Raw genomic sequence first — 576,716 nt, forward strand, 5'->3', positions numbered from 1 at the left:
ATGGATGATCTGTCAGCTTTCCTGTGTGGTGTAGTATATAGAGGATCTGTCAGCTCTCCTGTGTGGTGTAGTATATAGAGGATCTGTCAGATCTCTTGTGTGGTGTAGTATATAGATGATCTGTCAGCTCTCCTGTGTGGTGTAGTATATAGAGGATCTGCCAGCTCTCCTGTGTGGTGTAGTATATAGAGGATCTGTCAGCTCTCCTGTGTGGTGTAGTATATAGAGGATCTGTCCTGTGTGGTGTAGTATATAGAGGATATGTCAGCTCTCCTGTGTGGTGTAGTATATAGAGGATCTGTCAGCTCTCCTGTGTGGTGTAGTATATAGAGGATCTATCAGCTCTCCTGTGTGGTGTAGTATATAGAGGATGTGTCAGCTCACCTGTGTGGTGTAGTATATAGAGGATCTGTCAGCTCTCCTGTGTGGTGTAGTATATAGATGATCTGTCAGCTCTCCTGTGTGGTGTAGTCTATAGATGATCTGTCAGCTCTCCTGTGTGGTGTAGTATATAGAGGATCTGTCAGCTCTCCTGTGTGGTGTAGTATATAGAGGATCTGTCAGCTCTCCTGTGTGGTGTAGTATATAGATGATCTGTCAGCTCTCCTGTGTGGTGTAGTATATAGAGGATCTGTCAGCTCTCCCGTGTTATGTAGTGTATAGAGGATCTGTCAGCTCTACTGTGTGGTGTAGTATATAGAGGTTCTGTCACCTCTCCTGTGCGGGGTAGTATATAGAGGATCTGTCAGCTCTCCTGTGTGGTGTAGTATATAGAGGATCTCTCAGCTCTCCTGTGTGGTGTAGTATATAGAGGATCTGTCAGCTCTCCTGTGTGGTGTAGTATATAGAGGATCTGTCAGCTCTCCTGTGTGGTGTAGTATATACAGGATGTGTCAGCTCTCCTGTGTGGTGTAGTATATAGAGGATCTGTCAGCTCTCCTATGTGGTGTAGTATATAGAGGATCTGTCAGCTCTCCTGTGTGGTGTAGTATATAGAGGATCTGTCAGCTCTCCTGTGTGGTGTAGTATATAGAGGATCTGTCAGCTCTCCTGTCTGGTGTAGTATATAGATGATCTGTCAGCTCTCCTGTGTGGTGTAGTATATAGAGGATCTGTCAGCTCTCCTGTGTGGTGTAGTATATAGACGATCTGTCAGCTCTCCTGTGTGGTGTAGTATATAGAGGATCTATCAGCTCTCCTTTGTGGTGTAGTATATAGAGGATCTGTCAGCTCTCCTGTGTGGAGTAGTATATAGAAGATCTGTCAGCTCTCCTGTGTGGTGTAGTATATAGTGGATCTGTCAGCTCTCCTGTGTGGTGTAGTATATAGAGGATCTGTCAGCTCTCCTGTGTGGTGTAGTATATAGAGGATATGTCAGCTCTGCTGTGTGGTTTAGTATATAGAGGATCTGTCAGCTCTCCTGTGTGGTGTAGTATATAGAGGATCTGTCAGCTCTCCTGTGTGGGGTAGTATATAGTGGATTTGTCAGCTCTCCTGTGTGGTGTAGTATATTGTGGATCTGTCAGCTCTCCAGTGTGGTGTAGTATATAGAGGATCTGTCAGCTCTCCTGTGTTGTGTAATATATAGAGGATGTGTCAGCTCTCCTGTGTGGTGTAAAATATGGATGATCTGTCAGCTCTCCTGTGTGGTGTAGTATATAGAGGATCTGTCAGCTGTCCTGTGTGGTGTAATATATAGAGTATCTGTCAGATCTCTTGTGTGGTGTAGTATATAGATGATCTGTCAGCTCTCCTGTGTGGTGTAGTATATAGAGGATCTGCCAGCTCTCCTGTGTGGTGTAGTATATATAGGATCTGTCAGCTCTCCTGTGTGGTATAGTATATAGAGGATCTGTCCTGTGTGGTGTAGTATATAGAGGATCTGTCAGCTCTCCTGTGTGGTGTAGTATATAGAGGATCTGTCAGCTCTCCTGTGTGGTGTAGTATATAGAGGATCTATCAGCTCTCCTGTGTGGTGTAGTATATATAGGACGTGTCAGCTCACTTGTGTGGTGTAGTATATAGAGGATCTGTCAGCTCTCCTGTGTGGTGTAGTATATAGATGATCTGTCAGCTCTCCTGTGTGGTGTAGTATATAGATGATCTGTCAGCTCTCCTGTGTGATGTAGTATATAGAGGATCTGTCAGCTCTCCTGTGTGGTGTAGTATATAGAGGATCTGTCAGCTCTCCTGTGTGGTGTAGTATAAAGAGGATCTGTCAGCTCTCCTGTGTGGTGTAGTATATAGAGGATCTGTCACCTCTCCTGTGTGGTGTAGTATATAGAGGATCTGTGATCTCTCCTGTGTGGTGTAGTATATACAGGATCTATCAGCTCTCCTGTGTGGTGTAGTATATAGAGGATCTGTCAGCTCTCCTGTGTGGTGTAGTATATAGAGGATCTGTCAGCTCTCTTGTGTGGTGTAGTATATAGATGATCTGTCAGCTCTCCTGTGTGGTGTAGTATATAGAGGATCTGCCAGCTCTCCTGTGTGGTGTAGTATATAGAGGACCTGTCAGCTCTCCTGTGTGGTGTAGTATATAGAGGATCTGTCAGCTCTCCTGTGTGGTGTAGTATATAGAGGATCTATCAGCTCTCCTGTGTGGTGTAGTATATAGAGTATCTGTCAGCTCTCCTGTATGGTGTAGTATATAGAGGATCTGTCAGCTCTCTTGTGTGGTGTAGTATATAGATGATCTGTCAGCTCTCCTGTGTGGTGTAGTATATAGAGGATCTGCCAGCTCTCCTGTGTGGTGTAGTATATAGTGGATCTGTTAGCTCTCCTTTGTGGTGTAGTATATAGAGGATCTGACAGCTCTCCTGTTTGGTGTAATATATAGTGGATTTGTGAGCTCTCCTGTGTGGTGTAGTATATAGAGGACCTGTCAGCTCTCCTGTGTGGTGTAGTATATAGAGGATCTGTCAGCTCTCCTGTGTGGTGTAGTATATAGAGGATCTGTCCTGTGTGATGTAGTATATAGAGGACCTGTCAGCTCTCCTGTGTGGTGTAGGATATAGAGGATCTGTCAGCTCTCCTGTGTGGTGTAGTATATAGAGGATCTCTCAGCTCTCCTGTGTGGTGTAGTATATAGAGGATCTGTCAGCTCTCCTGTGTGGTGTAGTATATAGAGGATCTGTCAGCTCTCCTGTGTGGTGTAGTATATACAGGATGTGTCAGCTCTCCTGTGTGGTGTAGTATATAGAGGATCTGTCAGCTCTCCTATGTGGTGTAGTATATAGAGGATCTGTCAGCTCTCCTGTGTGGTGTAGTATATAGAGGATCTGTCAGCTCTCCTGTCTGGTGTAGTATATAGATGATCTGTCAGCTCTCCTGTGTGGTGTAGTATATAGAGGATCTGTCAGCTCTCCTGTGTGGTGTAGTATATAGACGATCTGTCAGCTCTCCTGTGTGGTGTAGTATATAGATGATCTGTCAGCTCTCCTGTGTGGTGTAGTATATAGAGGATCTGTCAGCTCTCCTGTCTGGTGTAGTATATAGATGATCTGTCAGCTCTCCTGTGTGGTGTAGTATATAGAGGATCTGTCAGCTCTCCTGTGTGGAGTAGTATATAGAAGATCTGTCAGCTCTCCTGTGTGGTGTAGTATATAGTGGATCTGTCAGCTCTCCTGTGTGGTGTAGTATATAGAGGATCTGTCAGCTCTCCTGTGTGGTGTAGTATATAGAGGATATGTCAGCTCTGCTGTGTGGTTTAGTATATAGAGGATCTGTCAGCTCTCCTGTGTGGTGTAGTATATAGAGGATCTGTCAGCTCTCCTGTGTGGGGTAGTATATAGTGGATTTGTCAGCTCTCCTGTGTGGTGTAGTATATTGTGGATCTGTCAGCTCTCCAGTGTGGTGTAGTATATAGAGGATCTGTCAGCTCTCCTGTGTTGTGTAATATATAGAGGATGTGTCAGCTCTCCTGTGTGGTGTAAAATATGGATGATCTGTCAGCTCTCCTGTGTGGTGTAGTATATAGAGGATCTGTCAGCTGTCCTGTGTGGTGTAATATATAGAGTATCTGTCAGATCTCTTGTGTGGTGTAGTATATAGATGATCTGTCAGCTCTCCTGTGTGGTGTAGTATATAGAGGATCTGCCAGCTCTCCTGTGTGGTGTAGTATATAGAGGATCTGTCAGCTCTCCTGTGTGGTATAGTATATAGAGGATCTGTCCTGTGTGGTGTAGTATATAGAGGATCTGTCAGCTCTCCTGTGTGGTGTAGTATATAGAGGATCTGTCAGCTCTCCTGTGTGGTGTAGTATATAGAGGATCTGTCAGCTCTCCTGTGTGGTGTAGTATATAGAGGATCTATCAGCTCTCCTGTGTGGTGTAGTATATATAGGACGTGTCAGCTCACTTGTGTGGTGTAGTATATAGAGGATCTGTCAGCTCTCCTGTGTGGTGTAGTATATAGATGATCTGTCAGCTCTCCTGTGTGGTGTAGTATATAGATGATCTGTCAGCTCTCCTGTGTGATGTAGTATATAGAGGATCTGTCAGCTCTCCTGTGTGGTGTAGTATATAGAGGATCTGTCAGCTCTCCTGTGTGGTGTAGTATAAAGAGGATCTGTCAGCTCTCCTGTGTGGTGTAGTATATAGAGGATCTGTCACCTCTCCTGTGTGGTGTAGTATATAGAGGATCTGTGATCTCTCCTGTGTGGTGTAGTATATACAGGATCTATCAGCTCTCCTGTGTGGTGTAGTATATAGAGGATCTGTCAGCTCTCCTGTGTGGTGTAGTATATAGAGGATCTGTCAGCTCTCTTGTGTGGTGTAGTATATAGATGATCTGTCAGCTCTCCTGTGTGGTGTAGTATATAGAGGATCTGCCAGCTCTCCTGTGTGGTGTAGTATATAGAGGACCTGTCAGCTCTCCTGTGTGGTGTAGTATATAGAGGATCTGTCAGCTCTCCTGTGTGGTGTAGTATATAGAGGATCTATCAGCTCTCCTGTGTGGTGTAGTATATAGAGTATCTGTCAGCTCTCCTGTATGGTGTAGTATATAGAGGATCTGTCAGCTCTCTTGTGTGGTGTAGTATATAGATGATCTGTCAGCTCTCCTGTGTGGTGTAGTATATAGAGGATCTGCCAGCTCTCCTGTGTGGTGTAGTATATAGTGGATCTGTCAGCTCTCCTTTGTGGTGTAGTATATAGAGGATCTGACAGCTCTCCTGTTTGGTGTAATATATAGTGGATTTGTGAGCTCTCCTGTGTGGTGTAGTATATAGAGGACCTGTCAGCTCTCCTGTGTGGTGTAGTATATAGAGGATCTGTCAGCTCTCCTGTGTGGTGTAGTATATAGAGGATCTGTCCTGTGTGATGTAGTATATAGAGGACCTGTCAGCTCTCCTGTGTGGTGTAGGATATAGAGGATCTGTCAGCTCTCCTGTGTGGTGTAGTATATAGAGGATCTCTCAGCTCTCCTGTGTGGTGTAGTATATAGAGGATCTGTCAGCTCTCCTGTGTGGTGTAGTATATAGAGGATCTGTCAGCTCTCCTGTGTGGTGTAGTATATACAGGATGTGTCAGCTCTCCTGTGTGGTGTAGTATATAGAGGATCTGTCAGCTCTCCTATGTGGTGTAGTATATAGAGGATCTGTCAGCTCTCCTGTGTGGTGTAGTATATAGAGGATCTGTCAGCTCTCCTGTCTGGTGTAGTATATAGATGATCTGTCAGCTCTCCTGTGTGGTGTAGTATATAGAGGATCTGTCAGCTCTCCTGTGTGGTGTAGTATATAGACGATCTGTCAGCTCTCCTGTGTGGTGTAGTATATAGATGATCTGTCAGCTCTCCTGTGTGGTGTAGTATATAGAGGATCTGTCAGCTCTCCTGTCTGGTGTAGTATATAGATGATCTGTCAGCTCTCCTGTGTGGTGTAGTATATAGAGGATCTGTCAGCTCTCCTGTGTGGTGTAGTATATAGACGATCTGTCAGCTCTCCTGTGTGGTGTAGTATATAGAGGATCTATCAGCTCTCCTTTGTGGTGTAGTATATAGAGGATCTGTCAGCTCTCCTGTGTGGAGTAGTATATAGAAGATCTGTCAGCTCTCCTGTGTGGTGTAGTATATAGTGGATCTGTCAGCTCTCCTGTGTGGTGTAGTATATAGAGGATCTGTCAGCTCTCCTGTGTGGTGTAGTATATAGAGGATATGTCAGCTCTGCTGTGTGGTTTAGTATATAGAGGATCTGTCAGCTCTCCTGTGTGGTGTAGTATATAGAGGATCTGTCAGCTCTCCTGTGTGGGGTAGTATATAGTGGATTTGTCAGCTCTCCTGTGTGGTGTAGTATATAGTGGATCTGTCAGCTCTCCAGTGTGGTGTAGTATATAGAGGATCTGTCAGCTCTCCTGTGTTGTGTAATATATAGAGGATGTGTCAGCTCTCCTGTGTGGTGTAAAATATGGATGATCTGTCAGCTGTCCTGTGTGGTGTAGTATATAGAGGATCTGTCAGCTGTCCTGTGTCGTGTAATATATAGAGTATCTGTCAGATCTCTTGTGTGGTGTAGTATATAGATGATCTGTCAGCTCTCCTGTGTGGTGTAGTATATAGAGGATCTGCCAGCTCTCCTGTGTGGTGTAGTATATAGAGGATCTGTCAGCTCTCCTGTGTGGTATAGTATATAGAGGATCTGTCCTGTGTGGTGTAGTATATAGAGGATCTGTCAGCTCTCCTGTGTGGTGTAGTATATAGAGGATCTGTCAGCTCTCCTGTGTGGTGTAGTATATAGAGGATCTATCAGCTCTCCTGTGTGGTGTAGTATATATAGGACGTGTCAGCTCACCTGTGTGGTGTAGTATATAGAGGATCTGTCAGCTCTCCTGTGTGGTGTAGTATATAGATGATCTGTCAGCTCTCCTGTGTGATGTAGTATATAGAGGATCTGTCAGCTCTCCTGTGTGGTGTAGTATATAGAGGATCTGTCAGCTCTCCTGTGTGGTGTAGTATAAAGAGGATCTGTCAGCTCTCCTGTGTGGTGTAGTATATAGAGGATCTGTCACCTCTCCTGTGTGGTGTAGTATATAGAGGATCTGTGATCTCTCCTGTGTGGTGTAGTATATACAGGATCTATCAGCTCTCCTGTGTGGTGTAGTATATAGAGGATCTGTCAGCTCTCCTGTGTGGTGTAGTATATAGAGGATCTGTCAGCTCTCTTGTGTGGTGTAGTATATAGATGATCTGTCAGCTCTCCTGTGTGGTGTAGTATATAGAGGATCTGCCAGCTCTCCTGTGTGGTGTAGTATATAGAGGACCTGTCAGCTCTCCTGTGTGGTGTAGTATATAGAGGATCTGTCAGCTCTCCTGTGTGGTGTAGTATATAGAGGATCTATCAGCTCTCCTGTGTGGTGTAGTATATAGAGTATCTGTCAGCTCTCCTGTATGGTGTAGTATATAGAGGATCTGTCAGCTCTCCTGTGTGGTGTAGTATATAGAGGATCTGCCAGCTCTCCTGTGTGGTGTAGTATATAGTGGATCTGTCAGCTCTCCTTTGTGGTGTAGTATATAGAGGATCTGACAGCTCTCCTGTTTGGTGTAATATATAGTGGATTTGTGAGCTCTCCTGTGTGGTGTAGTATATAGAGGACCTGTCAGCTCTCCTGTGTGGTGTAGTATATAGAGGATCTGTCAGCTCTCCTGTGTGGTGTAGTATATAGAGGATCTGTCCTGTGTGATGTAGTATATAGAGGACCTGTCAGCTCTCCTGTGTGGTGTAGGATATAGAGGATCTGTCAGCTCTCCTGTGTGGTGTAGTATATAGAGGATCTCTCAGCTCTCCTGTGTGGTGTAGTATATAGAGGATCTGTCAGCTCTCCTGTGTGGTGTAGTATATAGAGGATCTGTCAGCTCTCCTGTGTGGTGTAGTATATACAGGATGTGTCAGCTCTCCTGTGTGGTGTAGTATATAGAGGATCTGTCAGCTCTCCTATGTGGTGTAGTATATAGAGGATCTGTCAGCTCTCCTGTGTGGTGTAGTATATAGAGGATCTGTCAGCTCTCCTGTCTGGTGTAGTATATAGATGATCTGTCAGCTCTCCTGTGTGGTGTAGTATATAGAGGATCTGTCAGCTCTCCTGTGTGGTGTAGTATATAGACGATCTGTCAGCTCTCCTGTGTGGTGTAGTATATAGATGATCTGTCAGCTCTCCTGTGTGGTGTAGTATATAGAGGATCTATCAGCTCTCCTGTGTGGTGTAGTATATAGAGGATCTGTCAGCTCTCCTGTGTGGGGTAGTATATAGAAGATCTGTCAGCTCTCCTGTGTGGTGTAGTATATAGTGGATCTGTCAGCTCTCCTGTGTGGTGTAGTATATAGAGGATCTGTCAGCTCTCCTGTGTGGTGTAGTATATAGAGGATATGTCAGCTCTGCTGTGTGGTTTAGTATATAGAGGATCTGTCAGCTCTCCTGTGTGGTGTAGTATATAGAGGATCTGTCAGCTCTCCTGTGTGGGGTAGTATATAGTGGATTTGTCAGCTCTCCTGTGTGGTGTAGTATATAGTGGATCTGTCAGCTCTCCAGTGTGGTGTAGTATATAGAGGATCTGTCAGCTCTCCTGTGTTGTGTAATATATAGAGGGTGTGTCAGCTCTCCTGTGTGGTGTAAAATATGGATGATCTGTCAGCTCTCCTGTGTGGTGTAGTATATAGAGGATCTGTCAGCTCTCCTGTGTGGTGTAGTATATAGAGGATCTGTCAGATCTCTTGTGTGGTGTAGTATATAGATCATCTGTCAGCTCTCCTGTGTGGTGTAGTATATAGAGGATCTGCCAGCTCTCCTGTGTGGTGTAGTATATAGAGGATCTGTCAGCTCTCCTGTGTGGTATAGTATATAGAGGATCTGTCCTGTGTGGTGTAGTATATAGAGGATCTGTCAGCTCTCCTGTGTGGTGTAGTATATAGAGGATCTGTCAGCTCTCCTGTGTGGTGTAGTATATAGAGGATCTATCAGCTCTCCTGTGTGGTGTAGTATATATAGGACGTGTCAGCTCACCTGTGTGGTGTAGTATATAGAGGATCTGTCAGCTCTCCTGTGTGGTGTAGTATATAGATGATCTGTCAGCTCTCCTGTGTGGTGTAGTATATAGATGATCTGTCAGCTCTCCTGTGTGGTGTAGTATATAGAGGATCTGTCAGCTCTCCTGTGTGGTGTAGTATATAGAGGATCTGTCAGCTCTCCTGTGTGGTGTAGTATGTAGAGGATCTGTCAGCTCTCCTGTGTGGTGTAGTATATAGAGGATCAGTCAGCTCTCCTGTGTGGTGTAGTATATAGAGGATCTGTCAGCTCTCCTGTGTGGTGTAGTATATAGAGGATCTGTCAGCTCTCCTGTGTGGTGTAGTATATAGAGGATCTGTCAGCTCTCCTGTGTGGTGTAGTATAAAGAGGATCTGTCAGCTCTCCTGTGTGGTGTAGTATATAGAGGATCTGTCACCTCTCCTGTGTGGTGTAGTATATAGAGGATCTGTGATCTCTCCTGTGTGGTGTAGTATATACAGGATCTATCAGCTCTCCTGTGTGGTGTAGTATATAGAGGATCTATCAGCTCTCCTGTGTGGTGTAGTATATAGAGGATCTGTCAGCTCTCTTGTGTGGTGTAGTATATAGATGATCTGTCAGCTCTCCTGTGTGGTGTAGTATATAGAGGATCTGCCAGCTCTCCTGTGTGGTGTAGTATATAGAGGACCTGTCAGCTCTCCTGTGTGGTGTAGTATATAGAGGATCTGTCAGCTCTCCTGTGTGGTGTAGTATATAGAGGATCTATCAGCTCTCCTGTGTGGTGTAGTATATAGAGTATCTGTCAGCTCTCCTGTATGGTGTAGTATATAGAGGATCTGTCAGCTCTCTTGTGTGGTGTAGTATATAGATGATCTGTCAGCTCTCCTGTGTGGTGTAGTATATAGAGGATCTGCCAGCTCTCCTGTGTGGTGTAGTATATAGTGGATCTGTCAGCTCTCCTTTGTGGTGTAGTATATAGAGGATCTGACAGCTCTCCTGTTTGGTGTAATATATAGTGGATTTGTGAGCTCTCCTGTGTGGTGTAGTATATAGAGGACCTGTCAGTTCTCCTGTGTGGTGTAGTATATAGAGGATCTGTCAGCTCTCCTGTGTGGTGTAGTATATAGAGGATCTGTCCTGTGTGATGTAGTATATAGAGGACCTGTCAGCTCTCCTGTGTGGTGTAGGATATAGAGGATCTGTCAGCTCTCCTGTGTGGTGTAGTATATAGAGGATCTCTCAGCTCTCCTGTGTGGTGTAGTATATAGAGGATCTGTCAGCTCTCCTGTGTGGTGTAGTATATAGAGGATCTGTCAGCTCTCCTGTGTGGTGTAGTATATACAGGATGTGTCAGCTCTCCTGTGTGGTGTAGTATATAGAGGATCTGTCAGCTCTCCTATGTGGTGTAGTATATAGAGGATCTGTCAGCTCTCCTGTGTGGTGTAGTATATAGAGGATCTGTCAGCTCTCCTGTCTGGTGTAGTATATAGATGATCTGTCAGCTCTCCTGTGTGGTGTAGTATGTAGAGGATCTGTCAGCTCTCCTGTGTGGTGTAGTATATAGACGATCTGTCAGCTCTCCTGTGTGGTGTAGTATATAGATGATCTGTCAGCTCTCCTGTGTGGTGTAGTATATAGAGGATCTATCAGCTCTCCTGTGTGGTGTAGTATATAGAGGATCTGTCAGCTCTCCTGTGTGGGGTAGTATATAGAAGATCTGTCAGCTCTCCTGTGTGGTGTAGTATATAGTGGATCTGTCAGCTCTCCTGTGTGGTGTAGTATATAGAGGATCTGTCAGCTCTCCTGTGTGGTGTAGTATATAGAGGATATGTCAGCTCTGCTGTGTGGTTTAGTATATAGAGGATCTGTCAGCTCTCCTGTGTGGTGTAGTATATAGAGGATCTGTCAGCTCTCCTGTGTGGGGTAGTATATAGTGGATTTGTCAGCTCTCCTGTGTGGTGTAGTATATAGTGGATCTGTCAGCTCTCCAGTGTGGTGTAGTATATAGAGGATCTGTCAGCTCTCCTGTGTTGTGTAATATATAGAGGATGTGTCAGCTCTCCTGTGTGGTGTAGTATATAGAGGATCTGTCAGATCTCTTGTGTGGTGTAGTATATAGATCATCTGTCAGCTCTCCTGTGTGGTGTAGTATATAGAGGATCTGCCAGCTCTCCTGTGTGGTGTAGTATATAGAGGATCTGTCAGCTCTCCTGTGTGGTATAGTATATAGAGGATCTGTCCTGTGTGGTGTAGTATATAGAGGATCTGTCAGCTCTCCTGTGTGGTGTAATATATAGAGGATCTGTCAGCTCTCCTGTGTGGTGTAGTATATAGAGGATCTATCAGCTCTCCTGTGTGGTGTAGTATATATAGGACGTGTCAGCTCACCTGTGTGGTGTAGTATATAGAGGATCTGTCAGCTCTCCTGTGTGGTGTAGTATATAGATGATCTGTCAGCTCTACTGTGTGGTGTAGTATATAGATGATCTGTCAGCTCTCCTGTGTGGTGTAGTATATAGAGGATCTGTCAGCTCTCCTGTGTGGTGTAGTATATAGAGGATCTGTCAGCTCTCCTGTGTGGTGTAGTATAAAGAGGATCTGTCAGCTCTCCTGTGTGGTGTAGTATATAGAGGATCTGTCAGCTCTCCTGTGTGGTGTAGTATATAGAGGATCTGTCAGCTCTCCTGTGTGGTGTAGTATATAGTGGATCTGTCAGCTCTCCAGTGTGGTGTAGTATATAGAGGATCTGTCAGCTCTCCTGTGTTGTGTAATATATAGAGGGTGTGTCAGCTCTCCTGTGTGGTGTAAAATATGGATGATCTGTCAGCTCTCCTGTGTGGTGTAGTATATAGAGGATCTGTCAGCTCTCCTGTGTGGTGTAGTATATAGAGGATCTGTCAGATCTCTTGTGTGGTGTAGTATATAGATCATCTGTCAGCTCTCCTGTGTGGTGTAGTATATAGAGGATCTGCCAGCTCTCCTGTGTGGTGTAGTATATAGAGGATCTGTCAGCTCTCCTGTGTGGTATAGTATATAGAGGATCTGTCCTGTGTGGTGTAGTATATAGAGGATCTGTCAGCTCTCCTGTGTGGTGTAGTATATAGAGGATCTGTCAGCTCTCCTGTGTGGTGTAGTATATAGAGGATCTATCAGCTCTCCTGTGTGGTGTAGTATATATAGGACGTGTCAGCTCACCTGTGTGGTGTAGTATATAGAGGATCTGTCAGCTCTCCTGTGTGGTGTAGTATATAGATGATCTGTCAGCTCTCCTGTGTGGTGTAGTATATAGATGATCTGTCAGCTCTCCTGTGTGGTGTAGTATATAGAGGATCTGTCAGCTCTCCTGTGTGGTGTAGTATATAGAGGATCTGTCAGCTCTCCTGTGTGGTGTAGTATGTAGAGGATCTGTCAGCTCTCCTGTGTGGTGTAGTATATAGAGGATCAGTCAGCTCTCCTGTGTGGTGTAGTATATAGAGGATCTGTCAGCTCTCCTGTGTGGTATAGTATATAGAGGATCTGTCAGCTCTCCTGTGTGGTGTAGTATATAGAGGATCTGTCAGCTCTCCTGTGTGGTGTAGTATAAAGAGGATCTGTCAGCTCTCCTGTGTGGTGTAGTATATAGAGGATCTGTCACCTCTCCTGTGTGGTGTAGTATATAGAGGATCTGTGATCTCTCCTGTGTGGTGTAGTATATACAGGATCTATCAGCTCTCCTGTGTGGTGTAGTATATAGAGGATCTATCAGCTCTCCTGTGTGGTGTAGTATATAGAGGATCTGTCAGCTTTCTTGTGTGGTGTAGTATATAGATGATCTGTCAGCTCTCCTGTGTGGTGTAGTATATAGAGGATCTGCCAGCTCTCCTGTGTGGTGTAGTATATAGAGGACCTGTCAGCTCTCCTGTGTGGTGTAGTATATAGAGGATCTGTCAGCTCTCCTGTGTGGTGTAGTATATAGAGGATCTATCAGCTCTCCTGTGTGGTGTAGTATATAGAGTATCTGTCAGCTCTCCTGTGTGGTGTAGTATATAGAGGATCTGTCAGCTCTCCTGTGTGGTGTAGTATATAGAGGATCTGTCAGCTCTCCTGTGTGGTGTAGTATATACAGGATCTGTCAGCTCTCCTGTGTGGTGTAGTATGTAGAGGATCTGTCAGCTCTCCTGTGTGGTGTAGTATATAGAGGATCTGTCAGCTCTCCTGTGTGGTGTAGTATGTAGAGGATCTGTCAGCTCTCCTGTGTGGTGTAGTATATAGAGGATCAGTCAGCTCTCCTGTGTGGTGTAGTATATAGAGGATCTGTCAGCTCTCCTGTGTGGTATAGTATATAGAGGATCTGTCAGCTCTCCTGTGTGGTGTAGTATATAGAGGATCTGTCAGCTCTCCTGTGTGGTGTAGTATAAAGAGGATCTGTCAGCTCTCCTGTATGGTGTAGTATATAGAGGATCTGTCAGCTCTCTTGTGTGGTGTAGTATATAGATGATCTGTCAGCTCTCCTGTGTGGTGTAGTATATAGAGGATCTGCCAGCTCTCCTGTGTGGTGTAGTATATAGTGGATCTGTCAGCTCTCCTTTGTGGTGTAGTATATAGAGGATCTGACAGCTCTCCTGTTTGGTGTAATATATAGTGGATTTGTGAGCTCTCCTGTGTGGTGTAGTATATAGAGGACCTGTCAGTTCTCCTGTGTGGTGTAGTATATAGAGGATCTGTCAGCTCTCCTGTGTGGTGTAGTATATAGAGGATCTGTCCTGTGTGATGTAGTATATAGAGGACCTGTCAGCTCTCCTGTGTGGTGTAGGATATAGAGGATCTGTCAGCTCTCCTGTGTGGTGTAGTATATAGAGGATCTCTCAGCTCTCCTGTGTGGTGTAGTATATAGAGGATCTGTCAGCTCTCCTGTGTGGTGTAGTATATAGAGGATCTGTCAGCTCTCCTGTGTGGTGTAGTATATACAGGATGTGTCAGCTCTCCTGTGTGGTGTAGTATATAGAGGATCTGTCAGCTCTCCTATGTGGTGTAGTATATAGAGGATCTGTCAGCTCTCCTGTGTGGTGTAGTATATAGAGGATCTGTCAGCTCTCCTGTCTGGTGTAGTATATAGATGATCTGTCAGCTCTCCTGTGTGGTGTAGTATGTAGAGGATCTGTCAGCTCTCCTGTGTGGTGTAGTATATAGACGATCTGTCAGCTCTCCTGTGTGGTGTAGTATATAGATGATCTGTCAGCTCTCCTGTGTGGTGTAGTATATAGAGGATCTATCAGCTCTCCTGTGTGGTGTAGTATATAGAGGATCTGTCAGCTCTCCTGTGTGGGGTAGTATATAGAAGATCTGTCAGCTCTCCTGTGTGGTGTAGTATATAGTGGATCTGTCAGCTCTCCTGTGTGGTGTAGTATATAGAGGATCTGTCAGCTCTCCTGTGTGGTGTAGTATATAGAGGATATGTCAGCTCTGCTGTGTGGTTTAGTATATAGAGGATCTGTCAGCTCTCCTGTGTGGTGTAGTATATAGAGGATCTGTCAGCTCTCCTGTGTGGGGTAGTATATAGTGGATTTGTCAGCTCTCCTGTGTGGTGTAGTATATAGTGGATCTGTCAGCTCTCCAGTGTGGTGTAGTATATAGAGGATCTGTCAGCTCTCCTGTGTTGTGTAATATATAGAGGATGTGTCAGCTCTCCTGTGTGGTGTAGTATATAGAGGATCTGTCAGATCTCTTGTGTGGTGTAGTATATAGATCATCTGTCAGCTCTCCTGTGTGGTGTAGTATATAGAGGATCTGCCAGCTCTCCTGTGTGGTGTAGTATATAGAGGATCTGTCAGCTCTCCTGTGTGGTATAGTATATAGAGGATCTGTCCTGTGTGGTGTAGTATATAGAGGATCTGTCAGCTCTCCTGTGTGGTGTAATATATAGAGGATCTGTCAGCTCTCCTGTGTGGTGTAGTATATAGAGGATCTATCAGCTCTCCTGTGTGGTGTAGTATATATAGGACGTGTCAGCTCACCTGTGTGGTGTAGTATATAGAGGATCTGTCAGCTCTCCTGTGTGGTGTAGTATATAGAGGATCTGACAGCTCTCCTGTTTGGTGTAATATATAGTGGATTTGTGAGCTCTCCTGTGTGGTGTAGTATATAGAGGACCTGTCAGTTCTCCTGTGTGGTGTAGTATATAGTGGATCTGTCAGCTCTCCTTTGTGGTGTAGTATATAGAGGATCTGACAGCTCTCCTGTTTGGTGTAATATATAGTGGATTTGTGAGCTCTCCTGTGTGGTGTAGTATATAGAGGACCTGTCAGTTCTCCTGTGTGGTGTAGTATATAGAGGATCTGTCACCTCTCCTGTGTGGTGTAGTATATAGAGGATCTGTCCTGTGTGATGTAGTATATAGAGGACCTGTCAGCTCTCCTGTGTGGTGTAGGATATAGAGGATCTGTCAGCTCTCCTGTGTGGTGTAGTATATAGAGGATCTCTCAGCTCTCCTGTGTGGTGTAGTATATAGAGGATCTGTCAGCTCTCCTGTGTGGTGTAGTATATAGAGGATCTGTCAGCTCTCCTGTGTGGTGTAGTATATACAGGATGTGTCAGCTCTCCTGTGTGGTGTAGTATATAGAGGATCTGTCAGCTCTCCTATGTGGTGTAGTATATAGAGGATCTGTCAGCTCTCCTGTGTGGTGTAGTATATAGAGGATCTGTCAGCTCTCCTGTCTGGTGTAGTATATAGATGATCTGTCAGCTCTCCTGTGTGGTGTAGTATGTAGAGGATCTGTCAGCTCTCCTGTGTGGTGTAGTATATAGACGATCTGTCAGCTCTCCTGTGTGGTGTAGTATATAGATGATCTGTCAGCTCTCCTGTGTGGTGTAGTATATAGAGGATCTATCAGCTCTCCTGTGTGGTGTAGTATATAGAGGATCTGTCAGCTCTCCTGTGTGGGGTAGTATATAGAAGATCTGTCAGCTCTCCTGTGTGGTGTAGTATATAGTGGATCTGTCAGCTCTCCTGTGTGGTGTAGTATATAGAGGATCTGTCAGCTCTCCTGTGTGGTGTAGTATATAAAGGATATGTCAGCTCTGCTGTGTGGTTTAGTATATAGAGGATCTGTCAGCTCTCCTGTGTGGTGTAGTATATAGAGGATCTGTCAGCTCTCCTGTGTTGGGTAGTATATAGTGGATTTGTCAGCTCTCCTGTGTGGTGTAGTATATAGTGGATCTGTCAGCTCTCCAGTGTGGTGTAGTATATAGAGGATCTGTCAGCTCTCCTGTGTTGTGTAATATATAGAGGATGTGTCAGCTCTCCTGTGTGGTGTAGTATATAGAGGATCTGTCAGATCTCTTGTGTGGTGTAGTATATAGATCATCTGTCAGCTCTCCTGTGTGGTGTAGTATATAGAGGATCTGCCAGCTCTCCTGTGTGGTGTAGTATATAGAGGATCTGTCAGCTCTCCTGTGTGGTATAGTATATAGAGGATCTGTCCTGTGTGGTGTAGTATATAGAGGATCTGTCAGCTCTCCTGTGTGGTGTAATATATAGAGGATCTGTCAGCTCTCCTGTGTGGTGTAGTATATAGAGGATCTATCAGCTCTCCTGTGTGGTGTAGTATATATAGGACGTGTCAGCTCACCTGTGTGGTGTAGTATATAGAGGATCTGTCAGCTCTCCTGTGTGGTGTAGTATATAGATGATCTGTCAGCTCTACTGTGTGGTGTAGTATATAGATGATCTGTCAGCTCTCCTGTGTGGTGTAGTATATAGAGGATCTGTCAGCTCTCCTGTGTGGTGTAGTATATAGAGGATCTGTCAGCTCTCCTGTGTGGTGTAGTATAAAGAGGATCTGTCAGCTCTCCTGTGTGGTGTAGTATATAGAGGATCTGTCACCTCTCCTGTGTGGTGTAGTATATAGAGGATCTGTGATCTCTCCTGTGTGGTGTAGTATATACAGGATCTATCAGCTCTCCTGTGTGGTGTAGTATATAGAGGATCTATCAGCTCTCCTGTGTGGTGTAGTATATAGAGGATCTGTCAGCTCTCTTGTGTGGTGTAGTATATAGATGATCTGTCAGCTCTCCTGTGTGATGTAGTATATAGAGGATCTGCCAGCTCTCCTGTGTGGTGTAGTATATAGAGGACCTGTCAGCTCTCCTGTGTGGTGTAGTATATAGAGGATCTGTCAGCTCTCCTGTGTGGTGTAGTATATAGAGGATCTATCAGCTCTCCTGTGTGGTGTAGTATATAGAGTATCTGTCAGCTCTCCTGTATGGTGTAGTATATAGAGGATCTGTCAGCTCTCTTGTGTGGTGTAGTATATAGATGATCTGTCAGCTCTCCTGTGTGGTGTAGTATATAGAGGATCTGCCAGCTCTCCTGTGTGGTGTAGTATATAGTGGATCTGTCAGCTCTCCTTTGTGGTGTAGTATATAGAGGATCTGACAGCTCTCCTGTTTGGTGTAATATATAGTGAATTTGTGAGCTCTCCTGTGTGGTGTAGTATATAGAGGACCTGTCAGCTCTCCTGTGTGGTGTAGTATATAGAGGATCTGTGAGCTCTCCTGTGTGGTGTAGTATATAGAGGATCTGTCCTGTGTGATGTAGTATATAGAGGACCTGTCAGCTCTCCTGTGTGGTGTAGGATATAGAGGATCTGTCAGCTCTCCTGTGTGGTGTAGGATATAGAGGATGTGTCAGCTCTCCTGTGTGGTGTAGTATATACAGTTATATGAAAAAGTTTGGGCACCCCTATTAATCTTAAGCTTAATGTTTTATAAAAATTGGTGTTTTTGCAACAGCTATTTCAGTTTGATATATGTAATAACTGTTGGACACAGTAATGTTTCTGCCTTGAAATGAGGTTTATTGTACTAACAGAAAATGTGCAATCTGCATTCAAACAAAATTTGACAGGTGCATAAGTATGGGCACCTCACCAGAAAAGTGACATTAATATTTAGTAGATCCTCCTTTTGCAAAAATAACAGCCTCTAGTCGCTTCCTGTAACTTTTAATGAGTTCCTGGATCCTGGATGAAGGTATTTTTGACCATTCCTCTTTACAAAACAATTCCAGTTCAGTTAAGTTTGATGGTCGCCGAGCATGGACAGCCCTCTTCAAATGATCCCACAGATGTTCAATGATATTCAGGTCTGGGGACTGGGATGGCCATTCCAGAACATTATAATTGTTCCTCTGCATGAATGCCTGAGTAGATTTGGAGCGGTGTTTTGGATCATTGTCTTGCTGAAAGATCCATCCCCTGCATAACTTCAACTATGTCACTGATTCTTGAACATTATTGTCAAGAATCTGCGGATACTGAGTGGAATCCATGCATCCCTCAACTTTAACAAGATTCCCGGTGCCGGCATTGGCCACACAGCCCCAAAGCATGATGGAACCTCCACCAAATTTTACTGTGGGTAGCAAGTGTTTTTCTTGGAATGCTGTGTTTTTTTTCCATCATGCATAACGCCTTTTTGTATGACCAAACAACTCAATCTTGGTTTCATCAGTCCACAGGACCTTCTTCCAAAAAGAAATTGGCTTCTCCAAATGTGCTTTTGCATACCTCAGCCGACTCTGTTTGTGGCGTGCTTGCAGAAACGGCTTCTTTCGCATCACTCTCCCATACAGCTTCTCCTTGTGCAAAGTGTGTTGTATAGTTGACCGATGCACAGTGACACCATCTGCAGAAAGTTGATGCTGCAGCTCTTTGGAGGTGGTCTGAGGATTGTCCTTGACTGATCTCACCATTCTTCTTCTCTGCCTTTCTGATGTTTTTCTTGGCCTGCCACTTCTGGCCTTAACAAGAACTGTCCCTGTGTTCTTCCATTTCCTTACTATGTTCCTCACAGTGGAAACTGACAGGTTAAATCTCTGAGATAGCTTTTTGTATCCTTCTCCTGAACAACTATGTTGAATAATCTTTGTTTTCAGATCATTTGACAGTTGTTTTGAGGAGCCCATGATGCCACTCTTCAGAGGAGATTCAAACAGGAGCACAACTTGCAAGTGGCCACTTTAAGTAGCTTTTCTCATGATTGCATACACCTGGCTATGAAGTTCAAAGCTCAATGAGGTTACAAAACCAAAAAAAGTGCTTTAGTAAGTCAGTAAAAAGTAGGTAGGAGTATTTAAAACAAGAAAATGATAAGGGTGCCCATACTTATGCACCTGACAAATTTTGTTTGAATGCAGATTGCACATTTTCTGTTAGTACAATAAACCTCATTTCAAGGCAGAAACATTACTGTGTCCAACAGTTATTACATATATCAAACTGAAATAGCTGTTGCAAAAACACCAATTTTTATAAAACATTAAGCTTAAGATTAATAGGGGTGCCCAAAGTTTTTCATATAACTGTAGAGGATCTGTCAGCTCTCCTGTGTGGTGTAGTATATAGAGGATCTGTCAGCTCTCCTGTGTGGTGTAGTATATAGAGGATCTGTCAGCTCTCCTGTGTGGTGTAGTATATAGAGGATATGTCAGCTCTCCTGTGTGGTGTAGTATATAGAGGATCTGTCAGCTCTCCTGTGTGGTGTAGTATATAGTGGATCTGTCAGCTCTCCTGTGTGGTGTAGTGTATAGTGGATCTGTCAGCTGTCCTTTGTGGTGTAGTATATAGAGGATCTGACAGCGCTCCTGTTTGGTGTACTATATAGTGGATTTGTGAGCTCTCCTGTGTGGTGTAGTATATAGAGGATCTGTCGGCTCTCCTGTGTGGTGTGGTATATAGAGGATCTGTCAGCTCTCCTGTGTGGTGTAGTATATAGAGGATCTGTCAGCTCTCCTGTGTGGTGTAGTATAAAGAGGATCTGTCCTGTGTGGTGTAGTATATAGAGGATCTGTCAGCTCTCCTGTGTGGTGTAGTATATAGAGGATCTGTCAGCTCTCCTGTGTGGTGTAGTATATAGAGGATCGGTCAGCTCTCCTGTGTGGTGTAGTATATAGAGGATTTATCCGCTCTCCTGTGTGGTGTAGTATATAGAGGATCTGTCAGCTCTCTTGTGTGGTGTAGTATATAGAGGATCTATCAGATCTCCTGTGTGGTGTAGTATATAGAGGATGTGTCAGCTCTCCTGTGTGGTGTAGCATATAGAGGATCTGTCAGCTCTCCTGTGTGGTGTAGTATATAGATGATCTGTCAGCTCTCCTGTGTGGTGTAGTATATAGAGGATCTATCAGCTCTCCTGTGTGGTGTAGTATGTAGAGGATCTGTCAGCTCTCCTGTGTGGTGTAGTATATAGAGGATCTGTCAGCTCTCCTGTGTGGTGTAGTTTATAGAGGATCTGCCAGCTGTCCTGTGTGGGGTGGTATATAGTGGATCTGTCAGCTCTCCTGTGTGGTGTAGTATATAGAGGATCTGTCAGCTCTCCTGTGTGGTGTAGTATATAGAGGATGTGTCAGCTCTCCTGTGTGGTGTAGTATATAGAGGATCTGTCAGCTCTGCTGTGTGGTGTAGTATATAGAGGATCTGTCAGCTCTCCTGTGTGGTGTAGTATATAGATGATCTGTCAGCTCTCCTTTGTGGTGTAGTGTATAGAGGATCTGTCAGCTCTCCTGTGTGGTGTAGTATATAGAGGATCTGACAGCTCTCCTGTTTGGTGTACTATATAGTGGATCTGTAAGCTCTCTTGTGTGGTGTAGTATATAAAGGATCTGTCAGTTCTCCTGTGTGGTGTAGTATATAGAGGATCTGTCAGCTCTCCTGTGTCTTGTTGTTTATAGAGGATCTGTCAGCTCTCCTGTGTTTTGTAGTATATAGTGGATCTGTCAGCTCTCCTGTGTGGTATAGTATATAGTGGATCTGTCAGCTCTCCAGTGTGGTGTAGTATATAGAGGATCTGTCAGCTCTCTTGCGTGGTGTAGTATATAGATGATCTGTCAGCTCTCCTGCGTGGTGTAGTATATAGAGGATCTGCCAGCTCTCCTGTGTGGTGTAGTATACAGAGGATCTGCCAGCTCTCCTGTGTGGTGTAGTATATAGAGGATCTGTCAGCTCTCCTGTGTGGTGTAGTATATAGAGGATGTGTCAGCTCTGCTGTGTGGTGTAGTATATAGAGGATCTGTCAGCTCTGCTATGTGGTGTAGTATATAGTGGATCTGTCAGCTCTCCTGTGTGGAGTAGTATATAGAGGATCTGCCAGCTCTCCTGTGTGGTGTAGTATATAGTGGATCTGTCAGCTCTCCTTTGTGGTGTAGTGTGTAGAGGATCTGTCAGCTCTCCTGTGTGGTGTAGTATATAGAGGATCTGATAGCTCTCCTGTTTGGTGTACTATATAGTGGATCTGTCAGCTCTCTTGTGTGGTGTAGTATATAAAGGATCTGTCAGTTCTTCTGTGTGGTGTAGTATATAGAGGATCTGTCAGCTCTCCTGTGTCTTGTTGTTTATAGAGGATCTGTCAGCTCTCCTGTGTAGTTTAGTATATAGAGGATCTGTCAGCTCTCCTGGGTTTTGTAGTATATAGTGGATCTGTCAGCTCTCCTGTGTGGTGTAGTATATAGTGGATCTGTCAGCTCTCCAGTGTGGTGTAGTATATAGAGGATCTGTCACCTCTCCTGTGTGGTGTAGTATATAGAGGATCTGTCATCTCTCCTGTGTGGTGTAATATATAGATGATCTGTCAGCTCTCCTGTGTGATGTAGTATATAGTGGATCTGTCAGCTCTCCTGTGTGGTGTAGTATATAGAGGACCTGTCAGCTCTCCTGTGAGGTGTAGTATATAGAGGATCTGACAGCTCTCCTGTGTGGTGTAGTATATAGAGGCTCTGTCAGCTCTCCTGTGAGGTGTAGTGTATAGAGGATCTGTCAGCTCTTCCGTGTGGTGTAGTATATAGAGGATCTGTCAGCTCTCCTGTGTGGTGTAGTATATAAAGGATGTGTCAGCTCTCCTGTGTGGTGTATTATATAGAGGATCTGTCAGCTCTCCTTTGTGGTGTAGTGTATAGTGGATCTGTCAGCTCTCCTGTGTGGCGTAGTATATAGAGTATTTTTCAGCTCTCCTGTGTGGTGTAGTATATAGAGGATCTGTCAGCTCTCCTGTGTGGTGTAGTATATAGAGGATCTGTCAGCTCTCCTGTGTAGTGTAGTATATAGAGGATCTGTCAGCTCCCCTGTGTGGTGTAGTATATAGAAGATCTGTCAGCTCTCCTGTGTGGTGTATTATATAGAGGATCTGTCAGCTCTCCTGTGTGGTGTAGTATATAGAGGATCTGTCAGCTCTCCTGTGTGGTGTAGTATATAGAGGATCTGTCGGCTCTCCTGTGTGGTGTAGTATATGGAGGATCTGTCAGCTCTCCTGTGTGGTGTAGTATATAGAGGATCTTTCAGCTCCCCTGTGTGGTGTAGTATATAGAAGATCTGTCAGCTCTCCTGTGTGGTGTATTATATAGAGGATCTGTCAGCTCTCCTGTGTGGTGTAGTATATAGAGGATCTGTCAGCTCTCCTGTGTGGTGTAGTATATAGAGGATCTGTCAGCTCTCCTGTGTGGTGTAGTATATAGAGGATCTGTCAGCTCTCCTGTGTGGTGTAGTATATAGAGGATCTGTCAGCTCTCCTGTGTGGTGTAGTATATAGAGGATCTGTCAGCTCTCCTGTGTGGTGTAGTATATAGAGGATCTGTCAGTTCTCTTGTGTGGTGTAGTTTATAGATGATCTGTCAGCTCTCCTGTGTGGTGCAGTATATAGAGGATCTGTCAGCTCTCCTGTGTGGTGTAGTATATAAAGGATCTGTCAGCTCTCCTGTGTGGTGTAGTATATAAAGGATCTGTCAGCTCTCCTGTGTGGTGTAGTATATAGTGGATCTGTCAGCTCTCCTGTGTAGTGTAGTATATAGAGGATCTGTCATCTCTCCTGTGTGGTGTAGTATATAGAGGATCTGACAGCTCTCCTGTGTGGTGTACTATATAGTGGATCTGTCAGCTCTCCTGTGTGGTGTAGTATATAAAGGATCTGTCAGCTCTCCTGTGTGGTGTAGTATATAGAGGATCTGTCATCTCTCCTGTGTGGTGTACTATATAGTGGATCTGTCAGCTCTCCTGTGTGGTGTAGTATATAAAGGATCTGTCAGCTCTTCTGTGTGGTGTAGTATATAGAGGATCTGACAGCTCTCCTGTGGTTTGTAGTATATAGAGGATCTGTCCTCTCTCCTGTGTGGTGTAGTATATAGAGGATCTGTCAGCTCTCCTGTGTGGTGTAGTATATAGAGGATGTGTCAGCTCTCCTGTGTGGTGTAGTATATAGATGATATGTCAGCTCTCATGTGTGGTGTAGTATATAGATGATCTGTCAGCTCTCCTGTGTGGTGTAGTATATAGATGATCTGTCAGCTCTCCTGTGTGGTGTAGTATATAGAAGGTGTGTCAGCTCTCCTGTGTGGTGTATTATATAGAGGATCTGTCAGCTCTCTTGTGTGGTGTAGTATATAGAGGATGTGTCAGCTCTCCTGTGTGGTGTAGTATATAGAGGATCTGCCAGCTCTCCTGTGTGGTGTAGTATATAGAGGATCTGCCAGCTCTCTTGTGTGGTGTAGTATATAGAGGATGTGTCAGCTCTCCTGTGTGGTGTAGTATATAGAGGATCTGACAGCTCTCCTGTTTGGTGTAGTATATAGAGGATTTGTAAGCTCTCCTGTGTGGTGTAGTATATAGAGGATCTGTCAGCTCTCCTGTGTGGTGTAGTATATAGAGGACCTGTCAGCTCTCCTGTGAGGTGTAGTATATAGAGGATCTGATAGCTCTCCTGTGTGGTGTAGTATATAGAGGATCTGTCAGCTCTCCTGTGTGGTGTAGTATATAGAGGATCTGTCAGCTCTCCTGTGGTTTGTAGTATATAGAGGATCTGTCATCTCTCCTGTGTGGTGTAGTATATAGAGGATCTGTCAGCTCTCCTGTGTGGTGTAGTATATAGAGGATCTGTCACCTCTCCTGTGTGATGTAGTATATAGAGGATCTGTCATCTCTCCTGTGTGGTGTACTATATAGTGGATCTGTCAGCTCTCCTGTGTGGTGTAGTATATAAAGGATCTGTCAGCTCTCCTGTGTGGTGTAGTATATAGAGGATCTGACAGCTCTCCTGTGGTTTGTAGTATATAGAGGATCTGTCCTCTCTCCTGTGTGGTGTAGTATATAGAGGATCTGTCAGCTCTCCTGTGTGGTGTAGTATATAGAGGATGTGTCAGCTCTCCTGTGTGGTGTAGTATATAGATGATATGTCAGCTCTCCTGTGTGGTGTAGTATATAGATGATCTGTCAGCTCTCCTGTGTGGTGTAGTATATAGAAGGTCTGTCAGCTCTCCTGTGTGGTGTATTATATAGAGGATCTGTCAGCTCTCTTGTGTGGTGTAGTATATAGAGGATCTGACAGCTCTCCTGTTTGGTGTAGTATATAGAGGATTTGTAAGCTCTCCTGTGTGGTGTAGTATATAGAGGATCTGTCAGCTCTCCTGTGTGGTGTAGTATATAGAGGACCTGTCAGCTCTCCTGTGAGGTGTAGTATATAGAGGATCTGATAGCTCTCCTGTGTGGTGTAGTATATAGAGGATCTGTCAGCTCTCCTGTGTGGTGTAGTATATAGAGGATCTGTCAGCTCTCCTGTGGTTTGTAGTATATAGAGGATCTGTCATCTCTCCTGTGTGGTGTAGTATATAGAGGATCTGTCAGCTCTCCTGTGTGGTGTAGTATATAGAGGATCTGTCAGCACTCCTGTGTGGTGTAGTATATAGAGGATCTGTCATCTCTCCTGTTTGGTGTAGTATATAGAGGATCTGTCAGCTCTGCTGTGTGGTGTAGTGTATAGTGGATCTGTCAGCTCTCCTGTGTGGTGTAGTATATAGAGGATCTGTCAGCTCTCCTGTGTGGTGTAATATATAGAGTATGTGTCAGCTCTCCTGTGTGGTGTAGTATATAGATTATCTGCCAGCTCTCCTGTGTGGTGTAGTATATAGATGATCTGTCAGCTCTCCTGTGTGGTGTAGTATATAGAGGATCTGTCAGCTCTCTTGCGTGGTGTAGTATATAGATGATCTGTCAGCTCTCCTGCGTGGTGTAGTATATAGAGGATCTGCCAGCTCTCCTGTGTGGTGTAGTATATAGATGATCTGTCAGCTCTCCTGTGTGGTGTAGTATATAGATGATCTGCCAGCTCTCCTGTGTGGTGTAGTATATAGATGATCTTTCAGCTCTCCTGTGTGGTGTAGTATATAGAGGATCTCTCAGCTCTCTTGCGTGGTGTAGTATATAGATGATCTGTCAGCTCTCCTGCGTGGTGTAGTATATAGAGGATCTGCCAGCTCTCCTGTGTGGTGTAGTATATAGATGATCTGTCAGCTCTCCTGTGTGGTGTAGTATATAGATGATCTGCCAGCTCTACTGTGTGGTGTAGTATATAGATGATCTTTCAGCTCTCCTGCGTGGTGTAGTATATAGAGGATCTGCCAGCTCTCCTGTGTGGTGTAATATATAGATGATCTGTCAGCTCTCCTGTGTGGTGTAGTATATAGATGGTCTGCCAGCTCTCCTGTGTGGTGTAGTATATAGATGATCTTTCAGCTCTCCTGTGTGGTGTAGTATATAGAGGATCTGTCAGCTCTCTTGCGTGGTGTAGTATATAGATGATCTGTCAGCTCTCCTGCGTGGTGTAGTATATAGAGGATCTGCCAGCTCTCCTGTGTGGTGTAGTATACAGAGGATCTGCCAGCTCTCCTGTGTGGTGTAGTATATAGAGGATCTGTCAGCTCTCCTGTGTGGTGTAGTATATAGAGGATGTGTCAGCTCTGCTGTGTGGTGTAGTATATAGAGGATCTGTCAGCTCTGCTGTGTGGTGTAGTATATAGTGGATCTGTCAGCTCTCCTTTGTGGAGTAGTATATAGAGGATCTGTCAGCTCTCCTGTGTGGTGTAATTGTGGCACCCCAGGGGTCTGGTTTCCACAGTAATAGCAATATTATGTCTGAGAGCAGGTGGGAGGTCTCTTGGTCAGGAATCCTATGCATGCCACACCTCCTGCCCAGTCCTGGGAGGGGAAGAACTTCCCCTATATAAAACTGGGGCTGAGGCAGGGTTAGTGAGAAAAAAGAGTAGAGAGAGAAGAGGAGAAGCAGCTATAGGAAAGAGAGATCAGGAGCTCTGGGGAAGTCGTGCTAAAAGGAATCAGGGGCTGGCAGCTGTAGAGCTCGCCCTGATTGAAGAGTTACCACCGGACCCGGAGTCCGAGGCTGTGGGGACTAATCCTTACCCAGCAGCAGAAACCGACAGGCAGGGGATTTCAGGTCCTCTGGCCAAGAAACCCGAAGGCACGGTCACACGCGTGGGACCAGCACCGCCGTCGTGGAGCGGAAGCCACTAGAAGGCCCCGAGTCACCGGCCATACGGGTGAGCACCACACGGTACACTCAGGGACGTTGGCTACTTTTACCCGCCTCTAGCAAGGTAGCCAGTAGAGTACAATTAGTTGGGGAGGCCTACAACTCCGCCTGGCCAGGGGAGATCCCATCTGTTCAAGGACTGACCAGGCCCCGACCGCTAGCCAGTACTCCGGGAGGGTCTATTTTTGTCACCAGTAAAGACCCTGAACTACACCGCATCGTCTCTGAGTGGTTCCTGCTACCCCCATCATCCACGTCGGCTGCCCTGAGGCCATACCCCTCCCGTTGGGGGTTATACCATCCACGCTGCACAATCCTTCCACCGGCCTCAGCGGTCTGCCCTGCAGCGGCAGCTCCATAGCTGCATTCAACGGGTGGCGTAGTCGTCCAACATCTACTGCTAATACTCAGCCACACAGTTTGACTCCCTGGGCACGGACCGGGTCACCGCCACGAGACTACTACCCCCAACAGGCCCGGCTCCGGGTAGTCCCCGCGTGCGCAACGCTACACCAAGTAGGCCCAGGGGCGCGTCAACTTTTGGCGTAGTCGACAGGATTTCGTGCCCGCAACCACCGGGTACTGCGTGCCTGAAAAAGACTGTTCAAACTTACCAGTGGTGAAGATTCCCGCCATCGGGCGCCATCTTCTACCTTCTTCCCGCCATCCGCGAAGTTTTCCCGCCATCCGGCGCCATCTTCTGCCTTCTTCCCGCCATCCGTGGAGTTTTCCCGCCGTTGGACGCCATCTTGAAGACGCCGCGCGGGAAGAAGAGGGGCGTGGACTCCGAAAGCGCGCGAGAACTGAAGCCCCGCCTCACGTCAGGACGTTGCGTAAGGTCCTGGAAGGAGCCCAGCAGACGCCGACGTCACAGGAGCGCGACGGAAGGTCCTCAAACCTGACGATCCACTGCGGAGCGGCGGCCTACGGAAGAGGATCATCGCAAGGTAGGCCACGGTCCACTAGGGGGGGAGAAAGATGTCGGATACGGAGGAGAGCTTCACTGCCTCAACCCCCGCCAGCGCCACTGCTGCTGCAGTCATGCCTTTCACCATGCCCTATATCCCGGGAGCAGCCTGGCTACCCCAGTACTCAGGGGAGTCACATACCCTGAATGACTTTAAAGAAAAGCTGGATAGCCTCTTCCAGGTGTACCCCCTCACAGAAGAGCAAAAAGTGAGCATCCTGGTGGCCCAACTAACCGGGGCAGCCCAAAGGGAGGTAAAGTCCTGGCCACCTGGGAGGAGGACTGTCGCAGGGATACTAACCCGGCTGAGGAACACCTTTGATACCCGCACCTCAGCCGAGATTAAGCTTAGATTCTATGGGTGCAAGCAGCGAGCACATGAGAGTATAAGGGACTATGCACTAAACCTACAAGAGGCCCTGAGAGCCATTAAGCAGACCGACCCTGACAGCGTGGGAAACGAGGACAGGCTGTTGACCGAGCAATTTATAGAGGGACTATATTGCAATGTCCACCGAACCCAGTTGCGGGCCATAGCCTTACAGGATCCTCATCTGGACTTTGCACAGTTCAAGGACAGAGCCATCCGGGTGCTCCGAGAACTGACACCGGGTGGCGTTGTGACCCACAGGCGCCCAGCTATCACTTACCACCAGGAGGCGGCGCCCTTGTCGGCAGGGCCTGTGGGGGCTGATGCGCAGGCTTTGAACAATGACCCGGCTCCGGACCTGCACCATCAGGTCCAAGAGCTAGCTAAAAGCGTTGCTGCGCTAACCCGAACTGTGCAGTCTTTACAGGTTTCCACTCCAGGGAAAATCCAGCTGGCATCCGGACCGGAGGACATCCCGTGGCGTCGACCAAGGAGGACCCCACCGGCCAGAGGAAGACCCAGCGACCGGTACAACGAGGACGGACAACCTATCTGCCGCCGCTGCAATCAACCCAGACATATGGCAAGGTACTGTCCTTTAAACTGGCACAACCTGGGGTAGAGGGCCAACCCCCAGGAAAAAGATCACCAGGCCCATCGAACTGGCGCGACAAATATGTGGGAGGACGTCCAGTCTTGCCTGTGGTACTGGATGGCATCCCTATGAGTGCCCTACTGGACACCGGGTCACAGGTCACCACCATCCCGTACGTGCTCTTCAAGCAGTACTGGAATGACTCGGATATAACCCGCTATCCAGACGACGACTTGAGTATCATCGCCAGTAATGGTCAGCCCGTGCCACAGATCGGATTTAAAGAAATTACCATTAAAATCCGTAGAGTCGAACTGGCAGCACAGGGACTGATCATTGTAGACATTGACAAGCGCGAGAGTCACCCAAAGATAACTCTAGGAACTAATGTGATTGAAAATTGTCTTGCAGAGGTGATTTTCATTTTACTGCAGGTAGCCAAGAACGCCAGCTCCGGCCAGCAGCGAGTGCTCCAGAAAGAGATCCGGGCACTGATGCGACGGCAACAGGTGGAACTCTCCGGTGGTGAGATTGGTAGCGTAAGAATGTGTGACCCTTTACCTATTGCCATGCCCCCGAAGAGTGAAATGATGATTTGGTGCCGGGCAGCTATTGGTCTGAGAGGTAGAGATTACCAGGCCATGGTAGAACCAGTCTACTCAGACAGTAGGCCCACCATTTTGACAGCACGGGGGGTAGTTGATGTACGCCATGGGAGGGTGCCCGTTCGTATAATAAATATCGGGAAAAGGGAAGTATACCTGCCCCGGTATGCTACGCTAGCCAAATTATATACTATCAACCAAAATTCTATACAGTCTGTGGAACCCTTGCCTCCATCTCACCCGGAGGAAGGTAACGGCTCTACGAAAATAATGGAGGATTGGTGTCAGCAACTACATTTGGGTACTGACTCCACTCCCTCCCACCAGAAACAGGGAGTCTACCGGGTGGTTCGAGAGTACGAGAGAGTGTTTAGTAAACACCCGTTAGACTTCGGGCGAGTCAAGGGGGTAGAACACCACATCCCCACGGGAGACCATCCTCCCATAAAAGAGAGGTATCGACCCGTACCCCCTGCACACTACCAACACGCCAAGGGGATGCTTAGAGACATGAAGGAGGCTGGGGTAATCAGGGATAGCTGTAGCCCCTGGGCAGCTCCACTAGTCTTGGTCAAAAAGAAAGACAACACCATGAGAATGTGTGTAGATTACCAGAAAATTAACCGTATCACACACAAAGATGCGTACCCCTTACCAAGAATAGAGGAGTCTTTGGCTGCTTTAAAATCTGCTAACTTCTTCTCCACCTTGGATCTCACTAGCGGGTACTGGCAGGTTCCTGTAGCAGAGGCGGACCGGGAGAAGACCGCATTCACCACCCCGATGGGACTTAGCGAGTTTACCTGCATGCCGTTCGGACTTTGCAACGCACCAGGAACCTTCCAGCGATTGATGGAATGCTGTCTGGGACACCGAAACTTTGAGACGGTCCTGTTATACCTGGACGATGTCATCGTCTATTCCAAGACCTACGAGGACCACCTGAAACACCTGGCGGAAGTGTTCGAAGCTCTGGCAAGTTACGGCCTAAAGGTGAAACCCTCCAAGTGTCACCTCCTGAAGCCAAAGGTGCAGTACCTGGGACACGTGGTGAGTGCTGACGGAGTGGCTCCCGACCCTGATAAGATCACCGCAATTAAGGAATGGCCAAGCCCCTCCAGCGTAAAGGAAGTGAGGCAGTTCCTCGGGTTGGTAGGCTACTACCGAAGGTTCATTCCCGGTTTCACCAAAAAGGCAGCTCCTATGCAGGACCTCCTGATAGGCCAGTCCAGGAAGGCCAAGAACCAGAAGCCACCCTTCAGATGGGAGAAGCTGGAAGAAGAGTCCTTCCGCCAGCTGAAGATGGCCCTCATGGGGGATGAAATCCTGGCGTACCCTGATTATAGCCAGCCCTTTATCCTTTACACCGACGCCAGTAACATCGGGCTAGGAGCCGTACTGTCCCAGATTCAGCAGGGGAAGGAACGGGTAATTGCTTACGCCAGCCGAAAACTGCGACCCACCGAAAGAAACCCTGAGAATTACAGCTCATTAAGCTAGAGTTCCTGGCAGTGGTGTGGGCAGTCACCGAACGCTTTAAGCACTACCTCGCTGCTTCCCGGTTCACCGTGTACACGGATAACAACCCGTTGATACACCTGGACACTGCAAGACTCGGTGCCCTAGAGCAGAGATGGATGGCCCGCTTGTCCAACTATGAGTTTACAATCAAATACCGGGCAGGACGCTCCAATACCAACGCGGATGCCCTGTCCAGGATGCCGAACCTACCGGACGTAGGGGAAGATTCAGAGGAACTGGAAGAAGTTGAACTCCCCGCGTTCCACCGTCATGGGACTATCCAGTATTCCCACCGTGTAAGGAGTAAGCAATCCGCTACGTTCAACCCATTACCTCATTACAACTGGGCGGAGACGCAAGACAGTGACCCTGCCGTCCGACTGGTAAAGGAGATGCTGACTCGGCCAGATGCACGCCTTGACCCAGACGCTCCGGAGGAAGCCAAGCAACTGTGGGCTGAGAAGAGTCGACTGTTCCTTTTACAAGGGGAAGTTGTGCCGCAGAATGGTTAACTCCCGGACGTATGAACTAATCTGGCAAGTAGTGGTGCCAAGAAGAGACGCAGCTATGGTGATGGAGGCATACCACGACGGAGCTGGGCACTTCGGATGGAAGAAGCTGGAGTTCCTGCTGCGCGGGCGGTTCCATTGGGTAGGCATGAGAGGAACCATCGAGAGGTGGTGCAGAGACTGTGGCCCATGCAACCTAAGGAGGAGGGACCGTGCCAGCCAGAAGACTCCCCTGCAGTCCATCATCACCAGACAGCCGTTGGAACTGGTAGCCTTGGATCATGTAAAACTGACCCCAAGCAGAAGTGGCTACGTCTACGCGTTAACCATCGTGGATCACTACTCCCGGTTCTTGGTTGTCGTTCCCGTCAAGGACTTAATGGCTCAAACAGCAGCTAGAGCCTTCCAGCAGCACTTTTGCCGTCCACACGGATACCCGGAGCAGGTGCTGACGGACCAGGGGCCTGCCTTTGAAGCGGAAGTCTTCCAGGAGTTCTGCACCCTGTATGGCTGCCGGAAGATAAGAACAACACCCTATCACCCGCAAACTAATGGACTTTGTGAGAAAATGAACCAGGTGGTGATAGATCTTCTGAAAACATTGCCCCTGGAAGAACGTAGTCTGTGGCCTGAAAAGCTGCCCGACCTGGTGGACCTATACAACCACATCCCTGTAGGTTCCACCAACTGTACCCCGGCTTACCTAATGAGGGCAAGACCTGGTAAGCTTCCTGTTGATCTGGAGATGGGAGTCCTGACACCCGAGGACACTTCACCAGAAGCAGACTGGGACACAGAGAGGCAGCAGCAGTACCGGAAAGTACAGGAGAGCGTGGATCGAAGTCTCTGTCAAGCTAGGGAAAGACAAGAGAAAACTTACAACCAGTATGCTCCCGCTGTTCCCCTGGTGCCCGGAGAGCAGGTCTTGAAGAGGAAAAGACGGCTCCACAAGTTGGACGACCAGTGGGAGAAGGACCCGTACACCGTACTGCCCTCAAGCCACGACAACCCAAAGATCTGTACAATCAGTAAAGACGGAGGGGAAACCACAGCCATTGTATCCCGGGATCACCTGAAGAAGTGTCCCGAACAGCTACGGAACCCTGAAGAGGAACAAGAAGACCCTCGACCCGTAGAGGAAAGGGAAGATATGGTTAGTACTGTGCTCGGAGACTTCCCTCGGTCTTGGACTCAAGTCAATGGTGCTGTTGTGGTACCCGTCCTCACGTTCCTCCAACCAGCATCCCAAGTGCCTACGGAGACACAGGTAGAGCTAGAAGAACAGCCGGTCCAGGAGGCAGAAGACCCCACACAAGCAGACCAGGAGAATCAACCCTCTGCCATACCCCTAGTGAGCCAAAGAGTCCGTAGACGGCTGCCCAGTTTACCCTTGACAGCTCCTATACCCTGTAGCTCAGGACCAGTCAGCCAGCTCCGTAGGTCCACTAGGGTCACTAGAGGCCAGTTGCCCATACAGTGGAGGATCTAAATGTTCAAGCTATTTTATTAATGTTTACCTGTTTGTTGTTGCTTGTGTATAATTATGTGTTTCTAGTTATTTGTAGGAGTCTTTGGTGGATTTACCGGGAATCCTTTGTGCATATAGTTGGAGCGTAACCCAGGACGGACTAAAAGACTGATAAGGACTTGGGGCAGGACAGACCCCTACCTGGTTACGTCTCCCTGTTTTGGTGAAATGGACACCTTTGTTTTCCTCAAAAGTTACACCCGGTTGCGGACACGCCGTGACCACCTTATGTGTTGTCTCTACCAGAACGTTATTGTTTATACCTTGTTATGTTTACAAAAGTATGTTTAGTCCCGGAGTACTAAATTTTACTAGGGGGGAATGTGGCACCCCAGGGGTCTGGTTTCCACAGTAATAGCAATATTATGTCTGAGAGCAGGTGGGAGGTCTCTTGGTCAGGAATCCTATGCATGCCACACCTCCTGCCCAGTCCTGGGAGGGGAAGAACTTCCCCTATATAAAACTGGGGCTGAGGCAGGGTTAGTGAGAAAAAAGAGTAGAGAGAGAAGAGGAGAAGCAGCTATAGGAAAGAGAGATCAGGAGCTCTGGGGAAGTCGTGCTAAAAGGAATCAGGGGCTGGCAGCTGTAGAGCTCGCCCTGATTGAAGAGTTACCACCGGACCCGGAGTCCGAGGCTGTGGGGACTAATCCTTACCCAGCAGCAGAAACCGACCGGCAGGGGATTTCAGGTCCTCTGGCCAAGAAACCCGAAGGCACGGTCACACGCGTGGGACCAGCACCGCCGTCGTGGAGCGGAAGCCACTAGAATGCCCCGAGTCACCAGCCATACGGGTGAGCACCACACGGTACACTCAGGGACGTGGGCTACTTTTACCCGCCTCTAGCAAGGTAGCCAGTAGAGTACAATTAGTTGGGGAGGCCTACAACTCCGCCTGGCCAGGGGAGATCCCATCTGTTCAAGGACTGACCAGGCCCCGACCGCTAGCCAGTACTCCGGGAGGGTCTATTTTTGTCACCAGTAAAGACCCTGAACTACACCGCATCGTCTCTGAGTGGTTCCTGCTACCCCCATCATCCACGTCGGCTGCCCTGAGGCCATACCCCTCCCGTTGGGGGTTATACCATCCACGCTGCACAATCCTTCCACCGGCCTCAGCAGTCTGCCCTGCAGCGGCAGCTCCATAGCTGCATTCAACGGGTGGCGTAGTCGTCCAACATCTACTGCTAATACTCAGCCACACAGTTTGACTCCCTGGGCACGGACCGGGTCACCGCCACGAGACTACTACCCCCAACAGGCCCGGCTCCGGGTAGTCCAGCGTGCGCAACGCTACACCAAGTAGGCCCAGGGGCGCGTCATAATATATAGAGTATGTGTCAGCTCTCCTGTGTGGTGTAGTATATAGAGGATCTGCCAGCTCCCCTGTGTGGTGTAGTATATAGTGGATCTGTCAGCTCTCCTTTGTGGTGTAGTGTATAGAGGATCTTTCAGCTCTCCTGTGTGGTGTAGTATATAGAGGATCTGACAGCTCTCCTGTTTGGTGTACTATATAGTGGATCTGTCAGCTCTCTTGTGTGGTGTAGTATATGAAGGATCTGTCAGTTCTCCTGTGTGGTGTAGTATATAGAGGATCTGTCAGCTCTCCTGTGTCTTGTTGTTTATAGAGGATCTGTCAGCTCTCCTGTGTAGTTTAGTATATAGAGGATCTGTCAGCTCTCCTGTGTTTTGTAGTATATAGTGGATCTGTCAGCTCTCCTGTGTGGTGTAGTATATAGTGGATCTGTCAGCTCTCCAGTGTGGTGTAGTATATAGAGGATCTGTCAGCTCTCCTGTGTGGTGTATTATATAGAGGATCTGTCAGCTCTCCTTTGTGGTGTAGTGTATAGTGGATCTGTCAGCTCTCCTGTGTGGCGTAGTATATAGAGTATTTGTCAGCTCTCCTGTGTGGTGTAGTATATAGAGGATCTGTCAGCTCTCCTGTGTAGTGTAGTATATAGAGGATCTGTCAGCTCCCCTGTGTGGTGTAGTATATAGAAGATCTGTCAGCTCTCCTGTGTGGTGTATTATATAGAGGATCTGTCAGCTCTCCTGTGTGGTGTAGTATATAGAGGATCTGTCAGCTCTCCTGTGTGGTGTAGTATATAGAGGATCTGTCGGCTCTCCTGTGTGGTGTAGTATATAGAGGATCTGTCAGCTCTCCTGTGTGGTGTAGTATATAGAGGATCTGTCAGCTCCCCTGTGTGGTGTAGTATATAGAAGATCTGTCAGCTCTCCTGTGTGGTGTATTATATAGAGGATCTGTCAGCTCTCCTGTGTGGTGTAGTATATAGAGGATCTGTCAGCTCTCCTGTGTGGTGTAGTATATAGAGGATCTGTCGGCTCTCCTGTGTGGTGTAGTATATAGAGGATCTGTCAGCTCTCCTGTGTGGTGTAGCATATAGAGGATCTGTCAGCTCTCCTGTGTGGTGTAGTGTATAGAGGATCTGTCAGCTCTCCCGTGTGCTGTAGTATATAGAGGATCTGTCAGCTCTTCTGTGTGGTGTAGTATATAGAGGATGTGTCAGCTCTCCTGTGTGGTGTAGTATATAGAGGATATGTCAGCTCTCCTGTGTGGTGTAGTATATAGAGGATCTGTCAGCTCTCCTGTGTGGTGTAGTATATAAAGGATGTGTCAGCTCTCCTGTGTGGTGTATTATATAGAGGATCTGTCAGCTCTCCTTTGTGGTGTAGTGTATAGTGGATCTGTCAGCTCTCCTGTGTGGTGTAGTATATAGAGGATCTGTCAGCTCTCCTGTGTGGTGTAGTATATAGACCATCTGTCAGCTCTCCTGTGTGGTGTAGTATATAGAGGATCTGTCGGCTTTCCTGTGTGGTGTAGTATATAGTGGATCTGTCAGCTCTCCTGTGTGGTGTAGTATATAGTGGATCTGTCAGCTCTCCTGTGTGGTGTAGTATATGAAGGATCTGTCAGCTCTCCTGTGTGGTGTAGTATATAGAGGATCTGACAGCTCTCATGTGTGGTGTAGTATATAGAGGATCTGCCAGCTCTCCTATGTGGTGTAGTATATAGAGGACCTGCCAGCTCTCCTGTGTGTTGTATTATATAGTAGATCTGTCAGCTCTCCTGTGTGGTGTAGTATATAGTAGATCTGTCAGCTCTCCTGTGTGGTGTAGTGTATAGAGGATCTGTCAGTTCTCCTGTGTGCTGTAGTATATAGAGGATCTGTCAGTTCTCCTGTGTGGTGTAGTATATAGAGGATCTGTCAGCTCTCCTGTGTGGTGTAGAATATAGAGGATCTGTCAGCTCTCCTGTGTGGTGTAGTATATAGAGGATCTGTCAGCTCTCCTGTGTGGTGTAGTATATAGAGGATCTGTCCTGTGTGGTGTAGTATATAGAGGATCTGCCAGCTCTCCTGTGTGGTGTAGTATATAGAGGATCTGACAGCTCTCCTTTGTGGTGTAGTGTATAGTGGATCTGTCAGCTCTCCTGTGAGGTGTAGTATATAGAGGATCTGACAGCTCTCCTGTGTGGTGTAGTATATGGAGGATCTGTCAGCTCTCCTGTGTGGTGTAGTATATAGAGGATCTGTCCTGTGTGGTGTAGTATATAGAGGATCTGCCAGCTCTCCTGTGTGGTGTAGTATATAGAGGATCTGTCAGCTCTCCTGTGTGGTGTAGTATATAGAGGATCTGTCCTGTGTGGTGTAGTATATAGAGGATCTGTCAGCTCTCCTGTGTGGTGTAGTATGTAGAGGATCTGTCCTGTGTGGTGCAGTACATAGAGGATCTGTCAGCTCTCCTGTGTAGTGTAGTATATAGAGGATCTGTCAGCTCCCCTGTGTGGTGTAGTATATAGAAGATCTGTCAGCTCTCCTGTGTGGTGTATTATATAGTAGATCTGTCAGCTCTCCTGTGTGGTGTAGTATATAGTAGATCTGTCAGCTCTCCTGTGTGGTGTAGTGTATAGAGGATCTGTCAGTTCTGCTGTGTGCTGTAGTATATAGAGGATCTGTCAGTTCTCCTGTGTGGTGTAGTATATAGAGGATCTGTCAGCTCTCCTGTGTGGTGTAGTATATAGAGGATCTGTCAGCTCTCCTGTGTGGTGTAGTACATAAAGGATCTGTCAGCTCTCCTATGTGGTGTAGTATATAGAGGATCTGACAGCTCTCCTTTGTGGTGTAGTGTATAGTGGATCTGTCAGCTCTCCTGTGAGGTGTAGTATATAGAGGATCTGACAGCTCTCCTGTGTGGTGTAGTATATAGAGGATCTGTCAGCTCTCCTGTGTGGTGTAGTATATAGAGGATCTGTCCTGTGTGGTGTAGTATATAGAGGATCTGCCAGCTCTCCTGTGTGGTGTAGTATATAGAGGATCTGTCAGCTCTCCTGTGTGGTGTAGTATATAGAGGATCTGTCCTGTGTGGTGTAATATATAGAGGATCTGTCAGCTCTCCTGTGTGGTGTAGTATGTAGAGGATCTGTCCTGTGTGGTGCAGTATATAGAGGATCTGTCAGCTCTCCTGTGTGGTGTAGTATATAGAAGATCTGTCAGCTCTGCTGTGTGGTGTAGTATATAGAGGATGTGTCGGCTCTCCTGTGTGGTGTAATATATAGAGGATCTGCCATCTCTCCTGTGTGGTGTAGTATATAGAGGATGTGTCGGCTCTCCTGTGTGGTGTAATATATTGAGGATCTGCCATCTCTCCTGTGTGGTGTAGTATATAAAGTATCTGTCAGCTCTCCTGTGTGGTGTAGTATATAGAGGATCTGTCAACTCTCCTGTGTGGTGTAGTATATAGAGGATCTGTCAGCTCTCATGTGTGGTGTAGTATATAGAGGATCTGTCAGCTCTCCTGTGTGGTGTAGTATATATGGGATCTGTCATCTCTCCTGTGTGGTGTAGTATATAAAGTATCTGTCAGCTCTCCTGTGTGGTGTAGTATATAGAGGATCTGTCAGCTCTCATGTGTGGTGTAGTATATAGAGGATCTTACAGCTCTCCTGTGTGGTGTAGTATATATGGGATCTGTCATCTCTCCTGTGTGGTGTAGTATATTAAGTATCTGTCAGCTCTCCTGTGTGGTGTAGTATATAGATGATCTGTCAGCTCTCCTGTGTGGTGTAGTATATAGATGATCTGTCAGCTCTCCTGTGTGGTGTAGTATATAGATGATCTGTCAGCTCTCCTGTGTGGTGTAGTATATAGATGATCTGTCAGCTCTCCTGTGTGGTGTAGTATATAGAAGATCTGTCAGCTCTCCTGTGTGGTGTAGTATATAGAGCATTTGTCAGCTCTCCTGTGTGGTGTAGTATATAGAGGATCAGTCAGCTCTCTTGTGTGGTGTAGTATATAGAGGATCTGCCAGCTCTCCTGTGTGGTGTAGTATATAGAGGATCTGTCAGTTCTCTTGTGTGGTGTAGTTTATAGATGATCTGTCAGCTCTCCTGTGTGGTGTAGTATATAGAGGATCTGTCAGCTCTCCTGTGTGGTGTAGTATATAGAGGATCTGTCAGCTCTCCTGTGTGGTGTAGTATATAGAGGATCTGTCAGCTCTCTTGTGTGGTGTAGTTTATAGATGATCTGTCAGCTCTCCTGTGTGGTGTAGTATATAGAGGATCTGTCAGCTCTCCTGTGTGGTGTAGTATATAGAGGATCTGTCAGCTCTCCTGTGTGGTGTAGTATATAGAGGATGTGTCAGCTCTCCTGTGTGGTGTAGTATATAGAGGATGTGTCAGCTCTCCTGTGTGGTGTAGTATATAGATGATCTGTCAGCTCTCCTGTGTGGTGTAGTATATAGATGATCTGTCAGCTCTCCTGTGTGGTGTAGTATATAGATGATCTGTCAGCTCTCCTGTGTGGTGTAGTATATAGATGATCTGTCAGCTCTCCTGTGTGGTGTAGTAGATAGAAGATCTGTCAGCTCTCCTGTGTGGTGTATTATATAGAGGATCTGTCAGCTCTCTTGTGTGGTGTAGTATATAGAGGATCTGACAGCTCTCCTGTTTGGTGTAGTATATAGAGGATCTGATAGCTCTCCTGTGTGGTGTAGTATATAGAGGATCTGTCAGCTCTCCTGTGTGGTGTAGTATATAGAGGATCTGTCAGCTCTCCTGTGGTTTGTAGTATATAGAGGATCTGTCATCTCTCCTGTGTGGTGTAGTATATAGAGGATCTGTCAGCTCTCCTGTGTGGTGTAGTATATAGAGGATCTGTCAGCTCTCCTGTGTGGTGTAGTATATAGAGGATCTGTCATCTCTCCTGTTTGGTGTAGTATATAGAGGATCTGTCAGCTCTCCTGTGTGGTGTAGTATATAGAGGATCTGTCAGCTCTCATGTGAGGTGTAGTATATAGAGGATGTGTCAGCTCTCCTGTGTGGTGTATTATATAGAGGATCTGTCAGCTCTCCTTTGAGGTGTAGTGTATAGTGGATCTGTCAGCTCTCCTGTGTGGTGTAGTATATAGAGGATCTGTCAGCTCTCCTGTGTGGTGTAGTATATAAAGGATCTGTCAGCTCTCCTTTGTGGTGTAGTATATAGAGGTTCTGTCATCTCTCCTGTGTGGTGTAGTATATAGAGGATCTGTCAACTCTCCTGTGTGGTGTAGTATATAGAGGATCTGTCAGCTCTCATGTGTGGTGTAGTATATAGAGGATCTGACAGCTCTCCTGTGTGGTGTAGTATATATGGGATCTGTCATCTCTCCTGTGTGGTGTAGTATATTAAGTATCTGTCAGCTCTCCTGTGTGGTGTAGTATATAGAGGATCTGTCAGCTCTCCTGTGTGGTGTAGTGTATAGAGGATCTGTCAGCTCTCCCGTGTGGTGTAGTGTATAGAGGATCTGTCAGCTCTCCCGTGTGGTGTAGTATATAGAGGATGTGTCAGCTCTCTTGTGTGGTGTATTATATAGAGGACCTGTCAGCTCTCCTTTGTGGTGTAGTGTATAGTGGATCTGTCAGCTCTCCTGTGTGGTGTAGTATATAGAGGATCTGTCAGCTCTCCTGTGTGGTGTAGTATATAAAGGATCTGTCAGCTCTCTTGTGTGGTGTAGTATATAGAGGATCTTCCAGCTCTCCTGTGTAGTGTAGTATATAGTGGATCTGTCAGCTCTCCTGTGTGGTGTAGTATATAGAGGATCTGTCAGCTCTCCTGTTTGTTGTAATATATAGAGGATCTGTCAGCTCTCCTGTGTAGTGTATTTTATAGAGGATCTGTCAGCTCTCCTGTGTGGTATTGACGTGCCCCCTGGGCCGTGTGTGCACGTGTGTGGGATACCCGGAGCCGGGTCTCTGGGGGTTGTAGTCTCCGTGGCGGCGACCCGGCCCCGTGGCTCAGGGTGGTCAAACCAGTGGCCGTCTTTTATAGGTTTTAGGTTAATTGTCCGACTACGCCACCCTTGGATTGCGGTCAGGGTGTTCCGCCGCTGCGAGGCAGACCGCTGAGGCTGGTGTTGTATGCGCAGCAGAGAATGGGATTACTCCCCATGGGAGGAGTGTAGCCTCAGGGCAGTGAGTGTGGTTGATGGGAGTGATGGTGCACGAGCGCAGCAGGAACGACTCAGAGGCTTTACAGTGCAGTTTTGGGTCTTTACTGGTGATGATAAGGCAGACCCTCCCGGGAGTACTGGCTAGCATAAGAGGCCTGGTCAGTCTGTGAGCAAACAGGAGTTCCCCTGGCCAGGTGGAGTTGTAGGCCTCCCCGTCTGTCTGCACTCTTACTGGCTACCTTGCTGTAAGCGAGTGGAAGTAGCCCACGTCCATGAGTGTACCGTGCATTGCTCACCCGTATCGCTGGTGACTTGGGGCCTTCTGATAGCCTCCGCTCCTCGATGGCGGTGCTGGTCCCTTGCTCGTGACTGAGCCTCCGGGCTTCTATGGCCAGAGGACCTGGAATCCTCTGCCGACTGGGTTCTGCTGCTGGACTTAAAGATCCTTGCAGCCTCGGACTCCGGTGTCCGGTTCTTAGATTCTTCTGCCAGGGCGAGCTCTGCTCAGCTCCAGACCCTGGTCTTCAGCTCCTGCTCCTACAGAGCTCCTAGCTGTCACTTTCCCTGTGTCTGGAACAAACTCCAGGCTCTGACTGTCTAACCCCGCCCCAGATCCAGTTTATATAGGGCAGGTTCCTCCCCTATCTGGTCTGGGACAGGAGGTGTTGCATGCTTAAGGGCTCCTGACCAGGAAACCTCCCACTTGCTCTCAGACGTAATATTTCTATTACTGTGGTAACCAGACCCCTGGGGTGCCACATTCCCCCCTAGTGAATTTTAGTACTCCGGGACTAAACACATTTTTAAGAAAACACAAATACAGGGTAGAACAATAGCATAACATATGTGCAAGGACATTTTGTCTTTAAGGTCACGGCACTTCCGTAACCAGGTGTCCATATCACCCAGGGTGAAGTTTTTAAGCAGAGTAGGGGACCTGTCCAAAGGAAACCCCAAACGTTGGCCCTGGGCGTGGCTGCAAGGCGAAGCTAACTACTTTGGACCACACGGGGCCACGCCAGACAGGTTTTTCTTCTGTGGCCGTTTTCTCAAGAAGCACCAAGTGTAACTATCTACAATGTAGTTCCGGTTATTCAGCGTCCATAACCTGTCAGTCCAAATAAACCTGAAGGGTAACTAGAGAAACATAATTAATACACAGGCAACAAACATAAACCATTTTCAACATTTGCAGTTTACAGGTAAATTCACATCACAGTTTAGATTCTCCAGTGAGCGGGCATCTGTCCTCTAGTGCTCCTGGTGGACCTACGTAGCCCACTATCTGGTTCTGCACTACAGGGTGTAGGAGGTGTTACGGGCAGGCCTGGCAGCTTTCTGCGTACTCTTTGGCTTACTAGGGGCACGGCAGGCTCACTACTAGCAGAGGGTTGATTCTCCTGGGCTGCTGGTATGGATTCTTCTGCCTCTTGGGCCGGCTGCTCTTCCAACACTACCTGTTCTTCTGTAGGCCCTTGAGGGGCTGGCTGGAGAAAGGTGAGTACGGGTACCACAATAGCGTTGTTGATTTGTGTCCAGGACTGTGGAAAGTCTCTGAGTACTGTACTGTTCATTTCTTCCCTTTCCTCTGCGGGTTGAGGGTTCTCTTGATCTTCGTCAGGGATTTGCAGCTGCTCGGGACACTTTTTCAGGTGGTCTCTGGAGACAATGGCTGTGGTCTCTCCTCCATCCTTACTGATTACACAGACTTTTGGATTATCATGACTTGAAGGCAGTACTGTGTACGGGTCCTTCTCCCACTGGTCGTCCAACTTATGGAGCCGCCTCTTTCTCTTCAAGACCTGCTCTCCAGGTACCAGGGGAACAGCGGAAGCATGCTGGTTATAAGTCTTCTCTTGCCTTCCTCTTGCTTGAGACAGACTTCGCTCGACGCTCTCCTGTACTTTCCGATATTGCTGCTGCCGTTCTGTATCCCAGTCTGCCTCTGGTGAGGTGTCCTCAGGTGTCAGGACTCCCATATCCAGGTCAATAGGCAGCTTACCAGGTCTTGCTCTCATTAGGTAAGCTGGGGTACAGTTGATGGAACTTACGGGGATGTGATTATACAAGTCCACCAGATCAGGCAGTTTTTCAGGCCACAGACTGCGTTCTTCCAGGGGCAACGTTTTTAGCAAGTCTATCACCACCTGGTTCATTTTCTCACATAGTCCATTAGTCTGAGGGTGATAGGGTGTTGTTCTTATCTTCCTGCAGCCATACAGATTGCAGAACTCTTGGAAGACCTCCGCTTCGAAGGCTGGCCCTTGGTCAGTCAACACTTGCTCCGGATACCCGTGTGGACGGCAGAAGTGCTGCTGGAAGGCTCTAGCTGCTGTTTGAGCCGTTAGGTCCTTGACAGGGACCACCACCAGGAACCGGGAGTAGTGGTCTACGATGGTGAGGGCGTAGACGTACCCAGATTTGCTTGGAGCCAGTTTCACATGGTCCAGGGCTACCAGTTCCAGTGGCTGCCTGGTGATGATGGGCTGCAGGGGAGTCTTCTGGCTGGCACGGTCTCTTCTTCTTAGGCTGCACGGGCCACAGTCTCTGCACCACCTCTCGATGGCTCCTCTCATGCCTACACAGTAGAACCGTCCACGCAACAAGAACTCCAGTTTCTTCCATCCGAAGTGTCCTGCTCCGTCGTGGTATGCCTCCAGAACCATAGCCGCGTCTCGTCTTGGGACCACTACCTGCCAGGTCAGCTCATGTGTTCTAGAGTTGACCATTCTCCGGCACAGCTTCTCCTTGTAAAGAAACAGTTTACTTTTCTCCTTCCACAGTTGCTTGGTCTCCTCCGGAGCGTCTGGGTCAAGACGGGCATCAGCCTGTGTCAGCATTTCCTTCACCAGACGGACTGCGGGATCACTGTCTTGTGTCTCCGCCCAGCTGTAGTGGGGTAAGGGATTGAATGTAGCCGAGCGCCTGTCCCTTACACGGTGGGAATACAGGGTAATCCCATGACGGTGGAACGCAGGGAGTTCGACTTCTTCCAGTTTTTCTGGATCTTCCCCTACGTCCGGTAAGTTTGGCATTCTGGATAGGGCATCCGCGTTGGCATTTGAGCGTCCCGCCCGGTATTTGATGGTGAATTCATAGTTGGACAGGCGGGCCATCCATCTCTGCTCCAGGGCACCAAGCCTTGCAGTGTCCAGGTGTGTCAACGGGTTGTTATCCGTGTACACGGTGAACTTGGAAGAGGCAAGGTAATGCTTGAAACGTTCGGTCACTGCCCACACCACTGCCAGGAACTCTAGCTTGAATGAGCTATAATTCTCAGGGTTTCTCTCTGTGGGCCGTAGTTTTCGGCTGGCGTAAGCGATTACCCGTTCTTTCCCCTGCTGGATCTGGGACAGTACGGCTCCTAGCCCGATGTTGCTCGCGTCAGTGTGGAGGATAAAGGGCTGGCCGTAGTCAGGGTACGCCAGGATTTCCTCCCCCGTGAGGGCCATCTTCAGCTGGCGGAAGGACTCCTCTTCCAGCTTTTCCCACCTGAAGGGCGGCTTCTGGTTTTTGGCCTTCCTGGATTGACCTATCAGGAGGTCCTGCATAGGAGCTGCCATTTTGGTGAAACCGGGAATGAATCTTCAGTAGTAGCCTACCAACCCGAGGAACTGCCGCACTTCCTTTATGCTGGAGGGTCTTGGCCAGTCTTTAATCACGGTGATTTTATCGGGGTCGGGAGCCACTCCGTCAGCACTCACCACGTGTCCCAGGTACTGTACCTTTGGTTTCAGCAGGTGACACTTGGAGGGTTTCACCTTTAGGCTGTAGCTTGCCAGGGCGTCAAACACTTCTGCCAGGTGTTTCAGATGGTCCTCGTAGGTTTTGGAATAAACGATGACATCGTCCAGGTATAACAGGACCGTCTCGAAATTCCGGTGTCCCAGGCTGCATTCCATCAACCGCTGGAAGGTTCCTGGTGCGTTGCAGAGCCCGAACGGCATACAGTTGAATTCGCTGAGACCCATCGGGGTGGTGAATGCAGTCTTCTCCTTGTCTGCATCTGCTACAGGAACCGGCCAGTACCCGCTAGTAAGATCCAAAGTGGAGAAGAAGTTAGCAGATTTTAATGCAGCTAAAGATTCTTCTATTCTAGGTAACGGGTACGCATCTTTGTGTGTGATACGGTTGACCTTTCTGTAGTCTACACACATTCTCATTGTGTTTTCCTTCTTTTTTACTAGAACTAATGGAGCTGCCCAGGGGCTACAGCTGTCCCTGATTACCCCAGCCTCCTTCATGTCCCGCAACATCCCCTTTGCATGCTGATAGTGTGCAGGGGGTACAGGTTGGTATCTTTCCTTTATGGGTGGATGGTCTCCTGTGGGGATGTGATGTTCTACCCCCTTTACTCACCCGAAGTCTAGCGGGTGTTTACTAAAGACTCTTTCGTACTCCTGAACCACCCAGTAGACTCCCTGCTTTTGGTGTGAGGGAGTGGAGTCAGTACCCAAATGCAGTTGCTGACACCAGTCCTCCATTTGTTTCTTAGAGCCGTTACCTTCCTCTGGTTGAGATGGAGGCAAGGGTTCTACGGCCTTTACAGAATTTTGGTTTATGGTGAACAATTTGGCTAGCGTGGCATACCGGGGCAGGGGTACTTCTCTCTCCCTGATATTTACGATGCGGACAGGTACCCTCCCATGGCGTACATCGACCGCTCCCCGTGCTGTCAAAATGGTGGGCCTACTGTCTGAGTAGACGGGCTCTACCATTGCTTGGTAGTCTCTACCTCTTAGACCAATAGCTGCCCGGCGCCAGATCATCATCTCACTTTTCGGGGGCATGGCAATAGGGAACGGGTCACACATTCTCACGCTACCAATCTCGCCACCAGATAGTCCCACTTGTTGCCGTTTCATCAGTGCCCGGATCTCTTTTTGGAGGACACGCTGCTGGCTGGAACTGGCGTTCTTGGCAACCTGCTGTAAAATGAGAATTATCTCTGCAAGACAATTTTCAATCACGTTAGTTCACAAGGTTATTTTAGGGTGACTCTCATGACGGTCAATGTCCACAATAATCAGTCCTTGTGCCGCCAGTTCGACTTTACCGATTTTAATGGTCACCTCTTTGAATCCCACCTGCGGCACGGGCTGACCATTGCTGGCGATGATACTCAGGTCGTCATCTGGGTAGCGGGTTATGTCCGAGTCATTCCAGTACCGCTTAAAGAGCACATAAGGGATGGTAGTTACCTGTGACCCGGTGTCTAGTAGGGCACTCATTGGAATGCCATCCAGTACCACAGGCAAGACTGGACGTCCCCCTACATATTTATCACGCCAGTTTGAAGGGCCTTATGATCTTATGCCTGGGGGTTGGCCCTCTGCCCCAGGTTGTGCCCGTTTAAATGACAGTACCTTGCCATATGTCCGGGTTGATTGAAGTGGCGGCAGATGGGTTGTCCGTCCTCGTTGTATCTGTCGCTGGGTCTTCCTCTGGACGATGGGATCCTCCTCTGTCGGCGCCACGGGACGTCCTCCGGTCCGGATGCCAGCTGGATCTTTCCTGGAGGAGAGACCTGTAAAGACTGCACAGTTCTGGTTAGCGCGGCTACGCTTTTAGTCAGCTCTTGGATCTGATGGTGCAGGTCTGTAGCCGGGTTGTTGTCCAAAGCCTGCGCACCAGCTCCTACAGGCTCTGCAGACAAGGGCGCCGCCTCCTGGTGATAGGTAATAGCAGGGCGCCGGTGGGTTACAGCGCTACCCGGTGCCGGTTCTCGGAGCACCCGGATGGCCCTGTCTTTGAACTTTGCAAAGTCTAAACCAGGGTTCTGCAAGGCCATTGCACGTAACTGGGTTCGGTGGGCGTTGGACAGCAGACCCTCAATGAATTGCTCAGTTAACAGTTCATCTGCATTCCGCACACTGTCAGGGTCTGCCTGTTTAATGGCTCCCAGGGCCTCTTGCAAACTCAAAGCATAGTCTCTTATACTGTCTTGGGCCCGCTGCTTGCACCCATAAAATCTCATTTTGATCTCGGCTGAGGTGCGGGTATCAAAAGTGTCCTTCAGACGGGCCAAGATCTCCTTTACGGTCTCCTTGTCCCGGACTGACCAGGACTTTACTTCACGTTGGGCTGCGCCGGTTAACTGGCCTATCAATATACTCACTTTTTGTCCCTCCGTCAGGGGGTATACTTTAAATAGGCTGTACAGTCTCTCTTTAAAGTCGCTTAGGGTATGCGACTCCCCTGAGTATTAGGGCAGCCAGGCCGCTCCGGGGATGTAAGGCATTGTGAACGGCATTACTGCGGCAGCGGCCGCGCTGGTGGTAGAGAGTCCCTCGGTGTCCGTCATCTTCCTCCCCCCTAGTTAAATGTGGCCTACCATCCGACGATCCTCTTCTGTAGGCCGCGGCTCCGCTGGTGCTGCTCCGGACGAGGACCTTGTGTCGCGTCCTGGTGACGTCAGCGTCGCTCTCTCTCCCTTCCAGGACCTTGCACAGCGTCGGTGCGTGGGGCGGAGCTTTGGGTCTCGCGCGCTTTGGACGTCCACGCCCCTCTTCTTCCCGCGCGGCATCCTGAATATGGCGTCCGATGGCGGGAAAACGGCTGAAGATGGCGGGAACCGACGGAAAATGGCGGGAGACGGCTGAAAATGGCGGGAAACGGCTCCGGATGGCGGGAAACTTCACTCAGGTAAGTGCAAAGTCTTTTTCAGGCACGCAATACCCGTTTGTGGCGGGTTGGTCACAATCCTGCCGACTACGCCAAAAAGTTGACGCGCCCCCTGGGCCGTGTGTGCATGTGTGTGGGATACCCGAAGCCGGGTCTCTGGGGGTTGTAGTCTCCGTGGCGGCGACCCGGTCCCGTGGCTCAGGGTGGTCAAACCAGTGGCAGTCTTTTATAGGTTTTAGGTTAATTGTCCGACTACGCCACCTGTGGATTGCGGTCAGGGTGTACCGCCGCTGCGAGGCAGACCGCTGAGGCTGGTGTTGTATGCGCAGCAGAGAATGGGATGACTCCCCACGGGAGGAGTGTAGCCTCAGGGCAGTGAGTGTGGATGATGGGAGTGATGGTGCACGAGCGCAGCAGGAACGACTCAGAGGCTTTACAGTGCAGTTCAGGGTCTTTACTGGTGATGATAAGGCAGACCCTCCCGGGAGTACTGGCTAGCATAAGAGGCCTGGTCAGTCTGTGAGCAAACAGGAGTTCCCCTGGCCAGGTGGAGTTGTAGTCCTCCCCGTCTGTCTGCACTCTTACTGGCTACCTTTCTGTAAGCGAGTGGAAGTAGCCCACGTCCATGAGTGTACCGTGTAGTGCTCACCCGTATCGCTGGTGACTTGGGGCCTTCTGATAGCCTCCGCTCCTTGATGGTGGTGCTGGTCCCTTGCTCGTGACTGAACCTCCGGGCTTCTATGGCCAGAGGACCTGGAATCCCCTGCCGGCTGGGTTCTGCTGCTGGACTTAAAGATCCTTGCAGCCTCAGACTCCGGTGTCCGGTTCTTAGATTCTTCTGCCAGGGCGAGCTTTGCTCAGCTCCAGACCCTGGTCTTCAGCTCCTGCTCCTACAGAGCTCCTAGCTGTCACTTTCCCTGTGTCTGGAACAAACTCCAGGCTCTGACTGTCTAACCCCGCCCCAGATCCAGTTTATATAGGGCAGGTTCCTCCCCTATCTGGTCTGGGACAGGAGGTGTTGCATGTTTAAGGGCTCCTGACCAGGAAACCTCCCACTTGCTCTCAGACGTAATATTTCTATTACTGTGGTAACCAGACCCCTGGGGTGCCACAGTATAGTATATAGAGGATCTGTCAGCTCTCCTGTTTGTTGTAATATATAGAGGATGTCAGCTCTCCTGTGTAGTGTATTATATAGAGGATCTGTCAGCTCTCCTGTGTGGTGTAGTATATAGAGGATCTGTCAGCTCTCCTGTTTGTTGTAATATATAGAGGATCTGTCAGCTCTCCTGTGTAGTGTATTATATAGAGGATCTGTCAGCTCTCCTGTGTGGTGTAATATATAGAGGATATGTCAGCTCTCCTGTGTGGTGTAGTATATAGTGGATCTGTCAGCTCTCCTGTGTGGTGTAGTATATAGTGGATCTGTCAGCTCTCCTGTGTGGTGTAGTATATAGAGGATCTGTCAGCTCTCCTGTGTGGTGTAACATATAGAGGATCTGTCAGCTCTCCTGTGTAGTGTAGTATATAGAGGATCTGACAGCTCTCCTGTGTGGTGTAGTATATAGAGGATCTGTCAGCTTTCTCGTGTGGTGTAGTGTATAGAGGATCTGTCGGCTCTCCTGTGTGGTGTAGTATATAGTGGATCTGTCAGCTCTCCTGTGTGGTGTGGTGTAGTATATAGAGGATCTGTCAGCCCTCCTGTGTGGTGTAGTATATAGAGGATCTGTCGGCTCTCCTGTGTGGTGTGGTATATAGAGGATCTGACAGCTCTCCTGTGTGGTGTAGTATATAGAGGATCTATCAGCTCTCCTGTGTGGTGTGGTATATAGAGGATCTGTCAGCCCTCCTGTGTGGTGTAGTATATAGAGGATCTGTCGGCTCTCCTGTGTGGTGTGGTATATAGAGGATCTGTCGGCTCTCCTGTGTGGTGTAGTATATAGAGGATCTGTCGGCTCTCCTGTGTGGTGTAGTATGACTTGCCCAGGGGGAATATGGGGGACTCGGTACCCGGGCCTTTACCTTCTTGGGATGTCACGGCAGTCAGCTCCCGGGCCCGTACCCTGGGGTCAGTCTTTAAAAAAAAAGGGTTTGTTAACAGTTTCGTCTCGTGACGCCACCTGTGGTTCCCGGTAATGAGTACCGGTGCTGCTGCAGACCTCTGGAGCAGATGTTAGGGCAGCTGGGTTGGCATGGCTCTCCACAGGCAGAGCACAGCTCCAGCGCAGTGTAGGTGCAGATGGTGATGCTGGACGTTGTAGTGCAGGAGCGATAGCGTGGTAGAAATAACTGACAGAAACAGTGGGGTGCTGTCATCCGAGTTTACTCACAGTTCTTTAGGTTCCTCAGGTGCACTGTACAGGTGTCAGCCTCCCACGTCGCGCTGTGTTTTCCAGGCAGGGGCTCAGCACTCTCTCACGTATTTCAAGAGCACTTAACGGGACCTCCTTTCTGTATGTTCCTTTCTTAGCCGACTTCCCGCGCTGGGTCTTCTCCCTCCTGCCCTGCTCCCCGCCGCACAAAGTCTCGATCGGGTACCTTGAGATCCCTCTGGGCAACTTGAAGTTCCCGGACCTTGCTTGGTGCCCTTCACGGCGGCTTAGGTGAGGTTGTGGCAACTGCAACATGAAAGTGCAGAAGCCTCCGGTTTTCCAGCCGAGACCTGAAGTAACTCGGTTAGTCCAGGGACCGGTTCCCTTCTTGCGGCCTGATCCCTCTGACACTTGGCAGAATCGGGTGGTAATGTTGCCGTCCTGCACTCACCGTACCCCCTGGGATCCCTTCAGTTACTGGAGCCTTCCTCCCTAGCTCCCACTCCTCTCTCCTTCCTGGGCATGACAGGCCGAGCCTGCCTGCCGAGCAGAGCTCCTGCAGAGCCCTTGCTCCTCTCACTTCTCCTCACTGAATCCACCCCTACACATGATGGCTTCCCTTTATATACACCTCCTATTCAAGTGCTCCCCTGGTCTGCGTCCCCCACCCACACCCACTACTGGTTCCCCCCTCACTTTTGGTTCCCCCCACTCCAGCCAGGGACAGTGCAGCAAAAGAAGTGCATAATGCCCTTCCAGCCGGCCTGGAGTAGTGTAGTGTTGAGTGCAGGTGTTTGGGTCCCGGGCAGCACTCCCTCCTTACCTGAGAGAAGGAGATGCCACACCTCTGGGTGAGGTGCAGTACCTCTGTGGCGACTGAACCCTCAGGGGCGCCACATAGTACATAGAGGATCTGCCAGCTCTCCTGTGTGATGCAGTATATAGTGGATCTGTCAGCTCTCCTGTATGGTGTAGTATATAGAGGATCTGTCAACTCTCCTCTGTGTGGTGTAGTATATAGTAGATCGGTCAGCTCTCCTGTGTGGTGTAGTATATAGAGGATCTGTCACCTCTCTTCTGTGTGGTGTAGTATATAGTGGATCTGTCAGCTCTCCTGTGTGGGTGGTGTAGTATATAGAGGATCTGTCAGCTCTCCTGTGTGGTGTAGTATATAGAGGATCTGTCAGCTCTCCTGTGTGGTGTAGTATATAGAGGATCTGTCAGCTCTCCTGTGTGGTGTAGTATATAGTGGATCTGTCAGCTCTCCTGTGTGGTGTAGTATATAGTGGATCTGTCAGCTCTCCTGTATGGTGTAGTACATATTTCCTGCTGATGATTCTCCTGCTGCCTGTGACGTCACATTGACAGAGCAGCTCCTTCTCTTCCGCTCTGCTCTGTCGGTGAAGTATCACTGCCGACGTCATGCAGATTGACAGCAAGTTATTAAGCTGGCCTTCAATCAACAATACTATTCGGCAGTGACACTCATCAGACACTGCAGATTTCATGAAGAGGCATGTACCTCTTCATGAATGAGGATCATCTGACTGCAGCACGCCCCCTCATCATGACTGGCATGAACAACACTGGTCTTGATGCATCAGGCCTATTGTGTTTCATATTACAGAAAGATATTAGCACATTTTACTATTCAATAGGTGGTCTTGTATTATTTCTATATTGCTGACATATCAGCATGGTGGACCCCAAGAATGATTGTCTCTGGTGGGCTCAAAGTACTCCAGTCCTACGCTGAGTGACACCTTGATGTCTAGTGGTTTAGTTCTCTATGTTCTGGTGTGTATTTGTTTCGTTCTCCAACCCTAGCTGTTTAGTAGTTTAGTTCTCCAACTCCTGTTGTCTAGTAGTTTGGTTCTCCATGTTCTGTTGTGTATTTGTTTCGTTCTCCAACCCTAGATGTTTAGCAGTTTACTTCTCCAACCCCTGTTGTCTAGTATTTTATTTCTCCATCTTCTGGTGGGTAGCGGTTTAGTTCTCCATCCTCAAGCGAAATGAAAGCCTTGGAGATTCCAAGACTTGTGGAGCAGTACCTTCCCCACCTGCCCCCACAGCCACCAGAGTCACCCAGTGCCCAGTCAGCGAGATGTAATGCCCCTAGCCATATTTGCTTGTCCAGGTCTCTATGGTGAAATGCGCCCTGTCAAACCTAGATTTTTTCAAGGAACGGGTGATGTTGTCTGTGACATGTTGGTCTAGTTCAGGCACAGCTTTCTTAGAGAAGTAATGGCGACTGGGCAACTGGTACTGGGGGACTGCAACGGCCATCAGCTTTTGGAAACCGTTTGTATCTACAAGGTGGAAAGTCAGTATTTCCGTGGCCAACAGATTGGAGATGGTGAAGTTCAAGCTCTTTGCTTTGGCATGTGTAGGAGGAAACAATCTTTTCCGTGACCACAACTGTGGGACCGAGGGTTGGCTGCTGTGCTGGGAGAGGGTGGAGTAGGGTGAACACGACAAACTGCTTGACTGTGAGAGAGGTGCAGGCGGACATATTATGGTGGATTGAGAAAGATGTGGTGTGCTCGGTGTCTGAGATCGGTCAAAAACAGCAGGCATTTCCACTTCCGTAACAGCTGACAGGCTCCCACTCACCCCATCTGTAGCAGGTAAACCAGTGGAGGCTCTGTGGCCTGAGACTTGTGTGAGAACACTTGCCACGGTGATGGAGAAGCAGCAGTTGCGGTTGATGCGGTGGACGGTGGTTGCCAAGGTCCACTAGCTTCCACGTATGTCACGTCAAGTCAGGCGTGACTCAGTGACGCGCTCCCCGCAGTGGATGCTGGGCTGTGGGTGGGGTTTCCCCGCGCGTCACAGCAATTCACCGTTGATCATTACGTACCATTATGCAGGTGTAGAATTAACATATAACTTTTAATAAATAATTAATAAAATACAACAGATAAACCACCCAAGTGGAAAACCATATATATATATAAAAGGAACTATATGTCCCTATTAACCACTCAAACTCGCCCCTGCCTAACAGCAGAGGTTGGCACCCTTATTCCTACGCCAGTGGCGCCCCTGCTCCTCGGCGGCTCTCCCTGCTAGGTGCAATGCCTAGTAGATATATCTACAAGTGTCTGATCGCACTAAGATGATGGTATCTTCGTTACCTGCAAGTTAGTGGTAAATGAATAGCAGACCAAGAGATTAGGTGTCACTGTCACAGCAAAATGTGGTTAATTTGCCTTCATATGTGGATATGGGTACACCCTAATGTAGTGTTATAATGTGCCTTACATAGCCCTTGCACTGCCCCTGCCTGCCAGTGGAGGTTGGCACCCTTATCCTGTGCAGTGGCGCCCCCACTCATCGGCGGCTATCCCTGCAGGCTCTATCTGACCCTATCCAGGGTAATGGTGGATAGGTAAGTATAACTGGGGCTGTGATGGAAAAAGTTATTCAAAATAGACAATGTAAGGCAGATGATTTCTTTCATATAAGAATAGAAGGGACTATGTTATATGTAGTGCTACCCAATGTACATAGACAGCATAATACAATAGACCATGAATCACAGATGCCAATACTAAGCAAAAAATAAAAAACATGTGCACAAACAGCAAAAAATTCAGTCAAAAATGCTAGGGTGTCAAACACCTCCAATCCAGTTTGCATATCAAAGCCACATAACCTGTTATATAACTCAATGCGTTTCTCCTCTCTATGAGCTTCATCAGGAGTAGATGTAACAGGTAAATATTAGAAAAAACAGAGATAAATTACTCAGCTAGTCAGAGGCCTTCACATATGGCGTCACGTGTAGCAAAGAGACAATGCTCCAACAAATGGTCCTGCATTCATTGGGAAAGCGGGCGGTGGATGCTGGGCTGTGACGAGCGGGGGAAACCCTGCCCACAACCCATCATCCACCGCGGGGAGCGCGTCACTGAGTCACACCTGACTTGACATCAGCGGAAGCCAGAGCCGGCTTCTGGGGGTCACGTGATGCCTGTGAGCGGTCAGCGATAGCGCTGCTCACAAGCAAAAATGCAACGACAGGTACTTAGAAAAAAATCTTCTGTTTAAATACATTAGGGGCATTTTATTTTAAATAGTAGTGAACAACTTCTTTCAGGAACGTACTTTTAACCCTTTTTAGTATCAGAGGCAGACTATCACCTCCACCACTACTACAGGTGCATGTGTCGGTTCCTGCATGTAATAGTCAAATTATTGCAATTTTTGCCTCTACTCAGTCATTTTTAACAAAGTTGACAGATAACGTGAGTTGTGTCATCTTTTGGGGTCTCAAAAAAGACAAAGGTTAGGCAACCCTTGCCACCCATGCGAACTGCAGACCCGCGACCGCTGCTGAAAACAGTTGTGGCTGAGGATGCAGTGCTTGTCATGGTTGCATCACTCAGTGTCTGTGAGGGAGGCCGCAACCTAACCTCTTCAGTTTCCTCCTCCTCCTCTGCTGAGCTACTCAGCTGCGATCCTCTGAGTACACACCAAGTGGGATCTACAACCTCATTGTCATGCCATCTGTTCTCCCACTCCTCGCCCTGAGAGTCACCCTCCTCCTCTTCCTCCCCTGACAGAACAGTACAGTCCGCGTGCACCTCAGGTATGTGAGTCTCATCAGTATCACCTCCATGCTGATGACACACAGATCTACTTTTCTGGACCTCATATCACCTCCTTACTAACCAGAATCCCACAATGCCTGTCCACTATTTCATTTTTCTATTCTGCTACATTTCTAAAACTTAACATGGAAAAAACGAATTCATTATGTTAAACGCACGCCGCTAGGTTCAGATAGGGCGAGTCAGGTTCAGTAACATAGTCTTCCTTCAACCTTAAAAACTAAGTCCATCTAGTTCAACCCATATCCTAACATGTTGATCCAGAGGAAGGCAAAAAAAACCATGTGGCAAACACTAAGCTCCACATTGGGAAAAAAAATCCTTCCCGACTCCATACGACAATCAGACTAGTTCCCTGGATCAACGCCCTATCAAGGAATCTAGTATACTAGCTATTGAACCCGTTCTACGCCCGGGTGGCGAGCATTTTTATTGGTATATGGTCTCCCATGCTGGTATGTGCTGCCCCCCTCCTTGTAGTTGTGCTGCCCCCATCCTGTCTCCACCATCCAATCCTGGTATGCGTGGCACCCCTCACCCCCAATCCTGGTATGCGTGGCACCCCTCACCCCCAATCCTGGTATGCGTGGCACCCCTCAACCCCAATCCTGGTATGCGTGGCACCCCTCATCCCTATCCTGGTGTGTATGGTATCCCTCATCCTGGTATGCATGGCACCCTATCCCTCACTCCCAATCCCGGTATGCGTGGCACCCCTCACCCCCAATCCCGGTATGCGTGGCACCCCTCACCCCTAATCCCGGTATGCGTGGCACCCCTCACTCCCAATCCCGGTATGCGTGGCACCCCTCATCCTTATCCTGGTGTGTATGGTATCCCTCATCCTGGTATGCATGGTACCCCATCCCCCATCCCTCATTCCCAATCCCGGTATGCATGGCACTCCTCATTCCCAATCCCAGTATGCCTGGCACCCCTCATCCCCAATCCCGGTATGCATTGCACCCCTCACCCCCAATCCCGGTAAGCGTGGCACCCCTCAGCCCCAATCCCGGTAAGCGTGGCACCCCTCACCCCCAATCCCAGTATGCGTGGCACCCCTCATCCCGTTATATTTGGCACCCCTCGTCCCGGTATGCGTGGCATCCCTCATCCCTATCCTGGTATGTATGGCACCCCTCATCACTATCCTGGTGTGTATGGTATCCCTCATCCTGGTATGCATGGTACTCCATCCCTCATCCCCAATCCCGGTATGCGTGGCACCCCTCATCCCCAATCCCGGCATGCGTGGCAGCCCTCATCCCCAATCCCGGCATGCGTGGCAGCCCTCATCCCCAATCCCGGCATGCGTGGCAGCCCTCATCCCCAATCCCGGCATGCGTGGCAGCCCTCACCCCCAATCCCGGCATGCGTGGCAGCCCTCACCCTCAATCCCGGTATGCATGGTGCCCTCACCCCCCAATCCCGGTATGCGTGGCACCCCTCACCCCCAATCCCGGTATGCGTGGCACCCCTCACCCCCAATCCCGGTATGCGTGGTACCCCTCACCCCCCAATCCTGGTATGCGTGGTACCCCTCACCCCCCAATCCTGGTATGCATGGTACCCCTCACCCCCCAATCCTGATATGCGCGGTACCCCTCAACCCCCAATCCTGGTATGCGTGATACCCCTCAACCCCCAATCCTGGTATGCGTGATACCCCTCACACCCCAATCCTGGTATGCGTGGTACCCTTCACCCCCAATCCTGGTATGTGTGGTACCCCTCACCCCCAATCCTGGTATGTGTGGTACCCCTCACCCCCCAATCCTGATATAAGCATGGTCCCCTCACCCCACAATCCTGTTATGTGTGGCCCCCTCATCCCTTTCACACTGTACCTGCGTACAAAAAAAACAGTTATACTCACCTTTCTTCTCTATACTCCAGCACTGCTGCGTCCTCTCTACCGGAGGCCGGGGGAGGAGTGCGGCGCCGGAGTACCGCGCTGTCCGGCGCCATTTTTCTAAAGACACACTGTAAATGTGTCTTCAGTAAAATGGCGCTGGATAGCGCAGTGCGCACGCGCCGGTCCAGCGCCTTCACTCCGTCCCCGGTCTCCAGCGAAGAGAGGCGCCACGGCAACGCTCCTCCCGGTCAGGTAAGTATGTAAGTATGGCGCCGGAGATCGCAGTATGCGTTCAGTGTCTACGCATACCGCGCGATCTCCGGCGCCATACACCTCCTCTTACCTGTAACGGCTTGATGCGTGCTTCTCTCTGGAGCCAGACTGCGCGTCACGCATGCGCAGTCTATCGAGGCTTCAGACAGAGACACGCATCCCGCCTTATATTATAAATATAACCTGTAATATTATACTTTTCAAGAAAGGCATCCATGCCCTTCTTAAATTTTAATAGTGAATCACTCATTACAACATCATGCGGCAGAGCGTTCCATAGTCTCACTGCTCTTACAGTAAAGAATCCGCGTCTGTGATTATTATTAAACCTTCTTTTCTCCAGACGCAGAAGATGCCCCCTTGTCCCCGTCTCTGGCCTCAGAGTAAAAAGATCAGTAGAAAGGTCTTTGTAAAGATGCACCAGGGAGCCCCTGTTGGCTCCAATTTTGTAGAAGAATTTTCTGATCGGTATAAATGCGATAGAATAAATGCCTCATTCTCCAGCTGACTGGTCTTGGCTTCTAAGGCAGACTGTTTCCATACATGTCACCATCCAGCCATTGTTCCTGATCTGTGCCCATAGCTACAACTGGTGCCAAGCGGTGTGATGGGCATGTACGAACCAACCTCAGTGGTTGGGAGAGGTCATTCATTGTGAGAAATAACCATTTATTCCTATGCACTATATCTAGGAATGGAAAAGGAAGACGCGCACCCCAGCCTGGTGTACAATGGGTTATTTATCTCCAAGCAGACACAGATAAAATGTCACCACATCATATGTACAGAAAAGGGTCATCTCCACCATCTTTGTGCGACACAACTAGGGGGATACCTAAAAATTCATTCTTCTTTTAGGACTAAATAAATAAAATAAGTTATACCCTAATATTTGTCCCTTTGAGAAATATATATATATTTTTTTATTAGGTTTTCAGCACCAACAACTATCTAGCAAAGCGCGTGCCACCTCTGTAAATATATGCAGTTATAGTCATGTGAAAAAATAACCTGAACACTAAAAGGAAAAAAAATCCTAATTAAAGCAAATTTGGCACCAGATTCTACAATAAAAACTGCAACCCTCAATAAATAGATCTCATAGACCTGATGTAACTGGCATATTTACTTTGAAAATCCATATCGCCTATATAAACTTTTCTAAAATGTTCACATCTGGTGCTAGGAGTCAGGGAACAGAAATTAATGGGAAAAAAAGAGGAGTTCTAGAGTCACTAATTCAACTTTATTTCATTCTTTGATCTTATCCTTAAGGCCACGTTCACACGTTCAGTATTTTACATCAGTATTTGTAAGCCAAAACCAGGAGTGGGTGATAAATACAGAGGAGTTGACTATACTTTTCCTCTGACTGTTCCACTCCTGGTTTTGGCTTATAAGAACTGAGGAAAAATACTGAACGAATACGGATAGTGTGAACGTGGCCTAAGCGGAAGCTGAGCTGCAGTAGCAGACAATGGCCACCACACAATGGGACAGAGTTGTGGTAGGTCCAGCAGTGTCAGAATACCCCAAATGTGATATGGGTGACTTACATTAAAGGATATTAGTCATGGACCTTAAGAGGGAACCTGCCAACACAAAATGACTGTTCAAACACAGCACTCGATGCAATATTTTCCTGGCTCAGCAGTTCAGTGCACCTCACCCTTCTTGTTTTCCATCTCTCCATCAATCAAGACAGATATAGATGTAAAACAAGCAGGTGGGAATGATTTCCTAAATGCTCAGCCACACCAAGGGTGCCCTGAGCGCTTGTGCTTGGTTAGAACAGTCATTCTATGCTCTCATACTCCCTTTATAGAGGACCAGTCACCACTCCTGCCTTGTTTGCTTCACATAAAGACTTGTATTTTTCATACAGTAATCATTTTAGAGCATATTTTCTCAGAACTCTGTTATTGTTCCAAGTAATCTATTAAAAATAAAAAAGACAATTGTGGGCTCTGCCATTCCCCGGAGACCCCATACAGTCTGATACCTATAACACTGAAGAACACTATTTATGGAAAGTACTGTGTTACTAGCAGTAAGATGGTTAAAAAATGACGTCAGGAGAAAGGACAGCTCCTCTAAAATGTGCCAAGTCCAGCCCTGTACATGGAGCACCCACACTTTTTCACATGACATATATATTATTTTTATTTATTTTTTTTACAAAGAGATGGCACCCGCTTGCTAGCTTTACAACATTTCATTAGGTAGCTCCATAGAATCAGAGTGCAGATCAGAGGTGAGCACCACAGGGGGCTTGTGTAAGGAACATCACGTGTTCCACCTAAAAGGTGCATGCGACATGTTAATAATAAGAACATCCACACCTATCTTATATGACTAGACCTTATAGAAGACATATTTAAGTGCTATTTGATTAGGGGTCACATATGTTGCCATCGTTCAGTCATTTTTTGCAGAGGGTGATGGATGCTCCTCTTAGTCCATGTACCCTAAGAAACTTTGCAACCTCTGTACTAGTATCCTATATGACAAGATGATATCTACTCTTAGGGCGTATTCAGACATCCAAGCAAATCGGTTAGAAATCGGACCACAATACATGGGCTGGCTGCAGGGCTCCAGACATGAAGCAGTCATGCTCGGGTCAGAAGACCCATGGCCAGTCCATCCTTTGCGATCCAATGCAGAGACCATCTTGATCTTTCCTTACAATGACTTTTGCCAAGCTCATCACTTGTGAAGACTGAATGAGGATTAAGGAGTTTAAATCTTAGTGAAAGTCCCAGCCATGTGGTCAGTAATGATCTGGTGCCCCCAAGATTGTCTAATGTGTATGGGGGGCATTAAGTCTTACCAGCAGAATTCCAAATGTCGGCGGAACCCGCCACCAATATTGGTGGGCTCGGCTGAGTCTAATGTGTATGGGGGGTTTCCCAACTGTTCCCCAATGGATGATGTCAGGGGGTAAAAATCCAGTATATCTGATTTCAGACTGCCAATCCTTTTGTTCTCGGCAAGATAAGCCCCCGCCAGAGGAGTCGGGCAGCTGCTCTCAAGAACATGGGAGCTCACTCTCTGCTGAGTATGGCGGATCGACAGGCAGCTATCCCTTCTGTATGAGGCCCGTAGGTTGCTAGCATTAATATGGACCTAGAGCTGTATAGTACCTTACAACACCTGGAAGGGAGAATGACTGTATAAACCGTGCCATACAGCAGCACAAAGATGGCGGCTTCGCCGAGGGGACTTTTGTGTACTGCCATACCTACACCCTGGATGCAGTAGCACACATGTACCGGTGTATACAGTATATCTAGAAGGCATGATTAATAATTAGCTTCCTACCCCCCTCTGGAGAGCTCAGATCTGGACTGGAGGTGTACCAAGATGCTATAGTGTCTACAGGCTGTACTATAAGAACGCCACCCCATACACGATGTCTGTATTATTGCTTCATCTTGTCTCATCGGCCATATTTCCTGCCTATACATCACTTTTGTCTGTATGACATTTCCAGTGCAACCTCTGGGCATGCCTCCTGCCTAAGTGCTCAGCTGCATGTATAGAAGCACAGGCCCTTTATAGCTCCTGCCATAAATGCTCCGGGGTGGACCCCACACACGTTTCACAGACCTGTGGTCTGCAGTTACATATGGTTACAGAATTATATATATTAGGAACTATGCAATACTGAAGCCGGCACAATCCAATCAACTAGCTTGTAAAGAAAGCGCCTCTGTCATTAGCCACGTCTTGAAGTTTCCTAAAGAGGGCGCTATGGTTTTCTGGGCATATCCGCTTTGCTGGAGACTCATTTCCATCTTCCAAAACAATCCCTCGTTTCTTGGTTGGGGTCTCCCCGGTTTTGATCATGCTGTTGATCTCTTGCAATCTCTGTTGGTTAAAGCCAATAGCACACTTAACAGAGAAGCATTTTATCAACACAAAACTTTAGAAATCACTTTCTTTCAGAAGGCTCTCTTGTACTAAAGTGACACTACCATGGTTTTACACATGTAGTTACTGGTTTAAAGGGAATCTGTCAGCAGGTTTTTGCTATGTAATCGAAGAGCAGCATAATAAAGGGGCAGGGAGCCTGCACCCAGGTATGTGTCACTTCCTCACCAGATTTCTTTCTTTAGTTTCCACAGAATCAGTGTTTTATCAGCAGGAGATTATCACTTCCGGGATTAGGTGTCTCGTGCCTCCTGGTCAACGGCTCTGTATTCTGTATAACCACGCCCCCTCCACTGATTGTCAGCTTCCTGTGTACACTGTACATGGTCAGCAAGCTGCCAATCAGGGATGTGGGTGGGGTTATGCACATCCTATCAGGTCACTTTCAGCTGTGCTGATCTGTCTACTTCTCCCTCTAAGCCTGGGATTACGGTGGCCGCAGAGTGTGGGGTGCTACCTCGTTTTTAATGAATGACATGAGAATACCCATTATATCTCTAATCTTAGACAGATGCGTAGATACTTGCACATAAAAGTGTATGTGTCTAACTTACTTTTGCAGGGCTGAGGTTAAAATAATATGAGATCTTTTCCTTGGGGGACAGCGTGGCCGAATCTTCATTGTGAGGGGAGATGTAGAGCGGGTGACTGTGAGACAACTGAACACGGCGGGGAGACAAGATCCGCATGGAAGGATAAGGAGAGAGCGGGGTAGCTTCATTCTGTAAGACAAAATGGTCAGAGCAAAGAGCTGAAGATATACAGGGCTGGAGGCAGCAAAAGTCACACCGCGGGACGCCTGCTCCATCCTAAAACTAGATACACTTCAGTTGTCTCTTTAGCCCAGTGAAACATTATTAGTAAGTAGACAAGGAGTCTATCACGTTCCTAAAACAGATATTACTGCAACCAGTGCAGCCAGAGAAGTCAACACTCCTGACAACCTCCCTCCTCCACTGCAGACACATCTGCTCCTCACAACGTCCCTCCTCCACTGCAGACACATCTGCTCCTCACAACGTCCCTCCTCCACTGCACACACATCTGCGCCTCACAACGTCCCTCCTCCACTGCACACACATCTGCGCCTCACAACGTCCCTCCTCCACTGCAGACACATCTGCGCCTCACAACGTCCCTCCTCCACTGCAGACACATCTGCTCCTCACAACCTCCCTCCTCCACTGCAGACACATCTGCGCCTCACAACGTCCCTCCTCCACTGCAGACACATCTGCTCCTCACAACGTCCCTCCTCCACTGCAGACACATCTGCGCCTCACAACGTCCCTCCTCCACTGCACACACATCTGCGCCTCACAACGTCCCTCCTCCACTGCAGACACATCTGCGCCTCACAACGTCCCTCCTCCACTGCACACACATCTGCGCCTCACAACCTCCCTCCTCCACTGCAGACACATCTGCTCCTCACAACCTCCCTCCTCCACTGCACACACATCTGCTCCTCACAACCTCCCTCCTCCACTGCAGACACATCTGCGCCTCACAACCTCCCTCCTCCACTGCAGACACATCTGCTCCTCACAACCTCCCTCCTCCACTGCAGACACATCTGCGCCTCTCAACGTCCCTCCTCCACTGCAGACACATCTGCGCCTCACAACGTCCCTACTCCACTGCAGACACATCTGCTCCTCACAACGTCCCTCCTCCACTGCAGACACATCTGCTCCTCACAACGTCCCTCCTCCACTGCAGACACATCTGCGCCTCACAACCTCCCTCCTCCACTGCACACACACATCTGCTCCTCACAACGTCCCTCCTCCACTGCACACACATCTGCTCCTCACAACGTCCCTCCTCCACTGCAGACACATCTGCGCCTCACAACGTCCCTCCTCCACTGCACACACATCTGCTCCTCACAACGTCCCTCCTCCACTGCAGACACATCTGCTCCTCACAACGTCCCTCCTCCACTGCATACACATCTGCGCCTCACAGCCTCCCTCCTCCACTGCAGACACATCTGCTCCTCACAACGTCCCTCCTCCACTGCACACACATCTGCGCCTCACAACGTCCCTCCTCCACTGCAGACACATCTGCTCCTCACAACCTCCCTCCTCCACTGCAGACACATCTGCGCCTCACAACGTCCCTCCTCCACTGCAGACACATCTGCTCCTCACAACGTCCCTCCTCCACTGCAGACACATCTGCGCCTCACAACGTCCCTCCTCCACTGCACACACATCTGCGCCTCACAACGTCCCTCCTCCACTGCAGACACATCTGCGCCTCACAACGTCCCTCCTCCACTGCACACACATCTGCGCCTCACAACCTCCCTCCTCCACTGCAGACACATCTGCGCCTCACAACCTCCCTCCTCCACTGCACACACATCTGCTCCTCACAACCTCCCTCCTCCACTGCAGACACATCTGCGCCTCACAACCTCCCTCCTCCACTGCAGACACATCTGCTCCTCACAACCTCCCTCCTCCACTGCAGACACATCTGCTCCTCTCAACGTCCCTCCTCCACTGCAGACACATCTGCGCCTCACAACGTCCCTACTCCACTGCAGACACATCTGCTCCTCACAACGTCCCTCCTCCACTGCAGACACATCTGCTCCTCACAACGCCCCTCCTCCACTGCAGACACATCTGCGCCTCACAACCTCCCTCCTCCACTGCACACACACATCTGCTCCTCACAACGTCCCTCCTCCACTGCAGACACATCTGCGCCTCACAACGTCCCTCCTCCACTGCACACACATCTGCTCCTCACAACGTCCCTCCTCCACTGCAGACACATCTGCTCCTCACAACGTCCCTCCTCCACTGCATACACATCTGCGCCTCACAGCCTCCCTCCTCCACTGCAGACACATCTGCTCCTCACAACGTCCCTCCTCCACTGCAGACACATCTGCGCCTCACAACCTCCCTCCGCCACTGCAGACACATCTGAGCCTCACAACCTCCCTCCTCCACTGCAGACACATCTGCACCTCACAACCCCCCTCCTCCACTGCAGACACATCTGCGCCTCACAACCTCCCTCCTCCACTGCAGACACATCTGCGCCTCACAACCTCCCTCCTCCACTGCAGACACATCTGCGCCTCACAACCTCCCTCCTCCACTGCAGACACATCCGCTCCTCACAACCTCCCTCCTCCACTGCAGACACATCCGCTCCTCACAACCTCCCTCCTCCACTGCAGACACATCTGCTCCTCACAACCTCCCTCCTCCACTGGAGACATCAACACTACTGACAAACTCCCCGTCTTATTAGGAGCAAGAGAGGGATTTTACCAATTAAGCCAAGTTCAGTTTCAGAAGTACTGGTGTAGATTTCTTTAATAACATTGTGCTAGGAAATAATTGCTTAAAGGGGTTGTCCACGTCTTAAATACCCAATTCCCCTTCTGCGCATCTCACACACCAGCGTTGCAGCGAGTTCCAGCGATGTTGGCACCTTGTCTCCCAACGCACATGTGACATTGCTCTGCCATAGAGCGCGGCAGCCAATGTCACACGAGCGCTGGGAGACAAGGCGCCAACATCGCTGTAACAGCACCGGCGCAGGACTGTAAGCTTTTCTTATTTTACTCGGGGGCTCAGGAATTTAAGCAGTGGAAAACCCCTTTAAGCCGTGCAGAGTTAGAAAACTCCTAGAAAAGTAGTAACCACTCAATATTGCTCACTAATCAGTTTTCCTACCCAACTTCTCTTGCTCTAAGTGGCACAAATTCCAGAGAGAAGTGGCTGTGACTATACAGGCTGAGCTAAGAAAAATGGTAAGCAGTAAGTGTGACGACATTTACCGCGTTGGTATATTTCAGGGCAAAGCTCTTCATGTTTCCAATATAGATGTTGTTGTAGAAGTGGACGAGGTCGCCTCTTTCCTCTTCTTCATGGTCACTGCTTGCTCCACTTAGTCGTGTCGGAGTCGGAGGAGCGCTGCTAGGCTGGGGAATCGGCAGAGTACTACTGGAGCGCATTACTGGACTGGGCTCTCTGCTGCCTACACAGAAATAGAAAGGAGTCACTCCAAATAAATAGAGGGACACAGCAGAGGCTCTCTACAGACATTTTGCAGTTCAGTCTTTATGAAGAGTCAACTGGAGTAAGTAGCGCCAAATCCATCCAGGGGCTCGCTATTTGGCTATTTTTTCAGTTGCCGTTCGCTGCTGCCAGAAATATACATCAGTCAGGGACTATAGTACATTTGTTGAAATTTACAATAGATTTCTTTGGTGTAATTAATGCTAAATTTGTCAGACATAACGTTCCTAGCAAAGACTGCCGGGACTAAAGTAAAATCACCAAAAGCCACAACGTTTTTGCAACAGTTTTAAGCTAGAAAACTGGTGAAAAAACTGATATCAAACATGTGTAATTGAACTTTTTTTCATAATTATTTGTAAGTTTTCTACATTTTAGTGCGGTATGTAATCCCAATATTAAGAAATACATTGGGATTTCTGCATTTCCCAATAACATGTTATTCCTGGAGCTGGAAGGTGCGCATACTGCTGTGATGCCTCCACACCCCATGGTTGCTTTCCTGATGCTCTGGGCTGAGCCTTCTTTCAACTAATGACTTTACTGTGACATGTGGGATTTCCCCAGCATATATGTCAGGCAGAAACCTCCAGTATTGACATACGGATACGGTTTATTACTGGATGCCTATGCGCAGAACAGTGTGCTCTACTACACTATTCTACAAAGCAAACAGCAAGCTATGCCAACGTATCACCCCAAAACGACTTTTTAGCCAGCCATCAGGATAACAGAGCCTTATTGCTACCCGGACTGTGGAGCATTAATCCCATGTGTACAGGAATCTGTGCGCCACTCACTACTGGGCATTTGAGGGTCTAAATCTGACTATATGAGTAAAGGTGCCAGTTATGTATAGACTGTACATCTATATAAAAAAAAAATTATAGTACCAATGAAACCAATGTCTTCTGTATTTTCCTGATTTATTAATCTCAAGTTCTTAAATTGGTTTTCTCAAGAACAAAGTATATTTTAACCAATAGCTCTTGGAACCATACAATTCACAATTAGATATGTTAAAAAATGTTCCTGTGCTGAGGTGACCTTATAAATGTGTCTCTATGTACGGTATAATGGCTGTGCCTAACCATGCAGAGTTGCTCCAGTTCATGGTTGGCACATATCACCTGGCTGGGAGGGGAAACATAAGTCACTTATGAGGTATAAGTATATAGTTGAAGCTGCAGGGGCTCGCAGATGATGCTTTATGAGGTAACACATTTCCCTACCAGTTTTATCACAGGAGTGAGTGTTTCTGCTGTGTCTCCAGCCCTATGAGCTCATCATAAATCAAGTCAGTGACATACAGGCTCAGTGGCCGCTGAGCTCCTTTGTCACTGACTTGATATATGATGAGCTCAGTGAGCTGGAGACACAGCACAAACACTCAACTCCTGTGATAAAACATGCAAGGAGAAAGCAAGCCCCGGCTTTGTTGTCTGTATACTCACTTATTATAAGTGACCTATACTCCCCTTCCTTGGGCAGGAGCTCTGGTATGTGCTGATCATGAACTGGAGCAGCCCTGCATATGCATTTATAAGATTAACTCAACACGGGAACGTTTTTTTTCTAACACATCCAATTGTGGATCTTATTATTCCAAGATCTATTGATTAAATTGTACTTTGTTCCTGGAAAAACCCCTTTAAATTATAAAGCTGATCTGGGCCTTCTTAACTCTATTAAGATTGATTAATAATGGTGGATTTTCTTTCTATTATCCCTTTTTTCCTATCTGAGCCCCATAATCCTTACAAAAATGTTTGAATGGATTGCCCTTTGAATGACATATTGCAATGAAGGGGATCTTTTTTTTACTTTCCAAAAACCATGGAATAAAATAACACTGGCACAATAAACCCCTCATCCTGGATAACACTGATCGCAAAAATTGCAGTGAAATGCTGTCTGCCACCAGCGCCTCATGCAAGTGACAGCACAGGCACAGGGGTTCATGACCTCAATGATCAATCACAATAACCGGGAATAGGAGTCCACCTCTATGAGTAATGTGTGGCCGTACCCAGCTCTTTATTGGTCTCTATCGGGGAGCTCGTCTGTGCATGGTCACTTCCACCAGATTGCCGCCTTCTCCTGGATTTTATAAGGACACTTCTGTACACCTAAGGATTACAAAAAGAAACTAAAATTGATCTCTTTTTCTAACAAAATAAATTGCGATCCTTTCATTGCATAAGCAATCTTTTCTCCACTGAGTAATATAACAAAGTTGACTACAAAACAATCATTTTCCAGGTGGAACCAGGGTGCACACAGACGTCTCTACTGATAAGTGCCTGCCCAGGATCAAGCATAGCTTTAGTCAGCAATAGATCATAACCATCACCAATTATTCCATGTATGATGAGATTATGGCTCTTCACAAACAGATTATGAAATGGTGAGCATAAGAGGAACCTTGGGTGAAAGCCATTACTGGAAAAGAAATGATGGAAGCCACAAAGTCTTCACACTCATTGGTGGCCACACGTGGGCTTGGCTGTCAACCACATATGGCAGCCGCACCCCAGGATGCCTAAGGCACCTAACATATCTATTGATAAAAATAATAATAATGAGAACTTTATTATAAATGATATTAAAAGGGTATTGTCAAGTTGTCTCTTGAGCAGCGAAAAGCTTTGCAGTCTTTGTACTTCCTGGTTGCTTGGAGGGTCGGTGCTCCTCCATGAATGACAGTTCTGATCTAAGAACTTCGTCCTGCTCATTCACGATAACAGTCTGCCTGTGTGTGCTCTGAGACTACACTGTTACTATATTGACATAACAGACATTGAACAAGTACACAGCTCAGGAAAGTGAGAGCAGTGATTAGGAGAACTGCTCTGAAAACTGCCTTTGCTGGGGGCTCGGAATTGAGAGTCTACGGGACTGATAACCGCTCAGGAGCTGAGAGTAAGGGGAAGGAGGTGAGCAGCTAACTGCTGTATAGATATCAATGGGCTGGAGAGAGCCGAGTGTGATGTGAGGCGTTAACGCCTCTCCTAGAATCTTACTACTCCACTTAGCTATGCTCTGGTGGGCAAGCTCCATGGAAACTAGCTGTACCCTAATTAAGATAAAAGCTTTTATTGCAGGAGAATAACTGCAAATACTAAAGCATGTCATCTACAAACCTGCTTATTTTCATGCTGTCTAAACAACTAATGCAATTTCATAACAAGAGAATAGCTCTGTAACTATCCAGATATTTTGATGCGCTTTGCGCCACAAGTGTAGTTTCATAAAGTTGTATATTTTTTTACAAGCCTTACATGTGCAAAAATTAGCATTTTTTTTCTCCCTTTTCTGCTGTCCTCGACTAACTTCTAAGAATGTAGGCTTAGCTTAGCGACCATTCATAGTCCATGGCATTTCGAGAGATTGGGATATTGCAGAGTACAGTCAGTTCCATGGATGAAGACTGAAGCTATGCCATGCATGGTCGACTATTGCTCCATTAAACCAGGACACTCCAGTGCCTGTTCTTGGGATCAGTGAGGATCCCAGCAGTTGAACCCCATTGATCAGACATCAATCATCTATCCCGTGTATGAATAAAGGTCTTTGCTGGTAAACCACTTTTAGATTTATTCTTCCAACTCTGTTTTTGGCTTTGTACTTACATGACTTTTAGCATGAGGCTGCGTACGATAACATCTCATGATATTGTGGAAGGATGTGTCTTCTTTTGTTACCTGTTAAAACAAGTTATTTACTAAAAAAAAAAACCTGTTAACTGAGAATTTCTTCATTTTTAAAGTGAAAAAAAAGGTTTTAACTAGAGAATTTTTAATGATTTTCAAATTCAATGTTACAAACACTGAAGAAATAAAAAAGTCCCATTTTTCACTGCCTCACCTTGGCCATCACATACACCGCACACATCAAAAGCTGGTCCAGATGTCGGCCCTTCATCAGGTCAGAACAATGGACAAGGGAAAACTCAAAGCAAGTCCAGATCTTTTTGCGAAGGTCATCAGAAATCTCTAGCTTGCGGCAGAGATCACGGAGGCGAACACTGGCTAAATGGTAAACCTGGGAATAAAGGGACACATCAGTGTGAACACTCCTTTAGGATCCAAACATTTTAGATAGTGGTTGAAAGCTTGTTTTGCAAAAAGCCAGCCCCTTCCTATGTAAGATATATTCCCATGTACAATCATAAATGGGAAGAATAGCTTGTCTCCAATTCTTCCCCCCGCCCCACACCAATATCTGCCTTTGCCAGTTTTAGAACACTACTCTACACAATAGATAGTGGGCTGATTTTTCCACAATTGGCAGGAATATTTACATCCCAAATACACTGCTCAAAAAAAATAGGGAACACTCAAATAACACATCCTAGATCTGAATGAATGAAATATTCTCATTGAATACTTTGTTCTGTACAAAGTTGAATGTGCTGACAACAAAACCACACAAAAATCATCAATGGAAATCAAATTTATTAACCAATGGAGGCCTGGATTTGGAGTCACCCCCAAAATTAAAGTGTAAAAACACACTACAGGCTGATCCAACTTTGATGTAATGTGGTTAAAACAAGTCAAAATGAGGCTCAGTATTGTGTATGGCCTCCACGTGCCTGTATGACCTCTCTACAACGCCTGGGCATGCTCCTGATGAGGTTGCGGATGGTCTCCTGTGGGATCTCCTCCCAGACCTGGATTAAAGCATCCGCCAACTCCTGGACAGTCTGTGGTGCAACCTGACGTTGGTGGATGGAGTGAGACATGATGTCCCAGATGTGCTCAATCAGATTCAGGTCTGGGGAACGGGCGGGCCAGTCCATAGCTTCAATGCCTTCATCTTGCAGGAACTGCTGACACACTCCAGCCACAGGAGGTCTGGCATTGTCCTGCATTAGGAGGAACCCAGGGCCAACCACACTAGCATATGGTCTCACAAGGGGTCTGAGGATCTCACCTCAGTACCTAATGGCAGTCAGGCTACCTCTGGCGAGCACATGGTGGGCTGTGCGGCCCTCCAAAGAAATTCCACCCCACACCATTACTGACCCACTGCCAAACCGGTCATGCTGAAGGATGTTTCAGGCAGCAGATCGCTCTCCACGGCGTCTCCAGACTCTGTCACATGTGCTCAGTGTGAACCTGCTTTAATCTGCGAAGAGCACAGGGCGCCAGTGGCGACTTTGCCAATCCTGGTGTTCTGTGGCAAATGCCAAGCGTCATGCACGGTGTTGGGCTATGAGCACAACCCCCATCTGTGGACGTCGGGCCCTCATACCACCCTCATGGAGTCGGTTTCTAACCGTTTGTGCAGACACATGCACATTTGTGGCCAGTTGGAGGTCATTTTGCAGGGCTCTGGCAGTGCTCCTCCTGTTCCTCCTTGCACAAAAGCGGAGGTAGCGGTCCTGCTGCTGGGTTGTTGCCCTCCTTCGGTCCCCGCCACGTCTCCTGGTGTACTGGCTTGTCTCCTGGTAGCGCCTCCAGCCTCTGGACACTATGCTGACAGGCACAGCAAACCTTCTTGCAACAGCTCGCATTGATGTGCCATCCTGGATGAGCTGCACTACCTGAGCAACTTCTGTGGGTTGTAGAGTTCGTCTCATGCTACCACGAGTGTGAAAGCACAACAAACATTCAAAAGTGACCAAAACATCAGCCAGAAAGCATTGGTTCTGAGATGTGGTCTGTGGTCCCCACCTGCAGAACCACTCCTTTATTGAGGGTGTCTTGATAATTGCCAATAATTTTCATCTATTGTCTATTTCATTTGCACAACAGCATGTGAAATTGATTGTCAATCAGTGTTGCTTCCTAAATGGACAGTTTGATTTCACAGAAGTTTGATTTACTTGGAGTTATATTCTGTTGTTTAAGTGTTCCCTTTATTTTTTGAGCAGTGTATGTGAAACCAACAACCAAGAATGGAGGAAGAAAGTTGAGAAAAAATGTAATTATTTCAAAAGTTAAGGACATTTTTTTGAGCAATTTGGAATTTTTGGGGCTCATACCCTTCTGCAGAAGAGAGCCAGCGACCCGACTTTCTTCAGTTTGTTGCCGACATTCTGTTGTACTGGAGAAGCTGGGACAGGAGGGATTGTTACTTGTCCTGCCACCTGCATCTGTTGTGTGGTCATCGGGCCAGCGAGAGCCTGGGCGGTGAGCGGCTGAATGGACGTAGAAACACTACGAGCCGGTCCACTCATACTGACTTGTACTGGAAAAAATGTGATCCCGCCATTCTCATTAGCAATACCTGGCAACAGGATAAGAAGGAGACGGTCACCACCAGAGGGTTTCTCTTATATGAGACATACGACCTTCTGTAGGTCTCACCTTGTACCGGGATAGTGAGGGTTTGCCCGTTATTTGCCGTTACTGTGGCAGTGGCCATCGTTACCAGGGTCTGTCCAGGAACAGGAGGCGGAGTAGATTCAGCAGTGGAGTGTGGAGAGGCTTGTGCCGGACTACCTTCGTCAGACGGGCTATCGGTGTCAATAAAGAGACGGCGGCGCGCGGTGCCAGCTATGGGCGAACTGTATCGGTCAAATAAGGTAGGCGAAGAAGAAGTAAGGTCTGTAGGTATAAAGTACATAAATTTTATGAGCTGCAAGAACAAATACTTCAGATTAGGTAATGAACAGTTTGGTGTAAACCTCACGCACTTTTTCCCAGAACGGACGCATCTGCTCGGATCTCACTGACTCGTCTTGAGCTAAGAGGAGCGGATGATCCAGATACACCGCTACCAACAGCTCCTTCAAAGTGATGTGGGTGCATTACCTGGACAAAATAGGCAAAGACAGATTCTCTTTAAGGATGGGGCAATTTTTTTATTCATTTTTAGTTGTTTTTTTTGTGCTTTTGTTTCCCACCCCCTCCACATTATTTAAGAGCCATAACTTTTTTTTTTATTTGTCCCACTGACATAACCGTATGAGGGTTTTTTTTTTGTTCTTTTTGCGGGTCATGTTATACTTTTTGAATGATAACACTCATTTTACCATAGAATGTACGGAAAAAGGAGAGAAAAACCAAAAAAACAAATCCACAGTTGTTTTTTGATTTTAGGGCATAGGGTTTTTTTTTTTATTAATTAAAATTTATAAAATATGCGGAGCTGCGGCGACAAAAAAACAAAAACAGCAATTTTGGGGTTTTGTTTTTTTTCCCCTCATTACAGATTTTTACTTAATGGGTTAATAAATTAATTTAATATTTTGACAGATCATACTTCTATGGACGTGGAGCAACCACATATGTAAATTTTTTGTTCAGTCCTTTATTTTAAAAGGGGGAAAAGGAGTGGATTCTAGTTATTAGTTTTTTAATCTCTAATACTTTTTTTTTTTTACACTTTACTGTATTTTTTTGTATTTTTAGGAGACTCGAACCTGTGATTGTACTAGAATCTGCAATACTATAGCATTGCTGTATACAGCACAATTATGGTCTCTACCATGAACACCAGAGTCTGGTGTTCATAGGGTCTACGTCATAGCAGGCACAGATGTCTTCAACCCATCGGCACCTCGTATTTCGTGTCGTGGGTGTGTGATGGGTGCTTAGAGCGGTGCAACCCCGTGCCGTGAATGGTTAATGATGCTGTCAGAGAATGACAGAGGTATTTAACAGGTTAACAAATGTTAGAAGCAGATGATGGCTGAATAACACAGCCTTCATCTGGTGGGAATGAAGCAGGCTCAGCTCCTGAGCCTGCTCCATTCATCTGCTCCCACTGTACAGCACTTGTTATTTACAGCTCCAAGAAGTTGGCAAAAATTTGTTGTACCTCTTCACAGAGTGGAACTTTTCCATCATTGTCTTTAATCTTGTCCCAAAGAGGAGAGTCGGGAGTCCACGCCATGCTTTCCAGAATCTGCTCCTCAATCTGGTTCAGGTGTTTTACTACTTCTCGACATAAACCATCCTCCGCCTTGATAACGAGCTCAATTACCTGCGAGCAAGAAAAATAAATTACATCTAAACGGACAGCCAAAGAGACATCAACCAGGTTTTTATCTAGGTTCTCCGAGATCCGGCATATATCACTCTTTAGAGGGCTTTCCCAGATTCGGAAAACTCTTGTCCCAGTTAGTTTTAAACAAACAATTTGTGCTTTACTCATTCTCCCCAGGTCCTGGACTGAATATCCACCACTGCTCTCAGTGATTGATTGTCTGCAGCGGTGACAACACATTGACAGCACTGCAGCCATTAAGTGAACTGAGTGTCTCTGCCCAAGTTTACAACACGAAGTGATTAGCTCAATAACTGGCTGCAGCACTGCTGACGTGATCAGCGCTGCAGACAATAACTGACACCGGGAGCAGAGGCGGAGACTTAGCACTGGATCTGGGGAGGGGAAGGGAAGCACACTGTTTTTTAGAACTGCAGCCCTGGGAGAGGCAGGAAAACCTCGTTAACAGACGACTTGCTGACATAAAATAGCTCTCCTACTCTGCGCTGGATGTGAGGAAAAGGCCAAATTATCTGAAAAAACAATGGGCTTTAAAGGCAAATTTAAAGGGATAACTTGAAAGAAGAAAAAGGTTTGTCTGGACTTCACAGTCTCAACTAACATTTTTAAATGGTAATAAACTGCATAGATGTTAAAATAACAAAAATATTGGACTGGGCAATGATGCCAATCCGGTCTGTCCGAGATCTGCTCCCACTATAAAGAAGAGAAGACGTACTGTCTGCCGCACATTATGTGAGCGGAGTAAATCCCAGACACTGTGCCCCATGCTGCATTCTGTAGGAGAACACATCAGCACATCATCGTACACATCGGAGTGACACATTAATGATTTATCTTCTATACGTACCTTGTAAAAATGGTAGGGTGCCAGGTCAAACATAACTATCACCCGAGGGAAAGTGCCAGGGGGTTTGTATGAGAAGATGATAACTTCCAGGCAGCAGGCTACCAGGGACCGATGGAAGATTTCCTGCTCCAGGATATTCTGCAACACATCCGTAATGAGTGATCACGATGGAATACAAAACCAGAATTTTATTTATTTTACTCACTTATATAGAGTCATTAATTCCACAGCACTTTACAGACATTATGGGTACTGTCCCCATCGGGGCTCACAATCTACATTCCCTATCAGTATGTCTTTGGAGCGTGGAAGGAAACCCCCCCCAAATAAAGGGAGAACATACAAACTCCTTGCAGATGTTGTCCTTAGTGGGGTTTGAACCCAGGACCCCATCACTGCAAGGCTGCAGTGCTAACCACTGAGCCACCGTGCTGCCAAATACGCAGGTGGATAAAAGGGTTCTACAACTAAACTACACATATTTGCTGAGAATGCTGGACTAAACCACAAATTATGGGTTAACATTACTATATTTTTTTCTTTGCATTTGCTTCTTTATAAAGGGTCTCCGTGGTAAACCTAAAAGGTATTGTCCCCTAAAGGGGATTTTTTTACGTTAATGAATGTATTAGAGTTAAAAAAATAATAATTTTTTGCAATTAGGGTTCAATGTTGCCTTCCATAGTCCCTCTGTCTATGGATCTCCGTAGAGTGAGTTAACTGAGAATCTGCCAGTGAGCTCATTCTGACCACTCAATGAGAGAGTTACAGACTTTTCTGTCTTTTCTCAAGCTCTTCTCAGCTAATTTTTTACACTACAGAGCCCAAAGTTTATGTGCATGGAGAGAAAGTCTGTAAAAGAAAAAAAACAGTGCAAGATTTTTAATTAAACCCTAAATTTTAAGCTAAAAAAGTACCCAAAGTTGGACAACCCCAAGCTGGTGCAAGGAATAAAGTTATGCATATAGAGCAGGGTGGTCGTTAGTGCCCCCTATTGGAGGCAGCAATCTTGGATGTAGGCGGTAGCAATCTGTTTTCAAAGACAAGCTGTCTATAGACTGGCTGTCCACTGCCTGTTGATCTGAAATCGATGACTTATCCTAAGGCTATGCCATGAAAACAGATGTACTGGACTACCCCTTTGGTGTTTTTTTCAGTTGTGCTCAGAGAAACGGCCATTATCTTTCCATTTTGACTTTCCCATTTCAGGAATATTAAATTGAACACCGGACGTTTCCACTTACAGACAGATCCACATCTCCCAGACGTTTCTTCTCCCGCTCGACAACAGATTCCACAACCTTATAATACAGCGCCTCTGCCAGACGGAAATATTTCTTTGCAATGTCTGGAAAATAATTAAAGTTTATATTAAAAACTATGATCGACATCATTATTGGAAAAAAAGTTACTAAAGGTACGGGCCACCTCTGCACCAGCGGTGACCCGGTCTCCTAAGCAGAGCTCAGTGCTTACAAGCTTTTGGATGTAGAGCTTTTAAGCGCTGCTCTGAGCCCCGGCCTCTGCCTGCAGCATCAGACGTTTGCGCAGCACGGTAATGTAGCGAACTGTCAATCAGGAGAGCACCACCCCTTGTAGTCAGGAAGTGGGACATGGACAACCAAAGCCCATGACAGTGACCAGAATATCAGGTCTCCTTGCTGATTACAGACACCGAGGCAAAAATCACCATGAAAGGATTAACCTGATAATGACCAAACTGCATACATTTATTAGACTAGGTCCTGGACTTTACCCCAGAGGCAGGGTTAAAGTTTCTACCATCTAGCAGGAGCAGGTTGGCTCTCCAGCGGTCAGACGTAGCCGCTGATGCTGGAGAGAAGACAGGTACGGTTTATAGCCGCTTCTGTCTTCTCTTATGCTGGTTACAATGATGCCGATGTGTCTGTAGAACCTGGGGTTCATATGATCACTGGGTGTCTGCCTTGTAAAGCAGAACTACTGGGTCCTAGCAGACGCCGCTAAATTCTGCCAGTGATATGGGGCACAGCAGGGGGCCGTTTCCCCCTGTAACTAGGGCTTCTATTGATGCCCTGCAACCTCGAATGAGAAGACCCCCAGACAATGACGGCTCAGAAAGTGAAGGCAGGTCACAGACACATGCCTTTAGTTAGGGGTCTAAAAACAGATTCCCTTAAAAAAGTTAAATCCCTAAGACGTTGACCCAGTGGCTGATACTATATACCCCTGGAAACCATTCATATCAGCCTCCTTACCTCTGCAGTGCTGGCTCTCCCCACCTTGTGACAGTGTGTGGTCACAAAACACATCAAACATTTCTTTCAGGCACTTAGTAATGGTTTGTGTAGGGTTTCTGGAACAGGCACTGCAAAACACATGGAAACATTATTAATATGCCCGTTTCCCGCTGACCCTGTCCGGGGAACCCTTTACTTTATAGTCATTGAATTTCACACAACTTGATATCATTTGACAGATGTGATAAATATACAAATCCCTATTTAAAAATGATGTTGTCTTACCCCTTGAACAACCACCCCACAGTGCTGTCACTAGGTGTCTCCCTTTTGTCTAACTTGCTGTCCCCTGCCTGTTGTCAGGTGTAATTCTTCTCCAGCAGAAGAGCCAGATTATCACAGTGATTGCAAGTCTCTGTCTCTCAGCTACTCAGGGTAGGCAAACTATTAGATAATGGCAGATGCATTGCCTACTGGCAAGTGTGGAAAAGGAAGTCCCGGCTCCTAATGTGCTGACAGATAGCTCATAAATAGAAAAAACCCATTCTAAAATAGTGGATGACAAGTTACAGAAGATTAGCATCAGAACAGTTACTGAACCTATTAGACTGGTATGCTCAACAAAAGCAGTTTTAACTTTATGTGGAGAATGAGGATAGCAAGATCAGGATTTTCTAAAGATTTTTGTATTAAACAGGGAGTCTGCCAGCCCAGACTCACAATATAATCTGAGCACAAAGCCTTGTAGGGGATACATATTCTATAAAAACTGCATTTTCAGCGTTCTAATCATTTAAACTGAAGTTTAACTAAATTTGCTAATTAGGGCATTTGGTGCACCCTGGGTGTGGCAAAAAGGCTCAGCTCACCGCTCCGTTCACTGGTTTGTATGTCTCCACCTCCCTCACTGGTGAATGACAGTGGTGGCTTGCCTGAGCACTCTCTGCAGACATTGCTCACTCTACACAAGACAGTACTGCCAATCACCAGTGAAGGAGGTAGGGACATGTAAATCCAGTGGGTTGAACAATGCACTGAGCCTCTTGGCCACACCCAGGGTGCACCAACCACCTTAACCCTAGAACGCATACCTGGGGCCTCGCAGGCCCGCCCTGTTAATTTTTTTCTATTTTCTGCAAGATTACTTTAGTTAGAATTTTTAAACTCTAGGTATTCCTCAGGTATATAGCTGTTTGTCATTTTTGTTTATGTTATTTGCACACGGGCCTAAAAGGCCCCAGGTATGTGAAAGTGTAGATTTTTATGGTCATGCGTTCTAGGGTTAATTAGCACATCTGATCAAACATCAGTTTTTGCAGAATGGACACCACCCCCATATTTCTATGCAAAATAGAGCCTAACCTTAACATCTGCTGCAGTTTCTCACTGGGGGCGGCTTTCAGACCAGATAGAATACCAAAGAGGCGACTGAGGCTGTATGTGGCGCTTGAGACGGGAGTCTGGAATGAAGCGCTCTCCTTCACATATTTCAGACTGGTAAGGGGAGTTGATATCCGTAACAATTTCATCTGAAGGGATGGAAAAAAAGGAGTGAACGGAGGAAGCCAGCGTTTTATATAATGTGAGCCTCCACCTCTCCCATCAGTACCCATATTTACCCTGTCAAAGTGCTGCTGTAAGTGGTAGGACACTTGCTCCCTCTCAGAGGACCCTGCTCCCAGCTCAGGGTTCAGACAGCGGCCTACGCTCCCGATCTCTTCCTCGGCATCTTCCAGGAAGACGCGCTCGTCCAGGTGACCAGCAGACAGGACAAACACCTCGTAGGTCTTTTTGACGGCTTTCCTACAGAAGATTACATGTACTTACTGATACGGTTGTTACTTCTGAAGACCACATAGAAGAAGAAATGAGACTTACAAACTGTCTGCAAAATTTCCTGGATCCAAAAATCCAGTGAGTGAGTCCGATTTTCCTTTGAGTACCTGCGGGATTGAACACAATCTTATTTCTGTCCTCATTATCTGTGAATACTGAAGATACTACAGCAAAGGATTATAAAGGTTGTAAACTATGGGCTCAGACGTTAAAGGCAAGCTACAATCAGAAAGTGACCCCTTGTTTAAATCAGATTTTTGTATTACATGTATTTTTTCTAATTCATTTTATATGATCATTTCCTAAAATAAAAGATCGAAATCGTGTTTTCACACAGGCCACTGGGGATTTTTTTTTTTTTTTTTTGACTAACTTCCTAAATGTTTAAGGAAACAACACATGTACATTAGCCACCCAGCTTAAAGACACGCCCCATGTGAACCCTGTGAGCCACACCCCTCTGGTAAACACCATAATAACTAGCTAAAAAGCCCCATATCTATGGAACTATAAGGCAGATTTAAAGGTAATAGAAAGAGTAACACTTAGCGGAGCAGCAAGAATACAATAGAAAAAAACTGCCCACCTTTGTCCTGGCGCCGAGTCTCCTTTATTCTGTGCCATGAAATAAACCAGCTTCTGATATTTTGTTTCCCAACACTAGAAGTGACAATGGTAATCTAATATGTAAGCCTACCTTTTTATCAAACAGCCTATGTATATATGGCTTCCAGAAGTGTTCTTTGATGCCTTTGACCTCCAGAAGTAAACCTTGGTGGAGGCAGCAGAGGGTTTCGATGATGCAGGGAGGCTCAGAGGGAGGTTTGAAGTCTTTACTGCAGAAATCCTCAGGAAGGCCTGCAGGAAGAAGAGGTAGATAAGTCCATTACACGGAAGACGTAAATTACTGCAGACAGACCTACAGGAAAGCTGCAAGGAATCGGTGTTTCTGGTGCTTTCCCAGGCTTTTTAATGCATTTGTTTATTGCCATTTGTTATGTGATTCGTTTATAAATGGTTTATGAGACCAATCTGATAAACAATAATCTGTAATTTAGTAATGAACTAATTACACAGGATGGATAGACATGGTAATGATATGCAGATGATGAAAAAATGGAAACAAAAAGTTTCAAAGCATCTCAATTGATAATGAGTCACGCGTAGACATCCCCACACTTACACACCGTGGCTGCCATCAATGGTCGTCTAAGGAACGTATCACTGGCTCCTCAACTAAAATCAATGTAACGTTGAGGGGTTACTTCACCTGGAAATGAAGACTAGAGGGATCCGGCTACCGGACATAATGCCACCACACACCATAAGCACAGGGAGTAGGGATGGTGTGAGGTTTCCTCCTGACGCATCATCATGGCTATGCCGATGTGGTCTTCAGACCAATCTCCGGCTATCATTGCATCTAAGACAAAAGCAGAACTCCTCTCTGAAGGCATTAGTCCTCCATTCCAGCCTCCACTGCCGTTTTCCTCTGCACCATGATGGCCTTCGAGAACAATGGTGTGACGTCAATGTGACGTCAATGGACACCTGTAGAAGGACGTCTGGCTTGTAGACCAGTGTTGAGCAAATGCCTTCTGATGGCTTGTGTAGACACTGATGTGTGGTATGTGATGTCCAATTTTACGATGGCCAATTCTCCAAAGTGTCCCAGGAGCTGTTTTTTAATATGACAACGCCAGGCTGTATGATGCTCGTCCTACTGTGAGCAACCTGCGTGGCCTAAACATTCTACCATTGAGGCAAATTTACATTATTTACTATTATTGACAATAATAATATTTATTGGTAGAGCACCATTGATTTCATGACGCTGTACATGAGGAGGGGTTACATACAAAATACAAATATAAATTACAGTGAACAAACTAATGGTGACAGACTGGTGCTGAGAGAAGAGGACCCTGCCCTTGTGGGCTTACACTCTATAGGATAATGGGAAGGAGACCGTAGGTTGGGGGGGTTGCAGCCGCTTCAGTGGTGGTGAGGAGGCAGCGGGGGGGGGGGGTCATTGCAAGCTGTAAGCCTTCTTGAACAGATGCATTTAAAAGTTCCGTCTGAAAGTTCAGAGTGTTGTGGGCACAGAATTCCAGAGGATGGGGGATACTCAGGAGAAGTCTTGGAGGTGATTGGGTGAGGATCGCATGAGTGTGGAGGAGAGGAGGAGGTCTTGGGAGGACCAGAGGTTGTGTGTTGAAAGATATTATAAGATTAGTTCAGAGATATATGGAGGAGACAGATTATGGACGGCTTTGTAGGTCAGTGTTAGTAGTTTGAACTGGATACGTTGGGGAATTGGGGCCAAAGAAGGGATTTGCAGATGGGAGAAGTGGAGGAGTAGCGAGGGGAGAGAGGGATTATTCAGGCAGCAGAATGAAAGACGGACTGGAGAGGTGCGAGAGTGTTAGCAGGGAGGCCACAGAGGAGGATACTGACGTAGTCGAGACGGGAGATGATGAGGGCATGTACTAACATTTTAGTAGACTCAGGGTTGAGGAAAGGACGGATTGTGGAAATATTTTTGAGTTGGAGGCAGCAAGAGCTTTGATTTGCGATTTGAAGGACAGGGCAGAGTTGAAGATTACTAAGAGCAGCAGACTTCTGGTACTGCAGAACCTGCGGTGTCATTAATTGTGATAGATCGGGTAAGGGGGTTAGGTGAGATGGAGGAAAGGTGATGAGTTCAGAAACTAAAGTGTAATCAAATATGCCAATTAGGATATTTGGTGCTCCCTGGCTTTGATCAAGAAGCTCAGTGTACCGCTCCGCCTGCTGGGCTTCATTGCCTGGCCTCCCTCACTGGTGAGTGACAGCGATGACTTGTGTGAGCTTCCTGCAGACAGCGCTCCGTACAGGCCAGCCAGCGCTCCATACAGGCCAGCCAGCACTCCGCACAGGCCAGCCAGCACTCCGCACAGGCCAGCCAGCACTCCGCACAGGCCAGCCAGCACTCCGCACAGGCCAGCCAGCACTCCGCACAGGCCAGCCAGCACTCCGCACAGGCCAGCCAGCACTCCGCACAGGCCAGCCAGCACTCCGCACAGGCCAGCCAGCGCTCCGCACAGGCCAGCCAGCGCTCCGCACAGGCCAGCCAGGGCTCCGCACAGGCCAGCCAGCGCTCCGCACAGGCCAGCCAGCGCTCCGCACAGGCCAGCCAGCGCTCCGTACAGGCCAGCCAGCGCTCCGTACAGGCCAGCCAGCGCTCCATACAAGCCAGCCAGTGCCCGTAGAGGCCAGCCAGTGCTCCGTACAGGCCAGCCAGTGCCCGTACAGGCCAGCCAGTGCTCCGTACAGGCCAGCCAGTGCTCCGTACAGGCCAGCCAGTGCCCGTAGAGGCCAGCCAGTGCTCCGTACAGGCCAGCCAGTGCCCGTAGAGGCCAGCCAGCGCTCCGTACAGGCCAGCCAGTGCTGTCAGTCACCAGAGATGGATGTGGGGACATGCAAAACCAGTGGGCAGAACGGTACACTGAGCTGTTTAGCCACGCCAAGGGTTAACCTAATATCCTAATTTGCATATTTGGTTTCATTTTGATTTCTGCACAACTAATGCAGCAATTAGACCGCTAAAGGGTATAACTATTATAGGGTTTATATTCCCTACAAAGCTTTGTGCTTCGTTTATACTCTCAGGTTGGGCTGGCGGACTCCCTGTAACACAAATTCCTGTAGAAAAGCATCGACTTGATTTCCTTAGCCCCAACATCAAGTAAAAACTGGTTTTGGAGCACACACCGTTATATTAGACCATGATCATCAGTACAGTTCCTGGACCTAACTTGTCTGCCACTATTTTTTTAGTGGGTGGTTACTATTTATCAGCAATCTTCCAGCACTATAGGCGCTGGGACTTTCCTTTTCCTCACTTCCCAACATGTATTGCATCTACCATTGTCAAATGGCTTGCCTACCATGAATCGAAAGCCTGCCTCTCCGTTATACCCATATACAATTTGACACACAGGAGTACAGGAGCTGGCTGTGGATGTCATGACATGTTGTTGTGGGGAAAAAAAAAACAAAACAGGAGTGCGAAAAAGGAGATAAAGCGCAAGGGAAAAAAAGAGAAGGTGAAAGAAATAAAGTGAGAGAGGTAAAAGAACAAGACTGAACAAGCAGGTGAGGCATAAGGGAGGCAATGTCAGCACTATATAATACATGGATATTTCATGAACATCACTATATTCTCCAGTTTGGTGGTTTATAAATAAGAGGAGTCTTCATATATCACGCCAAGACAACTTGACAATATATAGCTCCTGCTACTAGAGGTCCCTTATGTAACAATAGCACATAAGCCATGTCCCTCCTTCAATGTTCCCTCCGGCAGCAGTCTTTTGCAGACCTCTAGTTCGGAGCTTCACGACTTATCATTTCTTCCCAGATCTCTATCTCGGTCTATGCTCCGTCTATCTGGGAGTCTCATACTCTTCTAGTACAGTCACTAAGTCCATTCAGCCCTTCCATGTCGCACAGATAAAGGTGTAATTGTTATACAGCATGGGTTACAAATAGATCAACCCCAACCTTAAAGTAAGAGGATAGAGGAATTTACCTGGTCATTATGACTGAAGGCCACGGGTTTTGGTGGATTTTATTTCCCCACTTAAATCAAAGCCGTAATGAAATGCTCGGAAAAATCTCATACTCCACAGAAGAAGGGAAAAAAAAAGGGGCATTGCTGACTCAATGGAAAATTGTGAGGATAATTGCATTCATATGTAGACGGGTTCTCAGACCAAGTCCGTACATGCAGCTCCACCAGGCACTCACTGCTCACAAATGGGGGGCTCAGATATTACTTATTAGACATACAAAAATCTCCCCAAGAAAGGTTGGACATTTTGAAACAAAAAAGGTGTATATATGTATATAAACCACAACGTCCTGTGTAAACACATCTCCTGCTGTCGAGAACAATGGCGGTCTATGCGCACTAAAGGATCCATTACTGCTCATGCCCATCTGAAGAGCGGTCAGCCTGTGTAAAGCAGCTATTAAATAATTATTAATGATCGGAGGTTGCGTAAATTGCCATTTTGTTGGGGTAAACCCCCCCTTAATCCTTAGGCTAGGTTCACACCAATCTATTTTTGGTCAGTGTGACGTCAAAATGTGGACTGCGCACAGACCAATGTTAGTGCAAAGCAGCCATTTTCCACATAGTCCTAACGTTTGTGTAAAAGAAAAATGCAAACAGCCTCGTTACAGGGGGAAGAGAGGAAGAACTCGAGTTCTAGCTAGTATATAGCAATGTTAAAAGTCAACACTGACCTTTCAAAGAGCTTTTTGCAGACATGTTTCAGGGTGTTTACACCTCATTATTGCAAATCAAGAGAACCGGTTAGCTGGGTGAGAGACCTCTGACACGGAGTGTAAGGCAGCAGGCACTATTCCTTTCAGTTTTAGAGTCAAGACCAGTGCATATAACAGCAGACCGATCCCATACCCATCCAAGATGTTGGCGAGTGCACAGAGCTGCACATAGGCCTAAATTTATGGACATTACTGGGCAAGTTATGTCAAGGGTCGATTGACCAGTCCTTCAAAAAAGTGATCGTCTCCTCTGGCGATCAGCTATTTAAAAAAGGGCCCTGCTGTTTCCGAAAGTCTTTTGAAACAGTGATAGGTAGAGGTGCAGGTGATCTTAAAAAGGTACTAAAACACCTTTAACATCCCCTTATGGCACTTTGATTGTAGAGACACAAGTGTTTTCTCACAAGTGTTAAGGGGTCAGTTTCCACCCTGTGACCATCATTGGCTTTGGATAAAACTCCAATCTCAGCCATTAATAGTATCAATGTAAACAGTAGTTAATATACGCGCAATCAGCAGAGCGTTGTTTAAATTTGGCGCCAATGTCGCTGATTCGTTTAGCGCCGGTCATCTCCCGGCTGCATTGCCGCTGACCTCCGTGCGGCAGATGAGCCGCTAACGGCTGCCCTTTTTTTCTGAAATCCCGCGTCGCTGATTGGCCGCTGCCGGATGAATCAGCGACGCGGGATTTCCTGGACAGAAGGACAGACGGGATAAGACGATTATATATATTAGATAAGGGAGGACAGTGTCGAGTATCAGAGAGACCGTGTAGAGTCATATTTTGTGCAGGAAGCATAGCGAGTGGCAATTATTTAGTCAGGAACGCAGCATGGGAGATAATATTATGCTCCAAGAATAAAAATAACAGGGTTATTTTTAAGGGCACAGCAGAGATGGGAGTGAAATCTCATCATGGCGTCTATATAGAGACAAATGGGATGAGAACGACTTCAATCAGAGAAGACACCACCTACAATGCACCTGGATGTAAACGTTTATTTGTCATGCTGCCTGCGTCTCATCAATACTGTGATTCCTATATGATCCGCAGTCTGATGATGGCTGGTAACAAAAACTCCTTGTATCTCTTACCATTGTTGAGGATCAGTGTCTGACAGGGGTGATAAGGGCCCACCAATAACCATCTCCGGGGCCAAACTTTTTAACTACATGCAAATGTGACATTACCCTCAATCACAAATATATATGACAATGAACTGGGTAGATTGGTAAATTAATAAGATGCTGCCTTTGTCTGTACATAGTGATTCAAGTATATTGTTCCAAGTACTGCTCATATAAGAGGGTTGTGGCCACTCTTACACAGGGGCCCACCGGAGGATTCTCCTGTTCTCCTGTGGGCCAGTCCAAGCCTGTTAAGGATATACTGAGGGTTGCAGGTTCTTGAAATACAACTGTATATGACACTGATGTGAAATTTCAATTGATCACTGTACTAAGCTTGGTGATGTAATCATGTACTGATGGTGGGTCTAGAGATGTGTTCATGTACTGATGTTGGTCCTGGTGATGTATTCATGTAAGTACCCATTTAAGTTTTTTGTGGCCATTGGGACTATTGCAGTATGACAGCGTGGCCCTTAGTCCAAAAAATATTATGCACTCCTCACTTATGTGATGGCCAGTGGCTACCACAGACCGAACAAAGATTGTGGGACCCAAATTTACAGCATAAGACGCTCATATTTCTTAAAGGAATAGTTCTTTATCAGTATTCATTTCTTTTACAGACTCCTTACCTTCGAAGTTGGGATTCAGGAGGTCTCGACGGTTTGGACATAACAAAGCATTCCCGTAAACGAGGTCCAAGGCACAGAGCAGAAGATGGTAAGAATTCACCAAATCGTCACTAATCATTGGAAAGTTTCCTGCAGAAGAAGAAAGTGTCCATCAACCAACATATAATTACACCTAGTAGGAGTTCTAGTCACTTGCTAGTTTAATTACATTGTATAAGTTTGCATTTAGCTTTACTGAGATACAGTTATCAAAGAATTCCTGATCCTTCACATGGTTTATAGGTCTCTTACACACACCGGAAGATGTTATTTCTGGAGCCCATCCACAAGAAGGAAAAAAAAAAAAAAAATGCTCCTACCCATAACCATATAACCGTGTATGGCCAGCGTGTCAACTGCATGGTCGGTTTATGCGCTCTGTGATAATGTGGGCTTCCTGTGAGTGCCTCAGTTTCCTCCCACCATCCACCAAAGTGAGTTATTTTCCCATGAAACTAGACCTAGACATGTGGTTATGTATGTGGTTTTATACTTCAGTGCTCTAGGGGAATTATATTATGAGGTCTAAATGGATCCTGGCATAAAGTAAACAAATATATATTAAAGAGGACCTGTCACCAGGTGAAAAGTAGACAGACTTTTGCTCTAATGTGCATTAATAACAATAATCTTTATTTATATAGCGCTAACATATTCCGCAGCGCTTTACAATTCAGAGGTTCATATACAACAGTCATAAGTAACATAGCTAAAGATAGTACAATAATTAAAGCAAAAATAACAACGACCCTGCTGGTAAGAGCTTACAATCTACAATGAGATCAGGGATGACACAAAGTACAGGGGGTTATTTACAATGATGGTCCGCCATCTTGAGGGGATGAGGGATAGATAAAGGCTGCATGAGCAGTCACCAGCCAGTATCTGTAGTGCTTTTGGGTGTGGTGGAGTTTGGTGGAGACTTATGTTTGGAGAAATAATGAATGGGCTATAAAAATATAAAAGGGACTTTGATTAGGGAACGTGATAGGCCGCCTTAAACAGGTGTGTTTTTAGGGAGCGCCTAAAACTGTGTAAGTTGTGGTCCGTCCAAATTTCTTGGGGTAGAGCATTCCAAAGAATAGGTGCAGCTCGGGAGAAGTCTTGGAGCTGGGAGTGGGGGGGTACGGATTAGTGCATTAAGTTATTTTTATTCTTCTAAAATCCCCAGTATGGTTCCAGACATATTGGCCTTTTTATTTAGTGCTCACTTATATGGTCTTTACCAAGGGGGTGTGGCTCACAAGTCTGACTAAAAGATATGCCCACAGATAATCCAGTCAGCCATGCCCCCTTTGTAACAAATTGATAACTTTGCATATTGGGTGCACTACATATAAAAGGTCTGTATGGCGAATTTAAAATAAACAGATTAAAAAATAAACCCTGAAAACTCGGGGCGCCTGCAGGAATAAAATAGGCATAAAAACACATTGTAAAAAAAGCACTAGTACCACAGATCCTGCTGCACCGTGCACGGACACTGCATCACTGCACAGAAATGTCCAAAAGGTCTCGCCCCCTTTGTCCTTGTGATCAATGGGGGTCCCAGCAGTTGAGCCCCACTGATAATCATATCTGAGCTAACACCGGATTACCCCTTCAATTATCGGGGATGGAAAACAACGATTTGGGCTGCTCAGACAGGATGGACTGGATCCCCTTGTAATTCCGCATTATGTCTGGGAACTGCGATGTCCAGCACCGATTATAGGGCGGCACACAAAGCTGATTATATCTATAGGGTAGATCTATGGTGCACCCCCACAACCCAGCAGAAAACAGCATGCCTACCAGCTCCGGGACTCGCAGGGTGTGCAGACAGCGGGGTCCTGTGTCTGGAGCAGCTGTCACTGGCTGAAAGGGAATGGGAATTCTTGTCTGACAAGGAAGCTGACCTGAGCCTGCAGGCTGTGTGACTCAGACAAGCCCAAACTTGCCCTGTGTGTTTCTGGTTGCCAGGGCATGACTACCACTGATGCTGAACTTGGTGCCTGTGCATCGCTGGGGAGAATTAAGCGGTGGCCACTGGATACCAACTTGATGGCTACTAGAAAAAGTAAGGATCATATTAACCCTTTCCAACCACAGGCAGGATTTCCTTCTTCTGATATCTAGGGAAGCAAAAACTGACATCTCCGGTAACAAGGCATTATGGAAATGCTCCCTATTTGTCCCTACTATTTGCTATATTGCAGACAGGTACACATGTACCCCACTGTTTAAAAAAAAAAAAAATAACCTTATTCCTTGTGCTACAATGTATGCAATTATAGGAGGACAGATAGACACCAAAAAAGGGGCAGATTTGTTTTTAAGTGACTTTTCTGTATTATGGTTTTCATTGCCAGATTTTATACCAAATTCCTCAAATTGATTGCAAGGGGGAAGAAGAGCCGTGATGAATTGTGTGCAAAATTAAAGATATTGTTTTTTGTCTTTATTTGCTCCTCTTAATAGAGCAAAAAGTCACACAATTCTTTAAAATGTCGTAAGGGCGCAAACATAAAATTAGACAGATTTTGTACTCCAGTAGAGGAATTTCGGGGAGACGTGCGCAGAAGTTTTGGAAATTAGTAAATGATGGATTAGGGCTAAAACAGTTGACCAACAATAAAGTTCTAATATATATATATATATATATATATATATATATATATATATATATATATATATATATATATATATATATATATATATATATATATATAAAAAAATAAAGGGTACAATGTAACTCCAAGTCAATAACACTTCTGTGAAATCAGCCTGTCCAGTTATGAAGCAACACTGATTCTCCTGCTGTTGTGCAAATGGAACAGACAACTGGTAATAATGATAAGCAATTAGCAACATACCCCCTATAAAGGAGTGGTTCTGCAGGTGGTGACTCCAGACCAGTTCTCTGTTCTCATCCTTTTTGGCTGTTGTTTTGGTTACTTTTGCATTTGGTCATTGCTCTCACCTCTAGAGGTACAGTAGCATGAGGCGGTGTCTACAACCCACAGAAGTTGCTCAGGTAGTGCAGCTCATCCATGATGGCACATCAGTGTGAGCTGTGGCAAGAAGGGTAGCTGTGTCTGAGCATGGAGTGTCCAGAGCATGGAGCAGATATCAGGAGACAGGCCAGTACACCAGGACATGTGGAGGGGGTCGTAGGAAGGCAACAATCCAGCAGCAGGACCGTTACCTCCTCCTTTGTGCAAGGAGGAACAGGAGGAGCAGTGCCAGAGCCCTGCAAAATGACCTCCAGCAGGCCACTAACATCCATGTGTCTGCTCAAACTGTCAGAAACAGACTCCATGATGGTGGTATGAGGGCCCGACGTCCACAAGTGGGTGTTGGCTTCAGCCCAACACCGTGCAGGGCGATTGGCAGATTCCACATTGGCACCCTCAGTTCTTCACGGATGAGAGCAGGTTCACACTGAGCACATGAGACAGAAGTAAGAGTCTGGAGATGCCGTGGAGAACGTTCTGCTGCCAGCAACATCCTCCAGCATGACCGGTTTGGCAGTGGGTCAGTAATGGTGTGAGGAGGCATTTCTTTGGAGGGACGCACAGCCCTCCATGTGCTAGCCAGAGGTACCGGAATGAGATCCTCAGACCCCTTGTGAGACCATATGCAGGTGCAGCGGGCCCTGGGTTCCTTCTGATGCAGGACAATGCCAGACCTCATGTGGCTGAAGTGTGTCAGCAGTTCCTGCAAGATGAAGACATTGATGCTATGGACTGGACTGCCCATTCCCCAACTGAATCCAAATCGAGAACATCTGGGACATCATGTCTCGTTCCATCCACCAACGCCACGTTGCACCACAGACTGTCCAGGAGTTGATTGATGCTTTAATCCAGGTCTGGGAGAAGATCCGTCAGGAGAATATCCACCACCTCATCAGGAGAATGCCCAGGCGTTGTCGGGAGGTCATACAGGCACATGGAGGCCACACACAATACTGAACATCATTTCCTTGTCTTGAGGCATTTCTACTGAAGTTGGATCAGCCTGGAATTTGATTTTCTACTTTGATTTTGAGTATCATTCCAGATTCAGACCTCCATGGGATATTCATTTTGATTTACATTGATCATTTTTATGTTTTATTGTTCTCAACACATTCCAGTATGTAATAAAGATTTGCAACTTCATCCACTCTCAGAAGATGGAGCAACTCAGCAATAGAGCATTTCTGGCCCGCAGCTGGCGACACTGATAACAGCTGATCGGCAGGGGTGCTGGGTGTCGAATCTCTGAACAATCAGACACTGATGAGCTATCCTAAGGATAGGTCATCAATGATAAAGTAGTGGACAACCTCTTTAAGTCTGAAATGTATTTTAGCTTGCACCAACTGAGTATAACACATGGGTAATGTCATCCAGGGGGACTAGCTCAAGTGTACCCCCAGAGGTCATGGCTGACAAAGACAAGAATGTGGCAACAATAGTATTCATCATTGTTTATCAGTCTGCCTGAGCAGGTCAGTAAACGAGCGCTGAGCGACTTTTGCATAGTCAATCAATGCTGGTTAATGGTGCATGGGCGTCCCGAAATCGGCCATATGCTGAATGCTGGCGACAGAGGGCTATAGCACATAGCAGTGAGAAAAAAAAAAGAAAAAAGTGTGAGCTGGAGAAAAGTAGATACTAACCTCTCGTTACTCCATATGAGATGAGTCAGTAAATGACACGAGTGTGAACCAAGTAGTGCAAGCTGCTGAGAGCTGTAGCATATCATATGTCTGCCGGAGACTGTCCCCCTCTGCAGTATAGATTTCACTATTTTTAGTTTTACATAAAAAAACTGTTTTATTACAGTGCACCCTTGGTGTAGCCAAGAGCTTGGTGCACTGTTCCAACCCCTTGATTATCATGCTCCGCACTTGCCCTTAGCTTGATTGACAGCGCTCACTAGCATAGAGCGTATGCTGCAAAAATTGAATCCCCACCCATGAAAGTCCACACTGACACCGCAGGAGTTGAGAGGGAGCATAGACACCATCAGTGTAGACACACTCTCATCCCTCCCTCCTGACTGCACCGTCACTTACAACACATAGGATCACACAGCAGAGGGTGGCCGCTGCAGATAGGAAAGAAGGATAAGAGAACGCCTGCACTGACAGTGTGTGAGCGCTCTCTCAGCTCTGCAGTGTCAGTGTGAACGTTCAGGGCTGGAGATTCAATTCATGCACCATTCGCCCTGTGCAAGTGAGCGCTGTCAGTAAAGCTTAGGAGAAGTGCAGTGAGAGTGAATTCAGGGGGTGGAAAAGTGTGCCATGTCATTGGCCACACCAAGGGTGCACTGAGGAGTTCTCATTTGCATAGGTCATAAAAAAAAAGTTTTTATGTAAAATTAAAAGTAGTTAGTGACATCTATAATGCAGGTATGATTTTTATAGTGGCCAAATGGTTGAATTTGAGATTTGGAGGGGACAGACTCCATTTAAACTTTCACCGTGGCTCATAGCACATTAGTAGAAAGTGCATGAAGCTTAGCGGAAAGGGGGAGGGCAAACAGACTCCGACAAATTTAGAATAATCTATGCCAGAATGTGGTGTAAATTATAGTGCAAATCTAGAACTCTTAATAAGTTAGAGACATTGTACCCCAGTGTGCTGTTTATTAAGAACAGGTTAAAAAATGTTGCACACATTTCCCCCAAAGTCTTGCACACTGATGCGCTATTATGGTCAGACAAATATTACTGTAAGGAATGTAGAAACTCTGTCCGGGAGAATGATTAATCAAAGTGACAAGTCCTAAGGCCTTACCAACAATGGGACAGTATATGACAGTGCTGGCGAACCTATGGCACGCGTGCCAGAGGGGGCACGCGTGCCATCGCCACAGCACTAGCGCTCCTGGACCGGGCCCGGCGGGTGAGGACTCTGAGCCCGCCGACTCCAGCCCCTACTTCAGCTGGTTGTGCGTTCTCGGACACATATCTAGCTGAAGTGTATTGCAGCGTATGAGCTTGCCAGGCCCGTGCGCTGCAATAAACGCTGCCAGCAGCCGGCGTCAGCGTACATGCGACTGGGCACATGGCAGTGATGTCATGCGCCCCGTCGCTAGGACGCTGGAGTCAGCTGCCGGCTACAGGAGAGGACACGGCGCGGGAGAGGAAGGAAGGTGAGTAGGAGTGCTTATTAGGTTTGGTTTTTTTTGTATGCGATGAACAGCGGAGCCAACAGGATGGGCGGGCAGCATATATACATGTATTGGGGGGAGGAGGCAGCATATACACATGGATTGGTAGGGGAGGGGGAGGCAGCATATATACATGGATTGGTAGGGGAGGGGGAGGCAGCATATATACATGGATTGGTAGGGGAGGGGGAGGCAGCATATATACATGTATTGGTAGGGGAGAGGGAGGCGGAATATATATACATGGATTGGTAGGGGAGGGGGAGGCGGCATATATACATGGATTGGTAGGGGAGGGGGAGGCGGAATATATACATGGATTGGTAGGGGAGGGGGAGGCAGCATATATACATGGATTGGTAGGGGAGGCGGAATATATACATGGATTGGTAGGGGAGGGGGGAGGCGGAATATATACATGGATTGGTAGGGGAGGCGGAATATATATACATGGATTGGTAGGGGAGGGGGAGGCAGTATATATACATGGATTGGTAGGGGAGGGGGAGGCAGAATATATACATGGATTGGTAGGGGAGGGGGAGGCGGAATATATACATGGATTGGTAGGGGAGGGGGAGGCGGAATATATACATGGATTGGTAGGGGAGGGGGAGGCGGAATATATACATGGATTGGTAGGGGAGGGGGAGGCAGTATATATACACATGGATTGGTAGGGGAGGGGGAGGCGGCATATATACATGGATTGGTAGGGGAGGGGGAGGCGGAATATATATACATGGATTGGTAGGGGAGGGGGATGTGGAATATATACATGGATTGGTAGGGGAGGGGGAGGCGGAATATAAACATGGATTGGTAGGGGAGGGGGAGGCGGAATATATACATGGATTGGTAGGGGAGGGGGAGGCGGAATATATATATATGGATTGGTAGGGGAGGGGGAATATATACATGGATTGGTAGGGGAGGGGGGAGGCGGAATATATACATGGATTGGTAGGGGAGGCGGAATATATACATGGATTGGTAGGGGAGGGGGAGGCAGTATATATACATGGATTGGTAGGGGAGGGGAAATATATACATGGATTGGTAGGGGAGGGGGAGGCAGCATATATACATGGATTGGTAGGGGAGGGGGAGGCGGAATATATACATGGATTGGTAGGGGAGGGGGGAGGCGGAATATATACATGGATTGGTAGGGGAGGCGGAATATATACATGGATTGGTAGGGGAGGGGGAATATATACATGGATTGGTAGGGGAGGGGGGGAGGCGGAATATATACATGGATTGGTAGGGGAGGCGGAATATATACATGGATTGGTAGGGGAGGGGGAGGCAGCATATATACATGGATTGGTAGGGGAGGGGGAGGCAGCATATATACATGGATTGGTAGGGGAGGGGGAGGCAGCATATATATATGAATTGGTAGGAGAGGGGGAGGCGGCATATATACATGGATTGGTAGGGGAGGGGGAGGCGGAATATATACATGGATTGGTAGGGGAGGGGGAGGCGGAATAAATACATGTATTGGGGGGAGGAGGCAGCATATACACATGGATTAGGGGGAGGAGGCAGCATATACACATGGATTAGTAGGGGAGGGGGAGGCAGCATATATACATGTATTTGGGGGAGGAGGCAGCATATACACATGGATTGGTAGGGAGGAGGCAGCATATACACAAGGATTGGTAGGGGAGGGGGAGGCAGCATATATACATGGATTGGTAGGGGAGGCGGAATATATACATGGATTGGTAGGGGAGGGGGAGGCGGAATATATACATGGATTGGTAGGGGAGGGGGAGGCAGCATATATACATGGATTGGTAGGGGAGGGGGAGGCGGAATATATACATGGATTGGTAGGGGAGGCGGAATATATACATGGATTGGTAGGGGAGGGGGAGGCAGCATATATACATGGATTGGTAGAGGAGAGGGAGGCGGAATATATACATGGATTGGTAGGGGAGGGGGAGGCGGGATATATATACACACATGGATTGGTAGGGGAGGGGGAGGCGGAATATATACATGGATTGGTAGGGGAGGGGGAGGCGGAATATATACATGGATTGGTAGGGGAGGGGGAGGCGGAATATATACATGGATTGGTAGGGGAGGGGGAGGCGGAATATATACATGGATTGGTAGGGGAGGGGGGAGGCGGAATATATACATGGATTGGTAGGGGAGGCGGAATATATACATGGATTGGTAGGGGAGGGGGAGGCAGTATATATACATGGATTGGTAGGGGAGGGGAAATATATACATGGATTGGTAGGGGAGGGGGAAGATATACATAGATTGGTAGGGGAGGGGGAGGCGGAATATATACATGGATTGGTAGGGGAGGGGGGAGGCGGAATATATACATGGATTGGTAGGGGAGGCGGAATATATACATGGATTGGTAGGGGAGGCGGAATATATACATGGATTGGTAAGGGAGGGGGAATATATACATGGATTGGTAGGGGAGGGGGGGAGGCGGAATATATACATGGATTGGTAGGGGAGGGGGAATATATACATGGATTGGTAGGGGAGGGGGAGGCAGCATATATACATGGATTGCTAGGGGAGGGGGAATATATACATGGATTGGTAGGGGAGGGGGAGGCAGCATATATACATGGATTGGTAGGGGAGGGGGAGGCAGCATATATACATGGATTGGTAGGGGAGGGGGAGGCAGCATATATACATGAATTGGTAGGAGAGGGGGAGGCGGATTATATACATGGATTGGTAGGGGAGGGGGAGGCGCCATATATACATGGATTGGTAGGGGAGGGGGAGGCGGAATATATACATGGATTGGGGGGAGGAGGCAGCATATACACATGGATTGGGGGGAGGAGGCAGCATATACACATGGATTGGTAGGGGAGGGGGAGGCAGCATATATACATGTATTTGGGGGAGGAGGCAGCATATACACATGGATTGGTAGGGAGGAGGCAGCATATACACATGGATTGGTAGGGGAGGGGGAGGCAGCATATATACATGGATTGGTAGGGGAGGCGGAATATATACATGGATTGGTAGGGGAGGGGGAGGTGGAATATATACATGGATTGGTAGGGGAGGGGGAGGCGGAATATATATACATGGATTGGTAGGGGAGGGGGAGGCGGAATATATACATGGATTGGTAGGGGAGGGGGAGGCGGAATATATACATGGATTGGTAGGGGAGGGGGAGGCGGAATATATACATGGATTGGTAGGGGAGGGGGGAGGCGGAATATATACATGGATTGGTAGGGGAGGCGGAATATATACATGGATTGGTAGGGGAGGGGGAGGCAGTATATATACATGGATTGGTAGGGGAGGGGAAATATATACATGGATTGGTAGGGGAGGGGGAGGCAGCATATATACATGGATTGGTAGGGGAGGGGGAGGCGGAATATATACATGGATTGGTAGGGGAGGGGGGAGGCGGAATATATATACATGGATTGGTAGGGGAGGCGGAATATATACATGGATTGGTAGGGGAGGGGGAGGCAGTATATATACATGGATTGGTAGGGGAGGGGGAGGCGGAATATATACATGGATTGGTAGGGGAGGGGGAGGCGGCATATACATGGATTGGTAGGGGAGGGGGAGGCGGAATATATACATGGATTGGTAGGGGAGGGGGAGGCGGAATATATACATGGATTGGTAGGGGAGGGGGAGGCAGTATATATACATGGATTGGTAGGGGAGGGGGAGGCGGCATATATACATGGATTGGTAGGGGAGAGGGAGGCGGAATATATACATGGATTGGTAGGGGAGGGGGAGGCAGCATATATACATGGATTGGTAGGGGAGGGGGAGGCAGCATATATACATGGATTGGTAGGGGAGGGGGAGGCAGCATATATACATGGATTGGTAGGGGAGAGGGAGGCGGAATATATATACACATGGATTGGTAGGGGAGGGGGAGGCGGCATATATACATGGATTGGTAGGGGAGGGGGAGGCGGAATATATACATGGATTGGTAGGGGAGGGGGAGGCAGCATATATACATGGATTGGTAGGGGAGGCGGAATATATACATGGATTGGTAGGGGAGGGGGGAGGCGGAATATATACATGGATTGGTAGGGGAGGCGGAATATATATACATGGATTGGTAGGGGAGGGGGAGGCAGTATATATACATGGATTGGTAGGGGAGGGGGAGGCAGAATATATACATGGATTGGTAGGGGAGGGGGAGGCGGAATATATACATGGATTGGTAGGGGAGGGGTAGGCGGAATATATACATGGATTGGTAGGGGAGGGGGAGGCGGAATATATACATGGATTGGTAGGGGAGGGGGAGGCGGTATATATACACATGGATTGGTAGGGGAGGGGGAGGCGGCATATATACATGGATTGGTAGGGGAGGGGGAGGCGGAATATATACATGGATTGGTAGGGGAGGGGGAGGTGGAATATATACATGGATTGGTAGGGGAGGGGGAGGCGGAATATAAACATGGATTGGTAGGGGAGGGGGAGGCGGAATATATACATGGATTGGTAGGGGAGGGGGAGGCGGAATATATACATGGATTGGTAGGGGAGGGGGAGGCGACATATATACATGGATTGGTAGGGGAGGGGGGAGGCGGAATATATACATGGATTGGTAGGGGAGGCGGAATATATACATGGATTGGTAGGGGAGGGGGAGGCAGTATATATACATGGATTGGTAGGGGAGGGGAAATATATACATAGATTGGTAGGGGAGGGGGAGGCAGCATATATACATGGATTGGTAGGGGAGGGGGAGGAGGAATATATACATGGATTGGTAGGGGAGGGGGGAGGCGGAATATATACATGGATTGGTAGGGGAGGCGGAATATATACATGGATTGGTAGGGGAGGGGGAGGCAGTATATATACATGGATTGGTAGGGGAGGGGGAGGCGGATTATATACATGGATTGGTAGGGGAGGGGGAGGCGGAATATACATGGATTGGTAGGGGAGGGGGAGGCGGAATATATACATGGATTGGTAGGGGAGGGGGAGGCAGTATATATACATGGATTGGTAGGGGAGGGGGAGGCGGCATATATACATGGATTGGTAGGGGAGAGGGAGGCGGAATATATACATGGATTGGTAGGGGAGAGGGAGGCGGAATATATACATGGATTGGTAGGGGAGAGGGAGGCGGAATATATACATGGATTGGTAGGGGAGGGGGAGGCGGAATATATACATGGATTGGTAGGGGAGGGGGAGGCAGTATATATACATGGATTGGTAGGGGAGGGGGAGGCGGCATATATACATGGATTGGTAGGGGAGAGGGAGGCGGAATATATACATGGATTGGTAGGGGAGAGGGAGGCGGAATATATACATGGATTGGTAGGGGAGGGGGAGGCGGAATATATACATGGATTGGTAGGGGAGGGGGAGGCGGAATATATACATGGATTGGTAGGGGAGGGGGAGGCGGGATATATACATGGATTGGTAGGGGAGGGGGAGGCGGGATATATACATGGATTGGTAGGGGAGGGGGGAGGCGGAATATACATGGATTGGTAGGGGAGGCGGAATATATACATGGATTGGTAGGGGAGGGGGAGGCGAAATATAAACATGGATTGGTAGGGGAGGGGGAGGCAGCATATATACATGGATTGGTAGGGGAGGGGGAGGCGGAATATATATATACATGGATTGGTAGGGGAGGGGGAGGCGGAATATATACATGGATTGGTAGGGGAGGGGGAGGCAGTATATATACATGGATTGGTAGGGGAGGGGGAGGCGGAATATATACATGGATTGGTAGGGGAGGGGGAGGCGGAATATATACATGGATTGGTAGGGGAGGGGGAGGCGGAATATATACATGGATTGGTAGGGGAGGGGGAGGCGGAATATATACATGGATTGGTAGGGGAGGGGGAGGCGGAATATATACATGGATTGGTAGGGGAGGGGGAGGCGGTATATATACATGGATTGGTAGGGGAGGGGGAGGCGGAATATATACATGGATTGGTAGGGGAGGGGGAGGCGGAATATATATACATGGATTGGTAGGGGAGGGGGAGGCGGATTATATACATGGATTGGTAGGGGAGGGGGAGGCGGAATATATACATGGATTGGTAGGGGAGGGGGAGGCGGAATATATACATGGATTGGTAGGGGAGGAGGAGGCGGAATATATACATGGATTGGTAGGGGAGGGGGAGGCGGAATATATACATGGATTGGTAGGGGAGGGGGATGCGGAATATATACATGGATTGGTAGGGGAGGGGGAGGCGGAATATATATACATGGATTGGTAGGGGAGGGGGAGGCGGAATATATATACATGGATTGGTAGGGGAGGGGGAGGCAGTATATATACATGGATTGGTAGGGGAGGGGGAGGCAGTATATATACATGGATTGGTAGGGGAGGGGGGAGGCGGAATATATACATGGATTGGTAGGGGAGGCGGAATATATACATGGATTGGTAGGGGAGGGGGAATATATACATGGATTGGTAGGGGAGGGGGGGAGGCGGAATATATACATGGATTGGTAGGGGAGGCGGAATATATACATGGATTGGTAGGGGAGGGGGAGGCAGCATATATACATGGATTGGTAGGGGAGGGGGAGGCAGCATATATACATGGATTGGTAGGGGAGGGGGAGGCAGCATATATATATGAATTGGTAGGAGAGGGGGAGGCGGCATATATACATGGATTGGTAGGGGAGGGGGAGGCGGAATATATACATGGATTGGTAGGGGAGGGGGAGGCGGAATAAATACATGTATTGGGGGGAGGAGGCAGCATATACACATGGATTAGGGGGAGGAGGCAGCATATACACATGGATTAGTAGGGGAGGGGGAGGCAGCATATATACATGTATTTGGGGGAGGAGGCAGCATATACACATGGATTGGTAGGGAGGAGGCAGCATATACACAAGGATTGGTAGGGGAGGGGGAGGCAGCATATATACATGGATTGGTAGGGGAGGGGGAGGCAGCATATATACATGTATTGGGGGGAGGAGGCAGCATATACACATGGATTGGTAGGGAGGAGGCAGCATATACACATGGATTGGTAGGGGAGGGGGAGGCAGCATATATACATGGATTGGTAGGGGAGGGGGAGGCAGCATATATACATGGATTGGTAGGGGAGTGGGAGGCGGAATATATACATGGATTGGTAGGGGAGGGGGAGGCGGAATATATACATGGATTGGTAGGGGAGGGGGAGGCGGAATATATACATGGATTGGTAGGGGAGGGGGAGGCGGAATATATACATGGATTGGTAGGGGAGGGGGAGGCAGCATATATACATGGATTGGTAGGGGAGGGGGAGGCGGAAAATATACATGGATTGGTAGGGGAGGGGGAGGCGGCATATATACTTGGATTGGTAGGGGAGGGGGAGGCAGTATATATACACATGGATTGGTAGGGGAGGGGGAATATATACATGGATTGGTAGGGGAGGGGGAGGCGGAATATATACATGGATTGGTAGGGGAGGGGGAGGCGGAATATATACATGGATTGGTAGGGGAGGGGGAGGCGGAATATATACATGGATTGGTAGGGGAGGGGGAGGCGGAATATATACATGGATTGGTAGGGGAGGGGGAGGCGGAATATATACATGGATTGGTAGGGGAGGGGGAGGCAGTATATATACACATGGATTGGTAGGGGAGGGGGAGGCAGTATATATACACATGGATTGGTAGGGGAGGGGGGAGGCGGAATATATACATGGATTGGTAGGGGAGGCGGAATATATACATGGATTGGTAGGGGAGGCGGAATATATACATGGATTGGTAGGGGAGGGGGGAGGCGGAATATATACAAGGATTGGTAGGGGAGGGGAGGGGGAATATATACATGGATTGGTAGGGGAGGGGGAGGCGGAATATATACATGGATTGGTAGGGGAGGCGGAATATATACATGGATTGGTAGGGGAGGCGGAATAAATACATGGATTGGTAGGGGAGGGGGAGGGGGAATATATACATGGATTGGTAGGGGAGGGGGAGGCGGAATATATACATGGATTGGTAGGTGAGGGGGAGGCGGAATATATACATGGATTGGTAGGGGAGGGGGAATATATACATGGATTGGTAGGGGAGGGGGAGGCGGAATATATACATGGATTGGTAGGGGAGGGGGGAGGCGGAATATATACATGGATTGGTATGGGAGGGGGAATAAATACATGGATTGGTAGGGGAGGGGGAGGGGGAATATATACATGGATTGGTAGGGGAGGGGGAGGCAGTATATATACATGGATTGGTAGGGGAGGGGGAGGCGGAATATATACATGGATTGGTAGGGGAGGGGGAGGCGGAATATATACATGGATTGGTAGGGGAGGGGGGGGAGGCGGAATATATACATGGATTGGTAGGTGAGGGGGAGGCGGAATATATACATGGATTGGTAGGTGAGGGGGAGGCGGTATATATATATGGATTGGTAGGTGAGGGGGAGGCGGTATATATACATGGATTGGTAGGGGAGGGGGGAGGCGGAATATATACATGGATTGGTAGGTGAGGGGGAGGCAGCATATATACATGGATTGGGGGAGGGCAGCATATATACATGGATGGTGGGGGAGAAGGCCGCATATATACAAGGATTGGGGCATATACCAAGATGGGGGTGAGCACATTATTTCTGCAGTCTCATACCCCTACTCCCTTCTGTGGCTGCTCTCTTAACCCCCCTGCCAGCTCGCTGTAGGAGTTGTTTTTTCTAAACTAAAACCTCCATATTCGGGTTAATTTGCGGTGTTGGCACTTGGCGATAAATAAGTGGGTTTTGGGTTGCAGTTTGGGCACTCGGTCTGTAAAAGGTTCGCCATCACTGGTATATGATGTTCCAAGTGCAGGCTTTCAGGCAACTAGCAAATGTGTGCAGCACAATAAGAAGCCTTTCTAGGAGATCAGTCCAAAACCTGAAATAGGGCCTAGTTATTGAAGTTGGAGAAGAGAAAAGTGGGCTGCTACTCCATCCATCCATGTTATAAGATAGCCAAATAAAGCTGGTTGTAGCCACTTTTAAAATAAATTTACCCACATTACAATATATTCAAATGTCGAGTATCTGCTGTGGATTTTCTGCAGATTTCTTGTGCGGACCTCATCTTGGCTTGCATCCTTTACATTGCAATGGATGAAATTTGCAGCAAATTCACAAAAGAATGTAGCAAGATTTGCATGTCACACAGGAAGATTAAGCTGCAGAAAAACTTTTATACCAAATCAACTATGTGTGAACATATGCTTCAAGTTAAGGTCCTTCTTAAGCCAACCATACGACATACTCGGGGCTTCAGTCATGCAGGAAAAGCAAAGGTTTCTCCTCCGACTGTTGTAGCACAATCAAAACCATACAATCGTCTAATTCTATGAACATCCACCAACTGCTAAATAATAAAATATAATTTATTACTTCATAACTATGCTGCTCCAAAGTCCAGTGGTGGCATATTATACACCACTCCAGCCGACGCTTTGTATTGAACATGGTGATCTTAAGCTTAAAGGAAACACGTCAGGATGAATTTCTACCTAAGGGCTCAATCCCACCAGCGTTAATAAAATCAGTCCGATGTTGTTCTTGAAAAGTCGGACGAGTGTCATGTGATTACAATGAGATTTTTCTCACCTAGCATCCATATGACATCCGAATGACATGGGTATGCAATGCGATTTTAACACAAGCTTTTATATAGTGTTCAAAGTAAATATTCCTCAAAACATAGACCAATAGAATCAGTGCATATCCTACTAAACATGCATTTAAAGGGGATATCCACAACTTTTTTTTTTTTTTTTTTTTTTAAAATGTGCCCAAGCACTGACAGGCAAGTAGTTGCTACCTCCCTGCCGGTTGTGCCCGGCGCCGTTATCCGCCAGCACAGATCGGTCTCAGGCTTCCACTGACGTCATGTCAGAGAGGCAACTCGTGTTCCTGAGACTACTGGTGTCATACTGATTGACAGCTGTCTCTCTGCTGCCAAATTGGGGGAAGCCGGATGTCAATCAGCATGACATTAGTAGTAGGAAGAGAAACCGCTTCTCTGCTGCCAGGGAGTAGCTGAATCTCTGGCAGGAGCAGTCAATGACCGGCACCGGGTACATCAGACAGGTAGTTGCCACAGTTAAAAAAAAGGCATGTAATTGCCAAGTCCTAGATATCCCCTTTAAGTAACAATTAAATTAATGAAAAAAATGGCGTAGGGTCCCCCATAATTTTTATTAAAAATTTTTAAAGCAGATAGATGGGGGTTGAGGTTTATAGTCTAGGAAGAGGGCAACACTCATGGAGCTTCCCAGGCTATTAATATAAGCCCACCGCTGTATGAGTAGCCTTTATTGGTTATTAACATGGGGGACCTCAAAAAAGAAAATGATGTAGGATCCCTATAATTAGATAACCAGCAAAGGCAAGGCAGACAGCTGGTATTAATAGGCTAGGAAGAGGCCATGGATATTTGCCCCTTCCCAGACTATAAACTATCAGCTCTCAGCAGCCCCAGAAAGGGCGCATCCATTAGATGCACCAATTCTGGAGCTTAGCCTCCGCTCTTCCCACTTGCCCTGGTGCAATGGCAAATGGGGTAATAGTATTGTGGTTGGTGTCAGTTTTGTATTGGCAGCTGACATCAAGCCCAGGGGGTTAGTAATGGGGAGGCGTCTGTAAGACGCCCCAATTACTAACCCCCATAGTCAAATTGTAAATAATACACATCCAGAATAAAGTCTTTTATTAGAAATAAAGACACTGACACCTTTATTTTAAATAAACACTCCGCCCTTTTACCCATTTATTACAGAAAATGAAAAAATAATAAAACCACCATATTTCTCACCAGTCTGATGAGATTTTAATCAATTTGTCCTGCGACGAGTCTAGCTCTGCTACATCTAGACGGTAGTATAAAGCAAAATTCGAAAAAAAAATTCTTTCCAAATCAGACAATGTGATTTTCAGGATTTGTTTTCTAATTTTGAGTCTCATAGTTGAGGTCTACCTATGATGTCAATTACAGGCCTCTCTCATCTTTTTAAGTGGGAGAACTTGCACAATTGGTGGCTGACTAGAGGTATAGAGGTATAGAGTGTCAGGAAAAGGACACCCACTTTTGGGTCAGACCTTGCAGCTCTCTGGCGCCCCCTTATCCTGCTGGTCAAACACGGTATTGACCGAGGATAAGCACGGGTGCAGCTGCTCTAGTTTAGGTCGACTATTGCGGCACGTGATGTGACAGGACGTATATATACCACCAGTTCCTTCCAGGAACGTATATATATCTCCGACCAGCCACCCTCAAACCACAATATCACATAAATACTGGTATACTGCCACCACCGATCGCTTAACAGGTGGATCGGGTACCTGGTAGGTAACGTGAATTAGCGGGTGAGGAACGTGTTTGCTCGACATAGGACAAGAAGGACGAAACTGGTAAATAATTAATGATTTACTCCCAAAAGGGGGGCAGTGTTTACAAAAGATATACAAGATATTATACAAGAGACAATTTACATATATGCATAAACAGTTATTAAAATATAAGGGATAAGTAATAGCAAAACCTGCTTCACAAAGTGATGGTCTCAGATTCTGTGGGGGGGGGGACGGCTCCCCGGAAATTAGAGGTGATTCTTCCGCGCAGCGTGGAGTGCGTGCGTCTGGCGTCCCTGAGAAGAATGACCTGAAAATGGCCGATTTGCTTTTTAGTAACAGGGCCAAATTATTAGGAACCGCCCATTTTGTCTACCTCACACGGGGGCTCGGTTTTGTGAAACCACCCAGCTGCATAGAACATAGAAACCTTCAGATTTCATATCTTGGTGTGGGGGGGTCCCACATCCAAGATGGAGACATCATGTTGGCCGTCACTAATTTTCATGCAGATGGATATTAAACAGGACCTCTCTATGATGCTCAGAAGCTAAGAAACCAATTCCTCGATTTCTGATGGTATCCCAGTTATGAAAAATATATCATTGTAACCAGGAAAATGTGAACATTCCAAAACTCTGGTCCCTGGGTTAGTGACCGTCATGTGCGTTTTTAAATTCTACATTAACTGTTTGTCCAGCTAAACAATAGAATTTTTGAGGGAATAACTATTTTGAACTAGAAGCTGCTCTGCACTGAGGGTTTACAACGATAATAAAAATTCTTAGGGTGGGGGTCAGCACTGCAGTTCTATGAATTCTCTTACAAACGGATAGGGGGTGGTGGGGGGGGGGGGGTTTCTTTTTTTTTAAAACATCTCTCATTTTTAAAATTAGGGAAAAAAAATACCTTTAGCCTGACACCTCCCCCTTTTAGACTGCGCTATGGAGGTAGGACCTTCTGGTACTCCTCCAAGCGTATGTCTGGAGGCTCCCCTCGCCGGGACAACCCATCGGCATTGCCATGCTCGCTGCCCTTGCGGTGTTGAACGGTAAAGTCGTACTGCTGGAGGGTGAGGCTCCAGCGTAACAACCTTCCGTTGGCACCTGACATGGTGTGCAGCCAACTCAGGGGGTTGTGGTCAGTCATGACAGTGAAGGGGCGCCCGTACAAGTAAGGCTGTAAGCGGTTGAGGGCCCATACAATGGCCAGGCACTCCTTCTCTATGGTGGAATAGGCCACTTCCCTCGGCAGCAGTTTCCGGCTTAGGTACAACACGGGGTGTTCTTGGTTCCCCGAGTCGACCTGGCTGAGTACAGCACTGAGGCCAAACTCACTGGCATCGGTCTGTACTAAGAGTGGCCGTGTGCCGTCGACCGCCTTTAGCACAGGGGATCTGCTCAAGGCAGTCTTCAACGCCCTAAAGGCCACCTCGCATTCATCTGTCCATTTGATGGAATGGGGTAGGCTCTTCCTGGTGAGGTCTGTCAAGGGCTTCGCAAGGCTACTATAGTCCTGTACAAAGCGTCTATAGTACCCTGCGGTGCCCAAGAAGGACTGCACCTGCTTCTTGGTCCTGGGGGTGGGCCAGGACACGATAGCGTCCACCTTTCCAGGCTCTGGCTTCAGAGTACCCCCACCTACCCGGTGCCCCAGGTAGTGGACCTCGTTCATGCCCATCTGGCACTTTCCCGGCTTGATGGTCAAGCCCGCCTGGTGAATGCGCCTGAGCACCTGCAGCAGATGCTCGAGGTGATCCTCCCAGGTGGGACTGAAGATGGCAATGTCATCCAGGTACGCCACTGCGTACCTCTCCAGTCCCTGGAGCAGGTGATTGACCATTCGCTGGAACGTGGCAGGGGCATTTTTCATGCCGAAGGGCATGACCGTGGATTCATACAATCCGAAGGGGGTGATAAAGGCGGACTTCTCCTGGGCCCCGGGGCTCAAGGGAATCTGCCAATATCCCCGACTCAAATCCATAATGGAGAGATAGCTCGCTCTGGCTAACCGCTCCAGCAGCTCCTCAATGCGTGGCATTGGTTGTGCATCAGAGGCTGTGATAGCGTTGAGCCCCCTGTAGTCCACACAGAACCGGGTGGTCCGATCCTTCTTTGGCACCAGGACTACAGGTGAGGCCCACGCGCTCTTGGACCGCTTAATCACCCCCAACTGCAGCATCTCCTCGACCTCCTGGCGCATGACATGCTGCACCTCGTCGGAGATTCGATAGGCTGTCCGCCGGAGTGGGGCATGATTCCCGGTGTCCACTTCATGGACCGCCACTTCAGTCCTGCCAGGCAGGTTGGTGAACACTGCTTGGAAGGGTTTCAGCACTGCTTGCATCTGAGACCTCTGGTCTGCGGATAGCAAGTCGCTTAGCTCTACATCCTCTAGGGACCCGCTGGCCTTCGCTTGGGCGAGCATGTCCAAGAGGGGGGTCATCCTCCCCATCCTCGGGCAGGTTGCAGACCGGTAGGACGCAGGTTCCACGTTCTTGATGAGCCTTCAACATATTAACGTGAAACGCCTTCCACCTACCCCGCTCGTGGTCAAGTGTGATCACGTAGGTGACCAGGTTGAGCTGTTGGTGAATGACGTACGGGCCTTCCCAGGCCGCCTGAAGCTTGTCCTTTGGTACGGGGACCAGCACCCACACCTTCTGACCCACCTGGTAGGTCCGTTCTCGGGCGTTCTGGTCGTACCAATGCTTCTGGTCAGCCTGGGCTTGCGCCATGTTGTCATGCACCAACTGCGTCAAGGTCTGCATCTTGTCACGGAAGCGCATGACATACTCCACGATGGACACTCCTGGGGAGCTCGGCTCTTCTTCCCAGAATTCCCTTATCAACCCAAGGGGTCCTCGGACACGCCTGCCATACAGGAGCTCAAAGGGGGAGAACCCCGTCGAGGCCTGTGGAACCTCTCTGTAAGCAAATAGCAGGTGTGGGAGGTAACGCTCCCAGTCGCGACCCTGGGTTTCAACCAGCATTTTTAACATCTGTTTGAGGGTACCGTTGAATCGCTCACACAAACCATTGGTCTGTGGGTGATACGCACTCGATACCAAATGCTGCACCTGCATTTTCTTACATAGAGCCTCCATTAAGCGTGACATGAACTGAGTCCCCTGGTCGGTAAGCATCTCCCTGGGAAATCCTACTCGCGAAAAGATGGCCAAGAGGGCGTCTGCCACCTTATCCGCCCTAATTGAGGACAGGGCTACTGCCTCCGGATACCGGGTAGCATAGTCTACCACGGTAAGGATGAAACGTTTTCCAGAGCTGCTGGGCATGGCCAGTGGTCCCACAATGTCCACAGCAATCCTCTGGAAAGGCTCCTCTATCACTGGCAAAGAGATCAGGGGGGCTTTGGGGGCCGGCCCTGACTTTCCCACTCTTTGACACGTGGTACAGGAGCGACAGTAGTTCACCACATCTGTCCTCATTTTGGGCCAATAAAAGTGATGAGACAGCCGGGCCTTGGTTTTGCTGACCCCCAAGTGTCCAGCGAGTGGAATTTCATGGGCGATCCGCAACAACTCGTCCCTGAATTGGTAGGGGACGACCAGCTGTCTTTCCCTCAGCCACTCCTGTTGGGGTGTACAGGGAACTGTCTCCCGGTACAACCTCCCTTGGTCCCAGAATACCCTCTCCTTATCCGACTCGGAGGTGGGTTTCTCAGCGAGGCTCCTTAACGTCTCCAGGCTAGCATCTGAGTGCAGAGCTGCCTGAAACTCCTGGCTGGAGGAAGCCAGAAGTGAGGTTAAGGCCACGTCCTCACTGGGACCCTCTGGGACCGGCTCTGGGTCCATACCTGATCCTGTTATTCCTCTGTCCGAGGAGGGTCCAGAAGGCAGGGCGTTACTTGCGTTCTGGGCACTCTGACTGCGGGTAACAGCGGCTATATAGGCCCTCTCCCCGGAGAATAACACCGTCTCATTAGCCTGCGAGGCCATGAGAACTACTTCTCCATCATCCTCCATTACCTCAGGCACAGTGCTACGTATGGGACAGCGACTATCAGCCAGGTCACCTTCTGTTGTGACACTGGTCACTGGCACAGCACCACCTGCTTCATGGTCCTCGTGCCTCTCCCCATTACCCCTTGGCACTGCCTTTGCTCCTGCTAGGGGATCCTCAGCAACATCACCCCGCAGAGTGACATGGCTGAGTTCTCCTGCACCTTCCAATACAACATCATCATCAGGTAAAGCATTGACATTCACAGTATCAGCATTAACATTACCAACCGTATCAGATCTGGAAGGGGTGTTAGGGACATAATAAGCAAGCATCCTCCCCAAATCAGTTCCCAACAAAACATTTGCAGGTAGGTTTTTGGATACTCCCACTTCCTTCACCCCACTCCCCGCACCCCAATCAATAAAAACCCGGGCCATGGGCAAGGGGCATCGGACGCCCCCAATCCCGGTGACAGGGTCTTTCCCAGAATAAGCTCTTCAGTGGACACCAGTTCGGGTCGGATGAGGGTTCGTTCGGCCCCAGTGTCCTTGAGGCCTACAGTGAGAGTATCCCCCACCCTGACAGACTGAAAGTTTTCACAGGCCCTCCCAACCGGCCCACCCACCAAAAGAACTGAAGCATTAGGCCCTGGGGCCTTGGATGGGGGCTTCTTCCTCTGCTTCTCTGGGCAAGTGGCGCTGAGATGACCAGTCTGGTTGCAGAAATAACACCTGCGGGCATCAGATGAAGGCCGGGCATTGGTAACGGGAAAAAGGCCTCCAGAAGGTCGGCTGGCAGGAGTAGGGATGGTGGTTGATGGCTTACCCCCTTTCCAGCTGGCGACGACCGGCTTCCGCACCTCTGGTCTCCAGTTGGCCTCGTAGGTGTCTGCGATCTGCGCGGCTTTATTGGCATCTGGTGGCTCTCGATCCATCACGAACTGCCGTACCTCAGTCGGACACAGATGCAGGAACTGGTCTTTCACCATCAGATCCTTTAGCTGCTCAAAGGTGGTCGCTGACAGTCCTTGGATCCACTGCTCAAAGTTGGTCCGGAGCCCATGCACCGCATCGCTGTAACTGTTGTGCGGTCCACGCTGGAGGCTCCGGAACTTTTTACGGTACACCTCAGGGGTCAGTTGGAACCTCTGGATTAGGGCCTGCTTAATGGCATCATAGTTCCCATCGAGGCTTGGAGGAAGAGCCACAAACACATCCAGAGCTTTGCCTCGCAGCCCTGCAGTTAAGTATCGGGCCCACTGTTCCTCAGGCAGCTGGTATTGTCTGCAAGTCTTTTCAAAACCCCTCAGAAAGGTGTCAAGGTCGCCGTCCTTTTCCATCCCCGGAAAATGCTCTGGACGGGGCTTAAACAGGGTCGCATTGTTGGTCTCACCGTTCCGTGAGGTGGATGCTGGGATCCCGAGTTGGGCCATCTGCAGTTCATGGGCCCTCTGAGCTTGGGCCTCCACTCGCCGCTCAGCAGCCTCTCGCTGGGCTCTCTCGGCCTCCTGGTGCTGTTGAATTACTCTCAGCCGTCCTTCATGATCCTCTGCAGGAAGTTGCTGTAGAGCCATCTGCAGATAGGGGTCCACGCTGCCCTGGTCGCTGACGCGGCGTGCGTCTACAGGTGGGACCCCTGCAGCAGTACTGTCCATATCTCGGCTGACCTCTGGCCCTGCTGAGGTCTGGAGAAGGGCTTGCTCAGTCTCCAGTTGCGCCAGTGCAGCAGCCATTTGTTCTCTGTTTTTGTCGCGGTGGTCAATGCCTCTGGTTATACATATTCCAATAAGAGTGTCCTTTTTCTGCTGTCGGTACCAGGGCTCCCCAACTACGACCATGATCACCAAAATAAGAATAGAAAAGAAAAACCGAAGAAGGGTAGGGGTAACTGCTACACATACAGTATTGTCTCAGATCTAATAAACACCGAGTTCGATCTTCAAAACTTTTGTACAGGGTCCAGGTAAGAACAGTGCAAGCTTTTAGTGAGAGGAATGATTGCTCAAACCAGATCACTAATGTCCTATGATCCCACCGCTTGCCACCAATTTGTCAGGAAAACGACACCCACTTTTGGGTCAGACTTTGCAGCTCTCTGGCGCCCCCTTATCCTGCTGGTCAAACACGGTATTGACCGAGGATAAGCACGGGTGCAGCTGCTCTAGTTTAGGTCGACTATTGCGGCACGTGATGTGACAGGACATATATATACCACCAGTTCCTTCCAGGAACGTATATATACCTCCGACCAGCCACCCTCAAACCACAATATCACATAAATACTGGTATACTGCCACCACCGATCGCTTAACAGGTGGATCGGGTACCTGGTAGGTAACGTGAATTAGCGGGTGAGGATCGTGTTTGCTCGACATAGGACAAGAAGGACGAAACTGGTAAATAATTAATGATTTACTCCCAAAAGGGGGGCAGTGTTTACAAAAGATATACAAGATATTATACAAGAGACAATTTACATATATGCATAAACAGTTATTAAAATAAAAGGGATAAGTAATAGCAAAACCTGCTTCACAAGGTGATGGTCTCAGATTCTGTGGGGGGGGGGGACGGCTCCCCGGAAATTAGACGTGATATTTCTGCGCAGCGTGGCGTGCGTGCGTCTGGCGTCCCTGAGAAGAATGACCTGAAAATGGCCGATTTGCTTTTTAGTAACAGGGCCAAATTATTAGGAACCGCCCATTTTGTCTACCTCACACGGGGCTCGGTTTTGTGAAACCACCCAGCTGCATAGAACATAGAAACCTTCAGATTTCATATCTTGGTGTGGGGGGGTCCCACATCCAAGATGGAGACATCATGTTGGCAGTCACTAATTTTCATGCAGATGGATATTAAACAGGACCTCTCTATGATGCTCAGAAGCTAAGAAACCAATTCCTCGATTTCTGATGGTATCCCAGTTATGAAAAATATATCATTGTAACCAGGAAAATGTGAACATTCCAAAACTCTGGTCCCTGGGTTAGTGACCGTCATGTGCGTTTTTAAATTCTACATTAACTGTTTGTCCAGCTAAACAATAGAATTTTGGAGGGAATAACTATTTTGAACTAGAAGCTGCTCTGCACTGAGGGTTTACGACGATAATAAAAATTCTTAGGGTGGGGGCCAGCACTGCCGTTCTATGTCTTCTCTTACAAACGGACAGGTTTTCTTTTTTTTTTAAAACATCTCTCATTTTTAAAATTAGGGAAAAAAAATACCTTTTGCCTGACATAGAGATATAGAGATACACACACACACACAGCTCAAAAAAATAAAGGGAACACTCAAATAACATCCTAGATCTGAATAAATTAAATATTCTCATTGAATACTTTGTTCTGTACAAAGTTGAATGTGCTGACGACAAAATCACACAAAAATCATCAATGGAAGTCAAATTTATTAACCAATGGAGGCCTGGATTTGGAGTCACCCCCAAAATTAAAGTGTAAAAACACACTACAGGCTGATCCAACTTTGATGTAATGTGGTTAAAACAAGTCAAAATGTGGCTCAGTATTGTGTGTGGCCTCCACGTCCTGTATGACCTCCCTACAACGCCTGGGCATGCTCCTGATGAGGTTGCGGATGGTCTCCTGTGGGATCTACTCCCAGACCTGGACTAAAGCATCCGCCAACTCCTGGACAGTCTGTGGTGCAACGTGACGTTGGTGGATGGAGCGAGACATGATGTCCCAGATGTGCTCAATCGGATCTAGGTCTGGGGAACGGGCGGGCCAGTCCATAGCTTCAATGCCTTCATCTTGCAGGAACTGCTGACACACTCCAGCCACATGAGGTCTGGCATTGTCCTGCATTAGGAGGAACCCAGGGCCAACCGCACAAGCATATGGTCTCACAAGGGGTCTGAGGATCTCACCTCGGTACCTAATGGCAGTCAGGCTACCTCTGGCGAGCACATGGAGGGCTGTGCGGCCCTCCAAAGAAATGCCACCCCACACCATTACTGACCCACTGCCAAACCGGTCATGCTGAAGGATGTTGCAGGCAGCAGATCGCTCTCCACGGTGTCTCCAGACTCTGTCACGTCTGTCACATGTGCTCAGTGTGAACCTGCTTTTATCTGTGAAGAGCACAGGGCGCCAGTGGCGACTTTGCCAATCCTGGTGTTCTGTGGCAAATGCCAAGCATCCTGCACGGTGTTGGGCTGTGAGCACAACTCCCATCTGTGGACATCGGGCCCTCATACCACCCTCATGGAGTTAGTTTCTAACCGCTTGTGCAGACACATGCACATTTGTGGCCTGCTGGAGGTCATTTTGCAGGGCTCTGGCAGTGCTCCTCCTGTTCCTCCTTGCACAAAGGCGGAGGTAGCGGTCCTGCTGCTGGGTTGTTGCCCTCCTACGGCCCCCTCCACGTCTCCTGGTAGCGCCTCCAGCCTCTGGACACTATGCTGACAGACACAGCAGACCTTCTTGCCACAGCTCGCATTGATGTGCCATCCTGGATGAGCTGCACTACCTGAGCAACTTCTGTGGGTTGTAGAGTTCGTCTCATGCTACTACGTGTGTGAAAGCACAACCAACATTCAAAAGTGACCAAAACATCAGCCAGAAAGCATTGGTACTGAGATGTGGTCTGTGGTCCCCACCTGCAGAACCATTCCTTTATTGAGGGTGTCTTGATAATTGCCAATAATTTCCATCTATTGTCTATTCCATTTGCACAACAGCATGTGAAATTGATTGTCAATCAGTGTTGCTTCCTAAGTGGACAGTTTGATTTCACAGAAGTCTGATTTACTTGGAGTTATATTCTGCTGTTTAAGTGTTCCCTTTATTTTTTTGAGCAGTGTATATTCATTCTAGTATTGTATTCTGACGGATCACACTGTGAATTTACTGTATGCGGCTGATAAAATATGAGGATTTCTAGTAGATGGGTGCGTTAAAATCGGATGGCACACGCATGGTCCAAGCGCCGTGCGATTTTTTTTCTTGCACCCATTGACTTGCATTGGCAAGTCTCGTCCGATATATGCGGCCACTCGCAGCATGCTGTGATTTTTTTTCTCAGTCCAATCTGAGCAGAGAAAAAAAAAATCTCACAGATGAGCAGGGAATGATTGAACGTTAGTGAGAGTGCAATCAGCTTTTTTTATCCGATAGCACTTGTCCGTTTTTCACGCAGATGAGTATGAGCCCCAAAACTAAGGTATGGCTGTATATGTGCGTCATCCTGAGTATATCATTACCTTTCTTGTAGAAATCTGCCCTGCAATTGCTATGAAATGCACCATTGAAGTTATATGCTAATTAGCTGCAAGTACATTAGGACGTGTCAAAGCACTTCCAGGTGCAATGCACTTGCAGCTGACTTGCATATTATTTAAAATGGTGGATTTCTACAAGAAAGGTATCGATTTACTCAAGTTTACAACCATACCTTTAGGTAGAAATTTCCTATGACAAGTACCCTTTATGTGCAACTGCATTATAACGAGAAAACATCTTATGAAGCTCCCAAAGCATACTTCTTCTCCTGACGTCACTTCCAGCCTTGCTTTATACATTTATAGGGTCTGCAGCTACAAAGAGTGGGCTGCTATTACTATTGCTATGCTTCCATTTCACAGCGATCGCATTTTCAGTGCACTAGATCAGATCATAAACTTCATAAAGGTGACATCCTATGAGATCGCCACCTCTAACGTCACTGAGCTCTTCAGTATGACTCCTACTGCTAACAATGTTTGTCTATGGGGATTGCATGGTTTTCTTCATCTGTTTGCAATGGGTGTCACCGAAACACCCAAGCTTAAAGTGAAGCCATCATCAGAAAGGGGAGTCTTTCAGCACAAAATGACTGTTCAAACCAAGCTCAGGCACTCAGTGCACCCTTGCAGTGGCTTAGCAGTTCAGAGCATCTTTTCAACTGCTTAATTACCGTATTTTTCGGACTATAAGACGCACCTTTTTCCTCCAAAACTTTGGAGGAAAGTAGGGGGTGCATCTTATAGTCCGATGTACTGTATTATACTGTTGCTGTGGATGGTGGGGTGTGGAGGGAGCAGCAGCGGCAGAGGAGCGAGCACAGGATGCAGGAGCCGTCTGCTGCAGCCTAAACTATGCCCGCTGCTAAAGAAAATGAATATTTCCTGCTGTCCACGCCCATGGGCGTGTGGAGCATTGAATATTCATTCTCCTTAATAGCGGGCACACAGTGTCAGCAGCAGCCGGCAGCTCCTGCAGCGGCTCTGTGGTCACGTGTACCTGCTACTAAAGAGCATGAATATTCACTACTCCCCATGGGTGTGGGGAGTAGTGAATATTCATGCTCTTTAATAGCGGGCACACGCGATCGCCTGGCTGCTGCAGGAGCCAGCAGCATCGGCTACACTGTGCCTAGTAAGGAGAATGAAGTCACTGCTCCCCACGTACACAATCCCAGCGTGGGGAGCAGCTCATCTCACCGTGTAAGGGCGCATGGCAGGGACGTCATACGCGGCTCACACAGTGATATCAGCTGCTGGCAGCAGAACAGGATGCAGCGCTGGAGCAGAGAGGCGGTGAGTAGAATCCTTTATTTTACTGTGTGCACAGTGATGGGGAGGTGCCATGCATGCCATGATGAGGAGTGCCATGCTTACCAGGATCAGGGGTGCCATGCATACCAGGATAGGGATGGGGGCCATGTAAAACAGGAAGGGGGGGACCATATATACCAGGATTAGGGATATTAACAGAATTGGGGGACATTACTCCTATAACAGTGTCAGCAGCAGACCCCCTCCCTCATAACAGTGCATCATGACCACATTTTTTGCTTCAATTTTTTTTCTATTTTCCTCCTCTAAAACCTAGGTGCGTCTTATAGTCCGAAAAATATGGTAATCTACGTTACCTTTAGCATTGATGAACAACACCCAACAGAAGTGAAAAACTTCAGACACAGTGCAAGGTTGACGCCTGAAATTAGAGAAGCCAAATCAAGATGATGAAACAAAGATACAGAGAAATGCCTTATGTCTTCACAAAAGTGGATTGCTATTCATGTATAAATCTGACCCAGTCTGTACAGATCAGTTTTTGTCCAAGAAATGTTTGGAGCAATGTACATGGGCAGTTAAGACAACTTTGACCCTTACTTGTCCTTCATGAATAAGCTACAAATTAAACAAAGAAATCCCCAAGTCTACCTTTGTTTCCGGCCTCTGTGCTGACGTGGCTGCTCTTCTTGTGGGTTCTTGAAGATCTTTTGGAAGATGGGATCATACTTCTTGAAGAGAACAGCGGTGACCGTGAAATTACGCTCAAGCTTCTTCGTTCTCTCCCGAAAATCTGCAGGTAAGTTGGCCATGTCCTCCCACTTCTTCATCTTACTAAAAAACTCAATCAAGCTGTCAGAAAGGAAAAGTAATGTAAGCCTCTGTTCAAATGAGAGATTGAAGTCTCCCCCCTCCCGACATTGGATTTGTCATGTTTGAAGAGGAATAAATAATGCTGCCTAAATCAAAACAATATCAACATCTGACAGACCCATTTTTTGATCCATAGAATCACAGGATTCATTGGACACTGATTGAATCTGCTGAATGACAGATCCTGAGAGAGCTGTAGCTCTGGATCGTTATTGAAGGAGAACAGTGTGAGCAAAGCCTAAGAAAACTGACCGTGCATTGAGTGGGTGACATATTGAAAAAGCTTTATTATTGAAAAATTATAGTTCATCTGCTTGAATATTTCATTGCCACAATAAAAATAAAGGGACTCAATTATCTGCAGATCAATGTTTATTGGACTATTGTTCAAGAGGGTAAAGATATTTCCAAAACTGCTTGATAATTATTTCTGGATTGCTCAGACTATAAACATCCAGACAGTCCACACTTTACTCTGCACTGACATTCTAAAATATCAGTGCAGAGTAAACTGCTTGAATGAGATTGTTCAGCTAAAGGAGCGGGGAGCCAGCTGTAAGATACAGCCAGACTCCCCACAAAGAAGATAAACATTGTTAATTGACATATTTATCTTCTCGATCTTTGAAGACAATGCTGGAAGAGAGCTTGTGTATATAGATTATGAAACACTGATTGTGCTTCCTCCTCCGAACACAGTGGTCATGTGATCGCTGGCTGTAGGGAGGGAGTAGGAGCAGCCAGGACACGGAATTTCCTTTGTAACTGGGGTTAATATACCAGCCCCAGTTACATGGGAAATAAGCAATAAAAATCATGTATTAATATGTTCAAATGCGCCCAAAAGTTGTTTTAATACTTCCTGGGGGAACAGTGTGTGAAATAAATGGAAAAAAAGAATAGATAAGGGTCATTCCACATCAAGTGGACCAGTTTTAAGAATCGTCCCCACTCAACCTTCTCTGATTTTGTTGAAAATTTATAAGGATGTACATGTATGTTTGAAAAGAGGTTCTGTAAATTTTTAGGGCCAGATCTCAAATACATTGGGCACTGTTGACCTTTCACTGGAGGTTCCACCAAGCCTGCGCCTTCAGCTAAGAGGATTTTGCAAACTTTGGCACATAGCCATTAGAGTTCTATACTGGCTATGATGCTGAAATTTGGCATACTAGCTCAACTTTTGCTGATAAACACGATAAAATTATTACCGGCTATGACAAAACAATATTTCGGCCGCAATTTTGTGTCAAAGTAGCTTGTAAAATGCGTCGCATAAAATTTATGCCAAACTTTGCCCATATATAACTTAAGACCAAATACCAATAGTAACTGGTGCTTTGCCCTGTACACCAAACATCTACATGACTTTGCATTGCTGCAATATCACGGTCAAATCATATGTATTTGTGGAAATATTCACACCCACATATGATGAAAAACTTAAAAAAAAAACGAATTTTACCTATTTTTAGGTCAAATTTCTCAAAAAGGGTACCCCTAAAATATATTAATTCTGATATCATTAGAAAGAGCACATTTTTCTCTACAAGGATCATTTTTTTTTTTTTTTTTTTTGGAGTCTCTCAGTTTAAGAAAAGAAAAATGCCACTGAACATGGTGTTATTTATGCGCGTAATGCATTGATTTTGTGTTTGATTTTCAGATTCTTATCACATGTTACAGAGTTGTATTGTTGCTAGCAATGTCTATTATAATCAAAAACCTATAAACCTTTTTGTTTATGAAAAGTTATTGACTATGGTTACATTTTAATGCATATATTATTTATTTTTTAGCGATGGAGAATGAAATTGATGAAGAATCGGCCCAGTGCTCTATCGGCCTTGCGAACAATTCGAAGTGCCACCTTAAGACATTCACCCATAGCAAGGATGAGTTTAAATTGTTTACAAGCTTTGGATTGGATGAACAGAAATTGCTGCGTCTTTTTAGTGGGACTAAATTTTGACGAACATTCACAAATCTGTTTACACCATGAAGCTTCATTCTTGACAAAATATGAGCATTTGCAAAAATCGTGTTGCAATCCTTTTGGGAAGAAAGGTCATAACACCAAAAAGAATTTGCGAGCTATCAATTTGTTAGCAGCTGACCAGTTGAACGAATTTACAAAGAATGATGTGAAGCCTGGCCAGAAGATGTGTGCATCATGTCGAAAAGAAGTTGCTAACAGGAAAAAATCAGCTGATCCAGTTTCCTCTGAATCAGATCCGGATGGAATGGAATGTTCTCCTGAAAGTCTAAATTCAAGCTTAACATCCATTGGCATCTCTCCTCTGAAATATCCACGGGTAAGCCAGCGGGATTCACTTGGATATGCAAGGAGAAAGATAAGCCAGGTACAAAATGCATTTTCTAGCAAGATTGCTTCAATTGGAGGGCTTGAGCCGAAAGACATTGAGCAAACAAAAACAGCACAGTGCAAAATGTGTCTGGATTACAATCACCTTTTGGCAGATTTGAAGCAAAAGCTGCAGGTGTCCAGTCGGGCAGAAAAGGTCCAAATCTTGACAATGGCACCTAAAAGTTGGTCCATTAAGGCTATATCAGACGAATTCGGTGTCTCTGAACGAATGGTCAAACAAGCTTGAAAGCTTAAAATGTGAACATGGGATCTTAGCCTTACCTAGAATCAAGTGTGGCAAGAAAGTTTCTGAGGAAGTGAAGAAAAAGGTGCAGGCATTTTTTGAGGATGATGAATTCAGTCGAATGTGCCCTGGTAAAAAAGACTATGTATCAGTGCGAATAGCAGGAGAAAAAAAGCAGATGCAAAAGCGACTATTACTGAGCAATATGAGGGAAATGTTTGTTGCCTATCTGGATCGGAATGGCCCTGAAATTGGATTTTCCAAGTTTTGTGAGCTTCGGCCAAAGTGGTGCATAACCGTTGGATCTGCTGGAACACAGTCCACACTTTCTTAACAGTAATTGTGGAGTATCTCAAGACTCTCATCTATGGGATTCGTCATATCCACTACTTCAGCGATGGATCTGCAGCCCAGTACAAAAATTTCAACATTTTTCTCAACTTGTGCCACCACAATGCTGAATGGAATTTTTTTGGTACCAGTCATGGAAAGTCACCCTGTGATGGGATTGGAGGGACAGCAAAGAGGTTGGCAGCTCGTGCCAGTCTTCAACGCCCAACTGAAAACCAAATACTGACCCCGGTGGATTTATTCAACTTTTGCAACGAGCAACTGCACGGAATCAAATTTTTTTTGTTCCAAAAGAAAAAATTGACGAAAAACGGGTAGTTCAAGAGGAAAGGTTCAAAGATGGACATACAATTGCTGGAACAAGAGAAAATCACCAGTTTGTGCCAATTGATGACAAAAAGATTCGCATTTCAAGGGTGTCAAATGACCCATCATCTTTCATTGCCCATATAGATAGATCTGTCAGATCAGAAATGCCTTTTGTGCCAATTGCAAACCTCCAGCCAGGGCAATACATTGCCTGAATTTACGATAGGAACTGGTGGATTGGAAATATTTCTGAAATTTCAGTCGACGACCATGATGCATTAATAAATTTTATGCGTCCTCATGGACCAGCTAGCTTCTTTCACTGGCCTGTGAGAAATGATACATGCTGGATTCCCGAGCAGTCAATCATTGCAATAATTCCAGCACCAGCAATGGGCCGACAATACAGCTTCTCTGAACCGATTATGTTGCAAATTCAGCAACAATTCCAGACCACTTAGACTGAACATTATGGCTTGGGAACCAACAAAAGATACCCAATATTAGGCTTGGGATCCTAGGCAAAGAAACCCATCCTCAGGCTTCGGAACCTGCGATAAAAGAGACCGCCCGCGGCTGGCCTTGCATGGCTATCGGCCATGGCTCCTAGGCGATGGGGCTGCCAATTCTCGAAAGACAGCATTATTACAATTCTTAATAGGATTATAATACCAATTCTTAGGGAATTGGTTGTGGTATAACCACCATGGACCAACGCAAGGGTTTGAATAGTGCAGTTACCATTCATTGCTTATTAATAAATAACACCATGTTCAGTGGCATTTTCTTTTCTTAAACTGAGAGACTCCAAAAAAAAAACAATGATCCTTGTAGAGAAAAATGTGCTCTTTCTAATGATATCAGAATTAATATATTTTAGGGGTACCCTTTTTGAGAAATTTGACCTAAAAATAGGTAAAACTCATTTTTTTTAAGTTTTTCATCATATGTGGGTGTGAATATTTCCACAAATACATATGATTTGACCGTGATATTGCAGCAATGCAAAGTCATGTAGAGGTTTGGTGTACAGGGCAAAGCACCAGTTACTATTGGTTTTTGGTCTTGAGTTATATATGGGCAAAGTTTGGCATAAATTTTATGCGACGCGTTTTACAAGCTAATTTGATACAAAATTGCGGCCGAAATATTGTTTTGTCATAGCCGGTAATAATTTTATCATGTTTAGCAGCAAAAGTTGAGCTAGTATGCCAAATTTCAACATCATAGCCAGTATAGAACTCTAATGGCTATGTGCCAAAGTTTGCAAAATCCTCTTAGCTGAAGCCGCAGGCTTGGTGGAACCTCCAGTGAAAGGTCAACAGTGCCCAATGTATTTGAGATCTGGCCCTAAAAATTTACAGAACCTCTTTCCAAACATACATGTACATCCTTATAAATTTTCAGCAAAATCAGAGAAGGTCGAGTGGGGACCACTGGTCCACTTGACATGGAATGACTCATAAAGAAAGCAAAGATACTGCAAGCAAGTCAGAAAAAAAAGCCTAATATCTAAAAATAATTTCTACATAAATGGGAATGCAATTTAAAATGTTTTTTTTTTTTTTTTTTTTTTTTAAAGCTGTCCTTTGTAGTTATAAAAAAAATAATAATAATAATAATAATAAATAGAAATGTGAAAAATTAACATTTTTCCCTTTCAAAACAAAAAATGTATAAAAGTGACATAAAAATGAAGTTATATGTATCAATAAAAAAAAGAGGCAAAATTATTTGAGGCTCCAAACGAGAATTTTTTTTAAAAGCACATGTAAGATAATGTCAGAAAATATGCCTGGCCAGGAATGGGGAAAAAAAAAAGGCCTGAGACCTTTGGGGACACTTTTTTCCTGAAATGCATGTGTTTCGGACTAAAAATAATTTTTGCAATTGATTTTCATTAAAACTTTTGGCCCGTTTGACATTTACAGGCTCTTTGTTTCCTTGCAGAATTTGAGCTTGATGTGGTCTCTGGTCATATATCAGCTAACAGGAGCTTACAAAAAAGAAAGATAGCAGATAAAAAATCTGCTGTCAGAATGAGCCGACTGACAGATTCTCCGTTAACTCATTCTGCAGTGAGCAACTGATGCAATTTTTTTTTTAATGACACCCATAATCCAACAGTTGCGAGTGAGTTTAACCCCTTAGTGCTTTCATTGGAACTAGAGTTGGTGCGATCGATTAGCAGGACCCGGTCCACAGGTCATGTCCGTCATCTGTGGCCGCTGGATGGGAGCCCCGAGAACAGCATCTTACCTGACGGCATTGGTGGCTCTTCTTCCGATTAGCTGTCACACGTGCATTCTGCTGCGACAATGACATTGAGCCGTCGGGTAAGAAGCAGTTCTGGAGGCTCCGATCCAGCAGCCAGAGACGACTGACGTGGCCCATGGACGAGGTCCTGTGGATTCATGTTCTGCAACGTGTGTAGATGGCAGTACTGCAGAATGAGTTTACAGCTATAGACCAGGAGGATACATTTATACATAATACTAGCGTGCCTTACCTTAGTTCTGAAGAAGTCAGGATCCGAGTGAGAGACACATAGTTTCCTTCCACCGTGCCTCTGCCCACCGTTGGCACGGCCTGCCTGCATGCAACGTACAATGCACACGCCAACCAATGCAGAGCATTTCCCTAAAAAATAAATCGTTCCTCTGAGATATTGGGTCTGTGCGCAAGAGGCTGATCTAAAGAAGATCAAGAGCATGAATGTGGAGCCACCGATGACACAAGAGCCCTGCTCTGTAACTCACGTAGTGCCAAAGCTGGGCATACATGTCCAGAAAGAATATAGAGGGAAATATTTTTTTAAAAAAAATTCCGAAAAATACATTATTTTTTGATAGCCCCAAAATGTGCATTTGGACACCAGACAATGACAGACCATCACACAGAAAACACCCGCTACAGCTGGTCTCAATGCCTGGAAGAGTGTGGAGAGTCTTGCCTTTGTGGAGCCTCCGATGCCCAGGGGTGGGCTACTAATCATCTAAAATTCTATGTAATAAAGGACAGATCAATGTCATAAATGGGGGCTCCTCTTCAACTGGAAGAAGTCCATTTGGGACCCCGCCCTATGAGCAACAGGGGAAAGCGACCAACAAAAAGTGTCTGTCCCTCGCAGACTTGGCCAGATGTACATTACATGGCCGGTCATGTTCCCTGTAGGAGATGCAGAGCCTTCTTCACCAGCTTACGCTAGAAAAACAATTGAGAGGTGAACTCTAAGCAGATCCATCGGTTCTCTGACTCCTCAGCTCTGTATAACCCCGCCCACACTGCTGATTAGTAGCTTTCTGCCTATGCACAGTGTACACAGAAAGCTGCCAATCAGTGGTGGGGGCAGAGATACAGCGATCTCATGAATATGGAGGACTACATGTCAGCAGGTTTACTAGTCCCCTAGTGATAATCTCCTGGTGATAAAACGGTGATTGTATCAAAACTGCAGCAAGCAGCCAAGTAAGTGACAAATCGTTGGAATCATTGTCTCGGTGACAGATTCCCTTTAAAAAGTTTAAGAGTCCCTTGTCGCTTTCTACACAGATCAAGGCCTTTTCACATATTGGGTCAGTATTAGTATTTGCAAGCCAAAATCAGGATTGTAACCTACAGAAAGAAATACTATAAAGGGTGAGACCACACAGTGCGGCTGACCACAAGTACGAACGTGTGAATAAGGCCAAAATCTGACAAAAAAAAAATAAATGAAGAAATCAAGGTTATTTATTTAGATTTTGATGTGCTGTTCCCACAATATGCCATGATACACCATGACCAGAAGAACATGTGCCATCCATGGTGCCACCACCCAGCACAACACTTCCACCTCCTACCTACAGGCGATGGATGGCAGCTCGCAGACATCAATTAATGTAAACTGCCGTGCTTATAATTTAGAAATGGTATTTTGGACAAAATATTGCAATTTTTATATAAATTATTCTTATGCCCACAATGGTGCCTGAACTAAAATGGAAAGATATACTGTGGTTTTTAAAGGGGCTTTCCACTACATGGACAATAACTAACAGATTCTGAACTTCCATACCGGCGACATTCAAGAGATTTTAGTGCTGGGTGTCCTGAGGCTTGTGACATATTTATGTTACGTGACCACTGCAGCCAATCAGCAGGCACCAATGGGCTGCTTCGCTCACACTCCCTTCAGATGAACCTTGGCCGTTCAAAGGAAGTGTGAGAACTGCATTAGTGACCGCTGATTGGCTGCAGCGCTCACATGACACCATGATCGTTCAATGCCTGAGGAAGACCAGTCGGCCTATCTAAACAGGCTATTACACAACTGCTGATCGGTGGCCTTTTAATGGTCCTGGTCAGCCGAATGGTGTGCTCACACGATATCTACTCCGAAAAACTCCTGAAAACCCGCTAAAAAAATGCTTGAAAAACTCTTCCTATTATTTTCTATTGAAAAGCGACCTGCTAATCATATGTTCAGGCTCTTACGTTCTGGTTTCCAAAATGATAAGCGGTTTAAGGCCATGGCCCCACTATCAGTATTCGGTCAGTGTTTTTTCTCAGGAGTAGGAGCCAAAACCAGGTGAGGAACTGTGATGAACCTGTAGCCGCCATCTTGGTAATGATAAATCATATCCAGGGATGGCCACACTTCAGCAGCCCCCACCCTTGGGACCTTCTGTTAAAACGTCAACTAGATAGTTTCCCCCCATCCAGGCTCCTGTAAGATAAGAAGCCTACTTAACACTTGAATGCTAGGAGCTTCAAAGACTTCGAGAGGAAACACAGCCAGCAGGGGGGGGTGCTTCGTCTATCTGTACCTGACCATTTGTCCCATAGGACTAGTTTCTTTGTCTGTCACAAGCATGGAGGCATAAGATATAGAAACATGAAAAGTACACGCATGTTGCATGGGATGGGCCAATAAAAAAAATATCACGGCGTCCCGGAGCCATTGCGCACACAAGCCTCCGCGGTAGACGTTTGTACGTGCTCTGGAAGCCAAGATATAGCGCGGAGCCATTCTTGAGGACCGTATGGTATCATAATTGATATCAAAAGGTCGGTTACGGCGGCCCGAATCCATGGGAACCCCTGGGGGTATCATGAGACCATCCCAGAAGAAGTTATTGGGTTCCATAGAATTTGGGCTTCTGATCGAAGTTAGACCTGAGGGTGGAGACTGAGCCAGCTGACCTCACCAGCAGTGGGCGGGACGGGGCAGGTAAGATAGCAGGACAGACAAGAGACAAGTCAGTCTTGACCCAAGAGTGGTGTGCTGAACATCTGAGCACCAGCTGAGGCCACCAAGGGGAGGAGCAGTTTGACCATGCGGTGGTAGGCCTCAGCCTGTAACAAAGAACCGTGCCTGCGACCGCAGAATCCTCTCCCTGCGTCACAAGAAAATCAAGAAACCGGTAACTGATATGCTGTGGTGATTCTGTGTGTTGTATTCCATTGTTGTATAGTTTAGCCTGACCTTATACCTGTGTATATTTAGTTGTATATCGTGTATCTAGTGTATTATTATAATCAATTACCTCAAGTAATTGTGGGCCTGCCTTTTATTCTGCATAACGAACGCACGTCCGTGTGAGCTCGGCTCAAGCCAAAACGCTACCCAGGGTTGGTTCCTGACCCGATATAGGCCCATTCACGGACTGGGCGTATATCTAAAATAGGGACTGGTGGCAGCATACCAACTGGGGATTGGGGAAGGCTGGTAGTGACGGTCGGAGGTTCAGATATATATATTCCTGGCGCGGCCACGGAAGATATATATACCGCCCTCACTACAGAGGGCCCCGATACCCAGTAGGTTACAGGACAGTCTCCCTGGCGACCGCTTATCCTAGGTGCAGTTCCTTGACTGACCTGAGGCTAAGAGGGCGCTAGCGAGTTGTGCTGTGTAGTGACGTTACGGTTTAGTGACGTTGAAGGGATAACACACTACCGTGTTCCCTGCGCTGGTTGCAGCTTCCTGGCACTACTTTCTCTAGGTGCAGTACCTTGACTGACCTGAGAGGTAAGGGGGCGCCAGAGAGCTGCACCCACCGGCCGGCTTTCATCACATTGGTGGCAGAGCGGTGGGATTGCAGAATAATAGTGTTGTGGGACCCCTACTCCCAGGCACTAAAGACTGCCAGTGGTAACTTCCACTGCTGGAGTCTTAAGGTCAGCCCAACGTTAGACGGTCAGGCTAAAAGTATAACAAGGTGTGTGCAAACTCAGGGTTGCAGCGGTGTCGGTTACCAAGATGGCAGACGGCACCAGGAGCAAGACCCTGCAGGAGGCTAATGCTACGGTCCGTGTGGCAGGAGGGGAGGACATTGTTACTCATGGCGAGGAGGAGTCCAGCCCGGGCACCTCAGGGAGCCAGTCCCCAGTATACGGTCCCGCAGTGGGCTGCCCACCACCTACCCAGCCCAGCCTGTCCAGATCACAAGCCCTTTTACAAGCGGCTATGGCAAGTCTCCAGTCTCATGGCGATGCCGTCTACAAAACCCTCCTGGCAGCATCAGAGAAGGCAGCGGAGGAGGAGCGTGCAGAGCGGGCTGCGGAGCGGGCTGCGGAGCGGGCTGCGGAGCGTGAAGCTGCAGAGCGCCGGGAGGTTGCGGAGCGTGCAGAGCGAGCTGCGGAGCGCCAGCACCAACTGGACCTGGCCCAGCGGGGGCTTCCGCTAGAGCAACCAACCCATCAGGAGACCAAGTCGTCCAAAGTCCGAGCTGAGGACTTCCCTCTACTGGAGAAGGATGGGGACCTGGACTCCTTTCTGGTGGCATTTGAACGGACCTGTCTTCAGCACCATCTGGCCCGGGATCAGTGGGCCAGATACCTGACCCCCCGTTTGAGGGGTAAGTCCCTGGATGCCTTGGGGGACTTACCTGCCGGGGAGGTACAGAACTACGACTGCATCAAGCGGGCCCTGATCCGGCAGTACAACCTCACTCCCGAGTCGTACCGCCAGAAGTTCCGGAGCCTGCTGCGTGGCCCCAAGGACACCTGGACCGATCATATGCGGGCGCTGTTGAGAGCCGCAGAGCACTGGACCTCGGGTCTAGCGCTTACTACCCGCCAGGAGGTCCAGGAACTGTTCGTCACGGAGCAGTTCTTGTGGAACTGCCCAGAGGACCTCCGACAGTTCCTCCGTGACCGAAAACCAACAGGGGCTTCTGCTACAGCCGCCCTGGCAGACGAGTATGCCAATAACAGGGCGCCTGAGCTGAAGAAGTCTGCCAGCAGCACCTGGAGAGGGGGTAAGCCCAGTCATGCCCCTGTTTCCCCGGCCCCTAGAACACAAGGGGTGTATCCCCCTGTTGCCCTCTCCAGGCAAGGACCAGACGTAAGACGTTGTCATCTATGCAACAAACCAGGACACTTTAGGGCTGAGTGTCCCCAGCGCCAAAAGACCCCATCCCAGTCCCAGAGAGCGCCCAATGTTTTGTGTGTGGGAGGGGGTGGTGGTAGGTCCCTGGACAACATCCAACCCGTCACCATAGGCCGTTCTGCGGTCATGGGACTGCGGGACACGGGCGCTGAACGAACACTGGTACGGCCTGAGGTGGTGTCCCCCCAGGACTTGGTACCAGGAAAGACTCTTTCCGTCTCCGGGGTTGGAGGCGTGGAGCCGGCACTTCCCGTTGCCATGGTGTATTTGGACTGGGGTGCCGGAAGGGGGATGCGGGAGGTGGGAGTAACGCCAAATATTCCCGCAAATGTTTTATTAGGGACCGACTTGGGGCGTCTAGTATCGCAGTATGTACCCTCTGAACCCCCAAGTTCGGCCCCCCAAGAGTGTATTGATTTGTCTGCTGCTAATGCCAACCATGTTGTATGTAGTGTGTGTCCTGCTGAGGAGGAGGGAGTGAAACCTGAGGGTAACACCTGCACAGACACAACACAAACAGGGTTAGTGAAAGCAGGTGGGGAGTGTGGGGATGCCCGCAGAGGTGCTCAGCCGGCGTGCCGTGACCTCTTGTCCTCCGGTGAGGGAGGGGGCGGGCAGGATTCTGTAGAGGGAAGCTCAGGGATGGAGAGGGGGGCAGCTACCGGCAGTGTAGGGCTCCCAGGGGTATCCAGGCTGCTGAGTATAGGCCCACTGCAGGGGGAGGAACAGGCCATGGGGGGTGGGGGTGTCCCAAGAGAGGAGCCGCCAGGTAAGACCCCAGGGCAGGAGTTCCCCACATCCGAGATGTCCAAAGGCCTAGGAAGCCTGCCTGATCGGGCGGCTTGGTCAGAAACAGAGGGGAAGCGGGCACTACCCACGGTCACAGCGGTCATAGCCGCTGTCACCAGGAGTGGGAGCGCCGGAGCCCAAGGAGCCTTGCAGAGGTCCGACGGCTTCCCCACTTCTGACCAAGTGTCTGCCGGGTCAGACAGCGGCCAGGTGACATGCCCGGAGGGGCTGACGGAGGATGTGGCAGTTTCGTCGATTCTGGCCACATCAAGTCAGGAATTTCAGGCTGCGTTGGAAGCAGACGACAGCCTGAAAGCTCTCAAGGAACAGGCGGCACAGCCTCCCATGGAGTCAGACTGCGAGCGTGTGGTCTGGGACCAGGGACGGCTGTACCGGGTAACGGTCCAGCAGGGTTCACCGGAGGCGTGGCCCAGGGACCGACAGTTAGTGGTACCCTATCCGTTCAGGGCGGAATTGTTGCGGATCGCACACGAGATTCCGATGGCCGGACACCTAGGGATCGCTAAAACCAAGGCCAGGATAGCTCAGCATTTCTACTGGCCTGGGATGGGAGCCGCGGTGGGTGCCTACTGCCGTTCGTGTGACACCTGTCAGAGGGTGGGGAAGGCGGGGCCGCGCCCCAAAGCCCCACTGGTAACTCTGCCAATCATCGAAGAGCCTTTCTCGAGGGTCGCTGTGGATCTTATTGGACCTCTGTCCACTCCCAGCCACTCCGGGAAATGCTTCATACTCACGGTAGTGGACTATGCCACCCGGTACCCGGAAGCGGTAGCTTTGTCGTCCATTCGGGCCGACAAGGTGGCTACCGCCTTACTGGAGATCTTCTCCAGAGTGGGTTTCCCCCAAGAAATGCTCACCGACCGAGGGACCCAGTTCATGTCGCGGCTGATGGAGTCCCTCTGTAAGCAAATGCAGGTGCAACATCTGGTGGCCAGCCCGTATCACCCACAGACTAATGGCCTGTGTGAGCGGTTCAATGGCACCTTAAAGCAGATGCTTAAGATGTTGGTCGACTCCCACGGGAGAGACTGGGAGCGTTACCTCCCACACCTCCTATTTGCTTACCGGGAGGTTCCGCAGGCCTCAACGGGGTTCTCCCCCTTTGAGCTCCTGTACGGGCGACGGGTACGGGGCCCCCTGGCTCTGGTGAAGGAAGCATGGGAAGGGGATTTGGCCACCCCCGAGGTGTCGGTCATCGAGTATGTCGTGCGCCACCGGGACAGGATGATGGCCTTGGCAAAGCTGGTGCAGGACAATATGGCCCAGGCCCAGGCCGACCAGAAGCGGTGGTACGACCAGAATGCTTGTGAGAGGACCTACCAGGTGGGTCAAAAGGTGTGGGTACTGGTCCCCGTACCACAGAACAAGCTTCAGGCAGCCTGGGAAGGTCCCTACTTCGTGCACCAGAAACTCAATGCCGTCACCTATCTGGTCACCCTGGATCACGCCCGTGGAAGGAGGAAGGCCTTCCACGTGAACATGATGAAGGCTCATCATGAGCGGGAAGCGACTGCCCACCCAGTGTGCAACCTTCCCGAGGAAGGAGAGGTAGAAACCCTCCTGGATCTGCTCACCCAAGCCAAGGCGGGTGGGTCCATCGAGGATGTGGGGGTTGGCCACCAGCTCACGGAGGACCAACGGTCCCAGCTGGGGACCACCCTGCACCCCTTCCGGGGGCTGTTCAGCAGCCTGCCCGGAAGGACTGAGATGGCTGTCCACGACGTGGACACTGGCGATCACCCGCCGATCCGGCGTTCAGCATATCGGGTCTCTTTCGAGGTGCAGGGAAACATGCGCCAAGAGATAGACGAGATGCTGAAGCTGGGGGTGATCCAGGCATCCAGCAGCGCGTGGGCCTCGCCTGTAGTCCTCGTACCAAAGAAGGACCGAACTACACGGTTCTGCGTGGACTACCGGGGGCTCAACGCTGTAACGGCCACCGATGCGTTCCCCATACCACGCATCGATGACCTGCTCGATCGGATGGCCGGGGCTAAGTACCTGACCATCATGGATCTGAGCCGGGGGTACTGGCAGATTCCTCTGACCCCCGCGGCAAGGGAACGCTCTGCCTTTATCACCCCTTTTGGACTGTACGAGTCCACAGTGATGCCATTCGGCATGAAGAATGCCCCTGCCACTTTTCAGCGGATGGTCAATACGCTGCTTGAGGGACTTGAAGGGTACGCGGCTGCGTACTTGGACGATATTGCAGTCTTCAGTCCCACTTGGGAGGATCACCTAGAGCACCTGCGGCAGGTGCTCGGTCGGATCCACCGGGCAGGCTTGACCATCAAGCCGGAAAAGTGCCAGCTGGGCATGAGTGAGGTCCTCTACCTGGGTCACCGGGTAGGCGGGGGGGTTCTGAAGCCAGAACCGGGGAAAGTGGATGCCATCGCATCCTGGCCCACTCCTAGGACCAAAAAGCAGGTGATGTCCTTCTTGGGGACCGCCGGGTACTATAGGAGGTTCGTCCCACACTATAGCACCCTGGCCAAGCCCCTGACGGACCTCACCAAGAAGAAGCTGCCCGTCGCAGTCGACTGGACAGTCGCCTGCGAGACAGCTTTCGGGGCACTCAAGGCCGCCCTAAGTAGCTCCCCTGTACTGCAAGCTGCCGACTTCGACCGGCCGTTTGTGGTACAGACCGACGCCAGTGACTTTGGCCTCGGTGCTGTGCTAAGTCAGGTCAACACGACAGGCCAGGAACATCCTGTCTTGTACCTAAGCAGGAAGCTACTGCCCCGGGAGGTGGCTTACTCCACGGTGGAAAAAGAATGCCTGGCAATTGTATGGGCCCTGCAGCGTCTGCAGCCCTACTTGTACGGGAGCCATTTCACCGTGGAGACGGACCACAACCCCCTCAGCTGGTTACACACGGTCTCTGGGTCGAATGGCAGGTTGCTACGCTGGAGCCTCGCTCTCCAGCAGTACCACTTCTCCATTCGCCACAGAAGAGGCCGTGACCACGGTAACGCTGACGGGTTATCCCGGCAAGGGGAGGGTGCAGAAGGACGCACGGGGGAACACAGGAATGTGCTACCCCCTCGCGCCCTCGTATAGGGGGAGGTGTGATGAACCTGTAGCCGCCATCTTGGTAATGATAAATCATATCCAGGGATGGCCACACTTCAGCAGCCCCCACCCTTGGGACCTTCTGTTAAAACGTCAACTAGATAGTTTCCCCCCATCCAGGCTCCTGTAAGATAAGAAGCCTACTTAACACTTGAATGCTAGGAGCTTCAAAGACTTCGAGAGGAAACACAGCCAGCAGGGGGGGTGCTTCGTCTATCTGTACCTGACCATTTGTCCCATAGGACTAGTTTCTTTGTCTGTCACAAGCATGGAGGCATAAGATATAGAAACATGAAAAGTACACGCATGTTGCATGGGATGGGCCAATAAAAAAAATATCACGGCGTCCCGGAGCCATTGCGCACACAAGCCTCCGCGGTAGACGTTTGTACGTGCTCTGGAAGCCAAGATATAGCGCGGAGCCATTCCTGAGGACCGTATGGTATCATAATTGATATCAAAAGGTCGGTTACGGCGGCCCGAATCCATGGGAACCCCTGGGGGTATCATGAGACCATCCCAGAAGAAGTTATTGGGTTCCATAGAATTTGGGCTTCTGATCGAAGTTAGACCTGAGGGTGGAGACTGAGCCAGCTGACCTCACCAGCAGTGGGCGGGACGGGGCAGGTAAGATAGCAGGACAGACAAGAGACAAGTCAGTCTTGACCCAAGAGTGGTGTGCTGAACATCTGAGCACCAGCTGAGGCCACCAAGGGGAGGAGCAGTTTGACCATGCGGTGGTAGGCCTCAGCCTGTAACAAAGAACCGTGCCTGCGACCGCAGAATCCTCTCCCTGCGTCACAAGAAAATCAAGAAACCGGTAACTGATATGCTGTGGTGATTCTGTGTGTTGTATTCCATTGTTGTATAGTTTAGCCTGACCTTATACCTGTGTATATTTAGTTGTATATCGTGTATCTAGTGTATTATTATAATCAATTACCTCAAGTAATTGTGGGCCTGCCTTTTATTCTGCATAACGAACGCACGTCCGTGTGAGCTCGGCTCAAGCCAAAACGCTACCCAGGGTTGGTTCCTGACCCGATATAGGCCCATTCACGGACTGGGCGTATATCTAAAATAGGGACTGGTGGCAGCATACCAACTGGGGATTGGGGAAGGCTGGTAGTGACGGTCGGAGGTTCAGATATATATATTCCTGGCGCGGCCACGGAAGATATATATACCGCCCTCACTACAGAGGGCCCCGATACCCAGTAGGTTACAGGACAGTCTCCCTGGCGACCGCTTATCCTAGGTGCAGTTCCTTGACTGACCTGAGGCTAAGAGGGCGCTAGCGAGTTGTGCTGTGTAGTGACGTTACGGTTTAGTGACGTTGAAGGGATAACACACTACCGTGTTCCCTGCGCTGGTTGCAGCTTCCTGGCACTACTTTCTCTAGGTGCAGTACCTTGACTGACCTGAGAGGTAAGGGGGCGCCAGAGAGCTGCACCCACCGGCCGGCTTTCATCACAGGAACAATCAGAGAAAAGGTATAATAGAAACAAGTCACCAATTCTGCATTTATCACCCACTCCTGGTTTTGGCTCCCACTCCTGAGAAAAAATACTGACCAAATACTTACGAATACTGACCAAATACTGATAGTGGGGCCGTGGCCTAAAGAAGAGACCTGGCCGGTCTTCAGATGTTTCCTACTGTGAAGCCGCGCCATACTTCACAATAGAAGTCAATGGGAAGACTAAAAAAGTTGCCTAGAAGAGGCCTGGACATCTTATTGAGCATTTTATAAGCGTTTTCGCCTCAAAAAACACAAGTGTTTTATTAATTTGTTTAATTGAATTATTAAAAAAAATAATAATAATAATCATCATTATTATCACCTTCAAAAAAAACACTTCAGGTTGAAACAAAAGAAATAAAAAATGGTCGGCGTTTCCTGAAGCGGTTTCCGCATGAAAAAAACTCATTGTTTTTGACAGACTGAAAAAAACCCAAAACATTGTATGAACATGGCCTAAGGCTATGTTCACGCAAAGAATACTCAGGCAACATTCACATGTTCAGTATTTGGTCCGTTTTTTTACCTCAGTATTTGTAAACCAAAACCAGGAGTGGGTCAGTCAGAGGAAAAGTAGAATAGAAACTCGTCCCCACTTCTGGATTTATCACCCACTCCTGGTTTTATCTTACAAATACTGAGGTAAAAAACTGACCAAATACTGAACGTGTGAATATGGTAGTGAGTTTTTGATGTCGCAGATTTTCTGCACCTAATAGATAAGGCCACATTCACACGTTCAGTATTTGATGAGTTTTTTACCTCAGTATTTGTAAGATAAAACCAGGAGTGGGTGATAAATCCAGAAGTGGTGACGAGTTTCTATTATACTTTTCCTCTGTTCCACTCCTGATTTTGGCAACAAATACTGAGGTAAAAACCCCAAATCCTGAACGTGTGCACACAGCCTGTATATGTTACTTGCATTTTTTTTTTTCCACATTTTTATCGTATTTTTGTCTCCTGTTTGGAATAAAGAATGCTTTGTTTTTGGATTACATGTGCGTTTCTGCTGCGCAAAAGCACTAAAACGCTTTACCTCATCTCATTCAATTCTATGGGGAATATCCGCAAGTAAAAATTTAGATTTACTGCAAGAGAAAATTGACAGGTTGCAAATATCAAAAAAAAGTGCTGCAGGTCAGATAACTTTGTATAAATCCTATCCACTTTGCTAGATCTGCACAAGGAAAATACGCACAGTGGGAACTGAGCCCTAGACTGCCTGCACTATACAGGGTCCAGATGAGGTATATTGTGGGTGCTGACACAAAGGTGGTCAATTCATTGTAATCAGTGTAATTACCCCGGTACTCCCCCAATGAGGGGTACAGGAGGTCCCTGTGATCAGCAGTGATGCGGCATCTCTCCAAGGAGACGGCATCAAGCTGCTCCCAAGCCTAACAAAGCCTCCAGCATGCTGTGTACCGGGCCTATCCCCCTACAACAAACAGCCCCATGGTAACAGCATCACCACCAGGGCACCAAGGGGCCATCCTGATCTTACAGACAGAATACTTCTGTGCCTTTACATGCACCCGGCAATGGAGTACAGAACCATCCACTAACACTGCAGGATCACACCAAAGCCAGTGCTTACTCCCATAAGACCCCAGTACTATGGATGGACCCCGTAGGTGAGGGCTGGGTACTGAGGTCTTGGAGCCCCACATTACACCTCTGTGCATATCCACCAAAGCATATCACTGTGTGCAGGGCGGTGTTGTGGCCTTGTGTCGCCTTGCCACTACGCAGAGCCTAGAGACCTAGCCGGCCCCTCGGGTCTCTTGACAGGAGATACCTGTGAACCTAGGGGGTTGAATTTTGTGATCCTAGCACGCTCGGTCTTTCATGAACGTGTGAAGCCCACCCATATGATGGTATATCCTGAGTATATGTCATTACTTAAAGGAGTTCTCTGCTGAAAACAAGTTATTACCCATCAACAGGACAGAAGATGACTGATTGATCGGCGGGGGTCTGGACACTGGGATCCACACTGATCAGCAGAACGGGGGGCTAGAATAGAGCTGCAGTGCACATGTGAGACCGCTGCGACAATCATTCCCTATGGGGCTGGCAAGTGCTGCACTCGCCATTTTCTGACAGCCCCATAGGGAATGAATGGAGCGATGTCGGCATCCAACCCGATGCTCCATTTTTTGAAGGAGGAAAGAGTGTCCCCCGTCCGGGATAAAAAAAATCCCTGGTCCCTGCACATAGGTGGTAATTTGTTTTATCCGGAGGACCCCTTTAATGATCGCTGGGGATACGACCACTTGGATTTTGGACAAACCCAAGCTGTAACGTCACAGTTCTTCCTCTGCACAGAGCAAAAACGGTCTCAGAGTCGATGGAGGTCTCAGATATCCCACCACATACTGAGATGGGAAGACCCCACAGAGGGGACCATACACCTCCATCAGCCCTTGTTCACACCCACGGCTTGTTTGTAGCCTGCAACTATTGAGACACATAGCTCAGCATGGGAGCTGCACACCCAAAACTCTGGAGTCTATAAAAAAATACAGGGACATTGATTATACTATTACAAAGAAGAGACAGGGAATAAATGCAATAAAGGGGTTGTTGTGGAACTACAACTCCCAGAATACCCTGACACAATATGGGGATGTGCAGGTAGGAGGAATAGTAACAATAAAGGGACTACAGCTCCCAGCATGTCCTGCACAGGCAGTAGCACAAAGCCCCACACTAGGGGGTCTGACACTTGGCAGGAGCCCCCTATGCTGTCGGAGGCCGGGGCTGCACTCACCGGCGCCGTCCAGCAGGCTGACACAGGGCCAGCAGAGTTAACCCTTCACACGCCGCCGTGCACGGAGGAGATCACGTGCCGTCTGCTATAAATCGCATTTTTTTTTGCAGCCCGTCCGGTTAACCCCCTCACCTCCAGAGTGTAGTTCTGGCTGATCCTCCCGTAGCTCTCCCAGGCCTCCGCACGGGCCCTCTCGTCCATGTTAAGAGCGCAGCACAGCTCTTCATAGCGGCGGCGAAGCTGCTGCTGCTCCTCCTCAGCCTGGGGACCGCTTCCATCTTCTTCCTCCTCCTTGATCATGTCTTCAGGCTTTTCCTCTGTTCCTACGGTGCAATTTGGAAGCGACACAGTTACGGCGGTGACACTGCGTAGACATTTAAATGGTCCGTGATTGACAGGAGCACACAGCCATTCTCAGCAAGAGTTACGTCAAAGTTGTCACTGGAAACCTATTCTATTCACACAGCGTTACGCAATGTGCGTATTCTCGCCACATTAGGGGAAGCGAAGATGGGGCGGGATCTCATGGACTATTGTAGCTCTGTGATTGGCTAGGCCTGTGACACATGCTTTTCCTATTGGCCCGCGCTGCTCAGGCGTCTATTGTAGACTGTCTTCTTGTTATGGTCACGTGTTTACTACGAACTAAGCCACAAGTAACCATTTCGTGGCCAGAGCTTTATTTTTAGGCATGCAGCAGCCCTATGTAGAATGTGTTTGTTTCTTAACACATTTACAAAATTATCACTCGAGATTTCTGGTGAATTTCTATAAATCAGATGACTATAAGAGTGAGAAATATTCACCTGACCACTGCAGCCAATCACAGCCTGCAGCGGTACTATGACCTTTCAAAGGGATAGACCCCTGTACTGGATTCAAGGAGGCGCTGGAAGGTGAGGATGCCTCCACTTCTCTCCTATAGGCCTTCAATGATTTTAATACAAATATTCACAATTTTTGTGTTTGCTTTTTATTTTTTTAGTTGCAATTTTTTTCTTACATTACAACTTGTAATTCTATGAGAAATGGCGACATCACGGGACTTGTTCGGGCAAAAATCCCCAGGCTGTAAAACACATTGAGGCAGATTTATTGACATCGGTCTTGGGCGCCGTTCACATGTCCAGTTGTTATCATCAGTTTGTAACAAATCCAGTATTAAAGAAAAAAAAACAAACAGTAGATCCGTCATAAAGAAATCAGATGCAGAATGGAAAGCGAAGGTTCTGATTTTGAATGGATCCATCACATGAATAGGTCCTGTACTGGATCACTTTATGCTTTATGATCCCAAAATGGATCCAAAAATGGAAATAACTATTGAGCGCAAACGCTGCGTCATATCATTCTGTGTTTCTGTGCCTGCGCACTGACAATGTATGAGAGTGGTGGTGCGCTCACAGTGTCAGTGCGCACACAATTCAGTAGTGGGTGACCCTGACCCTGCTGCCCACCTGTCTGTGACCTGCGCTCGCTGAATAGAGGGCATTCTGACGTGTGTCTGCTCACATCATCCATCAGAGCGCGTGCGCAGAGCAGCGCTCATGCAGTGTCAGTGCGTAGAGCAGCACTCATGCAGTGTCAGTGCGCAGAGCAGCGCTCATGCAGTGTCAGTGCGCAGAGCAGCGCTCATGCAGCGTCAGTGCGCAGAACAGCGCTCATGCAGCGTCAGTGCGTAGAGCAGCGCTCATGCAGCGTCAGTGCGTAGAGCAGCGCTCATACAGCGTCAGTGCGCAGAGCAGCGCTCATGCAGCGTCAGTGCGTAGAGCAGCGCTCATACAGCGTCAGTGCGCAGAGCAGCATTCATACAGCGTCAGTGCGCAGAGCAGCGCTCATGCAGCGTCAGTGCGCAGAGCAGCGCTCATGCAGCGTCAGTGCGCAGAGCAGCGCTCATGCAGCGTCAGTGCGCAGAGCAGCGCTCATGCAGCGTCAGTGCGCAGAGCAGCGCTCATGCAGCGTCAGTGCGCAGAGCAGCGCTCATGCAGCGTCAGTGCGCAGAGCAGCGCTCATGCAGTGTCAGTGCGCAGAGCAGCGCTCATGCAGTGTCAGTGCGCAGATAATAGGATGTGATAGAGTTCACTCTCCTGCCAATCACTATCAGGTGCCGGCTTATTATGCCAATAGGCAGGTGTCCTCATTTGCATATCAAATACAACTTCACTTTTAATAAAATATTCTTCCCATACTTGCCTGGTAAGATCTGTGTTATAAGTGAGTATGTTGTATCATTTCCAACTGTTTGTGACTTTCCGGACTCAGATTGCAACAAAACTTCCATAAACTGCATCATTATTAAAAAACAAAAAACAGGTGAATGTCATGTGCTCACTGACTGCTTCCTCCACAGCTGGTTTTTAGTGCCCCCTGCTGGAAAAGTGATGGCTCCCTCTGCTGTGTGGCCCCCTGAGGCGTCCTCTCCATTCAGTATTTTACCTATATATATTATTTAGGACCTGCTGATTTGCCGGTGACTGGAGCAGGTCAGCTGACCAATCACCTGGAAGCGTCCTGTGGCCAATGAGGATGCGAGGAATCCTATTTAAAGGGCATCTGATCTGCAGGCAGCATGTTATATGGCAGGAAAAACTGATCTTTTTTTTTTGGGGGGGGGTGGCTAGGATTCAAAATAATTTGTATTTTATTCATTAACCCCTTAAGGACCTTGGGATTTTCTGTTTTTTGCGTTTTCATTTTTTGCTCCCAGAGCCATAGCGTTTTTATTTTTTGGTCAATATGGCCGTGTGAGGGCTTATTTTTTGTGGGACGAGTTGTACTTTTGAATGACATCACTGGTTTTACCATATTGTGAATGGTAAAACGGGAAAAAATTCCAATTGTGGTGAAATTGCAAAAAAAGTGCAATACCACAGAGGTTTTTGGGTATTTTTTAACCACATTCACTGAATGCTAAAACTGACCTGCCATTATAATTCTCCAGGTCATTACGAGTTCGTAGACACCAAACATGTATAGGTTATTTTTTATTTAAATGGTGAAAAAAAAATGCAAAATTTGCTTAAAAAAAAAAAAAAAAAAAATGGCGCCATTTTCCCGAGACCTGTAGCGTCTTCATTTTTCGGGATCTGGGGCTGGGTGAGGGCTTATTTTTTTGCATGCCAAGCTGACGTTTTTATTGATACCATTTTGGGGTAGATCTGATGTTTTGATCGCCTGTTACTGCATTTTATTGCAATGTTGCGGCGACCAAAAAAAACATAATTCTGGCATTTAGAATTTTTTTTTTCGTTACGCTGTTTACTGATCGGATTATTCTTTTATATTGATAGATCAGGCGATTCTGAACGCGGCGATACCAAATATGTGTATTTTGTTTATTATTATTATTATTTTATTTTGAATGGGGTGAAAGGGGGGTGATTTAAACTTTTATATATTTTTTATTTTTTTAATATTTTTAAAACCATTTTTTTACACTTTCTGTTTGCTTCTATGGTCTTCTATGGTCTCCGTAGGAGACTAGAAGCTGCAGTTTCCTGATCGTTTCTACTTCATACAGGGGGTGAGCTGATCGCCTGTATGCAGTAGAAATCCTCCTGTGCTATGAGTGCCGACCACTAGGTAGCGCTCATAGCAATCTTTACATGACAACCACAGGGGTCTGCTGCAGACCACGGGTTGTCATGCCCACGCATCGGTGACCCGCGATCATGTGACGGGGTCACCGATGTGCGGGGCTAATGCCGCACTTATGGTGCAGCGATGTTAAATGCCGCTGTCCGAGATTGACGGCGGCATTTAACTGGTTAACAGCAGCAGGTGGATCGCGATTCCACCCGTGGCTGTTGTGGGCACATGTCAGCTGTATAAATCGGCTGACATGTGCCCGGTTCAGTGCGGGCTTAGCTCCGGAGCCCTTGCTGAACCAGTGGTGATGGCCCCAGGCTTTCCCTGGTGTTTGTATGGCTATGAGTCCAGCGGGTGGGACTAGTGATTGACAGTCTTCCCTGTGTGACTGTGCATGCAGAGAGCTGTCAATCACTAGTAGGACCACCCACTGGACTTCTATACACCAGGGATGTCAATGAATAAAATACAAGATGTATTGGATTTTTCCCGCAAAACTATATATCATTCTGCTTTTCATCTGCGCCATTTTTGCAAGTGTGGCGCTCCGAGGGTTCGGTTGCCACATGGGTATTGCACCTCAACCAGAGGTGTGATATTCCACTCCCAGATAAGGATGGAGTGTGGACCAGGGCTCAGTTAGCTGCATACACACACAGCTCGACGGTGCTCCCATTTATGCAGGCACGACTGACCATGTCCCTGGCTGGAGTGGGGAGGGGGGAGAGAGCCCAGTGATGTAGGAGCAGTAGGGGTTGGTTTCTGGAGCATAGGAAGGAGCTCATTGGGAGCAGGTCACCTGAGCTCAGACACAGAGAAGCAGATAAAAGGTGGGGGCCATCTTAGGAGGGAGTTCAGTTCAGAGCAGTGAGTCAGAGTAGAAAGGGAGAGAGAGCTGACAGGCTCGGCCTGAGCTCAGCTCCACGAGGCAGGTCTAGAGAGAAGGCCGGGGCCAGAGAGAAGAAGGAGAAAGAAGGAAGGAGAAGACAGGCGTAGAAAGGCTCCAGAAACAAGAAGGCAGAAGGGACCCTAAGAGAGCAGAACGGACAGCAACCGTTGCAAACCTGCGTTATATCGGGTGAAGGGTCAGGCCGTGGAAGGGTACCGGATTCCCAAGTTGGTGGAGGTAAATCATCCCTCAGCCAAGAACCGGAGGTCGTGATCATTTATTGGTGCGACCCCTCGCTACACCCGCTAGGAAGGTACCACATAGGGTCAGGGAAACTGGCGCCAAGTTTTACCAGAGAAGCCCCGAGGCAGCCGGACAGAAGCGTGGGCACTGGTGGGGTATGACAGGCCAGAGAAAGGACAGAAGGGAGTCCTGTGCCATACTCCTGAATTGCCTGGGGGTTGACCGAGCTCCTCACCTGGTGGACGCAGCACGGCTCGGGCAGTCCTTTCTGACGGAAGTGACTTGGATAACAACTGTGAGTAAAAGACCCTGGACTGCATCATTGGACTGTGATTTCTGCTGCGCCTGCGCCATCACCCCTAGCATTCACCTACTCTGCCCTGAGGCTACACTCTTCCCGTGGGGAGTTATCCTATCCCTGTGCTGCACACCAACACCAGCCTCAGCGGTCTGCCTTGCAGCGGCGGTCATCCCTGACCGCAATCCACGGGTGGCGTAGTCGGACATTCAAAACACTGATAAATAGACTGCCGCAATTTGGTCTGACCACCCTGAGCCACGGGATCGGGTTGCCACTACTACCCCCAGCATCGTACAGAAGCCCGGTTCCGGGTACCCCATGGCCCAGGGGGCGAGTAACAAGCATCAAGTAAAATATGTTACTTGCGTTTTTCCGAAAATACGCAGTGTCAAAAGCTCATCGTGGGAACGTAGCCTTACAATTTCTTCAGTGTTTTATGGCTTTGTTTCCCTATATCTAATGCTAAGCTGTGACATTCTCTCACTATCCAGATTCAGCACAAAGTGGCTGCTGCATTCCCTGCCTCAGCTTTCATTCAGACTATGATAGTCCCTCCTGATTGGCTGCATTGTACCATGTGATGTAATCAGGGACGGACACTGACTGCTTGGGGCCCCTGTGCAAGAAATGTGTCTGGGACTCCCACCTTTTATAGCGACAAAGCTACAGATGTATATATAGTCACACACACAGGGGCGGACCTACCGCCTGTGCAGCCGGTTCATTGAACGGGGGCCCCCGAGGGAGAGGGGGCCCCTCCAGCAGGGCCGCCATCAGGGCATGACTGCCCTGACTCCAGCATGGGGCCCGGCCGGTCGGGGCCCCCTCGGGGCCCTCCTCTTGTGCGTCTCCTCATGGGGCCCCCCCGCAGGACCCCCCGCCGTCACATGACCAGAGATGTCCCTGCGCTCAGCATGGGCCCCTGGAGCATTTTATGGGGGCCAGTATCCTGTATGCAGTGTTATATGGGGACCAGTATCCCGTATTGAGCGTTATATGGGGACCAGTATCCTGTATGGAGCATTATATGGGGACCAGTATCCTGTATAGAGCATTATAAGGGGGTCAGTATCCTGTATGGAGCATTATATGGTGCCCATAATACTGTATGGAGGACTATACTGTCCGGTCTGCACTGTGCGCTGAGGATATCGCTCATGTAATGTAGTAAGTGAAATCCTTGGCCTTGTACTATATGTATATATTTCTCTGTGGTATCTGTGCATCATGAATCATGGTATGTGTTAAAGGGGCCCACTGAAACTCTGTCGCCCAGGGCCCACAAAAACCTGGAGCCGGCCCTGGGGGTAAGTATAACAAGTTTTATTTTTTTTAAGTACAGTTAATTACCTAGGAGTGGGGGGAATAAGAGATGCACGGGGAAGGGGGGGGGTGAGAGATGCACGGGGGGGGCCTTCATACCCCCTATGAAGGGCAGGGGGGGGGGGGGGCCCAAAAAATTCTTGCACAGGGGCCCACTACAGTCTGTGTCCGCCCCTGCACACACACATATACATAGCCTCCTTTATTATGTATATTGCCGTCCCTTATTAAACACTGCCCTCTCTTGTTATGTACAGCACCGTCCTTACATATGGGATAATATAGCACCCTGTTTTTTATTACATGCCGTCCCCTATTGATAGATATATAATGCAATGGCGGCTGATGGAGCATGGGAGAGCTTCTTTTCTGATGGAGGAGCTGAAGGACTGGTCTTCTGGTCACCGGCTGCTCCATCAGCCGTCATTATATATCTAACAAGAGACGACTATGTAATAAAAAATGGCGATGTGACTGGCAAAAATAACAAGAATATGTTATGTAAGGGACAGCACTGTACATAACAGCAGAGGAAGCTATACTGTATAATAAGATACGGCACCATATATAACTAGAGAGGATGGTAGGTAATAAGGGAGGGTGTTATACATAATAAAAGAGGAAATTATGTAACTGAGGATGGCGCTATACATAATAAGTGAGTACACTATATACTAAGGGACTGTGCTGTACATAATACGGCTACATTCCTGTATCAGTGTGCAGTGTCGGTGTGCTGCCCGCTTTTACAGACACATTGAGCATGTCCTATTCTGATCCTCAAAATCGGATCAGAACAGGACATTCTCTGACCCTCACAGATCTCATTCTCAGATCCGTGATTGTCATGGATGTGTGAATGGATTTATAAAACTCTACGAGTCCGTGGGCCATCCGATAAAAAGATCTGGCAGCACACGGACATTTCACACAAATGTGAGAATGCAGCCTAAGAGATTTTACAGATAACATTATCACTCCAAGTCACACAGTGCAGACACAGAATAATATTTACATCCAGGCACTTACCGATGACGTCTCATCTGATCAGAGTCAGTTTCTGCTGCTTCTTCTCCATCTGGTCAGACCTTCATGTCGACATCTCCCAGCCATGACTTGTCTTGTCACGATGATCTCCAGCCTAGAAAATAACAAGGTCACATATATTGTATACATACATGTGTCTCCCCCCGCACTGCGTCCCCTGATTACAGATATGTACCCCACCATTAATGTACTATTAGCCACTTAGTAATCAAAATATAAAGTGATAAGCAGCACTGTGCCCCCCATTAACTATAATCTCTGCCACCCAATAATATAAATGATTCAGTCTCTGTGACTCTCCTCAATTAACTGTAAGGCTATATGCACATGGAAAATATACAAGGCTTTACAGTACAAGCAAAGTGAACCCCCCATCATTGCTCTCTCCCAGCACCCCCATCATTGCTCTCTCCCAGCACCTCCATCATTGCTCTCTCCCAGCACCTCCATCATTGCTCTCTCCCAGCACCTCCATCATTGCTCTCTCCCAGCACCCCATCATTGCTCTCTCCCAGCACCTCCATCATTGCTCTCTCCCAGCACCCCATCATTGCTGTCTCCTAGCACCCACAACATTGCCCTCTCCCACCACCCCATCATTGCTCTCCCACCACCGCCATCATTGCTCTCTTCCAGCCCCATCATTGCTCTCCTCATCATTGCTCTCCCCAGCCCCATCATTGCTCTCCCCAGCCCCATCATTGCTCTCCCCAGCCCCATCATTGCTCTCCCCAGCCCCATCATTGCTCTCCCCAGCCCTATCATTGCTCTCCCCAGCTCCATCATTGCTCTCCCCATACCCACCATCCCCATCACTGCTCTCCCCATCCCCATAACTGCTCTCCCCATCCCCATCACTGCTCTCCTCAGCCCTACCTTCCCCGTCATTGCTCTCCCCAGCCCAGTCATTGCTCTCCCCATCGTCATCATTGTTCTCCCCATCGCCACCATTGCTTTCCCCAGCCCCGTAATTGCTCTCTCCATCCCCGTAATTGCTCTCTCCATCCCCGTCATTGCTCTCTCCAGCCCCATCATTGCTCTCTCCAGCCTCGTCATTGCTCTCTCCAGCCCCATCATTGCTTTCTCCAGCCCCATCATTGCTCTCCCCATCGCCACCATTGCTCTCCCCCACCTCCCCTCATTCTCCTGTTTCTCTCCCAGTGTTTCAGTATAAAAAACAAAATAAAAAAGACACAACTTACCTGTCAGCCCACTCCCCTGCAGCATCCTAGTCTCTAATAACTTTCTCCCTGACACAAGCCCGCGCAGCTTGATGACGGAGGAAGCGCCGGGCAGGAAGCAGAGGTGAGTGTAGCATCGGCGTCTCTGCCCCGTACTAGGCAGAGACGCCGTCCCTCTCACCTCCCCGCTCCTGGTGCGGCGTCCTCCAGCGCTTCTCTCCCCGCTGCTTCCGGCATGCGCTCCTTCTCCTTGCCCGCTCACCTGGGAGCGCTCACCTGCTACCTGCCTGCTAGCCTACCTGGAGGCTCTGCCGTCACTTGCCGTGACCACCTGCCTGTCCAGAGACTCTTGGCCGCTCACCTGGGAGCGTCCACCCGCTACCTGTCTGCTAGTCTACCTGGAGGTTCTGCCGTCACTTGCCGTGACCACCTGCCTGTCCAGAGACTCTCGCCCGCTCACCTGGGAGCGTTCACCAGCCACCAGCCCGCTGCCCTTCTACCCAGAGACTGTCCCTGTCACTTGCCGTGACTACCTGCCCATCTTCCCTGGGAGCCACCCGCTTCCTTACAAGGACTGCCCCCTTGTATAGTTGCACAGAGGTTCCACCTCCCAGACCCGTTACAGTGAGGATGGATCCCTCCAGCTCTGCTGCCATTTTCCTCCTGACAGCAATGAAGCTGCAGGGATCGCTCCCTGCCCACTGCATATCATGAGGGCAATCTGGCCATGGGCCCCCCGGAGCCTGGGTGTCCGAGAAGCTGGCCAGATTGCCCTCATCATTAGCCGCCCAGTAAGGGCCCCCCTGTACCGCCGGGCCCCTGTGCAGTTGCATAGGCTGCGGTAGGTCCGCCTCTGGATGTAATACCTGCAGGCTATTTTGGTGAAGCTCACTCAGCCAATGTTATTGAATTGGGCTGTTCAGATGACCTTTTTTTTCACTAACAACGCAATGGGGGCAGTTTACGTAGTAGCTAGGACATGACAGGCTCCCTTTAAGGTACAAGTCTGCAATTACTGTATGTGACTGCAGTCTTCTAAATCTTCACATTGTGCTCTCTGTACACTGTGAAGATTCTCCGATGCTGGTGCCGGGAGCAGAAGGTCATGTGACTGCAATTGTGCCGACTTCCGGACACATTCCAACTAGACGTGTCCGGCCTCACTCAATACGCTTGCATTGAGATTGGCTGCGCACGTCTAGTCGGCATATGACCTCAAGTATACAAATCACATACTTGAGGTCACATGACTGCCCGATACCAGATAATCCTCACAGCAGGCAGAGTGACTGCAGACTTGTACCCTAAGGCTGGACAACCCGTTTAGCCAACAGATATGGGGTTAATCTGCAGATTAATAGCACACTGCTACTGGTAGTAGTAGAAAAACCTTTAGGTCACAGCCCCACTATCAGTATTTGGTCAGTATTCAGTCAGTATTTTTTTCTCTGAAGTGGAAGCCAAAACCAGGAGTGGGTGATAAATGCAGAACTGGTGATTTGTTCTTGAAAAAGAAAAAAAAACGCACTTCCATAATTTTTTTGGGCTTTTTTATGGCTTACAAAACACAGTAAAAATGACCAGGCAGCATTATTCTTCAGATCAGTATGAGTACGGCGATACTAAATTTAAAAAGTTTATTTGTTAAAATTTAATGGTCAAAAGAAATCTTATGTCCCATTTTCTGAGACCTGAAACCTTTTTTATTTTTCCGTCAATGGAGCTTGTTTTTTCTGTGCTAAGCTTCCATTTTTATGGATACTATTTTGGCATACGTACGTTTTGATCTCTTTTTATTGCATTTTCTTTGTTGGATGCAGAAACCAAAAAATAAATAAATATATTGGGTTCCAACACTTTCTTTTTGGTGTTTAATGTATGATAAAATAATTTTATATCTTGATAGATGGGACTTTAATTGATGTAGTGATACAAGTATGATTTTTTTTATATTTCTTTATTTTATGAATGACTAGGGGTAATTTACATTTCTCTATTTTTTCAAAAACTTACATTTTTTATATTATTTTTTAGTCCCTATAGGGAACTTGATACTGTGATTGTTTCATTGCTTGCACTACATTCTGCAATGCCAATATATTACAGTATATAGTGAAATTGCAGTTAGCAATGGCTAAGCTTCACAGGGAGGCCAGGATGACAGATGTAGGGGACTTCACCAGGTCTCCGGCTTCCATATCAACCAGTGGGGTCCACTTAATCACCACGTGATGTTGGGAGCCCATGCGCACGCGTACGTGCGATGACAATATTTAGATTCCTCAGTCAGTGATTGACCGTGACATTAAAAGGGGAAAACAGCAGCGACCCAAGCCAGCTCCAGTTGAAGGCAAATGCAGATCGCACCTGGACCAATGTTATGCTATAGGCCCGTGCACATGTCAGAAATTTTCCTTAGATAGAATCGGTCCGAGGAAAAAAACGCAGCATGCTTGAGTTTAACCCGATATTTGGATCGCATTCAGCCATTCAAGTCAATGAATCCATGGAAAACATCGGACTGCACTCGGATGACATCTGAGTACAGTCCGATTTCCGGGCACTGACAGAATGGAGAAATTTTGTGTCTATCTTTTCCTCATCTGAGAGAATCGGAGAGCACTATGATCACTCTCTGATCAGTGCAATTAGCATAATTGATCCGATTTTCTCAGATTACAAAAAATATGCTTGTCTGCACCTGCCCTAATGCAGATTGCCATCCATACTTTCATCTTCCACACCAAAGGCTATCCGTGCTCCATGTATAACAAAGGTGCCTTGTCTCACACAGATCTCTAGCCATAACCCCAAATCTCTAACACGCAGCTCCTTACAGTTCCCCCTCTGTAAAAGAGAGCTCCCCACATGGTTCCCCCTCTGTAACCCACAGCTCCCCATTATTCCCCCTATGTAATAGACAGCTCCCCACGGTTTCTCCCTCACTGACAAGACAGCTCTCCACAGTTCCCCCTTCTGTAACAGACAGCTCCCCACGGTTCCCCTTTCTGTAACACAGCTCCCCACGGTTCCCCCTTCTGTAACGGACAGCTCCCCACTGTTCCCCTTTCTGTAACGGACACCTCCCCACGGTTCTCCCTTCTGTAACGGATACCTCCCCACGGTTCTCCCTTCTGTAACGGACAGCTCCCCATGGTTCCCCTTTCTGTAACAGACAGCTCCCCACGGATCCCCACTCTCGAATGGACAGCTCCCCACGGTTTCCCCCTCTCTAAAGCACAGCTTCCCACCGTCTCCCCTCTGTAACGGACATCTCCCCATGGTTCCCCCCTCTCTAACGGACATCTCCCCACGGTTCCTCCGTCTCTAATGGACAGCTCCCCACGGTTTTCCCCTCTCTAATGGACAGCTCCCCACGGTTTTCCCCTCTCTAATGGACAGCTCCCCACGGTCTACCCTCTCTAATGGACAGCTCCCCACGGTCTACCCTCTCTAATGGACAGCTCCCCACGGTCTACCCTCTCTAATGGACAGCTCCCCACGGTCTACCCTAATGGACAGCTCCCCACGGTCTACCCTCTCTAATGGACAGCTCCCCACGGTCTACCCTCTCTAATGGACAGCTCCCCACGGTCTACCCTCTCTAATGGACAGCTCCCCACGGTCTACCCTCTCTAATGGACAGCTCCCCACGGACTACCCTCTCTAATGGACAGCTCCCCACGGACTACCCTCTCTAATGGACAGCTCCCCACGGACTACCCTCTCTAATGGACAGCTCCCCACGGACTACCCTCTCTAATGGACAGCTCCCCACGGACTACCCTCTCTAATGGACAGCTCCCCACGGACTACCCTCTCTAATGGACAGCTCCCCACGGTCTACCCTCTCTAATGGACAGCTCCCCACGGTCTACCCTCTCTAATGGACAGCTTCCCACGGTCTACCCTCTCTAATGGACAGCTCCCCACGGTCTACCCTCTCTAATGGACAGCTTCCCACGGACTACCCTCTCTAATGGACAGCTTCCCACGGACTACCCTCTCTAATGGACAGCTCCCCATGGTTTCGCCCTTCGGTAACAGACCGTTCCTCTGCAACACACAGATCCCATGGTTTCCCCTTTGTACCACACAGCTCCTTATGCTTCCGCCTGACAGGTAACCCCTGCCCCACACATCCTCACACTTCTGTGGCCTATACTACTCCACCCCTCAGTGACTCCACAGTCCATAGCAGGAAGCTAAACTGATCACTGCTTCCTGTACTGATCACAGAGATAAGTGCAGGGAGGACTGAAGAACTACTGAACCGCTTCACAGTCTGTACAATCAAGTAGAAAGCTTCATTCGTACTTTGCCCTGTCATTAAAGTGGATGTATTATCAGAAAATTACCATTATACAAATCAGGTTTTTGTTGAATATATATATTTTAAATCTTGCTAATTTTTTATATCATATTCTGTGTTTAATAAAATACAAATCTTGCAATATATTGGTTACTGGTGTTATTTTGGATCCATACACAGCTGATAACACAGGATCCACCAGTCACAATATGTCACAGCTGACCCTGCTCCCTTCTCTTCACAGACTCATTAGACCCCTCAATACAAAGATAGGGACTGAGTCAGTCTAATGCTGCTAATGGACATATATATATTGTAAGGCAGCGGCTTTCTCGTCCGTGCGGTAATTAGGCAGTGACCCAAGAAAGTACAACATAAACATCTTTATTTTCAAACTCACAAAATAAATCCAGAACTTTTATCCTCCGTTTCGCAGCAGGAACGTCCGTATCAGTTCGTTGTCGTGGGCAATTGCACCACCATACCACTCATGGGTGCGTCAATGGCTTTCATTTCTCTGGTTCTAGCCTGTGTTCAATCTCACACAGACCTGTCCTACATAAAGCTCTGACTCTGATGATTGACAACCAAACACTGACACACCCAAACCTTAACTGAAAGTTTAAATAGGAATTGTGGACAAGGGCCACTCCCAAGACCTGTAGTAGAGGGAGAGATCCGTCCCACTACCTTCCTACAGATCTCTCCAAAAATAAAAGCCCATGTCAGGTTTTCTTAAATCTGACTTGGTCAAATAGTTTGACCAAATCCATACTCTCTTTCATTTCGCATTGTAAGCACAGCCTTGGCTGTAATTACAATGCCCTCCAGCGGGTTTAGTATGTTTCTATGCACATCCTGGGGGATACATAACGACCCTCAAATATGATTCCCCTCACTATGTGTATATATACATATATATATATATATATATATATATATATATATATATATATATATATATATATATATATATATATATATATATATATATATATATATATATATATACAGTCCTGCTCGTTATTGCCACAAAGTTTAAGTACGTAATGTGGAATATCTCCTGAAAAAAATGAGTCAAATGAAACAGTTTTTTTTGTGTAGACCAGAGGTCCCCAACCTTTTTTGCACCAGGGACCGGCTTTAAGCAAGACCAGTTTTCCATGGCCCGGTGGGGGTGGGGGCGGGGCTTTGGTCATATGGGGGTGGGGTTATGGAGGGGTGGAGCTTAGTGCATACTTATCATATAATTATGACATTTATAATGAGAATGTGATTCAACTTACCATAGGTTCAGAATGAGTGGGAGCACCAGGCTTGTTTCCCTGGATCAGTGGGAGCACTGGGCTTGTTTTCCTGCAACAAGACGGTCCCATCTAGGGATGATGGGAGACAGTGAAACCCGAAGTGTGTTCCTTATGTCCAGTCTACTCCGTAATCTCGTTTTTGCTGTTGCCATGGCAGAAAACCCAGTTTCACAAAGATAGGATGTTGGAAAAGGAAGCAGAGTTTTCAGTGCTTTGGTGGCGATCCCAGGATATTCAGCCTGGACTTTAATCCAGAATGTTGGGAGATTTGAAGTCTCAAACATACTTTTAAGGCTACCATCATTTGCAATCTCAAGCAGTTGGTCTTCTTCAAGCACGGACAAGGTCGATTCACCTGGCTTGTTCACAAATGGGTTGCGAATCCATTCCTTCCTAGTTCGTGGGTCTTTTGTGGTCGGAAAATAGCGCTCAAACTCTTCTGAAAGCTGAGATAGGTGATCATGCACCAGCTGGGAGAATGAAGGCTCAGGCTCGGTCTCTTCCAAAATTCCTGCTAATGTTTGAAACATGTCAAATATCCCTGTTCTCACTCGCCGTCCCCACACTTCCAGTTTGGCTTTAAATGCAGCAACTTTATCTGCCAACTTGAAGGCAGTTGTCATTCTCCCCTGAAGTGACAGATTAAGTTAGTTCAAAAAGTTGAATATGTCACATAAGTAAGCAAGTTTTGTGACCCATTCCTTACTACTGAAATGTGCTGCAAGTGGCGATTCTTTTTCTAAAAGAAATCTATAAAGCGGGTCTCGTAACTCAAAAACTCTGGCCAGTGCTCTACCTTTAGAAAGCCATCTGACTTCTGTGTGTAGGAGAAGACGTTTGTGCTCCGCGTCCATCTCCTCACAGAGCTGCTCGAACAGACGTGAGTTAAGGGCATGTGCTTTTATGTGATTAATAACTTTAATCACATCTTGCAAAACGCTGTTAAGTTCAGGTGACATTTTTCGGCTTGCCAGCATTTCTCTATGGATGACACAGTGCGTAGAGTCGCATTCAGACGCAACCTCTTTGACCCGGGTAGTTAAACCAGAAAGCCGTCCAGTCATGGCAGCTGCTCCGTCTGTGCATATACCGACACAAAATGACCAGTTTAGGTTTCCTGATATGTAATCATCCAAAGACTTGAATAGTTCTGCACCTGTGGTGTTGGCTGGCAACAATAATGCACATAACATGTCCTCATGCACATCCTCCTGAAAAATATATCGCACATAAACCAGCATCATTGCCTTGTTGTCAACGTCAGTAGACTCGTCAACCTGGATTGCGTACCATGGTGACGCATTAATCCTCTCCAACAATTGTACCTCGATGTCTTCTGCTATTTCATTAATTCGTCTACTGACAGTGCTCGCTGAAAGAGGAACCTGTGCCACTTTTTTAACGGCAGCCTATCCTAAAAGTTCCTGGCAAATGTCCTTAGCGGCAGGCAGGATCAACTCTTCACCAATAGTGAAGGGCTTCTTAGCCTTGGCAATGCGGTTAGCCACTAAGAATGATGCTCTCAGAGCAGACACATTTGTTGATGTGGTGGCCTTCAATAATTGCTTCTGTCCTTTGTGTTCGCGTTTTTTTCTTTCAAAAAACTCCAAAGGCTTGTCTTTTGATGCAGGGTGCTTGGTCTGTAAGTGGCGAACCAGTTTTGAAGGCTTCATGGCCTCGTTGGATAGCCGGTCACCACATATCAGACAGAGTGGGCTTGGGGCATGTGAATCGCCAGTTGCGATGAACCCATAATTTAAGTAGGACTCATTGTATTTTCTTTTAAATGCAGCTTTCTTTTTTTTAGCAGTCATGGAGTCTTCATCTGTCTCATTGGGTCTTTCTTCCTTTTCAAAGAAGCTCTTCAGTGATGTTTGTTTTTTACTCATTTTACAAGGGTTAGAGGTGAAGGCGTAGTGGGCCCCTAACACAGAAAGATGGCTATTGCTACTGGAGACGGGCACTGATGATGATGACCACCACTACTGCTGCTACTGGAGACGGGCACTGATGATGATGACCACTACTGCTGCTACTGGACACAGCCACTGCTGCTATGAATTTTCACTGTTGTTTGCTTTTTTCACTTTAACCAGAAAATCTGCTGCTGGGCCGCACGACACCAGAACACAGCTACAGGAGTCATAAGGGTGGGACACCTGACGTCATATCTAGCTGCCCATTAGCATCCAGAGCCCCTCCCCCTCCAACTCGCAGCTAGCAGGAGGGGAAGGAGCGCTGGACACACATGACCTGCTTGTCCCTGCTCCTGCCTGAGCACATTCTGCGAGTAGCAGCACTGTACATTGAGTTTCAGTGTACAGCACTGCTACTAGCACTGCTATATGCACCAGACAGCGCTGTATGGGGAGGATGCTGGCGGGACCTCGGTGTACAGCGCTGCTAAGTAGCAGCATTGTACATTGAGCGTCAGTGTATACAGCGCTGCTGCTTAGCAGCGCTACACACTGAACACCGGTACCGGGAGCCGCGTCACTGAAGCCAGTCTGCTGCCCCAGCACGCCCCACATAACATGTTCTGCCGGGGGCGTGTCAGTGAGGAGAGCCTGCCGCCTCACTCCGTCAGGAACACACCATGCTGTGCAGGAGGGCCGCGTCACTAAGACCCGCCCCGTGACGTACAACAGGTACCATGCTGTGCTGTGGAGGGCTGCGTCACTAAGACCCGCCCGACGCCCCACCCCGTCCTGCATAATGTTCTCTGCCGGGAGCTGCGAGCTGTCACGGCTATGGCAGAAAACATTATAAATCCACACAGAGCGAGCTCTGACCAGGCGCAGGGCCGCGGAGCTAGCTGTCAGCGGCGCCGCGGACCGGCTGAAAAACCCCAACGGCCCGGTCCTGGTCCGCGGACCGGCAGTTGGGGACCTCTGGTGTAGACCACTCATGTTAAATACAAAAGAGCAAATGATAAACAATAATTTAAAACAAGAAACAATGGAGGGAAAAATGGAAAAACCTAAAGCTTGCTGTGTCACTGGTATTGGCACCCTGTACATTAATTTAGTATGGAAACATATTTTGACTCACCTGTGGTAAATCACAAAAGACATTCATCTGTGATTGTCGGTGCCCATGTGACATGAATTAGCCAATGATGACTTCAGTGTTTTAAAAAGCAACATGGTAGGCCTTGTTCCTTTGTCACAATGGTGAAGACAAAGGAGCTGTCTGAGGACATCAGAACTGCTATTCTTAGCAAACACAAGACTTCCAAAGGGTATAAGGCCATCTCAAAAGACCTTGGTATCCCAGTTTCAACAGTGCGCAATGATATTAAGAAGTTTGCGAAGCATGAAACCGTCAAGAACATCCCTGGACGTGGGGGAAAGAGAAAAATTGACAAGAGATGTCTTTGAAGGTTGGTGCAAAAATAGTTTTTGCAAAAAAAGCGTCTTTTAGTGTGTGACAGCAGCCAAACATAAAAATGCAATATAAATCTGGTATCGCTGTAATCGCACAGACCTGAAGAGTAAAGTCGTCTAATCACTTATACTGCACGAAGAATGGCGTAAAAAATAAATAAAACCAATTCTTCACCTGATGTTCATTCTGCTACCCAAAGATCACAGTAAAGCTCGGTGCACATTTATCCTGTGCTCTGTGCTGCGCGCTTACACTGGGGTTTCCGTGTAAATCTCTGAAATACGTGATTCAGATGGAAACCCAGCGGAAGATTCTCTATAATGAGGCAGATGGAGGCACTGTGGACGCCGTCTGACCTATGATCCGACGGTGTCCGTCTTTTTTGGTGTGCATAAAAGTACCATCGGCCACAGTTTTGTGCACTTCTGAAAAAAAGGACATAGCAGAATAGAGGCCAGACGGAGTCCAGAGTAACTCTGCTGCCTCATTATAGTGAATTGATCCCTGGGGGTGTCCTTGCTCCCCCCCCCAAAAGAAATTAAGCTAATTCTGTGCTCCCAAATCAGGTAAATGCAGTTTAGTCACACTGTGGATCACAAAATGGAGGGGGCCATTTGTATTTGGGAGCACAGAATTCGTTGGATTTCTTTTGGAAGGCGAGGAGCCATTTAGTCCAGAGCCTTTGTGCTACCAGCAATGTGGAAGCTTCTATATTTCCGTTAACAGATGACAGACCTGAGTGGATACTTGCGTTTTATTGTGAATGGAGTTGAAGCTTTTTTTGGGAATATTTTACATAACATTTGGAATCACATTTATCTTGCGCACAACGCTGAGCACTTATATCGGGGTTTACATCTAAATCTCCAAATGACATGATTCAGATGAAACCCCAGAGGGATCCATTCACTATAATGAGGCAGCAGAGTTACTCTAGAGTCCGTCTGGCCTCTGTTCACTATCGTCCTTCTTTTCAGAAGTGCTCAAAACTGTGTCTGACGGCGCTTTTATGCACGCTTAATAAAAAGACGGACACCGCCGGATCATAGGCCAGACAGCGTCCACAGTGCCTCCATTTGCTTCATTTTAGGGAATCTCCTGCCGGGGGTTCTGTCTGAATCACATATTTCAGAGATTGACACAGAAACCCCGGTGTAAGCGCTCAGTGCAGAGCGCAGGATAAATGTGAGTCGAGCCTTACTGCGATCTTTGAGAGGCAGAATGAGCAAATCAACAGGTGAAGAATTAGTTTTATTTATTTTTTACGCCATTCCTCGTGGTATAAGTGATTAGACGACTTTATTCTTTGGGTCGGTGCGATTACAGCGATACCAGATTTATATCTGGTTTTTATGTTTGGCTGCTGTCACACACTAAAAGACGCTTTTTATTGTAAAAACAAGTTTTTGCATCGCCATATTTTGAGGGATACAATTTTTCCATATTTCGGCAGACATAGTTATGTGATGGATTGCTTTTTGCGGGACAAGTTATTTTTATTGGTACCATTTTCAGGCAAATGACATCTTTTGATCGCTTTCTATTCTGTTTTTTGGGAGGCAGAATAAACAAAAAACAGGAATTCAGGAATTGTTTTATGGGGAGTTTTTTTATGCCGTTCCTCGAGTGGTAAAATTGATAAGGCAGCGTTATTCTTTGGGTCAGTACGTTTACAGCGATACCAAATTTATATATTTTTTATGTTTTGGCGCTTTAACACAATAGAAACTATTTTATAGAAAAAATAATTATTTTTGCATCGCTTTATTTTGAGAGCAGTAACTTTTTTATTTGTCTGCTGATGGAGGCTTGTTTTTTGCAAGACAAGATGATGTTTTTAGTCACATTCGTCTTTTTTATAGCGTTTTGTTCCACTTTTTGTTCGGCGGTATTATGATAAAGCATTGTTTGTTGCCTTGTTTTTCATTGACTGTATTTTTCGTACTATAAGAAGCCCTTAGGTTTTAGAGGAAGAAAATTGAAAAAAAAATTGAAGCAAAAAATGTGGTCATGATGCACTGTTATGGGGGAGGCGGTCTGCTGCTGACAGATATAGGGGTAATGTCCCCCAATTCTGTACTAATATACCCCATCCTGGTATATATGGCCCTCCCTTCCTGTTATATGTGGCCCCCATCCCCATCCTGGTTTGCATGGCACCTCTCATATCCTATCCTAGTAAGCATAGCACCCCTCATCCTGGTATGCATGGCACCCCCCATCCTGGTATGCATGGCACCCCCATCCTGGTATGTATGGCACCCCTCATCTTGGTATGCATGGCATCCCTCATCCTGGTATGCATGGCACCCCCATCCTGGCATGCAGGGCACCCCTCATCCTGGTATGCATGGCACCGCTCATCCCGATATGCATGGCACCCGTCATCCCGATATGCATGGCACCCGTCATCCCGATATGCATGGCATCCCCATCCTGGTATGCATGGCACCCCTCATCCCGGTATGCATGGCACCCCTCATCCCGGTATGCATGGCACCCCTCATCCTGGTATGCAAGGCACCCCTCATCCCGATATGCATGGCACCCCTCATCCCGGTATGCATGGCACCCCTCATCCCGGTATGCATGGAACCCCTCATCCTGGTATGCAAGGCACCCCTCATCCCGATATGCATGGCACCCCTCATCCCGGTATGCATGGCACCCCTCATCCCGGTATGCATGGCACCCCTCATCCCGGTATGCATGGCACCCCTCATCCCGGTATGCATGGCACCCCTCATACCGGTATGCATGGCACACCTCATCCCGGTATGCATGGCACCCCTCATCCCGGTATGCATGGCACCCCTCATCCCGGTATGCATGGCACCCCTCATCCCGGTATGCATGGCACCCCTCATCCTGGTATGCATGGCACCCCTCATACCGATATGCATGCCACCCCTCATCCCGGTATGCAGGGCACCCCTCATCCTGGTATGCAGGGCACCCCTCATCCCGGTATGCATGGCACCCCTCATCCTGGTATGCATGGCACCCCTCATCCTGGTATGCATGGCACCCCTCATGGCTGTGAAGACACGAGATGTGCAGCATCTGAAACAATGGATACTGGAAGCCTGTGCTAGCATTTCTTCTGCGGTGTTGCTATCAGTGTGTGAAGAGTGGGAGAAGATGGTTGCATTGACAATCCAACACAATGGGCAGCACTTTGAACACATTTTATAAGTGGTCATAAACTTGTAAAAAACAAATGAAAGAATAAAGTTACGTTAAAACCAAGCACACCATTGTTTTTCTTATGAATTTTTTAATAAGTTTGATCTGTCACATGACCCACTTCCCATTGAAAAAAATAAAGTTGGATCCAAAATGGCCAACTTCAAAATGGCCACCATGGTCACCACCCACCTGGAAAAGTTTTCCCCCTCCCATATACTAATGTGCCGGGTCGTTCCGGATGCGGTGATACCAAAAATTTGTACTTTTTTTATTTTTTACACAGATATATTTGATTAATATTTTTTCTTATTGTTCATTTTGTGATTTTTTTTTTAATATATTTCATTAACTTTTTTTTTTTAAAGTTTCACCCTGTCCCAGTATGGGACATCAACGTTCCCTGCCCTGATCTACGGTAATACTCTGCAATGTTTCTGCACTGCAGAGCATCAGATCAGCGTCTTGACAGGTAGAGGAAAGGCGTCTCAGCTCCTGGCAGGCGATGACAGGCCATCTTCCTGCAGGACCCCACGGCCATCTTGGGAACGGGGGGTCAACATGGAAACCATCAGCACGACGCGATCGCATTGCATTGTGCTGATGGAAGCGCAGAGGGCGCTCAACTCTCTCTGTGATGTCGCGGTCACTATTGAATATATACGGAGCATGTCGAGAAGGGGTTAAAAGGAATTTGTCAACTGGTTTTTGCTATGTAGTCTGAGAGCAGCATAATGTGGGGCAGTTCCTGATGTAGGGGCAGAGCCACCTCATCCTTGTTTCAAATAAGCCAGATCACCCCATGATTGGAGCAATCATCTATGGAGCATGGAATAAACTGAGCGGCATCCAGTAATTTAATGCTTGTTTTCAAAATATCCGGTGCTCTCTCGAATAAAACTTCTTTATTAGACTTGTAGCGTATAACAGCACTATTGGTAATAAAAAAAATAACTTTTTTAAAATCCTGGAAGTCCAAGAAAGAAGTTTTATTCAAATAAAAGAAACAAACAAAAGAAAAACAAACAAACAAAAGAAAAAACAGTAAAAAATGTTTTCTTTAAGTGTTGTGTGCAGGTTTTCGATGACTCAAAGTGGGATGATGTTCTTCTAGATCTTCCCTTCAAATGAAGTTTCACAGATCAGAGAAAGCTCCATCACAAGTAGTCAAAGAATATGTTTAATAAAAAATAATTAAACTTCCATTTGCTCTATAGAACATCATAGAAAGTAATTCAATAAATTACAAAGGACTTTTCTTTGAAGACGAAATGTTCAACTACAAGCCGATTCAGACCACACGGAACACAACCGGCATATTGCAGGTATCTGAAAACATAATAGACACGCAGGTCGTAAAGCCAGAAACGTGGGCTATAAATACGAGTCGTAAAACAGCTAACATTCTCATACTATCTACCGACACACATTGTAAAAATATCCAGAGACTTGATACTGCTAGTGGGATTCATTTATTCCTTAAGTGCTTTGTCTGTCCTCCAGATCTAGCCAGTCCTTCATGTGCTTCCCTAGAAAGCAGGTGGAGATCCCGCTGTAGTGTCACCATATTGCAAGTGCTTGAAGTTTGTCAATGTCATTGCTTTGGATGAGATTTCGATGCCGACAATGTGATGCAGACACTTTAGAAAAAACATAACTGCTTAAGGCTAGAGTTCTGCGTAGGCCTGTAACATCTGTATACGTCAGGTGGAGAGAAAGCTGAGCTCCAACATACTTGCATTACCCACACATGACCAGTAGGAGGCACATTCACCAATGTGATGCGTATATTCCGATTCATTATTTGCGTTTTATTTCTTTTTTTTGTCTTGTGATATTTGTTGCCCTTTTTGCACCAAATTCTTCAAAACAGAGCACGCGGTTCATAAATTTTGTGCAAAGTCAATAATCACCTATATTCTAGTCTTTTTTTCTCTCGAAATACTAGAGTGAAAAAGTCACGTTTCGCAAACTGTTTCCCAAAAAATTTTCTGCCATCTATAAAATTACTCCAGGGGCTGGTGGGGACTGGAGTACATTTGCGCCAATTTTTTTTTCCAAAAAGTAGTGATTAATGGAAAACATCTAGATGGCGACAATGGGAGAGTAAAAAAAAGACAAAAAACCCAGATGAACACATAAAAAAGGCGCAAGTGAAAAGACGAGTATGGGGCAATACAATGCAAAAAGAGGCGCAAAAGCAACAATGAATCATCCCCCCGATCTGCTATACTGCTGACAATGCCAAGTAGGGAACCTGAAAAGCAATTCAAATGTATCAGTGTATTATTTTATTATGGTACTCACTGTGAAGCCCTGGTGCGCCCCTACACAAGTGCTCCGAAACCAGTCCCTAACGTGGAAATGTTCTTGGCAGTAAGAATTTGAGTGATGGTTATAGTGCCTAACCACTACAGCTGACACTTAAAGGGAACCTGTTAGCAGATTTTTGCTATGTAATCTGAGAGCAGGATGATGTAGAGGCAGACAGCCTGATTCCAGCGATGTGTCACTTACTAGGCTGTGTATTGACGTTTCAATAAAATCAGTGTTTTATCAACAGGAGATTATCACTACAGGACTAGGTGTCTCATGCCTCCTAGTCAACTGCTCGGTATAACCCCCGCCCCCACCACTTATCTACACTGACAGAAAGCAGCCAATCAGTGGTGTGGGCGGGTTTATACACATCTCAGCATTAGAGAACTACTAGATCTGCAGTAGAGAAAACTGGGATTCTGCTGATCCCAGGAAATTAAGTGATACATCACTGGAATCAGGCTCTCAGCCCTTATATCATGCTGCTCTCTGCTGCAAAAATCTGCTGACAGATTTCTTTTAAAAGCAGCGGCTATGGAGCGCTTTTTACAGAGAGCACTTCAGTATTAGGCACCGCCTTTGGAGCACTTTGGGGAGCAGAGCCCACAGGATTAAAACTTCAATTTCACAGTGATGCTGATAATAAAACCATACACACAGGTATGTTCTACGTCCCTAGGATTGTCACCAGGTGTGCTGACAAAAATCTCTTTAGTGAATTTACGAGCATAGCCGAATCCACCCCAGCTTAAAAAATAAAAATCATGTTTAAAAGACTTGGGTGGGGTTGGGACGATTACCATAGAACCCGTAGTTCTTAAAACATATCCTAGAACTGTCTCGGAGAAATATGAAAAAATGTAACAGCTAATTACAACAGCTATTTATTTGAGAGTGCAGCTCTGCACAGTACGTAATTATAATGCTGCGGCCTCTGCAACCACGGACCCCGAGATCAACCTTTAAGGATTGCCCTGTGTTGTTGTAATAAAACATCCAGAGATTCCCTTTAAAATGCTCACAGTAATATTGGACCTCAGATCATCTAGGCTTCTGCATTATATCTGTAGTCCAGTCTTACACATTACCCCTTTATTGCATGTTTGTTTAGTGTGGACCCTAATGTGTTACAAGCCACCATTGCATTGCCTAGGATGTGCTAGTGAAAGCCTAAAGGCTCCACTTTTGTTTCGGGATGTGTTTGGGAAAAAGGCTTATGCCAGCATACTGGTACAGACTGGTGCAGGCATTATCTCAGAGTATGGTACTGGAATACTATGGAAAATGACAAACAATATTCTCTGCCATTGAAGAAGATGCAAGTGCTACATGATACCCAGTGCTGAGATGTGTGGACTGGTGGCACAGCTGTGAGCTCTGCTGCCTTCTAAAGATGCCCGGACACATTAGAGATGTGGACACCAGACACATGATGTCGCAGGAAAACAAGTTAAGACGTGATAAGGGGTTGTCCGCTTTTGGGGATATATATATATTTTAAATTAAAAGCAAGTATTTTGGGCTGAAAAATCATTTTTGCAATTGGGTTTTATTAAAATTGTTGCACTGTTTGCCTTCTATAGCCTCTGTATTAGGGTATACTCACACTGGCGTTCATTCTCTCTTGAGACAGAATTCAGGCTGTTTATGCCATTGACACACAGCTCAAAATCTGTCAGAGTTTGACCTGAGTGTTATCTGAGTGTGTGATCTGATTATCTCGAGTGAGAAAACCGCAGCACAAGTGCGAAGATGGAGAAATTAATTTCTCCATCTTCTCCATTGCCTCTGTCCGCATAAATCGGATAACGTCCGAGTGCAGTCCAATGTGTCACACGCATCCACAGACTCTGTGGTGGGGAGTTTGTAATTCTAATCTCTCATTTTTTAACTCCTCTTAGGTAATTTAACCATAATAAAGTATGGGCAGGTAAAATAATGAGCCTGTAAATGCCAAAAGGTGCAACATTTTTAATTAAATCCAGTTGCAAAATTGTATTTAGCCCTAAATACATGCATTTAAGTAAAAACAAATTGTCACCATTAACAGTTAAATTCTCTGATCTCATGGGAAGAACTCCATTCACTCTATGCTCAGTTGAGCGAAACGTGCATGTGTATGGGGGAGGGCTGAAGAGAAACAACGGGACGAAAGCTGCTAAATATGTAGCAGTGAACAAAGGTTTATTCTTACACTTTATCTATCTATAAGTAGGTGAATACTTAAGTATAAAGTTGCACTATGGGACATGACCGCATTGTACAACCAGATCCATCCATGGTCCATGCATTCAATGTTAATCTAACCGGATACTGATCAGGGTTCAGCCGATGGCGGTATTTTTGTGGGGGGGGGGGGGGAGATCACAGGAGCATATATAAGCGGGAGCTAGAAACACAATCCAGTGGCCATCGAGTCTTAATGACCAAAACTAGCAGAACAACCAGATATTAGGTGTGGTGGCCACTTGGACAGATCACAGCAGGGTCATGGCATCCAGTTGTAATTTTAAGAGAACCACTGGGAAAAGTTACAACTGACACATAAGTGTGTATGAGCATAATCAGGGCAGTGGCATACGAGCAGGGCAGATCCATCCAAGAGTCAGTGTGGCCTGGCAATAAGAGGCTTCATAGACTAACAACCCAAATATTGGATTTTACCAGCTTATGGTATGAAGTAATGTCATGTTGGATACTTCTCATTACTAGTAACCAAATGTGGCTTTAAGGAGAGTAAAATGAGCCTAAAGGTAACAATCCCTTTAAGTAACCAGATCCTCTTTGGGTCCATGCACAAGGCAGTACGGAGCAGTGTTAAGGTGGTTCTTATTATAGACTGTCCTACAGTAGAGTCCTTCCATTTGGCACTTTGCTGTGAGCACACTCGGATATAGACATCCTCTCTACAGCCCCACCGTCCTAAATGAGAAGATCAGATTTGCACAAATGTGATATAAACCAAAAATGGATGGGACTTGCAATAAAGTGTACAGAGCTACTTAGAGGGCCCTATGGACTGAGGACAATTCAGTGTGGCCATGCCTTAGGGAATGAGGCAACAAGAAAAGACAATCGTTAGCTACCATTATAGGCACGCTCCTCAAATTGGTGCCACCAAAGTGTGTTTTTTTTTTACTTGCTGACAAAACACTAAGTAATCTGAGAGCAGCATGATGTAGTGACAGAGACCCTGATTCCAGGGATGTGTCCCTTACTTTACTGGATGCAGCAGTTGTGATAGAGTCTAAGTTTTATCTGCTGTAGATGTAGAAGAGCTCTGTATAACCCCGCCCACACAACACAGAAAGCAGCCAATCAGTGCTGGGGGCATGGATGGACTAGAAAGCACGAGACACCTAGTCCAGTAGTGATAATCTCCTGTTGATAAAACACTGATTATACTGAAACAAAAACACAGCCCAGTAAGTGACACATCACCGGAATCAGGATCCCTGCCCCTACATCGTGCAGATCTCAGAATAACAAAAACATTTATTTCCTACCCACAGGATAAATCTAGAATTGCTGGAATCTTGCTGCTGAAACTGCCACTGATCACATGTACAGGGGCCCAAGTTTCCTGTGTGAATGAGCAATAGTGAGCACGTGCAGCAGCCAGATCTATAGCCAGGGAATGGAGCAGTTGTCGCACATGCTCACTACCACTTTAGTCACACAGGGGACCCCTGTTCTCATGATTGATGAGCATTGGTGGATACATTTTGTCTATGGCAAACTCCTTTTTACGGATTACAAGCTACCAACCCTACATACATTGCTGAAGTTAGTCAGTTTGCAGGCCTACAGGCATCAAAATCATTTTTCAGTAGCATATGGAAAAGGAAAGCATTTTTTCCCCTTTAAGCTCGCCATAAAGGGAATTTTAGTTTTAAAAATCTGAGGAAAAAAACATCCCCTCAAAAAACTGAAACAATTTCTTCAATGGTCTGGATAACAAGTTTAATAAATTAGGATAAATAAAATTGTTTTATGTCTACCATTGGGGTGATAAATATGGCCGTCCACGAACAGAAGAACAAAATGCCACAGTACCTGAGATCGCATCTTCCATACTAACAGTAATGACCGTGTGGTAAGGGAGGCAGCATTACACATTGGCACCTGATATAGAGAAACTGAGGTTTGGAGATGCCAACCTTGTGGAGGACTCGCTGTTGAAATACTGATAATCTGACCATTCCTGCGCTGGTGGGGTCTGATCTGCGTTGCATTTATTGTTTTTAATGACTGCTTGAATGCATTGGTGACATAACTGGCACCAAAATTTGGTGGCACTGAGAAACTGAACTTAAAAAATAAAATAATATCTTTAGTTATTGAGCCTTTCTTGCACGCAGCGGATAATTTTTGGACAATGAACATTTGGTGAAGACATCATTTTTTTCCAATAGACCTTCGATGCTCTGCGATTTCCTACGAGATGTCACCCGATTCTCATTTTTCCAGTCCCCTTATGCAGATCCTTGTACTCTGTAAAGGGGAGCATGTCACTTAGGCGTCGGATTAGCTTCCATCCTTTGTGCTTTCACGTGGGTGAGGCATAAAACGAGGCTCTTACAGAGTCAAAAAAGTAGATTTCGGAATGAGAAATCTGGAAATAAATACGTGTCGCTCATTTCATGTACCAGAAAGACTACATGACGCTGTCACAACTTTACAAAAATAAAATCAAATCCTATTTTTTTTTGTTTTTTTTTATGATCGTTTTCCCTTTTTTAAAAGTAAAATAAAAACATTCGGAAATTGCCCCAAATTATTGCTGAGTTCTGTAAATGATGCGCATGAATACATCGTAAAAAAACAAACCAAAAAAAAAATAAAGGCAGAAAAGAAAACCACAATATACTTGGAGGATTCTGTGTTTCACTGCAAATATATTATTTATATACAGCTCTTAGAGAGCACTTTTTTATTTTTCCTTTTTTGTCGTCTTTTTTTTCTTCTTTTTTTCCATAAAATTACCCCCCATCCCCGTCCCGCAAACAAAAATTAATGCCTTTTGCTGTGATTTTCTCGCAGCGCGACGTCTATTTTCTCATTATTACATACAAGTTCGTCTCTGTGAGATCGTTGCATGCAAAAATAACGTTTTCTTAAAACGCTATTTGCATCTTCAGAACAAATACTGAAATGTTCCTCCTGTCCGGAAAAATCCTTTGATGCAGTTATTACAGATATTTACAATTAAAATGATTTTAGGTAGGGGGATCCAAAAGGCTTCTTTTTTTTTTTTCTTTTCAATTTTTTTTTTATTAAATATAATTTAAGTGCAAGTTCAGTCAGGTTCAGTCTTCCTCCGAAGAGTCAGAGTCTTCAGATGAAGACGACGAGGGGCTGTTTGATCCTGAAGAAGGGTCTGCCTTCTCAGAACCTTCGTCTGTGCTGTTCTCGTTTTGGGAGCCCGCCTGTTTTGCAGCTTTTTCTTCCTGATTTTCGGCAGCAGGAGGAGGCGGCGGTTCTGCTGCAGAATCCGAGACTGGAACAGCATCAGTGTTCTTATTATTATTAGTATTTTGTACATCAAAAACACTCGGCTGGGGCACAGCTGGGATGTGAAGATTAAGGCTTGGAGTGAGGAGCATCCCTGGGTAGAGTATGTTAGGTAACAACAATGGGTTAATCGATAAGGAGCCTGCCTGTAGTGCGGCCCCCATGGACGTGGAAGGAGGGCTTGAGTTCTGCTTGCTTTTGTCACCAGTCGGAGATATCGTCCTCTCTTTATGCTTATCGGATTCTTTGCCATCCTTTGTGCAGTTCTTCTCCTTCCCTTCAGCGCAGGGTTCGGAGGACTTACTCACTAGGCTTCCCATGCCCAGCAGATTGGGCAATCCAGCCATACCAGACAGCAGCATAGGGAACATGGCAGCCATGTTTTTGGCATCGCCACCAGTTGTAGAGAGGCCAGTGGGTAAACCTATTAATCCTGCTGTTAACTGCAGAGACTGGAGATTCTGGAAGTTCTGCTGTAGGGCTTGGTAGCTGGCCAGATCCATACCTTGGATCAGCCCATTAGCTAGCAGTGGGTTGATGTTCACCGAGTTGCCTGCAGTTGGAGCAGCAGCAGCTGTGGCCTTGGCAATCTCGCTTTTCGGCCTTCTCCCCCTCCGGCTCACTTCCTCGCGCACCACGGGGCCAGTTAAGATACGATCAAACATGCTATCCGGGAGAAAACCCTGCGAGGCAGAGGAACAAAGACAATGGAGTCAACTCTTGTTTGTATTTCCAGGCCGCTATATACAACCACTGCCAGATGACAGTAAACTACGTGCTACACGGGATACTGCCAATCATCAGGGTGACTGTCAGGTGACCGCCATCTCCTGTACGCTATGAGAAAGCCGCTGCCAGACTTCTCTGCCGGCAGCTTACCAACCCATGGACATGCCCGATCGACATCTTCCCTAACCATCAGTTGTCTGGGCTCCCCATGTAAACATGAAAATAAGATCTGGGCTGATGTTTCATTCACAACATTCTCCATTCACAAGTAAAATCTGTCTTAGTGAATACGGACTTCCCCATTACTTAAATAGGAAATGACTATTGGTGCTCATAAAGCTCTATGGAGAGGCGTAGGAGCCTGAGATAGGAGATGACAGTTGGTGCTCATAAAGTTCTATGGAGAGGGGGATGAGCCTGAGATAGGAGATGACAGTTGCTGCTCATAAAGTTCTATGGAGAAATGTCCCTATGGATTCAGGAGAACTTGCAGCAGAATGTCTGTGTCTGCCTCTTACTCCTCCATCATCCTCTCCGTAGGATCTTATGAGCACCAACGATCGTCTCATATCAGTAAAGGGAAGATCTGTCACTGGAGACATATTTTACCCCTGAACTGAGAGTGAAAGATCAGTCAGGGAGGAGAAAGAATTCCGGGATAAGATATTACAAAGTCCCATATTTTCATGTGCACTATTGACTTATGAAATAAAAATTAAAATGATGGTTTCTCTGTAAGCTGAAACGTATTGGTCTAGCTGTGGATTTCCAGATGTTGAAGCACTACAAGGCCCAGCAATAGAACAGCTGGAGAATCACAGAATATATCTTGAAGGTCTTTACTTACAGATTGCTTTACGACATCCCCCCACTCGGGAGCCACGCCATACTCGGGATTTTCCTTCAGGAAGCGGCACAGGTCTTTCATAGGAGGAGCAAATGCACCACCAACCTAAACAGACAGGAAGGTTAATGCATGCACCGTAGATCCAACACCCATCATATACACCATACTGTAGGACATACTAAGGGCTCATGCAGACATCCGTGGATTTCAGTCCAATCTCAGACTGCAGTGCACGGACTGACCGCGGCTCTACCGACCCAAGCGCGACTGCTTCATATATTTCTATGAGGCTTGGGAGACCCGCGGCCAGTCCGTGCATTAGTGGTCTGTGCTTGGACTGATTTGCCCGGACATCTGCATGAGCCCTAGGGAAAACACATGGTGCTGGTAGTGCTCATCACCGACAGACCCTTTCATACGGCAGCGATCTGCAGAGAGCCGCAGGTCTGGCTCCTGATACCCTGGCTGATTTCGGTGGGAGAAGTCAAGGCCACATGAATGGCCAACCATGTAATATATACATGAGCAGGATCTCAAAAATTGTCAGAGAAAGAGTCCAGAGCCAGGGCCACAGGGCATACGGAAATGGGCTCTTGTCATTAGGTCACCCCTATAATTGTATACATTTCTGGAGGGCACAAGCATGGTGGCCTAATAGGTCTCCAGAGGAGCATTACACGGCCCCTCTGTGCAGCCGCAGAGGTGGGCCACTTGCCTTCCTGGCGTTCCTCTTGTTGATGAGCTGGACACGCTCCTCTCCTGTAAGGCTGTTCACATCCAGCTTGGTGGGATTCCTGCACCGATGCCTCTTCTGCTTGGGTCGGCCTTCATGGAGCTGCATTCTCTACACAAGACACAAATTCACAGTACACCCATATGTTACGTAACCAGTTCAGGGCCGGGCACTGGGCCATTTTACCCTGTTCCTGTCCAGGCACATTTTTTGTGTTATCGTACATGTTAAAACGGCTCTATTTTTTTTCTAGTTTATATGCTCAAAATATGTTTGCCTCTCTTTTTCATGAGATGTAGGGTTTCACTTTTATATTCTTTTTTTTTGCCAATATCAGGGGAAAAATGTAAAGAAAAATAGTAAATACATGTATACTTTTCAAATTCGTATTCCTTGTTTTTTTTTCTTTGCATTTATTTTATGCATGGTTTACCCCTTAGGCTATGTGCACACGATGCAGAAATGAAGCAGAAAATTTCTGCATCATTTCTGCATCTCCCTGGCAGAAAAAACGCATGCAGATTGACAAGCGCTTTCCAGGCGATTTTAGCATCACCTGGAAAGTGCTTGACAACTAGGTCACACTATATAAATCCATGCAAACAGCATGGATTTATATAGTGTGACCCGAGAGAGTGTATATACTTACCTCCGATGGCCTGCGCTGTCCTGCTCACTCCGTTCTCCCGGCAACTTTGAATTGAAAGACCTGCCGACGTCAGCGTCACGTGACCCGTCACATGACTCTGACGTCAGCGCAGGTCCTACAACTCACTGCAAGTGCCGGGAACCAAGCAGAAGCGGTGCGCGGGCCGACAGATGGTAAGTATATATGTATTTTTTATTTTATTCTTGTTTTTACAGCTTTTTTAATGGTACCTGGGTGTGGATGAGACTCTCCTCTCCTCCACACTCGGGTACCATCCGCACATTAGAACGCGCCAATTACGCAAGTACAGATGCAGTCTTGCGGAATTGGCGCGTTCTAATGCAAGTCAATGGCGGCGAAAACGCCGCGTTTCCGCAAAATTAAATGACATGCTGCGGATTTTTGAGCGCAGCGTTTACGCTGCGGAAAAATCCGCATCATGGGCACAACACATGCGGATTTCAATTGGGGAACATTGCTTCCCTTCTACCATGCGTTTTCGCGGCGTTTCCGCAACTGCAAAAACGCCGCGGAAACGCATGAAATACGCATCGTGTGAACTCAGCCTTATAAGGTCTTATATGATCTTTGGGGGCATTTTATCATATTAATAAATTCTGTTTATAACTGATTTTTCTTGTAACTGGGGCTGGTATATTATTTACAGGGAGAATTCAGCCTCTTGCCTGCAGAGCACAGCTGATTAGGTCTCCTAGGACCCAACATTTCCAGCTATCCCTACAACCAGAACCAGGTCAGATAATAGCTGGGTCTGGATGAGGAAACGCTGTTATTGCATCCCATACTTGTTCAGTGCTGTGTATACAGCGATCAGGAAGGCAGATATGGTAATAAACCATCTCTGCCTTCTCTAATGGGGAGTTTGGCTGTGTCGGACAGCCGTCTCCTCGCCTCTGCAGGATCTTTTCAGGCAGTTTACTCTGCACTGACGTTTTAGAATGTCAGTGCAGAGTAAAGTGAGGACCTCTTGGATGACTATAGCCTATGGGTGGTCTGGAAGTAATTACATTACCACCATTCACTTTACTTTACTTTAAAGCTAGTGCCTGTACTATCTTCACATCAAGCAATAATATAATGATGCCAATGATGTGTAAGGAAACTTACAGGAATAAATGCTCCCAAGTCTTCCACGTAGCCCGGATGAGCCTTGAGCCAGCTCTCTAGATCCCTTCTCTTTGGGGCATCATCTCCTGCTAGCCTCGTGCCATCTTTTAAATTAATAACAGGGACAGGGCTGTCGGCATCCAGTGCTCGGTGAATTTGGGGGGCAGAGTGCAGCTGTGGGCAAGATGCAGGTTGTGATGGGGAGGGAGTCACAGCTTGTTTTACCTGGAATAAAGGGAATAACAATTTTTCTAATACAATATTACCCAAGAAACATGAATATCATTTTTAAATGTCATTCTAACAATAAAGTATAGTAAACTTTCCCTGTAGCCTCCCCACTAGTATGCATGTATAAAATGTAGTAAAAATAACTCATTATTCATTTCATCATACATTCCCAGGCTATTGAAAATGAAATACCTAATAATGCTGACATACGTAGAGGTGAGTAAGATCATAGTAATGAAAAAATCTTTAAAGGGAATCTGTCAGTAAGATCAATCATCCCAAACCACTCATAAGGGGATTCAGTTCTTCAAAATGTAAATCCATTGACACCTTTATATCTTCTATCTGTTGCTGCATTCTTGAGAAATCAGCGTCTTGGTGCATATGCAAATGAGATGGAAGTGCACTCGGAGTGGCAGAGCACTTAGGGAGCCTCTGCCTTCAGAGCTTTTTTCCATCGCCCAGTACCAGCTGCTGTAACTTGATTGATAGTTTATTGCCTGTGTGACATCAGGCACCAAGCAAGGAATTTAGGCAGTGAGCTATCAAGCTTAAAAGGCCGATGCTGGGTGGGAAAACAACCTTGGGAAGCAGAGGCTCAGAAAGTACTCTGTCAAGCCCGGAGCACTTAATGCCTCATTTGCATAGTAGCTAAAATGACAATTACTGGGGAGTGCAGCAACAGATAGAAGATATAAACGGTGTTAATGGATTTACATTACAAAGTCCTGAATGCTTATATATACGGCTGGAGGTGTGGTGGTGGAGAGGTTGATCATACAGACAAATTACCTTTATGTGTCTAATCACTCCACTGGGATCCTCAATGATCGCAGGAAATGAGCTCTGAAAACCCCAATTTGAATGGAGTGATAGTCAGACATGTGCCCACCAGTCACTGTCCATTATGTGTAATGGTGCGGTGGTGCGCGCTCCTCACTTAATTCCCATGGGATTCTAGAGCTGTCCCGTTCTCAGGAATGGTAGGAATCCTAGTGGCCGGACCCCCAGCAATCACACACTCATCATCATCATCGTATGAGTAGGTTATAATTTGTTATGGTGAGCCACCCCCTTTTACTGAGCAGAATAACACATACATGTGTCCACCCTGTCCACAAACTTAATTATGGATTACATCTTCTCACAATACTGATCGCATACAGCAATGTGACATGATATCAGAACCCTAGACTGGCTGCAATTGACATCAGAAGCACTGGACGGCCACATAGACGCAAACAGCAGAAATATCTCTCCACTGTATGGCAAGAAACCTCATTTTGTTTGTTTTTTTCACCTTTTTATTCATAATGTCAGGATATGTCAATGGGAAAGGTAAGGAAGGACACATCTGTTGAAGTCAACATTATTCTGCCCATAAGACAATGGAAGCTTAAAGTGAGTGTGTCATCAAAAATACTCAAATTGAATTATTTATACAATCATACATGGAACTTCGCCCCTATAAAAAAATCACACTTGTGGTACAGATTTTACTTATTTTGTTTTATGCTAAAACAGTTTTATAACATATGTGCTCTTTGGTGCACCCTGGGTGTGGCTAAGTGCTCTGTGCACCGAGCTGCCCCCTCATTTACTATCCTTCACCTCTCCCCAAGTGATGGTGGACAGCGCTCCAATGTCAGTGTGAGTGGATGCCCTCTGATCCTCCCACGCTGTCTGCGGCGGCTGCTCGCAGCACACAGGATCGCACAGCAGGGGGCGGCTGATGCTAACGAGACGAGAAGAGAGTGCGCTCTGACACTGTACGGTCTCATCTCCCTCTCTGTGCAGCGAGCAGCCGCTACCAACAGGGCAGGAAGATCAGAGAGCACCCATGCACACTGACAATGTGTGAGCTCCTGCAATGTACAGGGCTGAGGATTAAATACAGGCAGCACTCCTTGTTACACTGTCAATCATTATAACAGGGGCAAATAATGGTAAATGAGGGGGCAGAATGGTGCAGCAAGCGTTTGGCCACACCTAGAGTGCACCAAGAAGCATATTTAATATGAAATAAAGCTGTTTTTGCATAAAACATAGTAAGTAAAATCTGTAACACAAGTGTGATTTTATAGGGGCTAAGTCCCCTGCATGAACATACGTGGTTTATTTTTAAGTATTGGGGGTGACGGATTCCCAGAAGCTTAATGATACTGACTGCCATCAAATAACACAGTGTCCCACATCTCTCAGAAAACAGCCATCTCCCAGGACTTACATGATTGAGCAGCTTGTTTCTGTTCATATACAGGATATCTGCGCCCTCCACGTTCTTCCTCCTTCCTCTTCTTCTCTTGATGACGGGCTGGGCATCTGTCCCCATGCCGTTCACATTAGCACTTGGCACCAAATTGGGAGAACCTGATAAAAGTATCGATTAGAATAATGATTATAAAAATGGCACTTTACTGTTAAAGTAAAAGAACAGCACAGAAAAATGAAAGACTGATATGCCTCAAAAAATTGTTATTGTTTGATGTCAGTGGTTACACGGAGTTAACATGATAGTAAGAATACGTGTCGGGATGTAATCTTCATGCCTTCATTTATTGTCAGATCCCCGTAGTTTGTAACCTACTCCAGGATTCAAGCTTTCCTGATGGACATGTCCCTTTAAGGGTTTATCAGCCTCATAGGAATATATGAAGCTGTCACACTCAGGTCAGAAGACCTGTGGCCAGTCAGAGCAATGTGGTCCGAGATCGGACGTCTGCGTGAGTCCTAAATCATACATGTAGGATGTAAAGTCTGTGTCCAGTATGCTGCTGCATTCACTAGCTCTCATGTATCAGCACAGCTTCATTTCTGGATTGATTTTCCCTTCTACAATCCATAAGGGATCTCCTCAACACTGTGTAAACAGAAACTGAGGTTCTTTAGTGAGTGAGTCACACCCCTAAATAGAACCTATCCAAAGGACCTGGGACCACCACTGGTCCTGAGAATGGGCCTCTATTTATTCATTCAGAAAGTTATCTCCAGCATTTTCATAGAGAATGAAGAGTGGGGGTGGGGATGCACAGTCACCATTCCACTCTGAAGGGACATTTCAGAATTTCGTTCTTGGTATCAGGTATCAGACCATCTTTAGGATCGGCGATAACTTTTTTTTTTTTAATTAAAAATCTGTTTCATTGAGGTACAAACATAACAATATAAAAAATGCCAGATCATGAGTACAGTGATACGTATAAAAAGAAAAGGCACCTTAGCACCCAGCATATGAGAAGAGCATGAAGTTCAGATCTCGGTTCTAAATTAAAATAATCCCTCACCCCAACCTGCTAATTCCCATCCCAACAGCCCCCCACCCTTGTTAGGAATGCAAACCAATGAAATTACATTGAATAAGGACCACTTCTTCAGTGCTCAAGAATAGAGAAGTTCTCTCTGTGGCGGTACAAGGGTCATCAGAGAATAAACATATCAAAGATCACGTCTCTAGCGCGAGCTTCAGACACCACTGTAGGGCATTAAATCCAGTCTCCCCACTGCTTCCCGAAACTTAACTATGGTTTCCCTTCTTGTCTAACACTTTTTCTCCATTAGGATAGTAGTATTTAGGCTCCGGACCACCTCCTCCATTGTAGGTGGAGTGTTGGACAACCAATATTTAGAAATAGACTTTCTTTTGTGGTAGAGAATTTTTTCTATGGCCAGTTGTAATGGAGGAGAGGCTCCAATATCTCCCACACCCTAAAACACAAGATTTGGCTTTCAGAAGCAGTCGAATATTCTATACCTCGCTAACCTGCCTACCCACATTGTCCCATAGTTCTCCGAGTCTGGGACATGACCAGAACATATGGACTAAATATGCCCTTCCTTCACTACATCTTGGACACTGGCCATCCAATCTGAGGTTCATTTTTAGCATAATATTTGGAGATCTATATACTCTATTGATACGACATAATTGGGATCTTCTGAGTCACATTAATAGACACCTTTTCCAGGGGATTCCAAAATACCTTCCCATTCTCCCGGGGAGATGTGCCCTATATCCCTTTCCCATCTAGACCTGATCAAGACCATATGATCTCCTAAAATCTTAGATAACAAAGATGTGTACATTAACCAGGCCTCTAGTTGCTTTTGCTTGTACAACATAGTCCAGAAGCCCATTACCTTCCTGGGCGCTTATATCGCGCCTGAACTGTAAGTATTTGTCGAAGTCAGAGTACCGTAACTGGAACGTCAGTTTTAGGTGATCAAAAATACAGAAGGGTCCGTCCAAATATAACTGATGTAAGTATTTCAGCCCTTGTTTTCTCCATTCTCCAAACCCTTCCAAATGACAGAGCTCCCTCAAGCCTGGATTATTCCATATAGGAGTATATTTAGAATAGGCCCCCATTACCCCACAGCTTTCTACAGGTCCACCACACTATGTATAAGGGCCAGGGTCTGGGCACTACTGGATTTGGCTTTGAGTATATTTGACTCTAGGAGTTCCAAAATATTATGCCCTCCCCCAGGTATTTGACTACCACAGCGACCACATCCATAGTCTTCTCCAATGCCCATCCCCTAAAATGTTGGAGCAGAGAAGCCAGAAAATACCCCCATGCTTTAGGAAGGGCTAAGCCTCCCTGATCCTTGGGCAACTGTAATTTTTTCCAGCGTTGTTCTAGTGACGCCCTTTCTCCAGATCAGGTCCCGTGCTTAGGGATCCAATGAATTATGTAGGGCATAGAGTACAGAGGGCATGAGGTACATATTAATGAGGACTGTTCTGCCAAGGGCAGACAGGGGTAGGTTTCCCCATACGCCGACATTATTTCTTGACTTAACTACGAGAAGATTCAGGTTTAAACGGATGTAGTCATTAACCCCGCTGGTAACATACAGTTGAAACCAGAAGTTTACATACACTATATAAAAAGACACATATGTATGTTTTTCTCAATATCTGACATGAAATCAGAATAAACCTTTCCCGTTTTAGGTCAATTAGGATTACCATCATTTTTAATATTTGCCAAATGTCAGAATAATGAGAGAATGTTTTAAGACATTTTTATTACTTACTTCAAAGTCAAAAGTTTACATACATTTCATTAGTATTTGGTACCATTGCCCTTAAACTGAATGACTTGGGTCAAACGTTTGGGATATCCTTCCACAAGCTTCTCACGATAGTTGGTTGGAATTTGGGCCCATTTCTCATAACAAAACTGGGGTAACTGATCCAGGTTTGTAGGTCGCCTTGCTCACACCTGCATTTTCAATAGGATTGAGATCAGGGCTTTGTGAGGCCACTCCAAAACATTGACTTTGTTATCCTTAAGCCACTTTGTTTTTGGCAGTATGCTTCATGTCATTGTCCATTTGGAAGACCCATTTCCACCCAAGCTTTAACTTCCTGGCTGATGTCTTGAGATGTTGCTTCAGTATTGCCACATAATCTTCTTTACTCATGATGCCATCTATTTTGTGAAGTGCACCAGTCCTTCCTGCAGCAAAACAACCCACAACATGATGCTGCCACCATCGTGTTTCACAGTTGGAATGGTGTTCTTAGGCTTCCAAACTTCTCACTTTTTCCTTCAAACGTAACTATGGTCATTATGCCCAAAAAGTTACATTTTAGTTTTGTCAGACCACAGGACGTGTCTCCAAAAATAAAGGTCTTTGTTCCTGTGTGCATTTGCGAACATTAATCTGGCTTTTTTATGTTTCTTTTGGAGTAATGGCTTCTTCCTGGCAGAGTAGCCTTTCAGCCCATGTTGATACAGTACTCTTTTCACTGTTTAGATTGACACAATCTTACCAGCTTCCGCCATCATCTTCACAAGGTCTTTTGCTTTTGTCCTTGGGTTGATATGCTCATGTCAGACCAAAGCATGTTCATCTATGGGACACAGAACCCATCTCCTTCCTGAGCGGTATGATGGCCGGACATTCCCATCTTATTTGTACTTGCGTATAATTGTTTGTACAGATGAAAAGAGGCACCTTCAGGTATCTTGAAATTGTACCCAAGGATGAGTCAGATTTGTGCAAGTTCACTATTCTCTTCCTGATACCTTTTCTGATTTCTTTTGACTTTCCCATGATGCTACACAAAGAAGCAGTGTGTTTCAGGTGTGCATTAAAATACGTCCACAGGTGTGTCTCTAATTAACTCAGGTGTTGCTAAAAAAAACTATCAGAAGCTTCCAAACACATGACATCATCATTGGGGCAGTCCAGAATTGTTTAAAGGCATAGTAATCTCAGTGTAGGTAAACTTTTGACTTTGCAGTAAGTAATAAAAATGCCTTAAACATTCTCTCTCTCTCTCATTATTCTGACATTCGGCAAATATTAATTATGGTACTACTAATTGATCTAAAACGGGATAGGTTTATTCTATGACCCTGAAAATCCCCTTCCCCATTTATGTTGTAAACCTGCCCTTACTAGTAAGGGATGGAGCTCAAGCAATCCTTTAACCACATCTAGAAGGTTGGTCTCTAGACATGCTGAACACATCTAAAAAGTTGGTCTCTAGACATGCTGAGCACATAGAATACATCTTGCAGTCATGAACTGAAATTGTAATGATCTAAACAGAAATATTAAGGCTTTCCCACTTGACAATGTACCTGCCGCTGCAGTAGATTTGGGAAAGGTTGCGAGGCTGGCCTCTGACGCGTTCTGGAGATCTTGCAGTCGAGCCAAATACTGCTGCTGCCCCATTCCTTCCTCACTGTCCAGTGGTCGTTTTTGAGGAATCCCTTGTTTCTGAAATGTTAATTTCAAGCCGCCTTCCTGAAAAAAGGGAACAGGTCTGTGTTATCAGAATAGCGTACAATGTACAGCCTCAGATCTTTCACATGTCACATAAATCCCTGTGACCAAACCTCAAGCTTACAGCTCCACAACACTCGCCAGATAGAAAAGCGGAAGCCTTTACTTCTCCACACACAAGATGTTATTTTAGGGACGCCTCGCCTAGAAATCTATGTGCACCTCTTCAGGTCACAACTGGTCTTTAGCTTTCGGGAATGATGGTATGGAGGAAGGAAGACTATCTATTCTCTTTGGGCAGGTCTCTCAGCTGGGGGACACTAGGAAGTTTTCAAGTTTTATGCAAATAAAGCCATCATTGTATAAAAACACAGAATCATTCAGAAGACGGAAAATTAACCCGCTTAATTCTATTTTGTAATGAGCCCTGCGCCTGCTCAGGTTCTCACCTTCTGAAAGTAAACATAAAAGCAAGCAGAGATCCTTAAAATGGCGTGGACCTCAAAAACAGTATAGCCTACAATTTTTGAGCTTTATTTCTATAAAACCAGAAAACAACCAACAAATCATAGCCAAGACCAAAGTTGAAACTACAGCAACTGCTTGGAGTGTCGGTGCCCATCCTATACCCAAAGTGTTTTTTCCATGGTGCCCAATGACCAAGAGATCCATGTGTGTTGTCTGCCAAGGGATCCATGGGTGTTGTCTGCCAAGGGATCTATGGGTGTTGTCTGGCATGTTGCGTCCATGTAAGTAACACCTTGGGGCTGGCATGGGCACTTCCACTCCTCTACTAATAACTAGATTTTCAATTTTTGCCCAGATTATCTTTTATGGAAGCAGCTGTAAATTTGAATGCATTGCACTTTCTCCCTTTTATGAGTTTCTGGGCAGAAACTGATTTCTAAATAAAAGTTAGAGAAAAGTGTGCAGAACACCAAAAGGTCCAGACTTTCTATAAAAAGTCAGGCCTAAAACTTTCCGGTGGTGCGATCCCAGCATGTAGAGCAGGATCCCACAACCCTCTATAGCCCCTCTCAGTGTGAAAGTGTGAGATCCTGCGCTCTGTACTAACCCAGCAGTAACATCCTGTAGTCTATGCGGCAGCGCTGGGTTAGTGCAAAGCATGAGATCTCGCTCTTCTCTTTAAATCCTATTTTCAAGATGTCAGATGCAAAGCTTTTAAGGCTAAGGTCACATTGCATTAGTGGCACTGTTGGTCGTAAATGTTCATGAGTGATACAGTGGCTTGAGAAAGTACACTCCATAGAGGTGGCCTTTATGGAAGAGTGGACAGAAAAAAGCCTTTACTTACACACAAAAATTGTAAGGCTCGTTTTGAGTTTTCCAAAAGACATGTGGGAGACTCCCCATATGTGTGGAGAAAGGTGCTGTGGTCAGATGAGACCAAAACTGAACTTTTTGGCCACCAAGGTAAATACTATGTCTGGCGCCAAACCAACACAGCTCATCCACCCAAAGATCACCATCCCCACAGTGAAACATGGTGGTGGCAGCAAAATGCTGTGGGGATGTGTTTCAGCAGCAGGGACAGAGAAAATGGGTTGAGTTGAGAAGATGGATGGTAAGAAATATAAGGATATTCTTGAGTAAAACCTGCTTCAGTCTGTCAGTGATTTGAGACTGGGACGGAGGTTCACCTTCCAACAAGACAATGATCCAAAGCATACTGCTAAATCAACACTCGAGTGGTTTAAGGGGAAAGGTGTAAATGTTTTGGAGTGGCCTAGTCACAGCCCAGACCTTAATCTAATTGAGAATCTGTGGCCAAACTTAAAGATTGCTGTTCACCAGAGGAAACCATCTAACTTGAAGGAGCTGGATCAGTTTTGCCTTGAGGAATGGGCAAAAATCCCAGAGGCAATATGTGGAAAGCTCACAGAGACTTATCCAAAGCAACTTGCAGCTGTAATTGCCGCAAAAGGAGGCGCTACAAAGTACTGACTTTAGGGGGGTAAATAATTATGCACACTGAAGTTTTCCGTTATTTTGTCCTATTTGTTGTTTGCTTCACAATAAAAAGAAAACTAAATGTTCACAGTTGTAAGCATGTTCTTTACATGAACTGATGCAAAGCCTAAAAAAACCCAGCGAAATTCAAGGTTGTGAGGTTGGAAAATACAGAAAATGCCACGGGGGTGAATACTTTCGCAAGCCACTGTATGTAAGACAATGGCCAGAGCTTTGCTACCATTTTAGCTGTCAGTATTCTATTTCTCCGCTGGTCTCCCCACTCTCTGATGGATAGCTATGACTGTGTGTATTGTATAACCAGGATATCCCTCTATATATACCATAGGTGCTGTAACATGCTACACAGCGTACACTCCCTGGACTCCCTTGGCTAAAGAAATCCTGCTTGCTAAAAAGAAAAACACAGGTCACTGCAAAGCATGTGGATGCACACACCGAGAATAGTCAAAACAGCCATATGTATTAAAGAAAAAACACAAAAAAAAAATCCCATCATAGTGAATTGAGGCAGTGCACGAAAAATAGCACCTTATGGAAGCACAAAATTGCCAGCAGACCCCCAAAAAAAGCTGGGAAGCTTTAATATTTGCATTTGTTCATATTAATATTTGGCAAGTCGAAAGCGCAATGAGCTCAAAACTGGCAAAAAAACAAAAACCCTTTGCAAGATCGGCCTTGAAAACAGGTGTTAAATAGGAAGAAAGAGCAGCCAGCCAACTTGGAAATGAGCATGCTGCACACAGCAACCAGGTCCCAGGGCAAGAAAAAGAAAAAATAAACATACGTCATTGATTTTCACTGTAAACTCCTTTTCTTGTACATGCTTCTTCACCTTTGACATCTGTAGCGATTGGTTGCTTTCTTCTTTGATGGGAACGCACGGGGGTGGCTGTGCTCCTGGGTCGTTGTACTCTGTGGCAGCCCCAGGACTGTCCAGGAGTTTGGTGGTATAGAAGGACGCCACACTGGTGCCATCATAGTTCTTTCGTGTACTGGGCCACTTCCCTTTCAATACTACCTGGCAAATGCTGTCCAACCTGTTTATTATCACCCGATCCTGCAAGAACACATTTTATATTAAATGTTGTGGGCATGCTCTGTGCTCTATGCAGTGGTCTCTACGCAGGGAGGGGGAGGAGGTAACTTGTGTTCATCATCTGTTACCTGGTGTGATCCGACAAAAAGGATCCCAAATATGATGTCCATATGGTCTAATAAACATCTACTGTACCAACTATATATTTTTTATAACCGGATACTGATACATATTCTTATTTTTCTCATCTATTTTATGGCATATTTTTTTTATTCTCTTTACTATATGTAATTACGTCTTGCTTGAGCTTCAGTTAAAGCATTTAGAGATCTGCATTACAGCTGTAAAATGGACATCTGTAGAATGGAGAAGTTCATTGACTTCTCAAGGCGAGATTTGTGGGCATGCTCATTGGCCTGTGCAGAGGTCATTGTGCTGGGAGGGGGTAGGAGGTGAGCTGTGTCCATCTATTGTGTTTGGTGGATCAAATGATATGTAGACATACAGTAGGTGTGACATGTCATTGTAATCCTTTCTGTCATGATAATAAGACTGCTGAAATGTGATCTATACAGAATAGGATGTTTCAGCCAAATAGAGGGATTAGTGGCCAGAAAATTGCATCAAAGCATCTATACTAGGCAAACTTTTACCAGTCTTTTAATATATGTATATCAGTCACCTTAGGCCAATGGGCAGCAGCAAACATGTATCCTCCTTGTAAAAGATAGTTTGAGTTTGGAGTCCCATTATCTAGCTGGAAGCTGTCCTGAGTTTCATCCTGTAAGGTGCTCATGGAGGCCACACTTTCTTCATCATAAGCCTTCACATGGGACACGCGCTCTGGGGGTAATAAAAAGGCAAAAGGCAATTTATGAACAAAAAAATGAAACGGTCTGTGCTAAGTTTGTAATTTAATAATCTCTACAGGTCAGACATCTAGGACCCGCACCGATCCCGAGAACAGGGTTCTGAAGAGCCCCTACTGAATAGACTGAAGGTCAAGCATCCGACCCTCCATTTCATTCATTCTTTATGGGACTGCTGGGGACAGCCAAGAACATGAAGAGGAAGTAACTGCTGGATAAAACCTCAGCACCTTGGGTACACACAAACTTCACATCCAGCATGTATTACCGGCAGAGACACTCTCATGAAGAAGAATCTGAAAATTGGATCTAGGATGAATGAACGAATGAGGATTGTAATCTGATATTTAGTGGTTACCTTTAGTTAATAAAATTGCACTAACGTGTAAGAATCATTTTCTACATGGCAAATGTGTCCATTACCTTAAATGGATTTTACGATATAGGGTTTTAGAAGACCCCTTCTCCCCAGGCTGTAGTTTGTTTTCTAAAAACCAAACTGAGCTTTCCTCACCCTCCCTGGATTCAGCGCAAAGTCTCCGCCACTGCTCCCAGTGTCTGCTATAGTCCGCAATGCTGACATCACATTGACATTGCTGCAGCCAATAATTGAGCTCAGCAGCACGTCGTTAATTCGGGCAAAGCTTCTGAGATCAATGATTGTCTGCAGTGCTGTCAATGTGATGTCATCGCTGCAGATAATAACAGACACCGGGAGCAGTAATTACAAAATTAAGGATTGTCATAAAATAATAAATACTATTACAATTTCCAGCCACGTTGGGGGTCCCCGCTGGTCCGGTCATTCATGTGACCGCAGCATTACTGTGACGTTTGCATGTATGGCACAAGACCGCTGCACTCAGTGATCGGCTGCAGCAGACAAATAAATAATTGGCAGGAGATTACAGTAGGCCCGGCAGAAAGCACCAATGTGGTGGCACATCCAATGAGCATTCCTTTCACTTAGCATAAAATTACTAAAATTCTGGACCACCAATAAAACATGAGAATGATAACTTCCCAGCACCGTACCCTTCTACATACCACATTTTTGTCCATCCCCATCATCACTGTCACTGTCCTCAGACGAAGACGATGAAGATGAAGAGGAGGAGGAAGACGATGAGGATGATGATGAACAAGAAGAGGAAGAAGAGGAAGAGCTGGATCCTGAGCGAGAGCAAGAAGAAGAGGAGGACGATGACGAAGAGGAAGATCTGGATGAGCAAGAAGATCGGTTGGAGTCAGAATCAGAATCTGAACTGGAGGCAGACCCTCGCTTGCTAATTCTTGTTTTTTTGGAAGTTAGATTGGGTGTTAGGGGCTCAGTCCTTGCTGCCACCATTCGCCTGTCAGTCTCAGCCTTCACCGCTGACTTGTGCTCTCCAGGAAGAGGCAATGGACCATTACTGAGGCTCACTGTCTCAACCTTTAGCTTCACAGGCTCTACAGACAGTAAAGGAATCTCGTCCTTTCCATCTTCATCTTTCACTTTGACTTCATCATTGGGGCTCCATTTTAGGTCTTGTGTCCGAGATTGAGGAGTGAGAGGGGATGCAGATAATAGCAACTGGCTTTGTGGTGCAGAGAGCGGAGTAGAAGGCGTTCCTTTATTCTGGTTGTAGTTTTTCTGTGATGCCATAAAAGAAAGTTCTGGATCCCGCAGAATGTGATAATCTGTTCTGCTTACACCATGTTTAGCTGCTCCGATCAGCAGATCCCGGTCATGTTTACCGCTCTCCCACCACACTGGTAAATCTGGGTTTGGTTGGCAGAGCTTCAGGCGCTCAAACAGCTGAGGGTGGTGTATAGCCTGCTCGCGGATCTTCCTCAGGAGCTCAATGCGGTACAGCGTTCTGGAGGCTCTCTCCTCTGTGATTGGCTGGATGGAGATGGAGGAGTCCGCCAGGTCTGAGAAGCAAAACAATTGGGTTAATTATATGATTCCTCAAAAACATGAGACCACCAAAATTCATAAAAATAATTAAAAAGTCAGATAGAGATGAAATAATATCATCTTCTTATTTTGAACATCCCCGTAGTATAAGTTATCAATTGTTTAATTCACGTTTTTATGATTCATGTATTTAAACATTTTTTTAATTTTCATAACTTCTGTGGAGATAATGAAATTGCTGAAAAGTGTTCTATAAAGACACTTCAATTACTGAGTGAATCCCTCTGATAGACCTGTGTATTGTATAGCTATTGGTAAAAGAGCTGACTATGAATAAGCTTCAGAAATATCCCAGGACAATCTCCAGAGCTCACACTAGACACACACCTTCTTTAGAAGGCAATCGGCACACCCGTCGGCACATTGCTATAAAGGCATAGAGGTACTTCTCAAGGCTCTCATCTGTCTTCTTGTGGAGTCTGGCCATAGCTCGAAACTTGGTCCAATCAAACTGTCCTCGTCCCGGATCAAACACCACCCCAAATGTAGAAACAACGCGGTAAAAGTCGGCCTCCTCCCTTCGAGTCCACCTAGAAGAGAATGTATGTGCAATCATGGAAGGCACAGATGACCACATTAACGTTTGTCACTAATTAGATCTCAGTAGATTAGTCTCCGTGTCACTCTGGCACTCTGACCGATCTAATTTAGGTTTCGCTACTTACAGAAAACTTCTGAAATGTTATATCAGAAGCTTCTACTAGAATGAAGCAGCTAAAGTACTTGCTAGCAGCTCTAAGTGGTGGATGGCCAACAGACTTGCATAAGTCGGCCATCTTCAGCTTTCCCAGCAACAGCCACAAAAGGAAGACTAAGGGGTCCATACACAATAGACATCTGCTAGCCAACCATCGTTCAGCCATAGCTATCTCTTTGACTCCTTAGCCGGACCGAGAGAGACGCTGCCGGACTCCTCTAGTGGAAGATTCCTTTGCTTATTTTGCCAAGAACAAAAGGATTGGCTGTCCGAAATATGTCAGGGAAGAGTTGGCCGAGCCCGCCAATATCAGCTGACATTAGTCTAATGTGTATGGGGGCCATAAAGAAGTATTCTCAAGTTGTCTCTTGAGCAGCTAAGAGAAGTGCAGTCTCGTCACTTCCTGGTTTCTGGTAGGGTGGGTTCTCCTCCTTGAGTGACAGATGTGCTGAGCTTTATAGTTCTAATAATTCAGTTCTTTTCACCCTAAGTTCTGCTGTAACACATTCTAAGTCTAAATAATTATTAATAACAATGTTTACACATAGAGATAATAAGGCATTTGGACAAGCACACAGCTAAGGACAGTGAGAGCAGTGATTAGGAGACCAGCTCTGAAAGCTGTGACTGGTGATGTTGCAAGAGAAGGAGGTGAGCAGCTAACTGCTGTATAGAAATCAATGGGCTGTAGACAGCTGAGTGGGATATTAGGCGTTAACCGCTATTCTGGAATGCAGCTACTGCACTCGTGGCCAGGCACTACAGGCCGGGTTTCATGGAAACGAGCTGTACACTATATAAGATAAAAGCTGTCATTGCAGGACAATGACAGCAGGCAGAAAAAGCAAGTCAATTGCAAACTTGCTTATTTTCATACTGTCTAACTAAGCAAAATAAATTTAAAAACTTGAGAATACCCCTTTAAGTTGCATTGTAATCTTTAGCACCTTTATTACGTGGAACTGACATGTCAAAAGTTCACAATCTGTGTCCGAACTGAAAGAAACATGACTGCGAAAATATGACCTTGCTTTCGGTATAGGAAGGAGCTGTAGGCTTGGTTTCTCGGAGCTAGAGATCAGCAACCCCAACTAATAACATTTTCTGGCATGTCTCAAACACAAGTCAAAAACTAATTCATTCACCCTTAGGCCTCGTTTCTATTTAGCATTTTCTGGCAGTTCATTTTTAGGTACCGTATATTCCGGCGTATAAGACGACCTGGTGTATAAGATGACCCCCCTACTTTCCTGTTAAAATATAGAGTTTAGGATATATTCACCGTATAAGACTACCCCTTTTCCAACGCATACCAAACACCGGTAAAAATTAAAAAAAAACAGATTTGAATTTAACATGGTCCTTTTTTAATTTAAATTCTTATGACATGCAGGTATATAGCAGGAAAACTGTCACTCATAAACATATTAAAATAGGGGGGACCCCACGTCATTTTTTGGGGGGGTCCCCCATTCTAATAGCTAGTAAAGGCTAGGTATTCAGCTGGGGGCTGATATTAGTAGCCTGGGAAGCTCCGTGGGTATTACCCCCTTCCCAGGCTTCAAACATCTGTCCCAGCCGTCTGCTTAACCTCCGCTAGAGACTATAATGATGGTGGATCCCACGCCAATTTTCTTTTTAAAAAATCCTTTATTTTAACACTAAATGACAATTGAGGGGTTAATAAAGATGCAGTCCCTAAATTATTATTAATTTTGTAATTAATTTTTCCCAAAAATGTTGACGTGGGCTTCGCCATATTTTTGTGTCCAGCCAGGTACAGCAGGCAGGAACGGGCTGCCCCCAACCACCAGCTGCCTATTTGTACCTGGCCGGACACAACAATATAGGGAAGCCCTTTTTTTTTTAATTATTTCATGAAATAATTAAAAAAAAAAGACGTGGGGCTTCGCCCTATTTTTGTGTCCAGCCAGGTACAACTAGGCAGCTGGGGGCTGGAATCTGCAGCGCAGGGAGACCCAAGCTTTCTGGGCCCCCCCCGCTGCAAATTGCAGTCCGCAGCCACCCCGGAAAATGGCGCGTTCATAGAAGCGCCATCTTCTGGCGCTGTACCCAACTCATCCAGGGCCCTGGTGCGGTGGCTCACTGGGTAATAAAGGGGTTAGGGCCAGCTTGGCATTATCAGCTGGCGCTAAGCCCGAAATTCATGGGGTCACGCCAATATTAGACATGACCACCATGAATTTCTAGTAAAGTAATTAAAAAAAACACAACACCCAGAATAAAGTCCTTTAATTGAAATAAAGACACAATTTTTTAATGTTCTAAATTAAACCATACTTACCATCACGCCCATTCCAGCTGAAGCCAACGATCTCCTGCAATAAAAGTAAAATAATAAAGCAACCTCATACTTACCTTTCCATGGTTCCCAGGACCGGTCCAGCTCTGCTACATTCACATGACAGGCTGGACCGCAGCAGAACGCTGCCGTTCAGCTTGCCATGCGGCAGACACTGAGAAGCGCAGGCTTGCTTGTGCTCCTCAGTGTTTGACTGTGACGGCATCCAGATGAGCCGAGATCATGTCCAATGAACTCGGCTCACCTCATGCACGTCACTGACAGCGTGGGAAAATTCTCCTGCTCCCCGCATGCGCAGTAGAAGTTTCCCACGCTGTCAGTGACGGACGTCCAGGAGGTGAGCTGAGTTCATTGTCGGCTCATCTGGATGCCGTCACAGCGAGACACTGAGGAGCGCAAGCATGCCTGCGCTTCTCAGTGTCTGCGGGATGACAGGCTGGATGGCGGCGTTCTGCTGCGGTCCAGCCTGTCATCTCGATGTAGCAGAGCTGAAGCTGTCGTGGGAACCATGGAAAGGTAAGGATGAGGTTGGTTTATTATTTTTCTTTTATTGCAGGAGATCATTGGCTTCAGCTGGAATGGGCGTGACGGTAAGTATGGTTTAATTTAGAACAATAAAGAATTGTGTCTTTATTTCAATTAAAGGACTTTATTCTGGGTGTTTGTGTTTTTTTTAACTTTGACTATGGGGTTAGTAATGGGGGTGTCTTATAGACGCCTCTCCATTACTAACCTGGGCTTGATGTCAGCTGGCATTATAAGCTGACATCAACCCCAACCCTATTACCCCCTGCCACCGCACCAGGGCAGCGTGGAAGAGCGAGGCTAAGTGCCAGAATTGGCGCATCCTATGAATGCGCCATTTCTGGGGCGGCTGACGGCTGGTGTTTCTAGCCTGGGAGGGGGCCAATATTCATGGCTCCCTTCCTGGGCTATTAATATCAGCCCCCAGCTGTCTGCCTAGCCTTTGCTAGCTATTAAATTAGGGGGGACCCCACGTCATTTTTTTTGGGGGGTCCCCCATTTTAATAGCTAGTAAAGGCTAGGTATTCAGCTGGGGGCTGATATTAGTAGCCTGGGAAGCTCCGTGGGTATTACCCCCTTCCCAGGCTTCAAACATCTGCCCCAGCTGTCTGCTTAACCTCTGCTAGAGCCTAAAATTAAGGGGAACCCCACGCCAATTTTTTTTTAAATAAATCCTTTATTTTAACACTAAATGACAAGTACAGTAACCAGCACTGTCACTGTACTTCATATATATGTGACTGACATGTTTCTATCTATCTAATCTATGTGTGAAGCTCTATTCTGTCTGTTATAAATTGTCGGGTACCGCTGCTGAATTGCCGGCCGGCTTTTTTAAAGAGACAGTGCATGAAAACACTATTATTTGTTTTAATAAATCCTTTACACTAAATGACAAGTACAGTAAGCAACACTGTCACTGTACTTCATATATATGTGACTGACATGTTTCTATCTATCTAATCTATGTGTGATGCTCTATTCTTTCTATTCTAAATTGTCGGGTGCCGGCTTATACCGCTGCTGAATTGCCGGCTTTTCATATATTGTCACAGAAGCGATGCGAACTTCCCTGCTCCGGACACAGCGCAGCGCTTCTGTGACAAGTGAAAGCTGTTGGCACAGAAGCCCTGCGCTGTGTCCGGAGCTGGGAATACGCAGCGATGTGTCAGTTTCAGCACAGAAGCGCTGACTGTCTGGACCTACCGCCGCCGTATTTTAACTCCCTCCACCTTATATTAACTCCGACATGGCAGGGATACGGCCACGGCAGCTTATTAACACCCCCAGAGTATCCCCGCATGTCAATTTCTGAAAGTTCAAAAGCATTACCGGCGTATAAGACGACCCCAGACTAGACAGAAGATTTTTCATTCTTCAAAAGTCGTCTTATACGACGGAATATACGGTAAATATCCATTTTCTGCACCTCCGGGGTCTGTTCCAGCTTTGTCTAAAAATACTCTGTGCTGTATAATTCTGAATAGAAATAAACCTTAATACACCTCTGCCTAAAATATCAGCTTCCTGGGTATAAATGTGGGTCACATATACATTAGTCACAGATGAAATACTTCACCAACCTTTGCTGCCTTTCAATTTTGGCGGCTACTTTTGGATTCAGGGAAACATCTTCATACGGTGTTTGTGTCACGGGTGTGTGAACAGGAAACATGGGTGGGATTTGTTGAACCTGCCTAAATTTGGTGGTGCGCTGGAATGTTGTTATAAGTCGCCGTAGCCGGGTGGTGAGTGCGGACTGTGTGGGCCAGTAGCTTTTGTCCCCCTCCAGCACTTGCCCATCTGTTAAAACAAGATAAGAAAAATTAAGAGATTTCCATAAGATTTATCTCCTCCACATCCAACATTCTAGAATTGCACTAATATCTACAGTCATGGCTGAAAGTGTGGGCACCCTTCGAAATGTTCCAGAACAACTTCTTGATTATGTTGCACATTGTGGACAAAGGAACATCAAGATCTCTCACGATAAGACTGGTAACCTTGAGATTGTTGATATTGTTCAACAATTTTGGTTCTCAAGTCCTCAGACAGTTCTCTTCTCCTCTTTCTGTTCTCCATGCTTAGTGTGGCACACACAGACACACAATGAAAAGATTGAGTCAACTTCTCCCCTTTTTATCTGATTTCAGGTGTGATTTTCATATTGCCAGCACTTGTTACTTGCCACATGTGAGTTTGAACAAGCATCACATGCTTGAAACAAAGTTGTTTACCCATAATTTTGTAAAGGTGCCAACAATTTTATTTGGCCTATTTTTGGGGTTTTGTGTGAAGTGATGTCCAATTTGCCTTTTTTTCTCTGTGTTTTTGTGTCGTTCCAATACACAGAACGGAAATAAACCTGTATAACAAAACGTGTGTAATTGCAATAATTTTTTGGCAGAAATACTTTATTTTCGGGAACAATTGTAAGGGTGCAAACACTTTCGGCTATGACTGTATAACTGTTATTACGGTTTCTTTTTCAATGATGCTTGATAACTTTCTTAAAACGGAACTGCCCTTCAAGGAAGGTGGGCAGAAGACAATTTTGGTTAGAATTTGCCATTACCATAAGGGAAAATACAGGCAGTAATTTCTTACCTCCATCTGCTATCACCAGGTCACCGGGAGAGGATGCATCATCCTGCAGGGAGGACACAAGATAACAAGCAGTGAACCTAAAGGTCAGAGTTTAATACCATCCAGCTGAATGTGGATGCTGCACGAGGATAAAGAGAAGGAACGTCCCATGCCGCAGCGACTGCCAATTAATGTGCTGGCAGGAGATTTTACTTATTGCGTGGTATCGCCATGTAAAACTAAACGTTAAAAGAGAGTCTTAGTTTTTGCTACCTAGCAGCATGATGTAGGGGCAGAGACCCCGATTCCAGCGATGTGTCACTTACTGAGCTGTTTACTGCAGATTTGATAAAATCACACTTTTCTCTGCTGCAGATCTAGCAGTTCTCTGAAAGCTGAGCCCTGTTTAACTCCACCCACATCACTGATTGGCAGCTTACTGCCTATGCACAGTGTATACAGAAAGCTGCCAATCGGTGTGGTGGGGGCGGGGTTATACAGAGCTCATGAATATGGATGACTATATATCAGCAATATTACTAGTCCGCTAGTGATAATCTCCTCTTAATAAAGCAGTAATTTTATCAAAAATATAGTAAGCAGCCCAGTAAGTGACATCATTGGAATCAGGATCTCTGTCTCTACATCATGCTACTCTCAAATTAGGTGGCAAAAAACCTGACAGATTCACTCTAACAAGCATTTCATAGCAGCCTGAGGGATTGCTCCTATATTACTCTCTATAGATATTCCCATCTCAAGCATTATATATCCTTTCTAAAGTAATGAAATACAATTTTTTTAAAGAATAAGCAAACTCGGTTTCACGTCTGAAAAAGTCCGATCTATCAAAAAATGTAAAAAAAAATTGTAGAATTTTTCCCTCTATTTTTCTAGTATGGTAAAATAAATGGGGTCATTCAAATCTAAAAAAAAAAAAACTCTTATATGGCTGTGTCGGTGGAAAAAAAAAAAAAGCTATAGCTCTTGGAACAAGGGGTAGGGAATAAAAAAACAAAAGTAAAAATGAAAAAAATTCCCTGGTTATTAAGAGTGTTAAAGTGTCTTTCTCGGCCATTTAGAAACAGAGTAATGCCCTTAAGAGGTAAAGAATGGCGAGACAATCCCTTTAAGTCCACAAGTGAAACATTTGGGGGTCTTACTTCCAGGTCATCCTTGAATAGTGCGGGGGCCGGCTTGTACTCCGGATCTTCTACATCACTGTAGGACATGAAATCATGGATTATTCTTCCTCCGCGGCCGTTCAGTACCAGTGATTACATAGCTGTTGTGGCTGGTGTAACTCACCCGTCCATGTAATCATTGGCTCGCTGTTCTGCTGCAACAGCTTTTTCATCTGGCTTTCCAGCTCGTTCAAGAAAACAAAGAGCGGGGTCCGCCCGGATTGTGTTGTACTTTTCATACCCTGCAGAGATATAAAAAAAGGCTGGAAATAAATAACAGCATTATTTTCTGCAATCATTACCTAAACCATTGGGCTCTGCGTAACTAACAATTGCCACTAGTGTGATAATAATGACAGCTGTGCCAGATCAGTTCTCAATTGTGACAGCTGTAAAAAAATGTCAAGATGGCCGTTTATTAGAGCGCAGTCAGAGCCGTATAAATCGGACTGAGATCGGAACGCAATGCTCGGACTGGCTGGTGGGTATGCCCACCAAAACGCGACAGCTACATAAAAAAGTATGAAGCTGTCATGTTTTGATGGGGAGACCCGCCGGCCAGTCCGAGCATTGCGTTCCGATCTCGGTCCGATTTATACGGCTCTGACTGCGCTCTAATAAACGGCCATCTTGATATTTTTTACAGCTGTCATAAATTTCTAAGTAGCTGGCACACTCGGGTAGGGAGAGCCGCCGGCCAGTCCGGGCATTGTGTTCCGATTTATCCGCTGTCTGACTGCGCCCTTATAGTTGTGGGTGGTGTGTCCCTGACTGTTATCATTCTTAGAACAAGGCTGTAGATATCATTACCTTGGCTCAAATATTGGATGAGAAGCGAATGCTTTGTATTGGAATGACTTTTCCAACGACAATGTGGAGGAGTATGTGAAGATGGTGATGGAGGCACGTAGCACATACCCTACATCAGGGAGGCGCTCTTACTCACCGTGCTTGTATACTCCAATCAAAAGTGACTTGTCGGCATCGGCATCCCACCAACCCACCGGTAACTCCGAGTGATCAGGCTCAGGAATCCATAAATCTATTTCACTAAACAAAAAGAAGAAAAAAATATATAAAACATGAATCCAGATAAGGAGGCTATGCGGCAATAACATGAGGAAGCTTTCAGAATATTCTGCATTACCTGACGTCCATTCCTTCAAGGACACTTTTGCTATGGGCCCCGATCACTTCCTGCTTGAGATAGTACAACATTCTCACCCTAAGTAACACCCTGAGAGGAGAAGGAACCAGATGAAGAGATGATAACGACACGGTGAGAATTAGACAAGCGCAGACGTATGGGAGATAATGACGCCATCTCTTACTTGTTGCAGTGATGCTTTAAGTGCTTCTTATATCCATCATCTTGTAGGAGATGTTCTGGGTTATACTTCCGTAACCATTCAGCCTTGTGGATGTCAAACGTGCTAGCCTGAGTCTTCACCTTCTTCCCCTTTCTCCCTCTCGGTACCGGAGCGGATAGTCCTAGAGACAAGCATACATCAGAATAGAATATAAACTAACACTTAACAGTTTTTAACTTTGGGGAAACTAATAGGTAACAATAGTGAGAGCAGAGATGACCTCTTGGATCAATGTAAGTATGAAGCCTGCAGAACTGTGAATGACGCTCTGGGGTACAACACAGGATGAAAATCAGGCTCAGTTCAGAAAAAAAAGACAAAAGAACATTATAGAAGACACATCTATACAGCAGCTCCTACAATGGTAGAGCTACTCACCATCTACATTGCTTATAATGTGCATCCCAACTCGCCTACATACAGCAGGGGGCACTGCACACATACAATGGAGAACGTTAGCTGTACATCTACCCAACCCATTGATTATGATGGGATGGGGTGACCACATATAACAGGAACAGCCGCCTGTGACACTCTAGGTGTTGTAACGCTATAACGCCCATCGTGCAGCTGGGAAGACATAATGGGGTGGGGGTCAGAGGTATCGGGCAGTGACGTACTCCACTTCCCAAATAAAAAACACAAGCATGATAAGCTGACAGCTACCTATTAACCCCCTCTCCCTGACTTTCATGCGGGCTCGCACCCTGAGCATGCATCTTTCAAAGCACATGATGACTGATTTAATCAACCATCATGTGCCTCTAACAGCCGCGGGTGTAGTGGAGCTCTGCTTCTGGCTGTTAACCTACTACATCCCGCTGTCAATCTCTGACAGCAGCATTTAACACACGTCGGAAGGGGGGCACGTTGTTCGACTGATGGGCAGTCATGACAGCCGGGGGCATACTGATGACCCCCATGCCTGTCATGATCCTCCTCTGAAAGCCTACCTATGGCTGATGTTCATAGGAGATCATGATTTCTGCTTGTATAGCAAATATATATACTAAATATATATATCAAATGATTGCAGGTTCAAGTCCCCTAAGGGGACTATTAAATACAGGAAAAAGTGAAAAAAAAAGTTTTTAAAAATATGAAAAAAAAAAAAAAAAACTCCCAAAAGTTCAAATCACCCCCATTTTGCCCAATTAAAAAACACACATATCTGGCATCACTGCATTTGTAAAAATCTGATCTATAAAAATATAAAATTAATTGAGAAAAAAATAATCAAAATGCCAGAATTATGTTATTTTGGCTGCCACTGCATTGCAATAAAATGCAGTAAGGAGATCAAAACATCGTATGTACCCCAAAAGGGTATCAATAAAAAAGTCAGCTCAGGGCGCCAAAAATATATATACAGTGGGTACGTAAAGTATTCAGACCCTTTTAAATTTTTCACTCTTTGTTTCATTGCAGCCATTTGGTAAATTCTAAAAAGTTAATTTTTTTCTCATTAAAGTACACTCTGCACCCCATCTTGACTGAAAAAAAAAACAGAAATGTAGAAATTTTTGCAAATTTATTAAAAAAGAAAAACTGAAATATCACATGGTCATAAGTATTCAGACCTTTTGCTCAGACACTCATATTTAAGTCACATGCTGTCCATTTCCTTGTGTTCCTCCTTGAGATGGTTCTACTCCTTCATTGGAGTCCAGCTGTGTTTAATTAAACTGATAGGACTTGATTTGGAAAGGCACACACCTGTCTATATAAGACCTCACAGCTCACAGTGCATGTCAGACCAAATTCATTTTTGCAATTGGGTTCCATTAAAAAATGTGCCCCGTTTTGCTTTTACAGGCTCTTTTATGACCACAGACCACATCAAAGTTGAATTTGCAGCGAATATAAATATCATATAAAAGCAAAACGCTGCAAAATTTCTAATGAAACCCAATTGTAAAAATTATTTTTAGTCCCAAATTCATGCATTCAAGTGAGAAAAAAACCCTTTAATGTAAAATCTTAATTCCCGATCCTAATAACTAGAACAGTATTATTTGACACCTACCTAGTGGAGGTAGCAAGGCCATGACAGAGGAAAATATATTTCTAAGCATTAATATTAATGATCTCCATGCTCTGGAGAACTTGGCAGCCATAGTCATTTCCATCACATAGAAAATATTATTCATCGTTTTGTAAAGCATACTGAATATCTTCAAATATGTAAACCAGCATGGAAAAGAAATGTCCTTCAAAAGTTCCATCGATAGCAGAGATTATTAAATGATAGGGATTGACGTTTATATTCTTCACCGATATGTAATATTTCCAATTTCCAGGCAAAAACGAACAAAATATCCCATACAAAACATGGAGAATTTCAAGGCTACTCCAAGAACTTATCATAGATTTGCATGGACAACCTGGGACTTAATATAAACAGGATTACGTTTTGGAAAATGTTTATTTTAACCTCTCAGGACACAGAAAAGTGTAACATACCGAGATGGTTCTGCAGCTCCCGCGTCCGCCCGTCTTCTGTAGGAGTGATGAGGTCCCAGACAAAGCTCTTGATCTTCTCATCTCCTCTGTAGTGCACCAGGCAGTAGGCCAGCAGCGCTCGGCAGATTATCTCCACATCCTGCTCATTCAGCTGTCTCTTGAAACGGCCATGTGATAATATGTCTCTCCATCTTCCCCACCTAGAATGAACCGGGGACAGTAGAAGGCCACAATATTGGTTAATTCCGTCTTGCTCTGCTGCCAGCAATGCCCCACCCCAAAAGAAACGTAATCTGACTGCACTGTATTTTGGCACCTTACATCCCATAATGACCTGCGCTGTGCAAGTGCCATCATATGGGAAGAATATCAATCATCTGTTCATGATTGTCCACAGCACCAGCTACAGGGCCCGGACCCTCAGGGGGCCACTTAGGAGCAGGATTGTTATTCTTCCCAGCGGAGGGAAAGCTTGTGGTGTCCTGCTATTTATACAAGTTTTCCATGGTGCAGAACACACATAAGATGTCCCTACCATCATTCACTTGATAGTTGCTTAAAGAGTTAATAAATGCTTGCTATTTTTTATATCTTATTGTTCTCTTAATTGCAAGTTGATCAGTGGGGTTCCAGTCCAGAGGACCCCAATGAGCACTCAAAAATTCCCCAAGAGGTACACAGCTCAGGAGACAAGGGCGCACACACAGACTGTAACATGCCCGCAGAAGAAAGCACAAGTTTTCTACTGCATCTGTACCTCAATCTGTGTGCCCGCTGAGGCAGGAGCTGTGCGCTCCTGTCTTCCCAGCTGTGTGCGCTCCTGTCTTCCAAGCTGTGCGCTCCTGTCTTCCCAGCTGTGTGTGCGCTCCTGTCTTCCCAGCTGTGTGTGCGCTCCTGTCTTCCCAGCTGTGTGTGCCTGTCTTCCCAGCTGTGTGTGCGCTCCTGTCTTCCCAGCTGTGCGCGCTCCTGTCTTCCCAGCTGTGTGTGCGCTCTTGTCTTCCGAGCTGTGCGCTCTTGCCTTCCCAGCTGTGTGTGCGCTCCTGTCTTCCCAGCTGTGTGCTCCTGTCCTCCCAGCTGTGTGTGCGCTCCAGTCTTCCGAGCTGTGCGCTCCTGTCTTCCCAGCTGTGTGTGCGCTCCTGTCTTCCCAGCTGTGTGCGCGCTCCTGTTTTCCCAGCTGTGTGTGTGCTCCTGTCTTCCGAGCTGTGCGCTCCTGTCTTCCCAGCTGTGTGTGCGCTCCTGTCTTCCTAGCTGTGCGCTTCTGTCTTCCCAGCTGTGTGTGCGCTCCTGTCTTCCCAGCTGTGTGTGTGCTCCTGTCTTCCCAGCTGTGTGTGCGCTCCTGTCTTCCCAGCTGTGCACTCCTGTCTTCCCAGCTGTGTGTGCGCTCCTGTCTTCTTAGCTGTGTGTGCGCTCCTGTCTTCTTAGCTGTGTGTGTGCTCCTGTCTTCCGAGCTGTGTGTGTGCTCCTGTCTTCCGAGCTCTGCGCTCCTGTCTTCCCAGCTGTGTGTGTGCTCCAGTCATCCCAGCTGTGTGCGCGCTCCTGTCTTCCCAGCTGTGTGTGCGCTCCTGTCTTCCGAGCTGTGCACTCCTGTCTTCCCAGCTGTGCACTCCTGTCTTCCCAGCTGTGTGTGCGCTCCTGTCTTCCCAGCTGTGTGTGCGCTCCTGTCTTCCTAGCTGTGCGCTTCTGTCTTCCCAGCTGTGTGTGCGCTCCTGTCTTCCCAGCTGTGTGTGCGCTCCTGTCTTCCCAGCTGTGCACTCCTGTCTTCCCAGCTGTGTGTGCGCTCCTGTCTTCTTAGCTGTGTGTGCGCTCCTGTCTTCTTAGCTGTGTGTGCGCTCCTGTCTTCTTAGCTGTGTGTGTGCTCCTGTCTTCCGAGCTGTGTGTGTGCTCCTGTCTTCCGAGCTCTGCGCTCCTGTCTTCCCAGCTGTGTGTGAGCTCCAGTCATCCGAACTGTGGGCTCCTGTCTTCCCAGCTGTGTGCACGCTCCTGTCTTCCCAGCTGTGTGTGCGCTCCTGTCTTCCGAGCTGTGCACTCCTGTCTTCCCAGCTGTGCACTCCTGTCTTCCCAGCTGTGTGTGCGCTCCTGTCTTCCCAGCTGTGTGTGTGCTCCTGTCTTCCCAGCTGTGCGCTCCTGTCTTCCGAGCTGTGGGCTCCTGTCTTCTGAGCTGTGCGCTCCTGTCTTCCGAGCTGTGCGCTCCTGTCTTCCGAGCTGTGCGCTGTCTTCTGAGCTGTGCGCTCCGCTCTTGTGAGTTGTGCATCCCTCGAGGCGTTTTTGAGTGATTGTTGGGATCTAAGGACCTGTACCAAACCTATCTAATTGCAATTAAAAGAACAACAACAGCAAATGTTTAGTTACCCTTTAAAGAACATCTGCCAGCATAAGGCATAGCCCAAGGCAAACTACAGGGTAGAAGAGTCTTCTGGGAGGCTCGCACCAGCTTCTCTCTGGTATTCATGAGAACAGGTTTTTCTTTATGTATGAATAGGAAGAAACCTGTCAATCACACAGTGTTGGGCGGGAGGAAGTCACCCAGTGGATTCTTCTACCGGAAGCTCAGCTGTGCTTTTGTAGTGTTCTGTAATGAGTAACCCTGTTTGGATTTGATGCTGCCTGTAGCTCAGGCAGCACGACGACACTAATACTAATGTGGGTTTATATTTTATTACAGCTCAGTATATGGTCAGCAAGGTAGGGGCAAACGCCTATTACGAATATGTGCAGCTATTATTTCTATTAATGTGCCTGAATTGTGGCCAAACCACAATGTCACAGGTGGCACCCACTTGGACACCAATATTTGCATCATGTATCATCAACTCTTGGGATACAAACTGCTAAACCTTGATCTAATGATCATTATAAGACTACATATTCCTATAATGAGAAGCTTTTCCATAAAATTCTTACCCATAAACCAAAAGATTTTTCTCCACCCGGAAGCACTCAGTTCTGCCATATCCATTTAGGCGATCATATGGCCTTCGCAGCTTGGGTTTGTCATCTCCGTCACTTTCTGCTTCAGAAAGTTCTGCCAGTTCATCCTTGGTAGCGCTAAAGGGCCGGGTTTGTTTGCGAATCCTCGGTGTATCAATGACCAGGCTGTTCTGCAGGCGGATATAAATCAGAGCTGAGCTCTCAGTACATTAGCTACACATTTATCATCAACTACATAAGTATTCTAAAGTTATGCAGATCCCTTCATGTGTAGAATAATGAGCTCGATCTCTTCTGTTCACACTTGATAAGCTGAAATAAATGCCCTCTTACATGAGCCCATGAGAACGCCTGTTCCTGCTCACTGGCCCGAGTAAATGGCGATCAGCCGACAAAAGACCAAATGCTCCTTTATCAGCTGTTAGCATCTTTTATGCAGCCTAAAGGGGTTGTACCATGAACAAAGTACATTTTAATCAATAGATCTTGGAGTAAAAATAAGTTCTACAATCGGATGTGTTAAATAAAAACTGTACTGAGATAATCTTATAAATGTGCCCCTGCTGTGTGCTGTGTAATGGCTGTGTCCGGCTATGCAGAGCTGCTCCAGTTCAAGGTCGGCACATATCCCAGCTCCTGACTGGGGAGGATGGGCGCATAAGTCACTTATAATAAGAGGGTATTACAGACGAAACAGCAAGGGCTTGAAACTGCTGATTTACACATTTCATTGTCTATGTTATCACAGGAGCGAGTGGTTCTGCCACTTCTCCAGCCCTGTGAGGGCATCATAAATAAACTAAGTGACACGTAAGCACAGTGGTCGCTGGAGCTTTTAAGTCACTGACTTGATTTATGATGAGCTCAAAGGGTGGGAGAAGAAACACTCACTACTGTGATAAAACAGGCAGGGAAATGTGTTACCTCAGGATGAAGCCACTGTCAGCCTCTGCTGTTTTTCTGTTTACTGACTTATTATAATTGAATTATGTTTCCCCTCGGCCAAGAGCTGTGGTATGTGCCGACAATGAACTGGAACAGCTCTCCATGGTCAGACACAGCAATAACAGTACACAGCAGGGGCACATTTATAAGAATATCAACACAGGAACATTTTTTTAACACATCCAATTGTGAAACTTATTATTCCAAGATTTATTGTGTTTTTTTAGTAGGACAACCCCTTTAAAGCCGGATTCACAAGTTTGCGTATCTTGATCAGTGATTGATGAACCAGCCGAGGGTCTTCTAACTCGAACTTAACAACCTCATATATGCCCATGAGGCTATTAAGTTCGCCTCGGGGAACCCATGGCTGATTCATGAATCATCAACAGCGACACAAGAATGTGTGAATGGGGTCTAAAAAATCCAAATGGTTTAAGAAATGAATGATCATATCTACAGTTTGCATCGGGCCATGTAAAAGTTACTTTAAGAGGGCTCCAATAGATGTGCTACAACGCGTTATGGGTGGAAATCTGTCAGTGTAAACTTAGCTCCTACATCAGATTTGCAGGTTATAAAAGGTACATACAACTAGCGATAGTTAGGTGACCACTCAGCCATAGAAGAGCCAAGCACTGGTGTTAAGCAAGAAAGCCTATCTCACCGTCACCAATCCAATAGAAACCAAAGGTCTTGTCAAGGGGCTGTCTATATTCTTCCACATCCCTGCTTTGAGTACTTACTCAATGAGTGACTGTATGTGCGGGTGGGGGAAGCTGGGATCCACGATTAGGATGGATTGGAATCAATAATCTATTATCCACATCTTTTTCCACTAAACCATAGATCAATCTGTTCGGCTGCTCCAGGTAGAGAATCATGCTCAATGTGAATCTATCAATGGACCCGAGAGGCCAAAGCTGGCCATAGACGAGACAATGATCAACTCAATCATCCATCAGATGGTCTGTACAAATGACCTGACCATCAACATGCCAGACTAGAGACCCCAATACACTTTATATTAGACGATCATTCAACCTGTGCTCTCAACGATATTTTGTCTGGAGAACAATCTTCCAGAGAACAAAAGAATTTGGCCGTCCAAAATGCCTGATCCTCATCTCCCCCAACATCAATTGTCGAGGGATTATCATGAGCCCCCATACATTTTAGACTGTTGGCTAAATGTGTAGATATCGTTGGGTTTGGCCACTAGTAGTCCATGTGTATGGCGGCCTTAACCTATCAGATTAAGGACACAATACAACACTGTGGCATTGTGCAAAGTGGCAAATGAATGTCCAAATTTGGCCGATCGTGCCATACACTTGCATTTACATCCAGCAATAGGCAAAAAACAATTCGACAAGACAGATCACTTTATTGGTTGACAATAGTCTGTCGTTGGCCATCTGGAATGATCATTTGTGTACAATTGGTGAAAATCAATAATTTTTATTGCCTTTTAATCCGTTTTTGCACCATAACCTTTTGGCTCTGTGCATTAGGATACAGACACAAGCTTTTGGCATCGGTCATTAGACTGATATGGAGACATCGGACTCTTCACCCTGGATGAATGCTTTCCGCAGCTCGATAATGGAGGACCATTTGCTTTATACCATTAGCTGACATTAGCTATACAGTATGGTGACTTGTCTGATGAAACTCAATTACAATACACTAGAACGTAACACACAGATGAGAGAATGTCATACTTACTCTGCCACTCACTGAATCTATGTCAATTTCTGCTTTTTTAGCCCATTTCTGCCAGAAGTTCGGGTCATCCAAAGAGATGTCAGTTCTGTTACCAGAAGCCACAAAACTTGCCTGAAGCAAGGAAATCAGATCTCAACATCTCTAATATTATATGGTGAGGCAGGTATTACCTACTATATTAATATTACTAGGCAGTACGAGGCCACCCCATTACATACTGCCCCTATTGCTTACCTTGGCAAACGTTGAACCCCTTCCTTCAGACTCTATAGTAATAGTTTTTGTCCTCCTCTGAAGGATTTGGTCAATGTCTTCCTCACAAAACTTCGAGCCTTCATCCTCCTCATCCATGATAGCGCCATACGCGCCCCGCCTGAGAAGGTCTTCTATCTCTTTCTTGGAGAGCTGCTGAATCTGTCCATGTGAGGAAACAATCAGTCCAGTATGAGCGTGTATGCATCGACTCTCTAAATCAATCTACAATCTATTTTCTCATCACTTTTATCAATATGTTGTCCTCATGTCTAGTCTTTGATGACCAAAATACAACTTCTCCAGTTTTGCTTATAGTTACACTGACAAGCAAAAGGGTAACTACGTTTTTTTTTTTTCACTTTTAGGCTCCGTATCTCACCATCCACTACTGCTTTGGTGCATAAGGGTCGACTCATTTGGGTATGTATACAGTTCTTTCTTCAACGCTACCCATAAGTGTTCAATTGGGCTGCGGCTGCGCTTTACATCCAGCACATCTACTTCATTGTCATTGAAACATTTCTTTGCCAATCTCGATGTATGCTTTGGGTTGTTGTCCTGCTGGAACACAATGTCGTCCTTTTCATACCCACAGTACTCAAGTGTACGGAGTAACTTGTCTTGTAGGATACTCTCATATAGCTCAGCATTGAGACCACCAACGATCCTGGTCAAGTATCTAATGCCTTTGGCAGTGAAACAACCCCATATCATCAGGCTTCCTCCACCAATCTTAACAGTTCCTTCAATTTCTTGATCCATTAGCCCCTTCTCCCCCTGTTTCTTGCAGACCCATTTGTACCCATCAGAGCCTAGTCTTTTGGCTTTCCTGTCATCGCACCAAATCACTTGTTTCCTATCATCTATTGTCCACTTTTCGTACTTTTTTTGCAAACTGAAGCCGACGCTTCCATTGACGATATTGAAGTTGAGGCTTTTTCACCTTTTTAAGGGCCACTTGTGTAACGTGCATCGCACGGTGCTTGCATGGACGTCTGTGATCTCGCTATTAAGAGGCATACGAGCCACCTCCACTGCAGTGTTTGTCGCACCAGAATTGATAGACCTTGTGATGAGTTGACTTGTTGACTCTGATATTTTGCCTGGACGTCCACCTCTTGGCTTTTTAATGGATGGATGGATTTCATTTTGTATTCTTCCAACTGTCATGACACTCGCATGATGCAGCTTGGCAATATTCTAGCCAAGAGACAGCTATCAATGAGCTGGATGATGTTTCTCTTTTCTTGGGAAATCTTTTTCATGGCTGCTCCTCAATTCGAACCAGTGACCTTTCCCTTGGTAATCAACCTAATAACACACTGAGCTATTAGGGAATGTGAGAACAGGTTGTAATTTGTAATATACAGGAAGAAAAAGATTTTTCCACTACCAGGAGCAAAACAGTAACAATGCAGTGACATGACCAGAATCTGCATAACTAATTATATGTTAGATAGTTGCAAGTCAAATTTATGTATGAGATAGCCAAGATGATTGTCTATAAAATGATGGTGGTCTCATGTTGAAAGCAGTAATGGATGGTGAGATATGGAGCCTGGAAGTCAAAAGTTCAAAACATTGTTACCCTTTTGCTCGTCAGTGTATAAGCAATATTATCTTTTTTTTTCATTGTTTTATTTAATGAAGACAAAAAGGTTGAAAAAAAAGGGAAACAGAAGGAGGAAAAAAATGTGTGGTTAACAAAAACCACAAAATTCTAGTGTCCTCTACATAATGTACCTCGGGATACAGTTACTAGAGATGGGAGAATGAATTAGCAGGACTCCGGTCCATCGGCCAGGTCAGTAGTAATCTCTGGCAGCGGGATGGGAGCTCCGCGAGGCTCCATACCAACCAGCATGCCCACTCTTCTTTTGATTAGTCAGCCTGACGTGATGGCATCATTGCCAGTCCAGCTAATCAAAAGAAGAGCCAGGAATGCCGGGAGGTGAGGAGCGTTGCGAAGCTCCCGTCCAGCAGTCACAGATTACTGACCTGACAGATGGACCGGAGTCCTGCTAATTGATTCTCCCGTCTCTACTAATCATATTTCATTAACTGTATCTTAAGAAAGGGTTTTGGTTGGCGGCCATAACCCACCATTCCTGGGAGCTGGATCATTATACTAGAAACTGATACAGAAAGTGTCCCTCACCCCGCCAACGCTGTTTTCTCTCCCGCTCATACTCTGGAGGACAGCTTTGTCTAAACCCAACTTCAGGCTCGCTCGGTCAAACATCTCCCGCTCGTATGAGTTTCTTGTAATTAATCGATAGACCTTCACAGCTTTATTCTGACCAATTCGGTGACATCGGGCTTGAGCCTTTAAAAGAAAGAAATGACAAGCAAAGTTAACCTGTTGGAGACACGGGCATTTTTTGTTTGTGGGGCGGAGGGGGTGAAGTGACCACGAAGAAATATCTACATTTCTTTCCCGTTTCAGTGTTCACAGTATAAAAAAAAATTTGTGGCCAAAGGTGAGCATGCCGTATGAATGAGTACTCTCTATTTCACCAATGTCGCCTCCTTAATAGCTGACTAATGTGAAGGAACCTTTCGATGACGCCACGTCACCACTAACCTGGAGGTCATTCTGTGGATTCCAATCAGAGTCGAATATAATACAGGTGTCGGCGGCAGTCAAATTTATTCCCAGACCCCCTGCTCGGGTGCAAAGGAGGAACACAAACCGATCAGAATCCGGTTTACTGAAGCGATCAATGGCTGCTTGTCGGAGGTTTCCTCGGACTCGACCGTCGATGCGTTCGTAGAGATATCTGAGAAGGATTGAATTGTCAGAGAGGAGCAAGAGTCCAGATTGGCTTTTAGTAAGTTATAAAACAGTGACAGAAGGAAGCAGAATAGGACTGTCAGCATATATCTCTGTAAGGAAACAGATGGGAACTGTTCTTTACTGCGGTTCTGTCACACACCATCGGTACAGTTTCTTAATTACTTTAAGGCTTTATTTCCTTATCCCTATTGCTAAGCTATAATATCTTCTCACTATCCAGATTCACCACAAAATGGCAGCTGCATTCCCTGCCTCGGCTTTTATACAGTCTCTCATAGTCCCTTTTTTCGGTTGTGCAATATCATGTGATGTAAACAACCAATGATCTTCAAAAATGCATCTGATTAGTTGTCACAGGCGCAGATACAGAACGGAACATGAGTTATCATATTGAACATACTAAAATATGTGTCATTTACACAATAAGAATGTATTTATGCAAAATGCATATATCACCTAACAACTAGATAAATGCTAGATTGATAGGGGTGTGAATGATGGGCCCCCAATTGATCGCTGGTAAGAGGGACCCAAGTACTTGTTCCCACCAACAACAAGCTGCAGTTTTAAACCATACCGATTGGGGAAAGCGGAGTTCCCTTATTCTAGCTATGATTGTGGGTTCCCGTGTTTGGACTCCCACCAAAATAGCATTTATCTCTATGTAGCCCGTTCGCGGCAGGCTGAATGCAGCAGGATGGAAAAGCAGGACCCGTGATAGCTTTTTGGGACAAACCCTTTTGCTCTGCTTGTGTCAGTATTTTCTATGTACCTCTCACAGAGCAAAAAAAATACAATGTAAGTAAAGCTAGATGCACATTAGGTTTGTGCCCAATGAGGGGTGATACGCTCAGGAGGTATGTGCCCCATAGTGGCCACAGTCAGGATGGAACCCGTAGCACCCGTCCATCATAAGGACCTATTGCAAAGAAACGTATACTGCAAGATATACTTCTTTTTTCCCTTTTGCAGTCTGCTGCTTTCCTGTACAGTCAAACAAACGGTATGCAGACACTCACAAGCCAGAGAGAGGCAAAAAGAACATGATTTTGGCCTCTGTCTGTTGTAAGGTGACCTCAGGAAACGTTACAGTGTATGTCAGGAAAAGCTCCGCAACGCAGTGTGCACCTCGCCTAAGCAATACAGCATTCATGGGCACATATCACCAGCATGCACTCACCTCTTGTGCATAAGATAGTCCTCTAATATGTCCAAGCAACGCACCATCTGGGAGAAAATGAGCACCTTGTGGCCTCCTGCTTTCATTTTCGGCAGTAGCTTATCAATGAGCACCAGCTTCCCAGCAGACTGAATCATGGCCTGGAGGTAGAAATCCACAGCCATTGGGTTGTGTGTCTCTCTGAACTCTCCGAGGATCTTCTCTTCAGCTCCTGCAAGATCATTTATGCATAAGCGGAGTCTACATCTAAAGAGGTCTCTCAACCGTCTGATATTGATCAATTCAATGGCAACGTGCAAAACACTTTGTAACAATCAGAAGTACTTTCCTATAGGTAATGTATAATAATAAATTAAAGGGGTCGTCAGGCCTTAGGCTACACGTCTTCAGTCACTCTATGTGAATCCTCACATCGCCTGAGCATTCTCTGATGCCGAGTGTGAGCGGTCATATGACCACAAGTCACATTCCAACTAGACTGCCTCGCTCAATACATTAGCACTGAGCAAAGCCATCTAGTCGGCATGTGACCGCATATGCAAATCGCATACTTGCGGTCATGTGCTCGTCAGTACCGGAGAATCATCACAGCGCACAATGTTCACAATGTGAGGATCTACAAGTCTACAGTCATATAGGCCACAAATCTGCAGTCACTCTAAGACTGGGCCACCCATTTAAAGGAAACCTGTTGATTCATGCTTCCCAAACCACAGGCAGCATGAATCAGAGCCTGGTGGCACTATTGCGCCAGGTATGTTTTTCTTTAAGACACTGCGGAATTAAAAGGTTCAGCCAGAGAACGATGGGGAGAGAGAAGACTAGGCACGACCCCCATCTGGCTTCTCCATGGTCTGCTCTATCTGGCTGATCTCGCCCATGTCTGTACATAAGGAGACATCTGTCAATCACCTGGGGAGAAGCTGCCAGGGGTGGCTCCGGACTAGTCTCGTGTCTCCTAGCTGGCTGGATCTTTAATCTATGTCCTCTCTGATATGCTGAAATGGTTTGGGTAGTGACAGGTTGCCTTTAACCACTTCGCGCCAGAGCCTGTTTTTGCCTTCGTGACCGGGCCAATTTTTTCAATTCTGACCACTGTCACTTTATGAGGTAATTACTCTGGAACGCTTCAACGGATCCCCCTGATTCTGAGATTGTTTTTTTGTGACATATTGTACTTCATGATAGTGGTAAAATTTCTTTGATATCACTTGCGTTTGATTGTGAAAAAATCGGAAATTTGGCAAAAATTTTGAAAATTTTGCAATTTTCAAACTTTGAATTTTCATGCCCTTTAATCAGAGAGATATATCACACAAAATAGTTAATAAATAACATTGCCCACATGTCTACTTCACATCAGCACAATTTTGGAACCAAAATTTTTTTTTGTTAGGAAGCTATAAGGGTTAAAAGTTGACCAGCGATTTCTCATTTTTACAACAAAATTTACAAAAACATTTTCTTAGGGACCACATCTTATTTGAAGTGACTTTGAGGAGCCTTTATGACAGAAAATACCCAAAAGTGATACCATTCTAAAAACTGCACCCCTCAAGGTGCTCAAAACCACATTCAAGAAGTTTATTAACCCTTCAGGTGCTTCACAGGAATTTTTGGAATGTGGAAGAAAACAATGAACATTTAACTTTTTTTCACAAAACTGCTACTTTAACCTCAAATTTTTAATTTTCACAAGGGCAGCCAGAAAAAATGGACCCCAAAATGTGTTGTGTAATTTCTCCTGAGCACGCTGATACCCCACATGTGGTGCAAAGCCACTGTTTGGGTGCACGGCATGGCTTGGAAGGTAAGGAGCGCCATTTGACTTTTGGAATGGAAATTTGACTGGAATGGATAGCGGACGCCATGTTGCATTTGGAGAGCCCCAGAGGTGTCTAAACAGAGGAAACCCCCAACAAGTGACCCCATTTTGGAAACTAGACCCCTCAAGGAACTTATCTAGATGTGTGGTGAGCACCTTGAACCCCCAGGGGCTTCACAGAATTTTATAATGTTGAAGTGTGAAAATAAAAAAACACATTTTTAACACAAAACTGCTACTTTAGTCTCAAATTTTTAATTTTCACAAGGGCAGCCAGAAAAAATGGACCCCAAAATGTGTTGTGCAATTTCTCCTGAGCACGCTGATACCCCATATGTGGTGCAAAGCCACTGTTTGGGCACACGGCATGGCTTGGAAGGTAAGGAGCGCCATTTGACTTTTGGAATGGAAATTTGACTGGAATGGATAGCGGACGCCATGTTGCATTTGGAGAGCCCCTGAGGTGCCTAAACAGAGGAAACCCCCAACAAGTGACCCCATTTTGGAAACTAGACCCCTCAAGGAACTTATCTAGATGTGTGGTGAGCACCTTGAACCCCCAGGGGCTTCACAGAATTTTATAATGTTGAAGTGTGAAAATAAAAAAACACATTTTTAACACAAAACTGCTACTTTAGCCTCAAATTTTTAATTTTCACAAGGGCAGCCAGAAAAAATGGACCCCAAAATGTGTTGTGCAATTTCTCCTGAGCACGCTGATACCCCCCCCATATGTGGTGCAAAGCCACTGTTTGGGCGCACGGCATGGCTTGGAAGGTAAGGAGCGCCATTTGACTTTTGGAATGGAAATTTGACTGGAATGGATAGCGGACGCCATGTTGCATTTGGAGAGCCCCTGAGGTGCCTAAACAGAGGAAACCCACAACAAGTGACCGAATTTTACAATCTACTCCTCTGTATAAATTAATCTAGTGGTGGGAAAATAAGTAGATAGGTAAATGGTCACTAAACCCATAGATGAATTCCCACAGAGGTGTCATTTCTATAATGGGGTCACTTCAGGGGGGATTATGCTGTTCTGGCACTTTTCAGAGTACCAGAGCTAAAGAATCCCCCCTGAAGTGACCCCATTTTGGAAATGAAACCCCTCTGGGAATTCATCTATGGGTTTAGTGACCATTTTAACTCAATGGATGATTTCCAGAAACAAGCACGCAATAGAAGGTTTAGATTCTGGAGAACCCCCCCTGGAAATTAAGTGAGCTCTACTCGAATGTGTCATTCACTAAATGAACCAAATGTTTGAATGACAAATTGGGATACATTTTTACAGTTTAAAAACGTGGTTCTGTGTGGAAGATTTTAAAGCAGTCAGTGACGCATAAGGCTGGCAATGATGGGCATTGTGGGCAATAGTAGCGGGTATCACGCCTCATTCCTCTCTTAGTACATACACGACATCTTTTCTGGGGGTTCCTTGTTTCCGTTGCTGGAATAAGTGCAATAAAATGTCGCTCAGTGAGTCTTTTCACATCCTCAGATTCTAATGGATGAGCGGGGCTAACACTTTGAAAGACAAGATTTTCAATTACCTTTTCTTGATAATCAAGAAAAGGATCTGAATTTCCTGCTTTTTTGTACAACACAAAAGAATTGTATGTGGCCACCTGAAACAAATAAATAACCAACTTTTTATACCAGGTATAGGACTTTCTTGATACCTGGTATGGCTGTAGAACCTGGTCTGCAAGGTCCACACCCCCCATGTGTTTGTTGTAGTCAATGACTGACACAGGTTTTTGCTTCGGAGTGGTGGATCCTAGTTCTACAGTGGCCCTTGTGGCATCTGTGTGGATCGAGCTGAGGACAAAAATATCCCTCTTATCCCTATATTTCAGGGCAAGCAGCTCTCCGTTGCGTACAGCCCCTGACTGCCCCTTTTGAAACTTTTGGTTGACCAATGATTGTGGAAACCCCTGACGGTTTTTACGGATGGTCCCACAAGCCCCGATGTTGTGTTCAACCAGACTTTTAAATAGGGGTATGCTGGTGTAATAATTGTCCACATATAGATTGTAGCCTTTTTGAAAAAATGGACTTATCAGCTCCCAAACAATTTTTGCAGATGTCCCCAGATAAGTAGGGCATCCTGGTGGGTTTAGTTGGCTGTCTTTCCCCTCATATATGCGGAAAGCGGATGTGTATCCGGTTGAACTTTCGCACATTTTATAGAGCTTTATTCCAAACCTTGCCCTTTTAGATGGGATAAATTGCTTGAGGTGCAGTCTTCCTTTGAATTTTACAAGGGACTCATCTATAGAAATATTTTGCGTTGGGGTGTAGAGCCTTAAGAATTTTTCTGACAAATTTTCAATGATGGGTCTGATTTTATATAACCTGTCATGTTCTGGGGCATTTCTGGGCAGGCATTGACTATTGTGTTAAAATGCCAAAACCGCATGAGCATTTCATAACGGGTCCTAGGCAGAACGACTGAAAACACAGGGGTGGCTTGAACAGGGTGGTTGGACCAGTAGGATCGAATGCTCGTTTTTTTAACAAGCCCCATGGCAAATGTAAGTCCTAAAAATTTTTTTATTTCCGGGACATTAGTTGGTGTCCATAAATTTACCCTAGCATAGTAAGATCGGGGATTCTGGCTTATGAATTGGGACGCGTATAAATTTGTTTGCACGACAATATGCTCTAGCAAGCTGTCTGTAAAAAACAAATTAAGAAAATGAATTGGTCCAAAATCTTCCACCTCCACATTTATACCAGGAGTGGCGTTGAAATCAGGGATGAATGGAGCAGCCGAATCCGAAGCCTCCCATCTGGGAAATGCTAGATCATGTGGCAACGCCCCTTGTACACTGGCGTGCGCCAATTCACTGGTAGCAGGGACAGCGCTTGTACTGGGCAGTGTTCCCTGATTTGGAGACGTTTCTCCAGTAGCGCTATTTGCCCCTATTGCTGTACTGGTCCTTGGGCTTGAGGATGGAACAGAATCACTGCTCATTTCTGAGCTCTCAGTGTCGCCGCTACTAAAGCCCTCAAAATCCATATCTCCATCTGAGATTGCACTGTCATCAGTGTCAGAACATAGCAGGGCATACACCTCTTCTGCGGTATAAGTCTGACGGGCCATTTTATTTTTATATTTTTTGACTGGACTGAACGGACCGGACTGAAAGGACGGGACCGGACTGGACTGACCGGACTGATCTGACAGGACTGACTGACTAATGTGACAGGACTGACTGACTGATGTGACAGGACTGACTGACTGATCTGACAGGACTGACTTACTGACAGATCTGACTGACTGATCTGACTGACTGACAGATCTGACAGGACTGACAGATCTGACAGGACTGACAGATCTGACAGGACTGACAGATCTGACAGGACTGACTGACTGACAGATCTGACTGACTGACAGATCTGACAGGACTGACTGACTGACAGATCTGACAGGACTGACTGACTGACAGATCTGACAGGACTGACTGACTGACAGATCTGACAGGACTGACTGACTGACAGATCTGACAGGACTGACTGACTGACAGATCTGACAGGACTGACTGACTGACAGATCTGACAGGACTGACTGACAGATATGACAGGACTGACTGACAGATCTGACAGGACTGACTGACAGGACTGACTGACTGACAGATCTGACAGGACTGACTGACAGATCTGACAGGACTGACAGATCTGACTGACAGATCTGACAGGACTGACAGATCTGACAGGACTGATCTGACAGGACTGACTGATCTGACAGACTCACTAACCCTAACTCTTACTTTCTTTCTTATTTTTTTTTTTTTTTACTTTCACAGTGGCAAGGCTGACAGCTCTTGTCACACTGTTTCTCCTCTGCTCTCTCACTGAGATCGGAGGAGAAACTGCATTTATCAGGCAGATCGCCCGGGAAAGTTTGTTGCTAAAACAAACTTCCCTGGTGATCTCTCTGATTGGCTGGTGTGACGCTGACATCATCGAGACCTGAGCCAATCAGGTCTCGATGATGTCAGAGATCACAGCACCGGGATCCCCGCCGCTGACAGGTATGTGGGGGGTCCCGATCGCCGACCACCGGCTGTCCCTATCTTTTAAATGCCGCGATCGCTATGGATCGCGGCATCTAGAAGATAGGAACAGGTTGACATCATGGGGACCTGATCCAATCAGGTCCCCATGATGCCACATGGCAGAGCTATCGCTCTGAACCGGTACCGCAGCGCTAGCAGGACCCTGGGGGTCCTGAGCGCTGCGGGACCACCCACCGTTTTTAAACGTCGGCGCTGCACAGAGCCCAGGCAGCGCCGACGTTTATGTACAGTGGGCGGTCCTGAACCGGTTAACAAAGCTTGAATCCAGCCGCTCCATCTACATCATTTGAATAGGTGTCACGTAATGCTACGTTTTCCACGTAGTGTCCTTGCAGTGGCAATGCGTGGCTGCTTGCATCCCCCAGTGATTATAGCCAAATGCCAACATTTTCAGAATCCGGACCTCCATAGATCGGCTGATCACTGATACAACTTACCTATAAAGTGTTGTCTTGATGAGACTAATTCCAGAACTACGTCCTCTTTTATAACTGCTGGCCTCTGCTGATATGTGCTGTGGAACACTTTAATAAAAGCTACATGGTAAACCCCCTTGCGCGTGCGTACCTTTAATGAGATACGGATGGTTGCAGCACTTGCGCAGCTCCATCATGGTGTTCACCAGGTTGGGGACGTTGGCTTGGCCAGCCCCTTTAGATAAAAAGGCAAAGTTCTTTTCCAAGATGGCTCGGTAGTATTTCTTCTGGATGTTGGTCAGTTCCACTTCTATGATAGTTTCCTCCTTTGGCGCTAGTTTTTTTTCCACATCTTCCTTGAGCCTTCGAAGCATCATCGGCTTAAGAATAGCCTGCAGTTTCTGGACCTGAATTAAAAGAAACAGAAACACATGCAAAGAAATAGCAGGAAGTGTGAGAATACCCCAAAATATATTGTTTGCCCAAGTGTCATGTTTTGGTTACCACTTTGCTCATATAACCATAGTTTTCCATCTTCCTGTGGATTACATAACTGGCACAGAATATGCATAAGCTTGGACTGCCTGCATCTCCTGTAGACGCAGCTGCTTTAAAGGGAATCTGTCAGCGGTTTTAGCTCCCCCACCTGAGAGCAGCATGATGTAGGGGCAGAGAGCCTAATCCCAGCAATGTGTCACTTAAGGGGCTAACATGCTGTAGTTTTATCTGCTGCAGATCTCTGAATGCTGAGCTGTGTATAACCCCGCCCTCACCAGTGATTGGCAGCTTTCAGTGTACACTGTGCATAGGCAGAAAGCTGCCAATCACAGGTGGGGGGTGTTATACAGAGATCATGAATATGGAGGACTATCGGGCAGAAGGACCTGGCAGAAGGTTTAGCAGTCCTCTAATGATAATATCATGATGATAAAACTGTGATTTTATCAGATCTACAGCAAGCAGCCCAGTAAGTGACACATCACTGGTATCGGGGTATCTGCCCTTACATTATGCTGCTCTCAGATCAGGTGGCAAAAACCGGGCTACAGATTCCCTTTAAACCCCTATGACATTTACAACTAGAGATGAGCGGACGTCCGGCCCAGAGTCCAGGTCAGTGGTAGCTGGCGACTGGATGGGAGGCCCGAGAATCTCTTGCCTTAGGTGTCTCCGTCGCGGCTTTTAATTAGCCAAATGATGAAGTGCCAGCCCAAATCAAATGCAGCGCAAGGGGCGCCGGAAGGTAAGAGATTTGCGGACCTCCCATCTAGCAGCCAGGTACCACTGACCTGGACCCCGGACCGGAGTCCTACATCAATATGCTCATCTTTATTTACAACACTTAACCCTTTACATGCACTCCTGAGTTCTTTAGAGGCTGTCCCTTCACCCCCACCAGTTTGAGCAACATGATTGCCAAGTACGGCTCCCTTTAGGCCACACGGGACAGTAAGACGTGTATTCATTACCTGCTCCTCGGTCTTCAGATCTCCAAACTCTTGCATAAACGTAGACTCGGAGGGAAAGCGCAGCGGCTCTAGGAAGTGTAAGAGGCTGAAGAGCTCCTCCACCGTGTTCTGCAGGGGCGTTCCTGTTAGGAGAACCTTGTGCTCCTGTGGGGAGGAGAACATGAGGGTCAGACCACTATGGAAAGGCGACAATGTCGGAGACGAGGGTCGTAGGAAACAATAAAAAACAAAAGTCCCAGCTTTTACAATACAGATGATGTCAGAGCAGACTATATCTCTACCAGTGAGCGGTAAGTTTCACACTCTATGATCATCTGCCAAATGTCTGTATTCCGCGTGCTACAAATTAGGGGGCTATATTTAGTGCTGATGTGGGCACAGACAAGGTAACAAAGCCAATTCTAAAATCAGAACACACAGGATCCGACAGACCCGCTCTAAACCACTGATTCGTTAAGATCCACGGCTCAATTAAAGGGGTTGTCCACCTTAGGGGGACTATTTTTCTTTTTTACTGAAATGCATGTAATTGGGGCTGGAAGTAATTTTTGCCGTTGGGTTTCTTTAAAAAATGTTGCAGCATTTGCACTCTATAGCCTCAATCTTGCACTGTCTATTGCTGGCTGCAGAACGAGCTAACTAAGACAGCATCAGCCAGCCCACTATAACTCTATTATCTGTTTTTATTATGAGGTCCTCTGAGCAGACTAATGACCACAAACCACATCACAGGGAAAGAAAAAGCCTGTAAAAGTCATATGGTACAAAATATTTCATGATTTTTAGCCCCAAATACATACATTTAGGTAAAAAAAAAATTGTCCCCAAAGGGATTCCGCCTGAAAAAGCGTCAGAAAGCTGTCACGAAAAGTGAACACAGTGCACAGCAATGTAAAAATGACCTTGCTGTGCACATGTTCAGTCTTTTCTTATTTCTTTAAACTGCCTCATGGTTTGGAAACTGTGAAGCAGTTAAAAGAAGTAATATGTTCATTCTTCAGAAGTTATAGGTCAAATTAAAAAAAAAAAAAAAAAAAAAGAGCTGGCAAAAAAAAAGATTGCAAAGCAACCAGCGAGCCGCTTCAGGATAAAGACTGTTGGCATTTATAACCAGACAGCAACAATCAGGAAAAAGAGGAACATGTCCCTGTTGATTAGAGCAGGTTTCTCAAGAGTGAGAAAGCCCTGATCTCCTGGTCTAACCTCCTCCATGATTAGACAGACAGTGGTGGCAGTACAGAACAGATGGCAAACACATTTCAAATAAGGTCCAGCAGTCCATGTGGGATATGTGCAGCACAGCTAAGTTTCCATGTGTCATATTACAGACCATTTTAACAGCTCTCTTCCTCTCATAGCACTGTCAATTCTGCTGTACTCCCCCTAACCCCACACGGCCTGAAAAGATTTGAGAACTCAAAGGTATCATTAATCACACCAATGTCTGTTTTGTTCCCAGCAACTTGTACTCGCTCTGCAGTTAGATTATTACTTCTCACGTAGGAGTAGCCCAGAAAAGGCAGGTTATTCCTGTGTGAGACATATAATGGCAGCCTGCTCTGCTCTCAATGCAGCGTGAGTACAAATTTCCCTGAGTACAACAGACATAAGTGTGATTACTTCCATCTTATAGATTGTGAGCCCTCACGGGCAGGGTCCTCTCTCCTCCTGTATCAGTCGCTGACTCGTTTTGTTCAAGATTATTGTAAGTGTTTTGCCTTTTTTCACATGTAAAGCGCTATGGAATAAATGGCGCTATGATAATAAATAATAATAATAATCTTAAATTTCTATTCTGGATAGGCAGAGAGGTGGAAGTGGCAGTACAGCAGAGCTGATAGAGAGATCTGTAAAATGACACAGTAAAACTCAGCTTTCTAGTAATGTGGGAGGTTAGACCAGGAGATCACGGCTATCTGATATTAAATCTCTCACAGGAGAAAGCCTGTTCTAAGCTATGGCTGGGGGGGACACGTGTTGAGTGTTGCTACCTGCTTATGATTGGGCAATGTCATACAGGGTAAAAGAGTACACTACCCCAGTGAAAACTATCTGATAAAACCTATTTGGACTTAATGAAAATTAACTCATTAGGTGCCAAATGCTTTGATTGGCAATATCTTTGCAACAAAGACACAGAATTTAGCAAAAAAACAACCAAACAAAAACTGTTTTATTCCACTCTGCAGCCACCAATAGATTGTCTGTCCTGCTCAACATGAAAAATTTGGTGAACGGTCCTCTAAAAATTGTGTCCGGCAGCGATTGTGGGGAAAGTGGAGTTGGAGATTTTGTGAAGGATGGCTGCCACTCCCAAAAAAAGAAAAGCTTCTGCCATGCTTCCATTTTACCAGATCTATTATGACCTCCTCCGATCCTTCAGGATCTGTTTAATTTCAGTTCCCAATGATGCAGAATCTGGGAGCATGAAAACCACAACACTGAAGCAAAAGAACTAACAAAGAGTGACCCACGCTGATCCAGAATGTCACCTAACACGCGGCTGTGAGCTTGGAATGGTGATATGGATTCTCGATGGATAGAGAACAGAGATCCAAGGAAAATACCAGAAATACCTGCGCCTAGACACTCTACATACCAGGTTCATGAGTTTCAGGCCTTCCAGCAACTTGCAGTTCTTGTTCTTCAGCCTGTGCGCCTCATCAATGATAACACACCTCCACTCAATGGCATTGAGCTCTGGGCAGCCCCCCAAAATCATCTCAAAGGTGGTGATGATGGCATGAAACTTGTACGCCCCTCGGACAACACGGCCCTGCCGATGTAATAATGCCGCCATTATCTCACTCATAGAATCTCTACTTGTCTTCTGGTGTATTCCAGATGATTTACGGCTCCGTACCTGAGAGTCCCGGAAATACATCTCATACTGCTGGATCATCTGCCGGCTGATCATGCTGCCATGGTACACCACCACATTCAGGTCTGCCCAGGTCCGAAACTCTCGCTCCCAGTTGGTGATGGTGGAGAGGGGAGCAATGATGAGGAATGGGCCCCGGATACCAGACAGGCAGATCTCATGAAGAAACGTCAGGCTCTGAATGGTTTTGCCTAGACCCATTTCATCGGCCAAAATACAGTTCCTCCTATGAAGTCGGGACGGAGTGAAGAAAAAATAATATCAGTAACTGTTGGGAAATCCCATATTTATGCAAAGGATAATACGTACAGTATATCTGTGTGATATACACAGCGGAGTTTTCAGCATTAGATATTCTCACTCTCCTGACCTCCTCTGCTATTAAGGGAACGGATCATCTGAAAATGACTTATTCTTTAAATCAGGTTTTGTGTTATATGTATTTTTTTTTAATTCAGCAATGTATTCTTTTTCCATCACAAACTTTGCTAAAAAAATAAATGAGTAAACTTGCAATTTTCTCATTGGTCACTGGGGCTATTTTTTTAGGCTTTTACATCATGTCCTTTCAGGAAGAGTTTTCAGCAGACTCCTTATCAGCAGAGGCAGGATTACAATGACAGGCAATACCTCTATACAAAGCTGATAACATGGGATCCACCAATCACAATAGGAGATTTCACAGCTGCCCCTGCCCCCCCTGCTTTCACAATGACCTTTGCACACGCTCATTAGATGCATCAATACAAAAGATAGGGTTTGACCATTATGGCTTTAGCCTGTGTGTTTCTTCCAGGAACATTAGGAAGTTTAAAAAAGCCCTCGTAGCCAATATAAAATTGCAAGATTACTATTTTTTTTATCTTTAATACAGATTGCCATCTTTTTCAGATATATGCAACACGAAACCAGAATAGGTCATTTTCTGATGACAGCTTACCTTTAAAAGCAATGTCTGCAAAAAAACAAAGAGACAGCGGAGGGCGCGTGTAAACCATTGTGGGGGTGGGGTATGGAGGATCTACTGCTATTCATTCAAATAGCAGCCACTTTGCCTCTTGCGTAAGACCCTTTCGGTCAGTGTCCCTATGACCTGTCTCCCCGCTCCTTATAGCAGCTAATCTGGTCTTTCCCCATCCGACCTACCGGATGATGGTCGGTGCCCCAGCTCACCTGTTATACCAGTTGAACAGCAGCCAGTTCAGTCCTTCCAGTTGGTATTCTCTCAGCTGGTTACCAGTTTTGTATTCTCGTGACTGATGAATTTTCTTCCAATTATTTGGAGGTGGTCGATCCTGAGAAAGCAAGATCAAAAGCATATGCTATAAGACGCTCATTAGGGCAGGTGCAGACGACTGTACGATCTCCATCCGACAAGAATGCTCTGATTATTCTAATCACCGTGTGATCAGTGTCGGATGTGGAAAATTTTAAAAAAAAAAGTTTATCCATCTTTCCATTCAGTCTGTGCGTGAAAATTGGACTGCACTTGGATGTCATCAGAGTGCGGTGCGATGTTTTCCACGGACTCATAGACACGAATGCGAAATCCAATCTTAGGCAAATTGTGCATGCCGCATTTTATTTCCTTGGACCACTCTTTCTGAGGAAAAAAAAAACCCTCACCCGGCCCCAGATCCCGAAAAATGGAGACGCTACGGGTCTCAGAATATGGTGACTTTTTTTTTTTTTAACAAACTTTGGATTTTTTTTTCACCACTTAAATAAAAAAGAACCTATACATGTTTGGTGTCTACAAACTTATAATGATCTGGAGAATAATAATGGCAGGTCAGTTTTAGCATTCAGTGAACGAGGTAAAAAAAAAAAAAAAAAAAAATAATAAAAAAAACAACTTTGGAATTACACTTTTTTTTTTTGCAAATTCATCGCACTTGGAATTTTTTACTGTCTCCCAGTACACAATATGGTAAAACCAATGATGTCGTACAAATGTACAACTTGTTAATTGTTAGATCAGTGTTCCATTGCGGGAAGCCCTACTGATCACCAGTATGGGGAACGCACACCCGTATTCTTCTCTGGCTAAAGACTGTGTCCGGAGGAACTGACTGCAGCCGCAGTGATTCAAATCAGATTGTGAGCCCCAATCACTGACCCAACAACCGCAGTCAGTCCGGAGGCCAGAACTGTATCCAATATCTTATCATCTGTTGTCAGCAGTCAGATAGGCCTGGAAGAGTCAGGTAGCTCTCCATCATTTCCATCCTTGGCCACAACTATTACCGCCCCTGATAAAAATGTATTACTAATCATTTCCAGGTAGCTCCATAATATTTCTTCCTCAAAATGTTTATAGATTTCTATCAGAAGGCCATCCGACCCAGGGGCCTCATCAGTAGCCATTTTCCTGACAGCCTAACTTCTTCCAAGGAAATAGTCTGACCTAAAAAAATCTCTATCTTTATCCTCCAGATAAGGGGGAGTAATTCCACCAAATCATCTTGTGAGTAATTGATCTTAGACGAGTATAGATTAGAATAGAAGCTATGTAAGACTTTAGTATATCCGGGATCCTAACGGCCATATTGCCCTCTACATCCCTCAATTGATATATCTATATATATAAACATTTTCTTTTTGGACCTCGGCCATCATTACAAGTAACCGACCGTGTCGATGAGGCGTAGGAGTAGACCCTTGAGTTAGGAGACCTCTCTCTCCAGATATCAACCAGGCCCACCTCCTTAATAAGGCCGCCAAAAGGGGATACATAATTTTCACCTGCAGGAAATTTGTCTCTACATGGATTACATATATTGTTAAAGTATCCCATAGTTATTAAAGGGACATATGGCCAGTCTGCCAGGTTCATCAGGATTTTTTGAGCGAAAAGGTAGAGTAACGAGGGGGGAACATACACTACAACAATGGCACAAGGAGGAGGAACATACACTACAACAATGGCACAAGGAGGAGGAACATACACTACAACAATGGCACAAGGAGGAGGAACATACACTACAACAATGGCACAAGGAGGAGGAACATACACTACAACAATGGCACAAGGAGGAGGAACATACACTACAACAATGGCACAAGGCGTAGGAACATACACTACAACAATGGCACAAGGAGGAGGAGCATACACTACAACAATAACACAAGGAGGAGGAACATACACTACAACAATAACACAAGGAGGAGGAACATACACTACAACAATGGGACAAGGAGGAGGGACATACCTACAACAATGGGACAAGGAGGGGGAACATACACTACAACAATGGGACAAGGAGGGGGAACATACACTACAACAATGGGACAAGGAAGAGGAACATACACTACAACAATGGCACAAGGAGGGGGAACATACACTACAACAATGGCACAAGGAGGGGGCCGCTCCATCTTCCCTCTTTCTGCTTTGGTCATCTTCACCAAAGCAGCCAGGAAACAGCACCTTCGGCATCCAGGAACTGCCAGCCACCAGGTATGAGTCTATTCTCCCTGAAATTTTGCCTCAGGACGTGTCTTACAGGATGAGTGAGGCGGGAGCTCTCCGGAGACACGTGCTCTCCACGTGTACGCTAGGCCATGTCCCCCCAGTGATAAGCTTTCACCAGATTATTACTTGAGTTGCTGAGACTCCACTGTGACACTATCAGCATCTCCTTGAAGATGATGATTTTTTAAGTCAAGGTAAAATAGTCAGATTTCAGTAAAAACATGCAACATGACTATAACAAATGAACAGATGGCTTCTAGAGAACTCACCGCTCTCCTAGTATCAGGTCTAAGCGCTTGCAGATGTTCAAACTCCTCTACTTTTGCCAGATCTACGTCTTCTTTCAGTTCCCACGTACTGTCTTCATAGGGCAGTGAGCACCACTTCACTAAGTAATAAATGACAGGCTGAAAAGGCAAAAAACACAGCATTAGATGAAGGGTTAATTCCCCTGGAGTATACAACCTGGGTTCAGTCAGGTGTAGATTTACCTCCCCGGTGTCATTATCCTCACAGAAGGAGACCTCCAACACACGATCCACTTCCACGTAATCTGGATTGAACATTTCTTCTTCCATCTACAAATCAATGGAAAAGAGTTCGGAACAGAACTTAGCGCATTGTATGTACAAATTAATTTGTGGTTTGTACAAGAATTTAAAGTGATGTGACGGTCTCAGCAAAATAAAGTTATAAAAGTTTTCATATGAATTTCTGTCATTTCCCAGATATACTTGTTCTTGTCACCATTTAATTGTGCCTTTGGAAGATAAAATAAGCTCTCCGGACACATCGGCTTTTAGTAAATACTTCATGAAATAGCATCTGTTATAGAACTTTGCACTGTGCAATTCCTCAGTTATTCTTCCTGGAAGTGTATGCATAAATGGGCAACAGCAGGATGTCATAATCCTGGTAAAAGGACCACATCTCTGCATTATATTGTTGTCTAATCAGTGCCAACAGTGTCAGAAATGCCACAAAGAAAAATGTTTCCCCTTAGATCCTGTCAGAAGCCTCTCACCCAACAAAATCAGACCCCCTGCTTTTCACTGATGAGGGGAAAACAACCAGAAACATGCATCTGTAAATAGTATCTGGTTTGGCTTCTTATCCTAAGTGCCAAGGTTCATTAAAGGGACCTCTAGGATTGTTACATCCAAAGGGTGGCGCTAGAGTTTAAGTCATCTTCCTCTCTGAGGAGGGCATTAGTATGAAGAATGGTTAAAGGGGTATTCCCATCTCCAAGATCCTATCCCAATATGTAGTTGGTATAAAAATAATAATAATATTAGCAAATACCTACAATTAGAAATGTAGTATAGTTCTTCCGATTCATGTGCAGGTAATGCAGTAGGTTAGGTACCCATGGTTACGACCACTCGTATAATGACATTTAGCTTCTTGTTAGTGATCGTATCCATGGATACGTAAGCTACTGCAATGCCCTGAACAAGGGGTAAGCGACATAGCGAATCAGAAGAACTATACTACATTTCAAATTGGAGGTATCTGCTAATATTATTATTACACCTACTACATATTGGGATAGGATCTTGGAGATGGGAATACCCTTTTTAACACCCGTGTCAAGTTATTAATGTATTTCCAAGAGGAATAGCAGAGGAAAAGACATAATTGCAATTTCCTGTGGAATATAAGTACTTACTAACACAGACATTTCAGCAGTGCTTACCTATCCTTTCATTACTTACATCTGCAAAAAAGTGTGCCCTCTGCGCCTGCCGGATCTTGAATCGCTTGATCTTCTGCTGGATCCTCTTGTCCTTCAGCAGCTTCTGCTCGGTGGCCCATTCACAGTGCAGGTATGAGCTGAGTGGTGACAGGCAGGGTCAGCGTACATCACAGTATGGGCAGAAACAACTAAATACAACCCAGATACTAAACCTCAGCAACACTTTAGTGTTGGGTCTTCAGTGCCCCCTTAGCGTGGCCAATGTCTCCGTGCAGAGGTTTACCAATACAGCACAGTCCCTCAGCTAGATTGACAGCACCGGCTTTCTCCCGAAACACTGACACTGGAGGAGCACAGCGGCACACTCACAGCATTAGGCCAGGCGGGCAGTGAATATGGCTGCGGGCACTCATCTCTGGCTCCTGCCAGTCTGGCTTATGAGGGGAGCTGGAGAGGAGCGTGCCTGTACCGCACCGACACTATGAGTGCACCGCTGGGCATCTCCATCTATTATTTCTGGATAGGTGTAAATGTCTGATCGCTGAGGTTTCCAGCACTGGGACCTCCAAAATCACTAGAAAGGGTGTCATGACCCCAATTGCTCCATGCTGTGTCGGGACCTTATAGAGTAGCATGGTCTATGGGAGTGAAGGAGGTAGCTACGTGCTGTACTAGTAAGGTCACCATCCTATTCAAGTCTGATGCCAGGAATCGGGAACCCTGTTTAAGTGATCAGTCCCAGCGATGGTAACCCTGGCAGTGATGGTACCCCTGGCAGCGATGGTAACCCTGGCAGCGATGGTAACCCTGGCAGCAATGGTACCCCTAGCAGCGATGGTACCCCTGGCAGTGATGGTAACCCTCGCAGCGATGTTACCCTGGCAGTGATGGTATCCCTGGCAGCAATGGTACCCCTGGCAGCGATGGTACCCCTGGCAGTGATGGTACCCCTGGCAGTTATGGTTACCTTGACAGCGATGGTACCCCTGGCAACGATGGTACCCCTGGCAGTGATGGTACCCCTGGCAGCGATGGTACCCCTGGCAGTTATGGTTACCCTGGCAGCGATGGTACCCCTGGCAGTTATGGTTACCCTGGCAGCGATGGTACCCCTGGCAACGATGGTACTCCTGGCAGTGATGGTACCCCTGGCAGCGATGGTAACCCTGGCAGTGATGGTACGCTGGCAGCGATGGTACCCCTGGCAGTGATGGTACGCTGGCAGCGATGGTACCCCTGGCAGTGATGGTACCCCTGGCAGCGATGGTAACCCTGGCAGCGATGGTACCCTGGCAGCGATGGTACCCCTGGCAATGATAGTACCCCTGGCAGCGATGGTACCCCTGGCAGAGATGGTACCCCTGGAAATGATGGTACCCCTGGCAACGATGGTACCCCTTGCAGTGATGGTACTCCTGGCAGCGATGGTAACCCTGACAGTGATGGTACCCTGGCAGTGATGGTACTCCTGGCAGCGATGGTAACCCTGGCAGTGATGGTACCCCTGACAGTGATGGTACCCCTGGCAGTGATAGTACCCCTGGCAGCGATAGTACCCTGGCAGTGATGGTACCCCTGGAAATGATGGTACCCCTGGCAGCAATGGTACCCCTGGCAGCAATGGTAACCCTGGCAGCAATGGTAACCCTGGCAGTGATAGTACCCCTGGCAGTGATAGTACCCCTGGCAGCGATGGTACCCCTGGCAGCGATGGTGCCCCTGGAAATGATGGTACCCCTGGCAGAAATGGTGCCCCTGGCAGCGATGGTAACTCTGGCAGTGATGATGCCCCTGGAAATTATGGTACACCTGGCAGCGATGGTAACCCTGGCAGCGATGGGACCCCTGGCAGCGATGGGACCCCTGGAAATGATGGTACCCCTGGCAGTGATGGTAACCCTGGCAGAGATGGTAACCCTGGCAGTGATGGTAACCCTGGCAGCGATGGTACCCCTGTCAGTGATCATAACCCTGGCAGCGATGGTAACCCTGGCAGCGATGGTACCCCTGGCATTTTTTGTTTTACAGAGACAGGTAACAAATAAAGATAATGGGGAAAAAACATTTAACAAAACACTCCGGGCAAAGCTGTATTAGGGTTAATTCACACTACTTATATTGGAGATACACAATGGTAAAATGTCCTGACGTAGATCTGTGACATAAACCACTGTGAAGCTATACAGTGCAGTCAGTGCCCGCTGGCAGTATACCGCTATGTATTATACCTTCTGGATGCGTCTGGCCTTATGTACGGCACAGGGCATGACACAGGGATTGTGCTTTAGGCGCCATCCTCTCGATCCTGCCCTATACATAGTGCGGTCTATGAGATGCACCCAAACCGTTAGCCTTGAACCCAAGAAAGTGTAGAAATATAAAGAATACACATTTGCTTTTTCTACTTTTACTTACTAGTTTTTGTACTTTACGTAAAATTCTTCCACCTCAACCAACATCCCGGATGTCGTCTGAAACAAGAAAAACGCACATGACGGTGTCCCATGTTCTTGTGAGTAAAGAGCCCATATGTCGGAGGGCTTTACTGCTCCTTACCTCTTTTTTCACAATTCTGGAGGATAAGATCTTGTCTACAATAGCAGCATCTTCTTCACTAGGGTTTTCCTACAGAAAAAAAAATAAAAGTTATACCCAAGTCATGAATGATCCACATTATTCCACATATTCCTGAAGGACAACAGAAAAGGTTCATCTGGAAAAAAATGAAGCAAATCTGAAAGTCCATAACTTAAAAGGATTTTCTAGTTTGACGACGTTGAAATGTGGCTACAGATGATCAGCTGATGGCTTTAAATACCACAGATGAGAAGGTATTATGGAAATGGCATCCGGCCATACATCACACATACGGCCGCCCATGGAATCAGAGAATTGTCCGGGTCCCTCATAGCGAGAACTACTCAGGAGGTCTACATTATAACTTAAAATGAGGGGAGCGATCTACTGTAAATGGACACAATGAAAGCGTCCTCCTGAGACAGAACCACTAGAAGAGAGCACACCACAAGCTCTGCAATCCCAATACCACTAAACCTCTGAATAATGGATCTGACCAATTTCCTGATTAGTCGGAGGCGATGATTATTTGTGCCACTGTTCATCTTCTCACACCTTAGTAGTGTGAAAGACCTTGTCCCGAAATGTGACAATCCGAGAACGCAGCGGCGCTTCAGAGTAAGACATACACGCAAGTAATAACACAGCTAGTATCGGATTCATCCTGCCTGTGGTGTGGACTACAAAAGGGGGCATTAGTCATCTATGTATGGGGGCACAAAGAATCATTACTACTGTATGGGGGCACAAAGAGGGCAATATTAATGAATGGTGGCACAAAGGATCATTATTAATGAATGGGGGCACAAAGGATCATTATTAATGAATGGTGGCACAAAGGATCATTATTAATGAATGGTGGCACAAAGGATCATTATTAATGAATGGTGGCACAAAGGATCATTATTAATGAATGGTGGCACAAAGGATCATTATTAATGCATGGGGGGAAAAAAATCATTATTAATGTATGGGGGCACAAAGGAGATAATCTTAATATATGGGGGCACAAAGGGGGCAATATTAATGTATGATGGCACAAAGAATCATTACTAATGTATGAGGGCACAAAGGGGCCAATATTAATATATGGGGACACAATGGAGACCATATTAATGTATGGGGGCACAAAGGGGGCAATATTAATGTATGACGGCACAAAGAATCATTATTAATGTATGGGGGCACAAAGGAGGAAATATTAATGTATGGGGCAAAAATAATCATTTCTAATGTATGGGGGCAAAAAAGGGGCAATATTAATGTATGACGGCACAAAGAATCATTATTAATGTATGGGGGCACAAAGGAGGAAATATTAATGTATGGGGGCAAAAATAATCATTTCTAATGTATGGGGGCAAAAAAGGGGCAATATTAATGTATGACGGCACAAAGAATCATTACTAATGTATGGGGGCACAAAGAGGGCAATATTAATATATGGGGGCACAATGGGGACCATATTGATATATCAGGGCACAAAGCGGGCAATATTAATGTATGACGGCACAAAGAATCATTACTAATGTATGGGGGCACAAAGAGGGCAATATTAATATATGGGGGCACAATGGGGACCATATTGATATATCGGGGCACAAAGGGGGCAATATTAATGTATGACGGCACAAAGAATCAATATTAATGTATGGGAGCACAAAGGGGGCAATATTAATGAATGGTGGCACAAAGAATCATTATTAATGTATGGGGGCACAAAGGGGATATTATTAATGAATGACAGCACAAAAAATCATTATTAATGTATGGAAGCAGAAAGGGGATATTATTAATGTATGGGGACATGAGGAGGGCAATATTAATGTATGGTGGTACAAAGAATCATTATTAATGTATGGAGTCACAAAGGGGGCAATATTAATGTATTGAGACATGAAGGGGGCAATATTAATGTATGGAGGTACAAAAAGGGGGCATTAGTCATGTATGTATGGGAGCACAAAGAATCGTTATTAATGTACGGGGGCACAAAAGGGGCAATATTAATGAATGGCAGCACAAAGAATCATTATTAATGCATGGAAGCAGAAAGGTGATATTATTAATGTATGGAGACATAAAGGGGGCAATATTAATGTATGGCGGTACAAAAAGGGGGCATTTTTAATGTATGGGGGCACAAAGGGTGCATCCATGTATGGGGGCACAAAGAGGTCATTCTTAATGTATGGCAGCACAAAGGGGGTAGTATTAATATATGGGGGCACAATGGGGACCATATTAATGTATGGGGGGCACAAAGGGGACATTATTAATGTATGGGGGCACAAGGGGCATTTTAATGTATGGGGGCACAAAGGGGGCATTATTCATGCATGGGGCACAAAGGGGACGTTATTCATGAATGGGGGGTATTAAGGGTGCATTATTCATGTATAGGGGCACAAAGGGGACATTATTTATGTATGGGGGCACAAAGGGGACATTATTAATGTATGGGGGCATTAAGGGTGCATTATTCATGTATAGGGGCCCAAAGGGGACATTATTTATGTATGGGGGCACAAAAGGGACATTATTCATGCATGGGGGTACAAAGAGGGCATTATTGTATGGGGGTACAAATATGGCATTATTAATGTATGGGGTTACAAAGGGGGCATTATTGTGTGGGGCAACAAAGGGGGTATTACTGTGTAGAGCACAAGGAGGGCAAAGTATCACTACTTAGTTTATGTAGAAGTATGGGGGTGCTCTAGAAGTGATCAGTCAGACGTCTGTGTGTTACATTCTGCAGAAATCAGTCATGACCAGTAGTCAGAATGGTCTGCACCAGATGGAGAAGAAAAGTTAAATGACTTACTTGGTATTGTGGGTGTTGATAATAGTATGGCGAGAATATTTGTTATTCGGTAACTTTATATCTGTATTATTTAGAAGGATTACATAGAGAATGATCTTATTCCTGAGTTTTCGAAATTATATAGGATATTTGTATTTTTGTTTAATGGGGACAGGACAATGGTCTTTATAGGGGCTAGCAACATATTTTTGAGCACATGCTGGTGATGGTGGAGGGCCCAGGTCCAAATTTTGCTTTGGGTCCTGGTTACCATCTGAAAGTCCGCTTCTAATTCCCTTGCCCAGAATGCCCATCAGATGATGCGTACATGCAGCGCTGCTCTTCTCACCCTAAATCAGGCTATACAGGCCGTAAGAATATTAGAGGTGTGCTAGTACTCCACGAAGCACAAACAATAAGGGTTAAAGTAAATCGGTAACCCGATTTTGCAATACATCTGATGAAGCTGGTGTACTTTCTTTAAAAATCCGTGTACAGAATAGTGACGTAATCCTTTGTGAAATATTAAAATTCTCATTTTAGCTGAGGATTATACAGCCAGTCTGACATTGATTTGCAAAGTAAGTACACCAGCATCATCGGGTCTGGGGCATCTATTTTAAAAAGGAAGGAATTTGTATTACGAAAATTTGGTGACGGGTCCATTTTACTTATGTCTAAACAGTATACAGCCAGACTTACCACAAAGAGTTGTAAAGGCTGCTCTGCCGGCAGGGGGGCAGCACTCTTTTTGCTTTTAACACTGGCCTTCGGTTCTTCCACGCATTGTTTCCTTCCTGCCTCTTCTGCATACTTCTTCCGCTTTACTTGCCGATTTGATCTTCGTTTCTACAAGACATAAATATATAAATTAATAAAATGGAAACTCAGAAAGAGGTGAAACTAAAAGATTTCAGAAGCCGGACAACATTTTAGGCCATTTTCACATATGGATGAAAAACCGTAGACTTGCTCCATAAGGGATCAGGGATTAAATATCTAGGAAGGAATTACCTGGTGCAGATCCTGAGCTTCTGTCTACAGAGGTCTATGGTGACCAAATAGAAGTTGTCAGGTCTGGGTGTGGAAGTGGACTAAGGTCCCATTGAGGCAATGCACATTTTTGGTGCACGTTCTGGACTCCCCACTGATCTGATATGGAGACGTCTTTAAGGCATGCCTACACTTTCCCAAGATAACTATAGGAGTGCAGAACTCAGCAATGTAATAATTTTTTAAAATAGTGGAGCAACTGCATGATTTAGGAGCAGGGAGCCAGCTGTCAGACAAGGCCAGACTGCCCACAGAGAAGGCAGAGGCGGTTTGTTACTGTCTCTGCCTTGCCAAGTTCTGTATACACAGCGCTGAACAAATGCTGTGTACACAGAATAGGAAGAGCTGACGGTGATTCCTCCTCCGGACCAGGGGTCACGTTAAAGGGAGCAGGACCTGCTCGGTCCGAGGAGACCCAGTCAGCTCTGCTATGCAGCGAGGAGGCAGAGTTTCACTTCTAACGTACCTGTCCCAGTTACAGGGAAATTACATGAAAAAAAAGAATTTAAAGGGGTATTCCCATCTCCAAGATCCTATTCCAATATGTAGTAGGTGTAATAATAATATTAGCAAATGCCTCCAATTAGAAATGTAGTTGTGAAGACCCGGGGTCTTCCGTGGGCGTAACGCTACTCAGACAACACAGAGTGATGGTAAAACAGCGTGGCAATACTTTATTGAACCACAAAGTGGATAATAAACACACAAAACAGTCCCAGCAAATACCCAAGATGGTACAACATTACACAATCTCACACTCCGCCCGCCTGGGATAGAACAGCTGCGACTTTGGAGACTTCCAGGGCCGACTACCTCAACCAGCGGTGGCTTCTGGCGGGCCCCCACAGAGAGGAGGAAGCGGCAAGCTTCGGAAGCTAGCAGTCCATCGAGGTACAAGGCCAGGAGACCTGAGGGTTCCAACCTGGCCTCTCCGAGAGTTTCCATGGAGCCAGATGACCGGTGGGTCCCAATCAGGATTCTCCGAATGTCTCCATGGGTTGCAGGTGACCGGTGGGTCCCTCCTGGCAACCCCAAACATATCCATGGGGCCAGGTGACTTCTTCGTCCTCTCCTGGTCTCCCCAAATTGTATCCATGTCTCTCTGATGATTAATGGAGCAGATCCGAATCTTTCCAGTCAGGGACGTACCCATAGGCAAGAATCAGGTAGAATACAAATCTGTGTCTCTTTGGATGCCATGCAATCCATTTACTGTCCTGGAGGATGTGTCTCATTCTCCTTGTAAAGTCTTTCTGATGGTCCTTCATTCTGCTTCCCAAGTCTGACTGCTACAAAAACACATGTCCCTTCTGCTTCTCTGCGCTCAGCCTCCTGAATAGCAGAACTGCTCTCATGCTCCTCCCCCAAAGCTAAGTGTGCATTTGTGGAGGTATCTCTCTCAGGTGACTCATCTACATGTGAGACTCCCTGTGGTGAAGGCTCTGCTGGATCTTCTTTCAACACTTACACAATGGACCTAGACAAATTTTTTGAACAATAGTTAGAGGCTCCTGAGATACTAATGAGATTAGTGGAATGCTGGACACTTTATAAGTTAAATTAGTGTACATACACTGATGAGCAAGCAGAACATTAACCGGTTCCCGACCGCCCACTGTAGATAAACGTCGGCGCTTGCCGGGCTCTGTGCAGTGCCGACGTTTAAAAACGGTGGGTGGTCTCGCAGTGCTCAGGACCCCCAGGGTCCTGCAAGCACTGCGATTCCGGTGCAGAGCGTTAGCTCTGACAGGGTACATCATCGGGACCTGATTAGATCAGGTCCCAGTGATGTTAACCCTTTGCTGTCTTCTATATGCTGTGATCTATAGTGATCGCGGCATATAGGAGACAGCAGGAAGAGAGGGGGTCGTCTTACTTACCTCCGAAGACCTCCGTTTCGTTTGAGGACCTGGGGTTGCTATGGCAGCTGGAGGTCACATGACCGCCTCCAGCTCTGCCATATATGGTGTCCTTCCTGTCTGACTTCAGCCTGTATGTAGCTGAAGTCAGACAGGAGACTCTGACTGAAAACAGTCAGTGAAGATCTCATATAATGTAATATATGTGTATTACATTACATGAGATCAGTGATCAGAAAAATAAAAATTAATGTCCCATACAGGGACTAAGTAAAAATGTAAAAAAAAGTAAAAAAAAGTTTTTAAACTATTAAAAAAAAAAATCACAAAATAAATAAAAATAAATAAAATATTAAACCAATAAATCCGTAAATTATTACAAAACCAAAAAAAGTACACATATTTGGTATCGCCGCGTCCGAAACAACCCGAGCTATAAAACTGTCACACTAATTAACTCCTTCTGTGCACACCGTAATAAAAATAAATAAAAAACGAAGCAAAAAAATATGCTTTTTCATCATATCGCCAAACAAAAAGTGGAAAAAAATGCGATCAAAAAGCAGAATAGAAATAAAAATGGTACCACTGAAAACGTCATCTTGTTCCGCAAAAAAAAGCCGCCATACAGCTCCATCAGCCAAAAAATAAAAAAGTTATAGCGCTCAGAATAAAGCAATGCAAAAAAAATATTTTTTTTTCTATAAAATTGTTTTATTGTGTAAAAGCGCCAAAACATGAAAAAAATACAGTAAGTGTAGTATCGCTGTAAACGTACTGACCCGAAGAATAACGCTGCCTGATCACTTTTACCACACGCAGAACGGCATAAAAAAAAAAACTCAAAAACAATTCCTGAAGTGTTTGTTTTTGTTAACTTTACCTCCCAAAAAACGGAATAGAAAGCGATCAAAAAATGTCACATGCCCAAAAATGGTTCCAATAAAAATTTCAACTCGTCCCGCAAAAAACAAGCCGTCACATGACTCTATCGGCCGAAATATGGAAAAATTATAGCTCTCAAAATATGGTGATGCAAAAACTAGATTTTGCAAAAAAAGCGTCTCTTAGTATGTGACAGCTGTCAGTCATAAAAACCCGATATAAATCTGGTATCTCTGTAATCGCACCGACCCGAAGAATAAAGTAATCTAATCAGTTATATCACACTAGGAACGGCATAAAAAATAAATAAAACAAATATTATTCACCTGCTACTGATTTGTTTATTATGTCTCCCAAAGATCCCAGTAAGGCTCTGCTCACATTTATCCTGTGCTCTGCGCTGAGCACTTACACCAGAGTTTCCGTGTAAATCTCTGAAATGCGTGATTCAGCCAGAACCCATGACGGAAGATTCCCTGTAATGAGGCAGATATAGGCCACTGTGGATGCCGTCTAGCCTGGGATCCCACGGTGTCATTTGTTTTAGGCGTGCATAGAAGTGCGGTTGGCCACAGTTTTGTGCACTTCTGAAAAAAAGGACACCACTAAACAGAGGCCAGACGGAGTCCAGAGTAACTCTGCTGCCTCATTGCAGTGAATGGATCCTGCAGGGGTTTCATCTGAATTACATCACTTGGAAATTTAGATGGAAACCCCGATGTAAGTGCTCAGCCTAGAGCGCCGGATAAATGTTACGTAAAATGTTCCCAATAAAAGCTTCAACTCAGTCCTCAAAAAAAGCTAGTCCCCACTCAGGTCCATCATCTGTTAAAAATATAAGGGACTTCCAAGTTACTGGTAGCAGAAAGGCTCTGGAAAAGCAAAATGGTCCTTGCCCCCCAAAAGAAATTCAGAAAATTTTGTGCTCCCAAATCCAAATGCCTATTCTACAATAATTTGTTCTCCAATTGTCAAATAGCGCTCCTTCCCCCTCAAATCTCACCGTATGGCTAAGTGGTACGATACAGCCACATATGGGGTATTGACACTTTTAGAAATTGTGACACATTTCGGCACCATTTTTACCCATTGCCCTGTGTGAAAATGTAAAATCTGAGGGTAAAACATTTTTTTGTGGTAAAAATATAATTATGTTTTCTTCACAGCCCAATGGTATAAATTTAAAAATTAAAAAATACTCACTACTTCCCTAGATGAATTCCTTGAGAGGTGTAGTTTACAAAATGGGGTCACTTGTGGGGGTTTCTGCTGTTTTGGCATGTCAGCGACTCTTCAAATGTGACATGGTGTCTGCCACCTATCCCAGCCAACATAGCGCTCCTTTCTCTTCCGAACCCTGCCGTACACCAAAGCAGTGGTTTTCCCCCACATATGGGGTATCGGCGTACTCAGGAGAAATTGTACAACAAATTTCATGGTGCAATTTCTCCTGTTATCCTTATGATAATACAAAATTAGGGAATGAAAAACATTTTTTATGGGAAAAATGTGAAAATTTTATTTTTACGGCTCAATATTATAAACTTCTGTGAAGCAGCTGGGGGTGCAAGGTGCTCACCACACATCTAGATAAGTTCCCTAAGGGGTCTAGTTTCCAAAATGGTGGCACTTGTGGGGGGTTTCCGCTGTTTAGGCACATTAGGGGCTCCCCAAATGTGACATGGCGTCCGCTAATTATTCAAACAAATTTTACATTCAAAAAGTCTAATGGCGCTCCTTCCCTTCCAAACCCTGCCGTGTGCCCAAACAGTAATTTGCCTCCACATATGGGGTATCGGCGTGTTCAGGAGAAATTGCACAACAAATTTCATGGTGCAATTTATCCTGTTACCCTTATGATAATACAAAATTAGGGAATGAAAAACATTTTTTGAGGGAAAAATGTGAAAATTTTATTTTTACAGCTCAATATTATAAAATTCTGTGAAGCACCTGGGGGTGCAAGGTGCTCACCACACATCTAGATAAGTTCCCTAAGGGGTCTAGTTTCCAAAATGGTGGCACTTGTGGGGGGTTTCCACTGTTTAGGCACATCAGGGGCTCCCCAAATGTGACATGGCGTCCGCTAATTATTCAAACAAATTTTACATTCAAAAAGTCTAATGGCGCTCCTTCCCTTCCGAACCCTGCCGTGCGCCCAAACAGTGGTTTTCCCTCACATATGGGGTATCGGCACGCTCAAGAGAAATTGCACAAAAAAATTTGGGGTCCATTTTTTCTTGTTACCCTTGTGAAAATAAAAAAATTGGGTCTAAAGTAACATTTTTGTGAAAAAAGTTAAATGTTAATTTTTTTCTTCCACATTCCAAAAATTCCTGTGAAGCACCTGAAGGGTTAATAAAGTTCTTGAATGTGGTTTTGAGCACCTTGAGGGGTGCAGTTTTTAGAATGGTGTCACTTTTGGGTATTTTCTGTCATAAAGACCCCTCAAAGTCACTTCAAATGTGATGTGGTCCCTAAAAAAATGTTTTTGTAAATTTTGTTGGAAAAATGAGAAATCGCTGGTCAACTTTTAACCCTTAGCTTCCTAACAAAAAAAAATTTGGGTTCCAAAATTGTGCTGATGTAAAGTAGACGTGTGGGAAATGTTATTTATTAACTATTTTGTGTGACATATCTCTCTGATTTAAGGGCATGAAAATTCAAAGTTTGAAAATTGCAAAATTTTCTAAATTTTTGCAGAGTTCCATTTTTTTCACAAATAAACGCAAGTGATATCGAAGAAATTTTACCACAATCATGAAGTACAATATGTCACGAAAAAATAATCTCAGAATCAGGGGAATACGTTGAAGCGTTCCAGGGTAATTACTTCATAAACTGGCAGTGGTCAGAATTGAAAAAATTGGCCCGGTCACGAAGGCAAAAACAGGCTCTGGCGCGAAGTGGTTAATGAAACACAGCCAGCAATCTCTAATAAAACACAATAAGGTATTTCTCTTGGATTAACAAATCTAATAGTATGGCTAATTATGATTTTATGCTGTATCGTCACAGTAGTATAGTTCTTCTGATTCGCTATGCCTCTTTCTTCATGTCTAGGGCATTGCAGGACTTTAGATATCCATGGTTCAGACCACTGATATAGTGACAGTTAGTTAGCTAGTTGCTAGTGATCGTAACCATGGATACCCAAGGTCCTGCAATGCCTGCACATGAGGAAAGAGACACAGCGTATCAGAAAAACTATACTACATTTCTAATTGGAGGTATTTGCTATGATTAATATCATTATAATTACACATACTACATATTGGGACAAGATCTTAGAGATAAGAATGCTCTTTAAGTTTTGAAATCCCCCCCCAAAGGTCTTTTAGAACCTTATGTGGGGCACAGTGTGTGAAATGAATGAAATATAAAAAAGCTGAAAAAATATATATAAATTATAAAAAAAAAAGCTGAGGCCAATCCAAATTGCGGTTACTAGCCCCACCCCCTTAAAAAAATAATACACGTGTCTGTTATATAAAAATATTTGTTAAGAAAAGGGGAACAAATTTTAAAATGTATTTCAGTGGTCCGTGGTGGTCAGCTCCTTATATTGCATGTAAAATGAACCCGAAAATGGGCCTGGTTAGGAGTGGGGGTAAATGGCCTGCACTTGAACTGGTTACTCCTAAAGCCACCCCTGTGCACAGTTACGCACCAAATGCAAAGCGACACGCTGAGTGATCTATAGCCATCGTCCTTCCAGTAAAGGGAATGGTGATAGGAGAGGCAGGGACGCTACGGCCGCCATTAGCGGGACGCTTAGTCCTCCCCTCCAGCCCCGCTCAGGACTGCCAGGTTATTCTAGGTGGGGGCAGACTAACACGTCTCACAGATTACAGCATTATTCTTAGAAAATTACTCTCTCTGTGGTCCGTAGCAACCAATCAGAGCTCAGCTTTCACTTTTTAAACAGCTCTGGCAAAATGGAAGCAGCGCTGTGACTGGTTGCAACAAAGACAGTTGTAATAAATCTGCTTTAATATTGGGTGTGACAAAGCCTGTGAATATATAGGAAATATATAGGAAATATATATATATATATAGGAAATATTAATAAAGCAGGAGCTTTAGGAAATATTAATAAAGCAGGAGTATCTGCCATTGTGGGAGATGCCCGCTCTCTGACCTGGTAACACAGGGGTCCTCACGATATTGTGGCCATAAGCCGTAATGCAGCATGTGGTAATCACACGTTTCTTATATATGACGAGTCCAAATGGCCACCTACAATCATATCCAGGAGCCCACTGCAATACACCCGCGCTTTAACCCTTGCACATCTGACACTCACTATGGCTCAGGTGAAGTGACTTCACACATGCTCTAATATTTTTCGCATAACAGAGAAGCAAATTATAGGCCTCAGTTATTCCGTACACTGCTGTGGGCTGGACTGGTGGCTATGAAACCCAACATAAACAAAAATTACACATTGTTAGATCTTTTTTATTTAAATATTTTATTGCCCCAGCTGTAAATCTAACCCTATCCCTAGCGCTAAACCTTATCCTTAGTCCTAAACCTAGTTATAACCCTGAATCCTAGTCAATGCCCTAACCCTAACCCTAGTTATAACCCTATTCCTAGTCTATGCCCTAACCCTAATCCGAGTCTATGCCCTAACCCTAATCTGAGTCTATGCCCTAACCCTAACACTAGTCTATGCCCTAACCCTAATCCTAGTCTATGCCCTAACCCTAATCCGAGTCTATGCCCTAACCCTAATCCGAGTCTATGCCCTAACCCTAATCCGAGTCTATGCCCTAACCCTAACCCTAGTTATAACCCTGAATCCTAGTCAATGCCCTAACCCCAGTTATAACCCTATTCCTAGTCTATGCCCTAACCCTAATCCGAGTCTATGCCCTAACCCTAATCCGAGTCTATGCCCTAACCCTAATACTAGTCTATGCCCTAACCCTAATCCTAGTCTATGCCCTAACCCTAATCCGAGTCTATGCCCTAACCCTAACCCTAGTTATAACCCTATTCCTAGTCTATGCCCTAACCCTAATCCGAGTCTATGCCCTAACCCTAATCTGAGTCTATGCCCTAACCCTAACACTAGTCTATGCCCTAACCCTAATCTTAGTCTATGCCCTAACCCTAATCCGAGTCTATGCCCTAACCCTAATCCGAGTCTATGCCCTAACCCTAATACTAGTCTATGCCCTAACCCTAATCCGAGTCTATGCCCTAACCCTAATCCGAGTCTATGCCCTAACCCTAATACTAGTCTATGCCCTAACCCTAATCCTAGTCTATGCCCTAACCCTAATCCGAGTCTATGCCCTAACCCTAATCCGAGTCTATGCCCTAACCCTAATACTAGTCTATGCCCTAACCCTAATCCTAGTCTATGCCCTAACCCTAATCCGAGTCTATGCCCTAACCCTAATACTAGTCTATGCCCTAAACCTAATCCTAGTCTATGCCCTAACCCTAATCCGAGTCTATGCCCTAACCCTAATCCGAGTCTATGCCCTAACCCTAATCCGAGTCTATGCCCTAACCCTAACCCTAGTTATAACCCTGAATCCTAGTCAATGCCCTAACCCCAGTTATAACCCTATTCCTAGTCTATGCCCTAACCCTAATCCGAGTCTATGCCCTAACCCTAATCCGAGTCTATGCCCTAACCCTAATACTAGTCTATGCCCTAACCCTAATCCTAGTCTATGCCCTAACCCTAATCCGAGTCTATGCCCTAACCCTAATCCGAGTCTATGCCCTAACCCTAATACTAGTCTATGCCCTAACCCTAATCCTAGTCTATGCCCTAACCCTAATCCGAGTCTATGACCTAACCCTAATCCGAGTCTATGCCCTAACCCTAATACTAGTCTATGCCCTAACCCTAATCCTAGTCTATGCCCTAACCCTAATCCGAGTCTATGCCCTAACCCTAATCCTAGTCTATGCCCTAACCCTAATACTAGTCTATGCCCTAACCCTAATCCGAGTCTATGACCTAACCCTAATCCGAGTCTATGCCCTAACCCTAATACTAGTCTATGCCCTAACCCTATTCCTAGTCTATGCCCTAACCCTAATCCGAGTCTATGCCCTAACCCTAATCCGAGTATATGCCCTAACCCTAGTTATAACCCTAATCCTAGTCTATATCTTAACCCTAATCCAAGTCTATGCCCAAACCCTAATCCGAGTCTATGCTCTAACCCTAGTTATAACCCTATTCCTAGTCTATGCCCTAACCCTAATCCTAGTCTATGCCCTAACCCTAGTTATAACCCTATTCCTAGTCTATGCCCTAAAACTAGTCATAACCCTAATCCTAGTCTATGCCCTAACCCTAATCCTAGTCTATGCCATAACCCTAATCCGAGTCTATGCCCTAACCCTAGTTACAACCCTAATCCTAGTTTATGCCCTAACCCTAATCCTAGTCTATGCATTAACCCTAATCTGAGTATATGCCCTAACATCGTTATAATACTATTGCTAGTCTATGCCCTAACCCTAATCCTAGTCTATGCCCTAACCCTAATCCTAGTCTATGCCCTAAACCTAATCCTAGTCTATGCCCTAACCGTAGTTATAACCCTAATCCAAGTCTAGGCCCCAAAACTAGTTATAACCCTATTCCTAGTCTACGCTCTAACCGTAGTTATAACCCTAATCCAAGTCTATGCCTTAACTCTAATTATAACCCTAATCCTTGTCTATGCCCTAACCTTAGTTATAAACCTAATACTAGTCTATGCCCTAATCCTAGTTATAACCCTAATCCTAGTCTATGCCCTAACCCTAGTTAAAACCCTAATCCCAGTCTATGCTCTAACCCTACTTATAACCATAATCCTAGTTATAACCCTAATCCTAGTCTATGCCCAAACCCTAGTTAAAACCCTAATCCCAGACTATTCTCTAACCCTAGTTATAACCATAAACCTAGTCTATGCCCTAACCCTAGTTATAACCACAATCCTAGTTTATGCCATAAGCCTAGTTATAACCCTAATCCTAGTCTATCCCCTAACCATAGTTATAACCCAAATCCTAGTCTATGCCCTAATCCTAGTTATAACCCTAATCCTAGTCTATGCCCTAACCCTAGTTAAAACCCTAATCCCAGTCTATGCTCTAACCCTACTTATAACCATAATCCTAGTTATAACCCTAATCCTAGTCTATGCCCAAACCCTAGTTAAAACCCTAATCCCAGACTATTCTCTAACCCTAGTTATAACCATAAACCTAGTCTATGCCCTAACCCTAGTTATAACCATAATCCTAGTTTATGCCCTAAGCCTAGTTATAACCCTAATCCTAGTCTATCCCCTAACCATAGTTATTACCCAAATCCTAGTCTATGCCCTAATCCTAGGAATAACCCTAATCCTAGTTATAACCCTAATACTAGTTTATGCCCCAAACCTAGTTATAACCCTAACCCTAGTCAATGCCCCAACCCTAGTTATAACCCTAGTTATTACCCTAATCCTAGTATATGCCCTAACCATAGTTATAACCCTAATACTATTTATAACCCCAATCTTAGTCTATGCCCTGATCCTAGTTATAACCCTAATCCTAGTCTATGCCGCAACCCTAATTATAACCCTAATCCTAGTTATAACCCTAATCCTAGTTATAACTCTAATACTAGTCTATGACCTAACCCTAGTTATAACCCTAATCCTAGTTTATGTCTTAACCCTAGTTATAACCCTAACCCTAGTTATAAACCTAATCCTAGTCTATGCCATAGCCCTAGTTATAACCCTATTCCTAGTCTAGGCCCTAACGCTAGTTATAACCCTAATCCCAGTCTATGCCCTAACCCTAGGTATAACCCTAATTCTAGTCTATGCCCTAACCCTAGTTATAACCCTAATCCTAGTTATAAACCTAATCCTAGTCATAGCCCTAATCCTAGTTATCACCCTAATCCTAGTCTATACCCTAACCCTAGTTATAACCCTAATCCTAGTTAAAACCCTAATCCTAGTTATAACCATAATCCTAGACTATGCCCTAACCCTAGTTATAACCCTAATTCTAGTCTATGCTCCAACCCTAGTTATAACCCTAATCCTAATTATAACCCTAATCCTAGTCTATGCCCTAACCCTAGTTATAACCCTAATCCTAGTTATAACCATAATCCTAGTTATAATCCTAATCCTAGTCTATGCCCTAACCCTAGTTATAACCCTAATCCTAGTTATAACCCTAATCCTAGTGTATGCCCCAACCCTAGTTATAACCCTAATCCTAGTTATAACCTTAAACCAATTCTATGCCCTAACCCTAGTTATAACTCTAATCCTAGTTTATGCCCTAATCCTAGTTATAACTCTAACCCTAGTTATAACCCTAATCCTAGTCTATGCCCTAACCCTAGTCTATGCCCTAATCCTAGTCTATGCCCTAACCCTAGTTATAACCCTAATCCTAGTCTATGCCCTAACCCTAGTTATAACCCTAATCCTAGTTATAACCCTAAACCTAGACTATGCCCTAACCCTAGTTATAACCCTAATCCTAGTTATAACCCTAATCCTAGTTATAACCCTAATCCTAGTCTATGCCCTAACCATAGTGATAACCCTAATCCTAGTTATAACCCTAATGCTAGTGTATGCTCCAACCCTAGTTATAACCCTAATCCAATTCTATGCCCTAACCCTAGTTATAACTCTAATCCTAGTTTATGCCCTAATCCTAGTTATAACTCTAATCCTATTTATAACCCTAATCCTAGTCTATACCCTAACCCTAGTTATAACCCTATTACTAGTCTACGCCCTAATCCTAGTTATAACCCTAATCCTAGTTATAACACTAATCCTAGTCTATGCCCTAACTCTAGTTATAACCATAATCCTAGTCTATGCCCCAACCCTAGTTATAACCCTAATCCTAGTCTATGACCTAACCCTAGCTATAAACCTAATCCTAGATATAACCCTAATCCTACTTATAACCCTAATCCTAGTCTATGCCCTAACCCTAGTTATAACCCTAAACCTAGTTATAACCCTAATCCTAGTCTATGTCCTAACCCTAGTCTATGCCCTAACCCTTGTTATAACCCTAATCCTACTCTATGCCCTAACCCTAGCTATAACCCTAATCCTAGATATAACCCTAATCCAAGTTATAACCCTAATCCTCGTATATGCCATAACCCTAGTTATAACCCTAATCCTAGTCTATGCCCTAACCCTAGTCTATGCCCTAACCCTAGTTATAACCTAATCCTAGTTATAACCCTAATCCTAGTTATAACCCTAATCCTAGTGTATGCTCCAACCCTAGTTATAACCCTAATACTAGTTATAACCCTATTCCTAGTCTATGCCCTAACCCTCGTTATAACCCTAATCCCAGTCTATGCCCTAATCCTAGTTATAACCCTATTCCTAGTCTATGCCCTAACCCTAGTTATAACACTAATCTCAGTCTATGCCCTAACCCTAGTTATAACCCTAATCCTAGTCTATGCCCCTAATCATAGTTATAGCCCCAATCCTAGTTTATGCCCCAACCCTAGTATTAAACCTAACGTTAGTCTATGCCCTAACTCTAGTTATAACCCTAATCCTAGTCTATGACCCAACCCTAGTTATAACCCTAATCATAGTCTATGCCCTAACCCTAGTTATAACCCTAATCCTAGTCTATGTCCTAAGCCAAGTTATAACCCTAATCCTAGGTATAACCTTAATCCTAGTCTATGCCCCAACCCAAGTTATAACCCTAATCCTAGTAATAACCCTAATCCTAGTCTATGCCCTAACCCTAGTTATAACCCTAATCCTAGTTATAACCCTAATCCTAGTTATAACCCTATTCCAAGTCTATGCCCTAACTCTAGTTATAACCATAATCCTAGTCTATGCCCCAACCCTAGTTATAACCCTAGTCCTAGTCTATGCCCTAACTCTAGTTATAACCCTAATCCTAGTCTATGCCCTAATCCTAGTCTATGCCCTAACCCTAGTTATAACCCTAATCCTAGTTTATGCCCTAACCCTAGTTATAACCCTAATCCTAGTCTATGCCCTAACCCTAGTTATAACACTAATCCTAGTTTATGCCGTAACCCTAGTTATAACCCTAATCCTAGTCTATGCCCTAATCCTAGTTATAACCCTATTCCTAGTCTATGCCCTAACCCTAGTTATAACACTAATCTCAGTCTATGCCCTAACCCTAGTTATAACCCTAATCCTAGTCTATGCCCCTAATCATAGTTATAGCCCCAATCCTAGTTTATGCCCCAACCCTAGTATTAAACCTAATGTTAGTCTATGCCCTAACTCTAGTTATAACCCTAATCCTAGTCTATGACCCAACCCTAGTTATAACCCTAATCATAGTCTATGCCCTAACCCTAGTTATAACCCTAATCCTAGTCTATGTCCTAAGCCAAGTTATAACCCTAATCCTAGGTATAACCTTAATCCTAGTCTATGCCCCAACCCAAGTTATAACCCTAATCCTAGTAATAACCCTAATCCTAGTCTATGCCCTAACCCTAGTTATAACCCTAATCCTAGTTATAACCCTAATCCTAGTTATAACCCTATTCCAAGTCTATGCCCTAACTCTAGTTATAACCATAATCCTAGTCTATGCCCCAACCCTAGTTATAACCCTAGTCCTAGTCTATGCCCTAACTCTAGTTATAACCCTAATCCTAGTCTATGCCCTAATCCTAGTCTATGCCCTAACCCTAGTTATAACCCTAATCCTAGTTTATGCCCTAACCCTAGTTATAACCCTAATCCTAGTCTATGCCCTAACCCTAGTTATAACACTAATCCTAGTTTATGCCGTAACCCTAGTTATAACCCTAATCCTAGTTTATGCCCTAACCCTAGTTATAACACTAATCCTAGTCTATGCCCTAACCCTAGTTATAACTGTAATCCTAGCCTATGTCCTAACCCTAATTATAACCCTAATCCTAGTTAGAACCCTAATCCTAGTTAGAACCCTAATCCTAGTTAGAACCCTAATCCTAGTTATAACCCTAATCCTAGTCTATGCTCCAACCCGAGTTTTAACCCTAATCCTAGTCTATGCCCTAACCCTAGTTATAACCCTAACCCTAGTCTATGCAATAATCCTAGTTATAACCCTAATCATAGTCTATGCCCTAACCCTAGTTATAACCCTAATCCTAGTCTATGCCCTAATCCTGGTCTATGCCCTAACCCTAGTTATAACCCTAATCCTAGTCTATGCCCTAACCCTAGCTATAACCCTAATCCTAGATATAACCCTAATCCAAGTTATAACCCTAATCCTCGTCTATGCCTTAACCCTAGTTATAACCCTAATTCTAGTCTATGCCCTAACCCTAGTCTATGCCCTAACCCTAGTTATAACCCTAATCCTAGTTATAACCCTAATCCTAGTTATAACCCTATTCCTAGTCTATACCCTAACCTTCGTTATAACTCTAATCCCAGTCTATGCCCTAATCCTAGTTATAACCCTATTCCTAGTTTATGCCCTAATCCTAGTTATAACCATAATCCTAGTCTATGCCCCAACCCTCGTTATAACACTAATCTCAGTCTATGCCCTAACCCTACTTATAACCCTATTCCTAGTCTATGCCCTAACCTTAGTTATAACCATAATCCTAGTCTATGCCCCAACCCTAGTTATAACCCTAATCCTAGTCTATGCCCCTAACCCTAGTTATAGCCCCAATCCTAGTTTATGCCCCAACCCTCGTATTAACCCTAACCTTAGTCTATGCCCTAACTCTAGTTATAACCCTAATCCTAGTCTATGACCTAACCCTAGTTATAACCCTAATCCTAGTTTATGTCCTAAACCAAGTTATAACCCTAATCCTAGTTATAACCTTAATCCAAGTCTATGCCCCAACCCAAGTTATAACCCTAATCCTAGTAATAACCCTAATACTAGTCTATGGCCTAACACTAGTTATAACCCTAATTCGAACCTATGCCCTAACCCTAGTTATAACCCTAATCCTAGTTATAACCCTATTCCTAGACTATGCCCTAACTCTAGTTATAAACATAATCCTAGTCTATGCCCCAACCCTAGTTATAACCCTAATCCTAGTCTATGCCCTAACCCTAGTTATAACCCTAATCCTAGTTATAACCCTAAACCTAGACTATGCCCTAACCCTAGTTATAACCCTAATCCTAGTTATAACCCTAATCCTAGTCTATGCCCTAACCCTAGTTATAACCCTAATCCTAGTTTATGTCCTAAACCAAGTTATAACCCTAATCCTAGTTATAACCTTAATCCAAGTCTATGCCCCAACCCAAGTTATAACCCTAATCCTAGTAATAACCCTAATACTAGTCTATGGCCTAACACTAGTTATAACCCTAATTCGAACCTATGCCCTAACCCTAGTTATAACCCTAATCCTAGTTATAACCCTATTCCTAGACTATGCCCTAACTCTAGTTATAAACATAATCCTAGTCTATGCCCCAACCCTAGTTATAACCCTAATCCTAGTCTATGCCCTAACCCTAGTTATAACCCTAATCCTAGTTATAACCCTAAACCTAGACTATGCCCTAACCCTAGTTATAACCCTAATCCTAGTTATAACCCAAATCCTAGTTATAACCCTAATCCTAGTCTATGCCCTAACCATAGTGATAACCCTAATCCTAGTTATAACCCTAATGCTAGTGTATGCTCCAACCCTAGTTATAACCCTAATCCAATTCTATGCCCTAACCCTAGTTATAACTCTAATCCTAGTTTATGCCCTAATCCTAGTTATAACACTAATCCTAGTCTATACCCTAACCCTAGTTATAACCCTATTACTAGTCTACGCCCTAATCCTAGTTATAACCCTAATCCTAGTTATAACACTAATCCTAGTCTATGACCTAACTCTAGTTATAACCATAATCCTAGTCTATGCCCCAACCCTAGTTATAACGCTAATCCTAGTCTATGCCCTAACTCTAGCTATAACCCTAATCCTAGATATAACCCTAATCCTGCTTATAACCCTAATCCTAGTCTATGCCCTAACCCTAGTTATAACACTAAACCTACTTATAACCCTAATCCTAGTCTATGCCCTAACCCTAGTTATAACCCTAAACCTAGTTATAACCCTAATCCTAGTCTATGCCCTAACCCTAGTCTATGCCCTAACCCTTGTTATAACCCTAATCCTACTCTATGCCCTAACCCTAGCTATAACCCTAATCCTAGATATAACCCTAATCCAAGTTATAACCCTAATCCTCGTCTATGCCTTAACCCTAATTATAACCCTAATCCTAGTCTATGCCCTAACCCTAGTTATAACCCTAATCCTAGTTATAACCCTAATCCTGGTTATAACCCTAATCCTAGTGTATGCCCCAACCCTAGTTATAACCCTAATCCTAGTTATAACCCTATTCCTAGTCTATGCCCTAACCCTCGTTATAACCCTAATCCCAGTCTATGCCCTTATCCTAGTTATAACCTTATTCCTAGTCTATGCCCTAACCCTAGTTATAACACTAATCTCAGTCTATGCCCTAACCCTAGTTATAACCCTAATCCTAGTCTATGCCCCTAACCATAGTTATAGCCCCAATCCTAGTTTATGCCCCAACCCCAGTATTAACCCTAACCTTAGTCTATGCCCTAACTCTAGCTATAACCCTAATCCTAGTCTATGACCCAACCCTAGTTATAACCCTAATCATAGTCTATGCCCTAACCCTAGTTATAACCCTAATCCTAGTCTATGTCCTAAGCCAAGTTATAACCCTAATCCTAGTTATAACCTTAATCCTAGTCTATGCCCCAACCCAAGTTATAACCCTAATCCTAGAAATAACCCTAATCCTAGTCTATGCCCTAACCCTAGTTATAACCCTAATCCTAGCCTATGCCCTAACCCTAGTTATAACCCTAATTCTAGTTATAACCCTAATCCTAGTTATAACCCTATTCCTAGTCTATGCCCTAACTCTAGTTATAACCATAATCCTAGTCTATGCCCCAACCCTAGTTATAACCCTAGTCCTAGTCTATGCCCTAACTCTAGTTATAACCCTAATCCTAGTCTATGCCCTAATCCTAGTCTATGCCCTAACCCTAGTTATAACCCTAATCCTAGTTTATGCCCTAACCCTAGTTATAACCCTAATCCTAGTCTATGCCCTAACCCTAGTTATAACACTAATCCTAGTTTATGCCGTAACCCTAGTTATAACCCTAATCCTAGTTTATGCCCTAACTCTAGTCTATGCCCTAACCCTAGTTATAACTGTAATCCTAGCCTATGTCCTAACCCTAATTATAACCCTAATCCTAGTTAGAACCCTAATCCTAGTTAGAACCCTAATCCTAGTTAGAACCCTAATCCTAGTCTATGCCCCAACCCGAGTTATAACCCTAATCCTAGTCTATGCCCTAACCCTAGTTATAACCCTAACCCTAGTCTATGCAATAATCCTAGTTATAACCCTAATCATAGTCTATGCCCTAACCCTAGTTATAACCCTAATCCTAGTCTATGCCCTAATCCTAGTCTATGCCCTAACCCTAGTTATAACACTAATCCTAGTCTATGCCCTAACCCTAGCTATAACCCTAATCCTAGATATAACCCTAATCCAAGTTATAACCCTAATCCTCGTCTATGCCTTAACCCTAGTTATAACCCTAATTCTAGTCTATGCCCTAACCCTAGTTATAACCCTAATCCTAGTTATAACCCTAATCCTAGTTATAACCCTATTCCTAGTCTATGCCCTAACCCTCGTTATAACCCTAATCCCAGTCTATGCCCTAATCCTAGTTATAACCCTATTCCTAGTCTATGCCCTAATCCTAGTTATAACCATAATCCTAGTCTATGCCCCAACCCTCGTTATAACACTAATCTCAGTCTATGCCCTAACCCTAGTTATAACCCTATTCCTAGTCTATGCCCTAACCTTAGTTATAACCATAATACGAGTCTATGCCCCAATCCTAGTTATAACCCTAATCCTAGTCTATGCCCCTAACCATAGTTATAGCCCCAATCCTAGTTTATGACCCAACCCTCGTATTAACCCTAACCTTAGTCTATGCCCTAACTCTAGTTATAACTCTAATCCTAGTCTATGCCCCAACCCTAGTTATAACCCTAATCCTAGTCTATGCCCTAACCCTAATCCTAGTTTATGTCCTAAGCCAAGTTATAACCCTAATCCTAGTTATAACCTTAATCCAAGTCTATGCCCCAACCCAAGTTATAACCCTAATCCTAGAAATAACCCTAATACTAGTCTATGCCCTAACACTAGTTATAACCCTAATTCTAACCTATGCCCTAACCCTAGTTATAACCCTAATCCTAGTTATAACCCTATTCCTAGACTATGCCCTAACTCTAGTTATAAACATAATCCTAGTCTATGCCCCAACCCTAGTTATAACCCTAGTCCTAGTCTATGCCCTAACCCTAGTTATAACCCTAATCCTAGTCTATGCCCTAATCCTAGTCTATGCCCTAACCCTAGTTATAACCCTAATCCTAGTCTATGCCCTAACCCTATATAACCCTAATCCTAGTCTATGCCCTAACCCTAGTTATAACTCTAATCCTAGCCTATGTCCTAACCCTAATTATAACCCTAATCCTAGTTAGAACCCTAATCCTAGTTATAACCCTAATCCAAGTCTATGCCCCAACCCGAGTTATAACCCTAATCCTAGTCTATCGCCTAACCCTAGTTATAACCCTAACCCTAGTCTATGCAATAATCCTAGTTATAACCCTAATCCTAGTCTATGCCCTAACCTTAGTTACAACCCTAATCCTAGTCTATGACCTAATCCTAGTTATAACCCTATTCCTAGTCTATGCCCTAATCCTAGTTATAACCCTAATCCTAGTCTATGCCCTAACCCTAGTTATAACCCTAATCCTAGTCTATGTCCTAAACCTAGTTATAACCCTAATCCTAGTTATAACCTTAATCCTAGTCTATGCCCCAACCCAAGTTATAACCCTAACCCTAGTTATAACCCTAATGCTAGCCTATGCCCTAACCCTAGTTATAACCCTAATCCTAGTTATAACCCTAATCCTAGTTATAACCCTATTCCTAGTCTATGCCCTAACTCTAGTTATAACCATAATCCTCGTCTATGCCTTAACCCTAGTTATAACCCTAGTTATAACCCTAATCCTAGTTATAACCCTAATCCTAGTGTATGCCCCAACCCTAGTTATAACCCTAATCCTAGTCTATGCCCTAACCCTAGTTACAACCCTAATCCTAGTCTATGACCTAATCCTAGTTATAACCCTAATCCTAGTCTATGCCCTAATCCTAGTTATAACCCTAATCCTAGTCTATGCCCTAATCCTAGTTATAACCCTAATCCTAGTCTATGCCCTAACCCTAGTTATAACCCTAATCCTAGTCTATGTCCTAAGCCTAGTTATAACCCTAATCCTAGTTATAACCTTAATCCTAGTCTATGCCCCAACCCAAGTTATAACCCTAACCCTAGTTATAACCCTAATCCTAGTTATAACCCTAATCCTAGTTATAACCATAATCCTCGTCTATGCCTTAACCCTAGTTATAACCCTAACCCTAGTCTATGCCCTAACCCTAGTTATAACCCTAATCCTAGTGTATGCCCCAACCCTCGTTATAACCCTAATCCCATTCTATGCCCTAATCCTAGTTATAACCCTATTCCTAGTCTATGCCCTAATCCTAGTTATAACCATATTCCTAATCTATGCCCCAACCCTCGTTCTAACACTAATCTCAGTCTATGCCCTAACCCTAGTTATAACCCTATTCCTAGTCTATGCCCTAACCTTAGTTATAACCCTAATCCTAGTCTATGCAATAACCCTAGTTATAACCCTAATCCTAGTCTATGTCCTAAGCAAAGTTATAACCCTAATCCTAGTTATAACCTTAATCCTAGTCTATGCCCCAACCCAAGTTATAACCCTAATCCTAGTAATAACCCTAATCCTAGTCTATGCCCTAACCCTAGTTATAACCCTAATCCTAGTCTATGCCCTAATCCTAGTCTATGCCCTAACTCTAGTTATAACCATAATCCTAGTCTATGCCCCAACCCTAGTTATAACCCTAGTCCTAGTCTATGCCCTAACTCTAGTTATAACCCTAATCCTAGTCTATGCCCTAATCCTAGTCTATGCCCTAACCCTAGTTATAACCCTAATCCTAGTTTATGCCCTAACCCTAGTTATAACCCTAATCCTAGTCTATGCCCTAACCCTAGTTATAACACTAATCCTAGTTTATGCCGTAACCCTAGTTATAACCCTAATCCTAGTTTATGCCCTAACTCTAGTCTATGCCCTAACCCTAGTTATAACTGTAATCCTAGCCTATGTCCTAACCCTAATTATAACCCTAATCCTAGTTAGAACCCTAATCCTAGTTAGAACCCTAATCCTAGTTAGAACCCTAATCCTAGTCTATGCCCCAACCCGAGTTATAACCCTAATCCTAGTCTATGCCCTAACCCTAGTTATAACCCTAACCCTAGTCTATGCAATAATCCTAGTTATAACCCTAATCATAGTCTATGCCCTAACCCTAGTTATAACCCTAATCCTAGTCTATGCCCTAATCCTAGTCTATGCCCTAACCCTAGTTATAACACTAATCCTAGTCTATGCCCTAACCCTAGCTATAACCCTAATCCTAGATATAACCCTAATCCAAGTTATAACCCTAATCCTCGTCTATGCCTTAACCCTAGTTATAACCCTAATTCTAGTCTATGCCCTAACCCTAGTTATAACCCTAATCCTAGTTATAACCCTAATCCTAGTTATAACCCTATTCCTAGTCTATGCCCTAACCCTCGTTATAACCCTAATCCCAGTCTATGCCCTAATCCTAGTTATAACCCTATTCCTAGTCTATGCCCTAATCCTAGTTATAACCATAATCCTAGTCTATGCCCCAACCCTCGTTATAACACTAATCTCAGTCTATGCCCTAACCCTAGTTATAACCCTATTTCTAGTCTATGCCCTAACCTTAGTTATAACCATAATACGAGTCTATGCCCCAATCCTAGTTATAACCCTAATCCTAGTCTATGCCCCTAACCATAGTTATAGCCCCAATCCTAGTTTATGACCCAACCCTCGTATTAACCCTAACCTTAGTCTATGCCCTAACTCTAGTTATAACTCTAATCCTAGTCTATGCCCCAACCCTAGTTATAACCCTAATCCTAGTCTATGCCCTAACCCTAATCCTAGTTTATGTCCTAAGCCAAGTTATAACCCTAATCCTAGTAATAACCTTAATCCAAGTCTATGCCCCAACCCAAGTTATAACCCTAATCCTAGAAATAACCCTAATACTAGTCTATGCCCTAACACTAGTTATAACCCTAATTCTAACCTATGCCCTAACCCTAGTTATAACCCTAATCCTAGTTATAACCCTATTCCTAGACTATGCCCTAACTCTAGTTATAAACATAATCCTAGTCTATGCCCCAACCCTAGTTATAACCCTAGTCCTAGTCTATGCCCTAACCCTAGTTATAACCCTAATCCTAGTCTATGCCCTAATCCTAGTCTATGCCCTAACCCTAGTTATAACCCTAATCCTAGTCTATGCCCTAACCCTATATAACCCTAATCCTAGTCTATGCCCTAACCCTAGTTATAACTCTAATCCTAGCCTATGTCCTAACCCTAATTATAACCCTAATCCTAGTTAGAACCCTAATCCTAGTTATAACCCTAATCCAAGTCTATGCCCCAACCCGAGTTATAACCCTAATCCTAGTCTATGGCCTAACCCTAGTTATAACCCTAACCCTAGTCTATGCAATAATCCTAGTTATAACCCTAATCCTAGTCTATGCCCTAACCTTAGTTACAACCCTAATCCTAGTCTATGACCTAATCCTAGTTATAACCCTATTCCTAGTCTATGCCCTAATCCTAGTTATAACCCTAATCCTAGTCTATGCCCTAACCCTAGTTATAACCCTAATCCTAGTCTATGTCCTAAACCTAGTTATAACCCTAATCCTAGTTATAACCTTAATCCTAGTCTATGCCCCAACCCAAGTTATAACCCTAACCCTAGTTATAACCCTAATGCTAGCCTATGCCCTAACCCTAGTTATAACCCTAATCCTAGTTATAACCCTAATCCTAGTTATAACCCTATTCCTAGTCTATGCCCTAACTCTAGTTATAACCATAATCCTCGTCTATGCCTTAACCCTAGTTATAACCCTAGTTATAACCCTAATCCTAGTTATAACCCTAATCCTAGTCTATGCCCCAACCCTAGTTATAACCCTAATCCTAGTCTATGCCCTAACCCTAGTTACAACCCTAATCCTAGTCTATGACCTAATCCTAGTTATAACCCTAATCCTAGTCTATGCCCTAATCCTAGTTATAACCCTAATCCTAGTCTATGCCCTAATCCTAGTTATAACCCTAATCCTAGTCTATGCCCTAACCCTAGTTATAACCCTAATCCTAGTCTATGTCCTAAGCCTAGTTATAACCCTAATCCTAGTTATAACCTTAATCCTAGTCTATGCCCCAACCCAAGTTATAACCCTAACCCTAGTTATAACCCTAATCCTAGTTATAACCCTAATCCTAGTTATAACCATAATCCTCGTCTATGCCTTAACCCTAGTTATAACCCTAACCCTAGTCTATGCCCTAACCCTAGTTATAACCCTAATCCTAGTGTATGCCCCAACCCTCGTTATAACCCTAATCCCATTCTATGCCCTAATCCTAGTTATAACCCTATTCCTAGTCTATGCCCTAATCCTAGTTATAACCATATTCCTAATCTATGCCCCAACCCTCGTTCTAACACTAATCTCAGTCTATGCCCTAACCCTAGTTATAACCCTATTCCTAGTCTATGCCCTAACCTTAGTTATAACCCTAATCCTAGTCTATGCAATAACCCTAGTTATAACCCTAATCCTAGTCTATGTCCTAAGCAAAGTTATAACCCTAATCCTAGTTATAACCTTAATCCTAGTCTATGCCCCAACCCAAGTTATAACCCTAATCCTAGTAATAACCCTAATCCTAGTCTATGCCCTAACCCTAGTTATAACCCTAATCCTAGTCTATGCCCTAATCCTAGTCTATGCCCTAACCCTAGTTATAACCCTAATCCTAGTCTATGCCCTAACCCTAGTTATAACCCTAATCATAGTTATAACCCTAATCCTAGTTATAACCCTAATCCTAGTAATAACCCTAATCCTAGTCTATGCCCTAACCCTAGTTATAACCCTAATCCTAGCCTATGCCCTAACCCTAGTTATAACCCTAATCCTAGTTATAACCCTAATCCTAGTTATAACCCTAATCCTAGTTATAACCCTATTCCTAGTCTATGCCCTAACTCTAGTTATAACCATAATCCTAGTCTATGCCCCAACCCTAGTTATAACCCTAGTCCTAGTCTATGCCCTAACTCTAGTTATAACCCTAATCCTAGTCTATGTCCTAATCCTAGTCTATGCCCTAACCCTAGTTATAACCCTAATCCTAGTTTATGCCCTAACCCTAGTTATAACCCTAATCCTAGTCTATGCCCTAACCCTAGTTATAACACTAATCCTAGTTTATGCCCTAACCCTAGTTATAAAACTAATCCTAGTTTATGCCCTAACCCTAGTTATAACACTAATCCTAGTCTATGCCCTAACCCTAGTTATAACTGTAATCCTAGCCTATGTCATAACCCTAATTATAACCCTAATCCTAGTTAGAACCCTAATCCTAGTTATAACCCTAATCATAGTCTATGCCCCAACCCGAGTTATAACCCTAATCCTAGTCTATGCCCTAACCCTAGTTATAACCCTAACCCTAGTCTATGCCCTAACCCTAGTTATAACCCTAATCCTAGTCTATGCCCTAATCCTAGTCTATGCCCTAACCCTAGTTATAACCCTAATCCTAGTCTATGCCCTAACCCTAGCTATAACCCTAATCCTAGATATAACCCTAATCCAAGTTATAACCCTAATCCTCGTCTATGCCTTAACCCTAGTTATAACCCTAATTCTAGTCTATGCCCTAACCCTAGTCTATGCCCTAACCCTAGTTATAACCCTAATCCTAGTTATAACCCTAATCCGAATTATAACCCTAATCCTAGTGTATGCCCCAACCCTAGTTATAACCCTAATCCTAGTTATAACCCTATTCCTAGTCTATGCCCTAACCCTCGTTATAACCCTAATCCCAGTCCATGCCCTAATCCTAGTTATAACCCTATTCCTAGTCTATGCCCTAATCCTAGTTATAACCATAATCCTAGTCTATGCCCCAACCCTCGTTATAACACTAATCTCAGTCTATGCCCTAACCCTAGTTATAACCCTATTCCTAGTCTATGCCCTAACCTTAGTTATAACCATAACCCTAGTCTATGCCCCAACCCTAGTTATAACCCTAATCCTAGTCTATGCCCCTAACCCTAGTTATAGCCCCAATCCTAGTTTATGCCCCAACCCTCGTATTAACCCTAACCTTAGTCTATGCCCTAACTGTAGTTATAACTCTAATCCTAGTCTATGCCCCAACCCTAGTTATAACCCTAATCCTAGTCTATGCCCTAACCCTAGTTATAACCCTAATCCTAGTTTATGTCCTAAACAAAGTTATAACCCTAATCCTAGTTATAACCTTAATCCAAGTCTATGCCCCAACCCAAGTTATAACCCTAATCCTAGTAATAACCCTAATACTAGTCTATGCCCTAACACTAGTTATAACCCTAATTCTAACCTATGCCCTAACCCTAGTTATAACCCTAATCCTAGTTATAACCCTATTCCTAGACTATGCCCTAACTCTAGTTATAAACATAATCCTAGTCTATGCTCCAACCCTAGTTATAACCCTAGTCCTAGTCTATGCCCTAACCCTAGTTATAACCCTAATCCTAGTCTATGCCCTAATCCTAGTCTATGCCCTAACCCTAGTTAGAACCCTAGTCCTAGTCTATGCCCTAACCCTATATAACCCTAATCCTAGTCTATGCCCTAACCCTAGTTATAACTCTAATCCTAGTTATAACCCTAACCCTATTCTATGCCCTACCCCTAGTTATAACTATAATCGTAGCCTATGTCCTAACCCTAATTATAACCCTAATCCTAGTTAGAACCCTAATCCTAGTTATAACCCTAATCCAAGTCTATGCCCCAACCCGAGTTATAACCCTAATCCTAGTCTATGGCCTAACCCTAGTTATAACCCTAACCCTAGTCTATGCAATAATCCTAGTTATAACCCTAATCCTAGTCTATGCCCTAACCTTAGTTACAACCCTAATCCTAGTCTATGACCTAATCCTAGTTATAACCCTAATCCTAGTCTATGCCCTAATCCTAGTTATAACCCTAATCCTAGTCTATGCCCTAATCCTAGTTATAACCCTAATCCTAGTTTATGCCCTAACCATAGTTATAACCCTAATCCTAGTCTATGTCCTAAGCCTAGTTATAACCCTAATCCTAGTTATAACCTTAATCCTAGTCTATGCCCCAACCCTAGTTATAACCCTAATGCTAGCCTATGCCCTAACCCTAGTTATAACCCTAATCCTAGTTATAACCCTAATCCTAGTTATAACCCTATTCCTAGTCTATGCCCTAACTCTAGTTATAACCATAATCCTAGTCTATGCCCTAATCCTAGTTATAACCATAATCCTAGTCTATGCCTTAACCCTAGTTATAACCCTAACCCTAGTCTATGCCCTAACCCTAGTTATAACCCTAATCCTAGTGTATGTCCCAACCCTCGTTATAACCCTAATCCCAGTCTATGCCCTAATCCTAGTTATAACCCTATTCCTAGTCTATGCCCTAATCCTATTTATAACCATATTCCTAGTCTATGCCCCAACCCTCGTTATAACACTAATCTCAGTCTATGCCCTAACCCTAGTTATAACCCTATTCCTAGTCTATGCCCTAACCTTAGTTATAACCCTAATCCTAGTCTATGCCCTAACCCTAGTTATAACCCTAATCCTAGTCTATGTCCTAAGCAAAGTTATAACCCTAATCCTAGTTATAGCCTTAATCCTAGTCTATGCCCCAACCCAAGTTATAACCCTAATCCTAGTAATAACCCTAATCCTAGTCTATGCCCTAACCCTAGTTATAACCCTAATCCTAGTCTATGCCCTAATCCTAGTCTATACCCTAACCCTAGTTATAACCCTAATCCTAGTCTATGCCCTAACCCTAGTTATAACCCTAATCCTAGTTATAACCCTAATCCTAGTTATAAACCTAATCCTAGTAATAACCCTAATCCTAGTCTATGCCCTAACCCTAGTTATAACCCTAATCCTAGCCTATGCCCTAACCCTAGTTATAACCCTAATCCTAGTTATAAGCCTATTCCTAGTCTATGCCCTAACTCTAGTTATAACCATAATCCTAGTCTATGCCCCAACCCTAGTTATAACCCTAGTCCTAGTCTATGCCCTAACTCTAGTTATAACCCTAATCCTAGTCTATGCCCTAATCCTAGTCTATGCCCTAACCCTAGTTATAACCCTAATCCTAGTTTATGCCCTAACCCTAGTTATAACCCTAATCCTAGTTTATGCCCTAACCCTAGTTATAACACTAATCCTAGTTTATGCCCTAACCCTAGTTATAACACTAATCCTAGTCTATGCCCTAACCCTAGTTATAACTGTAATCCTAGCCTATGTCCTAACCCTAATTATAACCCTAATCCTAGTTAGAACCCTAATCCTAGTTATAACCCTAATCCTAGTCTATGCCCCAACCCGAGTTATAACCCTAATCCTAGTCTATGCCCTAACCCTAGTTATAACCCTAACCCTAGTCTATGCAATAATCCTAGTTATAACCCTAATCATACTCTATGCCCTAACCCTAGTTATAACTCTAATCCTAGTCTATGCCCTAATCCTAGTCTATGCCCTAACCCTAGTTATAACCCTAATCCTAGTCTGTGCCCTAACCCTAGCTATAACCCTAATACTAGATATAACCCTAATCCAAGTTATAACCCTAATCCTCGTCTATGCCTTAACCCTAGTTATAACCCTAATTCTAGTCTATGCCCTAACCCTAGTCTATGCCCTAACCCTAGTTATAACCCTAATCCTAGTTATAACCCTAATCCTAATTATAACCCTAATCCTAGTGTATGCCCCAACCCTAGTTATAACCCTAATCCTAGTTATAACCCCATTCCTAGTCTATGCCCTAACCCTCGTTATAACCCTAATCCCAGTCTATGCCCTAATCCTAGTTATAACCCTATTCCTAGTCTATGCCCTAATCCTAGTTATAACCATAATCCTAGTCTATGCCCCAACCCTCGTTATAACACTAATCTCAGTCTATGCCCTAACCCTAGTTATAACCCTATTTCTAGTCTATGCCCTAACCTTAGTTATAACCATAATCCTAGTCTATGCCCCAACCCTAGTTATAACCCTAATCCTAGTCTATGCCCCTAACCCTAGTTATAGCCCCAATCCTAGTTTATGCCCCAACCCTAGTATTAACCCTAACCTTAGTCTATGCCCTAACTCTAGTTATAACTCTAATCCTAGTCTATGCCCCAACCCTAGTTATAACCCTAATCCTAGTCTATGCCCTAACCCTAGTTATAACCCTAATCCTAGTTTATGTCCTAAGCCAAGTTATAACCCTAATCCTAGTTTATGTCCTAAGCCAAGTTATAACCCTAATCCTAGTTATAACCTTAATCCAAGTCTATGCCCTAACACTAGTTATAACCCTAATTCTAACCTATGCCCTAACCCTAGTTATAACCCTAATCCTAGTCTATGCCCTAATCCTAGTCTATGCCCTAACCCTAGTTATGACCCTAATCCTAGTCTATGCCCTAATCCTAGACTATGCCCTAACTCTAGTTATAAACATAATCCTAGTCTATGCCCCAATCCTAGTTATAACCCTAGTCCTAGTCTATGCCCTAACCCTAGTTATAACCCTAATCCTAGTCTATGCCCTAATCCTAGTCTATGCCCTAACCCTAGTTATAATCCTAATCCTAGTCTATGCCCTAACCCTATATAACCCTAATCCTAGTCTATGCCCTAACCCTAGTTATAACTCTAATCCTAGTTATAACCCTAACCCTAGTCTATGCCCTACCCCTAGTTATAACTCTAATCCTAGCCTATGTCCTAACCCTAATTATAACCCTAATCCTAGTTATAACCCTAATCCAAGTCTATGCCCCAACCCGAGTTATAACCTTAATCCTAGTCTATGGCCTAACCCTAGTTATAACCCTAACCCTAGTCTATGCAATAATCCTAGTTATAACCCTAATCCTAGTCTATGCCCTAACCCTAGTTACAACCCTAATCCTAGTCTATGACCTAATCCTAGTTATAACCCTAATCCTAGTCTATGCCCTAATCCTAGTTATAACCCTAATCCTAGTCTATGCCCTAATCCTAGTTATAACCCTAATCCTAGTCTATGCCCTAACCCTAGTTATAACCCTAATCTTAGTCTATGTCCTAAGCCTAGTTATAACCCTAATCCTAGTTATAACCTTAATCCTAGTCTATGCCCCAACCCAAGTTATAACCCTAACCCTAGTTATAACCCTAATGCTAGCCTATGCCCTAACCCTAGTTATAACTCTAATCCTAGTTATAACCCTAATCCTAGTTATAACCCTATTCCTAGTCTATGCCCTAACTCTAGTTATAACCATAATCCTCGTCTATGCCTTAATCCTAGTTATAACCCTAACCCTAGTCTATGCCCTAACCCTAGTTATAACCCTACTCCTAGTTATAACCCTAATCCTAGTGTATGCCCCAACCCTAGTTATAACCCTAATCCTAGTCTATGCCCTAACCCTAGTTACAACCCTAATCCTAGTCTATGACCTAATCCTAGTTATAACCCTAATCCTAGTCTATGCCCTAATCCTAGTTATAACCCTAATCCTAGTCTATGCCCTAATCCTAGTTATAACCCTAATCCTAGTCTATGCCCTAACCCTAGTTATAACCCTAACCCTAGTCTATGTCCTAAGCCTAGTTATAACCCTAATCCTAGTTATAACCTTAATCCTAGTCTATGCCCCAACCCAAGTTATAACCCTAACCCTAGTTATAACCCTAATGCTAGCCTATGCCCTAACCCTAGTTATAACCCTAATCCTAGTTATAACCCTAATCCTAGTTATAACCCTATTCCTAGTCTATGCCCTAACTCTAGTTATAACCATAATCCTCGTCTATGCCTTAACCCTAGTTATAACCCTAACCCTAGTGTATGCCCCAACCCTCGTTATAACCCTAATCCCAGTCTATGCCCTAATCCTAGTCTATGCCCTAATCCTAGTTATAACCCTAATCCTAGTCTATGCCCTAACCCTAGTTATAACCCTAATCCTAGTCTATGTCCTAAGCAAAGTTATAACCCTAATCCTAGTTATAACCTTAATCCTAGTCTATGCCCCAACCCAAGTTATAACCCTAATCCTAGTAATAACCCTAATCCTAGTCTATGCCCTAACCCTAGTTATAACCCTAATCCTAGTCTATGCCCTAATCCTAGTCTATGCCCTAACCCTAGTTATAACCCTAATCCTAGTCTAAGCCCTAACCCTAGTTATAACCCTAATCCTAGTCTATGCAATAATCCTAGTTATAACCCTCATCCTAGTCTATGCCCTAACCCTAGTTATAACCCTAATACTAGTCTATGCCCTAATCCTAGTAATAACCCTAATCCTAGTCTATGCCCTAATCCTAGTTATAACCCTAATCCTAGTCTATGCCCTAATCCTAGTCTATGCCCTAACCCTAGTTATAACCCTAATCCTAGTCTATGTCCTAAGCCTAGTTATAACCCTAATCCTAGTTATAACCTTAATCCTAGTCTATGCCCCAACCCAAGTTATAACCCTAACCCTAGTTATAACCCTAATCCTAGTTATAACCCTAATCCTAGTTATAACCCTATTCCTAGTCTATGCCCTAACACTAGTTATAACCATAATCCTAGTCTATGCCCTAACCCTAGTTATAAACCTAATCCTAGTCTATGCCCTAATCCTAGTCTATGCCCTAACCCTAGTTATAACTATAATCCTAGTCTATGCCCTAACCCTAGTTATAACCCTAATCCTAGTCTATGCCCTAACCCTAGTTATAACTCTAATCCTAGTTATAACCATAATCCTAGTCTATGCCCTAACCCTAGTTATAACCCTAATCCTAGTCTATGTCCTAAGCCTAGTTATAACCCTAATCCTAGCCTATGTCCTAATCCTAATTATGACCCTAATCCTAGTTATAACCCTAATCCTAGTCTATGCCCCAACCCGAGTTATAACCCTAATCCTAGTCTATGCCCTAACCCTAGTTATAACCCTAACCCTAGTCTATGCAATAATCCTAGTTATAACCCTAATCCTAGTCTATGCCCTAAGCCTAGTTATAACACTAATCCTAGTCTATGCCCTAATCCTAGTCTATGCCCTAAGCCTAGTTATAAGCCTAATCCTAGTCTATGCCCTAATCCTAGTTATAACCCTAATCCTAGTCTATGCTCTAATCCTAGTTATAACCCTAATCCTAGTCTATGCCCTAATCCTAGTTATAACCCTAATCCTAGTCTATGCCCTAACCCTAGTTATAACCCTAATCCTAGTCTATGTCCTAAGCCTAGTAATAACCCTAATCCTAGTTATAACTTTAATCCTAGTCAATGCCCCAACCCAAGTTATAACCCTAACCCTAGTTATAACCCTAATGCTAGCCTATGCCCTAACCCTAGTTATAACCCTAATCCTAGTTATAACCCTATTCCTAGTCTATGCCCTAACTCTAGTTATAACCATAATCCTAGTCTATGCTCCAAACCTAGTTATAACCCTAGTCCTAGTCTATGCCCTAACCCTAGTAATAACCCTAATCCTAGTCTATGCCCTAATCCTAGTCTATGCCCTAACCCTAGTTATAACCCTAATCCCAGTCTATGCCCTAACCATAGTTATAACCCTAATCCCAGTCTATGCCCTAACCATAGTTATAACCCTATTCCTAGTCTATACCCTAACCTTAGTTATAACCATAATCCTAGTCTATTCCCCAACCCTCGTTATAACCCTAATCCCAGTCTATGCCCTAACCCTAGTTATAACCCTATTCCTAGTCTATGCCCTAACCTTAGTTATAACCATAATCCTAGTCTATACCCCAACCCTAGCTATAACCCTAATCCCAGTCTATGCCCTAACTCTAGTTATAACCCTAATCCTAGCCTATGCCCCAACCGTAGTTATAACCCTAATCCTAGTCTATGCCCTAACCCTATTTAAAATCCTAATCCTAGTCTATGCCCTAATCCTAGTTATAACCCTAATCCTAGTCTATGCCCTAACGCTAGTTATGACCTTAACCATAGTCTATGCCCTAACTCTAGTTATAAGCATAATCCTAGTCTATGCCCTAATCCTAGTTATAACCCTAATCCTAGTTATAACCCTAATCCTTGTCTATGCCCCAACCCTAGTTATAACCCTAATCCTAGCCTATGCCCTAACCCTAGCTATAACCCTAATCCTAGTTATAACCCTAATCCTAGTCTATGCCCTAACTCTAGTTATAACCATAATCCTAGTCTATGCCCCAACCCTAGTTATAACCCTAATCCTAGTCTATGCCCCAACCCTAGTTATAACCCTAATCCTAGTCTATGCCCTAACCCTAGTCTATGCCTTAACTCTAGTTATAACCATAATCCTAGTCTATGCCCCAATCCTATTTATAACCCTAATCCTAGTCTATACCCTAATCCTAGTTATAACCCTAATCCTAGTTATAACCCTAATCCTAGTCTATGCCCCAACGCTAGTTATAACGCTAATCCTAGTTATAACCCTAATCCTTGTCTATGCCCCAACCCTAGTTATAACCCTAATCCTAGTCTATGCCCTAATCCTAGTTATAACCATAATCCTAGTTATAACCCTAATCCTTGTCTATGCCCCAACCCTAGTTATAACCCTAATCCTAGCCTATGCCCTAACCCTAGCTATAACCCTAATCCTAGTTATAACCCTAATCCTAGTCTATGCCCTAACTCTAGTTATAACTATAATCCTAGTCTATGCCCCAACCCTATTTATAACCCTAATCCTAGTCTATATCCTAATCCTAGTTATAACCCTAATCCTAGTTATAACCCTAATCCTAGTCTATGCCCCAACGCTAGTTATAACCCTAATCCTAGTTATAACCCTAATCCTTGTCTATGCCCCAACCCTAGTTATAACCCTAATCCTAGTCTATGCCCTAATCCTAGTTATAACCATAATCCTAGTTATAACCCTAATCCTTGTCTATGCCCCAACCCTAGTTATAACCCTAATCCTAGCCTATGCCCTAACCTTAGCTATAACCCTAATCCTAGTTATAACCCTAATCCTAGTCTATGCCCTAACTCTAGTTATAACCATAATCCTAGTCTATGCCCCAACCCTAGCTATAACCCTAATCCCAGTCTATGCCCCAACCCTAGTTATAACCCTATTCCTAGTCTATGCCCTAACCTTAGTTATAACCATAATCCTAGTCTATGCCCCAACCCTAGTTATAACCCTAATCCTAGTCTATGCCCCTAACCCTAGTTATAGCCCCAATCCTAGTTTATGCCCCAACCCTAGTATTAACCCTAACCTTAGTCTATGCCCTAACTCTAGTTATAACTCTAATCCTAGTCTATGCCCCAACCCTAGTTATAACCCTAATCCTAGTCTATGCCCTAACCCTAGTTATAACCCTAATCCTAGTTTATGTCCTAAGCCAAGTTATAACCCTAATCCTAGTTATAACCTTAATCCAAGTCTATGCCCTAACACTAGTTATAACCCTAATTCTAACCTATGCCCTAACCCTAGTTATAACCCTAATCCTAGTCTATGCCCTAATCCTAGTCTATGCCCTAACCCTAGTTATGACCCTAATCCTAGTCTATGCCCTAATCCTAGACTATGCCCTAACTCTAGTTATAAACATAATCCTAGTCTATGCCCCAATCCTAGTTATAACCCTAGTCCTAGTCTATGCCCTAACCCTAGTTATAACCCTAATCCTAGTCTATGCCCTAATCCTAGTCTATGCCCTAACCCTAGTTATAATCCTAATCCTAGTCTATGCCCTAACCCTATATAACCCTAATCCTAGTCTATGCCCTAACCCTAGTTATAACTCTAATCCTAGTTATAACCCTAACCCTAGTCTATGCCCTACCCCTAGTTATAACTCTAATCCTAGCCTATGTCCTAACCCTAATTATAACCCTAATCCTAGTTATAACCCTAATCCAAGTCTATGCCCCAACCCGAGTTATAACCTTAATCCTAGTCTATGGCCTAACCCTAGTTATAACCCTAACCCTAGTCTATGCAATAATCCTAGTTATAACCCTAATCCTAGTCTATGCCCTAACCCTAGTTACAACCCTAATCCTAGTCTATGACCTAATCCTAGTTATAACCCTAATCCTAGTCTATGCCCTAATCCTAGTTATAACCCTAATCCTAGTCTATGCCCTAATCCTAGTTATAACCCTAATCCTAGTCTATGCCCTAACCCTAGTTATAACCCTAACCCTAGTCTATGTCCTAAACCTAGTTATAACCCTAATCCTAGTTATAACCTTAATCCTAGTCTATGCCCCAACCCAAGTTATAACCTTAACCCTAGTTATAACCCTAATGCTAGCCTATGCCCTAACCCTAGTTATAACCCTAATCCTAGTTATAACCCTAATCCTAGTTATAACCCTATTCCTAGTCTATGCCCTAACTCTAGTTATAACCATAATCCTCGTCTATGCCTTAACCCTAGTTATAACCCTAACCCTAGTGTATGCCCCAACCCTCGTTATAACCCTAATCCCAGTCTATGCCCTAATCCTAGTCTATGCCCTAATCCTAGTTATAACCCTAATCCTAGTCTATGCCCTAACCCTAGTTATAACCCTAATCCTAGTCTATGTCCTAAGCAAAGTTATAACCCTAATCCTAGTTATAACCTTAATCCTAGTCTATGCCCCAACCCAAGTTATAACCCTAATCCTAGTAATAACCCTAATCCTAGTCTATGCCCTAACCCTAGTTATAACCCTAATCCTAGTCTATGCCCTAATCCTAGTCTATGCCCTAACCCTAGTTATAACCCTAATCCTAGTCTAAGCCCTAACCCTAGTTATAACCCTAATCCTAGTCTATGCAATAATCCTAGTTATAACCCTCATCCTAGTCTATGCCCTAACCCTAGTTATAACCCTAATACTAGTCTATGCCCTAATCCTAGTAATAACCCTAATCCTAGTCTATGCCCTAATCCTAGTTATAACCCTAATCCTAGTCTATGCCCTAATCCTAGTCTATGCCCTAACCCTAGTTATAACCCTAATCCTAGTCTATGTCCTAAGCCTAGTTATAACCCTAATCCTAGTTATAACCTTAATCCTAGTCTATGCCCCAACCCAAGTTATAACCCTAACCCTAGTTATAACCCTAATCCTAGTTATAACCCTAATCCTAGTTATAACCCTATTCCTAGTCTATGCCCTAACACTAGTTATAACCATAATCCTAGTCTATGCCCTAACCCTAGTTATAAACCTAATCCTAGTCTATGCCCTAATCCTAGTCTATGCCCTAACCCTAGTTATAACTATAATCCTAGTCTATGCCCTAACCCTAGTTATAACCCTAATCCTAGTCTATGCCCTAACCCTAGTTATAACTCTAATCCTAGTTATAACCATAATCCTAGTCTATGCCCTAACCCTAGTTATAACCCTAATCCTAGTCTATGTCCTAAGCCTAGTTATAACCCTAATCCTAGCCTATGTCCTAATCCTAATTATGACCCTAATCCTAGTTATAACCCTAATCCTAGTCTATGCCCCAACCCGAGTTATAACCCTAATCCTAGTCTATGCCCTAACCCTAGTTATAACCCTAACCCTAGTCTATGCAATAATCCTAGTTATAACCCTAATCCTAGTCTATGCCCTAAGCCTAGTTATAACCCTAATCCTAGTCTATGCCCTAATCCTAGTCTATGCCCTAAGCCTAGTTATAAGCCTAATCCTAGTCTATGCCCTAATCCTAGTTATAACCCTAATCCTAATCTATGCTCTAATCCTAGTTATAACCCTAATCCTAGTCTATGCCCTAATCCTAGTTATAACCCTAATCCTAGTCTATGCCCTAACCCTAGTTATAACCCTAATCCTAGTCTATGTCCTAAGCCTAGTAATAACCCTAATCCTAGTTATAACTTTAATCCTAGTCAATGCCCCAACCCAAGTTATAACCCTAACCCTAGTTATAACCCTAATGCTAGCCTATGCCCTAACCCTAGTTATAACCCTAATCCTAGTTATAACCCTATTCCTAGTCTATGCCCTAACTCTAGTTATAACCATAATCCTAGTCTATGCTCCAACCCTAGTTATAACCCTAGTCCTAGTCTATGCCCTAACCCTAGTAATAACCCTAATCCTAGTCTATGCCCTAATCCTAGTCTATGCCCTAACCCTAGTTATAACCCTAATCCCAGTCTATGCCCTAACCATAGTTATAACCCTAATCCCAGTCTATGCCCTAACCATAGTTATAACCCTATTCCTAGTCTATACCCTAACCTTAGTTATAACCATAATCCTAGTCTATTCCCCAACCCTCGTTATAACCCTAATCCCAGTCTATGCCCTAACCCTAGTTATAACCCTATTCCTAGTCTATGCCCTAACCTTAGTTATAACCATAATCCTAGTCTATACCCCAACCCTAGCTATAACCCTAATCCCAGTCTATGCCCTAACTCTAGTTATAACCCTAATCCTAGCCTATGCCCCAACCGTAGTTATAACCCTAATCCTAGTCTATGCCCTAACCCTATTTAAAATCCTAATCCTAGTCTATGCCCTAATCCTAGTTATAACCCTAATCCTAGTCTATGCCCTAACGCTAGTTATGACCTTAACCATAGTCTATGCCCTAACTCTAGTTATAAGCATAATCCTAGTCTATGCCCTAATCCTAGTTATAACCCTAATCCTAGTTATAACCCTAATCCTTGTCTATGCCCCAACCCTAGTTATAACCCTAATCCTAGCCTATGCCCTAACCCTAGCTATAACCCTAATCCTAGTTATAACCCTAATCCTAGTCTATGCCCTAACTCTAGTTATAACCATAATCCTAGTCTATGCCCCAACCCTAGTTATAACCCTAATCCTAGTCTATGCCCCAACCCTAGTTATAACCCTAATCCTAGTCTATGCCCTAACCCTAGTCTATGCCTTAACTCTAGTTATAACCATAATCCTAGTCTATGCCCCAATCCTATTTATAACCCTAATCCTAGTCTATACCCTAATCCTAGTTATAACCCTAATCCTAGTTATAACCCTAATCCTAGTCTATGCCCCAACGCTAGTTATAACGCTAATCCTAGTTATAACCCTAATCCTTGTCTATGCCCCAACCCTAGTTATAACCCTAATCCTAGTCTATGCCCTAATCCTAGTTATAACCATAATCCTAGTTATAACCCTAATCCTTGTCTATGCCCCAACCCTAGTTATAACCCTAATCCTAGCCTATGCCCTAACCCTAGCTATAACCCTAATCCTAGTTATAACCCTAATCCTAGTCTATGCCCTAACTCTAGTTATAACTATAATCCTAGTCTATGCCCCAACCCTATTTATAACCCTAATCCTAGTCTATATCCTAATCCTAGTTATAACCCTAATCCTAGTTATAACCCTAATCCTAGTCTATGCCCCAACGCTAGTTATAACCCTAATCCTAGTTATAACCCTAATCCTTGTCTATGCCCCAACCCTAGTTATAACCCTAATCCTAGTCTATGCCCTAATCCTAGTTATAACCATAATCCTAGTTATAACCCTAATCCTTGTCTATGCCCCAACCCTAGTTATAACCCTAATCCTAGCCTATGCCCTAACCTTAGCTATAACCCTAATCCTAGTTATAACCCTAATCCTAGTCTATGCCCTAACTCTAGTTATAACCATAATCCTAGTCTATGCCCCAACCCTAGCTATAACCCTAATCCCAGTCTATGCCCCAACCCTAGTTATAACCCTAATCCTAGTCTATGCCCCAACCCTAGTTATAACCCTAATCCTAGTCTATGCCCTAACTCTAGTTATAACCCTAACTCTAGTCTATGCCTTAACTCTAGTTATAACCATAATCCTAGTCTATGCCCCAACCCTAGTTATAACCCTAATCCTAGTCTATGCCCTAACCCTAGTTATAACCCTAACTCTAGTCTATGCCTTAACTCTAGTTATAACCCTAATCCTAGTCTATACCCTAATCCTAGTTATAACCCTAACCCTAGTTATAACCCTAATCCTAGTTATAACCCTAATCCTAGTCTATGCCCCAACCCTAGTTATAACCCTAATCCTAGCCTATGCCCTAATCCTAGTTATAACCCTAATCCTAGTCTATGCCCTAATCCTAGTTATAACCCTAATCCTAGTTATAACCCTAATCCTAGTCTATGCCCTAAGCCTAGTCTATGCCCTAACCCTAGTTATAACTCTAATCCTAGTTATAACCCTAATCCTAGTTATAATCCTAATCCAATTCTATGCCCTAACCCTAGTTATAACCCTAATCCTAGTCTATGCCCTAATCCTAGTCTATGCCCTAACCCTAGTTATAACCCTATTCCTAGTCTATGCCCCAACCCTAGTTATAACCCTAATCCTAGTCTATGCCCTGATTCTAGTTATAACCATAATCCTAGTCTATGCCCCAACCCTAGTTATAACCCTAATCCTAGTCTATGCTCTGATTCTAGTTATAACCATAATCCTAGTCTATGCCCTAACCCTAATTATAACCCTATTCCTAGTCTATGCCCCAACCCTAGTTATAACCCTAATCCTAGTCTATGCCCTAACCCTAGTTATAACCCTAATCCCAGTCTATGCCCCAACCCTAATTATAACCCTATTCCTAGTCTATGCCCCAACCCTAGTTATAACCCTAATCCTAGTCTATGCCCTAACCCTAGTTATAACCCTAATCCTAGTCTATGCCCTAACCCTAGTTATAACACTAATCCTAGTCTATGCCCTAACCCTAGTTATAACCCTAATCCTAGTCTATGCCCTAACCCTAGTTATAACCCTAATCCTAGTCTATGCCCTAACCCTAGTTATAACCCTAATCCTAGTCTATGCCCTAACCCTAGTTATAACACTAATCCTAGTCTATGCCCTAACCCTAGTTATAACCCTAATCCTAGTCTATGCCCTAACCCTAGTTATAACACTAATCCTAGTCTATGCCCCAACCCTAGTTATAACCCTAATCCTAGTCTATGCCCTAACCCTAGTTATAACCCTAATCCTAGTCTATGCCCTAACCCTAGTTATAACCCTAATCCTAGTCTATGCCCTAACCCTAGTTATAACACTAATCCTAGTCTATGCCCTAATCCTAGTTATAACCCTAATCCTAGTCTATGCCCTAACCCTAGTTATAACCCTAATCCTAGTCTATGCCCTAACCCTAGTTATAACACTAACCCTAGTCTATGCCCTAATCCTAGTTATAACCCTAATCCTAGTCTATGCCCTAACCCTAGTTATAACCCTAATCCTAGTCTATGCCCTAACCCTAGTTATAACACTAATCCTAGTCTATGCCCTAACCCTAGTTATAACCCTAATCCTAGTCTATACCATAACCCTAGTTATAACACTAATCCTAGTCTATGCCCTAACCCTAGTTATAACCCTAATCCTAGTCTATGCCCTAACCCTAGTTATAACACTAATCCTAGTCTATGCCCTAATCCTAGTTATAACCCTAATCCTAGTCTATGCCCTAACCCTAGTTATAACCCTAATCCTAGTCTATGCCCTAACCCTAGTTATAACACTAATTCTAGTCTATGCACTAACCCTAGTTATAACCCTAATCCTAGTCTATACCATAACCCTAGTTATAACCCTAATCCTAGTCTATGCCCTAACCCTAGTTATAACCCTAATCCTAGTCTATACCATAACCCTAGTTACTGGTTTAGTGTAATGTTAGTATTTTTTGAGCAGATCTCTGCTACTCCTGCTCGTTGGGTGCTCATTGCATCTGTGCACTGCTAGGAGTGGCCACTTTGTGAAGACTGTGGGGCAGGGGCTGATGCTTTGATGAATTTAATAGTGGGAATGGGAGGGCAACATTTTTGCGCCCTATAGAACTTTACTCCTAGGGCAACCGTCCCTGTCCCCACCCCCACCATACTACACCACTCCTTCCCTAACATTGTTGATCAGGGGGATGTCAGAAGACCATACACACATAATGTGGACTGAGCGCCATGAATTTGGTTGGACTGGCCAACTATCTTAATCTAATGTGCATGGCCGGCCTTGGACTGGTGCCTGTGCAGAAGAAACAACATATAAGTAACGCAAGAGCTGCTGAAAAATATCTGATGCTGTGCAATAAATGGTTAATGATAATGACTACTTAAAGAGAGAAAACAGTTATTACACACCTGAGCGTCTTCATCTTTCAGAGTCAGTGAGGCTGATTCAGAGTCGGAGATTTCATCGGAGGATTCAATCTTTCGCTTTTGATTCTTGCCCAGAGTAATAATTAATTTGCTGTTAGAATGAAGAAAACTGAACACTTAGAAAGGGAAATAACTGGGAAAATTGATAAAACACTATCAAACGTCTACAAAATCTCTCACCTGTCTTATTAGGTTGCAAGGAGCATCAATCAAATATTAGAAAATTATATAAAATAGCACAAAACACACATTGTGTGTAATGCAAAGATGTCCTACCCACTATGGGGGCACAGAAATCGGGATATGGATGGGTGCAATTATGCCTGAGACCCAGACACTGCTGCTTGTGCTGGATTTTGCCATCTAATCTGAGAGCAGCATGATGTAGAGACAGAGACCCTGATTCTAGTGATGTGTCACTTACTGGGCTGCTTGATATAGTTTTGATAAAATCACAGTTTTATCAGCAGGAGATTATCAGTACAGGACTAGTAAACCTGCTGCCATGTAGTCCTCCATATTCATGATCTCTGTATAACGCCGCCCCCAGCACTGATTGGTAGCTTGCTGCCTATACTCAGTGCACACAGAAAGCTGCCAATCAGTGATGTGGGCGGAGTTATACAGAGCTCAGCATTCAGAGAACTGCTAGATCTGCAGCAGAGAAAACAGGGATTTTATCAAAACTGCAGCAAGCAGCTCAGTAAGTGATACATCGCTGGAATCAGGGATTCTGCCTCCACATTATGCTCTTCATCTACTGGTATTGTGAAGCTTCATGAGGTGCTCATGGTCTGGCTGAACAGTTTTCAACATATTTTCCTCCAATATCCAGTCTATGTATTATTTTAGGATCCGATAACATTCATCAGCATTGATTGAAGCTCCTTGGGTGGGCGCCTATCAACACTGAGTGGGTATGCTGGCATCGAGGAGACTGACTAGTGCCCACCGCAGCCCCGGCCATATGGCTGGAAGGAGAATGGAGGCGGATGTTTTACACCTCATTTTTCTCCATTATGTCAGTTTATCTTGTAAGTGCTTTGTGTTTTTCATGGATTATCCATGTCCCCATTATAGTCTATGAACCAACATGTTTTTTATAGACCGAGTGTCCGCAAAAAAAATAATAAACAGTCACGTCCATTTTTTGATCCGAATCACGGATTAAACTCACCCTTTTTATTTCAGTGGGTAGATGAAAAAAATCAGACAGCACATGGAAGCCATCGTTGTGTCACTCACGTGCTTTCCATTTACACTTTTTACTCGGTAGGAGAAGCTTGGAATTTTTTTGGGGCATATGAGAAAATCAGGAGCCACAAGGATGGTAAAAAGGGACACAGATCAAAAAATGGATGAAAATCAGATTCGGTACACAGAGACCGAAGGGCAAGTATTCCGAGCAGTGCTGAGACGCGGGCCAGATGGGACCGGCTGTGTGCTTGTAGCATAGCGGATGAGCAGGAGCTTCCTGACATTCACATCCTGCATCCTGAATGCTTCTTACATAAACCGTAGGTCTGTACCAAAAATCTCTCCTGGCATACAGCTTATTATTGGATCAGTGTCGGGTCATGTCAGCACATCGACAGTATACTGGCCAAATACATGCCCGTCTGACCGACCAGGGGTATTTCCATCCCCAAGATCCTATCCCAATTTGTAGTAGTAATCATAATAATAAAGTAATAAATAATAATAGGAAATACCTCCAATTAGAAATGTAGCATAGTTCTCCTGATTCACTATGTCTCTCACCCCATGTGCAGGGCATTGCAGTAGCTTAGGTATCCATGGTTATGACTGCTCATATAGTGACAGATAGTTGTTAGAAGTCGTAACCATGGATACCTAAAATACTGCAATGCCCTGCACATGGGGTAATCGACATAGAAATGTAGTATAGTTCTCCTGATTCACTATGTTGATTACCCCATGTGCAGGGCATTGCAGTAGCTTAGGTATCCATGGTTATGACTGCTCATATAGTGACAGATAGTTGTTAGAGGTCGTAACCATGGATACCTTAGCTACTGCAATGCCCTGCACATGGGTTAATCGACATAGTGAATCAGGAGAACTATACTACATTTCTATGTCGATTACCCCATTTTCAGAGCATTGCAGTAGTTTAGGTATAGTCATAACCATGGATACCTAAGCTACTGCAATGCCCTGCACATGGGCTAATCGACATAGTGAATCAGGAGAACTATACTACATTTCTATGTCGATTACCCCATTTTCAGAGCATTGCAGTAGTTTAGGTATAGTCATAACCATGGATACCTTAGCTACTGCAATGCCCTGCACATGGGGTAATTGACATAGAAATGTAGTATAGTTCTCCTGATTCACTATGTCGATTAGCCCATGTGCAGGGCATTGCAGTAGCTAAGGTATCCATGGTTACGACCTCTAACAACTATCTGTCACTATATGAGCAGTCATAACCATGGATACCTAAGCTACTGCAATGCCCTGCACATAGGATAATCGACATAGTGAATCAGGAGAACTATACTACATTTCTATGTCGATTACCCTATGTGCAGGGTATTGCAGTAGCTTATGTATCCATGATTACGACCTCTAACAACTATCTGGTCACTATATGAGCAGTCATAACCATGGATACCTAAGCTACTGCAATGCCCTGCACATGGGGTAATCGACATAGTGAATCAGGAGAACTATACTACATTTCTAATTGGAGGTATTTGCTAATGTTATTATTATTACATCTACTACACATTGGGATAAGATCTTGGTGATGGGAATACCCCCTTTAAGCCATGTTCGCACATAGTATAAATACTGCATTGTTTTCCGCAGCAGAAAAAAAAAAAAATCAGCATTCACATGTGAACACAACCATAAGTTGATCTAACCATGCTTTGGTTTAGGGTTCTAATTCTGCATAGTTGTCTGTACAGTGATACGTTTACTTCTTTTTACTCTTTCACCTTCATCCTTTTTTGCCTTTTTTTTTCTTTTACAAAATATATTGTGCAAATTAAAAAAAAAAAAAGATTTCCAGAAGCGAATCTGTCAATCCCATCTACTGTATATGTAGCACCCTGAGGATTCGGCTGCTACAGGGGTATTGCACCTCAACCCAGAGGTGTGATATTCCACTCCCGGGTAAGGAAGGAGTGTGGAACTGAGCTCAGATAGACTGCATGCACTACACACATCCCATTCCAGAGGAGCAGGCCGACGGTACTCCCACTTAGAAATGTGCAGGTACAACCGAGCCTGTTCCTGGCTGGAGTGGGAGGGGGGTGGTACATCCCATGTAGTGTAGGGGCAGATAGGGGGAGCAGTCTGGGTAGTGATAGGAGCTCATTGGGTGCTGGTCACCTGAGCTCACACATAGAGGGATATATAAGGAGGGCACCAGCTTAGATCAGGGTCAGACGCTGAGAACAAGTCAGTTGGAGAGAGAGAAGGAAACAGCAGCCCTGGAGAGAGAGAGAGGAGAAAGAAAGAGAAAGACCCAGAGGGGGAAGACAGAAGGGACCCAAGAACCCAAATTAGAGCACCGGGTGAGGAGTCAGCAAGAGGGTACCGGAACCCAAGCTGGTGGGGGCAAAGACATTCCCCAGCCAGAGACCGGAGACCGTGGGCAGTGTCTGTCACGGTCACCTACCACATTCACCCCGAAGGCACACCACGTGAAGGGTCAGGGAACCCAGGGCCAAGGGTGTCCCAAAAGAAGGCCCGAGGGAGCTGGACCTAGGTGAATCACTGGTGGGGACGGCTGAAGAAAGGACAGAGGGAGAGCTCAGGGCCACGCTCTGGACTTGTTTGGGGGTTGACCGGATCCAGGACCTGGTGGACGCAGCACGGCTCGGGTGGTCACTAGCAGCTGGAGTGACCAGTACAACATCAGCAGTAAGTAAACACCCTTAACTGCACAACCCGAGTCTGTCTTCATTGCCGGCTGCACTGCACCACCACAACCCCCATCCTCTGCGCCTGTCCCCTCTGAGGCTATACCCCTCCCGTTGGGGGTTATCCCACCAAGCTGCACATCCACCATCAGCCTCAGCGGACCCTGCTGCAGCGGCGGCCACAGTGACCGCATCACAACGGGTGGCGTAGTCGACATAAAAGAACTTTAATAACATCTGTAGGACTGCCACATAACACTTAGCTTGACGCCCTGGGCACGGGACCGGGTCACAGCCGCTCGGAGACTACAACCCCCCATCTGATCCGGTGCCGGGTATTCCCCTCAAAAAGGAATATGTCCCAGGGGGCGCGTCAACTTTGGCGTAGTCGGCAGGATTACGTGCCCGCAACACCCGGGTACTGCGTGCCTGAAGAAAAGTGCAAGTTTACCTCAGAAAGAAGTCTCCCGCCGGTTCCGGAGGGTCCACGCCATCGGACTCCATCACCAGTCGTTTCCCGCCGATTGTCCGCCATTTCCAACTTGTTCCCGCCATCTGCAGAGTTTCCCGCCACTGGGCGACGCTTCCCGCCAAAACCGCAGATTTCCCGCCTTGGAAGAGCAGCGGACGCCATTATGGGCGTGCCAAAGGAGGGCAGGAGGCCACCTCCCATCGTGGGCCAGGACAGAAAATGGCGCCAAAAGTGGAAACCGCCCCCACCAACAGAGACTGTGATGCTGGAGGTGTCTGTCAGCGTGAAAGAACTCCCCCTGGAGCTGACAGTCACCGAGTTGCCCCGGGACCGCCCTCGAAGTGGGAGGAGACGAAAGAGAAGAGAAAAGATGGGTGTCGCTTGGAGCAGTCTGGAGCGAGCGCACCCGGAGGCAGGAAGCCTGGAAAGGAGCAGCAGAAAAGCTCACCCGGAGATGGAAAGAGAGCAGAACAGCACCGGCCCGCTGGCCAGGAGTCTGCTAGAGACCGAGGAAGGAGGGCAGAGCAGCACCGGCCCGCTGGCCAGGAGCCTGCCGGAAGCAGAGCAGAGCAGCACCGACCCGATGGTCAGGAGCCTGCTAGAGTCCACAACCCCGCTAGGTCTAGCGGAGATCCTAGCGCAGCTCCCCCGAGACCGGGAGTGTGCACAAACAGCCCTGGAGGGCCTCGCACGGAGGATGGCCCGGGTACAGCGCGAGATACTGGCGGAGTGGAGCCGGGAGATGGCCCAGCAAGCAGAGACCAGTCAACGGAGCACGCTACCCTGGAAGAGGAAGCAGACCGCCTCTGAGGATGGCGCAGGAGGACCCAAGGCCGGAGACGGCGCCGAGGAGGGAGCCGAACGCATGGAGGCAGGTAAAGGGGACGCCTATACCCCAAGCCGTGACACCGCTCACCTGCCCCAGCTCCCCGTCGCAGAGCCCGAAAGTCCCCCTGCTGTGCCCGTAACCGCCAGGTCACCGCCATGGACTAGGCCCCGACCGGAAGCCGCCGCAGCGACCCCTGTGACGTCACGCGCCCCGACCCGGAGCGTGACAAAGCAGGAAGTACCACCAGCCTGGTCGCAAGGCCTAGTACCCCCGGGCGCCGCATCACCAACAGCGCCCTCTACCTCCGCGGAGCCTCCGGCCTGGCCGCAAGGCCAGGTAGCCCAGGGCGCCGCCGTCCTAACGGTGCCCTTCACCTTCCAGGTGCCCCAGGCCTGGCCGCAAGGCCTGGGCAACCCGGGCGCCACCACCACCGCGCCCGCGCCCGCAATACCTAGGGTGCCACACCTGGGGGAGGACCTCTTCGGCCAGCTCACATGGCCGGACGGGCGGCCCTTCATCTGGCCCGAAGGGTACCCTGAGCTGGAGCGGCAGCAAAGACTAGGGCCCTTGTGTGAGCCCCTAATCCCGGCTCCGAAGCCCGTGGCTCGGGTCTCGCCTCCTCTAGCAGAAGCCCAATTCGTGTGGGACCCCACGGGAGAAGATTTGATGGGGTTCACCGGAGAAACTCGGGCAGCCGCAGCTGAACGTACAGAGTGTTGCCGTCAACAGCTGGCAGAGTTTAAGAGAGAACGGGAGGAGAGGCGGGTCAGAGAACAACAGGCCCAAATCCAGAGCGCGGAGCAGAAGAGCCGGACTAGGAGGAACCCCCGTGCAGCGCATTGTCCCCGCACCATCGGGACAGTGATAAAGTTCAACCCGCAGCATGGGTGGGGCTTTATTCGGGACCGTAACAACCGCAGTGACGTTTTTGTGACTCGCAGAGACGTCGAGTCCCACCTGCCGGAAGGTCACAAAGGCCGTGACCTCTACGTCGGAGACGAGGTCACTTTCACCCGGCACAAGTGTGCCAAAGGACCTTACGCCCTCCACGTACACCGCCTGACGGAGGAGGAGTTGCGGTGCGAGGAGGAGGAGCAAGAGGACCCGGACGGGTCTGAAGTAACAACCAGCTATAAGCAAAGAGCAGGAGGAAGACGCCGTTGAGTGCGGCAGAGCAGGAGCTGTAAATAGTTACCCAATCGGGGTATATAGAAACTGAAACTGTTGAAAATAGTCCCCGTTGGGACCAGGGAACTGTTTACCCGTTAACCCCTTCATCCTACAGGCTGAGGACTGTGAGCAGCCATTCCCTTCCCTCTACCTGGCCGAGGACTGAGAGCGGCCAACTTTCCCTGTAAATAGTTGCGCGTCCTAAAGCGCCCCCTACCGGTTTTATAAGAAAACCAGATTTTTCTAAGAGACTGTCGCACTTTTCCCGGACACACGTTGCACAGTGTCCGGAGGAGGAACCAGAGACAAGAGAAGTCCACGAGAATGTTTATATAAAAAGTTTTATATATATATAATGTTGATATGTTTTATATGTTCATATAAAAATTTTGTATGTTTTGGTGTTTTATGTCTTACAGCCCGAGGACGTGCTGTGATTTACCAGGGGGGAATGTAGCACCCTGAGGATTCGGCTGCTACAGGGGTATTGCACCTCAACCCAGAGGTGTGATATTCCACTCCCGGGTAAGGAAGGAGTGTGGAACTGAGCTCAGATAGACTGCATGCACTACATACATCCCATTCCAGAGGAGCAGGCCGACGGTACTCCCACTTAGAAATGTGCAGGTACAACCGAGCCTGTTCCTGGCTGGAGTGGGAGGGGGGTGGTACATCCCATGTAGTGTAGGGGCAGATAGGGGGAGCAGTCTGGGTAGTGATAGGAGCTCATTGGGTGCTGGTCACCTGAGCTCACACATAGAGGGATATATAAGGAGGGCACCAGCTTAGATCAGGGTCAGACGCTGAGAACAAGTCAGTTGGAGAGAGAGAAGGAAACAGCAGCCCTGGAGAGAGAGAGAGGAGAAAGAAAGAGAAAGACCCAGAGGGGGAAGACAGAAGGGACCCAAGAACCCAAATTAGAGCACCGGGTGAGGAGTCAGCAAGAGGGTACCGGAACCCAAGCTGGTGGGGGCAAAGACATTCCCCAGCCAGAGACCGGAGACCGTGGGCAGTGTCTGTCACGGTCACCTACCACATTCACCCCGAAGGCACACCACGTGAAGGGTCAGGGAACCCAGGGCCAAGGGTGTCCCAAAAGAAGGCCCGAGGGAGCTGGACCTAGGTGAATCACTGGTGGGGACGGCTGAAGAAAGGACAGAGGGAGAGCTCAGGGCCACGCTCTGGACTTGTTTGGGGGTTGACCGGATCCAGGACCTGGTGGACGCAGCACGGCTCGGGTGGTCACTAGCAGCTGGAGTGACCAGTACAACATCAGCAGTAAGTAAACACCCTTAACTGCACAACCCGAGTCTGTCTTCATTGCCGGCTGCACTGCACCACCACAACCCCCATCCTCTGCGCCTGTCCCCTCTGAGGCTATACCCCTCCCGTTGGGGGTTATCCCACCAAGCTGCACATCCACCATCAGCCTCAGCGGACCCTGCTGCAGCGGCGGCCACAGTGACCGCATCACAACGGGTGGCGTAGTCGACATAAAAGAACTTTAATAACATCTGTAGGACTGCCACATAACACTTAGCTTGACGCCCTGGGCACGGGACCGGGTCACAGCCGCTCGGAGACTACAACCCCCCATCTGATCCGGTGCCGGGTATTCCCCTCAAAAAGGAATATGTCCCAGGGGGCGCGTCATATACATGATCCCTGATGTTCCTGGGCATCTTATATAGTAAGGGTGCGCACCCATGGGTGTATGGATCGATATGGAGAAAGGCATGCCATCTGTGGTGCCACGTGATGCGGATTTCTTTGTATGACGCTCCGGTGGAGGAAGGCCTTAATGATGTCTGTCAATGCTCCGCTACCACCGCCTAACAGCTCCCTGCAGCGTAGTGTCAGGCAGGGAAAGGAGAGGTTAACCTAATGCTGACAAAACAGCTTTTGATCCTCTGGGGAAAGACAGAAGACTTAAGAAAATAATGGCAGGGCCGCCGCCGCCGTTCTGGGGAACCCAAGGATGAACCCGGGGAGAAGCAGATACCTCACACATTGCAGATCTGATAATTACTGGCTGTATAGGCATCAGAAGAGGCTGGCCGGATACAAATGGCTGAGCTACGCCTGCCTCCTCACAAGAGCCGGGAGGCTGATTTTGTTGTGTAGTCAAGGCAATTAGTTGACATGAATGCAGCGCCTCCGGCACTGCGGGCACCTGAACTGCTCACTCCCCCTCCAGAAGGTATTATCAATCTTCTAACTGCATTGCTGTGTGCCGAGATAATAAGAAGCAGCCACTGATGGAAACTCCATCTCTGCTCCCGGCATTTACACATTCTGCCATCTACATGCCTTCTGAGTTGTAAGTCTTGAGAATTTTTTAGTAGGTCAGATAAATAATTTTAAAGGGGACCTGTCACTAGGTCAGAAGTGTCAATTTTCTCCCTCTTATTTCATTCCCTTGGCTCCCCTGAGTAATCCATTTTTTGTCTTTTTAAAATCCGCCGCCCGGTTCCAGAGATATGGGGCTTTTTATTTGGTTCTAATTGCTATGATCTTTATCGAGGGGGGGCGTGGCTCGTGGGATTCTCTTGGGGGGAGTGTCTGCATAATTAGCCTGTGAGCCACGCCCCCTTGTAATGACTCTAAAAATTAGAAGTGAATTTGAAAGGCCCGTATCTCTGGAACCGTATGGTGGATTTAAAAAGGACAAAAAGCGCAATACTCAGGGGAACAGCGGAAATAGAATAAGAGCAAAAGCTAGCCACTTTTTACCTGGCAACTGCTCTTCCTTAAATTAAAAAATTCCATCGCCAACATATACTTTATTTATTCCACAACAATACAAAAGAGCTCATGGTCAGCAGAGGACCCCCATGCAGTATATGAGCCATTTCCCCTCTAATCACAGTGCACCCCCCATAATCATATCAAATACAGGATTAAAGAGATTATTGATCACAGATCATACACTATTCTCTTTTTTCCTCCAAATATGGAAAACCGTGTAGTCGTGAAATAAAGCGCAGCTATCAGTGAGATGTGCTGTATGGTAAATGTCACTCCGCCGGTAATGATGAATGTTACAGGAGCGGCTATCCATCAAGCTTTAATGTGGCCATTCTCCTTCATTCACACTGATTAATTAGAATGACAACAGATAGGAAACAAGGGAATCATTACAATAGCTGCCACCTACCGCCATATTTTACATAAAGGAATTGACAATGGGAACATTGTTAAAAATCAGAAACTTGACAATTCTGAGAAATTTGTTGCCAAAATAAAAGCACCATGTGCAGGTAGCCTAAGGCCTCGTTCACATGCCCGGGTTTGTAGTACGTGTGACATCCGATTTTTTACCGATGCCATACATACACATTATAACCTATGCTGCTTATGTACAAGTCTCTTTTTTTCCGGCTGCACGGATGACACAAGGATGGTAAAAACAGACACACTGATAGTAAAAATGGACACACTAATGGTAAAAACGGACACATTGATGGTAAAAACGGACACACTGATGGTAAAAACAGACACACTGAAGGTAAAAACAGACACACGGATGGTAAAAACAGACACACTGATAGTAAAAATGGACACACTAATGGTAAAAACAGACACACTGATGGTAAATATAGACACACTGATGGTAAATACAGACACACTGATGGTAAAAACAGACACATTGATGGTAAAAACAGACAAACGGATGGTAAATACAGACACACGGATGGTAAATACAGACACACGGATGGTAAATACAGACACACTGATGGTAAATACAGACAAACGGATGGTAAATACAGATACACTGATGGTAAATACAGACAAACGGATGGTAAATACAGACACACTGATGGTAAATACAGACAAACGGATGGTAAATACAGACACACTGATGGTAAATACAGACAAACGGATGGTAAATACAGACACACTGATGGTAAATACAGACAAACGGATGGTAAATACAGACAAACGGATGGTAAATACAGACACACTGATGGTAAATACAGACAAACGGATGGTAAATACAGACAAACGGATGGCAAATACAGACACACTGATGGTAAATACAGACAAACGGATGGTAAATACAGACACACTGATGGTAAAAACAGACACACTGATGGTAAATACAGACACACTGATGGTAAATACAGACACACTGATGGTAAATACAGACAAACGGATGGTAAATACAGACACACTGATGGTAAATACAGACAAACGGATGGTAAATACAGAATCACTGATGGTAAAAACAGACACACTGATGGTAAATACAGACACACTGATGGTAAATACAGACACACTGATGGTAAATACAGACACACTGATGGTAAATACAGACACACTGATGGTAAATACAGACACACTGATGGTAAAAACAGACACACTGATGGTAAATACAGACACACTGATGGTAAAAACAGACACACTGATGGTAAATACAGACACACTGATGGTAAATACAGACACACTGATGGTAAAAACAGACACACTGATGGTAAAAACAGACACACTGATGGTAAATACAGACACACTGATGGTAAATACAGACAAACGGATGGTAAATACAAACGGATGGTAAATACCGACACACGGAAGACACTGATGATAAAAAAGGAAACACTGATGACACACTGATGATAAAAATGGACACACAAAGGCTGTGTGCCAACGATGCGTTTTTTAAGTGTTTCCACAGCGGCAATTCCACTGCAGAAACGCTTAAAAACGCTTGGTAGAAGGCCTGCCATGTTCCCCAATGATAATCCACATGTGCTGTGCACATGCTGCGGAAATTTCCGCTGCGGATTATCATTGTGGAAAAATCCGCAGCATTACCAATTATTTTGTGGAAGCTCGGCGTTTTCACCGCCATTGACTTGCATTGAATCGCTTAATATCCGCATGACTACATGTGCACATGCGGATATAAAGCGATTCAATGTGCGAATGGTACCCGGGTCTGGAGAAGAGGAGACTCTCCTCCAGACCCGGGTACTATAGTACCTGTAAAAAAAAAAGAATTTAAAATACACATTATACTCACCTTCTGATGGCCCCCGGTCTCCTTATCCCATGAGTCCTGGCTCCCCAGCAGCTCGCGATGGTCTAAAAGGACCTTCCATGACGTCATTTAGTCATGTGACAGGTCACGCAACCGCTGACGTCGGCAGGTCCTTTTACACAACCGCGAGACACCGGGAAGACCGGACGCATCAGATAAGGAGACCAGGGGCCATCAGAAGGTAAGTATAATGTTTATTTTTTTCATTTTTTACCATTTTTATTATTTTTTTTAACTATTGCTTGGTCACACTATATAAATCCATGCCGTTTGCATGGATTTATATAATGTGACCAAGTTGTCAAGCACTTTCCAAGTGATGCTAAAATCTCCTGGAAAGCGCTTGACAACCCGCATGCGGAAAGGCATGTGAAAAACGCTTCACATCTGCATGTCCCTGGCAGGAAAACGCATGTACAATCCGCATGTACAATCCGCATGTACAATCCGCATGCGTTTTTCTGCCCGGGAGATGCAGAAACGCTCAGGAAAAAATCCGGAGCATTTCTGCATCGTGGGCACATAGCCTAATGGTAAAAGCGGACACCCTTATGGTAAAAATGGAAACAGTGATGGTAAAAACAGACACACTAATGACACACTGACGGTAAAAACGGCCACACTGAAGGTAAAAACAGACACACTAATGACACACTGACGGTAAAAACGGCCACACTGATGGTAAAAATGAACACACGGATGACACACTGATGGAACCAGTACCTGTTTTTCACGTATGTGTTTTATACGGACGTGTGAAGGTGGCCTTAGGCACACTAATGTTAAAAAAGGCCACACGGACGGTAAAAACGGCCACACTGATGGTAAAAACGGCCACACTGATGGTAAAAGCAGACACACTGATGAAACACTGATGGTAAAAGCAGACACACTGATGAAACACTGATGGTAAAAGCAGACACACTGATGAAACACTGATGGTAAAAGCAGACACACTGATGGTAAAAGCAGACACACTGATGGCATCAGTACCGTTTTTTCACGTACTTGTTTTATACGGACGTGTGAAGGAGGCCTTAGGTCTTCCTCACACGTCCTGGTGATTCCTGTACAGGAAAAAACAGTACTGGTGAGATCCGTGTGCCCGTATGTGACATCTGTGCGACATCCGTGTTCTGTCAATGTAACAAGCATGGAATGAAATACAGAATAGAAATTAAAGCGTGTTAGGTACACTGTCTGCCCAGTGCACCATACAAGTGTAACATAAGTGTACAAGCTCTGAAGAAGTATACAGCTATGCATTATACTAGAATTGAACCAGAAGGTAACTGGATACTTAGTCACAGTAAACAATGTTTCTGTTTGTTTTCACTCTCTCCCCTATAGTCCTTCACTTCATACTAAACCCCCTAATCCCAACACCTAGTAAGGAACTGGTCATATCTCCCTCCATTCTCCCCATTCATCTCTCCTCCTCCTCAGAACTGTTCCCCAACATACAATCCTGTGTCTCCAAACACAGACAGCCACCTCATGCTCTCTCCTGCTCCCACCTGCTAACACTTTCCCTGCTCCTCCTCACCGCCGGCGATATTTCTCCAAATCCTGGCTCTCCTCACCACATCCCCACAGTCACTTCTACCTCTCATCCTCAATCTATCACAAATTTCCGCAACCTTTCTAACCTTATACCCATCCGCCCAGCCCCCGCTCCCCCAGTACCACTAACAGGAGCTCTATGGAACGATCGCTTTATCTGCAACAAACTTTCCTACATCCATGATCTTATTCAGGGCTGTGGAGTCGGAGCCCATTTTGGTGGAGTCGGAGTGGATATAAAATGGACCGACTCCGACTCCTAAAATATATAATAAATTGGGTACAGTAGTTCAATGCAGTTTGTGGGGAATATTTTTTCATAAGAATTTGGGAAAGTTATGAAATGTCCTATAAATGTCTGTCCTATTTCTGATCTAAGGGTCTAAACTTTTAGCTGAGATTAATCTGTGCTACAGTAAATGTATCACTTAAACATGAGCCATGTATGAGGGAGTCGGAGTCGTGGAGTCGGTGGCATGGAAACTGAGGAGTCGGAGGTTTGGCTTACTGACTCCACAGCCCTGTTTTCATTACTAACAAACTTTCATTCCTCGCCATCACCGAAACCTGGCTCACCCCCTCTGACACAGCCTCTCCAGCTGCACTTTCGTACGGCAGATTCCACCTTTCCCACACACCCTGCCACAGCGGCAAACATGGCGGAGGAGTTGGTTTTCTCCTGTCAGATACCTCTTCCTTCACCCATATCCCACTGCCGCCCTCCGTTACTCTCCACTCTTTTGAGGCGCACTGTGTGTGCATCTACTCCCCAAACGGGCTGTCATTTACCGCCACCCAGGGCCAGCCACCAGCTTCTTAGACCACTTCATCACCTGGCTACGTCACTTCCTTTTCGCTGACATCCCCACTATCATCAAGGGCGACTTCAACATCCCCATTGACACATCCCACTCAACTGTCTCTAAGCTTCTATCTCTCACTTCCTCCTCCGGCCTTTCTCAATGGTCTTCCGCAGCCACTCATAAACATGACCACACACTCTGGACCTCATCTTCACCTGCCTCTGTTACCCAGCTAACCTCTCTAACTCTCCTCTCCCTCTTTCTGACCACAACCAACTCACATTCTCTTCCCTCTCCTCTCCAGGTCCACATTCCCCCATCCACAAACTTGCACACCTTCGCAGAAATCTCAAACACCTTGACCTACACTCATTCTCCGAATCCCTTCTACCTCTTACAGACATAAATTTCTTACACAATGCAAATGCTGCTGACTCTTTATATAACACCACAACAGCTGCAGCTCTTGAATCAGTCACCCCTCTCACACATACCAAAGCTGGCACAATTAACAGGCAACCCTGGCACACCAGCCTGACTAAAGAACTGAGACGGGCTTCGAGGGTTGCTGAACAGAGATAGAAAAGGTCCCACTCTAACGAGCACTTCATCGCATTCAAACAGTCCCTCACTACTTTCAAGTCCACACTCACTGCAGCAAAAATAATATACTTCTCATCTCTCATATCCTCCCTGTCTCATAACCCTAAACAGCAATTCAGTACTTTCAATTTTCTCCTCCGTCCACCAGCTCCCCCTCCCTCTCCTCTCATCTCAGCTGGAGACTTTGCCTCATTCTTCAAGCAGAAAATTGACAAAATAAGGCATAGCTTTTGCCATAAGTCCCCACAGCCCCTTCTCATAACTACTCAACTCTCCTCCTCCAAAACCAGCTTCTCCTTCCATCAAGGAAGTGCAACTTTCCTCTTCACTCTCCAAGTCACATCTCACCACCTGTGACTTGACCCAATCTCGACCCACCTCATCCCAAACCTTACTGCAGTCTTCATCCCAACCCTAACTCACCTCTTCAACCTGTCACTAACAACTGGTGTCTTCCCCTCATGCTTTAAACATGCCTCGATCACACCCATCCTCAAAAAGTCCTCCCTTGACCCATCCTCTGTGTCTAGCTATCGCCCCATATCACTTCTCTCTATGCCTCAAAACTACTGGAACAACAAGTCCATCTTGAACTAACCTCCCCCTTCTCCTCCTGCTCCCTCTTTGACCGCTTACAATCTGGCTTCCAACCGCACCATTCCAGTGAAACTGCCATGACTAAAGTCAACAACGACCTACTAACTGCCAAATCCAAGCGAAACTACTCGGTCCTTCTCCTCCTGGACCTGTCATCTGCCTTGGACACAGTGGACCATTCCCCCTTACTAGATTCTCTCATCCGTAGGCATCACAGACTTGGCCCTATCTTGGATCTCCTCATACCTAACAGAGCGGACATTCAGCACCTCCCACTCACACACAAAATCCTCATCTCGCCCCCTATCTGTCGGTGTCCCCCAAGGCTCATTTCTAGGCCCCCTGCTCTTCTCCATCTACATCTTCGGCCTTGGACAGCTCATAGAGAGTCTCACGACTTTCAGTATCACCTCTACGCTGATGACACACAGATCTACCTCTCTGGACCTGATATCACTTTCTTACTAACCAGAATCCCACAATGTCTGTCCACTATTTCATCTTTCGTCTCTGCTAGATTTCTAAAACTTAATATGGATAAAACCGAACTCATCATCTTTCCACCACCTCTCTCAACCCCCCAACTGATCTATCCATCAACGTCAATGGCTGCTCACTCTCCCCAGTCCCGCAAGCTCGCTGCCTTGGGGTAACCCTGGACTTTGATCTCTCCTTCAAACCACATATCCAAGCCCTTTCCACTTCTTGCCGACTCCATCTCAGAAATATTTCCCGGATCCGTATATTCCTCAACCATGAATCTGCAAAAACACTAGTGCACGCCCTCATCATCTCCAGCCTTGACTAATGGAATCTCCTGCTCTGTGGCATCCCTTCTAACACTCTCGTACCCCTCCAATCTATCCTAAACTCTGCTGCCCGACTAATTCACCTGTTCCCCCGCTATTCCCCAGCCTCTCCATCCTGTCAATCCCTGCCAATGGCTCCACAATGCCCAGAGACTCAAGTTCAAGACCCTAACCTTGGCATACAAAGCCATCCACAACCTCTCTCCTCCATACATCTGTGACCTAGTCTCCCAGTATATACCTGCACGCAACCTCCGATCCTCACAAGATCTCCTTCTCTGCTCCCCTCTTATCTCCTCTTCCCACAGTCGCATACAAGATTTCTCCCGTGCACCCCCCCTACTCTGGAACTCTCTACCCCAACATATCAGACTCTCACCTACTGTGGATACCTTCAAAAGGAACCTGAAGACCCACCTCTTCCAACAAGTCTACAACCAGCAGTAACCCTAGCCCCACCATAACGCTGAATGACCAGCTCTACCCCCACCTACTGTATCCTCACCCATCCCTTGTAGATTGTGAGCCCTCGCGGGCAGGGTCCTCTCTTCTCCTGTAACAGTCAGTGACTCGTTTTTGTTCAAATTATTGTACTTGTTGTTTGCTATGTATACCCCTTTTTCACAAGTAAAGCGCCATGGAATAAATGGCGCTATAATAATAATAATAATAATAAATAATAATATTAAAGATGTGTGAGGTTACTGCAGGTCACAGCCAGCTGTTCCTACTTTCAGCTCAGTGTGAGCCGGCCGATGAACTGCGGTAACTTTAATGACGTCACCACTAGCACCGTGAGAAATTTCTCACGGTGTGAGCGCTGACGTCATTAAGGTTACCGCAGTCCATCGGCTTGCTCATACTGAACTGACAGTGTGAACGCCTCTCCATTACTAACCCCTTGTCTTGATGTCAGTGGCTATAAAACAGCTGACAACCCCACAACTATTACCCCACTTGCCACCGCATCAGGGCAAGAGGGAAGAGCGGAAGCTAAGCATCAGATTTGGCGCATCTTATGAATGTGCCATTTCTGGGGCCGCTGAGGGCTGATGTTCTAAGCCTGGGAGGGGGGACAATATCCATGGCCCCTTCCCTGGCTATAAATATCAGCCCACAGCTGTCTGTTTAGTTTTTGCCAGTAAGAATTTATATGGGGACCCTACGTCATTTTTATTCTGGAGTCCCCCGTAAACTAACCAGTAAAGGTTAACCAAACAGCTGTGAGCTGTTATTAGTAGCCTGGGAACCTTTAGGGATATTGTCCCCTTTCCCAGATTATTAACATCAGCCACCAGCGGTCGACTTTCCCTCTGCTGGTTTTGAAAATTATGCAGGAGTCCACACCATTTTTTTTTCAATTATTTATTAAATACACGATGTACACAGCGGGTGCTGAATACAACTCCTGTCATTGTTGCCAGCTTGCACTGAGCTCAGGGAAACGAGGCGACAATGATGAGAGCTGCTTTCAGCACCCGGCGCCTGGGAACAGCAGGTACTGTACGGTTTTTCCCAGGCGCCGATATGTGTCACAGTGATGACACACGGAGAACATACAGACGTGCGAAGGGGGCCTTAGGGTGTGTGCTTTTTCAGGTGGCTTTCACCCAGAATATAAATGGAAATGTGCCCCTTAAAACGAGCAGAATGCACAGTAACGTCAAATCAACAATGTTGTGTACATGTTCCGTCTTATGTCACGTCTTTTAAACGCTTCATCCGCTCAGAAGCCGCCAGAGCCCTACACTTAACAGTAAAGAGTAAGAGACGCCAGGGGTGCCTTGCGCACATAGATTAAGGGCTTTAGCTCTTTTTAGTTTCTCTGCTGAGTTTTTGCAGCAGTAACTCTCCAATCAAATCTTGTGGTCTTTGAACTCCTTGTGTTTTTTTTCTCCAAAAACTCAATAAAAAATCAGTGTAAACACATCCTAAGGGTATCTGCACACAATGTCTTTTAGATCCATAGTTTTTGAAGCAGGAGGCTCTTCAGGAAAACACCCGCAATGTTTTTCCTGAAGCTTCTTCTTTCATGTGTTTTTGGATGTCGTTTTGGTTTTAAAAAAAAGACTGCAAAGAAACCCCTGCATGTGCAAAGTGACCCTAAGGCTATGTTCTCACGATGAGTTTTTGGTGAGTTTTCCACACTGTGTATTTTCACAAAACTATAAGTAAGCTATTTTACTTAATTTGTGCAGAAAATCTGCAACATTCAAAGCTCATCGTGGTAACGTAGTCTTATAGGACACAAAAAAAATCAATGCTTCCCCTCAAAATTGTCCATGTCGCCAGGTCTGTGAGTGAACTTGGACCAAGTGAGATCGGAGTGGTGTTATAGGTCTCTGTCAGCCCAGAATGACTGTTCAAACCAAGTACCCTGCTCAGTGCTCCATGGCGGGGTCAATCATTTATATACACCTTCCCACCTGCTGGGTTTCCATCTATCTCCACCCTTCCCTGGCCCTATGAAGCCAGAGCTGTCAATCAAAGAAGAGGGGGTGGAGATTTAGGGAAGCCAAGCAGGTGGGAAGGTGTATATAAATGACTGGTCCCGCCATGGAGCACCGAGCGCCTGTACTTGGTTTGAACAGTCATTCTGTGCTGACCAATCCTTTTAAACCTGTTCTGAGGAACTTCCGGCTGAAGCTGGGCATACAGTAGTTACTCCAGAGGGTCACCACCATGGGGGTCTGCGAAGCCTGTTGTTCTGGGTGACCGCAGAAAATCCCTCTAATGATTTGTTGCCAGGTCTGAAATATATTGATCGGATGCTGATCCCTGACGCCACTGCAACAAGCAGCTGAAAACAGTCTAAGGCCTCGTACACGTCAGAGTATAAATCAAACGAGTGCAATCCAATAAAAAATCGGATTACACTTGTGCGAATGTTATGCAATGAGTTACTGCTGATCTGCGATTTTTTTTTCCTCAGGTGGAATCTGGATGAGAAAAAAATCATAGCATGCTGCTAGTGGCTGCATATGTTGGAGAAAAAAAACGGCACACAGACCATACATATGCCATCTGATTTTTACCCACATATCTTCAAAGGAAACCTGACATTTCATCAGCCAAGAACAGAAAATTCACAGCCCGAATTGTCAGAATAGATAGAAAGAAATATGTCAGTGAGATATATAATTAGGACCATGCGTATGTAGTTTTCTGTACTTGTATTTAGCTAATAAATAAATAAAATAAATAGTATAGGGTCACCCCTATTTTTAATAACCAGCTAAAGGAAAGCAGACAGCTGTGAGCTGGTCTTATTAGGCTGAGAAGGGGCCAATATCCATGGACCGTCCCAGCCTATTAATATCAGCTCACAGTTGTCTGCTTAACATTTGCTGGTTATTAAAAATAGGGGAGACCTCACGTCATTTTTTTTAAATAACCAGTAAAGGCTAAGCAGACAGCTCTGAGCGGATAGTAATAGGCTGGAAAGCTCCACGGTTATTGAACCCTTCCCAGACTAATAAGACCAGCTCACAGCCGTCTGCTTTCCTTTAGCTGGTTATTAAAAATAGGGGTGACCCCGCGCCATTTGTTTTTTGCATCTATTCCTAAAATGTTGCTGGATAAGCTCCACAGAGTTTATTAAACATCTGATGGCTATCTAGATCTCTATCTAGCCATCTCGGTATATGATTGCTTTATTAATTTGAAAACTAGCTTTAGATTACATAGAGAATTACAGTATGCAAAAGAAGATGTTAAAAACGCATTGCATATGGATTGCATACGTATGTTATAGGGATGCTAATTGAGAAAAATCTCATTGCACTCACATGACACTCGTCCGACTTTTCAGGAACAACAGCTGAGTGATTTTTTATATACAGATGAGAATGAGGTCTAACTGTGACATTTCAGCAATGCAAAGTCCCCAGTGTACAGCTAGTTGTATCGCGATGTAAACCAGCATAGATCAGAGTACAGCTTCTCCTAACAGAGGGGACACTATCTATTATTTATATTAGGGGGGCACAGTATATTCGTTTTATATTCAGGGGCACAATATATTCATTTTATATTCAGTGGTTACAGATATTAATGTCATTCTATATTTGTGGGCATAATGTACTTATTTTATATTCAGGGCACTGTATATTCATTATATATTTGGGGGCACAGTATATTAATTATTTATTCGGGGTACAGTATATTCATTATATATTCTGGGTGCAGTATATTTATTATATAGTCGGGATACAGCATATTCATTATATATTCGGGGCACAGCATATTCATTACATATTCGGGGTACAGCATATTCATTATATATTCGGGGCACAGTATATTAATTTTTTTATTCGGGGCACAGTATACTAATTTTACATTTGGGCATAGCATACTCATACATTTTATATTAGATGCAGAGTATAGGATGCTAATAGTGATTTATAAGTATTGTGTTTTTAGTTTTTGGTCATTTGTTAAAAAATTATTTTGTTGGGGTGTCCTGAGATATTTTTTCCACGTCAAAATGCATTCATAATACTGCCATTTGTTGGGACGGAGATGGTGGGATAACGATGGGGCGAGTGTGGCTGCTTTTAATTTTTTACACTAGTCTGAGCCCTTTTAATAATATTTTTATTTTAAAGGGTTATTTAATTCAAAGAAATGTAGGCATGTCCACATGTAATACTATGAATATATGTAACCTGACCCTGTGTCTAGAAGAAGTGTCCCTGACCACTGGTCATCTCTCCACTCATTCTCTGCACCAGGAAGGACTGTGGATGTCATACATGAACAAGAAGAAAACAATTACTGTCTAATCTCACCCAATCTTCTTCTTCTCTTTGAACTTGGAGGTGAGCCCGGCTTTGGTTTTCTTGCTCTCTTTTTCCTTAGGTTTGGACTTTGCTTTTCTTCCCCGTTTCTCCTCTTTACCCTCTGAAGAGGAAACACTGGGAAAGTTCTCAGGGCTCATGACCCGAGGAATGTTCCTCTCACCCCTCTCCTTGGCTTTCGCGATGGCTTCAGAGATGATCCGATTAGCCTTCTCCTGCTTGCTCTCGGAATCAGCCTTTTTTTGGGGGCGCTTCTCAGATGTTGACCTCACCTTAGAATTCGACAGCTTGTGGTAGGTCCGAGAACCATCAAGCTTTTTGGAGGAGGGAGGCTGAAAAAGAAGGTGAATGACTATCAATATCTGACACTGCTAAAGCAGAATTAACCTAGAAGAGTTACAGAACGGCAAAAATTATCGGCGATCAGGTTGGCATTTATAACAGTAGATAATTTCTATAACTGTAGCCTCTTTCAGAAAGAGGTTTGCCGAAATCACTGTTTCAGGAACAACCTCATAGACATTGAGAAGCTCTGGAGAGCGACAGAAGCCACACAAAATAGGGCAATACCATCTGGCAAAGGATAGGTATAAGCAATGGGAGCGCTCACCTGAAGGTGTTATGTGCAGGCACAACACCTATAAAGGCCTGGAAAGATAGATAATGGCAAAAATGGAAACTGTCTCGTTTAGGTGGGCAGCGCTGAGGGAATGAAGAGCCTTAGGATTGCAAAAAGGTTTTTATTAAAACCGGCCGGCGCCTTTCTCAAGGTATAAAAACCAAGCATCTATTTTTCATACCTTGAGAAAGGCGCTGGTCTGGCACAGAAATGCGTTGGTATTAATGAAAACCGATTTGGAATCCTAAACCTCATTGACATGTAATTCCAATGTAGGGTACATCATAAAAAGGTTGCCGGGGCATCATACACCCTTTCTGGGCAAAAGGTCGGTAAATATGGAAAAACATACCCGCCAAAAGTCATAATTTTGCCAGAATGGGCCACGAACTTGATCACCGTGGGATGAGGGTTAGCAAAACCATTCCCAAAAATGTCTCTTTTGGGGGAGTTCCCAAGGCAGGGTTTAAATTTCCCTGAATTTTGCATTTTCTTACTTCTTGTCGCCAATTTCCTCCTATGATGTCCACAGACGAGAGGAGGTATTGCCGATACTGACAGCCAGTATGACATCTCCTATATTCTTGGATTGCCCCTTGCAAGGTTATAATCCTTTACTTTTTATAATACAAAATACAGTCTAGTAAATTGACAAGAGACTTTCCAGCGTGTTGGAACGTGTCAAAATAAAATTATGGCTCGTCATCAGATGTGCTTCATATCACCCCATTCCTGGTCCTACTTCTCTTGGACCAAGGCAACAAGACAGAAGTTATACCTTTAATGCAACAGTACCGCAATGAAGCCTTGCAGAACCTGAAACAGAATTAAAGGGACTGTCCATTTAACCCTGCTGTTCTGTTAAAAATGACCGAATTTGAAATTTGATATTTTTTTTAAATATTCATTATGCGGTTCTGAAACTTGTAATAATTGACTTTTCCTCATTTGAGGGGTTCTTACTATGGGTATATTTTTTTGTTTACTTTTTGCTCCACATTATTTTTACACTTGTACTGTTCAATGACCGATAGCCTTTTATACTAATCTCCAGCCATTTTTTTAGTAAAATATAGGAGTTATAATCTCATTTTGGACTATATATTGCATCTACTACTATTTATCAATTTATCTAGGTCTGTTTGACAAATGTGTTTGTTTTACTGTGGGCTATCTTATGCTAAAGGGTGGTGGTAGGTGCCCGTTCAGACAGTATATTCCAAGTGAGCCTGCAAAGGACGGCATCAAAACATGGACTCTGTGCGACAGCAAAAGTTCATAGGCTGTAAACGCTCAGGTATACAAAGGAAAAGACACTGGAGAAAAAGCTGAAAAAAATCAAGGTATGGGAGTAGTTTTAGATTTGACACACGGACTCAAAGGACAAAATGTTACATGTGACAATTTTTTCACATTATACCAACTGGGGCAGATGTCGCTGAAAAGAAAAATTACCATGCTGGGTACAGTTAGAAAAAAAAGCCAGAACTGCCGCAAGGTATCCTCAGTAAGAGAGACGTTTATAGTTCTATGTTTTATTTTACTAAGGATACAACAGTAGTTTCTTACGTTCCCAAAAAACACAAGCAGGTCATTCTGATGAGCACAATGCACCATGATAGTGCAATCAGTAATCGAGACGACAGAAAGCCAGACATGATTTTACATTACAAAGCCATAAAAGGGGGAGCTGAAACTCTAGATCAACTCATAGGCACTTACACCTGTAAACGCAAAACAAATCGGTGGCCAATGGTTGGTTTTTACAACATTCTTGATGTGTTGGCATACAATGCATTTGTGTTATGGCGTGAAATACACAAAAATTGGAACAAAAATAAACTATATAAAAGAAGAATTTTTATAGAGGAGTTGGGAAAATCACTTGTTAGCCCATATATCAAAGAAAGAAAAGTAACACCCAGAGATGATGGAGCGGTAGCCATTGTCCACAGGATCCAACAGCATGCTAAAGAAAGTGAACCAATGCCTTCCACCACCACTGCTACGATACCCACGGCCTCCACCGCCACAGCTACGATACCCATGGCCTCCATCGCCACTGCTACGATACCCACGGCCTCCACCGGCACTACTTCGATACCCACGGCCTCCACCGGCACAGCTACGATACCCATGGCCTCCACTGCCACTGCTACGATACCCACGGCCTCCACCGCCACTGCTACGATACCCATGGCCTCCACCGCCACTGCTACGATACCCACGGCTTCCACTGGCACTGCTACGATACCCACGGCTTCCACTGGCACTGCTACGATACCCACCGCCTCCACCGCCACTGCTACGATACCCACGGCTTCCACCGTCGCTGCTACGATACCCACAGCCTCCACCGCCACTGCTACGATACCCACGGTCTCCACTGCTACGATACCCACAGCCTCCACCGCCACTGCTACGATACCCACGGCCTCCAGCGGCACAGCTACGATACCCACGGCCTCCACTGCCACTGCTACAATACCCACGGCCTCCACCGCCACTGCTATGATACCCACGGCCTCCACCGCCACTGCTACGATACCCACGGCTTCCACTGGCACTGCTACGATACCCACGGCCTCCACCGGCACTGCTACGATACCCACGGCCTCCACCGCCACTGCTACGATACCCACGGCTTCCACCGCCGCTGCTATGATACCCACAGCCTCCACCGCCACGATACCTACGGTCTCCACCGCCACTGCTACGATACCCACAGCCTCCACCGCCACTGCTACGATACCCACAGTCTCCACCGCCACTGCTACGATACCCACGGCCTCCACCAGCAACGCAACCAGCCTAAAACAGAAACGATGCGCCTTCTGTCCAACATCGAGTAATCACAAAACAAATGGGATATGTTGCAGTTGTGCAAAGTACTTATGCAAAAGACATGTAAATTATACTTGTGACGAATGCAAACAGTAAATTTAGCACCGTGAACCTTATTTACCATTTTATATAGAAAAAAATGAACTTTATTTTTTTTTTCCTGAAAAAAATATATTTACATACAGTTTGATGTTATTAGTTATAGTTTACACTTATATAAACAATATTTTTTATGTGCAATATGCATGAATATTGCAAGAAGGCCATGTAACATTTTTTGATACAAAAAAAATAAAAATTAAGTTTTTGATTTCATTTATCATTTGTTTATGAACAACCATGTTCACATACAGTATAATAATGATTAAATTAGCTAAAAATCAAGACTTTAATAGGTCCGGTCAAAAATGACCAGAACATTATAAGTGTATAGTAGACCTGAACAGAACAGCAGGGTTAATAAAAAAATACCTTTACATGTGTTCATAATGATCATAAAGGACTTATTAATATACTTGTATCTACAAAGGTGTCCCAATCTCCATCTACCAGCCTTGGTCTTCCACTTGCAGCCCAGTGCTGGTTGACTGCTTATTTCTAAGGCTAAGCCAGTCCCTTCCCTTTCCTCTGGACACTCCATCAGCCCCGACCACACACATATCTGACAATGGAGGAAAGTGAAGGGCTGTGTCTGATAGCAAAGAATCAGGAAACACTTTAAAATAACAGCAAATTGATACGCTCTTCATAATCATATTATGATCAGATCTAATGCTAGTTTTTTGTTAGGTGGACAACCCATTCAAATATCTGCAAATGTTCTGATCCCTACGCATTACATGATAATATGCTTACAGTAAGACATACAATGGATATAAATGGAACAGGGAGGTCAGTAAAGATTACACATTTGTTATTAAAAATGTAAGACATTTGGGTAGACTGTCTATGGAGAATATTTTTTCCTATGCTCACAATTTATTATCGTTTAGCAGGGCGATATTAAAGCATTGTCTGTATTACCCATTTACAGAGGGGGATGGAGAATATTAAAACCATTAATCCACGATTTCACATTGGAGCCTCATTGTGTAAACTAAAGTAAATCTACAGCATTCTCCACCCTTCTGTTATCTCCTATGAAAGAGGGGGGATGAAGCTATATTAAAACCAATCATTTAGTATTTTATTGCAAAGTTGCACTGCACAAATACATGCGCACATCCGTTCAAAGCCTCGGAGACACATAAATATTGGACCGGCATTTGCCAGCGCTTGGCAAGTTTATTACAGCAGTATGTGCCAAAGTGAAACAGGGATAATGTAAATGGCGTCTGCGGTCCAAGGACGGCTACATAGCTAAGATCACACTAATGCTCTGCTGTCTTATAGCAAAAAAAAAATGGTCACGAGCCCATTGTGTGAGAATATTCACTAATGGCCAACAGTAGCCCATCCCCACAAAATCCACTGACCCGTAACATTAGTGGCATATAGACCACCGCTGCCCACTTTAGGGATGAGCAGGAGTCAGATGCCAATCATGTCGTCACAATGGTACGTTTGGGACTGCAGCGCCTGTTGGACTGGTTTTGTCCAATCCACTGTACACTCACCAATAATTTTCCGCAGCACCACCTGGTCCCGCTAGTCTCTACTTCCTTACTCCCGTCTCAACGCACTGAAGTGGTAGGAAACGCCCACTTGGTCAATCACCAGGGAGTAGCTGAGCGTGCATTTCTGCCTTTTCGGGTGTTGGACAGTAGGACTGAAAAGCATCAGAACAGAAGCTTCAAGAGGGTCGTTGAGTTTATCACTTCCTTTACCAATGTGTGCTTCTAAAAATAATTTTTATCTACCACCCAAACCTTGTAATGGAGAAGACAACTCGGCCCTCCTGGATCTGGGTCACTTGTTACATAGCAGTGGTAGTAGGGAAGATGCCTGAACCTCACCAAGACGTGGAATGAAAACCAATGGTGGACAAATTTCAGCATAAGAGCCAGAATTAGCATTCCATGACTGTCACGCCAGGTTTGGGAAAGACTTAGTGCAACACAGAGGGAAAAGGGAGCCCAGACTCTTGGGAAAGGGGGAAATGGAGACCGCCTAGTCTGGTCTAGCGTCACCCTCTCAATTACCGTCCCTATATTGGCTCTTCAGCAAATCGCCGCATGTGTGCCTCCCCCTGCTCTCCCTGGTGTATGGCTATGGCTAGGGATGGGAGGAGATGAGCACTAGTCAACCTCCACTAAACTCTATAGACAACAAGGGTAGACAAAATAGGGGAAATGGCTTAGCTTTAGATGAACTCCAAATAAGCACAAGGCCTCATGCTCCAATGGACGAAGTTCTGCTCCTGCTAAGCTTCACAAGTAGAAATGGATATAGCCGGCGACTCCCTCTCAGACACACCAGGTATATATATACCCAGGCCAGAGAGCTAATTAGCAAGAGAGAGGTAGCCGCTCGGTCTTAAAGACAGCCTCTTATCTAAGAAACTGTCTGCAATGCTAAACGTAGAGATCTCCTGCAACCAACTGCAGGACGACTGTCTGTCACCTCTGACACACCCGTGACAATGACTCCATAGTTTCCTCAACAAAACACCCCAATTGGCTCTAACCCATCACCCTTGTCAAACAGCTGACTTTTCTGGGTACGCCATAGTCTATGAGACACTTTTCTGCAATAGGCTCTCTAGGAAAAAGTGAAGTATAAAATGGCGACCATTTCTATGAATGGCTGTCCTTGAAATAAGACAGGATGGGTCCTCTGGAATAGGAGCTTTCCTGTCTTGTCATCATAACCCCCTTAAACAAAAATGTTCTTCTGTGTAGAAAACATCTTACAGTGAAATAATGACACTATCACTAGTGCGACTGTCCTCACACTCACTCCTCAGGAAATAGTGAAATGGGAAAAAAATACAATCTGACATATCTGGTATAACTTTTTAAAACATTTTCCAAAAAGTGAACTGGGCAAACTTATGTAGCATGCTCAGACACATCTGCCCACTGATTATTTTGGTACCAAAAAATATAAAAATGAAAAAAAAACACCCTAAAAGATTAATTTTCAAAACACACAAAACAATTCTTAAAGAGTGCATACATCAGACCTAAAAGTATCCACACCACCTCTTTAGATATTGTCATAATGCCACATGTACAGTTGTGGACAAAAAGTTTTAAGACTGACAAAAATTTTGGTTTTCAGAAAGTTTGCAGCTTCATTTTTATAGTGGCAATTTTCATTAACTGTAAATTGTTATGAAGAGTGATCAGAGTTATTGCAAAAAAATGCTGTCATTCCTTACCATGAAAATTTACTTAATCGCAAAAAAGCATTCCCACTAAATTTCAGCTCTGTTAGAACATGACCTGCTCATATATTATTTCAGTGATCTTTTTGTTAGCTCAGGAAATAAGTGTTAATGAGGACAAGGCAACTGATACAAATCTGTCAGCATGACAAAGTGCTAAGAGCAGACTGGTTGCTTTAAAAGGGGACTGGTGCTTGAAATCATTGTCCTCTTCTGTTAATCATAGTTACCTCCAGTGAAACACAAACAGTCATCATTGCACTGTATCAAAAGGGCTTTACAGGCAGGGACATTGCTTCTTGTAAGATTGCCTTTAAATCAACCATTTTCATGATATGATCATCAAGAACTTCAAATTGAGGTTCAATTGCTTTAAAAAAGGCTTCAGAGCACCCAAGAAGGTCCAGCAAGTGCCAGGACTGTCTCCCAAAGAGGACTCAGCTATGAGATCAGTTGAACACCAGTGTAGAGCTTGCTCAGGAATGGCAGCAGTCAGGTGTCAGAGTATATGCACACACTGTGATGAAAATGCTTTTAGAGGCTGATCATGATGTCAAGAAGGGTAGCAAAAAGAATACTTTTCTGCAAGAAAAACAAAAAGGACAGTCTGACATTCTGGAGGAGGCAGAGCCTTTAGAAGACTTGGGTAAAGTTATTTTTCCTGATGAAGCCCCTTCAGACGGTTTATAAAATGATTGTCCGGAGAAGAGAAGAGCACTACCATGAGTCCTGTGTCATGCCAACAGTAAAGCATTCTGAGACCGTTAATGTGTGGGGGCTTTTCATCCATGGAGGGGCTCACCCATAATTTTGCCTAAGAACACGGCCATGAATAAAGAATGGGATCTAACCATCCTCTAAGAGCAACTTCTCCCAACAAGACAGGAGCATTTTGATAATAAACACTGCTTTTTCCAGCATGATGGTGACCATGTCACAAGGCAAAGTGATAAATAAGTGTCTCAGTGAACAAAATATTGACATTGTGGATTTATTGCCAAAAAACTTCCCAAGACTCAATCCCATTGGGAACCTGTGGTCAATCCTCAAAAAGCAGGAGGACGAACAAAAACACAGAAATTGTGATAAACTCCAAGCCCTGATTAGGCAAGAATGGGCAGTCATCAGTCAGGATCTGGCCCAGAATATGCCAGGGTGAAGGGTCAGCGTGGAAATATTGAGTCTTTATAGAAACTTCATGTATTTTTCAATAAAAGTTGAAAAAAAACCCATAGGAAATGCAGATAATTAATTTTAGATTAGGACAATCACGAGAAAAAAAACGAACATTTCAAGATATGTTGGTAACATTTCTTAGAAATATATCTAAAAATACATATAAAAAAACTGAAAATATATATATACACACCATATATAAGAAAAAATAATATATATGAAAATTATATGAAAAAAAATCTATATATGAATATAAATATATATATGTAAATAAATGTATAAATATATATATATAAATATTTATGAATAAATAATAATATATGTAAATAAATATATAAAAATAATATATATATAGATATATATCTATATCTATATATATCTATATATATATCTATATATATATATATATATATATATATATATATATATATATATATAGATAGATAGATATCTATCTCCTATTCTGGGTAACCCTGCATAACATAAGTTTTTCGAATTCATGGTTGGCCATGTCTATTGGACAGATGAATGATGCTTACTGTATGGCACCAGGATAAGACCCCGGACACAATCTTAGCCAGCACGTGTCACTTTAGAGTCGTCAGCACTGTGACAGCTGAAAGTAAGCTCCTGTGCGGTGGTCTGCATCTGTGCCCCTCATCTGATCATACATGACGTATCATGCACTATTATTAACTATTCAGTTGACATCAGCGAGTGTGAAGACTATTCTGATTCTTCAAGGATTTACATGTACTAAATACAGAAATCAGAGCAAGAACAATGATCCTATGAATATACGCTAAGGGTATATACACATACATACACGCCCACACAGATAACCAGGCTCCGTCCGGCACCCCCTGCTTATTCCAGCCAATAATTTCTGCTCGGTTGCAGTCTGATGGAGAACGCATAATCTACGCAGCTTAATGTACAAAACAATGATTATCGGCCGCAGCCGCATCCAAGGCTCGTCCTCAAACTTGCAATATCTGACTGTAGACCCGTAACGACAAAAACATTCATATTTGGATTTTTTTTTTCTATAAAGAAAAAAATATATATATCCCCCACCATCCCATTGCACAGACTAGGAAGGAGGGGGCAGGCTTTTCGGAAATCCCACTTGGCACTTTCTCACCTAGCTCGGAGCTCCCATGGGCAGTCCATAGGGGTATCCACAAGCATCCTGATTCCCTAGGGCAGCGAGCGCCACCGAGTCTTGCGGCAAGGATAAAAAGAGAGTGCTGCGGTTAAAGGGCCTGCAGCCTGAGTCAGGGAACTACAGCAGGCACCACCGGCTTAAGATGGCGATGGAGCAAGGCCAGTTACACGGGAGGTTAGACAGCCCCCTCCTCTCGCTCTCATTCAGCCTCTCACTTACCCTTCCTCTTGGCCTCTTCGCTGAAGACATTCTTAATCTCCAAGGTTTTTTTTTTTCCTCTCTGCACCCCCCCTCCCCTCCTTCAAAAAAAGTAACCCCCCTCCCAGCAAAAAAGCCTTCAGAAGCCAGGGAGGACCAGGCTTCTCCCATTCAGGAGCATCACCCTTACACAGCAACTATACATTGTGTATCCTGAATGTTATTATATTTTTTTTCTTCCTCCTGATGAAGCCTGAAGAGGGGGATGGAAGAAAGGAGGGAGAGGGGGGATTCCGCTCTGTGTCTGGATATAGGCAGAAGCTGCTGAGAAAACCAGCTATAAAAAAAAAAAAGGAGAAAAATTAAAGCTCTGTAGCCTCAAAATGCATCAGCATGAATATTAGAGATGCCGATAAAAAAAGAAAAAAAAAAAATAATATATACACAGAGCACAGCACAATATGTGAGCGGCCAGCAGAGGGCGATGAGCAACATCATTTTATTCTGCCAGGATCCGAAGTTTAACACCTTCACTGCCTCAGGTCCATTTATACTTAAAGGCATAGCAACAAGAACGAGAAATATAAAACAGACAGATACAGATATGTATGAGATATTCTGTAGACACGCAGGATTCTGTGGTTTTGCCACCATCTACTGTTATATATAGTGAATACTCTGCTGTCGTAGTCCTGAGACTTCCAGGATGCTCCTGGGAATGGGGAAGACATCCCGACTCCCAGAGGAGCTGTAAAATCTCCCAGACCTTCAATTGTATCCGTGCCATCAGGATTCGGACATAGATGGAAGCGGTGAGACACCAGCTCCCTTCTCCACCATGGGCAGCATTAGACCTGCGGCCGGCCAGAGCTGCAGAATGTGCAGATATTAGGTGGTTAGGTGATTGTGCCACCTCTGCAGGACCAGAGCCTGCAGGGAGAAGGAGCAGGAGACCATCACCGCCATAATGGCTGTTATTATGTGGAGGTACAGAGGGAGCACTGTTATTATGTGGAGGCACAGAGGGAGCACTGTTATTATGTGGAGGCACAGAGAGAACACTGTTATTATGTGGAGGTACAGAGGGAGCACTGTTATTATGTGGAGGTACAGAGGGAGCACTGTTATTATGTGGAGGTACAGAGGGAGCACTGTTATCATATGGAGGTACAGAGGGAGCACTGTTATTATGTGGAGGTACAGAGGGAGCACTGTTATTATGTGGAGGTACAGAGGGAGCACTGTTATTGTGTGGAGGCACAGAGGGAGCACTGTTATTGTGTGGAGGCACAGAGGGAGCACTGTTATTATGTGGAGGTACAGAGGGAGCACTGTTATTATGTGGAGGCACAAAGGGAGCACTGTTATTATGTGGAGGCACAGAGAGAACACTGTTATTATGTGGAGGTACAGAGGGAGCACTGTTATGTGGAGGTACAGAGGGAGCACTGTTATTATGTGGAGGTACAGAGGGAGCACTGTTATCATATGGAGGTACAGAGGGAGCACTGTTATTATGTGGAGGTACAGAGGGAGCACTGTTATTATGTGGAGGTACAGAGGGAGCACTGTTATTGTGTGGAGGCACAGAGGGAGCACTGTTATTGTGTGGAGGCACAGAGGGAGCACTGTTATTATGTGGAGGTACAGAGGGAGCACTGTTATTATGTGGAGGCACAGAGGGAGCACTGTTATTATGTGGAGGCACAGAGGGAGCACTGTTATTATGTGGAGGTACAGAGGGAGCACTGTTATTATGTAGAGGCACAGAGGGAGCACTGTTATTATGTGGAGGTACAGAGGGAGCACTGTTATTATGTGGAGGTACAGAGGGAGCACTGTTATTATGTGGAGGTACAGAGGGAGCACTGTTATTATGTGGAGGTACAGAGGGAGCACTGTTATCTTATGGAGGTACAGAGGGAGCACTGTTATTATGTGGAGGTACAGAGGGAGCACTGTTACCATATGGAGGCACAGAGGGAGCACTGTTATCATATGGAGGTACAGAGGGAGCACTGTTATTATGTGGAGGTACAGAGGGAGCACTGTTATTATGTGGAGGCACAGAGGGAGCACTGTTATTATGTGGAAGTACAGAGGGAGCACTGTTATTATGTGGAGACACAGAGGGAGCACTATTATTATGTGGAGGCACAGAGGGAGCACTGTTATTATGTGGAGGCACAGAGGGAGCACTGTTATTATGTGGAGGTACAGAGGGAGCACTGTTATTATGTGGAGGCACAGAGGGAGCACTATTATTATGTGGAGGCACAGAGGGAGCACTGTTATTATGTGGAGGCACAGAGGGAGCACTGTTATTATGTGGAAGTACAGAGGGAGCACTGTTATAATGTGGAGGTACAGAGGGAGCACTGTTATTATGTGGAGGCACAGAGGGAGCACTATTATTATGTGGAGGCACAGAGGGAGCACTGTTATTATGTGGAGGCACAGAGGGAGCACTGTTATTATGTGGAAGTACAGAGGGAGCACTGTTATAATGTGGAGGTACAGAGGGAGCACTGTTATTATGTGGAGGCACAGAGGGAGCACTATTATTATGTGGAGGCACAGAGGGAGCACTGTTATTATGTGGAGGCACAGAGGGAGCACTGTTATTATGTGGAGGTACAGAGGGAGCACTGTTATTATGTGGAGGTACAGAGGGAGAACTGTTATTATGTGGAGGTACAGAGGGAGCACTGTTATTATGTGGAGGCACAGAGGGAGCACTGTTATTATGTGGAGGCACAGAGGGAGCACTGTTATTATGTGGAGGTACAGAGGGAGCACTGTTATTATGTGGAGGCACAGAGGGAGCACTGTTATTATGTGGAGGTACAGAGGGAGCACTGTTATTATGTGGAGGTACAGAGGGAGCACTGTTATTATGTGGAGGCACAGAGGGAGCACTGTTATTATGTGGAAGTACAGAGGGAGCACTGTTATTATGTGGAGGCACAGAGGGAGCACTGTTATTATGTGGAAGTACAGAGGGAGCACTGTTATTATGTGGAGGTACAGAGGGAGCACTGTTATTATGTGGAGGCACAGAGGGAGCACTATTATTATGTGGAGGCACAGAGGGAGCACTGTTATTATGTGGAGGCACAGAGGGAGCACTGTTATTATGTGGAGGCACAGAGGGAGCACTGTTATTATGTGGAGGCACAGAAGGAGCACTGTTATTATGTGGAGGTACAAAGGGAGCACTGTTATTATATGGGGGTACAGAGGGAGCACTGTTATTATGTGGAGGTACAGAGGGAGCACTGTTATCATGTGGAGGTACAGAGGGAGCACTGTTATTATGTGGAGGTACAGAGGGAGCACTGTTATTATGTGGAGGCACAGAGGGAGCACTGTTATTATGTGGAGGTACAGAGGGAGCACTGTTATTATGTGGAGGCACAGAGGGAGCACTGTTATTATGTGGAGGTACAGAGGGAGCACTGTTATTATGTGGAGGTACAAAGGGAGCACTGTTATTATATGGGGGTACAGAGGGAGCACTGTTATTATGTGGAGGTACAGAGGGAGCACTGTCATTATGTGGAGGTACAGAGGGAGCACTGTTATGTGGAGGCACAGAGGGAGCAAGGTTATTATGTGGAGGCACAGAGGGAACACTGTTATTATGTGGAGGCACAGAGAGAGCACTGTTATCATATGGAGGCACAGAGGGAGTACTGTTACCATATGGAGGCACAGAGGGAACACTGTTATTATGTGGAGGTACAGAGGGAGCACTGTTATTATGTGGAGGTACAGAGGGAGCATTGTTATTATGTGGAGGCACGGAGGGAGCACTGTTACCATATGGAGGCACAGAGAAAGCACTGTTATTATGTGGAGGTACAGAGGGAGCACTGTTATTATGTGGAGGTACAGAGGGAGCACTGTTATTATGTGGAGGCACAGAGGGAGCACTGTTATTATGTGGAGGTACAGAGGGAGCACTGTTATTATGTGGAGGCACAGAGGGAACACTGTTATTATGTGGAGGCACAGAGGGAGCACTGTTATTATGTGGAGGTACAAAGGGAGCACTGTTATTATATGGGGGTACAGAGGGAGCACTGTTATTATGTGGAGGTGCAGAGGGAGCACTGTCATTATGTGGAGGTACAGAGGGAGCACTGTTATGTGGAGGCACAGAGGGAGCAAGGTTATTATGTGGAGGCACAGAGGGAACACTGTTATTATGTGGAGGCACAGAGAGAGCACTGTTATCATATGGAGGCACAGAGGGAGTACTGTTACCATATGGAGGCACAGAGGGAACACTGTTATTATGTGGAGGTACAGAGGGAGCACTGTTATTATGTGGAGGTACAGAGGGAGCATTGTTATTATGTGGAGGCACGGAGGGAGCACTGTTACCATATGGAGGCACAGAGAAAGCACTGTTATTATGTGGAGGTACAGAGGGAGCACTGTTATTATGTGGAGGTACAGAGGGAGCACTGTTATTATGTGGAGGTACAGAGGGAGCACTGTTATCATATGGAGGTACAGAGGGAGCACTGTTATTATGTGGAGGTACAGAGGGAGCACTGTTACCATATGGAGGCACAGAGGGAGCACTGTTATCATATGGAGGTACAGAGGGAGCACTGTTATAATGTGGAGGTACAGAGGGAGCACTGTTATTATGTGGAGGTACAGAGGGAGCACTGTTATTATGTGGAGGTACAGAGGGAGCACTGTTATTATGTGGAGGTACAGAGGGAGCACTGTTATTATGTGGAGGTACAGAGGGAGCACTGTTATTATGTGGAGGTACAGAGGGAGCACTGTTATTATGTGGAGGCACAGAGGGAGCACTGTTATTATGTGGAGGCACAGAGGGAGCACTGTTATTATGTGGAGGTACAGAGGGAGCACTGTTATTATGTGGAGGTACAGAGGGAGCACTGTTATTATGTGGAGGCACAGAGGGAGCACTGTTATTATGTGGAAGTACAGAGGGAGCACTGTTATTATGTGGAGGCACAGAGGGAGCACTATTATTATGTGGAGGCACAGAGGGAGCACTGTTATTATGTGGAGGCACAGAGGGAGCACTGTTATTATGTGGAGGTACAGAGGGAGCACTGTTATGTGGAGGCACAGAGGGAGCACTATTATTATGTGGAGGCACAGAGGGAGCACTGTTATTATGTGGAGGCACAGAGGGAGCACTGTTATTATGTGGAAGTACAGAGGGAGCACTGTTATTATGTGGAGGTACAGAGGGAGCACTGTTATTATGTGGAGGCACAGAGGGAGCACTATTATTATGTGGAGGCACAGAGGGAGCACTGTTATTATGTGGAGGCACAGAGGGAGCACTGTTATTATGTGGAAGTACAGAGGGAGCACTGTTATAATGTGGAGGTACAGAGGGAGCACTGTTATTATGTGGAGGCACAGAGGGAGCACTGTTATTATGTGGAGGCACAGAGGGAGCACTGTTATTATGTGGAGGTACAGAGGGAGCACTGTTATTATGTGGAGGTACAGAGGGAGCACTGTTATTATGTGGAGGTACAGAGGGAGCACTGTTATTATGTGGAGGTACAGAGGGAGAACTGTTATTATGTGGAGGTACAGAGGGAGCACTGTTATTATGTGGAGGCACAGAGGGAGCACTGTTATTATGTGGAGGCACAGAGGGAGCACTGTTATTATGTGGAGGTACAGAGGGAGCACTGTTATTATGTGGAGGTACAGAGGGAGCACTGTTATTATGTGGAGGCACAGAGGGAGCACTGTTATTATGTGGAGGCAGAGAGGGAGCACTGTTATTATGTGGAGGTACAGAGGGAGCACGTATTTGGAGGCACAGAGGGAGCACTGTTATGTGGAGGCACAGAGGGAGCACTGTTATTATGTGGTGGTACAGAGGGAGCACAGTTACCATATGGAGGCACAGAGGGAGCACTGTTATCATATGGAGGCACAAAGGGAGCACTGTTATTATGTGGAGGCACAGAGGGAGCACTGTTATTATGTGGAGATACAGAGGGAGCACTGTTATTATGTGGAGGTACAGAGGGAGCACTGTTATTATGTGGAGGCACAGAGGGAGCACTATTATCATGTGGAGGTATACAGGGAGCACTGTTATAATGTGGAGGTATAGAGGGAGCACTGTTACAATGTGGAGGTACAGAGGGAGCACTGTTACCATATGGAGGCACAGAGGGAGCTCTGCTACCATATGGAGGCACAGAGGGAGCACTGTTACCATAGGGAGGCACAGATGGAGAACTGTTATCATGTGGAGGCACAGAGGGAGCACTGTTATCATGTGGAGGCACAGAGGGAGCACTGTTATCATGTGGAGGCACAGAGGGAGCACTGTTAAGTGGAGGTACAAAGGGAGCACTGTTACCATATTGAAGCACAGAGGGAGCACTGTTATTATGTGGAGGCACAGAGGGAGCACTCTTATCATGTGGAGGCACAGAGGGAGCACTGTTACCATATGGAAGCACGGAGGGAGCACTGTTATCATGTGGAGGCACAGAGGGAGCACTGTTATTATGTGGAGGCACAAAGGGAGCACTGTTATTCTATGGAGGTACAGAGGGAGCACTGTTATCATGTGGAGGCACAGAGGGAGCATTGTTATTATGTGGAGGCACAGAGGGAGCACTGTTATTATGTAGAGGCACAGAGGGAACACTGTTATTATGTGGAGGTACAGAGGGAGCACTGTTATTATGTGGAGGTACAAAGGGAGCACTGTTATTATATGGGGGTACAGAGGGAACACTGTTATTATGTGGAGGTACAGAGGGAGCACTGTTATTATGTGGAGGCACAGAGGGAACACTGTTATTATGTGGAGGTATAAAGGGAGCACTGTTATTATGTGGAGGTACAGAGGGAGCACTGTTATTATGTGGAGGCACAGAGGGAGCACGGTTATTATGTGGAGGCACAGAGGGAACACTTATTATGTGGAGGCACAGAGGGAGCACTGTTATAATATGGAGGCACAGAGGGAGTACTGTTACCATATGGAGGCACAGAGGGAACACTGTTATTATGTGGAGGTACAGAGGGAGCACTGTTATTATGTGGAGGTACAGAGGGAGCACTGTTATCATGTGGAGGCACGGAGGGAGCAATGTTACCATATGGAGGCACAGAGAAAGCACTGTTATTATGTGGAGGTACAGAGGGAGCACTGTTATTATGTGGAGGTACAGAGGGAGCACTGTTATGTGGAGGAACAGAGGGAGCACTGTTATTATGTGGAGGCACAGAGGGAGCACTGTTACCATATGGAGGCACAGAGGGAGAACTGTTATTATGTGGAGGTACAGAGGGAGCACTGTTATGTGGAGGTACAGAGGGAGCACTATTATCATGTGGAGGTATAGAGGGAGCACTGTTATAATGTGGAGGTAATGAGGGAGCACTGTTATTATGTGGAGGTACAGAGGGAGCACTGTTACCATAGGGAGGCACAGATGGAGAACTGTTATCATGTGGAGGCACAGAGGGAGCACTGTTATTATGTGGAGGCAGAGAGGGAGCACTGTTATTATGTGGAGGTATAGAGGGAGCACTGTTATTATGTGGAGGTACAGAGGGAGCACTGTTACCATAGGGAGGCACAGATGGAGAACTGTTATCATGTGGAGGGACAGAGGGAGCACTGTTATCATGTGGAGGCACAGAGGGAGCACTGTTATCATGTGGAGGCACAGAGGGAGCACTGTTACGTGGAGGTACAAAGAGAGCACTGTTACCATATTGAAGCACAGAGGGAGCACTGTTATTATGTGGAGGCACAGAGGGAGCACTCTTATCATGTGGAGGCACAGAGGGAGCACTCTTATCATGTGGAGGCACATAGGGAGCACTGTTATCATATGGAGGCACAGAGGGAGCACTGTAATCATGTGGAGGCACAGAGGGAGCACTGTTACCATATGGAAGCACAGAGGGAGCACTGTTATCATGTGGAGGCACAGAGGGAGCACTGCTATTATGTGGAGGCACAAAGGGAGCACTGTTATTCTATGGAGGTACAGAGGGAGCACTGTTATTATGTGGAGGTACAGAGGGAGCACTGTTATTATGTGGAGGTACAGAGGGAGCACTGTTATTATGTGGAGGTACAAAGGGAGCACTGTTATTATAAGGGGGTACAGACGGAGCACTCTTATCATGTGGAGGCACATAGGGAGCACTGTTACCATATGGAGGCACAGAGGGAGCACTGTAGTCATGTGGAGGCACAGAGGGAGCATTGTTATTATGTGGAGGCACAGAGGGAGCACTGTTATTATGTGGAGGCACAGAGAGAACACTGTTATTATGTGGAGGTACAGAGGGAGCACTGTTATTATGTGGAGGTACAGAGGGAGCACTGTTATTATGTGGAGGTACAAAGGGATCACTGTTATTATATGGGGGTACAGAGGGAACACTGTTATTATGTGGAGGTACAGAGGGAGCACTGTTATTATGTGGAGGCACAGAGGGAACACTGTTATTATGTGGAGGTACAGAGGGAGCACTGTTATTATGTGGAGGTACAGAGGGAGCACTGTTATTATGTGGAGGCACAGAGGGAGCACGGTTATTATGTGGAGGCACAGAGGGAACACTGTTATTATGTGGAGGCACAGAGGGAGCACGGTTATCATATGGAGGCACAGAGGGAGCACTGTTACCATATGGAGGCACAGAGGGAACACTATTATTATGTGGAGGTACAGAGGGAGCACTGTTATTATGTGGAGGCACGGAGTGAGCACTTTTACCATATGGAGGCACAGAGAAAGCACTCTTATTATGTGGAGGTACAGAGGGAGCACTGTTATGTGGAGGTACAGAGGGAGCAATGTTATTATGTGGAGGCACAGAGGGAGCACTGTTACCATCTGGAGGCACAGAGGGAGAACTGTTATTATGTGGAGGCACAGAGGGAGCACTGTAATCATATGGAGGTACAGATGGAGCACTGTTACCATAAAGAGGCACAGAGGGAGCACTGTAATCATATGGAGGCACAGAGGGAGCACTGTGATCATATGGAAGCACAGAGGGAGCACTGTTATTATGTGGAGGCACAGAGGGAGCACTGTTAACATGTGGAGGCACAGAGGGAGCACTCTTACCATATGGAGGCACAGAGGGAGCACTGTTATCATATGGAGGCACAGAGGGAGCACTGTTATTATGGGGAGGTACAGAGGGAGCACTGTTATTATGTGGAGGTACAGAGGGAGCACTGTTATGTGAAGGTACAGAGGGAGCACTGTTATCATGTGGAGGCACAGAGGGAGCACTGTTATGTGGAGGAACAGAGGGAGCACTGTTATTATGTGGAGGCACAGAGGGAGCACTGTTACCATATGGAGGCACAGAGGGAGAACTGTTATTATGTGGAGGTACAGAGGGAGTACTGTTATTATGTGGAGGTACAGAGGGAGCACTGTTACCATATGGAGGCACAGAGGGAGAACTGTTATTATGTGGAGGTACAGAGGGAGTACTGTTATTATGTGGAGGTACAGAGGGAGTACTGTTAATATGTGGAGCTACAGAGGGAGCACTGTTATTATGTGGAGGCATAGAGGGAGCACTGTTATTATATGGGGGTAAAGAGGGAGCACTGTTATTGTGTGGAGGTACAGAGGGAGCACTGTTATTATGTGGAGGCACAGAGGGAGCACTGTTATATGGAGGTACAGAGGGAGCACTGTTATCATGTGGAGGCACAGAGGGAGCACTGTAATCATATGGAGCTACAGAGGGAGCACTGTTACCATATGGAGGCACAGAGGGAGCAATGTAATCATATGGAGGCACAGAGGGAGCACGGTTATCATATGGAAGCACAGAGGGAGCACGGTTATCATATGGAAGCACAGAGGGAGCACTGTTATTATGTGGAGGCACAGAGGGAACACTGTTATCATGTGGAGGCAAAGAGGGAGCACTCTTACCATATGGAGGCACAGAGGGAGCACTGTTATCATATGGAGGCACAGAGGGAGCACTGTTATTATGGGGAGGTACAGAGGGAGCACTGTTACCATATGGAGGTACAGAGGGAGCACTCTTACCATATGGAGGCACAGAGGGAAAACTGTTATTATGTGGAGGTAAAGAGGGAGCACTGTTATTATGTAGAGGCACAGAGGAAGCACGGTAATATGGATGCACAGAGGAAGGACTGTAATCATATGGAGGCACAGAGGGAGCACTGTTATTATGTGGAGGTACAGAGGGAGCACTGTTATTATGTGGAGGTACAGAGGGAGCACTGTTATTATTTGGAGGCACGGAGGGAGCACTGTTGCCATATGGAGGCACAGAGAAAGCACTGTTATTATGTGGAGGTACAGAGGGAGCACTGTTACTATGTGAAGGTACAGAGGGAGCACTGTTATCATGTGGAGGCACAGAGGGAGCACTGTTATGTGGAGGAACAGAGGGAGCACTGTTATTATGTGGAGGCACAGAGGGAGCACTGTTACCATATGGAGGCACAGAGGGAGAACTGTTATTATGTGGAGGTACAGAGGGAGTACTGTTATTATGTGGAGGTACAGAGGGAGCACTGTTATTATGTGGAGGTACAGAGGGAGCACTGTTATTATGTGGAGGTACAGAGGGAGCACTGTTATTATGTGGAGGCACAGAGGGAGCACTGTTACCATATGGAGGCACAGAGGGAGCACTGTTATTATGTGGAGGAACAGCAGAGGGAGCACTGTTATTATGTAGAGGCACAGAGGGAGCACTATTATTATGTGAATGTACAGAGGGAGCACTGTTATTAAGTGGAGGTACAGAGGGAGCACTGTTACCATATGGAGGCACAAAGGGAGCACTGTTATTTGGAGGCACAGAGGGAGTACTGTTATTATGTGGAGGAATAGAGGGAGCACTATTATCATATGGACGCACAAAGGGAGCACTGTTATTATGTGGAGGCAGAGAGGGAGCACTGTTATTATGTGGAGGTACAGAGGGAGCACGTATTTGGAGGCACAGAGGGAGCACTGTTATGTGGAGGCACAGAGGGAGCACTGTTATTATGTGGCGGTACAGAGGGAGCACAGTTACCATATGGAGGCACAGAGGGAGCACTGTTATCATATGGAGGCACAAAGGGAGCACTGTTATTATGTGGAGGCACAGAGGGAGCACTGTTATTATGTGGAGATACAGAGGGAGCACTGTTATTATATGGAGGTACAGAGGGAGCACTGTTATAATGTGGAGGCACAGAGGGAGCACTGTTATTATGTGGAGGTACAGAGGGAGCACTGTTATCATATGGAGGCACAGAGGGAGCACTATTATCATGTGGAGGTATAGAGGGAGCACTGTTATAATGTGGAGGTATAGAGGGAGCACTGTTATAATGTGGAGGTACAGAGGGAGCACTGTTACTATATGGAGGCACAGAGGGAGCTCTGCTACCATATGGAGGCACAGAGGGAGCACTGTTACCATAGGGAGGCACAGATGGAGAACTGTTATCATGTGGAGGCACAGAGGGAGCACTGTTATCATGTGGAGGCACAGAGGGAGCACTGTTATCATGTGGAGGCACAGAGGGAGCACTGTTAAGTGGAGGTACAAAGGGAGCACTGTTACCATATTGAAGCACAGAGGGAGCACTGTTATTATGTGGAGGCACAGAGGGAGCACTCTTATCATGTGGAGGCACAGAGGGAGCACTGTTACCATATGGAGGCACAGAGGGAGCACTGTAATCATGTGGAGGCACAGAGGGAGCACTGTTACCATATGGAAGCACAGAGGGAGCACTGTTATCATGTGGAGGCACAGAGGGAGCACTGTTATTATGTGGAGGCACAAAGGGAGCACTGTTATTCTATGGAGGTACAGAGGGAGCACTGTTATCATGTGGAGGCACAGAGGGAGCATTGTTATTATGTGGAGGCACAGAAGGAGCACTGTTATTATGTGGAGGCACAGAGGGAGCACTGTTATTATGTGGAGGCACAGAGGGAGCACTGTTATTATGTGGAAGTACAGAGGGAGCACTGTTATAATGTGGAGGCACAGAGGGAGCACTGTTATTATGTGGAGGCACAGAGGGAGCACTATTATTATGTGGAGGCACAGAGGGAGCACTGTTATTATGTGGAGGCAGAGAGGGAGCACTGTTATTATGTGGAGGTACAGAGGGAGCACGTATTTGGAGGCACAGAGGGAGCACTGTTATGTGGAGGCACAGAGGGAGCACTGTTATTATGTGGTGGTACAGAGGGAGCACAGTTACCATATGGAGGCACAGAGGGAGCACTGTTATCATATGGAGGCACAAAGGGAGCACTGTTATTATGTGGAGGCACAGAGGGAGCACTGTTATTATGTGGAGATACAGAGGGAGCACTGTTATTATATGGAGGTACAGAGGGAGCACTGTTATAATGTGGAGGCACAGAGGGAGCACTGTTATTATGTGGAGGTACAGAGGGAGCACTGTTATCATATGGAGGCACAGAGGGAGCACTATTATCATGTGGAGGTATAGAGGGAGCACTGTTATAATGTGGAGGTATAGAGGGAGCACTGTTATAATGTGGAGGTACAGAGGGAGCACTGTTACCATATGGAGGCACAGAGGGAGCTCTGCTACCATATGGAGGCACAGAGGGAGCACTGTTACCATAGGGAGGCACAGATGGAGAACTGTTATCATGTGGAGGCACAGAGGGAGCACTGTTATCATGTGGAGGCACAGAGGGAGCACTGTTATCATGTGGAGGCACAGAGGGAGCACTGTTAAGTGGAGGTACAAAGGGAGCACTGTTACCATATTGAAGCACAGAGGGAGTACTGTTATTATGTGGAGGCACAGAGGGAGCACTCTTATCATGTGGAGGCACAGAGGGAGCACTGTTACCATATGGAAGCACAGAGGGAGCACTGTTATCATGTGGAGGCACAGAGGGAGCACTGTTATTATGTGGAGGCACAAAGGGAGCATTGTTATTCTATGGAGGTACAGAGGGAGCACTGTTATCATGTGGAGGCACAGAGGGAGCATTGTTATTATGTGGAGGCACAGAGGGAGCACTGTTATTATGTGGAGGCACAGAGGGAACACTGTTATTATGTGGAGGTACAGAGGGAGCACTGTTATTATGTGGAGGTACAAAGGGAGCACTGTTATTATATGGGGGTACAGAGGGAACACTGTTATTATGTGGAGGTACAGAGGGAGCACTGTTATTATGTGGAGGCACAGAGGGAACACTGTTATTATGTGGAGGTATAAAGGGAGCACTGTTATTATGTGGAGGTACAGAGGGAGCACTGTTATTATGTGGAGGCACAGAGGGAGCACGGTTATTATGTGGAGGCACAGAGGGAACACTTATTATGTGGAGGCACAGAGGGAGCACTGTTATAATATGGAGGCACAGAGGGAGTACTGTTACCATATGGAGGCACAGAGGGAACACTGTTATTATGTGGAGGTACAGAGGGAGCACTGTTATTATGTGGAGGTACAGAGGGAGCACTGTTATTATGTGGAGGCACGGAGGGAGCAATGTTACCATATGGAGGCACAGAGAAAGCACTGTTATTATGTGGAGGTACAGAGGGAGCACTGTTATTATGTGGAGGTACAGAGGGAGCACTGTTATGTGGAGGAACAGAGGGAGCACTGTTATTATGTGGAGGCACAGAGGGAGCACTGTTACCATATGGAGGCACAGAGGGAGAACTGTTATTATGTGGAGGTACAGAGGAAGCACTGTTATGTGGAGGTACAGAGGGAGCACTATTATCATGTGGAGGTATAGAGGGAGCACTGTTATCATGTGGAGGCACAGAGGGAGCATTGTTATTATGTGGAGGCACAGAAGGAGCACTGTTATTATGTGGAGGCACAGAGGGAGCACTGTTATTATGTGGAGGCACAGAGGGAGCACTGTTATTATGTGGAAGTACAGAGGGAGCACTGTTATAATGTGGAGGCACAGAGGGAGCACTGTTATTATGTGGAGGCACAGAGGGAGCACTATTATTATGTGGAGGCACAGAGGGAGCACTGTTATTATGTGGAGGCAGAGAGGGAGCACTGTTATTATGTGGAGGTACAGAGGGAGCACGTATTTGGAGGCACAGAGGGAGCACTGTTATGTGGAGGCACAGAGGGAGCACTGTTATTATGTGGTGGTACAGAGGGAGCACAGTTACCATATGGAGGCACAGAGGGAGCACTGTTATCATATGGAGGCACAAAGGGAGCACTGTTATTATGTGGAGGCACAGAGGGAGCACTGTTATTATGTGGAGATACAGAGGGAGCACTGTTATTATATGGAGGTACAGAGGGAGCACTGTTATAATGTGGAGGCACAGAGGGAGCACTGTTATTATGTGGAGGTACAGAGGGAGCACTGTTATCATATGGAGGCACAGAGGGAGCACTATTATCATGTGGAGGTATAGAGGGAGCACTGTTATAATGTGGAGGTATAGAGGGAGCACTGTTATAATGTGGAGGTACAGAGGGAGCACTGTTACCATATGGAGGCACAGAGGGAGCTCTGCTACCATATGGAGGCACAGAGGGAGCACTGTTACCATAGGGAGGCACAGATGGAGAACTGTTATCATGTGGAGGCACAGAGGGAGCACTGTTATCATGTGGAGGCACAGAGGGAGCACTGTTATCATGTGGAGGCACAGAGGGAGCACTGTTAAGTGGAGGTACAAAGGGAGCACTGTTACCATATTGAAGCACAGAGGGAGTACTGTTATTATGTGGAGGCACAGAGGGAGCACTCTTATCATGTGGAGGCACAGAGGGAGCACTGTTACCATATGGAAGCACAGAGGGAGCACTGTTATCATGTGGAGGCACAGAGGGAGCACTGTTATTATGTGGAGGCACAAAGGGAGCATTGTTATTCTATGGAGGTACAGAGGGAGCACTGTTATCATGTGGAGGCACAGAGGGAGCATTGTTATTATGTGGAGGCACAGAGGGAGCACTGTTATTATGTGGAGGCACAGAGGGAACACTGTTATTATGTGGAGGTACAGAGGGAGCACTGTTATTATGTGGAGGTACAAAGGGAGCACTGTTATTATATGGGGGTACAGAGGGAACACTGTTATTATGTGGAGGTACAGAGGGAGCACTGTTATTATGTGGAGGCACAGAGGGAACACTGTTATTATGTGGAGGTATAAAGGGAGCACTGTTATTATGTGGAGGTACAGAGGGAGCACTGTTATTATGTGGAGGCACAGAGGGAGCACGGTTATTATGTGGAGGCACAGAGGGAACACTTATTATGTGGAGGCACAGAGGGAGCACTGTTATAATATGGAGGCACAGAGGGAGTACTGTTACCATATGGAGGCACAGAGGGAACACTGTTATTATGTGGAGGTACAGAGGGAGCACTGTTATTATGTGGAGGTACAGAGGGAGCACTGTTATTATGTGGAGGCACGGAGGGAGCAATGTTACCATATGGAGGCACAGAGAAAGCACTGTTATTATGTGGAGGTACAGAGGGAGCACTGTTATTATGTGGAGGTACAGAGGGAGCACTGTTATGTGGAGGAACAGAGGGAGCACTGTTATTATGTGGAGGCACAGAGGGAGCACTGTTACCATATGGAGGCACAGAGGGAGAACTGTTATTATGTGGAGGTACAGAGGGAGCACTGTTATGTGGAGGTACAGAGGGAGCACTATTATCATGTGGAGGTATAGAGGGAGCACTGTTATAATGTGGAGGTAATGAGGGAGCACTGTTATTATGTGGAGGTACAGAGGGAGCACTGTTACCATAGGGAGGCACAGATGGAGAACTGTTATCATGTGGAGGCACAGAGGGAGCACTGTTATTATGTGGAGGCAGAGAGGGAGCACTGTTATTATGTGGAGGTATAGAGGGAGCACTGTTATTATGTGGAGGTACAGAGGGAGCACTGTTACCATAGGGAGGCACAGATGGAGAACTGTTATCATGTGGAGGTACAGAGGGAGCACTGTTATTATGTGGAGGCACAGAGGGAGCACTGTTACCATCTGGAGGCACAGAGGGAGAACTGTTATTATGTGGAGGCACAGAGGGAGCACTGTAATCATATGGAGGTACAGATGGAGCACTGTTACCATAAAGAGGCACAGAGGGAGCACTGTAATCATATGGAGGCACAGAGGGAGCACTGTGATCATATGGAAGCACAGAGGGAGCACTGTTATTATGTGGAGGCACAGAGGGAGCACTGTTAACATGTGGAGGCACAGAGGGAGCACTCTTACCATATGGAGGCACAGAGGGAGCACTGTTATCATATGGAGGCACAGAGGGAGCACTGTTATTATGGGGAGGTACAGAGGGAGCACTGTTATTATGTGGAGGTACAGAGGGAGCACTGTTATTATGTGAAGGTACAGAGGGAGCACTGTTATCATGTGGAGGCACAGAGGGAGCACTGTTATGTGGAGGAACAGAGGGAGCACTGTTATTATGTGGAGGCACAGAGGGAGCACTGTTACCATATGGAGGCACAGAGGGAGAACTGTTATTATGTGGAGGTACAGAGGGAGTACTGTTATTATGTGGAGGTACAGAGGGAGCACTGTTACCATATGGAGGCACAGAGGGAGAACTGTTATTATGTGGAGGTACAGAGGGAGTACTGTTATTATGTGGAGCTACAGAGGGAGCACTGTTATTATGTGGAGGCATAGAGGGAGCACTGTTATTATATGGGGGTAAAGAGGGAGCACTGTTATTGTGTGGAGGTACAGAGGGAGCACTGTTATTATGTGGAGGCACAGAGGGAGCACTGTTATATGGAGGTACAGAGGGAGCACTGTTATCATGTGGAGGCACAGAGGGAGCACTGTAATCATATGGAGGTACAGAGGGAGCACTGTTACCATATGGAGGCACAGAGGGAGCACTGTAATCATATGGAGGCACAGAGGGAGCACAGTTATCATATGGAAGCACAGAGGGAGCACTGTTATTATGTGGAGGCACAGAGGGAACACTGTTATCATGTGGAGGCACAGAGGGAGCACTCTTACCATATGGAGGCACAGAGGGAGCACTGTTATCATATGGAGGCACAGAGGGAGCACTGTTATTATGGGGAGGTACAGAGGGAGCACTGTTACCATATGGAGGTACAGAGGGAGCACTCTTACCATATGGAGGCACAGAGGGAGAACTGTTATTATGTGGAGGTAAAGAGGGAGCACTGTTATTATGTAGAGGCACAGAGGAAGCAAGGTAATATGGATGCACAGAGGAAGGACTGTAATCATATGGAGGCACAGAGGGAGCACTGTTATTATGTGGAGGTACAGAGGGAGCACTGTTATTATGTGGAGGTACAGAGGGAGCACTGTTATTATGTGGAGGTACAGAGGGAGCACTGTTATTATGTGGAGGTACAAAGGGAGCACTGTTATTATAAGGGGGTACAGACGGAGCACTCTTATCATGTGGAGGCACATAGGGAGCACTGTTACCATATGGAGGCACAGAGGGAGCACTGTAGTCATGTGGAGGCACAGAGGGAGCACTATTATTATGTGAATGTACAGAGGGAGCACTGTTATTAAGTGGAGGTACAGAGGGAGCACTGTTACCATATGGAGGCACAGAGTGAGCACTGTTATCATATGGAGGCACAAAGGGAGCACTGTTATTTGGAGGCACAGAGGGAGTACTGTTATTATGTGGAGGAATAGAGGGAGCACTATTATCATATGGACGCACAAAGGGAGCACTGTTATTTGGAGGCACAGAGGGAGTACTGTTATTATGTGGAGGTACAGAGGGAGCACTGTTATGTGGAGGAGCAGAGAGAGCACTGTTACCATATGGAGGCACAGAGGGAGCACTGTTACCATATTGAGGCACAAAGGGAGCACTGTTATTATGTGGAGGCACAGAGGGAGCACTGTTATTATGTGGAGGTACAGAGGGAGCACTTACGTGGAGACACAAAGGGAGCACTGTTATTATGTGGAGGCACAGAGGGAGCACTGTTATTATGTGGAGATACAGAGGGAGCACTGTTATTATATGGAGGTACAGAGGGAGCACTGTTATAATGTGGAGGCACAGAGGGAGCACTGTTATTATGTGGAGGTACAGAGGGAGCACTGTTATCATATGGAGGCACAGAGGGAGCACTATTATCATGTGGAGGTATAGAGGGAGCACTGTTATAATGTGGAGGTATAGAGGGAGCACTGTTATAATGTGGAGGTACAGAGGGAGCACTGTTACCATATGGAGGCACAGAGGGAGCTCTGCTACCATTTGGAGGCACAGAGGGACCACTGTTACCATATGGAGGCACAGAAGGAGCACTGTTATCATGTGGAGGCACAGAGGGAGCACTGTTATCATGTGGAGGCACAGAGGGAGCACTGTTATCATGTGGAGGCACAGAGGGAGCACTGTTACCATATGGAGGCACAGAGGGAGCACTGTAATCATGTGGAGGCACAAAGGGAGCACTGTTATTCTATGGAGGTACAGAGGGAGCACTGTTATCATGTGGAGGCATAGAGGGAGCACTGTTATTATATGGGGGTACAGAGGGGGCACTGTTATTGTGTGGAGGTAGAGAGGGAGCACTTTTATTATGTGGAGGCACAGAGGGAGCAGTTATTATATGGAGGTACAGAGGGAGCACTGTCATCATGTGGAGGCACAGAGGGAGCACTGTAATCATATGGAGGTACAGAGGGAGCACTGTTACCATATGGAGGCACAGAGGGAGCACTGTAATCATATGGAGGCACAGAGGGAGCACTGTTATCATATGGAAGCACAGAGGGAGCACTGTTATCATGTGGAGGCACAGAGGGAGCACTGTTATCATGTGGAGGCACAGAGGGAGCACTCTTACCATATGGAGGCACAGAGGGAGCACTGTTATCATATGGGGGCACAGAGGGAGCACTGTTATTATGCGGAGGTACAGAGGGAGCACTGTTATTATGTAGAGGCACAGAGGAAGCACTGAAATATGGATGCACAGAGGAAGCACTGTAATCATATGGAGGCACAGAGGGAGCACTGTTATTATGTGGAGGTACAGAGGGAGCACTGTTATTATGTGGAGGTACAGAGGGAGCACTGTTACTATATGGAGGCACAGATGAAGAACTGTTATCATGTGGAGGCACAGAGGGAGCACTGTTATCATGTGGAGGCACAGAGGGAGCACTGTTATCATGTGGAGGCACAGAGGGAGCACTGTTACGTGGAGGTACAGAGGGAGCACTGTTATTATGTGTTGGCACGGAGGGAGCACTGTTACCATATGGAGGCACATAGAAAGCACTGTTATTATGTGGAGGTACAGAGGGAGCACTGTTATGTGGAGGCACAGAGGGAGCACTGTTACCATATGGAGGCACAGAGGGAGCTCTGTTACCATAAGGAGGCACAGAGGGAGCACTGTTACTATATGGAGGCACAGATGGAGAACTGTTATCATGTGGAGGCACAGAGGGAGCACTGTTATCATGTGGAGGCACAGAGGGAGCACTGTTATCATGTGGAGGCACAGAGGGAGCACTGTTACGTGGAGGTACAAAGGGAGCACTGTTACCATATTGAAGCACAGAGGGAGCACTGTTATTATGTGGAGGCACAGAGGGAGCACTGTTATCATGTGGAGGCACAGAGGGAGCAGTGTTACCATATGGAGGCACAGAGGGAGCACTGTAATCATATGGAGGCACAGAGGGAGCACGGTTATCATATGGAAGCACAGAGGGAGCACTGTTATTATGTGGAGGCACAGAGGGAACACTGTTATCATGTGGAGGCACAGAGGGAGCACTCTTACCATATGGAGGCACAGAGGGAGCACTGTTATCATATGGAGGCACAGAGGGAGCACTGTTATTATGGGGAGGTACAGAGGGAGCACTGTTACCATATGGAGGTACAGAGGGAGCACTCTTACCATATGGAGGCACAGAGGGAGAACTGTTATTATGTGGAGGTAAAGAGGGAGCACTGTTATTATGTAGAGGCACAGAGGAAGCACGGTAATATGGATGCACAGAGGAAGGACTGTAATCATATGGAGGCACAGAGGGAGCACTGTTATTATGTGGAGGTACAGAGGGAGCACTGTTATTATGTGGAGGTACAGAGGGAGCACTGTTATTATTTGGAGGCACGGAGGGAGCACTGTTGCCATATGGAGGCATAGAGAAAGCACTGTTATTATGTGGAGGTACAGAGGGAGCACTGTTACTACGTGAAGGTACAGAGGGAGCACTGTTATCATGTGGAGGCACAGAGGGAGCACTGTTATGTGGAGGAACAGAGGGAGCACTGTTATTATGTGGAGGCACAGAGGGAGCACTGTTACCATATGGAGGCACAGAGGGAGAACTGTTATTATGTGGAGGTACAGAGGGAGTACTGTTATTATGTGGAGGTACAGAGGGAGCACTGTTATTATGTGGAGGTACAGAGGGAGCACTGTTATTATGTGAATGTACAGAGGGAGCACTATTATTAAGTGGAGGTACAGAGGGAGCACTGTTACCATATGGAGGCACAGAGTGAGCACTATTATCATATGGAGGCACAAAGGGAGCACTGTTATTTGGAGGCACAGAGGGAGTACTGTTATTATGTGGAGGAATAGAGGGAGCACTATTATCATATGGACGCACAAAGGGAGCACTGTTATTTGGAGGCACAGAGGGAGTACTGTTATTATGTGGAGGTACAGAGGGAGCACTGTTATGTGGAGGAGCAGAGAGAGCACTGTTACCATATGGAGGCACAGAGGGAGCACTGTTACCATATTGAGGCACAAAGGGAGCACTGTTATTATGTGGAGGCACAGAGGGAGCACTGTTATTATGTGGAGGCACAGAGGGAGCACTTACGTGGAGACACAAAGGGAGCACTGTTATTATGTGGAGGCACAGAGGGAGCACTGTTATTATGTGGAGATACAGAGGGAGCACTGTTATTATATGGAGGTACAGAGGGAGCACTGTTATAATGTGGAGGCACAGAGGGAGCACTGTTATTATGTGGAGGTACAGAGGGAGCACTGTTATCATATGGAGGCACAGAGGGAGCACTATTATCATGTGGAGGTATAGAGGGAGCACTGTTATAATGTGGAGGTATAGAGGGAGCACTGTTATAATGTGGAGGTACAGAGGGAGCACTGTTACCATATGGAGGCACAGAGGGAGCTCTGCTACCATTTGGAGGCACAGAGGCACCACTGTTACCATATGGAGGCACAGAGGGAGCACTGTTATCATGTGGAGGCACAGAGGGAGCACTGTTATCATGTGGAGGCACAGAGGGAGCACTGTTATCATGTGGAGGCACAGAGGGAGCACTGTTACCATATGGAGGCACAGAGGGAGCACTGTAATCATGTGGAGGCACAAAGGGAGCACTGTTATTCTATGGAGGTACAGAGGGAGCACTGTTATCATGTGGAGGCATAGAGGGAGCACTGTTATTATATGGGGGTACAGAGGGGGCACTGTTATTGTGTGGAGGTAGAGAGGGAGCACTTTTATTATGTGGAGGCACAGAGGGAGCAGTTATTATATGGAGGTACAGAGGGAGCACTGTCATCATGTGGAGGCACAGAGGGAGCACTGTAATCATATGGAGGTACAGAGGGAGCACTGTTACCATATGGAGGCACAGAGGGAGCACTGTAATCATATGGAGGCACAGAGGGAGCACTGTTATCATATGGAAGCACAGAGGGAGCACTGTTATCATGTGGAGGCACAGAGGGAGCACTGTTATCATGTGGAGGCACAGAGGGAGCACTCTTACCATATGGAGGCACAGAGGGAGCACTGTTATCATATGGGGGCACAGAGGGAGCACTGTTATTATGCGGAGGTACAGAGGGAGCACTGTTATTATGTAGAGGCACAGAGGAAGCACTGTAATATGGATGCACAGAGGAAGCACTGTAATCATATGGAGGCACAGAGGGAGCACTGTTATTATGTGGAGGTACAGAGGGAGCACTGTTATTATGTGGAGGTACAGAGGGAGCACTGTTACTATATGGAGGCACAGATGAAGAACTGTTATCATGTGGAGGCACAGAGGGAGCACTGTTATCATGTGGAGGCACAGAGGGAGCACTGTTATCATGTGGAGGCACAGAGGGAGCACTGTTACGTGGAGGTACAGAGGGAGCACTGTTATTATGTGTTGGCACGGAGGGAGCACTGTTAGCATATGGAGGCACATAGAAAGCACTGTTATTATGTGGAGGTACAGAGGGAGCACTGTTATGTGGAGGCACAGAGGGAGCACTGTTACCATATGGAGGCACAGAGGGAGCTCTGCTACCATAAGGAGGCACAGAGGGAGCACTGTTACTATATGGAGGCACAGATGGAGAACTGTTATCATGTGGAGGCACAGAGGGAGCACTGTTATCATGTGGAGGCACAGAGGGAGCACTGTTATCATGTGGAGGCACAGAGGGAGCACTGTTACGTGGAGGTACAAAGGGAGCACTGTTACCATATTGAAGCACAGAGGGAGCACTGTTATTATGTGGAGGCACAGAGGGAGCACTGTTATCATGTGGAGGCACAGAGGGAGCACTGTTACCATATGGAGGCACAGAGGGAGCATTCTTATCATGTGGAGGCACAGAGGGAGCACTGTTACCATATGGAGGCACAGAGGGAGCACTGTTATCATGTGGAGGCACAGAGGGAGCACTGTTATTATGTGGAGGCACAAAGGGAGCACTGTTATTCTATGGAGGTACAGAGGGAGCACTGTTATCATGTGGAGGCACAGAGGGAGCGCTGTTATTATGTGGAGCTACAGAGGGAGCACTGTTATTATGTGGAGGCATAGAGGGAGCACTGTTATTATATGGAGGTACAGAGGGAGCACTGTTATCATGTGGAGGCACAGAGGGAGCACTGTTATTATATGGAGGTACAGAGGGAGCACTGTTATCATGTGGAGGCACAGAGTGAGCACTGTAATCATATGGAGGTACAGAGGGGGCACTGTTACCATATGGAGGCACAGAGGGAGCACTGTTACCATATGGAGGCACAGAGGGAGCACTGTTATCATATGCAAGCACAGAGGGAGCACTGTTATCATGTGGAGACACAAAGGGAGCACTCTTACCATGTGGAGGCACAGAGGGAGCACTCTTACCATATGGAGGCACAGAGGGAGCACTGTTATCATATGGAGGCACAGAGGGAGCACTGTTATTATGTGGAGGTACAGAGGGAGCACTGTTATTATGTGGAGGCACAGAGGGAGCACTGTTATTATGTGGAGGTACAGAGGGAGCACTGTTATTATGCAGAGGCACAGAGGAAGAACTGTAATCATATGGAGGCACAGAAGAACCACTGTAATCATATGGAGGCACAGAGGAAGCACTGCAATATGGATGCACAGAGGAAGCACTGTAATATGGATGCACAGAGGAAGCACTGTAATCATATGGAGGCACAGAGGGAGCACTATTATCATGTGGAGGTATAGAGGGAGCACTGTTATAATGTGGAGGTATAGAGGGAGCACTGTTATAATGTGGAGGTACAGAGGGAGCACTGTTACCATATGGAGGCACAGAGGGAGCTCTGCTACCATTTGGAGGCACAGAGGGACCACTGTTACCATATGGAGGCACAGAAGGAGCACTGTTATCATGTGGAGGCACAGAGGGAGCACTGTTATCATGTGGAGGCACAGAGGGAGCACTGTTATCATGTGGAGGCACAGAGGGAGCACTGTTACCATATGGAGGCACAGAGGGAGCACTGTAATCATGTGGAGGCACAAAGGGAGCACTGTTATTCTATGGAGGTACAGAGGGAGCACTGTTATCATGTGGAGGCATAGAGGGAGCACTGTTATTATATGGGGGTACAGAGGGGGCACTGTTATTGTGTGGAGGTAGAGAGGGAGCACTTTTATTATGTGGAGGCACAGAGGGAGCAGTTATTATATGGAGGTACAGAGGGAGCACTGTCATCATGTGGAGGCACAGAGGGAGCACTGTAATCATATGGAGGTACAGAGGGAGCACTGTTACCATATGGAGGCACAGAGGGAGCACTGTAATCATATGGAGGCACAGAGGGAGCACTGTTATCATATGGAAGCACAGAGGGAGCACTGTTATCATGTGGAGGCACAGAGGGAGCACTGTTATCATGTGGAGGCACAGAGGGAGCACTCTTACCATATGGAGGCACAGAGGGAGCACTGTTATCATATGGGGGCACAGAGGGAGCACTGTTATTATGCGGAGGTACAGAGGGAGCACTGTTATTATGTAGAGGCACAGAGGAAGCACTGAAATATGGATGCACAGAGGAAGCACTGTAATCATATGGAGGCACAGAGGGAGCACTGTTATTATGTGGAGGTACAGAGGGAGCACTGTTATTATGTGGAGGTACAGAGGGAGCACTGTTACTATATGGAGGCACAGATGAAGAACTGTTATCATGTGGAGGCACAGAGGGAGCACTGTTATCATGTGGAGGCACAGAGGGAGCACTGTTATCATGTGGAGGCACAGAGGGAGCACTGTTACGTGGAGGTACAGAGGGAGCACTGTTATTATGTGTTGGCACGGAGGGAGCACTGTTACCATATGGAGGCACATAGAAAGCACTGTTATTATGTGGAGGTACAGAGGGAGCACTGTTATGTGGAGGCACAGAGGGAGCACTGTTACCATATGGAGGCACAGAGGGAGCTCTGTTACCATAAGGAGGCACAGAGGGAGCACTGTTACTATATGGAGGCACAGATGGAGAACTGTTATCATGTGGAGGCACAGAGGGAGCACTGTTATCATGTGGAGGCACAGAGGGAGCACTGTTATCATGTGGAGGCACAGAGGGAGCACTGTTACGTGGAGGTACAAAGGGAGCACTGTTACCATATTGAAGCACAGAGGGAGCACTGTTATTATGTGGAGGCACAGAGGGAGCACTGTTATCATGTGGAGGCACAGAGGGAGCAGTGTTACCATATGGAGGCACAGAGGGAGCACTGTAATCATATGGAGGCACAGAGGGAGCACGGTTATCATATGGAAGCACAGAGGGAGCACTGTTATTATGTGGAGGCACAGAGGGAACACTGTTATCATGTGGAGGCACAGAGGGAGCACTCTTACCATATGGAGGCACAGAGGGAGCACTGTTATCATATGGAGGCACAGAGGGAGCACTGTTATTATGGGGAGGTACAGAGGGAGCACTGTTACCATATGGAGGTACAGAGGGAGCACTCTTACCATATGGAGGCACAGAGGGAGAACTGTTATTATGTGGAGGTAAAGAGGGAGCACTGTTATTATGTAGAGGCACAGAGGAAGCACGGTAATATGGATGCACAGAGGAAGGACTGTAATAATATGGAGGCACAGAGGGAGCACTGTTATTATGTGGAGGTACAGAGGGAGCACTGTTATTATGTGGAGGTACAGAGGGAGCACTGTTATTATTTGGAGGCACGGAGGGAGCACTGTTGCCATATGGAGGCATAGAGAAAGCACTGTTATTATGTGGAGGTACAGAGGGAGCACTGTTACTACGTGAAGGTACAGAGGGAGCACTGTTATCATGTGGAGGCACAGAGGGAGCACTGTTATGTGGAGGAACAGAGGGAGCACTGTTATTATGTGGAGGCACAGAGGGAGCACTGTTACCATATGGAGGCACAGAGGGAGAACTGTTATTATGTGGAGGTACAGAGGGAGTACTGTTATTATGTGGAGGTACAGAGGGAGCACTGTTATTATGTGGAGGTACAGAGGGAGCACTGTTATTATGTGAATGTACAGAGGGAGCACTATTATTAAGTGGAGGTACAGAGGGAGCACTGTTACCATATGGAGGCACAGAGTGAGCACTATTATCATATGGAGGCACAAAGGGAGCACTGTTATTTGGAGGCACAGAGGGAGTACTGTTATTATGTGGAGGAATAGAGGGAGCACTATTATCATATGGACGCACAAAGGGAGCACTGTTATTTGGAGGCACAGAGGGAGTACTGTTATTATGTGGAGGTACAGAGGGAGCACTGTTATGTGGAGGAGCAGAGAGAGCACTGTTACCATATGGAGGCACAGAGGGAGCACTGTTACCATATTGAGGCACAAAGGGAGCACTGTTATTATGTGGAGGCACAGAGGGAGCACTGTTATTATGTGGAGGCACAGAGGGAGCACTTACGTGGAGACACAAAGGGAGCACTGTTATTATGTGGAGGCACAGAGGGAGCACTGTTATTATGTGGAGATACAGAGGGAGCACTGTTATTATATGGAGGTACAGAGGGAGCACTGTTATAATGTGGAGGCACAGAGGGAGCACTGTTATTATGTGGAGGTACAGAGGGAGCACTGTTATCATATGGAGGCACAGAGGGAGCACTATTATCATGTGGAGGTATAGAGGGAGCACTGTTATAATGTGGAGGTATAGAGGGAGCACTGTTATAATGTGGAGGTACAGAGGGAGCACTGTTACCATATGGAGGCACAGAGGGAGCTCTGCTACCATTTGGAGGCACAGAGGCACCACTGTTACCATATGGAGGCACAGAGGGAGCACTGTTATCATGTGGAGGCACAGAGGGAGCACTGTTATCATGTGGAGGCACAGAGGGAGCACTGTTATCATGTGGAGGCACAGAGGGAGCACTGTTACCATATGGAGGCACAGAGGGAGCACTGTAATCATGTGGAGGCACAAAGGGAGCACTGTTATTCTATGGAGGTACAGAGGGAGCACTGTTATCATGTGGAGGCATAGAGGGAGCACTGTTATTATATGGGGGTACAGAGGGGGCACTGTTATTGTGTGGAGGTAGAGAGGGAGCACTTTTATTATGTGGAGGCACAGAGGGAGCAGTTATTATATGGAGGTACAGAGGGAGCACTGTCATCATGTGGAGGCACAGAGGGAGCACTGTAATCATATGGAGGTACAGAGGGAGCACTGTTACCATATGGAGGCACAGAGGGAGCACTGTAATCATATGGAGGCACAGAGGGAGCACTGTTATCATATGGAAGCACAGAGGGAGCACTGTTATCATGTGGAGGCACAGAGGGAGCACTGTTATCATGTGGAGGCACAGAGGGAGCACTCTTACCATATGGAGGCACAGAGGGAGCACTGTTATCATATGGGGGCACAGAGGGAGCACTGTTATTATGCGGAGGTACAGAGGGAGCACTGTTATTATGTAGAGGCACAGAGGAAGCACTGTAATATGGATGCACAGAGGAAGCACTGTAATCATATGGAGGCACAGAGGGAGCACTGTTATTATGTGGAGGTACAGAGGGAGCACTGTTATTATGTGGAGGTACAGAGGGAGCACTGTTACTATATGGAGGCACAGATGAAGAACTGTTATCATGTGGAGGCACAGAGGGAGCACTGTTATCATGTGGAGGCACAGAGGGAGCACTGTTATCATGTGGAGGCACAGAGGGAGCACTGTTACGTGGAGGTACAGAGGGAGCACTGTTATTATGTGTTGGCACGGAGGGAGCACTGTTACCATATGGAGGCACATAGAAAGCACTGTTATTATGTGGAGGTACAGAGGGAGCACTGTTATGTGGAGGCACAGAGGGAGCACTGTTACCATATGGAGGCACAGAGGGAGCTCTGCTACCATAAGGAGGCACAGAGGGAGCACTGTTACTATATGGAGGCACAGATGGAGAACTGTTATCATGTGGAGGCACAGAGGGAGCACTGTTATCATGTGGAGGCACAGAGGGAGCACTGTTATCATGTGGAGGCACAGAGGGAGCACTGTTACGTGGAGGTACAAAGGGAGCACTGTTACCATATTGAAGCACAGAGGGAGCACTGTTATTATGTGGAGGCACAGAGGGAGCACTGTTATCATGTGGAGGCACAGAGGGAGCACTGTTACCATATGGAGGCACAGAGGGAGCATTCTTATCATGTGGAGGCACAGAGGGAGCACTGTTACCATATGGAGGCACAGAGGGAGCACTGTTATCATGTGGAGGCACAAAGGGAGCACTGTTATTCTATGGAGGTACAGAGGGAGCACTGTTATCATGTGGAGGCACAGAGGGAGCGCTGTTATTATGTGGAGCTACAGAGGGAGCACTGTTATTATGTGGAGGCATAGAGGGAGCACTGTTATTATATGGAGGTACAGAGGGAGCACTGTTATCATGTGGAGGCACAGAGGGAGCACTGTTATTATATGGAGGTACAGAGGGAGCACTGTTATCATGTGGAGGCACAGAGTGAGCACTGTAATCATATGGAGGTACAGAGGGGGCACTGTTACCATATGGAGGCACAGAGGGAGCACTGTTACCATATGGAGGCACAGAGGGAGCACTGTTACCATATGGAGGCACAGAGGGAGCACTGTTATCATATGCAAGCACAGAGGGAGCACTGTTATCATGTGGAGACACAAAGGGAGCACTCTTACCATGTGGAGGCACAGAGGGAGCACTCTTACCATATGGAGGCACAGAGGGAGCACTGTTATCATATGGAGGCACAGAGGGAGCACTGTTATTATGTGGAGGTACAGAGGGAGCACTGTTATTATGTGGAGGCACAGAGGGAGCACTGTTATTATGTGGAGGTACAGAGGGAGCACTGTTATTATGCAGAGGCACAGAGGAAGAACTGTAATCATATGGAGGCACAGAAGAACCACTGTAATCATATGGAGGCACAGAGGAAGCACTGCAATATGGATGCACAGAGGAAGCACTGTAATATGGATGCACAGAGGAAGCACTGTAATCATATGGAGGCACAGAGGAAGCACTGTAATCATATGGAGGCACAGAGGAAGCACTGTAATCATATGGAGGCACAGAGGGAGCACTGTAATATGGATGCACAGAGGAAGCACTGTAATATGGATGCACAGAGGAAGCACTGTAATCATATGGAGGCACAGAGGAAGCACTGTAATCATATGGAGGCACAGAGGAAGCACTGTAATATGGATGCACAGAGGAAGCACTGTAATCATATGGATGCACAGAGGGAGCACTGTAATCATATGGAGGCACAGAGGAAGCACTGTAATCATATGGATGCACAGAGGAAGCACTGTAATCATATGGAGGCACAGAGGGAGCACTGTAATATGGATGCACAGAGGAAGCACTGTAATATGGATGCACAGAGGAAGCACTGTAATCATATGGAGGCACAGAGGAAGCACTGTAAACATATGGAGGCACAGAGGAAGCACTGTAATCATATGGAGGCACAGAGGAAGCACTGTAATCATATGGAGGCACAGAGGAAGCACTGTAATATGGATGCACAGAGGAAGCACAGTAATATGGATGCACAGAGGAAGCACTGTAATCATATGGATGCACAGAGGGAGCACTAATCATATGGAGGCACAGAGGAAGCACTGTAATCATATGGAGGCACAGAGGAAGCACTGTAATCATATGGAGGCACAGAGGGAGCACTGTAATATGGATGCACAGAGGGAGCACTGTAATATGGATGCACAGAGGAAGCACTGTAATCATATGGATGCACAGAGGGAGCACTGTAATCATATGGAAGCACAGAGGAAGCACTGTAATCATATGGAGGCACAGAGGGAGCACTGTAATATGGATGCATAGAGGAAGCACTGTAATATGGGGGTACAGAGGGAGCACTGTTATAATATGGATGCACAGAGGAAGCACTGTAATCATATGGAGGCTCAGAGGAAGCACTGTAATATGGATGCACAGAGGAAGCACTGTAATATGGATGCATAGAGGAAGCACTGTAATATGGGGGTACAGAGGGAGCACTGTTATAATATGGATGCACAGAGGAAGCACTGTAATCATATGGAGGCACAGAGGAAGCACTGTAATCATATGGAGGCACAGAGGAAGCACTGTAATCATATGGAGGCACAGAGGAAGCACTGTAATATGGAGGCACAGAGGAAGCATTGTAATCATATGGAGGCACAGAGGAAGCACTGTAATCATATGGAGGCACAGAGGAAGCACTGTAATATGGATGCACAGAGGAAGCACTATAATCATATCGATGCACAGAGGGAGCACTGTAATCATATGGAGGCACAGAGGAAGCACTGTAATCATAATGAGGCACAGAGGGAGCACTGTAATAAGGGGGTACAGAGGGAGCACTGTTATTATATGGATGCACAGAGGAAGCACTGTAATCATATGGAGGCACAGAGGGAGCACTGTTATTATGTGGAGGCACAGAGGGAGCACTGTTATCATGTGGAGGCACAGAGGGAGCACTGTTATTATATGGAGGTACAGAGGGAGCACTGTAATATGGAGGCACAGAGGGAGCACTGTAATATGGGGGTACAGAGGGAGCACTGTTATTATATGGATGCACAGAGGAAGCACTGTAATCATATGGAGGCACAGAGGGAGCACTGTTATTATGTGGAGGCACAGAGGGAGCACTGTTATTATGTGGAGGCACAGAGGGAGCACTGTTATCATGTGGAGGCACAGAGGGAGCACTGTTATTATATGGAGGTACAGAGGGAGCACTGTTATTATGTGGGGGTACAGAGGGAGCACTGTTACCATATGGAGGTACAGAGGGAGCACTCTTACCATATGGAGGCACAGAGGGAGCACTGTTATTATGTGGAGGTACAGAGGGAGCACTGTTATTATGTAGAGGCACAGAGGAAGCACTGTAATATGGATGCACAGAGGAAGCACGGTAATCATATGGAGGCACAGAGGGAGCACTGTAATCATATGGAGGCACAGAGGGAGCACTGTAATCATATGGAGGCACAGAGGGAGCACTGTAATATGGATGCACAGAGGAAGCACGGTAATCATATGGAGGCACAGAGGGAGCACTGTAATCATATGGAGGCACAGAGGGAGCACTGTAATCATATGGAGGCACAGAGGGAGCACTGTAATCATATGGAGGCACAGAGGAAGCACTGTAATCATATGGAGGCACAGAGGGAGCACTGTAATCATATGGAGGCACAGAGGGAGCACTGTTATTATGTGGAGGCACAGAGGGAGCACTGTTACCATATGGAGGCACAGAGGGAGCACTCTTACCATATGGAGGCACAGAGGGAGCACTGTTATTATGTGGAGGTACAGAGGGAGCACTGTTATTATGTAGAGGCACAGAGGAAGCACTGTAATCATATGGAGGCACAGAGGGAGCACTGTTATTATATGGAGGCACAGAGGAAGCACTGTAATATGGATGCACAGAGGAAGCACTGTAATATGGATGCACAGAGGAAGCACTGTAATATGGATGCACAGAGGAAGCACTGTAATCATAGGGATGCACAGAGGGAGCACTGTAATCATATGGAGGCACAGAGGAAGCACTGTAATATGGATGCACAGAGGAAGCACTGTAATCATATGGATGCACAGAGGGAGCACTGTAATCATATGGAGGCACAGAGGGAGCACTGTAATATGGATGCACAGAGGAAGCACTGTAATCATATGGAGGCACAGAGGGAGCACTGTAATCATATGGAGGCACAGAGGGAGCACTGTAATATGGATGCACAGAGGGAGCACTGTAATCATATGGATGCACAGAGGAAGTACTGTAATCATATGGAGGCACAGAGGGAGCACTGTAATATGGATGCATAGAGGAAGCACTGTAATATGGGGGTACAGAGGGAGCACTGTTATAATATGGATGCACAGAGGAAGCACTGTAATCATATGGAGGCACAGAGGAAGCACTGTAATATGGATGCACAGAGGAAGCACTGTAATATGGATGCATAGAGGAAGCACTGTAATATGGGGGTACAGAGGGAGCACTGTTATAATATGGATGCACAGAGGAAGCACTGTAATCATATGGAGGCACAGAGGAAGCACTGTAATCATATGGAGGCACAGAGGAAGCACTGTAATCATATGGAGGCACAGAGGAAGCACTGTAATATGGAGGCACAGAGGAAGCATTGTAATCATATGGAGGCACAGAGGAAGCACTGTAATCATATGGAGGCACAGAGGAAGCACTGTAATATGGATGCACAGAGGAAGCACTATAATCATATCGATGCACAGAGGGAGCACTGTAATCATATGGAGGCACAGAGGAAGCACTGTAATCATAATGAGGCACAGAGGGAGCACTGTAATAAGGGGGTACAGAGGGAGCACTGTAATAAGGGGGTACAGAGGGAGCACTGTTATTATATGGATGCACAGAGGAAGCACTGTAATCATATGGAGGCACAGAGGGAGCACTGTTATTATGTGGAGGCACAGAGGGAGCACTGTTATCATATGGAGGTACAGAGGGAGCACTGTAATATGGATGCACAGAGGAAGCACTGTAATCATATGGAGGCACAGAGGAAGCACTGTAATCATATGGATGCACAGAGGAAGCACTGTAATCATATGGAGGCACAGAGGGAGCACTGTAATCATATGGAGGCACGGAGGAAGCACTGTAATCATATGGATGCACAGAGGGAGCACTGTAATCATATGGAGGCACAGAGGAAGCACTGTAATCATATGGATGCACAGAGGGAGCACTGTAATCATATGGAGGCACAGAGGAAGCACTGTAATCATATGGAGGCACAGAGGAAGCACTGTAATCATATGGAGGCACAGAGGAAGCACTGTAATATGGATGCACAGAGGAAGCACTGTAATCATATGGAGGCACAGAGGAAGCACTGTTATTATGTGGGGGTACAGAGGGAGCACTGTTACCATATGGAGGTACAGAGGGAGCACTGTTATTATGTGGAGGTACAGAGGGAGCACTGTTATTATGTAGAGGCACAGAGGAAGCACTGTAATATGGATGCACAGAGGAAGCACTGTAATCATATGGATGCACAGAGGGAGCACTGTAATCATATGGATGCACAGAGGGAGCACTGTAATCATATGGATGCACAGAGGAAGCACTGTAATCATATGGAGGCACAGAGGAAGCACTGTAATCATATGGATGCACAGATGAAGCACTGTAATCATATGGAGGTACAGAGGAAGCACTGTAATCATATGGATGCACAGAGGAAGCACTGTAATCATATGGATGCACAGAGGAAGCACTGTAATCATATGGAGGCACAGAAGAAGCACTGTAATCATATGGATTCACAGAGGAAGCACTGTAATCATATGGAGGCACAGAGGAAGCACTGTAATATGGATGCACAGAGGAAGCACTGTAATCATATGGAGGCACAGAGGAAGCACTGTAATATGGATGCACAGAGGAAGCACTGTAATCATATGGAGGCACAGAGGAAGCACTGTAATCATATGGAGGCACAGAGGAAGCACTGTAATCATATGGATGCACAGAGGAAGCACTGTAATCATATGGAGGCACAGAGGGAGCACTGTAATATGGATGCACAGAGGAAGCACTGTAATCATATGGAGGCACAGAGGAAGCACTGTAATCATATGGAGGCACAGAGGAAGCACTGTAATCATATGGAGGCACAGAGGGAGCACTGTTATTATGTGGAGGCACAGAGGGAGCACTGTTATCATGTGGAGGCACAGAGGGAGCACTGTTATTATATGGAGGTACAGAGGGAGCACTGTAATATGGAGGCACAGAGGGAGCACTGTAATATGGGGGTACAGAGGGAGCACTGTTATTATATGGATGCACAGAGGAAGCACTGTAATCATATGGAGGCACAGAGGGAGCACTGTTATTATGTGGAGGCACAGAGGGAGCACTGTTATCATGTGGAGGCACAGAGGGAGCACTGTTATTATATGGAGGTACAGAGGGAGCACTGTTATTATGTGGGGGTACAGAGGGAGCACTGTTACCATATGGAGGTACAGAGGGAGCACTCTTACCATATGGAGGCACAGAGGGAGCACTGTTATTATGTGGAGGTACAGAGGGAGCACTGTTATTATGTAGAGGCACAGAGGAAGCACTGTAATATGGATGCACAGAGGAAGCACGGTAATCATATGGAGGCACAGAGGGAGCACTGTAATCATATGGAGGCACAGAGGGAGCACTGTAATCATATGGAGGCACAGAGGAAGCACTGTAATATGGATGCACAGAGGAAGCACGGTAATCATATGGAGGCACAGAGGGAGCACTGCAATCATATGGAGGCACAGAGGGAGCATTGTAATCATATGGAGGCACAGAGGGAGCACTGTAATCATATGGAGGCACAGAGGAAGCACTGTAATCATATGGAGGCACAGAGGGAGCACTGTAATCATATGGAGGCACAGAGGGAGCACTGTAATCATATGGAGGCACAGAGGGAGCACTGTTATTATGTGGAGGCACAGAGGGAGCACTGTTACCATATGGAGGCACAGAGGGAGCACTCTTACCATATGGAGGCACAGAGGGAGCACTGTTATTATGTGGAGGTACAGAGGGAGCACTGTTATTATGTAGAGGCACAGAGGAAGCACTGTAATCATATGGAGGCACAGAGGGAGCACTGTTATTATATGGAGGCACAGAGGAAGCACTGTAATATGGATGCACAGAGGAAGCACTGTAATATGGATGCACAGAGGAAGCACTGTAATATGGATGCACAGAGGAAGCACTGTAATCATAGGGATGCACAGAGGGAGCACTGTAATCATATGGAGGCACAGAGGAAGCACTGTAATATGGATGCACAGAGGAAGCACTGTAATCATATGGATGCACAGAGGGAGCACTGTAATCATATGGAGGCACAGAGGGAGCACTGTAATATGGATGCACAGAGGAAGCACTGTAATCATATGGAGGCACAGAGGGAGCACTGTAATCATATGGAGGCACAGAGGGAGCACTGTAATATGGATGCACAGAGGGAGCACTGTAATCATATGGATGCACAGAGGAAGCACTGTAATCATATGGAGGCACAGAGGGAGCACTGTAATATGGATGCATAGAGGAAGCACTGTAATATGGGGGTACAGAGGGAGCACTGTTATAATATGGATGCACAGAGGAAGCACTGTAATCATATGGAGGCACAGAGGAAGCACTGTAATATGGATGCACAGAGGAAGCACTGTAATATGGATGCATAGAGGAAGCACTGTAATATGGGGGTACAGAGGGAGCACTGTTATAATATGGATGCACAGAGGAAGCACTGTAATCATATGGAGGCACAGAGGAAGCACTGTAATCATATGGAGGCACAGAGGAAGCACTGTAATCATATGGAGGCACAGAGGAAGCACTGTAATATGGAGGCACAGAGGAAGCATTGTAATCATATGGAGGCACAGAGGAAGCACTGTAATCATATGGAGGCACAGAGGAAGCACTGTAATATGGATGCACAGAGGAAGCACTATAATCATATCGATGCACAGAGGGAGCACTGTAATCATATGGAGGCACAGAGGAAGCACTGTAATCATAATGAGGCACAGAGGGAGCACTGTAATAAGGGGGTACAGAGGGAGCACTGTAATAAGGGGGTACAGAGGGAGCACTGTAATCATATGGAGGCACAGAGGAAGCACTGTAATAAGGGAGACAGTGGCCCCTGCCAGCCACGCACCGGCCCCTCACAGGCAGACGGCGGCCCCTGCCAGCCATGCACCGTACTCCTGACAGGCAGACAGCGGTCCCTGCCAGCCACGCACTGGCCCCTCACAGGCAGACAGCGGACCCTGACAGGCAGACAGTGGCCCCTGCCAGCCACGCAGACAGCAGACCCTGACAGGCAGACAGTGGCCCCTGCCAGCCACGCACTGGCCCGACAGGCAGACAGCGGGCCCTAACAGGGAGACAGTGGCCCCTGCCAGTCATGCACCGGCCCCTGACAGGCAGACAGCGGTCCCTGCCAGCCACGCAGACAGTGGACCCTGACAGGCAGACAGCGGCCCCTGCCAGCCATGCATCTGCCCCTGCAGGCAGACAGCGGCCCCTGACAGCCACGCACCGGCCCCTGACAGGCAGACAGTGGCTCCTGACAGGCAGACAGTGGCCCATGACAGGCAGATAGTGGCCCCTGACAGGCAGACAGCGGCCCCTGACAGGCAGACAGCGGCCCCTGACAGGCAGACAGCGGCCCCGCAGCATCTCACCTCTTCTGCTGCAGCCGCCGGGTTCCTGAGGGAGGGAACTGAGGGCCCTGGGATCCTGCTCCACCACCACCGCAACTCCCCGCTGCTGGAGCACCAGCTTCTCGCACCCAGGGTCTGCAGCATTCCTCCACTCCCGCCGGCTTCCTGAAGGACCCTGCCTCCTGCGACCCCCGCTCCACCGCCCCAGGTAAGATACCATACCTATTCAGACTGTATGACGGACCCCCATCTTATAAAAATATTTTTTTCCTATTTTCCACCCCAAAATTTGAGGTGCGTCTTATGGTCCGGTGTGTCTTATAGTCCGAAAAATACAGTACATCAGCCTCATCAAGTCTAAGATCTATGTAATAATTTACTGCAATTTGGATTGTGACATCTGATGACAGATCCAGAACTAATACATATACAGTATTTTTTTGTATCTATTCTTTTCTTTCATTTGGTAAAAAAAAATATTCAGAGAAGGTTCAAAAAAAGCTCTTGCAATCTGGCAAAAGCAGGTTCAGGTTCCCATTTCTGTCTTTTACTTTGTTGGCTACATAGTACTCAATGAGTGGTGTTAATGCTTCTGTAGGACCTGGTGATCTCATATTTACTGGGTGTCTAACGACATAGCGGAGCAGCCGAGACCTAAGCAGAACCCGATCAGCTCAGCCTGTAACTTATGTCACTGTTGTGTGCTGTTTTCCCCTGTAACTGGAGATCCTATTGATAACTCAGTTGCAGTGGAAAATAAATATCGATAAAGTAAAAAGTTCCTCAGAGAACTCTGATCATCTCTCAGGGAACAAAAAAAATGTAAGAAAAATATATGCATAGAAAAACATTTGCAAAAAAATAAATGTAGCAAAAAGTAAAATGTCCTCATGGCATAAAAAAAGAAGTTATGGCTGCTGTAAAGTGGAGTCAAAAATAACAAAAATTAGCCCGAGCATGAACATCCTGTAAAGCCTAGTCATTAAGGGTTACATTTGACAGAAAGGATAACAGACAGAGGTAGGACGGGCACACTGCTGGAGGAGAGCGAGCTTGCCGACCTTTTCACATCTACGTTCCTCATCTGTGATGTCCTGCTCTGCCATAGGAGCAAAACAATGAAAATGAGAGAAGTGCCGGATTCATCTCATGACGGACTCTACTGACCATGATGGGGTCAGCCGTGTTTCCGCCATGGTGCTGGTCCTTTTTCCAGATATATAATGTCTGATATTTTTGTCCAGATCTATGGCCAAGGATCCAATACAGATCAGAATTGAGCTTAAATGGGCGCAAGCACCAATATACCGAAATGTTTCTTATAGGTGTAAGACTTGATCAGGAAGGTCAAGGGAGGAAAAAACTAATGAGTGTCAAGTATTTTGTAGATTTCATCTAATATATGCTGTATTATGGTCGTATTATTATGCATCCATGTAAAATGTATCCCTGTCACAGAAATAGTGGGTTCCAGTGATGTGTCACTTACTGGGCTGCGTGCTGTAGTTTTCATAAAATCACAATGTTATCATCAGGAAAGTATCACTAGAGGACTGGTAAACCTGCTGCCAGGTAGTCCTCCATATTCAGGAGATCTGTATAACCCAGCCCCCGCCACTGATTGGTAGCTTTCTGTGTGCACTGTGCATAGGCAGAAAGCAGCCAATCAGTGATGGAGGTGGGGTCATGCAGAGCTCAGCATTTAGAGAACTGATAGATACAACAGTGATTTTATCAAAACTGGAACAAGCAGCCCAATAAGTGATAAATTGCTGGAATCAGGGTCTCTGCCTCCTACATCATGCTGCTCTCAGATGGGGTAACAAAAACCTAATGATAGATCCCCTTTAAAGGGCCTTGCCATATGACTTAGGATAAGAAGCCAAACCAGACCCTTCATTTGCAGACCCTTGTTTTGGGGTGTTTTCCCCTTAACAATGCAAAGCAGTGAGTCATTCTGCCCCACTCTTCAGCATGAGCGGGCGCCTCATGCCACCGCTCACGCTAAAGAGCAAATGTCGCACAGATGGATTACGGTGTGGGACACTATGGATTTTTTTAACTTCGGACAGGTGAGGGATATTGTTGTTTTTATTTTTTGTTTTTTTAACAGGGGGCATTGGCTTCAGGGGATTAGATGTGAAGGTGAATATAATGTGTTTTTTATTTTATTCTTAATTTTATATTCTATGTAGACAGCGGGGGATGAATACTACTCTCAACATTGTCCCTTGCTCGCGCTGATCTCAGCGAAAGCAGGGGACAATGATGAGAGCTGCCTCCAGCAGCAGGGAACAGCGCAAACTGTACTGCTGTTTGCTAGGCGCTGGTACGTGTGATACTGATGCGGCACACGGATATCTCCGGTACTGGTTTTTCCAGTACCAGAAATATCAGGAAGTATGAAAGAGGCCTTACAAGGTGTTGATAAGACATGACGAACTACAGTGGGGAAAATAAGTATTTGATACACTGCTGATTTTGCAAGTTTTCCCATCTACAAAGAATGGAGAGGTCTGTAATTTTTATTACAGGTACACTTCAACGGTGAGAGACATAATCTAAAAGTAAAAACCAGAAAATCACATTGTATGATTTTTAAATAATTAAATTGCATTTTATTGCCTGAAATAAGTATTTGATGACCTACCAACCAGCAAGAATTCTGGCTCTCACAGACCTGTTAGTTTTTCTCTAAGAAGCCCTCCTACTCTGTACTCATTACCTGTAATAATTGCATTTGTTTGAACCTGTTACTTATATAAAAGACACCTGTCCACACACTCAATCACACTCCAACCTCTCCACCATGGCCAAGACCAAAGAGCTGTCTAAGGACACCAGGGACAAAATTGTAGACCTGCACAAGGCTGGGATGGGCGCAATTATTAGAAAATGGAAGAAACATTTTCCCCACTGTATGTCCTTACTGGGGCTCAGTAAGTTGCGACCAGCACTGTCCAAGTGCAGGGTTCTTTAACACTCTTCCAAGGAACATATCCCTTTATTACTTAAGTTGTAACAGGTTGTTGAAACAGGTTTTCCCTATGAAATAAATAGGATTGTACTGCGTATGCTGAAAGGTAACACTCACAGTTTAAGGGTCTGTTCACATTGACATCATAGCTTCCATTAGAACAGGAGCCATAATGAATATAATAAGCGTGCTGCATCATTAGTATTGATGGATCCTAATAACTTGCAATCACTCATCAAGTCTAATATTTTATGGTTAAGAATAGTGCAGAAAATAGCTGGAAGAAAAAGCAAGTGAAGCCCCCATATTTCTGCACTGAACCAATAAAGTGTGGTCTGACTGGCAATGTAGGTCACAATACAACTAAACTAAAGGGACTAGAAACACAGTGTAATGCTCAGGTCCTTCATCCACAGGGCAGGGAACGTGCTTTAATGAAGGACAGGAGGTAGACGTGTGTGGTGTCAGGTGCTTGGGCTACAGACAGATGAGGCAGAAACAAAACTTTTTAGTACAAATTTTCTTCCAACTGCAAACTGGCTAAGAGGGTCCCCCATACACGGGATTAGAGGTGGTGGGACTGACCGACAGATTACTGTATATGTAGGGGGTCTCCCGTCTCTTCCCTGACAGATGACATTGGGGGAGAAAGGTTATGGACCGCTGAATTTCAGTGGCCGATCCTTTTGTTCTCCCAAGAAATAAGCCTCTGACAGAGGAGTCTGGCAGCAGCTCTTTCATGGAGTACTTGGCTGAATCGAGTGTTCCTGTCTGTGGGGGGAGTCGTGTATGTATCTAACAGGTATGGGGGCCCTTAGTTCTGTACAGTCACACTGCAAGCTACACATTAACAATACAGTACAATTTATTTAGTCCAAAATATTAAAAAATGTGTCTATTTCCTTCAATTGATAAGTGCACTGATCAAAGCCATGTGCCGGCATGTGACGGGCTCCACACCTGCTCGCGTCTACGCAATATGCCAGGCTTCCTCCTGCATCAGCAGTCCCAAACCTGTGCACGAGGACTGGAAAAAGGCCAAGAGCCAGTGCCCAGGAATATGCTGTTGGGGACTATTAAAGGGGTGGTCCGGGACTTTAACACTGAGGGGCTATCCTTAGTATAGGTCATCAATGTTTGATCGGTGGGGGTGCGACACCAGTCAACCCCGCTAATCAGCAGAACAGGGAACAGCTGATCAGAGGGGGTGCCGGGTGTCGCACCCCCATGGATCAGACATGGATGATGTATCCTAAGGATAGCCCCTCAATGTTAAAGTCTCTGACAACCCCTTGGTGTAAAGACCAGCAAAAGGCTTTAGTTGTTTATTCTCAGCCATTTTGCCATGATGAACCGATGGTCGAGGGGCTCCTTGTAAGTGACTTATCAGACGCTTATGTCCCACCCTGTGGACATGCTATAATGTCTACCAGGGGAATAACCCATATTCACAATCAGAAAAAACATATCTATTAGCCAGAGTGAAGAGTAACTGAAATATGGCTCTTAAAGGGAATCTGTCACCAGATTTCTGCTACCCCATCTGAAAGCTACATGATGTAGGAGCAGAGACCCTGATCCCAGCGATGTGTCCTTTACGCTTGTTGCAGTTTTGATTTAAATCAGTTTTATCTGCTGCAGATCTCGCAGTTCTCTGAATACTGGGCTCTGTATAACTAACGCCCACACCACTGATTGGCAGCTTTCGGTGTACACTGTGCATAGGCAGAAAGCTGCCAATCAGTGATGGGGGTGGGGTTGGACTACATGGCAGCAGGTTTAGTTGTCCTCTAGTGATAATTTCCTGCTCATAAAACAGTGACTTTATAAAAACTACAGCAGGTAGCCCAGTAAGAGGCACATCTCTGGAATCAGGGTCTTTGCCCCTACATTATGATGTTCTCAGACTAGATAGTGAAAACCTAGGGACACATTCCCTTTAAGACTCAGCATGGCCATTACACCAGCGGCCATGCTACATTACAGCTTCCCAGCATCTGTTGATATGGATTTTCAGGAGGGTTATTTCAGTTCGGATAATCCCCTGACCTGTGGTTGTCGGAGAACAATTCCTGGTCCGGCTGCAGTAAAGTGGGTGAACTGTGCCAGCAAATCCCACCAAATTTCATTGGCTCCTCTAAACATACCAATGTCTGTAGGACAGGAAAGGCGGAGGGTATTCTGATGTATTTTGTGGTGAAGGGTAAAGGGCCGGGGGTGGATGTTTTCCTATATGACCATTCTATGTATTCTGACATAATCTATATATGGCAAGTATATTAGACACTCTTAAAGGTGGGGGGTCTCAAGTTCTTCAATGGATAAAATTGCTAAGTACGGTACTTGCAAAAACAAACAACTTTGCAATTTCCGTCTTATTAGAAATGATGTAATATTGTATCGTGGTCATTGTCAAGGTCACCGGCCGCCCTGCAGGCTCAGAGCGGGGGGACACCTGGGCAGGGAGAATGTGCCGCTCGCAGGCTCTACACCTTACAGTCTGATGGCGTCGCTCTGGCCCCAAGACTCCGACGTACGTAACGCATGCCTCCATTTCCTGGATGGGGTGCGTTCCGCTCATGAGACTTCAGCCATATTTAATGCTTACATCCCTTCCATTTCCCAGTCATTTAGCTGGAATGCATCGCCATCTTTTTACGCCTACGTTTATATTCCCTCCCCCTTTAGCCTTATGTTAATCGTTCCCTACTGCCCTGCCTCTGACCAATTCAGGTGATCTTTGCACACATGCACCTTCTTACATACTATGGCATATGTTTTCATTGGATGAGTGTAGATATATAAGGTCTGCCTTTCCACATCCCATTCACTCCTTGAGAAAGCCAAGGGCGAAACGTACGTTGGGGGGGCCTGTATCTCATACGATTTCTCTTTTGTATTGTATGTTGTTTTTGTAACATGTATATGCAGTGTATCTATTCTTGCACTTCTACATTCATTGGTTTATTTTTCATTTTATAGGTAACTGATGTAATGAGAATACAGCCATTAGCCCCTCTCACGTAAACCTTTAATGCATATGTTTGTCGAGAACTTTCTTATATTCCTTCTGTGTATGGCTCCTCACAATTTTATATATTTTAATTGTATGTACCAATAACATTTACCGTATATTCCGGCGTATAAGACGACCTGGTGTATAAGACGACCCCCCTACTTTCCTGTTAAAATATAGAGTTTAGGATATATTCACCGTATAAGACTACCCCTTTTCCAACGCATACCAAACACCGGTAAAAATTAAAAAAAAACAGATTTGAATTTAACATGGTCCTTTTTTAATTTAAATTCTTATGACATGCAGGTATATAGCAGGAAAACTGTCACTCATAAACATATTAAAATAGGGGGGACCCCACGTCATTTTTTTGGGATCCCCCATTTTAATAGCTAGTAAAGGCTAGGCATTCAGCTGGGGGCTGATATTAGTAGCCTGGGAAGCTCCGTGGGTTTTACCCCCTTCCCAGGCTTCAAACATCTGTCCCAGCCGTCTGCTTAACCTCCGCTAGAGACTATAATGATGGTGGATCCCACGCCAATTTTCTTTTTAAAAAATCCTTTATTTTAACACTAAATGACAATTGAGGGGTTAATAAAGATGCAGTCCCTAAATTATTAATTTTGTAATTAATTTTTCCCAAAAATGTTGACGTGGGGCTTCGCCATATTTTTGTGTCCAGCCAGGTACAGCAGGCAGGAACGGGCTGCCCCCAACCACCAGCTGCCTATTTGTACCTGGCCGGACACAACAATATAGGGAAGCCCTTTTTTTTTTAATTATTTCATGAAATAATTTAAAAAAAAAATACGTGGGGCTTCGCCCTATTTTTGTGTCCAGCCAGGTACAACTAGGCAGCTGGGGGCTGGAATCTGCAGCGCAGGGAGGCCCAAGCTTTCTGGGCCCCCCCCGCTGCAAATTGCAGTCCGCAGCCACCCCGGAAAATGGCGCGTTCATAGAAGCGCCATCTTCTGGCGCTGTACCCAACTCATCCAGGGCCCTGGTGCGGTGGCTCACTGGGTAATAAAGGGGTTAAGGCCAGCTTGGCATTATCAGCTGGCCCTAAGCCCGAAATTCATGGGGTCACGCCAATATTAGACATGACCACCATGAATTTCTAGTAAAGTAATTAAAAAAAACACAACACCCAGAATAAAGTCCTTTAATTGAAATAAAGACACAATTTTTTAATGTTCTAAATTAAACCATACTTACCATCACGCCCATTCCAGCTGAAGCCAACGATCTCCTGCAATAAAAGAAAAATAATAAAGCAACCTCATCCTTACCTCTCCATGGTTCCCAGGACCGGTCCAGCTCTGCTACATTCACATGACAGGCTGCACCGCAGCAGAACGCTGCCGTTCAGCTTGCCATGCGGCAGACACTGAGAAGCGCAGGCATGCTTGTGCTCCTCAGTGTCTGACTGTGACGGCATCCAGATGAGCAGAGATCATGTCCAATGAACTCGGCTCACCTCATGCACGTCACTGACAGCGTGGGAAAATTCTCCTGCTCCCCGCATGCGCAGTAGAAGTTTCCCACGCTGTCAGTGACAGACGTCCAGGAGGTGAGCTGAGTTCATTGTCGGCTCATCTGGATGCCGTCACAGTCAGACACTGAGGAGCGCAAGCATGCCTGCGCTTCTCAGTGTCTGCGGGATGACAGGCTGGATGGCAGCGTTCTGCTGCGGTCCAGCCTGTCATCTCGATGTAGCAGAGCTGAAGCTGTCGTGGGAACCATGGAAAGGTAAGGATGAGGTTGCTTTATTATTTTTCTTTTATTGCAGGAGATCGTTGGCTTCAGCTGGAATGGGCGTGATGGTAAGTATGGTTTAATTTAGAACAATAAAGAATTGTGTGTTTATTTCAATTAAAGGACTTTATTCTGGGTGTTTGTGTTTTTTTTTAACTTTGACTATGGGGTTAGTAATGGGGGTGTCTTATAGACGCCTCTCCATTACTAACCTGGGCTTGATGTCAGCTGGCATTATAAGCTGACATCAACCCCAGCCCTATTACCCCCTGCCACCGCTACAGGGCAGTGGGAAGAGCGAGGCTGAGTGCCAGATTTGGCGCATCCTATGAATGCGCCATTTCTGGGGCGGCTGACGGCTGGTGTTTCTAGCCTGGGAGGGGGCCAATATTCATGGCACCCTTCCTGGGCTATTAATATCAGCCCCCAGCTGTCTGCCTAGCCTTTGCTAGCTATTAAAATAGGGGGAACCCCACGTCATTTTTTTGGGGGGGTCCCCCATTCTAATAGCTAGTAAAGGCTATGTATTCAGCTGGGGGCTGATATTAGTAGCCTGGGAAGCTCCGTGGCTATTACCCCCTTCCCAGGCTTCAAACATTTGCCCCAGCTGTCTGCTTAACCTCCGCTAGAGCCTAAAATTAAGGGGAACCCCACGCCAATTTTTTTTTTAATAAATCCGTTATTTTAACACTAGATGACAAGTACAGTAAGCAACACTGTCACTGTACTTCATATATATGTGACTGACATGTTTCTATCTATCTAATCTATGTGTGATGCTCTATTCTTTCTATTCTAAATTGTCGGGTGTCGGCTTATACCGCTGCTGAATTGCCGGCTTTTCATACATTGTCACAGAAGCGATGCGAACTTCCCTGCTCCGGACACAGCGCAGCGCTTCTGTGACAAGTGAAAGCTGTCAGCACAGAAGCCCTGCGCTGTGTCCGGAGCTGGGAATACGCAGCGATGTGTCAGTTTCAGCACAGAAGCGCTGACTGTCTGGACCTACCGCCGCCGTATTTTAACTCCCTCCACCTTATATTAACTCCGACATGGCAGGGATACGGCCACGGCAGCTTATTAACACCCCCAGAGTATCCCCGCATGTCAATTTCTGAAAGTTCAAAAGCATTACCGGCGTATAAGACGACCCCAGACTAGACAGAAGATTTTTCAGTCTTCAAAAGTCGTCTTATACGCCGGAATATACGGTATATCTTTTTAAATATAATTTTAGTTTTTGTCTGCTTATTCACTTTATTGTGTAGTCATATCTTTGTGAATATCCATCCTATTTGGGTGTGTTTCTCTAGCGCCAAGATCATGTTGTTGGTGCTGCAGCCAATCAGTGAGCTCAGCGGCTGTGAGCAGCTTGCGCAGTCTACTCGGGCAGAGCTGCGGAGGTCACTGATTGGCAGCAGCATTGTCGATTTGACGTCAGCGCTGCAGACAATAAGACTCTGGCAGCAGCGGCGGATACTTAGCACTGGACCCGAGAGGGTGAGTAAAGCGCAATTTGGGACAGAGGTTTTACCAAACACAAATGTTAATGAGTCAGATGTGACATCCAGGTCACAATTCTACTGTTTAGACTGTGGTATAGAAGAGAACTGCGGCCATGATCCAGGGTTGTGGGAATACTGCTTTGTTTTTTGTGCAGAAAATCTGCTGCGTTTAAGTGGATGTGATTTTATGAAAACTCATAACCACTGTGCATATAAAGACACTCCCATAGGTTTCTACAAGGAATCTGGAAAAAGCATGTAAAAATGCAATTTCACTTAAGAGCAGGATTTGCAGCTCTGCCCTGAAAAAAAAATGCTGCACCGAAAAGGGAAAAACGCATTAAAAAATGCTGCATCAAAGAGGGAAAAACGCATTAAAAAATGCTGCACTAAAAAGGGAAAAACGCATTAAAAAATGCTGCACCAAAAAGGGAAAAACACATTAAAAAATGTTGCATCAAAAAGGGAAAAACGCATTAAAAAATGCTGCACCAAAAAGGGAAAAACACATTAAAAAATGCTGCATCAAAAAGGGAAAAACGCATTAAAAAATGCTGCACCAAAAAGGGAAAAACACATTAAAAAATGCTGCATCAAAAAGGGAAAAAAGTATTTAAAAAAATGCTGCACCAAAAAGGGAAAAAAGCATTAAAAATGCTGCATCAAAGAGGGAAAAACGCATTAAAAAATGCTGCATCAAAAAGAGAAAAAAGTATTTAAAAAAATGCTGCACCAAAAAGGGGAAAACGCATTAAAAATGCTGCATCAAAGAGGGAAAAACGCATTAAAAAATGCTGCACCAAAAAGGGAAAAACACATTAAAAATGCTGAATCATAAAGGGAAAAAAGCATTAAAAAATGCTGCATCAAAATGGGAAAAACACATTAAAAAATGCTGCACCAAAAAGTGAAAAACGCATAAAAAAAATGCTGAATCAAAAATGGAAAAACCATTAAAAAATGCTGCATCAAAAAGGGAAAAGTGCATTAAAACATACTGCATCAAAAAGGGAAAATCGCATAAAAAAATGCAGCAAAAACGCAATAATCAGAGCAGATTGCTATTGCGTATCTTGGTGAGGATACCTGCAGAATAAATGAAGCGGAAAAATAGCAGCGTTTTCACACGTGGGAACATGGCCTTAAAACACAGGCTGATATAGAGAGCACAATAGGCTGACATTTTGCTGCACAAAAACGTATTTTACGCTGTGTTTTTCCTGCCAAAAGATGTAGAAATGGTGCAGAAATTTCTTCAGCAAGCACTTAACATGTGCACAAGCATTAACGGTCTGCATCCCTGGCTCTTCATTTGATGTCACGCCAGGCCAGCTAATCAAAAAAGGCGCGGGGATATTGTATGGATATTGGCGGTCCTCAGGACTCCCGTCCTGTGGCCACAGATTATCGATGAGGCCGATGGATCAGCTCCTGTAAATCAACTAGCAACAACTCTACAACATTTTTTTTTGACAATTCAAGGTGATGACAGGGCAAAAAAAAAAACAGCGCCACTTTAGTCAGTGAGTGGTGTCTGGTACTGCAGCTCCTAAATCCTATGGAATAGAGCAGAACTGTTTTTCTGACACAGACAGCCCCCGTCACTGGTGTCTCAGATACAACCGCCCACGGGGAACTTTTTAAAACAAAAAATTTGAAAACTACAACATTCAAAACAAAATATTCACCAACTGTCACCCGCCTGCAACTGCCACCATCAGACAATTCTTTGATTGTGGCGGGTTTACCACATAGGCTTACAGTCAATAAAGCCAGTGGCATCTAAGCAATCAGACCAAGGGGCTGGACATTATCTTCAAAAATGTTCTAAAAATGAGGGAATATCAATTACAATGGGGCCGCTTTATCAAAAATGTGTCCCTATTGTCCACAGCCACCAGCAGATGGGTGATGAGTGAAAGCCTTTGGACGGCAGCCTGACAATACACAATGTCTGGCGGGATCAGAGAGGCTTTGCGGAGGATAGTCAATCAGTCACACTCCTCCTATCAGCCCTTTGATCATGGCGCTGAGTGTGCATTTTTTTAGCTTTTCCGCTCGGAGCTGTGACAGCACATGTTACATAAGACAACTTCATCCCAGCCACTCCAAGGACCGCTCACGGTGCGGGCGGCAGGGGTCACGACCATGGAGAATGGAAAGCACTACTAAGGCGAGACATGGGGATATGCTCAATGTACAAGGTCAGGAGTCAGGCAGAGGCTGCTGAATTATGGAGCGTTAGTGTATAGTAAGTGGGACAGACCCTGGGATTAGTCGGTGACCACATGAGCCTTATTCTGGACTCACACATCAGAACTTTACTGCTGCAACTTCTCTTCATTCCTAGGCACAAATATGGAGCGAAGGAGAACTTCCCATCCCTGATCATGATCTAGACCTGATATAAGAGCTGACCCACAGGTGGCAATGATTATGGAAAGACGCTGGATCTTCCCCATAACCACTGGTGCTCATGGTCCATCTGAATTTTTTATTGATTCCTACCCGGAGATAGATCAGGAGCTGCCCCTGATTCCATACCTGTGCTTACAATACAATTTGGGAGCTAGCGTTTATAGGGGTCCAAGACAATGAGGGGTCTCTCCCAGAAGCTACCATTGTAGGGAAGCTCAACTATGAAGGCTATTCATATGACATTAGTGCTCACCACCCATTGTCTTTTCCTTCGTCTCCGTCTACCACTCTACCAGTGCTCTCATTATAGAATAATCTCCGAACCGCCCTGTCTCATCTCAAAGACTTCTCTTACGCTGCACCAGTTATTTGGATTGTGCTACCCAAGGCAACTGCATTCCTGAGGTTGTCCAGGCTCATGATATCAATGACTTATCCTGGGAGTAACTCTCCTTCATGACCGATGATGTTTATTTACGTCATCAGCCATGTCCCTGCCTTTGATGCGGGCTCACACACTGAGCTTGCATTTTTCTCCACAACAGTTAAATGCCTGTTGATCATAGACAGTGGCATATAACTCACGCAGACAGGAAGTGACCCACCCATGTCATGACAGTTGGGGGCCTGATGAAGAACCCCGTGTGACATCAGAGCATGCCAGAGGCATATTCTTCAGAGACATGCAGGCCCCACTGGTGTTATCCACATCTACTATATATTTCCGCCATGTTTGTTAATTGATTGTAAAACCCCTTTAAATTCTTTCATACAAAACCTATAAGAAACCATTATCGCGCTGTCACCCACAAGTTAAAACTGCTTTTGGTGCACATACATTACTATTCTTGGGGTATATTCACATGCAGCTTTTATGATGCTTTTGTTTTCTGCATGAAAAATGCATCATGTGGCAGAAAACTGCAGCGGAAAATACAGGCGTTCGTGGGACAGTTTTTATACGCATGTCACTTTGTGCTAAGCAATTCTCATCTCAGTGTGGGAAAAACAGCAAGAAAAACGCCAAAATAATTTAGGTGATTTTTTTTTTCTTAAAAAAAGCACCACAGATCAAAAGAAACGCAGAAAAAAAAGATGCCTGTCAATGAGATTTTAGAAAGCTCATTCATTTTGGCATTTCTGCAAAACACAAGAAAAATTTTGAAAAATAAATGCATCAAAAATGCTGTAAACAAGCCCTGACGTGTTCTGATTCTTATGCTATGTAACATTCCATCTAGTGTTTTTGAGTGGGCAATTTTTCATTGGCATTCTGCCAGCACTATGGGTGTTTGGACTTCCTTTCCTCTCAACATGCATTGCTCATTGCTAATGCCATTTATCAGTTGGACTGATTCAAACGGGGTTCTAGTGATCGGTGACAGTGTTTTTTACATATTATTTTAGTGGCTTGATAAAAAGTCTCAAATTGGCTTGTTTCTCTGAGACCATAACTTTTTTGTTATCCTGTCGATAGAACAGCGCAAGGCTTGTTTTCTGATTGAAAAGCCGTCGTTTTTATTGGTACCAGTTTGGGGTACATATAAGGTACGTTGACCGAAGAATATTAATTCTGGCTTTTTACTTTCTTTACACAGTTTACGTTATGGCTTTTATACTATTGTAGCTTGAACTTTTAAGGATGCGCCGATACTGGATGCTTTTTTAGATTTTATTGTTTGTTTTTTTATTTTTGGATGGAGAAGAGGGTGGTGACTATTCTTTATTTTTAAATATTTGTTATTACTTTATTTTTAGTCTCCCATGAGTCACTTGAAGCCGCGATGATTTGATCCCTTGAACTATATACTGCCATACATAGTACAAATACTGATCTATGAAGCTCATCCTGTCTCCGGCCTTCTCATCAGCAGCAAGATGGCATCTACAGGGTGCAATCTGAGCTGACTCCAGTCGCCACTGTTAGAGTCAGATGCTGACTGTATAACACAGCAGGCACCTGCTTAACTCCTGAGCAGACAACCGCGTACAGCTTCTGGGGAGATCTGGGGGAATATTGGTGATCTAGCGGTAGGACAGGTAGGTCTTCAATATGAGATCAGTGGCACACTAGCTTGTCCCATCCACGCAGCACTGATACATTGTGTTACTGAGGACCTGTCACTGGGTCAGAAGCGGCCAGTGTTTGCTCATATTTTATTCCCCCTGCTCCTATGAATATTTACTCTTTTTTTTTAATCCACCATATGGTTTTAGAGACATGGGCCTTATTTACTGCTAATTTGTATGGTTTTTACTAAGGAGGCGACGCTCACATGAAAATAAAGTAAAAGACGAACCCCAGAGAGTCCACAGAGCTCCATCCTCTTGGTAAAGACCATAAAAGGCCCACATCTCATGCACTATATGACGGATTTAAAAACCGTATAACTGAAAACTCTGGGGAGCAGAAGAATAATCTATAAACAATCAATGGTCACTTCTCATTCGGTGACAGGTCCTCTCTGAAGCCCTGAGTGGACCTGCAGCCTTCTTCCATCCGAGAGAGAAGTAGTACAGGTCAATATATAGCTATAACAGCTGCACTGCGACCCCTTCATCTGCTGATCATGGGGATGCGACAAGTCAGATCCCCGCAAACGGAAGGGTCCGGCAGCGGCTCTCTCTCCTGTGCACGGAGGAGTCCGGCAGCGGCTCTCTCTCCTGTGCACGGAGGAGTCCGGCAGCGGCTCTCTCTCCTGTGCACGGAGGAGTCCGACAGCGGCTCTCTCTCCTGTGCACGGAGGAGTCCGGCAGCGGCTCTCTCTCCTGTGCACGGAGGAGTCCGGCAGCGGCTCTCTCTCCAGTGCACGGAGGAGTCCGGCAGCGGCTCTCTCTCCTGCGCACGGAGGAGTCCGACAGCGGCTCTCTCTCATGCGCACGGAGGAGTCCGGCAGCAGCTCTCTCCTGCGCACGGAGGAGTCTGGCAGCGGCTCTCTCTCATGCGCACGGAGGAGTCCGGCAGCGGCTCTCTCCTGCGCACAGAGGAGTCCGGCAGCGGCTCTCTCTCCTGCGCACGGAGGAGTCCGGCAGTGGCTCTCTCTCCTGCGCACGGAGGAGTCCGGCAGCGGCTCTCTCTCCTGCGCACGGAGGAGTCCGGCAGCGGCTCTCTCTCCTGCGCACGGAGGAGTCCGGCAGCGGCTCTCTCTCCTGCGCACGGAGGAGTCCGGCAGCGGCTCTCTCTCCTGCGCACGGAGGAGTCCGGCAGCGGCTCTCTCTCCTGCGCACGGAGGAGTCCGGCAGCGGCTCTCTCTCCTGCGCACGGAGGAGTCCGGCAGCGGCTCTCTCTCCTGTGCACGGAGGAGTCCGGCAGCGGCTCTCTCTCCTGCGCACGGAGGAGTCCGGCAGCGGCTCTCTCTCCTGCGCACGGAGGAGTCCGGCAGCGGCTCTCTCTCCTGTGCACGGAGGAGTCCGGCAGCGGCTCTCTCTCCTGTGCACGGAGGAGTCCGGCAGCGGCTCTCTCTCCTGTGCACGGAGGAGTCCGGCAGCGGCTCTCTCTCCTGCGCACGGAGGAGTCCGGCAGCGGCTCTCTCTCCTGCGCACGGAGGAGTCCGGCAGCGGCTCTCTCTCCTGCGCACGGAGGAGTCCGGCAGCGGCTCTCTCTCCTGCGCACGGAGGAGTCCGGCAGCGGCTCTCTCTCCTGTGCATGGAGGAGTCCGGCAGCTATTGTTCAGCAATATTCATGTCCCAGGAAACTCCTTTAACTCAGCTGCTTTTATGCAGAGTCTCTGTGGCCCCTGTGATCTCATATGGTTAATATTAAACCAATGGTGAATACGGCCTGAGCGTACATAGATTCCACCGCCATTATCCGCCCATGTAGATAATGATGGCGGAGTAGACTCAGAGACGGGGAACAGAAGTGTTTTATAAGTGGCAGAGCCCAGTGGTAAGGATATATGGCTTTGTGTTTCTGCCTGTAATGTGAATCGCATAGTAATAATACAGAGATGACGGTGTACAGGGGCTCGGCCGGGCTGCATACTTAACCATTTCCCTACCAGCACAAGACAACAACAAAGAAACTGGTTGAGCCACAATGAGGGATCTATGAAAACGTGCCGTGCGCTGCGGAGCAGGTAGGGGCTCCATAAATAAATAATCAGAGTAATGAAGATGATGCCCAGAGACCTCCCCTCATAAATCATTTTACACTGAAAAGGTCTGGCAGCCTTATCTTCTTTTTTTTTTATTACCGATTAGTGAATAGGAAGATTATTAAATTGTTCCCTGCCATAAAGCACTTTCACCAAAGCTGAAGAAGAAGAGTGGAGTCGCAGATGTAGCAGAGCTCAATGTGTCATTTCTAAACCCCACTTTCCTGCATTGTGATGAAGCAGTCCTATGTAATATACGCCAAATGACATACTAAGCTCTGCTACATCTGCGAGCATACGGACATAAGACGAAGGCATCCTCGGATTTTCTGCTATTTTGTCCCAAAGCCTTTTATTGCTACAGGAGTGCAAAGATCCAACTTACAGCTGTGAGCGGAGGGGCTCAGGCATGGCCACTGCATCTCGGGTCACCCAGCAGCCCTGGATGTGGGCACTTCTTTATTTTGCCCCTGACTCTTCTTCCTGTTCACCCTTCACCCTGAGAGGCGGCCCAGGCCAATGAGCAAGCGTGCTGGCGTTTGGTAAGCCTCCAACTTTCAGTAATAGCTTCCTGCAGCATGTCCCCCTGTGCTCAGCGTAATATCTGGGATCAGGTTACATGGCCGCCTGACAGGCCCTCGCCAGCACTCACTGGAAGGAGGAGGAGAGCAGGCTGACACGGAAGCATTGCAACTGGATGGCCGCCTTCCTCTACAGCAAGCAGCGTGTACAGGCAGGGGCAGCCGAGACCGGGGGCAGCAGAGGTGCAGGGGCAGCAAAGACTAGGGGCAGCCGAGACCAGGGGCAGCAGAGGTGCAGGGGCAGCCGAGACCAGGAGCAGCAGAGGTGCATGGGCAGCAGAGGTGCAGGGGCAGCCGAGACCAGGGGCAGCAGAGGTGCAGGGGCAGCCGAGACCAGGAGCAGCAGAGGTGCATGGGCAGCAGAGGTGCAAGGCAGCCGAGACCAGGGGCAGCAGAGGTGCAGGGGCAGCCGAGACCAGGAGCAGCAGAGGTGCATGGGCAGCAGAGGTGCAGGGGCAGCCGAGACCAGGGGCAGCAGAGGTGCAGGGGCAGCCGAGACCGGGGGCAGCAGAGGTGCAGGGGCAGCAGAGACCGGGGGCAGTCGAGACCGGGGGCAGCAAGGACCAGGGGCAGCAGAGGCGTGGGGACAGCAGAGACCAGGGGCAGCCGAGCTGCAGGGGCAGCAGAGGCACGGGAACAGCAGAGACCAGGGGCAGCAGAGGTGCAGGGGCAGCCGAGACCAGGGGCAGCCGAGCTGCAGGGGCAGCAGAGACCAAGGGCAGCAGAGGCACAGAGGCAGCAGAGGTGCAGGGGCAGCCGAGCAACAGGGGCAGCCGAGCAACAGGGGCAGCAGAGGCACGGGAACAGCAGAGACCAGGGGCAGCAGAGACCAAGGGCAGCAGAGGCACAGGGGCAGCAGAGGCACAGGGGCAGCAGAGGTGCAGGGGCAGCCGAGCAACAGGGGCAGCAGAGGTGCAGGGGCAGCAGAGGTGCAGGGGCAGCCGAGTCGCAGGGGCAGCCGAGTCGCAGGGGCAGCAGAGGAGCAGGGGAAGCAGAGGTGCAGGGGCAGCCGAGCTGTAGGGGCAGCAAAGGTGCGGGGACAGCAGAGACAAGGGGCAGAGGAGGTGCAGGGGTAGCCGAGCCCAGGTACAGCAGAACCATGGGGGCAACAGATACCAGGGGCAGCAGAGGCGCAGGGGCAGCAGGGCCATGGGGGCAGCCGAGACCAGAGGCAGAAGAGGCGCAGGGGCAGCCGAGACCAAGGGCAGCCGAGAAGCAGGGGCAACAGGGAAGCAGGAGCAGCCGAGACTAAGGGCGGCCAAGACACAGGGGCAGCAGGGCCGCAGGAGCAGCTGAGACCAAGGGCAGCCGAGACGCAGGGGCAGCATGGCCGCAGGAGCAGCCGAGACTAAGAGCGGCCAAGACACAGGGGCAGCAGGGCTGCAGGAGCAGCCGAGACGCAGGGGTAGCAGGGCCGCGGGGCAGCCGAGACCAGGGACAGCCGAGACCAAAGGCAGCAGAGGCTGAGGGGGCAGCCAAGACCCGGGGCAGCCGAGTCGCAGGGGCAGCAGGGGTGCCGATGCAGCAGAGGTGCATGGGCAGCCGAGACCAAGGAAAGCAGAGATGCAGAGGTGCAGGGGCAGCCGAGTCGCAGGGGCACCAGAGGCTGCAGAGGCACGGGGGCAGCAGAGCCGAAGAGGTGCAGCGGCAGCAAAGACCAGGGGCAGCAGAGATGCAGGGGCAGCCGAGCCGCAGGGGGCTGCCGCGCAGGGGGCTGAAGAGTCGCATGTGCCATTTACCTCTTTGAGAAGGCTTTGACTGTGCAGGGAGCTAACCTGCAGTCCTATGTAAAACCACAGACACATAGTATATTACCATGAGCTCGGCTACATCTGTGTGATGTGTAACTCTTGCTTATGCACATTACGAGTAAACCGATTTACAAGGTAGGTTCCCATGGGCCGTATCGGAGACAAAAGAACTAACAAGACTTTGCAGCAGATTTCCTGTACGTCTTGTGAAATCTGCAGCATAAACTGACATGTTTGTACATTTGTAACTAACAACTGGTGTCTTCACCTCATGCTTCAAACATGCCTCAATCACACCCATCCTCAAAAACCCTCCCTTGACCCATTCTGTGTCTAGCTATCGCCCCAAATCACTTCTCCCCTATGCCTCAAAACTACTGGAACAACACGTCCATTCTGAGCTGTCCTCCCACCTCTCCTCCTGCTCCCTCTTCGACCACCTACAATCTGGCTTCCGACCGCACCATTCTACTGAAACTGCACTGACTAAAGTCACAAACGACCTACTAACCGCCAAATCTAAGAGACACTACTCTGTCCTCCTCCTCCTAGACCTGTCATCTGCCTTCGACACAGTGGACCATTCCATATTACTACAAACTCTCTCATCTCTCGGCATCACAGACTTGGCCCTATCTTGGGTCTCTTCATACCTAACAGACAGGACATTCAGTGTCTCCCACTCACACACCACCTCCTCATCTCGCCCCCTATCTGTCGGTGTCCCCCAAGGTTCAGTTCTAGGCCCCCTGCTCTTCTCCATCTACACCTTCGGCCTGGGACAGCTCACAGTCTCATGGCTTTCAATATCTCCTTTATGCTGATGACACACAGATCTACCTCTCTGGACCTCATATCACCTCCTTACTAACCAGAATCCCACAATGTCTGTCCGCTATCTCATCTTTCTTCACTGCCAGATTTCTAAATCTTAACATGGATAAAACCGAATTCATCATCTTTCCCCCACCTCACTCAACCCCCAACTGACCTGTCTACCAACGTCAATGGCTACCCACTCTCCCCAGTCCCTCAAGTTCGCTGTCTTGGGGTAACCCTGGACTCTGATCTGTCCTTCAAACCTCATATCCAAGCACTTTCCACTTCCTGCCGACTCCAACTCAAAAATATCTCCCGAATCCGCACATTCCTCAACCATGAATCTGCAAAAACACGAGTGCACGCCCTCATCATCTCCCAACTCGACTACTACAACCTCCTGCTCTGTGGCCTCCCCTCTAACACTCTCGCACCCCTCCAATCTATCATAAACTCTGCTGCTCGACTAATCCACCTGTCCCCCCGCTATTCCCCGGCCTCTTCTCTCTGTCAATCCCTTCACTGGCTCCACATTCCTCAGAGAATCCAGTTCAAAACTCTAACCTTGGTATACAAAGTCATCCACAACCTGTCTCCTCCATACATCTGTGACCTAGTAACATAGTTTTTAAGGTTAAAGGAAGACTAAGTCCATCTAGTTCAACCCATAGCCTAACATGTTGATCCAGAGGAAGGCAAAAAAAACCCATGTGGCAAACACTAAGCTCCACATTGGGAAAAAAAATTCCTTCCCGACTCCATACGACAATCATACTGGTTCCCTGGATCAACGCCCTATCAAGGAATCTAGTATATATAACCTGTAATATTATACTTTTCAAGAAAGGCATCCATGCCCTTCTTAAATGTTAGTAGTGTATCACTCATTACAACATCATGCGGCAGAGAGTTCCATAGTCTCACTGCTCTTACAGTAAAGAATCCGCGTCTGTGATTATTATTAAACCTTCTTTCCTCCAGACGTAGAAGATGCCCCCTTGTCCCCGTCTGGCCTCAGAGTAAAAAGATCAGTAGAAAGGTCTTTGTACTGTCCCCTCATATACTTGTACATAGTAATAAGATCACCCCTAAGCCTAATTTTTCCAAAGTAAATAACCCCAAGTGTAATAACCTGTCTTGGTATTGCAGACCCCCCAGTCCTCTAATAACCTTGGTCGCTCTTCTCTGCACCCGCTCTAGTCTCCTGGTACTTACCTGCACGCAACCTCCGTTCCTCCCAGGATCTCCTTCTCTGCTCCCCTCTTATCTCCTCTTCCCACAATCGCATACAAGATTTCTCCCGTGCGTCCCCCCTACTCTGGAACTCTCTACCCCAACACATCAGACTCTCACCGACCGTGGAAACCTTCAAAAGGAACCTGAGAATCCACCTCTTCCGACAAGCCTACAACCTGCATTAACCATCTCTCCACCATATCGCTGCATGACCAGCTCTCCTCTCACCTATTGTATCCTCGCCCATCCCTCGTAGACTGTAAGCCCTCGCGGGCAGGGTCCTCGCTCCTACTGTACCAGTCGGTGACCACTTTTCACATGTAAAGCGCCATGGAATAAATGGCACTATAATAATAATAATTAATAATTTGTAGCTGCGGACAATTTACAATGCAGATTTTCTATGTGACTTTGTGACATTTCATTCATTATTCTGCTACCGTAAATCACTGCCTGAAATGGCTGATAACAGGGAACAAAATCAAGCAATACCGAAACAAATCCATTTGTGATTGTAACCACTAGTAAAGGGTATATTTACTGATAGCTGAAGGTCCGACCATTGGATCGCCACCAATCCCAAGAATTTGGGCTCTGTAGAGCCCTATCTGAATGGAGTGGAGGTCAAGCATGGGCCCCTGCAATCCATTCATTGTCTATAGAAGTGTCGGAGATAGCGGTGTGCAGCCCCATAGACGATGAATGGAGCAGTGGTGTGCATGCTTGACCTCCACTCAATTCTCCAGATTAATCGGGATAACACTGAGCAGACTAAAGATAGGGGATACCTTAAGGGGTTTCCGACCTTGGGGTACAAGTCTGCAGTCAATCTATGTGACTGATTCTCCAATGCCGCCACCGGGAGTGGAAAGTCATGTGACTGCAATCAAGCGATTTGCATACTTTCGCCACATTCCGACTTGACAAGCCCAGCCTCACTCAATACACTTGCTTCGAACGAGGCCGTGCATGTCTAGTCAGCATGTGACCGCATGTACGCAAAACATATACTTGCAGTCACGTGACCACTGCTTCCAGAACAAATCGAGAGTGCTGTGAGGATTTACAGTTGAAACCAGAAGTTTACATACACTATATAAAAAGACACATATGTATGTTTTTCTCAATATCTGACATGAAATCAGAATAAACCTTTCCCGTTTTAGGTCAATAAGGATTACCATCATTTTTAATATTTGCCAAATGCCAGAATAATGAGAGAGAGAGAATGTTTTAAGGCATTTTTATTACTTACTGCAAAGTCAAAAGTTTACATACATTTCATTAGTATTTGGTACCATTGCCCTTAAACTGAATGACTTGGGTCCTTCCACAAGCTTCTCTCAATAGTTGGTTGTAATTTGGGCCCATTCCTCCTGTCAAAACTGGTGTAACTGATCCAGATTTGTAGGTCGACTTGCTCGCAGCCTTTACAGCTTTGCTTATACATTTTCAATAGGATTGAGATCAGGGCTTTGTGATGGCCACTCCAAAACATTGACTTTGTTATCTTAAGCCACTTTGTTACCATTTTGGCAGTATACTTCGTGTCATTGTCCATTTGGAAGACCCATTTCCGCCCAAGCTTTAACTTCCTGGCTGATGTCGTGAGATGTTGCTTCAGTATTGTCACATGATCTTCTTTTCTCATGATGCCATCTATTTTGTGAAGTGCACCAGTCCATCCTGCAGCAAAACAACCCCACAACATGATGATGCCACCACAGTGTTTCACAGTTGGGATGGTGTTCTTAGGCTTCCAAGCTTCTCTCTTTTTCCACCAAACGTAACGATGGTCATTATGCCCAAAAAGTTCAATTTTAGTTTCATCAGACCACAGGACGTGCCTCCAAAAATAAAGGTCTTTGTTCCTGTGTGCATTTGCAAACATTAATCTGGCTTTTTTATGTTTCTTTTGGAGTAATGGCTTTTTCCTGGCAGAGTGGCCTTTCAGCCCATGTTGATACAGTACTCGTTTCACTGTGGATATTGACACAATCTTACCAGCTTCCGCCATCATCTTCACAAGGTCTTTTACTTTTGTCCTTGGGTTGATATGCTCATGTCGGACCAAAGCACGATCATCTCCGTGACACAGAACCCGTCTCCTTCCTGAGCGGTATGATGGCTGGACATTCCCATCTTGTTTGTACTTGCGTATAATTATTTGTACAGATGAATGAGGCACCTTCAGGTATCTTGAAATTGTACCCAAGGATGAGTCAGACTTGTGCAAGTTCACTATTCTCTTCCTGATACCTTGGCTGATTTCTTTAGACTTTCCCATGATGCTACACAAAGAAGCAGTGTGTTTCAGGTGTGCATTAAAATACATCCACAGGTGTGTCTGTAATTAACTCAAATGTTGCCAAAAAAAACCTATCAAAATCTTACAAACACATGACATCATCATATGGCAGTCCAGAATTGTTTAAAGGCATGGTAATCTTAGTGTATGTAAACTTTTGACTTTGCAGTAAGTAATAAAAATGCCTTAAAACATTCTCTCTCTCATTATTCTGACATTTGGCAAATATTAAAAATTATGGTAATCCTAATTGACCTAAACCGGGAAAGGTTATTCTGATTTCATGACAGATATTGAGAAAAACATGCATATGTGTCTTTTTATATAGCGTAAGTAAACTTCTGGTTTCAACTGTACAAGTCAGAGTCACATAGAGTGACGTCACATAGAGTGACTACACATTTGTACTGTAAGGCCCGACAACCCCTTTAAACACTCGGCGCAAACGCTTAAGAGAGTTCATTACTCACAAACTGCTGAAATTTCCGCTCCGGATTCGCATTGAGTCAAAAAATTTGTTGCATTTCAATGAAAGTCAATGGGTGCGAAGTGCTTCCAGGACCTGCGCTGACGTCAGCCATCAGCAGATAGTCACGTGACCATCACCTGATCAATGACGTCAGTGATCAGCTGATGGTCACGTGACCATCAGCTGATTGCCGGCTCCAGCGATCAGCTGATGGTCACGTGACCATCAGCTGATTGCCAGCTTCTCGTGACTGATCAGCTGATGCTCACCTGACCCTGGGAACATTCTTAAGAATGTTCCCATGCTCTCTGGCTCACCGGGGCTGATCAGCTGATCAACCCCAGTGACCTCCTGCAGCATGTATACTGACGGGGTGATTTTACACTCCTGTCAGTATACAGTGCTTTCTTTTACAGCAGTGACATCAGTGATGACTGATGTCACTGCTGTAGAAGTGACACAATAATCGTGGGACACTTGTTGGCGGTACGTGGACTACGTCATTGACAGCAGACAGGTGAGGAATATGGTTGTTTGTTATTTTACGTTTTTTTCAGGAGATCAAGGGCTTTGCAGACAGAGGGTAATAAAAAAAATTGTAGAATCGTGTGTTTTTTATTTCATTAACATACTTTATTCAGGCTGTGTCTTTTATTGAAAAAGCGGCGACCATTTTACTACGCGGTTACTAACCTGGGCTTCACGTCAGCCGCCAATACAAGGCTGACGTGAACCCCAACCCCATTACCCCACTCGCCACTGCTACAGTGGAAAGAGCGCAGGCTAAGCGCCAGATTTGGAGCATCTTATGGATGTGCCTTTTCTGGGACTGCTGAGGGGTGATATTAATAGCTGTGGAGGGGGCTAGTGTTCATGGCCCCTTCCCTGGCTATTAATATCAGCCCGCAGCTGTCTAGTTTAGCCATTGCTGGTTAGATTTTTTTTCTGGGATCCCCCTGTAATCTAGCTACTAAAGGCTAAACAAATAGCTGTGGGCTGATATTAATAGTCAGGGAACATTGTTAGCTAATGGCCCCTTCCCCGGCTACTAATATCAGCCCCCAGCGGTCGGCTTTCCCTCTGCTGGTTCTAAAAATGACGCGGAAACCCACATCAATTTTTTTTTTAACTTTAGGCTCTGTGCCCCAGATCCGGACGTAGCAGCGCTTTAGATGCATATTTTTTGCTGCGTCCAAAACGTTGCATTCTATTGAAAGCAGGTAAATCCACATGTGTTCACTGAACCATGGGGATTTATCGCATTCTATACTTTCTAGTGGTCAAATTTCTGTTGCGGAGACTAGCGACTCCGCAAGAGAATTTGACTTGCTGAGGTCCTGAAAGACGTGCCGCATGTCAGTGTTCACCGGTGATTTGCAGCCTCTGATGCACGCATAGCGAACATGGGATTTCTAGAGATCTCATCCACTATGCTGTAACATCTGGACGCTGCGGGTTTTTACGCCGTATAAACACGCAGCGTTAAACCTGCAGTGGCTCCTGATCGTATCCACGTACCCAAACTTACCCACAGCATGTCAATTTTTGTAGGGGACACGCTAGTCTCGGCTGCAGATTTTGACCAATTGAAGTGCCATTATTTGCGGTGGATTCACATGTACCGACAACAGAAGTGCGGCATTAGAACATCGTGTTTTGGATGCAACAAAAATATTCTGCATCCAAAGTGCTGCTTAGTGCTGATCGGGGGGACTTGCGGCTAACAAACCAGCTGTGAGATGTTAATTATGGCCAGGGAAAATGTTTGCAAATGGCACCTTCCCAGGCTAAGAATAGCAGCTCACAGCAGCCGCAATTACATGAATAGAAATGCTAATGAAGACTGGGTGAATGGGACAAGCTGACACCCAGCTCTTTTGTTTGGTGATGACAAGGTATCAATCAGACCTTTTCATGACCAAACCCAATTAAAGTAAAGTAAAGAGTTAAATAAACACACAGACAGAAGAGCAAACACTTTATTTGAAATACAACAGACACATTCTTTAATCATTCAAATTAACCAATATACTCACCCCAGTTCTGATGGTAATCCAAGGTTTAAGCAATGTCCCACCAAATAACTTTATTTAGCTCCAAAAAGCATTCATTAATGTACAAAAACGCTTCAAAAACGCTTGAAAAAAACGCATAAAAAAACGCGTCAAGAATGCCTAGCATTTTTTCTGCCAAGGAGATGCAGAAATGCTCAGGAAATTTCTGCTTCAAATCCTGATAATGTGCACATACCCTTAAGTGTTGTAGTTGCAGGTAAATTTACTTTTAATCCGTATGCAAATGAGGGCTTTGGTGCCCCCTTGGTGTGATCAAAGTCTGGGTGAAAAGTTACATCTTCCAATTTGCATATGCAGCACTGTCCCTCATCTTGAGTGACAGTGGTGGCTTTCTCACAGCAAGAACCTCTTAAACTCACATCTCTATTTCCGAGCATGCGCACAGGCACAGGAGGAACTCAGTGGTGTGCTCACAAAGTCAGGCCAAGCACGCAGTCAGTGTGGGTACCGGCGAGCAGTTAGTGTGGGTACCGGTGCGTGGTCAGTGTGGGTACCGGCAGGCAGTCAGTGTGGGTACCGACGCGCAGTCAGTGTGGGTACAGGCGAGCAGTCAGTGTGGGTACCGGCAGGCAGTCAGTGTGGGTACCGAGGCGCAGTCAGTGTGGGTACCGAGGCGCAGTCAGTGTGGGTACCGAGGCGCAGTCAGTGTGGGTACCGGCGTGGAGTCAGTGTGGGTACCGGCGTGGAGTCAGTGTGGGTACCGGCGTGGAGTCAGTGTGGGTACCGGCGTGGAGTCAGTGTGGGTACCGGCGTGGAGTCAGTGTGGCTACCGCCGCGCATTCAGTGTGGCTACCGGCGCGCATTCAGTGTGGCTACCGGCGCGCATTCAGTGTGGGTACCGGCGCGCATTCAGTGTGGGTACCGGCGCGCAGTCAGTGTGGGTACCGCCGCGCAGTCAGTGTGGGTGCCGGCGTGCAGTCAGTGTGGATACCGGTGTGCAGTCAGTGTGGGTACTGGCACGCTGTGATCTCCAGCTACATTCTGAAGCCGCTCGCTCACTACATTTCAGGGTGTAGTAAGTGTCGACCGCAGACTGGTAGGGGCCAGAGATCAGAGACGCATCTGACGCTTCTTTCATCCAGAAAAAAAACAGGCGCTTTTCATCCGCATGGTCGTCTGTATTACAATAGTGTGTCGCCCATATCTCCATCTTTTTACAATTGTATTGTCGTCTGTATTCCAGCAACATTTAATAAAAAACTGACAAACCAAGAACAAATTCCTAGGTTGATAATGGCAATGTATCTGTAAGAATCAAATCAGCCAATTACCCTGGACTAGTCCGGCAGGCGTTGCTTCCCCAGACTAGTCCAGTCTCATGTGCTCCAATCACACATCCCTAGGAGTGGCTCACGTCCATCCCACTGCTCACGTCATCTTAGGGCCACTAAATCTCACCTTCTCCAGTGGGCAGGCACAGTACACCTGGGTGGACTCACCCTGGCTTCATGGGCGCACGGTGTATGCCCAGGTAGGAGTAGAGACGCCAAGTGGCACTGCATACACAGATGAATGGGAGAGCTCACCTGGGAAGCCATCTAAGTGAGCCTCAACAGCACCATGCCTCCTTGGAAGCGCACTACACCCAGCTTCATTGTGCATGCCCACAGGGTAAGGCAGGATTCCCAGCAGTTCTCAGCTTACGTGGACAATGGGGAGGACATCAATCACACCCAGGGGCGCCTGCTGACAACTGCGGGGGCCAGAAATAATCTGGGGGAAGCAACGCTCTACTACACTGGTCTCGGGTAATTTTCACATGCAATCAGATTGCGGTGCAATAAGTTACTGGGGCGCACTTATAAATAGCTATTTGGGACATCAAGGACTTTATAAGGATATAGGAATAAAGCTTTATTGCATTATGGTGGTGGTTTGGGAGACTTAAAGGGGTATTCCCATCTCCAAGATCCTGTCCATATATGTACTAGGTGTAATAATAATAATAATAATAATAGCAAATACCTTCACTTAGAAATGTAGTATAGTTCCCCTGATTCGCCATGTCGCTTACCCCATGTGCAGGGCATTGCAGTATCTTAGGCATCCATGGTTACCACCACTAACAACTGTCAACTATGAGTGGTCATGACCATGGATACCCAAGATACTGCAATGCCCTGCACATGGAGTAAGTGACATAGTGAATCAGAAGAACTATACTTGGAGGTATTCACTAATATTATTATTACACCGACTACATATTGGGATAGGAGCTTGGCGATGGGAATACCCCTTTAACAACCATTCTTACAGCTGTCCCAAACAGTCTAAAGGGGGCTTCAACAGAGAAAATAACTTTACCCCAGTCCTCTGCAGTTCAATCCATGTACTTCCTGCAAAGTTATTTTCTCTGACTGGAAAAGAATAGTTGATCACTACCATGAGTCCTGTGTCTGCCAACAGTAAAGCATCCTGAGACCGTTCATGTGTGGGGGCTTCTCATCCATGGAGGGGGCTCACTCACAATTTCGTTTAAAACACTGCCATGAACAAAGAATGGGATCTAACCATCCTCCGAGAGCAGCTTCTCCCAACCATCCAGGAGACATTTGGTGATGGACAATGAATTTCCAGCATGATGGAGACCATGTCACAAATCTAAAGTGATATCTAAGTGGCTCGGGCAAGAGTGAAATTTTGGGTCCATGACCAGGAAACTCTCTGGATCTCAATCCCATTGAGAACCCGTGGTCAATCCTCAAAAAGCAGGACGACGAACAAAGACATTGAAAATGTGATAACGTCCAAGCCCTGATTAGGCAAGACTGGGCGGCCATCAGTCAGGATCTGGCCCAGAAGCTGAAATCCAGCTGTCAGGGCGAAGGGCAGAAGTCTTGGAAAATAAGGGTCAACCTTATAATTATTGGGTCTAAACAAAGAAGCAGCAAACTTTGCGAAAATCAAAATTTGTCAGTCTCAAAACTTTTGGCTACGACTGTACATTCTTATTTTTAATATGGCAATGCCTGTAGACCAAATTCAGACGTCCATTTGTTACAACCCGAGTATCAACCTGGATGCACACAATGGCCGTGGGTCTCCGGACCTAAACTTCACAGCCTCATATGTCCGTGCGTCGTCATCCGTACTCCCACCGCGATACATGGACATCTGAATTCGGCCTTACTCTGACATTAGAAGTTTCAGGTACTTTGAAATCTTTGCATTATTTCTTCCTATAGATGCCCCCCTCCCCAGGTATTACTCGGCAGAACTCGCAGTTTTATAGATTTTTCTGAACTGCATAAATCATACAGTGTTTTGCACTTATTTCTAACAATTGTCATGCTGATGGTTTCACTTTTTCTTCTGCAGGCAGTTCCCCCATCCAGCCTGCAGGTGGCAGTATAGATGGCCCCTTCTACAAGCTTGTCGTAGACTGTAGCTGTAATGTCTGGGTGTTTGGAAAAGGATAAGGGAGGCTGAGACATGCTTTTGGTGACAGCCAACTAATACCAAGATGTGAACACTGTGGATGACTGGCAGCCCTGATTCTGTTGGTTGGCGCTGTGCTGCTCACTGGTCTTTACAGAGATCTGAGAGGAGCAGTCATATCATTGTGACCACAGCGCTCAAATCACAGTAATAACAGAGCTCAGCAGTATCACACAACAGAACTAGATACATGGACGGTATCAAGCAAAAGAATTGGATACTTAGCCCAGCTGACTATATTACACATGATAGGATTAGGTACACGGCTCAGCAGACAGTATCACGTGATAGGATTAGATACACAGCTCAGTGGACTACACCATACATGAAAGGATTAGATTAACATTAGAAAACACTACAGACAACACAAAGACAGCACAGGAGGACAGCACAGGAGGAAGGCACAAAATGCAGCAAAAGAGGACAGCACATGAAAACACTACAGACAACACAAAGACAGCACAGGAGGACAGCACAGGAGGAAGGCACAGGAGGATAGCACAGGAGGACAGCACAGGAGGACAGCACAGGAGGACGGCACAGGAGGACGGCACAGGAGGAAGGCACAGGAGGATAGCACAGGAGGACAGCACAGGAGGAGAGCACAAGAAAACACTACAGACAACACAAAGACTGCACAGGAGGACAGCACAGGAGGAAGGCACAGGAGGATAGCACAGGAGGACAGCACAGGAGGACAGCACAGGAGGACAGCACAGGAGGACAGCACAGGAGGAAGGCACAGGAGGATAGCACAGGAGGACAGCACAGGAGGACAGCACAGGAGGAAGGCACAAAATGCAGCAAAAGAGGACACCACATGAAAACACTACAGACAACACAAAGACAGCACAGAAGGACAGCACAGGAGGAAGGCACAAAATGCAGCAAAAGAGGACACCACATGAAAACACTACAGACAACACAAAGACAGCACAGGAGGACAGCACAGGAGGAAGGCACAAAATGCAGCAAAAGAGGACACCACATGAAAACACTACAGACAACACAAAGACAGCACAGGAGGACAGCACAGGAGGAAGGCACAAAATGCAGCAAAAGAGGACACCACATGAAAACACTACAGGAAGACAACACAAAGACTGCACAGGAGGGCAGTACAGGAGGACAGCACAGGAGGACAGCACAGGAGGACAGCACAGGAGGACAGCACAGGAGGGCAGTACAGGAGGACAGCACAGGAGGAGAGCACAAGAAAACACTACAGACAACACAAAGACAGCACAGGAGGACAGCACAGGAGGACAGCACAGGAGGACAGCACAGGAGGAAGGCACAGGAGGATAGCACAGGAGGACAGCACAGGAGGAAGGCACAAAATGCAGCAAAAGAGGACACCACATGAAAACACTGCAGACAACACAAAGACAGCACAGGAGGACAGCACAGGAGGAAGGCACAAAATGCAGCAAAAGAGGACACCACATGAAAACACTACAGACAACACAAAGACAGCACAGGAGGACAGCACAGGAGGAAGGCACAAAATGCAGCAAAAGAGGACACCACATGAAAACACTACAGACAACACAAAGACAGCACAGGAGGACAGCACAGGAGGAAGGCACAAAATGCAGCAAAAGAGGACACCACATGAAAACACTACAGGAAGACAACACAAAGACTGCACAGGAGGACAGCACAGGAGGACAGCACAGGAGGACAGCACAGGAGGACAGCACAGGAGGACAGCACAAGAAAACACTACAGACAACACAAAGACAGCACAGGAGGAAGGCACAAAATGCAGCAAAAGAGGACAGCACATGAAAACACTACAGGAAGACAACACAAAGACTGCACAGGAGGGCAGTACAGGAGGACAGCACAGGAGGACAGCACAGGAGGACAGCACAGGAGGACAGCACAGGAGGACAGCACAGGAGGAAGGCACAGGAGGATAGCACAGGAGGACAGCACAGGAGGACAGCACAGGAGGACAGCACAGGAGGAGAGCACAAGAAAACACTACAGACAACACAAAGACAGCACAGGAGGGCAGCACAGGAGGAAGGCACAAAATGCAGCAAAAGAGGACAGCACATGAAAACACTGCAGGAAGACAACACAAAGACTGCACAGGAGGACAGCACAGGAGGAAGGGACAAAATGCAGCAAAAGAGGACACCACATGAAAACACTACAGACAACACAAAGACAGCACAGGAGGACAGCACAGGAGGAAGGCACAAAATGCAGCAAAAGAGGACACCACATGAAAACACTACAGGAAGACAACACAAAGACTGCACAGGAGGGCAGTACAGGAGGACAGCACAGGAGGACAGCACAGGAGGACAGCACAGGAGGACAGCACAGGAGGGCAGTACAGGAGGACAGCACAGGAGGAGAGCACAAGAAAACACTACAGACAACACAAAGACAGCACAGGAGGACAGCACAGGAGGACAGCACAGGAGGACAGCACAGGAGGAAGGCACAGGAGGATAGCACAGGAGGACAGCACAGGAGGAAGGCACAAAATGCAGCAAAAGAGGACACCACATGAAAACACTGCAGACAACACAAAGACAGCACAGGAGGACAGCACAGGAGGAAGGCACAAAATGCAGCAAAAGAGGACACCACATGAAAACACTACAGACAACACAAAGACAGCACAGGAGGACAGCACAGGAGGAAGGCACAAAATGCAGCAAAAGAGGACACCACATGAAAACACTACAGACAACACAAAGACAGCACAGGAGGACAGCACAGGAGGAAGGCACAAAATGCAGCAAAAGAGGACACCACATGAAAACACTACAGGAAGACAACACAAAGACTGCACAGGAGGACAGCACAGGAGGACAGCACAGGAGGACAGCACAGGAGGACAGCACAGGAGGACAGCACAAGAAAACACTACAGACAACACAAAGACAGCACAGGAGGAAGGCACAAAATGCAGCAAAAGAGGACAGCACATGAAAACACTACAGGAAGACAACACAAAGACTGCACAGGAGGGCAGTACAGGAGGACAGCACAGGAGGACAGCACAGGAGGACAGCACAGGAGGACAGCACAGGAGGACAGCACAGGAGGAAGGCACAGGAGGATAGCACAGGAGGACAGCACAGGAGGACAGCACAGGAGGACAGCACAGGAGGAGAGCACAAGAAAACACTACAGACAACACAAAGACAGCACAGGAGGGCAGCACAGGAGGAAGGCACAAAATGCAGCAAAAGAGGACAGCACATGAAAACACTGCAGGAAGACAACACAAAGACAGCACAGGAGGACAGCACAGGAGGAAGGGACAAAATGCAGCAAACGAGGACAGCACAAGAAAACACTACAGGAAGACAACACAAAGACTGCACAGGAGGATAGCACAGGAGGAAGGGACAAAATGCAGCAAAAGAGGAGAGCACATGAAAACACTGCAGGAAGACAACACAAAGACAGCACAGGAGGACAGCACAGGAGGAAGGCACAAAATGCAGCAAACGAGGACAGCACATGAAAACACTGCAGGAAGACAACACAAAGACTGCACAGGAGGGCAGCACAGGAGGAAGGCACAAAATGCAGCAAACGAGGACAGCACAAGAAAACACTACAGGAAGACAACGCAAAGACTGCACAGGAGGATAGCACAGGAGGAAGGGACAAAATGCAGCAAAAGAGGAGAGCACATGAAAACACTACAGGAAGACAACACAAAGACTGCACAGGAGGACAGCACAGGAGGAGAGCACAAGAAAACACTACAGACAACACAAAGACAGCAGAGGAGGACAGCACAGGAGGAAGGCACAAAATGCAGCAAACGAGGACAGCACATGAAAACACTACAGGAAGACAACACAAAGACTGCACAGGAGGGCAGTACAGGAGGAAGGCACAGGAGGAGAGCACAAGAGGACAGGAAGAGAGCACAGGAGGAGAGCACAGGAGGAGAGCACAGGAGGAGAGCACAAGAGGACAGGAGGAGAGCACAGGAGGAGAGCACAGGAGGAGAACACAGGAGGAGAACACAGGAGGAGAACACAGGAGGAGAACACAGGAGGAGAACACAGGAGGAGAACACAGGAGGAGAACACAGGAGGAGAGCACATGAAAACACTACAGGAACACAACACAAAGACTGCACAGGAGGGCAGTACAGGAAGACAAAAGATGAAGGCAACAAAAGAGGATAGCTCAAGAAGGACAGCAAGATAAGGCTGCAAAAGAGAACAGCACAAGAGGACAACACAGAAAAACAGTACAAAAAGACAGAACAGAAGTGCAGCAGAGGAGGACAGCACGGAAAGAAAGCACTAGAGGACAACTGATGAGAATAACAGAAGGAAAGCACAAGAGGATGTCATAGAAAGACAGCACATGGGCACAGAAACTAAGCACAGGAGGACAGGGCAGGAGGAGAGCACAGGAGGAGAGCACAGGAGGAGCACAGGGGGGCAGCACATGAGGAGAACACAGGAGGAGAGCACAGGAGGACAGCACAGGAGGACAGCACAGGAGGAGAGCACAGGAGGAGAGCACAGGAGGAGAACACAGGAGGAGAACACAGGAGGACAGCACAGGAGGAGAGCACAGGAGGAGAGTGCAGGAGGAGCACAGGGGGGCAGCACATGAGGAGAACACAGGAGGAGAGCACAGGAGGACAGCACAGGAAGACAGCACAGGAGGAGAGCACAGGAGGAGAGCACAGGAGGAGATCACAGGAGGAGAACACAGGAGGAGAACACAGGAGGAGAACACAGGAGGAGAACACAGGAGGAGAACACAGGAGGAGAACACAGGAGGAGAGTGCAGGAGGAGCACAGGGGGGCAGCACAGGAGGAGAACACAGGAGGACAGGGCAGGAGGAGAGCACAGGAGGAGAGCACAGGAGGAGAACACAGGAGGAGAACACAGGAGGACAGCACAGGAGGACAGCACAGGAGGACAGCACAGGAGGAGAGCACAGGAGGAGAACACAGGAGGAGAACACAGGAGGAGAGCACAGGAGGAGAGCACAGGAGGAGAGCACAGGAGGAGCACAGGGGGGCAGCACAGGAGGAGAGCACAGGAGGACAGCACAGGAGGACAGGGCAGGAGGAGAGCACAAGAGGACAGGAAGAGAGCACAGGAGGAGAGCACAAGAGGACAGGAGGAGAGCACAGGAGGAGAGCACAAGAGGACAGGAGGAGAGCACAGGAGGAGAGCACAGGAGGAGAGCACAGGAGGAGAGCACAGGAGGAGAACACAGGAGGACAGCACATGAAAACACTACAGGAACACAACACAAAGACTGCACAGGAGGGCAGTACAGGAAGACAAAAGATGAAGGCAACAAAAGAGGATAGCTCAAGAAGGACAGCAAGATAAGGCTGCAAAAGAGAACAGCACAAGAGGACAACACAGAAAAACAGTACAAAAAGACAGAACAGAAGTGCAGCAGAGGAGGACAGCACGGAAAGAAAGCACTAGAGGACAACTGATGAGAATAACAGAAGGAAAGCACAAGAGGATGTCATAGAAAGACAGCACATGGGCACAGAAACTAAGCACAGGAGGACAGGGCAGGAGGAGAGCACAGGAGGAGAGCACAGGGGGGCAGCACATGAGGAGAACACAGGAGGAGAGCACAGGAGGACAGCACAGGAAGACAGCACAGGAGGAGAGCACAGGAGGAGAGCACAGGAGGAGAGCACAGGAGGAGAGCACAGGAGGAGAGCACAGGAGGAGAACACAGGAGGAGAACACAGGAGGAGAACATAGGAGGAGAACACAGGAGGAGAACACAGGAGGAGAACACAGGAGGACAGCACAGGAGGAGAGCGCAGGAGGAGAGCGCAGGAGGAGAGTGCAGGAGGAGCACAGGGGGGCAGCACAGGAGGACAGCACAGGAGGAGAGCACAGGAGGAGAGCGCAGGAGGAGAGTGCAGGAGGAGCACAGGGGGGCAGCACAGGAGGACAGCACAGGAGGAGAACACAGGAGGAGAGCACAGGAGGACAGCACAGGAAGACAGCAAAGGAGGACAGCACAGGAGGACAGCACAGGAGGACAGCACAGGAGGACAGCACAGGAAGACAGCAAAGGAGGACAGCATAAGAAGACAGCACAGGAAGACAAAATGACAGCACAGGAGGAGAGCACAGGAGGAGAGCACAAGAAGAGAGCACAGGAGGAGAGCACAGGAGGAGAGCACAGGAGGAGAGCACAGGAGGGCAGCACAGGAGGAGAGCACAGGAGGAGAGCACAGGAGGAGAGCACAGGAGGAGCGCACAGGAGGAGCGCACAGGAGAACAGCACAGGAGAACAGCACAGGAGGACAGCAAAGGAGAGTACAGGAGTACAGCACAGTAGGAGAGTACAGGAGGACAGCTTTGGCTGACTAGCATTCCATATGGCAATAAAGTAAATTGCAGGAGCAGCGCTAAACTTCCAGCCCTGACTGGTTATTTAATGGGCTCTGAAGTGAGAGCCAGTATAACAATTATAATGTAAAGAAAGAAGTGCTAACAGTTCAGCAAATGATAAGGAATTTTTTTTATCCTAAAAGCCGCTCACTGTTCACTGGCAAGTAGGTAAAACAGCGACTGACTGGTGTCAGAGTGTCGCAATCTCTGGGATTTGTAATTTAGCTTGCGGGGACAAAGCCTGATTTGGGGATAAGCAGGCGCCTGTTAGGAACACCATGTGCGATCAGCCCTGCAGCGATTCCACAACAGTCACGTTACACGTTTCTTCAATGAATAGCTCTGCCTGACCTCACCCCAACGTCGCAAGCGGGTAGGAAACCTCGACAAACTCAGCTTTCAGCAGCACTCAGGTCGGCAGAGGAATATTTTTTTTTGTAGCATTCTCATTTTTTTTTAACTAATAAAGAAATAGAATGATATAAGTCTGGTATTGGCATAATCGTACTTACCGGATGAATCATATTGCCAGATCATTTTTACTGCACAATGAAAGCCGTAAAAAGGACGCCCAAAAAAAAACCAGCAACATTGTGTTTTGTTTTTCATCACTTCACTGCACTTTGAATGTTTTCTCCATTTTCCGGTATATTGAAAAGGTAAAACAAATTCTGTTCTTAGAAACTACAACTTACCCTGCAAAAAATAAACCCTCATGTATCTACATTGATGGAAAAATAAAAAATCTTTGCCGGCAGATGATGGCGGTGTTATTCAGTATATTTTTCCATCGAGCTGTACGAGGTCTTGTTTTTAGTGGGCTGAGCTATCGTTTTTATTAGTACCATTTTGGCTTATGCTTGTCATTTTTTATCATTGCATTTTTTTAGGATGCAAGATAATGGAAAAATTACAGTTCAAGGGGTACTGTTTTTTTTCTCTTTATAGCGTTTATCTTATGGGTTAATTAATTTGATATTTTCATAGGTCAAAGATTATTTTTAGTATTGCAGTATGTAGTAAAAAGGATGTTCTCCTATGAAGTCACATGTGAATACAAAGATAGCATCTGCAGCGGTCATCCCTCAGCACTGTCACCTCTGGTCTACTCCTACTCCCCCTTTACTGACAGTGCTGTGAGATGAGAGCTGCGGAGATATTTGTACTGACACACTGTTCTACTCCCCTACCCCACATATAATAATTGTAGGTGCCGGCATTGGGATCAGTGAGAAGAGTAGAGCTGTGTCTTATTACATGTCCCACACATGAAAGCCGGGTCAGACCTTCTGTGGGGTCATGTTCTCTGCTACCAAAACTCTACCACTGCCCACTTTGTTGAAGGGGAAATTAGTATTTAATGTTCACAAGTAATGTGGATGAGAAATTAAAAAATAAAAACTATGTTTTATTCAGCTCTGCACCCACTATCCCATGCCGTGGCCAGATTAGCCTTCTCAAACTGGTGAAATGTCCTCTTTCAAAGGCACCTGTCACACTGAACATGGTATCTGGTCCGCAGGCATGTTACAGAGCTGGAGGAGCTGAGCAGATTGATATATAATTTGGGGGAAAAAAATGCATCACAACTTCAGTCCTACTCAGCTGTCAATTACTGAGTGGGACCGCCCACTGAACTCCTGACCAGGGCGTTATATTAACAAAAAATATGTTACGGAAAATCTTAACCAAGAAAACAAATTTTGGGGCAGCAGTTCAGACAGAAAATTAACGATTCCAAACTTATTGATGAAGTTGCAGTTCCTTTAACTGAAAGCAGTGGCTCAGGTTCTCTATGGGGTCCACAAAAAGGATCATTTTGGACGGTATTGCAAGTAATTTTTTTTTTACTAACAAATTAGTGTTTTTTTAATGGCAATGTAATTAAAAAAAATGCAATTTACCTTTCCTCGTGAAGCCACGTATTTCCTGTTGTGGATGTTGAGGTGGTTGGATATCAGTGGACTCCATGTATTCAGCTGTTGGCCTTGAGGCTGAGAATTGAGGAGATCATTTGGGATATTTATCGGCTGTGGCTCAATGTGAGTCTCTGTGTCAGGATGATTTAGGACAGCATGTTCTGAACTGGATCCGTCTTGAGAATACGCTGCATCATCGAAATGTGGCAAAAGATCTTCTTGCAACAAATCCACAGGATCGAGCCCCGTAAAGGGCTCCGACTGAGAATCCACTTGCTGCAGCAGGTTGTCTTCTAGGGGTGAAAAACCATTGCTCTCCAAATGATCATTAAAGTGGCTCAACCGAACGGAGGGACCATCTTGAGTTGGGAAGTTAACGGTCATGGGGGACATCTTTGTTCCATTGTAGTTACCCCGAGGATGTGACGAATGCACCATCTGGAAATCATTACTGTGGAGCTGCTCGCTCGGGTTCAGAACATGCGGACTCGGTGCCTGCTTGACTCCTAAATCTGAAAACCCTGGACTTTCGGTGAAATCAGACAGCGAATGTGTAGCGTGGTTTAGGTGATTGTTGGAGAAGGGATAATGAGAAGAAAAGGTTGGTGTCGAATTCACAGAACAAGGCGCCGGAGAGTGGCTGTCAAAGGCGCTGTTATGCTGCGTCGCCACTGGATTGCCACAGAAATGCAACGACGTGGATGTTGATTGAGAAAACTGTTGTAAAGGCAAAGAATCTTGTGGAGTTGTGTTACTGACCAGAGGGATTTGCTGGGCATTGGAAGTTCTATGGGGTAAAGACACATTAACATCCATGAACGTTTTTGGTTGAGTCAAAGTTTCCTGACCTGTGTTCAAACTGTTCCTATTGTGCTGCTGTTGTATTGGGACCTGCTGTTGTTCGCTGGCCTGAAACAAGGCAAAATCATGGTGGGTTACAAATCCTTTACTTTGCTGCATAGTCTGAGAGTGTCCGTGATGTTGGCTGAACGGGGAGCCATTTTGATTTGGGATAGTTGTGGCAGTTTGGTGACCCCACATGGGGCTCCCGTCGTCGGCAAACATGCCATTGCCTTGGCTCGGAGGATGTATTGGAGAGCAGCTGAACTGTGACCGTGGAGACAGGACACCGTCAACCGGACTGTTGTATGACCGGCCTACTTGGTGCAACTTGAGGGAATCAAACTGATTAAGAGCATCAAACTCATTGAGTTTCTGGTGCGTCTGAGTGTCCTGCACGTGGTTTAAAGAGTCCACGTGGAGGGGCTCAAACTCTGCGCCCAGGTTCAACTCATCGACCAGGGACACGGGATCGTGGTGGGAAAAAGCATCGTCAGACAGACCCAACGTTTCATCGAAGAGGTGTGTGTCATCGAAAAAATCCATCATGGGATCAGTCATATTGATAGCCTTAACTGTTATGAGAGCTTCATTAAGGGCTGCTTACGTCAGGACCCAAGCCATGGCGGAGTGAATCCTCCGAAGGGGATATTCAGCATGATTACATTATTAGGTAATTAGCCTGCAGAAGAAAAGAGACACACAATTACTATACAGTCCTAATGTAAAAGCTGAGATGTAGTCTGAATACTGGCCAGCTGGAGAATAAGTGCTTGTATGTATGCTTGTGTCATTGCCCTGTGCAAAAGGGCCTTAGCGTTCAACTTAAAAGGAAGACATCATCAGAAAATCACATATTTGTTTAAATCAGGTTATTGCGTTGAATGTATTTTTTTAAAGAAAATTGGCAATGAAGCACAAAAATAAAATAGAAATTTTGCAATTCTCACACTGGCCACTGGGGCTTTTTTTAGACTCTGACTTCCTCATGTTTCAGGAAACAACACCTGTACATAGTCACAATGAACATCTTTTGTATTGAAGCATCTAATGAGCGCGTGCAAACGTCAGTGAAGGAAGGGGACCAGGGTCAGCTGTGACATCACCTACTGTGATTGGTGGATCCTGTGTTATCAGCCAGGTACCAGGTTGCCTCTGCTGATAAGGAAACTGCTGTAAACTGTTTCTGAAAGGACATAAATTAAGAGTCTAAAGAAGCCCCAGTGGCCAGTGTGAGAATTACAAGATTGCTAATTTTGTTTTGTTTTTTTTAAATAAAGATTGTGATATGAAAAAAACAAGACTTTATCAACATTGCCATTTTTTATAATACATGATTTCAACTATAGGTCATTTCCTGATGCCCGCTTCCCTTTAATATAATTATAATAGAGGAACAAAAAATTACATATTTCATAGCCAGGTCAATGAAAATATATGCAAAGAAGATCACAACTGTAAATACGTTAAAAAAGGAACATTTTCACAAAATGGTATCAAGCTTTAGGGAAGTAGAAATACGGGAGATCAAGGTAGAAAGTAGCTGCTCCCAAACCAGGAAAAATGTCTAAAAATCTCTAAAAGAACAATGATAAAAACAGACACGGAGCAGCCAAATTTGTTATATGGCCTCATGAAAACTTCACAATAATTGCAAATAGGACCACAAGCTAAAAAACGTCACTTCTTCTTGCCCACCATATAACAAATAAATATGCTAATGGCACAGCCCCCCGTACTAGGACCACTGTGGTGCAAGGGGGCTTTTGTCATTATTGACTGCAAAAGGGAACCCCAGGAAGAGGGGGCACAGAGACCAGAAAAGACCTGATATGTGCCTGTGTGTGTATACAGACCACTGATAAGAGTGATAACAGAAGCAGAGGCAGAGTCTCATACCGCTGGACAGCGAGCATTGGCTACTCGGAGATGCACTTCAAGGGATCATCAGGAAATGACCCAATCAGCTTTTTGTGCTATATGTATTTTTTTTTTTTAAATGACAATTTTCTTTTCATATCACTATCTTTACTAAAAAAAATAAATAAATAAAACAAAAATGGTAAGCCTGCAATTTTCACACTGGCCACTGGGGCTATTTTATACTCATACTTCTTGCCCTTCCTGGAAGACTCATACTTCCTGCTCTCCCTGGAAGACTCACACTTCCTGCTCTTCCTGGAAGACTCACACTTCCTGCTCTCCCTGGAAGACTCACACTTCCTGCTCTCCCTGGAAGACTCATACTTTCTGCTCTCTCTGTAAGACTCACACTTCCTGCTCTCCCTGGAAGACTCACACTTCCTGCTCTCCCTGGCAGACTCACACTTCCTGCTCTTCCTGGAAGACTCACACTTCCTGCTCTCCCTGGAAGACTCACACTTCCTGCTCTCCCTGGAAGACTCACACTTCCTGCTCTCCCTGGAAGACTCACACTTCCTGCTCTCCCTGGAAGACTCACACTTCCTGCTCTCCCTGGAAGACTCACACTTCCTGCTCTCCCTGGAAGACTCACACTTCCTGCTCTCCCTGGAAGACTCATACTTTCTGCTCTCTCTGTAAGACTCATACTTCTTGCTCTCCCTGGAAGACTCACACTTCCTGCTCTTCCTGGAAGACTCACACTTCCTGCTCTCCCTGGAAGACTCACACTTCCTGCTCTCCCTGGAAGACTCACACTTCCTGCTCTCCCTGGAAGACTCACACTTCCTGCTCTCCCTGGAAGACTCACACTTCCTGCTCTCCCTGGAAGACTCACACTTCCTGCTCTCCCTGGAAGACTCACACTTCCTGCTCTACCTGGCAGACTCACACTTCCTGCTCTTCCTGGAAGACTCACACTTCCTGCTCTTCCTGGAAGACTCACACTTCCTGCTCTCCCTGGAAGACTCACACTTCCTGCTCTCCCTGGAAGACTCACACTTCCTGCTCTCCCTGGAAGACTCACACTTCCTGCTCTCCCTGGAAGACTCACACTTCCTGCTCTCCCTGGAAGACTCACACTTCCTGCTCTACCTGGCAGACTCACACTTCCTGCTCTTCCTGGAAGACTCACACTTCCTGCTCTTCCTGGAAGACTCATACTTTCTGCTCTTCCTGGAAGACTCACACTTCCTGCTCTTCCTGGAAGACTCACACTTCCTGGAAGACTCACACTTCCTGCTCTCCCTGTAAGACTCACAATTCCTGCTCTACCTGGCAGACTCACACTTTCTGCTCTTCCTGGAAGACTCACACTTCCTGCTCTTCCTGGAAGACTCATACTTTCTGCTCTTCCTGGAAGACTCACACTTCCTGCTCTTCCTGGAAGACTCACACTTCCTGCTCCCCCTGGAAGACTCACACTTCCTGCTCCCCCTGGAAGACTCACACTTCCTGCTCCCCCTGGAAGACTCATACATCCTGCTCTTCCTGGAAGACTCACACTTCCTGCTCTTCCTGGAAGACTCACACATCCTGCTCTCCCTGGAAGACTCACACTTCCTGCTCTCCCTGGAAGACTCACACTTCCTGCTCTTCCTGGAAGACTCACACTTCCTGCTCTTCCTGGAAGACTCACACTTCCTGCTCTTCCTGGAAGACTCACACATCCTGCTCTCCCTGGAAGACTCACACTTCCTGCTCTCCCTGGAAGACTCACACTTCCTGCTCTTCCTGGAAGACTCACACTTCCTGCTCTTCCTGGAAGACTCACAATTCCTGCTCTCCCTGGAAGACTCACACTTCCTGCTCTCCCTGGAAGACTCACACTTTGTGCTCTACCTGGCAGACTCACACTACCTGCTCTCCCTGGAAGACTCACACTTCCTGCTCTTCCTGGAAGACTCACACTTCCTGCTCTTCCTGGAAGACTCACACTTCCTGGTCTCCCTGGAAGACTCACACTTCCTGCTCTTCCTGGAAGACTCACACTTCCTGGAAGACTCACACTTCCTGCTCTCCCTGGAAGACTCATAATTCCTGTTCTTTGAGGAAGAGTTTTCAGCAGGCTCCTTATCTTTATTCTTTTCTCTACCTCCCATCCTTTGCATTGAACATACTCCCCTGAAGAATCCTTAACACTGAGGAAGAAAAGTGTAGGGAGGGTGACATTTCTTTGGGGTATTTGTTAGGTAGTGCCACACTTGGGTGCTGCCCTTGTCAGGGCAGGAGCTGTACATGTGGCACGACAGGGTTAATATAGAACCTACCCCGATTTATATTCAGCTGGAGGGATACACCTCATCAGGACATATAGGTGAGATTTTTCATGAGCACTGGTTTCCTTGAGAACTTGCACTGTACATGTGTTTTAGGGTGGTCTACACTTGTCCCTTGATTCTAGGTTCATTCTTTTAATGTCATAATTAAAGGTTACATTTCATGTAATTTTCTAGATAATATACATTTGCATACTGAAAGTTTATTTGAGGAACTTGTTTCCGCTAGATTCCAGCTGATACCTTACCAAAAATTACACTTAACACAAACTTGATTTAAACAATAGGTAACTATCTGATTATAGATTCCCTTGGTTAATCAAGAAAACTTTTATTGAAACAACTGACATTACAGACTTATAGTAATAACAGCAAACAAATATACCATATCAGCCAAGACATGACCATCATGCATACCCACTGTCCACCAGAGTCTGTAGCTTAATTGCTTTAGCTCCTGCCTGTAATGTCGCAGGTTGTGGGTTCGAGTACCGGGGAGACTCAAAGAAATGACATTGCCATCATGCATAACCTCTGTCCATAAGAATAATTTCCCATTACCCTTAACTACCTCCCCCGTTCTGTTTCCTTGGTAATAGCGTCCCTTTAAATTAAAGAAGAGGGACCTGGGAATACATTCACTGTGCACACTTTTTTATATGAATATTAATAATTGAATAAGCTACCTTTAAAAATTAACGTGTAAAAAATGCATTTTTTTCCTGCTTTTGATCACTTTTGTTAAATAAAAGGCTACAAATAAATTATATAGACTACACTATATATGCATACTCCTGTGCTGAACCTGTCCAGTGGGCACAACCTTGCCCCATACACTTGTATTGAGCGAGGTCGAGCTCACCAGTCGGGTATGTATATCGCATATATCCCGACCGTTCCCAGCTCAGAAAAAACGCCGAATCTCAGAGTGCACAGTGACTGCAGACTTTTCCTTTTGGATTGGACAACCTCTCTATGGTAATTCCTGAGTAATTGATAAACTATGGGGAAAAATGGAGTTTCTAGAGTCAGAAAAAAATTTCCCCTCTGTGCTTTAATAATGTTTCTGCAATTGTCAGTTCACGTACATAAATATATGTCTATATCTATTCTGCACCGCATCATTTATGGAGTGGTTTGTAGATGTTTTCATGTAGGAGTTATCTTTCTACGTTTGTAGAGCGGCTGCAGGAGAACATGACGAATGTTCAAGAAAGATAAAACATGTCATGACTGGGCACTACCGAGACATAAGTACAAAAGAAGCGATTTTTTAATGAAGGGTTGAACACAGTTCGCCATGTCTGCATCCGTGTTGGAGACTCCATAACAGATTCCGCTAATAATACAAACACCATGATGGAGACCCCCATAAAGAGAATAAGGTCCGCCCAGCACTACAGGATATTTGCTCTTAATTCTGTTCTTCTGATCAATTGCAGATGAGAACCCAGCATCCTACATACATTATAATGGGCCCCACATAGCCCTCCATACAGAATAATGGGCCACACATAGTCCTCCATACAGAATAATGGGTTCCACATAGTCCTCCGTACAGAATAATGGGCCCTACATAGTCCTCCAAACAGAATAATTGGCCCCACATAGTCCTACATACAGAATAATGGGCCCCACATTGTCCTCCATACAGAATAATGGGTTCCACATAGTCCTCCGTACACAATAATGGGCCCCATATAGTTGTCCATACACAATAATGGCTCCCACATAGTCCTCCATACAGAATAATTGGCCCCACATAGTCCTCCATACAGAATTATGGGCCCCACATAGTCCTCCATACAGAATAATTGGCCCCACATAGTCCTCCATAAAGAATAATGGGCCCCACATAGTCATACAAACACAATAACTGGCCCCACATAGTCCTCCATATACAGAATAATGGCCCCCACATAGTCCTCCATACAGTATAAAGGGCCCCACATAGTGCACCATACAGAATAATGACCTCACATAATCCTCCATACAGTATAATTGGCCACACATAGTGCTCCATACAGTATAATGGCTCCACATAGTCCTCCATACAGAATAATGGGCCCCACATAGTCCTCCATACAGTTTAATGGGACCACATAATCCTCCATACAGAATAATGGGCCCCACATAATCCTCCATACATAATAATTGACCCACATAGTACTCCATACAGTATAATGGGCCCCACATAGTCCTCCATACACAATAATTGACCAAACATAGTCCTCCATACACAATAATGGGTCCCACATAGTCCTCCATACACAATAATGGGTCCCACATAGTCCTTAATACACAATAATGGGTACCACATAGTCCTCCATACACAATAGTGGGTTCCACATAGTCCTCCATACACAATAATGGGCCCCACATAGTCTTCCATACAAAACAAAGGGCTCCACACCACATAGTCCTCCATACACAATAATGGGTTCCACATAGTCCTCCATACACAATAATGGCCCCCACATAGTCCTCCATACACAATAATTGGCCCCATATAGTCCTCCATACAGATTAATGGGCCCCACATAGTCCTCCATACACAATAAGGGGCCCCACATAGTCCTCCATACAGTATAATAGGCCCCACATAGTCCTCCATACAGAATAATTGGCCCCACAGTCCTCCATACACAACAATGGGCCCCACATAGTCCTCCATACACAATAATGGGTCCCACATAGTCCTCCATACAGAATAATGGCCTCACATAGTCCTCCATACAGAATAATGGGCCCCACATAGTCCTCCATACAGAATAATGGGACCAAATGGTCCTCCATACACAATAATGGCCCAACATAGTCCTCCATACAGTATAATGGGCCCCACATAGTCCTCCATACACAATAATGGGCCCCACAAAGTGCACCAACAGAGTAATGGGCCCCACACAGTGCTCCATACAGAATAATGGCCTCACATAGTCCTCCATACAGAATAATAGCCTCACATAGTCCTCCATACAGTATAATGGCCTCACATAGTCCTCCATACAGAATAATGGCCCCACATAGCCATCCATACCGTATAATGGGCCCCACATAGTCCTCCATACAGAATAATGACCCCACATAGTCCTCCATACAGAATAATGACCCCACATAGTGCTCCATACAGAATAATGGACCCCACATAGTGCTCCATACAGAATAATGGGCCCCACATAGTGCTCCATACAGAATAATGGCCTCACATAGTCCTCCATACAGAATAATGGGCCCCACACAGTCCTCCATACAGAATAATGGGCCCCGCATAGTCCTCCATACAGTATAATGGGTCCACATAGTCCTCCATACAAAATAATGGCCTCACATAGTGCTCGATATAGAATAATGACCCCACATAGTCCTCCATACACAATAATGGGCCCCACATAGACCTCCATACAGAATAATGGGCCCTACATAGTCCTCCATACAGTATAATGAGCCCTACATAGTCCTCCATACAGTATAATGGGCCCACATAGTCCTCCATACAGTATAATGGCCCTACATAGTCCTCCATACAGAATAATGGGCCACTCATAGTCCTCCATACAGAATAATGGGCCCTACATAGTTCTCCATACAGAATGGGACCCCACATAGTTCTCCATACAGAATAATGCGCCTCACACAGTCCTCCATACACAATAATGAGCCCCACATAGTCCTTCATGCACAATAATGGGCCCCGCATAGTCCTCCATACAGAATAATGGGCACCACATAGTCCTCCATACAGAATAATGGGCCCCACATAGTCCTCCATACACAATAATGGGCCCCACATAGTCCTCCATATAGAATAATGACCCCACATAGTCCTCCATACAGTATAATGGGCCCCACATAGTCCTCCATACAGAATAATGGCCCACATAGTTCTCCATACAGTATAATGGGCCCACATAGTCCTCCTTACAGTATAATGGCCCCACATAGTCCTCCATACAGAATAATGGGCCTCACATAGTCCTCCATACAGTATAATGGGCCCCACATAGTCCTCCATACAGAATAATGGCCCACATAGTCCTCCATACAGTATAATGGGCCCCACATAGTCCTCCATACAGAATAATGGGCCTCACATAGTCCTCCATACACAATAATGGGCCCCACATAGTCCTCCATATAGAATACTGACCCCACATAGTCCTCCATACAGAATAATGACCCTATTTAGCCCTCCATACAGAATAATGACCCCACATAGTCCTCCATATAGAATAATGACCCCACATAGTCCTCCATACAGTATAATGGGCCCCACATAGTCCTCCATACAGAATAATGGGCCTCACATAGTCCTCCATACACAATAATGGGCCCAACATAGTCCTCCATATAGAATACTGACCCCACATAGTCCTCCATACAGAATAATGACCCTATTTAGCCCTCCATACAGAATAATGACCCTACATAGCCCTCCATACAGAATATTGACCCTACATAGCCCTCCATGCAGAATAATGACCCTACATAGTCCTCCATACAGAATAATGACCCTACATAGCCTTTCATACAGAATAATGACCCTACATAGGGGTGGCGGTTCTGGTGTTGCGGGCTAAATATAACCACCCTGCGGGCCAAATTTGGTCCATGGGCCAGAGTTTGACATGTATGATGTGAACTGCCCCATTGACTTACATCGGCCCATGTGAAGTCCATTTAGCACACATATGGACAAAAAATGCACTCGTCTGAATGAACCCTTATAAGCTCCACCAAAAACACTAGTGGAAAGTTCTTAGAGCCACCAATGAAGCAATACATGGAAATCATCAAATTAGATGTAGTGACTGTAAAAGGCTCAGATGTCCGTTTTTCGCACACATACCTGGCATAGCCTATGGGGCTGTTCACATTTCTGATTTTTTTTTTCTGTGGACCGAGTGGTCAGTGCAAAATTGCATAGACATGTCTGGTACTGATCCGAGTGTTGCATCAAAATTGGCAATGCAAGTCTATGAGTCCCTGAACAACAACAAAAAAAAAAAGGCAGCACTTGGATGCCAGTCGAGTGCTGCCCATGGACTGCTCCCCCCATAGACACCTAGCCCTGCATTCTGATAAACTACTGGGCTGCACAGGGTCCATGTACAGGTCTTGCCCCAGGTCTTTTCTTTCTATGTCCGCCTCAGAGCGAGCACGGAAGTAACAATCACTAAACCACTAATGGCTTTTCTCATTCAGAGCATGAATATCACTCTCCATATTGGTCACAATGGCCGCCTTATGCCGATAACAGAATACAAATACAACCAAACCTTTAAATGAGAAGGTGTGTCCAAACTTTTGGTCTGTAATATATATATATATATATATATATATATATATATATACACACACACACTAATGAGCATTGCCAAGCAGGGGGTTGTGGGAAATGTAGTTTCCAGTGGTCACATGTCAGCGCTGAGGCGCCACCCACTTCACACTGAGAAGAGCCATGCAGGTATGGAGGAGCTGCTGAAAGTTTGGCTGAAGTTGGGGAAAGAAATACAGATTCTCAGCCAGCCCCTTTAAACTGAAAAAGGTTTGTCAAATAAAAAGTCCTCTACACTTTGAGAAAAAAAAAGAAAATTAATTTACCATTTTAAGCCACATAAAAATCCTCACCCATAGGCCAGGCTTGACACGACTGGAATGGTCCGGGGGGGGGGGTATGAATCAGACATGTGCACAGCCCCGTATAATAACATGGGTACGAGTGTTATCTGTCAGAACCACAGAAAGCACTCGATTACAACAGTCATGTGCACGTGCCCATAAGGTGTCACACCTAAGAGGATGACTCAAAGACCTTCATTCAGCAGATGTGAAGTACCCTGCCGTGGCCACTACCAGAAAGTGAAGCAGCTCCGCAATTGAGCAGTTCCGGCCGGCGGTCACCGAGAACAGCTGATTGGTGGGGGTGTCGGACCCCGACTGATCAGACATTGATGACCTATGCTAAGGATGGGTCATCAATGATAAAGTGGTGGACAACCTCTTTAGACCAGACTCCCCTACTGTCCCTAAATAGGTTCCGCACCTATCGCCGAGCAGGATACCTAATCCCTAACTGTCCCTAGAGCTAAGGGGTGAGCACTAATCGGCCTCCACTGCAACTAAAGACAAACAAGGAAAAAAAACGAGTAGAGAGAAGACGACAATAATCCACCAAGAAACTCCAAGAAGAAACTAGCCTACTGCTGGTACTCCAGGCCTAAGCAGGGAAAATAGTTCTATCACCGGCGACTCTCTGGAGACACTGAGGGTTTTTACATATCAAGCAAGGGTGTGTCAATTGGCAGCAGAAGGTGGAGATCACTGCTGGGTCCTAGTGAGAGAACTACACTACAAAGATGAGAGGATCAAGAAGGTGACCTTCTACAGCCAGATCCAGAACCACTGTCTGTCAAACAAACCTGATACAGCCGTGACACCATCACTTCACAGAACACGTTCACTGCTCCAGTGGTGGCGGCTTTATACCACTCCATCCGACACGTGGTATTGTGCTTGGTGATGTAAAGCTTGCATGCTGTTAAGAAATGGAAACCCATGCCGTGAAGCTCAGGTTTTGAGTTGATGTTAAGGAGGCTGTCTAGGCTCCTAATATCAAAGATAGGTTATCAGTATCAAGTCGGTGGAGGGCCGACACCTGGCGCCCCCCATGATTTAGCTGTTAAAAGCTATGGCAGCGGCCAAAAACTACAGATCAGCTCCTTTTGAAATCAACAATTTGTACAAATCCTTGGTGCTGGGTATACAGTATCAAGAAAACAGCTGGTTATCACGAAAACCTGCTCCGGTACAAGCCTAGGCTCATTGGCATTCACCGCGGGCACAGACATATGGATTAGCTCTGCTGTGTTTGCATTATAGGTCTCGGGAATACAGAGGAAACTAAGAAACACCAAAAGAGGCTAGATCTTATAATCAATGAGGATCAAATAACCGAGCAGAAGACACAGTATAGCACCGCAATCGTCTCTGAACGCTGACCATGCAGGCAAACTACACAGCCTGCGCTATGTAATGGCTACATGCAGACAGATACAGTATATGGCTATCTATACAGCCTGCCCTATGTAATGGCTACATACAGACAGATACAGTATATGGCTATCTATACAGCCTGCCTTATGTAATGGCTACATGCAGACAGATACAGTATATGGCTATCTATACAGCCTGCCCTATGTAATGGCTACATACAGACAGATACAGTATATGGCTATCTATACAGCCTGCCCTATGTAATGGCTACATACAGACAGATATAGTATATGGCTATCTATACAGCCTGCCCTATGTAATGGCTACATACAGACAGATATAGTATATGGCTATCTATACAGCCTGCCCTATGTAATGGCTACATACAGACAGATATCATATATGGCTATCTATACAGCCTGCCCTATGTAATGGCTACATACAGACAGATATAGTATATGGCTATCTATACAGCCTGCCCTATGTAATGGCTACATACAGACAGATATCATATATGGCTATCTATACAGCCTGCCCTATGTAATGGCTACATGCAGACAGATATAGTATATGGCTATCTATACAGCCTGCCCTATGTAATGGCTACATGCAGACAGATACAGTATATGGCTATCTATACAGACTGCGCTATGTAATGGCTACATACAGACAGATATCATATATGGCTATCTATACAGCCTGCCCTATGTAATGGCTACATACAGACAGATATCATATATGGCTATCTATACAGCCTGCCCTATGTAATGGCTACATACAGACAGATATCATATATGGCTATCTATACAGCCTGCCCCATGTAATGGCTACATGCAGACAGATATAGTATATGGCTATCTATACAGCCTGCCCTATATAATGGCTACATGCAGACAGATACAGTATATGGCTATCTATACAGCCTGCCCTATGTAATGGCTACATACAGACAGATACAGTATATGGCTATCTATACAGCCTGCCCTATGTAATGGCTACATACAGACAGATACAGTATATGGCTATCTATACAGCCTGCCCTATGTAATGGCTATATGCAGACAGATATAGTATATGGCTATCTATACAGCCTGCCCTATGTAATGGCTACATGCAGACAGATATAGTATATGGCTATCTATACAGCCTGCCCTATGTAATGGCTACATGCAGACAGATACAGTATATGGCTATCTATACAGACTGCGCTATGTAATGGCTACATGCAGACAGATACAGTATATGGCTATCTATACAGCCTGCCCTATGTAATGGCTACATACAGACAGATATAGTATATGGCTATCTATACAGCCTGCCCTATATAATGACTACATGCAGACAGATATCATATATGGCTATCTATACAGCGTGCCCTATGTAATGGCTACATGCAGACAGATATAGTATATGGCTATCTATACAGCCTGCCCTATGTAATGGCTACATACAGACAGATATCATATATGGCTATCTATACAGCCTGCCCTATATAATGGCTACATACAGACAAGATATCATATATGGCTATCTATACAGCCTGCCTTATGTAATGGCTACATGCAGACAGATATAGTATATGGCTATCTATACAGCCTGTCCTATATAATGACTACATACAGACAAGATATCATATATGGCTATCTATACAGCCTGCCTTATGTAATGGCTACATGCAGACAGATATAGTATATGGCTATCTATACAGCCTGCCCTATGTAATGGCTACATACAGACAGATACAGTATATGGCTATCTATACAGCCTGCCCTATGTAATGGCTACATACAGACAGATATAGTATATGGCTATCTATACAGCCTGCCCTATGTAATGGCTACATGCAGACAGATATAGTATATGGCTATCTATACAGCCTGCCCTATGTAATGGCTACATGCAGACAGATATAGTATATGGCTATCTATACAGCCTGCCCTATGTAATGGCTACATGCAGACAGATATAGTATATGGCTATCTATACAGCCTGCCCTATGTAATGACTACATACAGACAGATATCATATATGGCTATCTATACAGCCTACCCTATATAATGACTACAAACAGACAGATATAGTATATGGCTATCTATACAGCCTGCCCTATGTAATAGCTACATGCAGACAGATATCATATATGGCTATCTATACAGCGTGCCCTATATAATGGCTAAATGCAGACAGATACAGTATATGGCTTTCTATACAGCCTGCCCTATGTAATGGCTACATACAGACAGATATCATATATGGCTATCTATACAGCGTGCCCTATATAATGGCTAAATGCAGACAGATACAGTATATGGCTATCTATACAGCCTGCCCTATGTAATGGCTACATACAGACAGATATAGTATATGGCTATCTATACAGAGTGCCCTATGTAATGGCTACATGCAGACAGATACGGTATATGGCTATCTATACAGCCTGCCCTATGTAATGGCTACATGCAGACAGATATAGTATATGGCTATCTATACAGCGTGCCCTATATAATGGCTACATACAGACAGATACAGTATATGGCTATCTATACAGCCTGCCCTATGTAATGGCTACATGCAGACAGATATAGTATATGGCTATCTATACAGCCTGCCCTATGTAATGGCTACATGCAGACAGATATCATATATGGCCATCTATACAGCGGGCCCTATGTAATGGCTACATACAGACAGATATCATATATGGCTATCTATACAGCCTGCCCTATGTAATGGCTACATGCAGACAGATATAGTATATGGCTATCTATACAGCCTGCCCTATGTAATGGCTACATGCAGACAGATATAATATATGGCTATCTATACAGCCTGCAATATGTAATGGCTACATGCAGACAGATATAGTATATGGCTATATATACAGCCTGCCCTATGTAATGGCTACATGCAGACAGATATAGTATATGGCTATCTATACAGCCTGCCCTATGTAATGGCTACATACAGACAGATATCATACATGGCTCTCTATACAGCCTGCCCTGTGTAATGGCTACAAACAGACAGATATCATATATGGCTATCTATACAGCCTGCCCTATGTAATGGCTACATACAGACAGATACAGTATATGGCTATCTATACAGCCTGCCCTATGTAATGGCTACATGCAGACAGATACAGAATATGGCTATCTATACAGCCTGCCCTATGTAATGGCTACATGCAGACAGATACAGAATATGGCTATCTATACAGCCTGCCCTATGTAATGGCTACATGCAGACAGATATAGTATATGGCTATCTATACAGCCTGCCCTATGTAATGGCTACATGCAGACAGATATAGTATATGGCTATCTATACAGCCTGCCCTATGTAATGGCTACATGCAGACAGATACAGTATATGGCTATCTATACAGCCTGCCCTATGTAATGGCTACATGCAGACAGATATAGTATATGGCTAATCTATACAGCCTGCCCTATGTAATGGCTACATACAGACAGATGTAGTATATGGCTATCTATACAGCCTGCCCTATGTAATGGCTACATACAGATGTAGTATATGGCTATCTATACAGCCTGCCCTATGTAATGGCTACATACAGACAGATATCATATATGGCTATCTATACAGCCTGCCCTATGTAATGGTTACATACAGACAGATGTAGTATATGGCTATCTATACAGCCTGCCCTATGTAATGGCTACATACAGATGTAGTATATGGCTATCTATACAGCCTGCCCTATGTAATGGCTACATACAGACAGATACAGTATATGGCTATCTATACAGCCTGCCCTATCTAATGGCTACATACAGACAGATATCATATATGCCTATCTATACAGCCTGCCCTATGTAATGGTTACATACAGACAGATGTAGTATATGGCTATCTATACAGCCTGCCCTATGTAATGGCTACATACAGATGTAGTATATGGCTATCTATACAGCCTGCCCTATGTAATGGCTACATACAGACAGATACAGTATATGGCTATCTATACAGCCTGCCCTATGTAATGGCTACATACAGACAGATATAGTATATGGCTATATATACAGCCTGCCCTATGTAATAGCTACATGCAGACAGATATCATACATGGCTATCTATACAGCCTGACCTATGTAATGGCTACATGCAGACAGATACAGTATATGGCTATCTATACAGCCTGCCCTATGTAATGGCTACATACAGACAGATATAGTATATGGCTATCTATACAGCCTGCCCTATGTAATGGCTACATACAGACAGATATCATATATGGCTATCAATATAGCCTGCCCTATGTAATGGCTACATTCAGACAGATATCATATATGGCTATCTAATCAGCGTGCCCTATGTAATGGCTACATGCAGACAGATACAGTATATGGCTATCTATACAGCCTGCCCTATATAATGGCTACATGCAGACAGATACAGTATATGGCTATCTATACAGCCTGCCCTATGTAATGGCTACATACAGACAGATATAGTATATGGCTATCTATACAGCCTGCCCTATGTAATGACTACATACAGACAGATATCATATATGGCTATCTATACAGCCTGCCCTATGTAATGGCTACATACAGACAGATACGGTATATGGCTATCTATACAGCCTGCCCTATGTAATAGCTACATGCAGACAGATACAGTATATGGCTATCTATACAGCCTGCCCTATGTAATGGCTACATGCAGACAGATACAGTATATGGCTATCTATACAGCCTGCCCTATGTAATGGCTACATGCAGACAGATATAGTATATGGCTATCTATACAGCCTGCCCTACGTAATGGCTACATGCAGACAGATATAGTATATGGCTATCTATACAGCGTGCCCTATGTAATGGCTACATACAGTCAGATATCATATATGGCTATCTATACAGCGTGCCCTATGTAATGGCTACATACAGTCAGATATCATATATGGCTATCTATACAGCGTGCCCTATGTAATGGCTACATACAGTCAGATATCATATATGGCTATCTATACAGCCTGCCCTATGTAATGGCTACATACAGACAGATATCATATATGGCTATCTATACAGCGTGCCCTATGTAATGGCTACATACAGTCAGATATCATATATGGCTATCTATACAGCCTGCCCTATGTAATGGCTACATACAGACAGATATAGTATATGGCTATCTATACAGCCTGCCCTATGTAATGGCTACATACAGACAGATATCATATATGGCTATCTATACAGCCTGCCCTATGTAATGGCTACATGCAGACAGATATAGTATATGGCTATCTATACAGCCTGCCCTATGTAATGGCTACATGCAGACAGATACAGTATATGGCTATCTATACAGACTGCGCTATGTAATGGCTACATACAGACAGATATCATATATGGCTATCTATACAGCCTGCCCTATGTAATGGCTACATACAGACAGATATCATATATGGCTATCTATACAGCCTGCCCTATGTAATGGCTATATGCAGACAGATATAGTATATGGCTATCTATACAGCCTGCCCTATGTAATGGCTACATGCAGACAGATATAGTATATGGCTATCTATACAGCCTGCCCTATGTAATGGCTACATGCAGACAGATACAGTATATGGCTATCTATACAGACTGCGCTATGTAATGGCTACATGCAGACAGATATAGTATATGGCTATCTATACAGCCTGCCCTATGTAATGGCTACATGCAGACAGATATAGTATATGGCTATCTATACAGCCTGCCCTATGTAATGGCTACATGCAGACAGATATAGTATATGGCTATCTATACAGCCTGCCCTATGTAATGACTACATACAGACAGATATCATATATGGCTATCTATACAGCCTACCCTATATAATGACTACAAACAGACAGATATAGTATATGGCTATCTATACAGCCTGCCCTATGTAATAGCTACATGCAGACAGATATCATATATGGCTATCTATACAGCGTGCCCTATATAATGGCTAAATGCAGACAGATACAGTATATGGCTTTCTATACAGCCTGCCCTATGTAATGGCTACATACAGACAGATATCATATATGGCTATCTATACAGCGTGCCCTATATAATGGCTAAATGCAGACAGATACAGTATATGGCTATCTATACAGCCTGCCCTATGTAATGGCTACATACAGACAGATATAGTATATGGCTATCTATACAGAGTGCCCTATGTAATGGCTACATGCAGACAGATACGGTATATGGCTATCTATACAGCCTGCCCTATGTAATGGCTACATGCAGACAGATATAGTATATGGCTATCTATACAGCGTGCCCTATATAATGGCTACATACAGACAGATACAGTATATGGCTATCTATACAGCCTGCCCTATGTAATGGCTACATGCAGACAGATATAGTATATGGCTATCTATACAGCCTGCCCTATGTAATGGCTACATGCAGACAGATATCATATATGGCCATCTATACAGCGGGCCCTATGTAATGGCTACATACAGACAGATATCATATATGGCTATCTATACAGCCTGCCCTATGTAATGGCTACATGCAGACAGATATAGTATATGGCTATCTATACAGCCTGCCCTATGTAATGGCTACATGCAGACAGATATAATATATGGCTATCTATACAGCCTGCAATATGTAATGGCTACATGCAGACAGATATAGTATATGGCTATATATACAGCCTGCCCTATGTAATGGCTACATGCAGACAGATATAGTATATGGCTATCTATACAGCCTGCCCTATGTAATGGCTACATACAGACAGATATCATACATGGCTCTCTATACAGCCTGCCCTGTGTAATGGCTACAAACAGACAGATATCATATATGGCTATCTATACAGCCTGCCCTATGTAATGGCTACATACAGACAGATACAGTATATGGCTATCTATACAGCCTGCCCTATGTAATGGCTACATGCAGACAGATACAGAATATGGCTATCTATACAGCCTGCCCTATGTAATGGCTACATGCAGACAGATACAGAATATGGCTATCTATACAGCCTGCCCTATGTAATGGCTACATGCAGACAGATATAGTATATGGCTATCTATACAGCCTGCCCTATGTAATGGCTACATGCAGACAGATATAGTATATGGCTATCTATACAGCCTGCCCTATGTAATGGCTACATGCAGACAGATACAGTATATGGCTATCTATACAGCCTGCCCTATGTAATGGCTACATGCAGACAGATATAGTATATGGCTAATCTATACAGCCTGCCCTATGTAATGGCTACATACAGACAGATGTAGTATATGGCTATCTATACAGCCTGCCCTATGTAATGGCTACATACAGATGTAGTATATGGCTATCTATACAGCCTGCCCTATGTAATGGCTACATACAGACAGATATCATATATGGCTATCTATACAGCCTGCCCTATGTAATGGTTACATACAGACAGATGTAGTATATGGCTATCTATACAGCCTGCCCTATGTAATGGCTACATACAGATGTAGTATATGGCTATCTATACAGCCTGCCCTATGTAATGGCTACATACAGACAGATACAGTATATGGCTATCTATACAGCCTGCCCTATCTAATGGCTACATACAGACAGATATCATATATGCCTATCTATACAGCCTGCCCTATGTAATGGTTACATACAGACAGATGTAGTATATGGCTATCTATACAGCCTGCCCTATGTAATGGCTACATACAGATGTAGTATATGGCTATCTATACAGCCTGCCCTATGTAATGGCTACATACAGACAGATACAGTATATGGCTATCTATACAGCCTGCCCTATGTAATGGCTACATACAGACAGATATAGTATATGGCTATATATACAGCCTGCCCTATGTAATAGCTACATGCAGACAGATATCATACATGGCTATCTATACAGCCTGACCTATGTAATGGCTACATGCAGACAGATACAGTATATGGCTATCTATACAGCCTGCCCTATGTAATGGCTACATACAGACAGATATAGTATATGGCTATCTATACAGCCTGCCCTATGTAATGGCTACATGCAGACAGATATAGTATATTCCTATCTATACAGCCTGCCCTATGTAATGGCTACATACAGACAGATATCATATATGGCTATCAATATAGCCTGCCCTATGTAATGGCTACATTCAGACAGATATCATATATGGCTATCTAATCAGCGTGCCCTATGTAATGGCTACATGCAGACAGATACAGTATATGGCTATCTATACAGCCTGCCCTATATAATGGCTACATGCAGACAGATACAGTATATGGCTATCTATACAGCCTGCCCTATGTAATGGCTACATACAGACAGATATAGTATATGGCTATCTATACAGCCTGCCCTATGTAATGACTACATACAGACAGATATCATATATGGCTATCTATACAGCCTGCCCTATGTAATGGCTACATACAGACAGATACGGTATATGGCTATCTATACAGCCTGCCCTATGTAATAGCTACATGCAGACAGATACAGTATATGGCTATCTATACAGCCTGCCCTATGTAATGGCTACATGCAGACAGATACAGTATATGGCTATCTATACAGCCTGCCCTATGTAATGGCTACATGCAGACAGATATAGTATATGGCTATCTATACAGCCTGCCCTACGTAATGGCTACATGCAGACAGATATAGTATATGGCTATCTATACAGCGTGCCCTATGTAATGGCTACATACAGTCAGATATCATATATGGCTATCTATACAGCGTGCCCTATGTAATGGCTACATACAGTCAGATATCATATATGGCTATCTATACAGCGTGCCCTATGTAATGGCTACATACAGTCAGATATCATATATGGCTATCTATACAGCCTGCCCTATGTAATGGCTACATACAGACAGATATCATATATGGCTATCTATACAGCGTGCCCTATGTAATGGCTACATACAGTCAGATATCATATATGGCTATCTATACAGCCTGCCCTATGTAATGGCTACATACAGACAGATATAGTATATGGCTATCTATACAGCCTGCCCTATGTAATGGCTACATACAGACAGATATCATATATGGCTATCTATACAGCCTGCCCTATGTAATGGCTACATGCAGACAGATATAGTATATGGCTATCTATACAGCCTGCCCTATGTAATGGCTACATGCAGACAGATACAGTATATGGCTATCTATACAGACTGCGCTATGTAATGGCTACATACAGACAGATATCATATATGGCTATCTATACAGCCTGCCCTATGTAATGGCTACATACAGACAGATATCATATATGGCTATCTATACAGCCTGCCCTATGTAATGGCTACATACAGACAGATATCATATATGGCTATCTATACAGCCTGCCCTATGTAATGGCTACATGCAGACAGATATAGTATATGGCTATCTATACAGCCTGCCCTATATAATGGCTACATGCAGACAGATACAGTATATGGCTATCTATACAGCCTGCCCTATGTAATGGCTACATACAGACAGATACAGTATATGGCTATCTATACAGCCTGCCCTATGTAATGGCTACATACAGACAGATACAGTATATGGCTATCTATACAGCCTGCCCTATGTAATGGCTATATGCAGACAGATATAGTATATGGCTATCTATACAGCCTGCCCTATGTAATGGCTACATGCAGACAGATATAGTATATGGCTATCTATACAGCCTGCCCTATGTAATGGCTACATGCAGACAGATACAGTATATGGCTATCTATACAGACTGCGCTATGTAATGGCTACATGCAGACAGATACAGTATATGGCTATCTATACAGCCTGCCCTATGTAATGGCTACATACAGACAGATATAGTATATGGCTATCTATACAGCCTGCCCTATATAATGACTACATGCAGACAGATATCATATATGGCTATCTATACAGCGTGCCCTATGTAATGGCTACATGCAGACAGATATAGTATATGGCTATCTATACAGCCTGCCCTATGTAATGGCTACATACAGACAGATATCATATATGGCTATCTATACAGCCTGCCCTATATAATGGCTACATACAGACAAGATATCATATATGGCTATCTATACAGCCTGCCTTATGTAATGGCTACATGCAGACAGATATAGTATATGGCTATCTATACAGCCTGTCCTATATAATGACTACATACAGACAAGATATCATATATGGCTATCTATACAGCCTGCCTTATGTAATGGCTACATGCAGACAGATATAGTATATGGCTATCTATACAGCCTGCCCTATGTAATGGCTACATACAGACAGATACAGTATATGGCTATCTATACAGCCTGCCCTATGTAATGGCTACATACAGACAGATATAGTATATGGCTATCTATACAGCCTGCCCTATGTAATGGCTACATGCAGACAGATATAGTATATGGCTATCTATACAGCCTGCCCTATGTAATGGCTACATGCAGACAGATATAGTATATGGCTATCTATACAGCCTGCCCTATGTAATGGCTACATGCAGACAGATATAGTATATGGCTATCTATACAGCCTGCCCTATGTAATGACTACATACAGACAGATATCATATATGGCTATCTATACAGCCTACCCTATATAATGACTACAAACAGACAGATATAGTATATGGCTATCTATACAGCCTGCCCTATGTAATAGCTACATGCAGACAGATATCATATATGGCTATCTATACAGCGTGCCCTATATAATGGCTAAATGCAGACAGATACAGTATATGGCTTTCTATACAGCCTGCCCTATGTAATGGCTACATACAGACAGATATCATATATGGCTATCTATACAGCGTGCCCTATATAATGGCTAAATGCAGACAGATACAGTATATGGCTATCTATACAGCCTGCCCTATGTAATGGCTACATACAGACAGATATAGTATATGGCTATCTATACAGAGTGCCCTATGTAATGGCTACATGCAGACAGATACGGTATATGGCTATCTATACAGCCTGCCCTATGTAATGGCTACATGCAGACAGATATAGTATATGGCTATCTATACAGCGTGCCCTATATAATGGCTACATACAGACAGATACAGTATATGGCTATCTATACAGCCTGCCCTATGTAATGGCTACATGCAGACAGATATAGTATATGGCTATCTATACAGCCTGCCCTATGTAATGGCTACATGCAGACAGATATCATATATGGCCATCTATACAGCGGGCCCTATGTAATGGCTACATACAGACAGATATCATATATGGCTATCTATACAGCCTGCCCTATGTAATGGCTACATGCAGACAGATATAGTATATGGCTATCTATACAGCCTGCCCTATGTAATGGCTACATGCAGACAGATATAATATATGGCTATCTATACAGCCTGCAATATGTAATGGCTACATGCAGACAGATATAGTATATGGCTATATATACAGCCTGCCCTATGTAATGGCTACATGCAGACAGATATAGTATATGGCTATCTATACAGCCTGCCCTATGTAATGGCTACATACAGACAGATATCATACATGGCTCTCTATACAGCCTGCCCTGTGTAATGGCTACAAACAGACAGATATCATATATGGCTATCTATACAGCCTGCCCTATGTAATGGCTACATACAGACAGATACAGTATATGGCTATCTATACAGCCTGCCCTATGTAATGGCTACATGCAGACAGATACAGAATATGGCTATCTATACAGCCTGCCCTATGTAATGGCTACATGCAGACAGATACAGAATATGGCTATCTATACAGCCTGCCCTATGTAATGGCTACATGCAGACAGATATAGTATATGGCTATCTATACAGCCTGCCCTATGTAATGGCTACATGCAGACAGATATAGTATATGGCTATCTATACAGCCTGCCCTATGTAATGGCTACATGCAGACAGATACAGTATATGGCTATCTATACAGCCTGCCCTATGTAATGGCTACATGCAGACAGATATAGTATATGGCTAATCTATACAGCCTGCCCTATGTAATGGCTACATACAGACAGATGTAGTATATGGCTATCTATACAGCCTGCCCTATGTAATGGCTACATACAGATGTAGTATATGGCTATCTATACAGCCTGCCCTATGTAATGGCTACATACAGACAGATATCATATATGGCTATCTATACAGCCTGCCCTATGTAATGGTTACATACAGACAGATGTAGTATATGGCTATCTATACAGCCTGCCCTATGTAATGGCTACATACAGATGTAGTATATGGCTATCTATACAGCCTGCCCTATGTAATGGCTACATACAGACAGATACAGTATATGGCTATCTATACAGCCTGCCCTATCTAATGGCTACATACAGACAGATATCATATATGCCTATCTATACAGCCTGCCCTATGTAATGGTTACATACAGACAGATGTAGTATATGGCTATCTATACAGCCTGCCCTATGTAATGGCTACATACAGATGTAGTATATGGCTATCTATACAGCCTGCCCTATGTAATGGCTACATACAGACAGATACAGTATATGGCTATCTATACAGCCTGCCCTATGTAATGGCTACATACAGACAGATATAGTATATGGCTATATATACAGCCTGCCCTATGTAATAGCTACATGCAGACAGATATCATACATGGCTATCTATACAGCCTGACCTATGTAATGGCTACATGCAGACAGATACAGTATATGGCTATCTATACAGCCTGCCCTATGTAATGGCTACATACAGACAGATATAGTATATGGCTATCTATACAGCCTGCCCTATGTAATGGCTACATGCAGACAGATATAGTATATTCCTATCTATACAGCCTGCCCTATGTAATGGCTACATACAGACAGATATCATATATGGCTATCAATATAGCCTGCCCTATGTAATGGCTACATTCAGACAGATATCATATATGGCTATCTAATCAGCGTGCCCTATGTAATGGCTACATGCAGACAGATACAGTATATGGCTATCTATACAGCCTGCCCTATATAATGGCTACATGCAGACAGATACAGTATATGGCTATCTATACAGCCTGCCCTATGTAATGGCTACATACAGACAGATATAGTATATGGCTATCTATACAGCCTGCCCTATGTAATGACTACATACAGACAGATATCATATATGGCTATCTATACAGCCTGCCCTATGTAATGGCTACATACAGACAGATACGGTATATGGCTATCTATACAGCCTGCCCTATGTAATAGCTACATGCAGACAGATACAGTATATGGCTATCTATACAGCCTGCCCTATGTAATGGCTACATGCAGACAGATACAGTATATGGCTATCTATACAGCCTGCCCTATGTAATGGCTACATGCAGACAGATATAGTATATGGCTATCTATACAGCCTGCCCTACGTAATGGCTACATGCAGACAGATATAGTATATGGCTATCTATACAGCGTGCCCTATGTAATGGCTACATACAGTCAGATATCATATATGGCTATCTATACAGCGTGCCCTATGTAATGGCTACATACAGTCAGATATCATATATGGCTATCTATACAGCGTGCCCTATGTAATGGCTACATACAGTCAGATATCATATATGGCTATCTATACAGCCTGCCCTATGTAATGGCTACATACAGACAGATATCATATATGGCTATCTATACAGCGTGCCCTATGTAATGGCTACATACAGTCAGATATCATATATGGCTATCTATACAGCCTGCCCTATGTAATGGCTACATGCAGACAGATACAGTATATGGCTATCTATACAACCTGCCCTATGTAATGGCTACATGCAGACAGATATAGTATATGGCTATCAGTATAGCCTGCCCTATGTAATGGCTACATGCAGACAGATATAGTATATTCCTATCTATACAGCCTGCCCTATAAAATGACTACATACAGACAGATATCATATATGGCTATCAATATAGCCTGCCCTATGTAATGGCTACATACAGACAGATATAGTATATGGCTATCTATACAGCCTGCCCTATGTAATGGCTACATACAGACAGATATAGTATATGGCTATCTATACAGCCTGCCCTATGTAATGGCTACATGCAGACAGATATAGTATATGGCTATCTATACAGCCTGCCCTATGTAATGGCTACATACAGACAGATATCATATTTGGCTATCTATACAGCCTGCCCTATGTAAAGGCTACATGCAGACAGATATAGTATATAGCTATCTATACAGCGTGTCCTATGTATTGGCTACATGCAGACAGATACAGTATATGGCTATCTATACAGCCTGCCCTATGTAATGACTACATACAGACAGATATAGTATATGGCTATCTATACAGCCTGCCCTATGTAATGGCTACATACAGACAGATACAGTATATGGCTATCTATACAACCTGCCATATATAATGGCTACATGCAGACAGATATAGAATATGGCTATCTATACACTCTGCCCTATGTATTGGCTACATGCAGACAGATACAGTATATGGCTATCTATACAGCCTGCCCTATATAATGGCTACATGCAGACAGATACAGTATATGGCTATCTATACAACCTGCCCTATATAATGGCTACATGCAGACAGATATAGTATATGGCTATCTATACAGCCTGCCCTATGTATTGGCTACATGCAGACAGATATAGTATATGGCTATCTATACAGCCTGCCCTATGTAATGGCTACATACAGACAGATACAGTATATGGCTATCTATACAGCCTGTCCTATGTAATGGCTACATGCAGACAGATACCATATATGGCTATCTATACAGCGTGCCCTATATAATGGCTACATGCAGACAGATACAGTATATGGCTATCTATACAGCGTGCCCTATGTAATGGCTACATGTAGACAGATATCATATATGGCTATCTATACAACCTGCCCTATGTAATGGCTACATGCAGACAGATACAGTATATGGCTATCTATACAGCCTGCCCTATATAATGGCTACATGCAGACAGATACAGTATATGGCTATCTATACAGCCTGCCCTATGTAATGGCTACATGCAGACAGATACAGTATATGGCTATCTATACAGCCTGCCCTATGTAATGACTACATACAGACAGATATCACATATGGCTATCTATACAGCCTGCCCTATGTAATGGCTACATGCAGACAGATATAGTATATGGCTATCTATACAGCCTGCCCTATGTAATGGCTACATACAGACAGATACAGTATATGGCTATCTATACAGATTGCCCTATGTAAAAGCTACATGCAGACAGATATCATATATGGCTATCTATACAGCGTGCCCTATATAATGGCTACATGCAGACAGATACGGTATATGGCTATCTATACAGCCTGCCCTATATAATGACTACATGCAGACAGATATCATATATGGCTATCTATACAGCGTGCTCTATTTAATGGCTACATGCAGACAGATACGGTATATGGCTATCTATACAGCCTGCCCTATGTAATGGCTACATGCAGACAGATATCATATATGGCTATCTATACAGTGTGCCCTATATAATGGCTACATACAGACAGAAACAGTATATGGCTATCTATACAACCTGCCCTATATAATGGCTACATGCAGACAGATATAGTATATGGCTATCTATACAGCCTGCCCTATGTAATGGCTACATACAGACAGATATCATATATGGCTATCTATACAGCGTGCCCTATGTAATGGCTACATACAGTCAGATATCATATATGGCTATCTATACAGCCTGCCCTATGTAATGGCTACACGCAGACAGATATAGTATATGGCTATCTATACAGCCTGCCCTATGTAATGGCTACATGCAGACAGATATAGTATATGGCTATCAGTATAGCCTGCCCTATGTAATGGCTACATGCAGACAGATATAGTATATTCCTATCTATACAGCCTGCCCTATAAAATGACTACATACAGACAGATATCATATATGGCTATCAATATAGCCTGCCCTATGTAATGGCTACATGCAGACAGATATCATATATGGCTATCTAATCAGCGTGCCCTATGTAATGGTTACATGCAGACAGATACAGTATATGGCTATCTATACAGCCTGCCCTATGTAATGGCTACATACAGACAGATATCATATATGGCTATCTATACAGCGTGCCCTATGTAATGGCTACATACAGTCAGATATCATATATGGCTATCTATACAGCCTGCCCTATGTAATGGCTACACGCAGACAGATATAGTATATGGCTATCTATACAGCCTGCCCTATGTAATGGCTACATGCAGACAGATATAGTATATGGCTATCAGTATAGCCTGCCCTATGTAATGGCTACATGCAGACAGATATAGTATATTCCTATCTATACAGCCTGCCCTATAAAATGACTACATACAGACAGATATCATATATGGCTATCAATATAGCCTGCCCTATAAAATGACTACATTCAGACAGATATCATATATGGCTATCTAATCAGCGTGCCCTATGTAATGGTTACATGCAGACAGATACAGTATATGGCTATCTATACAGCCTGTCCTATATAATGGCTACATGCAGACAGATACAGTATATGGCTATCTATACAGCCTGCCCTATATAATGGCTACATGCAGACAGATACAGTATATGGCTATCTATACAGCCTGCCCTATGTAATGGCTACATACAGACAGATATAGTATATGGCTATCTATACAGCCTGCCCTATGTAATGGCTACATACAGACAGATATAGTATATGGCTATCTATACAGCCTGCCCTATGTAATGGCTACATACAGACAGATATCATATTTGGCTATATATACAGCCTGCCCTATGTAATGGCTACATACAGACAGATATCATACATGGCTCTCTATACAGCCTGCCCTATGTAATGGCTACATACAGACAGATATAGTATATGGCTATCTATACAGCCTGCCCTATGTAATGGCTACATGCAGACAGATACAGTATATGGCTATCTATACAGCCTGCCCTATGTAATGGCTACATACAGACAGATATCATATTTGGCTATATATACAGCCTGACCTATGTAATGGCTACATACAGACAGATATCATACATGGCTCTCTATACAGCGTACCCAATATAATGGCTACATGCAGACAGATATAGTATATGGCTATCTATACAGCCTGCCCTATGTAATGGCTACATGCAGACAGATACAGTATATGGCTATCTATACAGCCTGCCCTATATAATGGCTACATGCAGACAGATACAGTATATGGCTATCTATACAGCCTGCCCTATATAATGGCTACATGCAGACAGATACAGTATATGGCTATCTATACAGCCTGCCCTATGTAATGGCTACATGCAGACAGATACAGTATATGGCTATCTATACAGCCTGCCCTATGTAATGGCTACATGCAGACAGATACAGTATATGGCTATCTATACAGCCTGCCCTATATAATGGGTACATGCAGACATATACAGTATTTGGCTATCTATACAGCCTGCCCTATGTAATGGCTACATGCAGACAGATACAGTATATGGCTAATCTATACAGCCTGCCCTATATAATGGGTACATGCAGACAGATACAGTATTTGGCTATCTATACAGCCTGCCCTATGTAATGGCTACATGCAGACAGATACAGTATATGGCTATCTATACAGCCTGCCTTATGTAATGGCTACATGCAGACAGATACAGTATATGGCTATCTATACAGCCTGCCCTATGTAATGGGTACATGCAGACATATACAGTATTTGGCTATCTATACAGCCTGCCCTATGTAATGGCTACATGCAGACAGATACAGTATATGGCTAATCTATACAGCCTGCCCTATATAATGGGTACATGCAGACATATACAGTATTTGGCTATCTATACAGCCTGCCCTATGTAATGGCTACATGCAGACAGATACAGTATATGGCTAATCTATACAGCCTGCCCTATATAATGGGTACATGCAGACAGATACAGTATTTGGCTATCTATACAGCCTGCCCTATGTAATGGCTACATGCAGACAGATACAGTATATGGCTATCTATACAGCCTGCCCTATGTAATGGCTACATGCAGACAGATACAGTATATGGCTAATCTATACAGCCTGCCCTATATAATGGGTACATGCAGACAGATACAGTATTTGGCTATCTATACAGCCTGCCCTATGTAATGGCTACATGCAGACAGATACAGTATATGGCTATCTATACAGCCTGCCCTATATAATGGGTACATGCAGACAGATACAGTATTTGGCTATCTATACAGCCTGCCCTATGTAATGACTACATACAGACAGATATAGTATATGGCTATCTATACAGCCTGTCCTATGTAATGGCTACATACAGACAGATATCATACATGGCTCTCTATACAGCGTACCCAATATAATGGCTACATGCAGACAGATATAGTATATGGCTATCTATACAGCCTGCCCTATGTAATGGCTACATGCAGACAGATACAGTATATGGCTATCTATACAGCCTGCCCTATGTAATGGCTACATGCAGACAGATACAGTATATGGCTATCTATACAGCCTGCCCTATATAATGGCTACATGCAGACAGATACAGTATATGGCTATCTATACAGCCTGCCCTATGTAATGGCTACATGCAGACAGATACAGTATATGGCTATCTATACAGCCTGTCCTATGTAATGACTACATACAGACAGATATCATATATGGCTATCTATACAGCCTGCCCTATGTAATGGCTACATGCAGACAGATACAGTATATGGCTATCTATACAGCCTGTCCTATGTAATGACTACATACAGACAGATATCATATATGTCTATCTATACAGCCTGCCCTATGTAATGGCTACATACAGACAGATATAGTATATGGCTATCTATACAGCCTGCCCTATGTAATGGCTACATACAGACAGATATCATATTTGGCTATATATACAGCCTGCCCTATGTAATGGCTACATACAGACAGATATCATACATGGCTCTCTATACAGCCTGCCCTATGTAATGGCTACATACAGACAGATATAGTATATGGCTATCTATACAGCCTGCCCTATGTAATGGCTACATACAGACAGATATCATATATGGCTATCTATACAGCCTGCCCTATGTAATGGCTACATGCAGACAGATACAGTATATGGCTATCTATACAGCCTGCCCTATATAATGGCTACATGCAGACAGATACAGTATATGGCTATCTATACAGCCTGCCCTATGTAATGGCTACATGCAGACAGATACAGTATATGGCTATCTATACAGCCTGTCCTATGTAATGACTACATACAGACAGATATCATATATGGCTATCTATACAGCCTGCCCTATGTAATGGCTACATGCAGACAGATACAGTATATGGCTATCTATACAGCCTGTCCTATGTAATGACTACATACAGACAGATATCATATATGGCTATCTATACAGCGTGCCCTATGTAATGGCTACATACAGACAGATATAGTATATGGCTATCTATACAGCCTGCCCTATGTAATGGCTACATACAGACAGATATCATATTTGGCTATATATACAGCCTGCCCTATGTAATGGCTACATACAGACAGATATCATACATGGCTCTCTATACAGCCTGCCCTATGTAATGGCTACATACAGACAGATATAGTATATGGCTATCTATACAGCCTGCCCTATGTAATGGCTACATACAGACAGATATCATATATGGCTATCTATACAGCCTGCCCTATGTAATGGATACATGCAGACAGATACAGTATATGGCTATCTATACAGACTGCCCTATGTAATGGCTACATACAGACAGATATCATATTTGGCTATATATACAGCCTGCCCTATGTAATGGCTACATACAGACAGATATCATATTTGGCTATATATACAGCCTGCTCTATGTAATGGCTACATGCAGACAGATATAGTATATGGCTATCTATACAGCCTGTCCTATGTAATAGCTACATACAGACAGATATCATATATGGCTATCTATACAGCCTGCCCTATGTAATGGCTACATGCAGACAGATACAGTATATGGCTATCTATACAGATTGCCCTATGTAATGGCTACATGCAGATACAGTATATGGCTAATCTATACAGCCTGCCCTATATAATGGCTACATGCAGACAGATACAGTATATGGCTATCTATACAGCGTGCCCTATGTAATGGCTACATACAGACAGATACAGTATATGGCTATCTATACAGTCTGCCCTATGTATTGGCTACATGCAGACAGATACAGTATATGGCTATCTATACAGCCTGCCCTATATAATAGCTACATGCAGACAGATACAGTATATGGCTATCTATACAACCTGCCCTATATAATGGCTACATGCAGACAGATATAGTATATGGCTATCTATACAGCCTGCCCTATGTAATGGCTACATACAGACAGATACAGTATATGGCTATCTATACAGCCTGCCCTATGTAATGGCTACATACAGACAGATACAGTATATGGCTATCTATACAGCCTGCCCAATGTAATGGCTACACGCAGACAGATATAGTATATGGCTATCTATACAGCCTGCCCTATGTAATGGCTACATACAGACAGATACAGTATATGGCTATCTATACAGCCTGCCCTATGTAATGGCTACATGCAGACAGATATAGTATATGGCTATCTATACAGCCTGCCCTATGTAATGGCTACATACAGACAGATATCATATTTGGCTATCTATACAGCCTGCCCTATGTAATGGCTACATACAGACAGATATCATACATGGCTCTCTATACAGCGTGACCAATATAATGGCTACATGCAGACAGATATAGTATATGGCCATCTATACAGCCTGCCCTATGTAATGGCTACATGCAGACAGATACAGTATATGGCTATCTATACAACCTGCCCTATGTAATGGCTACATGCAGACAGATACAGTATATGGCTATCTATACAGCCTGCCCTATATAATGGCTACATGCAGACAGATACAGTATATGGCTATCTATACAGCCTGCCCTATGTAATGGCTACATACAGACAGATACAGTATATGGCTATCTATACAGCCTGCCCTATGTAATGGCTACATACAGACAGATACAGTATATGGCTATCTATACAGCCTGCCCTATGTAATAGCTACATGCAGACAGATACAGTATATGGCTATCTATACAGATTGCCCTATGTAATAGCTACATGCAGACAGATATCACATATGGCTATCTATACAGCGTGCCCTATATAATGGCTACATGCAGACAGATACAGTATATGGCTAATCTATACAGCCTGCCCTATATAATGGGTACATGCAGACAGATACAGTATTTGGCTATCTATACAGCCTGCCCTATGTAATGACTACATACAGACAGATATAGTATATGGCTATCTATACAGCCTGCCCTATGTAATGGCTACATGCAGACAGATACAGTATATGGCTAATCTATACAGCCTGCCCTATATAATGGGTACATGCAGACAGATACAGTATTTGGCTATCTATACAGCCTGCCCTATGTAATGGCTACATGCAGACAGATACAGTATATGGCTATCTATACAGCTTGCCCTATATAATGACTACATACAGACAGATATAGTATATGGCTATCTATACAGCCTGTCCTATGTAATGGCTACATACAGACAGATATCATACATGGCTCTCTATACAGCGTACCCAATATAATGACTACATGCAGACAGATATAGTATATGGCTATCTATACAGCCTGCCCTATGTAATGGCTACATGCAGACAGATACAGTATATGGCTATCTATACAGCCTGCCCTATGTAATGGCTACATGCAGACAGATACAGTATATGGCTATCTATACAGCCTGCCCTATGTAATGGCTACATGCAGACAGATACAGTATATGGCTATCTATACAGCCTGTCCTATGTAATGACTACATACAGACAGATATCATATATGGCTATCTATACAGCCTGCCCTATGTAATGGCTACATGCAGACAGATACAGTATATGGCTATCTATACAGCCTGTCCTATGTAATGACTACATACAGACAGATATCATATATGTCTATCTATACAGCCTGCCCTATGTAATGGCTACATACAGACAGATATAGTATATGGCTATCTATACAGCCTGCCCTATGTAATGGCTACATGCAGACAGATACAGTATATGGCTATCTATACAGCCTGCCCTATGTAATGGCTACATGCAGACAGATACAGTATATGGCTATCTATACAGCCTGTCCTATGTAATGACTACATACAGACAGATATCATATATGTCTATCTATACAGCCTGCCCTATGTAATGGCTACATACAGACAGATATAGTATATGGCTATCTATACAGCCTGCCCTATGTAATGGCTACATACAGACAGATATCATATTTGGCTATATATACAGCCTGCCCTATGTAATGGCTACATACAGACAGATATCATACATGGCTCTCTATACAGCCTGCCCTATGTAATGGCTACATACAGACAGATATAGTATATGGCTATCTATACAGCCTGCCCTATGTAATGGCTACATACAGACAGATATCATATATGGCTATCTATACAGCCTGCCCTATGTAATGGCTACATGCAGACAGATACAGTATATGGCTATCTATACAGCCTGCCCTATATAATGGCTACATGCAGACAGATACAGTATATGGCTATCTATACAGCCTGCCCTATGTAATGGCTACATGCAGACAGATACAGTATATGGCTATCTATACAGCCTGTCCTATGTAATGACTACATACAGACAGATATCATATATGGCTATCTATACAGCCTGCCCTATGTAATGGCTACATGCAGACAGATACAGTATATGGCTATCTATACAGCCTGTCCTATGTAATGACTACATACAGACAGATATCATATCTGTCTATCTATACAGCCTGCCCTATGTAATGGCTACATACAGACAGATATAGTATATGGCTATCTATACAGCCTGCCCTATGTAATGGCTACATACAGACAGATATCATATTTGGCTATATATACAGCCTGCCCTATGTAATGGCTACATACAGACAGATATCATACATGGCTCTCTATACAGTCTGCCCTATGTAATGGCTACATACAGACAGATATAGTATATGGCTATCTATACAGCCTGCCCTATGTAATGGCTACATACAGACAGATATCATATATGGCTATCTATACAGCCTGCCCTATGTAATGGATACATGCAGACAGATACAGTATATGGCTATCTATACAGACTGCCCTATGTAATGGCTACATACAGACAGATATCATATTTGGCTATATATACAGCCTGCCCTATGTAATGGCTACATACAGACAGATATCATATTTGGCTATATATACAGCCTGCTCTATGTAATGGCTACATGCAGACAGATATAGTATATGGCTATCTATACAGCCTGTCCTATGTAATGACTACATGCAGACAGATACAGTATAAGGCTATCTATACAGCCTGCCCTATATAATGACTACATACAGACAGATACAGTATATGGCTATCTATACAGCCTGCCCTATGTAATGGCTACATACAGACATATATCATATATGGCTATCTATACAGCGTGTCCTATGTAATGGCTACACGCAGACAGATATCGTATATGGCTATCTATACAGCCTGCCCTATGTAATGGCTACATACAGACAGATACAGTATATGGCTATCTATACAGCGTGCCCTATGTAATGGCTACATGCAGACAGATATAGTATATGGCTTTGTATACAGCCTGCCCTATGTAATGGCTACATGCAGACAGATATAGTATATGGCTATCTATACAGCCTGCCCTATGTAATGGCTACATGCAGACAGATATCATATATGGCTATCTATACAGCCTGCCCTATGTAATGGCTACATACAGACAGATATCATACATGGCTCTCTATACAGCCTGCCCTATGTAATGGCTACATACAGACAGATATAGTATATGGCTATCTATACAGCCTGCCCTATGTAATGGCTACATGCAGACAGATACAGTATATGGCTATCTATACAGCCTGCCCTATGTAATGGCTACATGCAGACAGATACAGTATATGGCTATCTATACAGCTTGCCCTATATAATGGCTACATGCAGACAGATACAGTATATGGCTATCTATACAGCCTGCCCTATATAATGGCTACATGCAGACAGATATCATATATGGCTATCTATACAGCCTGCCCTATGTAATGGCTACATGCAGACAGATATCATATATGGCTATCTATACAGCCTGCCCTATGTAATGGCTACATACAGACAGATATCATACATGGCTCTCTATACAGCCTGCCCTATGTAATGGCTACATACAGACAGATATAGTATATGGCTATCTATACAGCCTGCCCTATGTAATGGCTACATGCAGACAGATACAGTATAAGGCTATCTATACAGCCTGCCCTATATAATGACTACATACAGACAGATACAGTATATGGCTATCTATACAGCCTGCCCTATGTAATGGCTACATACAGACATATATCATATATGGCTAGCTATACAGCGTGTCCTATGTAATGGCTACACGCAGACAGATATCGTATATGGCTATCTATACAGCCTGCCCTATGTAATGGCTACATACAGACAGATACAGTATATGGCTATCTATACAGCGTGCCCTATGTAATGGCTACATGCAGACAGATATAGTATATGGCTTTGTATACAGCCTGCCCTATGTAATGGCTACATGCAGACAGATATAGTATATGGCTATCTATACAGCCTGCCCTATGTAATGGCTACATGCAGACAGATATCATATATGGCTATCTATACAGCCTGCCCTATGTAATGGCTACATGCAGACAGATACAGTATATGGCTATCTATACAGCCTGCCCTATGTAATGGCTACATGCAGACAGATATCATACATGGCTCTCTATACAGCCTGCCCTATGTAATGGCTACATACAGACAGATATAGTATATGGCTATCTATACAGCCTGCCCTATGTAATGGCTACATGCAGACAGATACAGTATATGGCTATCTATACAGCCTGCCCTATGTAATGGCTACATGCAGACAGATACAGTATATGGCTATCTATACAGCCTGCCCTATGTAATGGCTACATGTAGACAGATATCATATATGGCTATCTATACAGCCTGCTCTATATAATGGCTACATGCAGACAGATACAGTATATGGCTATCTATACAGCCTGCCCTATGTAATGGCTACATGCAGACAGATATCATATATGGCTATCTATACAGCGTGCCCTATATAATGGCTAAATGCAGACAGATACAGTATATGGCTATCTATACAGCCTGCCCTATGTAAAGGCTACATACAGACAGATATAGTATATGGCTATCTATACAGCCTGCCCTATGTAATGGCTACATACAGACAGATACAGTATATGGCTATCTATACAGCCTGCCCTATGTAATGGCTACATGCAGACAGATATCATATATGGCTATCTATACAGCGTGCCCTATGTAATGGCTACATGCAGACAGATACGGTATATGGCTATCTATACAGCCTGCCCTATGTAATGGCTACATACAGACAGATACAGTATATGGCTATCTATACAGCCTGCCCTATGTAATGGCTACATGCAGACATATCATATATGGCTATCTATACAACGTGCCCTATATAATGACTACATGCAGACAGATATCATATATGGCTATCTATACAGCGTGCCCTATGTAATGACTACATACAGACAGATACGGTATATGGCTATCTATACAGCCTGCCCTATGTAATGGCTACATGCAGACAGATATCATATATGGCTATCTATACAACGTGCCCTATATAATGGCTACATACAGACAGATACAGTATATGGCTATCTATACAGCGTGCCCTATGTAATGGCTACATGCAGACAGATACGGTATATGGCTATCTATACAGACTGCCCTATGTAATGGCTACATGCAGACAGATATCATATATGGCTATCTATACAACGTGCCCTATATAATGGCTACATACAGACAGATACAGTATATGGCTATCTATACAGCCTGCCCTATGTAATGGCTACATACAGACAGATATAGTATATGGCTATCTATACAGCCTGCCCTATGTAATGGCTACATGCAGACAGATATCATATATGGCTATCTATACAGCCTGCCCTATGTAATGGCTACATACAGACAGATATAGTATATGGCTATCTACACAGCCTGCCCTATGTAATGGCTACATACAGACAGATACAGTATATGGCTATCTATACAGCCTGCCTTATGTAATGGCTACATGCAGACAGATATAGTATATGGCTAGCTATACAGCCTGCCCTATGTAATGGCTACATGCAGACAGATATAGTATATGGCTATCTATACAGCCTGCCCTATGTAATGGCTACATGCAGACATATACAGTATATGGCTATCTATACAGCCTGCCTTATGTAATGGCTACATGCAGACATATACAGTATATGGCTATCTATACAGCCTGCCCTATGTAATGGCTACATGCAGACAGATACAGTATATGGCTATCTATACAGCCTGCCCTATGTAATGGCTACATGCAGACAGATACAGTATATGGCTATCTATACAGCCTGCCCTATGTAATGGCTACATACAGACAGATACGGTATATGGCTACCTATACAGCCTGCCCTATGTAATGGCTATATGCAGACAGATATAGTATATGGCTATCTATACAGCCTGCCCTATGTAATGGCTACATGCAGACAGATACAGTATAAGGCTATCTATACAGCCTGCCCTATGTAATGGCTACATACAGACATATATCGTATATGGCTATCTATACAGCCTGCCCTATGTAATGGCTACATACAGACATATATCATATATGGCTATCTATACAGCGTGTCCTATGTAATGGCTACACGCAGACAGATATCATATATGGCTATCTATACAGCCTGCCCTATGTAATGGCTACATACAGACAGATACAGTATATGGCTATCTATACAGCCTGCCCTATGTAATGGCTACATGCAGACAGATATCATATATGGCTATCTATACAGCCTGCCCTATGTAATGGCTACATGCAGACAGATACAGTATATGGCTATCTATACAGCCTGCCCTATGTAATGGCTACATGCAGACAGATATCATACATGGCTCTCTATACAGCCTGCCCTATGTAATGGCTACATACAGACAGATATAGTATATGGCTATCTATACAGCCTGCCCTATGTAATGGCTACATGCAGACAGATACAGTATATGGCTATCTATACAACCTGTCCTATGTAATGGCTACATGCAGACAGATACAGTATATGGCTATCTATACAGCCTGCCCTATGTAATGGCTACATGCAGACAGATACAGTATATGGCTATCTATACAGCCTGCCCTATGTAATGGCTACATGTAGACAGATATCATATATGGCTATCTATACAGCCTGCCCTATATAATGGCTACATGCAGACAGATACAGTATATGGCTATCTATACAGCCTGCCCTATGTAATGGCTACATGCAGACAGATACAGTATATGGCTATCTATACAGCCTGCCCTATGTAATGGCTACATGTAGACAGATATCATATATGGCTATCTATACAGCCTGCCCTATATAATGGCTACATGCAGACAGATACAGTATATGGCTATCTATACAGCCTGCCCTATGTAATGGCTACATGCAGACAGATACAGTATATGGCTATCTATACAGCTTGCCCTATATAATGGCTACATGCAGACAGATACAGTATATGGCTATCTATACAGCCTGCCCTATATAATGGCTACATGCAGACAGATATCATATATGGCTATCTATACAGCCTGCCCTATGTAATGACTACATACAGACAGATACAGTATATGGCTATCTATACAGATTGCCCTATGTAATAGCTACATGCAGACAGATATCATATATGGCTATCTATACAGCGTGCCCTATATAATGGCTAAATGCAGACAGATACAGTATATGGCTATCTATACAGCCTGCCCTATGTAAAGGCTACATACAGACAGATATAGTATATGGCTATCTATACAGCCTGCCCTATGTAATGGCTACATACAGACAGATACAGTATATGGCTATCTATACAGCCTGCCCTATGTAATGGCTACATGCAGACAGATATCATATATGGCTATCTATACAGCGTGCCCTATGTAATGGCTACATGCAGACAGATACGGTATATGGCTATCTATACAGCCTGCCCTATGTAATGGCTACATGCAGACATATCATATATGGCTATCTATACAACGTGCCCTATATAATGACTACATGCAGACAGATATCATATATGGCTATCTATACAGCGTGCCCTATGTAATGACTACATACAGACAGATACGGTATATGGCTATCTATACAGCCTGCCCTATGTAATGGCTACATGCAGACAGATATCATATATGGCTATCTATACAACGTGCCCTATATAATGGCTACATACAGACAGATACAGTATATGGCTATCTATACAGCGTGCCCTATGTAATGGCTACATGCAGACAGATACGGTATATGGCTATCTATACAGACTGCCCTATGTAATGGCTACATGCAGACAGATATCATATATGGCTATCTATACAACGTGCCCTATATAATGGCTACATACAGACAGATACAGTATATGGCTATCTATACAGCCTGCCCTATGTAATGGCTACATACAGACAGATATAGTATATGGCTATCTATACAGCCTGCCCTATGTAATGGCTACATGCAGACAGATATCATATATGGCTATCTATACAGCCTGCCCTATGTAATGGCTACATACAGACAGATATAGTATATGGCTATCTACACAGCCTGCCCTATGTAATGGCTACATACAGACAGATACAGTATATGGCTATCTATACAGCCTGCCTTATGTAATGGCTACATGCAGACAGATATAGTATATGGCTAGCTATACAGCCTGCCCTATGTAATGGCTACATGCAGACAGATATAGTATATGGCTATCTATACAGCCTGCCCTATGTAATGGCTACATGCAGACATATACAGTATATGGCTATCTATACAGCCTGCCTTATGTAATGGCTACATGCAGACATATACAGTATATGGCTATCTATACAGCCTGCCCTATGTAATGGCTACATGCAGACAGATACAGTATATGGCTATCTATACAGCCTGCTCTATGTAATGGCTACATGCAGACATAGTATATGGCTATCTATACAGCCTGCCCTATGTAATGGCTACATGCAGACAGATACAGTATATGGCTATCTATACAGCCTGCCCTATGTAATGGCTACATACAGACAGATACGGTATATGGCTACCTATACAGCCTGCCCTATGTAATGGCTATATGCAGACAGATATAGTATATGGCTATCTATACAGCCTGCCCTATGTAATGGCTACATGCAGACAGATACAGTATAAGGCTATCTATACAGCCTGCCCTATGTAATGGCTACATACAGACATATATCGTATATGGCTATCTATACAGCCTGCCCTATGTAATGGCTACATACAGACATATATCATATATGGCTATCTATACAGCGTGTCCTATGTAATGGCTACACGCAGACAGATATCATATATGGCTATCTATACAGCCTGCCCTATGTAATGGCTACATACAGACAGATACAGTATATGGCTATCTATACAGCCTGCCCTATGTAATGGCTACATGCAGACAGATACAGTATATGGCTATCTATACAGCGTGCCCTATGTAATGGCTACATGCAGACAGATATAGTATATGGCTTTGTATACAGCCTGCCCTATGTAATGGCTACACGCAGACAGATATAGTATATGGCTATCTATACAGCCTGCCCTATGTAATGGCTACATACAGACAGATACAGTATATGGCTTTGTATACAGCCTGCCCTATATAATGGCTACATGCAGACAGATATCATATATGGCTATCTATACAGCCTGCCCTATATAATGGCTACATACAGACAGATATAGTATATGGCTATCTATACAGCCTGCCCTATGTAATGGCTACAAGCAGACAGATATCATATATGGCTATCTATACAGCCTGCTCTATGTAATGGCTACATGCAGACATAGTATATGGCTATCTATACAGCCTGCCCTATGTAATGGCTACATGCAGACAGATACAGTATATGGCTATCTATACAGCCTGCCCTATATAATGGCTACATGCAGACAGATACAGTATATGGCTATCTATACAGCCTGCCCTATATAATGGCTACATGCAGACAGATACAGTATATGGCTATCTATACAGCCTGCCCTATGTAATGGCTACATGCAGACAGATATCATATATGGCTATCTATACAGCCTGCCCTATGTAATGGCTACATGCAGACAGATACAGTATATGGCTATCTATACAGCCTGCCCTATGTAATGGCTACATGCAGACATAGTATATGGCTATCTATACAGCCTGCCCTATGTAATGGCTACATGCAGACAGATACAGTATATGGCTATCTATACAGCGTGCCCTATGTAATGGCTACATGCAGACAGATATCATATATGGCCATCTATACAGCCTGCCCTACGTAATGGCTACATGCAGACAGATATCATATATGGCCATCTATACAGCCTGCCCTATGTAATGGCTACATGCAGACATATATAGTATATGGCTATATATACAGCCTGCCCTATGTAATGGCTACATGCAGACATATATCATATATGGCTATCTATACAGCCTGCCCTATGTAATGGCTACATGCAGACAGATAAAGTATATGGCTATCTATACAGCCTGCCCTATGTAATGGCTACATGCAGACAAATATAGTATATGGCCCTTGCAAATATGTACTAAATAATAGGTGACGGTAGCAAGAAGCCCCCATTATGGCTTTAAAATATTTTATTAAAATAATTGGCTTAAACTATGTATATGTATACCACTACTCAGACCACCCAGTCTTACATGCTGTAGTCACATACATACAATTAAATAAAGTTATACTAAGCGATGTTGGTGCTACCACTACTGGCGCTTAGAAGGCACTGTTATGCCACGTAAGCGCTGCAGCCCATCAGCGGGCACTAATATTTCAAATCAGCACTGCAAGCTATCAGCGGGAACTAATATGCCATGTGAGCACTGCAGGCCATCAGCGGGCACTAATATGCCATGTGAGCACTGCAGGCCATCAGCGGGCACTAATTCGTCATGTGAGCTCTGCAGCCCATCAGCGGGCACTAATACGCCATGTGAGCACTGCAGCCCATCAGGGAGCACTAATATGCCATGTGAGCACTGCAGCCCATCAGCGGGCACTAATATGCCATGTGAGCACTGCAGCCCATCAGCGGGCACTAATATGCCATGTGAGCACTGCAGCCCACCAGCGAGCACTAATATGCCATGTGAGCAGTGCAGCCCATCAGCGGGCACTAATATGCCATGTGAGTACTGCAGCTCATCAGTGGGCACTAATACGCCTTGTGAGCACTGCAGCCCATCAGCGGGCACTAATACGCCATGTGAGCACTGCAGCCCATCAGCGAGCACTAATATGCCATGTGAGAACTGGAGCCCATCAGCGGGCACTAATATGCCATGTGCGCACTGCAGCCCATCAGCGGGCACTAATATGCCATGTGAGCACTGCAGCCCATCAGTGGGCACGAATATGCCATGTGAGCACGGCAGCCCATCAGCGGGCACTAATACGCCATGTGAGCACTGCAGCCCATCAGCGAGCACTAATATGCCATGTGAGAACTGCAGCCCATCAGCGGGCACTAATACGCCATGTGAGCACTGCAGCCCATCAGCGGGCACTAATACGCCATGTGAGCACTGCAGCCCATCAGCGAGCACTGCAGCCCATCAGCGGGCACGAATATGCCATGTGAGCACGGCAGCCCATCAGCGGGCACTAATACGCCATGTGAGCACTGCAGCCCATCAGCGAGCACTAATATGCCATGTGAGAACTGCAGCCCATCAGTGGGCACTAATATGCCATGTGAGCACTGCAGCCCATCATCGGGCACTAATATGCCATGTGAGCACTGCAGCCCATCAGCGGGCACTAATATGCCATGTGAGCACTGCAGCCCATCAGCGGGCACGAATATGCCATGTGAGCACTGCAGCCCATCAGCGGGCACTAATATGCCATGTGAGCACTGCAGCTTAAGGACCACCACAGCATGTTATGAATTAGAAGGCACTGTTATGCCACGTAAGCACTGCAGCCCATCAGCGGGCACTAATATTTCAAATCAGCACTGCAAGCTATCAGCGGGAACTAATACGCCATGTGAGCACTGCAGCCCATCAGCGGGCACTAATATGCCAAATCAGCACTGAAGCCCATCAGCGGGCACTAATATGCCATGTGAGCACTGCAGGCCATCAGCGGGCACTAATATGCCATGTGAGCACTGCAGGCCATCAGCGGGCACTAATTCGTCATGTGAGCTCTGCAGCCCATCAGCGGGCACTAACACGCCATGTGAGCACTGCAGCCCATCAGGGAGCACTAATATGCCATGTGAGCACTGCAGCCCATCAGCGGGCACTAATATGCCATGTGAGCACTGCAGCCCATCAGCGGGCACTAATATGCCATGTGAGCACTGCAGCCCATCAGCGAGCACTAATATGCCATGTGAGCAGTGCAGCCCATCAGCGGGCACTAATATGCCATGTGAGCACTGCAGCTCATCAGCGGGCACTAATACGCCTTGTGAGCACTGCAGCCCATCAGCGGGCACTAATACGCCATGTGAGCACTGCAGCCCATCAGCGGGCACTAATACGCCATGTGAGCACTGCAGCCCATCAGCGAGCACTAATATGCCATGTGAGCACTGCAGCCCATCAGCGGGCACGAATATGCCATGTGAGCACGGCAGCCCATCAGCGGGCACTAATACGCCATGTGAGCACTGCAGCCCATCAGCGAGCACTAATATGCCATGTGAGAACTGCAGCCCATCAGCGGGCACTAATACACCATGTGAGCACTGCAGCCCATCAGCGGGCACTAATATGCCATGTGAGAACTGCAGCCATCAGCGGGCACTAATATGCCATGTGAGCACTGCAGGCCATCAGCGGGCACTAATATGCCATGTGAGCTCTGCAGCCCATCAGCGGGCACTAATACGCCATGTGAGCACTGCAGCCCATCAGCGAGCACTAATATGCCATGTGAGAACTGCAGCCCATCAGTGGGCACTAATATGCCATGTGAGCACTGCAGCCCATCATCGGGCACTAATATGCCATGTGAGCACTGCAGCCCATCAGCGGGCACTAATATGCCATGTGAGCACTGCAGCCCATCAGCGGGCACGAATATGCCATGTGAGCACTGCAGCCCATCAGCGGGCACTAATATGCCATGTGAGCACTGCAGCTTAAGGACCACCACAGCATGTTATGAATTAGATGAGCTGTGGCGCCATTACCTTGTCCCCGCTCTGTCAAATTGGCATGAAAACAACAAAAATTGCACAAAAATTGTGACTTTTCAATGCGATTTAGGCAATAACTGTGATGACTCGGGGCCAATATGCTCAGCCAGATTTTTTTCCTGGTGGGGAGTCTCAGGTGAAAGCTACACCAAAACAATTCCTTCGAAAACTAGAACCTCGGCCCATTAAAGAAAATACACAATCGCTGTTTCTTTCAGAAAAGTAAAAGCTATAAAGTGTTGGAATGCAGAAAGGAAAAAGAAAGAATCCCTACAATGTTTAGGGTCCTACAGGGCAAATAAGCAGCGGGTTTTCTGTTACGGATTTGCATGTGGAAAATGCACCAGGTATTACAGTGCCATATGTGCACTGGATTTTAAGAAATCTCATGCACTTGCTGCGATGAAAACTACCATTTTTTGGGCATTTTTTCATGTTTTTTTTAATCATGTTTTGCATTTTTTTGGCTATTTTTACAAGAGAATCCCAGGTTTTATTGCACATTTGAAGAAAATAAGAAAGCAGGGTTGGGCTAGCTTGCTTTATTCAGTGGGGTCCTGCAGAAGAGCGGCCCTGACTACATGACAGCTGCTGTTTACTGGCTCCAGGTAGGAGAGATCAGATTTCCATCCCCGGCCCGGTCTCCCCCCTGCTCACTAGTAAGCGCCTCCTTGTACATTACAGCTGGAGAGCCTGGGTGGAGCACGGATCACCCAAACTGCAGCTGCTCCACAGAAAGGAGCCCTTGTCTATTCCTGCTGCTGGGAAGGAGAGAGGGAACCAGATCCAGCATGGGGGGGCATCCGAATCAAAATCTCTCCGCATTACAAGAACTGCCCATCTTATAGCAAAACCACAATGGACTAAAAAAATCCATGCATTCAAATCAGCCCTTCCTGCCGAGCTGATCATAAAATCCTTCTGTGATTGCTCGACATCTGTCCAACTTGATTGTACAAATCACTATTTGCAGCCAGCAGCATTGAGCATTACATGTGCTGTGAAGCATCGGGTAGTCCACTACGTGACAGCGCTTTAATAATGGCCTCAAAGTGACTCAGAAATTAAAATAAATAATGATATGTACCCCCCTGATCAGCGTCGCTCCTCCGACGGTCTCCTGATATAATCAATGGCACGTGACCGCTGCAGCCAATTGAAGTTTTAATGGGGTATTCTCAAGTTTAGAAGTTCTGTCCCAAGTTCCTGATCCGTCCAATTGATGGGACCCCACCCATCCCGAGAAGCAGGGCTCTCAGACAACATTATTGGCTACCTTAAAAGAGACTTGTCACCAGGCTAAAAGTGACCGGTCTGCGCCCTTATTTTATTCCCGCAGCTCCCCCGAATTTGCCATTTTTTAAATCCACCATACAGTTCCAGAGATATGGGCCTTTTTATGGTCTTTACCAAGTGGGTGGTGCTGATAAGGTAATTATGCAAAGCAACCTAAGGACACACCCCAGAGATTCTGTGAGCCACGCCCACTTGTTTTAAAAAAAAAAAACACCAAAACACTAAATAAAAACCCCCATATCTCTGGAACCGTATGGCGAATTTACAAAAGAAAACACTGAAATGCTAAGGGGAGCAGAGGGATAAAAAAGGAGCAACAATTGGACACTTTGGTGACTCTTTAAAAGGTCACATTTGCATTTCTCTAAAGGTCACAGAGAACATAACCTCTGTGCACAGACTGTCAGCAGGGATTCAGGCACTGTATGGCGAGAGGTTTAGAAGCCCCATATGGTGCACGGCGCCTTATTGTTCCTCCATTGCTGATGGAAACGTCCAAATTGTTTACCGTCTGATTCCGTACAAAACCGGGAAAACAACCTCTCGAGCAATAAGTCACAGTGCATGGAGTCCTCGTCGTGCCGTGTGTCACAGTGCATGGAGTCCTCGTCGTGCCATATGTCACAGTGCATGGAGTCCTCATCGTGCCATACGTCACAGTGCATGGAGTCCTCGTCGTGCCATACGTCACAGTGCATGGAGTCCTCGTCGTGCCATACGTCACAGTGCATGGAGTCCTCGTCGTGCCATACGTCACAGTGCATGGAGTCCTCGTCGTGCCATACGTCACAGTGCATGGAGTCCTCGTCGTGCCATATGTCACAGTGCATGGAGTCCTCGTCGTGCCATACGTCACAGTGCATGGAGTCCTCGTCGTGCCGTGCGTCACAGTGCATGGAGTCCTCGTCGTGTCATACGTCACAGTGCATGGAGTCCTCGTCGTGCCGTGCGTCACAGTGCATGGAGTCCTCGTCGTGCCGTGCGTCACAGTGCATGGAGTCCTCGTCGTGCCATATGTCACAGTGCATGGAGTCCTCGTCGTGCCATACGTCACAGTGCATGGAGTCCTCGTCGTGCCATACGTCACAGTGCATGGAGTCCTCGTCGTGCCATATGTCACAGTGCATGGAGTCCTCGTCGTGCCATATGTCACAGTGCATGGAGTCCTCGTCGTGCCATACGTCACAGTGCATGGAGTCCTCGTCGTGCCATACGTCACAGTGCATGGAGTCCTCGTCGTGCCATACGTCACAGTGCATGGAGTCCTCGTCGTGCCATACGTCACAGTGCATGGAGTCCTCATCGTGCCGTGCGTCACAGTGCATGGAGTCCTCGTCGTGTCATACGTCACAGTGCATGGAGTCCTCGTCGTGCCGTGCGTCACAGTGCATGGAGTCCTCATCGTGCCGTGCGTCACAGTGCATGGAGTCCTCATTGTGCCGTGTGTCACCGTGCATGGAGTCCTCGTCGTGCCGTGCGTCACAGTGCATGGAGTCCTCGTCGTGCCGTGCGTCACAGTGCATGGAGTCCTCGTCGTGCCGTGCGTCACAGTGCATGGAGTCCTCGTCGTGCCATACGTCACAGTGCATGGAGTCCTCGTCGTGCCGTGCGTCACAATGCATGGAGTCCTAGTCATGTCATGCGTCACAGTGCATGTAGTCCTCGTCGTGCCATACGTCACAGTGCATGGAGTCCTCGTCGTGCCCAACGTCACAGAGCATGGAGTCCTCCTCGTGCCGTGTGTCACAATGCATGGAGTCCTCATCGTGCCATACGTCACAGTGCATGGAGTCCTCATTGTGCCGTGTGTCACCATGCATGGAGTCATCGTCGTGCCATACGTCACAGTGCATGGAGTCCTCATCGTGCCGTGCGTCACAGTGCATGGAGTCCTCGTCGTGCCATACGTCACAGTGCATGGAGTCCTCATCGTGCCGCGCGTCAGTGTATGGAGTCCTAGTCATGTCATGCGTCACAGTGCATGGAGTCCTCGTCGTGCCATACGTCACAGTGCATGGTGTCCTCGTCGTGCCGTGCGTCACAGTGCATGGAGTCCTCGTCGTGCCGTGCGTCACAGTGCATGGAGTCCTCGTCGTGCCATACGTCACAGTGCATGGACTCCTCGTCGTGCCGTGCGTCACAGTGCATGGAGTCCTCGTCGTGCCATATGTCACAGTGCATGGAGTCCTCGTCGTGCCATATGTCACAGTGCATGGAGTCCTCGTCGTGCCATATGTCACAGTGCATGGAGTCCTCGTCGTGCTGGGCGTCACAGTGCATGGAGTCCTCGTTGTGCCATACGTCACAGTGCATGGAGTCCTCGTCGTGCCATACGTCACAGTGCATGGAGTACTTGTTGGCCGACCACCTGCCAAGAAACACATGAGCCTCGGTCTTGGTGCACCAGGTATCGTGTGCAGAAGGCATCGTTGCAGCAGACCCATCACCATGATGCCTCCCGCACGTGATGCCTGGTGCACCAGGCTGAGGCACATGTGTTTTTTGGCAGGTGCCCTTTAAGCCTATGGAGCAGACAGAGTTTATTAACACAGCAAATAGGAAGCAAACAGCGTGTGATACTGATCCAGAGAACGGAGCTACATCAGACATTACTATGTGCCAGTGATGCAGACAGCTCGGAGGAAGCTCACGGTGTCTGCTACAGACTCAGCGAGGAGGGAGGAGGAGGCTCGGAGTCTGAACTGATTCCGGATGGGGGAGGAGGAGGAGAAGACATGGCTACAGTGCTGTTGGGATTACCAGCAACTAATGCAGCTAAGACTTTCCGGTGAAGAAAACACAAAACTAAGCATCTGATTGGACACGGCGTTAGAAAAAAAAAAATTTAAAGGAGAATTCCACCTAGTTCTCCTGACGCTGGTTCTGATCTTAGTGGACGTGGCGGGGTCCGTGTGCCCATTACTGCTGTCCTCTTACCTCGAGCGGCCAGTAGTCAGGCCTACAGGGCTTTATTCAGGTCCATGTGTAAGATGGCTCACACGCACTGGCACATTGATTGATGTACGGCCCGAACCCGGCCACAGCCAGACTAGTTGTCAGGACTCAGTTTATAATGTCCACAATGGAAACTAGTTAAAAATGTCAATATGAAATGACCCCGATGCGGAGCGCAGCCACTAGCCGTGGATCACATCACCCGTTCCCACGCCATCCACTCAGGGTGGGTCCATGCACCATAATGCCCTGCTAGAGCGGCTTTACCTGCCAAATTAGACTGAGATCTAGTTGCCACGTTTTAATTTCCATTATTATCTTTCTTTGAAGCGGTTTAGGACTTAGAACTTCTTAAGACTAAAGGCAATTTTCTAGTATCCTAGATTTAAAGGAGGCTTGTCAGCAGGTGATGAGTGTCCAGCTTTTGCACTTGTGCTATTCCCGCTGTTCCCCTGAGTATTCCGCTTTTTTCCTTTTTTAAATCCGCCATATGGTACCAGAGATACGGGCCTTTATGTTTAGTGCTAATTTCTAGAGTCTTTACAAGGGGCGGAGCTCACAGGGTAATTATGCAGAATAGCCCAAAGACACGCCCCAGAGGATCCTGGGAGCCACGCCTTCTTGGGAAAACACAAAAATCATCACTAAATAAAAAGGCCCATATCTCTGGAACCATAGAGCGGATTGAAAAAAGAAAAAAATGGAATACTCGGGGGAGCAACGGCAACAAACTCAAGGGCAAAAACTGGACACTTTTGATCAGGTGGCAGGGCCCCTTTAAGAACCTTCATAGACTTTTAAGAGTTTGTGAACCACAATATGCCACTCAGTGTGTCCTCAATGATAGAAAGTAAAATATGACCTCTCTGGTAATTTCTGCAGGGTCTGAGAACATATTTAAGCTGCTGCATGTGAACACGGCTGTTCTGACAAAGGTAGCCTTTTACTATTAATTCCTGCATCCACAAATTGACCTCTGGGTCCCCACAATCCTAAGAATGAAGGGGCCGCATTGTTGCTCCCTATTCACAGGGGCGTTTCTGGCGGGATTTCCTTGTACGGCTGGGACACCTCTGCTGAAGGGGACGAGGCGCTAAACAGAACTGCGGTCTCTTAATCCTCAAGATCAGTGGGGGTCCAAGACGTTGGGCAACCAAGAGTTTTCTGCTTTCAGAAAAACAACTCTCCCATGGCTGCTGTTTTGTTTTTTTCAATAATTCTTTATTCACCCTACCTGGGTCCAGTGCTGAGTTTCCGCCACTGCTGCCAGCGTCTGTTATTACCTGCAGCGCTGATGTCACATCGACAGCGCTGCAGCTAATCAGTGAACTCAGTGGTTCTGGCCGAGTAGATGCTGAGCTCAGTTATTGGCTGCAGCGCTGTCGACATGACGTCAGCGCTACAGACAATAACAGAGACTGGGCGCAGTGGTGGAGACTCAGCGTCGGACCCGGGGAGAAGGAGTAAAGCACCTTTGTTTTTTGAAAAAGTCACCTTTTCTGAAACCAGAAAACCCCTTTTTAATTCTGTCTTTACCACTGAGCACAGCATGATGCTGGGAAAGCTTTACGTGTGCTCAGCCGACATGGTCCAGCGAGGAACGAAGAGGATGGGACGAGCCAAGGAAACTTCTCCAAAATCCAGTGGTTCAGACACATGAACATGTCACGGACATTAACCCTTTCACGAGTGGGGCGCTTTTACGTATTCTAAACAGACCTGTCCATTTTGTGATTCCACTTAAGAATCAAACGTGTCAATTCAAGTGAAAAAAATGATTCGCTCCTGTGCCATCCGTGTGCCAGCTAAGTTCGGATGCCAAACTGATGGTAAAATGGACTCCAGGGCCACAAAAAAGGCAGAAAGTCAAAGCCAGAGCACTCAGTTATTTTTCCATATGCAGTAAGTAACTAAGGACGTCTGAATGAGGCCATGACACTTATCTCCTTCTCTTAGATTTTCTGGTATTTTGTAATGATGGCGCAAACATAGATAAGATTATGTTTGAAGGAACATGTAACCTCTATACAAAGAAAGCATGTATACATGAGCGCCACAACCACTGCAAAGTGTGCTCATGTCTTGTCTGGCGCCTGTGGGTGCAGAGATTTTTACTACTTTACAGAAGGAAACCATTTGTTAAAACTGTTCTCCTTATATTTTTCACTATATTTATTCTTTTTTTTTTTTACTATTGGGGCTCAGGTTAGCAGATAATACATGAGTTTTATGTCCTCATACCCCATATAGAGATGATGATAGCGAGCGGAGGATAGCCCCCCATTACATCAGTGATCTGCAGGCGGCTCAGGTCTGCCAGAGGGCCCTTCTGGCTCATATAAAGGGATACTGAGAGGGTGATGCCAGCCTACGACACCAATATACAGTACCTTATTCACAAGTCTAACCGGTGCACTATAATTTTGGTGTTCTTACACCATTTTCGCTCAGCTCCAACAAAGTGGGTAGAGCTGGGGTAGGACTGGCGCCCATGACTGTGCCCCTGTACATAAATCCATGCTTGGGCGAGTTGTTGTAGAAAAACTAGTTCTGACCTCAACCCTATTTTGGAGTGATCTAAGATGGGGATTGTGAGCCCGACCCTCTCGTCCAACATCAGGGACTGACCTCACAAATACTCTATCGGATCAGTGAGCAAAAACTTTCCCAGAGGAGCGGGAGAGTGGGGACTGACACCATGTTGGATTAAGAATGTGTTGTCCTGTAATGTGTAGCTGTCCTCACATTTGTCCACATAGTGACCTTCTTCAGGCGTCGGCGGGACACACGATAGTGCGGCCAATGTTCGCTATGTGTCGCTATTACGTCACAGCACTGTACAAGTGAGTGGAATTGCATTGAGACCACAAGAATATCGCTGCCACGAAAAGCAAGTTACAAAAAAATCCAAACAGGTCTGATTTTTCGCTACTTGCTGATTGCAGTTGTGCTACCGTAGTAGGGGTTTCAATCCCCCCTTTTCCTTGTATTGCTCTGCGATGTAGCAGTGCCACATAGTGATAGCGAACTTTAGACCAAAATCACTGTACAGCCACAACCTCATATAGAGATAAAAGTCAGTTAAAGGAATCATCCTACAAACATCCACAAGATAGGTACATGACCCATCATCAGCAATCCAATTAGTGCTGGCAGCGTCAGTCACTGAGACACCAAGGGGAGGGGAACACCAGGTTGGCCATTTAATCCCACGTTTCCAGCTGTAAGAACTGAAAAAAAAACAATTGCAGAAAAGAAGTTCCAGATTTACAAAAAAATGTGATCCCCTAGTAAAAATGTTATAGATTAAATGTCCTCTCGGTGTCCGCACGGAGCTGATAAGAGTAAGGTCACATCACTGACACCATGAACACAAGAGACGGAGAAGTGGACATTCACCTTTCCCCAGATAACCTCTGCGTTACACAAGCACTAGTGCGGGACAGAGGAGGATGGGACGGAAGAGGACGGGACAGAGGAGGACAGGACGGAGAAGGACTGGACGGAGGAGGACTGGATGGAGGAGGACGGGACAGAGGAGGACAGGGCGGAGGACGGGGAGGATGAGGACGGGGAGGATTAGGACGGGGAGGATTAGGACGGGGAGGATTAGGACGGGGCGGGTGAAGACGGGGCGGATGAAGACGGGGCGGATGAGGACGGGGCGGATGAGGACGGGGCGGATGAGGACGGGGCGGATGAGGACGGGGCGGATGAGGACGGGGCGGATGAGGACAGAGGGGATGAGGACGGGGCGGATGTGGACGGGGCGGATGAGGACGGGGCGGATGAGGACGGGGCGGATGAGGACGGGGCGGATGAGGACGGGGCGGATGAGGACGGGGCGGATGAGGACGGGGCGGATGAGGACGGGGCGGATGAGGACGGGGCGGATGAGGACGGGGATGATGAGGACGGGGATGATGAGGACGGGGATGGTGAGGACGGGGATGGTGAGGACGGGGCAGATGAGGACGGGGAGGATGTGGACGGGGAGGATGTGGACGTGGCGGATGAGGACGGGGCGGATGAGGACGGGGCGGATGAGGACGGGGCGGATGAGGACGGGGCGGATGAGGACGGGGCGGATGAGGACAGGGAGGATGGGGACGGGGAGGATGAGGATGGGACGGATGTGGATGGGACGGATGTGGACGGGGAGGATGTGGACGGGGTGGATGAGGACGGGGAGGATGTGGACAGGACAGATGAGGACGGGTGGATGAGGACGGGGAGGATGTGGACGGGACGGATGAGGACAGGTGGATGAGGACGGGGAGGATGTGGACAGGACGGATGAGGACAGGCGGATGAGGCGGGGCGGATGAGGACGGGGCGGATGAGGACGGGGCGGATGAGGACGGGGAGGATAAGGACGGGGAGGATGTGGACGGGGAGGATAAGGACAGGTGGATGAGGACGGGGAGGATGTGGACAGGACGGATGAGGACAGGCGGATGAGGACGGGGCGGATGAGGGCGGGGCGGATGAGGAGGGGGAGGATAAGGACGGGGAGGATGTGGACGGGGCGGATGAGGACGGGGCGGATGAGGACGGGGCGGATGAGGACGGGGAGGATAAGGACGGGGAGGATAAGGACGGGGAGGATATGGACGGGGCGGATGAGGACGGGGCGGATGAGGACGGGGCGGATGTGGACGGGACGGATGTGGACGGGACGGATGGTGGCCGCTTCCTGCTAGAACACTTGGAACATCTGGTATAATGTGCAATCTCCATTTTGAGACCTCAAAATCATGGCGTCCCCCGGGGACGAGGTCCTGCAACCGAAGTGCCAGCTGTCAACATGTTTTTATACCAGACCTGAAAGCAGGAAGTGTTAATCCTGACTGTTAGCTAAATCTGTAACCAGTCACCTGTCGGATCATTCGATTCTATAGGTCCAGTCTACTCTGGTATGACGATCATGCCAATGACTGCTGACAATCTTTTTTTTTTTCTTACTTAAATACATGAATTTTTGACTAAAAATCATTTTTGTAACTGGGCATCATTAAAAATGTTGCATCTGTAGCCTTTCTGTTGCCCAGTCTACTGCTGGCTATAGAGTGAGTTAACTGAGAGTCTATCAGTGAGTTCATTCTGAGTATCTAATGGGAAAGTTTGTAATTCTATTATCTGTTCTTTTCTACGCTCCTCTCAGCTAATTTATGACCACAGACTACATCAAAGCTGAATGCACAGAAAACAATGAACCAGTAAAAGCAAAAAGGTGCAACATTTCTAATGAAATTCAACTGCAAAAATGATTTTAGCCCAAAGTACAGTACATGCATTTAAGTAAAAAAAAAAAATGTCCGCAAAGATGGACGACCTCGTTAGGAGAGTTATCAGGCTCATCTCATGTCCATGATAGCGTTCTGCCATTATAACAGGTTGTTTTTTGGAGGGAGGGAGATGGGCAGCTGCTACAACCCCCACCACTCCCAGGGCACAATTATGGGATAGGTTACAATCTAAATGAATGACAATGCTCTACTGTGTGCTCCAATGTGTCCTGTAGATAGGTGATGACTTTCATGCTCCAACTCCATTAAAACGGACCTGTTACCACGTGTCCCTTTTTTTCCAATTTTCTTCCCGCTGTTCCCCTGGGTATTCTAGTTTTTAAATCTGTCATACGGTTCCAGAGATAAGGGGGGTTTTATCTCGTGCTACTTTTTATGGTGTTTGGCAAGTGGGTGTGGCTACAGGATAAATATGCAGAGCAGCCTAAAGACACCCCCCCGAAGATCCTGTGAGCCACGCCCCCCTATTTAAAGGCCATAAAATGCCTGTATCTCTGCAACCGTATGACGGATTGTAAAAAAAACGAAAAACGGAATACTCAGGGGAACAGCGGGAATAGAATAAGAGCAAATACCGGATACTCTACTACCTGGAGACAGGTCCATTTTATAAGGACTTTCCCTTCAAATGTAGCATAGGTTGTCTATACACTACAAAAAAAAAAACTATATATTCTGCAGAGTATATTTTTTGTGGTCTCCCACTATGTAGGTGACCAGACAATGTATGCCAGCACATACCAACCTGACACTCTTTTCTCCTGTTATATCTTTAACATTAAAAAAAAAAGTTTTCCCAAGACTAAAGATAAACCCAAAGATAAACCCAAGAAAATGGTCCGATGTCTTATATTCTAGGAGCAGAACGGACTGTGGCACAAGCCCACCTGTTCATGTAGCCACACTGGCACAGGACGTATCAGTGGGCAAGTATGGCACCATTCTGGACCAGCTGCAGAAACTGGAGCTATTGGAATACTAATTCACATTACTAGGAGAGATACAACCGGTTACTATATGTGGTATTATGGGATGTTGGCACAGTGAATCTTCACTTCAGTGGCTGGCATCCTTCACGTGGTGCCAGTAAGAGCAATAGGCGCCCAGGATGCCAGGCCATCACTAATTTACAGAAAAGAGTATTTTCTAGGTGGAGAACCCCTTCATGCCCTAGTTGTGCCATAGCCGCCATGTTGACCCTTACCTATAACTGACACCCTCCTTTACTTAAAATAAAACCTATTACTAGGTCAGAAGTGTCCAGTTTTTTCCCTTACCCTATCCCCACTGCTCCCCTGAGTAAGATCCATCATACGGTTCTAGACATTTGGGTCATTTTCGTTGGCGCTAGTTTTTATAGTCTTTACCAAAGGGGCGTGGCTGACAAGATAATTATACAGAGCAACCGCCTGAGAATCCACTAAGCTGTACCCCTGAGTGAAGACCATATAAAGTAGTACTAAATAAAAAGGCCCATATCTCAGGAAGCCTATAAAAAAATACAAGAATGTAATATTCAAGAGCAAAAACTGACCACTTCAGGAGCTTTTTAAAGAGGATCTGTGATTTGCTCAAAAAAATTGAGTTAAATACCTTGTAAAAATTCCGTGAGCTCTCCTGATCCTGCCACTTTTTTCCATTTTCCTCTGTGTCGCTCTATTGCAGAGATATTCATATTTGTTTCTTCTGGAGGGCACTATGTGAAATCTCTGTTTAAAAACCAACTGGGTGTTTCTTTACAGCCTTCGTGGGGGGAGTGCACTTTCTTTTACCCTCTCCTTGATGCTCCCAATCACAGCCCTGATGTAGCAGTCTCAGATGCTGCAGAGTTGTGAGGGTGCGATGAAAGTGCACGGCCCCAGAGAAGACTTGTCTAGTCGCACTACAAGCGGAGATTTCACATGCTGCGCTCCAGAAAAACAAATGGGAATATCTCAGCAATGGAGCGACGCAGAGCAAAATGGAAAAGAGCGGCCGAATCAGGAGAGCTCAGGGATGTGTACAAGATATCTAACTCCATTCTTTAGGGCAAGGTCCTATTTAAGCCATGTATTACCATATCTAGTGCCTGGCACAGAACGATACCACCATCACCTGGCACAGGGATAAGCTCATCATGAGCCACAGATGCCAGTCTACTCTCCCAACCTTTCCACGTGCGGTTTTCCAGTTTAACCAAGTAATGGAGTGACGGGCACAGCTTTGGTTCACTTAGGGTAAAAAATAAGTGTGCCAACGTCAGCACAAATCACAGCGACCGCCGAGCTCGGCCCGCCGCACACCCAGACTCTGTCTAGTCCTGGAAATAAAGAGTTAAAACATTTCTGCTGGTGTGGAACTATGTCACACAAAGAGGTGGCGCTCGGAGGTGCCCCCCACACTGGGCACCAGCATGGGGGGCGCACATGGGGGGCCGCAGAATGCCCTCACACCACAGGCCATGCTGTAGGCCTCGCTGCCCAGGGACACCCTGCCACCGCTCCATGTCAGACGTGCCAGGGCTGAGGTCAGACACTGGGCATGGCTCCAGCTCTCGTCCCCTCCATAGCACTGGTGTGCCACACAGGGCAGGTAGGGGGGCAGCACACAGGGCATGTGCCCCCGCACCCTGCCCACACCTGCACTTCTCAGGCACATGCCCGGTGCAGGGGCCACCTCCCCCAATGCCACAGCACGGCAGCCCCTCACCCTCTGCCCACCACAGCTCTCACCCACCTGCCAACACATCACACGTGTGAACTCAGCCCAAGTGCTGCCCACCGCCCGGCACTCACCGTGCCACCCTCACCCAACTATTCCTGCCCCGACCAACATGTGATCTTACCCGGGATCCCGCCCGACACACGACCGAGCGGGGTGGAGTTGTAGGCGGGGACCCCCTCCCCAAAGCTGATCACCGATGGATCGATCCCGGTTATCGATCCCCCCACAGGAAGGGCCGATGCTGACGAGGAGGGAGGGGGTCTCTCCCTGGTGCGGCGCTATCAGGCCAAGTTTCCCAATGGTGATAAAGCGGCCACTCCAACCCCTCACGGCGAGCGTGAGATCTTCCCCCGCTTCATTTGCATATCTGTGTCCCGGCCGCTGATTGGCTGCCCCGCTGAGCCCCAGGCTGCTGATCTGAAAGAAGTGCGCAGCTCGGTTTAGTGAGTGCGTGGAGGAGGAGGAGGCAGGACGTGTCGGCTGCCGGGGGTTACCACTGTCACAGCAGGGGCTACCCCCTCCCGGCCGGCCACGGTCTACCCCCGCGTCCCCCACGGCTCACACATCACTCGCCCCTAGCAAATGGCCGCTTAACTCTCCCTTAGGTGGGCAGGGTCACCATGAAGCCTCACACGGCCTTGTCCTCAGCAGCCTGCCCTGAGTGTGGCGCCCTAATCCTGTGGGCGCCAGGTGCACACACCCGTCACGTGTGATTGCACCATGGGCCCCAGCTATCATAGTGGGCTTCTCAGGGGGGCTCCAGCACCTATCATGGTTAGACCCCTGCACCCACACCGCTTCTGCTGGCGAGTCTTCATCCAGTGGGGTGCTCTGCACCATGTTGTACCCATGGTTGTGCCAGTGTGTGTACTCTCATGGCAGAGAAGAAACATGGAGTTCCCCTCTAAATAACACTCGGATACGTTGTAGTTGAAAATAATTCCAAGTTAGAGATCAACTACATGGACAAAAGTAAGGACCGAACCTTGAAATCATTGCATTCAGGCTTCTCATCCAGCCTCGTTGCCCCCCGGTGAATAAAATATAGCCCCCCACCATGATGGCTCTTTCTAAGGAGCTCGCTGCATTCATGTTACTGTATACAGTGTTATACAAAAAGTGTTCCCAAAAAACTGGATTTTAACGGGACGGGGCCATTCACTTGTGTGAAGGTGACGGAGCCTCTGTGGACTGTGTAGCCCAGGGGCTGACACAGACTGAAGGGGCCCCTGTGCAAGAAGTATATGGGCCCTCTGCAGTCCTATAGCTCCTCAGAATGCACAATTCCACCTGCTTTGGAGGGAGAAGTGGCCCCCTGACCTGCTGGGCCCCTGTGCGGCTCCACCAATAGTATATCTGCCCTTGGTTTGGCAACATTCATCTTTTTCAATCATGCGCAAAAATGTCGTTAAGCACCTATTTTTTAAAAAAAACTTTAGAATTTTTCTTTCGTCAACTAAGTTAAAAAGCCTGCAGTATCCACAGTCAGAGTTCTCCGATGTTGCTGGTGAGAGCGGCGGTCACGTAGCTGCAAGTGTGCAATTTGCATACATCCTCTTACATTCCGACTAGACGTGCTCCTCCTCTGTCCGTGCACTTCTATTCGGAGAGAACGAGTACGTCTAGTCGGCACGTGACCGCAAGTATACAAATCGCCTAACTGCAGCACGGTGGCTCAGTGGTTAGCACTGCAGCACTGGGGTCCTGGGTTCAAATCCCACCAAGGACGACATCTGCAAGGAGTTTGTATGTTCTCCCCATGTTTTTGTGGGTTTCCTCCAGGTTCTCCGGTTTCCTCCCACATTCCAAAGACATACTGATAGGGAATGTAGATTGTAAGCTCTATTGGGAACAGTGCCCATAATGTCTGTAAAGCGCTGTGGAATTAATGGCACTATATAAGTGAGTAAAATAAATAAACTGCGGTCACATGACCGCCCCTTGCATCGACAATACGGGAAGTGTCTACAGACTTTCATCCCAAGCCTCAACAACCCCTTTAAATGGAACCTGTCATCTGGTTCATGCCGCCCAAGTCACGATTGGAGCGTTTCAGAGAAGATGTGGTATGAAGATTCCCCGCCAGCCGGCTTCTCGCCGCAAGGCTTGAGGAGGTTGACAGGTCTCTTGCTAAGTACACACGTGTGAAAGCCCTGTCAATCACCTGGAGTGGGGCAAGGAGAAGCCAGCCATGGCCTACGCCGGACTAGTGTACCTACGGTTCCTACCGAAGCTTTAAATAACGTTTAACATACCTGGATGCAATCATGCGGCCAGGTGCTAATTCATGCTCCCCTTGATTTGGGCACCATGAATCACTTGACAGGTTCCTAATGTAACTTGGTGCCCTCTTTGCAAAGAGAAGGTCACCACAGGAAAAGAGCTGAAAGGAAAATTTCTACGTTTCATTGAATTCATCTAGTAGAACTTGCCTACAAAAGGACAGTTTGGATGCAGATGACAAATAGTATGAAGTCAGAATGTTCTAACTTTTGGTATCATTATTGTGCCTTGTAGACATTTGATGACCAAGCAACCAGAAAAAAATCCTACCTGCCAACTCCCCCAGAGGGTGCAGGAGACTCCCAGAGAAGGTGGTGCCCTGCAGAAGAAACAGCAAATCTGGACACTTCCCTTTTGCTCTTGGGCACTGTCATTGACAGACCTGTGTCCCTGAGATGAGGACAACAACCTGCAGTGATAACCTGCTCCAAACAGCTGAAGGCCATCTGATGGTTGTGTATTGTTACTCCTTTTACATACAAGTCAATGACATTTTAAAGTGCCAGTGTCATCAGACAGAAGCATTTTAGAATAGAATAGTGGGCATTAAGGGCCCACTGCACAGATCTCCACGTGTAGGAGTGCTTACATGCCCCTTTTAAAAGATCATGCATGTAGCATCTCTCCTCCAGTCAATGTGCAGCTGTTTACTACATTGATTTATTGGTGTAGATACATAAAAATCGTTTTTTTTTTTAAATACACTTGTTTTTTTTACAGGCCCAAAAAATTCTTCAACTTTATAGGCACAGTCATGGGTACCTAGCTGACGCCTGTTTACAGTAAGAACAAAGAAGCACTTTACCCTTTAGGAATCATTATACCATACGTGATATTTGTACTGTATAGTTTGTTTTTCCCCTGCTTTACAATCTGAGTATGTCCTTAGTTGCTTTTGTCTCATGAAAATACAAAGATTCTGGAAGTTGTGTGCACCCATAGCAGCTCAGCATATACTTCTACTAATCATAATGTTGTACGCCATGTATTCCTATAAACATTGAAGGTACTTCCTTTATGTTAGTGTTTTGTCTTTTTAACTGCTATTTTTCCATTGTCCAGTACTATTGATAATTGGCCACTGTATTTTTTATGTTGAAAGGAAGTTTCTTTGTAATTACCTTGCGCTGCTGTTACACCGCTCACAGGCATTACGTGACACCCCGCTGATGTCACGACAACTTAGGCGTGACATCAGTGACGTGGTCGCCGCGGTGTTTGTCGGGTTGTGGGCGGGGTTACCCCGAGTGTCACACCCAGCATCCACCGCGCGCTTTCCCAATGAATGGGGCAGAGCTCACGGTGGGTACTGGGTGTGACACTCAGGGTAACCTCGCCCACAACCAAGCAGCCACCGTGGAACGCAGCACTGAGTCACGCCCGACTGCAGCCGGAACTTGACGTGACATCAGCAGATGCCGGAGCCGGCTGCAGCCGGGGGTCACGTGATCCCTGTGATTGGCCAGCGATAGCGCCACTCACAGGCAGTAACAGCAGCGCAAGGTATTTTACAAAGAAACTTCTTTTCAACATAAAAATACATTGGCCAATTATCAATAGTAGTGGACAACCCCTTTAACTAGAAAACAAGTGTGAATACTGCTCCCATAGAAGTGAATGAAGAAGTGGTCACACATGCACTATACCTCCCTTCCAATTTGACACAGGAGCCTCATTCTTGTGATTGGTGAGAGTCCATAAGGTTGAGCCTCCCACAATCATACATTTATCCCCTGCCCTGTAGCCATTTTGTGATAACTGTTGTTAGACTCCTTTTACTATAGGGCTATTTGCTTTACTACTTTAAAGTACCTTATTCTCAGAATTCCTTTACAAAGCTGTAGAGTTTGCTGCATGGAGATAAATGTACAGAGAGAGTGCAGGAGAGAGAGTTCCCCATTAAGTAACTCTAAAAAAAAGCTAGCTCCCCCTAGTGATGGCTTTGGTCAGCCAGAATTGTATTATTTTACGTTTTTTAAAGGACCCATGACGATACCTTTTTTGACCTCTTTCAATTTGACAGAGTATACAACTGAAAAAGGGTTTTTCCCCATATGCTCAACGTTCTTTATACATTTATAGTACATTCTATTGATAGGCTTAAATTGAACCTGACATGGATTTCCTGCCCACGAACCTCAGGCGCCATGACTCAGTCCCTGGCTGCATTATTGCAGCTCTCTATATTTTACTCTGCAAAGTTTCAGAGAAAATGTTTTTTTGAAACCTAAAATGGAAACCATTGCTTCTGTTCCTAATCATAGTTCTTGTTCCCTTCCCATGGTAGAGACAAATTGAAGGCGATCTGTCATCAGGTTGTGTTAACTAATCTGAGAGCAGCCTAATGTAGAGACAAAGACCCCGATTGCAGCAATGTGTCACTTACTTGGCTGCTTGCTGTAGTTTTGATATAATCAGTTTTATCAGCAGAAGATTATCACTAGAGGACTAGTAAACCTGCTGCCATGTAGTGCTCTATATTCATGAGCTCTATATAACTCAGCCCCCACCACTGATTGGCAGCTTTCTGCCTATGCACAAAATACACAGAAAGCTGCCAATCAGTGATGTGGGTGGGGTTGTACACAGCTCTGCATTCAGAGAACTGCTAGATCTGCAGCAGAGAAAACTGTGATTTTATCAAAACTACAGCAAGCAGCCCAGTAAGTGACACATCACTGGAATCAGATTCTCTGTCTCTAGATTATGCTGCTCTCTGATTAGGCAGCCAAAACCTGATGACAGATTCCCTTTAAATGCGCTTTCCGGCCTATAAAAGCCATTATGAATAAATGATCGTTAAATAGTAAGTAAGAATCTGTACTATTATACGTCTATCAGCTACAGTGCCTCTATCCTCTGGACACTACTCAGTTCCTGGGTCCATGTCACTGCACTTTTAGTTGTGGGAGCCCCTGTCCCTCTAAACTAGGGCGGCAAGGATAAGGAGGAGATGTATGTCCACATATAGCCACATTTAAAGAGGTTGTCAAGTACTTTAGCACTGATGACCTATTCCTAGGATAGGCCATCAATGTCTGATTGATGGGGGTGCGACTCCCGGTACCCCCACCAATCAGCTGATTGACTGATTTAGAAAATGACTCTTAGCTGAATGCAGGCTGCCACTTACAGCAACTTGTATTCTGTATGTATCCAAGTAAACAGGGATTAGACGTAGACTTTTACCATAAACCTTCTATTTATAAAGGTAAATATATATATGGAAATTCCAATTCCTTTATAAATCATCATTGGTTCAACCAAAGTGTATCAGTAACTCCGAACTAACCAGTTCTAACCTGCCAGAGAGGTCCTAACCAGGACAGGTGTCCCTGCTCGGTGCATGCGGGCCAGATGCCTCCTCTCCTCCAGCTCGGCATACATAATCCATCATCTTCTCACAGTCATTTCGTATGCACGCTATGGATCATTTTCCTTTTGGAACTTCCTGTTCTCCTCCCCAAGTGCAGCCCATCCCCATTAAGCACACCGCACTGTCACCAAGTGTCGTACTCTCCGACCTACGTGGGGATAAGGCGAGTAACAGTGAATAATCACAGATTTTGGGGGCACATGGAAAGGCCATGAAGTGTTACAGGTTGTCAGTCAGTGTGACAGTAGTCTGGGCTGTCAGTGTCAGCCAGGATTAGCTCACTGGCTTTCTCTTCCCACTGTGCTTTTCACCCAGGGCCTGCGCCAGGTTCTGCTGGAGAAGAGGATTCCTTTCCCACGCAAGCATCATGAGACAGCTCAGCTGCAAATCAGATGCAGTGTCAGCTCAGTGCAGCCTTCAGCAGAGCCAGACTGCAGGCAATCCAGGCGGTGCCACACCGCTCCTGCATCATGCCCTGGCTCCACACTGGGACTAGTACATTTACTGACCAGCATAGCCCTCGGAGATAATCACCAGTAAATACAGGTTATTCTCCTGCATGAAACGTTCTCATATCCCACTCAGTCATTTCTTAGTTAAAGGGAACGTGTCACCATGAAAATGCAGTCCTATCTGCAGGCACAATGTTATAGAGCCGGAGAGTGGAATAGATAGATATATAGTTTTGAGAGAAAACATTCAGTATAATTTGTGTTTTCATCATTTAGATCTCTGCTCTTTCTGGGATTTGTGGTCCAGTGGGTGGTCCTCTCTGTGTGAGTGATGTGTGGCTGGTAGAATGGAGCAGAAAGATTCACACTACCCTCATCCAGCGTCCAGTCTGGTCCTCTGTGGCAGCTCAACCAAAGCCGTCTTCTGTTATGGCCCACCTGGTGAGATAGATCCACTAAGCCACAGGTCTATGTAGACACACGGACCAAGGGTGATGACACAGCAGCAAGGACCTGAACAATAAACTATGCTGGGCGGGAAGCAAGCAGAGCTGGACATACAGGGAGCCACAGCCAGGAGTGTAGATAAACACAGGAAAGCAGATGAATGGTTAAACTGATGGTCTGAACCAGGATGTGCAGGCAGGTTGAATGAACCACTGGCATTAGCAGAGATGATTGCAGTTTTAATGTGGACAGTCTCTAAATAATAGCTCATAATTCATACAGCAGATGATGGGTTAATCAGCAGGTCTGAGAAGCAGTAGATATAAGATGTAGAAACCAAAGGAGCTTGCAGAGATTATTGCAGTGTAATATGAACATTCTCTAAATTATAGTTCGTAGTGCTAACAGCGGGTGATTGGTTAAGCATCAGGTTTAAGAAGAAGTAGATGCAAGTTGTAGAGACCACAGGAGATTGCAAAGATGAGTGCCGCTAAAAGAACTGGGTGTTGGCAAATTCCCAGACAAGCAGCATCTGAACACAACACTGCCAGAATACTCAGTGCTCAGATACCACATATCTGTATAACTTTCCTTCAGGCACTCTGGTTTCCTCTCTTACTCATTCCAAAGACATACTGATAGAGAATTTAGAGTGTGAGCCTCAATGGGGATAGTGATGAATATGTTTGCAAAGCGCTATGGAATATGATATCGCTATATAAGCGAGCAAACTAAATCAGTATGTCGACTTTGTCCACTACTCGGATAACCCTTTCTCAATCTCTATGTTTCCCCCCAGTAAAATAATAATACTTATACACACCACCGGCACCATTCCAGCAGTGTCAGCACTGACTTTCCCGGGGCTATTAAGGACGTAATTGATATCTAGAGGGAGTCAGCGGGCAGTAGGAGCTCTGACTTCCTCCGGATGTCTTGATTTGTCCGAAGGAGTGGAGAGTGAAACCAGCGCTGACTGGCCACAGGGGTCACGTGACATAAGAATATCATCACTGACACATCATTGTCTTACTATTGGGACCCTGGACCCCCGCACTCACAGATATACAGTACAGACCAAAAGTTTGGACACACCTTCTCATTTAAAGATTTTTCTGTATTTTCATGACTTTGAAAGTTGTACATTCACACTGAAGGCATCAAAACTATGAATTAACACATGTGGAATTATATACTTAACAAAAAAGTGTGAAACAACTGAAAATATGTCTTATATTCTAGGTTCTTCAAAGTAGCCACCTTTTGCTTTGATGACTGCTTTGCACGCTCTTGGCATTCTCTTGATGAGCTTCAAGAGATAGTCACCGGAAATGGTTTTCACTTCAAAGGTGTGCCCTGTCAGGTTTAATAAGTGGGATTTCTTGCCTTATAAATGGGGTTGGGACCATCAGTCGTGTTATGCAGAAGTCAGGTGGATACACAGCTGATAGTCCTACTGAATAGACTGTTAGAATTTGTATTATGGCAAGAGAAAAGCAGCTAAGTAAAGAAAAACGAGTGGCCATCATTACTTTATGAAATGAAGGTCAGTCAGTCTGAAAAATTGGGCAAACTTTGAAAGTGTCCCCAAGTGCAGTTGCAAAAACTATCAAGCACTACAAAGAAACTGGCTCACATGAGGACCTCCCCAGGAAAGGAAGACCAAGAGTCACCTCTGCTTCTGAGGATAAGTTTATCCGAGTCACCAGCCTCAGAAGTCACAGGTTAACAGCAGCTCAGATTAGAGACCAGGTCAATGCCACACAGAGTTCTAACAGCAGACACATCTCTACAACTGTTAAGAAGAGACTTTGTGCAGCAGGCCTTCGTGGTAAAATAGCTGCTAGGAAATCACTGCTAATGACAGGCAACAAGCAGAAGAGACTTGTTTTGGCTAAAGAACACAAGGAATGGACATTAGACCAGTGGAAATCTGTGCTTTGGTCTGATGAGTCCAAATTTGAGATCTTTGGTTCCAACCACCGTGTCTTTGTGCGACGCAGAAAAGGTGAACGGATGGACTCTACATGCCTGGTTCCCACTGTGAAGCATGGAGGAGGAGGTGTGATGGTGTGGGGTGCTTTGCTGTTGACACTGTTGGGGATTTATTCAAAATTGAAGGCATACTGAACCAGCATGGCTACCACAGCATCTTGCAGCGGCATGCTATTCCATCCGGTTTGCGTTTAGTTGTACCATCATTTATTTTTCAACAGGACAATGACCCCAAACACACCTCCAGGCTGTGTAAGGGCTATTTGACCAAGAAGGAGAGTGATGGGGTGCTACGCCAGATGACCTGGCCTCCACAGTCACCAGACCTGAACCCAATCGAGATGGTTTGGGGTGAGCTGGACCTCAGAGTGAAGGCAAAAGGGCCAACAAGTGCTAAGCATCTCTGGGAACTCCTTCAAGACTGTTGGAAGACCATTTCCGGTGACTACCTCTTGAAGCTCATCAAGAGTGTGCAAAGCAGTCATCAAAGCAAAAGGTGGCTACTTTGAAGAACTTAGAATATAAGACATATTTTCAGTTGTTTCACACTTTTTTGTTAAGTATATAATTCCACATGTGTTAATTCATAGTTTTGATGCCTTCAGTGTGAATGTACAATTTTCATAGTCATGAAAATACAGAAAAATCTTTAAATGAGAAGGTGTGTCCAAACTTTTGGTCTGTACTGTACCTTGAAAAAAGGCCTAATATGGCTAAAACGTTGGCTTTTTGAATTTATCTGTTTTTCAAATGGGTTCATAAATAAAAATTTCCTTGAGTTTGCAATTTCAGTGCCAAAGTATTTTTATGAATATTTCAAGACCTACGTCTTACTTCTGAGCAACCTTTTGAATATTTTCTAACAGTTGAGCAGAAAACGTTTTCTCCAGTCATCACCTTTAATACACTGTGGTAATCACAATTTATAAGCTGTTGTAATTGTCAAAAAGGTCTGAAGACAAATGCAGAAGATTGAGGCTCCTCACTAGACTAGTCCACCTGAGAAGGTCCAGGGGCAGTCAGTGAAGTGAAGCACAGTTGCTGGGGTTTATCTTTTTTTGTCTTATTTCACTAATATCCTATTGTTGCACCCTGTGTGTGATGATAACTATATTTTACCATGCAATTAACGCTTGAGTCATTTCCTCCAGTGAGCCCAAGGTTCCCCTATTACTGTCAGACACAATAGTTTGGCTGGTTTCACATGTTGTGGCCACAGAGAGGTAATGTGAGTCTGAGAACCATGTGGCAAAGCTACACGTTGTTACTGCAGATTTCTGTAGATTTTCAGCATGTAAAGCTTCATATCTCCTTGTTATGAAATGCCAATCAATTCACAGTTTTGCCATGCAGCCAACTACACCTCCATGGTTTAATCATGTGGATCTAAGACCCCTTTCACATTGCGATCTTGCCCACGTTCAGTGGTCCCTTCAGGGATTACTTCCAAACCCCCCAAAAAACGGAATTCGGGCATATGCACCGACAAGGCAATTGATTATAATGGTGCTGACGGAATAAACGTGTGTGGTGTCCTGCATAACTTTCGGGTATATACGCCTACTGTAGGCGGACACCCAGACGCAGTCTACTAAGTGTGAATATCCACCTCCAGTAGGCATGTGCACCTGAAAATGATGCACGGCAGCGCACACGTTGACTCTGTCGGCACCGTTATTGTCAATGGTCCTGTCGACGCATGCACCGAATCCCGTTTTGCAGGAGGTTCTGACGCAAGCCCCGAGAGGACTACTTTACGTGGGCAAGAACGTTAACCGTTTAGAAAATCCTTCATTTGGTGCTTTTTCCACATAACAGTTTGTTTGGTTCATGTGCTATCCGTCATTTTTATGGATATATCAAGAATACATTCCAACTAATGCACTTTCTCACATGTCTTTTTTTTTGCAGATTGATTGTCCACAAAAAAAATGTAGACATGTCCTACTTTGATCCATACTGTGGATCAAACTCGCCAATGCAAGTCAATGGCCCTGTGTAAAAAAAAACGTGCACATACAGTGGCATGTAAAAGTTTGGGCACCCCTGACTAAAATTGCTGTTATTGTGAACAGTTAAGCAAGTTGAAGATGAAATGATCTCTAAAAGGCCAAAATTTAAAGATGACACATTTCCTTTGTATTTTAGGCAAAAAATATATACATTTTCATTTTTTACATTTTAAAAAATACGAAAAAGTAAAATGGGCCAATGCAAAAGTTTGGGCACCCTGCATGGTTAGTACCTAGTAGCGCCCCCTTTTGAAAGTATCACAGCTTGGAAACGCTTTTTGTAGCCAGACAAGAGTATTTCAATTCTTGCTTGAGGGATTTTCATCCATTTTCCTTAGACAATTCTTCCAGTTCTGTGAGATTTGTGGGGTGTCTTGCATGCACTAATATTTTGAGGTCTAGCCACAGATTTTCAATGATATTCAGATCAGGGGACTGTGAGGGCCATTGTAAAACCTTCAGCTTTTGCCTTGTGGAGTAGTCTGTTGTGGATTTTGACGTGTGTTTAGGATCATTATCCATTTGTAGAAGCCATCCTCTTTCCAACTTCATCTTTTTTACAGATGGTGTTATGTTTACATCAAGAATTTGTTGAAATTTCATGGAATCCATACTTCACCTCTAACTGTGAAATGTTCCCCGTGCCATTGGTTGCAACACAACCCCAAAGCATGATTGATCCACCTCCATACTTAATTATTGGCGAGATGTTCTTTTCCTGAAATTCTGTGCCCTTTTTCTTCACACATACCTTTGATCATTGTGGCCAAAGAGTTCTACTTAACCTCATTGGACCACAGAACTTGTTTTCAAAATGCATCAGGCTTGTTTAGATGTTCTTTTGCATACGTCTGACACTGAATTTTATGGTTGGGACGCAGGAGAAGTTTTCTTCTGATGACTCTCCCATGAAGGCCATATTTGTGCAGGTGTCTCTGAACAGTAGAACAATGACCACAACTCCAAAGTCTGCTAAATCTTTCTGAAGGTCTTCTGCAGTCAAACAGGGGTTCTGATTTGCCTCTCTAGCAATCCTACGATCAGCTCTCATTGAAATTTTGCTTGGTCTTCCAGATCTTATCTTGACCTCCACTGTTCCTGTTAACTGCCATTTCTTAAATACATTTTGAATTGAGGAAATGGCAACCTGAAAACGCTTTGCCATCTTCTTATAGCCTTCTCCTGCTTTGTGGGCCTCCACCATTTTCATTTTCAGAGTGCTAGGCAGATGCTTAGAAGAACCCATGACTGCTGGTTTTTAGCATAAGGTTAGAGGAGGCTAGGTTTCTATAAATCTGGGAAATTTCCATCACCTGGCCTTTCCTAGTGATGATAGTGAACAAGCCATAACCCTGACAGGCTAATTAAGGTGTGAAAACTTGGTCAAAGTTATCTGAGCACACAAATCTCCAAGGGTACACAAACTTTTGCATGAGCCCATTATCCTTTTTGTAATTTTGAAAATGAAAAAAATTACAATATATATATTTTTTTTGCCTAAAATACAAAGGAAATGTGTCGTGTTTAACTTTAAAGCGCACCTGTCAGCAGGATTGTGCTTAGTAAACCACAGACACAATCAGGGGGGTGCCATTACACTGAGTAAAATGATACCTTTGTTGATTAAATCCGTCATGTGGTTCTTTTATAATCTTTATTTTCAGTTCTGCCATAATGATATGCTCGTGCTCTGGGGCAGGACTTTAGGGAGGGGCTTTAACTGGTGCTCTCATTATGTATGCTTATATCTGGCCTCTGACAGGTCACTGTGTTTTCAGTGACCTGTCTACTATTTTAAATATTGCCTTTGTAATTTATCTGCCAGTTTGAAATTTACATTCCCCAAAATGGCTGCCAACGCATAGTAGCATCTTTCAGTTGCCGAGAGATGTTATTGCGCAGGCGCGAGCGCCATCTTGCTTTTGGAAAAAGAATTTGGGTGCAGCAATATGGCGCCGCGCACGCGCAGTAGCATCTCTCGGCAAGCTATAGATGCAACTGCGCATGCGCGGGCTCCATTTTGCTACAGGAAAAAGAAACAGTGACCTGTCAGAGGTCAGAGATAGGCATACATAATGAGAGCATCAGTTATAGACCCTCCCTAAAGTCCCGCCCCAGAGCATGTGCATATCATTATGGCAAGGCATGAAAATAAAGATTATAAAAGAACCACTGGACGGATTTCATCATCAAAGTTATCATTTTACTCAGTGTAATGGCGCCCACCTGACAGTGTGTGTAATTTACTAAGCACAATCCTGCTGACAGGTGTGCTTTAATCCTTTTAGAGATAATTTCATCCTCGACTTGCTTAACTGTTCTTAATAACAATAATTTTCACCAGGGGTGCCCAAACTTTTATATACCACTGTAGATGTCATCCGTGTGCTTAGGACAAGCTAAGAAATTTTTTTCTTCATACGAGAAAAATGGGTGCCTCACGGCATGTCAAAACTGATGCACAGAACAAAAATGTGTCCAGCACACTGAAAATACATGGAACATTTTTCACGTATGAGAAAAAAACCCTGAAGTGTGAAAATGGCCAAAGTGCTATTAATTCAAAGACTGTAGCAGAAGGGATGTATGTGTGAAGGGGATACCGCGACTGAGAGGGGTCAGAAGATCGCGGCGTCTGGCTACACGTGCAGCTGCACTGGATGGATCTGCTTTGTCTTCCAGTTAGCTGTGCAGAATTCCCTTGCTCTGTTGTTGCAAACAGTTCTGTTTGTCTCCTAGAGCGCTCCTTCCTGAGTTATCTCAGCTGTTCTGAGTTCTCCACTCCCCTCTGGTATAACTGCTCACTTCTTAGCTTGAGTAGTTGCCAGTGATAGCTTACTATACCTTGGAGTTGATTTGAGAGCTGTGAGCCGTGGAAAGAGAAGCCGTTTAAGAGTCGTCTCTGGAGATTGCTGTTTGTAAGTTTGTTTGGTGTTATCCTTCTCATTATCTCCCTTTTTGGTTTACCTCACCCTTCCTCTCCCGTTATATACCATTCCTTAGTCTGGGTGCGCTGAGAGTGATTGCTGTTTTCTGCTACCCTTGTCAGTTTCCCTTTGTGAAAGAACCCATCTAGGGATGTCAGGGAGCTCAGGGTTGCGCAAGGCAAGAGTCCCCTTTAATCTTTCCTTAGTTGCAGTGCTTCCCTTCCCATCCGTCGCACCATGCGCCGTCTGGCTCCTTAGTGGAGCGTGACAGTATGTATGTTGAAACACTGCAGGTGTGACTGTAAGAGAGTGGCAAACATCCTCTGAAGACCGTAACTGATGCTTTAATGTATTTTCCATATGCTGCGTTGTACTATTGTTATTGCATATTGATTGCATTGTGAATTAGTATTGCAAATTGGATAGGTTTTGTGCATAATACCTGATTAATACTGTATATGACACCTTTAAGATTAGGTTTTAGATCAGGAGAGAGCTAACAGCTGAGAAGTAGAAGCTTCCAGGTTGGGAAGTAGCTTTGGTTATGTAACTGGCTGGACTGCAAGGAGCCAGTAGTTGAAGTTTAGTGAAGTATTAGTGGCTACAAGTCTGTAGAGAGCCATGAGATCCAGAGAGGCAGAAGACCAGATACAGAATAAAGAGAGTACAGCTTAAAGGTGTTATCCAAGACTATTTCATTTTTTTACTATGGGCCTAAGAACTAACAGGCAGGTAGTTGCTAAATACCTGCCTGTTGTGCCCGGTGCCGATCTCTGCCGGCACATAGCAGTCACAGACCACAATTCAGCGGCTTCTGTTGATGTCACGTCAACAGAGCAGCGGCTTCTCTTCCACTCTGCTCTGTTGACAGGGTGTGACTGCTGACGTCATACTGATTGTCAGCCGGCTCCCTACTGCCTAACTGTAGGAAGCCAGCTGTCAATCAGCATGACATCGGCAGCCACGGCCTTTCAACAGAACAAAGCAGTAAAGGAAGAGCTTGATGTTGAGCTGTTGAATCACCATCAGGAGCAGTCAATGACCACTTTGTGCCAGCGCTGGGTAAAGCAAATAGGTAGTTAGCAACTACCTGCCTGTTAGTTTTTAGGCCCATAATAACAAAAAAAACCCTGGATAAACCCTTTAAGTAACAATTAGGGAGAAGCTGTAAGTGAACCATTAATGGAAGCATCGGTGGAACAGAGCTGGTGGAAGAGAGTCTTGAGAGTGCTGTGGATTGAGTGTTGCCCCGTTACATTGGTGGACTGATGGGTGCCAGCCTAGTATGGATTTTTAGAGAAAGAGCCCTAAATCTTGCTTCATGGGAACATCTAAGAGAGTAGCTACTGTAGCTTGATTGTTAGGATCATCAAGGAGTACCCCGGATTACCGGATCTGTATCAATGTGAGATTGTGATGAGGAAACTGTTATGTGCCGACACTTGTAGTCATCAGTCTTGAATGGCTTACCCTGGATTATTACATCAATGGGTTATCTTTAGGATAGGTCATCAATATATGATTGTTGGGGATGCCACACCCCCACAGAGCAGCTGTTTGCGGTGCCGGATGTGCTCAGTTGCAGAGTTCACCAACGGTAAAGTGGCTGCGGTTGGGTACTGCACATCCACCAACTATTTATTTGATAGGCCATCAATGTAAATGTCCCGGACAACCCCTTTTGAACCTCTGTCATTGTCAGATGTGAGAAGTATCAAGCAATGTGCCTGCTGTCCATTATGGTTGTACATTTTTCAACACTGCAGTAAATGTAATCCTGCTTTTAACAACAGTGACCTGACTAGTCCGCTAGCCCTGTAATTGATTGACAGACCTCTCACATACAGTGTGTGTGTGCACAGGGATACCTGTCAGTCAATTACAGCGGTGCGGTGAGAAGCTGGCTGGTGGCATTGCTGGACTACTCAGGCCTATTCCTATAGTCCCCGGCTGAAGATTGCTGGACTACTCAGGCCTATTCCTATGGTCCCCGACTGACGATTGCTGGACTACTCAGGCCTATTCCTATGGTCCCCGACTGACGATTGCTGGACTACTCAGGCCTATTTCTATGGTCCCCGGCTGAAGATTGCTGGACTACTCAGGCCTATTCCTATGGTCCCCGGCTGGATCTTCAAATTATGTTTTCTTTGAAACAGTAAAGTGTTTCGGAGGAAAACATTTCTGGCTGCAATCGCACAGCCAGGCTCTGATTTATGGCGCCTGTGGTTTGGGCAGCATGAATCGAGTGACAAGTTCCCTTTAAGCATGCATGGTAAATATATATTTTTTGTTGGATGATGCAATATTGCTTTCAGATTGGCATCATGACAAATTGTATAACTTAAATGCAATTTAAGAAAGTTTATAGGTGGACATGTAAGGTTCCCCTTGCCCGAGATGTGTCTGGGAGTTCTTAACACCAGTGATAAACGTGCCATTTGCTCATTCCCCTTCTTCACCCTGTCTGTTCTGCTTCCCTGTTGACCGATGGCAGTGGCCCGGTGTGTGTTGTGGTGAACGTTGAAGACAAAGAAAACAGGCGAGGCCATTATTGTTTAAAGCAGGATTGAGTTTTGGTGCTTTTTTGATGCATTTTTCATGCGTTTTTTTCAGCGTTTTTTTCACTGTCCTTCTGTCTCTATTTATGCATGTACATAAAGTTCAGTGAAAAAAAGAACCCCATTCTATTTTACCATCAAAAATGCTGAAAAAACGCTGAAAAAAAGTATACCTGTGTTTTTGATGAGTTTTTTCAGCGTTTTTTCACCACCCATTACTTCCTATGGGTGAAAAAAACGCTGAAAGAAGGGACATGCTTTATTTTCCAAGAGCCCAACCAGGGCACAAAATACTGAACAAAAAAAACCATGATGTGTGAACAGAGAATTCTGGTTTCTCAAAGACTTTACTTGTACTGCAAAACGCAGCTGAAAATTTGCATAAAAATCAGCATCAAAAAACCCTGAAAAAAAACATGATGTGTGAGCATAGCCTAAAGCTGCTTCTGCACAGTTGTCAGCCATGTACTTTTTCAGTAGGAGGTTTCCCATTGTTGGTTCGCCTGGTGAGGTGGATTAGCAAAGCTGCAGGTCAGAATGGACACACGGACCCAGGGCATTGACACAGTCGTCTGGAGGACACATGGGAGAGCAAGGACTTGGGTACACTGGAAACCATAGGTTCAGCAGGACAGACCAGAGGGACAAGGCAAGTCCGAAGCTGCACACAAAGGAAGGCAGAGAAACCACAGGCTTTTGCAAGGATGAATGCACAATGCGAACAGAGTCCAATAGCATTTTTTTGCCTACTACAGTCAATGCATTTATCCAGAAGGAGGCTAGCAGAGGGTTAATCAGTAGGACTGATGGTGTGCAGGAATCACAGGAGAATTGCAGGGTGACTGCAGAATGTGAATGGATGGTGAAGCACTCCAAACATCTGGACTCCAGAGTCTCAATACTAAGACATGTCTGTGTTTCTATCTGGCCTTAAGGCCTAGGGAGATGGTGTCACAGAGATGTCGGGTAACTTGTAAAACCTGACATGGAGCACAGCAAAGGGCAGTGCAATAGGGGAAAGACGCCGAGCCCAATGTAGCTGGGAGAGGTGTGTAACAGTATCTTCCCTTTTAGGGCCCCTCTGGAAGTGTCAGCAATAGAAGAAATAGGATGCTTAGCATGAAATCTTGGGAGCAAGACTGGGGCATTAATGTCCTTTTTGGGTAACCAGCATCTCTCCTCACGGCCGTATCACTTCCAGTCAATCAAGTGGAAAAGATTCCCTTAAACTTCTTTATAGTCCAGAAAATTAATTGATCTTATACTCCCTGTCTGGATCAGAGGCAGAAGCAGGTGATGTTTTGACAGTAGCAGAGAATGCATCATGGACCAGAGGACGTCGAAAAGAGTCATGAGAAGCATTAAGGTTTTTTTAGGGCAGAAGGTAGTTTTACACGGAAAGGACTGCAAGGAATGTAGAGAAAAACAGCCCCTATTAAAATGACTTGGGCTGCTTTGACAAACTCCATACCTTTAAGAAAAGACATTACAAACCGAAGTGGGTTAAATGGGTTGGCCACAGCTTTTATTCAGCAAAAAACACGAGAATAACGTTGCCATAAACAATCTCCGTCCATGCCCATTATTTCTTTACTTTATACCGTTCCTTTAGACCAAACTAAATGCACACAACGCTGCTGTGCTGCCATCCTTGCAAATAAAACATAATTGGGCATGGACGCGAACCGCCATGCTGTAACAACATTATGCTAAGTGCAAATAGCGAAAAATTCCTAATCTCCCCTTTTTTTTAAAAGACACCTAGGAAAGGGTGGGCGGGTGCAACTTGGTCCAAGTAAAATGGTCGAAAGGCCGTTGGCGCCTCTGCCCCGCTTTATAAGCATTATAACACCCCAATACATAGGGCAGCCCATTGTTTTTTCTCGCATATTTAGTAACCCCTAAACCGGTTCCCTTACAGTCCTAGGCCCTATTCTTATTCAGTTCAAGGCTAACTATGGCCAGATTAGTTTTCTGAATAATTTGGAATGGGCCAATGAACTTAGAAGTCAATTATTTGCCACTAGTCTTTAAACTAATGTTTTTGATGAAAAGCCAAACCTCCTCTCCAAGAGCTTCTTTGCTTTTGCTCCAGTGCAGCCAAATTGGATTGTACCTCAGTCCAGATTGTTATGCATATTCTGAGAGCATGGGAGTAGGCCCCTAGGTGCAATTGGCAGGGGAAGACGAGGTTCTCAACCATACACTGTAAGAAACGGGAACTTCTCAGAAGGCTCTGAAAATGAATTGTTGTGGGTGAATTCGGCACAAATCCGGATAAATTGACTTGATGGGAGTTGGAGATAATTTGAAAATATTGCTCCATGAACTGATGATCCATGATTCTCTCAGTCTGCCCAATACTTTGGGGGTGATAAGCTAAGAAGAAGTCCAAGGATATCTTTAAGTTCTTGCAGAGTGCCCCCCCCCCTCCCCCCAAACCGCAAAGCAAACTGCACACCACGATCAGAGACGATGAGAGCTGGGAGGCTATAAAACTGGAAACTTTCTTTAAAAGAATATATTTGAGCTCACTGTGGAGCAGATGGAAGACCTGAAATTGGAACAAAACAAGTCATCTTGGAGAAATAGTCCACTATGACCCAGATAGTAGTGAACGCTTACACTTAAGAAAGATCAGGTTAACAGCCGCGATCAGAGCTCAGCTCCAGCTGCTGATGTCAGACTCCCACCGATCTGATATTACTGATCTTTTCTTTGGATAGATCATCGATATGTCAGTCCTGGAAAAAACAATTAATAGTGATCTAGTATGATGAATTAAAGGGGCTGTCTGGGCAAAAAGAAAACTTCTTCAGGGGCTTGGAGCTGTTATAATAACTAAGTGATACTCACCTACCGGCACTCAACTAGATTCAGTCCAGCCCGTTTCTCCAGCAGCCTGTGATTGCCAGCAGTGGTCAGGTGATTTGAGCAGCGCGTCAGATGTTTTTCGTGATGAAGCACTGGTCCTGCTGTTGTTGGAATTGTGACGTCTCCTTTTCCTGCGTCAACTCAACAATAGATTGGTCTGCACCGGATCCAGATAGGTGCCGGTAGGTGAGTTTTAGTTACTTTTTACAGGTTTTTTTATATTTACATCTTCAAGCTCCTAGGGAAGTTTTCCTTTTACCCGGACCGCCGTTTTAATGAATGATATTGTTTTCAAGGTAGAATCAGAAGAGTGTGGCAGTGCATTACTCTGCTTTCCTCATTCAGAGCACATGCACGCTCTGCTGGAGTAATGCACATGGTAATGTCTCAAAAGATGCATAATGCAAATAGTGATGGCACAATTAGAAATATTGCTAGATCACATGGAGTACATCAATAATAATAAAGTGATGCATTACTAATAAAAGTGAAGTATTGCACTCATCATGCATTCAATGCAGACGTGGTACAGGGAAACCGCAGTCAGACATAGAAAAGGCGGCCACTGTTGTTGTGGTACTGTGGTGTGGAGTGATCCAGAGTGCTGTGGGGCACTTGGGTCTCTCCTCCTGCTGATACGGTGTCTCAGCGCTACATCTGTCAGGTTAGGGACCCACCGTGATGTGTCAGTGGGCTTATACATTTTGATCAAATTATTGACTAAGATCCTCATTTTCAGTTTTGGAAATTTTGCTTAGCAGTTGTAGATCCATGTCCAATGTGCGGTCCATGTCTTTTTTTTACAGTTATGTGATCAGACATAGAAAAGTCACCGCTAACAGGGTTGTCTCCCCGTTAAATATCATATTCAATATATAGATTATAAAATACAATCACTGATTCACATGATGGTAAAGATGGCTCTGGAGGAACGTTTCTCCCTGTGGAGACGTAAGGAGATGTGAAGCTTCTCTGGGAATTTAAATATGCAAATTGCATCTTCAGAAGAGGCTATTTCCATATTGTTAAAATGTGTCTTGTGAAGAGTTCTGTCATTCACTTGCATAGGATGGCGCCACCTAGTGTTCAAAGTATATATCAGCATGCACCTACTGTAGTTAGCTGGGGCTGGTCAGTCACTCTCCCCGCGGCCAGTTCTCCGCATCTTCTGTTCTGCTGGTAAGGGAAGGACCATGGCAGGATGGCCGATAATCATCCTTCTGCATGGGTCAGTGTAATTATGCCAATTTATTTATTTATTTTTTTTAAGTGGTGGCAAAAAATCCAGATATTTGCAAAAAAAAAATGGTCCCCATCTTTTGAGACACGTTTTCATTTTTTCATTGACCTGGGTGAGGGCAAAACTTCAATTCTGATATTTTAATTAGTTTTGGCATGTACTGTATCATTAGGGTTAATATTAATATTATTTTGATCATAGGATTACTAATTTAATAATTTGATGGAGAACGCAGCAATAGAAATATGTTTCTTTTTTTTACATTTTTCTATTTATTTTTAATGGGAAAAATATTTTTTAGTCCCTTTGGGGGACTTGAATTTGTGATAATCAGATCATTTGTTCTATAGGATGTAGAGAAAATCACACTTTCTTATAAAGTCCCCATGGGTTCGATAGGGTACCACCATTGGAGGTGCGGGGGCGTTCTGCAGATACTCAGCTGCCACAGGCACACAGTAATCGCATTGTGCGCGGAAAATGGGAACGTAGAACGGCGCTCCCACTGGACTGCACCCCTTAAATGCTGTTTACAGAGGCTGGCATCTAAGTTGTTAACAGCAACAAGTGGAGTTAGCGGCACATACTGGCTGTGTAATCTGCTGGTTATCAGGTGGGCTCAGGTCCTGAGCGAGCATCAAACAAGGGGATGCAACATTGGATGTGCCAGTACGTCCAATGGCCGGAAGGGGTTAAAAAGGTGCTACAAACAGAAATAGGACAATAGAAAAATGCTGCATGTGATGATGTCACGGTTCTGTTGACACATGGCAACACAGTCATAAAACAGTGATAAAACAACACATCCCTAATAAAAAGCTACAAAAAAAGGAAGGTCACTGCACTTTGCCACAACAGTTTGGTACAGTGTCTTGTTACAGTATTCACACTGCCTTGTTTTGTTGCATTACAGAAAATGGAGTTTTATACTTATACTGATTTATACGACATGCCTCCAATATCAAAGCTGCAAAATATTTTTTTCCATTGATGAAAACAATAATTAAGATGAAAAACTGTTCGTGTGCATGAGTAGTCATTCCCTGAAAGTCAATACTTTGTAAAGGCAACTTTTGTTGCAATTCCAGATGCAAGGCTCTCGGGGGATGTGTCTATTAGTTTATCTGGGTTGTATCGGTATACAGTGATCACACCACAGATTCTCACTTAGATTGAGGCCTGAGGTTGACTAGGCCATTCCAAGACCCTTAAACCACTTTTGTGTAGCTTTAGCATTAGGTTTATGGTCATTGCCCTGCTGGAAGATGAACATTTGTCGTCAGATCTCTTGCTGACTGAAACAGGTTTTCCTCAAGAAATTCATTTCTTTGCATGTACTTACTGCAATCCATCTTTCCTTCAATCTTGATCTGCCACTGTATGATGCTACCACCACCATGCTTTCCTATGGGAATGGTGTTTATGGGATGATGGGAAGTGTTGTGTTTGCGTCACACATAGCTTTTCCCATTGTGTCCAAAAAGTTACATTTTACTCTCATCTGACCAGAGATCCTTTTTTTTCTGGCCACTCTTCCAGAAAGCCCAAAGCTGTGGAGTGCACAGCTTAAAATGGTCCTGTGGACAGATACTTTCCCTTCATCTGTGGATCTTTAGAGCTCCTTCAGTGTGGTCGTTGGTGTCTTTGTTGACTCTCTTGATGGCCCTCCTTGCCTGGTCTGTGAATTTTGGTGGCCAGCCTGCTCACATGAGGTTTGTAGTTACGTCATATTCTTTATATTTTATTATAGTGAATTTAATGATCCAATTTTGGATTATTCTTTTTTGAACCCTTTATCAGAATAACCTTTTTTTGTTTGGGATATATTGCTGTTATCTTTTCATAACAGTGAAATGGCTGCATAGAACAATGTAGCAAACCTTCTATATTCAGAACACTTCATGGAATCTTGTGTTTCCAGACTAAAGTTGGCCAAACACTTTTGATTTTGTTTTTTTGACTGGCAGCAATAACTTTTGACGTTCCCATACACATGCATGCTTGTTTCCACTGTGCATTCATGAGTTTTTAATGAAAGAGGAGTAAGCCACAGTCAGACACCTCTGGTGGCAACTTACCTCTTGTGAGAAGAAAGGATTGGGCATCATCTGTTGGAGATAGATTGAACACATCTCCCTACACATTGCCAGTCCTTGTCACATACTAGCCCGATCCTGTTTCTGCTCCATCTACCTTAGCTACTAGGTGCTACCACTCTGACTTGGTGAGTGGCGCTACCATTTAACCATAGCATATATAGAGTGGCGCTAGTATTGAATCTAGGTTGTACACTCAATGCCCAGCCATCCAGTTAAATGTAATAAAATGTTGTTCTAATGGATGGCACGCTTGCTCCCCGTCCAATGACCCTTTTTGTCCTCTTGCTGAGCCGCATGTCATTCCCAGTTGCAGGTTTTATTACTTACTCTGATGTGCTATATTCCTTATTGCAACTATTCATATCTGACTGGTATGGACCAGACTAGACAACTATTTCTGCCAACTCTCTCCACTGCCAGTGGACATAACCAAGGATACTGTACTGTAGAGACCAGTTCCTGGTGTAGAGATGAGAGACCAGTTCCCGGTGTAGGGGTGAGAGGTCAGTTCCCGGTGTAGGGATGAGAGGCCTGTTCCTGGTGTAGGGGTGATAGACCAGTTCCCGGTGTAGGGATGAGAGACCAGTTCCCAATGTAGGGATAAAAGGCTAGTTCCCGGTGTAGGGGTGAGAGACCAGTTTCCGGTGTAGGGGTGAGAGGCCAGTTCCCGGTGTAGGGGTGAGAGACCTGTTTCCAGTGTAGGGGTGAGAGGCCAGTTCCCGGTGTAGGGGTGAGAGGCCACTTCCCGGTGTAGGGGTGATTGGCCAGTTCCCGGTGTAGGGGTGAGAGGCCATTTTGGGGTGTAGGGGTGAGAGGCCAGTTCCCAGAGTAGGGGTGAGAGGCCAGTTCCCGGTGTAGGGGTGAGAGGCCAGTTCCCGGCGTAGGGGTGAGAGGCCAGTTCCCGGTGTAGGGATGAGAGACCAGTTCCCGGCGTAGGGGTGAGAAACCAGTTCCCGGTGTAAGGGTGAGAAACCAGTTCCCGGTGTATGGGTGAGAGGCCAGTTCCCAGTGTAGGGGTGAAAGAACAGTCCCCGGTGTAGGGGTGAGAGGCCAGTTCCCGGTGTAGGGGTGAGAGGCCAGTTCCCGGTGTAGGGGTAAGAGGCCAGTTTGCGGTGTAGGGGTGAGAGGCCAGTTCCCGGAGTAGGGGTGAAAGGCCAGTTCCCGGTGTAGGGGTGAGAGGCCAGTTCCTGGTGTAGGGTTGAGAGGCCAGTTCCCGGTGTAGGGGTGAGAGACCAGTTCCCGGTGTAGGGGTGAGAGGCCAGTTCCCGGTGTAGGGGTGAGAGACCACTTCCCGGTGTATGGGTGAGAGGCCCTTTCCCTGTGTAGGGGTGAGAGACCAGTTCCCGGTGTAGGGGTGAAAGGACAGTCCCCGGTGTAGGGGTGAGAGGCCAGTTCCCGGTGTAGGGTGAGAGGCCAGTTTGCGGTGTAGGGGTGAGAGGCCAGTTCCCGGAGTAGGGGTGAGAGGCCAGTTCCCGGAGTAGGGGTGAGAGGCCAGTTCCCGTTGTAGGTGTGAGAGATCCGTTCCCGTTGTAGGGGTGAGAGATCCGTTCCCGGCATAGGGGTGAGAGACCAGTTCCCGGTGTAGAGGTGCTAGGCCAGTTCCCGGTGTGGGGGTGAGAGGCCAGTTCCTGGTGTACGGTTGAGAGGCCAGTTCCCAGTGTAGAGGTGAGAGGCCAGTTCCCGGTATAGGGGTGAGAGACCAGTTCCCGGTGTAGGGGTGAGAGACTAGTTCCCGGTGTAGGGGTGAGAGACCAGTTCCCGGTGAAGGGGTGAGAGACCAGTTCCCGGTGTAGGGAGAGGCCAGTTTCCGGTGTAGGATTGAGAGGCCAGTTCCCGGTGTAGGGGTGAGAGACCAGTTCCCGGTGTAGGGGTGAGAGGCCAGTTCCCGGTGTAGGGTTGAGAGACCAGTTCCCGGTGTAGGGGTGAGAGGCCAGTTCCCGGTGTAGGGGTGAGAGACCAGTTCCCGATGTAGGGGTGAGAGACCAGTTCCCGGTGTAGGGTTCAGAGACCAGTTCCCGGTGTAGGGGTGAGAGGCCAGTTCCCGGTGTAGGGGTGAGAGGTCAATTCCCGGTGTAGGGGTGAGAGACCAGTTCCCGGTGTAGGGTTGAGAGACCAGTTCCCGGTGTAGGTGTGAGAGGCCAGTTCCCGGTGTAGGGGTGAAAGAGTGAAGACCGCAGCATTCCTTGGGGTCAGCCAAGTAGAGTGGCTAGTACTAAAACTGTGAAAGCCCTTTTCAGAGTTGAAAAAGCAGATAGTCTTAATCCAAGGTACAGACCATGCTCCTGTGTAGCTTTCCAATGAATATCCAAACATGTATCTTTAGTCCAGCCACAAGGACAGAGTATAAAATCTTCTTTATTGAATATTGTAACAGAGTAACATCATAAAATGAGGATTGGAGCCTACTCGTTTCGAGTGGCTTGCCCGCTTTTAATCATGGCGTAAAGACGATTTTATGCTTTATCCTTGTAGCTGGACTAAAGATGCAGTCAGAACTCCACTAACATTTCCAATAACAGAAACACTGACTTTTTTATGTATAAGGGCACCTTAAGACACTATTAGAAGCAAATTATTAAAGTAAACAGGAGATAAAGGAGCCAACATATGGTGCTGCTATAGTACGAGAAAATGACAGTGGAGAACAGGACCTCAAAGGTAATAAGGGGTATACCACTAAATATCAATTGAACAGAAAAAAGAGAACCATAAGTGTTTCAAACACCCCAAATAAAGCATGGTTTAGACACAATGTGATGACTAAATATATTTGGAAAAACATATTGCATAAGTTCCATATAATATAAGACATAACATGGACAGGTGAGGCAAAAGAGGGTAGATAGAGACACAGTTGGTGTCAGATTTTTTAAACCAGACCTAAAACACATAAGGTCATATGGCCTATCCAATACAATTCATTGGTAACAACAAAATGTGTGTTGATAGAGTCACAATACAAATAGTCACATAATCTGGCATGTACAGTATATAAGGCCAATAAAACAATCAGCCATAAGTAATACACAACATCACAAATGTGTAAATGCCCCATGGATTAAGCCTAATATAACATACTTAGTGAGAAGGTTGGAGGTAACCAACGGTGTCAGGAGAGGCCCCAACACGTGTTTCTGTACTTCCTCAGGGGGCAATGGTGGGGTGTGTGTGGATACAAGGCCTCTTATATATGCGGGTCAAGGAAGGAGGAGTTGACACTGACCAGTAGTGGCGCATAGCGCCGCGCGCCCCCCGGATATTGGTGACAGTGGCGTGGTCCCAGGCGACGTCCCGGAAGAGGGGAACTCCCCCATTGATGTCACGTGATCTGGGGCACCACCCATCAGAGGCCGCATCACAGTCACAAGACCGCGGCACCCGGCGCATGCGCACAAAGTCAGCCCACACAACCGCAGAGGGAAATATGAAATAACGCTCACCAAAAAGCAGGGAAGGAACGTAGGAGAGGACAGGAGGTCGCTCCCACATGGGAAAGAGGATACCACATCTGTCCACACATATAACCCAATGCCACCCCGCACATAGTATGCAAATTAAGAACCATACGTGGTACAAATCAGATCACACTGCAAAAAGTCCATAATGTGGGTTGATATCCACATCCATAGTGTAATTCGTTCTTTCTAAGGGAGACTTGATTACATTTAAATCCATATGTAGTATCTGTTGAATAGCAAAATTCCTTTCCGACTGCAGTTCATAAAAAGGTTCCACACATAAAAGAGGCCAGGGGAGATAGGTGAGCTAAAAAAGGGAATAAAAAATAATACACACAATTACAAGACAGACTGCAAATAAGAGGTATAGGGAAGAAGAGCAGAGATATACCAGTGTAGAACACTAAGGTTGTTCACACTTAACACAGTATATGAGGGAAGTCATCTGGAGGCTAAGGCATCCAGAGAGAAATTCACTTTACAGTATAGTAGTCCAAATTAGGCCATCATTAGACTGCCCTATACCTCTTATTTGCAGTCTGTCTTGTAATTGTGTGTGTTTGTTATTTTTTATTCCCTTTTTTAGCTCACCTATCTCCCCTGGCCTCTTTTATGTGTGGAAGCTTTTTATGAACTGCAGTCGGAAAGGAATTTTGCTATTCAACGACAGATACTACATATGGATTTAAATGTAATCAAGTCTCCCTTAGAAAAAACGAATGACACTATGGATGTGGATATCATCCCACATTATGGACTTTTTGCAGTGTGATCTGATTTGTACCACGTATGGTTCTTAATTTGCATACTATGTGCGGGGTGGCATTGGGTTATATGTGTGGACAGATGTGGTATCCTCTTTCCCATGTGGGAGCGACCTCCTGTCCCCTCCTACGTTCCTTCCCTGCTTTTTGGTGAGCGTTATTTCATATTTCCCTCTGCGGTTGTGTGGGCTGATCTTGTGCGCATGCGCCGGATGCCGCGGTCGTGTGACTGTGACGCGGCCTCTGATGGGTGGTGCCCCAGATCACGTGACGTCAATGGGGGAGCTATGCGCCACTACTGGTCAGTGTCAACTTCTCCTTCTTTGGTCCGCATATATAAGAGGCCTTGTATCCACACACACCCCACCATTGCCCCCTGAGGAAGTATGGAAACACGTGTCGGGGCCTCTCCTGACACCGTTGGTTACCTCCAACCTTCTCACTAGGTATGTTATGTTAGGCTTAATCCATGGGACATTTACACATTTGTGATGTTGTGTATTACTTATGTCTGATTGTTTTATTGGCCTTATATACATGCCAGATTATATGACTATTTGTATTGTGACTCTATCAACACACATTTTGTTGTCACTAATGAATTGTATTGGATAGGCCATATGACCTTATGTGTTTTAGGTCTGGTTTAAAATCTGACACCAACTGTGTCTCTATCTACCCTCTCTTGCCTTACCTGTCTGTGTTATGTCTTATATTATATGGAACTTATGCAATGTGTTTTTCTAAATCTAGTTAATAAACTTATGGCATCTTTTTAGTCATCACATTGTGTCTAAACCATGCTTTATTTGGGGTGTGTGAAACACTTATGGTTCTCTTTTTTCTGTTCATATGGTGCTGCTATGTTTAGGGGATACTGTGTATGGCAATGCATTGAATTTGTCTTAGAGTAAATCAGTCTTTCTCAACCTTCATGCCCTGGGGACATGCCTGGCAAAAGAAAAAAAATACACCCCGGCCACATTTTTTTTTTAATTGTCAAAAACAACTAAAAAACGTAAATATACAACATCTACAAATTCCTGTTAGTCTCAACGTTTTAGTTTAAAATTGGAAAAAAAAATTCAGTGTGACACTTGGGCTTGCTTCTTCTTGCTCAAGACTTGAGTCTAAGTTTTGAAAGACGCACTCTCAATTCTTCTCCAACACAAAGCAGATGGCTTCTTTGTTTGCAGAGATGGGAGGAAAATTCTGTCTGAATCGAAAGCCAGAAATTAACATAATGTGCCCCCTGAATATAAAATGAATATACTATCGTACTTATATTTAATGAATATACGGTGCCCTCTAAGAATGAAATGAATATACTGTACTAAGTTAACATCTGAGTAAAACCAGCTCAACTATGGAAAATTAAATAAAGTCTCCCTTTTAAATTGACAATGTGTTACATACTTGGGTTTTGTCTGGTCGCATGTCTCAACTCCCCAATACGTGTTTCACTAAGAGGCATATTCAACAGCTAAGAATTTAGAACAGTGCCAAGTATGTTACTTTTTTACCCCCTATGATACTAGTGCTTGGTATACCTTTGCCTTAACTATATTGTACTTTTGGGGTTATCCAATTTTATTATATTTATCTATACAATGCTGTTCATGGCTATTATTGTAATTGTTACTTTTCTTATTGTGTGTCCCATTCTTGAGCTAACATCAAATTTTTTTGGTCCTTTTTTTCCCATTTGTTGTCATTTTTAACCAAGATATTGCATCATCTCTGTGTGGGGGGTTTCAACTGCACTCTAATTGGGAACTGCTGCTGGTTAGAACTGCTTCACCTTCCTATTAGCAGTTCAGGATTTTCCTTGCACTGTTCTGGCAAGGGTTAATCAGTCCTATTTGTCTCCTGAATCTCTCCGTCCTGAGTTGTCTCAGCTGTTCTGAGTTCATCACTTCCCTCTGAGTTAAATACTCTTCTCTAAGCATCTGTAGTTGCCAGTGATAGCTTGCAGCTACCTGGTTTGGAGCTGGAGGAGTGAGCTGTGAAAGGAGCAGGCGTTTGGAGATGTTTCAGGAGATATCTGCGTGTAGTTGGTTTGTGTGTATGTTTCCCAGTCTCTATTCCCATTTGATTTCCCTCATCCCCTTCTTCACTATTTCCCACTTCAATTTTTGAGAGTGTTTTTGTATGATTGCAGTTTTTTTTTATCTGTCTGTTTCCCCTATGTGTCTTTACAGTAGAGCAGGACTAGCGTTCCTGGTGTCCTACTCGCTAAGCAGGGTGGTATTTAGGGTAAGACAGGGATAGGAACGTGACTGCCGCACGGGGTGGAAGAACCCGTCTAGGGACGCTAGGGAGCTCAGGGTGGCGCAGGGCAAATATCAAGGGTGCCCCCTTATATCCTTCCGTAATGGCAGAGCTTCTCCTCCCTCCTGTTTTGCCTTGTGCCATCTTGCTTAGGAGCGTAACAATAATCTTTGTGGCAAACTCTTCAGAGATAAGTCCTAGGAGAAGTTTTCAGTGTGGTCTGGGCCTGGAGTAGAAGAAAAAAAAAGAGAATGTGTCTAATCAGAGACACCACCTGTGAATAACTAAACATCATTCTTTAGTTTGTCTTTGACCAGGTTAGATCAGCACTATTTCCAATCTTACTGCCTGTAAGGTACTATTTTTATTTGTGAAAAAACAAATCCAAACATAAACTTACTGTTCTTCAGGTCCTGTTAGGAAATATAATTCCTCATGGTACATTTTTATATGATGGGGGTTAAATTAACGTGAATTTTTTTCAACTCTGACCATGGGTTAGGTAGTGTATCTACATAATTAGCTTGGTTTTCATACGTGTTATTGCTGAGGTTTAGTGTTCATTATGTTTCATATTATTCTTTTACTCCTCATTTGGTCTCTGGTTTCTGCATCTGCTTTGCGTGATTCAGAGGGGAAAGTTGGTGATCTTGCTCAGTCTACCACATTACAGCCATGTACCCGATGAAAACTGCTACTGCTCCTAAAAGCTCCTTGTGGCTCTGGCACAGCCCTGTGCACTACCCTGTGAACTGTCCTGTGCACTACCCTGTGAACTGCCCTGTGCACTACCCTGTGAACTGCCCTGTGCACTACCCTGTGAACTGTCCTGTGCACTACCCTGTGAACTGCCCTGTGCACTACCCTGTGAACTGCCCTGTGCACTACCCTGTGAACTGCCCTGTGCACTACCCTGTGAACTGCCCTATACACTACCCTGTGAACTGCCCTGTGCACTACCCTGTGAACTGCCCTATACACTACCCTGTGAACTGCCCTGTGCACTACCCTGTGAACTGTCCTGTGCACTACCCTGTGAACTGCCCTGTGCACTACCCTGTGAACTGCCCTATACACTACCCTGTGAACTGCCCTGTGCACTACCCTGTGAACTGCCCTATACCCTACCCTGTGCACTGTTCTGTACACTACCCTGTGAACTGCCCTGTGCACTACCCTGTGAACTGTCCTGTGCACTACCCTGTGAACTGCCCTGTGCACTACCCTGTGAACTGCCCTGTACACTACCCTGTGAACTGCCCTGTGCACTACCCTGTGAACTGTCCTGTGCACTACCCTGTGAACTGCCCTGTGCACTACCCTGTGAACTGCCCTATACACTACCCTGTGAACTGCCCTGTGCACTACCCTGTGAACTGCCCTATACCCTACCCTGTGCACTGTTCTGTACACTACCCTGTAAACTGCCCTGTACACTACCCTGTGAACTGCCCTGTACACTACCCTGTGAACTGCCCTATACACTACCCTGTGAACTGCCCTGTGCACTACCCTGTGAACTGCCCTATACACTACCCTGTGAACTGCCCTGTGCACTACCCTGTGAACTGTCCTGTGCACTACCCTGTGAACTGCCCTGTGCACTACCCTGTGAACTGCCCTATACACTACCCTGTGAACTGCCCTGTGCACTACCCTGTGAACTGCCCTATACCCTACCCTGTGCACTGTTCTGTACACTACCCTGTGAACTGCCCTGTGCACTACCCTGTGAACTGTCCTGTGCACTACCCTGTGAACTGCCCTGTGCACTACCCTGTGAACTGCCCTGTACACTACCCTGTGAACTGCCCTGTGCACTACCCTGTGAACTGCCCTATACCCTACCCTGTGCACTGTTCTGTACACTACCCTGTAAACTGCCCTGTACACTACCCTGTGAACTGCCCTGTACACTACCCTGTGAACTGCCCTATACACTACCCTGTGCACTGTTCTGTACACTACCCTGTGAACTGCCCTGTACACTACCCTGTGAACTGCCCTGTACACTAACCTGTGAACTGCACTGTACACTACCCTGTGAACTGCCCTGTACACTACCCTGTGAACTGCCCTGTACTCTACCCTGTGAACTGCCCTGTACACTAACCTGTGAACTGCACTGTACACTACCCTGTACACTACCCTGTGAACTGCACTGTACACTACCCTGTGAACTGCACTGTACACTACCCTGTGAACTGCCCTGTACACTACCCTGTAAACTGCCCTGTACACTACCCTGTGAACTGCACTGTACACTACCCTGTGAACTGTCCTGTACACTACCCTGTACTCTGTCCTGTACACTACCATGTGAACTGCACTGTACACTACCCTGTGAACTGCCCTGTACACTACCCTGTGCACTGCCCTGTACACTACCCTGTACTCTGTCCTGTACACTACCCTGTACTCTGTCCTGTACACTACCCTGTGAACTGCCCTGTACACTACCCTGTGAAGTGTCCTGTACACTACCCTGTGAACTGCCCTGTACACTACCCTGTGCACTGTCCTGTACACTACCCTGTGAACTGCCCTGTACACTACCCTGTGAACTGCCCTGTACACTACCCTGTACTCTGCCCTGTACACTACCCTGTGAACTGTCCTGTACACTACCCTGTGAAGTGTCCTGTACACTACCCTGTGAACTGCTCTGTACACTACCCTGTGAACTGCCCTGTACACTACCCTGTGAACTGCCCTGTACACTACCCTGTGAACTGCCCTGTACACTAACCTGTGAACTGCACTGTACACTACCCTGTGAACTGCACTGTACACTACCCTGTGAACTGCCCTGTACACTACCCTGTACTCTGTCCTGTACACTACCTTGTGAAGTGTCCTGTGCACTACCCTGTGAACTGTCCTGTACACTACCCTGTAAACTGCCCTGTACACTACCCTGTGAACTGCACTGTACACTACCCTGTGAACTGTCCTGTACACTACCCTGTACTCTGTCCTGTACACTACCATGTGAACTGCACTGTACACTACCCTGTGAACTGCCCTGTACACTACCCTGTGCACTGCCCTGTACACTACCCTGTACTCTGTCCTGTACACTACCCTGTACTCTGTCCTGTACACTACCCTGTGAACTGCCCTGTACACTACCCTGTGAAGTGTCCTGTACACTACCCTGTGAACTGCCCTGTACACTACCCTGTGCACTGTCCTGTACACTACCCTGTGAACTGCCCTGTACACTACCCTGTGAACTGCCCTGTACACTACCCTGTACTCTGCCCTGTACACTACCCTGTGAACTGTCCTGTACACTACCCTGTGAAGTGTCCTGTACACTACCCTGTGAACTGCCCTGTACACTACCCTGTGAACTGCTCTGTACACTACCCTGTGAACTGCCCTGTACACTACCCTGTGAACTGTCCTGTGCACTACCCTGTGCACTGTCCTGAACACTGCCCTGTGCACTGTCCTGAACACTGCCCTGTGCACTGTTCTGTACACTACCCTCTGAAATGCCCTGTACACTACCCTGTGCACTGTCCTGAACACTGCCCTGTACACTACCCTGTGAACTGTCCTGTACACTACCCTGTGAACTGTCCTGTACATGACCCTGTGAACTGCCCTGTACACTACCCTGTGAACTGTCCTGTACACTACCCTGTGAACTGCCCTGTACACTACCCTGTACTCTGTCCTGTACACTACCCTGTGAACTGCTCTGTACACTACCCTGTGAACTGCCCTGTACACTACCCTGTGAACTGTCCTGTGCACTACCCTGTGAACTGTCCTGTACACTACCCTGTAAACTGCCCTGTACACTACCCTGTGCACTGTCCTGTACACTACCCTGTGAACTGCCCTGTACACTACCTTGTGAACTGTTCTGTACACTACCCTGTGAACTGCCCTGTACACTACCCTGTGCACTGTCCTGAACACTGCCCTGTGCACTGTCCTGTGCACTGCCCTGTGAACTGCCCTGTACACTACCCTGTGAACTGCCCTGTACACTACCCTGTGCATTGCCCTGGGCACTACCCTGTGCACTGCCCTGTGCACTGTCCTGTACACTACCATGTGCATTGCCCTGGGCACTACCCTGTGCATTGCCCTGGGCACTACCCTATGCACTGTCCTGGGCACTACCCTGTGCACTACCCTGTGCACTGCCCTGTGCACTGTCCTGTACACTACCCTGTGCACTGCCATGTGCACTGTCCTGTACACTACCCTGTGCACTGCCCCAGGCACTACCCTGTGAACTGCCCTGTACACTACCCTGTGAACTGCCCTGTATACTACCCTGTGCACTGTCCTGTACACTACCCTGTGAACTGCCCTGTACACTACCCTGTGAACTGTCCTGTACACTACTCTGTGCAGTACCCTGTGCACTGTCCTGTACACTATCCTGTGCACTGCCCTGTGAACTGTCCTGTGCACTCTCCTGTACACTGTCCTGTACACTACCCTGTGCGCTGCGCTGTGCGCTGTCCTGTACACTACCCTGTGCACTGCCCTGTGCACTGACCTGTACGCTACCCTGTGCACTGTCCTGTACGCTACCCTGTGCACTGTCCTGTACACTACCCTGTGCATTGCCATGGGCACTACCCTGTGCATTGCCCTGGGCACTACCCTGTGCACTGTCCTGGGCACTACCCTGTGCACTACCCTGTGCACTGCCCTGTGCACTGTCCTGTACACTACCCTGTGCACTGCCATGTGCACTGTCCTGTACACTACCCTGTGCACTGCCCCAGGCACTACCCTGTGCATTGCCCTGGGCACTACCCTGTGCACTATCCTGTGCACTACCCTGTGCACTACCCTGTGTAGTACCCTATGCAAAATATCTAAAGCCCCTATCTTAGGAATGGTTAATTGTCTACCCATTAGACTGATGTTGGCCGAATCTGCCGATATTGACTGGTTCGGCTGACACTCTTCTGCGTATAGCAGCCCCAGACAATTTATTGTTGGGGGAAATATCGATCCGACGTGTTCAATTTCCGATCGCTATGTTCGCCTCCAGAGATAAGCCCCCAACGTCAGACATGTCTGATGACGGCTCTCTCATAGAGAACACAGGAGCACTCGGCTGAACGAGTTGTACTGTATAGGTCGAGGCCAAGGTGGCTGCGAGCCATTGGCTGACAACCATCTAATGTGTATGATGGGCTTAAGATCTTTACAAAGCTAAATGTAAAAGTAGCTGACGTCCTGATCCGCGTACTCCAGTGGGACAAATGGAAAATGGCATTTAGTACTTTAGCATTTGCTGACTGCTCAACACCCCCACAGCCTTCAAGTGATTCATTAGAGACATTTATCAAGACCTTCCGACCATTAGTGGTTGTGTATCTACACAACATCCTATTCTTTCTCCAGGATTGTCCAGTCACTCGTGGCTGTATACAATGAGCTTCAGCACATACATTTTTTAAGGTTTCTTATGAATAGACTAATAGAATATACCCCTAGAAACTTTCTTCAGTCCTATGTTGGCCTTTGCCTCTGGGGCTGAAAGTGATTCTGCATTTTTGGTGTGTACAGACTGACCACCATGACTACCATCTCTGCCTTGACTTGTAAAGGGGATAATTATAAAGTATCATTGACTAAAGTTGTGGTGGTAAAAAACAAACCTGACGAGCAGGTAGCGGTGACTGCATTGCTATAGCATCCATCCAAACACAACCGCACCGTGACCATGCTGAAGTCATAGGTGAACACTGAATATGTAAATTTTGAGCTGAATTTCTGCTATATAGAATATATTTTTAATATTGAGATACTTAGCACACAGTTTGGACAAATTGTGTGAACCCATCTGCCTATGACAAAGTCTAGACTGCAGGGCATAGACCCAAATCCAGGGCCGCCATCCAGGACGGTTGGGACCTATGGATTTATTTTCTTATTCATTCATAGCCGTAGTAGCCAGAATATTCTCGTTTTTACAAGCTTCACTATATGATATCTTGCGTTTTTGTGTCTCTTGGGCCGTGTTCACACGTAATGTAATTACTGTGTTTTTTTTTATAGTGCACATTTTCTACAGGTGTTCGTGTGGCGCCCCTTAGGGGTACTGCATCTCACCCAGAGGTGTGGTATCTCACTCTCAGGTAAGGATGGAGTACTACCTGGGACCCACACATTTGCATCCATTACACTTCAGGAGGGAAGGGCGAGATTGCTCCTAAGGGAGAGCACAGTCCCTGGTCCCTGGCTGGAGGGTGGAACCATGTAGTGGGTGTGGGTGGAGGAAGTAGAACAGGGGATCACTTCAGCAGTGGTATAAAGAGGGGAGCCATCTTGGGAGTGGTCAGACAGTCAGAGGAGGACAGTGAGAGGAGCAGGAGCTCTGCAGGAGCTCTGCTCACGAGGAGCGAGCCTGAGTGAGAGAGGCCCAGGAGGTGAGACTGAAGAGAAGAGAGGAGCAGAGGGAAGGCTCCAGAGGAACAGAGGGGATCCCAGGGGTACGGAAAGTGCAGGAGGCCACCCGTACGCCCGAATCTACCAGGACATGGAGGGATCAGGCCGCAAAGGGGACCGGCCCCTAACTAGTGGGAACTACAACGTTCAGCTACAAACCGGAGGCTTCTACACTTTCAGGGTGTAGTTGCCTACAGCCGCAACTAATCACCAAAAAGGTAGCCGCACAGGATCCAGGGAACTCCAGGTTGCCCGCCAAGATCTGAGGTTACTGGCTTGGGACACTGGTTGCGAGGCACAGGGCAGGAGGGTGAGAGCCAGCGTAGGAAGACGACCGAGAAAGGCACACAACACGGGGTCCCATCAAGTACTCCCGAGATACCTGGGAGTTTGCTGAACCCCTGCCTCGGTGAACGCAGAACGACATGGGTGGGGATAATTTGGCCGTTGTAACCAGGAGCAACATGATAATTGTTAGTAAACCTTGAAGACTGCACCCCACTGTGTCCTAGAGTTATTATCTGCGCCATCACCAGCCCTGCACTACACTGCACAGCAACATCTACCTCATCAAATCACTACTACACTGCCCTGGAGCTAAACTCTACCTGTGGAGAGCTGAACCAACTCTGCTGCGTCACCACCAGCTCCAGAGGATCTGCACCGCAGCGGCGGCCCTATATAGCCGCAAACCACAGGTGGCATCACGAACATTAAAAGAACTTTAAATTCCCTTTATTCAATCAATCCCCTTTTTATTGACTGCGCTGGATCACGGAGCGGGTCACTGCCACTGTGACATCCCCCAGCCCCGACGACTGGCCCGGCTACCGAGTACCCCACGGCCCAGGGGGCGAGTCATTCGCACCAAACTACACAAGAACAATCTTCTCTGATTATTGCATTTTTGCTGGATTTTTTAATGCATTTTCCCCACCGTTATTTAATGCGTTTTTGGTGCAGATTTGAAGCAGGATTTTTACATGCGTTTTTTTACGTGTTTTTTTTCAGGCTTCCCATAGAAGCTTATGGAGAGAAAAAGCACCAAAGTCGCACAGTTCAGCAGACGCACAGCCATCAGGAGTTTTCATGAAATTCCATCCACTTTGCTTGGACATTTAAACACAGCCGAATTTCTGCAAAAAAAACTCAGGAGAAAAAAGAAAGCATTTATGCTACATGTGAACACGGCCTAAATGTACAAGCAAAATGGATGCGATTTTTTCTGAAAACTCCTGACTGTTGTCCATCTTAAGAAGTGTTTAACTGTGCGGTTCAGGTGCATTTTTTTTCTTCTTCAATTTTTTTCTTTTTTCTCTACAAGCCTCTATGTGGTGCCAGAAAAAAAACACATGTAAAAATAACATCATTACATTTTTAAGTGTGAAATCAAATCTTTTCTGTCCTATAAAAAAGCAATAAAAACTCTGCTTCAAATCTGCACCAAGGGGGAAGGCATTAACCCCTTAATGACCACCATAACCCCTTTTATTTGGCAGCAGTTAAGGGTACTTATGCCTCAGCGCCGCTCTTTCACAGCATGGTATAGCGCCGCCCGGCGGCGGCGATTCCTGCAGATGTCAGATGTCTGTGACAGATATGTCTGTTATTTGCTGATTTATGTTTTTTATTTTTTTATGGACCATTAAAAATGACATTTTTGTAATTGTTTTTCATTATTTTTTAATAATTTTATAGGAATAAAAAAATATGACTTTTTTTTTTTACCTCTAGCATACATAGGACATAGAAATGCACTGGTATATAGAGATGTATCTCACTGTACCAGTTAAATTGCACATTCAAGTAGAAAAATATCCTTATATGTTTCAGTGCAGGCTGTGGCTTGTAGCTTTTGCTGCTACCTTCAGTGATGCAGGTTGGGTGTTTGAATCCCTGGGAGATCTAATCTAAAAAAAGAGATGAATTGCTTATTTACTTCAATGTAAGTGTGTAGAGAGGAGAGAGATACCGGCCCCTATCCTGGAGGAGCTACAGAGCAATGAAGATGGCAGAAGAGAAGACATCCTACAGACTAAGCTTAAGGTAGGATATTGTCCTAACATCCTAGGACAGCTGGAAAGTCCTACTGAATCTGGGGCAGTTAGAAGCTATTCTTACCTGCCTTGCTAGATCTACAACTTTAAGTGGCAAGTATGATCCAGCTCAAATAAAAACATAAACTGACAAGTACCTCCTTGTAAGATGAAATAAATGCTGGGAAGTGGTTGTCTGTTTATTTACATATGCCTCCATTTTGGTGGAGCTTTCCCATCTGTCACGGCTCTATTAAAGTATTGCTGGATGCTACCTGCTCTTTAGATTTGTAGTACAAGGCCCTGGAGAAGTGACTCATTTAGTGCAGGTTCCATAGTTGCATAGGTTGAAAAAAGACCTAGGTCCATCAAGTTCAACCTTTTTCCACCAATTCCATCTTCTTGTTGATAGTAGATTGTAAAATGTATAACGTTTATAAAGTATACAATTTTATTAAGTATAAATAAAGTTGGCCAAACTGTGGTATTTATAGTATAATATCTCAATATTACAGATATAGTCTATACAGCAGTAGAGATGAGCAAATAAATTTGAGTGCAGTAAGGACGTGGCATAACAATGTCATGCGAGCCTTGAGAGACTCGGCACATCGATGGAACGGCGCTGATGTGGGAGGTGAGTATCTGTTATTTTTATTTTACTCTGGCAAATATATTATTTAAGATGGTGCTGTCCTAGTAGTGGACAACCCCTTTAACTGACAAGGTGAAACCTAACAGGATATGTGGCACCAGATACCACAATAACTGACAATGGTTGAGCTTAAATAGAGGATTTAAGCATAGCCGCCTCTTGCCCTAAATGGCAGTGTTACCTTGTCCTGTGATTGAGCTGGGGACTGGCCTCAGCTTTTAGCTGGTTGGCAAAACCTAATTAACACACATAAAATACTGAATAGCTGGGAAGTGATCTTGACTCGCCCCCTGGGCCGTGGGGCACTCGGATCCGGGCAATAGGGGAACGATGGGAGTAGTAGTGGCAACCCGGTTCCGTGGCTCAGGGTGGTCAGGCCAGTGGTAGTCCGTTATGTGCTATTGATTATGTCCGGCTACGCCACCCGTGGATTTGCGGTCATTAGGAACCGCCGCTGCAAGGCAGACCGCTGGGGCTGATGATGTATGCAGCTGGGATGGTGTGACTCCCCACGGGAAGAGTGCGGCCCCAGGGCAGTGTAGTGGATGTTGGGAGTGATGGTAGTGAGAGTCCCAGTGCTGATAGTGCTGGAGGAGCAAGGAGCACGCAGACAACAGGTTGCAGTGCAGGGTCTTTACTAGAACAGGTAAATTGACCCACAAACAGTCCCAGCTAGGAGGGGACCTGGATGTCTGAGAGCAACGGGGAAATTGGCCCTGGTCAGGGTGAGGGTGTAGGCCTACCATGCTTTCTGTGCTCCTTCTGGCTATCTCCTCGTTATAGGGTAACAACCCACGTTTCCGAGCTTTCCATGTATTCTCGCTTGTATGGCCTGCGACGTGGGTTCCTTTCTGCTCCCAGCCTTGTACGGCTTTACTGGTCCCTTCGGTTGTGGCAGGGCCTCCAGGCTTCTTAGGCCAAGGAATATACAGTCCCCTGCGAACTGGTTATCTGCTGGGGGATGTGGAATCCTTCCAGCCTCAGACACCAAAGTCTGGTAAAGTAAGTCCGTGATCTGCCAAGACAGGCTCTCTTCGCCTCTTGTCTCTGGCTTGTGGCTCTCCTCCTGCCACACTTCCTCTTAGGTGCAATACAACTTTCTGTCCCTGCTCTGCTCTGGGACAAGTCTCAGTCCTGAGACAGGCCTTCAAGTTCTCCCTAACCCTGCCCCCAGCACCAGCTTTTATAGGGGCAGCCTGCTCCCCCTACTGGCCTGAGACAGGAGGTACTGCATGATAATGTTCCCCTGACTAGAGAACCTCCCCCCTGCTCTCAGACACAGCTTTATTACATTTTGTGGCATCCAGGCCAGGGTGACACATTCCCCCCTAGTGAAATTTAGTACTCCGGGACTAAACAATAAACAAGGGTAATATACATGACTATAAAACATTAATAGACAAACGACGCACAGATTGAGTTCTTAAGGTCACAGTGTGGTCTGTGACCGGGTGTCCATATCACCAATACAACGGGGAGCCTTAACCAGGTGGGGGTCTGTCCTACCCCAAGTCCTTCACAGTCTTAGTTCATTCCTTGGTTAGGCTCCGAACGCAGTCCATACAAGGTCCCGGTTATAAAAAGTCCATAACCTTTGAGTCCTTACGGTAGCTGCAAGAAACTGAAACACAGAATTACCAAACATGCATGTAACTTGGCAAACAAGTCAAGATTTGGCAACAGGGTCATTTACAATCTTAGCGCTCTCTATATTCTCCAGCGAGCAGGTATCTGCCCCTTTGTGCTCCTGGTTGACCTACGTAGCCCACTGTCTGGTGGTGGACCAACCTGGCTTTCCCCACTAGCGTTAGGGGTACAGCTACCAGCTGGGTGTACAGGTAGGGAAGGCAGCTGTCTGCGGGTCCTTTGGCTTACCGCAGGCATGGCAGGCTCACTGTCAGCAGAGGGTTGACTCTCCTGGGCTGCTGGTACAGGCTCTTCTGCCTCTGGAACCGCTTGCTCCTCTTCACCTTCCGGCTCTGGTGTTGGTTGTTGCTGTGCCGGTTGCAGGAAATGCAGGACGGGTACCACTATGGCATCATTTATGCGAGTCCAGGACTGAGGGAACTCTCCGAGAACGGTGCTGATCATTTCTTCCTTGTCTTCTGCGGGTTCAAGGTCACTCTGATCTTCTTCTGCACTACGGAGTTGCTCGGGGCATCTTTTGAGGTGGTCTCTGGAGACGACACTAGTGGTTTCTCCTCCGTCCTTGGTGATTACGCACACCTTTGGGTTGTCGTGGTCAGACTGCAGTACGGTGTAGGGTTCCCTTTCCCACTGGTCGTCCAGCTTATGTAGCCTTCTCTTCCGCTTCAGGACCTGCTCACCAGGTTCTAGGGGACCAGCAGGGGCGTGTTGGTTGAAGAGTCTTTCTTGCCTTTCTCTCACCTGGGCCAAGCTCCTCTCCACACTCTCCTGTACCTTCTTGTACTGCAGTTGCCTTTCCGTATCCCAGTCCGCATCCGGGGAGGTGTCCTCAGGTATTAGGACTCCCATCTCCAGGTCTACGGGCAGCTTACCTGGTCTGGCTCGCATCAGGTAAGCCGGGGTGCAGTTTGTAGCATTCACCGGGATATTGTTGTATAGGTCTATCAGGTCCGGCACTTTTTCTGGCCATAGGCTGTGTTCCTCCAGGGGCAACGTCTTCAGGAGATCAATGACTATATTGTTCATCTTCTCACACATCCCGTTGGTTTGGGGGTGGTAAGGCGTTGTACGAATCTTCTTACAGCCATAGAGGTTGCAGAACTCCTGGAAGATTTCAGCCTCGAACGCAGGACCTGTTCCGGATACCCGTGTGGACGGCAGAAGTATTGCTGGAAGGCTCTGGCCGCTGTTTGGGCTGTCAAGTCCTTTACCGGGACCACCACTAGAAAACGGGAATAGTGGTCCACGATTGTCAGGGCATAGATGTATCCGGACCGGCTGGGAGCCAATTTGACATGGTCCAGAGCTACCAGCTCAAGAGGCTGCGTGGTGACAATGGGCCTCAAGGGTGTCTTCTGGCTGGCACGGTCCTTCCTCCTTAGGTGACAAGGGTCACAGTCTCTGCACCATTTTTCTACAGCTCCTCTCATGCCGACCCAAAAGAACCTTCCTCTTAGTAGGAACTCCAGTTTCTTCCAACCGAAGTGTCCCGCTCTGTCATGGTAAGCCCCCAGGACCATAGCTGCATCCCGCCTTGGGACCACGACTTGCCAGGTCAGCTCGTGCGTCCGGTGGTTGACAATCCTTCTGCACAACTTGCCTTCGTAGAGGAACAGCTTGCTCTTCTCTTTCCATAGCTGCTTGGCTTCCTCTGGAGCATCCGGATCTATGCGGGCATCTTCCTGGGTCAGCAGATCTTTCACCAGGCGGACAGCAGGGTCACTATCTTGGGTCTCGGCCCAGCTGTGGTGAGGTAGGGGGTTGATCATCACAGTTGTTAGATCCTCCTCCTTCACGCGGTGAGAGTATTGAGCGGCTCCATACCGGTGAAACGCGGGGAGTTCTGCCTTCTCCAGCTCTTCTGGGTCTTCGTCACCTTCAGGTAAGTGAGGCATTCTTGATAGGGCGTCCGCGTTGGCATTGGTTTTGCCTGCCTGGTACTTGATCATGAAGTCATAGTTGGAGAGACGGGCCATCCACCGCTGTTCCAGGGCACCCAGTCTTGCATTGCCCAGGTATGTCAACGGGTTGTTGTCCATGTACACGGTGAACTTTGCGGAGGCCAGGTAATGCTTGAAGCGTTCCGTCACGGCCCACACCACCGCCAAGAATTCTAGCTTGAAGGAGCTGTAATTCTCCGGGTTCCTCTCGGTGGGCCTCAGCTTCCGGCTGGCGTACGCGATCACCCGTTCTCTGCCCTGTTGGTTTTGGGACAGTATGGCTCCCAGTCCCACATTACTGGCGTCCGTGTGGAGAATAAAAGGCTGACCATAATCAGGGTAGGCCAGGATCTCATCCCCCGTGAGGGCCATCTTCAACTGGCGGAAGGACTCCTATTCCGGTTTATCCCACTTGAAGGGTGGCTTTTGACTTCTGGACTTAGACTGTCCGATCAGGAGGTCCTGCATAGGAGCTGCCATCTTAGTGAACCCGGGGATGAACCTTCGGTAGTAGCCTACCAACCCGAGAAACTGTCTCACCTCTTTGATGTTCGAGGGGCTTGGCCAGCTCTTGATTGCCGTGACCTTGTCAGGGTCGGGGGCTACTCCTTCCGCGCTTACCACGTGCCCTAGGTACTGGACCTTTGGTTTCAGCAGGTGACACTTCGATGGTTTCACCTTCAGGCCATAGCCTGCCAGGGCTTCGAACACCTCGGCCAGGTGCTTCAGATGGTCCTCGTAGGTCTTCGAATAGACGATCACGTCGTCCAGGTAAAGGAGGACCGTCTCGAAGTTTCGGTGCCCTAGACAGCATTCCATCTGCCGCTGGAAGGTCCCTGGTGCGTTGCAGAGCCCGAAAGGCATGCAGTTGAATTCGCTCAGTCCCATCGGGGTGGTGAAGGCGGTCTTCGCCTTGTCAGCCTCTGCCACAGGAACCTGCCAGTACCCGCTAGTAAGGTCCAAAGTAGAAAAGAAGTTAGCAGATTTTAGTGCGGCTAAAGACTCCTCTATTCTAGGCAGCGGATATGCGTCTTTGTGGGTGATACGGTTGATTTGTCTATAGTCCACGCACATTCTCATGGTGCTGTCTTTCGTTTTCACCAGAACCAAGGGGGCTGCCCAGGGGCTACAGCTATCTCTAATGACCCCAGCTTCCTTCATTTCTCTTAGCATGCCCTTTGCGTTCTGATAGTGTGCAGGGGGTACAGGTCGGTGTCTTTCTTTTATCGGTGGGTGGCTCCCTGTGGGGATGTGGTGTTCTATCCCTTTTACTCTGCCGAAGTCCAGCGGGTGCTTACTAAAGACTCTCTCGTACTCCTGTATCACCCGGTAGACTCCTTGTTTTTGGTGCAGGGGAGTGGAGTCAGCACCCACGTGGAGTTTCTGGCACCAGTCCTCCTTTTGTTTCTGGGAGCCATTACCCTCCGCCTGAGGAGATGGAGGCAAGGGTTCCACGGCCCTGATAGCTTTGTGTTCGACAACAAACAGTTTGGCGAGTGTAGTGTACCTGGGTAAGTGTACCTCCCTCTCCCCAATGTTGAGGATGCGGACGGGCACCCTCCCATGAAGGACATCAACCACCCCCCGGGCTGTCAAAATGGTGGGCCTGCTGTCCGAGTACACGGGTTCTACCATGGCTTGGTAGTCTCTACCTCTCAACCCGATTGCAGTCCGACACCAGATCATCATTTCACTTTTGGGAGGCATGGAAATGGGGAATGGGTCACTCAGTCTTACGCTACCGATCTCACCACCAGACAGTTCTACCTGCTGCCGTCTCATCAGGGCTTTTATCTCCTTGTTGAGGACTCTCTGTTGGCTGGAACTAGCATTCACCGCCACCTGTTGTAAGATTACTATTACCTCTGAAAGACAATTTTCAATTACTTTAGTACCCACAGTTATTTTAGGGTGACTTTCACGACGGTCAATGTCCACAATAATCACTCCCTGTGCCGGCAGTTCAACTTTACCAATTTTAATGGTCATCTCCTTGAACCCCATCTGCGGTACGGGTAAGCCATTACTGGCGATGATGCTCAAGTTACTGTCTGGATACCGTGTGATATCAGCATCAGTCCAATACTGCTTAAAAAGTACATAAGGGATAGTGGTTACTTGTGACCCAGTATCCAGCAAGGCGCTCATGGGGATACCGTCCAGCACCACGGGTAAAACCGGGCGCCCCCCAACGTACTTATTACGCCAATTGTAAGGGCCTGGTGATCTTATGCCTAGGGGTTGGCCCTCTGCCCCAGGTTGGACCCGTTTAAATTACAGTACCTGGAAATGTGTCCGGGCTGGTTGCATCGACGGCAAATGGGCTGTCCATCCTCTGCGTAGCGGTCTGTGGGCCTCCCTCGGAATGACGGGATCCTCCTCTGTCGACGCCACGGGACATCCTCCGGACTTGAAGCCAGCTCGATGGGTCTTGCAACGCCTGGACGGTCCTGGTCAACGCCGCGACGCTCCTGGACAGCTCCTGGACTTGGTGGTGCAGGTCTTTCGACGGGGTTTGGTTCAGGGCCTGTGCATCAGCCCCCACGGGGTCCATAGAGGAGGGCGCCGCCTCCTGGTGGTAGGTGAGAGCAGGGCGTCGGGGGTTTATAGCGCCACTGGTTGCAGATTCACGGAGCACCCTTATGGCCCTGTCCTTAAATTGGGCAAAGGTCAGGTCGGGGTTCTGAAAGAACATGAGGCGCAGTTGGGCCCTGTGGGCGCTAGACAGCAGACCTTCTATGAATTGTTCTGTTAGCAGCTTATCTGTTTCCTGCACACTGCCAGGGTCAGTTTGTTGAATAGCCCTCAAGGCTTCCTGCCGATTTAGGGCATAGTCTCTGATGCTGTCCTGTGCCCGCTGCTTACATCCATAGAACCTCATTTTAATCTCAGCGGAGGTACGTGTGTCAAAGGTACCCCGCAGCCGGGCCAGAATACCCTCCACAGTCCTTTTCTCCTCAGTGGGCCATGATTTTACCTCCCTTTGGGCTGCGCCAGTTAACTGCCCTGTTAGTATGCTGACCTTCTGTTCCTCCGTCAGGGGGTAAACCTTGAACAAACTGTACAGCCTTTCCTTAAAGTCAGTTAGGGCATGGGGCTCCCCTGAGTACTTGGGCAGCCAGGCCGCTCCAGGGATGTAGGGCAGGGAAAAGGGCATCACCGCTGATGCAGCTGCGTTGGTGGTAGTGAGCGCCTCTGTGTCTGACATCTTCTTCCCCCCTAGTTAAGCGTGGCCTACCTTCCGACGATCCTCTTCTGTAGGCCGCGGCTCCGCTGCTGCTGCTCTGGACGAGGACCTTGCGTCGCGTCCTGATGACGTCAGCGTCGCTCTCTCTCCCTTCCAGGACCTTGCGCAGCGTCGGTGCGTGGGGCGGAGCTTTGGGTCTCGCGCGCTTTCGGTGTCCACGCCCCTCTTCTTCCTGCACGGCGTCCTGAAGATGGCGTCCGACGGCGGGAAAACGACTTCGGATGGCGGGAAAACAGCTGAAGATGGCGGGAACCGACTGAAGATGGCGGGAAACGGCTCCGGATGGCGGGAACCTTCACCAGGTAACCAGGTATGACAGTCTTTTGAAGGCACGCAGTACCTGGTGGTTGCGGGCACGAAATCCTGCCGACTACGCCAAAGCTGACTCGCCCCCTGGGCCGTGGGGCACTCGGATCCGGGCAATAGGGGAACGATGGGAGTAGTAGTGGCAACCCGGTTCCGTGGCTCAGGGTGGTCAGGCCAGTGGTAGTCCGTTATGTGCTATTGATTATGTCCGACTACGCCACCCGTGGATTTGCGGTCATTAGGAACTGCCGCTGCAAGGCAGACCGCTGGGGCTGATGATGTATGCAGCTGGGATGGTGTGACTCCCCACGGGAAGAGTGCGGCCCCAGGGCAGTGTAGTGGATGTTGGGAGTGATGGTAGTGAGAGTCCCTGTACCGGTAGTGCTGGAGGCGCGAAGGAGCACACAGACAATAGGTTGCAGTCCAGGGTCTTTACTGAAACAGGTAAACTGACCCATAAACAGTCCCAGCTAGGAGGGGACCTGGATGTCTGAGAGCAACGGGGAAATTGGCCCTGGTCAGGGTGAGGGTGTAGGCCTACCGTGCTTTCTGTGCTCCTTCTGGCTATCTCCTCGTTATAGGGTAACAGCCCACGTTTCCGAGCTTTCCGTGTATTCTCGCCTGTATGGCCTGCGACGTGGGTTCCTTTCTGCTCCCAGCCTTGTACGGCTTTACTGGTCCCTTCGGTTGTGGCAGGGCCTCCAGGGCCTCCAGGCTTCTTAGGCCAAGGAATATACAGTCCCCTGCGAACTGGTTATCAGCTGGGGGATGTGGGAATCCTTCCAGCCTCAGACACCAAAGTCTGGTAAAGTAAGTCCGTGATCTGCCAAGACAGGCTCTCTTCGCCTCTTGTCTCTGGCTTGTGGCTCTCCTCCTGCCACACTTCCTCTTAGGTGCAATACAACTTTCTGTCCCTGCTCTGCTCTGGGACAAGTCTCAGTCCTGAGACAGGCCTTCAAGTTCTCCCTAACCCTGCCCCCAGCACCAGCTTTTATAGGGGCAGCCTGCTCCCCCTACTGGCCTGAGACAGGAGGTACTGCATGCTAATGTTCCCCTGACTAGAGAACCTCCCCCCTGCTCTCAGACACAGCTTTATTATATTTTGTGGCATCCAGGCCAGGGTGACACAATCTCATCACCCAGCAAATGAGGAGATAACTCCCCCAGGAGGACAATGAAGACCAACTGTGTGGCGAGTGTGCTGCCAGCCTGGGCCTATCTCCTCCTCCGCTGTCAGTGCTGCCAGCCTGGGCCTATCTCCTCCTCCACCGTCAGTGCTGCCAGCCTGGGCCTATCTCCTCCTCCTCTGTCAGTGCTGCCAGCCTGGGCCTATCTCCTCCTCTGCTGTCAGTGCTGCTCACCATGTCAGTATCAGTGCCAGACAGAGGAACAGAGGAGGCAGTTGGCACTGGAGGGAGGTAAGTATGTGACAACTATGCAACACCTTGTTCAAGCTTCCACTTGCTTTAGGAAATTTGCAAATGACGCACCCCCAGGGCAGTGGTGTACTCGGTGTCCGGGCCTATGGATGCTAGGGGGGAATATGTCACAGTGGCTGGCCAAGTCCGTGGCCCAGGGCGGTCAACAAAAAGGGGATAGTTTATATGGGATTTGTAGTTTGATCGTGACGCCACCTGTGGTTTCTGGTAATTTGTACCAGCGCTGCTGCAGACCTCTGAGGCAGTTGATAGGGCAGCTAGGATGGAACAGCTCCCCACAGGTGGAGCGGGTCTCAGGGCAGTGTAGAGTTTGATGGTGGGTGGTGATGCTGGGGCTTGTAGTGCAGTCGTGCAGAAGTAACTGACAGAGACAGGGGATTCGCTTCAATACCTTTACTGGTGCGGATGTCAGGTACGGTCCAGGGTACTCGGTAGGAAGGGTGCACTTCAGGACTTCCCCCCAGTGAGCGGGTATAAGGCCTCCTAATCCGTGTTTCCCTCTCTCTAAGCTCCTGGCCAGCCTGCAACTGGGCCTAGCTTCTGTGTCATGTTGCTCTCTTCACCTATCGCTTGGTAGTAGCACCTTTTTCTGGCAACCACTATCCCTGGACGCCGGGGCCTTCGTGGTTCCTGGTCCTATAATGGGTTTAGCTTCAGGTCGACCGGGGACTTGTAGTTGTCCTGGTATGCCGGTGATCCCTACTGGGTATAAAGGGACCCTGTAGGCGCGGACCCGGTGTCCGGTTTGTATACTCGGGGTGAGCCTATGATGCTCCTCTGCCCCCTAAACTCCTCTCTCCTCTCCTCTTTGCCTCCGGCCACACTCGGGGCCCTCAATACTCAGCAGCAGACATGCTGCGTCTTCGCTGCTCTCAGCGTCAGCACGCTCTCCTCTCAGACTGAGACTCTCTGACTCCCTGCCTGGCTCCACCCTCCATATATATATATCCCAAATGGGCTCCCTCTGGTGGTATAAGGTGGAAGGGTGGAGGTGTTTGTTTGTAATGAGGGCCTCTTGTGGAGAAGTCCGTCCATGCACCCTTTTGGGTCCTGTGGTACCTGTGAACAGCAGGGTGCCACACAAGCATGAAATCTTTCTCCTAATCAGTACTGGCACAGAGACAACGCTCAACTGCTGTTCTGAGATCTTTTCTGGGTATGTGCACACGATCAGTGTTCGCTGCGGATTGGACGAAGTGTAAGTGCACTGCGTGCTATCTGCAGCGGCCAGATGTTACAGCATAGTGGATGGGATTTGTAGAAATCCCATGTCCACTATGCGTCTGCGGCACACCTGCGGAAACAGACATTTCCAGACCGTAGCATGTCTATCTCCTCCTGCGGGTCCGCATGCGGGCTTTCCCCATAGACCCAACCTCTATGGGGAAAGCCCGCCTGTGAGAAAAAAAAACCCGGCCGCCGCTCATTTGCATAATGAGCTGAAGCCGGAGGCGGCTTCTCCGCAGCCTCGGGGCCGCAGTCGGTTCCGGATCGTCTGCACATACCCTTAAAGGTACCTACATAAAATTGTACACCTTGTGTAACAAGTACGAATGTGTCCTTTCTGTACCCAATACGAGATTTGAATACGAGCTCATCTGCAGTAACAAAGTACGATCCAGATCACCCATATCGTAGTTGCCAGCGATCCTCAGCACGGATAAAAGACCACTCTTGCTCCATGTGGCTGTAGACAATAAAATAGAATAGAGGGAGAATCCAGCCATATTTCGGATAAAAAATGTGCAAAAAGCTTTATTTTAATAACTCAGGACAATTCCGATACCACACAAAATATGTGAGTTTTTTTCCTACAAGTTTCAGATTAGATCCTAGGTTCTATGAGTAAGGAATACTAGTCTGAAACGCGTAGAAAAAAATGTGTACATTTTTTTGCATTACCAGAATGGTAATGATTTATTTGAAATAGAGTAAAGCTTTCTGCACATTTTTTTTTTCCGAATTATGTCTGGATTCGCTCTGCATTCTTTTAGATGATATGCAGTATCCAGGAGCAGTCACTAAAAAGTGTGATAGATTTGAGATGTTCCTCTTCTTACGCTGCCGAAGTGTTTAACAGTTGATTAGTGAACGTGCTGGGCATCGAACCCACACTGATCAGATACTGATAGTCTATGCTAAGTATAGATCATCAATATCCTTGTACTGGAGAACCCCTTTAAATAAACATAATAGAAAAATATCATATACGTACTATCTGTCAGCCATGTGTTTTTCATAGACCTCAATGTTAAAAATGATGTCTACATAATACAATTGTATTGAATAGGTATCATGACAAATTATTTGATTTAATACAATTAAAGAGAAGGGTGGTCTCATCGGTAAACCCTGTTTATTATGGGCTGCGGATTGATGCTTCCCTGATTCCAAGTATCTTTATTAAAACCTCTGGTGCTGAATTGCCCCTCTCACAATACCAAGCAGTAAGAGCCTCTGATCTTCTCTCAAGATCAGTATTACAAGGCGAAAACCCCCTCAATGGCTACAAAATCAGAGGCGCAGTCATTTTTCTTTTGTTGATCGGGAGGGTGGTTGTCTGCAGCATAGAATTTAGGAAGCCTTATGCTGCACCTATATCTACGTCTGCACCACTACAGCCAGGGACGGAGCGCACGTGATGGGTTGTCTCTATATCTAGGAAAACCTTGTACCTTTGCAAAATAACAAGTATTCTTGGTTCCTGTTAGTTTGTCATAGTCTTATTTAGGCTGCATGTATGTGACACGTCTATGTACTTTCCGTTTTTTCTCGGACAGTACAGACCCATAGAGTTTCATTCACCCATATACACAGATCAGTTTTAAAAATGGATCCGTGTGTCTGGTTTATAAGACTCAGAGTAGGTCCTATTCTCATCTGTTTTGTGGATCAAACTCTAACATTAAAATCTAACAGGACAGACATATTTACAGTGTTCTACCCGAGTTTCACCTATTTTTAATTGTTCTATTACCGAGTCATAGTCAATGTATGTATTCAGAAATGCCCATCAAGGTGGCCTCCGCACGATAGGTATCTATCCTCCTAAACATGCCTCTCTTGGGCTATAAGCCTACAATATAAATGGGCAGGACTATTCAGCAGGACTGTCCCGATTTGAGGGCTCAGTCCCGTGTCCCGTCATGGCACAGCTGTTCTCCCGACAAGTGCCGAGGCCCTGAGGAAGCGGGGGGGCCCACTCGCTGTCGGGGACCCCCACACATTATTGCCCGGTGAGTTGGGAGAGCCTGGAGCCAGGGCCCCCCCTTACTCAGGGCCCCGGCACTTGCCATAGTAACTTGCCTGTCCCCATTCCTCCGCAGCTCTGGCGTCTTCCGCATCTTCTGACTCTGTGACGTGTCAGGGCAGAGGGCGCACTGACGTCACTACACTGCACCCTCTGCTCTGACAGTGCAGAGTGCGGGAAGACGCTGAGGAGTCCCGACCAGCGAGGAGAGGTTAGTATTTGCTTTTATATATATATACAGTTATATGAAAAAGTTTGGGCACCCCTATTAATCTTAAGCTTAATGTTTTATAAAAATTGGTGTTTTTGCAACAGCTATTTCAGTTTGATATATGTAATAACTGTTGTACACAGTAATGTTTCTGCCTTGAAATGAGGTTTATTGTGCTAACAGAAAATGTGCAATCTGCATTCAAACAAAATTTGACAGGTGCATAAGTATGGGCACCTCACAAGAAAAGTGACATTAATATTTAGTAGATCCTCCTTTTGCAAAAATAACAGCCTCTAGTCGCTTCCTGTAGCTTTTAATGATTTCCTGGATCCTGGATGAAGGTATTTTTGACCATTCCTCTTTACAAAACAATTCCAGTTCAGTTAAGTTTGATGGTCGCCGAGCATGGACAGCCCTCTTCAAATGATCCCACAGATGTTCAATGATATTCAGGTCTGGGGACTGGGATGGCCATTCCAGAACATTGTAATTGTTCCTCTGCATGAATGCCTGAGTAGATTTGGAGCTGTGTTTTGGATCATTGTCTTGCTGAAAGATCCATCCCCTGCGTACCTTCAGCTTTGTCACTGATTCTTGAACATTATTGTCAAGAATCTGCTGATACTGAGTGGAATCCATGCGTCCCTCAACTTTAACAAGATTCCCGGTGCCGGCATTGGCCACACAGCCCCAAAGCATGATAGAACCTCCACCAAATTTTACTGTGGGTAGCAAGTGTTTTTCTTGGAATGCTGTGTTTTTTGCCGCCATGCATAACGCCTTTTTATATGACCAAACAACTCAATCTTGGTTTCATCAGTCCACGGGACCTTCTTCCAAAAAGAAATTGGCTTCTCCAAATGTGCTTTTGCATACCTCAGCCGACTCTGTTTGTGCCGTGCTTGCAGAAACGGCTTCTTTCGCATCACTCTCCCATACAGCTTCTCCTTGTGCAAAGTGCGTTGTATAGTTGACCGATGCACAGTGACACCATCTACAGCAAGTTGATGCTGCAGCTCTCTGGAGGTGGTCTGAGGATTGTCCTTGACTGATCTCACCATTCTTCTTCTCTGCCTTTCTGATGTTTTTCTTGGCTTGCCACTTCTGGCCTTAACAAGAACTGTCCCTGTGTTCTTCCATTTCCTTACTATGTTCCTCACAGTGGAAACTGACAGGTTAAATCGCTGAGACAGCTTTTTGTATCCTTCCCCTGAACAACTATGTTGAATAATCTTTGTTTTCAGATCATTTGACAGTTGTTTTGAGGAGCCCATGATGCCACTCTTCAGAGGAGATTCAAACAGGAGAACAACTTGCAAGTGGCCACTTTAAGTAGCTTTTCTCATGATTGCATACACCTGGCTATGAAGTTCAAAGCTCAATGAGGTTACAAAACCAAAAAAAGTGCTTTAGTAAGTCAGTAAAAAGTAGGTAGGAGTATTTAAAACAAGAAAATGATAAGGGTGCCCATACTTATGCACCTGTCAAATTTTGTTTGAATGCAGATTGCACATTTTCTGTTAGTACAATAAACCTCATTTCAAGGCAGAAACATTACTGTGTCCATCAGTTATTACATATCTCAAACTGAAATAGCTGTTCCAAAACCACCAATTTTTATAAAACATTAAGCTTAAGATTAATAGGGGTGCCCAAACTTTTTCATACAACTGATATATATATATATATATATATATATATATATATATACAGTACAGATCAAAAGTTTGGACACACCTTCTCATTTAAAGATTTTTCTGTATTTTCATGACTATGAAAATTGTACATTCACACTGAAGGCATCAAAACTATGAATTAACACATGTAGAATTATATACTTAACAAAAAAGTGTGAAACAACTGAAAATATGTTTTATATTCTAGGTTCTTCAAAGTAGCCACCTTTTGCTTTGATGACTGCTTTGCACACTCTTGGCATTCTCTTGATGAGCTTCAAGAGGTAGTCACCGGAAATGGTCTTCAACAATCTTGAAGGAGTTCCCAGAGATGTTTAGCACTTGTTGGCCCTTTTGCCTTCACTCTGCGGTCCAGCTCACCCCAAACCATCTCGATTGGGTTCAGGTCTGGTGACTGTGGAGGCCAGGTCATCTGGCATAGCACCCCATCACTCTCCTTCTTGGTCAAATAGCCCTTACACAGCCTGGAGGTGTGTTTGGGGTCATTGTCCTGTTGAAAAATAAATGATGGTCCAACTAAACGCAAACCGGATGGAATAGCATGCCGCTGCAAGATGCTGTGGTAGCCATGCTGGTTCAGTATGCCTTCAATTTTGAATAAATCCCCAACAGTGTCACCAACAAAACACCCCCACACCATCACACCTCCTCCTCCATGCTTCACGGTGGGAACCAGGCATGTAGAATCCATCCGTTCACCTTTTCTGCGTCGCACAAAGACACGGTGGTTGGAACCAAAGATCTCAAATTTGGACTCATCAGACCAAAGCACAGATTTCCACTGGTCTAATGTCCATTCCTTGTGTTCTTTAGCCCAAACAAGTCTCTTCTGCTTGTTGCCTGTCCTTAGCAGTGGTTTCCTAGCAGCTATTTTACCATGAAGGCCTGCTGCACAAAGTCTCCTCTTAACAGTTGTTGTAGAGATGTGTCTGCTGCTAGAACTCTGTGTGGCATTGACCTGGTCTCTAATCTGAACTGCTGTTAACCTGCGATGTCTGATGCTCGTGACTCGGATAAACTTATCCTCAGAAGCAGAGGTGACTCTTGGTCTTCCTTTCCTGGGGCGGTCCTCATGTGAGCCAGTTTCTTTGTAGTGCTTGATGGTTTTTGCAACTGCACTTGGGGACACTTTCAAAGTTTGCCCAATTTTTCGGACTGACTGACCTTCATTTCTTAAAGTAATGATGGCCACTCGTTTTTCTTTACTTAGCTGATTTTTTCTTGCCATAATACAAATTCTAACAGTCTATTCAGTAGGACTATCAGCTGTGTATCCACCAGACTTCTGCACAACACAACTGATGGTCCCAACCCCATTTATAAGGTAAGATATCCCACTTATTAAACCTGACAGGGCACACCTGTGAAGTGAAAACCATTTCCAGTGACTACCTCTTGAAACTCATCAAAAGAATGCCAAGAGTGCGCAAAACAGTCATCAAAGCAAAAGGTGGCTACTTTGAAGAACCTAGAATATAAGACATATTTTCAGTTGTTTCACACTTTTTTGTTAAGTATATAATTCCACATGTGTTAATTCATAGTTTTGATGCCTTCAGTGTGAATGTACCATTTTCATAGTCATGAAAATACAGAAAAATCTTTAAATGAGAAGGTGTGTTCAAACTTTTGGTCTGTACTGTGTATATATATATATATATATATATATATATATATATATATTTCTCTGCCATATCTGTGCATCATGAATCGTGCTATATGTTAAAGGGGCCCACTGAGACTCTTTCACCTAGGGCCCACAATAACCTGGAGCCGGCCCTGGGAGAAAGAAATGGTAAATGGGCGTAGATTGGGGTGTGGCCGTGACACGCTGAGCGTGCCACATGATGCATGCCTCTTTCTCTTCTTACAAAGTTGGGAGGTATAATGTACTGTATTCCTGCATCCCTGTCACTAGTTTTATCCTAAGAAGCAAAGTGGCCAAGAGCTGCTGTGAAGGGGCATGCAGCGTGGCCCTACTCATGTGTATGATGCCAGATGCAGTTATCATCACAGCCAGGTGACCAAGAGCGTAGTTGTGTATGTAAAACTGGAAGCAAGCGCCACTCCAATGTCCTTCATACTAAGGATGACAGGGACTTCTCTCCCACAGCACAGAGCATTGCATGGGCTCAAGATTAGAGAACGACTCCCATCTACAGTTGTGCTGAAAAGTTTACATACCCCGGCAAAATTTTTGCTTTCTTGGCCTTGTTTCAGAGAATATGAATGATAACAAAAAAACTTTTTCTCCACTCATGGTTATTGGTTGGGTGGAGCCATTTATTGTTAAACTACTGTGTTTTCTCTTTAAATCTTAATGACAACCAAAAACATCCAAATGACCCTGATCAAAAGTTTACATACCCTGGTGATTTTGGCCTGATAACATGCACAGAATTTGACACAAATGGGTTTGAATGGCTACTAAAGGTAACATCCTCACCTGTGACCTGTTTTCTTGTAATCAGTGTGTGTGCATAAAAGCTGAGTGAGTTTCTGGGATCCAGACAGACTCTTGCATCTTTCATCCAGCCACTGACGTTTCTGGATTGTGAGTCATGGGGAAAGCAAAAGAATTGTCAACGGATCTATGGGAAAAGGTAGTTGAACTGTGTAACACAGGAAAGGGATACTAAAGGATATCCAAGGAATTGATAATGCCAGTCAGCAGCGTTCAAACTGTGATTAACAAATGGAAAATCAGGGGCTCTGTAAAAACTAAACCACGGTCAGGTAGACCAACAAAAACTTTGGCCACAACTGCCAGGAAAATTGTTCAGGATACAAAGAAAAACCGACAAATAACATCAGCTGAAATTCAGGACTTTCTGAAAACTAGCGGTGTGGCTGTTTCAACATGCACAATAAGGAGGCACTTGAAGAAAAATGGGCTGCATGGTCGAGTCGCCAGAAGAAAGCCATTACTGCGTAAATGCCAAAAAGTATCTCACCTACAATACGCCAATCAGAACAGAGACAAGCATCAAAACTTCTGGAACAAGGTAATTTGGAGTGATGAGACCAAAATTGAACATTTTGGCTACAACCATAAACGTTACATTTGGAGAGAGGCCAACAAGGCCTATTCTGAAAGGAACACCATTCCTACTGTAAAGTACAGAGGTGGATGGCTCATGTTTTGGGGATGTGTCAGCTACAAAGGCACAGGAAACTTGATAAAAGTTGAAGGAAAGATGAATGCAGCACGTTATCAGCAAATACTGGAGGCAAATTTGCACTCATCAGCCCGGAAGCTGCGCATGGGACGTACTTGGACGTTCCAACATAACAACGATCCAAAACCCAAGCCCAAGTCGACCTGTCATTGTCTACAGCAGAACAAAGTGAAGGTTCTGGAGTGGCCATCTCAGTCTCCTGACCTCAATATCATTGAACCACTCTGGGGAGATCTCAAGCGCGCAGTTCATGTTAGACAGCCCAGGAATTTACAGGAACAGGAGGCTTTTTACCAAGAAGAATGGGCAGCTTTACCATCTGACAAAATAAAGAACCTCATCCACAACTACCACAAAAGACTTCAAGCTGTCATTGATGTTAAAGGTGGCAATATATGGTATTAGGAACTGGGGTATGTGAACTTTTGTTCAGCGTCATTTGGATGTTTTTCCTTGTCATTAAGATTTAAAAAGAGAAAACACAGGAGTTTGACAATAAATGGCTTCACCCAACCAATAACCATGAGTGGAGAAAAAGTTTTTTTGTTATCATTCATATTCTCTGAAACAAGGCCAAGAAAGCAAAAATTTTGCAGGGGTATGTAAACTTTTCAGCTTGTCAGCAGAGGGAAGCATCAAGTGCTCTAAAATTTCCTGGAAGACGGCTGCACTGACTTTGGTCTTGATAAAACACAGCGGACCTACACCAACAGATGACATGGCTCCCCAAACCATCACTGATTGTGGAAACTTCACACTAGACCTCAAGCAGCTTGGATTGTGGCCTCTCCACTCTTCCTTCAGACTCTGGGACCTTGAGTTCCAAATGAAAAGCAAAATATTACTTTGCATTTACTTAGTGTGTCAATGGACATATATCAAGTCAGCAGTCTTCCCCATGATTGTGGAGCCTACTGAAACAGACCAAGGAACCTTTTTAAATGCTTAGGAAGCCTTTTGCAGGTGTTTTTTGTTAATTATTCAAATTTACTGAGATAATGACTTTTGTGTTTTCATTGGCTGTAAGCCATAATCATCAACATTAACAGAAATAAACATGTGAAATAGATCACTCTGTTTGTAATGACTCTATATAATATATGAGTTTCACTTTTTGTATTGAAGAACTGAAATAAATTAACTTTTTGATGACATTCTAATTTAGTGAGAAGCACCTGCATGTGTTTTCATATTTATTGTATAAAAGGATTTGTCGGCTCTCCTGTGTGGTGTAGTATATAGAGGATCTGTCTGCTCTCCTGTGTGGTGTAGTATATAGAGGATCTGTCAGCTCTCCTGTGTGGTGTAGTATATAGAGGATCTGTCAGCTCTCCTGTGTGGTGTAGTATATAGAGGATCTGTCAGCTCTCCTGTGTGGTGTAGTATATAGAGGATCTGTCTGCTCTCCTGTGTGGTGTAGTATATAGAAGATCTGTCAGCTCTCCTGTGTGGAGTAGTATATACAGGATGTGTCAGCTCTCCTGTGTGGTGTAGTTTATAGAGGATCTATCAGCTCTCCTGTGTGGTGTAGTATATAGAGGATCTGTCAGCTCTCCTGTGTGGTGTAGTATATAGAGGATCTGCCAGCTCTCCTGTGTGGTGTAGTTTATAGAGGATCTGTCGACTTTCCTGTGTGATGTAGTATATAGAGGATCTGTCGGCTCTCCTGTGTGGTGTAGTATATAGAGGATCTGTCAGCTCTCCTGTGTGGTGTAGTATATAGAAGATCTGTCAGCTCTCCTGTGTGGAGTAGTATATAGAGGATCTGCCAGCTCTCCTGTGTGGTGTAGTTTATAGAGGATCTGTCGACTTTCCTGTGTGATGTAGTATATAGAGGATCTGTCTGCTCTCCTGTGTGGTGTAGTATATAGAGGATCTGTCAGCTCTCCTGTGTGGTGTAGTATATAGAGGATCTGTCGGCTCTCCTGTGTGGTGTAGTATATAGAGGATCTGTCAGCTCTCCTGTGTGGTGTAGTATATAGAGGATCTGTCAGCTCTCCTGTGTGGTGTAGTATATAGAGGATCTATCAGCTCTCCTGTGTGGTGTAGTATATAGAGGATCTATCAGCTCTCCTGTGTGGTTTAGTATATAGTGGATCTGTCAGCTCTCCTGTGTGGTGTAGTATATAGAGGATCTGTCTGCTCTCTTGTGTGGTGTAGTATATAGAAGATCTGTCAGCTCTCCTGTGTGGAGTAGTATATAGAGGATCTGCCAGCTCTCCTGTGTGGTGTAGTATATAGTGGATCTGTCAGCTCTCCTCTGTGGTGTAGTATATAGAGGATCAGTCAGCTCTTCTGTGTGGTGTAGTATATAGTGGATCTGTCAGCTCTCCTGTGTGGTGTAATATATAGAAGACCTGTCAGCTCTCCTGTGTGGTGTAGTATATAGAGGATCTGTCAGCTCTCCTGTGTGGTGTAGTATATAGAAGATCTGTCAGCTCTCCTGTGTGGTGTAGTATATAGAGGATCTGTCAGCTCTCCTGTGTGGTGTAGTTTATAGAGGATCTGTCGACTTTCCTGTGTGATGTAGTATATAGAGGATCTGTCGGCTCTCCTGTGTGGTGTAGTATATAGAGGATCTGTCAGCTCTCCTGTGTGGTGTAGTATATAGAGGATCTGTCGGCTCTCCTGTGTGGTGTAGTATATAGAGGATCTGTCAGCTCTCCTGTGTGGTGTAGTATATAGAGGATCTGACAGCTTTGCTGTGTGGTGTAGTATATAGAGGATCTGTCAGCTCTCCTGTGTGGTGTAGTATAAAGAGGATCTATCAGCTCTCCTGTGTGGTGTAGTATATAGAGGATCTGCCAGCTCTCCTGTGTGGTGTAGTATATAGAGGATCTGTTGGCTCTCATGTGTGGTGTAGATCAGAGGTCCCCAACCGCCGGTCCGCGGACCAGGACCGGGCCGTTGGGGTTTTTCAGCCGGTCCGCGGGGAGAGGGGGCCCCTCCAGCCTCCAGCAGGGCCGCCATCAGGGCATGACTGCCCTGACTCCAGTATGGGGCCCGGCCGGTAGGAGCCCCCTCGGAGCCCCCCTCTTGTGCGTCTCTCTCCTCATGGGGCCCCCGGCCGCATGCTAAGCGCCGGGTCCGGAACATCTTAGCGCTGCGCTGCTGCGGCAGCACCTTCATGATTCCCCTGACTTCCGGTCATGTGACGGCGCCATCACATGGCCGGAAGTCAGGAGAACCTGGTGTCAGCGATTTGGACGAGCGCCAGGATTCTGCAGGGATCGCATGGGGGTAAGTATAACAAGTTTTATTTTTTTTTAAATACAATTAACTAGGAGTGGGGGGAATGGGAGATGCACATGGGGGGAGGGGAGAGATGAGAGATGCACATGGGGGAGGGGAGAGATGAGAGATCCACATGGGGGGGAGGGGAGAGATGAGAGATGCACATGGGGGAGGGGAGAGATGAGAGATCCACATGGGGGGGAGGGGAGAGATGAGAGATGCACATGGGGGAGGGGAGAGATGAGAGATCCACATGGGGGGGAGGGGAGAGATGAGAGATGCACATGGGGGGAGGGGAGAGATGAGAGATGCACATGGGGGGGAGGGGAGAGATGAGAGATGCACATGGGGGGAGGGGAGAGATGAGAGATGCACATGGGAGGGAGGGGAGAGATGAGAGATGCACGGGGGGTGAGAGATGCACGGGGGGGATGAGAGATGCACGGAGGGGGATGAGAGATGCACGGAGGGGGATGAGAGATGCACGGAGGGGGATGAGAGATGCACGGGGGTGAGCTGCACATGGGGGGGTGAGAGATGCACATGGAGGGGTTATGTTTACATAACTTTGTTGCCTTATGAAGGGCGGGGGGGGGGCCCCCAAAAATTTCTTGCACAGGGGCCCACTACAGTCTGTGTCCGCCCCTGGGATGAAGTAAATGCAGCTGAACAGCAGCTGTCAGGACAGCTGCCCTGTCCTGCTGCAGGGCGTGATGGGGCCTCAGTGATGCGGCTCCTGGCACAGCACATTATGTGGGGCTCCTGGCATAGCTCCTGGCGGGGACCTGGTCTACACTATATGATAAGTATGCACTAAACTCCAAATCCCTCCATTACCCCGCCCCCATATGACCAAAGCCCCGCCCACCCCACCCCCTCCTTGCTGGGCCATGGAAAAATGATCTTGCTTCAAGCCGGTCCCTGGTGCAAAAAAGGTTGGGGACCACTGGTGTAGATTATAGAGGATCTGTCGACTTTCCTGTGTGATATAGTATATAGAGGATCTGTCAGCACTCCTGTCTGGTGTAGTATATAGAAGATCTGTCAGCTCTCCTGTGTGGTGTAGTATATAGAGGATCTGTCAGCTCTCCTTTGTGGTGTAGTATATAGACGATCTGTCAGCTCTCCTGTGTGGTGTAGTTTATAGAGGATCTGTCAGCTCTCCTGTGTGGTGTAGTATATAGAGGATCTGTCAGCTCTTCTGTGTCTTGTTGTTTATAGAGGATCTGTCAGCTCTCCTGTGTGGTGTAGTATATAGAGGATCTGTCAGCTCCCCTGTGTGGTGTTGTTTATAGAGGATCTGTTGGCTCTCCTCTGTGGTGTAGTATATAGAGGATCTGTCATCTCTTCTGTGTGGTGTAGTATATAGAGGATCTGTCAGCTCTCCTGTGTGGTGTAGTATATAGATAATCTGTCAGCTGTCCTGTGTGGTGTAGTATATAGAGATCTGTCAGCTCTCCTGTGTGGTGTAGTATATAGAGCATCTGTAATCTCTCCTGTGTGGTGTAGTATATAGAGGATCTGTCAGCTCTCCTGTGTGATGTAGTATATAGATGATCTGTCGGCTCTCCTGTGTCGTGTAGTATATAGAGGATCTGTCAGATCTCCTGTGTGGTGTAGTATATAGAGGATCTATCAGCTCTCTTGTGTGGTGTTGTTTATAGAGGATCTGTCAGCCCTCCTGTGTGGTGTAGTATATAGAGATCTGTCAGCTCTCCTATCTGGTGTAGTATATAGAGGATCTGTCAGCTCTCCTGTGTGGTGTAGTGTATAGAGATCTGTCAGCTCTTCTGTGTGGTGTAGTATATAGAGGATCTGTCCGCTCTCCTGTGTCGTGTATTATATAGAGGATCTGTCAGCTCTCCTGTGTGGTGTAGTATATAGAGGATCTGTCAGCTCTAGTGTGTGGTGTAGTATGTAGAGGATCTGTCAGCTCTCCTGTGTGGTGTAGTATATAGAGGATCTGTCAGCTCTCCTGTGTGGTGTAGTATATAGAGATCTGTCAGCTCTCCTATGTGGTGTAGTATATAGAGCATCTGTCAGCTCTCCTGTGTGGTGTATTATATAGAGGATCTGTCAGCTCTCCTGTGTGGTGTAGTATATAGAGGATCTGTCAGCTCTCCTGTGTGGTGTAGTTTATAGAGGATCTGTCGACTTTGCTGTGTGGTGTAGTATATAGAGGATCTGTCAGCTCTCCTGTGTGGTGTAGTATATAGAACATCTCTCAGCTCTCCTGTGTGGTGTAGTATATAGAGCATCTGTCATCTCTCCTGTGTGGTGTAGTATATAGAGGATCTGTCAGCTCTCCTGTGTGATGTAGTATGTAGAGGATCTGTCAGCTCTCCTGTGTGGTGTAGTATATAGAGGATCTGTCAGCTCTCCTGTGTGGTGTAGTATATAGAGATCTGTCAGCTCTCCTATGTGGTGTAGTATATAGAGGATCAGTCAGCTCTCCTGTGTGGTGTAGTATATAGAGGATCTGTCAGCACTCCTGTGTGGTGTAGCATATAGAGGATCTGTCAGCTCTCCTGTGTGGTGTATTATATAGAGGATCTGTCAGCTCTCCTGTGTGGAGTAGTATATAGAGGATCTGTCAGCTCTCCTGTGTGGTGTAGTTTATAGAGGATCTGTCGACTTTCCTGTGTGGTGTAGTATATAGAGGATCTGTCAGCTCTCCTGTGTGGTGTAGTATATAGAACATCTGTCAGCTCTTCTGCGTGGTGTAGTATATAGAGCATCTGTCATCTCTCCTGTGTGGTGTAGTATATAGAGGATCTGTCAGCTCTCCTGTGTGATGTAGTATATAGATGATCTGTCGGCTCTCCTGTGTCGTGTAGTATATAGAGGATCTGTCAGCTCTCCAGTGTGGTGTAGTATATGTAGGATCTATCAGCTCTCTTGTGTGGTGTTGTTTATAGAGGATCTGTCAGCCCTCCTGTGTGGTGTAGTATATAGAGATCTGTCAGCTCTCCTATCTGGTGTAGTATATGGAGGATCTGTCAGCTCTCCTGTGTGGTGTAGTGTATAGAGATCTGTCAGCTCTACTGTGTGGTGTAGTATATAGAGGATCTGTCAGCTCTCCTGTGTCGTGTATTATATAGAGGATCTGTCAGCTCTCCTGTGTGGTGTAGTATATACAGGATCTGTCAGCTCTCCTGTGTGGTGTAGTATGTAGAGGATCTGTCAGCTCTCCTGTGTGGTGTAGTATATAGAGGATCTGTCAGCTCTCCTGTGTGGTGTAGTATATAGAGATCTGTCAGCTCTCCTATGTGGTGTAGTATATAGAGGATCTGTCAGCTCTCCTGTGTGGTGTAGTATATAGAGGATCTGTCAGCTCTCCTGTGTGGTGTAGTTTATAGAGGATCTGTCGACTTTCCTGTGTGGTGCAGTATATAGAGGATCTGTCAGCTCTCCTGTGTGGTGTAGTATATAGAACATCTGTCAGCTCTCCTATGTGGTGTAGTATATAGAGGATCTGTCATCTCTCCTGTGTGGTGTAGTATATAGATGATCTGTCATCTCTCCTGTGTGGTGTAGTATATAGAGATCTATCAGCTCTCCTATGTGGTGTACTATATAGAGGATCTGTCAGCTCTCCTGTGTAGTGTATTATATAAAGGATCTGTCAGTTCTCCTGTGTGATGTAGTATATAGAGGATCTGTCAGCTCTCCTGTGTGGTGTTGTTTATAGAGGATCTGTCGACTTTCCTATGTGGTGTAGTATATAGAGGATCTGTCAGCTCTCCTGTGTGGTATAGTATATAGAGGATCTGTCAGCTCTCCTGTGTGGTGTAGTTTATAGAGGATCTGTCGACTTTCCTGTGTGGTGCAGTATATAGAGGATCTGTCAGCTCTCCTGTGTGGTGTAGTATATAGAACATCTGTCAGCTCTCCTATGTGGTGTAGTATATAGAGGATCTGTCAGCTCTCCTGTGTGGTGTAGTTTATAGAGGATCTGTCACCTCTCCTGTGTGGTGTAGTATATAGAGGATCTGTCAGCTCTCCTGTGTCTTGTTGTTTATGGAGGATCTGTCAGCTCTCCTGTGTGGTGTAGTATATAGAGGATCTGTCAGCTCCCCTGCGTGGTGTTGTTTATAGAGGATCTGTCCGCTCTCCTGTGTGGTGTTATTTATAGAGGATCTGTTGGCTCTCCTGTGTGGTGTAGTATATAGCGGATCTGTCATCTCTCCTGTGTGGTGTAGTATATAGATGATCTGTCAGCTCTCCTGTGTGGTGTAGTATATAGAGATCTGTCAGCTTTCCTGTGTGGTGTAGTATATAGAGGATCTGTCATCTCTCCTGTGTGGTGTAGTATATAGAGGATCTGTAAGCTCTCCTGTGTGGTGTAGTATATAGAGGATCTGTCATCTCTCCTGTGTGGTGTAGTATATAGATGATCTGTCATCTCTCCTGTGTGGTGTAGTATATGGAGGATCTGTCAGCTCTCCTGTGTGGAGTAGTATATAGAGGATCTGTCAGCTCTCCTGTGTGGTGTAGTATATAGAGGATCTGTCATCTCTCCTGTGTGGTGTAGTATATAGATGATCTGTCATCTCTCCTGTGTGGTGTAGTATATGGAGGATCTGTCAGCTCTCCTGTGTGGAGTAGTATATAGAGGATCTGTCAGCTCTCCTGTGTGGTGTAGTATATAGAGGATCTGTCATCTCTCCTGTGTGGTGTAGTATATAGATGATCTGTCATCTCTCCTGTGTGGTGTAGTATATAGAGGATCTGTCAGCTCTCCTTTGTGGTGTAGTATATAGAGGATCTGTCAGCTCTCCTGTGTGGTGTAGTATATAGAGATCTATCAGCTCTCCTATGTGGTGTACTATATAGAGGATCTGTCAGCTCTCCTGTGTGGTGTATTATATAAAGGATCTGTCAGTTCTCCTGTGTGATGTAGTATATAGAGGATCTGTCAGCTCTCCTGTGTGGTGTAGTTTATAGAGGATCTGTCGACTTTCCTATGTGGTGTAGTATATAGAGGATCTGTCAGCTCTCCTGTGTGGTATAGTATATAGAGGATCTGTCAGCTCTCCTGTGTGGTGTAGTATATAGAGGATCTGTCAGCTCTCCTGTGTGGTGTAGTATATAGAGGATCTGACAGCTATCCTGTGTGGTGTAGTATATAGAGGATCTGTCAGCTCTCCTGTGTGGTGTAGTATATAGAGGATCTGTCAGCTCTCCCGTGTGATGTAGTATATAGAGCATCTGTCAGCTCTCCTGTGTGGTGTTGTTTATAGAGGATCTGTCAGCTCTCCTGTGTGGTGTAGTATATAGAGATATGTCAGCTCTCCTGTCTGGTGTAGTATATAGAGGATCTGTCAGCTCTCCTGTCTGGTGTAGTATATAGAGGATATGTCAGCTCTCCTGTGTGGTGTAGTATATAGAGATCTGTCAGCTCTTCTGTGTGGTGTAGTATATAGAGGATCTGTCAGTTCTCCTGTGTGATGTAGTATATAGAGGATCTGTCGGCTCTCCTGTGTGGTGTAGTATATAGTGGATCTGTCAGCTCTCCTGTGTGGTGTAGTACATATGTCCTGCTGATGATTCTCCTGCTGCCTGTGACGTCACATTGACAGAGCAGCTCCTTCTCTTCCGCTCTGCTCTGTCGGTGATGTATCACTGCCGACTAGTGATGAGCGAGCATGCTCGTTGCTCGAGATTTACGAGCATGTTTGGGCAAGCACCTATTATCTTCAGCGTGCTCGGGTGTTAAGTTTTCGTCGCTTCGTGAACATGATTTGCGACTGTTTGACAGCTTTAACACATGTGAGGAATGCTGGAAAAATAGGCTCGCCTGAGCATGCTCGTAAATCTCAAGCAATGAGCATACTCGATCATCACTACTGCCGACGTCATGCAGATTGACAGCAAGCTGTTAAGCTGGCCTTCAATCAGCAAGCCTATTCAGCAGTGACACTCATCAGACGCTGCAGATTTCATGAAGAGGCATGTACCTCTTCATGAATGAGGATCATCTGACTGCAGCACGCCCCCTCATCAAGACTGGCATGAACAACACTGGTCTTGATGCATCAGGCCTATTGTGTTTCATATTACAGAAAGATATTAGCACATTTTACTATACAATAGGTGGTATTGTATTATTTCTATATTGCTGACATATCAGCATGGTGGACCCCAACAATGATTGTCTCTGGTGGGCTCAAAGTACTCCAGTCCTACGCTGAGTGACACTTGGGGGCTAGTGGTTTAGTTCTCCATGTTCTGGTGTGTATTTGTTTTGTTCTCCAATCCTAGCTGTTTAGTAGTTTATTTCTCCAACTCCTGTTGTCTAGTACTTTATTTCTCCATCTTCTGGTGGGTAGTGGTTTAGTTCTCCAGCCCCTTGTGTGGTAGTTTCGTTCTCCATCCCTAGGTGTTAAGTAGTTTACTTCTCCAACCCCTGTTGTCTATTAGTTTGGTTCTCCATGTTCTGGTGTGTATTTGTTTCGTTCTCCAACCCTTGATGTTTATTAGTTTACTTCTCCAACCCCTGTTGTCTAGTAGTTTAGTTCTCCATCTTCTGGTGGGTAGTGGTTTATTTCTCCATCCCCAAGCGCCAGGAAAGCCTTGGGGATTCCAGTCAGAGTCAGAGACGCGCTCCCCGCAGTGGATGCCGGGCTGTGGGTGGGGTTTCCCTGCGCGTCACAGCAATTCACCATTGATCATTACATACCATTATGCAGGTGTAGAATTAACATATAACTTTTAATAAATAATTAATAAAATACAACAGATAAACCACCCAAGTGGAAAACCATATATATAAAAAAGGAACTATATGTCCCTATTAACCACTCAAATTTGCCCCTGCCTAACAGCGGAGGTTGGCACCCTTATTCCTACGCCAGTGGCGCCCCTGCTCCTCGGCGGCTCTCCCTGCTAGGTGCAATGCCTAGTAGATATATCTACAAGTGTCTGATCGCACTAAGATGATGGTATCTTCATTACCTGCAAGTTAGTGGTAAATGAGAAACAGACCAAGAGATTAGGTGTCACTCTGTCACAGCAAAATGTGGTTAATTTGCCTCCATATGTGGATATGGGTACACCCTAATGTAGTGGGATAATGTGCCTTACATAGCCCTTGCACTGCCCCTGCCTGCCGGTGGAGGTTGGCACCCTTATCCTGTGCAGTGGCGCCCCCACTCATCGGCGGCTATCCCTGCAGGCCCTATCTGACCCTATCCAGGGTAATGGTGGATAGGTAAGTATAACTGGGGCTGTGATGGAAAAAGTTATTCAAAATAGACATTGTAAGGCAGATGATTTCTTTCATATAAGAATAGAAGGGACTATGTTATATGTAGTACTACCCAATGTACATAGACAGCATAATACAATAGACCATGAATCACAGATGCCAATACTAAGCAAAAAATAAAAAACATGTGCGCAAACAGCAAAAGATTCAGTCAAAAATGCTAGGGTGTCAAACACCTCCAATCCAGTTTGCATATCAAAGCTACATAACCTGCTATATAACTCAAAGCGTTTCTCCTCTCTATGAGCTTCATCTGGAGTAGATGTAACAGGTAAATATTAGGAAAAACAGAGATAAATCACTCAGCTAGTCAGAGGCCTTCACATATGGCGTCACGTGTAGCAAAGAGACAATGCTCCAACAAATGGTCCTGCATTCATTGGGAAAGCGGGCGGTGGATGCTGGGCTGTGACGAGCGGGGGAAACCCTGCCCACAACCCATCATCCACCGCGGGGAGCGCGTCACTGAGTCACACCTGACTTGACATCAGCGGAAGCCAGAGCCGGCTTCTGGGGGTCACGTGATGCCTGTGAGCGGTCAGCGATAGCGCTGCTCACAAGCAAAAATGCAACGACAGGTACTTAGAAAAAAATCTTCTGTTTAAATACATTAGGGGCATTTTATTTTAAATAGTAGTGAACAACTTCTTTCAGGAACGTACTTTTAACCCTTTTTAGTATCAGAGGCAGACTATCACCTCCACCACTACTACAGGTGCAAGTGTGGGTTTCTGCATGTAATAGTCAAATTATTGCAATTTTTGCCTCTACTCAGTCATTTTTAACAAAGTTGACAGATAACGTGAGTTGTGTCATCTTTTGGGGTCTCAAAAAAGGCAAAGGTTAGGCAACCCTTACCACCCATGCGAACTGCAGACCCGCGACCGCTGCTGAAAACAGTTGTGGCTGAGGATGCAGTGCTTGTCATGGTTGCATCACTCAGTGTCTGTGAGGGAAGCCGCAACGTAACCTCTTCGGTTTCCTCCTCCTCCACCTCCTCTGCTGAGCTACTCAGCTGCGATCCTCTGAGTACACACCAAGTGGGATCTACAACCTCATTGTCATGCTATCTGTTCTCCCACTCCTCGCCCTGAGAGTCACCCTCCTCCTCTTCCTCCCCTGACAGAACAGTACAGTCCGCGTGCACCTCAGGTATGTGAGTCTCATCAGTATCACCTCCATGCTGATGACACACAGATCTACTTTTCTGGACCTCATATCACCTCCTTACTAACCAGAATCCCACAATGTCTGTCCACTATTTCATTTTTCTATTCTGCTACATTTCTAAAACTTAACATGGAAAAAAAAAATTCATTATGTTACACGCACGCCGCTAGGTTCAGATAGGGCGAGTCGGGTTTCAGTCTTCTCTTCAATCCTGTTTAGTTGCCTTCTGTCAGATACACACCACCTCTCTCTTCGGCTTCAGCCAGACTACAATAACAAGTTCACCACAGTCCCCCTGGGGCTCTGCTAAAACACTCCCTGTCTCCTGTGACTGTGTTAAGCCCTCTAGTTGCTGGATGCTTCTGAAGCACAACACTTCCTGTCTCCTCAGCCTGTGTTGTTTGTAACAGTTGCTGGATGCTTTGGAAGCAACAGCACTGCTTCTGCATGTCACAGTTATCTTTCCACCATCTCATTCAACCCCCTCAGCTGACCTATCCATCAAAGTCAATGGCTATCCACTCGCCCCAGTCCTACAAACTTGACTCTGATCTCTCTTTCAAACCTGAGATCCAAGCACTTTCCACTTCCTGTCGACTCCAACTCCAAAATATCTGTCTGATCTGCACATTCCTCAACCATGAATCTGCAAAAGCACATCATCTCCCGCCTCGACTACTACAAGCCCCTGCTCTGTGGCCTCATTTCTAAAACTCTCGCATCCCTCCAATCTATCCTAAACTCTGCTGGCCGACTTATCCACCTCTGTCAATCCCTGTACTGGCTCCCTGTTGCCCAAAGACTTCAGTTCAAAACCCTAACTTTGGCTTACAATGCCATCTAAAATCTGTCTCTTCCATACATCTGTGACCTAGTCTCCCAGTGCTTACCTGCACACAACCTCCGTTCCTCCCAGGATCTTCTTCTCTGCTCCCCTCTTATCTCCTCTTCCCACAATCACATACAAGATTTCTCCTGTGCATCTCCGCTACTCTGGAACTCTCAACCCCAACATACATGAGACACTCGCCTACCGTGAACACCTTCAAAAGGAAGCTGAAGACTTACCTCTTCGGACATGCGTACAACTTGCAGTAATCCTCGCTCCACCATATCGCTGCACGACCATCTCTACCCTCACCTTCTGTATCCTCAACCATTCCTAGTAGATTGTTTGTGAGCCTTTTCGTGCATGGTCCGCTCTCCTCTTGTACCAGTCGGTGACTCTTTTTTTTTTGGTCAAGATTATTGTACTTGTTGTTTGCTATGTATACCCCTTTTCACATGTAAAGCGCCATGGAATAAATGGTGCTGTAATAATAAATAATAATAATTATACTATTTGTACTGTCGGTCAATTGATGCCACTTTTCCTGGTGTCTGCCCCTAATTTGAGCTGTTTTGGCAGCTTTTGGGCCCCTTTGAAGGTGTTGTGTATGCGTTTGGTTTTACCTTTCATTGAATGCAATGGGATTCGGATTTGCTCGGAGAACCGTTCAGCGAACATCGGGAAGTTCACCAAGCAGAACCGAACTTTGAAAGGTTTGCTCATCTCTAGTGTCCATCTGGTGTGTTTCCTGTAGTGCAAGGGGTGTAGGTCCCCATTATACTATTTCTACTTTTGTGGAATTGATGCCACTTTGTTGGAGTCTGCTCCTATTTTTTCGAAACATGGAGACTCCAAGTTGGGTTTCCATCTGCAGGGTTTCCTGTAGTGGAAGAGGTGTCGGTCCCCAGTATACTGTTTTTACTCTGGTGAAATTGATGCCACTTTGGTGGTGTCTGCCTTTAATTTTTTTAAATGTGGAGACTCCTGGTTGGATCTCCTTCATGTGTGTTGCCTGTAGCACTAGGGCTCTCAGACCGGAAGGCCTGCACTTACTTTCAGTCAACTACCTGTGTTACTATCCTTACATTTTTCTCTCAATAGTAGTCTATGAAACTGATGTTTGTGCCACCTGAGTGTGGCTGACCAGAAAAGCAGGTTGAACTGTTGCATGTGGCATCAGGGCTCCCAGCACAGCAGGCCTACACCGATCCCTCACCCACCTCGTCTTAATTTGAAGTTAAATTCAAAGCTGTAAATGCTGGCCCATACCCTGATACCTCATGCATGGCCCATGGCTGACTGCTGCTGTGCCATTATAAAATTTGTACTGTGGGTCAATTGATGCCACTTTTCCTGGTGTCTGCCGCTAATTTGAGCTGTTTTGGCAGCTTTTGGGCCCCTTTGAAGGTGTTGTGTATGAGTTTGGTTTTGCCTCCCATTGAATGCAATGGGATTCGGATATGTTCGTCGAGCCATTCGACGAACATCGGTAAGTTCACCGAGCAGAACCAAACCAACCCTTGAAAGGTTCGCTCAATTATGATATTAATAAACATACCAAAAAGCAGTTCTGTATATAAGAATAATCTAACCAGAAACACCAAAGATGTTCAATATATATATTTGTGCATATACGTTGTTAATAATATGCAAAGATGAAAAAGAAAGTCTATAGATACAGTCACTTTCTATAGAAAGGAGCAGATGATGATGATTCTGTTCCTCAGGCCTTTTGCTGCACTTGAGCTGTTTTTGGACATTCAGGTCTGGATCACACATGACGGAGAGGAGAAGAGCAGGAATGTGTGATCTATGCAGTTGGAGTTTTCCTGGATTCCTACAGCACTGCGATCAACCATACGGCCTTCTGTTTCACCATGGCCAAATAGATGAAGGAGCAGCCGCTTCTTCTCTCTGTCCACAGCCAGGTACTAGAAGAAGCAGCCGCTTCATTCTGTCGCTACATGGCCAAGTATGAGAAGGAGCAGCCGCTTCCATCTCTCTTTACTTGGCCAATTATAAGAAGGAGCAGCCGCTTTCTTCTGTCTGTCCATATCCGGTAGGTGAAGGAGCAGCCGCTACCTTCTTTTTTTCCTATCCGGTAGGAGAAGGAGCAGCGGCTGCCTTCTGTCTGTCCATATCCAATGAAGAAGGAGCACTCGCTACCTTCTATTAGTCCATATCCATTGGAGAAGGAGCAGCCGCTGCCTTCTGTCTGCTCATATCCAATGAAGAAGGAGCACTCGCTACCTTCTTTTAGTTCATATCCGGTGGAGAAGGAGCAGCCGCTGCCTTCTCTGTCCATATCTGGTAGTCGTCTCCTTACCACCACATTGTAGATGAGTCGTCCAGATGGTGACATAGCAAGTATAGCTAAAAGAATTCCTTCAATTTCAGCCTTTAATTACTTGCTATGTTGATCCAGAGGAAAGCGAAAAATAACCCTAAGGACTCGTTGTTCGATTATCCTCATATCAAGGGAAAAAAATTCCTTCCTGACCCCAAATATGGCGATTGGAATGAATCCCTGGATGTTTGGTGCTCGAATCTACGTTGATGTTATGTGGTGGAAGATCGGTAGGTTTGTCACAGTCCGGTAAATAAGAAAGTCCAGTGTAGTTGTCTCATCCAATTAATGGAAAGCTTCATTCCAAGATGTTACTGGAATGGGGCTGATTTATATCAGCCTAATCCTCCTGTAAGAAGAGAAATATATTCAAAATAAAGAAAGTTAGGCGATTCTGCGCTATCATAAGGTCTGAGTACAATGTTGCGAGTTGCACAATTAAGAAAGGGTTCGTGGACCACAGTAGTGCTCAGCTAAATACACCCCAGACTGGGGAAACAATTGCTGTCCAAAAATAGAGAAAAGCGGCACTCAACGTATAAAATTACTTGTTCATTAATGTGCTTTAAATTATATTTTCGGGTCTGTCTGACCAGCCACACCTGCTCCTTCTCTCTCTCCTTGCTGATATGTTTTAAAGGACATTAATAAAGAAGTAATTTGATATGGTGTGTGCCGCTATTCTCCATTTTAAGACGAGAAATATACACATCTGAGAATCGTCTCCTCACATATATAATGTATACCGGGGGGATATAATGATAAGGTGTATGGTGGGTATGTGTGTTACTGGGCATTGATAACACTATGGATGTCCCTATGTATATAGGGTAGAAGAATGGGCGCTCTCGGATGAAGGATGTTATAGCATACCGTGCAGATGGAGATTTGCAAAGAAGCTGGAAAATGAGAGAGACCATTAATCATTATATTACGGATTATTACTGATACGTTATTACACAATGTCTATGGACTGTCCACATCATATCTTCTAGCTTTCCTTATAGTCCCTCATCTTTCTTCTTTCTCTGATCCTACTTACCCCTTCTATGATGTCAAGGGCATTGTTGGGCATCCAGTCTGGAATATCTGGGACGTCCTCCTGCAGAGACCGGTGGTATTCCTCTAGTGTGCCGCTGCCATAGAACGGTTGGCTCCCCACAATCATCATGTACAGGATGACACCAAATGAAAAGGAATCTGCCAGATGATTGAAGGCTTCTCCATCCATTATCTGTGGGAACATAATATAAGAGATGAGGTGAATATACCGGGGAGGGGATTTACACACAGAGGCCATGAGGACCAGTCTGTGATTAGATATGAGCAGGATACTCAGATTAATACTCAGTCCTACTATCGCCATCAATCACACTGGGATGTTCCTTACCTCGGGTGCGATGTAACCCTGAGTGGCAACTTGTTCTTCTAATAGGTCATCCTCGCCCATATTCATGACTGATAAGCCAAAGTCAGAGATTTTTATATGTCCCATGTCATCGATGAGAATGTTCTGTGGCTTCAGGTCACTAAAGGGAGAAGGAGCAGATACTGATTGTGAGGATCATTCATGAAAATAACTTTATACAATAGATATGTAAGGAGACAACAGAGATTTATGAAGATGAACTGATTACCAATGTATCACGCCATGTTCATGGAGGAACTGGAGTCCGCAAACCATTTCTGCCGCAAAGAGTCTGTGGAGTAGAAAGTAGGGGATGGATCAGTGGTTACATACACTATAGGACTACAATGTACAGGCAGCAGATTATTAGGATGTGGCTGTTAGAAGTTTACCTTGATGTTTCCATATCAAATGAATTAGATGGAGCCAGGTAGTGAAACAGATCTCCTCCGGCCATATACTCCATGGCTAATATATATTCTAATGGTGTCTCCATAAACCCCCGCAGAGATGTTAGGAAGTGGCAGCCGGTGGCCATACAGAGGATGTCTAATTCTGTAGAGATTGTGTCCTCATCAATACGACTCTTGTCCATCATTTTAATAGCCAGCAGTTCTCCGCTGACCGGATCTGATGCCAAGAGGACCTGGAGAAAAATCAAAGGAGATCAGACCAAACTCCCATCTATTATAGGGATCTGTGTAATGCAGATCTGGGCAACGTGCGGCCCGCGGGCCACATCTGGCCCTCTGGCTGTTCCAGTCCGGCCCGCGGACCGAGACAGCCGAAGGGCTGATAACAGTGGCCCACGGGCCGCACTGCACCGCACGCCGTCACCGCTCGCCGTCACTGCCCGCCTGCACACCGTCACCGCTGTCTCAATCCGTGGTCTCAATCCGCGGTGAATGCATTGGTGGAGGAGGGGCCGCCACTTGCCTCTTCCACCAATCAGCGTTAGAAACAGCTGACACAATGGCATCAGCCTGCACACTGTGGAGAGTCAGTGCATCAGAGACAGGAGCGTAGGGAAACGGGGAGTGAAGTAAGTATATGCTGGACACAGGGGGGGCTTTAATGCTGGACACAGGGACGGCTTTGCTTTGATGCTGGACACAGGGGGGCTTTAATGCTGGACACAAGAGATGCTTTAATGCTGGACACAGGGGGGGCTCTCATGCTGGACACAGGGGGGCTCTCATGCTGTACATAGTGGGGCTCTCATGCTGGACATAGTGGGGGGCTCTCATGCTGGACACAGGGAGGGCTGTCATTCTGGACACAGGGGGGTCTCATGCTGGACACAGGGGGGGCTCTCATGCTGGACACAGGGGGCTCTCATGCTGGACACAGGGGGGGCTCTCATACTGGACACAGGGGGGTCTCATGCTGGACACAGGGGGGTCTCATGCTGGACACAGGGAGGTCTGTCATGCTGGACACAGGGGGGTCTCATGCTGGACACAGGGGGGCTCTCATGCTGGACGCAGGGGGGCTCTCATGCTGGACACAGGGGGGGCTCTCATGCTGGACACTAGGGAGGGCTGTCATGCTGGACACATGGGGGCTCTCATGCTGGACATAGGGGGCTCTCATGCTGGACACTAGGGAGGGTTGTCATGCTGGACACAGAGGGGCTCTCATGCTGGACACAGGGGGGGCTCTCATGCTGGACACTAGGGAGGGCTGTCAGGCTGGACACAGGGGGGGCTCTCATGCTGGACATGGGGGGCTTTAATGCTAGACACTGGGGGGCTTTAATGCTGGACACTGGGGGGCTGTCATGCTGGACACTTGGAAGGGCTGTCATGCTGGACATGAGGAGGCTCTCGAGCTCTCATACTGGACATGGGGGGGTGGGTGGTGCACATGCTGGACTTGGGAGGGCTGTGTGGGGCTCATGCTGGACATGGGGGGCTGTGTATGGCTCATGCTGGACATGGGGGGGCTGTGTGGGGCTCATGCTGGACATGGGGGGCTTTGTGGGGCTCATGCTGGACATGGGGAGGCTGTGTGGGGCTCATGCTCATGTTAATATTAATATTGAGCAGAATTAATTTCAGCCTATTGGTTCGGCCCTCCCCAACAGTCACGGTCTCTCATGTGGCCCCTCGGGAAAATTAATTGCCCACCCCTGGTGTAATGGATCACTGGTTTATCCCAATCACCATTACATATGAACATACTGTAATGAATATGTATATCCTCCTGTGTATCAGGTGCAGGATACATTGAGGAACACGGAGAAAGAGAAATTCACACTTACCTTTCCAAAGCCTCCCGCTCCAAGATCTTTGTGGAATTCAAGGCTGCAAAGGTCAACAGGATTTTCCATTTTAACCAGTTCTCTCTGGGGTAAAAGAAGGGATCGGGCATCAGCATGTGCTGGCATGTCTGCTATGTCAGAGGGCATCATAAGGCTTCCACCTGCTGAGATGATACAAGATTTGTTAGTCTCTTTGAGAAGACATAATGGAAATGTTTGTCATGTTGTGTGGTAAGTGTATGGAGCGGGCTCAGGCGCTGAGTCTGCATTTTACCAGGCTGATACCGGCTGTATTACATAGCTGCAACCTGCCAATAAATGCAGCGACTGGAGCACACTCAGATTACTGCGGTTTGACCATTTCAATGCTGACAGTGGTATTTAAATTAAGCGATTGCCAATTTGCTACCAGCAACCATTAGCCCCCACCAGGTCACAATTGCAAGAGGTTAATTAACTGTAATGACTATCTGGACCTACTGAAAACCCATATCTTTCACTTTTGTCCTCCTGTTTAGACCAGCCTGGTTTAATTCCTTATGATAACATGTAATATAGCCATATACAGCTATACAGTTCCATTACAGCATATACAGGTGCTTCTCACTAAAGTAGAATATCATCAAAAAGTTAATTTCAATTCTTCAATACAAAAATAATACCTGGTTTAAAAACAACACTATCACGGTGCTTGATTGGCCAGCAAACTCGCCTGACCTTAACCCCATAGAGAATGTATAGGGTATTGTCAAGAGGAAGATGAGTGACACCAGATCCAACAATGCAGACGAGCTGAAGGCTGATATCAAAGCAACCTGGGCTTCCATAACACCTCAGCAGTGCCACAGGCTGATCGCCTCCATGCCACGCCACATTGATGCAGTAACTGATGCATAAGGAGCCCCGACCAAGTATTGAGGGCATTTACTGAACATACATTTCAGTAGGCCAACATTTCGGATTTTAAAATCATTTTTCAAACTGGTGTTATAAAGTATTCTAATTTACTGAGATAATGACTTTTGTGTTTTCATTGGCTGTAAGCCATAATCATCAACATTAACAGAAATAAACACTTGAAATAGATCACTCTGTTTGTAATGACTCTATATAATATGAGTTTCACTTTTTGTATTGAAGAACTGAAATAAATTAACTTTTTGATGATATTCTAATTTAGTGAGAAGCACTTGTGGTACAAGCGATCAAAAAATTGTAGGTTCAAGTCTTGAAAGGAGACTAAAAAATTAAATAAATTAAAAAAAATTAATAAACCCAAAAAATAATTTAAAAAATATAATTTGAATGAAACAACTTTTGTAATGAATAATAATAATAAAAAATGAAAAATAAGCATAACTGGGATCACGGCATTAGTATAAGTCCAATATACAAAAATATAAAAATAATTACCCCAAACAATAAAAAGATATCGTAATGTCCTGTCTACCCAAGAAAGGATCATTAAAAGCTACAGCTTCCTACACAATAAAGAAGCCCTTACACTGCACCATTGAGGCATCAAAAGGAAAAAGTTACAATGTCTCAGAATATGGGGACACAAACCAATGTTTTTTATTACATTTTTAATTTTCTTTATGTAAAAAGGAAACCCATGCATGTTCAGCATTACCACAATTGTCACTGACATGGAGAATTACTTTATGAGGTCATTCTTACCCCACAATGAACCCAATAGAAAAGAACAATGTCGGAATCTCTCCCCCCACACACACACACACAATTTTCCCACTCTTTGATTTTTTTCCCCTCTTTTCTAAATAATTGAATGACAAAATAAAGTGTTCTTCAAAACTGCAGCTCGGTCCACTAAAAAAGCACGCTCACATGCAAATAAAAGAAAAGTTATGGCTTTTCGAAGAAGGAAGGAAAAAAGCAAAAGATTTTCCGGTCAAAGGGGGGTTAATATATATAGCTCCAGAGCATATATTACAATTTTAAACAGAACTATGTAAATGAGCAGGAAATGTCTAATATTTGGTCCTTCATTTATCAAAACTCTCTAATAGCAAAACTGACCCTGTTGCCCATAGCAACGATTCACAGCACAGATTCTATTTCTCAACATTCTATAGAACACTGAAAGGTGACTGGTTGCTATGGGCAACAATGACAGTTCTTCTATTAGTCAGCATTTATAATTGAGGCCTGTACATAATATTAGGAGTATAATCCCCCTCACCCACAGTCTTATTATACTGAGTAAGTTTATTTCTTACCTGGTTCATCTTTATCCATTGATCTGTCTGGTGAAGAAACACTCAGATGGAACAGAAACTCTGGGATGGAAATGGTTTTGGTTGATGAGTGGGATCTCCATAGGGCACCATTCCCATTAATGATGGGTGTAGCATATCTCAGATGTCTCCTGCATTGGACAACCCAGTCTCTGCTGTTCCTCATTCTTTTCTGGGTTGCCACTCTTTGCAGGTTCAAGGTGTCTTGGCTTTCAGCCTTGGATGAGACCTGTCTTGGAGTTTCTTGGAGAACTTCCTCCAGCTCTATCTCTGCACTGATGTTTCTCCGCTTATTGAGGATGGCTTCTTTATTTCTCCTCCTTATTTCAGGCACCAGATCTCCGATTTTTTTCAAGGAGGTAATAATGGCCCTCTGAAGCTCAGCGGAAGCAGCAGAGTCAGACTCCATGAAGTTTTCCATGTTCCTTCTCTGTGTAAGGATCTCCTGTCTTTTGGACTTTTTAACATTTTCTCTAAATGTTGTCGTTTGGACGCCATTTCTGAGGCGTCAATGTCGATGTCCGGTAGAATAATGTATTTTCACCCTAAAGCGAACAACAATACCTGCTCTTCATTTATTCCTCTCCTTTCTCTCAGAACCTGATCTCTTTGGGCTCGTCTTCTCTCCATTTTAGAATCAATTTTTGCTTCGTTTGTCACAAAAAACAAAAGGTACTCCCTCACCCTTGTAAGTCTGTGAGGCAGTGATTTCCCTTGGGCTGTAACACTGGGATATAGAATGTGATGGTGTCATCACATCACTGTGACATACTGTAGATTTTACCCTGATGTCATAATGAGAGAGTGATAGGTAGATAGATAGATAGACAGACAGACAGGTGTGAGCCTCTCAAGTAATAACAAAGTGAACATAGTGAACCTTATATAGTATAACAATTACAAATATCGTTAACAATAATTATACAAATAGGAGCATATCATATAATGGAGATACGATATACAAGGAGTGAATGGCAATTCAAGTATATACAATCAAGTTAAAGTGCATTATAGTGCCTGTGCTGTGAAGATAACATACAAAATACATGAAAAGAGTAATTATTATTATTTAAGAACAGCTTTATATGATTGATCACTTGATGACTCACTCCATACAATTTGTGAAAAAAGCGCCGACATCGGCGTCCTGCTGGGTACAATGCGCATGTCAAAACTGAAAGGTAGTGGAAAACAAACACTTTGCGCATGCGCGAGCATGCTATGAAGCTTCCCAGCATCTTCTTGGTAAGGGAAACATCTTAGAATCATCGGCACATGCGGTATAGCGCTATTAAATCACCGTCAAAGATGCAGGGAAAGTAGCCTAATTGCATACAGCAATCCTTCAAACTTCACCAGCTTTTATTTCACCAGGTTATATTTTAATTTTGCCTGTACATTTATTTTATATGCATTATAATAAAGGACAATTCTTCTTTTCTTCCAATCCCCATATATAATGCTTAACCCCTTTACAACCTAAGGTGGTTTACACATTAATGACTGGGCCAATTTTTACAATTCTGACCACTGTCACTTTATGAGGTAATTACTCTGGAACGCTTCAACGGATCCCCCTGATTCTGAGATTCTTTTTTCGTGACATATTGTACTTCATGATTGTGGTAAAACTTCTTCGATATCACTAGCGTTTATGAAAAAAATGGAAATTTGCAAAAATTTTGAAAATTTAGCAATTTTCAAAATTTGAATTTTTATGCCCTTAAATCAGAGAGATATGTCACACAAATTAGTTAATAAATAACATTTCCCACATGTCTACTTTTTTTTTATTAGAGAGCTATAAGGGTTAAAATTTGACCAGCGATTTCTCATTTTTCCAACAAAATTTACAAAACCATTTTTTTAGGGACCGCATCACATTTGAAGTGACTTTGAAAGGCCTTTATGATATAAAATACCCAAAAGTGACACCATTCTAAAAACTGCACCCCTCAAGGTACTCAAACCACATTCAAGAAGTTTATTAACCCTTCAGGTGCTTCACAGGTAGTATATAGAGTATCTGCCCGCTCTCCTGTGTGATGTAGTGTATAGAGGAACTGTCAGCTCTCCTGTGTGGTGTAGTATATAGAGGATCTGTCAGCTCTCCTGTGTGATGTAGTATATAGAGGATCTGTCAGCTCTCCTGTGTGATGTAGTATATAGAGGATCTGTCACCTCTCCTGTGTGGTGTAGTATATAGAGGATCTGTCGGCTCTCCTGTGTGGTGTAGTATATAGATGATCTGTCAGCTCTCCTGTGTGGTGTAGTATGACTTGCCCAGGGGGAATATGGGGGACTCGGTACCCGGGCCTTTACCTTCTTGGGATGTCACGGCAGTCGGCTCCCGGGCCCTTACCCTGAGGTCACTCTTTAAAAAAAAGGGTTTGTTAACAGTTTTGTCTCGTGACGCCACCTGTGGTTCCCGGTAATGAGTACCGGCGCTGCTGCAGACCTCTGGAGCAGATGTTAGGGCAGCTGGGTTGGCATGGCTCTCCACATGCAGAGCACAGCTCCAGGGCAGTGTAGGTGCAGATGGTGATGCTGGGCGTTGTAGTACAGGAGCGATAGCATGGTAGAAATAACTGACAGAAACAATGGGGTGCAGTCATCCGAGTTTACTCACAGTTCTTTAGGTTCCTCAGGTGCACTGTACAGGTGTCAGCCTCCCACGTCGCGCTGTGTTTTCCAGGCAGGGGTTCAGCATTCTCCCACGTATTTCAAGAGCACTTAACGGGACCCCCTTTCTGTATGTTCCTTTCTTGGCCGACTTCCCGCGCTGGGTCTTCTCCCTCCTGCCCTGCGCCCCGCCACACAAAGTCCCGATCGGGTACCTTGAGATCCCTCTGGGCAACTTGAAGTTCCCGGACCTTGCTTGGTGCCCTTCACGGCGGCTTAGGTGAGGTTGTGGCAACTGCACCATGAAAGTGCAGAAGCCTACGGTTTTCCAGCCGAGACCTGAAGTAACTCGGCTAGTCCAGGGAGCGGTTCCCTTCTTGCGGCCTGATCCCTCTCACACTTGGCAGATTCGGGCATTAATGGTGCCGTCCTGCACTCACCGTACCCCCTGGGATCCCTTCAGTTACTGGAGCCTTCCTCCCTAGCTCCCACTCCTCTCTCCTTCTTGGGCATGACAGGCCGAGCCTGCCTGCCGAGCAGAGCTCCTGCAGAGCCCCTGCTCCTCTCACTTCTCCTCACTGAATCCACCCCTACACATGATGGCTTCCCTTTATATACACCTCCAATTCAAGTGCTCCTCTGGTCTGCGTCCTCCACCCATACCCACTACTGGTTCCCCCTCTTTTGGTTCCCCCCACTCCAGCCAGGGACAGGGCAGCAAAAGAAGTGCATAATGCCCTTCCAGCCGGCCTGGAGTAGTGTAGTGTTGAGTGCAGGTGTTGGGGTCCCAGGCAGTACTCCATCCTTACCTGAGAGAAGGAGATGGCACACCTCTGGGTGAGGTGCAGTACCTCTGTGGCGACTGAACCCTCAGGGGCGCCACATAGTACATAGAGGATCTGCCAGCTCTCCTGTGTGGTGCAGTATATAGTGGATCTGTCAGCACTCCTGTATGGTGTAGTATATAGAGGATCTGTCACCTCTCCTCTGTGTGGTGTAGTATATAGTGGATCTGTCAGCTCTCCTGTGCAGTGTAATATTGACGCGCCCCCAGGGCAATGGGGTACTCGGCAGCCGGGCCTATGAATGCTGGGGGGAGTATGCCTCAGTGGCTGGCCCGGTCCGTGGCCCAGGGCGGTCAACCAAAAAGGGGATTGTAACTTGGATAGAAAATAAAAATAAAGTAACTAGTTCGTGACGCCACCTGTGGTACCTGGTAAGGTTTTCCAGTGCTGCTGCAGACCTCCGGGGGGTGATGGGATGGCAGCTGAGGTGTTTCTGCTCCCCACATGTGGAGCGGGCCCCCGGGGCAGTGTGGAGTTGGGTGGGTGGTGATGCTGGGACTTGTAGTGCAGGCGGGATGGCGCAGCTGGAGTAACTGACAGAGACAGGGGATTCGCTTCAATACCTTTACTGGTGCTGATGTCAGGTACGGTCCAGGGTACTCAGTAGGATGGGTGCACTTCAGGACTTCTCCCCAGTGAGCGGGTATAAGGCCTCCTGGTCCGTGTCTGCCTCTCTGTATGCTCCTGGCCAGCCTGCAACTGGGCCTAGCTTATGTGTCGTGTTGTTCCTTCACCAGTCACTCGGTAGTAGCACCTTCTGCTGGCAACCACTATCCCTGGTAACGCTGGGGCCTTCGTGGTTCCTGGTCCTGTGTGGGTCTAGCTTCAGGTCAGCCAGGGACTTGTAGTTCTCCTGGGATGCCGGTTATCCCTACTGGGTATAAAGGGACCCTGTAGGCGTGGACCCGGTGTCCGGTTTGTATATCGGGGTGAGCCTATGATGCTCCTCTGCCCCCTCAACTCCTCTCTCCTTTCTCCTCTTGCCTTCGACCATGTTAGAACCCTCTTGTTAGAATTTGCTATCTTGTGTTTTGCGGTCACGTGACCATCTGCCTATATATTCCAGCTCCGCCCTTCTGGCTTTGTTGGACTTCAGTGTTGTTTGACTGTCTTTCTAGCCAGGTGCTTCGGTGCCTATCTCTTTCAGTTCGCTTGGTCCTCTGGGACCTCTAGTACTGTTTGTCAGTTTGTCTTTTGTGCTCTGCAACATCTTCTGTTTAGGAGGTGTCCCATTTTTGTTCCAGTCCTTAGTTCATTTAGGGACCCCTCCCTTAATTCTATAGGTCTTCGTTCAGACTAGCCGAGGACTAAGGCAGGTCTGTTCACAAGGAACAGGCAGCCCGCTACATCGTAGGGATTCAGCTGAGTCTTACTGTAGGGACAGCTTTCCCCTATCTTTCCTTAGTACATGTTGCAGATCATAACAGTAAGTCCAGCCCAAAAAAACTAAAAGGAAAGAAATTCGGGGATCAGTATGGTTTCCGTCCAGGATTTGGCTCAACGCCTGCAGGGATTGTCTCTGGAGGTGGCCGAGCCTCAGCAACATGTAGCTGTCCTGGAGCGCATTTTCTCGAACCCAAGGTAGGACTGCCTGATGTTTTTTATGGTAAACAACAAGATTTTTTTTCCTTTAAAAATGCTTGTTTGTTATATTTTCGTTTGAGACCAAGATCCTCTGGGAATGAATCACAGCGCATTGGTTTTATTATGTCAATTTTGCGCAAAGAACCACAGGGGTGGGCCTTTTCTCTCCAACCTAATGATCCGTGTTTAAGTTCTGTTGAAGATTTTTTTTCTGCTATGGGGCTATTATATGACGATCCTGATCGAATCACATCTGCTGAATCAGAACTTAGACGTTTGAATCAGGGGTCAGATGATGTTGAAAATTATTGCACACACTTCAGGAGATGGGTGTAACGGGTCTGGGAGGCGGAACCTCTGAGCAACTATACAAGGGGGCGGTCCTTGTAAAGAAGCGGGTGGCTCCCAGGGAAGACGGGCAGGTAGTCACGGCAAGTGACAGGGACAGTCTCTGGGTAGACTAGCAGACAGGTAGCAGGTGGACGCTCCCAGGTGAGCGGGCAAGAGTCTCTGGACGGGCAGGTGGTCACAGCAAGTGACAGCAGAGCCTCCAGGTAGGCTAGCAGGCAGGTAGCAGGTGAGCGCTCCCAGGTGAGCGGGCAAGAGTCTCTGGACAGGCAGGTGGTCACGGCAAGTGACGGCAGAGCCTCCAGGTAGGCTAGCAGACAGGAAGCAGGTGAGCGCTCCCAGGTGAGCGGGCAAGAGTCTCTGGACTGGCAGGTGGTCACGGCAAGTGACGGCAGAGCCTCCAGGTAGGCTAGCAGGCAGGTAGCAGGTGAGCCCTCCCAGGTGAGCGGGCAAGAGTCTCTGGACTGGCAGGTGGTCACGGCAAGTGACGGCAGAGCTTCCAGGTAGACTAGCAGGTGAGCGCTCCCAGGTGAGCGGGCAGGCTGGTCCATAGACAGACTGACAGGTGTCGGAAGGCAGACCGTCGGACCGCAGGCTTGCAAGCAGGTAAGCGGATATCAGGCAGGTATCAAGCAGGAATCTGGCAGGTGACTGGCAGGTAACTGGTAACGGGACCTGAGGGCTGAAGCAGAGTGAAGGCTTTGCAACAACATTGCTCGGGCACCTCCATTTTGGAGGAGGTGCCTTATATATGATGAGGTCCTCCGGCCATTGGCCGGGGACTCCTTAGGACGGTGCGCACGGCCCCTTTAAGAGAGGGGGAGCGCGCGCGCCCTAAGCACAGTGGCCGGGAAGCAGCACGCGCTGCCAGCAGAGCGGGAGGAGGACGCCGGGCACGGAGCGGAGAGGTGAGGGGAACAGCGTCCCTGCCTAGCAGGAGGCAGGGACGCCGACGCTACAATGGGCCTCAGAAGTTAAATGGAATGATTCTGCGCTGAGATGTTTATTTCTTGCTGGTCTGAGTGAAAGGGTTCAGGATTTGCTAATTGCCTTCCCTGCACCTAAGACTCTGCAGGAAGCTATGCAGTTAGCTGTTCGTGTGGACAGGAGACTGAGGTCCAGGGTTAATGATGTAAAAACTCCTGTAACTTCATGTCCTAGTTCCCAGAAAATCTGCTCTGACAGCGGAGAACCAATGGAGGTTGGGGCGATGTCACTCCGCTCTCAGGAAAGAGATCGGAGATTCGCAGAGGGTTTGTGTCTTTATTGTGGTAAAGCTGACCATTTGATTAAGTATTGTGAGCGTCGTTTAAGTAAAGAAAAAAAAAAGGTCAGTTACGCCCGTATAGCTTGTTTACGCTCTGCAGGAGTGTTTCTTTCTGGGAGTACTACTCTGCAGGGAGATTTGATTGAATTTCAGGTATTTGTGGATTGTGGTTCAACACTTAATGTGATTGATAAAGGGTTTTTGGAAAACCTTAAATTGAAATCCAAACCTTTGTCATTACCTATTTCTGTGGTTGCAATTGATAACACTCTTTTGAAATGTATTACTCACAAGACTGCTGCATTTCCTCTCACTATCAATGGAGGTCACCAAGAAATTTTGGACTTGGTTGTTTTGGTTAATTTGCCCTCTCCAGTTGTTCTAGGATTGCCTTGGTTAAGACTGCACAATCCTTTATTGGACTGGTCTACTAATGTGATTAAGTCTTGGAGTCCGAAGTGCTATGATAAATGTTGTAATGGTCGCATTGCGGCTGTGGAAAAAGGGGAATTACCGGTACCTATTCAAGATTTTTGGAGTTTTTTTTCGGAGGTGGAATCGAAAGTTTTACCTCCTCATAGGGATTATGATTGCGCCATTGAGTTTGTTCCGGGTGCTACTCTTCCCAAAAGTCGCTTGTTTAATCTGACTATCCCTGAAAGAAAGGCCTTGGAGGAATACATACAGACTAGCCTGGCTGCTGGTCACATTAGACCTTCTAAGTCGCCTGTGGCAGTTGGATTCTTCTTTGTTAAAAAAAAGGACGGCGGTTTACGTCCATGTCTGGATTTTCGTGAAATTAATAAGATTACCGTACGCAATTCCTACGCATTGCCGTTAATTCCTGACTTGTTTAACCAGTTAGTGGGAGCCAAGTGGTTCTCCAAAATTGATCTCCGGGGGGCATACAATTTGTTACGTGTGAAGGAGGGTGATGAATGGAAAACTGCTTTTAACACTCCGGTAGGTCACTTTGAGAATCTGGTGATGCCTTTTGGTCTTACCAATGCACCTGCATTTTTTCAGAACCTTATTAATGACATCTTGAGACCTTTGATTGGTAAGAATGTGGTTGTGTATTTGGATGACATTTTGATTTATTCACCAGATCTCGAGTCCCATTGGCAGAGTGTACGTGAAGTTTTGCAGTTATTGAGTGATAATTCACTCTTTGCTAAGCTGGAGAAATGTGAGTTTGCTGTGCAGAAAATTAGTTTTTTGGGCTACATTGTCTCCAGCGAGGGCTTTGAGATGGACCCTGTGAAGGTTCAGGCTGTGCAAGAATGGCCTAGGCCTATTGGTTCGAAATCTATACAGAGATTTTTGGGGTTTGCCAATTATTACAGGAAATTCATTAAGAATTTTTCTGTAATTGATAAACCTCTAACCAATCTCACCAGGAAAGGTGCGAATATGGCCCAGTGGACTACTGAGGCCATTGAAGCGTTTGAGTATCTCAAAGAGAGGTTCAGTTCTGCCCCTATCCTTATGCAGCCTGATGAGACCAAGCCTTTTTGGGTCGAGGTCGATGCTTCATCAGTGGGGATCGGAGCAGTTTTGTCTCAATAGAACAAGGGTGGAGTACATCCTTGTGCCTTTTTTTCGAAAAAAATTTCGGAAACCGAACTGAGTTATGATGTTGGTAATCGGGAGTTGCTGGCTATTAAACTTGCGTTTGAACACTGGTGTCATTTTTTGGAAGGCGCTAGATTTCCTATTCAGGCTTTCACAGATCATAAGAATTTGATCTATCTGGATGCTGCCAAGCGTTTGAATGCCCGTCAGGGCACTTTTTTTTTCTCGGTTTCATTTTTCTGTTACCTATATCCCTGGTACTAAGAATGTTAAAGCCGATGCTTTATCTCGCAGCTTCTCTCCTACGGTCGGTGCCGAGGAGGAGGAGAGCATTTTGCAGAAAGGAGTTGTGGTGGCGGATGGGATTCTGAATGCTCAAGATGATGCTCCATCTAACACTCCCCATGGGAGGTTGTTCGTGCCTAGAGCCTTTAGGAGAGATTTGTTTGTGGAGTGTCATGAGTGTCGGTTGGCAGGTCATCCAGGAGTTTCGGAGACTAAGAGACTTATCAGTTGCAGTTTTTGGTGGCCTGGATGGCAGAAGGAAGTCATCAAGTGGGTGCGTCAGTGTACTGTGTGTGCTAGGTCAAAGGCTTCACATACTCCTGCTGCGGGGTTGCTTTGCCCTCTGGAGGTTCCTAGTGCGCCTTGGACGCATCTCACTATGAATTTTATTACTGATCTTCCTGTGTCCGAGGGTTTTACTGTCATCTGGGTGGTCGTGGACCAGTTTAGTAAGATGTGTCATTTGGTTCCATTCATTAAGTTGCCCTGCGCCAAGACACTCGCTAAGGCGTTTGTTAAGGAGATTGTCAAGCTCCATGGCGTTCCCACGGATATTGTTTCTGATAGAGGACCTCAGTTTGTGGCTCGCTTTTGGCGTGCTTTTTGTGACAGGTTGGGAGTCCATTTGTCATTTTCGTCTGGTTATCATCCGGAGTCGAATGGACAGACTGAAAGAAAGAACCAGGATGTTGAACAGTTTTTGTGTTGTTTTGTGGCAGACAATCAAGAGGTGTGGTCTGAGTTTCTGGCTCTCGCAGAATTTGCTCTTAACAATCATACATCCTCCTCTGCTGGGTGTTCTCCTTTTTTTTGTTGTACTGGGAGACATCCGTCTTTTGGTTCATTCTCCAAATTAGGGTCGGCAGTGCCGGAGGAGGAGAATTTTTCCAGTGATTTGGAGAGAGTTTGGACTAAGGTACGTGGTAACCTGCAAGAGGCTAACAAGAAGTCCAAGAAGTATTTTGATAGGAAACGTTAAGAGGTTTTGTTTACTGTGGGTGACATGGTTTGGTTGTCCTCAAAGAACCTGCGGTTGAGGATTCCCTCTAAAAAACTGGGTCCTAAGTTTGTGGGTCCATTTAAAGTGCTTCAGGTTGTTAACCAGTCTGCTGTTAGGTTGGATGTCCCTACTTCCTGGAAGATTAATCCTGTGTTTCATGTTTCCTTGTTGAAAAAGGCTGACGTATCTAATAGGGACGCCACTGTCACAGTTTCTCCTGTGGTGGAAGACGGCGAATATGAAATTTCTCGTATTTTGAATCTAGATGGCATAGAGGGAAATTACAGTATCTTGTCTCCTGGAAGGGTTTTGGTTCCGAAGACAACTCCTGGGTAAGGACGGATGATGTCTCTGCTCCTAGGCTTGTTAAAGCTTTCCACAGAAGGTTTCCTGATAGGCCTGGGGCTAGAGGATCCGGAGGATCCTCATAGAAGAGGGGGTACTGTTAGAACCCTCCTGTTAGAATTTGCTATCTTGTGTTTTGTGGTCATGTGACCATCTGTCTATATATTCCAGCTCCGCCCTTCTGGCTTTGCTGGACTTCAGTGTTGTTTGACTGTCTTTCTAGCCAGGTGCTTCGGTGCCTATCTCTTTTAGTTCGCTTGGTCCTCTGGGACCTCTAGTACTTTTTGTCAGTTTGTCTTTTGTGCTCTGCTACATCTTCTGTTTAGGAGGTGTCCCATTTTTGCCCCAGTCCTTAGTTCATTTAGGGACCCCTCCCTTAATTCTATAGGTCTTCGTTCAGACTAGCCGAGGACTAAGGCGGGTCTGTTCACAAGGAACAGGCAGCCCGCTACATCGTAGGGATTCAGCTAAGTCTTACTGTAGGGACAGCTTTCCCCTATCTTTCCTTAGTACATGTTGCAGATCATAACAGGCCACACTCGGGGCCCTCAGAACTCAACTCGTGCTGTAGGCCTTGGCTCGCCTAAGCACAGCAGCCAGCGTGCTGCATCTTCGCTGCTCTCAGCGTCAGCACGCTCTCCAACAACTAACTGAGCTGCCTGGCTCCACCCTCCCTATATATATCCCTAACGGGCTCCCTCTGGTGGTGTGAGGTGGAAGGGTGGAGGTGTTTGTATGTAATGAGGGCCTCTTGTGGAGAAGTCCTTCCATGCACCCTGGGTCCTGTGGTGCCTGTGCACAGCAGGGTGCCACATTCCCCCCTAGTACAATTCAGTACTCCTGGACTGAAGCATTTTGCAAAACAGGTTAACAACAGTAATAACAATTATAATAATAACAATAATTAAGTTACAGTATGTCCCGTAACCAGCTGTCCATTTCACCGAAGAAAGAACACGAGGGACCCGCCTGAAAACCCTCAACGTAGGCCCTGGGCGTGGCTACAGGGAATAAGTGATCCAGGTGCTGGACTACGTCTTCGGCCACGCCAAACGGGTTTTTGTTCTGTGGTCTAATAAGGGGCACTTTTGACAAGTGCAACTATATACAAGAACAGTTTTTGGCTGTTCACAGTCCTCAGCCTACCAGTCTCTGTACCCTGACGGGTAACTAAATACACACATATTATTGACAGTTTATACAATAAATAATAGGCAATACCCTACTGGGTAACCATTTACAATTTAGGCACTTCATGATTATTCCCTAAACCGGGCAGGGATTTGGCCTTGTGTGCTGCATGTGGACCTACGTAGCACTGGGGTGTCACTAGTGTCTCTGCTTACCCTTTCTGTTAATCTAGCAGGTGTAGTTGCTGGTAGATTATAGAACTGCCTTAATCTCTCTATGGGACTGGCAAGTACACTGTCCACTGGGCCTTCAGGCTCTGCTTCAACGGGTGATCCTCCTCTTACTGGGGACTCTTCCTGTTCCTGAGCAGGCTCTTCCCTGGAGCTTACAGGTTATTCTGGTTGTTGATAGAAGTGTATCACCGGTATTATAACTGCTCCATCAAGTTGAGGCCAGTCCGCAGGGAAATCTCCTAGAACTGTGTGAAGCACTTCTTCCTTGGGTTCTTCTGGTGCTATAGGAGGCACTTCTTATTCCGTTGTCTTCAGTAGACTTGGGCACACTTTCAGATGGTCTCTTGAGACTGTTGCAGTTGTTTTACCTTCATCTTTGCTAATCAGGCAAGTTTTACTGTTATCAAATCTGGAGTTCATCACTGTGTAGGGCTCTCTTTCCCACTAGTCATCGAGCTTGTGACTTCTTCTCTTCCGCTTTAGCACTATCTCTCCAGTGCCAAGGGTTCTGCTGGTGCATGTTTATTTTACTGTTCTTCTTGTTTTTCCCTTACTCTGTTCAGACTGTCTTCAACACAGGCCTGTACTCTCCTGTACTGCTCTTGCCGATTTGTATCCCAGTCTTCAGTGGATATATCTGCTTCAGGTTCTACCACTCCGAGTTCCAGGTCCATGGGCAACTTTCCGGGTCTTGCTCTCATGAGGTACGCTGGAGTACAATTAGTAGAACTCACAGGTATGTGATTGTACAGATCTACCAGGTCAGATAGTTTGTCTGGCCACTGGTTTCTTTCTTCCAAGGGTAAGGTTTTCAGCAGGTCTATGACGATGTTGTTCATTTTCTCACACAAACCATTAGTCTGAGGGTGATACGGCGTAGTCCGGATCTTCTTGCACCCATACAGATGACAGAATTCTTTAAATAGGTCGGCTTCAAAGGCAGGGCCTTGATCCGTCAGGGCATAGGAGTAGCCTGACCTGCTGGGTGACAGCTTGACGTGATCCAGAGCGACGATCTCCAGGGGCTAGGTTGTCTTGATGGACTGAAAGGGTGCTTTCTGTCTGCCGTAGTCTTTCCTTCTTAGGCTACAGGGCCCACAATTCCGGCACCACCTCTCTATGGAGCTCCGCATTCTAACCCAATAGAACCGGTCCTTCAGCAGGGTTTCCAGCTTCTTCCAGCCAAAGTGACCTGCTTGATCGTGGTAGGCCTCCAACACCATCTGGATATCCATTCTGGGTACAACAATCTGCCACACCATTTCATGGGTCTTGGGGTTGACATATCTTCTGCACACCTTCTCCAGGTGAGAACCTTCCTGGGTAATCAGCCTTTTGATGAGGCTGACAACCGGGTCACTGTCCTGGGTCTCCTTCCAACTGTGGTGGGGTAGAGGATTCAGCGTCCTTCCCTGATGTCTTCTGGTGACATGTTGCTCATGGACCACTCCGCTTCGGTGGAAAGCAGGTAGTTCAACTTCCTCTAAATCATCCACTTCATCCTCGGTGTCTGACTGGTGAGACATCCTTGACAGGGCGTCAGCATTGGTGTTCTTGTGACCTTCCCGGTACTTGATGGTGAACTGATAATTTTACAGTCTGGCCACCCAACGCTGTTCCATGGCTCCCAACCTGGCTGTCTCCAGGTGTGTCAAGGGAGGATTGTTGTCAGTAAAGGCTGTGAACTTAGTTGAGGCTAGGTAATGCTTGAATCGTTCAGTGATAGCCCAGACCAAGGCCAGGAACTCCAGCTTGAAGGAACTGTAGTTCTCCGGGTTCCTCTCGGTAGGGCGCAGCTTCCGGCTGGCATACGCAATTACCTTCTCTCTTCCATTCTGCTTCTGGGACAACACAGCTCCCAGTCCCTCGTTGCTGGCGTCGGTGTACAGCAGGAAAGGCTGGCTGTAGTCAGGGTAAGCCAGGATTTCTTCACCAGTCAGGATTTCCTTCATTACTGCAAAGGATTCAGCCTGTTCTTTGCCCCACTGGAATGGGGGACTCTTTCCTCCTTTGGACTGTCCTACCAGGAGGTCTTGTAGAGGTGCTACCTTTTTGATATAGTCCTTTATGAACCTCCTGTAGTACCCGACCAGACCCAGGAATTGCTGTACTTCTTTGATGCTTCTCGGTTCAGGCCTCTTCTGGATGGCAGTGACCTTCTCCGGGTCTGGAGCTACTCCCTCCGAGCTGACTACGTGCCGCAGGTACTGAACCTTCTGCTTGAGCAAGTGGCATTTAGAAGGCTTTAGTTTCATCCCATACCGGGACAATGCTTCAAATACCTCCACCAAATACCTCTCGAAGTTCCGATGTCCCAAGCAACACTCCATCAGCCTCTGGAACGTTCCGGGTGCATTGCAGAGTCCAAACGGCATACTGTTGAACTCGCACAGTCCCATCGGGGTGGTGAAGGCTGTCTTCTCCGCTCTTCCTCAGCAACAGAGACTTGTCAGTACCCTCTAGTGAGATCCAGTGTAGAGAAGTAATTGGCAGATTTTAGTGCAGCCAGGGATTCCTCTATACGGGGAAAAGGGTATGCATCTTTATGTGTTATGCGATTAATTTGTCAGTAATCTACACACATTCTCATGCTACCGTCCTTTTTCCTGACCAAGACCAGGGGAGCTGCCCAAGGGCTACAGCTATCCCTTACTACCCCTGACTTTTTCATGTTGTGTAACATTTCCTTGGCTTTCTGATAATGTGCTGGTGGTATGGGTCGGTAACGCTCCTTAATGGGTGGATGGTTACCGGTGGGTATGTGGTGTTGTACCCCTTTAACCCTTTCAAAGTCAAGTGGGTGTTTACTAAACACTTGTTCTTATTCCTGAACCACTCTGTAAACACCGTGTTTCTGATGGACAGGAGTGGCGTCAGTCCCAACATGGAGCTGTTGACACCAATCCTCCAGCTGAGCTTCGGAGTCATTTTCCTCCACTGTATCTGGTGGGGTCAAGGATTCCACTGTGTGTATTGCATCATCATTCACAGTATACAATCTAGCAACAGTGGCATACCTTGGCAATTTGACTTCCTCCTCCCCACAATTTAGGAGTCGTACGGGCACCCTCCCATTGCATACGTCAACTACCCCTCTAGCAGTTAAGAGTGTAGGTCTGTGCTCTGAGCTAATGGGCTCCACTACCGCCTGGTAGTTCTGTCCCTTGACACCTATTTCTGCCCTACACCAAATCAGCATCTCACTCATTGGGGGAATCACAATGGGTATCGCGTCTGTCATCCGTACATTACCAATCTCACCACCTGTTAGCTTTACCTGTTGCTGGTACAGGAGGGATCGAATCTCTCTCTGGAGCACCTTCCTCTGCTCTGGTTTGGCAGTGTCAGCAATCTGTTGGAGTAAAAACAACACTTCTCCCAAACAGTTACCAACAATATTTGTACCAAGTATCATATACAAGTCTGTATCACCAGGGTTAGATTCTATAACAATTAGTCCTTGGTCCTTCAGTTCCACTCTCCACACCTTCACTGTCACGTCCTTAACCCCTACTAGGTTAAGAGGAAGGCCGTTAGAGGCATACACAGAGAGGTTCGGGGTTGGCGGGTGGAGTTCATCTATGGACCAGTACCTTTTGTAGAGGACATCAGGTATGATGGTTACCTGTGAGCCGGTGTCCATTAATGCAGGTGTTGCTATGCCGTCCAGCAAAATGGACAGGAAAGGCCTTCCTCCTACGAACCGATGGTACCAGCTTGATGGGGCTGGCTGATTTACTCCTGGGTGTCGGCCCTCGGCACCAGGGTTTGCCCGTTTAAAGGACAGTTCCGCGCTGTGTGGCCTGCCTTGCGGCAGCGGTAGCAAATGAAGTCTCCTGGAGGGCGACGTTGGTCGTTGGTCCTCCGACGGGGTGGCGTTGTCCTCCTCTGGGGTGGCGTTGTCCTCCTACGGGGTGGCGTTGTCCTCCTTCTTCTCCTCATCCAGGGGACATCCTCAGGGCTGTCGGCGAGTAGGATCCTTCCTTCCGGCTCGGGCTCCGTCTGTAGCTGCAGGGTGCTCAGGACAGTGGCCAGGGTTTTACTTAGCTGACGCACTTCAGAGCGCAGGCTGTCCAGCTCGCTAGGGGGCACTGTTTGCATTTTTGTGTCAGCCGTTAATGAAGGAGCAGTGGGTGCTGCGGGCACTGGGGTGGCCCCACCCTGGTAACACTGGATAGCAGTCCCTGATGTTTCCAGGGGCTGTAGACCCTTAATAGCCATGTCCTTCAGGGTGTCAAAGGTGGCGTCTGGATGATCTAAAGTCCACCACTGTACAGTTCTGCTCTCCTCCTGGGACCTCAACCCCCGGATGAACTGTTTCGTCAGCATTTTATTCTCATCTTGTATGATGGATGGACTAACCTGTTTCAGGACCCGCAGGGCTTCCTGTAAGCGCCAGGCATAGTCCCAGATACTGTCCTCACTTTTCTGGGTACAGTGGTAGAACCTCATCCGGAGATCTGCAGTCTCTTTAAGATAACGGATACTGATTCCAGGTCTGCGGCTGGCCAGGTTTCAACTTCCCACTCTGCGGCACCAGGGTGTCTGGTTTGCCATCATACTTGGGAAGCCATTTCGCTCCAGGGATATACGGCAGGGCCATGGGTATCAACAAAGTCACGAACCCAGCGGGTGGGTCGGCCGCACCGGCCTGTGCAGCGCCGGGCGCAAGTTGAGCATCAGGAGCGTTAACCGGTGCTCCGGCGACTTGCTGGTCGTCGGCCATGGTTGCGCCCCCCTAGTAAACCGTAGCCTACCTTCTTTACTTGGATCGGGTAGGCCGCAGCTCCGGAGGCGACGGTCTCCTTCCAGGACCTTGCGTCTCCCTCGTGGCTGACGTCAGAATGTCCGCTTAACAACGGTCTCCTTCTAGGACCTGACGCTTCCTGGTTCGGCGTCAAGGCGTGAGGCGGGGCCTGGGCTTCGAGCGCTTCCAGAGGTTACGCCTCTCCGATTCCCGTGGTTACGCCCCTCTTCTTCCCGCGCGGCGACAGGAAAATGGCGGATAATGGCGGGAAACCTCGGGAATGGCGGGAAATCTTCACCACAGTAAGTGTTAGTCTTTTAAGGCGCACAGTATCAGGTGGCAACGGGCTCGGAATCCTGTTCGTTGCAACGGGCATGAAATCCTGTTTGTGATGTCAGAAGTTGACGCGCCCCCAGGGCAATGGGGTACTCGGCAGCCGGGCCTATGGATGCTGGAGGGGTATGTCACAGAGGCTGGCCCGGTCCGTGGCCCAGGGCGGTCAACCAAAAAGGGGATTGTAACTTGGATAGAAAATAAAAATAAAGTAAATAGTTCGTGACGCCACATGTGGTACCTGGTAAGGTTTACCAGTGCTGCTGCAGACCTCCGGGGGGTGATGGGATGGCAGCTGAGGTGTTTCTGCTCCCCACAGGTGGAGCGGGCCCCCGGGGCAGTGTGGAGTTTGGTGGGTGGTGATGTTGGGACTTGTAGTGCAGGCGGGACGGCGCAGCCGGAGTAACTGACAGAGACAGGAGATTCACTTCAATACCTTTACTGGTGCTGATGTCAGGTACGGTCCAGGGTACTCAGTAGGATGGGTGCACTTCAGGACTTCTCCCCAGTGAGCGGGTATAAGGCCTCCTGGTCCGTGTCTGCCTCTCTGTATGCTCCTGGCCAGCCTGCAACTGGGCCTAGCTTATGTGTCGTGTTGTTCCTTCACCTGTCGCTCAGTAGTAGGACCTTCTGCTGGCAACCACTATTCCTGGTAACGCTGGGGCCTTCGTGGTTCCTGGTCCTGTGTGGGTCTAGCTTCAGGTCAGCCAGGGACTTGTAGTTCTCCTAGGATGCCGGTTATCCCTACTGGGTATAAAGGGACCCTGTAGGCGTGGACCCGGTGTCCGGTTTGTAGATCGGGGTGAGCCTATGATGCTCCTCTGCCCCCTGAACTCCTCTCTCCTTTCTCCTCTTGCCTTTGGCCACACTCGGGGCCCTCAGAGCTCAACTCGTGCTGTAGGCCTTGGCTCGCCTGAGCACAGTAGCCAGCGTGCTGCGTCTTCGCTGCTCTCAGCGTCAGCACGCTCTCCAACAACTAACTGAGCTGCCTGGCTCCACCCTCCCTATATAAATCCCTAACGGGCTCCCTCTGGTGGTGTGAGGTGGAAGGGTGGAGGTGTTTGTATGTAATGAGGGCCTCTTGTGGAGAAGTCCGTCCATGCACCCTGGGTCCTGTGGTACATATGCACAGCAGGGTGCCACAGTATATAGTGGATCTGTCAGCTCTCCTGTATGGTGTAGTATATAGAGGATCTGTCACCTCTCCTCTGTGTGGTGTAGTATATAGTGGATCTGTCAGCTCTCCTGTGTGGTGTAGTATATAGTGGATCTGTCAGCTCTCCTGTATGGTGTAGTACGTATGTCCTGCTGATGATACTCCTACTGCCTGTGACGTCACATTGACAGAGCAGCTCCTTCTCTTCCGCTCTGCTCTGTCGGTGAAGTATCACTGCCGACGTCATGCAGATTGACAGCAAGCTGTTAAGCCGGCCTTCAATCAGCAAGACTATTCGGCAGTGACACTCATCAGACGCTGCAGATTTCATGAAGAGGCATGTACCTCTTCATGAATGAGGATCATCTGACTGCAGCACGCCCCCTCATCAAGACTGGCATGAACAACACTGGTCTTGATGCATCAGGCCTATTGTGTTTCATATTACAGAAAGATATTAGCACATTTTACTATACAATAGATGGTCTTGTATTATTTCTATATTGCTGACATATCAGCATGGTGGGCCCCATGAAAGATTGTCTCTGGTGGGCTCAAAGTACTCCAGTCCTACGCTGAGTGACACCTTGGTGTCTAGTGGTTTAGTTCTCCATGTTCTGGTGTGTATTTGTTTCGTTCTCCAATCCTAGCTGTTTAGTAGTTTAATTCTCCAACCCCTGTTGTCTAGTAGTTTGGTTCTCCATGTTCTGTTGTGTATTTGTTTCCTTCTCCAACCCTAGATGTTTAGCAGTTTACTTCTCCAACCCCTGTTGTCTAGTACTTTATTTCTCCATCTTCTGGTGGGTAGTGGTTTAGTTCTCCATCCTCAAGCGCCATGAAAGCCTTGGGGATTCCAAGACTTGTGGAGAAGCACATTCCCCACCTGCCCCACAGCCACCAGAGTCACCCAGTGCCCAGTCAGCGAGATGTAATGCCCCTAGCCATATTTGCTTGTCCAGGTGTCTGTGGTGAAATGCACCCTGTCAGACCTAGATTTTTTCAAGGAATGGGTGATGTTGTCTGTGATTTGTTGTTCTAGCACAGGCACAGCTTTCTTAGAGAAGTAATGGTGACTGGGCAACTGGTACTGGGGGACTGCGACGGCCATCAGTTTTTGGAAACCATTTTTATCCACCAGGTGGAAAGGCAGTATTCCCGTGGCCAACAGATTGGTGATGGTGAAGTTCAAGCTCTTTGCTTTGGCATGTGTAGGAGGAAACAATCTTTTCCGTGACCACAACTGCGGGACCGAGGGTTGGCTGCTGTGCTGAGAGAGGGTGGAGTAGGGTGAACACGACAAACTGCTGGACTGTGAGAGAGGTGCAGGCGGACATATTATGGTGGATTGAGAAAGATGTAGTGTGCTCGGTGTCTGACATCGGTCAAAACAGCAGGCATTTCCACTTCCGTAACAGCTGATGGGCTCCCACTCACGCCGTCTGTAGCAGGTAAACCAGTGGAGGCTCTGTGGCCTGAGACCTGTGTGAGAACACTTGCCAGGGTGATGGAGGAGGAAGAAGCAGCAGTTGCGGTTGATGCGGTGGACGGTGGTTGCCAAGGTCCACTAGCTTCCGCGTATGTCACGTCAAGTCAGGCGTGACTCAGTGACGCGCTCCCCGCAAGGGATGTTGGGCTGTGGGTGGGGTTTCCCGCGCGTCACAGCAATACACCGTTGATCATTACGTACCATTATGCAGGTGTAGAATTAACATATAACTTTTGATAAATAATTAATAAAATACAACAGATAAACCACCCAAGTGGAAAACCATATATATAAAAAAGGAACTATATGTTCCTATTAACGACTGAAACTCGCCCCTGTCGAACAGCGGAAATTGGCACCCTTATTCCTACGCCAGTGGCACCCCTGCTCCTCGGCAGCTCTCCCTGCTACTGCTAGGTGCAACCCCTAGTAGATATATATATACAAGTGTCTGATCGCACTAAGATGATGGTATCTTCGTTACCTGCAAGTTAGTGGTAAATGAGTAGCAGACCAAGAGATTAGGTGTCACTCTGTCACAGCAAAATGGGGTTAATTTGCCTTCATATATGGATATGGGTACACCCTAATGTAGTGGGATAATGTGCCTTACATAGCCCTTGCACTGCCCCTGCCTGCCAGTGGAGGTTGGCACCCCTATCCTGCGCAGTGGCGCCCCCACTCATCGGCGGCTATCCCTGCAGGCCCTATCTGACCCTATCCAGGGTAATGGTGGATAGGTAAGTATAACTGGGGCTGTGATGGAAAAAGTTATTCAAAATAGACAATGTAAGGCAGATGATTTCTTTCATATAAGAATAGAAGGGACTATGTTATATGTAGTGCTACCCAATGTACATAGAGCGCATAATACAATAGAACATGAATCACAGATGCCAATACTAAGCAAAAAATAAAAAACATGTGCACAAACAGCAAAAAATTCAGTCAAAAATGCTAGGGTGTCAAACACCTCCAATCCAGTTTGCATATCAAAGCCACATAACCTGTTATATAACTCAATGCGTTTATCCTCTCTATGAGCTTCATCAGGAGTAGATGTAACAGGTAAATATTAGAAAAAACAGAGATAAATCACTCAGCTAGTCAGAGGCCTTCACATATGGTGTCACGTGTAGCAAAGAGACAATGCTCCAACAAATGGTCCTGCATTCATTGGGAAAGCGGGCGGTGGATGCTGGGCTGTGACGAGCGAGGAAAACCCTGCCCACAACCCATCATCCACCGCGGGGAGCGCGTCACTGAGTCACACCTGACTTGACATCAGCGGAAGCCAGAGCCGGCTTCTGGGGGTCACGTGATGCCTGTGAGCGGTCAGCGATAGTGCTGCTCACAAGCAAAAATGCAACGACAGGTACTTAGAAAAAATCTTCTGTATAAATACATTAGGGGCATTTTATTTTAAATAGTAGTGAACAACTTCTTTCAGGAACGTACTTTTAACCCTTTTTAGTATCAGAGGCAGACTATCACCTCCACCACTACTACAGGTGCATGTGTCGGTTCCTGCATGTAGTAGTCAAATTATTGCAATTTTTGCCTCTACTCAGTCATTTTTAACAAAGTTGACAGATAACATGAGTTGTGTCATCTTTTGGGGTCTCAAAAAAGACAAAGGTTAGTCAACCCTTGCCACCCATGCGAACTGCAGACCCGCGACCGCTGCTGGCCACAGTTGTGGCTTGTCATGGTTGCATCACTCAGTGTCTGTGAGGGAGGCCGCAACGTAACCTCTTCGGTTTCCTCCTCCTCCACCTCCTCTGCTGAGCTACTCAGCTGCGATCCTCTGAGTACACACCAAGTGGGATCTACAACCTCATTGTCATGCTATCTGTTCTCCCACTCCTCGCCCTGAGAGTCACCCTCCTCCTCTTCCTCCCCTGACAGAACAGTACAGTCCGCGTGCACCTCAGGTATGTGAGTCTCATCAGTATCACCTCCATGCTGATGACACACAGATCTACTTTTCTGGACCTCATATCACCTCCTTACTAACCAGAATCCCACAATGTCTGTCTGCTATTTCATTTTTCTATTCTGCTACATTTCTAAAACTTAACATGGAAAAAAAGAATTCATTATGTTACACGCACGCCGCTAGGTTCCGATAGGGTGAGTCGGGTTTCAGTAACATAGTAACATAGTTTTTAAGGTTGAAGGAAGACTAAGTCCATCTAGTTCAACCCATATCCTAACATGTTGATCCAGAGGAAGGCAAAAAAAACCATGTGGCAAACACTAAGCTCCACATTGGGGAAAAAAATTCCTTCCAGACTCCATACGACAATCAGACTAGTTCCCTGGATCAACATCCTATCAAGGAATCTAGTATATATAACCTGTAATATTATACTTTTCAAGAAAGGCATCCATGCCCTCCTTAAATTTTAGTAGTGTATCACTCATTACAACATCATGCGGCACAGAGTTCCATAGTCTCACTGCTCTTACAGTAAAGAATCCGCGTCTGTGATTATTATTAAACCTTCTTTCCTCCAGACGTAGAAGATGCCCCCTTGTCCCCATCTCTGGCCTCAGAGTAAAAAGATCAGTAGAAAGGTCTTTGTACTGTCCCCTCATATACTTGTATATAATAATAAGATCACCCCTAAGCCTTCGTTTTTCCTCAGTAAATAACCCCAAGTGTAATAACCTGTCTTGGTATTGCAGACTCCCCAGTCCTCTAATAACCTTGGTCGCTCTTCTCTTCACCCGCTCTAGTTCAGCTATGTCTTTCTTATACACCGGAGACCAGAACTGTACACAGTATTCTAAGTGTGGTCGCACTAGTGACTTGTATAGAGGTAAAATTATGTTCTCCTCATGAGCATCTATGCCTCTTTTAATGCATCCCATTATTTTATTTGCCTTTGCAGCAGCTGCCTGACACTGGCCACTAAACTTGAGCTTGTCGTCCACCAATACACCCAGGTCCTTTTCAGTTACAGTTTTGCACAGTGTTTTTCAATTAAGCATATAATTATACAATTTATTTCCTCTGTCCCAGTGCATTACCTTACATTTATCCCCATTAAAGCTCATTTGCCATTTATCAGCCCAAGGTTCTAGTTTACACAGATCCTCCTGTAATATAAAATTACCCTCCTCTGTATTGATTACCCTGCAGAGTTTAGTGTCATCTGCAAATATTGACATATTACTCTGTATGCCCCCTAAAAAGTCATTAATAAATATGTTAAAAAGAAGGGGGCCCAATACTGACCCCTGTGGTACCCCACTGTTAACTGAGACCCAGTCTGAGTGTTTTCCATTAATAACCACCCTTTGTTTCCTATCACTGAGCCAATTCTTAACCCACATACATATATTTTCCCCTATCCCCATTGTTCTCATTTTATGTATCAATCTTTTGTGTGGAACCGTATCAAAAGCTTTTGAAAAGTCCATATACACAACATCCACTGCATTTCCTTGCTCCAGTCCGGAACTTGCCTCCTCATAAAAACTGATCAAATTAGTTTGACAGGAACGGTCCCTCGTAAACCCATGTTGATATTGGGTCATGAGGTTATTCCTCCTCAGATACTCTAGTATAGCATCTCTTAGGAAACCCTCCAGGATTTTAGCCACAGTAGAGGTTAAGCTTACCGGCCTATAATTTCCAAGTTCAGTTTTTGTGCCCTTTATGAATATTGGCACCACATTTGCTATACGCCAGTCCTGTGGTACAGACTCTGTTATTATGGAATCTTTAAACATTAAAAATAATGGTTTATCTATGATGTTATTTAATTCCTGCAGTACTCGCGGGTGTATCCCATCCGGGCCCGGGGATTTGTCAACTTTAGTGATTTTTAGACGCCGCCGTACCTGTTGCTGGGTTAAGCAAGTGACATTTAATGGAGAATTTTTGTTATCACTAATCATGTTTTCTGATATTTAGCATATTGGCTTTTTCCTCATCCTCATCCACCATTTCACCCAGACTATTTTTAAGGGGGCCAACACTATCATTTTTTACTATTTATGTAGTTAAAGAATATTTTGGGATTATTTTTACTTTATCTGCCAATGATTCTCTCTGTCTCAATCTTTGCTGCCTTGATTTGGTTTTTACAGAATTTATTTAATTTTCTATATTTATTTAATGCCTCATCACTACCTACTTGCTTTAGTTCTCTAAATGCTTTCTTTTTGTCACTTATTGCGTCCCTTACAGCTCTATTTAGCCATAGTGGTTTCCTCCTATTTCTAGCATGTTTATTCCCATAGGGTATACATTGTGCAACGGTCCTATTCAGGATGCTAATAAATGTCTCCCATTTGCTTTGTGTAGCTTTATGTCTCACAATATCGTCCCAGTTTATTGCACTAAGATCATCTCTCAACCGTTGGAAATTTGCCTTCCTGAAGTTTAGTGTCCTTGTAACCCCTCTACTACCCATCTTATTAAAGGTTACATGAAAACTTATTATTTTGTAATCACTATTACCCAAGTGACCCCCAACTCGTATATTTGATATGCGGTCTGGCCTGTTGGTAAATATTAGGTCTAGCAGTGCCCCCCTTCTTGTTGAGTCCTGAACCTGTTGTGAAAGGTAATTGTCTCTCATAGTAGTCAAAAACCTATTACCTTTGCTTGAACTACAGGTTTCTGTCCCCCAATGTATTTCAGGGTAGTTGAAGTCCCCCATAATAATGACTTCTCCTTGAGTCGCCGCTTCATCTATTTGCTTTACGAGGATATTCTCCACTGCTTCCATTATTTTTGGAGACTTATAAGAAACCCCTATCAGTAATTTATTATTTTTTCCCCCTCCCCTTATCTCCACCCACAGGGCCTCTACATTTTCATTAGATTCACATATATTCTCCCGCAAGATGGGTTTTAAGGATGATTTTACATATAAACACACACTCCCCCTCGCTTGTTTGTACGGTCATTTCTGAACAGACTATAGCCCTGTAAGTTAACTGACCAGTCATGGCTCTCGTCCAGCCATGTCTCAGATATCCCCACCATGTCATAATTATTTTGCAACAAAATTAATTCTAATTCCTCCATTTTGTTGGTGAGGCTTCTGGCATTAGTGTACATGCATTTTATGTATCTCTCTGTACCTCTATTCCTTCTTGACCTTATTGACTGTCTAACCCCACCCCCAAATTCTTTATTTGTGCCCAGGTCACTATCTGCACTATATTCCCCAGCTATAAAATGAACACCCTCCCCCAATCCCTAGTTTAAACACTCCTCCAACCATCTAGCCATTTTCTCCCCAGCACAGCTGCATCCTCCCCATTGAGGTGCAGCCGTTCCCTAGCGTAGTCGGCCCAGTTCTCCAGGAACCCAAATCCCTTCTTCCTACACCAGTTCTTGAGCCACTTATTTATCTCCCTAATCTCCCGTTGCCTCTCTGGCGTGGCACATGGTACAGGTAGTATTTCTGAGAATACCACCTTGGAGGTTCTTGCTCTAAGCTTGCAACCTAATTCCCTAATTCATTTTTAAGGACCTTCCACCTACCTCTAACTTTCTCATTTGTGCCAATGTGCACCATGACTGCTGGGTCCTCACCAGCCCCTCCCAGTAATCTGTCAACCCGATCAGCGATGTGCCGGACTCGAGCGCCAGGTAGGCAGCACACTGTTCAACGATCCCTGTCTTTGTGACAGATTTCCCTATCTGTTCCCCTAATAATTGAGTCCCCCACTACCAGCACCTGCCTGGCCTGCCCTGCTCTCCTATTTCCCCCCTTACTGGAGCTGACACTCCTCCGGCTTTCAGGGGACATGCCTTGCTGCAGCAGTGCTACCCCTGTACCGACACCCCCTTCATCTGCCTTCAGTCTTCTCTTCAATCCTGTTTAGTTGCCTTCTGTCAGATACACACCACCTCTCTCTTCGGCTTGAGCCAGACTACAATAACAAGTAAACCACAGTCCCCCTGGGGCTCTGCTAAAACACTCCGTCTTCTGTGGCCGTGTTAAGCCCTCTAGTTGCTGGATGCTTCTGAAGCACAACACTTCCTGACTCCTGTGCTTGTGTTATTTGTAACAGTTGCTGGATGCTTTGGAAGCAACAGCACCGCTTCTGCATGTCACAATTATCTTTCCACCATCTCATTCAACCCCTTCAGCTGACCTATCCATCAAAGTCAATGGCTACCCACTCTCCCCAGTCCTACAAACTTGACTCTGATCTCTCTTTCAAACCTGAGATCCAAGCACTTTCCACTTCCTGCCGACTCCAACTCCAAAATATCTGTCTGATCTGCACATTCCTCAACCATGAATCTGCAAAAGCACTAATGCACGCCCTCATCATCTCCCGCCTCGACTACTACAAGCTCCTGCTCTGTGGCCTCACTTCTAAAACTCTTGCACCCCTCCAATCTATCCTAAACTCTGCTGGTCGACTTATCCACCTGTCAATCCCTGTACTGGCTCCCTGTTGCCCAAAGACTCCAGTTCAAAACCCTAACTTTGGCTTACAAAGCCATCCAAAATCTGTCTCTTCCATACATCTGTGACCTAGTCTCCCAGTGCTTACCTACACACAACCTCCGTTCCTCACAGGATCTCCTTCTCTGCTCCCCTCTTATCTCCTCTTCCCACAATCGCATACAAGATTTCTCCTGTGCATCTCCGCTACTCTGGAACTCTCAACCCCAACATACATGAGACTCTCGCCTACCATGAACTCCTTCAAAAGGAACCTGAAGACTTACCTCTTCGGACAAGCGTACAACTTGCAGTAATCCTCACTCCACCATATCGCTGCACGACCATCTCTACCCTCACCTTCTGTATCCTCAACCATTCCTAGTAGATTGTTTGTGAGCCTTCGCGTGCATGGTCCGCTCTCCTCTTGTACCAGTCGGTGACTCTTTTTTTTGTTCAAGATTATTGTACTTGTTGTTTGCTATGTATACCCCTTTTCACATGTAAAGCGCCATGGAATAAATGTTGCTGTAATAATAAATAATAATAATTATACTATTTGTACTGTGGGTCAATTGATGCCACTTTTCTTGGTGTCTGCCGCTAATTTGAGCTGTTTTGGCAGCTTTTGGGCCCCTTTGAAGGTGTTGTGTATGCGTTTGGTTTTACCTTTCATTGAATGCAATGGGATTCGGATTTGGTCGGCGAACCGTTCAGCGAACATCGGGAAGTTCGCCAAGCAGAACTTTGAAAGGTTTGCTCATCTCTAGTGTCCATCTGGTGTGTTTCCTGTAGTGCAAGGGGTGTAGGTCCCCATTATACTATTTCTACTTTGGTGGAATTGATGCCACTTTGTTGGTGTCTGTCCCTATTTTTTCGAAACATGGAGACTCCAAGTTGGGTTTCCATCTGCTGGGTTTCCTGTAGTGGAAGAGGTGTCGGTCCCCATTATACTATTTTTACTCTGGTGAAATTGATGCCACTTTGGTGGTGTCTGCCTTTAATTTTTTTAAATCTGGAGACTCCTGGTTGGATCTCCTTCATGTTTGTTGCCTGTAGCACTAGGGCTCTCAGATCGGAAGGCCTGCACTTACTTTCCGTCAACTACCTGTGTTACTATCCTTACATTTTTCTCTCAATAGTAGTCTATGAAACTGATGTTTGTGCCACCTGAGTGTGGCTGACCAGAAAAGCAGGTTGAACTGTTGCATGTGGCATCAGGGCTCCCAGCACAGCAGGCCTACACCGATCCCTCACCCACCTCGTCTTAATTTGAAGTTAAATTCAAAGCTGTAAATGCTGGCCCATACCCTGATACCTCATGCATGGCCCATGGCTGACTGCTGCTGTGCCATTATAAAATTTGTACTGTGGGTCAATTGATGCCACTTTTCCTGGTGTCTGCCCATAATTTGAGCTGTTTTGTCAGCTTTTCGGTCCCTTTGAACGTGTTGTGTATGCGTTTGGTTTTGCCTCCCATTGAATGCAATGGGATTCGGATATGTTTGTCGAACCGTTCGACGAACATCGGTAAGTTCGCCGAGCAGAACAAAACCAACCCTTGAAAGGTTCGCTCAATTATGATATTAATAAACATACCAAAAAGCAGTTCTGTATATAAGAATAATCTAACCAGAAACACCATATATGTTCAATATATATATTTGTGCATATAAGTTGTTAATAATATGCAAAGATGAAAAAGAAAGTCTGTAGATACAGTCACTTTCTATAGAAAGGAGCAGATGATGATGATTCTGTTCCTCGGGCCTTTGGCTGCACTTGTGCTGTTTTTGGACATTCAGGTCTGGATCACACATGACGGAGAGGAGAAGAGCAGGAATGTGTGATCTATGCAGTTGGAGTTTTCCTGGATTCCTACAGCACTGCGATCAACCATACGGCCTTCTGTTTCACCATGGCCAAGTAGATGAACGAGCAGCCGCTTCTTCTCTCTGTCCACAGCCAGATAGTAGAAGAAGCAGCCGCTTCATTCTGTCGCTACATGGCCAAGTATGAGAAGGAGCAGCCGCTTCCATCTCTCTTTACTTGGCCAATTATAAGAAGGAGCAGCCGCTTTCTTCTGTCTGTCCATATCCAGTAGGTGAAGGAGCAGCCGCTACCTTCTTTTTTTCCTATCCGGTAGGAGAAGGAGCAGCGGCTGCCTTCTGTCTGTCCATATCCAATGAAGAAGGAGCACTCACTACCTTCTTTTAGTCCATATCCGGTGGAGAAGGAGCAGCCGCTGCCTTCTCTGTCCATATCTGGTAGTTGTCTCCTTACCACCACATTGTAGATGAGTCGTCCAGATGGTGACATAGCAAGTATAGCTAAAAGAATTCCTTCAATTTCAGCCTTTAATTACTTGCTATGTTGATCCAGAGGAAGGCGAAAAATAACCCTGAGGACTGGTTGTTCGATTATCCTCATATCAAGGGAAAAAAATTCCTTCCTGACCCCAAATATGGCGATTGGAATGAAACCCTGGATGTTTGGTGCTCCAATCTACGTTGGTGTTATGTGGTGGAAGATTGGTAGGTTTGTCACAGTCCGGTAAATAAGATAGTCCAGTGTAGTTGTCTCATACAATTAATGGAAAGCTTCATTCCTAGATGTTACTCGATTTATATCAGCCTAATCCTCCTGTAAGAAGAGAAATATGTTCAAAATAAAGAAAGTTAGGCGATTCTGCGCTATCATAAGGTCTGAGTACAATGTTGCGAGTTGCACAATTAAGAAAGGGTTCGTGGACCACAGTAGTGCTCAGCTAAATACACCCCAGACTGGGGAAACAATTGCTGTCCAAAAATAGAGAAAAGCGGCACTCAACGTATAAAATTACTTTTTCATTAATGTGCTTTAAATTATATTTTCGGGTCTGTCTGACCAGCCACACCTGCTCCTTCTCTCTCTCCCTGCTGATATGTTTTAAAGAACATTAATAAAGAAGTAATTTGATATGGTGTGTGCCGCTATTCTCCATTTTAAGACGAGAAATATACACATCTGAGAATCGTCTCCTCACATATATAATGTATACCGGGGGGATATAATGATAAGGTGTATTGTGGGTATGTGTGTTACTGGGCATTGATAACACTATGGATGTCCCTATGTGCTATACTTACATCATCTCCCCATCGGAATGGTGGGTCGGCTTCGCCGGACTCCACGTCAAACCAGTATATAGGGTAGAAGAATGGGCGCTCTCGGATGAAGGATGTTATAGCATACCGTGCAGATGGAGATTTGCAAAGAAGCTGGAAAATGAGAGAGACCATTAATCATTATATTACGGATTATTACTGATACGTTATTACACAATGTCTATGGACTGTCCACATCATATCTTCTAGCTTTCCTTATAGTCCCTCATCTTCCTTCCTTCTCTGATCCTACTTACCCCTTCTAGGATGTCAAGGGCATCGTTCGGCATCCAGTCTGGAATATCTGGGACGTCCTCCTGCAGAGACCGGTGGTATTCCTCTAGTGTGCCGCTGCCATAGAACGGTTGGCTCCCGACAATCATCATGTACAGGATGACACCAAATGAAAAGGAATCTGCCAGATTATTGAAGGCTTCTCCATCCATTATCTGTGGGAACATAATATAGGAGATGAGGTGAATATACCGGGGAGGGGATTTACACACAGAGGCCATGAGGACCAGTCTGTGATTAGATATGAGCAGGATACTCCGATTAATACTCAGTCCTACTATCGCCATCAATCACACTGGGATGTTCCTTACCTCGGGTGCGATGTAACCCTGAGTGCCAACTTGTTCTTCTAATAGGTCATCCTCGCCCATATTCATGGCTGATAAGCCAAAGTCAGAGATTTTTATATGTCCCATGTCATCGATGAGAATGTTCTGTGGCTTCAGGTCACTAAAGGGAGAAGGAGCAGATACTGATTGTGAGGATAATTCATGAAAATAACTTTATACAATAGATATGTAAGGAGGCAACAGAGATTTATGAAGATGAACTAATTACCAATGTATCACGCCATGTTCATGGAGGAACTGGAGTCCGCAAACCATTTCTGCCGCAAAGAGTCTGTGGAGTAGAAAGTAGGGGATGGATCAGTGGTTACATACACTATAGGACTACAATGTACGGGCAGCAGATTATTAGGATTTGGCTGTTATAAATTTACCTTGATGTTTCCATATCAAATGAATTAGATGGAGCCAGGTGGTGAAACAGATCTCCTCCGGCCATATACTCCATGGCTAATATATATTCTAATGGTGTTTCCATAAACCCCCGCAGAGATGTTAGGAAGCGGCAGCCGGTGGCCATACAGAGGATGTCTAATTCTGTAGAGATTGTCTCCTCATCAATACGACTCTTGTCCATCATTTTAATAGCCAGCAGTTCTCCGCTGACCGGATCTGATGCCAAGAGGACCTGGAGAAAAATCAAAGGAGATCAGACCAAACTCCCATCTCTTATAGGGATCTGTGTAATGGATCACTGGTTTATCCCAATCACCATTACATATGAACATCCTGTAATGAATATGTATATCCACCTGTGTATCAGGTGCAGGATACATTGAGGAACACGGAGAAAGAGAAATTCACACTTACCTTTCCAAAGCCTCCCGCTCCAAGATCTTTGTGGAATTCAAGGCTGCAAAGGTCAACAGGATTTTCCATTTTAACCAGTTCTCTCTGGGGTAAAAGAAGGGATCTGGCATCAGCATGTGCTGGCATGTCTGCTATGTCAGAGGGCATCATAAGGCTTCCACCTGCTGAGATGATACAAGATTTGTTAGTCTCTTTGAGAAGACATAATGGAAATGTTTGTCATGTTGTGTGGTAAGTGTATGGAGCGGGCTCAGGTGCTGAGCCTGCATTTTACCAGGCTGATACTGGCTGTATTACATAGCTGCCCCCTGCCAATAAATGCAGCGACTGGAGCACACTCTGATTACTGCGGTTTAACCATTTCAATGCTGACAGTGGTATTTAAATGAAGTGATTGCCAATTTGCTACCAGCACCAATTAGCCCCCACCAGGTCACAATTGCAAGAGGTTAATTAACTGTAATGACTATCTGGACCTACTGAAAACCCATATCTTTCACTTTTGTCCTCCTGTTTAGACCAGCCTGGTTTAATTTCTTATGATAACATATAATATAGCCATATACAGCGATACAGTTCCATTACAGCATATACAGGTGCTTCTCACTAAATTAGAATATCATCAAAAAGTTAATTTCAGTTCTTCAATACAAAAATAATACCTGGTTTAAAAACAACACTATCACGGTGCTTGATTGGCCAGCAAACTCGTCTGACCTTAACCCCATAGAGAATCAATAGGGTATTGTCAAGAGGAAGATGAGAGACACCAGACCCAACAATGCAGACGAGCTGAAGGCTGCTATCAAAGCAACCTGGGCTTCCATAACACCTCAGCAGTGCCACAGGCTGATCGCCTCTATGCCACGCCGCATTGATGCAGTAATTGATGTAAAAGGAGCCCTGACCAAGTATTGAGTGCATTTACTGAACATACATTTCAGTAGGCCAACATTTCAGATTTTAAAATCAATTTTCAAACTGGTGTTATAAAGTATTCTAATTTACTGAGATAATGACTTTTGTGTTTTCATTGGCTGTAAGCCATAATCATCAACATTAACAGAAATAAACACTTGAAATAGATCACTCTGTTTGTAATGACTCTATATAATATGAGTTTCACTTTTTGTATTGAAGAACTGAAATAAATTTACTTTTTGATGATATTCTAATTTAGTGAGAAGCACTTGTAGTACAAGCGATCAAAAAATTTTAGGTTCAAGTCTTCTAAGGAGACTAAAAAATTAAATAAATTAAAAAAATTAATAAACCCAAAAAATAATTTAAAAAATATAATTTGAATGAAACAACTTTCCTAATGAATAATAATAATAAAAAATGAAAAATAAGCATAACTGGGATCACGGCATTAGTATAAGTCCAATATGCAAAAATATAAAAATAATTATCCCAAACAGTAAATACTAAAATGAGAAAAAAACTCTAACAATAGCAATAAAAAGATATCGTAATGTCCTGTCTACCCAAGAAAGGATCATTAAAAGCTACAGCTTCCTACACAATAAAGAAGCCCTTACACTGCACCATTGAGGTATCAAAAGCAAAAAGTTACAATGTCTCAGAATATGGGGACACAAACCAATGTTTTTTATTACATTTTTAATTTTCTTTATGTAAAAAGGAAACCCATGCATGTTCAGCATTACCACAATTGTCACTGACATGGAGAATTACTTTATGAGGTCATTCTTACCCCACAATGAACCCAATAGAAAAGAACAATGTCGGAATCTCTCCCCCCACAATTTTACCAATCTTTGATTTTTTTCCCCTCTTTTCTAAATAATTGAATGACAAAATAAATAGTGTTCTTCAAAACTGCAGCTCGGTCCACTAAAAAAGCACGCTCACATGCAAATAAAAGAAAAGTTATGGCTTTTCGAAGAAGGAAGGAAAAAAGCAAAAGATTCCGGTCAAAGTGGGGTTAATATATATAGCGCCAGAGCATATATTACAATTTTAAACAGAACTATGTAAATGAGCAGGAAATGTCTAATATTTGGTCTCTCATTTATCAAAACTCTCTAATAGCAAAACTGACCCTGTTGCCCATAGCAACGATTCTCAGCACAGATTCTATTTCTCAACATTCTATAGAACACTAAAAGGTGACTGGTTGCTATGGGCAACAATGACAGTTCTTCTATTAGTCAGCATTTATAATTGAGGCCTGTACATAATATTAGGAGTATAATCCCCCTCACCCCCAGTCTTATTATACTGAGTAAGTTTATTTCTTACCTGGTTCATCTTTATCCATTGATCTGTCTGGTGAAGAAACACTCAGATGGAACAGAAACTCTGGGATGGAAATGGTTTTGGTTGATGAATGCGATCTCCATAGGGCACCATTCCCATTAATGATGGGTGTAGCATATCTCAGATGTCTCCTGCATTGGACAACCCAGTCTCTGCTGTTCCTGATTCTTTTCTGGGCTGCAGCTCTTTGCAGGTTCAAGGTGTCTTGGCTTTCAGCCTTGGATGAGACCTGTCTTGGAGTTTCTTGGAGAACTTCCTCCAGCTCTATCTCTGCACTGATGTTTCTCCGCTTATTGAGGATGGCTTCTTTATTCCTCCTCCTTATTTCAGGGACCAGATCTCCGATTTTTTTCAAGGAGATAATAATGGCCCTCTGAAGCTCAGCGGAAGCAGCAGAGTCAGACTCCATGAAGTTTTCCATGTTCCTTCTCTGTGTAAGGATCTCTTGTCTTTTGGACTTTCTCATTTTCTCTAAATGTTGTTGTTTGGACGCCATTTCTGAGGCGTCAGTGTCTATGTCTGGTAGAATAATGTCTTTTCACCCTAAAGCGAGCAACAATACCTGCTCTTCATTTATTCCTCTCCTTTCTCTCAGAACCTGATCTCTTTGGGCTCGTCTTCTCTCCATTTTAGAATCAATTTTTGCTTCGTTTGTCACAAAAAACAAAAGGTACTCCCTCACCCTTGTAAGTCTGTGAGGCAGTGATTTCCCCTGGGCTGTAACACTGGGATATAGAATGTGATGGTGTCATCACATCACTGTGACATACTGTAGATTTTACCCTGATGTCATAATAAGAGAGTGATAGGTAGATAGATAGATAGATAGATAGATAGACAGACAGGTGTGAGCCTCTCAAGTATTAACAAAGGGAACATAGTGAACCTTATATAGTATAACAATTACAAATTGTGTTAACAATAATTATACAAATAGGAGCATATCATATAATGGAGATACGATATACAAGGAGTGAATGGCAACTCAAGTATATACAATCAAGTTAAAGTGCATTATAGTGCCTGTGCTGTGAAGATAACATGCAAAATACATGAAAAGAGTAATTATTATTATTTAAGAACAGCTTTATATGATTGATCACTTGATGACTCACCCCATACAATTTGTGAAAAAAGCGCCGACATCGGCGTCCTGCTGGGTACAATGCGCATGTCAAAACAGAAAGGTAGTGGAAAACAAACACTTTGCGCATGCGCGAGCATGCTATGAAGCTTCCCAGCGTCTTCTTGGTAAGGGAAACATCTTAGAATCATCGGCGCATGCCCAAAACAGCGGTATAGCGCTATTAAATCACCGTCAAAGATGCAGGGAAAGTAGCCTAATTGCATACAGCAATCCTTCAAACTTCACCAGCTTTTTTTTCATCAGGTTTTATTTTATTTTTGCCTGTACATTTATTCTATATGCATTCTAATAAAGGACAATTCTTATTTTCTTCCAATCCCCATATATAATGCTTAACCCCTTTACAACCTAAGGTGGTTTACACATTAATGACTGGGCCAATTTTTACAGTTCTGACCACTGTCACTTTATGAGGTAATTACTCTAGAACGTTTCAACGGATCCCCCTGATCCTAAGATTTTTTTTCGTGACACATTGTACTTCATGATTGTGATAAAATTTCTTTGATATCACTTGCGTTTATTTGTGAAAAAAATGGAAATTTGGCAAAAATTTAGAAAATGTAGCAATTTTCAAAATTTGAATTTTTATGCCCTTAAATCAGAGAGATATGTCACACAAAAGAGTTAATAAATAACATTTCCCACATGTCTACTTTACATCAGCACTATTTTGGAACTAAATTTTTTTTTGCTAGGGAGCTATAAGGGTTAAAAGTTGACCAGCGATTTCTCATTTTTCAAAAAAAATTTACAAAACCATTTTTTTAGGGACCACATCACATTTGAAGTGACTTTGAGGGGCCTTTATGACAGAAAATAACCAAAAGTGACACCATTCTAAAAACTGCACCCCTCAAGGTGCCCAAACCACTGTCAAGAAGTTTATTAACTCTTCAGGTGCTTCACAGGAATTTTTGGAATGTGGATGAAAAAAATTAACATTTAACTTTTTTCCCCAAAAATTTTACTTTAGACCCAATTTTTTTTTTCCGCAGGGGTAACAGGAAAAAATGGACCCCAAAATTTGTTTTGCAATTTCCCTTGCGTAAGCAGATACTCCATATGTGGGGGAAAACCACTGTTTGGGTGCATGGCAGGGTTCGGAAGGGAAGGAGCACCATTTGACTTTTTGAATGTAAAATTTATTGGATTATTAGCTGATGCCATGTTGCGTTTGGGAAGCCCCTGAAGTGCCTAAACAGTGGAAACCCCCCACAAGTGATGCCATTTTGGAAACTAGACCCCACAGGAAACTTATCTAGATGTGTGGTGAGCACCCTGAACTGGTGCTTCAGAGAAGTTTATAACATTGAGCCATAAAAACAAAATTTTTACATTTTCCCTTCAAAAATGTTTTTCAGCCCCCAATTTTGCATTTTCATAAGGGTAACAGCCAGAGAAACTGCACAATGCAGTTTGCTGTGCAATTTCTCCTGAGTAAGCAGATACCCCATATGTGGGGGAAAATCACTGTTTGGGTGCACGGCAGGGTTCGGAAGGGAAGGAGTGCCATTTGACTTTTTGAATGTAAAATTTGCTTGAATAATTAGCGGACGCCATGTTGCGTTTGGGGAGCCCCTGATGTGCCTAAACAGTGGAAACCCCCCACAAGTGACACCATTTTGGAAACTAGACCCCTCAGGGAACTTATCTAGATGTGTGGTGAGCACCCTGAACCCCAAAGTGCTTTACAGAAGTTTATAACATGGAGCCATGAAAATAAAAAAATCTAACTTTTTCCACAAAAAAGATGTTTTAACCCCAACTTTTTTATTTTCACAAGGGTAAGAGGAGAAAATGGACCCCAAAAACTTTTGTGCAATTTCTCCTGAGTACGCCAATACCCCATATGTGAAGAAAATACTGTGTTTGGGCACACGGCAGAGTTCAGAAGGTAAAGAGCACTGTGTGACTTTTTGAACTCAAAATTGGCTGGAATTGAGAGCACACGCCGTGTCGCGTTTGGAGAGCCCCTGATGTGCCTAAATAATGGAAACCAAGTGACCACATTTTGGAAACTACACCCGTCTAGGATTTTATCAAGGGGTATAGTGAACATTTTGAACCCAGAGGTACGACACAGAATTTGATAACATTAGGTCATCATATTGAGTAAGTTGTCATTAGTCTTGAGCGCAAGTGCTCGCTACTTGAGTTTGCATCAGGTACTCGGGTATGCACCATGTATCGCGCGTCCTCGAGTGACATGCTCGAGTCCTCGCCCGCATGTTTCATGGTTATTAGTAGAGATGAGCGTTGTTCTACTCGAACTGTTCGCCAATCTCAAATTCGAGCTGTTTTGGGCGGTGTTCGAGCCGTTCGGCGAACACGAACAATTTGAGAAAAATTCGGCTGTTCGAGGTTATGTTCGATAACTGTTCGTGCACCAAAATCATAACTGGATTTTTTCTCAGTAATGATGAAAATTAATGTTAATACGCAGTTTGAGTGTACAGCGGGGCGGGGGGAGGGGCAGGGGATGGATCTCTGCAGGAACAATGAAGATCTCCATTTTTTTTTCTCTTTCCCGTATTTGCAGTGGGGAGGTGCAATCTGTCAGCCTATCAGCAGCGCACACACGGAGCGAAGTGCTTTTTTTCAAACAAGCAAGGGCATGTGTGATTGGCAGTGTATGTCACATGTCCTTGCCCTATAAGACCCAGCCATTTTCCCCGTCGCCACCATTTTCTCACTGCTGCAGCTGCGTGTTAGACGGCACCGCTGTTGCTGTGTGCGCTATACCTTGTTAATTTCAAGCCAATTTTCGCACAAATATACAGATAGCTTGGGAGTAGGGAATAGTTGTGATTGCAGTCCTTTTAAGGACTAGGTTACAGCATTTCCTACGACTTTTATCAGGCAGGTCTGTGCTCTTAAATAGATAGATTGTGGGAGTAAAGACTAATTGTAATTGGAGTCCTTTTCAGGACTAGGTTACATCAGTTCCTATCAGTTTTTGCCAGGCAGGTCTGTGCCAGTGCTGTGCAAGTTTTTTTCACAGCATTTGGCTGAATCTAGCAAAGCTAATCCTTTTTGGCCTATTGCAGAGTGTGTTAGTCAGTGGAGTAGCCTATCTGTGTTGCAAGATATACCACCTGTGTATAGAATACCAATTTTTTTACTGCACCTAGTGAAGTAAAATCTTTTGGGCATAGCATCATTCTATTAGTCCATCTATACTGACCTCCATCAGGTTGCAAACTGAATATAATTTTTTTCTGCATCTAGCTCTGAAAAAATATTTGGGCTTCTAGCAGTGTGTGGGACTTGGTCTATTAGTCCATCTATACTGACCTCCATCAGGTTGCAAATTAAAAATAATTTTTTTCTTCATTTAGCTCTGAAAAAATATTTGGGCTTCTAGCAGTGTGTGGGACTTGTTCTATTAGTCCTTCTATACTGACCTCCAGCAGGTTGCAAATTGAATATAATTTTTTTCTGCATCTAGCTCTGAAAAAATATTTGGGCTTCTAGCGGTGTGTGGGACTTGGTCTATTAGTCCATCTATACTGACCTCCATCAGGTTGCAAATTAAAAATAATTTTTTTCTGCATCTAGCTCTGAAAAAATATTTGGGCTTCTAGCAGTGTGTGGGACTTGGTCTATTAGTCCATCTATACTGACCTCCATCAGGTTGCAAATTAAAAATAATTTTTTTCTGCATCTAGCTGTGAAAAAATATTTGGGCTTCTAGCAGTGTGTGGGACTTGGTCTATTAGTCCATCTATACTGACCTCCATCAGGTTGCAAATTAAAAATAATTTTTTTCTGCATCTAGCTCTGAAAAAATATTTGGGCTTCTAGCTGTGTGTGGGACTTGGTCTATTAGTCCATCTATACTGACCTCCATCAGGTTGCAAATTGAATAAAAAAAATTTCTGCATCTAGCTCTGAAAAAATATTTGGGCTTCTAGCGGTGTGTGGGACTTGGTCTATTAGTCCATCTATACTGACCTCCATCAGGTTGCAAATTAAAAATAATTTTTTTCTGCATCTAGCTCTGAAAAAATATTTGGGCTTCTAGCAGTGTGTGGGACTTGGTCAATTAGTCCATCTATAATGACCTCCATCAGGTTGCAAATTAAAAATAATTTTTTTCTTCATTTAGCTCTGAAAAAATATTTGGGCTTCTAGCAGTGTGTGGGACTTGTTCTATTAGTCCTTCTATACTGACCTCCAGCAGGTTGCAAATTGAATATAATTTTTTTCTGCATCTAGCTCTGAAAAAATATTTGGGCTTCTAGCGGTGTGTGGGACTTGGTCTATTAGTCCATCTATACTGACCTCCATCAGGTTGCAAATTAAAAATAATTTTTTTCTGCATTTAGCTCTGAAAAAATATTTGGGCTTCTAGCAGTGTGTGGGACTTGTTCTATTAGTCCTTCTATACTGACCTCCAGCAGGTTGCAAATTGAATATAATTTTTTTCTGCATCTAGCTCTGAAAAAATATTTGGGCTTCTAGCGGTGTGTGGGACTTGGTCTATTAGTCCATCTATACTGACCTCCATCAGGTTGCAAATTAAAAATAATTTTTTTCTTCATTTATCTCTGAAAAAATATTTGGGCTTCTAGCAGCGTGTGGGACTTGTTCTATTAGTCCATCTATACTGACCTCCATCAGGTTGCAAATTAAAAATAATTTTTTTCTGCATCTAGCTCTGAAAAAATATTTGGGCTTCTAGCAGTGTGTGGGACTTGGTCTATTAGTCCATCTATACTGACCTCCATCAGGTTGCAAATTAAAAATATTTTTTTTCTTCATTTATCTCTGAAAAAATATTTGGGCTTCTAGCAGCGTGTGGGACTTGTTCTATTAGTCCATCTATACTGACCTCCATCAGGTTGCAAATTAAAAATAATTTTTTTCTGCATCTAGCTCTGAAAAAATATTTGGGCTTCTAGCAGTGTGTGGGACTTGGTCTATTAGTCCATCTATACTGACCTCCATCAGGTTGCAAATTAAAAATAATTTTTTTCTGCATCTAGCTCTGAAAAAATATTTGGGCTTCTAGCAGTGTGTGGGACTTGGTCTATTAGTCCATCTATACTGACCTCCATCAGGTTGCAAATTAAAAATAATTTTTTTCTGCATCTAGCTCTGAAAAAATATTTGGGCTTCTAGCAGTGTGTGGGACTTGGTCTATTAGTCCATCTATACTGACCTCCATCAGGTTGCAAATTGAATAAAAACATTTTCTGCATCTAGCTCTGAAAAAATATTTGGGCTTCTAGCGGTGTGTGGGACTTGGTCTATTAGTCCATCTATACTGACCTCCATCAGGTTGCAAATTAAAAATAATTTTTTTCTGCATCTAACCCAGCCAATAGTTTTGGCCTAATACCACAGTTTGGCCACTCAGCTCTGCTCGGTTACCATCCATTGTTTTTTTGTGCAAACAACTCCAGAGTTGTGAATTAGTTAACCACCAAAATGAGTGGAAAAAGGCCTGCTGCTGGTGGAAAGGGGAATAGGCGTGTTGGGAAGGGGAAAAAAGGTTGTGTCCGTGGGGTAGGTGCAGAAGAAAGACCATCTTCCAGCCAAACTAAAATGTCTACTTCTTTTAGCGGACAATGTGATAAGATCCCTTTCTTACGGCCACGCCAATCGCTACAAATTCCAGATGAGGCACAAAAACAGCAGGTGCTTCAACGGATATCAAGTGCTCCTTTAAGTGGGCTCTCCTCCACATCAACTTCAACATCACAAATACTCCAGTCCTCAAAGGTGTCACCCAAATCGCACTTGCTTCCTCACAGCTCCCAAATCTCCAGCTGCCCGTCTGAGTATGAGGTAGAACAGATGGTTGAATCTGCAGAGCTGTTTACTCATACTATAGCCTGGGAATCAGAGGTCGACTCCAGCGCTTCTGTGAATCCAGACGAGGAAATGATCTGCACTGATGCCCAGAATCTTTATGAGTCGGATCCAGGACCAGACGCAGAAGGTTCTGACCATAATGTAGACCCTCATTCCCAAACTGTAACTCCTGTTGGTGGAGACAATGAGGAAGACGATGATAAGACTCAAATACCTGATTGGAGCGACAACTTTAGTTTTTTGTCAGGGCAGGAACAGGTTGGCTCTGAGGACGACGGGTGTGATAACGCACAGGGTGATGATGATGAGGTCGGAGATCCCACTTACTGTCAACCCACAGTCAGCCAAGAGATGAGGTCAGCAGAGGAGGTGGAGGAAGATGCTAGTGACGACGAGGTCAGGTTGCGCCTTCCTGGACAGAGACGTAGTACTGGAAGCACGTCAACAACTGCATCCTCAAACACAACTCTGCCTCTCACCACAAGTCGTGGTGGCTCTTCAGGTCGCATGGGTGCTAAGCCTTGCATAGCCTGGGCATTTTTTCAGATCGATAAAGATGACCCAACTCGTGTTATCTGTAACATTTGTCAGCAAAAGCTAAGTAGAGGCCAAAAAATACATAGTTTGAGTACTTCATGCATGAACCGGCACATGGACATGAAGCATAAGTTGCAGTGGGAAGCTCAGTGTGCTACAATGCGGTCTAGCCGGCCGGGCCAACCACCGTCTGCCATATCTTGTGCATCCGCGGCCTCTTCATCCTCTGTGACTGGGGGGACAGCAGTCACACCTGTTTTGGGGCGCAGACCTGCCACCTCTTTACCCGCAACAGCCAGCGTGATTGGCAGGTCATCATTTTCTTTGGAGGTGGTAACACCAGCTGGTGTTGAGCGCTGTCCGACATCGATAGCACCACCTTTGGATCAAGGCAACCTAACATGTCCGCCTGCATCTTCCTCACAGACCGTCAGTTTTCCGGGGACACCCTTATCAACCCCGTCTAAGCACAATAGCCAGCCCTCGGTCCCTCAGATGTGGACAAGTAAAAGACCATTTCCTCCTAGCCATGAGAAAGCTAAGAGGTTGAATTTCACCATCTGCAAGCTCTTGGCTACAGAAATGCTGCCTTTCCGCCTGGTGGACACAGAGGATTTTCGAGACCTTATGTCCGTCGCAGTGCCCCAGTACCAGATGCCCAGTCGGCACTACTTCTCAAAGAAAGGTGTGCCTGCGCTCCACCAGCATGTCGCACACAACATCACCGCTTCTTTGAGAAACTCTGTGTGTGACAGGGTGCATTTCACCACAGACACTTGGACGAGTAGGCATGGACAGGGGCGTTACATGTCGCTGACTGGGCACTGGGTAACTATGGTGACAGCAGGACAAGGGGCTGCTGTCCAAGTCTTGCCGTCCCCACGAGTTGTGCGTCAATCCTCTTTATGTCATTTTTCCTCCACTGCTTCTGCCTCCTCAACCTCCTCTCGGTCTTCCACCTGCACCCAAAGCCTGTCTGGTCATGCCACAAGCTTTCTAACTGCGCAGAAGGGATCCTGCACACCTCCTTACTATGCTGGCAGTAGGGCTCAACGTCATCAGGCGGTTTTTACATTGAAATGTCTGGGAAATGTGAGTCACACAGCTGAGGAGTTGTGGTCAGCTCTGGAGAACCAATTTCATGAATGGTTGTCTCCACTGGACCTGAAACCAGGGAAGGCCGTGTGCGACAATGCTGCAAACCTGGGTGCGGCCCTTCGCCGGGGCAATGTCACACACGTGCCTTGTATGGCTCACGTGTTGAACCTGGTTGTCCAGCAATTTTTAGCCCACTATCCCAGACTAGATGGCCTTCTGCAGAGGGCACGGTCGCTGTGTGCTCACTTCCGCCGTTCGCATCCCGCAGCTCAGCGACTTACATCTCTACAGAAGTCGTTGGGCCTGCCACTTCACCGGCTAAAATGCGATGTGCCTACCCGGTGGAATTCAACTCTGCACATGTTGCAGCGACTGTGGCAGCACCGACAAGCCCTGGTGCAATACGTTCTGACGTATAGCCTGGGCCAACGAGATTCAGAGGTGGGGCAAATCACGCTGGAGTAGTGGTCTCAGATCAGGGACCTATGCACCCTTCTGCACAGTTTTGAAATGGCGACGAAGATGTTTAGTGCTGACGATGCCATTATCAGCATGACTATTCCGGTGATTTACATGCTGGAGCACATGTTAAACAGAATTCGGAGTCAGGTGGTGGCACAAGAGGAGGTGGAGGAAGTAGAGGAGGAGGAGTTGTATGCGGAAGGGCTAACATCTGCAAGGTCCAGACGGTCGGCAGCACCAAGGCGGCAGGCATGTGAGGGTGGGGGAGATGATTTTACCAGGGCGCATGGTAGCAGCCAAACTAGTGAGGAAGGTGCAGGAGCCCAGGAAGAAGTGGAGGACGAACTGATGGAAGACTCATCAGATGAGGGAGACCTTGATCACATTTCTGTTGTGCGAGGTTGGGGGGAGAGGACAGAGGAAGGAAGCATGATTGCTACCTCGCCACCAACACAACAGGGACTTGGTGCTCCTGGATGCGCAACACACATGAGTGCCTTCTTGCTGCACTACCTGCAACATGACCCTCGAATTGTGAGAATTAGAAATAATCCTGACTACTGGGTTGCCACACTGTTAGATCCCCGGTACAAAAGTAAATTTGCAGAAATTATTCCTGCCATAGAAAGGGATGCACGCATGCAGGAGTATCAGCAGAGACTGTTGCAGAATCTTACATGTGCTTTTCCACAAAATACCAGTGGTGCACGTAGTGAATCTCACAGTTCCAACTTGCCAACCGTGGGACCGTCAAGTGTTCAGCACTCAAACCGTAACAGAACCACAGTATCTGCTGGTAACATCAATTTTGCGGAATCATTTCACCACTTTTTTAGCCCATCCTTTGCAAGGCCACAGGAGACAAGAAGTCTGACACATAGTCAACGCCTAGAGACGATGGTACAGGAGTATCTCCAAGTAAACATTGAAGCCACGACTGTGTCACTGGACCCTTGCTCTTTTTGGGCTTCCAATCTGGATAAATGGCCGGAGCTAGCCACTTACGCCTTGGAGATCTTGTCATGCCCCGCAGCCAGCGTTCTGTCTGAACGTGTGTTCAGCGCTGCTGGTGGTGTGCTGACAGATAAGCGCACGCGGCTCTCCACTGATAATGTAGACAGACTCACGTTCATAAAGATGAACAAATCATGGATCCGAAACGACTTTTCTACCCCTGTGTCATCCTGGGGAGAGTAAAAGCTTGATAATTGGTTAAAATCACCCTACCAACCGTTTTAAGCTTTCAAATTACTAATCATGTTTATCTGTATCTTGACTGGAAAATAATTTGGGCTTTGTAGCAGTGTGCAGCACTGATCCTATTAGGCCATCTATAATAAGCTTCACCAGATTTAAAATTAAAAATAATTTTTAGCTGCATCTAGCCCGGAAAATAATTTTGGGGCTCCGAGATGCGCAAGACACATAAGTGCCTTCTTGCTGCACTACCTGCAGCATGACCCTCATATTGTCAGAATTCGAAGTAATCATGACTACTGGGTTGCCACACTCTTAGATCCCCCAAACTTTTCGATCAACCTTTTCATTTTAATAAAGACCAAAAAAATGGTCATTTTTGAAATTATAAGCATTAACAGGTTGTTAGAAACTGAAATCAAACTGTTTTCAACTCAAAACTTTATTCTAGGTGATGTTACATTTTCACATAGGACCCCTTGTTCGAAAGGAGCTTCTGAACTCTCTCGTCCATTGAATTTGTCAGGTTTTGGATGGTTTCTGCTTCAATTGTTTTGCATGAGGACAGAATACCCTCCCAGAGCTGTTGCTTAGATGTGAACTGCCTCCCGCCATCATAGACACTCCTTTTAATGATGCTCCAAAGGTTCTGAATGGGGTAGAGGTCAGGGGAGCATGGGGGTCACACCATAAGTTTGTCCCCTTTTATGCCCATATCAGCCAGAGATGCAGATGTTTTATGTGCAGCATGAGATGGTGCATTATCATGCAGAAAAATGATCTTGCTGTGAAATACACGGTTCTTCTTCTTGAACCATGGCAGGAAGTGCTGTTTGAGAAAATCCACATACATTATGGAGTTCATCTTTAGCGCCTTCAGGGATCCTAAAGGGGCCGACAATCTCTCTCCCCATGATTCCAGCCCAAAACATTACTCCACCTCCTCCTTATTGGCGCTGTAGCCGTGTTTGCGTGGGGTGTCCATCAACCAGCCATCCTCCACTCCATTCATCTGGACCATCGAGCGCTGCACGGCACTCATCCGTGAACAAAACAGTTTTGAAATCAGTCTTCATGTAATGTTTGGCCCACTGGAGCCGTTTCTGCTTGTGTGAAGTGGATAGAGGAGGTCGACAGGATGGCATATGCACAGCTGCAAACCTCTGAAGGACCCTGCATCTTGTTGTTCGGGGGACGTTGGAGGCACAAGCAGCTTCAAAAACTTGTCTGCTGCTATGACAAGGCTTTTTTGCCGCTGCTGTTTCAACCTGACGTAATTGCCTGTAGGAAAGAGTCCTCAATTTGCCCTTATCAGCACGCACACGTGTGTACTGTGAATCAGCTACATACTTCTTGATTGCCAAGACACTTCATCCTGATCATCGCACAATGTTGATTGTAGTCATGCCTTGACCTAAACACTCCACAATTTGTTGCTTCTCAGCAGCCGACACATCCTTTTTCTTTCCCATTTTGGCAGAAAATGTAGGCTGCTTAATAATGTGAGAGAGCCTTCTTAAGTAGTCTTGCCTTTCATTGGACACACCTGCCAAACTAATTAGCACAGGTGTCTGCAATTGCTTACAGTGATATAAAGAGCCCTGACACACATCACCATCAATGAGTTTAACTGACAAACAAACAAATTCTTCCCTTATCACTCCTAAACACTTTTTGCATAATAATTTGGAACGCGGTGTACATGTGCTTTTCCACAAAACACCAGTGGTTCACGTAGTGAATCTTACAGTTCTAACTTGCCAACCGTGGTCTGTATGGAATTGTTCAATAAAGGGCCCAAAATTAAGATAACATAGATGGGAGAGGTCTCTATGAATAGGAATTCCTAAGTATTTGATACCCTGTGAGGGCCAGGCAAAGGGAAAGTTGGACTGGATGGAATCCTATATGGATTTAGGGAGGGAGACATCGAGGGCCTCAGACTTCGCTGCATTGATTTTAAAATTTTACCATGTAACAAAGTGATCTATTTCAGCCATAACAGCAGGGATGGATATATGTGATTGAGTGATATATACTAGGACATCATCAGCAAATAGAGAGCACTTGTACTCGGTGCCTCCCACCTCAATCCACCTAATATTGGGGTTATGGCGAATTGATGAGAGCAGGTGCTCCGTCACTAGGATGTATAAGAGAGGGGACAGAGGACATCCCTGCCTTGTCCCATTGGTGATTGTGAAAGGTGATGAAAATGTTCTGACGCACCCCCTGGGCCTTGGGACACCCGGAGCCGGACCCTTTTTGGTGGATGCTGGTGGTTGTAGTCTTCGTGGCGGCGATCCGGTTCCGTGGCTCAGGGCGGTCAAACCAGTGGCGGAACTATTTATGTGGTTTTGATGTTTAAATGTCTGACTACGCCACCCGTGGATTGCGGTCAGAGTGAACCGCCGCTACAGGGCAGACCGCTAAGGCTGGTGTTGTGGGTGCAGCAGAGCGTAGCATAACTCCCCACGGGAGGAGTATAGCCTCAGGGCAGTGTATGCGGAGGATGGGGGTGATGGTGCAGGGCAGCAGCAGTAACGACACGGAGTCAGTGATGCAGTTCAGGGCCTTTACTCACAGTTCTTATTATCCAGACCACGTCTGCAGGTAACGGCTGCCCACGTCGTACTGTGCTCACCAGGTGAGGGGCTCAGACAACTCCCAGATAACTTTGGAGCGCTTCACAGGACCCCCTTTGTGTGTCCTTTGTCTGGCCTTTCTTACCAACACTTCTGTCCGGCTGCCTCGGGCCTCCTCTTGGTAAACTTGGCGCCAGTTTCCCTGACCCTATGTGGTGCCTTCCTAGCGGGTGGAGCAAGGGGCTGCGCCACATAAAATGTCAGAGCCTCCGGTTTCTAGCTGAGGGTCGTTTCCTGCCTCCACTAGTTCGGGGACCGGTCTCCCCCTTTGGCCTGACCCCTCCACGCAGGTGGATTCGGGCGTGCGGTGGCGACTCGCCCGTCCGCACCCCTGGGATCCCTTCATTCCTCGTTCCTGGAGCCTTCTCCGCTCCTCTTCCTTCCTTCTCCCTCTTGCAGGCCTGGGCCTCTGTTACTAGGCCCGCCTCCGGAGCAGAGCTCATGCAGAGCCCCTGCTCCCTGCCACTTTTGCTCAGACTTCTCTGCACTGAACTAAGATGGTGCCCACCTTTTATACTCCCTTCTCAATGCACCCAGGAACTGCTTCCTCCCTGCTCCTGCACTGCAGGGTTCCCCTTCCTCAGTGTTCCCTCCCCCCACTCCAGCCAGGGACAGGGACTGTCGTGCCCATCTCAGGGGCATATTGGTCGCCCTGCCCCACGGCAATGTGGTGTAATGCATGCAGGTGTCGGGTCCTGATCCACACTCCATCCTTATCTGAGAGTGAGATATCACACCTCTGGGTGAGGTGCAATACGTCTGTAGCAACCGAGCCCTCGGTGCTACAGTTCCATTTATCTTCAGCCTAGGTGACGTATTGTGATACAGGGCCGTGATTTTGGCTATAAAAGGGTCCCCTAGACCCCTACCCCAAGCTTTTTAAGAGAATCATATATGGCGTGCCAGGAGACTCTATGGAATGCTTTCTCAGCATCCAACGAGAGTATCTAATTACAAATTTTTAACTGCATCTAGCCCAGGAAATACTTTGTGCCTAGTAGCAGTGTCTGCTAGTCAGCGGATTATCCCGGCTGTTAAGCAAGCTACACCACCTGTAGTTTGGACACTTAATTTTTTCAAAGGAAATGCTTCGGGACCACGGGATAATTAGTGAAGAGCATCAGGAGGCACCCCAAGGCATAGGGGCTGGGACTGGCACTAGGATGCCTTGCGGTGGACAGCCGAGCTCGATCCTTATAAAAGCTTTTTAACTGCAGCAGCTTTAGTGGACGCTACTGGAGCTGGAATTACGCGGCTGCTGGCATGAGACTTGCCCTCCAATAGATCCTTGTAAATGGATTTAAAGTGTATTCATTTAAATTAGAGGGACAATTTAAATTAAAAAGCTTAGAGCTGCCTCCACCACAGGGGGGCTCTCTCGACCCACCAGCGGACAGGCACCAGTATTGGGAGAGGGGGGCTGGCCGTCAGGGTTCACTGCGGCTCTGGCACAAACCCGGCGACACGGAGGTGGCACGGGCAGGAGCGGACTGGCCGTCTCGGCTTCTCACTTTTTGGATTTTAGAAGGGCATGACATGCCTATATCTGTGTCTCCCCCTCCTTTTACTCCTCCACCTCTTTTCTTTTCGCATGACTATATGTACTTGTCACTTTTCCATGTGTTAGTTGTGTCTTCTGAGCAGTTTGTCAGCTTTTGTACACCTTTGAAGTTGTTTTCTATGTGTTTCTATGTGTTTTTGTTTGCCTGCCATTGGTTTTAACGGTGTTCGAAGGTGTTCGACGAACAGTTCGACGAACAGTTCGGCGAACACACGGGTGTTCGACGAACCGAACCGAACTCGAACACTACGGGGGTGGCTCAACACTAGTTATTAGTGTAGCACCCTGAGGATTCGGCTGCTACAGGAGTATTGCACCTCAACCCAGAGGTGTGATATTCCACTCCCGGGCAAGGATGGAGAGTGGAACTGAGCTCAGTCAGCTGCATGCACTACACACATCCCATTTCCGAGGAGCAGACCGACGGTACTCCCACTTAGAAATGTGCAGGTACGACCGAGTCTGTTCCTGGCTGGAGTGGGAGGGGGGTGGTACATCCCATGTAGTGTAGGGGCAGATAGGGGGAGCAGCCTGGGTAAAGATAGGAGCTCATTGGGTGCTGGTCACCTGAGCTCACACATAGAGGGTGTATATAAGGTGGGCACCAACTAAGATCAGGGTCAGATGCAGAGAACAAGTCAGTTGGAGACAGCAAGACAGCTGCAGAGGAGCAGACAGCAAGCAGAGAGGAAGTCAGCCTGCAGCAAGGGAGAAGAGAGACCCTGAGTGAGAGAGGAGCAGAGAAGGAGTACCCAGAGGGGAGAACAGAGAGGACCCAAGAACCCAAATTAAAGCACCGGGTGAGGAGTCGGCACAGGGTACCGGATCCCAAGCTGGTGGGGGCAGACAACACACCCTAGCCAGAGACCGGAGGCCGTGGGCAGCATCTGCCACGGCCACCCATCACATCCACCCCGAAGGCACACCACATGAAGGGTCAGGGAACCCAAGGCCAAGGGTGTCCCAACAGAAGGCCCGAGGGAGCTGGACCTAGGTGGATCACTGGTGGGGACGGCCAGAGAACGGGACAGAAGGAGAGCTCAGGGCCACGCTCCGGACTTGTTTGGGGGTTGGCTGGATCCAGGACCTGGTGGACGCAGCACGGCTCGGGTGGTCACTCGGAGCTGGAGTGACCAGTACAACATCTGCAGTAAGTAAACACCCTTAACTGCACAACCCGACTCTGTCTTCATTGCCGTCTGCACTGCACCACCACAACCCCCATCCTCTGCACCTGTCCTCCCTGAGGCTATACCCCTCCCGTTGGGGGTTATCCCACCAAGCTGCGCACCCACCATCAGCCTCAGCGGACCCTGCTGCAGTGGCGGCCACAGTGACCGCATCACAACGGGTGGCGTAGTCGACACAAAAGAACTCTTAACAACATCTGTAGGACTGCCACATAACACTGAGCTTGACGCCCTGGGCACGGGGCCGGGTCACAGCCGCTCGGAGACTACAACCCCCCATCTGATCCGGTGCCGGGTATTCCCCTCAAAAAGGAATATGTCCCAGGGGGCGCGTCAACTTTGGCGTAGTCGGCAGGATTACGTGCCCACAACACCCGGGTACTGCGTGCCTGAAGAAAAGTGCAAGTTTACCTCGGAAGGAAGTCTCCCGCCGGTTCCGGAGGGTCCACGCCATCGGACTCCATCATCAGTCGTTTCCCGCCGATTGTCCGCCATTTCCAACTTGTTCCCGCCATCTGCAGAGTTTCCCGCCACTGGGCGACGCTTCCCGCCAAAACCGCAGATTTCCCGCCTTGGAAGAGCAGCGGACGCCATTATGGGCGTGCCAAAGGAGGGCAAGAGGCCACCTCCCATCGTGGGCCAGGACAGAAAATGGCGCCAAAAGTGGAAACCGCCCCCACCAACAGAGACTGTGATGCTAGAGGTGTCTGTCAGCGTGAAAGAACTACCCCTGGAGCTGACAGTCACCGAGTTGCCCCGGGACCGCCCTCGAAGGGGGAGGAGACGAAAGAAAAGAACGAAGATGGGTGCCGCCTGGAGCAGTCTGGAGCGAGCGCACCCGGAGGCAAGAAGTCTAACGAGGAGTAGCGGAGAAGCTTACCCGGATATGGAGAAAAAGCAGAACAGCACCGGCCCGCTGGCCAGGAGTCTGCTAAAGACCGAGGAAGGAGAGCAGAGCAGCACCGGCCCGCTGGCCAGGAGCCTGCTGGAAGAAGAGCAGAGCAGCACCGACCCGTTGGTCAGGAGCCTGCTGGAAACCACGACCCCACTAGGCCTAGTGGAGGTCCTTGCACAGCTCCCCCGAGACCGGGAGTGTGCACAGACTGCCCTGGAGGGCCTCGCACGGAGGATGGCCCGGGTACAGCGCGAGATACTGGCGGAGTGGAGCCGGGAGATGACCCAGCAAGCAGAGACCAGTCAACGGAGCACGCTACCCTGGAAGAGGAAGCAGACCGCCTCTGAGGATGGCGCGGGAGGACCCAAGGCCGGAGACGGCGCCGAGAAGGGAGCCGAACGCATGGAGGCAGGTAAAGGGGACGCCTATACCCCAAGCCGAGAAACCGCCCACCTGCCCCAGCTCCCCGTCGCAGAGCCCGAAAGTCCCCCTGCTGTGCCCGTAGCCGCCATGTCACCGCTATGGACTAGGCCCCAACCGGAAGCCGCCGCCGCGACCCCTGTGACGTCACGCGCCTCGACCCGGGGCGTGACAAAGCAGGAAATACCACCAGCCTGGTCGCAAGGCCTAGTACCCCCGGGCGCCGAATCACCAACAGCGCCCCCTACCTCCGCGGAGCCTCCGGCCTGGCCGCAAGGCCAGGTAGCCCAGGGCGCCGCCGTCCTAACGGTGCCCTTCACCTTCCAGGTGCCCCAGGCCTGGCCGCAAGGCCTGGGCAACCCGGGCGCCACCACCACCGCGCCCGCACCCGTAAAACCAAGGGTGCCGCGTCTGGGAGAGGACTTGTTTGCCCAGCACACGTGGCCGGACGGGCAGCCTTTCATCTGGCCCCAGAAGTATTACGAACTGGAGCACCAGAGGAGGGTTGGGGCCATGTGTGCACCCCTGATTCCGGCTCCGAAGCCCGTAATAAGGATCTCGCCCCCGCTAGCGGAAGCACAGTTTGAGTGGGACCCCACCGGAGAAGATCTAATGGGGTTCACTCAGGAAACTAGGGCAGCTGCAGCAGAGCGTGCGGAGTGCTGCCGCCAACAGCTCGAGGAGTTTGCGAGGGAGCGGAGAGAGAGGCGGGTCCGGGAACAACAGGCCCAAATACGGAGTGCCGAGCAGAAGAGCCGGACCAGGAGGGACCCCCGTGCAGCGCACAGTCCCCGTACCACCGGGACTGTAATAAAGTTTAACCAGCAGCATGGGTGGGGCTTCATTAGAGACAACAACACCCCCGGCGACGTCTTTGTCACGCGCAGAGACGTGGAGTCCCATCTGCCGGAGGGGCACAGAGGTCGTGACCTCTACATCGGAGACGAGGTCACCTTTACCCGGCACAAGTGTGCCAAGGGACCTTATGCCCTCCACGTACACCGCCTGACGGAGGAGGAGTTGTGGTGCGAGGAGGAGGAGCAAGAGGACCCGGACGGGTCTGAAACTAGAGCCAAAGGTAACCAAAAAGCAAGAGCAGGAGGACGCCGTCGCTAAGGACAGCGAAGCAGGAGCTGTATATAGTTGCCCGTCGGGGCACAGTGAATTGAAACTGAAACCGTAAAATTGAAACTGTTGCTGCTAATATAGTCCCCGTTGGGACCAGCATGTGTGAACTGTTACCCGTTTAACCCCTAAATCCCACTGACCGAGGACTGAGAGCGGTCATTCCTCCCCAATACCTGGCCGAGGACTGAGAGCGGCCACTACCCCTGTAAATAGTTGCGCGTCCTAAAGCGCCCCCTACCGGTTTTATAGGAAAACCAGTTTTCCAGAGAGACTGTCGCACTTTACCCGGTCACAAGTTGCACAGTGACCGGAGGAGGAGCCTGAGGCGACGAGAATGTTTTATCTGCTAAGATATGTTGTTTTATTATGTTTATGTTTAAAAAAAAAAAAAAATGTATGTTTGTGGATGTTATGTCTTACAGCCCGAGGACGTGCTGTGATTTACCAGGGGGGAATGTAGCACCCTGAGGATTCGGCTGCTACAGGAGTATTGCACCTCAACCCAGAGGTGTGATATTCCACTCCCGGGCAAGGATGGAGAGTGGAACTGAGCTCAGTCAGCTGCATGCACTACACACATCCCATTTCCGAGGAGCAGACCGACGGTACTCCCGCTTAGAAATGTGCAGGTACGACCGAGTCTGTTCCTGGCTGGAGTGGGAGGGGGGTGGTACATCCCATGTAGTGTAGGGGCAGATAGGGGGAGCAGCCTGGGTAAAGATAGGAGCTCATTGGGTGCTGGTCACCTGAGCTCACACATAGAGGGTGTATATAAGGTGGGCACCAACTAAGATCAGGGTCAGATGCAGAGAACAAGTCAGTTGGAGACAGCAAGACAGCTGCAGAGGAGCAGACAGCAAGCAGAGAGGAAGTCAGCCTGCAGCAAGGGAGAAGAGAGACCCTGAGTGAGAGAGGAGCAGAGAAGGAGTACCCAGAGGGGAGAACAGAGAGGACCCAAGAACCCAAATTAAAGCACCGGGTGAGGAGTCGGCACAGGGTACCGGATCCCAAGCTGGTGGGGGCAGACAACACACCCTAGCCAGAGACCGGAGGCCGTGGGCAGCATCTGCCACGGCCACCCATCACATCCACCCCGAAGGCACACCACATGAAGGGTCAGGGAACCCAAGGCCAAGGGTGTCCCAACAGAAGGCCCGAGGGAGCTGGACCTAGGTGGATCACTGGTGGGGACGGCCAGAGAACGGGACAGAAGGAGAGCTCAGGGCCACGCTCCGGACTTGTTTGGGGGTTGGCTGGATCCAGGACCTGGTGGACGCAGCACGGCTCGGGTGGTCACTCGGAGCTGGAGTGACCAGTACAACATCTGCAGTAAGTAAACACCCTTAACTGCACAACCCGACTCTGTCTTCATTGCCGTCTGCACTGCACCACCACAACCCCCATCCTCTGCACCTGTCCTCCCTGAGGCTATACCCCTCACGTTGGGGGTTATCCCACCAAGCTGCGCACCCACCATCAGCCTCAGCGGACCCTGCTGCAGCGGCGGCCACAGTGACCGCATCACAACGGGTGGCGTAGTCGACACAAAAGAACTCTTAACAACATCTGTAGGACTGCCACATAACACTGAGCTTGACGCCCTGGGCACGGGGCCGGGTCACAGCCGCTCGGAGACTACAACCCCCCATCTGATCCGGTGCCGGGTATTCCCCTCAAAAAGGAATATGTCCCAGGGGGCGCGTCATTAGACACCCAAAAAAAAACCATGCGGGGATCGCTCGTGCATGGCAGGCAATCCCGCAAGGTTTTTTTGGCCGTGAAGCATATGGGGCGGAGACTCGAGCATGTCGCTTGAGCACCCGCGATACTCAGTGCATACCCGAGCACCCGATACAAATTCAAGTAGCGAGCACTTGCACTCAACACTAGTCGCCATATCGTTGTCTTTTTTTATTTTACTATTGAAAAAAATCCCAACTCTAACCCCAACCCTAACCCCAACCCCAACCCTAACCCTAGCCCAACCCTAGCCCTAACCCCACCCTAACCCTAACCCTAGCTCAACCCTAGCCCAAACCCTAACGCCAACCCTAACCCTAGCACAACCCTAACCCTAAACCTCGAGTTTATTTTTTACGCCATTCCTCGTGCGATATAAGTGATTAGACGACTTTATTCTTCGGGTCGGTGCGATTACAGCGATACCAGAATCATATCGAGTTTTTATGATTGATAGCTGTCACACACTAAAAGACGCATTTTTTTGCAAAATCTAATTTTTGCATCGTCATATTTTGAGAGCTATAATTTTTCCATATTTCTGCCGACATAGTCATATGATGGCTTGTTTTTTGCGGGATGAGTTGACGTTTTTATTGGTGCCATTTTCCGGCACATGACATTTTTTTATCGCTTTCTATTCCGATTTTTGGGAGACAGCATAAACAAAAACCAACAATTCAGGAATTGTTTTTTTTTTTAAATTTTTTTTATGCTCTTCCGTGTGTGGTAAAATTGATAAGGCAGCTTTATTCTTCGGGTCAGTACGTTTACAGCGGTACCACATTTATATAGTTTTTCTATGTTTTGGCGCTTTTACACAATAAAAGCTATTTTATAGAAAAAATAATTTTTTTGCATTGCTTTATTCTGAGAGCTATAACTTTTTTATTTTTCAGCTGATGGAGCTGTATGGTGGCTTGTTTTTTGTGGGACAAGATGACGTTTTCAGCGGTAACCTTTTTTATTTATATTCGTCTTTTTGATCGCGTTTTATTCCATTTTTTGTTTGGCGGTATGATGATAAGGCATCGTTTTTTGTTTCGTTTTTTATTTTTATTTTTTACCGTGTTCACTAAAGGGGTTAACTAGTGGGACAGTTTTATAGATCAGGTCGTTCCAGACGGGGCGATACCAAATATGTGTACTTTTATTGTTGTTTTTGCTTTTTTTTTTCATAATAATATTTATTGATGGGTACATTATATTTTTATTTTTGGTGGATTATTTTTTTAAATTTTTTTAAAAATTTTTAACACTTTTTTTACTTTTATACTTTGCGACTTCGATTGCAGCATTGCGGGTGTTAATGTGCCGGGAGCGGTGCGGGACCGCTCCCAGCACATAGCACCGGGTGTCAGCTGTGACAATCAGCTGACACCCAGCGGCGATCGCGCCCACACAGCCTGTGTGCAGGTGAAATCAACAGGGCGTACTAATACGTACCTGGCTCCCAGGGTGCAGATACGTATTAGTGTGGCACCCTGCTACACTCAGGTACCACAGGACCCAAAAGGGTGCATGGACGGACTTCTCCACAAGATGCCCTTACTACACACAGACACCTCCACCCTTCCACCTCATACCACCAGAGGGAGCCCTGTTAGGGATATATATACTGGAGGGTGGAGTTAGATAGAGAGAGTGTGCTGGCACTAGAGATCAGTGAAGAAGCAGCACCTGTTGAGCTGCTGTGCTGAGGGCAAGCCAAGGCCTAAAGCACGTGCTGAAGCCTGAGGGCCTAGAGCGTGGCCGGAGGCAAGCAGAGGAGAGAGGAGTTAAGGGGGCAGAGGAGCATCTTAAGCTCACCCCAGAACACAAGCCAGACACCGGGTCCGCGCCTACAGGGTCCTTTACGCCCAGTAGGAATAACCGGTATACCAGGAGGATTCCAGACCCCTGGTCAACCTGAAGCTACAACCATCTACAGATCTAGGAACCACGAAGGCCCCAGTGTCCAGGGATAGTGGCAGCCAGAGAAAAGTTCTTACTACCAAGCAGACAGGTGAGAGAGTGAAACAGTACAGAAGCTAGGCCTAGTTCCAGGCTGGTCAGGAGCTTCAGAGAGAGAGAGGAAGAAACGGATCAGGAGGCCTACTACCCGTTCACTGGGGAGAGTCCAGAAGTTCACCCTTCCTACCAAGTACCCTGGACCATACCTGCCGTTTACACCAGTAAAGATACTGAAGCGAATCCCCTGTGAGCGTGTCCGTCATTCCCCCTGACCCGACCGGGCCACCTCTCACCTGCATCCCTTCCATCAACCCTGCCCCGGGGCCCACTCCGCCTGTGGGGAGCAGAAACATCTCAGCTGCCATCCCATCACCCCCAGAGGTCTGCAGCAGTGCTGGTACCCATTACCAGGAACCACAGGTGGCGTCACGAGACAAAACCATTTATCATTTCTGCAAGCAACAACCCCTTTTAAAGAGTGACCCCAGGGTACGGGCCCGGGAGCCGACTGCCGTGACATCCCACAGAAGGTCAAGGCCTGGGTACCGAGTTTCCCCCATATCCCCCTGGGCGAGTCATACTCTTCCTGGCATCATGAACAGGATTTTGTGCCCGTTGCCACCGGGTACTGTGTGCCGTATTTGAACTGTGTTTGAACTGTGGTGAACATCGCCGCCATTACCGCGTCACCGCGCGGGAAGAAGAGAGGCGTAACCACGGGAACCAGAGAGGCGCCCAAGCCCCGCCTCGTGCTCTGACGCCACACCAGGAAGCGTCAGGTCCTGGAAGGAGACCGCGATCTGTGGAGCCGCGGCCTACCCGATAAAAGTAAAGAAGGTAGGCTATGGTTTACTGGGGGGGCGCAACCATGGCCGATGACCAGCAAAATGCCGGAGCACCAATTAATGCTCCCAAAGCTCAACTCGTGCCTGGCGCTCCTCAGGCCGGAGCGGCCACCCCACCAGCAGGGTTCGTGACTCTAGTGATACCCATGGCCCTGCCGTACGTCCCCGGAGTGAAATGGCTTCCCCAGTATGACGGCAAACCAGACTCCCTGTCTGGGTTCAAAAGGAAAATATGCGGTGTATTGGACATGTACTCAATGACTGGTAAACAGAGAGCCGCTGTTGTGCTGGGACAATTGGCTGGTGCCGCAGAGCGGGAAGTTGTAACCTGGCCAGCCGCAGACCAGGAATCAGTATCTATTATATTTAAGAGACTGCAAACTGACTTTGAAAACCGCACTGAGACCTACGGATGAGGTTGTACCCCTGTACCCAGAAACCTGAGGACAGTATCCGGGACTATGCCTGGCATTTACAAGAGGCCCTGCGGGCCCTGAAACAGGTTAGTCCAGCCAGCATACATGATGAGGACAAAATGCTGATAGAGCAATTCATCTGGGGGTTAAGGTCCCAGGAGGAGAGCAGAACTGTACGGTGGTGGGCCTTAGATCATCCAAATGCCACCTTTGACTCCCTGAAGGACATGGCTATTAAGGGCCTTCAGTCCCTAGAAACATCAGATACTGCTATCCAGCGTTACCAGGGTGGGGCCACCCCAATGCCCACAGCACTCACTGCCCCTTCATTAGCGGCTGAGGCAAAAATGCAAACAGCGTCCCCTAGCGAGCTGGACAGCCTGCGCTCTGAAGTGCGTCAGCTAAGTAAAACCCTGACCACTGTCCTGAGTGCCCTGCAGCTACAGACGGAGCCCGAGCCGGATGGAAGGATCCTAATCGCCGACAGTCCTGAGGATGTCCCCTGAATGAGGAGAAGAAGGAGGACAACACCACCCCGTGGGAGGACCAACGACCTACCTCACCCTCCAGGTGAACTCATTTGCTACCGTTGCCACAAGGCAGGCCACACCACACAGACCTGTCCTTTAAACGGGCAAACCCTGGGGCCAAGGGCTGACACCCAGGAGTAGATCAACCAGGCCCATCGAGCTGGTACGACCGGTTTGTAGGAGGAAGGCCTTTCCTGTCTATCATGCTGGACGGCATAGCAACACCTGCACTACTGGACACCGGGTCACAGGTAACCATCATACCTGATGTCCTCTACAAAAGGTACTGGTCCATAGATGAACTCCACCCGCCAGACCCCAACCTGTCTGTGTATGCCTCCAATGGCCTTCCTCTTAGCCTAGTCGGGGTTAAGGATGTGACAGTGATGGTGGGAAGAGTGGAACTAAAGGACCAGGGACTGATTGTAATAGAGTCTAACCCTGGTGATACAAACCCATATATGATACTTGGTACAAATATTGTTGGTAACTGTTTGGGAGAAGTGTTGTTCTTACTCCAACAGATTGCTGACACTGCCAGACCAGGGCAGAGGAAGGTGCTCCAGAAGGAAATTCGCACCCTCCTGTACCAGCAACAGGTAAAACTAATGTGTCACCCAGGGGGAATATAGGGGACTCGGTACCCGGGCCTTATACCTTGTTTAGGAGGTCACGACAGTCGGCTCCCACGCCCGTACTCTGGGTCTCTCTTTAAAAAGGGGTCTTAGTGTACAGTTTGTCTCATGACGCCACCTGTGGTTTCCAGTAATGGTTACTGGCGCTGCTGCAGACCTCCGGGGGTGATGGGATGGCAGCTAGGATGTTCCTGCTCCCCACAGGCGGAGCGGGCCCCCGGGGCAGTGTAGGTGCAGATGGTGGTGCTGCTGGGGCTTGTAGTGCAGGAGAAATGGCGCAGCAGGAGTAACTGACAGACAGGGGATTCACTTCAGTACTTTTTACTGGTGCGGATGTCAGGTACGGTCCAGGGTACTCGGTAGGAAGGGTGCACTTCAGGACTTCTCCCCAGTGAGCCGGTATAAGGCCTCCTGGTCTGTGTCTCCCTCTCTCTAAGCTCCTGGCCAGCCTGCAACTGGGCCTAGCTTCTGTGTCATGCTGTTCCTTCACCTGTCGCTTGGTAGTAGGACCTTTTTCTGGCAACCACTATCCCTGGATGCCGTGGCCTTCGTGGTTCCTAGTCCTGTCAAGGGTTTAGCTTCAGGTCGACCAGGGACTTGTAGTCTTTCTGGTATGCCGGTGATCCCTACTGGGTGTAAAGGACCCTGTAGGCGCGGACCCAGTGTCCGGTTCGTGTCTTGGGGTGAGCCTATGATGCTCCTCTGCCCCCTCAACTCCTCTCTCCTCTCCTCTTTGCCTCCGGCCACACTTGGGGCCCTCAATACAGCAGCAGACGTGCTCTCAGTGGCAGCACACTCTCTCTCAGACTTTGACTGAACTGCCTGGCTCCACCCTCCATATATATATCTCCCTAACGGGCTCCCTCTGGTGGTATGAGGTGGAAGGGTGGAGGTGTCTGTTTGTAACGAGGGCCTCTTGTGGAGAAGTCCATCCATGCACCCTTTTGTGTCCTGTGGTACCTGTGAACAACAGGGTGCCACACTAACAGGTGGTGAGATATGTAATGTACGGGTGACAGACCCGATACCCATTGTGATTCCCCCAATAAGTGAAATGCTGATTTGATGTAGGGCAGCAATAGGTCTCAAGGGACAGAACTACCAGGCAGTAGTAGAGCCCGTTAACTCAGAGCACAGACCTACACTCCTAACTGCTAGAGGGGTAGTTGATGTGCGCTATGGGAGGGTACCCGTACGCCTCCTAAATTGTGGGGAGGAGAAAGTCAAATTGCCAAGATACGCCACTGTTGCCAGACTGTATCCTGTGAATAATAATGCCATACACACAGTGGAATCCTTGACCCCACCAGATATGGTGGAGGACAATGACTCCAAAACCCAGCTGGAGGAATGGTGTCAACAGCTCCATGTTGGAACTGACGCCACTCCTGTCCATCAAAAACACGGTGTCTACAGAGTGGTTCAGGAATATGAACAGGTGTTTAGTAAACACTCACTTGATTTTGGAAGGGTCAAAGGGGTACAACACCACATACCCACCGGTAACCATCCACCCATTAAGGAGCGTAACAGACCCATACCACCAGCACATTACCAAAAAGCAAAAGAAATGTTGCATGACATGAAAAAGGCAGGGGTAGTAAGGGATAGCTGTAGCCCCTGGGCAGCTCCCCTGGTCCTGGTCAGAAAGAAGGACGGTAGCATGAGGATGTGTGTAGATTATAGACAAATTAATCGAATAACACATAAAGATGCATACCCTTTGCCCCGTATAGAGGAATCCCTGGCTGCACTAAAATCTGCCAATTATTTCTCCGCATTGGATCTCACTAGTGGGTACAGGCAAGTCTCTGTTGCTGAGGAAGACCGGGAGAAGACAGCCTTCACACCCCGATGGGATTATGCGAATTCAACAGCATGCCATTTGGACTCTGCAACGCACCCAGAATGTTCCAGAGGTTGATGGAGTGTTGCTTGGGACACCGGAACTTTGAGACAGTGCTGCTATACCTGGATGACGTTATCGTGTACTCAAGGATGTATGAAGACCATCTAAAGCACCTGGCAGAGGTATTTGAGGCATTGTCCCGGAATGGGATGAAACTAAAACCTTCCAAGTGCCACCTGCTCAAACGGAAGGTTCAGTACCTGGGACACGAAGTCAGCTCAGAGGGGGTAGCACCAGACGCGGAGAAGGTCACTGCCATCCAGAAGTGGCCTGAACCAAGGAACATCAAAGAAGTACGTCAATTTCTGGGACTGGTCGGGTACTACAGGAGGTTCATTAAGGACTACACCAAAAAGGCAGCACCTTTACAAGATCTCCTAGTAGGACAGTCCAAAAGAGGTAAAAGTCCCCCATTCCAGTGGGGCAAAGAACAGACTGAGTCCTTTGCAATAATGAAGGAATCCCTAACCGGTGAGGAAATCCTGGCTTACCCCGACTACAGCCAACCTTTCCTGTTATACACAGACACCAGCAATGAGGGACTGGGAGCTGTATTGTCCCAGAAGCAAAACGGCAGAGAAAAGGTAATTGCCTATGCCAGTAGGAAGCTTCGCCCTACTGAGGGGAACCCGGAGAATTACAGTTCCTTCAAGCTGGAGTTCCTGGCCTTGGTCTGGGCTGTCACTGAAAGATTCAAACATTACCTAGCCTCAACTAAATTTACAGCCTTTACCGACAATAACCCCTTGACACACCTGGAGACAGCCAGGTTGGGAGCCATGGAACAGCGTTGGGTGGCCAGATTGTCGAATTACCAGTTCACAATCAAGTACCGGGCAGGTCACAAGAAAACCAATGCTGATGCCCTGTCAAGATTGCCCCACCAGTCGGACACCGAGGATGAAGTGGATGACCTAGAAGAAATTGAATTACCTGCTTTCCACAGAAATAGAATGGTCCACGAGCAACACACCTCCAGAAGACGTCATGATAAGACGCTAAACCCTTTACCTCATCACAGCTGGAAGGAGACCCAGGACAGTGACCCGGTTGTCAGCTTCATCAAAGGACTGATAACCCAAGAAGGTTCTCACCTGGACAAAGATGCTCCTCCACAAGCCAAACACCTGTGGAATGAGAGAAGCCGGCTGTTCATCTACAGAGAAAAGCTGTGCAGGAGGTATGTCAACCCTAGAACCCATGAAATGGTGTGGCAGACTGTAGTGCCCAAGACGGATATCCAGATGGTGCTAGAGGCCTACCATGACCAAGCAGGTCATTTTGGCTGGAAGAAGCTGGAAACCCTGCTGAAGGACCGGTTCTATTGGGTTGGAATGCGGAGTTCCATAGAAAGGTGGTGCCGGAATTGTGGGCCCTGTAGCCTCAGAAGGAAAGACTACCGAAGTCAGAAAGCACCCTTGCAGTCCATCAAAACAACCCAACCCCTGGAGATTGTCGCTCTGGATCACGTCAAACTGTCGCCCAGCAGATCAGGCTATTCCTATGCCCTGACCATGGTGGATCACTATTCCCGGTTCCTGGTGGTAGCCCCTGTCAAGGATCTGACAGCAGAAACTGCAGCAAGAGCATTTCAAACCTACTTCTGCAGGCCCCGTGGATACCCGGACAAGGTGCTAACAGATCAAGGCCCTGCCTTTGAAGCTGAGCTGTTTAAAGAATTCTGTCACCTGTATGGATGTAAGAAGATCCGGACTACACCATAGCGTGAGAAAATGAACAACATCGTCATTGACCTGTTAAAAACCCTACCTTTGGAAGAGAGGAACCAGTGGCCAGACAAACTACCTGACCTGGTGGACCTGTATAACCACATACCTCTGAGTTCTACTAATTGTACCCCAGAGTACCTCATGAGAGCAAGACCCGGAAAATTGCCCATGGACCTGGAACTCGGAGTGGTAGAACCTGCTGCAGATATGTCCACTGAAGACTGGGACACAAATCAGCAAGAGCAGTACAGGAAAGTACAGGCCTGTGTTGAAGACAGCCTAAACAAAGTAAGGGAAAGACCAGAAGACCAATATAACAAGCATGCACCAGCAGAACCCTTGGCACCCGGAGAAATAGTGCTAAAGCGGAAAAGAAGAGGTCACAAGCTCGATGACCAGTGGGAAAGAGAGCCCTACAACATGTTAAATTCCGGATTTGACAACACCATAGCCTGATCAGCAAGGATGGAGGTAGGACAACCACAACAGTCTCAAGAGACCACTTGAAATTGTGCCCAGGTCTACTGAAGACCCAGGAGGAAGAAGTACCTCTTATAATACCAGGAAAACCCAAGGAAGATGTAGTTCATACAGTCCTAGGAGACTTCCCCGCGGACTGGCCTCAACTCGATGGAGCAGTTTTCATACCAGTGATACACTTCTGTCAGCCACCAGAAGAACCTCCAACACAAGAAGAACCTGTGAGCGCCCTGGAAGAACCTGCTCAGGAACAGGAAGAGTCCCCAGTAAGAGGAGGATCACCAGTCGAAGCAGAACTTGAGGGTCCAGTAAACAGTGCACTTGCCAGTCCTATAGAGATGTTGAGGCAGTTCTATAACTTACCCGCATGTAGACCTGATAGGTTAGCGGATAGTGCATGCACAGACACCAGTATCACCCCAGTGCTACGTAGATTCACGCGCAGCACACAAGGCCAAATCCCTACCAGGTATAGAGAATAAGGTACAAAATGCCTACAGTGTAAATAGCTACCCGGAAGGGTATAGCATTGTTTGTGTGAACTGAAAAAAGTTATATGTGTCCATTTAGTTACCCATAAAGGGTATAAAGACTTGCAGGCTGAGGACTGTGAGCAGCCAAAAACTGTCCATTGTAAATAGTTGCACTAATTAAAGTGCCCCCTATTGGTTTTATATTAAGAGACCACTGAACAAAAACCCGATGGGCGTGGCCGAAGACGTGGTCCAACACCTGGATCACTTATGCCCTGTAGCCACGGCCAGGGCCTACGTTGAGGGTTTTCAGACGGGTCCCTCATGCTGCTCATGTTGCACCTTCACCAGTGAGATGGACACCTGGTTATGGGACTCACTGTAACTTTGATATGTGTTATTGTTATCGTAATAGTTGTTGTAACCTGTTTACAAAAAAATGCTTCAGTCCAGGAGTACTGAGTTGTACCAGGGGGGAATGTGGCACCCTGCTACACACAGCTACCGCAGGACCCAAAAGGGTGCATGGACAGACTTCTCCACAAGAGGCCCTTACTACACACAGACACCTCCACCCTTCCACCTCATAACACCAGAGGGAGCCCTGTTAGGGATATATATACTGGAGTATGGAGTTAGGTAGAGAGAGTGTGCTGGCACTAGAGATCAGTGAAGAGGCAGCACCTGTTGAGCTGCTGTGCTGAGGACAAGCCAAGGCCTAAAACACGTGCTGAAGCCTGAGGGCCTAGAGCGTGGCCGGAGGCAAGGAGAGGAGAGAGGAGTTAAGGGGGCAGAGGAGCATCTTAAGCTCACCCCAGAACACAAGCCGGACACCGGGTCCGTGCCTACAGGGTCCTTTACGCCCAGTAGGAATAACCGGTATACCAGGAGGATTCCAGACCCCTGGCCAACCTGAAGCTACAATCATCTACAGAACTAGGAACCACGAAGGCCCCAGTGTCCAGGGATAGTGGCAGCCAGAGAAAAGTTCTTACTACCAAGCAGACAGGTGAGAGAGTGAAACAGTACAGAAGCTAGGCCTAGTTCCAGGCTGGTCAGGAGCTTCAGAGAGAGAGAGGAAGAAACGGATCAGGAGGCCTACTACCCGCTCACTGGGGAGAGTCCTGAAGTGCACCCTTCCTACCAAGTACCCTGGACCATACCTGCCGTTTACACCAGTAAAGGTACTGAAGCGAATCCCCTGTGTGCGTGTCCGTCATTGCCCCTGACCCGACCGGGCCACCTCTCACCTGCATCCCTTCCATCAACCCTGCCCCGGGGCCCACTCCGCCTGTGGGGAGCAGAAACATCTCAGCTGCCATCCCATCACCCCCGGAGGTCTGCAGCAGTGCTGGTACCCATTACCAGGAACCACAGGTGGCGTCACGAGACAAAACCGTTTATCATCCCTGCAAGCAACAACTCCTTTTAAAGAGTGACCCCAGGGTACGGGCCCGGGAGCCGACTGCCATGACATCCCACAGAAGGTCAAAGCCTGGGTACCGAGTTTCCCCCATAACCCCCTGGGAGAGTCATTAGTAGTACGCCCTGGGCTGTAAAGGGGTTAATATTCAGCTTAGGAGGACTAATCTAATATTAAACATAAATGATCACCCCCCATTAGCTGGGGTTGGTATCTTGTAAACTCAGGGCTTAAGGGGAGATATGTACAGGTACTGTACATCTCACTAAATTAGAATATAATAAAAAATTAATTTATTTCAGTTCTTCAATACAAAAAGTGAAACTCATATATTATATAGAGTCATTACAAACAGAGTGATCTATTTCAAGTGTTTATTTCTGTTAATGTTAATGAAAATGGCTTACAGCCAATGAAAACACAAAACTCATTATCTCAGTAAATTTAAATAATTAACAAAAAGAAGGGTTTCCTAAGGAAGGTCCCTTAGTCTGTTTCAGTAGGCTCCACAATCATGGGGAAGACTGCTGACTTGACAGATGTCCATTAGGCAGTTATTGACACACTCCACAAAGTCCCAGAGTTCCAATTTTCATTTGGAAATCAAGGTCCGAGAGTCTGGAGGAAGAGTGGAGAGGCACACAATCCAAGCTGCTTGAGGTCTAGTTTGAAGTTTCCACAATCTGTGATGGTTGGAGGTGCCATGTCATCTGCTGGTGTAGGTCCACTGTTTTATCAAGACCAAAGTCAGCGCAGCTGTGGCACCCCAGGGGTCCGGTTGCCACAGTGGCATTGCCTCCCTCACAAGAGGTGATGCCATGCCTGGAAGCAAGCAAGCAGGGGTCCCCTAATTAGGTTTTGCTAAGCATGCAACACTGTCCTGGCTCCAGACCAGCAAGGTGAGCCCCTCCCCTTGGCAACTGGGATCTGGGGGCGGGGTTAGTTAGACTTAGTGTGAGGAGTTGAAGTGAGGACGTCGACGAGAGAGGAGCTGAGGAGTGGAGCTGCGCGGCAGTTCACCCCAAAAGGAACCAACACAGAGGAACTGGACACGGGAGTCCAAGGCTGTGGGGCACTGAAGGCCCAGCAGCAGAAACAGGAGGGCAGGAGACTGCAGGTCTCTTGGCCCCAGCAGACGCCCGGAGGCTCAGCAGCACCGCAGGGCCCAGCACCTCCACGTGGGAGCGACGCATCAGCAAGGCCCGAGCTGCCTGCCATACGGGTGAGCACAAGGATGTTGTACTCAGGGACGAGGGCCACCGAACAACTACAAGCAGGGCCAAAGAGATTAGTGGAAAGGGAAGGCCTCCAACTTCACCTGGTGAGGTGGATTCCTTACTTGCTTCCAGGCTGCCCGGACTTCCACTTCTAGCCAGTACCCTAGTCCCGGTTTGCTTAATCACAGCCAGTAAAGATAAGAGGAAACCGCCATTAAGTTGTGGACTGATTATTGCTGCGCCATCAAACCCTGCACTACAACTCCCAGCATCACCTATAACATCTACACTGCCCTGGACCTAAGCTCTACCTGTGGAGAGCCACACCAGCTTTGCTGCACTAACATCAGCTCCAGAGGACCTGCTCCGCAGCGGCGGTTCCCTTTAGCCGCATACCACAGGTGGCGTCACGAACTTTGTACATTAAAACTATAAAATCCCCTTTTTACTGACCGCCCTGGGTCACGGACCGGGTCACCGCCACTGTGACATCTCCCCTAGCAACAACCGGCCCGGCACCGAGTACCCCACGGCCCAGGAGGCGCGTCAACTTGGTGTCACGAACATGTATAACCGGGTCCTGTGTGCCGTAGACTTTACTAAACAGTGTTATCACGTGGTTTGCCGCCCGCCGAGGGGAAGCAAGAGGCCCGATCCGGAACCGCCGGGTAAGAGATCCCTCTGTCGCGCCCAGGGGATGGGGAGGACTCGGAGCCTGGGTCTCGTTGTTAGCTTTGGGGGATGTCGCTGTGGTCGGCTCCCGGGCCCGTACCCAGGGCCTCTCTTTAAAAAGGGTGGATAATTATACGGAAGTTCGTGACGCCGCCTGTGGGGTCTGGTGAGGATCACCAGCGCTGCGGCCGACCACTGAGGCCGGTGTTAAGGCAGCTTGGGTGGTATAGCTCCCCACAGGTGGAGCTAGGCCTCAGGGTAGCGTAAGAGAAGGGATGCAGGACAGAGGAGACCCAGCCAGGTCTACAGAAGGATAGGCTACCACACAGTTTACTTCAGTACCTTTTACTGATGGAAGTTCAGGCACATTCCGGAGCACTTCAGGGTGAAGGGTGCATATCAGGATTCTCCCCAGTGAGTGGGTATAGGGCCTCCTGTTTCTTGCCTTTGTGTAATAAGTTTCTGACCTGCCTGGAGCTAGGCCTAACTTTGGCTCTGTCTTGCACCGGCTGACTTTGTGGTAGGGCCTTCTCTTGGAGTACACGCTCCCAGCTTGCGGGGCTTCTATGATTCCTGGCTCTGGTACGTATCAGCTCTTGGGTGATCCTGGGACCCGAAGTCTTCCAGGGGTCTCCGGTTGTCTCTACAGGGGGGTATACGGCCCTGTAGACGCGGACCCGGTGTCCGGTATATGCTTTCTGAGGTGAGCTTGTACAGCTCCTCTGCCCCCAATGCTACTCACTCCTCTAGCCTTCGGCCTCGCTCGAGGCCCTCACTAGGCTATACGCACTAGTGGCAGCTTGCCGCGCTTCACCGCTCTTATGGCATCGGCACGCCTTTGGCTCACTAACCTGAGCTTAATGAGTCTGGCTAAACTGACTGAGCTCCACGGCAGTACTACTTCTGCAAGGACTCTTCTCAGACTCCAGACCAGACTGCCCTGCCTAGCTCCACCTTCCCTATTTATATCCCTAACGGGCTCCCTCTGGTGGTCTGAGGTGGAAGGTGGAGGTGTGTGTATGCTGTGAGGGCCTCTTGTGGAGGAATCCGTCCATGCACCCCTCTAGGATCTGTGGCACGAATGCGCAGCAGGGGCGCCACATTCCCCCCTAGCAAAGCTCAGCACTCCCGGGCTGAAGTACATTTTGAAACAACAATAATAACAATCTTCCCTTTTTGGGAGGCAATTGGGCCTGAACGTTGCAAATGAACATTATAAATAATAAACAGATAAATACAATTTAATAAGTAACTCCGGAATCCAAGTCTCTTGCGGTGAGGTTCCCCGATAGGATGTCCATCTCACAAGGTAGAGTACTTGGTAGCTTGAGGGACCTGTCCCAAACCATCCACGTAGGCCCTGGGGTGGCTGCAGGGCATGGAGATCCTGAGTTGGACCTCCGTTAGTGCCACACCAGACAGGTTTTTCTTCTGAGGTTACCTAAAGGGGCACTCCAGGGAGTGCAGTTATTTACAAAAAGCAGTTTTTGGGCTGCACATAGTCCTCAGCCACAGAGTTCTTAGGTACCCATACGGGTAATGGGAAGTAAATAGGTAAAGTGTCCATATCATCTGAATAGTCCATTAATGAAGGCAAAAATATAAGTTAAATGCATATGAAAGGCAATGAATACATGGCAATATACAAGATAATACAGTAATATACAATACAATGCTATTTAATACCCCAGGGGTAACTATCTACACTTGTCAGAAGTTCAACTATTTTACTCAGTGTATCTGACAGGGGGTTGACCTTTAGTGCTACCTGTGGACCTGCGTGGTACTGGAATGCGTGAGGCACTAGTATTTGCACTACTTCCCATTCTGTCAGTACTAGGTGTGGAGGGGCTACAAGACTGCCTTGGCCTCTCTGCGGGACTGGCAAGTACACCATTGGCTAGGCCCTCTTGCTCTGCTCCAACCGGGGATCCTTCTTCCGGGGATTCTTCTTGCTGTGGGTAGAAGGTGATTACAGGGATGATTACTGCTCCTCCTAGTTGGGGCCAATCTGCTGGGAAATCTCCTAAGTCAGTATGGAGTACTGCTTCATTAGGCTCCTCCGGTACGGTGAGAGGCACTTCCTCTTGGGGTTTTAGCAGACCTGGACACAACTTCAGATGTTTCCTGGATACTGTTGCAGTCGTTCTTCCTCCGTCTCTACTAAATAGGCAGGTCTTCCTTTTATCGAATCTTGACTGTAACACAGTGTAGGGTTCTCTCTACCACTATCATCAAGTTTATGGTTTCTTCTCTTCCTTTTTAACACTACTTCACCAGGTGTGAAGGGTTCTGCTGGGGCACCTCTGTTGTATTGAGCTTCCTGCTTGTCCCTCACCAAAGTGAGACTGTCCTCGACACAGTCTTTTACTCTTCTGTACTGCTCCTGTCTGGTCGTGTCCCAGTCCTCAGTGGTCACATCTGCTTCTGGTTCTACAACACCGAGCTCCAGGTCCATGGGCAACTTTCCTGGTCTTGCTCGCATGAGATATGCTGGAGTGCAATTGGTGGAACTTACAGGTATGTGATTGTACAGATCTACCAGGTCAGGTAGTAGGTCTGGCCACTGGTTTTTCTCCTCAAGTGGTAAGGTCTTCAGCAGGTCGATGATGATGTTGTTCATCTTTTCACAAAGACCATTGGTTTGTGGGTGGTACGGTGTAGTTCTTATCTTCTTACACCCGTAGAGATGGCAGAACTCTTTGAACAACTCAACCTCAAAGGCGGGGCCCTGGTCCGTCAGCACATGCTCAGGGTACCCATGGGGTCTGCAGAAACACGCCTGGAACATTTTTGCTGCTGTCTCTGCCGTCAGGTCTTTGACGGGGGCGACCACCAGGAACCTGGAGTAGTGATCCACCATGGTCAGGGCATAGGAGTACCCTGACCTGCTGGGTGACAGCTTGACATGGTCCAGGGCCACGATCTCCAGGGGTCGAGTCGTCTTGATGGGTTGCAGGGGTGCCTTCTGGCTGCTGTAGTCTTTTCTTCTGAGGCTACAGGGTCCACAGTTTCGGCACCACCGCTCAATGGAGCTGGGCATTCCTACCCAGTAAAATCGACACTTCAGCAGGGTCTCTAGCTTCTTCCAGCCAAAGTGCCACGTCTGATCGTGGTAGGCCTCCAACACCATTTGGATGTCTGTTTTGGGGACCACTATCTGCCATACCATTTCATGGGTTTTTGGATTGACGTACCTCCGGCACAGCTTCTCACGGTAGATAAACAGCCGCCTCCTCTCGTTCCACAGCTGCTTGGCTTGAAGAGATGCTTCCTTCTCCAGGGAGGAACCTTCTTGGGTTATCAGCTCTTTGATACGGCTGACAACCGGGTCGCTGTCCTGGGTCTCTTTCCAGCTGTGGTGAGGCAAAGCGTTTAACGTCTTTCCACGCTGCCTCCTGGAGGCTCGTTGCTCGTGGATCATTCCATTCCGATGAAAGGCAGGTAGCTCAATCTCCTCCAGGTCATCCACTTCTTCTTCTGTGTCTGACTGGTGAGGCATCCTGGACAGAGCATCGGCGTTGGTGTTCTTGCGGACCGCCCGGTATTTAATTGTGAATTGGTAGTTTGACAGCCGAACCATCCATCGCTGCTCCATGGCTCCCAGCTTGGCTGTTTCAAGATGGGTCAAAGGGTTATTGTCTGTGTAGGCAGTGAACTTGCTAGAGGCTAGGTAGTGCTTGAACCTTTCAGTGATGGCCCAGACCAAGGCCAGGAGCTCTAACTTAAAGCTGCTATAGTTCTCTGGGTTCCTCTCGGTCGGGCGGAGCTTCCTGCTTGCGTATGCGATCACTTTCTCTTGGCCATTCTGCTTCTGACTTAGGACAGCTCCCAGTCCTTCATTGCTGGCATCAGTATACAGCAGGAACGGTTGGCTGTAGTCAGGGTAGGCTAGGATCTCATCACCTGTCAGGATCTCCTTCATCTCCTGAAATAACTCGGCTTGCTCTTTACCCCAATGGAATGGGGGATTTCTGCCTTTGGGGGACTGTCCTACCAGGAGGTCTTGCAGAGGGGCTGCTTTCTTAGTGTAGACTTTTACAAACCTCTGGTAGTATCCTATTAGTCCCAGGAACAGACGCACCTCCTTGAGGTTCTTTGGCTCCGGCCACTTCTGGATGGCAGTGACCTTCTCCGGGTCCGGTGCTACCCCTTATGGACTGACAATATGCCCCAGGTACTGTACCTTTCTCTTGAGCAGGTGGCACTTTGAGGGCTTCAGCTTCATCCCAAACCGGGACAGTGACTCAAATACCTCCGCCAGGTGCTTCAAGTGGTCGTCATACGTCTTGGAGTACACTATCACATCATCCAGGTATAGTAACACAGTCTCGAAGTTGCGGTGTCCCAGGCAGCACTCCATCAATCTCTGGAACGTTCTGGGGGCATTGCAGAGTCCAAACAGCATACTGTTGAACTCGCAGAGTCCCATCGGAGTGGTGAAGGCCGTCTTCTCCCGATCCTCCTCAGCCACAGCTACTTGCCAGTACCCACTAGTGAGGTCAAGGGTGGAAAAGTAATTTGCAGACTTTAAGGCAGCCAGGGATTCCTCAATACGTGGTAAAGGGCATGCATCTTTATGTGTAATGCGATTTACTTGTCTGTAATCTACACACATGCTCATACTTCCATCCTTTTTCCTGACTAGAACTAGGAGAGCTGCCCAGGGACTACAACTATCCCGTACTACCCCTGCCTTCTTCATGTCGTGCAACATCTCCTTCGCCTTCTGGTAGTGTGCTGGTGGTATAGGCCTGTAACGTTCTTTGATGGGTGGATGGTTACCTGTGGGGATATGGCGTTGAACCCCCTTAATCCTCCCAAAGTCAAGTGGGTGATTACTGAACACCTGCGCGTATTCCTGAACCACCCGGTGTACACCCTGCTTCTGTTGGGCAGGATTGGTGTCTGTTCCAACATGGAGCTGTTGACACCAATCCTCCACCTGGGTTGCAGGGTCATTATCCTCCACTTTGTCTGGTGAGGTTAAGGACTCCGCCGTGTGAATGGAGTTGTTATTTACAGCGTGTAACTTGGCAACAGTGGCATAGCGTGGCAACCTGACCTCATCTTCCCCATAGTTGAGAAGATGGATGGGCACCCTCCCATTGCGTACATCCACTACCCCTCTGGCAGTTAAGAGTGTGGGTCTGTGCTCTGAGCTAAGGGGTTCTACTACCGCCTGGTAGCTCTGTCCTTTGAGACCCATTGCTGCTCTACACCAGATAAGCATTTCACTCATTGGGGGATCACAATGGGTATGGGGTCTGTCACCCGTACATTACCAATTTCACCACCTGTTAACTTTACTTGCTGCTGGTACATCAGGGCTAAGATCTCCTTCTGCAGCGCCCTTCTCTGCCCTGGTCTGGCAGTGTCAGCTATCTGTTGGAGCAAGAACACAACTTCTCCCAAACAGTTACCAACAATATTAGTGCCAAGTACCATATACAAATTGGTATCATCAGGATTACTCTCTACTACAATTAGTCCCTGGTCCTTCAGCTCCACTCTTCCCACCTTTACTGCCACATCCTTAACCCCGACTAGGTTAAGGGGGAGGCCGTTTGAGGCATAAACGGAAAGATTTTGAGCTGACGGGTTTAGATCGTCCATGGACCAGAACCTTCTGTAGAGGACGTCAGGCATGATGGTTACCTGAGATCCCGTGTCCAGAAGAGCATGTGTCGGGATGCCGTCCAGCACAATGGACAGGAAAGGTCTTCCTCCCACGAACCTGCTGTACCAGTCTGATGGGCCTGGGGAATCAACTCCTGGGTGTCAGCCCTTGGCTCCAGGGTTTTCTCGTTTAAAGGACAGCTCTGAACAGTGTGACCTGTCTTGTGGCAGCGGTAGCAGACGGGGTCCGTCGGTGGACGGCGTTGGTCGCGGACCCTCCCAGGGGGTGGCGTTGTCCTCCTCCTCCTTCGCATCCAGGGGACATCCTCAGGGCTGTCGGCTAGCAGGATCCTTCCTTCTTCTTCGGGCTCCGTCCGCAGCTGCAGGGCACTCAGTACAGTGGTCAGGGTTTTGCTCAACTGACGCACTTCAGAGCGCAGGCTGTCCAGCTCACTAGGGGACGTTGCTGGAACCTTGGCTTCAGCAGCCACCGGGGAAGAGGTGGACGCTGCAGGCACTGGGGTGGCCCCAACCTGGTAACATTGGACAGCAGTTGTTTCCAGGGGCTGCAGTCCTTTTATAGCCATGTCCTTAAGGGTGTCAAAGGTGGCATCTGGATTATCCAGGGACCACCAACGCACAGTCCTGCTCTCCTCTTGGGACCTCAGTCCCCGGATAAACTGTTCTTTCAGCATTTTATTTTCATCATTTATGCTGGTTGGACTAACCGGTTTCAGAGTTCGCAGGGCCCCTTGTAACCGCCAGGCATAGTCCCGAACACTGTCTTCCGGCTGCTGAGAGCAGTTGTAGAACCTCATCTGGAGGTCTGTCTCAGTACGATTCTCAAAGACAGTCTGTAACTTTTTAAAGATTGCGGACACTGACTCCTGGTCTGCGGCCGACCATGTTTCTACTTCTCGCTCCGCAGCACCAGTCAATTGTCCTAATACAATAGCGGCTCTTTGCTTGCCTGTCATAGAGTACATGTCCAGAATACCGCATATTTTCCGTTTAAATCCAGACAGGGTATCTGGTTTGCCACTGTACTGGGGGAGCCACTTCGCTCCAGGGATGTACGGTAGGGCATTGGGTATGACAGGAGTTACAAGTCCTGCTGGTTGAGCGGCTGCTCCGGCCTGCTTAGCGCCGAGCTCGGGTTGAACATCAGGGCGGTTAACCGGTGCTCCGGCGTTGTGCTGTTCCTTGGACATTCTGGCGCCCCCCTAGCGAACCTTGGCCTACCTTCGTTTCTTTTCTTCCGGTAGGCCGCAGCTCCGCAGGTGACGGTCTTCTTCAGGACCTTCCGTCGCTTGTGTCCTACGTCAGAGTGCTCGCCGGTCCTCCTTCCAGGACCTGACGCTTCCTGGTATGACGTCGAGGCGTGGGACGTGTCCGGGGCTTCGCGCGCTTTTGCAGGTACGCCCCTCAGTTTCCCGCGGTTACGCCCTTCTTCCAGCTCGGCGGCCCAACAATGGCGGCAATCTTCACAGTTTTTGATTAAAGGCGCACAGTACCCGGTGGCAACGGGCATAACACAGTCGTTGCAGCGGGCACGGAATCCTGTTCGTGACACCAGGAAAGAGATGTTGCGCCCAGGGGATGGGGAGGACTCGTAGCCCAGGCCTCGTTGTTAGCTTTGAGGGATGTCGCGGTGGTTGGCTCCCGGGCCCGTACCCTGGGCCTCTCTTTTAAAAGGGTGGATAATTATACGGAAGTTCGTGATGCCACCTGTGGGGTCTGGTGAGGATCACCAGCGCTGCGGCAGCCCACTGAGGCCGGTGTTAAGGCAGCTTGGGTGGTATAGCTCCCCACAGGTGGAGCTAGGCCTCAGGGCAGCGTAAGAGAAGGAATGCAGCACAGAGTAGACCCAGCCGGGTCTACAGAAGGATAGGCTACCACACAGGTTACTTCAGTACCTTTTACTGATGGAAGTTCAGGCACATTCCGGAGCACTGCAGGGTGAAGGGTGCATATCAGGATTCTCCCCAGTGAGCGGGTATAGGGCCTCCTGTTTCTTGCCTTTGTGTAGTAAGTTTCTGACCTGCCTGGAGCTAGGCCTAACTTTGTCTCTGTCCTGCACTGGCTGACTTTGTGGTTAGGGCCTTCTCTTGGAGTACACGCTCCCAGCTTGCGGGCTTCTGTGATTCCTGGCTCTGGTACGTATCAGCTCTTGGGTGATCCTGGGACCCGAAGTCTTCTAGGGGTCTCCGGTTGTCTCTACAGGGGGGTATACGGCCCTGTAGACGCGGACCCGGTGTCAGGTATATGCTTTCTGGGGTGAGCTTGTACAGCTCCTCTGCCCCCAATGCTACTCACTCCTCTAGCCTTCGACCTCGCTCGATGCCCTCACTAGGCTATACGCACTAGCGGCAGCTTGCCGCGCTTCACCGCTCTTATGGCGTCGGCACGCCTTTGGCTCACTAACCTGAGCTTAATGAGTCTGGCTAAACTGACTGAGCTCCACGGCAGTACTACTTCTGCAAGGACTCTTCTCAGACTCCAGACCAGACTGCCCTGCCTAGCTCCACCTTCCTTATTTATATCCCTAACGGGCTCCCTCTGGTGGTCTGAGGTGGAAGGTGGAGGTGTGTGTATGCTATGAGGGCCACTTGTGGAGGAATCCGTCCATGCACCCCTCTAGGATCTGTGGCACGAATGCACAGCAGGGGCGCCACACCTCTGCCTGCAGAGCAACATACTGGTACGTCAGCAGATGCCCAGGACCTGGCTGAGGTTCACTAGGGGGGAGGAAGATGCCCAACCGGGGGGAGGATTCAGCCACAGGCGCGGCCGCCACCACTGTAATGCCGTTATCAATGCCGTACATACCGGGGGCGGCGTGGTTGCCCCAGTACTTAGGGGAATCGCACACCGTGAACGATTTTGATGAGAGACTGCGCAGTTTGTTTAAAGTGTACCCCCTGTCTGAGGAGCAAAAAGTCAGCATCCTCATAGGACAGCTAATCGGTGCGGCCCAGAGAGAGGTGAAGTCCTGGCCGGGCAGGGACAAAGGCACTGTGAAGGAAATACTGGCCTGGTTGAAGGATACCTTTGACACCCGCACCGCAGCAGAAATTAAAATGAAGTTTTACGGGTGCAAACAAAGGGTGCAGGACAGTGTACAGGACTATGCTCTAAACCTGCAGGAGGCGCTGCGGGCCATCAAACAGGTAGACCCTGACAGTGTGCAAGATGAGGACAGATTGCTGACTGAGGAGTTTATTGAGGGGCTCCTGGCTGGCGCTCACAGGACACAGCTGCGCATTATGGCTCTGCAAAACCCTGATTTGAACTTTGCACAATTTAAAGACAGAGCCATTCGGGTGCTGCGAGAATCAATCCGAAGTGGCACTGCATCCCTCCGGCGTCCAGCTATCACATACCACCAGGAGGTGGCATCCTTTCCCCCAGCACCTGTGGAGGCTGACGTGCAGACCGTAGATAATGATCCATCTGAAAACCTGCACCTTCAGGTCATGGAGCTGACCAAAAGCGTGGCTACACTAACCAAAACCGTGCAGGCCATACAAGTGTCTCCCAAGGAAAAGATCCAGCTGGCTTCCAGTCCAGATGACGTCCTGTGGCGACGACAGAGAAGAATTCCACCGACCAGAGGGAGGAACAGCGATCGCGACGACCAGGACGGACAACCCATCTGCCGCCGCTGTCAAAAGGCGGGGCACTACGCAAGATTCTGTAATTTAAACGAGCAACCCCTGGGGCAGAGGGCCAACCCCCCGGAGTAAGACGACTGGGCCCACAAAGCTGGCGAGACAAGTACGTGGGAGGACGACCGGTCCTGCCTGTCGTGCTTGATGGCATCCCAATGAACACTGGGTCCCAGGTGACCACGATGCCATATATCCTTTATAAACAATACTGGACTGATTCAGACATTACCTGCCGTCCAGATGAACATCTTAGTATCTATGCCAGCAATGGTCAGCCCTTGCCTCAGGTGGGGTATAAAGAGGTGACCATAAAAGTTGGCAAAGTAGAATTGACATCACAAGGAATGATTATTGTTGATATTGATCGCCGAGAAAGTCATCCCATGATAACCTTAGGCACCAATGTGATAGAAAACTGTCTTAGAGAAATTATTGTTTTGTTGCAACAGCTTACAGAGACTGCCAGTTCCAGTCAACAGCGAGTTCTGCAGAGGGAAATCAGAGCCCTGATGAAAAGACAACAGGTAGAGCTGTCTGGTGGAGAAGTTGGCAGTGTCAGGATGAGTGATCCATTCCCCATTGCAATGTCCCCTAGGAGTGAAATGTTAATATGGTGTCGGGCAGCAATAGGTCTCAGGGTTCAAGATTATCAGGCCCTGATGGAACCCGTGTACTCTGACAGTAGGCCCACCATATTGACAGCCAGGGGGGTGGTTGATGTCCGCAAGGGGAGAGTACCGATACGCATCCTGAATTGTGGGGAGAAAGAGGTCCATTTACCCCGGTATGCTACCCTTGCTAAGCTATTCACTGTCAGTAACAACGCAATAAAGACAGTGGAACCCTTGCCTCCATCCAAATCGGCGGAGGATAATGGCTCCAAGGGGCAGATGGAGGATTGGTGTAATAAGCTACAAGTGGGCACTGACTCCACCCCTCTGCACCAAAAGCATGGAGTATACCGGATGGTCCAAGAGTATGAACGAGTCTTCAGCAAACACCCACTAGACTTTAGGCAGGTAAAAGGGGTCCAACATCATATCCCCACGGGAGATCATCCGCCCATTAAAGGGAGGTACCGGCCTGTACCCCCAGCTCATTATCAATGTGCCAAAGGAATGTTACGGGAGATGAAGGAGGCTGGGGTGATCAGGGATAGTTGTAGCCCCTGGGCAGCTCCATTAGTTCTCGTCAGAAGGAAAGATGGTACAATGAGGATGTGTGTTGATTACAGGCAGATTAACCGCATTACACATAAGAACGCCAGAATTGAGAAATCATTAGCAGCATTGAGATCAGCTAACTATTTCTCCACTTTGGATCTCACCAGTGGGTACTGGCAGGTTCCTGTGGCAGAGGTGGACAGAGAAAAGACTGCGTTTACAACACCAATGGGCCTCAGCGTGTTCAATTGCATGCCATTCGGGCTCTGCAACGCCCCAGGAACCTTCCAGCGGTTAATGGAGTGTTGCTTGGGACACAAAACTTCGAAACCGTCTTGCTGTACCTAGCCTATGTAATTGTCTACTCGAAGACATATGAAGACAACCTGGAGCACCTGGCCGAGGTGTTCGAAGCCCTTTCTGGTTTTGGCCTGAAGGTAAAACCGTCCAAGTGCCACCTGTTGAAGCCCAAGGTGCAGTACCTAGGTCATGAGGTAAGCGCCGAAGGTGTAGCACCAGACCCGGAAAAAGTCACCGTGATCAAAGACTGGCCAAGACCCTCCACTATTAAGGAAGTGCAGCAGTTCCTCGGGGTGGTAGGCTACTACAGGAGATTTATCAAGGGTTTCACCAAGATAGTGGCACCAATGCAGGACCTCCTAGTGGGCCTGTCAAAGAAAGCCAAGAACCAGAAACCTCCGTTCAAATGGGATAAACCAGAAGATGAATCCTTCACCGGACTGAAAATGGCTCTCACTGGAGACGAAGTCCTGGCCTACCCCGACTATGGCCAACCCTTTATATTTCAACAGAGAGGCCACGTTCAACCCATTGCCCCACCATGGATGGGCAGAAACGCAAGATAGCGACCAAGCTGTCCGCCTGGTAAAGGAGTTGCTGACACAAGCTGACTCGCACCCTGATCCAGATGCCCCACAGGAGACCCAACAGTTGTGGAAGGAAAAGGGCAAGCTGTTCATCTACGAGGGAAAGCTGTGTCGAAGAAGTATCAACCCCCGGACACACAAACTGGTCTGGCAGGTGGTAGTCTAGAGATGGGATGCGCCAATGGTCTTAGAAGCGTACCACGATGGAGCAGGACACTTCGGGTGGAAGAAGTTAGAAGTCCTGCTACGTGAGCGATTCTACTGGGTTGGCATGAGGAAGGCAATCGAGAGATGGTGTCGAGAATGTGGTCCATGCAACCTGAGAAGGAAAGACCGTGACAGCCAGAGGGCTCCCCTGTAGCCCATTATCACCAAACAACCACTTGAACTGGTATCCGTGGACCACGTGAAGCTAGCCCCAAGCCGGTCAGGCTATGTCTACGCTCTCACCATAGTAGACCACTACTCCCAGTTCTTGGTAGTAGTGCCAGTGAAAGACCAGACGGCAGCCAAAGTGTTCCAACAGCACTTTTGTCGCCCGCACGGTTACCCTGAACGGGTGCTTACCGACCAAGGTCCAGCCTTTGAAGCAGAGGTGTTCCAGGAATTCTGTAACTTGTACGGCTGCAATAAAATAAGAACGGCGCCGTATCATCCCCAGACCAATGGGTTGTGTGAGAAGATGAACCAGGTGGTAATAGACCTGTTGAAGACATTGGCCCTTGAAGAACGTAGCCTGTGGCCAGAGAAGTTACCAGATTTGGTGGACCTATATAACCACATCCCGGTGAACTCCACCAACTGTACACCTGCTTACCTGATGAGAGCAAGACCTGGTAAGCTACCCATCAACTTAGACATGGGAGTCTTAACACCAGAGACGACATCACCAGATGCAGATTGGGATACAGAGCGGCAGCAACAATACCGCAAGGTGCAAGAGTGTGTTGAGAAAAGTTTGTCCCAGGCGAGACAGAAGCAAGAGAAAACTTATAATCAGCACGCACCTGCCATTCCCTTATCACCTGGAGAACAGGTACTTAAGAGGAAAAGACGAGTCCACAAGTTAGATGACCAGTGGGAGGTTGAGCCATACACCGTCCTACCCTCGAATTACGAAAACACGAAAGTGTGCCTCATCAGCAAAGATGGAGGGGAAACTTCAGCGGCAGTCTCAAGAGACCACTTGAAGATATGTCCTGAACAGTTAAAACACACAGAAGAAGATCAAGACAGCCCTCGGCCCACGGAAAAAGTGGAGGAAACGGTTCAGACAGTCCTCGGAGAATTTCCCCGTTCTTGGACGCAGGTGAACAAAGCGATTGTGGTACCGGTCCTGACCTTTCTCCAAGCGGGCTCTCCGGAAGCTGCAGAGGCTCCAGAACATCTGGAAGTCCAGTCGGCCGCAGAGACAGATGCTTCATCAGCAGCAGATCAGGAGAATCTACCCTCTGCTAGCAGTGAACCTGTCATACCCAGGGTGAGTCAAAGAATTTGTAGGAGATTACCCAGCCTACTGGTGTTACCTCAAACTACCCGTAGTGTAGTTCACACTGAACCCACCACACCAGGGGTAGACACTAGGGACCAGGGTAGGGCAGTGACAACTAACGTACTATGTAGATCGACCCGGAATACAAAAGGTCAGCTCCCTGCCCGCTGGAGGAACTAAAGCATAAGAGAATTAAAGTGTATGTTGTATATAGTTGTACCCGTTAAATAGTCTTGGATATGTATATTTGTTAAATTTATGGACAATTGGGCCACAGGACTAGGTGTGGTCAGGACAATATTGAAAATAGTTACTAATTGGCCTAGAAAATAAACCGCAGGCGTGGCTGAAGACCAGACCCAAAGAAAGAGTGCCCTGAAGCCACGCCCAGGGACGATACACAAAGTGGGTTGATGCGGTTCCCACCAGCCAAACTTCAATTATCCGGAAAAAGACAGTCCCCAGATTGTGGCGTAAAGACTAAGCGCCGCAGTGACTGTTATAAATTTTTGTTTGGTTTTTGGAATTTTTGACTTTGTACATTGTTTGTAATGTGGATTTGACGCGCCCCCAGGGCCGTGGGGTACTCGGCAGCCGGGCCGATGGATGCCGGTATGGCGGGAATATCACGGTGGCTGGCCCGGTCCGTGACCCAGGGCGGTCAATGAAAAGGGGGAAATAATTTATAGGGATTATAAGAGTTCGTGACGCCACCTGTGGATTGCGGCGAAAGGGGTGCCGCCGCTGCGGAGCAGTCCTCTGGAGCTGATGTTACTGCAGCAGGGATGGTGTAGCTCTCCACAGGTAGAGATTCGTGGCATACGGGTGCCGTCCTGCACTCGCCGTACCCCCTAGGATCCCTTTTACTAGAACGGAGCCTACTCCTCTGCTCCCCTCCTGGGCCTCTAAGACTGGGCCCTACTTGTGGAGCAGAGCTCCTAAAGAGCCTCTGCTCCCAGACTGTCTTCACTCTCTCCTCTCACTGACCGCTCTGCCACCCTAAGATGGCTTCCCATTATATACTCCTACAATGGTGCTCCTCTAAACTTCTTCCTCCACCCACACCCACTACTGGTTCCTCCTACCTCTGGGTTCCCCCCCACTCCAGCCAGGGTCAGGGCTCAGCAGGAAACACATTGCGTCTTGCCCTTCCAGCTGGCCTGGAGCAGTGTAGTGTTGGATGCAGATGTTGGGGTTCCGGGAAGCACTCCATCCTTACCTGAGAGAAGGAGATACCACACCTCTGGCTGAGGTGCAGTACCTCTGTGGTGACTGAACCCTCAGGGGTGCCACACTCCCCCCTGGTAAAACACAGCACGTCCGCGGGCTGGAGCAGAGTAAAACGGATATTACTGACATGCATGTTTTTAAGAATGCATTCGAATATAAGATCATAAAACTTTCTTCCCTTTATGGGAGGCACATCACTTTAACGTTACAGGTTATATTTATCAAACATTATAAAATACTATTCACAACGTTCTTGTAACAGGGTGTCAAAATTGCAGCATGAGGGACCCGTCCGCAAACCCTCAACGTAGGCCCTGGGCGTGGCTGCAGGGCATAGATGATCCTGGGGTGGACCACGTCTTCCGCCACGCCAAACGGGTTTTTCTTCTGAGGTCATGGTTGCTAATATAAAACCAATAGGGTGCACTTTAAGAAGTGCAGAACTATTTACACAATTAGTCTTTGGCTGTTCACAGTCCCCTGCCTGGAGTCTGTATACCCTGACGGGTAATTATGCACACATAAAACAACTGGTGGTTCCCTTACGGGTGACTATTTACAGTTAGTCCCAACTACTGGCCTAGTAGTGGGGTCTCCGCCTGGGGTACTTCTCGTTCTTACCTGACCCAGCCGTGTCATAAGGTATGTCCTGCAGGGGTGCATCCTCAATTATACGGTACACTTGTAGGGCGTACCACCCGCGCTCCCCGTGGTGACGTGTGTAGGTGACCCTGTCACCGGGGTATAGATTCCGGTAGGGGTGGCCCTGTACCAGCTCAGGCTCCACATCCCGCCGGTTTACGAAGATGTCCCTTGCAAAGTTAGGATCTCGGATAAAGCCCCACCCAGCCTTCAGGTCAAACTTTACCACGAGTCCCTCATTGCGGGGGCTGGGGTGGGCTGACTCCGCCTGACGAACTTGAGCCTTTGTGGCCTTGTTCCGGGCCTCCAGACGCTCGCAACGCGCCCGCCGAGCGTGCCGCTCCTTCTCCAGCTGCTGGAGCTCCCGCCTGCAGAATTCCTTCCTCCACAGGGCTTCGGCCTGGGTCTCCCGCGGGAACCCCATCAGGTCCCCCCCCCCGGTTGTCTCAGCAAATCTCCTCTCCGCTGGAGTAGGCAACTGGGGGCGCTGGTGTCGGGAGTAGCAGGCACGGCTGCTGGTGCTCGAGCCGAGCGGACCAATCGAAGACCGGCGCGCTGTACGCCCACTCGGGTGCCGGAGGTGGAGGCTCCGGGAGGGAACCAAGTAGAAGGTTGCTGGTTTCAGTGCCCGGGAGTGAAGGTTCCGGGAGGGCAATAAGTGGAGGATCCTCAGGGTCAGCGCCCGGGGGTGGAGGTTCCGGGCAGAGCAGCTGCTCCAGAAAGGGCATGGCGGAATATGGGGAGTGCTGGTGAAAGAGGCCCAGGAGCAGGTCGGAGCTTGCAGCGCCCGGGACAGGGGATTCCTTCCTACCTGCTCCTGTGCTGTATACGGCCTCCTGGTGCTCCGCTGGCTCTCCCGGGGCTGGGGTGCTGCTGCTGGCATCCGATGCTGTTCTCCGCCGTGCTGCCAACTTCTCCAGCAGCTCGCTCCTCCATTTGGTGACCGCTGCTTGCTGGGCCTGTTCCACTCATTGGCTCAGCTCCAGGACTTCACTCTGGAGGAACTCCGCGTCCTCCGGGGACAGTTTTCCAGCTTCTCCCTCCAGGGTGAGGGGGGTCGCTTGACACTGCAGCAGGCCAGAGGCGGAGGCTTGGTCCTGGCGTCCGTCCATGCTGGCTGCCGGGTGAGGTCTGTCTAGACTGGTTAAGACCACACCCTGTCTCTATTCCTTCTCTCCTCCTCCACTCCTCCTTCGGGGGCGGTCCCATGGCAATCTGCTGTCGGTCACTCCTTGCGACGTCCTCCCTGCCTTGACGGACACATCTATGCTGACAGTCACTGTTGCAAGGGGCAGGGTGCACTCCCGGCGCCACTCTGGGATCTGTCCCACGATGGGAGGCTCCACACTGTTGTCTTTGATCACGCACATAATGGCGCCCGTTCTTCTGGAGCGGGCGCCACATTCAGTACCATAACACAGTTCCTTAGGCACACAATACCCGCTGATAACGGGTTGGTCACGTATCCTGTTCGTGACGCCAAGGTTGACGCGCCCCCAGGGCCGTGGGGTACTCGGCAGCCTGGCCGATGGATGCCGGTATGGCAGGGATATCACGGTGGCTGGCCCGGTCCATGACCCAGGGCGGTCAATGAAAAGGGGGGAATAATTTATAGGGATTATAAGAGTTTGTGACGCCACTTGTGGATTGCGGCAAAAGGGGTGCCGCCGCTGCGGAGCAGTCCTCTGGAGCTGGTTTTACGACAGCACGGATGGTGTGGCTCTCCACAGGTAGAGCTAGCTCCAGGGCAGTGTAGGTAGTGTAAGTTGCGCTGGGCGTTGTAGTGCAGGGGGAAAGATGGCGCAGCTGAAATAATGGACGGAGGCAGTACGGTGCCGTCATCCGAGTCTTTACTCACAGTTCTTATGACGGTTCCACTGGTGCACTGTACAGGTGTCAGCCTCCCACGTCGCGCTGCGTTCACCAGGCAGGGGTT

The 576,716-nt window shown here is 46.3% G+C and overlaps 2 protein-coding genes across 8 annotated transcripts; both read right to left on the reverse strand.

The window, feature by feature from the left end:
- Nucleotides 1-55,229: 55,229 nt before the first annotated feature.
- RBL2 (RB transcriptional corepressor like 2) lies at nt 55,230-131,852 on the reverse strand. Of its 2 annotated transcripts, XM_073659351.1 has the most exons (22): nt 131,467-131,852; nt 118,286-118,416; nt 112,283-112,483; nt 111,988-112,052; nt 83,513-83,641; nt 77,113-77,273; nt 76,458-76,522; nt 76,199-76,382; nt 75,942-76,108; nt 74,598-74,707; nt 73,605-73,708; nt 72,361-72,498; nt 71,322-71,486; nt 70,195-70,312; nt 69,866-70,105; nt 69,541-69,785; nt 67,416-67,592; nt 67,181-67,252; nt 65,578-65,677; nt 63,308-63,507; nt 60,048-60,215; nt 55,231-59,430 (listed from the first exon to the last, which is right to left on the reverse strand). In XM_073659351.1, the coding sequence occupies exons 1-22, from the start codon at nt 131,632-131,634 to the stop codon at nt 59,251-59,253; spliced, it is 3,288 nt and encodes a 1,095-aa protein (XP_073515452.1). In that variant the 5' UTR covers nt 131,635-131,852; the 3' UTR covers nt 55,231-59,250. The 2 variants fall into 2 exon arrangements, with proteins under 2 accessions (XP_073515453.1, XP_073515452.1); XM_073659352.1 differs by lacking the exons at nt 111,988-112,052; nt 112,283-112,483; nt 118,286-118,416; nt 131,467-131,852 and adding an exon at nt 85,346-85,462 and having other exon boundaries at nt 55,230-59,430.
- Nucleotides 131,853-153,260: 21,408 nt separating this feature from the next.
- Nucleotides 153,261-420,461, reverse strand: CHD9 (chromodomain helicase DNA binding protein 9). 6 transcript variants are annotated; one of them, XM_073659346.1, is made up of 39 exons: nt 420,230-420,461; nt 362,330-363,866; nt 280,111-280,451; nt 259,517-259,625; nt 219,766-219,912; nt 216,237-216,305; nt 216,096-216,151; nt 213,700-213,817; nt 212,476-212,562; nt 212,254-212,391; nt 209,683-209,804; nt 208,492-208,735; nt 208,228-208,404; nt 205,629-205,772; nt 204,311-204,566; nt 197,834-198,044; nt 196,441-196,636; nt 196,015-196,182; nt 193,836-194,015; nt 193,602-193,712; nt 190,902-191,098; nt 188,001-188,200; nt 185,499-185,658; nt 185,315-185,404; nt 185,114-185,217; nt 184,292-184,409; nt 184,147-184,204; nt 183,005-183,047; nt 181,981-182,200; nt 177,180-177,382; nt 175,940-176,806; nt 174,706-174,866; nt 173,820-174,044; nt 170,848-171,013; nt 166,476-166,618; nt 164,018-164,242; nt 162,223-162,351; nt 161,508-161,612; nt 153,261-160,614 (listed from the first exon to the last, which is right to left on the reverse strand). In XM_073659346.1, exons 2-39 carry the CDS (start codon nt 363,743-363,745, stop codon nt 159,727-159,729), a joined length of 8,592 nt encoding a protein of 2,863 aa, XP_073515447.1. In that variant the 5' UTR covers nt 363,746-363,866; nt 420,230-420,461; the 3' UTR covers nt 153,261-159,726. The 6 variants fall into 6 exon arrangements, with proteins under 6 accessions (XP_073515447.1, XP_073515446.1, XP_073515450.1 ...); XM_073659345.1 differs by having other exon boundaries at nt 173,772-174,044; XM_073659349.1 differs by lacking the exons at nt 362,330-363,866; nt 420,230-420,461 and adding an exon at nt 341,750-342,003 and having other exon boundaries at nt 173,772-174,044.
- Nucleotides 420,462-576,716: the final 156,255 nt, after the last annotated feature.

This window comes from Phyllobates terribilis, unplaced genomic scaffold (assembly GCF_046119375.1).
Source record: "Phyllobates terribilis strain yellow unplaced genomic scaffold, ASM4611937v1 Scaffold_13__5_contigs__length_258822181, whole genome shotgun sequence".
Classification (NCBI taxonomy): Eukaryota; Metazoa; Chordata; class Amphibia; order Anura; family Dendrobatidae; genus Phyllobates; species Phyllobates terribilis.

Coding starts and splice junctions, on each gene's coding strand:
- RBL2 (XM_073659351.1), bottom strand. CDS start 131,634: ATGATCAAGGAGGAGGAAGAAGATGGAAGCGGTCCCCAGGCTGAGGAG. Junction 72,499..73,604: donor TGGGAGATGTGGATCTGTCT/GTAAGTGGAAAC, acceptor GATGTGTTGCAG/AATATCCTGGAGCAGGAAAT. Junction 70,313..71,321: donor AAGTTCCACTCTGTGAAGAG/GTACAACAAATT, acceptor TATTTTGTCCAG/GTAATGCACCCACATCACTT.
- CHD9 (XM_073659345.1), bottom strand. CDS start 363,745: ATGACTGATCCCATGATGGATTTTTTCGATGACACACACCTCTTCGAT. Junction 188,201..190,901: donor AAAAATCTTTTGGTTTATGG/GTAAGAATTTTA, acceptor GGTTCATTCTAG/GTGGGGAAGATGGAGAGACA. Junction 176,807..177,179: donor CCGATTGCCTTCTAAAGAAG/GTGTGTGTCTAG, acceptor TTTGCTTCTCAG/ACCTGGCGGACTCCTCCATC.